This window comes from Puntigrus tetrazona, chromosome 3 (assembly GCF_018831695.1).
Source record: "Puntigrus tetrazona isolate hp1 chromosome 3, ASM1883169v1, whole genome shotgun sequence".
Classification (NCBI taxonomy): domain Eukaryota; kingdom Metazoa; phylum Chordata; class Actinopteri; order Cypriniformes; family Cyprinidae; genus Puntigrus; species Puntigrus tetrazona.
Genome location: NC_056701.1, coordinates 15,701,173 through 16,277,888, shown reverse-complemented (window position 1 = coordinate 16,277,888; position 576,716 = coordinate 15,701,173). Strand labels below are relative to the sequence as shown.

At 37.9% G+C, this 576,716-nt stretch overlaps 20 protein-coding genes and 3 long non-coding RNA genes across 40 annotated transcripts; 12 read left to right on the top strand and 11 right to left on the bottom strand.

Annotated features, from left to right (window-relative positions):
• The first annotated feature begins 32,485 nt into the window (after window positions 1–32,485).
• grifin (galectin-related inter-fiber protein) lies at window positions 32,486–34,236 on the top strand. The gene is made up of 3 exons (XM_043225462.1): window positions 32,486–32,611; window positions 33,652–33,814; window positions 33,929–34,236. Exons 1-3 carry the CDS (start codon window positions 32,496–32,498, stop codon window positions 34,091–34,093), a joined length of 444 nt encoding a protein of 147 aa, XP_043081397.1. The 5' UTR covers window positions 32,486–32,495; the 3' UTR covers window positions 34,094–34,236.
• A 2,062-nt stretch (window positions 34,237–36,298) lies between these two features.
• LOC122341827 (QRFP-like peptide receptor) lies at window positions 36,299–40,085 on the top strand. Its single transcript, XM_043235474.1, has 2 exons — window positions 36,299–36,549; window positions 37,227–40,085. Exon 2 carries the CDS (start codon window positions 37,400–37,402, stop codon window positions 38,687–38,689), a length of 1,290 nt encoding a protein of 429 aa, XP_043091409.1. The 5' UTR covers window positions 36,299–36,549; window positions 37,227–37,399; the 3' UTR covers window positions 38,690–40,085.
• An 8,625-nt stretch (window positions 40,086–48,710) lies between these two features.
• On the bottom strand, window positions 48,711–55,689 carry chst12a (carbohydrate (chondroitin 4) sulfotransferase 12a). Its single transcript, XM_043235826.1, has 2 exons — window positions 55,423–55,689; window positions 48,711–53,128 (listed from the first exon to the last, which is right to left on the bottom strand). Exon 2 carries the CDS (start codon window positions 53,073–53,075, stop codon window positions 51,765–51,767), a length of 1,311 nt encoding a protein of 436 aa, XP_043091761.1. The 5' UTR covers window positions 53,076–53,128; window positions 55,423–55,689; the 3' UTR covers window positions 48,711–51,764.
• A 984-nt stretch (window positions 55,690–56,673) lies between these two features.
• eif3ba (eukaryotic translation initiation factor 3, subunit Ba) lies at window positions 56,674–65,522 on the bottom strand. Its single transcript, XM_043235238.1, has 19 exons — window positions 65,283–65,522; window positions 64,704–64,896; window positions 63,923–64,042; window positions 63,592–63,649; window positions 63,376–63,504; window positions 63,131–63,288; window positions 61,645–61,776; window positions 61,169–61,235; window positions 61,031–61,077; window positions 60,301–60,511; window positions 60,128–60,200; window positions 59,910–60,032; window positions 59,741–59,819; window positions 59,506–59,644; window positions 58,631–58,756; window positions 58,467–58,544; window positions 58,258–58,366; window positions 57,231–57,343; window positions 56,674–57,146 (listed from the first exon to the last, which is right to left on the bottom strand). Exons 1-18 carry the CDS (start codon window positions 65,383–65,385, stop codon window positions 57,243–57,245), a joined length of 2,046 nt encoding a protein of 681 aa, XP_043091173.1. The 5' UTR covers window positions 65,386–65,522; the 3' UTR covers window positions 56,674–57,146; window positions 57,231–57,242.
• Window positions 65,523–70,042: 4,520 nt separating this feature from the next.
• gna12a (guanine nucleotide binding protein (G protein) alpha 12a) lies at window positions 70,043–98,269 on the bottom strand. The gene is made up of 5 exons (XM_043234675.1): window positions 97,195–98,269; window positions 89,125–89,340; window positions 73,906–73,956; window positions 72,728–72,730; window positions 70,043–72,539 (listed from the first exon to the last, which is right to left on the bottom strand). Exons 1-5 carry the CDS (start codon window positions 97,534–97,536, stop codon window positions 72,024–72,026), a joined length of 1,128 nt encoding a protein of 375 aa, XP_043090610.1. The 5' UTR covers window positions 97,537–98,269; the 3' UTR covers window positions 70,043–72,023.
• A 4,529-nt stretch (window positions 98,270–102,798) lies between these two features.
• card11 (caspase recruitment domain family, member 11) lies at window positions 102,799–127,036 on the bottom strand. Its single transcript, XM_043235413.1, has 24 exons — window positions 126,898–127,036; window positions 117,420–117,635; window positions 116,277–116,414; window positions 115,641–115,966; window positions 115,294–115,473; window positions 115,036–115,182; window positions 112,994–113,119; window positions 112,704–112,898; window positions 112,418–112,567; window positions 112,268–112,319; window positions 112,024–112,130; window positions 111,823–111,926; window positions 111,229–111,281; window positions 110,996–111,131; window positions 110,625–110,823; window positions 110,395–110,521; window positions 109,816–110,056; window positions 109,551–109,635; window positions 107,940–108,035; window positions 107,712–107,832; window positions 107,187–107,369; window positions 106,220–106,344; window positions 104,708–104,823; window positions 102,799–104,570 (listed from the first exon to the last, which is right to left on the bottom strand). The coding sequence occupies exons 2-24, from the start codon at window positions 117,619–117,621 to the stop codon at window positions 104,366–104,368; spliced, it is 3,414 nt and encodes a 1,137-aa protein (XP_043091348.1). The 5' UTR covers window positions 117,622–117,635; window positions 126,898–127,036; the 3' UTR covers window positions 102,799–104,365.
• Window positions 127,037–144,730: 17,694 nt separating this feature from the next.
• On the top strand, window positions 144,731–389,749 carry sdk1a (sidekick cell adhesion molecule 1a). Of its 4 annotated transcripts, none has more exons than XM_043234645.1 (46): window positions 144,731–145,807; window positions 247,666–247,825; window positions 252,080–252,186; window positions 254,485–254,632; window positions 285,585–285,718; window positions 307,317–307,343; window positions 309,672–309,783; window positions 310,510–310,700; window positions 313,929–314,012; window positions 315,826–316,020; window positions 318,354–318,470; window positions 320,700–320,867; window positions 321,973–322,075; window positions 322,347–322,520; window positions 325,208–325,344; window positions 328,128–328,275; window positions 332,017–332,157; window positions 334,717–334,898; window positions 338,485–338,600; window positions 338,695–338,890; window positions 340,085–340,183; window positions 341,921–342,112; window positions 342,755–342,876; window positions 346,795–346,904; window positions 348,711–348,861; window positions 350,902–351,139; window positions 352,910–353,025; window positions 355,172–355,361; window positions 360,355–360,453; window positions 364,825–365,019; window positions 366,524–366,725; window positions 368,228–368,331; window positions 369,757–369,827; window positions 370,518–370,650; window positions 374,027–374,083; window positions 374,559–374,660; window positions 379,088–379,203; window positions 380,126–380,312; window positions 381,717–381,854; window positions 382,185–382,346; window positions 382,599–382,724; window positions 383,730–383,894; window positions 386,583–386,720; window positions 386,939–387,053; window positions 387,393–387,522; window positions 388,201–389,749. In XM_043234645.1, exons 1-46 carry the CDS (start codon window positions 145,483–145,485, stop codon window positions 388,471–388,473), a joined length of 6,696 nt encoding a protein of 2,231 aa, XP_043090580.1. In that variant the 5' UTR covers window positions 144,731–145,482; the 3' UTR covers window positions 388,474–389,749. The 4 variants fall into 4 exon arrangements, with proteins under 4 accessions (XP_043090580.1, XP_043090579.1, XP_043090582.1 ...); XM_043234644.1 differs by having other exon boundaries at window positions 386,933–387,053; XM_043234647.1 differs by lacking the exon at window positions 307,317–307,343 and having other exon boundaries at window positions 386,933–387,053.
• Window positions 389,750–390,620: 871 nt separating this feature from the next.
• On the top strand, window positions 390,621–397,414 carry LOC122333178 (cytochrome P450 3A30-like). Of its 3 annotated transcripts, none has more exons than XM_043230692.1 (14): window positions 390,621–390,734; window positions 390,924–391,115; window positions 391,346–391,439; window positions 391,528–391,580; window positions 393,879–393,978; window positions 394,079–394,198; window positions 394,473–394,558; window positions 394,802–394,950; window positions 395,066–395,190; window positions 395,286–395,370; window positions 395,455–395,615; window positions 396,394–396,620; window positions 396,793–396,955; window positions 397,072–397,414. In XM_043230692.1, the coding sequence occupies exons 2-14, from the start codon at window positions 391,048–391,050 to the stop codon at window positions 397,156–397,158; spliced, it is 1,518 nt and encodes a 505-aa protein (XP_043086627.1). In that variant the 5' UTR covers window positions 390,621–390,734; window positions 390,924–391,047; the 3' UTR covers window positions 397,159–397,414. The 3 variants fall into 3 exon arrangements, with proteins under 3 accessions (XP_043086627.1, XP_043086619.1, XP_043086635.1); XM_043230684.1 differs by having other exon boundaries at window positions 390,682–390,734; window positions 390,866–391,115; XM_043230700.1 differs by having other exon boundaries at window positions 390,717–390,734; window positions 390,990–391,115.
• On the bottom strand, window positions 397,220–398,421 carry LOC122333245. Its single transcript, XR_006248599.1, has 2 exons — window positions 398,324–398,421; window positions 397,220–397,832 (listed from the first exon to the last, which is right to left on the bottom strand). It is a non-coding gene; the product is annotated as an uncharacterized LOC122333245 (long non-coding RNA).
• A 14-nt stretch (window positions 398,422–398,435) lies between these two features.
• LOC122333197 (cytochrome P450 3A40-like) lies at window positions 398,436–403,891 on the top strand. Of its 2 annotated transcripts, none has more exons than XM_043230713.1 (13): window positions 398,436–398,588; window positions 399,463–399,556; window positions 399,648–399,700; window positions 400,673–400,772; window positions 400,886–401,005; window positions 401,202–401,287; window positions 401,485–401,633; window positions 401,725–401,849; window positions 401,928–402,012; window positions 402,082–402,242; window positions 402,577–402,803; window positions 403,200–403,362; window positions 403,527–403,891. In XM_043230713.1, exons 1-13 carry the CDS (start codon window positions 398,521–398,523, stop codon window positions 403,605–403,607), a joined length of 1,512 nt encoding a protein of 503 aa, XP_043086648.1. In that variant the 5' UTR covers window positions 398,436–398,520; the 3' UTR covers window positions 403,608–403,891. The 2 variants fall into 2 exon arrangements, with proteins under 2 accessions (XP_043086648.1, XP_043086655.1); XM_043230720.1 differs by having other exon boundaries at window positions 398,519–398,588; window positions 399,463–399,533; window positions 399,623–399,700; window positions 403,527–403,890.
• A 1,813-nt stretch (window positions 403,892–405,704) lies between these two features.
• On the top strand, window positions 405,705–420,055 carry foxk1 (forkhead box K1). 5 transcript variants are annotated; one of them, XM_043230651.1, is made up of 10 exons: window positions 405,711–406,619; window positions 409,373–409,570; window positions 412,686–412,842; window positions 412,927–413,073; window positions 413,160–413,353; window positions 413,496–413,501; window positions 414,449–414,615; window positions 415,621–415,878; window positions 415,980–416,198; window positions 416,979–420,055. In XM_043230651.1, exons 1-10 carry the CDS (start codon window positions 406,213–406,215, stop codon window positions 417,176–417,178), a joined length of 1,953 nt encoding a protein of 650 aa, XP_043086586.1. In that variant the 5' UTR covers window positions 405,711–406,212; the 3' UTR covers window positions 417,179–420,055. The 5 variants fall into 5 exon arrangements, with proteins under 5 accessions (XP_043086608.1, XP_043086586.1, XP_043086596.1 ...); XM_043230661.1 differs by having other exon boundaries at window positions 405,714–406,619; window positions 416,004–416,198; XM_043230673.1 differs by lacking the exon at window positions 415,980–416,198 and having other exon boundaries at window positions 405,705–406,619.
• Window positions 420,056–421,219: 1,164 nt separating this feature from the next.
• Window positions 421,220–434,274, top strand: ap5z1 (adaptor related protein complex 5 subunit zeta 1). 3 transcript variants are annotated; one of them, XM_043230631.1, is made up of 19 exons: window positions 421,220–421,358; window positions 421,495–421,632; window positions 421,726–421,912; window positions 421,987–422,131; window positions 422,999–423,111; window positions 423,210–423,378; window positions 423,745–423,786; window positions 424,402–424,542; window positions 424,634–424,671; window positions 425,108–425,270; window positions 425,343–425,521; window positions 426,157–426,299; window positions 426,381–426,533; window positions 427,274–427,385; window positions 427,524–427,621; window positions 427,815–427,947; window positions 428,030–428,244; window positions 429,340–429,606; window positions 434,140–434,274. In XM_043230631.1, the coding sequence occupies exons 1-19, from the start codon at window positions 421,318–421,320 to the stop codon at window positions 434,165–434,167; spliced, it is 2,505 nt and encodes an 834-aa protein (XP_043086566.1). In that variant the 5' UTR covers window positions 421,220–421,317; the 3' UTR covers window positions 434,168–434,274. The 3 variants fall into 3 exon arrangements, with proteins under 3 accessions (XP_043086566.1, XP_043086575.1, XP_043086570.1); XM_043230640.1 differs by lacking the exon at window positions 423,745–423,786; XM_043230635.1 differs by lacking the exon at window positions 434,140–434,274 and having other exon boundaries at window positions 429,340–429,872.
• mmd2a (monocyte to macrophage differentiation-associated 2a) lies at window positions 430,923–442,806 on the bottom strand. Of its 3 annotated transcripts, XM_043230786.1 has the most exons (8): window positions 439,849–440,463; window positions 438,229–438,340; window positions 436,007–436,088; window positions 434,119–434,279; window positions 432,759–432,833; window positions 432,557–432,658; window positions 432,288–432,357; window positions 430,923–431,258 (listed from the first exon to the last, which is right to left on the bottom strand). In XM_043230786.1, coding segments are annotated over exons 2-8 (696 nt in total). In that variant the 5' UTR covers window positions 438,231–438,340; window positions 439,849–440,463; the 3' UTR covers window positions 430,923–431,054. The 3 variants fall into 3 exon arrangements, with proteins under 3 accessions (XP_043086721.1, XP_043086702.1, XP_043086711.1); XM_043230767.1 differs by lacking the exons at window positions 438,229–438,340; window positions 439,849–440,463 and adding an exon at window positions 442,677–442,806; XM_043230776.1 differs by lacking the exon at window positions 438,229–438,340 and having other exon boundaries at window positions 439,849–439,980.
• Window positions 441,505–448,768, top strand: wipi2 (WD repeat domain, phosphoinositide interacting 2). 2 transcript variants are annotated; one of them, XM_043230742.1, is made up of 12 exons: window positions 441,505–441,716; window positions 442,698–442,780; window positions 443,792–443,961; window positions 444,056–444,152; window positions 444,398–444,495; window positions 444,596–444,688; window positions 445,133–445,203; window positions 445,299–445,406; window positions 445,582–445,746; window positions 445,831–445,938; window positions 446,820–446,917; window positions 446,990–448,768. In XM_043230742.1, exons 1-12 carry the CDS (start codon window positions 441,643–441,645, stop codon window positions 447,100–447,102), a joined length of 1,278 nt encoding a protein of 425 aa, XP_043086677.1. In that variant the 5' UTR covers window positions 441,505–441,642; the 3' UTR covers window positions 447,103–448,768. The 2 variants fall into 2 exon arrangements, with proteins under 2 accessions (XP_043086677.1, XP_043086668.1); XM_043230733.1 differs by having other exon boundaries at window positions 445,299–445,412.
• A 137-nt stretch (window positions 448,769–448,905) lies between these two features.
• On the bottom strand, window positions 448,906–454,113 carry arpc1b (actin related protein 2/3 complex, subunit 1B). The gene is made up of 10 exons (XM_043230754.1): window positions 453,959–454,113; window positions 453,312–453,387; window positions 451,540–451,644; window positions 451,227–451,449; window positions 450,402–450,509; window positions 450,110–450,316; window positions 449,940–450,015; window positions 449,665–449,861; window positions 449,337–449,427; window positions 448,906–449,241 (listed from the first exon to the last, which is right to left on the bottom strand). The coding sequence occupies exons 2-10, from the start codon at window positions 453,373–453,375 to the stop codon at window positions 449,203–449,205; spliced, it is 1,110 nt and encodes a 369-aa protein (XP_043086689.1). The 5' UTR covers window positions 453,376–453,387; window positions 453,959–454,113; the 3' UTR covers window positions 448,906–449,202.
• Window positions 454,114–454,453: 340 nt separating this feature from the next.
• Window positions 454,454–458,235, bottom strand: arpc1a (actin related protein 2/3 complex, subunit 1A). Its single transcript, XM_043235664.1, has 10 exons — window positions 458,061–458,235; window positions 456,982–457,071; window positions 456,780–456,884; window positions 456,448–456,670; window positions 456,254–456,361; window positions 455,944–456,156; window positions 455,768–455,843; window positions 455,478–455,671; window positions 454,959–455,049; window positions 454,454–454,868 (listed from the first exon to the last, which is right to left on the bottom strand). Exons 2-10 carry the CDS (start codon window positions 457,043–457,045, stop codon window positions 454,830–454,832), a joined length of 1,113 nt encoding a protein of 370 aa, XP_043091599.1. The 5' UTR covers window positions 457,046–457,071; window positions 458,061–458,235; the 3' UTR covers window positions 454,454–454,829.
• An 8,139-nt stretch (window positions 458,236–466,374) lies between these two features.
• Window positions 466,375–495,410, top strand: smurf1 (SMAD specific E3 ubiquitin protein ligase 1). 3 transcript variants are annotated; one of them, XM_043235141.1, is made up of 18 exons: window positions 466,375–466,663; window positions 482,364–482,402; window positions 484,333–484,441; window positions 484,594–484,727; window positions 484,890–484,955; window positions 485,480–485,555; window positions 485,735–485,973; window positions 486,689–486,773; window positions 488,097–488,243; window positions 488,564–488,765; window positions 489,740–489,843; window positions 490,106–490,220; window positions 490,431–490,609; window positions 491,349–491,486; window positions 491,825–491,945; window positions 492,311–492,512; window positions 492,947–493,022; window positions 493,621–495,410. In XM_043235141.1, the coding sequence occupies exons 1-18, from the start codon at window positions 466,609–466,611 to the stop codon at window positions 493,718–493,720; spliced, it is 2,187 nt and encodes a 728-aa protein (XP_043091076.1). In that variant the 5' UTR covers window positions 466,375–466,608; the 3' UTR covers window positions 493,721–495,410. The 3 variants fall into 3 exon arrangements, with proteins under 3 accessions (XP_043091076.1, XP_043091075.1, XP_043091077.1); XM_043235140.1 differs by having other exon boundaries at window positions 492,938–493,022; XM_043235142.1 differs by lacking the exon at window positions 488,097–488,243 and having other exon boundaries at window positions 492,938–493,022.
• A 5,996-nt stretch (window positions 495,411–501,406) lies between these two features.
• On the top strand, window positions 501,407–504,065 carry uts2r5 (urotensin-2 receptor 5). The gene is made up of 2 exons (XM_043230835.1): window positions 501,407–501,568; window positions 501,659–504,065. Exon 2 carries the CDS (start codon window positions 501,709–501,711, stop codon window positions 502,795–502,797), a length of 1,089 nt encoding a protein of 362 aa, XP_043086770.1. The 5' UTR covers window positions 501,407–501,568; window positions 501,659–501,708; the 3' UTR covers window positions 502,798–504,065.
• Window positions 504,066–506,629: 2,564 nt separating this feature from the next.
• On the top strand, window positions 506,630–529,370 carry rnf216 (ring finger protein 216). Its single transcript, XM_043235241.1, is given in 18 exon segments — window positions 506,630–506,739; window positions 507,530–507,670; window positions 507,758–507,897; window positions 509,414–510,004; window positions 510,482–510,558; window positions 510,663–510,765; window positions 510,872–511,033; window positions 512,920–513,034; window positions 513,129–513,265; window positions 513,405–513,455; window positions 513,669–513,806; window positions 514,548–514,696; window positions 514,989–515,067; window positions 524,606–524,703; window positions 526,321–526,543; window positions 528,326–528,401; window positions 528,476–528,607; window positions 528,610–529,370. Coding segments are annotated over 17 exon segments (2,493 nt in total). The 5' UTR covers window positions 506,630–506,739; window positions 507,530–507,603; the 3' UTR covers window positions 528,765–529,370.
• Window positions 529,371–533,694: 4,324 nt separating this feature from the next.
• fscn1a (fascin actin-bundling protein 1a) lies at window positions 533,695–540,550 on the bottom strand. Its single transcript, XM_043235355.1, has 5 exons — window positions 539,440–540,550; window positions 536,692–536,848; window positions 535,797–535,918; window positions 535,490–535,657; window positions 533,695–535,399 (listed from the first exon to the last, which is right to left on the bottom strand). Exons 1-5 carry the CDS (start codon window positions 540,260–540,262, stop codon window positions 535,194–535,196), a joined length of 1,476 nt encoding a protein of 491 aa, XP_043091290.1. The 5' UTR covers window positions 540,263–540,550; the 3' UTR covers window positions 533,695–535,193.
• Window positions 540,551–552,532: 11,982 nt separating this feature from the next.
• Window positions 552,533–563,157, bottom strand: LOC122334397. The gene is made up of 3 exons (XR_006248753.1): window positions 562,947–563,157; window positions 561,640–561,764; window positions 552,533–553,675 (listed from the first exon to the last, which is right to left on the bottom strand). It is a non-coding gene; the product is annotated as an uncharacterized LOC122334397 (long non-coding RNA).
• On the bottom strand, window positions 556,586–557,642 carry LOC122334400. Its single transcript, XR_006248755.1, has 2 exons — window positions 556,969–557,642; window positions 556,586–556,894 (listed from the first exon to the last, which is right to left on the bottom strand). It is a non-coding gene; the product is annotated as an uncharacterized LOC122334400 (long non-coding RNA).
• Window positions 563,158–563,275: 118 nt separating the features above from the next.
• actb2 (actin, beta 2) lies at window positions 563,276–566,938 on the top strand. Its single transcript, XM_043232270.1, has 6 exons — window positions 563,276–563,411; window positions 564,686–564,815; window positions 564,909–565,148; window positions 565,423–565,861; window positions 565,960–566,141; window positions 566,242–566,938. Exons 2-6 carry the CDS (start codon window positions 564,693–564,695, stop codon window positions 566,383–566,385), a joined length of 1,128 nt encoding a protein of 375 aa, XP_043088205.1. The 5' UTR covers window positions 563,276–563,411; window positions 564,686–564,692; the 3' UTR covers window positions 566,386–566,938.
• The last annotated feature ends 9,778 nt before the right edge of the window (window positions 566,939–576,716 follow it).

Sequence of the window (576,716 nt, the reverse complement as noted above, 5' to 3'; positions counted from 1 at the left end):
AAACAGCCAATATGCTAGTAATATGCATGCTAATAAGCAAATAGTTAAAATAAAGTGTTATCAAAACATCTTGACCCACCCACAACCACAGATAAGATTGTCTCTTTATGCAGCCTCATCACATTCTCCCACGCCAAGTGAGATTATGAAGATGCAACTACAAACAGGACTGAAGAAAAATATAATTACGTTCTGACTTAACGAAACAAACAGTATGTTAGGCCTTGGAAACATGTGTCTGATATAAATCAGATGTGATAAGGACTATTTCGAGACTTTCATAATTACAGTCTATCCAGTTTTTTGTTTTGCTTGGTCGTCCTCCCGTTAGAATAACTTCATGACATTAGGCATGGTCTTGATTCTGTATCTGTGATTCAAGCTGGCACTTTCCAAAACGCGGCCTCTGATTCCCAGCTGTCTTACATCATCGTTCCTATTTATGCATTGTATCTAAGCAAACTAAAACTGTCCTGCCAGGCCTTGTTATCTTGTGTTACGTCTAAATAAGCTCCCTCTTAGCCAAAACTGCCTAAATACATTTCAGATTCACTGCATGTGGACAACCATGTTATAAAGGTGTTTACAGCATGGCTGGGGTTTCGCCGTTTTTATTGTGGCTGTTTACAGTGTGTCATGGCAGACATGTTAAATCAGAGGATCTGTGCTTTAAGGAGTACAAAGCCTCAGGCCGGCACACAAGCACTTTTCTTTTTCTCTGTATGTGATTAGGCTCAGTATCAGGCTGTTTAAGAGAACTCTTTCTTCTAAGAGAGAAGGCGGCTTTTAGGGGCTTTGTGCAGGGGTGCGCTGGAGTGGTGCTTCTCCTTTCTCTCTTTCGACGGGGAGGCTATTTTGATTTAAATGAAGGCTATCTATCAGAGGGTGGGAAGGTTCTTTCAGGTCTGAAGAAAGGAGATGCTGTCAACAGACCTGTTTGCGAGCTGTACGGACATGCAGGCAGCAGATGTGTTAAGAAAGCACAGCCTGTCGCTACAAACTCTGAATAAGCTCTCTTGCTTTTCTTCAGAACAGCTTTATGCTAATTTCCAAGCAGACGGTTAGAGAACTTGGATTCTCCTGGCTTAAGATCCTGTGGTGAGCGCAGTCATGACACAATTTAACCACGGTGACTAACTTTTCCCTTTTTGCTTTTATGGCAAACTGGCACCAAAAGCTTGATGTGCCAATAAAGTCTGAAGGGGAATAGACGCCTCACATCTCACATTTGATGCTGCTTGTTCAATCATGTATTTTTATCATACTCCCGCTGAAGTAATGCAATATAACGTTAGCAGATGCATCATGTTCATTAAAACTGATGAAGGCATATGGTTCCTCAGACTTTTAAGGACTTTAAACAACAAGTAAAACAACCAGGAACCAAAAATACATAAAATGTTAGTAATTTGACCTAAATTGTGTGGAATAAAAATATCGGAAATGGGATGTCAGGAAATGATATCACACACGTGGACCATAATGGACACGGCCACTGTTGGCAAGTTGAAACATGTAAAAAGCAGTATTACCTACATAACACCATATCATGTCCACAAATAGGCTGTTGGATAGTACTGTTTGCATCACTGAGACAAATATAAGTGCTAATAAACAATATGTTACTACTGCTTATCTTCTGTGGATAAACAGCTAAACTCTGACTTGTAAGTTCAAAAGGAAAAAAATGTAGCAATATACAGTACATTGATATACTAGCATACTTACTTGCAAAGAATCATTCTGTATTTAAATAACCATCTCTTAATTACCTTTGTATAATCTGAAGAACCTTCTTTCGCCACAAAGAACCTTCTATGAAACAGAAAGTTCTTTATGGAACCATTTGGACGAAAAAGGTTCTTCTGTGCACCTAGAAGCACCTTTATTTTTAAAAGTGTAGGTTATATATATTAGATCTAGTTAAATATGACACAGGTTCTTCACTAGTCTAACATATTTTGCTTGTATGTATAACTGTTAAGTTGTTTTGTTTTGATATGTTTTGTGTTGCCCAAGTAATGCCGGATGCCCCTTCAACAAAACAGGTGCAATCAATAAGTGATTGTAGACTGCCATTGTTTGAGTTCAGAATGGTAAGCTCTCCTTTTACTGTTACCATTCTACAGTTAAGTGTAAGTAAAAGGACTTGAGTATCACTCATCCCTCAGGGCATGCATGTTTATAGCCAGTCATGGACAAGCATTTCATTCTCAGTGCATGAATGGAAGGCACCAGTGGCTCTCTGCCATTGCTGTGACCAATCAGTCTTCATTTGCCCACCACTCTAGGCAGCACCTACAAATTCAGAAGAGCCTCTGCTTTTTCTATGACGGTGTCTTCCAGGACAAGATCTATTGCTCATCTCTCAGTATGGTGCTCAGAGTGACAGAAAAAGAGTGAAAAGAATGACTGATAGTGTGTGCATCAAGCCCAGGGGTAAACAAAAGAGGCTTGGCTTGGAGAGCCCGAGGCAAGCCATCTGCCAGAGTCAGTGAGAGCTGCTATTGTCCGTGCTAGAGGAATGTTCAGACAGATTGAAGAGGGTTTGCATGGGTCATTCCTACAGGGACGTCAGCATGAGCAACAGGGGTCAGACTCTTTCCACGCAGCAGATGCGGCCTGCGTTTTTGACAACACGTACCAAGCACATGTATGCTTTGAAGACCCGCAAAGCCAAGGAAAACGTAAAAATAGATGGCATCTTTGGTTCCATGAAGAACCTTTCCATTAGTCAAAAATATGTTTACAGTGAAAAAAAGATTCTCTAGATTTTCTTATACTGAAATGGGTCTTTAGAGAACCAAAAATTGATCTTTTAAAATAAACATACAGTGTTGGCATCTTTGGTTCCTTTAAGAACCTTTATCATCCAAGGAAAATTTCCATTCCATAAAAGGTTCTTTATAGTGGAAAAAGGTTCTTCACAATAAGAAAAACTGGAACCAGCAATGGCTCATCACTGTGAAACCCCCCTTTTGGGAACCTTTATATTTAAGAGTGTAGCCCATTTTGTGATCTTAATTAGAGCATCACACACACGGTGTGCAAGAACATCAGGAGTGTTTCGAAGTTTAGTTTTGAAACAGGCCACCAATGTTGTAGATCAAAGCAGCTTAAAATGTAATCCTCTTACAGTCGTCGTTCATTTTAGAGACATTTCTTTTGAATGATTTGTGCTGTTTTCAGTACTTTGGTGTTTAGTTTGAATGTCCTGCAAAAACTGCATGCTGTGTAATGCGGTCGACTGGGCTGTTGTCCATAACTGGCAGCGCCTTTGATATTCAAACGAACGAGAGCAACTGAAACCAAGTTTTGAGTTATTAGTTGGTGAGTTTGTCATGCGCAGTGGAAAGTTCTCCTCAGATGGAGAGACAAAGCCAAGCTGCGGGGTCATGATTGGACGGCGGCAGCCTGCAGTCAAGCAAAGAGGCAGTAATGTGTGCGTGCTTGGAGGATGACCTCTGACCCCCTCAGCAGGTGTGAGTGACCGAGCTTTCATGGGAGAGGCGCGCAGAGCATGTGGGGCGGGGACTTGAGAGGGACAGATGTTGTATGGGGAATGCCCCAGGGGAAAGTGTGGCGCTATAGAGGGACAATCGTACAATAGAGAAAGACTCTCACAAACAGGCCTGTCTCCATGGAGATTGGTTGCCGTGACAGCGACAGTGAATGCTCTTGGAGAGAAATGCTATTGGTCCTTCCAACTCTACATACTTGCATATACTCTAGTCAAATCTAAAAGCCTTAAGTCTGCCAAAACTAAAATCTATTATGTGTTTGGTGTTTTAAGTACTTGGCTGATGAACATTTATTATTTCTAAGACAGATAGGGCCATATTTCCCTCCACACAAGTAAATAAATAAATAATAAAAATGCACATAATATTTAAGCGATCTTAGTTGTCAGCTTTGTGTGTGTGTGTGTGTGTCATTTTTATATATAATCTATTATTGGTTATATGTGGGGGGCTATGCCCTCTAATTTGATATTTTGTGAGATCATGCACTGATATTCACATACTTTAAAGGGATAGTTCACCAAAAAATCGAAATGACGTCATCATTTACTTATTAGTGTGAGTTTCTTTATGTTTAACATTTTGAAGAATGTTGGTCAAACAGTTGACTTCCACCATATCTCTTTCCCTATGGGAACAACTATACAATACTTTGGTTCTTCAAAATGCTTCAAAATATTTTCTTTTGTGTTTAACATAAGAAAGAAACTTATGTAAATGATGACAAAAGTGCCAGTATTGTTGTTAAAAGTAAATTGCTTAGTAATCTGCCCACTAATTTGGTCTAAACATCAAAACAACACATTTCCATGTCTCCTGTTTAACATATTTAGGAGCTGAAGAGCCGTGGCGGGTTAATGGCACTAGTGGCAGACGGCAGGGCAGTCTGGGAGGAGACTGGACTCCGCTGGAGGCCTGCAGCACTCTAGAAAGTTACTGGCACTGCTTTACACAAGGATCTGTGGAATTCAGCAGCCAAAGACAATCCCATCACTGGACTGCAACAGCTCCAAAACCACGGGGAGCCACAGACACAAGATAAGGATAAAAGCTTGTTCTTAGAACTTTTAAGTACTTGCCAAAATTTTTCCTTAGTTGTAGCTTATTAGTGTCAATCAATAAGTTGAGATCCACAAAGACGGCAAGCTAGAAAAGTACAATGTGTTCGACCACAGCTAGTGTTATTTGCACAGAAGACTTTAAGACAGACAATCTGACGTGATTAAAACAATCAGATTTCCCACAGGAACATGCAAATTCCAAAACTCATTGCCAAATATGTCATAATTCAAAAGCTGCAAACAAACACGAAATACCAAATGTAACATTCAAAGCACTTTTTTGGCAGAAAGTGCTGACACAAATCACAGGAGAGAGCTATTTGAGTCTGGATAACTTTAGAATGTTTTATTATAAGGCTTGAAACAACATTGCAGAAGGGAAAATGGGGTGAGGGATGAATTTAATTAGTGTATTAATCACTGCAGAAATTGAACATAGTAATGTACAGGGAGATGAAGAACTGCGGTGCAAAAGTTCAGAATAAAGTGCTGCTGAACTGGGATAAAGCCAAAGCATACAAGTGCTTTCTCATTAAAAAATCAATACAAAATGTATTGTGTGTAAGGGGAAACTTACACGTTGCTTAAAGTGACGGTTGTTGGCTCCCATTGACTTCCATAATATGTATACAACTTATTAAATTATGACAGAATTTTCATGTTTGCGTAAACTACTATTTTAAGTGTGTATTCCTGGGCTCAGTGTAAAGGTCATTGCACACTGAGTCCAAAATATTCACACTTCAGAAAATAAATAGGACCTCACACTGTGTCAATCACGTTTACACACTGCCTCTGAAACTTTCATCTGTCATAAAAAAATGGATCAGGTTAGATTTTCAGAGTTTCCGCATTAGTAGCAAGCATTTTGATGAAAAGCATTTTGAGGAAAGGATGATGAATAAGAAAAAATGGCTTTAATATAATTACATTGAGAACTGCAATGTCAACATCCTTATTATGGCTAGATGCAACAACTAAACTTTGTTGGCAGTTTGTATTTGAAAAAGAAATAGCACAAGGCCCCAGATACCCTTTTAGTGTGGAAAATACTAACATTTCCCTCAGACAGGGTCATGAAAGACTCAGCTGTAAATTATGAACAGGAAAACAGGCTGCCTTTTTTGTCATTGCTATATAAATGCTATTGTTTGGTTCATCCAGGTCTACACAGCTAGTGCACACAGTTCCTGACAGCCTAGAGCGACCATTTGTACGGCATCTGTCAGTCGGCAGATGCATGACATTAGCTGAGCCTTGGGTCAGAGAGTGCAGAGAGTTTAGGAAAGCACTGGTCTGGCTGCTGAATAGAATGGGACAGAGGCTTGAACTTTAGCCACTGAATGAAAAGCCCAGATCAAGTGAAAAGTTTTAGCCCTGAATGAACCATCTAGCTTTAGTCATGTGTTCATCTGAATTGTTTTCAACACATCCTACATTTGTGAATAAGCTCGAAGTCTTTACTTTTGTTATTTACTGTAATTGAGATTGCTAGCGCAGTCAGGTTAAATAAAGTACTGATATTTCATTGATTGTTTAATATGCAAAGTCATAGATTAGGTATTCATGGTGGTCTTAGAGATCTGTGTGGATTAAGCGGTTCAAAAGATAAATTCTCTCTTTGTTCTCTTCTGGAGCAAATAAGCTGCTTGCCCGGGGCTAACTGTGGCCTTCAAAAAGAAAAAGACAATAAATGCTCACAATTGTTTTTTTGCAAAGTGGGGTGTGTTACAAAAATGAATAATCAGTATTGCGTAAAATTGTTTTATATTAGAAAGCAAGACAGAACTCAATCAATACTGGAGTATAAAAAAAATATTCAATTGAATTGGAGTGTCGGGATTCTGAAGGTCAACTTCAGCAAGAGGTCAAAGGGAGCTTAGCTGCAGCATTTTTCAAATGTTATCCTATGGACATTGATGTACTTGAAAATTTGTGTCAGTCAGAGGTCATATGGGCCTCTTTTATATGCTGCAAGTGGCAGCTGTAGCCAGTGGGTCTGTTATCTGACACTTCTTTTATGAACTTCACCCTTCTTTATTGGGGAGTGTGCTCACATATGCTGTTTTTCACATCTAAATCACCCAAACTGTGGAGGAGAAGTATAAATGTGGTCAATATGTCTAATTCTTTCAGGAATTTAGACTGCATTCTGGTAATTGGGCATCTTTACAGATTGCACTTTAAAATATTTACTCAAGTATGTTAAGAAAACAGTCATGAAATTGTACTCCATTTTTAAGTACACTTTAGTAACCTTTTATTATTTTTTTCTTCATTATTTTGATATTATTTGCAAGTATGGTTATTTTAACTCTATGCTTTAAATATTTGAAGTGCCTATTCAATACTATTTTTCGTCATCTTTTTTCACAGGGGTGAGACAAAGAAGGTATTTTAACGTCATATAACATCTTTATAAACGCTCCTGCGATGTAAACATTTTATTTTTGATGTTTTTGTCTTTTATCCCCTCTTGTAGTCTAACATACTTTTAGATGACCAGTTCACATAAAATTTGATAGATTTTATAGAGATCGAGAGGGATCATAGTTCAGTCATTCATAAACTGTCCACATAAGCAGTCAGGATATGGCAATCAATCCTCTTCAATGTGTTTTTCATCATAAGCCAAGATAAACACAGAAACCTTATCACAGGGTGAGGGTCTGTGCTTGGGGAGGAGGTTTTTCCTTCCAGCCAGCCAGAGACTGATTATTAGGGCAAAGTCCTCCTCCTCTGACATCTTGTCATATTCTTCGTTGACTTAAAATGGAAAAAACATCCATTTCTGTTCAGGTTAGGGTGTCCACAGGAAGCTCTGTGTTTTCATATCAATCTGACCAGCCACTGCTCCTCTGACCCACGTAATGTAAATGTGTTTAAATTTCCAGGAAGACCCTCTGATCACAAAAACACACAGCCGTTTGCCTGGATTCCACCCTCATTTCCCTTTCAGCCCGGGACGTGGACCAGGACACTCAGAGGTCTCAGATGTCAGAGAAACATTCCTCATGCACTTCCTACCGCGCAACAATCCTAATATCAGTCATCCTCTGCTGAGACAGAAGCTCACAGAGAGCTGTCATGCTTTATATTGTGGGCAGTTGTTTTTGTACACATAAGTGCTTCATCATCTACGGTGGAGATTCCCACCGTTGTCCGCAGTTTTTCATAGGCTGTTTTGGGAGTTATTTATCACATCCCTACTGTCTCTTGGACTAGTTACACGGAGGCTCAAACATATCAGCTTGAACCATAAATCCTGTTTGGCAACGTATTAAAGGCCTTGAAGGAGCCAAAAGTGTTAGCTGTTGTTATCATCACAACGTTCAGCAGATAATGCTAACTTACTAGCGAGAAAAAATAACACTTAAAGGGTTACTCCACCCCAAAATGAAAATTTTGTCATTATTCACTTATCCCTAAGAAAACCTTTCTTCATCTTCAGAACACAATTTAAAATGACCTTGAGTTTTGTGACTGCCAAGTAACGAACATTGTGAAGTCACTGAAAGACGGTTCAACTCAATGGTTCAACTGTAACATTATGAAGTGATGAGAATACTTTTTGTTTTTTCGTTATAAAGTTTTCTTAATGCATGTAGTCTGACAATAATGCCTTTTTGGGTATCTTTAATATAGTCAGCCTTTTCGGTTACTAATTTGTAAAGTGAGTTATTTCCCTTTTTTGTACATTGTTTTGTATACTCGGCTACAAATGCAGACATAGCAGTAAAACTTCAACTTCCCAGCAATCCAAAAGCCAACAAAAAATCTAAATTCATTATTCACTGTATTAATGTACATTATCGGCCTCCATTGTGCACGTTTCATCAGCGCATGTTATTCTAAACTAAATAAATTGTTTGTTTTTGCATTCTTGGTGCGATTCTGGTGAATGCCCACTTTTCATGATCCAATTAATTCCCTTTAGATAAAATCAAGTTTTTACATATTTTTCTCTCAAAGTAGTATCCTGTTTCACTTGGAAATACATCATATTAGAAAAATAAAGTGGTTTGTAAATGTACTTTCATGTATAACTACACTTTTTAGCTCATCAGAGAAACAGTGGAAGGCATTTATAACTGAAAATAATACTGAACTCAGTTGTTCCTCTTATTATATGACTTGTTTTGCTAGCTGATGTTATGTGTGGGAACATGGCTTAAGTTTATTAGTGCGTGCTTTGATCCGATAAAGTCTTAGTGTCTGTCTCTGGCAGAGGAGCGAACAAACAGAGCGATCACTGTGAGCGAGGGCCCGGCGCGGCTGACCACCCTCCTCCGCTCTTCCTCTTCCCTCTCCATGGGTGGGACTCCCTCAGGGCCGCAGAACCGAACACACCATCTCTCACACTGAACATTATCATTGTTCCTCTAATCACACCAACCGTGAACTCTGACTTTTTTGGGTAGGGCCCACACGGCGAGTGGCGTGGAATCGGGGCTGAAGATCGTATCGGCCATCGTGCCGTGAATACCGAGGGAAAACTTGTCAGTTTGTTTCAGTTGGGCTTATGCCATATCAGATATGAAGCTGCCTCTTTGGACAGGAAATGAAAAATAACTCTGGAAAATACTTAAAAGCACTGATTAATAAAGTGAAAATTGCCATTGAGGGCGACCTCAGTCGAAAAGAGCGTGTTTGAGCTCCAACATGTTCTAAATAAAGCACAGCATTTTAAGATAAGCAAATCGTAATTCCTGTTGGTGGTTTGATATAATTTTGAGTGCACTTTCCTGAAACACCCATGCCAAGGCAAGTGTTTAGATAGTCTTCTAAGTGCAGCTGAAAAGCTCATAATGCCGCATATAACCTCCATTCATCCTTGTAATTATGACTTCCCATCAGACGTGTTTGTCTGAAGCACCAGTTCAGTCATACGCACTGAGAATCAATGCTAGGAATGTAATGTTCCCTCAGCAGGAAATGTGTTTGCATCAATGCACATAGTGGGAAATTGACACGGGGCTGCTGAATGGATCTGTGTTTATGCTGTGGCAGCGAGGCCAATAGCGTCGGTGGGCTTCCCGAGCCACACCATGAGTCAGTTTTTCCACTCGATAGCCACTAAGCAAACAGATGAGCACTGCTGGACACAGATATGCAGAGCGCACAGGAAGTGCTGCTGTGGAACATCCAGGGGATTTTTGTGTTTCCATCGGTATGCCTCGTTAAAGTCTCGCTGTGTTTGGGTCTAATCGAGCAAGTCTGAATGATGAGTTGGACAGATTTGTTGGTAAATGACCTGCATTAAACCGAAAACCTATCATTATTAAGTACAATATGGCTTGTGAGTGTTAGAAGGCCCATCTATATAACTGAAGTTGTTAATGCACACTTATTTAAAGAAGTATTTCAAATAGATATGATAGTAATACATAATAGAGATGGACCTGATGTGGCGATGAGATTATTGGAAGGAGTAAGAGGCGCTTTATTCATTTAGTTTTTTTCTTTTGCAGTTGTTTGTTTATTTTAAATTAAGTGACAAGTCAAAAAGCAGTAAAGAAATGTGCAATATTTCTAAAAAGCTGTAAAATCTATTTATTAAATGCTGTTCATCAAATAAATGTTTAAACACCATATTAGAATGATTTGTGAAGGACCAGGTGATACTGCAGACTGGAGTAATGTTGCTGAAAAATTCAGCTTTGACATCGCAGGAATTAATTTTTAAATTAATGTAAAAAACTGTTTAAAATTGTAACAAGATGACTGTTTTACTGTATATTGGAATCAAATAAATGTATCTTTTGTGAGCATAAGAGACTTGTTTCAAAAACATTGTAAATGTTAGTGTACACCTTCTGAAAAATTCATTTTGAACTCAGTTTAAATATTTATACCAAAGTTTAAACCAGCACAGATAGCACCCGGTCAAGTTTCACCTCAGATGGTTAGGGATGTTGGTTTTTCCCTAAAATGCCGCAAGCTCTTTAGTGAATTCACCCTTATGGTTAATTATAAAGCATTTGTTAAATGGCTACTTGCTGGAAATACTCATTAGGAGAATGTTCCTGCTGTCTTTATCTGTACTGATTAGTCTCAGATGGTTGCTGTTTAAAGGTCCCAAGATTATAGCTCTCCTTAGAAAGTGGTGTAAATCTTCACTAATTGTCATTGTGACAGCTTTAAGGAGAGTGTGTAAACAGAACTGCTCTGGCTCATAGACTGAAGGTATGTGTGACCCCGTCTGACTGCTCCGGGCGGATGAGAGCTCCTGGCCTGGGTAAGATAAGAACAGAGAGACTCTGACTGAGACCCACTTCCTGACCTAAAGCTCTAACTCAACAGTTTCATTGTCAGTCTCAGAACTAATCATCTATCCTTTCTTCTTTCCCTTTCCTGTCTGCTTGTGCATGCTTGAGCTTTCACTAAGATTGTGTTTTGATTACTCCTGCAAATATGCAACCAAACTGCACCTGTTGCATCAATTCTGTCATAGTTTTACATAATATATTGAGTATAGTAAAAATAGTATTGGTTAATAGTATTGATTACATTATTCAGATTAAAAGTAAAGATTTTTTTAGAACTGACAGATTATGCAACTTTGTTTAATCAGAATTGTCTCAAATATACTAAAAAATGGTCAAACTAATAGCCTAAAAATGTTGGTAACACATTAGTACAGGGACCTGTTCTCACTAATTGCTTGTTAGCATGCCTTTTATTAACATATTGGCAGTTTCTTTGGTACTTATGTCCATAATCTACATCACTAATCAATACTTAAACTTAAACAACTGCCTTACTAACTATTAATAAACAGCACATTAGAAGCTCAATGAGACAAAATCATAGTAAATAGTTTGTTAATAGCAAGAATTTAACCTCAATATGAAGTGTGACCAAAATCAGATGAGTTTTTGACATTATCGTTGTATCTGCATTTGTTTATCATTTGAATATAGATGTTTTCAGACTGATCATCAACCAAGATCACACTTGAGTCACATTTTATTGCAATTTCATTCAATATCTCTAATAAACACAAAGTTGCTATAGGTCACTGTCAGAGACTGTGTTTTGGTGATTAATGCAATGTCTCTTTCCAATAATAAATAGCTATACACTCTAAGAAAAAAGGTACAAAACTGTCACTATTACGGTACACTTTCAAAAGTTGTATTTTCATAATATTTCAAAATATCTTTGGTACTTAGGGGGGGGTTCAGCTTTGTACCTTTTTTTCTGAGAGTATAGTTGTGTCCAAAAATATTTTTACTTAGATGTCAGTGGCTATAAATTTAAAATGTGTAACTTGACATTTGACATGAGCTTGTTTATTTGGCAGAGACGTTTATAAAAATGATATGTGCGTTTGGAGTTTGCGTTTTAAGTTTCAGCCTAAGATGGACACATAAGTACTGATGCCATTTCTGCTCGCCCAGCAGCCCTCAAATACTGCATTAAAATGACAGGAACCATTTTATCTTACTGTTCGAGTTAGCCTGCTTGTAGATGTTATCGTCTAGAAAAACAGGGAGAGATGTTTGTTTTGACATCAGGAGAGAGCAAGGCTTTGTTTGCTATCTCCAGCAAGTTTGTCGTGAGTTTGTTTTTCGTCCACACAGTGTGGAGGGCGGCAGAGAAATGCCTCGCTGTCAGCAGCAGCATGGTTTGGCACAGAGGCACAAGCGATCCCACCTCAGCTTGGAGGCGGGCTGATGTCAGGGGTCAGAGAATGGTATTGAGCTCCATCATCCGCTGCCATGACACATTTGAGCAATATCGTCAAAACTCTCAGAGAATAAGCCAGTTTAAGAACCACAATATCACAGCCCTCATTTTACTGTCAGATGAATTTCCATACTCTGTGTGAATAGATCCATAGGGATGCATTGTTTTGATTCAAAGTCTTGTTGGCGCAAATATTCGCTGAATGGGCCTTTACTTATCCAAGCAAATTAAGAGCTGACAGAACTAGTTACGCATTAGCATCTGTTTATTTTATTCACCGCATCAAATAATGATCCTACTGAATGTGAATGAGAGTAGCTTAACGAGTAAAACTGTTGCTGTTCTGCAAACCCATTATAATGTAGATGAGATACAATGGCGTGGTAAAAGCACATTTACAAATCAATATACTGCATAAGGATGAGCGTTCGCTTGATTAGATCTGAAAGTATCTGAGATTGCTGGGCTTTCTAAGAGGGTTTGCAGGAAACGGTCATCTCTAGAGACACTTAGAAAAGAGGTAGGACAAAGCTCTGGGTTCCAGTATCCTGAGAACCATCCCTCTTTGTGTGCTTAGATGTTTGATTTCATGAGGCCGGCCCGTACTACTGTACAAATGTTTGTTCTACAAAAACAGTATTGAGTAATTAACTTTCAATGGAGTGTACTACTGATAAAAATGTTCCTTATATTTGTAATTTTTGTATGGAAATCTTTTTATTCCATAAAGGCAGAAATATAAAGTATTTTTCACATTAAGAAATGCTGATTACATGAATGATTGAAACTTGATTATTAGCATATATTATTAGTAGTAATTAAGCACATATTAATGTCTTATTCTGTATAACCTTATTCTGCATCCCTAATCCTACCCAATACCTAAACTTAACAACTACCTTACTAACTATTAATAAGCAGCAAATTAGATTTTTTTAGGAAAGGTAAAGTGAATAGTAAGTTCTAAAAGTGTTTAAGTGTAAGGAAATGTTCAATGAAAGGATCTTCAGGTTCTTCTATAACATATCTGCAAAACTCGCTTTTAAAAGTTTAGTATAGTAAGTATAGTAGTCATAAAATGTTACAAATCCATGGTGAGTAATACAGAATTTTTTTTGTATTTAAAATGGTATTAAAGTATTGTATATAAACTGTCTACTTAATATTGTCCAACATTTTATTTTGATGGGTCCACAACAAGCAACAAACTATGTGAATCTTTGCAAGTATATACCAACCTGTTCTACTAACCCTAAACCGACACTAACAATCTACTCTGAGGGTTAGTAGACGAAGTTAAGATTAATAAGAATTAGTTGACATGCAGTTGATATATAGTTACAAAGTTACTTATAGCTTGTAGAATGTCTAAAGTGCGCTATCAAAATGAAGTGCAACCAATTTTCTTTTTAATAGTTCTACAGTTGATATCTGATAACTGACAGCACCTTTAAAGGGTCACCTGTCACATGATTTATTTGTTCTCAGTAACGGTTTTGTTCCCCAGGTGCTCTCATGGAAGCCCTCAGCACATTGAAAGCATTTGAACCACTTTGTTTCCTCTTAGATGCTTTTTTTTTCTCTTTCTTTTTTTTGTCTCTCAAAAAACAGTGAGCATCGTTGTTCGGCAAACCTACATTGCAGATGAAAGACTAACACAGTGATTAGCGCCGCTATCAGGAGGACCTGTGGATAAAACCTCCCTCTGAAGCTACTGTAATAACTATCCCAGAACTGCACTTGAGCTATGTTACAGAAGAATAACACTATAAATCATTCAAGATAGATACACCCAATAAAATCGAGGGTCACAGATATTCTGTATGTTGGCTGTTTATGTGAAAGTTCGCTTGATGGCTATTTAATATCCGAGGGGACCCTTGTATTTGGCACATTCCAGGCTGGGTCAGACTCCATGTGTGGATTTGGGAGAGTGCCTGTGTTTGGACTGATAAGGGGGGTGTTAAGGCGTGATGAGTCTCTGTGTCATATCTCTTCTACAGCTTAAAAGTTTCTGAAAACAGTCAGATTTAGGTTTTAATTTGTAGTTTTTTCAAATAACTTTTCTACTTTTTTCAAACTTGGTTTATATGGCATGTGTTTTTACAGTGCGCATATGTGTCCAAATGATATTATTTTACAGACTTTATAGTATTTATTAAAGAATCTTTGTTATAAGTAAATATTATAAAGTCTGCAGTCGGAGACCTTCACACGCTCTGACATTGTAGCTTGTGTTTGACCTGAGTTCGAACCCGGTTTGGGTCATTCCCTGATCTCACCTCTTCCTTCTCCCCATCATTTCCTGTAACCGTCCAATCAAAAAGGCAAAGTCCCCAAAATGAAAATAAATAAATAAACCGGCGGTCATGTTGAGACAACTAATTGCTGGATCTACAGAACATATGGTTTTCATATCTGTAGACATTCTAATGTAAGGCAAACAACGCAAATCCAGGCTGTATGTATAGTTAGTTTTATACAATGCACATCAGGCGGTGACCCTGGAAAGTACCAATAAAACAAAAGTAAACAAAAATATCCTTAAAATCAAGCATGAAAATGTATTGACCCTTGTGAAGAAAAAAATCAATGGCACCCAGCCAATGTTTGGTTACCCAAATATCTTCTTTTCTGTTCAAGAAGAAAAAAAATCTCAGGTTTGAAACAAAATGAGTTGTATCAAATATGCAATTTTAGTCAAATTAAAACCAATTACTTTAAATTGTTGTTTTATTATTTTATTATTTGTAATGCTTTAAAGAGGTGCTCCTATTTTAATGTCTTGACTAGCTGCAATATAATTCAATATTAATTCATGTATTATATTTTAGATTAACTAACTTGCAACTTCATGATTACAAATACATGTCAGTCAGGTTTTTAATTGAAACAACATTAACGTATATGTGAGGTTAAAATATACATTCAGCAGTACACTTTACCAACATTTCATGAGTAGTTATGAAATTACACAAACATGTACTAAAAGTCACACGTTAATGGGCCAAATGATAGCCTATTTTTCTTCTACCAGTATTAAACAGGAAAAAATGTAAAAAGTATTAAAAGCAAGTGTACTTATTTTTCACAATAAAATACCATCTGTGTGTCCAATAGTATGCAAAGTTATCATACAGGTGAAAAAGTAAAATTTATATATATATATATATATATATATATATATATATATATATATATATATATATATATATATATATATATATATTTTTTTTTTTTTTTTTTTTTCAGATCAGCCAGAAATTTTGTTCACCAAACACACAATGGTCAGGAATACCACATTTGCCTTTTTAGTGAACCCATATTTATAGTAATTTGCTCTTTACCTTGCATAACTAGTTTATGGTTTTCGAAAACAAAATGACATAATCCGACAGATAAATTTAGTTTTAGCTTTCTTGATCAAGAAAACAGACATTTTTGAGTCACAACTCACTATTCACAAAGCACTATTCAGGAGTTAGCCCTCACATACAGATATGCAGTTTGCATGTCTCTGACTGACCCTCAAAGATCCCTATCACATCTCTGTGCATTGCTGGCGATGTTAATGGTCAGGTGTAATGGGGAGACTGCATTGATTGTAGAGCCGTTCCCAGGGTCCATCTCTCCAGGGAGAGATCTGGAGTGTAGTGTGGATCTCTCCACCATCATTACAGCCAATGAGACGCACAATAGGTCAGGGAGATGAGATAACATTGTCTTGCTGGGGAGCCGCAGGTGGGAAGCTCAACAGGGCATTATTAGGTGTCCTGGTCTCAGGGTATAGCATTGCTCTTAGCCTCAGGGGCTCTGCCCCACCATCTGCCATTTCTCTCTCTCTCTCTCTCTCTCTCTCTTCTCTCTCTTTCCCTTCTCGGACATGCTCATGCTCTTTAGAATATGATTCACATCTGCAACCAATGTTCCTCTCGTCGCTTTAGTGAAACATATAATAAATTTCAACTTGCTTCTTCTGTCGTCGAGCTGTACGCACAAAAAAGTTCAATAATGTTCATGTCCTTTATCCAAGAATTTCTGGTTCTCCAGAGCCTCTCCCCAGTCTCTCACATGATTTTTGTTTTTTTAAACAAATGCTGTCTGTCAAATCATAAAGGAACAGCAACAGCATCAGAACAGTAGATGACAAAGGAAGCTGTAAGTGATATCGCCACATAAAGCCTCTCGTTGCCGTTTGACCTGTTTCCACATTTGTTCTCTTTGTTGGGTCTATTGAACGTAAAACAGTTGGAAAACATAAAGTGATTGTGTCTGTCCTCAAGTTACCCCCGGGTTCCAAAACAGTGAAAATGAAATCTTAAAAAGGGAGAGATTGATTGAAACTAACAACAAATTCATTGCTTATAAGGCAAATGAAAAATGTCTTTATTTTAATTGTAAATGTTACTTAAAAACAACAGATAGTACTGAGCTCTTGAATGGGGGAATAATGGTCTGTTTGGAAATCAATTAGTATATAAGGGAATAGGAAATGCTTTTGTAAGTGAGAGACCGTTAAAGATGAATGCAAACAAAAGTAGGTTATGTGAGGAAGTGTGGAGGAAGAAGCTTTCAGTACCAGAATTCACATTCAAATGACTGACAAAACATCAGAGCACCTGAAAACATCAGAGCAACATGGTTTTACTGTCGGTTCTAATTTATTTATAAGAAGAAGAAGAAGAAGAAGAAGAGAAAGAAGAAATATAGTTTTTAAAAACAACATTAATAAAATTCAGTTTTCCAGATATTGATTCAATAATGTATTATTTATGAGTATAAAGACAACTTCAAGCTAATCATGTAATTTAACATACAATATACTGTATTTCTAATCTAACACTTAGTGTTTGTTTTCCAGTAAGTGTAAACACTGACCACTATTAAAAACTTTTTTTAAAAGAAATCTTATATGCTTGCCAAGGCTGCATTTATTTGATATATAATACAGTAAAAACAGCAATATTGTGAATTAATATTGCAATTTAAAATAGCATTATTTACTGCAATATATTTCAAAAATATTTATTTCGGTAATGCAAATTTATTTCGGTAATGCAAACCTGAATTTTCAGCATGATTTCTTATGATCCTTCAGAAATCATTCTGATATGCTGAACTGTTGCACAAGAAACATTTCTTATTATTATCAGCTGCTGAATTTTTTTGTGAAAACAACAATACATTGTATTTTTTCATGATTTGTTGATGAATAGAAAGCATTAATTTGTCAAATAAATCTTCCTTAACATAATATGTGTCTTTACTGTCACTATCCATCAGTTTAATGCATCCGGAATGAAAATAAGTGAATTTATTGTATATTTGTACATTGCATAGATACATAGCTTCCTTTGTATTTTTGGAAGGCTATTTTCACAAGGGTGTCATCATATTTGGGGGGTCTTCTGGATTCAATACCGTTAGATAAGCTCATGCTATGCTGGAGATGAAGGATGGTGGTGGTGGTTTTCATCTCCAGGTTGGGTGTATGGATCAAATTATCCTGGGTGTCACTCAATATAATATGTGGTGCATTCTGCACAAGCTGTTTCTGAATCTGTCAGCAGACCGCTCTGTACACATTGTGCCCAGACCTCCAGTCCTGGTCATCCTTTGATCTGAGGCCAAGGTGTCAAATGAGAGATGATTCCTCTAGCACACGTGTGGACCATCACTCCAGATGTGACACACACAAGCAGAACATCAGGGATATTGAATTAAGGCTTGCTGTCTTGCCTGCAGACTTCAGAGAATGAGGGTCATTATCTCCATGTGGATAATCACAACATAACAGCTCAAAAGATTCACCGTGGGACCTTCACAGCTTCTTGGTCACATGGTGAGTATACCTTGTCTTCTGATATTTCATAATGTTGGTACTCTTTGAGGATCTCACATAACAGCTGTGAGTGCTCCTACCTGTTTTGATTTTCAACATGCCAAGCACATTTTTCTCGTTCTCAGTCAATTTTTCGTGTTTTATAAACATTCAGGAACTGCAGACTTGCTGTCTTCAAGACTAAAAATTGTGTGACAAACTGGTACGATTCGGGTTGCGTCTGGGAAAATACTAAAAAATTATTAAAGCAGCTCACCTCGTGCTCCCACACATGGTATTTTCGTCAGTAACAGACACCTCAGACCTGATCTGTGACCTCTGAACCCTGGCTAACATGCATATAGATGCTAATTATCAACATATCCAAGCATTTGAACCATGTCGCCATATATCCTGAGACTGTCATTGGCTTCTTTCCATTCATTAATCTTGCAAACATGTCAGTGCCTGGTTGTCTTTGGTATTTCTGCCGCCTTGTTTTGAATGGGTGAAGTGGATCAGCGTCTAGGCCAGATTAGCAGGACGGTGGATGTAGTAGATGCGCTTGTGCACGTCCAAGAGGCTAATGATTTTAGCAGATGACCCAACTCTGACCCTAAACACGGCCCTATGCCCCAGAAGACCTCCAATATCATGATTTACGCTCGTCTGGTATACAAAACGGCTCAAGATGGGCTAAAGCAGCACAGCATATTAGCGCAGGAATGCTAGTCTGACACTACACAGACTACATTATAATACAGACCAGCTGTCAGTTATAGAAAGAACTGTTCATACATTGATCTTTTTCAGAATCTAATAATAATATAGAAAAACATTTTTTAATCTCCAATTCTTGCTATTAATAAATTAACTAAGATTTTTGCCTCAGTTAAGATAAAATAAAGTGGTACCCTTATAATTATACTAAAAGGGCTGAACTATATTTATTATTAGAATAATTGTTTTTTCAATTTTCTCATAATTTTACATGCCACTGGCAGATTATCCAAGGTGTTAATAATTTTACCAGTAAATAATAATTGAATTTTAAAAATGGGCTTTTGAGCTTTTTGAGTTTGTGTAAAATATCTAAATGATCTTTTTCGTGTGTAAACTATATATAAACATATGTTGTGTAAAACAGCTTAGTCAGATGTTACTGAAAAAAAAACATGCAATCAGTGGTTCAAACGTAATATTATGGGATAAAAGGGTAAAATTATAAGCAGTACAGTATTTAACATGGAGTATTTTGTCCCTTCACATGAATACCACAGTGTTTATTGGTTGCTTTACCAGTTTTTAAAATCATTATAACGGCCTGTCATAGCTTATCACTTCATTATCCTATAAAAGATTTTTTAACATGTCTATTATGATTTTATTTAAAATATCATTATCTTATATCTCGTATTCTCATCTACTCTGAGTTAATGTAAATTTAGATCAGATGATTTCTGTAGTACTATGAGGCTGGTTGTGTGAAATGGGTGAAGAAGCATTGTCTTCAGACAGTGGTGACAGACATGCACTGTTTTCAGAAACAGAAGTCTAGCTGTCAGGTTTAAGAGGCCTAATCTTATCAAAGTGCTTGAAATAGAGGGCCTGGCGACACAGCGACTGTCTGAACGAGTGTGAAATGTCACGAACATGCAGTTATGTTCCACACGTTGTGGCTTAGAGTACTTTAAAATACTATGCTAATTTTTAAGGTTTAAGGTTTAAAGTATTGCCACAATGCACTGCAGTCTCCTGCATAATGCAACAGCTGAAACAAATAATTCATGAAGTAGAAATGTAATTACCGAATGAGTGTTTATAGATTTTCTTTACTTATTTAAACTGTTTAAAATTAATCTCCTTTAATAAAAAAAAATCTGAATGAAATTAAATAATGAAAACGTGTCACTCATCTTGTCCTTCTCATCATCTAGTTTGTTAGGCGGCTCATTTTCTTCCACTATGCCTGCTGTTTGTGGTCCTGGTGATCTTCCACCTGTAAATGTCATTCATACAGCAGTGCTGCCGGAAAACAGTTTGCATGCGTCTGAGGTCATTGAGAATAAATAGTTCGAAGGAAAGCCAGAAAAAACATAACCAGGGGGCTACGAGCCCCTGGTTCATGTTCCTGCTGGAGCCCTGCTGGGCACCATAAGGCCTGTGTTTTGCTTGCTGCCATTTCATTCTCTGAGATTAGGCCATTAAAAGCTGAGCAAACAGAGAGCAGCCCCCATGTACTAACAACTCACTCGCCCAATACACAGACTGTCAAATGGGCAGAATTATGAGCAGGACACTGGCTCAGTGCTTCAGTGCAGAGCTGGACTGCTAAATCACGGTAATTATGGCAAGTGCTGCATTAGTGCTGTGTGATTTTAGTGACAGAGTGTGGTGGGTCTGGGTTTCCGTGAGGATAGCAGAAAGCTTTCTGAAGGAGAGAGCGTAGTCCTTATGATCCCAATGCAGTCTAATCTAGGCCTTTCGGGGCGGACCGGAGGACAGGTGACATGCCTCTTGTTGAATGGCCATTCAGCTCATGTACTGTTTTACCTTTTGGGAACTGACACAAATGTTTTTCTTCCAATTGTACAAAAGGCGTTTGCAAACACTCCACAGCAGCACTAACAGAGGGTCTTCCTTGCTTCTCTCCATTTTTCACTTCTTCTTTTTAATTTAGTCCTCATCAGTTCTCATTTCTTGTTTTCTTGCCTCATTATCACTTCTTTTATTACTTTGATTTGTTTTATTCAGTCTTTTGTTTCATAACTGTTCCAGATCGTTCCATTAAACCCATCTATGATTTAGTCTTGTCTCATCTAATCTCTTCTTCTATCTTGTTTCATCATCACTCAAAATCCTGTTTCATTTTATCTATTTAAAGTTGAACAAAAAAGTTCATCAAAGTTGTCCTAAAACAAGAATGCATTTTGGTTTTAGGACTACTTTGACGCAAGGTTTTAATCCACTTGAAATGTTGACTATATATTTTCTCTACTGTTGTCTTGTTCATTTGTCTTCTTTTATAATGATCATTATCAATGAATTGTTTAATTTCTCCTAATTTTCCAACATTAATTTATCTCTAATTTATTTCATTTAATTTTCTATCTCTAATTTATCTCAAATTTTTTAAATCTAAATTTTCATCAAATTATTTTTAAATTTCTTCTCATCCATAGCCTCCTCATTCTTCTTCTTTTCTTCATAACACATTTCAACTTCAACTTCATCTTTTCTACCCACTTCCCTTCATGTCTCAACTCTTCTTTTATCATTTAGTTTAATCTCTTCTTTCATGCTCTATCTTGTCTCATCACTGGTCTCTTTTGTTTGCTTCTCTTCTTTTATCAATTAAATTTATTTGCATCATATAATCATATCTCAACTCTTCACATCTCGTCTCATCTCTTCCTGGCGTTCTCTCCTGTCTCTGTCTTGGGGATTTGTTGTTTCAGTAGTAAGACAGCATGTTTCCTACTGAAAGGCTCTGTAAGTCTTACCAGACCATGTAGGAGTTTGTTTAGCTGAGATTTAGAAGCTCAAATCCTGTGAGTCAACAAATGAATGAGCTAGAAAGGTCCTCCTGGGTCTCTGTCTCCCCCTCACAGCATTCCCTTGAAACAGAAGGAAGCATTACATCATGACAAAGAGACATTCGCCAACCTTGTGCATTATTCCTTGAGTGCAAAAACGTTATATAGTTGTTCCCAATAAGAAAAATATTACAAAACATAACCGAACCTACAAATGCACTTCTGTGAACACCATCTCCAAATGTTTAACTCTTCCTGCCAAACTACAGGGTAATAGTAGTGTTCTTGGCTTGCAGTTCAAGTGTTGCTTTATCTGTCCAAGTTTCCTTATCATTGTCTTTCACAATGGCGTCATTGTTCATTGTTGAGCTGACCTCAAAGCAGAGTCTAACTGTGAAAAACCACAGCAGTATTGTCTGACATGCTTAACGAATCCAGGGCCTTGGTCCAAACAGTTGGGGAAGACACTTACAACTTTCTTATCATTTATATAGTCCCATCTGTGCACTGCGAACACTTCAGTACTCAAAAGATCAGACACCTGTGCAATAAAGCGGTTTATGATAAAGAAATGTTAACTGTGCCACACCATCTCACCTTCTCGAGAACAAAGGCATTCATTTCCTCTTATAGGTCCTGAGCAGGCCGTGTTAGGTCTTTATTAGTGGAGCCAGGGCTGTTTATGGCTCCTCATAAAAGAATGGAAATTAAAGAGGATATGTGATAGGTTTTACACTGTGTGTATCTCCTGCTGTTTTATACTGTTTCTGTGAACGCCTTATCTTTTAACAGACCAATATATAATTTTATGTCTTCGTAATAATTCCCAGAGGATATTTTTTGTTGCAGTGTACTGACTTTGTCGCAGTCATTTTTCTTAATGTTCTTATTCTTAAAAACAAGAAAAATGTAAATACAAAGAAATAAGGAAATTTAATTTCATTTGATTTAATTTAATTTAATTTATTTTTTGAAAAGCAGTTCAACTCAGCAAAAATCTTTGTAATCTCATTACTGTGTAGCATAAACAATTATACAGCAAGGAGATCTGATTTGTACATCTGAGACGTATGGGCTGTCTCTGAGTAAGCGCTTTTGCATATGTTATGAATTGTAAAAAAAAGTCTAGAACTGGAAATATAATACTTTTTTTATTATTCCATCATAATTTACTCACCTGAATTTCTCCTTAATGTGGAACACTAACAAAGTTATGTCAGTGGGATTCAATATTGTTTTAGTTCCAACTTCATTAAATTCGCAATAATAAAGTAATGCAAGTTAATAAAGCCATGCAACACTGTCAGAAAAAAGAAGCTGTCACTGAGGCAGTAACCTTTTAAACATAGACCTTCACACATTATTTATCTGTAGAGTGTTTTAGTACCTTAAATGTACATCTCATTATCTAACTGTTACATATCAACACCTTTTTAATAGGTGCTAGCCCCAGTAAAGCTTTTGTACCTTTTTGTTTCTGAGAGTGATGTTTGAAACATTGCCTAAATTATGCCAGAATTTTCATTTTTGGTGACCTATCCATTTAAATATTGTCATATGTATCATAAATAGTTTAAACAGAAGTCCTGACAGCTCTCAGTGTTTTGAACATGTGAACAGTTGCTTCTTTATGCTAGTGAGACTGTTCCTGAGGGCTTAGATCCTCATCAAAGGGGCCGTATTTGATCAGAGCTGTGGTCATGAGACTCGCCACAGCGTCTGCCGCTGAAGGAATGCATTTCTGCAGGGGGTCTCCCCAGGGATGCCTATCATCTGTGAGGGGCAGGCACGCCACATGCACTGCTCGCGGTCAAACAAACACACATGAGCCTTTCTCTCCTCTGCCCCGTGATTTGTGAGGAGTCAAGAGTGTGTGACCTGGTGAGGGTCAGGGGCGCTTTCTACATAAACAGTAGCTGAGCGGCACGCTGCCCATTTTACTGGACCCTCCTGATGGCCTTGTCAATAGGAAAGACACATCTCTTTAATATCTCAATTGTTTACTCAACACAGCATTGAGATTAAATGGAGGCTTTTCCTTAAAAAAATATAAATCTGCCGTTAATTATTCACTCTCATGTCGTTCCAAACCTCTATGATTTTTTCCTCTGTGCAGCACAAAAGCAGACATTTGTTGAATTGACAGTGACTAATGATAAATAAAGCACTCAAAAGTGTGAATCAAAAGACAACTGTGAATCATTTGTTTTTAAGCAGTGATTTAGAGACTGCAAAACTGCCGAAGTCATTTGATTAGAGTAAACAGAGCTTAACTGTTTCAAAATGTCTTTAATTTTTGGGGTTTGATGCCACACTCTAAGAAATAAAGGTACAAAAAGCTGTCACTGGGGTGGTACCTTTTCGAAAGGTACACATTTTGAACCTATTAGGTTCAAATATGTCTAGTTGAAGTACTAATATATACCTTTAAGGTACCAAAATAAAGCCTTCAGGTGCAAACATGTTGTTTTTGAAAAGGTACCACCCCAGTGACAGCTTTTGTACCTTTATTTCTGAGAGTGCAGGGTGTGACCTCGTGAGCCAATGTATGTAATTTATTTTATTGTATCTTGTTAAGGGACAGTGCTCATTAATTAATGTAAGTATACAAGTAAAATGGCAGGCTGTTTATCCAAGCTGTTCATAACCCCTATTTTACAGTCATTTAATGGTAGTCTATTGGATGATTGGTTAATTGCATTTAATACTTTAAATAAAATATTAGCAATTGGTTTGTAAAAGCTATATTTATGCATGTTTGCAATAAACTTTCATTGTGCCCTTCTGATCTGAAGTGAGTCATTTTTAAAACGAATCTCAAGCTGTTTCATGTTGATATGAAACATTAATATATTGCCCGCCCACTTGTTGGTCTTTTCACGTTGGTCTGAATGAAAATGCTAATTAATTCTTTGCCACTAGATGCCGCTTTTGTACCAGTAAAAATAGCTTCCCTGATATCGCTGCACACAAAGCAGCACTGCACTCACAAAGGCTTATCGGGCATTACATACAACATCAAACAAGACCAAAAGAGACCGATCGAACCAATCCACTCGTAATAAATTTATAAGACAAAAAAATTTTTTTGACTTTGCATGCATGTCACCGTGTTGTTAGGAACTCTCAAAACCAAAATATGATTCTTACATGACCCCTAATAGGGGCACTTTAACAGTAAAACTACACTGTGTTGAAAAGATCTAATTGAATTTCCCAGCAAAAATCTGTGCCACACACAGTGTCTGAATTTGCACCAAATACACGTTCTATACCTGTGACGCCAAATAATTATATTTGTGCAGTAATGTTATAATGACTGAGAATGTATAGACTGTTTTTGGATACAGAGATTTCTCCTGAGAGAGAAAAAAAATTATCTAAAGCAACTTTTACAAGAGTAGTACTGGAGTAGCCTAGCTACTTAAAACCAAATGATTTGAGCTATGCTATCTGCATTAATTTCATAGATCTGTAATTTTACTTTATGTCAATGTGTCTCACTTCATTATCTATTTTTATTTCTCCTATTGCTTTTTAAAAGAAACACCTGAACCTTAAATGAAATATATCTGAGAACGCAGTTAAGTCTAATGAGCTATAAAAGAGCAACCTCTGCATTAAAATGTAACTCTGGGTGCCCTTTCTCTCTGCATGTCATTAGAGGTTAGAGGACTGTCAGCCTTTGCCCCATAGTGCTGAGACACAAACAGAGCTGAGGAGCAGGAGGCCTGTCTGCCAATCAGCCAATCAGAATGCTCCATACCATGTGTTTTGCCCCTTTTGCTCTGTAGGCACATGTGATCCTGCTTTTAAGGGTACCGGCAGAGACAGGCAAGCTGTTGCCATGGCTATGAACAGGCCGCTGTCTGTAAGGGTAGGGCAGCTGATGGATTTTGCATAGTCATATTCAGACAGCAGCTGGGGCTAGTAGAGCTAATATAGCTCCCATCTGGACTTAGTTACCCTATTGTAGTGATGCATCTGTCCATCTGTTGTACATGTATATCCGTGTGAGCGCATACTTGTGTGAATCTGTGCTTTTTGTGAAAAGCAGATCCACTTGAAGATGTATCTTAAATCAGAATTTGAGTCATAATGTTGCTTTGGGGAAGATTATACTTATAAAAAGCTTCATATGCTGTGGATTATGGCTTGGAAGGGAAAAAGAAAAAGTCAGTTGAAAAAATGTTTCGCTGAAATGTGCCATAAGGCAAAAAAAAGAAATATGAAAAAATATAAAAATCTGGCGAAAATGTTTTTTTATTTACTGTATTTATTTATTCAGGAAAGCAGGTGGCAAAGTTTTAGGTTTCAAAATTCAAGGCGTGCAAAAAATGAGCCAGGAACTACTTCCATGTCTGTCTTTCTACACATGAAAATCAAATGATTTTATCATTCATATGGCTCATTCCAACACAGGTGGGATGATTCATGATGCTTTGACTGTCACAAAGAAGAGCACACAAGAGCAGCCTGTTGTGTGACCTCCATCAGACGCAGGGTGGGAAAAAGCCTGTCAGAGCTCCATCAGGCTGCCCTCCCTGTCATGCTGTAGTCTGCTCCCATCTGCACCATATGGCACATATTCCCAAGCCTCTGAGAGAGCAGAGTCTCACTGCAACATTATGTAAATGGAGATTGGTGGGGGTCTTACATGCAAGACCAAAACTCCATCCTCCGCTCGTTATTGTGCACACAGGACAGAGCAAACAAAGACACAGCATAATGATGCAAGCAGAGAATAGAGGCCTTTTAAAAATGGAGACATGGTCGACGCATGTTTGGCTTTTTTGTCTAGACTCTCTTGGGAATGAGAGCTTTAAACCCAGAGACAGGACTGAGATGTAAACAAACTGGGGTTTGAAGAAATCAGGTCTTGAGAATCATCTGGGAACATGCTCGAGTTGTTTAGTGTCCTGCGTAGCTCATATGTCTGGTTTTGTTTCCCAAAGAAGCATTTTATGGGGTGTTTTTTGAAGGGCTAAAACGGATCTATGACCTACACTGGTATAACGTATAGCCTGATTTGTTTATAAGAGGAAGATGAATTCAGTTGGTCCCCTTTTAGATTTTACTTTTATTTATAGAACATAATATCGCTTCTGCCGAAGAGCAGAGTAGCTTGTTTTTTGTACAGTGGGAGTATCAGTAGCCTGATGACGCAATTCACAGGAGTTTTCTCCCAGGTCTTGATGTTTGGTGATGTTAAAATCCAGCTTGTGTGAATTAGAGCCTATTAAAGTGGAAAACTAGAATGTATTTGGCTGCCTAGCTAAACAATAACATTAGGTTATGGAGATGAAGTGTGTCGTTTAAAGGTCAATGAAGACAGTCGAGTTGATGAAAAAAAGAAACGTGCTTGTGTGTGTGTGTGTGTGTGTGTGTCATCAACACTAAGCGTTGTCCTTGTGCTTCAGTTCTGTGTTATCTACTTTTGTTTTACGCTATTAGCAACAAGGTTTTTCTTTTCACAGATTAGTAAATATTTGTCGCCCTCTCCTGGCCAACAATATACCTGCCAAACCCTAATGTTCTGTTAGGATTGACAATATAACCTACATGCAGGGCTACTGCAAACATTTTACTTAGCCAATGATTTCAAAAGGTTTACAACTGAAAACCTTGATAACATTAGTAATAGTATAACTATACAAACTATATTATATATAACAGTAACAGTGACAATAATATTGTTTCATTTAGGCTACCCTATTTTCACTTTAAATTTTTTTAATATATTCCTCTGAGTTATTATTTATTATTTTAGTTATTATTTAATGTATAGAAAATTTAGAGAAGACATATATATATATATATATATATATATATATATATATATATATATATATATATATATATATATATATATATATATATATATATGTATATATACACACACACACACACACACACATATATATATATATATATATATATATATATATATATATATATATATATATATATATATATGTATATGTATATATACAAAGAGGCCCATATATGTATTACAAAACAATTTTCTTATTGTTTTCATTTTTCTATTTTGATGCTGGATGGTTTGTAAAGAACATTTCACTGCATGTCGTCCATGTATGTATGTGTATGTGACAAATAAATTTGACTTTAATTTGAATTAAAATTTTGAATTTGTTGGCTCTGTATGCACTAAAATAGAAATTGACTGTATCTAGGCAAAGAGTATATCCCTGTTCACCTGATGCTGTATGCTTTGGATCATGAGCCGTTCCAAGTCTGTTTTTTTAGATGGTTTTAGATTAAGTCTAATCTGGTCTTGTTTGCACTTTGTGTTGAAAACTTCTGTTGGCTGGTTGTTATGAAAGAGATTTTCTTTACCATGGAGAGGATCCCCCAATCATCCACCACTGTTGTCTTGTCTTCCATGGATGTTCAGGCTTTTTAAGTTGCAGAGCTCACAGGTGCCGTCTATTTAACTGTCGATTTAGCCTTTCCTAATGTTCCTGCTGTCTCTCTGATGGATTTGTTTCGTTTTTAAAACCTCACAATTGTCTGTTTCGCTTGTATGGAGGGCTCCTTTGGTCGAATGATGTGGGTTCAGAGCAACAGTTTCCAAAGGCAAATGGCATTTAGGACCAACTCCAGACCTTTACTTGCTTAACTGATGAAAGAACAGCCCACATCTATCCTTGAAATGGCTTTTGAGTCAATTGTCCAATTACTTATGATCCATTGAAAAGGGGGGTAATATTTCCTCCAATTTTGATGAGAAGACCCTCAAATTACAGCTCACAATTTCCTCACATAATTTGAACTACTTGAGTTTTTTTCTATAAGTTTGGAATGAATGAATGAATGAATGAAGTGTACACCAGTCAGAGAGTCCTGCCACATAAAAATTCACTGCACTTATTCATGGTTTATATTGAAGGTTGTTATCATGTTTGTAATTGGTTTTCATAAGATTGGGACTAGTTATAAAGACAGAACATGAAGGTCAGTAATGGTTTCTCTGTTCAAACCCTGCACTGATCAAATCTGTAATAGCCTATTGTGTTCACACCGTATAATGATGTCAGAAAACATCTGAACATATGAAGGTTGGCAGCGGAAAAATACAGCATATGTGTGAAGCTGGTGACTCAAACGTTCCTCTCCTTCACAGATTTCCCCCTGGCTTAGATTCTCAATAAAAATGTATGTATGGTAATAAATGGAGAATGAAATTTCAGCCCATGTTGATGTGTCCACAAGTGATTTTCTGTGATGAGAAAGTTGATAGCATGATCACATGCAGTCAACACAAACACTGGACTCGGACTTGAGGACATTACAGAGGTCATAAAACGTGCTACAAATGAAAACATATGTATTATAAATAATGCTGTTCTAAAAAGGGCTATGTTAGATTTTTCATTCTCGCTGCATCAGTACAACCTTCCCCTCAACCTCCACCATATTACACCACCGGACAATTCATTTCACACTCCTTGACCCAGTGCATTCATGCATGTGTGGATTCAGATATGCACTTTATGTAACGCCTTCAACTGTGTTTTAGAAATACTCTGTCTATATGTCTGTATCTCTATCTCTGCCTATCTATCTATCATCTCTCTCATCTCTGTCTGTCTGTCTATCTATCTGTCTGTCTGCCGGTCTGTCTCTATCTATCTATCTATCTATCTATCTGTTTCTGTCTGTCTGTCTGTCTGTTTCTCTTTCTGTCCATCTATCTATCTATCTATCTATCTATCTATCTATCTATCTATCTATCTATCTATCTATCTATCTATCTATCTATCTGTCTGTTTCTCTGTCTGTTTATCTATCTATCTATCTATCTATCTATCTATCTATCTATCTATCAATTATTTGTAAATGTGAATATATATCTTACAAGACTCACACGTTTAATTTCAAGATTCCTACAAGCCTGAAGCAGACTTCAGCAGAGAGTGTTTGATATCACTGCAGCACCAACATTAGAAGTGACACAAAGTGTCACAATGCTTTGTTTGTGTGTTGTGGTTGATAGTTCATATTAGCATTCTGTTTAGACCCCCACCCAGTTTCAAGCCATTTGTTGTCACTGTGTGTCTGGGCTTGTGGTACCCGAGAGGCACCTCACAGACTCATATGAGATGTAATCTAGCAGGACGGAGCCCCCGGCATGCATGAAGATGACAGCACACTGTGATCAGAATGCCGCTGTGTCCTTCCCTACTATCTCAGGGGTGGAGGGGGCATTTAGGGTGGGGCCCCCAGCCATGTAACCGCCTGGTCAACTGATGAGAATCCAGAGCCAGGAGCCGTGTGTGTAAACCCACACACACACACACACACACACTGAACTACACAAACTTCATACAATCCCTGGCAGAGAGTAGAGTGAGTAATTTTGGACATTCAATCTCCAAAGGCCATAGTAATAAGAATCTGCTTAGAAGAGCTGTCTGATTTTGTTACTCGCTTTAACTTGGTCCAAAGTTCGAGTGATATTGTGCGCAAGACTGTGATATTTTATTCATGAATTTTTAAGTGTTGTTAAGGCCTAGGTGGTACAGAAATTCAGAGTATTTTGCAGCTGTAAGCAGGGACATACATTCGGCCCTGATGAGCTTTAGCGAGCCATTGTGACTAAATGCAGACAGGAAATTCCTGAGGGCTGGCAGATTTGATAGGCTATAAAGCCCAAACAGACACCCACACGGATAGTTGTTTAATCCCCAGGATCAGCAGCCAATCGTTCACCGCTACAGAATAAAAACATTGCAAAACGTCACATGGCACCTCTCGTTCATTGCTGATGTCAACAATTCCTCTCCGCCAGCTCCTACAGGAGTCCCAGGCGGCAGAAATACGGTCATCAAAATCACATTATCTTCCCCTAGATAATGTATACACTCCATTGACTGAAAAACAAATCCCGTGATTCATTTCAATAGTGATGTTTTGTGTTGCATAATGAGAGATGGATCGTTAACCCCGTCGTTATTTCCATATACGGTTTCCATTATATCTGCAATTGTGTTTATGCAACTGGTGAAGTACCTGAAATGCTTTGCCAGTAATTCTGACCTAATGTTATTTCTGGTTGCCTGTCACAAGCCTCCCTTGTGGCCTAAGGCAAAGCTATCGTATTGCATTGTATTTCTACGCTACATTTTCTTTTTCTATGCATGAACGTGCCCCACACAAAAGCCCATTTTGCAGCCTTGATCCTGCTAAGCTCACCCTCACGTGGTCTTGCCCTCTCTTTAAATGACCCCTCACTGCCAAAACATATCCAGCTGGAAGCTGATCAATATACGGCCCTGCCGACAAGATGGCATTACGGGTAAGGAAAACACCGTCTGCTAACCTGCAAACAGAATCAGGTCAAGTTTGCTTATTGTGTTGAGTATCAGCTAAGTATTTCGAGATTTAGTGATGCTAAAATGTGCTTGAGCACATGAATGGAAAGTTGCTGATGTGATTAAAGCAGTTCTCGGTCTGGCATAGGTCTTTAATTTTAATTATTTAATATTAGATTTAAATTGCATACCTTCTCCTACTCTAAGATGGTGGTGTGTCGTCACTCTTCTGCATAGCTCATCACTCTCTCTCTCTCTCTCTCTCTCTCTCTCTCTCTCTCTCTCTCCTCTCTCTGCAAGCTAAACTAATGATGCTTTAATTATTTTCCATGTGGCTGCACTTAAAGTAATGGGGGCATTAAAACAGGCTCAGTTTCGATCTAAAGAACACTTCATCACTACCTGTGAAACTCCAGAAAGCTGCTTGCTTACCTTTCCAATGTCATTGAGAGGCTTTTAAAAAACCAATGATTTTTGGTAAGGCTCCAAATCTGCACTTTTCTAGTTCACAGATACTGGTTGCTGCTTGCAATATACGTTCACAGATGCTGCATGAAATCTCACACATATCTCTGCAAGCAGTAACCGGAGTCTGACGCCTAGCAGTGATGAGCACAGGAAGCGTGACGAGTTTTGCAATTCCCCTCGGTTAACCAAACAGGCCTCGCCTTGTGGCACCAAGCTCTCTGAAAGTGGCTCATAATCCAGATAACGGAGCATGCGGCACAGCATAGAAGCACATGAAATTCTCAGATAAAACAGGTGCTGGCCAATGGAGCTGAACTGATAATGCAGATGCAGGCGACGTCATCCTCTAACGTACTTCCAGTCCTCACTGAGTTCAGTTTTCTATGTCTGCCTAAATTAGTATTTTCATACATTTATTCAAAATCTAAACTGCTTTCATTAGAATAACATTGGAGAAGCTAATATTAATAGCACAATGTTCTAACGTCTTTGTCCTAGTTTTTTATTACTTTTTATTATTATTATTAATTGTGCTATGTCTTCGTATTTTTTGCATTTTGCAAACTGGGATTTTGCTGACTTTTGGATGCAATTAATTTTTATGCCCAGCACGACAAAAAAAAAATTGGATTCTATTCATCAGTGACTGATGGGATCAGTTACTGACAATCCTTTCAAGCTATCTGCATGAAAAACTACTGCTTTCTTGATTATTAATGTCATAGATAGCTTCAGGCTACAGAATATTGCTTTAACGTCTTCATTTCTTTCTTAAACGGTGATAGCCATGCAGTAAAACAAAGGTTTATTAATTCATGATGAAGTCGGAGATGAGATCCCTGAAAGGAAGGCTTTGGTAATTGGACAATTATACCTCCTAAGCACCCTGGGTCATCTGAACCATGAATACTCTACATTAGTGATAAATCAATGCTAGGATTATATATCTGCTGATATTTTGTCATCTGAACAACATCAGCATTGGCTTCCGCTTGTGTCGGTTTGTTTATATATATATATAAAACTCTAAAAGTACCCTCTTCCATTTGGTGAAAGTGATGATGTTTGCTATTTTTTGCAATGTTTTGAATCAGTTTGAGGCATCCTGTCCTGACGGTCTATGTCCAGGATGGAGTGTCATCCTGAAAGGAGAGACCCCAGCAGAAGCCAGCAAGTAAGTCTTCAAACTTCACGTTCTGGCAGGCTCTCTCAAAGAACAAACACTTTTCCTGTGAGGCTAATAGATTGTTTGTTTAAAGCTATTTGGTTTTTAATAACATTGTGAAAAGTTAACACAAAAATATTCATGTGTCACTTCTAGAATTGTATAGAAATTGCATTTTATTGTCTATATAGTTTTTGAGTAGTTTTAAGCTTAGGTCTTCAACTCTGCTCCTGTCCTCCAAAGTTTGTTTCCAACTATTTGCACAGTTGTCTTTGATTTTCCAAACACCCTGAAGTCCCTAACTAGCTGCTTCAGGTGTGTTTTGTTCAACTTTCTGAAAATGTCAAAATTTTAAAATTTATAATTTTAAAACATTATTTATATATATTTTTATAAATAATGTTTTCAGAATTTAATCAGAATTTTAGTCAGTCATTCTAATGACATATATTTGTTATCTTGACTTGAAATGGGAAAGCATGAAAAGTTGTTTTTGTTGTCACTCTTTAGAATGGACCGTGATCATGTCCTAATATACCTGCTTTACATGTCTTCAGTGTTTCCTGTACCACCCTCCTCATGCAATACATGTGTTCTTTGAGACTGAAAATATCAGTACCAATCTTCTCTGAGTATGCATAGCTCACACTGCTGAATTATTAATTCAAAAGATTGTTTATAAAGAACTACTGCAATATAACCAGCTCCACGGATGTAATTAAAGAGAAGTGTACATGAAAATAGTAATGTGACACTCGTATGAGACAAACTCATGCGGCAATTAATTTATATGTTATTTTATTCATAGCACCAAATGGAAGAGATTTCTCCTGGGATCCATTCAGATGCGGTTCAGTTATTATTGCTATACAGAAACAAGGGTCAAACGTGACTTTCTCCCATCATTTCTTGTTTAGCATTCACTTGTAGAAGAGTGATGGAGAAATGATCAGACGCAAGCGCCTCATCAGTGCGATGATAGCCTCAGGTTCAGCATTGGCCAAAATGATTTGTTCATTATAGTCTATGTGTCTTTCTCTGTGCCCAAGGTTTGAGATCAATTTCCTATGTGACCGCGATGACAGAATAGCTTTGCATTTCAACCCGCGCTTCACCGAGTCAGATATCATCTGCAATTCCTACATGGCCAACCACTGGGGGCAGGAGGAGAGGTGCAACAGCTTCCCCCTCGGGATAGAAGAGCCTTTCCAGGTGATAAAGCATCACAATCACATTTTTATTGACAAAGTATCATGGGCTGCAGGAATTATGTTTGATTAAGAGTGAGGAAGATTTAGTCAGGATCGACTCCTTGTCTCTCAACAGATTGAAATTTACTCTGACAATGATAACTTCCATGTTTACATTGACGAAACCAAGGTGATGCAGTATAAACACCGCGTGGAAGACCTGAAGACCATCACGAAAGTGCAAGTGGTCAATGACGTCAATATCTCTTCTTTAGAGATCACCAAAAAACATTTTTATTAAGTGGCGGGGCATAAGGCCAAACAGATGATTCATTTGGAGTGAGCCTTGTGTTTGTTTATGGTGGGTTACTGTTTTTTGCATTTTTGTTTACACACCTTTCCATTCTTATAATTATCCTCTTGGCTTAATTATCTTTTGTAAAGGTGTAATTATTGGCACCGACATGCCTTACCTGAACTCCATATTCATATGAATGTGTGAATAAATGGAAGGTTTGAAAAGATTCCTAAAGGACTCGTCATCTGGGTGACTCAGAATTTGTGTTTTTCCACAAAATCAATGTCAAAAATAGATGATCAGATCCATCTGGGTCTGCTTATGATGAAACATCCTAAGACACAATACTGAAATATGCTCGCAAAAATAAGTATACTAGTGATATGATAAATTTCACTGAAAAATAACAAAGCATTAATATTCTTGCTCTACTGTGACATCACATGTATTCTCAAAAAAAACTAAATATGTTTTACTTTTTCTCTGCACATAAACATTTTACTGTGACAATTAGTCAAACAAACATAAAACCTAGTACTTAAACCAGTTTTCCAATATAAAACATGTGTATAATTAATAAAAATAAGTATTCTGGCTAAACTTTTTCTCTATATAATTAAATACATAAATTTTATACATTCATACATACATTGTTCAAAATGTAGGGTTGTTACATTTTTGGGATCAGAAAGGTCGTAAAAATGCTTACCAGAGCTGTATTTGTTTGATGCAAAAATACAGAAAAGACAATAAAATTGTGAAATATTATTACAATTTAAAATACTAGATTATTTATTCATGTGCCGATGAAGCCGATTGTCAGCATCATCTCCTGTCTTTAGTCTCACATGACTGTCAAAAAAAAATCAATGCTGATTTGCTGCTCACAAAACATTTCTTATTATTATTAACATTGAAATATGCTGAAATACATGCAGATGTTTGGGGTTTTTAGATTAACAAATGAATAGAAAGTTGATACAGTTGAAACAGATATATGTTGTAACACAAATATGTTTACTTCCAGTTTAGTTTAATACATCTGATTTCTAAACAAAAGAAAAGGGGGAAAGTCTTATTGGCCCCAAACTTTTGAGTAATAGTATACAGTGATAAGTGGCCAAAATCTTTCTTTAATCAATGATAATGCAGCGTGTGCTCGTTTTTTGGCAGAGACTCCATATGACGTCAAGGACTGGAGAGAGTGCCGATGTGTAGCCTAACAGCGACAGGCAGGCTAAATATAGCTCTAACAATGTGCTTTAACAAAGCACATTACATTATAAGGGGACCACATCATATAATATTACAGCATAAAAAAATATTAAAAGCTGATAATAAACGGTTTACTTGCAGGTTCCCATTGTGACAGCTTACCCCACACAATGTGGGAAAGTAAACGTCTACATAAAGTAAACTTTCTTCAATAGCATTTATGCAACCTAAGACTTGGAACTGTGCCAATAATGCACAGAAACCTTGAAACAAACCTTTTCAGCACAATATTAAGTAAAAGTAAGTGTCTTTCTGTGACCATGGACTCGAATTGAGGGGGGTGCTGGTGCTGTAAAACTCATCCATGACAGACCTAAACCAGACAAAAATACATTTAGCTAATTATTTTTTTATTTAGCCTATCAATATTGACCTTTTTTTTATTTCAGGCCCCAGAAAAAAAACTACTTACAAGTAATAGTTATTTTAATAAGGCATTAATGTGTAAAATTAGGCACAGGACCCATACACCTAACAGAAACTTTTTTTTCGACCACTGGCTGTGTCTGCATTTGCTTCACGGTTAGCGAGCAGTCAGCTACCATAGATTGTTTCATGTTTTCAAAGCTGGCTTTGCTCGTTTTTTTCAATTTTTTTCCACTCATACTCATTAAGTTTGGGCCGGTGGATCACGCACGTGCTGATCAATACATCACTCTGGACTATAGCTATTGACTCGAGCTCCATTGATCAAACTGCTCGGTGTGCTTGTTTGTCTTGTTTTTAGCCATTTGTGTCTGTTTTATGTACTTTCTGCTCTAAGTAAGATTAACATATTATTACCGTTATTTAATTAAATGACGCAGCTGGCCATGTGACCTCACGGAGGCACCCGTGACGTGGCGACCCGCTCCCTCTATAAAAAAAACTGATTTTCTTTAACAAAAATGTATTTGTAGAGTCTTCGTCCCATGCGTATATGCAAAAACCTATTAGAAGGGTTCCTTTGATTAGGTGTACAACTTTTTTTCAATTAGCATAAACACTGGTGAGTGCCGCTTTAATTGCGCAGCCGCTACACCTCGGTGTGTGCGGAGCGACGAGGTGAATGAGAAAACTGCTCCCATCGCATCAGAGACACGCAGCAGCTCCGCCGCATCCGCAGACGCTCGTTTCTTCCCGTCAGCTAGAGACGAAGGAGAAGCACACTGAACCTCGCACCTGCTACCGAGCGCGCAACGTCGGTATGTAGCCTGTATTAATATTTCTTAAATTCATTCATTCGGATGCAGTTGAGGCATTTAACAATTACTATAATGGATGACAGAAGTAAATAAAGAGAAAGTGACTTAACTTGCGGAGGTACATTTTCGACTATTTAAGCAGCTGTATTTAGAGATTTATTGGGGCTCCTGATCATTGGTTCGTGAGAGTTTGCATGTAGGCACAGTTTAATCTCGCTTGATTTTGAAGACAAATAAGCAGGCGGTATTAAAAGACAGAGGTGTATCTCATATTCACTGTTAATCAGCACTAGCCTGTGCCGCGAGTTCGTTTTATTTATGTCTGAAGACCAATAACACAAATGCCTGTTTGTTTTCCTCTTTGTTGGATTCAGATACCTAGCTCAAAACTGTCTGAAATGAGAGTAATTTAGCAAAATGGTGCCCTTAAGAACCATCTCACAATATCACGCACAATTTATCCTGCCTGAGCATTTATTGTGGCTTGCATAATTCACAATGTAATCTAGCACGACAAATTGTGGAGAAAAAATGAAAATGTAATGTAAATTTAAAAGACATGTGTACAATGTATCATTAATCAGGCACTGTATTTTAAGGCGTACAGTTTGTTTAGTGCAATTGCTTGGATTTCTTGTAATTTAATTTCCCTCCTAATGTGTGTCATGTTTCCATAGAGGGCTGTAAGCTAAATGATGGATTTCATTACCTTGCTGGTTTTGGCTGAAGATGAAGATGCCTTGAGCTTTAGTAATCCACTCTGGGATGTCTAAAGCAGCTTTTGGATTCTAACCAGCGCATATCAACATATCACAAATAACCCCGAACCTTTACCACAAACAGAAGGAATATGAATTTAACCGCAGGCGTTCTGAAAAAAGAGCTTCTGCTCTCAAACGCCTTGCTGTCCTTGAACGCCTCTCTCCACGGTGTCGAGGACTTTGCGAATGATGTGTTCCTCCACCAGAGTGGAGAGCTGGAGAGACTGCTGCTGCTGACGATCAAAGAGCCCACCACTATCGCTCTCACCGTGATGTACTCTTTATCGTTCGTGGTGGGCTTCATAGGAAATCTCATGGCCATTCGAATGCTCACCTGCCAGAAGAATAAGAGGATGCAGAGCATCAGTGCCACCCGGAGTTTACTCATCAACTTGGCAGTGTGTGATCTGATGGTGGTTTGCATCTGCATGCCCATCACGCTCGGCCACACCATTTACACCGCATGGGTGTACGGAGACCTCCTGTGCCGGGCCGTCCCCTTCATCCAGGCCGTGTCCGTGTCTGCAAGCGTCCTCAGCCTGACCGTCATCAGCATCAACCGGTACTACAGCGTGCACAGCCCGCTCAATTCCCTCTCGTACTTCACCCAGAAGAAGATCTACATCACCATCGTGTGCGTTTGGATCCTGTCCTCGGCCATTTGCGCACCTTTGCTCTTCATGATCAAGCTGGACGAGATCCACTTAATCGACATCGCCGTGCCAATCTGCAGAGAGCTCTGGCCGCAGGCGAGACTCAAGCAGGTCTACAACGTGCTCCTCTTCGTGGCTCTCTACTGCATCCCCGTGACCTTCAACCTCATCATCAGCTTTCTGACAGGAAGGAAGCTCTGGAGGGCTTCTCATCATTTTGACGATTTCGACCCACACAGCCAGGCCATGCACGCTTCACATCTGAAGATGCGCAAGAAGATCGCCAAGGTGGTGGTCACTTTGGTCCTCTTATTCGCCGTCTCCTGGCTCCCGCTTTACGTTGCAGACATCCTGATTGACCGCGAGATTCATCCGCCTCACTGGGTTCTGCAGAGTCGTCCTTTCGCACAGTGGCTGGGCCTCACTAACTCCAGCCTCAATCCCATCTGCTATTGCTTCTTGGGTGATTTGTACCGCTCTGCCAGAGCAGTAAGGTCCAGGTATCATCAGAGAATGCTTTCCGTCCTTAGATCCTCCAGCTCTTTTAAACTGTCCAGTGTGCTTTCTTTCAAAAGGCAGAAATCTGGCCGGCAACAAGGTGCCGTGAGCCAGGTGTCGGTGGAGACTCTTTCTGATTGGTGTTCAAACAACAGCCAAATGGTGTCTCTCCAAAGCCTGTCAGAGAAGATAGCGTCTACAAGCAATCCTAAGTTATCAAATTTATAATCAGGGTGCATAGTACCTAAAAGCATGCAGGGCACTTATAGGGTTAGTTCACAAAACAACTTTTGTTTTCTACCCAAGAAGTAGAGGTTTTATGAATCTTTTTACTTTTGGGAGAACAATCTCAGATCATTTATTTTGTAGTATTGTCAAAAGGCATGTGATTCTGATGATTTGATGCTACTTAGTTTGTATAGTTTGTTTTCGGAACTAACAGTCACGAAAAGTAAGTTACATTGTAACTGTAAGTTACAGTTACATTGCATCATAGCTTATATTGTACGTGAATAGAAGTTTCTTGATGTGAAGTGGGACTTCCTGTAAATAAAGGACGGTTTTGTATAGAATTCACTGACACAGATTGTACATAAATGGTCAATTAAGGCAAGGCAATTAAGACAAATGTTTGCATGTGAAAATTCAGTGCGATAAATATTTTAATTTGACTGAACAGCTGTTCGGACCAACATAAACATGCTGTCAATGTGATGGAATTTTTTTATGGGGAGATGTTCTAATCTCAGTGAAGAAACCCAGCCAACCAATGAAACCCAGACTTTTGGTCACATGCCCAGAGCAAGAGCAACTGCTGTTAGATGAAACTATTTCTTTTGTCTCTGTACTTTTTGGTGTTGTTTGATAAACATGATAGGGAATACAAAAATCTGAACAGCAGTTTGAAAATATGTCCTTTTGACTTTGAATCTTCGTGTGTCAGAAATGGAAAGTTGAGCAGTTTTGTGAACCGAAGAAACCAAGGTATTTAGGTTCTTGTCTATAAGGTCTGTCAGTGAATCTACTCTTTCCTTATGATTAACATGTTAAATACTAGTTTATATTTGTATCTTTCTGAAGAGCTTTTTTTGCCACAATTGCCTTTAACTTGAAGCCATTAAGGCATAATTAGCTGATATGTTAAGCTGCTATAAAAATATTAATTGTGAAAAGATCTACTGGAATTGAAAATGAAAATAAAAAAGAATTTTCAGGTTATGCGTTTAACTGTGCTTTAATCCTGGTTAAAACAGAAAATACTCTTCTAGTATCTTCTAGATATTGTTCTAGATATGAAGTTTTTGTTTTGCCTTTAGTGCAATGACAATATAAAATCTGTTTCATATTCTATTTATCTATTTTTCACTATTCTGTTACACTGTTTTTCTCATATGCTGTAAATATGTCAATGTATAAATGCCATTATGTTTTAGGAAAGGGGACCCTCACAGTCGTTGTATTGGGGTCCTTGTCTTAAAAGATTTGAAAAGCGTAGTGAAAATTTGTAGTGTTTCGAGTAAAATCATTTTTTCCACAATATCTCTATAAACATATAAATGTGCATTTATATTCACAAAAAAAAATTCTATTTGGTATAGAGTTTCCAGAGTGCATGAATACAATTAAGGTCAATGTGAAGATCCATAGCAATTCGATGTCATTAAATGTACTGTGCTTGATTGTGAATAATCATTACTTGCCTTCTTCAATAAAAACCAACATGAATAGACTCAGAGATGGTTCACTAAATAGAGCTGTACCAATCTTTTGGTATGAATAGATCCACAATTCAAAGTATATAATGACATAATGTACCACATGAAATAGGCTACAAGCACAATTATCGCCTCTTCATTTCTGTTATCATGAGACTTTCTGACAGGAAAAACGTTTTACTGAAAAAATCCACAAAGCAGAATAAAATAATATATGTTACCCTGCACCACAAAACCAGTTGTAAGCGTCAATTTATACATTATCTGAAAGCAGAATAAATAAGCTTTCCATTAATGTATGGTTTGCTTAGAATTTGTCTGAGATACAACTATTTGGAAAGTCTGGAATTAAAAAATATAAATATTGAGAAAATTGCCTTTAAAGTTGTCCAAATTAAGTTCTTAGCAAAGCATTTTACTAATACAAAAATTTGTTTCGATATATTTAGGGCAGAAAATTTACAAAATATATTAATATCATCAAAGTATTGTTGGCTATTGCTACAAATATACCTGTGCTGCTTAAGACTGGTTTTGTGCTCCAGGGTCACGTGTATGTATGCTAAAAAAAATAGTTTCTGAGGAAATCTGAGTAGCATAGACTACAATAACAGTAACAAAAGAGTTTACATGAAGCCATATAGACATATCCTCATTCAGATATTCATAGTCATGAATCCTCTTCTTGGGAAGAGCTCCATCTTTGTCTTCCACAGACATGTGATCACCAACACTAGCATTGGCCCTTATATTCATGCTAATTCTGATTAGCAACTGTCACATCACTCTATATGCAGAATGGGCTTGATTAGCCTATAAGTATTTCACTTTAGTAAGAATGAGCGACTACTGAGAGATATTGAAAGCTGATGAATGGTAATTCTGTTCAGGAGAGAGACAGACTGCAGCAGTTATTAGCCTGAGCTTTTCACAGGAAAGGGGCGTAATAGAAAATACAAGGAGCACTTCTTGAATAAAAAGGAAAAAAACTCAAATCAATAAATGTCTTGATGGCAGATGTTATCACCCCTTAGATGCACTGAGATTTTCTGAATAAAGTGATATTTTATATTTACCATAAAGAAGATTCAGAATAAAATTGTTGCTTTCATCAAACTTTATTTTAGTAGAATTCAAAAACAAACAAAATTGTTAATGTTAATGTTTTAATCTAAACTAATATACCTGTTTGAAAGTGTTCAATAGACGCTCAAAATGCTCTACGGATCGTCTCAAATCATGCTGGAGAACATCAAGTAACAAATCAAGAAAGCCATAAATATTAAATATCAGTGTTCTGTGTTATTGTGATTTAAAAGGGTGCGATGGCCAGTAACACAGCAAATCCTCAGTCTCTTATGATGTCTAACCCAGCCTGTGCTGCATTTGTTTATCTCTTTTCAATTATGTAGTCAACTAATTCCCTTCATCCAATCTTGGCATGGCTCAAACGAAACTCAATCAGCTTTTTAAATTCATTTTCCGCACCCTTTATGTTTAAGAACATTATGTGTCAAATCTGCTTAAAGTATAAACATATCTATTTGAAAATAAAAGCGTTAAAACCTACTCCACCCACTCCATACGCTATACAAAAGTTTTGTATGTGAAAACAACTTTGAGGGGTCAACTCCAGTCATGTCAGTGGGCTGTCACTGAACAGATCATTCCAGCCCCTTGTGTATTAATAAGAAGTTGATTCTCCCAACTGCCTCTACATGGAAGTTCTCCACTAGATATCGGAGCATGGCTGCAGGGATTTGCTCTCATGGAGATGGAGTCTGGCTCGCTGTTGTTACAGTAATTCTTTTTAAAGGTCTGGGCTGTGTACAGACCGATAAAAGTTCCTTCAAGATAAGTTCAAGTACTGTGCAATATTTTTGTAATGTTACAACCCACTCCAACAACTGATATATTAGTTCAGGAATAACAACTTTAATCTGTAGCAAATGACTGTGGGAAACGTATATGAAAATTAAAGATAAATAGTGCAAAAACTGTGTTTACACTACCAAAAGATTGAGTAATATTATTTCATGTTTTTTGCTATTTCTTAAGCATAAGAAATGAATGAAAGCTGCAGTTAAGTAAAATTCAATAAAATAGTGAAGTTATGAAATATTCTAGTGTAAGAGTTTTTTTTTTTAATTTGTAAATAAAACAGATTATTTTAATAATTTTACAAATTTTACTTTTTTTACTGTACAATGTAAAATAATTCTGTTCCATTTTAAAATATAATTTATTCCTGTGATGGAAAAGCTGCTCAAGAAACATTTCTTATTATTAACTATAATAAGTGCTGTGCTGTTTAATATTTTGGTGGAAACCATGCTGGGAGGATTTTTGTTGAATAAAAACTTATACACATATTATACACAAATACATATATGCCTCTGTTGAATGAGGTGAAAAAAAAGGAATGCTCTCATTCAACAGAGGTGTAGAGTATAATAGAATACTGAAAAATAGATAATAGAAAAATTGATAATGGAAAAAAAACAACAGATGGAAAAATTTATTTTACTCAAAACACTACAACTACTAAACTTTTTTTTTTTGAGTTGTAAAATCTTTTAAGCCAAGAACCCCAATATGACGACTGTGAGGGACCCCTTTCCTTGCATTTATACATTGACATATTTAAACCACATGAGAAAAACAGTATAACAATACTGAAAAATAGATAATAGAATACTGAATAGAATATGAAACAGGCTTTCATATTGTCATTAGACTAAAGCCAAAACAAAAACTTCATATCTAAAGATATCTAAGATACAAAAATCCTACAGCATTCAGTCAACAAAAAAGGATCATTAAAAAAAAGGAAAAAGAACAGAAACATTGGGAAGCTTTCAGCCGTAGTAATATCTCCAATACCTAACCCTTAAACATATATTTATATTAAAATCGTTCTGATGTTTTCAGAAGTCTACAAATTGCGGAAGCATTTCAAGGCCATTATGTACTAAATTAAAATACATCAAGCTGCTATCTTAAAAATAGCTTGTTTTTAGTAAATTGTGTTTGGACAATGTCATGTCGCATTATTATGAGGATAAAAGAAAAACAGAGGAAGGGAGTATAATGGGTGACTCTTGAGCATCTGTTCTGTACCCTCCTTATCACCGTGATCTTCATCATCATCTTCATCATCATCTTCATCATCATGTAAACTCCATTGATCCAACCTGCAGCAATCAGTCCAGTGGTTTCCAGTGATAGATCTTCCTTCGCAGTACACAGGTCACTTCTAAGATTCATGTTAACCTTGGTTCAATTACCATTAACCCCAGCAGTCTGTGAAAACAGACAGTCACGCATCATCCGACCAATTCCAACTACGACATTCCCTTTAATGCCACTAATTTCCTGGGATTAACCCTAGATACCAGGCAGCAGAGTGAGAGCACGTCCTAGAGCCTCAACAGCAGCGCACCAGCGCGGGTTTAATACACTCGTGATGATCTGACCACCCGCTTCCCCCAAAACAGAGCTCAAAAATATCCAACACACTGGACATTAGTACCCATGTTGTGTTCCAATGCAATTACAGGTCAGGATACTCTATACGTAAGTGCTTTCGCATCAAAGCCATCAGTGACATCAGAGGACATGGATTATATACGGCTAATACAAATACTCAAGAAGTGGATCCCTAGAGCTCCTTTGCTTTGATCCATTAGCTGTGCCGCATCAACTTGTGGCCACAAATTCTCTCAAGATGTCAAAGTGAAGACCAGAGGGAATATAAATATACCGAGGACGGTTGCTGCGGGATATAGTTAAGATTGGGTTTTCGGTACATTAGGATGCAGTCAGGAGACAGATGACTTCATCATCAGTAAGGATGCAGAGTTGACCTGAATCTCCAGCCTGAATCACATCTGGAGTGATAAATCATCAAAGTAATACAGTTTAAGTGCTATTGTCTCAAATGTTTAGATCTTTAGATGAGATTTTTATGATAACAGACCAATTAAACCTTTGCGCAGTTTTCGAGAAGGATGTCATGTGTCACGAATGGTCCTTGTGTAGAATCCATTTAGAGGAATAGGGTACGACCTTTACGCGAGACAAATGACGGGGTCAGTAATGGAAAAAAGTACACCGACCGGCCATTAAACCAGTAGTAAGTTTGTGAATTTCATGTGTGGGAAGCAGAAATAAATGGGCAAGTTCTGAGTGAGTTTAACAAAGGCAAAACAGTTGGGTCAGCGCATCTCCTAAAAGCTGAGTTTTGTGGGTTTTCCCTGTATGGAGTGGATAGTGCCTAGAAAATGTAGCGCAAAGAGGAACCAGCTTTATAATGCCGAAAGCATCTATAATAGGCACATGAGAGTCAGTCCTAGACCATGGAGCAATGCCTTGTCTGATGAATCACATTTGATTTTAGATCTGGTGGATATAGATCGTGTGCATCGTTTACCTGGGGAAGAGATTGCAGAAGGATGCAGTGAGGGAGGAAAACAGGCAGGCAGACGTAGTGTTATGCTCTGGGTAATTCTCTTCTAAGAAATCTCGGGTCCTGGCATTCATGTGGATGTTACTTTGACATTTACCACTTATCCAGAAATTGCTGCAGACCATGGTGTTTCCTGATGGCAGTGGTGTCTGTCAGCAGGATAATGCACCTTCCACGCTGCTAAAACTGTTCTGGAATGGTTTGGGGAACTTGACATGATGTTGCTTTGGCCTCCAAACTCCCCAGACCTCAATCCGGGTTGACCATCTGTGGAATGTGCTGGACCATCAAATCCACGGAGGTCCAAGCTTGCAACTTGCAGGACTTGAAGGATCTGCTATTAATGTTTTGTTGCCAGAGGTCTTGTGGAGTCCATGCCTCGACGCTTCAGAGGGTACTGCCAAACTAAAGTTTTCTTTTTAAGAGTGTTATTCTTGTAAAACGTTTTTTTTTCTTCATTTTGCTGTCAGTTTTTTACTGCTCAAAAAACCCTAATAATTTCAGATTTAGAAAACACTCATCATAGTAAAGGTGTATTTATTGCATTTACAAATTGCATTTTAATGTATTTTCGAATAAACTAGAGCTCTGGACAGACAAAAATCTGGGTCACATCATTGACCCCTTTTCTGTAGACATAGTTTCAGCATTTTTTAGAAAGCCATTGCACCGCAGGCTATATGCCTAGCCTGACATCTTTCCAAAAACATGTTTACAGGACACTTATGTCCTGTGGAGACAGCAAAGTGACAACAACTCCATCCCTGTGATGCTATCACCTCTTTTGCAGAGGGGCGGAAGCTCTGACTTTAGTGACATGGCAGATGTGTGATGGCTTGCTCTACCCTCAGCTGTAATAGCATTCCATCAAGAGGTGAGAGAGAGAGGATGAGTGCTGCATGTAAACATCTGCAATCATCTCCCTGGGTTATGTCCTGGGGACATGCCAGCTGGCCTTTCCATAAAATAAAAAATAAATAAATAAATGCTGACAGCAAGGTCAACTAACACCACTATGAAGTGTTCAACCTTGAAGTAAACGACATCCACAGATTAATGGAAATCCTCCAGGTTCTCGTTTGCGTTAACTTGTGTATAGAAATGTTTGCAAAATCTTTTTACACAATAGTAATTCATAGTGCTTTAAACAGATTTAAACAGAAGTTAAATCTGTGGAAAAACAAATATATATATATATATATATATATATATATATATATATATATATATATATATATATATATATATATATATATATATATATATGTTATTTTATTATTTATATATCAATCTTGCCCAATACAGAGAAGCAGTCCAGTGGTGTGCTTTCCACAAGTCCTTGTACTTGGTTATGCGATGCTTACATGCAGCTACTCAACCACAGAAACCCATTTCATAAAACTCCTGCCACAAAGTTAAGTGACGATATTAAGGCCAGTGGAAGTTTGTAACTATTCAGCTATGAAATCAGCGACATTGGTCGCTTTTACACAGCATGCGCTCAGCACTCTGTGACCTCGCTCTGTGACTTTACGTGGTCTTCTGCTTCATGGCCGAGTTGCTGCTGTTACTAAAGGCCTCTACTTTCTAATAATACCTTTTACAGTTAACCGTGACATATCCAGAAGGGATAAAATTCCACAAACTGAATTCCTGCTAAGGTGGCATCCTATCACAATGCCATGCTTGAAAATTTTTCCAAACATTTTGTAAAGGCAGACTGCATGGCTAGGTGACTCATTTTATACACCTGTGGTAACGGAGGTGAATGAAAGATCTGAATTTAATAATTAAGAGTTATGTCCTAATACATACAAGGAAGAGTATGGTTCTATAGCTCTGAGTAAAACTTTAAAACGTTTGAACTTTTCCTTCTGGATAACGCCAGCTAAAGTTAAACCTGTTGTGACATTAACATTTGCTGGGCCCTTTCAGACGATCTAATTCAATCAGAGGGGAGTACATGAGTTGACACCACTGATTTCATTGTGAAGAGAAAAAACATGACTGACAAGACTTTATGCCCTCAGTCCATGCGACCTATCGGCAGACCATTTTCATTAGCATTTCTCATTAGAGTTCTGTTGAAAATGATCACTGTGACATGCACAGACACCACTGAAACTCTGACGAAAAAGAGTGTGTCTACATTTATTAGAGCACCAAAAAAATCCCTGCAGTTCAAAGGAAAAATGGGAGAGGCAGAAAATCAATTCTGATTAAATTAATAAAGCACAAAATACCGCCGTATCATTTTGATGTTTAACAAATTAAAACGGCGATCACTTTGCGAAACTCTTGTCAGGCATCTCATCTTCTGTTTAACCCGAGAGGTCTATTTGATATTGTTCGGATTAAACAGCTCTAACTGGTTTTGGTCTTAGGATAACGGTATAGGTTTACATTTTTGCAGTTTAAACCCCAAAATCATTCAGTTATTTCCTATTCTAATGTGCTTTTGTGCATCTGCAGTGAATAATCAGTCCGATTTGCACAGACCAATGCCGATTCATGAATTCAGAAACAGCTCTTGAGGCCTAATTAATAGAGTATATATTGATTTTTAGACTATAAAATACATCTTTTTTTAAGCAGGTAGCAGACGTTTTTAATTCATCTTTTTTGTATAGCCTGTGGATGAAAACTATTAAATGAGTCATGCTGCATATTGCATTTTTCTTTTATTCCAAATATCTTCAGGGTCCATACCCTAACACAGAATTGCAAGCTACCCATGCTTTGCATATTACAGCTGTGGTTATGATTAGAAACTGTGATTGCTGAGAATAGCGTTGCGTCAGTCTCCTCTCGCTACAATTGCGAAACACGGCAAATACGCGGCTCACACCCCTGCATGGTCTTGAGTGAGACTTTCTAATTTTGCAAAGAGCCCAGAGCCAGAAAAAAACTAACATCAGCGATATCATTCACAACGTCCCTTTACGGTTTCCATTGTGAGTTCTGTTCACTTTCATAAATATGGAACAAATCTGTGTCAGGGATCAAGGCAGACAAAAACCTGCCTTGTCTGAATGGTTCATGCAGCCGTGAAAGGTGATGTAAAGGAAAGAGCCCGGGCCGTGTGTGACTGCTGCTTTGTGTGGCCCTCGTGAACACACTCTTCCACGCACACTGTCAGAGGAAAAAGCTTCCTGTCTGCTTCAGTACATTTGTAATACTTAAAACACAAAAGGGAAAACTAAAAATACCATTTAAGCGATTCCTAACAGCTGTTAAACAGGCCTGCACGGTTTACCAAAGGTTTCATTGAGATAATGTAGGTTCAGAATCAGAACGCCTGGACACCGCATGATCACATGACCACTTTTCATGCCTATGTAAATTCTCAACATGAAGTGGACTTGTGTATTTCTGTGCCATCTAGTGGTTAGGACAAGACAACACAGACAATATTCTGTCCAAGAAACGTCCCCATTCGATATTACTGACGGTTGTTTGTTTGTCTGTATCTTTATTGGGAAGACTGGATATTTAATTGTTCCCATTTCCTGTATTTCCTTATACTAGATTGAACTAAAGTTAATATATATAATTAAAAAAATCACTGAAAAAATATATGTTGTTAGTTAATTAAATTATTACATGTAGCTAAAAAAATGTAATGTTGAAATTTTGTTAAGAAAGTCAGTCAACTAAATTTATTTAAATGTAGCTGAAATAAATTGAAGGGCAAAATAATATTTTTATTATTAGTAGTATAAAAATATATTATTATTTTTAGTAATGTCACTGAATATTTTTTTTCAGTGATCTTTAGCAAATGTAAAAATAAGAAAAAAAAAAATCACTTTTTCACTAAAAAATTGAGTAAAAATAATTTCACTCAAAAACTGACAGAATTGCTAACCTAAAAAGAAATATTGTCCTGATCTGAATTGAATTTTAACATGCATCCCTACTTTTTCATTTACAATGACATATATATACACTTATATAAATATGTGTGAACCTGAGCAGAGCTCTTTTACTGAGGAAACATAAAAAACATGTTCTTATAGAAACGAACAGCATTTTCCATAAAGCAAAGCAAGAGCATAAACCAATGTTACAGTGTTTGCACCATGCATTGAACTTTATTGAACTTTTTTCTTTTGAAATTGAAGCATTAAATAATACCATAATAAATAAAAGAAGAGCTATGTACATTGCCCAAAGGGAAAAAAGCAAAGCAAACCAAATATGAAGAACACACTTGCTAAGACCTGATTTAATGTAACATATGTTTCCCTTTTGTTCTCAGCATAATCTCTTGAACATATTTCATGCAACTAAGAAATTCCTATGACTGAAAAGTATGCCAGGTAAAAAAAAAAAAAATACAAATTTTCCTCATATTGGCATCAAAACAATCACTAAACAAACCTTTCTTTGTACAGCGTGGCACCAAATGTATACAAAACGGGTCCTCATCAACAGCATAGGCAACTGCACACATAACAGAACTTATGGTTTATGAAATAGGAAAAGTTGAAACTGATCTAACAAGCCTCAACAGCACAGCCAAAAATCGTGGCTACAAATCTGATGCAATATATATAAGCGCAACTACACTTTAACACTTTTTTTGAAAGTAGGAGCTTTGATTGTTTTAACTGCAAGTCAGAGACTCGCTTACAAAAATACTTTTTTTTTTTAAATGTAAACTTTTCTCCAAAGGCACAGCTACCTAATGAGCCCAACAGTGCGGTATTTCAGAATTGTGGCTTCCCCTGAACCGGGACGTCCTGTTCCTTCTGGCCCGTCACTTCCACAACGATCATGCTACACTTGTGCTCCACAGTATCATTCCCTACTACAATATACGACCAAACACGCTTTCTTCCATCCTTTTACCTCTCACTGCCTTAGAGATCGATTTTATACATGTGATCAAATGTGCAAAATGCGGCACAAAAACACGATGGAAATTAAAAAAGGAAACACTTTCTTGGTAAAGAAAATACTTTTTTTTAAAAATAACCCTAATAAACCCTTATATATTTCTTTTGCACATGCCCACGTTTGACTCTTGACTAGATGAGGAACTATAAACAATACTGACATTTGTGCTTCAACGGTCTAAAGCAATTACACCAAATAACTCTTGCTAAATAACTCGCTAAGTAAGAAATAAATACCCTGTGCCTGCGATTATATTCCTAACAATATCCAAACAAGGCCATTGTTTTACCCTCTACACCTAACAGAGCAAAAAAAAACGCTAAGTTTGCTACAATATTCATGAGTGATGCATATTTATGAAGGACTGCAAGGCACACATGCTAACATCTATAGCATGCTGCAGATCAGAGGGCTCATCCAGTCCCTGCTACACACTAAAAGAATAAAAGGACCAAAATGATGAAAGGCAAGATTTGCTTGACAAGAACAGGCCATAATAGGAATACTTCAGCCTCTATTACAAAGAAAGAAATATCTTTTTGATGTCATTTACTCCATTTGCTTGCTTCACTGCAGAACACTGGCAATTTTGTGCAATAAAGGACCATGAACTACTTTAAAAGACTGAAAAAAAAAAAAACCATGGAAACATAAAAATTGAGGTTTCTGTGTTTAAAAAATGCGCCATTTTCAAGAAAAGAAATGAAACTGCTGTAAGAGCAGTGATCCCTTTGTGATAAAAACAAAACAAAACTGTAAAACGTTTGCTTGCATTTCAAAATATTATGTCGCTTTTTTCCAAGGACAAAAGTGCCTTCACTTTTCACATTTAACTGTAAAAGTTTACAAAAATATTCTAAAATACTCTAATATGTGCACTTGCTAAATGTACAATACTTTTTTTTTTAAATGTCTTGTGATATTTTAGTTTGGTGGTTCTTTAGGTAAAACATACAACTATACAACTTAAAATTACTGGGATTATCACATCCATCCACCTTATAAGAATAATACTAATGAGGTGATGAGTTTGTTCTTAAAACACTGTTGAGGATATCAAAAAAAGAAAATTGTGCAGGCTTCTTTGAGTAGTTAAACATCAAAATGTCTCTGAAATTGTCCATGAGGTCCATACAAATAACAGTAACACATTTAATGGGACACTGGGAAATGGACTGAGGAAATGTAACCTGTGTGCAAGGAATGTATATTCACTACAGTATTACTTTCAATGCCCACAAGCTCCAAAAAGGCCTTAAGGCTCTTTCACATGACTCAGATGACTCAACGTTACCTTTACCTTTAGAGTTAATGTTAACATCACACCATAATTGAGTTTGCTGCACCAATTATCACTGATCTATTCAAAGTGACACAGTCAGCAATGCATTTCATGCTCTTTCCTGATTGGCTAAGTGCATCAAACCCTTCTCTAGAGACTATCATGATCTCCTTATATAAGTTAGCAGCCCAGGAAAAAAAATTTAAATAACCTGTCCATATTATGTTTTAAGAGCCCTCAAACTTTTAATTCAGAAGATAGAAAAAAAACAGGCACTGCCAACACATCCATTATAATATTTGTAAATCACAAATACTTTTGTATGTATGCGATGTGAAAGAAAAAATAGATATCATGACCACAAAGTAAAGATTTGTGGCCATTTTGTACTAATTTGTCCACTAATTTTATTTAAATTACAACCATGGTGTACTAATTCACTCACTTATTTTATTTTTGGCCACTTTGCATTAAATTATTCACTAAATCATGGCCATGTATTAATTCGTTCACTTGTTTTAGTTCAGTCGTGGCTTATCATTTTATTCCCTCTTTCTAATTTAGTTCAATCATGGCCACAAACGAACAAGAGAACAATTTAGCACAACATCACAAAAATCAGTTCTGGAGACATCAAGTTTTGGAGACAAATGCTATTTTTTTTTTTCAATTGATGTGTGGGGGGCGCCATATTTTTTTATCTGTCATCGGAGAAAGATGCTTTTCAGAAGCACCTGATTCAATTAAGATATCTACCTACTGGACCAATTAGCCAAACGGTGATCCTCTGGACACTGGTCATGTGAAAGGGCCTTCATAAACAGCATCATGTGAAAGAGCCGCACATTAAGAACCAAGCAGCAGGAACTGCTATTGCCCTGTTTTTTGTGCTGTCAGAATCTCGTCAGCACCTCAGTAAAGTTGGCGATCAGCATATCACTCGTGTAACAGCTTCTCTGGTTTGGAATACCCGAACAGTTTAAAGTCGGCTTCATACAGCCTGTACAGCTCTTTTCTGGACTCCAGCGGTATGTTGGAGAACCAGTCCTGCTCCCAACTGCTGACTGTTCGGTTGCGATGACTTTGCGGGAACTCGACGACATTGTCTACGCGGAGAATCCGCAACAACTGCTCAGCGTCCTCATCCAAGGTCTCCAGCTTGCCCACGAAATCATAATTTATCTGGCAGGGATGGCACAGACGGTACATCTGTCTCCAGTGCTCGTTGAAAGGCATCTCTTTCTCAGTGCTAGGATCCAATAAATACTGAACGAAATTCGAGAAAGACGGTCGAATCCCAGCAGCGAAAGCGTCCACGACCGATGCCGGTGGATCCGTGTAATTGCCGTATTTTCTCAACATGATGACCGCGAATCTTTTGTAGAAGTCCTCATTCTCTTGCTCGAATTTGTTGCGATAGGCAGAGATCAGTCGCACGAAAGGATCCCTGACGAATAAAAACTTGGTGTATTTCTTAAGCTTGATTTTCATGAGGTGCCGAGAGAACTTTCCATAGCGCTTCCAGAACTTGTTGAAGGTGAAGTGCAGGCTACTGTTATGGATGAGCTCCTGAGGAACATCTAGAGGGTCTTGGTAGGGCACACCGTCCAACAACAGGCTCTCGCTCAGCACGATCATGATGCGCTTCCAGTTTGTGCAGGCCACTTTGGGAACGTAGCAGTAAATAATCCCATGCCTGTCGTCCACAATGAGGTGATCCAACTCTTTATTGGGTATGTCGTCAAAAGTCCTGTTCTTTCCGGGGAAGTCGAAGTAACTTTTGTTACTGCACACATCTTGGATCAGCTGCTTTCTACTCTCCTGCCTTTGTTTTTTCTCGGGGTCTATTGACGTCAGATGGATCTTCCACTCTCGTCTCGGGACGAATTTCTCCTCCGATTTCTCCGAGGACTGATTGTGAGGGTCTCCAGGCGGCGGTTCTCCTCTCACCTGTTCCGTGGGGTCTGCCGTTCCTTCTAAAAACTGGTTGACAAAAGCATCAATGTCCGTCAAAAACGAGCCCTCTTTGTCTTCCTCTATTTTCTTTTCTGGGTCACGACGGCTCTGCGGAGAGAGGTGCGACGGATGGGGCCCGGAGATGGTTGTGTGCAGGTAAAAATTTGAGGCCCCCACATCATCCCAGTATATGATTATAAGAAGTATCATGAAGACGGCGCCCACAATCATAAAAATGCGGAACAGTCTCGACTTTCCCATTTTGGTTGATTTTGACTGAGAAAGTGCCATTCTCACCTCAACTCCATTACACAACCGACAGCCCAGACTGCATTCATCACAGTCTGAAAAAATCAGAAAAGGGAAGTCAAGAGTACGTCATTGTTTTGTAATATTGTGGTTTTCTTTATGCAATTGAAAAGTAACATTTCATATCGTCTTAATGACACAGCACCTGTATTTCTTTCCAACTGGTGATCACTGGTGATACCGTGATTGAGTAGTCAAACGATTTATAATGTGAGCAAATCTATATATTTCTTGGCTCACTATGACAACGGTGCCATTTTAAATGTCATGATACACTGTAGAAACGTGTTGACTAGCTAACAGCTGTAATACAATACAGCCCTCCTTTACAGTCAGAAGTCAAGTAGCTTCGGGTCAGAGTCAGTAAGCAGATTTTGGGCAGGCAAGAGTTGACAGGCTTCACAGAAAACTGCTTAGTCTTTGATGGGCACTGACTCAAATTTGTTTGGTCCAGGCTTTGACTCGACCCAGTCCTTGAGGTGTAACATGTCTGATATTTTTGAACATGTATTATTTTTGTTTGTTGTGCATCGAAGCAATGAAGTGCACGTTTCTGTGAGTTTGTTGTGTTCATAACAACTTGGGAGTCTGCTAGTGCGTGATTCTCAGTTGTTGTGTAGTGAAGCCCGGTTTTTCTCTTTAACCATCTACAGTCTTAGTAAATGCATGATGCCAAGTGTTTTAAAATCTGTTCAGATTTTTAAAAATATGTACTTAGTGCTGGGTACCAACTGATTAAGAAAATTAAGTACTTGCAATTAGATTATTGCATTTTAAATTACTCGTAATCAGCCTGCAGTTAGTTGTCAGTAATAACATGATTACATATTACTGGCACAATATCAATAAATGGTTAATAATTTATTGATAACTAATTCTTTTTTTTTTTCATCGTTCATCCACTGTTTGGGAAAACTTTACGTAATGTTTAATGCAGTTGATGTTTATAGCAACAAATGCAATGTTTTCTTTCTTTTTATGTATTTTTACATCAGTGGAACAAGATTCTCATATTTAATTCAATGTGCCATGTCAAAAGTAATCTAAAATTAATCAAAAAGTTGTCATTTTTACTAAACTTGCATAATGCAAATGATTACATTTTGTTGTGTAATTTGGAACATTTCATCAGCCAAAATTTAGAAATATATATATAGTAATATAGGTCTAATTGACATTGCATTGCAGTGTAATACACAGTGTTTGTTTTCTTGGAAGCTTTAAGCTTTATTTCATGTTTTTTTGTTTAGTTTTTTTTTTTTTTTGGCAAATATATCCCGTCAGCTGTCTATTATCACAAAATAAATCCCTTCAGGGTTTGTTTGACCATAATAACCAGCTGACTGTACATTATCTCTTACATAACGCAAAGGGTGTTTTAGTTCAAACAGATTTATTTAGTAAGGCGGGCTATGGATCCCCTGACAAGGGTTATTTTGCCAGGGGGGATCTCACATTACCCTAAAGGCGTTTACGGGCTACTTACCAAATAATACACCGACATTAAATATTGATACGGTTATTAATATCGCAGTCTTCTGGTGGAAAGCGCTACATAGTACGTTCCCGTGTATGCCCGTGCATTGTTGTAACGGAAACGTTATAATCGCACGGGAAATTTGGCGTGTTTCGAATCAAGCAGCTGATAACGCACAGCGATTGGCTCGTTTCTTTAAAGCATCATAACGTCACAGCTCAACCCTCTGATGCTGGCTACAAACAAACAAAATATGCGTGCGTAGTAGCGTAGCGTAGCGTAATAACGACTGAAAAAACCCACACGGACGTCTACGGGCTGTCAACACGTGTGGGGTTTTTCCGTTTAAGATTCTTTATACGTTTAAATTCGGGTCAAACCGAACGCATCCCGAAAACTCCGAACGCACCGAACAGTCACGCGTTTGCCCTGCTCTCGTGTTCATTTCAAAGTCAAAAGGGAGCTCTCGCATTCAGCTGGACACAATGCAGCTCTTTGACACCATCTCTGACTGTGGGAGGAAGCTGCAAACACTCGAGCTTATCCGCGAAAACTCCCCCTAAGCCATTCATCTGTACATACTTTCTACTATGCAGCGGATTTCGGCTCAATCGGGTGACGGCGTATCGTTTTTTATCCACTGACAAAATGAAGATACTAAGTCAAACCCAGAGCAAGTGCAAAGACGTGCCTAACCACTTTTTGTTCCATGGGAAGTCATGAAGCCACTCGTGCCTGGGATTGCGCCTGTGATTCGCGCACACGGAATTAAAACAATGCTACGTTTAGCGTGATACGATCGAAAAGGCTGTGTAACGTGTCTAAACATGGCTGTAACGATCACTGTCTCACCTCATCGCAGGAGAGCGAATTTCTCGGCAGGCAGACGGCGTCAGCTGGGGAGGGATGTGCGCGCGGGGTGTTGACACAGCAGCGCTTTAGTGCTCCGCGCGCGCAGATGTCGCGAGATTTCCAAGTGTGCGCAAGACTCCGCTCCGCTGCTGAACCGTACGGTGATGAGGACTTTTAGGCAGCACAGACCCGCACTTTGTTTTTAGAAACACTTATAGAGCACATGCTCTACCGGACTTCCAATGAGCCTGCTAAAAGGCGTATTTTAAAGAGGAAAACGACCACATACTGAAAAGTGTCTCGACGTAACCGTAGTCACTTAGACAAATGCCATACGTTTGTCAAAATGCAACAGTTGGAACCGTTACCGTAATAAAGCTTTATGCAGAAATATAAAAAAATTAAAAATTCAATTTACATGTTGTTATAATAAACATGTAATAATACGTTAATTATAACATGTACCATAGAGCTCATAGTACCACTTAAATCAAAAGTCAAGGAATTAAATTCTCTACTAGCCTATCTAGAGCAGTGGTTCTTAAATATGGGGCCAGGAGGACCATAAGGGAGCCTCATAAAGCTTCCAAGGAGGGCAAATTACTTCTAAAAAGTTACTTATTTTAAGATATGTACAAAAACCATTAAAGAAATACTTAAATGAAAAAACAACAATAACAATAAAAAAAAAAACCAAAAAAAAAAAACCTGGATATATGAGGGCATTTTAAAAGTTAGATTTTCAGATATGGACAAGTCATGGAAATAATAGAATTTTCAAAAAAATTTTTTTTTTTTTTAAACAATGAACCATTTTCTATAGTTATGCTGAAATATTTCTGAGGCAAAAACACGCTGTCAGGCAATGTATCCTTACAATATAAGGTCGCAATTTCTACACTCAAAAATTGTTCCATTATGCCATTCAAATTAATTGGCAATTAAATGTAAATAAAAATAATATAAACTTGCCCAAGAACAAAATGCTACATATATTTTGTTAGCATCCATGAAGTAAGGAATCCATAAAAAAAAAAAAAAAAAAAAAAAAACCTGAATATCTCACAATACTAAATGCATCAAAAGGATATTTACTGTAGTATTTCCTGAAATCCCTGATATTTTTATTGTATAAAACTTATTCCAGTCCAAAACACGCTGACCTTTATCAGGTAAAGTTATGTAAAAATTTTGCAACCACATGAATCATGTCTTGCTTTAAGTTCACCAAAAAAGAAAACCAACAAACACTTGAACTTCAGTTAAACTTTATTCCCTTGTTGTGCATTTAATATCAGGTAATCTGAATGGAGGAGGATACAGACCACTGTAGTGCCATTTTCGCACACTAGAGTACAATTTTGCCTTTTGGAAAATCTTAGGAAACAAAATGTTTTCCTTCTGCGAGATGATGTAAAAACAGTTTTTGGCATATCGTGCCATGGTAACACCCTTATGATGAGGTAGATCAACCAAAGGCTAGAACAAGAACGCGTTACGATCGGATCCACCAAGAGCAGGCCGGGATGACGTTGGCAGGGCGGCTTCTTCCCAGAGTTGGATGATTTTATTAAAAAGCAGCAGTCAACAGTGGCACAAAATTCTCCTTCTGCAGCGACCAGTATTAAAAGGCACTTGGACTGATGATAACAAGGAAAACTCTGATAGGGGATCCCTCAATTTTTCTCCAATGCTAGTCCACGCTCCTCCACTAAAAACGGATACTGAAAACGACAAAAGGAAATAATTATGACTGTGTCATGTTATTCTAAATAGCATATCAGAGCCATAAACGCTACACACAGTACCTGCTGATGGAATTACAGATCTCCGATGGGAATAATTTCTTCATTGATGAAAAACTCAATGGTCTCTTCCTCCCAGTCATCGACATTGCTGTCCAGCTCATCAGTGTCCACACCTAGTAAAGATCAGAAAATAGTCACAGACATATAGAAAACTGTCATATATCGCTTATAAACAATAAAAATGTCTGTTATTATGACATCTATTCAGACACTGCTTATGGGAAGTTGCAGTTGTGGTTGTCTAGTTTCACATTTTCAGTGAGGGGATAGATGATCAAACATTTATTAAATTAGTGCCTTTCATTGCAATTTTTCCTTTTTTGAAACCCAAATTTATCATGTTGAACTTTTATCTGGTCGTTCTATTTGCTATTTTTTTTTGTTTAAAATTTAAATCTTGCCAGAAGTGGAACATTTAAAAGTGTTAAATGTCCATTTCAGAACTACTGCAACTGAATTTGACAAATGTTTTTTTTAATTGTTAAACATTTTAAAGCGTGGCATAAGACTATTAAATGTACAGATATAGAAATCATCTAGAGACCGGTTTAGAAGTTTTAAAGTAAATTTATAGTATTTGGAGTATAAAAGTTAGGTAACACTTGTTATTGGCAAACACTTGTTTATTAGCAAAATTAACATATTAATTGAATATTAGCAATTTGTTATTAGTAACTAAGCACATATAAATGTCTTTTTCTACATGATCTTATTTTACCCAATACTTAACAACTACCTTAATTTAAGAATTTTTTTGAGGGACAAGTCTGTTAATAGTGAATAAGTGTTCCCTATTCCAAAGTGTTACCAAAAGTTCTTTATTTGCCTGGCAATGTGATTGCATAACTTAAAGATTAAACATCGCAGCTGCTTCAAAAAAACAAAAAAAAAAAAAAAAAAACAAAAAAAAAAGTGAATGGATCAATAAACAGGTCTATTCTAGAGAAAGGCACTAAAACTCTGCTTGCAAAGCAGCCTAAGGGATGTCACTGATGGTCAATAAAGCCGCCCCCTCCGCATTACTTACCTCCTCTGAGGTCAAGGCGGAGAGTTCTCTGCTCGTTGTACATGTCCATGGCTGTCTCACGGTACTTGCGGTACTCCTCCATCATGGAACGCCTCTTGTCCACCAGTTCCTGGGAAGCACAAGGCACTCATCTGAATTTGAGTACTGACCTTTGATCCATAATTGAATACTGTGCATCCATAAAACAAAACAAAACATTGATTTCATACCTTTGATGCCTTGGACTGACTGAGACGATCTTTCTGCTCGAAGATCTTGGAGTATTTCTTCAAGTCCTTCTTAATGAGCTGTGGATTCAAAACGTAAAGTGGGATTAGAGTTGACTCTGCTTGGCAGAGAAAAGAGAGTGACCCAGCGTCTGAGCCCTTCTCACCTTTATTTGCTCTTGAGTCAGGAGAGAGGGAGGACGGGGCCTCCACAGCAGCTGGCAGAAACGCTCTTTGTTGTTCTTCTGCAGAAGACGGCCCTGGAATGTCCACAGCCAAAAGGCGTTGTCCACCTAAATTAAAAAAACATTTTTTTACAAAGCCATCTGACATACATTTTTAATCCACAAAGGATAATAATTAACACCTCACTGTATTATTTTCTGACTGAAATTCTAAATTTCTTGTTCTTGTATTCATTTTTGGGTATCAATTTAAAAAAGTACACACTTTTTCAGGAAACGTGTTTCACAGCATTTTTGCTTTTCATTATAAATTGTAAGGTGCAGTCGTCTTGTAGTATCTCTTAATTCCTCTGTGTCAGGTTACAACCATCTGTTCAATTCTGAGCTGCTTTTCACATAAAGACATTACTTTATTATGCCTAATAAAATCCAGGTTAAACAGAATTTGACAGAAGAAAAAGCAAACAACACCCAGATGTTTTCTGCTACATCTGTGGGTGTTTTAACATTTTTACCACATTGGAAAACTGGGATGGGAAAAAGATTATTAACTTGTGCACACGTAAATGTTTTTCACACAAAATTAAGTGTTTTAGCACATTTCAACTCCTTGCAGATTGTAAGTTCATTTCATTTGTACACGTTGAATACTTATTTTTTGCCATTAAAACTAAACCATCTGTAAAATCTTAATTCTCATTTTCTGAAAATAATATTTTTGGATTGTGTTTCATATTTTTAAAATCAACATCAAAGGGTTTCTTTTTTCAGAAAAGATATTTTACTGACCTCAAACTTTTGCTTGATTTAATTTAATAATACATATATCAAATTTGCAGTTGAATCATCTGAATCACCTTGTGGCTCCACCAGGAGACAGATGTCACAACATATCGTCCGGTGGGGTCCCATTCTACATCTGAGGCCATGTAATGCTCTGCGATGTTCATCATGGTGCAGTCTGACGTGTCCACAAAAGCAAGAGCTCCATTCATGCTACAGGATGAAGCAGAGAAAATTATACAAAATGAGCAAGAAAAGCTTTTGAGTATTTTAAAAGAAAGTACAAACAAACATTTAATGAGTACAGACCTCCTCAACCCAGCCAAGACCAAGAACAGCCCCTGTGGACTCCAGAAGATGCTGTTTGCCTGTTGCTTGTCAAACATTTCTGAAACAACACAAATTTGTTTCATTTAATTTTCAGATCATGTACATGTATAAAACACCGTCAAGATTAATACACAATGTGAACACTCACTTATTAAGTCAATTTTGCCATTGTTTTTCACATGGTAGAATGATGCATTGATTCTGGGAGCTTCACCGTGTAGCACAGCAAATTTGCTGCCATTTGGTTCCCAAGCAAAGGCAATGATGCCCTCTGTAAAACAGGCAGAGATAACAAAAAAAGACATTTAAAAGACAGCAAGAAACGAGAAATAGCAATATAATGTCTTAAAATCCACCTCTATTTACCTTTCATCTCTACCACATCCACAGGTACCTGCTTCTCTCTCATTCTGAAGATCTCAAAATTGGTGACAACACCCTATAGGTAAAAAGAAATTGATCAAATCCGTGAAAAGGGAAAATTTCCATTTAGTGTCAAAGCACAATGTCAAAGCTGTGTTATAAAGCAGCTGTTATACCTGTGTTCCTTTGGGTGTCCTGTCCACCTTCACGCAGAGATAGTCTCCGTTTTTCTGCCAGTGAAGTTTGCAGTCCACAACATTAAACAGGTTGCGGACTCTGATCTCGTTTCTGGATGGAAGCTGCATGAGTGTTACTCTTGCTGGGATGTCCTTATCCTCAGGAACCCAGAACGCAATGATATTATCACCAGGTGACCAGGAGAAATCCCTGAGAGACAAAATTGTTTAACATTAAGGCATATCTTTCAAATGAAAATTATTGGAATTAGTACAAGTCAATACATTTCTTTAGCAAGGAAACAGTAAATTAAAAGTGACGGAAAAGACTCAATGTTACAAAAAATATATTTTAAATAAATGCTGTTCTTTCGAACTTGTTGAACAAAGAATCCCAAGACAAATGTATCATGGTTACCATAGAAATATTTACATTGATTAACATGGTTTCTCGAGTAGCAAATCAGCATATGAGAATGATTTTTGAAGGATCATGAGGCATTGAAGACTGAAGTAATGATGCTGATAAATCTGCTTTGCATCACAGGAATACAATACATTTAAAAACTCATTAGAATAGAGAACAATTAAAAAAAAAACAGCAATAATTATTATTTCAGTTTATGACCAAATTAATGCAGCCTTGGCAAGCATAAGAGCCTTTATTTAAAACATTCCATGATTTCGAAAAGCAGTATATTTATGCTTTCAATCATTTTATTTTACTCACTTAATTCCATTAATCTTCAAACTCTTCTTGTCCAAAAGACCCATTGACTAGAAAAGAATGAAATTAGATTTGTTAGACAACTGAACTCAAACCTTCTCAAGATTCTCAAAGCTTTTATCTCTGACACAGGACACTTACCGGTGTTTCATAGATGCTCAGCGTGTCCTGTGTCATTCGGGCAAAGAACTTCCCATCCGGACTCCACCTGAACAGAACAAGTTTACATTGTTATATAAATATCATATTATACACTAAAGTTTGACTATAACAGAACTAGGGCTATCAAAATTGCTGAGAAACTAAATTCGAATTTTGTACTTAAATACCATCAATATTCAAATTATATTTGAATTAAAAAAAAGGCATTGTTCCAGGGGAAAGAAGCCGCTGATAAAATCGTTGAAGGTCACAAGACTGTGCATCGAGCAAAATGTTACAAATGCACATCTTCAAAGAAATAAAATAACAAATAACTTTGAAAAAAAGTGCATGATGTTTACAAAACCTATATAATCAAGTTGCTTAAACAATCAGAAATGAAACAGCATCATGTATGCATTAATCCAAAGAGATGGGTTTTTTGACGGCCCTAAACGGGAAAATCAGCTACACACTTGAAAATTGGCCAGTGGGCAGAGCTTTCACAGTGGAAGCCTCTTTTCTTCTGTCCTGTGAGAACATCCCAGATGATGATGGCCTGTGGGTCATCTTTAGTGTCCATAAGAGGGCTGAATGTGACCACATATCTGCAAAAACCAAATACATTAAAAATGTGTGAAAGCGGGAGGAAAACATACTACTGTAAAGATAAAGACCTAGTATAAAAACCTCTTTGAATTATATGAAGAAGTGAATGACTGATTCATCTGCTATTGTCATTTTAATTATGTCACCATTGACTAACAACAAGGGTCATTAGAGATTTTTAACAAAAGCCAATAAACTGACATTACATTTACGCTGAGGTACTTAAACAACTAAATCTAAAAATACAGTTCAAAACATACACCTTTAAAACTATACATTTAAAATGGACAAAAACAACCTTTTAAAACTGTAATATTTAAATAAAAACAAAATCATGAAAATCTGACTTTTGCAGGTATTAAGTGCTATGATCAAGTCCTCAGCACATCTACCAACCAAGAAAACATGAAAAAAATTAACCCAGTAATTTTGTTTTGGTAAGCCTTTCTCTGCAAGCTAACAAGTGCGTCTGATCTTGCTCCCCCTAGTGACTTTGCAAAGGGATCTCATTACAATATTACTGTCCCTTAATCTGTAAATTTTCACCTGCGGCCTGTCATTTTGATTTCACAAGGGACAACAGTTGCCAGTTCTAATGCCATGCCGAAAGTTTGAGCAAAATATGCTAACTGTTTTGTCTTTGGGTGCACAGATGAGTACAGAACACTATTTAAAGGAGACAAGAGAACGAAACCGTATACTGCTGCTGCCACACAGATCTAAAATAAACATGTGATTTCTTTCAAAAGCTGTTTACCTTCACAGTTTTTATAAATCGTGTGTTTTTAAATGTAAACTTGTGTGTGAATGAGAACTTAGTTCAATACTTACTGTTGTGCTGTGTGTGTGTGTGTGTGTGTTTTGGATGTATCCACTCAGAAAACAGTATATCAGACGTTTAAACTTATGATTTAAAATGCATTCTTTCAACACGATAAACATGACAATCAGTACCAAAACAGATGTTTGAGCAGGTATGAGCTGTAGTGGCACAGCTCTACTCTGGAAAGGAGGGAGGGAACCACAAGCTAATGCATTTAATATGCATTTAAAGAAACAGGCACGGAAATCAGAGCGTCTCCGTTTCCACTCAAAATATGCATTTTCAAAATGATGTAATGAATGATCTGTAAAGTAGTTTGAGAAGACACATTTTGAGGACACCAAAGACTTATTACATTTTGTAAAAAGGGGCATAAAAAAGGGTCTACTTTAATATCCCTCCATGTTACAAGTTTTTTAGTTTTTTGTGTGGGTGTAGTACAAAGAAACAAAAAAATTGGGGAAAAAATAGATGTCAGTCAGATAAATATATGAAGCTATTTCTACACATTTCTTCAGTCCATGACATACCTCTCACAGGGTGAGAAATCAATTAGCTGAACCCCCTGATGACTGAACCTCTGGATCTGCTTGAACTTCTCGCCGGCCCAGAGAGCGATGCCTCTCTGATGGAATGTGGCCAGATAGGTGCCTTTTGGAGACCAGCGCACGTATGTTTCGGTCCAGCGCTAAGCAAAATGTAACAAAAAAGATACTCAATACTGTACACATGGACCGATGGTTATTATAGTCTAAAGATGAACAGCTGATCTCACCGCTCTCTCTTCTATTTCAATAGGCTCCTTGACATCATTCGCAAATATGCCAGTTCGTTCACCAGAGTCATAGATTACACTGTACTGATCACGACAGTCAGGATCTTCCAGCCAGTGACGCAGATTCCCCTGAAATGAAAAGACCAAATGTTAAAAGGAATAAAACTGAAAAGTATGCTACTGTATGGCAGGGTCGGATTACATACAACTACTTACAAAATCTTTAAAGGGCTGCTTCTCAGGGGCTTCCCACTCATCACAGATTGACATGTACCTAAAGAGATGAGAATTTTTTATTAGAGCCAAAATATAATACATCACACCGGTTAGATTTTTCATCTGTTGGTCAATAAGAAAAAGAGCTTTTATTTTGACAGCACTTTTCAACTTTTAAATACATTTAATTGCAGTTCATTAGTATGATCTGTATCAGCAGCAACATTGCTTTCTAAAATACTGGCATCAGCAACCTAAAAATGCATATTTTACATGTAATTAACCATTTGCAAATACTGCCACAATAACAGCACAATTAAGGCTAGCATACTTGTCAAAGTCTGTGAACAGATTGACACGGAAAGTGTGCTGCTTGTCCAGCTTGTAGCCATCAGCATTCTTCACAGCTTCATGAGCATGACTTGGTGCAGAATACTCCAGGAAAATGTACCTGTAAAGATGAAGCACATTAATTATAACTAAAAGCATAACAATGTTCTCATGTTTATCCCATTTCAGTGAATATATTAAGATATATAACAGGTTACAAAAGCACTAATTATCCAAGCATTGATTTCTAATAGTTGTATGTTTTTTAATGGCAGGCCAATCAGTGTGTGTGTGTGTATATATATATATATATATATATATATATATATATATATATATATATATATGTGTGTGTGTGTGTGTGTGTGTGTGTGTGTGTACGGAGCACAAAACCATCATTGTAAATAGCATGGGTATATTTGTAGCAATAGCCAAAAATATACTGCATGGGTCAAAATTATTATTTTAAAACGTAATTATAAGTATCACACAGCGCTATGAACTTCATTAGGAAACCGTCAAAGGTGATTTTCTCAATATATTTTTTGCATCTTTAGATTCCTATTTTTCAAATAGTTGGATCTCAGGCAAATATTGTCATATCCTAACAAACCACATACAGTTGGAAAGCCCATTTATTCAGCTTTACTAACCTCAATACACTCAAATTTACCCTTATGACTGGTTTTGTGGACCATGACACATGTCATTTATAAATATATAGGCAAATTACCAACCACAGTGCATCCCTACTTCCCACAGCAAGCAAACCAGAAACTTACCCCTTGGTCTTTCCATCTGCGTCTGGATAGAACTCATTGGTGATTTTGCCAAACTTTGAGAAGATCTTGTGGATGACGTTCTTGAGCTTCTCCAGACGATCTGGTCCGACCTGAGGGACGTTATCCACCACAATGACCGAGTCGATGCCGTCAGCCTCCTGAGGCTTCTCCCTGAGAACATCCCCCAGCAGCTCTGCGTAAGGAGAGACCACCCAATAAAAGTCACATCAGCATCTTGCACATGCCAAGGTTATCCGGACTTTACAGCACTACACTTAACGTCTCGAATTCGAGAGCAAAGCAGCTGCTGACACAAAGCAAGAGCGCTGCCGTGACACGCGCGACTATTTCCCTAAAGCTGCTTTTGTCCCGCTAGCGCACATGCTCAAGTGAAAAACGGAAGCGTTGACTGGGATTAAATGCGTTTAATCTAAAACAAATCAGCAAAGCGGCATATTTTGCTAAACCATACATCCGAGAGGAGTTAGTGTTAGCTTCAGGCCGACACGTTGAGGTTTAGGGTCAAGTGTGTGAGTCGCACCCCGTTAGCAGGCGGGCTAACGCGCAGGCCTCTCTTACCCTGATCACTGATGTCATCCACGAAATCCTCCGGATCACTGAACGAAGGCTCTTCTTCGTCGTCATACTCCATTTCTGCCTCCATATTCTCCGTGTCACGCATTTAGAGATCGATTCCTGTCAACCTGGGCTTGTGAAAAGGCGGCGGTGAATTTCACTGCATTAATCCAGAGATTTTACTCACTCGGCCATGTGCAAAGCAGCCGGCGCCAACCACTGCGAGCGAGAGAAGGACCGTACCATGTCTGCGGAGAGCGGGTGAGGACTCACACAGAGCGTTGTAGTATTATACACAACACAAACTTAAGATCTAGCAGGGGTTTTAATTTAAAACAACAGTTTATATCTTTTTAATGTCATCCATGTGGACCGAATGCGCTGAATGTTTTATTTTACTGTAAAATATGGCACGCCTCACCCCTTTTGTCCTCAAGATGGTCTTTCCCATTGCTTATCTCCCTGTACTTCCTGTTCATGTGACGAGTCTCTCCAGTCCGTGTATAACTGCTAACAGTAGGCCTGTGCAAAACCTGCAAAGGGATAGAGATTAGTGAATATCTTAAATCTAAGGGTAAAACAAAAATCTAAATATTGAGAAATTCCAGATGAAGTCCTTAGCAAAGCATATTACTAATCAAAAATTAAGTGTTGGTATATATTTACACCTGAACATTTTAAAAGTATATATTGTTGTGGATCATGATCTTTAATTAATAAAGAGTGCAGACGTTATGTCTGATAACTGTTAGAGAAATTTCAGTCTAGTTTTTTTTCCAGCTTCATAGTGCTCAAACCGTATTAGACAAAATGGCCAGCGATTTGCTTAGGCTTCTGGACAGTTGATATTACTTATCTTGCTTGATCTGGGTGCAGCCTTCAATGCCGTCTCACGTCGTTTAGATATCCATATCTCTCTGGATGCACTCAGTTTGTTCAACTCAATATTGAATCTGAATCATCTAATGTTACCTCAGGTGTTCCCCAAGGTTCAATCTTGGGCCTTTTGTTGTTTATTATTTACTTACTGCCACTGGGACACTAGATTTTTTTAAATGCAACATATGCAACTTGACATTTTCCTTCACAAGACTTATTAAATGGTGACAAAACTGAACTTATTCTTGTAGCATTCAGGTCCAACTTGGCATAATCTTGCAGCTTTTCAGTGTCTTTTGATCAGTCTACAGTTTCTCTGTGTTTACAGGTCTAAAGTTTAGGTGTCATCCTTGATAGCACACATAGTTTTTTGAAACTCGCATTAAAAATACTGTCCGATCCACCTACTTTCACTTACGAAATTTAAACCATCTTCATCCTTTTTAAAGAACAAATACTACTACTATTCTTCTGCATTCATTGGTTATTTCACTTCTAGATTATTGTAATTCTTTACTTTTTTTACATAAGCTGCAGTGGGTACAGAATTCAGATGCAGGAATTATTACTATTTGCCATCTGTCAAATATTGTATCAGCTTCAATAATTTAGCTTCTAAATCTCTTAATCTTTCCTCTTTCTTATATCTATCTGATCTTCAAATGTACACTCCTGCACCTACCTTGAGATCCTCTTCATCTGCTTTTCTGATTCAACCACGTGTTAATCTGAGCACCATGGGGTCAAGGGCCTTTGGTTTTGTTGGCCCTTATTTGTGGAACATTCTTCCCCTGGACATCCGCAATAGCTTTTGCACTTAAATCTCATCTTAAAACTCATTTATTTTAACTCATCAAAGTTTATGAATGTTTTAATTTGTTTTTAAACCTATTTTGTATGGATTTTTGGTTGTGTGTATATTACTTTTAAGGTGACCTTGAGTGCCATAAAATGCTCCTATAAATAAAATATAAAATGATTAACTGTCATTATTGCTACAAAAACACCTTTTCTATTTATGACAGTTTTTTGGTACAGGGTCACATTTTTGCCTGTTACAAATACATAAACTTTGTTTGAATTTTAGAGTGGGATGATTATTAATTTTGCAAAAACTCTTGTTTGTGTACTCCAATCATCTCCTTTTATACCATTGTACCCCATTTTGGGTACAATCTTTGATTGTAAATGAGTGTACAATGCAGAAGTGTGGTATACGTTGTAAATTTTTTCCAGTGACATGGAAGCCTGGTAATAATCTGGAAATTAGACCCTTTAATCTTCAGGGCGGCTGGGAACATTACAAGGGAGTCATTTTTCAAATACATCCTCAGGGCATGACTGCAATACACAGTTTATGTATAGTAAATGATTTAGTTCATTACTAAAACCTATAAGAAGCTATTTAGTTTGGATGTTTTCCAGCTGATTACACTGATTGACAATGACCTGTGGCAGTCCAACAGAAGTGCAAGGAAGCTATTAAACACAATAGGAGAACGTTATGCATTGAATAAGCACAGTGGTGTATAACATTTTACAATTATACTCTTTTCATCCAGTGAATGAACTGTGGACCACAGTTCAACATCTAAAAGAATTTTAGATGTGTCTCTCTCTCTCACTCTCTCTCTCTCAATATATATATATATATATATATATATATATATATATATATGTGTGTGTGTGTGTGTGTGTGTGTGTGTGTATGTGTGTGGGTGTGTGTGTGTGTCACAAAACCAGTCAAAAGGTTAAAGTAGTCAAATTAAAACTAAGTAATTTTTTTTTTCATAGATTTATGGTTTAAAAGAAAAGAGACAACATTTGGCCGAGATACAACTAATTGAAAATGTGAAATGTGGGGAAGAAAAAGAAGCAATACAGGCAATACATATTCATCAAAAAAGTTATAGTATAATTTACAAAATAACTTGATCTTTACCTAATTTCGTAATGATTTTTGGCACAAAAGGAAAATCAATAATTCTGGCCCATACAATGCATGTTTGGTTATTTCTGCAAATACATCCATGCCACTTAAGACTTTCACCTTCGATCCATTTAATCGATCTCTGCTGAAAAAAAAGTATTATTATTATGTTATAAATAAATGATAACATTTTTAAAATAAATGAAAACATTTTTTTTAATCATCTTTATAGATCAAACACGAAGCTGAATAAAGTATAAGAATCCCTGCATTTTTTTTTTACATTTTCTCTTTTCTTTCTTTTTCCTCTAGCAAGGTTTAATTCCACGTCGTAGAGATTTTCAAAATGGGGTCTTTTGAGTAAACAAGGGCTTATTTCCTCGCAACCAGCAGGGGGCGCTCTTGTCGCAAGAAGTTCGAAGTCCATATTAGCTCGTCTTCCGTTAGTGAGAAATTTCCCAGTCATACAAGAGTCAGATGATTTGTTCTGTCTGGACAGGCTCTGGCCATCTGAGCAATGATTGGTGTCCTTCTGCAGCTGCGATTAGATTACTAACAGTAAAGTTCCCGTAGGCACATCCTTTCCAGCTAATGTCAGAGCTGACATTTTCTTTCACTCTTTAATACTGGAAAAATCACTGTTGGGTGTGTATTTGAAAGCTCGACACGGGCCCTGCAGGCAAATTAAAATAAAGGGCAGACTGAAACATTGTTAAACAGTCTGGCAATGACCGCTGCCCTTATTTATCACTAAATATCAGCATTCAATTTTGAAGTGCAATGAAAGGCAGCCTGGAGGAAATGCGAGTATAACGCAAGTCATGAGTTTTACCTCACGCAAATAAGCCGGGGCCGCCCCAGAAAAGGCACTTTGTGTGCTTAGACATTATCTTCTTCCTATCACGGGGAATATTTGTTTAGATGCGTCTTACCATAATAGGACCTTTTTGTTCCTAGTCAAACATTAGCTAACTCACAGGAAAGAAAAGGTTCTCAGCAGTTCTTATATGACAATAAAGCCTAAAATAGCTGGCTACGAAGACGGGTGGCGTTTTTGAAAAACATGCATCTAAGCTTGAAGTTAAAATGGTAGTTACTGAACACAGGCCCCGGTTGGGGGTAACACTTCCTCTGCCACTTAACTCTTGCATAATGCCTGTTTATTTGTCTTTGTTTGAACTTGCTCCCAAAGCCATGTGCAGGAAATGCACAGTGTGGAGACGGTTTGGTTTTTCATATATGGGAAAACAGCAGATTAAACTTTACCCGCAAATAAGACACCGGGAAACTAATGGAAATACCGTACAGAAACAACATTAATTCATGTCAGATAAATTAATCCTCTAATATTACAAAGGCCGTCGACCCAACTGGGATGTGACCCAAAAATGAGTCATATCTTTTCTCACCACAGACAAAATGTAATTAATAAACTGCAGCTCTGGCCATATATGTCAAAGACCGACTGTCCAATCAAGCAAATCACATTTTGGGGTTGTCGTAAAAAGGACATTCCCAGACATTCATCTTCCTGTTTTTGTGATCGGTAATGTACATCTTTATCAGTACTGTACATCTGTGTTACATTTGACTTTTATTTAGTGAATGTTTGTTGTATTGTTTTTCACATCATCTGTGTTGGCCTCTGTGTCAACAGTCTATAAATAAGTATTGGTCACTTACAATTAACTCTGATTCATTGTGTTTATTTATATTTTACAGTCTGTATTATCATGGTAAGTATGATTGGTAAAATCAGATTTAGAATGGTATATTAATATTTTATATTTTTAAACAGACGCTATATACCATCCCATAATACCTTTAAAAAAATTACAATTTAAAAAATTGTGGGTATCTGGCAACCACAGCTACCTGTATTTTTTTTTTTTTACTGTCAGTTAAACACATTTTTACAGTGCATATTCAGTTGTGTAAGAACAAAGCCAAAAAGTATAACTCAACATTTTATTGTATTTATACAGGTCTTATATACAAAACACACGTAATGAAGTTAAAATCTGGAATTTCACACTTTTTACAATCACTGGATACATAAAACTTTAGGGAAGCAAAACTTGAAATTTGAAAAATCTACAGTAAAACACTGACAGAGTGTTGAAGTAGACGTCCTGTTAATAGTGACACTCACAAGATCCTAAAAGGGACAAAACACCAGAGCAGCAAATGTAACGTAAGTACTGTAAATCACCATCAGTAGATTGAAATCGTTTATTTTATTATTCTCCAAATATAATTTATATCAAATTAACTACACGCCATATGCTTATCTTGATTGCGGTTTTTAACAACCTTCAAACTGTGTCTGTGTTTCTTTTCCGCTATTTAACTTTCAAACTCTCCCAATGGATTTATGGTCTTAAAAGAGGAAGCAGGGGCAAACACAGCCTTAAATGAAAGAGTCCATTCGGCTTCTTATGTGCACAAGAGGAGCCAGAGATCTTCCAGTAAATGCATGTGTTTTTCTCCAACTGGGAAGAGCTGTCAGGGACAAAGGTTTAGGGTGTGTCCGATATCTCAAATCAAATCCCTTCCTGCCAACTTTCAGTAGGCCAACGTGGCACTGCGGTGATTATGAGGAAGGACACCATTTAAATACCTTTAGCGCACAGAGAGACATTGTCAGTGTTGTTTTGCAAGATATGAGTCACAGTTTCCATTCTAATCCACAGACATTAAAGACGTGTAAGAAGAGGGCTTGATGCTCTTGTTAAAACTTGAAAACTATTTGATAGCGTATCTCAAGCTTTCCCTTAACACAAAACAATGGCAAAAACTAAATTCTGACAAGCGGACACCTGCACCGAAATCGAAAAATGACCTTGAGTCAGCGATTACTTCTGATTGCCAAAACCGGATCTCTGGAAAATGGATCAACCTGTGCCACCTCCCACACAGGAAGTCACTTCACGCCCCGTTCATGAAGTAGTTCAAAAGAATAAAACAGGGATCGCAACTCCAGCTAAAACCCCACAGACGTTCACAGATGACATTCATCAAGATCCAGAGAATAAAACTCAAGTCCCCGAACAGCATCGGAACGACTCCCGCTGTAATCTCCTCGTGAAGTCGAAAACTACACAGGTTAAATACATTTCGAGAGGATTAACATCATTCGAATACTCAGAATAAAGTACATATGCTGTGCAATAATGACATTTTAAAAATACCATTAATGCATTAAGTTAGTGGTGTTAGGCATAACCAGTGATTTGACCCTACTCTATACTTCAAAGCTTGTAGCTTAACGTGAAGAGACACATAAAAGCAGAAGAGACAGTTAACATGTACAAAAGCTGCTATTCACTCTATGTACAAAAACCCTGCTTAGTTGTTAATGAGAATTTTGCATGTCATCTATAAACTCACAAGTATAGATAAAGCAAAACGTGATTTAAAATGTTAGATTAAATAAAAAATAAACCTGTCAAGTGAAATGAAATTAACTACTTGATCAAGAAGGATGTTCAGTGCAGGTTTGCTATTTATTTTTAGGATGTTATTTGTGAGATGAGCCAGTGTAAAAGTTATTGTGCATTGAGATTATCTTCGAGGAAAGAGGTGAAAATTCTCAATAACGATCAGTTATCGGTTTGCTTCGTTTTCTTTGCAGTGACGAACTGTAATACCCCCTACTGTTCTTGGCTTTTCTACCACCCAAGGTGTCTTCACACTTCCTGTTTCACAGGAACACATTTAAATGATTGAGATTCACAAGAGAGGTTCATGTCATTTTCACACGCCATGCCTCAAATATTAAAGACTGGATATTGGGGTACGTGGTATTGGGGTTTCTCCTGCACAGCTGTCAAGGCAAAATGGGTTCAAATTAAATCCGTAAGGCATTTTTTCCTGCAATAGCATAGGAAACAGACTTAAACAACGGCAGAATGGATCAAAAGTTCCTGTAAAGGTCACTGCAACATTATATCTTTAAGGTTCTCCTGAAGAATTGTGTCTTTGACGGCATGAAAGACGAAGCGGATGTTCTCAGTGTCAATGGCAGTGGTGAAGTGGTGGAAAAGCGGCTTGCTGCGGTTGCGCCGCTTGCGGTTGAAGCATTGAACAAGATAGGCCTTCACGTCCTCCAGTCGGTGAGGGTCCCCCCGGAAGTCTGAAAAGTGTTTGCTAATGCTGACTTTGCGTACCTTCTCCACCAGAAGGTCCATCTTGTTGAGGAAGAGGATTATGGACACATTAGAAAAGAGCTTGTTGTTGACTATGGTTTCAAAGATGTTCATGGACTCCACCAGGCGGTTGGTGCGGCGGTCTTCCATCAGCACCTGGTCGAATTCGCTGGAGGACACCATGAAGAGGATGGAGGTGATGCCGTCGAAGCACTGAAACCATTTCTGTCTCTGGGAGCGCTGGCCACCCACATCTACCATCTTAAAAGGGATCTTCTTAATGGCTCCAGCCTTCCTGGCCACCTGTCACTCGGTCATACCATCATTAAAACTGGTGAGTCAAATACATTCTTGTCTTTAGATAACAAAATCAAACAGATTTTTTTCCATTAGAAATATTTTTATTTTAGGTTTTTATGGTTCCTTCTACTAGAGCAGTGGTTCCCAACCGGTGTCCTGTAAGGGGTGCCGTGAGATCTTTTGAGTACATAATTCTGTAAAAAAACATTAAAACTGAGGGGAGGAAGGGAGGGGACTACCGAGTATAGCGGAATAGAGACCTGCAATCCCGCGGGACCCGATTGTCTTTAGATAACAGGATCCTGTTTTTGCGGGAAAATAAAATTATTTGCGGGACTCCCGAAAATGGAAATATCTTAAAACTAGAAAAGAAATGAAATATTTTTATCTGCATTAAAGCAAATAAAATTTTTATTTTAGAGAGCATGACACAGGTGGTTCTACAGATATTAGTTCATTATTAAAGAAAGGAGCTAGAACTACAAAGCTAAACAAAGGGAAATCCAAATTTAGAAATGCTTTTCTATAGTATGTGACATGGTATGGTATGGAAAGCCCTTCCCTTTGCGACACAGATGCAGCTAAACATTCAGATTTTTTTGTGCTCAGCTTTAATGTTTATCTATGTGAATATCAATAATAATCTATATTGTTGCGGGAGTGAAAAATCTGTCCTAGGTCTCTAGGCAGTCTTTCTCCACATTCAGTGACCTCTTAACACACGTAATGATGCTTCGAAATGAAACAAATAAATAAATAAGAAGAAAAAAGCTTTTTAAATATCTATTTCCTTATAAGGGTGCTGGCTTTTGAAAGGCTTTCAAAGGGTGCCTCAAACAAGAAAAGGTTAGGAACCACTGTACTAGAGGCTAGTCCATTTATGCAACATAAAACATATACACTACACTTAAACATTCAGATTTTTTTATCTATTTGTTTAATAAGAGTACTTCCTATTGGCAGTCTTTTGCACATTCAACCTCTTATGATCTCACAAAATGTTCTTCAAACACTTCCAGGCCTCCCACCCAAACTAACATATATTTGTTTTGTCACTGGCCTTGGTTTCCATGCTCACAGGAAACACTTCCAGGCCTTTTTTATCACTCATATGAGACACAATATGTGTTCTTGGCAACCTTGGCCAATATCAGTCTCAAAGAGACCATTTTACTTTCATTTTAAGTTTCTCCAGTCTTCAGTGCCACCGCCTCTGCTGGGAAACACTGTACAAAAAGCATTATTCTGACTAACTCTCCTTCCAGATGATTATCTCTGTTTATGTAATCAATGTATCATTATTAGAAACAGTGAATGATCATACACAAGATCTGGCACCACTAAATAATGCTTTGTTATCATGACTCACCGCTTGTCCAATCCTATCCAAGTTGTCCAGGAAATATTTCACTGATTCACTCTGTAAAAAAAAAAAAAAGACACAAATTAAGATTTATACTCTGTGCAATAACGGGCATTTCAGCTTATTTATATTTATGACTCAATTTCAATGTAGCAGAACAAACTAAACTTCTAAATACAATTACATGTATTTTTAAGTCTGGGCTAAATAATATTATTTTTTGAAACGAAATTAAGTCTTAAAAATAAATAAATAAATACAATACAATACATAAATATTTCTCAAGTAGCAAATCAGCATATTGGGATGATTTCTGAAGGATCAAATGAAACTAAACACTGGAGTAATGTTGCTAAAAATTTAGCTAGAATAAATTACTTTAAAATATATTAACAGAAAACTATTATATTGTGTTAATATTGTATCTGTAACGTTTATGGACTTTTGTTTGTGTTTTCTTCTCCATGTGTTCCGTGTGTGTGTGTGTGTGTGTGTGTGTGTGTTTGTGTTTGTATTGCTGCCCTTCCTGCTGGATTGCAACTTTGTGGATTATTAAAGAAGAAGATAAAGGTCCCTCAGGCACAGGTGCTTCTGTTATTTGTACTCTTCATCTCCGTGCGCTCCTTACCACACCATTCTGTGACAATATCATTGTTTTACTATATTTTTGATCAAATAAATACAGGCCTGGTGAGCATACGAGACCTCATTTAAAGATATTGCAGACTCCAAACTTGTATAGCTCTTCTACTCATGCAGAACAAATAAAGTCCACGCAAAACACATTCTCAGTTCTTATTCTCACATAATGATTTATTTGCAAACCTCTCTTTTAACATTTTGATTAAAAAAAATAGAGCAACACGATCCCAAAAGCTGTTCTAATTCAGGAATGGAAAGTCTAAAAGTAACAGGATGTTCCTATCTTTGTCTGAGAACTATGTGGGACACTCATACCACACAGTGCCCGTCAGCAGAACTCCAGTTAACTCTATAATGTAGCTTTTACACATAATGCTCATAATCTCCCGTTACTGAATAAAGTGGTGTGTAGGGAGTCAGATGAAAGATCATTCTCAAGTATTGCTCCCTTGGACCAACACTTGGTTAAGTGCACATTAGCACATTTTACAGCCGTGACAAGATTGCATTAAGGTCTGTTTGCATTAAAGAACGTTGGCTGTAATAAATGGATCCCTATAATCTCCAAGCATTACAAATAACAGGAAAATAAATGTCTGCAGGCTCTATGGGTTGAACTCAGCTCTGACCTTCACTCCTGTAACTACAGGAGATTCAGGTCAGAGGTCGAAGCCCAATCCATAAATAAAGCTGACTGCTGAGACTGAAGCTCAGGGTGATCGGAGTCAGTACAGCATGTTCGCACTGGTCTCGTCCAAGAATCAATTTTGTCTGCTGCCTTCATAAGCCACAATCTACTGATAACTGCATTTATTGCCCAATATCTAGAGACTTTTCCAAGCAAAAAACATGTTCTGTCTTAATAGAACGGACTCCCTAGAATGAAGCAATAGAGAGATGAACTAAACTGCTGTGTTGAGCATTATTTCCTGACAAAGTTGTTTTCACGCAGGCTTTTGGATGGCAGACACTGCGGCCTTGGCGTTTCAGTGAACATTGTCTGGAAAAGCAAATTGTGTCCTCTAGTTTGTGTGTGTCTAACAAAGGCCCCTGGCCTGGCCCATGTTCCCAACAGGAAACAGCTGTGTGTGAAAACAGGGGATTAGTCGAACGGGGCTGGTCCTCTATAACAGACTGAAGCCCAACACCCCAACCCTACACACTACACACATACACACATACACCGCACATCATCAGAGCTTAATGTAACTCAGGAAGGAAACCACATAGATATCTGAAAGCAGTGTGAACACACACACACACACACTTCTGATTTTAAAAATATCTATTCAGAATTAAATATAATTGTGTCATTTAATAATAACATTTCAAAATCTAAAACAAATATTTTATGTTTTACATATTGTCTCTATATATTGTATATGATACATATTTTATATGGAAATAATATCTTTTATTAATAATATATATATATATATATATTTATTTATTTATTTATTTATTTTTTTTTTTGGTGGTAATATTAAATAGCTATGTAGCCTATTAATATGATCAAATTCAAAGAAAAACTGCATAATGCCCAATAGTCAAAAAATAAATAAATAATTATTTATTAATTAATAAATGGTTAACAAGCATTAAAATCTGACTCTGAAATAACTAAAATATTTAAAATAGACAGACCCCAGAACTCATTTAATTTCAGATACATATACATTACAGCATTTTAAACCTTTACAACCTTCACTAAATCATGGGTGATGTAATGTTATGGTCAAAAAATTTGCATGTATCATAGAGATATTGGCATAATAAATATATCCCTATGCAGTGTAGTCAGAAGCTGCAGTAGAACAGAGCTAAACCACAGTATTGTCAAATGACCCTTATCCGGGCTCTCTGATTGGTCCATGCTCTGCACAAAAATATATGCTACAGGTCACTGGCCAATAAAAGATGGGGGTCTCCCTCCTCCCTCCATCTGAGCTCAACATGCACATGATGGTCTGCTGAGAGTGTGGGAAAGATCTACGCTGAGGACTTGCAGGCCAAAGCCACAACTTTAGCACGATGTAAGAAAGTGTGCCCATGGGTATTTGTGCAGTGAGTACGGGGAAGCATGATTGAGCACGGCCATGTACAGAGGCCTTAACCCCTTCCCTTCCCAGCGGTGATCTCAATCTCTACAGTCCCCTTCAAATAAACAGCAGATCTCCAGAAATGAGATCCAATTAATGGCATCCCTTATGACCCTTGACTCAAACACAGACTCTAGAAACTAAGGGAATGCCCTAAAGGAAAACTTCTTTAGGTAAAATAAAAAAGATCTTGAGAAGCACATAAAACTAGCCCCGAAAAATCTTGCAGTATTCTCTGTTTCGATCAAACAGCATCGGTGTCGTCTTGGGAAAGAGCTCGTATGAACAAAGCTGAGTGGAAGGGATGAATGCTTTTCTAAAGTTTCAGCGGGTCCATCAGGGATTCTTTTCACCGCACACTTTGTTATATCTGACAGTAAAACCTTCCTCAGCACTGAGTGGAGATCTTACTTAAGTGATGTTTAACTGCCAGATCCAGCAGCTGTGCTTTGTTGGTGGATAACTGTTCCACGGTGACTGAGAACAGACATATCACTGAATGTTTTCATTTCTCTCTCTGTAGGAAATGTATTGTGCCGATCTAGAAAAGTAAGAAATACAGCTGTATCTTCCCGCTTTTTTCCAAGGAACTGAAAGGAATAGCTCACCCAAAAATATTTCTTTTCACTAAACCTTGTGTTATTGCAAACCAGTTTTTTTTTAATTGGACACAAAGTAAGGAAATATAACAGAATGACTAAATGAATTGAACTTAATATGCTCCAAAACCTGTAAAAAAAAAATAATCGCAATTGCAAATAAGACTTAAGCCTTTTAGAAGATTTTTAGCAGGCAAACCCTCATTTGGTGTTAAAAAGCTACTATCGGGACTAACTAAAAACAGTGGGAAATTAGCACAGAAAAGGTACTGTATATGCATTTTGGGTCCCTTTCGATCAATAACTTTATGGGAGGTATTTCAACGAATCACATGTGATTTACTAACATTTGCACTCGTCAATTTACTGGTATTTGTGGTATTATTTACTGTCCAAAACATCATGCCTTGAAGCAGGTGGTTATTTGCGCTGCTCTTGGTGGTTTGTGCTGGTCATTATGAAAATAAGAAGTCGCGTCAGTGTTCCTTCATGTGCGCTTTTTTTTGGTAAATCACGCATAGAATTTTCCCTCCCATCAACGCTTTAATGGAATTGGGCTTCACTTTGAAGCAATACAATAGCTTTGGAAGGACTTGCAATATAAAATCTATTTATTTGTTTGAAATTAAAAACTATTGTATGCTATTTGGAAAAGAGAAGCCGAGACATTTTTTCAAAATAAGTCCTCCGTAAAAGAACAAAAGCAATTAAGAAATGGCAAAAAAATTCCTCGAAAATATAAAGTCAATAGCAAAACTTTGAAATTAATTTGTGTTCATTTTTGAGAGAAAATCAACCCTCTTCTGCTGATGCCCGCCCTCGCCTCCCTAAATATCAGATTGTGTAAATAATCCTCACGCAAAACAAACAGAGCTCGGTTTCCCGGTTCTTACAGTGGGATTGCCTGTTTGGTTTGGATGCGAGGAGAGAACTCATATTAATCCCCCACATGGAGCTCCTTCACCTCCAGAACTTCACAGAACCTTGGGCTGCTCCCACACTGTTGATCTAACTGAAACCGTACACCTCGCCTTTTATCTTTGCGGATAGACTCGTATTATGATTTCTGAATCGGAGGAGACCAGTAGAAGGAAAATGGATGAGTGTCAGGGAACTCTGAAAACAATTTGGAGACTTACATTATGCCAGAGGTATGTTAACAATAACATGAGTTGTGTTCCTAGAAACAAAAAACTAATGTTGTGAACCTTTATGTTGATCAAAATTATACATATGTACATTACCATTTCAAATTTTGGGGTCAGCAAAAGAAATTGTACATTTATCCAGCAAGGACTGATTAAAAGTGACAGTAAAGACATTTATAATGTCACAAATACTGTTCTTTTGAACTTTCTTTTCATCAGTTATCTATTTTTACATATTAAGCAGCACAACTGTATTCAACACTGACAATAATAAAACATGACAATGAAGAGTGGCGTAATGATACTGAAAATTCAGCTTTGCCATCACAGCAAAAAGATTATGCTTACAGCGTAAGAAACTTCTTTTAAAAACATTACAAAATCTTAGACTCCATACTTTTAAACTGCAGTTTGTATTAACCACAATATACATTATGATTAATCGTGGCTGACAGCTCTTTGAATTGTGTAATGTTATATTGTTTTGTTAATGTAATGTTTCAGTTAAGTGCACATTCAGTGGAACAAGACTGATAGACGAGTCTCTCTGGAATATCCAAACGCATCTGAAGGAGCTGTGCTCTCCAGAGCCATGTCTAATATATGTATAAAACCAAGCCAAAATGTCAAACACATGAACAGACTGGTTAAGAAATCTGTTCACAGGTCTCTGAAATGTCCCATTAATGTTGGCGGATTGCGACTGTTGAACAATCCTGATAGAAATGTCACATGTAAGCTGTCGTTCGAATACACTGCTTTGTTTCAGACCAGTGATGACCAATCAGAAGAACTGAAATCATCTGTACCGTTGATTCAGAAGATAACCAAAATATGACATAAACTCAAATATTTTAAACATTTATATCAATGTATCAATTCTATCTTTGATCCAATAAAAAAGACTGAAGATGTGAAAACTACATAGAATGCATTATGCTGTTATTGTGTAATGTAATATATAAATACAATACTATAAGCACAAATATCACTATATAGGTCAGGGTTGTTCACATAATCAAAACCAAACATAGTAACAGTTTGTTTAATAAAATGTTTTGTGCTCATAAGTATCAATACTTCTTTCTGGCATTGCGTGTTTTTATCATTTTAATTAGATTTAAAAAAATAAAAATAAAATTTAAATGTCCATTATTTCATGAAAATGACTAAATGAATGGCCTGCACTTCTCTGGTTGCTCTAAACTGTGCAATACACTCCTGACTTTTATAACATGAATTTCTAATATTTTAAAAAAAAGTAAGTTATGGCCACAAAAGGCATTTAAACTTCATTTTGACCATTCGGGTCTTTTGGGTCAATCAGTAAAGACATCAGTAATCAATAAAGACATCTTTGTCTATTTACTAAATTATTGATCAGTTTATTATGGATGTATATGGATTTTCTCAGTTAGCTGTTGCAGCCCTAGCGTCATCATTTCCTTAACTCAGTTTAAGCGTGACCTCAGCGGCGTGACCTCAGCAGCAGACACAGTCTGTCAAGTCCTCTGTAATATGAGAATGTGTAAAAAGTGTGAGACTAAGAGCCGAGCCGCTGTGTTTGCTCCTCCTTCCACACTCTGCGGGTATTTCCCTCCTTTCTCTCCTGTGTCTCACCTCAATCAGTTCTGCTCCTATCTTATCCATTCGCCTAATGGCGGCCCCTCAGGGAGACTGACCCTAGACAGGCCTGGAAACGAACCACTGACGGGTGGAATAAAAACAGAGTGGGAGATAAAAAAAAAAAAAAAAAAAAATAGTAAAGAAAAACAGTGTGGGTGTATGACGTTTTCAACAACAGCCAAACAGCCAAACAGCCAAGGACACGGCTGCTTGTAAAGTCAGTTTTTCCTCTTCCAGTACAGTGCTCCCCTTGGGTCTGTTTTCAATAAGAACAGCCCACTCACCATCTGTTTCGCAGGGGTTCAGAACTTAATATCTACTGCTAATCCTCACACTTTTCTCATGGACATGAAAGAGGTATTGAATTGTGTACTGAGCTTTACTGAACATGCAGCTGGAGGAATCTCAATTTCTTCAATGTCTCTCTAAGCCCATCACTGCCAGAGAACAATTATGATCTTGGAACTTAAATTTAATGCATTTTGTATAACACACACACACACACACACACACACACACATATATATATATATTACACCACAAAAAATGTACTGTCTGTACGCTTTTTTAATATATTATAATATATTGTAAAATGCGTATTGTAAAATTCCTGTGATGATAAAGCTGAATTTTCAGCATCATAATTTTCAGCAATGTCACATGGGCCTTCAGAAATCATTCTAGTATACTTATTTGCTGCTTAAGATGCATTTCTGGTCACACTTTAATTTGATGGTCCCTTTTCAACAATCTGTTGACGATAGGCATCTACAATTCAACTCACTCTCATTAGAATGTTAGTATACTGTGATTAATAACTCTTTATTATGATTGTGTCCCAACAGACATACTACTGACTATAAGTAAGTTTTCAAGTACATGTCCACTTATTCTAACCCTAACCTTACTAGTCTACGAAACACTTAGTAGATATTTATTTAGGTAAAACGTTACTTATAGTTAATATGTGAAACCGCATTTCCTATTATTATCAATGTTGAAAACAGTTGTTCTGCCATTACAAAGAATGCAGAGTCCCATAAAAATAAAAATAAAAACATAGAAAATGTGGTCACTTTTTGGATATTTTTTAAGTTATGCTATAACATTGTATGAGAAACTGATTACAGCATTCATTGATAACATTATAAACTGATAACTTTCTTAATCTGAACTAACCATTCAGACTGATTTTTTGAGACAATTTGGTTGATTCTTGAACAGATTTGACTCCAAAAACTTTGTTTACTGCATGAAATCTCAAGTCTCCTTTAATTTAAATCATGCCAAGCACAGAGTTGCATAACTACACAAAAATATATGCATTTTTTGATTGTTTTTGGTGCCCAAGCTATTTTAGGGAAATAATTTAACATTGCATTGTCATAATTCCTTAGAAAAGCATGATTCTTTACTCTCTAAATAAAAGTAGACAATCATCATATATTTAATATTTAAGACGTGTTATTAGACATGAAAACACCTGCAGACTTTCCATTATAAGGAGTAAAATAACCTTGAAAAGCCACTTGGGCGTATAATCTCCAGCCCAGGAATGTCAAGGCAATGGAAGTGTTTGTCATGGTCATATCAAACCTCAGCAATGTCTGTCGAGTACTTTGACTAAGTTGTACTATAATGGCCTAGATAGGGCAAACAGACAGATAGGACACTGGAGGAGCAGGCCAAAATGAGCGTACATTTATCGCTCCTGACAGTCTGTCTGCAGATAGCACATGACAGACGACAGGGCAGTCGGAGAAATATGGCTGAATGCACTAGTGACACCTCTCAGAGTCAAAAGCCATTCTGCCCTGTCACTTCCATTCTGCCTCCTAAGAAATGAAGGATTATAGTAAAGTTAGCGAGGACATGACGCCCAGAAAAACGGAGGGATGTAGGAATGATAGGAATCTATGAACATAAAGATGGTCAGGTCTGTAAATACAGGTCTATAAATGATCCGTTTTTGTCCAAAAAATGCATGGTTTATGTTTCAGAGTTTCTTATTCCTATGTTATTTTTAGATAACTGTACTATAGTAATAAATGCAAATACAGAAATGATGAGAAACACTCTTAAGTGTTTCAAATCATTTAAAACTTTCAGTTAGTTAGGAATAGCATTGGCATGATGCAGATTATCATGCTAGAGAAAAAAAATATATAAAAGCATATTAGTGATCAAGACACATCATGAACAATCAGCACAGCAACTTTATTCAAGTTACTAAAAAGTGATTCCATACATTCTATATAATATATATATATATATATATATATATATATATATAAATATATTATAAAGCACAATTGTAATTATATATGTAATGCCCATATATTACTACTACTACTACTACTGCTACTAATACTAAAAATAACAATAATAGTAATGTTAATTATTTATTATTAAGAATGATTAATTGTATTAGTAACAATAATAAAATATCCCAAATGCAAAACATTAAGAAAAAAAAAAGGAAAGGAAAACGTATTCTTTTTATAAAATTAATAAAAAATGACTTTTTTCTTTGTTTCGAGAGTGAAATGTCACCCACACATTTTAGGTTGCCCTTATTTAACTAAAATTGCAATCTGCAAGAAAAGGCAGTCTGTTTGTCTCAGAAAATAACAGAAGCGACGTGCATCAAAGACTGCCACCAAAAGTACAGTATGTGTTTATTTGGAAAAGATGGGAAAGATTATCCAAACAGTAAAATATAAATATCCATTTTTCATCTCATTTCCTGATACCCTAAACAGAGGAAGTATTAAAATTGCTTTTAAACTATTTTTATAGATTAGCTATGTGAAACAGTGGAAGAACATGAAAAATTTTAAAAGCAGCAATAATGTCATGAAGTCATTTAATAGCAAAGCTATTTATCTAATGTCTACATCTGCCTCATTACGTGATTATTCTTGAGCTTTGTAAATAAATAAAAAACAGAGGAATTAATCAAATGTTTTCTGGATGTGATCTCGGCAAACATCTCGGCCAAAATTCACAAAACATCTGGTCAGTAAGCCTTCATCAATCTTGCCACTACCGATTAACTGCAGTAATTAACCGTAACTCTCTCTGAACCATGAATGACATTGTGTCTGGGTTTCCTCCATTTATTCACTTCTCATACATTTCAAACTGGGCTCTAGCTATGAATGTCCCAGTCCGGTGTCTATATCCCAGCTGTCTGAATAAGTCTGGCTATGTTCCGGGGTGGAGCGTGTTACCCGTTGACCGGGAGTCAACTGAGTAACAATAGGGCATTATTTACCCTGGCCGCAGCCAAAAGAGTGGCAGGACTCAGAGAGAAAAGTTCTCCCACAGCTCAGCACTCCTCTACGCCCGCGTACTGCACACACTCTTAGGCAGATTTACTTTAATTACAGAGTGTGTAAAAACAAGGCGACTATTGACTAACCATACTTCGTCGGGCGGCCGCAAACACTCAGCAGTAATCGCAGCCACATCCGCTTGAGAGAGAAGCCAGATTGATTTAATAAGAAGAGTGGATTGACAAAAGCGCAAAGTCTAGGGAGGTGCAGATATAAATTAAGATGTCGCAAGGCAAAAATGGAAGATAACTAATGAGATGCATATGACCCGAAGGGACTTAAAGAGGAAATGAAACTTCTATGACTTCTATATTTATATATATATATATATATATATATATATATATATATATATATATATATATATATATATATATATATATTATATTTATTTATTTATATATAGATAGATAGATAGATAGATAGATAAAAATATATCACCTGGAAAACATTTGCTTCATAAAAAGCTTGAATTTTTTCCTCTACGCTATTAAGGACTGTTCACACAGAGACAAATGTTCAGTGTAAAAACTATTCTGGTGCAATACACATTTTAATTTGAAAATTTAGATAGAAATGAACAAACCAATGAAATGGATTTTTCTGTGGACAGGTGTTCAAATTTCTTTTCACTGCATTGCAAAGAAAACTGGCTAACCAATAAGATTCCTGGTTTTGGTCACAGTTAAATAAAATGATTTATTATTCATTATTTTGCTGAGCGGCATGTCTTACAGCAGGCAGTAATTTGCGCTGCTTTTGGTAGATTGTGTTAGTCATTATGATTTTCATTTTCAGTAAATCACGTGCAGAATTTTCCCTCCCATCTTTATGGTATTATGCTACAATTCAAATTTGCCCTGTATAATAAATCTGGCCCATAGTGTTAAACCTTTTAACTAACGTCTAAAGTTAACTCATTAATTTTAACAGTAATAGACGTATTTTCTTAATTTGTCCTCACTCGCATATATTCAATTAAGCCATGCAAAATGCTTCATACAAAAAGCAGCTCAGGCATTCTGCGAAACATCTCCTTTGGTGTTATTAAGAAAAAAAAAGAGAACATCAACCTTTCCGCGAGTGTAAGATTTTTCATTTCGCGTAAACCATTTCTCTGCTAGAAGATGTACTAGCTTTTGACAGCAGTAGACACGCATTGGCTTCTGGTTGTGTTTGTGTTGTGCTGCATGATGTGTCGGCTGGCTGTGTTATTGGGAGGTGGACTGGTCTCTGGAGATCTACGCTGCAGCTGCTCAGGAATGTGAGCTGTTCTGCTTATCTCCAGCTCTTCTGAGGAAGGCTTATGTTCTGCTATAAGCCATCGCTCCTAGTCCTCTCAGTAAACAAATACGCCCTTCCTCTGTATGGATTCACTTTATATATTTTGGATTGGCCCTCTAAGACCATCAAACAATCCAAAATGGGCCCCACATATACAGAGTGGAAACAGAAAAACAGAGTGAGGCAGGCCCGGTCCTGGTGAGACCTCCAGGAGGCATCATAAACTATTAAAGATCATCCTTAAAATTGTTGTTTCTGGGTAACTATGCGCAGCACGGTCACTCATTCTGCTGCCAGGAATCTCGTTAAAACATCTTGTACAGAAAAAGTGGGGTAACAGGAAGCTTACCAGCACCCATCTTATTTTCAGCCTTGAGGAATTTAAGAAACATCCAAGCAACATCAATCTCCCCGAGGAATGTTGAATGCCGCCCAGCTTTTGGGCAGCGGTGGGGTATCTTTCTTGGGTCACGAACTGAAATATTCTTATGTGGGGCGGGTGTGTGAAACCTGAAAAATGTCTCCATTTCTGCTCTTTGTGTACACGAGATAACAAGCCCATTAATGGAATGTTTCAGCACATATAATGATGTTCTGTGTGGTTTTATGTGCTGAGGCTCACAGGACGGGGCCCGCTGTCATGTGGGACGGTTCTCAGTGTAAAGGACAACCCCTCCCTCTCTTGTCTTACAAAGAGACATCATTACTCCTTCTGCAGATTCTCTCTTTGGCAAAAGCCCAGCGAGCTTGACTGTTATGGCTGAGACGGCTTTGCACGGATGAAATATGACTGGAGCTTCATATTTAACAAACATAGATCTTGTCCTCTGACAAAAGCTCTCAGATAGGTGTTACAAAACACAGAGGCAGAAAACTGGAATGTCTCCATTCATCAGGTCCTGACTATCATGATCAATTGAACATTTACTTCAAACTATATCAACAGACAATACGATCATGCCATGTCATGATACACATGAGTGAAAGATATTTTTGGATGCGATTGAGAAAGTAGCCGTTTATTGAATATTTGTTTCTTTCGAATATACATAACAGATTCATTTTTAAAAAGTTTTTTATTTATGCAGATGATTATATTCTTGAATAAATAATGTCAAAATGCAAAACGCTTTAATGGCTCCATTTGTCTATGCAATTTTTTTCTGTTGATTGACAGGTGAAATAAGATTGCTAATGTAAAACAGTCTTTTGAGAATCCCCGTTATAGATGATTTTCACAGCCTCTGCCAATAGTAACATTTAAATTTTCACTTTCAAATCAATTGTGAATAACGCTTTCCTATCATAAAAATAAAAAGTTTTACGAGGATTATTAGTGTCCCACTGTACTTGATATACAAGTAACACGCCCTTTTGAAGGGATGTGAAGATTATGGTGAGTTTGTCAGGAAGGAATTTATGATGGCTCTGACTCAACTGTGGTGAAGCTGCATTGCACAGGCAGATCTCGTCTCTGGTCTGGGCTGTGGCTGAGATCTAGTGTGGTTTCTTGGGGGGGCAGCAGAGTCAGCCTTCAACAAAGCAGCAATACAGACTTCCTGTCCATGAACTCTCCGCAGCCTTCAAGCAAAGCAAGGTTTGTGTCCAATCACAATATGACCAGAGCCGCATTCCCGCTAACAGCAAGTCTTGTGATTTTGGCAGCCTTCTGACAATGGATCCAGTCCATTTTCTTTGTTTTTTATGTTAATGTGCTAGTCGTACACACATTAAAGCCAGTTTTCCTTTAAATGTTCCTCATAAATACTGGTGGAGGGAAATTACATCTCAGCACAAATCACGTCACTCAACCATTAAACTCGAATCACAGAGATTTATCAAGATCCATGCAGCCAACTCAATACAATCCCTTAACATTTATCACGGTCATTTCTGACATTAATTTAGGGTTGCATACTGACAAAAAGTCTTATGCTTGTTTCTCATGGTCAATGCCAGTGCTTTTCCCTAAAGAGATCCTCTAATAGACTACAACCGAGTACTGGAGGCCCTCCCTCGCACCGCCACAATCCTCCCAAGAGCTGGAGGAACAGAGCAGACACTAGTGAAAACTGAGCCAAGTTCCTCACAATGAGATGCATTAATAACTCTACAAGTTAATGAAAAGGCTGCTCTTCATGTTGAGATGATCCCAAGAGCATCTTGAGCTTCAATGGAAGGTTGCATGAGCAATATCACAAATTTACAAAAAATTGTCTTTGCATCATTCTGCTCCTTTGTTTTTATTCAAATTCTGAATTGATTCTATGCAATCTGATATTTGTAGGGATCTAAAGTCTGGTCTCATTAGCATGTACACTTGCAGTGCTGGTAGAAAAGAGACTTTTTTACAAGGAAAAAAAGAGCAGCATCTCCATAGGCACACTTTTGTTTGCGGTAGAAACTTGTAGACTTGTAGGATAGGGTTAATTCTGGACCTCTGGTCAATAGGGAACGGGAGTAACTCAGTCGGACAGGCTGAGCCCTGTAATGTCCTCCCACTCGCTGCCTTCTGAATAGACTCACAAACAAGCATGCCTTCACAGAGGAGAGAGAACAAAAGAGGCTGAGGGAGGCTGGGCCACCAGCCCTTTGGCCCAAATGGCCGGTTCAGCGTAATGACCCATAAAGGGTCAAAAGACTCATGTCACAGACCGAAAGGAAAAACAGCTGGGTCAAACTCCACAGATGTCACGCATGTTTCATTAAAGCAAAACATGCAAATAATGGCTTTAAAAATGGCAGACGTACACTTCTCAGGCTTCTACAGTTATAGTGCTGTGTTGTGGGTTTTTGATTTTTCTTTTAGTCTTATTTGGCAATGGGAAGAAAAAAACAGACATTACAGTCCATTTGTTTGTTCATTTGATTCAATATTTCACTGAATTATTTAACTGTACTACACTGGAAGCTCATTTTCTCTTTAAATCCACACTCACTTCTTTTTGCTGGTCTATATTTTCCAGGGTGCTTTAAAAGCTTATTTTTCTTCGATTCAGTCCATATTATCATATACTGTAGCATAAATTGTCTGGCCAGTCATAGTGGCAAAATGTTCCTCCTTGTACATTTTATCTTCTTCATGAATTTTACCAGTTAATACTGAAATAATTTTAGCATTTTATGTAACTTTATGTATCTTATTTAACTGTCTTATTTACTATCATTAAACTCATGTAGACATCAAGCCATCATGCTCTATAGATATCACTACTGAACACATAAGCATTTTTCAAGTCACAATTAAAGTTTGACAAAACCATTGTTATTTTATGGGGTAGTATATCAAATTTTAAAGTAAATAAAAGTATGTATAGTATGAGTAAACTCTCTTTTTTGTACTTAAACAAGTCCGTCTGTGTTTAATCACAGTAGCAAGAGCCGATGATGTAAACACTCTTGTGAAAAAGAAACAAAAATGCAGGGGCAGAACTCTATCCACAGATCACATCACTGATCTCTGATTTAAAGCTGTCTGTTCTTAAACTTTGAAACTAATATGAGCACAGCAAATGGTCAGAAGCTACTTCATCAAAATAAGAAGCATAAATCAGACGCTTCAGACACTTTATGCCGTCAATTTCTGTAAAAAAATTGATTTTATGAAGGAAACATTGATTTTATTATTTTTTTTTCTTCATAGACAAAAGAATGCGAGCACTAAGAAGTCAAATCATCCCGTGCATGAAGGGAAATTTGTGCCATTTCCTCACAGGTTTCCTCACTACCTATCCCGTCCTCCATCCTGCTCCATTGACCTAGATCTTCAGGACTCTGAACGGCACTTAAAAATTCATAAAGATCCAGAGGTACTGTGACAGAGATGTGTATGTGAATCGCATCGCTCCAGTGCGCAGTCAGAGCGATTAAAGTTTGAGAGACTCCTGTGCACAGCTTCTGAACTCATTAAAGTCCTGTGGCAACGTACATGCTGAGATGAGATGCACATAAATAAGTCAAGCTTCCTCTGCTTTTCTGCACTCAGCAGGTTTAATTAAGGTCTCCCAGTGTCTAGCTTTAATAGCTAGGCCAAAGATTTTCATCTAACTGACACTGAAATATTACCATATTTCCCGTACCCCCTTGGCTATCAACTAGTGGAGATCATGGGTTTGATTCCCAGGGAACACACATATAAAAAATATACCTTCAAGAAAAAAACGTACTGAGCATTTGAACGGTAGTGTATTTATAAATTTAAATAAAAATAATTTTAATTAACCATTTTCCCCAAATAATCTTGTTATATTTTCCAAAGGTTAGTCAAACTGTTGTCTGAAAGTGCTGCCCATTGAAGCTCCACTTTATTGGGGTATCTATGAATGATCACAACTGTGCCCTTGAGCGGTGCACTTACCCCAGGTAAATAATAGATTATTTGTTTTATGAGAACACAGGTTGCCATCTACCCAAAGAGCTGCTGGGCTCTTCCTGTGAAACGTATCCAGATGGCACAGGTTGTCAGGAAATGTACTATGATTACACTCACCAGCTGAAATTCACTCCGTCGGCCGTAGGCATCCTGGATGCCACTATCACTCCAGAGAGTCTGCAGGGCTGGGACGTACAGCTGAAAGGTGCAGGGTTCGACGGGCATGCCTGCTTTGTTTTCAAAGGACATAACAAACATGCCATGCTTCTCGTTCTCAGAGTTCTGCCAGGGAACACCAAGTTTGTCTCGGGCATCCACCAGTACCCGCATTCCCTTTAAAAAAAAAAAAAAAAAGACAAAGAGAAGGAGAGAGAAATTAATGCCATGTTTGTTTGTCTAGGGTGTATAACTAGAGCAGGGTGTGTCTTCTATAACAGGAAAATGAAGCAATTCTTCTGGAGACAAAATAAAGATAATAGCAATGTCTTCATGTAACACCTACAGCACATTTAAAACCTGCTGATATTCTGTCTCTGTAAATCTCCCACACTCAGTTTTAAAGAAGTTACCAACTGTTTAGGTTAAAAGGGACAAACAAATGAATGATGTACAAAAGTGTGAACCAGATAAATAAGAGGTTACACAATGATATAAGAGGCTCTACTAAAATTAACATATGAGTCAGAATTAAGTATGTTGTTACATAATATACCTTTTGTATATGTTTCATTGAGTGTAGGCTTGTGTTTAAACCAAGACATATTTTTGGTGCAAAAGCTATTGCCATAAAACATTTTAATTTGAATGCAGTTGTATACAGGTCTTTATTCTAGTCGAAAATATCAAAGAGAAATTTTGTAAAACGACTAGTTTTTTGGTGTTAAAAAAACTTAGCAGCCTTATAATTGGGCTTTTATGTCAAAAATTACATACAAAAAAGATTTGTTTAAAGATTTAAATTTAAATTTATACCACTGTCAGCTGACACAACTTAAAGACAATCTAAATTGTGCTTTTAATGCCTTTAGAAGAAGCTCAGATTGCTGCCATGCTGCCATTCACGACATGTATACCCGGAACATCGTATCCAAGAACTGAAACACTCTAAAGCCAAAAATGAAAACAGCTCCAGAAAGCTCTGTTGAGAACAGCAATCGCACTGAAACTAAACTTCCGTGATGAGCCTCCTCGCTTCCAAGCATAACATTGAATACACAACCCCTGTTCTGAGCCTCTGGCAGTTACCAGGAGGGCTGTGCTCTGTGGAGGAGCAGAAATATCATGAGACGCTTTGTAAATGAAACATAAGGACATTGATTTTTCTCGATAATAACTGCAGTACTATTAACCGATGCAAAATCCTCCTTTGCAGCATATTTCACTTTCCTTTTGTTGCACTGTAATAACATCCTAAATTTTCAGGGTCCCACAAGGGGGTCCTGGTCCTCTGCTCTAAATAGCCACCTATGAATCATCGACACTAGCACTCAAAAATGCAGAGAGCAAACGTATGCTAGAATAATTAGGGCAGCCAACACACCTTTGTCTCCAAAGAAGATAAAGGGCCCTCAGGCACAGGTGCTTTGTGGGAGTTGACCCAACGACAGCGGAAGAGTTTAATGCCATTCCAGCACATGAGGTCAATAGGTTGAGCATCAAGGCAATGAAAACTCCTAGTGTGTCCACATGTGTGAGGAATTTGTACATCAACACGAGACGGTTGCATTGCAAAACCATTAAAACAGCAGGGAAGCGACAGGAAATTAATGTGGTACAGTCCTGTTAGTCTGGCTGTCTCCATCAAATCCTGAGATTCCCCCACCTCCCAAATCCCAAGATTCCCTGAGCCATCAAACAGTTCACAAATGTAAACAGTTGTTCATGCTTAAGGCCTCCCTGCTGTTTCTTCTTAATGCTCTTAATAGTGTGGCTTAGTCTAGGGTTGTCAGGGTACTTTCCTTAGGGCCAAACTCAGTCACACTTCTGCCTTTATTTGTCAGCCCCCCCAAACCCACCTATCCATCTCTGACCTTTCACCCACTTCTGGCCAACACTATCAGGGAAGCGTAGACGTATCCTTCTGTCCTCCTTGGCTGGATCCATTGACAGGGCGAGAGAATAGAGGCGAGAGAATAGAGAGAGCGGTTAGGCAGCTTTATCACAGCGGAGAGGTCAGTTGCAGGGCTTCCAATCTCTTCCTGAGTCATGGCAAAGTCCCAAAAATAGCTCCGAAAGCCACCAAAACCTCACCTCGCCGTGAGCATGGCTCCTATTCTTTCTGAAATGCCTCCTGAAAAACAAGCCCTAAGTGTTTGTTTTAAATGGCATCTTCCAAAGAGACTTGTTTTGTAAGTCCTCGGGAGAAACCACAGAGTTTTCCATATCATTTTTAAGAAAATTCTTGATATTTCCCTTGCTGTTTGTTGACAAAGGGGGGATTTCCTGAATGTTCGGTCAACAAAGCGCAAGAATGATATTATTCAGGGATCTTGGTTTCTGCTGAGACGCTGCTGACAGCGTATCCAATCCGTCGGCCCTCATCTGACATGCATTAGACGGGCCCTGCGTGTCAAGCGCAGTAATTACTCCAGTGGTGGTAATGGCAGTGCTGTGATTTCGCAGCGTAAGCAGATGTGGGGAGCGGACCAGGCAGCCGCTCACGGCTTCCCCACCGCTGAGCAACCACAGCTAAATCAGCAACAACTCCTTAGCCATAAACAAGCCGCTTGTGAAGGAGCCTCCCAAGACAGAGGAACTCTCAGATTTATCACACAGGAAGATGGGCTTGATATATGCTTGCTCCCTGTGTCACCCTTCAGCCACTTCCTGTATCCTCCCCCGCAAGGATCTTTTTTGAGCAGGATGCACGCATTCAAACCTTTCGGTATGATACAACTTTTCGGTAACTTGCTCCTCCATACGCGCTTTGCATGGGATGATGGAGCAAAAACACATTCTAGGCAGTTACTGAATACCGCAACTATTTTCTCAAGGATGTAGTAAACAGAGGAAATGCTCCCCTGCCAATGGTGTCCCGTTGCACAAGAGATCAAGAGCTTTGCAATAGGGAAACTGACTCTTGAAGGGTCAGAGTGATGAGTGAGGGGTACGAGGGGCCAAACGGAGGTGAGATCTTATCAGGTCCCGATACGCAGTGTCAACATCAGGTCAGTCTTTAGATCACTCTCCTATCAAAGATAGGACCATTAAAGAGTTAACAGAAATGACTAGATAGCTTGCTACTGATCTAGGAAGCAATAAATTCCCAGACATAAATTACTCTGCCTACTCAGTGTGGGTTTGCAACAACAAGGCAGGAAATACTCATTGTGTGGTTTATCAAATCATTTATTTGGACACTGAAGACTGTACACACAAAACATTTAGCTTTTTAAAAGCGTCCTTTTAGTATATCAAATGACTTTGAGTGGGACTTGATTTTATCCATTGATTGGATCATCAAACCATTAAACAAGTGATATAGAATTAAATTCAATTTAGATTTCATCTAACAATCTTTAAAAATAAACATTGGTTGTGAAAACATTTTACACCCTTTCCAAGACAGACCACAGCTGAGCAAATGGTGCTGCAATATTGAAATAAGACATTACTGTAAGAAGTTAAGAGGACTATCTCTTGGACCTTTGCCACTGTAAAGTGGCTGAAATGAAGATACCTTTATCTTTAAAATAGCCAATATTTTGATCAGCATGTAGGCTGAGATTCGCTCACGCGACTGGTCACCTCTGGGATTGTTTGTTGTAGTTTTTCCCACTCCGTCTGGACTGGGGTTGCTCCAAATTGGTATCAGTGAAACAAACATCGCCAACACTGTCATCATCCTTGAGCCTTCAGAGGGATGGGCTGAACAGCAGGGTGATGACAGACGGTCAGAGGGGAGATGATGGCACGACTGAATCACCATTGTTTGCAGCATTCGCTGTCTGTGCACTGAGGAGAGGCATTTCCTCTGGCTCTGTGGACTGTGCGATACCGCAAGCCCACAGAGACCACCATTGTGGAGCTATTCCAATCTGACCTTGACTTCATCGCCGACAAACAAGGTCTCCAGTCCAGTTCTCAAGCCACTTAACACATCTTTAGACTGTGAAATTAAGTAATACCACATGCTTTCCTTTTACTGGCCACTGTCCTACTGTCCTAAAAAAGTAGTTTTTAAAAATTCCTCTAATGTTTTAAGCAACTGCTTGAGACCTGAACTGAATTACATGAATTGCAAAGAATTTTACAAGAGTATTAACACCAAAGTGAAACGTTTATACATCCATAAAAAATACAAGAAAGCTAGGAAACCTGCATTAAACAAGTATCATACTTCTGACTCAACATTAAAAAACAGAGCTTTGTAGCTTTTAATGATGAAATTTGTCATCTATATGCTATATGCAGCGAAGCAATTACATCAAAAAACACATTCTGAAAAACTATGGTGTATAAACGCTATAGTACAATAAAAGCACTGTAAAACCTGAAACTCTGGTAATTGTCATGTCAATTGTAACTGTCATGATCCTGAACTTATGCAATCTAAAGTAAGTTGATTAGCCACATTAAATAATATTTGCACTTTTAGCAGTTAATTTAGATGTTATTGTACCACATGAAACACTTTTAGTTAATGAATCATTTTTAGTTAAGCCAATCAGAGTTCCCGCTCCAATTTAAAGAACTGATATAATTATAGAATTTACAGAAATTACCTTTATGTGTCATTTGGACCTTATTTATGTAACTTTTTTTCCTCAAATCTAAACAAAGGTGTTTCATAACCTTTTCATAGCCTTGAGGTGTGTTTAACAAGTTAACAAAAGCAAGTGTGGTGACTTGTGACAAGAAACACAAAACTTTAGGCACATTCTTCACGACCATTTGCTCTTTTCACTTGACTGGCAGGGCAGCGAGTGGACCATGTAATCAGTACCAACACATACATTTAGGCCGTTTAGTGTGGTTAGTCATAAAACTGACTTCAATTCTCATATACACATAGATGGTCCAAAACACAGGCCTCAGCATTTGCCTCTGGAGCTAATGAAAGTGATCAAAACTACATTATAATGTTTTCCTCAGCTCACTATAGTCACTTTGTGGGGAAGGGGTCTTACTGAAAACAAACTGAGATGACATCATTAGCACAAAGAAAGCTCAGTTCTGTTGCGGGTGGGTTAGAAGAGGATCTGATCGCAATCAGTCCCAGTCGAAACAAAGTGAATCTTTAAGCTGTGCCTCAGTCTTGTCCCTCCCGGAGTCCTGAAAACTATGGACAAAAGCTTCTCTGGCTGTGGGGAAGGGTGCCTGATGTGATGTCTGGCAGTTCGGCTAAATGTTTGGTGAACGAGAACCATGGAGATGGAACATGCGGACCTCTGCTTTGACATCCTGAGAAACACAACCTTTTCCATATAAAGCTAAACTCTTCCACTGAGCCAAACCTCTGATCTGGCAGCGCTGCTTTTGACCAAACTGTGGGTAAGATAACAAGACCAAGGAATATTTCTCATTTCAGTTTCCCACTGAATAAATGAACATCATGGTTTGCCAGAATACAGACATATTTATGACCAAAAGAAAAGAAAAACATGTATTATATGTAACAATGACAAAATTCTAGTTTAAAAGACATTGCTGGAACTATCACCTTTGTATTTAAGTTGGTTTGCAAAACTTTATAGCATTTTTAAAAACATTTGGTAACGCAGTAGACTGGGTTTGTAACACGTTAGAAACACATTCACCAGGTTTTTCCCTCAATAAACCTCTAATTCCCTGCTTATTAATAGTAGGTAAGAAGGTAGTAGTTACATGGTCCTGCATTCGTATGTGCTTCATAAGTAACATCCAATAAGCTAGTAATGCATATTAAAGAAATAATTCACCAAAAAAAGAAAATTCTGTCATCATTTACTCACCCTCAAGTAGTTCCAAACCTGTATGAATTTCTTTGTTCTGCCGGACACGAAGGAAGATATTTTGAAAAAAGTTTGTAGCCAGGCTGTTTTTGGTCACCAGTGACTTCAATTATATTATTTTTTTCTACTATGGAAGTCAGTGTTGACCCAAAACAGCCTGGTTGCAAACCTTTTTCAAAATATCTTCCTTCGTGTCCGGCAGAACAAAGAAATTCTTACAGATTTGGAACCACTCCAGCGTGAGTAAATAGTGAATAATGATCCCTAGTCTAAAGTGTTACCAAAAGTGTAATTTAATGACTGAGAGTACAGATTGTAAGTACACATCTGAATGATTGTCGTCAAAAAGGCATTTATGTTTTATTTGTGTGGAGCAATTTAACAATTTAAAAGTGCACGTGGCAGGAGAAAACAGGCAAGTTTGCAATTACAGTTGATCTTGGTACCCTTCGAATAACTTAATTCGATAATAACTTAATAACTTGACTCAACATTTTTTAGACATCTTGATACAATCACAACATATTATCATAATATTTAACAATGAATGTAGTTGAGTTTACTTAAGTTTGCTTTATTTTGTATTTATTATAATTATTATTTCACAAATGTCATAAATGATCAATATATTTTATCTGTCTGGTAAAACAAGGTCAAAATCTCTGATTATTCTATTATTATTTTCCTTGATATAGTTATATAATTTTTCTTTTTGTATTTTTGTACGTTTCTGCCTGTTGTATTCATTGTTTTGGATATTTTAATCAATTATTAAATAAGACAAAATTAGCATTGTGTCATTGATCCGCGTAATTACATCTCATCTAACACAAAATCAGAGTACTGTAAAGATGGCAGTGACAAGATGATGATGCACAAAGCTCTCTGAAAAATAAACACCACAGAAACGCTCTGACTCAGTCAAGTAGTGCTTGTTAAGCACACAGACGTATTGAACAGCATGAAAAGAATGATAGATCTTCTCTATCCCCATTGTAGCGCAGATGCAGGCTGTAATGAGTCTTCTGGCATCGGCTGCTAATCTCAAAGGCTTCACTATGATCACATCAGACGCCATCAGTAAACTTCCAAATGTAAAACCAAATAAGAGATAAAGAGAGGAAGACACAAGTGCAGAAAGTACGCAGATAGGGGAAAAATCTTGAGACATCCAAAAGACACGTGAGCTCAGAGAGCACATGAGCTGATCACAATGATAAGTCAGACACAATCACTCCGTTCATAACAGAGCCAGGGATGAACCTAGACCAAACAAAGTGACTCAATGTAGTGGCAATTGTAAGGACAGCTAAGCTTAGTCTTGTGGTAATTACGAGAGAACATCTGCCAGTCTGCAAATGTTAAGATGCTGATTTGTGATTACTGGTTTATAAGAAAAAGTTGCTTGTACGAGAACATTGTTCCTCGTGTTTCTCTGTAACTCCAGGCAGCCCCAGGCCTGATATCTCATCTCGCACACACATTGTGGGATGCATTTTCACTCCTTTCCCGTTAACTCAGAGCAGTGAGTCAAGCCACTGTTATTAAACACAGACGCCTTAAATCGATGTGCACACAGGAAAATGACCCAAGAATGATCCACAGGGACTCTGATTTGCGGTAGAGCAGATGCCTGAAGCAACCATCATGGCTAACAGATCTGTACGTGGATTAGGTTTTCAAAACCTTTGTGTAATCAACAACCTGAACATCGCATTCATCTAACATGCAGCTAAAGAAAGGGTAGATAGTAACTCCTGAGTTTGCATGTTTGACAGACGCGCATGTGATGGGAGCTCATGTGAGCGCTTTCTGATAGCTGAAGCGCAGATTTTGGGGAAGTATTAATTATGCTGAATGTAAAAAAAAATGCATTTCTTAGGGTTTGTCATTTCTGAAGAGAATGTTTGTTTTACTTATTGCAACAAAAGCGAATGTCACAGCAGGAAACAGGCAAGGACACGTGGCCTTGGTGACCTTAGAATAACTAAATATACTGACGCAGCATCGTTTTGAATTTTTATAGATGCATTTTAAATCTTTCAGTCTGTTTTTTTAAAAAAGGTTTTTATTTTGGAGAATCTATCTATCTATCTATCAATAATAAATAATGTTTTCTATATCTAATCAAATTCAAGTTTAAATTTTACGAAACGCAACAAATTCACAAAACTGCTGACAAACAAAACGGACAATTCTGACGTCAGAAACAACGGCACCTCCAGCAAACTTCTCACGCGCGCGAGAGCGTTACCTTGATGACGTTTTCGAAGATGGTATCCCTGAAGTCGAGCAGCGCTTTCTGGTCAAACTCTTTCCCGTGGATGATCCTCATTTGTTTGAGGAAGGTGGATTTGCCGCTCTCTCCGGCGCCCAGCAGCAGGATCTTCACCAGGCGCCGCACCGAGCGTCTCTCGCGCGCGAGCATGGCGTCGATCTCGCGACTGCGCCGCTTCGCCTCGCGCTCGCGCCGCTTCGCCTCGCGCTCCTGGTTCGCGTCGCGCTCGCCGTCCGGCGCTTTCGCGTTACTCCTGTCATCGTGCGCGGCCTCAGCGGGCAGCAGACACCGGCTCAGGGTGCGCACCACGCCGGCCATCCTTTGCAACTCGAACGCGGTTAGTTACCACCTGACGTATTCATTAAAGTGCCAAAGAACTTTACTCTATGTTTTATACGATATCTACATGGAATAGACTCCGGTAAACATCTGCTGTCAATATTCACCGGTCAAAACAAATACTAAAAGGAAAAAGATGAAACACAATAAACATTTCCCCCCATTATAAAGACGTATGTAAAAGCGTTCACGCCGAAGAGGTCCTTCCCCAGTAAAGCGACCGCTGCTGCACGTTAAAACAGTGAATAAAGGCAGGCGCCCGCTAAACAAATCCGTTGTTCGTGGTAATGAAATACATCGAGCGCTAAATGAGCTCAGGAGATGTTATTTAGCCGGAAACCGTATTCCTTTATATACTGGTAGCGACGTAAGTTCCAAAAGTTCATTCTGGAGGAGCGCGAGCGACTTTCTGATGTTTCCCCGCTGCTCTCTGGGAAGTTTGTTGGCTGGACTGAAGCCCCTCCTGCTGTTGGGCCGGTGGCCGGTAGGGGGCCGAGCGAGATGGGCGTTTATACTGACATGAGGGGGATTGCGGCCGGTGTCAGAAATGTCAGTCTTACAGTGGCCCCTTGCTGTCTGTCATGCACCGCCGTCTCTGTGGAAGTATTAAGACTTTACAGGGAACCTGGCAAAAGGCGCGAGAAAAAGGTATGAAGCAAACAACTGGCAGAGTCGGATCAGTGGCAAATAAGGATGCCTGAGATGGTAAATGGAAATCTCCAAACAGATACATTTTTAACAATTATCCAAAAATCTATTTTTTTCTCTTTGATTGTTTGTATTGTGCGTTCCAAATAGTGTCAATTAAACTGTATGGATACCCAGCTCTAGTCAATGACGGCTAAATGTTTTGTTGTTGATGTTGTTTTTTCTATAAGGTTGGGGTTATAACTCGATCGCTGTTTGCTAAAATTGGATTTAGCTTGATGGCAAGTTGGCAAAATCAGCCATATAGTATTTAAATGTAATATTCTTTGGTCAAGAGTTTCAAAATGCTACTGAGATTTTCGATTTAAATTAGAAATATATATAGATATATTTCTAATTTGAATTGAAATTTCAGTAGCATTTTGATTATATATATATATATATATATATATATATATATATATATATATATATATATATATTTATTTTATATTTATATATATATGTATATTTATTTTATATTTATTTATATATATATATATATATATATATATATATATATATATATATATATATATATATATAATATGTTTATTTTGCATGAGATTTAGATCTGAAAAAGTCTCTTCCTGTGCTCTCCTGCTCGCATAATAATAAAAAAAAAGATTGTATTCAGCAGAGGGCAGTGTTAACCTACGCTTACATTCATACATTTCATTTGAATCATAGTTTCTCATCCACATACAGCATGCATCTGTTGTAAAATGAGCTCTGTGTGAAAAAAAAGGAAAGAAAGCCTACAGGTAAAGAAACCATAAGAGCATATACCTACTCAAAGATAATTAGTATGATTTTCTACACTGTCCTTGTGTGCCAAAACATTATTACGCAAACCGTCGAGAATATAACATGATATTTTTTCATGTTTAAACATCTCCCCTGCACAGCACCACAAAGACATTTCCTTATTAAAACCACAGGTGCAAAAAAAAAAAGTAGAGCGGGCTAATTTTGTGCCACTGACCACCTACGTGAACAACAGGACGTGCAGCATTAGCATATAAATAGTAACAATATAAACAGTGACAATTTTTTCATTCCTCCTCCAAGTAGATTATTCAATGTCATTCACAGCGTAGAAAAAAAAAACAGTCTCTGATTACCGTGGTCTCGATTTAGAGTTCTTAAACCTATTTGTTGAGTTGATATGTGCGAGGAAAACATTTAATGGAAAAGCTTTCAAGTTGATTTTCAAGCAGGAGGTTAATTGGACTGGGTTTTTGGAGGAAAGATGAAATCAACATGCGCACGAAACGCAGCTGAAGAGGCTTTCAGAGAGCAGCACGGCCATGATTACACATTTTGATCACCGAATCAGAAAGAAACACAAAAATATACAAGTATCCATTCTTCTCATTGGGCAAATTGCCCTTGATAGCATTCTTGGAGAGTGCCGAAGCAAGCTAATGCTGAAAGAACCAGCTCCGCCGTTCACGTTTCCCGCTATGCTTTGAAGCAAAGGCAAGAATGGAGCACCGAGGGCCATGACTTTGGGAAAACGTAGGACTGTTCGTATGTTATTGTGAGGATTGCAGCGGAGCCTTTCTAACCAATGTTTGCATGCTATATAAAAAGAGTAGAAGTAGTAATATTGTTTACACACACACACACACACACACACAAAGTTTTTGGTCATTCAGTCACTCAGAATTTCTTTTCTGGTTTAGCATTCAAAGTTATTGTCTTATGGTAAGTCTTTTGCATATTGCAAATACTGAGCTCAGTAACTGTTTGTCTGTTTATTTAAGGAGAGACACAGTAGAGGTACAACGATAACTAATAGTTATCACCTTACTATTAATCGATTGATTATAATTGCAATGTAATCAATTTGTAATACAGGTTTTTCTAAAATATTAAGTTTAGATATGCAAATACGGCATTATTTTTTAAAATGAAAGAACAAAAATCTAAATACTGTATGAAGCAAGTTTAAGAAATCTTTGAATGGAGTCAAATGTTTTTTGACAGATACAGACGGGTGGGGGTGTTGTATATCATCAAGCATATATATTATATAAGAAACAAATCCGTCTGTAAGAACCTTCAGGTTATAGACTAGACATGAATAGAAATGATGTGTAATTTCTGCTGAAGTGGAGATATGTGGCTCAGTGTAGGAGAAAAACTCATTTTGAGAAAACTGTCTTTAAAAATATATTTTGTTACTGAAACTGATTGATACAAATAGACAAAGTGCTATCAAACGAACACTCAACAGTGTCTTTTGGATGTTTTCTTATCACTAGTCTGATTTTTATTTTTTTTTATGAAAAACCAAAAAGTCCAAAATCTCAAATATGGGAGGTGCATGAAAAAACGGTTCAGGGATCAAACACAATATGTACATCAGCAAAAAAATGAAATGGTTGTTTTGTGATTTGTATTTATTTATTTATTTATTTTTTGATGCATTTGTTTGTTTTTGTGATTTATGATTTGTGTTGTGTTTTGTTAGCTCCACAGCCTGTTCACTGCTGACTGTTGTTATAAGGCAAGAGCTTTGTAATGAATCTCTAAAAGACATAGAAATAAACAATGTCAAACCGTTAAGTTAAGGTTGAACTATTCCTTTAACCTTGTTTTCAAAAGGTTGTTTAAAACTGCTCCTTGAGAACATACACAACAAGAGTCGATAAAATTATGTTTTCAGGCACAAACGCTTGCCAAGCCTATTTAACAGGGGAATGCAGAAGTAACACAAAAAACAGATTCAAAGCTTTGTCCAGCCTAATTAAGTGAGATAAGAATAAACCAAACCCAGCGGGCATGTGGTCTCAGAGGACTATAGAGGAAAATGTCTAATTAAATAAATAAAACGGCAAATAATTAAATTTATGCCACTCTTTGATTCCAGCATAATGACTCTCATACGCGGACAAGTGTATGTGTCATTAATGGAGGTCTGTGCTTGATGGCCACAATGAAAAATGGCTGTTATTAGACTGAAGAAGGCTTGCTGGAAAAACAAACTTGCGTTTATCAAGAGGAGCGGGGAAGAAGGGAGAAAAAAGCCACGAAAAATACGAAAAATAAGAAACATAATAATAATAGGGCTATATATATATATATATATATATATATATATATATATATATATATATATATATATATATTAAATAGATCGTTTAAAGATGTAAGGGATGCTCATAAGCATTGAACACCTTTCAAGGTTGCAGATCTTCCTCTCCTAATCAAACCAATGATCTTGAAAATGTGTTTTTGCTAACAACGGTAACAAAGGCACAGAGTTCTCCGCACACTCGAAAAGGCGTTTAACCGTGCAGAAAACACATTTATCTGTGCTTTGGTGAGCAGCTAGAAGCCCCGTGCTCCTCAGAACAAAGGACGAGTGGGATCTCTGACGGCTTCTGAAGCTGTGGGTGAATTAGGGAGATACAGATGGCCCAGACACAAAAGTTCTGATGTCTGTGACAGACACTCCTTCACGGAGAGTCTATTATGACATTTCAGCTCCGGCGCTCCTCACACGTTTGACTGATGGATGCAGGGACCACCGCATTTAACAGATTGCCAAGCCATCTGCCGCGGCGAAGCGACACGCTCGAGACGCGACACGCAACGCTTCCTGTAGCGATCAGCTGAGAGAGAGAGAGAGAGAGAGAGAGAGAGAGAGAGAGAGAGAGAGAGAGAGAGAGAGGCGCAAACCAAAACCGCTGGAAGGTACGGCAATGAAAAACTCAATCAGGGTTGTAGAGACCGGATTTTCATGTTGTGGGTTTGGAATATATTACGATAAAGGATACAAATGAGTTTGTGCATAATCTCTAAAGGACACGGACTACAATGCGCAGAAACCAGCATTGTTGACTGGGACTTTCAAAACATAATGTGTTTGCATTGATGTGCAAATTATATTTTCATATCTCTACTTCCTCTTGGCCTTTTCTGCATTAGTATTAACCGGCGTTAGCAATAACCCGGCGTTTTTAAAAGCAAACAAAAACAGAAGACGGGCTTAACTAGAAAAGGCAGCTGTCTTTTACGGTTGCGAACAAACTAAAGCGACCCGTTCTGTTAAATGAAATCCGAGAGCCTCTCCGATGGTGTTTACAATCACAGTGGAAAGTTGGTTTACCGTCAGAGTTGTTGTGTGCGAGTGACGCTACACTGAAAGGAACCGCCACCAACACCACATGAAGCGACAAGATGTCTGCTTGTCAGGGACCAACCGAAATTTCCACTGCGCTGCTCGTGACACACACTCTCCAGGATTTCTCCTCTTTATAAGCCCTTCGACTCGTTTTCGGTTCTCGTTTCAACAGCAAAAACCTGTCAGTTTCTTTTTGAAGCACGAAGCGCGTGCAGATCCGCGTCTGATCTGGCGGGTTTCAACCCAGAAAACAGAAACTCTGCTTCTCGAAACCATTTATTACCTACACAAAACACACCGTGTTGTTTCAGCAGTACAATCTTGTGTCTGTTTATAAAATAACATTCATGTATATATATAGAGCTTGGGATCCGGAGATCTACACAAAAGAGATGAAAATTATAATCAACTAGACAACAGACATTTCCGTTTCATTTTAATAAACAAGCGCTGAAGGTGGTACATTAAATTTCCCCTTTAAAGTCTTCAGTAACAACAATGAATATATGCAGATCAATATGCTGTGTGTTTAAAATCACATGGGGTCAATATGAGTAGCTGACACCTGCATTTTCTCATAATTCATTTTAGAATTATTACATATACAGTTTTCACGACTTTACTGAATAAATGGAGCATACCACTGTATAAATGTAATGTTTGTACTGTAAGAACTACAAATAATTAAATATATGCAATGCATTTAATTATAAAGATTTAAAAAGTAATCCGACTTGTACGGGTCAGGGACAGGACGTACCATTTCGGTGCACCAAATTTACAAAAGTGATTTTATATACACAAAAAGCAAAGTTAACACGGAAAGGTGTTAACTGTTTTAAACAACTTTTGTGAAAAACTCAAAATATGTAAAAAAATGTTCATTCAGTGTAAAAGATATTTATATATGCAAAATTTAAACATCTGACCTGTACTGGTCTTACTAAATTATATTACAGTTTAATAAAATGGGTATTTTTACCCATTTGCTGACAATTTCTTTTATGAATAGTGGCAGAGATTGGTAATGATTCAGAATTATGATAAATTAGCCATTCATGTCATTATGTCATCTTAAACATGGTATAGAACTAATGATACTCTGAGTGATATTTTAGTGGGCGTCTTGTGTAAATTATGGTTAAAAAGGTTATTATAATAATATATACAAGAAAAAGGTTAAACATAACGCATTCTAAGGTACAGGAAAAATGATTAAATGATGCTGAAAACCCCTTTTCATCCAAAATCCCTTATACATTCGCTTATACATTCACATGCATTTAATCCGAAATGTTACCAAGTTAAATATAAAAAAGTATATGTCTTGGTATAGGTGCCCATAAATCATGGTATTTCTAAAAGGCAAGCTGTAATGGAACATTAAGTAAACATCAGAAATAGCTCTCACAATAATAACATTTAGGACATCAATCAATGACAGCTTAAACAGACTTCAAAATAATGCCAACATAAAAAAAGAGTTGCAAATTACAGTCATGAGCTTGACATGTGATGTACAGTATAATGCCATTAAATTACAGTATGGCCCACAGGTACAATAAAACCTTGGCAAGTATTAACGTAGCAGCCGAAATGAGCACAGAAATAAGCCACACGTGTACGTTTGTATTCAAATAAATATGGAAATCACTGATATTAAATTATGTAATGTGCCTATAAAGACAAAAGTACATACTGTTTACATACTGAGCATTACAGGTGGATGCTGGGAAGGATAATGTTTTATTGACGACATCTATGCTTCAGGAGAATAAAAGATAAGAAGCACTGAGCTGAGAACCTTTCCACTGCTTACAATGTGTAACTCGAGCATCGCATTGTACCTCGTCCCCGTTTTTCTTTTTTGGCAGCAGAGAGAGCCACACCTCACCTTTAACGCCTTTGACAGAGTCATTTCCTGTTCACATGCCTGCGCTGCTTGCACGTATTTCACCCGAGCAGTTACTCGCTCGTGTGATCAGGTCACAACAGGTCCTGTTCCACCCAGACCGTCTTCTTCTGCTCCTCAAAAATCTTGTCCTTGATGATCCTGACGAGATCCTCCACCCCTCCCCAAGAGTCAGGTTCCACACCCGCGTACAGGCACGGCAGCATCTCCAGCTCCTTCTCCTTGGACCGACACATCTTCAAGAACTCCTCCTCAGAGTCCACCTTCAGAGGGAGCCTCCTGCGCAAAGAAAACACCAGAAACGATCGCTAAATGATCCTCTGACCTCGAATAATGAAACTAAACCTCTTCAAACTGAAACTAAACAAGGCATATGACAAGAGTCTTTGAAAGATCGAAGACATCAGAGTTCTTGCCTTAATTTTTTGATGTTCCTTTCGCAGATTTTGATGAAGATCACGATGGGGTAGATCTCTCTCCTCAACAGGTCTTTCACGCAGTTTAGATCGGCTTCCAGAAGGCAGTGCTTATTCTAGAAAACAATAGTTTGATTTACTTTTTTAAATTTCTTGCATTTGATCAAAAGGCAATATTGCAAATGTTTATATTGTAATTTAAAAGCAGAAAAGAGAATTGAGAACGGAAGAGAGAAATGAGAACTTGTCCAGTGAGATGTCGGTTCTCATTTTTTTCCTGTTTTTGGCACACCTCTCGAACAAGTGAGATTTGCAGTGGAAAATTAGACTCATCTCCTGACATTAGCAAGTGAAAAACAATATGCTGCCTCTCATCTAACCACCTGATAAACCCCAACAAGCAGATTGCATCTGCAGCCATCAAGGAGCAACAGGTCTGTCTCCTACGTACCACTGCTCATATATCCCTTGAGGTTCAATTAACTCTTTAAGTTTCTTAATAGACCATTCTGCCCCTCTATCTGAAATAATCAGTTTTAAAAGGTGACGCCCCTTAAAAACATGCACATAAATAGCTGCTGTTATGACTGGTTTAATCAGAAATTGAAAGGGAATCCGTGTAGACCATGTCTCTGATTATAATGTCATCTTCATGTTCAGCTCAGCAACCTGTCACCTGCAGAAGTTGACTCTGCCATCGTCTGCATGATCACAGACGAGGAATACAGTGATCTGATCCAAGGCTTTGTGGACTGCTGTCAACAGAAGTGTAGTGTAGAAATTTCCACATTGTGGAACGAATAAAGGTTCACCTTATCTTATCTTAATGCTTTAGACTTAACATGACCCAACACTTGCGTCTGATGTAGGCAAGTGTCAAACTGAACACTAGTGGGCATGGCCTAGGGCAGTGCTTCTCAAACCGGGGTACACGTAATGGGTGAAAGTGATGGAGGGGCATGTCTGTCTTCCAAGCCAATTGTAGTAAGAAAAAAAAGTGCACCATTTGCTTATGTGTGTCAATTGGAGTGTAAACAATGATTGGCAGGTCGGACGCTTAGGTGCTACGGGACGTGTGCTCACATAACAGAGGAATAACGTACGGTGGCAAATAGGTAAATAAATGTAGAACGCTCATGTGCGTCAATCGAAGTGAAGTGAGAGATGTTAAGGCACGAACGATGCTTAGGACATGCAATCAGTTTTAAGGTAAGGTGGCAAATAAATAGGCTTAAAATTGTAAAGGGAGAGGACGGTTGCATCGTCAATTTTAACATGAGTTTTGATTCCTCAAAATTTGATTCTTCGTGCCACAATCCCATCGGTGTCTTCAGGAAAGAGTTAAGCTCTCGCTGAGAGGAAGCGCTTCAAAATTATACTGCTCGGCAAAACAGTGAACACATAAATATCTGACAAGCTTCTTGAGTAAGCAGAAGGAATGACAGCGCATAAAAGCAAAAACATAATTTAGCTATTATTAAATTCTTCTGAAAAGAACATTTATTACCGTACCTTGAAGGCAACCGCTTCGATGTTTTCTGGGGTGATGCATTCATATGTGCATGCCTGCTTTTCTTTGGAATAAATGATGGGCTCTATCTTCTGTTTCATGAGGAATTCGTCTTTTGTCACAATGTCTAAAATGAGTTGAATTATTAGTTTTGTAAGAAGGCATGTCAAGGAAAACATTGCTTTGCTTACATCTAGGGAGGGCACTGTAAGGGCATTGCTATTAATTCCAGTTTCTTAAAGATTCAATTTATGATTATTTTGGAAGAAGACCCTCCAATTTATTAAACACAAAAAAATGAAAGTCTGCTAAGGATGTGTAGTCAAAAGATACAAAGTGACATGAACAAAGAGTCTGTAATTTCACTTAAGTCTCACGTTCTAATTAAGTCCACATTAACCCATACAGAATCTACTAATAAGATCCTTTCATTCATGAATCTAACTATAGAGCCTAGTCGAAACTATTTCTTCTGCAGAATCTGCAGCAATTTATTTTAAAGATAGTTAGCCTGATAAACATTTATGTAGAATTCATAATTTAGTACTTGATCAGTTTTCATTGCTTAAATGTTGGGTTTAAATTATGCTTTCTGATGTTTTTAAAATAAAACTCTGTTACACCACTGCACCGCTGAAAACTACATTGTTTACATGTAACTTGCTATTTTAATGTCTTGTTCGTCATATTAGTGTTGTATATATATATTCATTAATCTCAATCCTTAACCTTAACCCACTCAATGACTTTTTGTCTGCAACAGCTGGATTTGTCCGATGTTTTTGAGCTAAACATAGACTGAGTGGGTTGTTACTTGTGAAGTAAGAGTTGAGGTAATGGAACAAATTAAAAATAAAGATGAATTCATCATATATGCGTTAATAATGGCGGATCATGAACAATATCTCTTTTGATCATCACTACAATGTGCTGCTATAATTAGGAAAATCAACCTCCAGCCACCTTTACCTGGCTTGCATATATTGAACTCCATAGCACCTCCAAGGTTAAGGAACTTCTGTACGATGGTCTTGGCTAGGACGTTGGGGGTGAAGAGGACAGGTCTTTTGCGCTGACATTGATGTGGCGTCACTAGACTGTACGGGATCAGATTCAAGCTCTTGTTTAAGTCGCTGTCTTGGTCAGACGTGTCTGAAACAACAGAAACCGTTCACGGGTCAGCTTTGATGTTCATTCAGCATAAACATTGAAAATGGACCCGAGCGGCATTATGAATACGAAAGCAGCGGTTTCTCATTCCTTTTAACCAATTTATAGAATCTTTTTTGGGAGATTGTGCACAAAAAAGGCTGATTAAACAATTGAGAGCATAACTAAACGGCGTTAATAAATTATGAATTTTTCTGTTCTGGAAAACCATATTTACAAATTCCCTGACATTTTCATGACAGTAGTACGAAGCCTGTCTACAAGGCAACAGCTGCAAAGATTTCTTCGAAATAAACAAGTAAAGATGAGGGTGGGCAGTCTTACCCTCAGGCCTCAGCGTTTCAAAACCTGGTCTGGAAACTGATGATGGATTTCCTCCATTGACAATGCGGACACGCTCACTGCTGTTCATCCTCTTGTACTTGTTATCCACCCTGCTGACAAACTGACACCAGGGATCTCTTTTAATCTCAGCAAGACTCCGCTCTTTTTCTATCTGCAGTAAGACCTCAGCACTGTGGCAGGGAGAGCAAACTCAAGAGGACCTGTTACCTGTAATAACTGAAAGATGAAAACGCTGGCTCTGGACAGACGTGGACTAGACTTGGGGTCTTGAGACGGTGTGGGCTCCTCGGGTTGTAGAGTGTTCTGCGAACACAAATGGAAGTGAGAGAATTTATAAGAAAAAACTCATTGAAAGTGATATTTACCAGGGCTGCTTTCCCAAAAGCATTGTGAGCTTAAGTACACCGTGGACCCATTGAAACTAATATAGCTTAAATCAGCTTCAGCTTACGCTGCTTTTGGAAAACGCAGCCCAGGGCAATTTATGAGAAATGTGTCATTCAAAAATCATTTAGGGAATGACATCAAGACTATGAATTATAATATGACATATGACTTATACATGCAACGCCTACACTGTATTCAGCAACCCTGATGAACAATATTGCAAACTATTTTAATATGGAGAGTAGCCAATAAAAAGAGAGGTCATTTGCATTACGGGGTACATATTATGCAAAATTCACATTCGCATACGTGTTGGCAGTGTGTGTACACAACCACCCTAAAATAATAAAAACCCACCCGCTCCTGTTTTTTAACCCTCATAAATCATAAGCAGCGCTCAGAACAAGCTGTTCATTGAATTTTTACAATGTGATGTCACATTTTACAAGCCCCGCCCATGACTGTTGACGGACACTACTCTATTAGCAGAGACCCCGCCCTGAGTGAGCCGCACACACACAATTCGCCATGTTTATCTTCATGCTAGAGCATCCAAAAGAAGCATTCACATAAGAATTGTCTCCTAAGTGGTTTTTATTTTATTGTTTGGGGCTGTATATTACTGTATATTAGGCTCCTATCACAAATCTAATATAAATTATTGATGTCTTTTCCAGTTGTTTCACTTCACAGACATAACCGACTGTTTTTGTAACTCGTGTTTGTAACATAAAGTGTGTATTTGATAGTTTAACTGCAATTAGACATGAAAGAGAACCTATGTGAGCTAAAAAAAACAAAAATGTCTATATTAAAATAATATAGTTAAAAATGCATGATTTCAATCGTTTGCATTTAAAGAGACATGCCCGAAAATAATGTGTTTCTACTTGTACTCAAAATAGGCTTTTACAAAATGATATATGAGCTGTGGGGTACTTTGAGCTGACACTTCACAGACATATTCTGCGGACACCTGAGACTTATAATACATAATATAAAAAGGGACATAATAGGTCCCCTTTGATAAATCTTAAAAGGCACAGAAAAACATTTTGTTTAATTCTGAGTATCAAAGACAGGTTCAGACAGGTTCATGACTGTTTTGCTTCAATAGTTGTTGACTGACATTTTAAATGGACTCAGATCCACAGCTGGCCAGTACATAAAAAATAAACTTTTGCATTATATGGACAAAAACAATTATGATGCACAGAAGAAAATCAGTCATACAGGTTTGGAACGACATGAGGGTGAGTAAATGATGAGAGAATTTAAATATTTGGCTGAACTATCCCTTTGAAGTGACAAAAAGTGTTGAAAACGGTCACATTAATTGGCATTCAAATTATATCTCGTCGATTCTGACTCATCATCAAAGATAAAAGCCAAAAGTAGGCGCATTCCTCCAATAATCCTGAAGAAACTGACCCGGAGTCCTCGCAAAGTTTCGGCTTCCTCTCGACCTCCTCGACACATCAGCTTCTGAATCTTCACCAAGAGGAGCTGCTGGGCTCTGGGGAGGAGGTGACAGCCAAGTTCACTTTACAGCTTCTCGTCACAGTCAACAGATATAAAAATGCACGCCCACACACTCACCTACGCACTGACAGACAATCTGCAGCAGGCAATAGACAATGTTCACGCTCGTTTGAAAGCGACACTATAATGGTCACTCAGTTTTCAGTGTCCTCACCTTGAGTAGCTCGGTATGGTGCCTCTCTCTGTGTCCTTGTTGGTGAAAGGGTCCACCCGGGAGCACAGCCACTCGCATTTGCCCTGGTGCATGGTGTCCAGAACATGGAGCACCTCGTCACATCGTACATTCAGTGAGCAGTTGTCCATCTGACTGGAGATGTTCAGATTGAGACGGATGTAGAAAGAGTCTCCGGATACCACTGTGCCATCTTCAATGTCTTTCAGCAGCCGTCTGTAGCCTGGAAACAAGACGAAAGTGTCAAAACAGAGACCCAGTAAAGACCGCAAGAGCCACTGAGGGGCTGAGAAGTGACCCTGAGAACCGCTTGTTGTGGATGCAACTTAACACAGCACTGAATAAGATGGTGTGTGAAGGAAACAGAGGAGTAGCACATTTGATTCAGACACAGCCGTGGGCTAAAAGACCAAAGCCTAGTCGTTTCTTTAGAGTGTGAATATGTTATTAGGTTCCTCCAGTGGAGCAGGACTTTTTGAACTATTGGACCTTCTAACCTTTACTATGCACACTGAACTCTTGAAAAAAAGCATCCTTTTTTTAAGAGAGGTCTGAGCTCACCATCATAGTTAGACTTGTAATGAAGATGCACTTGTCCGGTGCATCTCTGCAGGGTCCAGTGAGCTTCCTCTTTGGTGCAGGTGTCCAAAGTAACGCTTTGAACTTCTCCACGAATATTGCCTTCCAACTAGAGGATAAATGAAATCAAAAAGGAAAAAAAAAGTTACCACTACTACAGCAGGTTTTATTGTTATTTTGGTGGTGGGGCATATGCAGGAGTTCAATCTCACCATTAAAAGATGATGTCCGACTTTAACTCCGGCCCGGTCTGTTTCAGAACCGGACTGGACAGAGGACACAAAGATGCCGCTATCATTTCCACCGATCAGAGTGATGTCCGACAGAACATTTTCTCCAGATAGAAAAAGGCTCTGCACTGGCCGCAATGTGTTTTGAGGAGGGCCCGATGTTAACGAAGGACGAAAAGGTCTGGAAAAAGAAAAGGCACACATGCACAGATCAAAGCGGAGTGATCCTATAGACGTACAAATTGAGATGACAGTGACAACATTTATTTCTCAAGGCCACCAAAATGGAAAGTTGATTCACCGCCTTATAGAATGATTATAAATAACATTATGATAAGCAGACATCAAAATACCTCTCCAAAGAGAATTTCCTGAAGATGTTATTGACTTGCTCCAGATCATATGAGTCCATTGTCTCAGATTGGTGGGAAGATGAAGATGAATGGATGGATGAAGGCCCGTAGGAGGAAAAGTCTAAGTCATGGTCATCTACAGTAAAGAAAGAGACATTTTTACAAAGGAGAGTCACTTAAGTGTATGATTCAGCGGTGAGTGGGTGGAATAAATGATTTATGCGCGTTCATACCCATGTCGGCATTGTCTCCACTGTCAGTATCTGCAGTGTCTGAGATGGGAATACTGAAAGAGAGACACAGCATAACGAACTTTACTTTATAATGCCAGCAACAATTCACTATAACTTTACTAAAGCTACTAACTGGTATTTTTACCAATTAATAATTCATAAATAATTTACATTTACATTTTTGTTATAATTACGCCAGTTCAAAATGCTGTTAAGATTATTATTTTTAAATAATAGTTTGTGTTATGCAAAATACGCATTGTACATCATGATAATTAGGAACTATCCATTTGTTTGCAATATATTATTTTACACAATGTAAGGTAAAATAATTTACATGTATTTTTTATTATTTTATATTTTACATATATTTATTATTACGTTATTTTATTGATTTATGCAAGTTAGGATCTAAGACATTTTAATGGTCAATATATTATAAATATGTAGCAATAAAACATGACTAATAAAAAAAAAAAACTAGTCAGCATGACCAGAAAATATGAAATATGGTAAACATAACCTTAATAATAGAATGTCTATTCTTTTCCCTTGATCAGTGTGTATGTTACATGGAGCTCTGATTTCAGTTACCATCTGTATTGTGAGTTTGGGTTCTCCTTGCTTCTCCTGACAATGGAGTTCTGGTCTGGAGGCTCAGGCACAGTGGACAAGATACTGTCATTACGGCATCGCAGCTGAAGAGGCACAAACACGTACACACCATTTGCCTTCAATTTAAGCTACTTGAACGGGTACACAAATTACAGTAGATGAAAATGCATTCAAGCCTACATTTTTAAAGCAGATCTCTGCAGGAGAAATCACTGCACTGGCACTATTAAGACTTGTGTTGTCATTAGCTGCAGGTTCTGACAGATCTCCATTTGTGAAAGGCATGGCTATATAATGAGAGATTAAATAAAAGGAAACAAAGATCACAGGAATTTTTTTTGGATAATTCAATACCATACAATAACAACATATTAACTGCAAGTTCACAAGCAGCACCGTCAGAGCTTTTTACAAAATGTTTTACCTTGGAAGTGAGGACTTTTGGGTCCAGCGGCTGGAGATTTAGGTCTGTTTATCTAATGAATGACAATGACATGCGCTGGGATGCAGAAATATTCTTAAACAAAGATGCACAATGAGAGATTTAAAGACATTGCTTCAAATTTGTACTCACTCTGCCCTTAAGGTTGCTTCTGCGCTGGAGCTTAGGCTCTTGATCATCAACAGTGTCTTCTCCAGAGTCCTCTGAAGGTCCTCCTGTATTTCCATCAGGTTGCCCAAAGTGCTGAGCAATAATTAGTGGAGTAATGTCTCGTGGCAGGCTCTGAGAGGGAAATACCAAGATAAAATAAGAAAAAAAATAACAGCCAATTAGCCAATACATGATATAGTAATAAAAAGTTGCAAAGGTGGAAAATGAGAAGAAAAAAAAATTAAACTTCACATAGATTATTTCTAACCTGATCCAAACCATTTTCTTTGGCCATCCGTCTCAGCTTGCACTCCAGGTTGACGATCTTGGCTTCTTTGCGTACGATTTCAATTTGAAGTTCATCGCTCCTTTCTTCCAACTCCCTTATTTGCTTGCGGTACTTGTCTTTGTCAATCAGACACTGAGAGACTAGGTGTTGAGCATCATCTCTTGACTTGAAAGCCTGTGGACAGAGGAAACTATACTATATAGATAGCCCTTTTAAGTAACAGCAAATTAATTAATTCAAAGCCATCAGTAGAAACATTAGTACTCAACCTGATCCCGCTCACGTTCAACCTCTTCCAGCTGCACCATGACCGTATTCATGCGGTTCTTGTACATTTCGCAGTCCTTCACCAAAGTGGAGCACTTCAATTCAAGGTCCTCCTTCTCTTCCAGGTACTGCGCATTATTAGATTAAACGTTTCTCATAAACCCATCAACATAATAAAGAGCAAGCTCAAAATTGCATCACATGACCCTGAGAGGAAACCTTACAGTAAGAAAATTCAAAAGCAACAATTTGTAGGGTTTCTTTTCAGCACATTATTAATACCTACCCCTCAGACCATCATTGCACACTAAACAGTTTCATGCGACTCAAACCTTGCTGACTGCATGTCGAATAGACAAAGCTTCATCATTTACTGAGAAAAATGCTCTGCTACGGCATAAATTTCCATTTTGTTGTAGCAGAAATTTCCATCAACACTTTCACACCAACACTTTCAAACAAGGATTACTTTCCATGTCAATAAACAAATAAACGCTAACATATATTTGGGAATGTGGGATGTCTGGCTTTAACAAGCACTCTGCACGCATTAAGCTTGGTTGTAGTGTTAAGAGAGATGCTGGTAAGCTATTCAAGACTAACTCAAATGTTCTTTTTTTTTTTCTTTTTGTGGCTGAAGTAGGCCTTCAACACTCTAAAATGCACATTTTATGCAAGGAGTAGAACATTTCAAAAGCTCCAAAAGAGGGCTGACTGTGATAAGAAGTCACTGCCGCCACCCCTCCCCCTCCCTTCCTGTCTTAGCCCGAATTCTGACACTTTTCACACGTCACTTCAGATGCGCTTCTAATTAGAGCTGCAGCACATTGCAGAAGGGGCCACTTAGAGCAGCCAGTCCTCATCAGCCTCTGTCACTTCTCGTTCATGTGTGACAAGAAAAAAAAAACCTTTGCCTACACTTCATTATTTCTAGCCGACAACTAAAAACTCTCACGCTGAGACCATATTAAATACGCTTAATCCCCCGTGAGGCCAATGTAATATCACATTTGGCATGTTCGTTATGAGGGCATTTGATCATTCGGGATGTGACCAAATTGACCAATACGACCTGACACTTAAGGTCTCTGCAACAAGTGAGCTGTCTACCTAGACAGCCTTTTCAGGCACTCAACAGTTGGTGGACTTACAGTGTTTCAAACAGCAAAGTTATGCTGCCTTATAAGATGACGCATTTTTTAGCAAAGCTCTTTTGCATTGCTTGCAGATAAGGTAATTGCTAGTTGCAATGCATCGAGCTTGCATATGAATAAAGCCTGCTTACATTATTTCATTAAATACGGATATAAAGTTGTTCCTCTTTTTTTAACACCATGTCAACACCAAAAGCTATTTTCATAGCAGGAACAGGAAAGAACAGTTTTAATAAAATGTACATCACTATAAGACACAGTGCAGTTTTAAAAGTTTGTTTCTTTATGGTGTTGAAACAATTGTCTTTTGCCCAACAAGTCTGCATGTATTTGTTTAAAAAACCAGTAAAAATAGCAATATTTTGAATAAAATGATTTTCTATTTAAATATATGGTCAAATGTAATGTCACATCTTTCATAGAAAAGGCTGAATATTCAGCATTATTACTTCAATGTCACATGATCCTTCAGAAATCATTCTATCACACTGATTTGCTGCTCAACACACATTTCTTACTATTATCAATATTGAAAACAGTTAATAAAACCATTATACGTTTCTTTTGATGTATACACAGTTTAAAAGAAAAGTGTGTATTTGAAACATTTTTTTAATTATAGCCTACTACAAATATGTTACTGTCACTTTCAATTAAATTTAATATATCCTTGCTGAATACAATAATGTAAAAACGCATGTATTGCAAATTAAAACAAGCAAACATTTAAGTGGCAATGCATTTCATTTTAATATTTGAATACGTTTCTTTGTGAGTTTTCATTAGTAATAAAGAATAGTGTATTTACCAAACATTTGTATGTGTTATGCATTGTTTGAAAATGAGCTTTGTAGCTGAAATGATTTTTTCAGTTTTAGGCTGGTCCTAACCTTGTCACGGAGCTCCTCGGCCTGTCGGATCTCTTCATGCAGGTTATAGAGTCTGTTGACTAGCTCCTGGCGATCCTCCAGAGCCTCCTGTCGGTCATGCTCCAGGATATCCAAGATGGCCTTGTCTGAATCAGGTAGAGGGCCGGGCTGCGCATACAAAGACACAAAACAAGCAAACAAAAGAACTTTGAAATATCTGACTTTGATTAACCTTCCCGAACCGTTTTCTATTAACTGCGATGCCAACAGCGTCTTCACCTGTATGATGGACTGCAGCTCCTGGAGTTTGATCTTCAAGACCTCGTTCTCTCGCTCCAGCTCAAATATCTGCTCTTTCCGAGGTCGATTCTCAATGTCATTCTTCAATTTCAGAGATTGCCTCCTTTCCATTTTGCACTCCTCCTCCACCTTGTTCAACTTGTGCTTTAGTTGGTCAATCTAGAAGAAATGGCGAGGCAGCAGTCAACATTTGTATCCCACATAGTCAAATCATTCGTGTGAATATAAGTGACCCATCACTTTACAGTAAATACAGAAAACAGGGAGATTTCCAAAGACAAAAATCGTCTTGATTAATCCTGCAATGCTTGCAGAAGCCCTCTGACCTCTAGCTGAAGGTCGCGGCTCCTCATCACCGCCATATTCTTCTCCTCGCTGAGCTGGGCATATCGCATAGCTAGCTGATAGTTGTCATCCTTCACCTTAATAAGTTCATCGTTATAGTTATTACGCTCTTCTTTCATCTTATTGTAGCGTTCTTGGAAAGCCTGCAGCTCCTGGTTGGCCAGTCGTAGCTTCTTGTGCTCATCTTCTAGTGTGCGGCATTTGGTCATGATGTCCACTCGCTGCACGTCTTTAGCCTTGGACTGCTGCTGAAGCTTTATGACTTCATTCATTAAAAACTGTATTAGCCCTTCCTGGCCCTCTTCCACTAAAGGGAAAAAAAACAAAACAAAATACTGTCAATTAAGCAATACTGAAAAAAAGTGCTACGATATCCTTCACAATATCATGCAAATATCATGATATATGTTTATAGTAATTATTTATCACCACCTGACACCATTAGTGTAGTGTAGTAGCACCACAGTAATTGTTTATAAGGTTACTGCGCCAATCTGAAAGGGGATTTATGGCAGATGCTCATCCGAGAGGAGAAGCAGGTGGAAGGCAACAAACATTTTTAAGGCATGGTCGTAGGTCATTTATATGGGCAGCATTTTAATTTAGAAGTTGCTCACCGACTATAGTGGAACATCTGCGTGTAGGATCTTTCCCCGTGACGAGTTTGTAGAGGTCAGGGTAGTACAACTCTAGACTCTCTAGAAAAACCACATAGCCTCGCTCTCCTTTTGTGTGCAGGATATCCAACAACCGACCTGAAACATAAACCACTGCAGCATGACTCTCACTGAATGAAAAAAGTGCAAAGAGTTAATTCTATCTGATGTGACCTTTACTTTAAATAGTATATGCTAATGTGATCAGGATGAATCATTATAAGAAAGTGTTTTTTTTTCATCCTAATTTAGTTAATATTTTGGTGTGTGTGTGTGTGTGTGTGTACATTTGACTATGTATTTATTCACTCTGTTGAAAGTCTGAAACAACAGCAGGCTCCGCCCATGTGATCTTCCGATTGGCTGTGGTTTGATATTGACTTTGTTGCTTCTCTTGGAAGTGTTGTCCTGGTGTGGACAGACAAATTGCTCATCGCATCGCGTTTGGTTAAACTCTGTAGTGTTGCTGTAGCAGGAATGTCCAGATTTGTCTTAGATGAAAGCAGTGCATTGTATTTTAACTCGCTAGAGAAAGCCGTGGCACAAAAAGCACTTGAAAGATCTTCTGTATTACGTGCCAAACTGCCGGTCCCAGAGGGAAAAAGAGAATCATTAGGGGGCTGTGAAAATCCCAGCCGTGGTAAACAAGCATTTTGATGTGCTGCTTTGTGACAAACAAACAGTGCAGACTTTAGCAAGCTGCTCGGGCGAAATCCCTGTCATCCGTTTTGCCTGTGGCCGTTCGGAAGTTGAAAAATGACACGGAGGTTCAGGAAGGAGTCGTTGGGAAAGAAAAACTACAGCGGCAGCTCACAGGATTAAAAGCGTCCATTCATCATCACATTACACCACTGGAAAAACACAGTGAAAGATGGGGTGACCGAGTAACTGATTGATGATGTGATTTGCATGTAAATGTTTTCAGCATTGAATTTGCATTTCCATATTCCACAGTGTTTAGTATTTTCTGTCACCGGCATCTATGAATGTTGATGTCCCTGCAATACGATTTGGAGAGCAAAACCAACCTTGGGCGTGTCCGTATCATATCGTAAACAATGCTACGGTATGCGCTTAAGTGGACAGGAATACACTGAATAATACCTGCTCGGTTGACTTTGGACTCCAGCAGGCGAGAGTTGAGCACCTCGTCTTCGTCTTGTTCGTCGATGACCTTGCATTGCCGTAGATACGAGGTCAGCTTGTTGGGGTTGACGAAACGGCACAAGATGTACCGGTTCTTCTCTGCATTTTCCCACAACGCCTCCCCGTAGTCTAGCAAGTTCATCGAGCCTCCGTTCTCCATTCCTGCAGGGGCCTCTATGAGACCAGAAAGGGAGAGGGTAAAATTTAAGACGCTGTTTTGACACTCCTTTCACACCCATAGCATTGATAGCACATCAGATATGTTATCCTGTTATTACATGCTCAAAGACAAATGTGTTATCCATGAAAAATGGATTGACACGATCTGATTTACTTCCTTCATGCAGTTTTATGGCTTAAAGAGAGTGATTTATTTATTTTTTTACTACTATATAACAATGAAGACTATAAAAATGAAATATTATTAGGACTGCGAGATTAAACAAAATAAAAACAAATTTTGTGATGATATAAATAAAACAAAATGCATTTTGTGTCTCAGAGTGACTCATGTATTTGGCAGTGCAACAATGCATTCAAACTTTTAATGAGAAGTGCTTATAAACTAACTTTTGTCAGTAAAAGAGTAGTATGATGGTTTAACCTCTGGAAATTAAGAATTACCCAAAACTGAACGTGGCTCTTCCAAGCTTGGTAATGCTGGTGGATGGTGACTGACCATTATTTTGAAACTAACCTATACGCATTAGATTTGACGTATGACGTAAGCTGCGTTTGTTTTATAGTCAAATCCTCAGAAAATTGTTTTCAACTTCTAATTTGTTACCTTCATTTAGTATAGCTCTATCCTCATTGGCCTGTTCTCTTCTGAGCTTACGCTACGAATGCAGCTTACGTCAAACGTGGAGTCAGAGGTGAGCCAAGAAGCCACAACTCGCAGAAGTCAATGATTTGAGTTGACTTTATTTTTTGTTACAAAAATCGATTTGCTTCAGAAGACGCGGAAGCCCCTGGAGGTGTATAGGTTAATTTTACGACAGATATATGCATTTTTACGGGGCTTCAAAATAATGGCCACTATACACCATCATTACCAAGCTTGGAAGAGCCAGGATACATTTAAAAAAGCACATCTCTGACTATGTTTATCTTGAAGAAGAATATTATTATACCAAATATAACTTTCTATAAAATAAATAATATAAATATGCATGTAAAGATTTTTACTATATACTGTAAGTGTGTGTATTTCCATATACATAATATATACAGTACACACACACACACACACACACACACACACACATATATAAATGTAAACAAAAACGTTCATTTTGACAGCGCTAATATAATCACAAAAGATTTGCTACATTTTGTACTGCACAGAAAAGCTTATTTTCCCTAAATTATTTTCCCCCAAATGTAAGATTTATATATAATCATAAAAAACCCCACTCCATTGCTGCCGACCATTGACCACGCAGGCTTTAGTCGTGGTAGATAATGAATTTTACAATGATTTAAATGAGGCTGTGAGAAATAGACTTATAGCCTTTAAATTCAAACAGCACTTCATCTTTAACTTTTAAAGAACTTGTAAATTAAAGAACAACACAATTCATTAAACAAAGTGTATTTCTATCCCATAGCGCACTACATGATTCCACATTGACTTGTTTGCTCAAATGTTAATTATAGTTTATTTAAATGCAAAATGAACTGCGCTTTACCACAGCTTCATACAATATACAAAAACATGTCATTAAACTGCCACCGCCACTTGCAAATGCATCATTTTTTGATTACAATGATTGTTTCCACAATTGCAAAATGACTTTCACACCACTACCTTCACTACCCATGTATTATCTTTAAATATCTTCTCTACATTTTGTCAACAATAAAACACAATTCACACAATAGGGACCTGCAGCCGTACCAGCTTTGCGCCACCGTAATGACACATTTGCGTCCTGCGGTGAGCATCGCTTTTCTGCGCGCAGTCACACACTGTCTAGTTTCATAGAGGTGAAAATAAACTCTATATTTTTTTGAAGCGTGTGGACAGTAGCTGTGAAGCAGCCACAGCACACGACTGAAGCCAAAGTGCATAGGACGGCGTGTCTCCACCAGTGCGGAACTGAGCCCGTAGCGTTCTGAATATCTGATGCTTGCAGCACACAAGTGTGTGAATCAACTTTGTACCTGGATCACAGATTGCAGCACAGTGATTAATGGCCGAATGTTATGAATAGCGAAAGAAGGGCTGCTGATGCCAGACAAAACGCTGATACAGGCTATACATAAGACAGTTTAAAGCCCCAAATACCCTGGCATCAAATAAAGCACTTATGGATGGTCACTGCTAATTTTTTACTAGATTCATATGTTCATGGGGGTCATTAATGTGATTCATATCTTTGAGAGCGCTGCTTTGTGTGCATCTTTAAAGAGACAAATGCCTCTGTGTGTTTTTTTTCCCTCCATACAATGGAGATCAGTGGTCGCCGAAATAGTTTTGGTGCTATTTTGTCTTATTTTTTGTTCCACAGGAAAGTTGAGTTTTTAATGTGCATACATTTTGGCTGAATATAATTTCGGTGTACTACATAGACCAGCAATTAGATTATTGTAATATTTTTGAAAGGAATCTCTGTTGCTCACCAAGGTTAATCAAAAACTGCAAAAATACTATTTTGAAATGTTTTGAATTTTTGGGATATTTTCAACCCGTTAATGCATTTAGTGTCAAATGATGTTTCGGAAATCATTTTAATATGCAGATTTAGTGCCAAATAAGCATTTCTTATTATCATCAACGTTAAACATCTGTGCTGCTTAATATTTACACGGAGAAATACTTTTTTTCAGAATCCTCTGATGAATAGAACATTCAAAAAAAGAGCCTTTATTTCGAAAAGAAAATCAATTTAATGCATCTTTTCTGAATAAAACAAACGCCTGAGCCTTTGGTTGTAAACTGAACCTTTTAAGATTTAAACAAGTATCATTCTTATTACACGGTTCATTATCAGATGGGCGAAAAAACCTTCCTAGCAGCCACCGTATCACAGTTACGTTCAATGGAAGAAACTAAATCACAATGAAACTGATAAATGATGAGATTTTCAGTCTCACCTACTTTGAAGAGATAACACAATGTGTCTTTGAGGCAATTTATTCCTGTCATATTTTCCCTGCTATTCTATGAGACATAAATGTAAATTAAAGTGCAGTAACGCATTAACACAAGGCTCTGCGTGACAAATTTCTCGGCATACGTTCTTACGGTGAACGAACACGTCGAAGGTACGGTCGGCCCCCTTCGGCCACACAATAACAGCATTGTTCTCCGGCGCTCCGTGAGCCTTTGCAAACAAAATCAAACCATTACTACTGATATGCCCACACACGCTTTTGCATATTTCTGTGTATCTATTCTCCCAAACTCTATTCCTATATCTGCCCTTTCGCTTTTTCTCCCCTAGGCTCTGAAACAGCTGCGCAAACCGACCATAATGGCTTCACTTCCCCATCCCTATCAGACCGGAGACATTTGACCAGACTTCAGTGGGCTTCTGGTTAAAAAGGGAAGGAAGAGCTTTAGACTTTAGCCAACGTTTGATATTTTTACGTGCAGTGGGAGGGAAGAAGACATGTCGGATACGCCGCATCACGAATCATGCATCTAAAAATGCATCTGAAAATCAGAGAAATGCGTGGGAGAGTGTGTGTGCCTGCATTTGTGTGTGTGTGAGGGAAGTTTTGAAAGCAGTTAGGGCGATAGCATTCTCCCACGACCAAACCCCCCCTCCCTTTATGAGATCAACATCACTCTTGTTTGGGAAACTAAGGGTTTCTCCCTCACATTGCAGCACAATGATTAACAGCAATATACTGTCATTTATCATTTGGCTGTGTGTTAGTGTCGGGACGTGACTCAGCCCAGACCAAAATTAAAGCATCGAATACAGCGGTTCACCTTGACAGACAAACACGTAGTCCTCCACCAGTCTTGTACCTTGACCAGATTTCCTCTTCACTTATTTTGGAGTTAGTGAGTAAGAGAGCGCTCTTCACTTCCTCATTTCATTAGCAGGTGTTTAACTGGGCCTCGTAAAAAAGGAGAAATGTTGGGAGCGCATTTAAAGTTGCACAGCGGAAGTGATACTCTTTTTGAAGTATATTTAAAACTCTTATTATCAGGAGATCAACTTCTTCTTACCAGAGTAAGTCAATATATAGGTGGCTAGCTGGAAATGATTCATTTATTTAGCATTTTTTGGCTATAGTCAACTTATTCGCTGTTATTATTCCAGTGCGGGAGAAGTAATTGAAGTTGCACGAATTTGGAAATATATCATGTACTTTGTATTAGGTTACATTTGCGTCACGTCTGGAAGCTACATGAAATCGGATCTGACCACTGAGACACATTGAATAAAATTCTGATTTGACATGGATTTCAAACCACATATGGTTTTGGTTTGATTTTTTTACACTCGCTAAAGCTGCGTTTATTTTATCGAAAACTCATAAAACCTGTTTTCAGTTTGAAAGTATTTTTACTCCTATGATGAAAAAGTTGAATGCACCTTTATTTTTACACTCTTAAAAATAAAGGTGCTTCGCAATGCTATAGAAGAACCTTTTTGTCTAAATTACGTCGCGCGTTGAGTCGGAAGTCAGCCAAGAGGCGGGAACTCGGCTCTTAACTCAGTCGGTCAGTTATTTACGTTAGAATTTTAAAACTAGAAATATTTTTGTTGCAAAAACCCATCGATCTGTTTCAGAGGACATTACCCCCTGAAGGCATATAGTTTATTTTTATGTCTCAGTACTTTACGGGCCTTCAAAATAATAGCTGCTATCCATCAGCATTACCAAGCTTGGTAGAGCCGAGATATATTTTTAAAAAGCTCAAAATGTATTGTCTTAAAGAAAAAAGTCAGTGGCTTTGTGTAATTTTCATTTTTGGGTAAACTATTCCTTTAACATCTGAAGAACCTTTCTATTTTACAAAATGTTCTTTGTGGCGAAAGAAATTTCTACAGATGTTTTCCGTGTCACATGATCCTTATTATTAATAATAATGATGATAAAAGCTGTGTCACACGATATTTTTATTATTAATAATGATGATAACAGCTGTGCTTCTTAATATTTTTGTGGAAACTGTCATTTTTCTTTTTCCAGAATCTTTAAAGAATCGAATGTTAATAACCACGTTTGGAAAAAGAAATTAGTTAAAAATCTTATAGAATTCTTTTGTAACATACATTGCTGAATAAAGTCTTAAAAACACCTTACAAAAGAAAAAAAATAATAAACAGGACCATGTCCGAAAAACGTCTGAAGTTTGGTGCCTTGTTAAAAAAAGTCAAGGACCTGCAGCTTTGTACTTGTCCAACAGAAGAATATAAAATGTTTTCAAGTTCACTGAGCATCTAAGAACAGAGAAATTGTGTGCTGCATCTACAGGTTGTGCAGCTCTGCCAAGCACCGCTGACTATCCCTGTGGGACCCTGCTTGATTGACTTTCAGTCATGTTAAAAAACTAGCGCAAAACCAAGCTAGCGGAAGCCCTTACCACGTGCTCCTTTGGCTCCATCCGATTTTAGAAAAAAAACCACAAACCAAAAGCACCTCATCAGCCAATGGGCTGCAACCCTGCTCCTCCATGCTACCAGTTCAGGGGAACTGCACCAAGCTGTTTTGTGTGAAAGTGAAACATGCTACAGCAGTTCTGACGTGGAGCCTTCACTGAAATTTTACTATCTAAATATTAGGGTCAAGGGTATTCTGATTGAACTAAACTTCTACTCATGAGAAAACTAAATATAGCTCTTCTGTAAATACAAAAACCTATATATACGATGTGCCGTATTGCTTAAACATAACAGAGGGCTACTTCCTTAAAGGAACAGTTCACGCAAAAATAAAAACACTCTTAGGTTGTTCCAAATGTGCATAACTTACTTTCTGTTGGAACACCAGAAAGCTCTTAAAAAAGCTCTGCCGAAGCTCTTAAATCTCACTCAGTTCACTCAGTCCTGTGGCGCTTTCTAGCATTTTTTGAAGTTTTGGACATTTGTGTGTTTTTTGTGTTTCACAGAGGAAAGTTATAGAGATCTTAAACGACAATTTTGATTTAAACAGAGATAATGGAACAAAGATGACCATTTTTGTTTAGCCCTAACAAGATTTGTTTCTTATGATCATAAAAATGCATTTATTTTATACCTTTTAAGAAATGAATAGTTTTATTCATAGAGGCATTCAAATCAAGTAAAAGTTTAGTGTTAAACATTAAAAGAAATGCAAAAAAAACCCATGAAGGAATCATCAAAAAATGCAACAAGTGAATGGCAACTGTAAGGCTTTTTCTTCAAATAAACGCAGCCTTGAGCAAGACAGATTTTAAAACACTCTAATTCCTAACGCTGAACAGTTTATCCATACATAAGTTATTTTTTTAATTCCCATAAAGTAAATCTCCCATACTAGTTTTCAAAAATGAGATTTAAAGCACTTCCTTCCATTAGCTGTGTCTTTTCTGTGCAACTAACATAAAAAAAAAAGCACTGACTGTTTCCAAACAAGTTTCCTAAATACTCCCTTATCTGAATTAGGGGAGACAAGACAGCGCTATTCCAGCTCCTTTTCTTATCAAAACTGACATAGTTTATTTAACAAACTAAAAAAGATAATCAAAAGTCATCAAAGCATGCTCCTTGAATTCTTGTTGACAGCCAGCCAAACTGACAGCCAGCAGTTTTCAAATTCAAACTTGATGACCGAATGTACAGATTTAACCGAGATTTCCGAAGAATGCTACTCGACGAGATCGATGACAGAAATATGCATTCGTTTCAGACGAACCATAAGAAATCCACTGTTTGGGGTTGAAGAGTGAGTCTGCGAATTCCAGCTGTAATGCACCTGCTTGGATTTGGAGACAAGACCCAGCAAACACTAACAATTCAATCTTTGTGAGGGGGACGCACACGAACCTAAGAGCCAATCTGATGACATTCACAATGCAGAAACAGGAGCTTTCTACTCTCTTTCAGTGAGGTGTAGTGTGCGGTTGGCATGGCATGCTTTTCATACGTATTCGTGGACTATAAAAATCTATTTTCTATTTAGATTTCTAAGCGAAACGTCAAAATCCTCATACCGTTCAGAATGTTCGTCTGTGTTTGCACTTGAATGCAAATTAGTTTACGGACATTTATAATGCTTAGACTTGTTTATGGCATTAGAATATTTTGATAAAAGTCAAGACAGGGCACATTTTTGTTAAATATATTTTGTCCAGGAAATGACTTTGAGACATGGCGTAAAATCATATTTTAAGATATGTAAATAGTTGCAATCTCTTTGCAGTGAAAGACTTTTTTTTCTAAGCGGGAAAAAACATATCTTAAATTCTACAGATGGTTGTCTTTGGGTTTTGCCCAGCCATTATTTCATAAAACAACACTTTTTCAAAGTCTCACATTCATTATGCATATGGCATGATAACATTTTAGCCGATGGTAAATTAACTCTTCAGAAAGTTCCCATGGAACATAAATAATTATGTGCATGTGTTCAATAAGTAATCTGTTTTCTCCATGCATGCTGAACTTGCTCTAGAATAACCAGTGTCCAACTTTTACGACACACCTACAGCATTTTATTTATTTCTTTTTATGGTAAGATATTGCCGTGTCAGAAATGAATTCATTAATGGCTGGACAATACATCACACTTTCAGGTATATTTTCTTTGGGAGTCTGATAAAATGATATTGTATCCTATTTCAATAATAAATGGTCTGTTTTTGTTTCAAACTTGACAATCTTTGTTATGGCCTTCAGACAAATGCATTTTATTAATAAAATTACAGCAAATAACAACCTAAACTGTTATGGAGTGTACTGGTGTGTTGCCAGCAATTCTCTATTAAATAAAATAGCTACTTAGAAGTAACCAAGAAAATGCAAGATTTTTCTTGTCCCAAACCAATTATTGCTATTTCAATTGTGTGAATAATCGACCCGAGTATACCATATCATTATACATATTCATGATGTCTATAATTAAAACATGTTATGAATTATAAATCACTCTCTCGTAATGCCAGCGTTCAAAACTCATTTACGAATGCATTCGCTCATAAATATGTCAAATCCAAAATAATGATTACATTAACAAGGCATTGCAGGTTTCTGATGCGCAACGATGCAAATTCCGCGCTGAGTTTATTCTTTAGTCACTGCTTAATCAGCTAGGAGTGAACGTCACGAAACCTGCGAGGCCCAAGGCAGGGCGGACCAACCAAGACTACTGAGGCATCCCGCAACAACTACTATTCCTGCAGAGCAAGCTTCCTCCAAACGAGAAGCTTTCCAAGTTTTACGAGGACTCTCCTAAAGTCATTATCAAAGTAAGCATGCCATGACATGTGGTTTAATTTGTTAAGCAAATAGGAGGTTAGAAGAGCTGTTGAACACACATAGTGGAACCTGGTCCATCCCATTTAACGGTCACATGACATCACGAGCGGGACGGAAGGGGACAGACAGGGTGTGCCTCATTAGGACGACAGCAGTTGATCTCACTACATTTAATTGCACGCGTGATTGTGAAATGAAGGACTTCGTTTTAAACAATGCACGGTCAGAACCTGATGACAGACAGCAACAATGTACCGAATCCCATGAACACGATCTTACATGAACTCAACAGCATGCAGAAAGAGAGAGACAGATCTGGGTTGACAGCACAATGATATTTATGCGCACTTAACAATTACCTGAAAAATACACTACAGCAGTCATTGTAAATGGATTAATGTGGCAGTGGTGCAAGGTCCTAAGTGAGTGCACACAGCATGTGTCTATCAGTCATTTTGCTATGGCATCAGACATCAGTTTATAGCCCGTGCTGGAGCTGCGAGATTAAACTCATTACATCCTATTAGTTGGTTATTAGAACTGTGAGGGAGAACGGGTGACTAATATATGAAGAGAACGGCGGATTTTATGAGTAAGATGACAGTCAAAATATAGTTTTTGTCTTTCTGCCAAAAAGATATTCTAATCACAATAATTCATCTGTTGCTCGCAGACTACATTTATGCGCGCAAGTACACACTGGAAAGAACTTCAACTATGCCGCTAACCTACTTCTACACGGATTAAAGTAAAGCAGTGTCCACAAAGTGCAAAAAAAACACACAGATTTAACTTGTTGTAGGAGTATATATATATATATATATATATATATATATATATATATATATATATATATATATATATATATATATATATACAGAATAACAACCCTGGTACGGTTTAGTTTCCTACGTATGACGGCGCTCGGAAGCCGCGTTTCGTAGAGAAGTTCGGCTCTGAAGTGTTTACTTAATAAACAGTTAGTTACATACATCGTCTTTCTCTTTTAAAATGTCAGGCAAGTTTCTTACCTGTTGAAGATCACTTCCCGCGGTCTAGTTCGGTCGTTCCATTCTAGTCACTTGAAGACGCCAGTGTTTCAAACAACTGAACTCTGTCTCAACAACTCACAAGACGAGACAGCATTTCACCTGCAGCCTCGTAGTAAATGTCACTTAAGGCGCCGCTGTCGAGTGGGCGGAGCTAATACAGCTCGTCACTATATAAACTTACAGCTGAAGCTGAAGGCTTTATTTTATATATATATATATATATATATATATATATATATATATATATATATATATATATATATATATATATATATATATATATATATATATATAAGTGACATTTATATATATATATAATGCACCACATAAAGAGCTCCATATATATATATATATATATATATATATATATATATATATATATATATATATATATATATATATATATATACATATTTATGTATATAAATATATACATATTATCATGTATATATATATTTTGAGCTCTTTATGTGGTGCATATAGCAAATATAAAATCTAGGATAGTTCAGTGTAATACTGCTTTCTTTTTATTATTATTATTATTATTATTATTATTATTATTATTATTATTTTTCTCATCCCGTATTTGTTTACATTCATTTAACATGACAGTAGTTTTTGTTGTTGGGTTTTTTGTTTTGTTTTGTTTTGCTTGCAGTTGTTAGTCTAGTATTCACGTTTCATCATCAATCATTCTTTGGTACTGGATGAATAGCCTTGTCTAACCCAAAAAATCAAAAGGTTGCAAACGTGAATCTTAATTATTTAAAAAATATATATCTTAATGAGTCGTTGACACAGTTCTGAAAGCCTCCAATCCTGGTTCATCTTAAATCACTAATAACACACAAAAAATAATCTAGATTTCAAACTTATGAATATTGAATAATACTGGAAGTGTTATTGAAATCCAGCCGTCGGACAGATTTTGGAGCATGCTTTGTGAAGTCTTTTGTTGGCTTATAGGGCAGTTGTTCTTCTCTCCAGCCGCTGACAAACACTTCCATCATGAACTCTGTGGTACAGAACATGCAAATGCATCCCCCAAAACATTTGTTTATGGCACGTTACACAAATGTCACACCATGCTTCCAGAGGGACTGTTTCGTTCTTTTTTTAACACTACACAGAAATGAGAAGAACAAAAATATACCCAATTTAACTCGATTCAGCGTTTTGCGTGAGATCAAATGAAAAGTTTTATTTTGGCTGTCGTACGAGCATGCTGTGGTCCTTAACTTTGTAAAAGAGTTACGTTAGGATCATGCAGGTTCTACCAAAATAAGTGAACGATAGCTTGGAAATGTCAATGAGGTGAGGCTTGAAACAGCACGTTGCCTTTTGTGTAGATTTTGCTAATCATATAGGCTACTATAAGCATGGTAAATCATTTACATCCGGGTTCTGTGCTATAAACATAAGAAGAGCTCAAAGATTTTACTCAAGACCTCGCATTTAAATGTTTCGGTGTCGTGTACGATAGCCTACCATAAAAAAATTAAGTCAGTTAATTAGTTAAAGAGTGTGCCCTCTAGTGGCAAAATACAAAGCAACCGCTAAATTAAAGTTTTAGCTACAATGTGTAGCCTGTGTGGGGCCTACGTTAAAATAAATACTAATTCCTAGTGCTTTTCACTGAAGATGGCTTCTCTTCAGGTTTCTTGACTCTCACGTTGTCATTGTTGACTGGATACTTTGTAGACCGCACTTGTTTGTTGAGCAGCATTCTTAACATTTCACTGTTACACATCCCTCTGCTCGGTGTCAGCTGAAATGAAATGTTTAATTCAGTTTAGAAGTTAACAAGACATGGACGTTCCACATAGACTGAACATACAAAACGCTGAGTTAAAAAACAAGCTCTTGAAGCAGATCAGTGGCTCTATTAAAATAGCCTACTATGTTATATTTTGAACCATGCTATGGTAAAATGTACTGTATATATTATAGTATCTACAACACTTATACTGTAGTATTAACAATAGTGAACTGATAGTGTAATAAATACTGTAGTGTACTTTAGTTCTGATTACAGTAAACTGTAGTGTATTGTAGGCCTAGTATAATATGCCTTATAGTTGTAGAAAACCTAGTACTGTACTGGATATAGAAATTTGTTTATATTACTATATGTTTAATTGTTTAATTTAAGTTATTATTTAATTAATTAATTATAGTATGGTTTTAAAAAAACACTAGTATTTTTCACAGAATTATAATAAATAAAAAATGAAAATAAGAATTTGGATAATTTACTAACTCTCAAATACCAATACTGCACATCTTTGTAGAACGCATATTTTTAATCAACCAACTACAAGAGCAGTTGGAAGAATTAATTTTTCATCAGACAGGCCTACAATGTAAAAAAAAAAACAGTTTGTGGATCAAATCTGTCCTGTCTGAAATCAGACACGTCTTTTCAGGTGATCTGCCAACTTACCACAGGCATATCACATATCACATTTTAAATATTTGCTTTTTGTCACTGGTCCTTTGCTTTCCACCCTATTATAAGCAGAGGTCGCCCTCCTATCATATTGACTTTCACACTGCACAGACTGTTGTACTACACCCTGGACAACATTTCCCATTATTTTAGATTATTCTCTTCCCTTGTCCTCAGTATACCCACTCGCTATTGACTCAACCGTGCCTGTTTCACGATTATGTCTTGAATTAAGCCTAGCAGATGGATCGGAATTCTTCCTCTTACGGGCTTTGAGCCTGACCTATTTAAATAGCGATATTAATTTCCACATTTGCTTTTTCTTTTTCTTTTTCACAATTGCCTGCCAAAACTCAAATAGAATTGCAATTCCTCTTGCATGCAGGACAATGCTAGGAAGCTTGTTTGTACTGAGAGGTGATATCAGTCCCAGACAACCGTGCTGAATGCTTTGATCAATGGAGGTAATCGATAAAGACACTGCTAAATACAGCTGATAATAAGTTTGTACCTGTGTGTGAATGAACAGACAACCTTCTGTGCACAATACATATTTCTGTCTTATTTTACACCACATGTAGTGATTATATGCTGCTAACAGCAGGAGCAACAGTACGCACATTATTCCATTGTTACTGACTTATAATATATAACTTATAAATACTTGATCAAATATGATCAAATATGATGTAAATATAATGAATAAGAATAATTATGTTATTGTTACATTATTACTGACTCATTACAGTTCGTCATTTACAAAGACGCATTTGTAATGTGTGTTTTCTTTTTTTTTTAATCTTTATTGTTAATAAACGTATATTAATATGTCGAGCGTTTAGTGCAGTGATGTTGTGTTATGCAGTGCTTTAGCCTAACTGTTAAAAATAAAATAAATATATTTTCTACATTTCTTTATTAACAGATTAAGAAGATTAAGAATTTATTTAATAAAAATTATTTTTCATATTTTTCATATTTTCATATTATTATGCCAAATCTATGACACTTTTAAATGAATAAAAATGCTTTTTAATGACGAAAAAGTCCTTGTTTTAAAAAAGCAACGCTTAATAATATCTCACATCAAAACAAATTTGTTTTTCAGTGACGCATGCATGTGTCCTCATTTTTTGTCAACACCGTCAGACGTTCATTAAAATGTAATAAAATCAGGTAATATCAGGGGCAGCTGTCACTCTAAAGGACCCCCTAGTCACAGTTAATCTCTGCAGAGTACATTGCTGTCGGACAGATACTGCTAAGTGTTATAGTTTTAGAATATTTAAAATACTAATGTTAATATTTCCTGTGTCACAACCATGACACAGGAACACCATCTTCCAGTTTCTGAGGAAATGATTTGAAATGTTTAGATTTACATTTTATTCTCCTGAAGCAGGTTCCATTCACATCTAGCACCAAAAGAAAAAAAACAAAACGGCTACTTTTTCCTAAAAGAAATAGCAAATTTGTCAACATCATAAGATTTAGTGTTTCAGTACTATAATAAAACACTGAAATGTGACTCTTGAATAAGAGCTTTACATACAGTAACATGCTGTTTGTTGTGTTTCGTTTAATACAGTAATTAACTGATCCAGTGTATTTCAAAATGACTACAAATTCAGGTTTTTGTCACCACTGTAAACTGCGCCAGTTAAATATTTTGATAATATTTCATTATGATTTTATATTTGTTGGTCACACGTGAAAGTGCAATCTGTCTGCTAACATGAGAAGGTGTTTTAAAATGTTAAACACGTCTTGATTGCTGTTTAAAATAAATGTAAAATTATATATACACAGTCCAAGGTAAAAGGTACTCTTTTTTTTTTAAAAAAAGAGAAGTTGCATCAAAGCATAGCTTAGTAGTTTAGTACATATAAGATTCATATATGCAATTTAATGAAAGATTTGCATTTGCTTTTGGATTATATCACAGTTTATGCGTCCACATATTAAAAACGTAATTGAAAATACAATTTTGCAATGCCATTTGAAAATAGTCTGGAAAATCCTTCCATAATTCTTAGCCGTAAAGTGTGTTTTTTTTTTTTTTAGCAAATGTTATGTTTACATTTACTAACCATGGTTCTCACAAACTCACTAAACTTCCAAGCAAACGTCAAGATGGCATTACACGATTATTTCATTATATTTCTTATATTTATTCATAATGTGTTGAAAAATCATTCCCACAGAAAACCTGGATACATGTGGAAGTGCTACTTGAAATGTCATGTAAATTTATTATATATCTCCAAAGGCCATTTTTATAATGAACAAACATTTGTATAGTTATGCATGCTCTCAAAGATTTATGGTAGAAATATTTTATTTTATTTTTAATATTCATCAGCCTTCTTATCCAGTGAATCACTAACAGCTTGAAAAGTCATGGGGCCTATTTATTATTTTTGAGAAAGACAATTGGAGCCTTGGAATTAAAATGCTGAGAATCACAGATTTACACTGTTTGTGGATAGAAAATGTAACCATTGTAGTTTGCATGAAATCATATAATTATGCATATTAACTCAAAGTAATCCTGTGAAAGCTGTGTCATTATTATATTTTACTTTTATTTTTAAATATTCACAGTACAGGTTCTTTGCAATGCTCAAGTAAAGTGACACCGAATGGTTAAAAAGCGCTTGAAACATGGTAGGCATGTATCAGTGGGTCAATCTTTATAGCTAAAAATAGAGTTTTGTCATCAAAGCATTACAAAATGCGATATTTTTTCTTTCTCTTTAAACCGGCAAGGCTGTCCTTGGCGAATCTGAATGGCGAATGCTGAAAGCGCTTTCAGGAGGCAAAACCATTACAGCTTTCCAAATATCAAGGGATTATACGGTAATCATATTTGTTCTGATCGTAACTTAAAAATAATAAATTGTTTTCAAAAAAATTCTCCATTACTGAGAGCCTAATGGATCCATGCTCCAAACGAGTCCATCAATTTCCTTAGAAGTGGGTAAATCAATGAACATCAGCCTCGACGAAACATCTCTGATCATATAAGCCTCTTTCTGGTTGACTTGGACCCTTTCATTTTCAAACACTTTTGGTCAAATATCATTAATTTAATCAAAGCTAATGACTCGTGTGATCTATTGATTCGTTCGGTCAAAAACACGAGCAAAATAAATGTACGCACACCCTGACACGTGGCCGTGCTCTGTGAATATCTGATTAGTCCCAGTGCAAATTTAGGTAATGCTAATCACAGAACTGAAAAGGCGCCTGTCAATAGAAAGGTCTTCTGAAGTTTCTGAAAGCAGACTTCAGTCTCTCATTTTCATTTTCATCTGCCAGTGCTGCTCAGTCGAGTCCATTAATAACAGCGGTTTGACCAAGAATCCATTTCCGTGCACAAACTGCTGAGCAAATACAACAATGAGACTAAAAATGGTAACAAATGGACTAGTTATCGACTGTAGTGGAAAGCATTGTGTTGAGACTGCTTGAGTGAGGAGGTTGAGCCGTGTGCTCATTAGAGTCATGTATAAAAAATTCACAGATACGTGACCTGAAGGCAGAGATTGGCATTGGCAAAAATGTCATTGTACGCTTGCCATATTTCTTTAACTTCTTGCTGTAAAGTTGTGGTGGACATGACAATGCTACTGTGTTGAAGCCATGGCCTGATGACCAGTGTTGTCAAGGCAACATAACTCACATACAGTATATAGAAAATAGTCTATTCTTCAAGGACAGACTGCTAAGTTCAAAAGAACAGAATTTATTAGAAATACAAATAGTTTCTAACATTGTAAATGCATTTATAAACATATACATTTGATTGTTGAACTTCAAATAAGCACTAAATGGAGGTGCTAACAGACATCTTGCAGACCTACATGCACTACATGCACTAAATGTATGTCTATTATATGTGTATATTATATATATAAATGTATATATATATTATATATATATATATATATATATATATATATATATATATATATATATATATATATATATATATATATATATATATATATATATATATATACACACATATATAATAGACATACATTTAATGGTAGCTGGCATAAAAACAAACAATCAAATAAAAAATCATATAGATTATAGACTCAGGAATGCACCCCTTAATAACTAAATGATCCTTTCAACAGGAAAATAATTAGCAAATTTCAGAAATGTGAAGTTATTAGTAGGAACATTTTTCAGTCTTAATTTGAGTGCATTTGAATCAAAGTGGGCCCTCTACATCTACTGGTATTTAGTGCACTAGACCAGATTGAGAGAGCTATGAGAAGGTCATGTCCTTCACTTATAATGTGATTTTAGTCTCACAAAAGGCAGACATGTTCTCATCCTATTCATTGTTATAATCTACTCACACAGTGTGCTGGTAAAGGCAGCCCATTCTCTATTATCACATTACTTAAATACAATTGATTTATCTAACGAGGGGATATGAAACTTAAGGGGGATGTTACTCTGAAGAACAGGGGAAAGATGAATCATCATCTTCGCTTTTGAAGCCATTCACTCATGTTTAAGCTGCTCATTTGTATCCATACAAGCCAGCCCGCTTTTATTTAAATCAAAGACATGGCTGATTATCAGTGAAATTAATATTAATACATCAATTTAAGATGAAGGCACAGACGAATACAGTTTCTAGAGGCTCTAAAGTACACCAAGAAAATGTGACAGACTGTCATTGTGCATTTTACGCTCCATATGGCTGACGTGATGGAATGCCAAACCTAAATAGGCCTAGTTTTTCATCGTTTGAAACATTTTTGAACTTCAGTGTAAAAATGCTCAGAATTTTGGATTGTACAGGTTCTTTCCTATAATGATAAAATACATTACCAGTTTGTAATGAAACCTTTATCTATTTTTGGGAACAAGACCAAACTCTGTAAACCCTCAAATAGATGTCCGCATTTACATCTGTGTTGTACGTGAGTGTTTCGATGTCAAAAAGAAGTCTATTAGATGACTTTAAGATGTTTATGATTTTGAATGTATGAAAAACGGACATCTGAAAGACGTTTGTAGACAGCACATGCTTTCCAGATCAAGAGATCTTTAACAGACATCTTGCAGACATACATGTGCTATCTGGGGATAAAAAGATGAGCACGAATTACCAACACAGTGCATTTAATAACACACAAAGCTTTTCCTCCTGTAGAAAATATATGCATTAATCCACAAATCGCAACTTTTAATTTCTCACCAGTCTTAGTACACAGTATAACTACAAAACAATCAAGTTTTAAATAGGAAAAAGGTCGAAACTCCTTGGTCACTTTACTGGTCTACTTGGATTCAGTTATTTTGCTAAGATCAACTGAATGGATACCAATACGGTAAAACCAATATAAACCTATTTCCAAAAAAAGTGGAGTGTTCCTTTAAACGTTTTTTTTCATGTTGCATTTTAACGCCCTGCGATGAACTGTTATGTATTGGACCTTTGCACTGCTCCTCATGCATATTAAATATCAAACATGGAAGACGGAGCGATATTTCTGATACACAACTGACTGTGGGAGGCTTAGAATTGATTTTATAGCACAAATCTCTATCTCAAATCTCTCTAACTAAGCTGTAAGAATCACTGTAAAAGTAAAGAAAACCGAAGCACAGTGAGATGCTATCAAAGATCAGTGTTGTGTTTCTGTGATCAAATGTGGCTCGTAGCATGTCCCTTGAGTAAGAAGGAGCCCTGCTTTAATAGAGCCGATGCTGACGAATGCAGTGGAACCACTACACCGTGCAACAAGGGTCAGGAAATTCATCGCTCAGAAGCAGGCCAGTGAAAATTGAGCAGACTTCGGATGCCAAAAAAACTCCCACACCTGTAACAAGATCAGATGGCATTGTCAAGAACTTTATTGCCTAGTGAAAAGGAACAGATAATTTTACAACTGCACTAAAACTCGGACAAGAGCAGAAGTTCACGTTTATTATTCACACGCTGAAATGTATAACAATGAGAGCGTTTATGAATAGGGGATATTTGCATTCAGCCGCAGCAGATGAAGGCGTATTGTTTTCAGGAGCTCTAGCGAGGAGTTTCCAAGTCTCAAAGTTAATAATAGTCCAATACAAAGTCTTAAAATTATTAGTCAAAGCTATGTATTAAGTTTATCAAGCGCTGCAAAATTGACCGTCTAGCCGTGTTTCATATGCTTCATAACTCCACAGAAGCACCATAAATCTCATTTGTGCATATAAAATTCAAAAGTGTGCTGAATATGTAGAAGCACACATGGAGTTTGGGAGCTTTGATGAAGTTCTAAGCGAATAGGGAATTCAGTTTTAATCACGTTCTGACCTCAGACAAATTTAATATAGTCCATTTTATGGTTCTTTTGGACAAGCCCCTGGACTGTATGCTTTCGTAAAAAAGACTTGTTCTCCATACAAGAAAGTACGTCACGGAGGTTTGTAATGACACAGGGGTGAGTGTAATGATGAGACAGTTTTTATTTTTCGATGTGTGATCTTTTTCACTCTGCAAAGCAAGCACTTGCGAATGAAGTGGCGTGTTTCAAATAAACAATTGACAGTGAAGAAGGCGGGATATGTTTGCAACTTTACGGCAAATTCTGCGGTTGCTACAATAAACCCTGTTCCACGCCGCTCCGACTCGACCTTTAATTTCACCCCAGGAAAAGGAATCTGCGTCGTAACAAAGCCATCAGCCACACGCGCTGAACTCTACAGGGGTGCTCTGCGTTCATTTCCCCTCATTTTAAAAGCCATCTTCACCCTGCATCAGGAAGACTTCGCTGATGGTCTATCATATCACATTTTTTTTGTGCTCAAAACCGAACCAAGTAGAAACGTGTAGTGTAATTTCAGCAGGGAAACAGCTCCCACAAAGGAAATTTTTCCTGGCGTGAGAAATTATTTGTGCAGCCAAACAGTGCATCATTTTCCAATTTGGATTGAAATCAAGCGTGTTTTCCCCATATAAACATATTTAATTTGAATCAAAGTGAATATGTTATGATCTAATTATATTCTTGTGTGCGCCTTGTGTTTCTCACGCGCCGAGAAACAAAATCTGTCATCAGGAATATTTATGCGATGTTTATTCAGTAATTCATAACTTTGATGGTCTTTTCAACTAAATATGTAGCAAACTGATTTGATTTCTGATTATGGGTAGGATGACCTAAAAATGGCTGCTGCTTCTTGGGTGTTTTTGCCTCCTTCATTTATATGATATGAAGTCACACACGATTCCTAATGATCAATACTGAGCAAACTAGCATCCCCTTAAGACCAGTATTTACAGCAATAATTAATTAATGTGGAGTACGACTACCACAGTGTTGTAATAGACTCCAGCATGATGACACTCTTGGTTCAGAGCCCAGTCGCAAAAAATGACCAGATCGTTACTGCCAAATACTAACCATCTTGCCCCCTGCCAGTAATAATCTAATAATGTAATTTGTGCAAATAGTCAACCTTGTTGGCAACGGCTGTTAACTTTACTTTTACTAGAAATAAAATACTTCTATTATATTTGAGGGTGTGTTTATGTGATTCTAGCTATAAAGTTTTAACTCACAGTTCAGGTAATTGAATCAAACATCACAGTTTCACGTCCAGAAATGAGTAGCTATGAGTAAAAGGTTTTTTTTATGAATAGGAATACAAATGCACGTCCTTGTGCTTACTCGTGCATTCGTAGTACGTTTCGAATGTTAAGATAAGCTGTGCTTGCAGAAAATATAGCATGAATTAGCCATATTTGTAAGAAAATAATTCACCATTATGCCGTTTTAACTTTAAAGCAATTCTTCTAATCCATGATAACAGCGAAAAAGTCGGCAATTAACCAACTTATTTGTTTAGAACTGTTTTGGACTGTTTTCGTTTATAAATGTTTCCCTCCTGATTCTTACGAAGCTACTTTTTCACAATATCAACGCAAAGAGGACAGAATTTTAGCAAGTGAAAAATCGTTGTCTCAGAATTCTACCATCAAAATGGAGTTATTCACGTATTCTTATTCTTATCACATTATGTGATGTTTCTTTTGTAAGCTGTGTACATTTATGAAAACAGAAAGGGTTCTATCTACACTTGCATCGCTATGGAAAAACTTTGAAGCTCAGTATCTCAAAACTGTTCAGAATGCCGACAGAACTTTAGAATTCTAAGGCGACAAAATGTCTTAATGAGTGTTTTGTTGCAAACATGCAGCTTTTCAACTCAAAAGACATTAATTGATGGGCTGGAGTCAAGTGGATTACTTGTGGGTTTATGTGACGTTTTAATCAGCAGTTTTGACTCTCATTCTGACGGCACCCATTCACTGCAGCGGATCTATTGGTGAGCAAGTTGCTCTAAATGGATAAATATGGAAATGGAAAAAAAATCTATTCTACATCTTGCATGGCTTGAGTACATTGTCAGTTAGTTTGTATTTTGGGGTGAACAGTTCCTCTAACATGCAGTTATTTAGACATCACATTCATTTCACACTTAAGTATATATTCCTATAAGTATGCCAAAGTATACATTTTCTAGACCTCCCTGGATAAATACGGCATGCGACACAAGCTTAGTCTACTACCTGTCCATCTGTGGAATCTACTCTGATCATTTTATAATTAAAGTAATATTGCTCATAACTCAAGTTAATGCAATTGCCATCTCTTTTGACATTTTTAACTGTTCCTCTAAGCCACTGAAACTAAAAACAGCCTGTGAAAATGTCTCTGCCTGTACAAAGTGTATGAATATTTAATGAAGTCTGCATTTTTTAGTTTATGATTGATTGTGTGATGCTAAACAACCAGCAGTAACATTCCAGTGCCGTTCCATAGTGTATCTTTGGCACCTCAATATAGGATCAGCACTATCATAGGGCACTATAACCTAGTGCTTTTAAAACACAAAAATAGAAAAGTTTGAAATACTGCTTATAACCTAAGATTAAACTGGTTTAACCTGCAACATGAATTTTGATCATCAAGAACGTATTTTTATATTAGAACTAGTCTGCCTTCTGTTTTTCAGCATGTGGTGGAAGACACAGGACAGCGTGTCAGATTCATTGTTCATGCATTTCATGTTTGAAGGACTGAACCCGTACACAGAAACACAATAAAGCCGGGCACGGTGAAGTGACAGCAGGGCGCACATATTTCCTGCTGCAATTTTAGGTCAAATGTTATTCGGGTGCATGCTTTGCTGAATTAATTGCATTTTCAAGTGCCTTCCCTGATAAATCCTAAACCCCCAGGACAGCGTACTGAAATGTGCAGCTGATAAATTTTATCAGAGGTAAATGAAACTATCAGGGTGACATCCGTGCGTCCCGGAGGCAACATTCGGGTCACTCATACTACGCGCTCATCAAACGCGTACCTGCTTTAACATGCCTGTTGCCCCCTGTGATTGGTTCGCGGCCTTTGTCGAAGCAGCAGTTCATGTCTAATCATACAGGGAGATTGAGCATGGATTGGAATGGGCGGATTCATTTTATCATAGCGAGACATCCTGTGTGACCTCCGTTAAGGTAGTGAGGCATAACAAGGCTCCACAGCTGAGTAAACCAATAAGATTTTTTTTTTTTTTTCCCCAGTGCTTGTTCACTTATTCGTAACTGAAAATGAGTTCAGAGGGGTCCCCAGGAGCCTTCGATGAACGAAGTTGAATTTAAATGTACACTTTTTCGGAATGTATTCATAAGGGAGCAGCAGATAAAAGGAAAGCCACGCGATCGGTAAACACTAAGAGACTGCAGCTTTATCAGAAAAGAAAGCTAATAAATATACAAAGAAATGAAGAAACACACCACAACTACCTGACTAGCTCGCTAACACTACTCTTACAAATCAGACTAGCGCATGGCACTATATGTTTGAGGATTTCTATACCTGTGCACACTTTGGCCCTGAGAAAGAATTGAAATTTTTACACGGGTTTATTAGTTCGCTAGCAACGTCCAGCAGTGAATTCACAATGATCCATTTTTTCCCCTGAAATGTCTTCAATGGCACCATCAAAGTGTCATTTCCGTCCTTTATTGAGTTTAATAACATTTTAAGGTCGAAATTAGATTTGTCGCATTTGGAATAAAAGGTCAAACATCTTTTTCTTGCTAAAGGGTAATTTCATAGCTAGCATTCTATGTATTCTAATACAAAAAAATGTCATAAAAACAATTTACTCAGAAATTGCAAGTAAATTTGACAAATAAACACCAAGTAACAGTGAATTAAACATGACTTTTTAAAGTAAAATGTACTACACTTTTTTCTTCAAACAATCTGTTTTATTTAAAGACAATTAAATGATATAATTTCACAAAATCACATATTTATATATGAATGGAAATCAATATTTGATATTTCTGCACAAGAAGACAAAACTTGAGATGACAAAGACAATGAATTTCATATTTTATGAATTATTTTCATTGCATGTGTGCTGCAAAGTTATTATTCTCAAGCAGTTAATAAAAGCTTCGCCATAAATTGTTTGCATTATGATTATTAAATCAGTTAAAATGCATTAGTGTTGTAGCTCAGTATTTTACGACTGATGCATTTGAATAGAAGCAACATAAATAAGGCATAATTAAAAATGTCCAAATGTTTTAATGTTGCCTTCATAAACCAAAAAGGATAATAAAAAAAAAATGTTAACTGAAACAAAAAAAACACTGAAAACTGAATACAAAACCGAAAACGGCAGGGGTATAAATACCTCCGAAACATAAAAAAGAAAAAACTCTTCATGCGCATGATTTCCCATGCAGTTCCTTCATCGTGCCAAAGGGGGCAGTGTGGTGCTGCGCTTCAGTACGCGCTACACCGCAGTGGCTCGTTAGGGCACTATCACAAGTTAGCTAAAGGGTGCCAAGATTAATGTGGAGATCGCATTTGATAACAGACGTTACATACAAAGTGTCTCCATGCTACTTTTTTTTTTTGCTTAAATGCGAAGCACTGCATCTTATAGCAAGTGCGTTTCACTTTTTGTATCTGCCTACGTAACTTCTATGCTTAATCTTGTTAAACACGCTTAAAGACTCACGAGTTTCTGCATCTGGTTCACCCATCAGCGCAAGCTTTTATTGATGTAGTATTTTTATTTGCACGGCAGTCTGCTGTACTTACTCCCACACGCATACAGTACGTGATGTACACTAGGACTCGATGATAACACCCCACACAGTTAAACCTCTCTATATGTTCGGTGCCATCTAGGCTCAGTCAGACAGTAATAATCGCTTCAGTTTTTCAGGGTCACTCGCATAAGGCGTCAAACGCACCCACACACATTTGCATAAAGCAATTATTCAATAACCAATATGTGTTAGCCACGCTGCGCAGAAGTTTGCACCGCCGTACAGATGCCAGTGCTGGTGCTGTAGCTCGCAGCAGTGTCTTCCTCTCTTGCAGGATGAAGCATTTTCTGCATCTGCTTGGTCTGTTATGAGCCACACCGAGTGTTGGCAAGGAAACAGTCAGTCAGACCTCGTAATGAGTAATAGAGGCTGGTTATCAAAGCAACAGACGAATGCAAGACTTGTTTAGAGTTCCTAGTGCGCTTCAAACAAAACAGATACAACAAAGCATTGCAATTTTTGGTTGCCTGAAAGATTACTCCCATAGGACATCATTCCTGCATGATGATTGTGTGACAAAATAAGAAAATATGCGCAAACCCTTTTAGCTTAAGGCGGTGCAAGGCACATCATTTACTCAAAAAAGTGATACTTTTTCTCTTAAAGGGATAGCTCACTAAAAATGACAAATCTGGCATCATTTATTCCAACTCGTGCCATTCCAAACCTGTATGATTTATTATTATTTCTTATGTCAAGACAATGTTGCAGAATATCCAGTCATATGGATTCGGAACAACATATACGTGCTTTTCCAAATCCATATAACGTACTAAAAAAAAAACTGTTTAATTGTAGCAATATGACAATATACAATATGACTATTGTGATTTATTAAGGTCTTTATATACATACATATATGTAATTACATGTATATATATATATAATACCATATACATATAATACATATTTTAAGCATCAGTCATTTGCATAAAATTGTTCTGCCATCATTTATTTACCCAATCAAACCTGTATGAAGCTGTATGAAGCTGTGTTACATTTATTTATCAGACGTGTATGTAAAAAAAATCATGTCGTCTTTTTTATACAATTACAATGAATGGTGACCGAGAAGGTCATATGACTAATAATTCATATGACTAATCTGATACAAATACTCAGACTATATAGAATAACTTAAACTGTAACTATGTCTAGGTCACCATTCATTTTCAATGTATGGAAAAAGGCAGCATGAACTTTCTTCAAACCATCGCCTTTGATGTTCCACAGAAGAGAGCCAGCCATATGGGTTTGGAACGACGTGAGGATGAGTAAATGAAGACTGAATTTTCATTTCTGGTGAACTCTCCATTGAACCCTGAGGCACTTGAAGAACCAATCAAAAATGTCACTTGCACATTTTAAGCAGAAATAGATAAATATGCTGTGGAATCTATCCAGAGAGCCTATCTTTCTTCCAGCAGAGGAGAACATTTATTGCCATGACGATAAGTCATTTATCATCCCGAAAAAAGAAGCAGATACATTTGCACAGATATTCGGTAGGGGCATTGATCTGTATCTGACAGGGGGCTGAGGTACTTCACTTGAGGAGCATGACTTCTTAAGCCAGGCCATGTATTATCTCATCTCTCTGATATCCAGCGCCAGGACCTCCCAGCGTGGCTACAACAAGCCCCATGGCCACACTCGACGTCTCCTTTTCATCTGATTGCACGCTCCTTGTGGTCCTGTTTTAGATAAGAGAAAGAAATGATTTATTGGACGCCAGTGAAGAAAGGTAGCCCAGTTTGCTCCGAGTCAAAGCCCCGCTCATTGAGATATAACCATGAACGTGGCCAGCAGGGGATGGGCTGCGACAGGCTTGAGGAAACGTGGGATTGGAGCGATCTTGAGGCCACACGAGCACAAAAGTCACCCATTTTCAACATATGAGACGGGCCATTCTCAGACAAACAGTTTACGCTAACTATTTGTTGACAGGAAACAGGACCTGGATCTGAAAGGCATGAAATAAACAGGCCCTGCTGCTGCTGGCATTATCTCAACGCCGCTTGCCACGCAGACAGGGCTCTGAAATAAACAGATGCGGAAGCATTTACGCCGAGCGGCTCGCCATATGCATCATCTCTTATCAGAAACACGAAAAGCTGAGCGCGAAAACAGCACGCACCTTCAGCCGAGCGCAGCAACTAACACGCAATAATCATGTCGGCTGTCTAAAAACCATCACAGGCCTCTTTGATTATGAAAAATCTCTCAAGCTGATGAATCACACGGATCACGGCGGCGAGGTGATAAATAACCCAGACGTCACGTGACTCAATAGCCTTATCAACCGTCCTCTCGGCTTTGACAGTTACAACTCAGGTAAACACCGAGAGCTTCGTTTACAAGAATGCGTTGACATAAACGATCTTGCTCAAATTTGTTAACACAGAAGAGATGAAAGGGCTGCTTGTTTGGTGTTTGTATTGCATTAATAGAACATAATCTGCATTCATAAAACCGACTGTTTCCTGCTGCGATGACAAAGGCATTTTCTTAGCTGTTTGGTTCTCCTTTTCCTTTTTTCTCTCATAAATATCAGTTGCAGAATGAATTATTAGACTGGCCTGAGCAATTAAAGACCACAGGTAGCGTCTAGACTCAATGTGACATTCAGTGTGGATTATATGTGGCATTTAAAATCTTAATTACAAAACATCAAGCTAAAGGTTTGGGCTTCTAAAGGTGCAGGGTTTTGTGACGATGTACAGTATGTATTATGATATTAAGCACCAAACTGAACACCTCCCTGTACGTGTTCTCTAAGGCGTTTTTGATATGTGATTTCCTTTTAAGTTTAATTTAAAATAGGTGGTCCAAACACCTCACCTTAAGTTGAACTTCTGTCCGGTGTAAAAGGTTCAATCTCAAAAGTTAATAAAGAGCTTTGTAAGAGGACAAAAGTGTGGGATGAGTTATACGCCAAAGTTGAATGCTTATAGGGTTAGAAGTCTGATCGAATCCTTACAGTTTCCTACTTTTCATAAAGTGGGACATGTGAACTCTAAGAGCTTGAACTATTTAATGGAATCATTCACTTGGAAAGACAAGCAACTTTGTGCCCTTTCGGGTCATTTTTTTTTTTTTGCTTTTCTGACATCAAGGCTGAACCAAGCCATTTATCTCTGTGGAACAGAAAGCTGATTCACACATATTTACATAGCCCGAGTTGTGTTAATTAACATAAACAACCGGGAAGTGTGTGAGATGACTTGATCTGATGATAGAGGACGGAAGAACAGAAGCTGTGAAAGTTGCAAGGATTTTGGCCAAAAAGGATCCACGTTTAATGCAACCCATAACCTTTCATTTTACTGTGTTGCATATAACTTAATGAGCATAGGCTATCAAGCTTAAGTGACACTTTAAAATAAAAAATAGAATCATTGTGTCTGCTGAAAAAAGATAGGCTACTTAATAATAAATTAATACAATAATAGACTAATGTGAGATCTGAAATTAAGAACAAGTATATATTCAAGTAACATTCATATTTAATTTTCATTTTTATTTTATGAAGGCAAAATGATTGCTACAACTTATAAAACCCAGCCTACTTATAGTCAGTTTACGACCTTAAGGCTGCTGTATTTGTAGTTATATTTTGTTTTCTGATTTGTTTTACTAGGAGAACATTTTTACATGGACAAGGCTTACTAAAGATAGGCTAAACGAGGCTTAATCTGTTGAAGTTTGTCTCTTGCCAGCCATAACGAGGCCACATCTTGGCTATGACTTGTTACAAGTTATTCTAGTCTCAATTTCTCCATAAACACCAGTGAACAATACGTGATAAATAACGACAACAATTATATTTCGACATAACTTTCGCTAGCCCGCTGATTTGGTTCACACCCGACCGTTGCTGTGGTTACTTCGGGCGAACGCCATTGTTTTGGCAGACGTCTGACTGGAAGGCACCGCCGCTTATTAGTTTACTGAAAAGTCGTTTCAAAACGCTACAGAAATGTCCCTTTCGTGATATTTCTAATTAAACTTATACTCGTAACGACCCCCGCTCGCAGCACTCCCGTTTTAATATCCTCTGAGGCACATTTCCGATACGACCTCCGTATAATTCGGACCCGTGATATATAAAAACACACAGCACCGCTGCAATACTTGAATCTCTCTGAAGGACTGTATAAAGTATTGCCTCCAGCAGCGGCAGCCAATGAGTCTTTAGTGGGGCGGAGGTGAGTGAGGGAGAGACTGCAGCTCTCAATGGAAGTTGCTGTAAGTGCGCTGGACCTGTACACTACATTATTTCACTCGCTTCATTTCGCTGCGAGCCGGAGCGACGAACAGCCGCTTGTTGCTTTAGCTGCTCAAAAGTACGCCGGGATATCTATTTAGCGGTTCGCTTTTATATCGCGTTCGCCGCGACGTTTCATCAGGCACTGCCGGTGAATTTAAGAGAGGTCTAATTAGTACGCATACAGTTTGTAGGCTGGTTTGGGTGGCTTCACGCACGCCTGGATGGATCCTTGTCGATAGTTTGCGCACATCAGTTCGGTTGGTTACGGTTTGCAACATGTTGAAATAGCAGCAGGAGCAGCGCCGCATCTGCAAAGTAAGAGCGGGTCTTGCGACTTTTTGGGGATACGTCAGGATAAGTGAGTGTGCTTTTAAAGTGGGCTTAATACTATTTACGAGAGGACGTAAAAAAAAGGCTGACCGGGTCCTGTAAAGTGAATCAGCGTTGTGCCGTCGATGCGTAAATGTAATTACCGTCAGACTCGGTATATTCATAAACCCGTAATGACGCGCGTGCAGTGATCGCGCGCTTTCGCTCGCAGCAGCTGGCCGCGTTTAACTGTTAATGAAAAGCGCATTATTCGCCGACTTCACCGGGAACTTTCGCCTGGACGCAATGCACGCGTCGTAACCGTCGGCTCTCGTTCATAAGAGTTAAACTTGCGGAACGGAGCGCGCGCGCGTTACCGGAATGGACGCCGGTGGATCCGATCCCACAGAGAGACAATTCACGGGTCCGCCTAAAGCACACGGAGCTGGGAGACACGGCGCGGCAGCGGAGGAGGACAGTGTTTACTCAGGAGGCGACGCTCCCCGTGCTTGCTCGGCGGCGCTTTTCGCGTGTGTGGACGGGAATGCCATCATGTGCGAGCCCAAGAGCGCGTCCTCCAAGGTTTTTACGCGTTTCTCCGGGAGGAATGTCGGCGGGAATGGAAAGAGAAAGTTTGCGTTGTGCACTTGGAGTTGGTGGGCGTTCTTCTGGATGCACGTCCACGTGTTGAGAGCGGTCACACAAGGTAAGAAACACGAATCGCCACCTGAAGGGCTTTGATTTAGACGCCAGCTTCATATAAAACACTTCACGGGTGATTCTTCAACTAGAGGCACTTTTCACTGCTTAAGAAGAAAATGACTAAACGTTTAGGCTGGGATAAACAACTGATCGTGGCCTTAATCAGATTTCAAGTGGGTTTTGGTGTTATGTGTCTCGTGGGGTGGAGGTTTGATGCTATGCGTGATTGTAATTTTCTGACATATTTTAGAGAAAGTTAAACAAGTCGTTCTAATACAAGTTATCTAGCTAGCTGTCGATTCATTTTGCATGATTTCTATTATAAAGAAGACTATTGTTTCAGAATTTAAAACGAACCAATTAATGAATTGTTTGGCTCTACTGGCAGAAACACCTTCCTTGTCAATTTGCATCCACACCATCATAGCCAAATAATTATAATCTTTATAACCACCTTCCCGCAAAAAGTTTAGCTCAATAGCAGCAGCAGATCACTGTTTGCATAGTAAAAGGAGGGAAGTTTAAAAGACCCAGTTATCCATCTCTGAAATTAGCACCGGCACAGTAGGTAAGGGAAAAAATGTGGGGGGAAACAAAAACCTTAAAAATCTTCCAAGCGGACAAAAATGTTCCCCTGCTTGAAGAATCACTTCAATTCTATAGCTCAACCTGATAGTTTCATATCGGAGATTACGAATAGTGCATGATCGATGCGTTTGACACTGATGTCATAAGACTGCCATACTTAATTTCAATGATAATGGAATGCCAAATATCTGTCTGCCTGTGCAACAGACAGTTGAGCTGAGATCGCTGGACCCGAACAATAGAGGAGTCATTAGGTCAGACTGCATGCATGGTCACAGATGGCATATGCATCCTTTGGCTGTGATTCCCTCTGTAATGTTTCTCATACTGGGAAAATATGATGCCTGCATATGCATAGTGGGCCGCTTGGGGATGAGAGTAACAGTTGGCATGCTGAGAAAAGAAAGTCACTGGTTATTGCTGTTAGAAGAACTCTTGATGTACGTATTGTGTTGCTCTGTAGTGATGATGCTGCTGATTTTGACTGAGCCGGTGCAGTTTGTTTTTATGAAAATGACTTATTTTAGACATTGGGGGGTATAACAGAAGCGATCAGCCACGTGTGACTATTAATGACAGGCTCTTTTGTTCTTCTGTCAAATTATTTTTATTGAAAAATAACCAAAACAGCACGCCTCATTAAAAAGAACATTTTTAATTCTTTAATACGCTGCAGATTAGAGTCATTTTCTCTCCGTAATCAAAAGGATAAATGATCTAAAAACACTAAAATTCTTTTGAATTAAAACCTCATCCAGCTTTAAGCTCTTTCCGCCCACAATACATGTATTTTTGTCACTTGTTCCATTTGCATTCCTGAAGGCACCATAAAATTAGTGGCAGCAGTTTTCTTTGTGGGGGAAAAAAAACAACAACTGACGTTTAGTAAGGGATTTAAAGGTGTTTTAACCAGCTCACTAGATTGAGCTATAAATATAACAATGAATGACAGAGATATTTGAAGCCTAAAACCTGCTTTTAGGTACAAGCAGTCTTTGTTTTTATAAAAAAAGGAAAACTGACTTCTCTCTACAAGAACAAGCAGTATTGGCTACCATTCATAACACATTTACTTTGCCAATCTGAAATATTCAAGTGCATTCAGGAGTTTTTTTTTTGCTTTTGATGATAAACACTGACTGGAGATAAAACACTATCGCTATAGCGAGAGAAAAAGTGTCTACTTAATGGCGTAATTCACTTTGAAATGAATGTATGCTGAAAACGTACTCCCTTTTAAAGCCACCCAAGATGCAGATGAGTTTGTTTGTTCAATTGAACAAATCTAGCATTGCATCACTTGCTCGTCACTGGATCTTTCACAGTGAATGGTGTCCGAAGAAGAGTTCAAACCGCTGATAAGAACATCGCAGTAATCCACAAATAATCCACGCCGACCGCTAACGCGGTTTGTTTACCTTTCAGACAAGAAAACATTTACCTTTCAGTCATTCGGTTTTAGAATAAGAATGAATAAGGTTTTAGCTGGAAGCGACAGCTGATGTTAAAAACGCCTAATGACGCGTTTCTTTATTACAAACACGCAACCTTTTGTTTCACAAGGCATTCAATTGTGGTGTTTTTATTAGATGCTTAGACTCTGATTTTGATGGCACCCATTCACTGAAGAGGATCCATTGGTGAGGAAGTCATAAAAAGCTACATTTCTCCAAATCTGTTCCTGTGAACAAACAAGTTCATGTACATGCATGGCCTGAGGGTAGATGAAGATAGGTAAGGTATATACTTTTCACATTGAGTGAGCTTTAGAGTAAACATCTCATATCTTTATTCACCATTGGAAATATAAATGAAATGACCAGTCTGTTATTTGTTTTTCTAACAAATGCTGTCTGAGCTATGCTCCAAAGTCTACTTTATATATGCCGCTGGGGTTACTAATTAACTTTAAACATACAGAAACGGTCCTTGTATGCGCTCTTAAGAGGATGCATTGACCTCACATCAGCCGACAAACGGTAAACAGACAACCTTTTTCTGTATCTGTGCGGAGGCGTGCAGTTACCGTAACTCACAGTTGCAGTATTTTTATTGCATGCTTCCAACTTTATTTAATTTCTAAAGGTTCAGCGAAGTTGTTGAGGTGCATGCGGTGTCAGCCAGTTCCCAAGTCCTGTGTCAAGGTCTTTTGATGTTTGGAGAGCTCCCAGCACTGTTCTGGGAATGGGCTAGATATTATTGATCTGAATTGAGGAGCCAGCAGCATTATCGGAGCAAGCATATTGGAATGAGGTTGACATGTTAACCTTTTCGCTTTATTCAACATGGCAATATAAATCTGAGCGTTAAGATTAGGGTTTTAAGCTCTTAAAGCCGCAGTTATTTTTATTTTGACATAAGCCAAAAGTGGGAACATTAAGAAAATGGTCACGGTTTGAGCGCAAAAGACAAAGTTGCCATTTATACTCTTTAAAACGCTCTTGGCTCTCATATTGATGCGGAAAAACCCGGACAAATCTGGCTTTTCGCAGGTGTTTATATTTGTCTCAAATCATAAACTTCTGCTGGCAGTTGAATTTTCTGGCTGCTTGGGTCTGGCAGAGGACCACAGTGCCCTTAAAACCAAACACCCGGGCAGAGAGGGAGTTTGTCAAGCAGTAGCAGGTGCACAATCCCCTGCCGTGCTTCTAGAAAGGTCTCTGGGCTAATGATGTTTGTGCCAGAGCATTGTGCAGGTAAATGTAGTTTCGTCCACAAGAAAGTGCTGGTGCCCCTCTATATCATCTGCTAGACGTGCCAGCAGACACATCCACCCGACTCATTTATGGCTGTAAACTTTTAAATTTCATTGCCTCGCCATCTGTGCAATCAGCTCCTGCTAAATTTTTCATTTTCTGCAGTGTCCTTCTGTATTTGAAGAATATGCTTCACTTTAGATAAAGAAAAGTCAAGTTTCATATACTGTACATGTCTTTAATGACTTGGAGGCTTAAACATTCGGTTTTGTTTTGATCGTTAAACATTGTTGTAAATATTTCAAAATTGTGTGTCAGAGTTGATACAAATCAGTAAAGTTTTGCACAGCTTTTAGAATCATAATTGCCATGGCATTAGTACATATATATATATATATATATATATATATATATATATATATATATATATATATATATATATATATATATATATATATATATATATATATATATATATATATATATATATATATATATATATATATATATATACACGACATACATAGTACAGAAAAATAAATGTATACTGTAAAGAGAAATGAAAAAGAAAAAAAAAAGATTATATTTTTGTGTAGGGGCAGCAAGTAAAAAATATTGGTAGGACAAATAGAAATATGAGGTACTGGGGGGCAACTGGGGGCTGAGACCTGCTGCCATCAATTTGATTATTGATTTGTACACAAATCATTGTGAATGCATGTAATGCAAGAGCGGACATTCATTTCACAGCTGTGCAGCGCTGCCAGCTCGTTCAGGTGAAGGATACCGCATAGTATTTCATGTCAAAGTTGAGGAATTGCCTCCTATCTTCTAAATTAAAATGATGAGTACAACTCCTGGCATGACAAATTGTGTCAGTTCTGCTTAACATAAATTATTTTTTTTTTTTCCAGTTCCTTTCATGTGCCGCTTTAAAGAAAGGTTAATCATCAAGTCTGTTGTTTTCATAAAGGTTAATGAAATTAAGAGTTGTTTTTCAACGAGCAACATCGGCTAAATTAGCTGTTATTTGTATTGCTCAAACTTTGATTGTATTTGTAGCTAATTGCAAAGCAAATTAATTTTATGACCAGATTTGACACTCGAAACCCGTATCTCCAAAAAGATTTACTACAAACTCTTAATGGAAAAAAAGATGAATAAATGAATGAATAAACTATGAATAAATGAATTGAATTAATGTGATATCGCAATACAATACAGACTAATTATCTACGGCTGTAAATGTGAACTTCTATTAAAAGAAGGGCTTGTTTTATTATAAACACAAAGTCATGCCGAAAAAGCCTCACTGAGCATCTATTGGTACTTGACAAGGACGCATCTCATCACAATTAACAAGATGTGTGAGTCATTATGTTACCAGAACAAGCTGTCAGGGTACGTCAAAGCAATCTTGAGTTATCTGTAATCAGCAGGGTTTTAAATATACAAAATGCATCAATACCTTATTTGATTTCCATTGTCATTTAAGTGTTTTGTCATAACAATCATTAGGGATTGGTCACAATGGCCAAATACATTAAACAACCATCTAGTCAGTTCGGCAAGCGAGAAATATCGCATCTGAACGTAGAAGAGAAATAAACACGTGGCGATAAAATGGCACATGCATTTTTATATTTCAACGTTTGCTTGCGTTAACATCATCGGCTAGGTTTAGGGTAGAGTGCAGTTTATGTGGTAAGTTAATTTGAACTATAATAGAGCATTAACCTTTTGTATTCGCCAGAGAAAAAATTACAGCTCCTTTTGTGGATGTGTCATCTCAAAAGCGCTTTGAAATCCTGAGCAACGCACTTTAGGATTTAGTCAGAGTCACATATTTCTAATGAGCTTCGGTTGCAATTTGTGAGTTTGATTTAGTTTTTGTTTATTTGTTGCTTTTTTATTTTTGTGGTCCTTGGCCGGTATGTAATACATTTTGCTGTGTTGTGTTTTTAAAAATGCGTCTCCAGACCTCTTGCTTTCTGTTCCTTTCCAATGCAGTATGTCTAGCTCCGTCTCAAGCCCAAAGCCCCAAAATGAGCTAACTAGTTGACCGGGCACACCCCATCTAGTCCAGGAAATCGTTTCTTACGTCTCTATATTTCAAAAAAGCCTTTTACATAGCAGTATAGTTTAAGCAGAAAGGCAGGGCTTAGTTGGACAGAACTGCAAAATGTTAATTTTTCACGTTCATAATTTTAAATATGAGTTCATTTGGGATCGGCCCAAGATTGAGATGCACTTCAAATCTCATCAAGAGGAAAATGGATCGCTTCTTATTATTGCCAGGGTTCAGATGTAATGGAATAGAAAATGAATTGGAATTTATACATTTGAAGAATGAATAAAAGTGAAGAAATATATTACTGATGGAGTCAGCATTAATGTAAAGCTGCTGACCTAAAGCTAAGATATTGGGACAACACACACATGACAGGCTGCCACAAAGTAAGGGTAAAAGTATTTAATAAGTCTGGAAATGCTAAAAAGGTATTTTAATTGAACAAGTTGAACAAACGTCTCGTTTTTTACGTATTTGCTGTAGACTTGTTTGACAGATATACAACCGTAACACATTCTTGCTTGAGTGATATTGATTTATTGTAATAATGTTATCATGATGGCTCAAAATTGTAAAGTTCATTCCCCGAGGATACATACTACAAAAAAGTTAATTTTCTACCAATTTGTGGAATATGATACGACATGATACGACATATGATGACATGATACCAGTTTTATTTAAAATTCTCTTTGTGTAACTTCATGAAGTTCTTTGGCAGTATTGATTAGCTTTTCTTGATTATTTTTAACAATATTGTTCACCCAATGAGAGCATTGACGCCTAACACTCAAAAAGCTATGAGAACAATCTGTTTGTCATGTCATTAACATCTAATAGGTCTAGTTAGTCGTTATATGATGTTACTATTTTTGTTTTTGAGGATAAAGAAGTGAGATTTTGTTGATAATGATGAAGATATAGTTGTAAAAATAATTCTCAGTATTACAGAACTGCCACAGCACAACTATAACAATAAAGGCACAGAGAAACAATATCATTGGAATCACTTTCACAACGATTTTTTCCAGCTGACGAACGATATAAACATCGACATCCAATCAGAATCCATCTAGCTATAAAGAGCTCGAGAATTTAAAGCGGCAGGAACTCTTTTAGCCGTGCACTTAGAATAAACAGATAATATCGTTCACAGGTGCGGATGCTAGTATTGTTATCTTCATAGTTGTCATCCTTGATGTGAACTGGCTTTTAAGGTTTATCTAGAAACTAGCAAGCATGGAACTGTTAGACATAGACATTATTGCTAAGCAAAATAGACACCACATAACAAAATGCGTTCGATATTCTAACACTGGGTTGCATTTTAGAGGTTGCTCTTTCTAGCAAATTTTGCAAATTTAATTGCTGCTACACCGATAAGCTACGCCGATCAATCTAACTGACAAAATATAACTGAGAGAGTTTCATATATTTTTAAAGAATACCTGAAAGAGCCCACTGAGTAAAACTGCTCTGTTGATATGATAAGGCCGGGTGATTTACACATATAAAATGTGTCAGCTGTGTCATGTCTTTAACATTCAAAGGGATCCAGGCTGTCGAGCAACTCATGTTCATCAGGTACAACAGACATGTTTGTGGTGAATAATTTATCAGATGGTAACAGTTGCTCAGTCTGTCTGACTGTCGTTCTCTAACAGGTTTAGGCAGCACTTTTATGATTTCCAGTTATTTTAGCTGACATTAGAGCCCATTTTACAGAGTGCAGTCACCTGTTGCGATACTTGGCAGGCTTGCAATCTACCGCAACAATAAAAGTCTTTGAACAATAACAATACTTCTGTTTATAATGACTCCCATATGTAAGCTAATAAGATAATTCCTGAGGTTCAGCTGGCACGCTTTCAGCTATTGTGTATTATAGACACAAGATGGGCTTGACTCATGCTAGATAATGGGCTTTGCTAAAACATGGCCAACTGTGACCTTTTAACAGCCCTAGACAATTTTGTGTGGAAACCAAACCGACATTTCTAGCATTTCAGAATAGCAGTATTTAAAATAAACTTTGATTCGACCTGTTGCCTCAAAGTTAATGCTATGTACTCGCAGGGTATAATTTTTCAAATTATATTTAACCTCTTGTGAAGATAAGTAATCTTTAGCATAGTTTGAAACAGTGTACGTAGTGTAACTTGAAAAGAATAAACGCTTGCGAACTGATTTTTTCTGACACTTAATTGCATGTCGATTGCAGTTTAATTAAAATAGTTTGAATTTTATGTTAAATGCAATTATCTCAACATTAGAGTGCTTCTTGACCTATTACATCTTTATGTATGCGATTTTAAAATTCATTTTGGTCACACTTTATTTTAAAATCCATTTATTAACTAACAATTAACTATGACATTTGCCTCAACTTAGTATTGGTAAGTTTGGGTATTGGGCAGGATTAAAGATTTAGGCTATAATATGGCCATGCAGAATACGTACTAATAAGTAGCTAATATGCTAGTAATATGCATGCTAACAAGCAATTACAGTTAATTGTGGGATTTGGTCCCTAAACTAAAGTGTTACTAGAAATGCTCAGAAATTGCTAGAACCTCTCACAAATAATTACAAAGGAACAGCAAGTAACGCATTCAATTAAATCTGAATTTTAAAGTAAAAAGGCTGAAATAGCATTTTCCAGTACAACATATTCTTTTGCATAATCCTTTTTAGATTTGATTATTAGTGCTGAGGTGCTAAGTCGCTGCATTGCTTGGCTAACATAAACAACCTGCAGGTATTCTAATGAATTAATACTTAGAAAAACAATTCCTGGTAATATTGTTTAATGAATTCATCCTTTTTTTTGGTACACGTCGCCGTTTACTGCTGCTTTATAAAAGCAGTGAAGACACATGAAGCCACGAGAGGATACGAGTTCAAGTAATTGTACCACATTTTTGTTAGAGACGGCGTGAAGCAGAATTTAAAAGAAAAGATATGCGGTACGTAAGCGATTTTATTTGAAGCATGTCTAAGTATTTTATCAGCCTTTGTGTTTTCTGGGAAGCATTGACCTTGGTGGTGCTAGTGCTGTTGTCTACCAGTCGAGCTAAAGGAGCATAATGAAAATTCCTGGTTGAATAGATGTTTTGGCAGAATATTTGAGATACGGCATAATCTTTCATTCTGGTTGGTTGGATAGACATAGAGAACAGAGGACTGAATTGTGTGTTCTGTTCCTTCGTAAAAAGCACGCTCTCCCACACAATTATTGATCACACAGAACAAATCCCTTGTTCTGATGTCCGAAGTTTTATCTTGAATCGCTCCCTCGCCTGCTAAACATTATGTTGAATATTAACACGAGCAAATATTTCTGACCCTTGCGCGTTTCGTTTTTTTTTTTCTGATGCCGACTCGGAGCAGTTCGCCTTCATGAAAGCAACCATTTTGTGCGGTATTGCTGATAAGTAGGTCACCTGAAATGTGATTAGACACTAGACACATGTGAAGAGCAGCATGGGAGCCAGATTTTGGTTTCATAATAACACAGTTGTTATCGGTTGAAGTTGAAGTCTCTCAGTGGGTCACAAGAGCAAAAGTTCAGGCAGGAAACACCTGTTGAAATGAGCCGCGCTGCCACTCTGAGGAGATTAGCACGATGACTTTTATAAGCGAATTTGCGCGGAAAGCCACTTTAATCGCCAAAACCGTAAAAACGCAGGGCCACCTATTAGCTCGAGCCCTCTTATTTGAAAAGAAAGGCTGTGAATGTGGGCTCAGTCTCCTGCCAAATGGCTTCGTATAGAGCGGAATAATTTTTTCACACACTCAGCATTTCCTCTCGCTGCTGGATCGTTGTCGCGCAGTCTTTACTTTTTAATATATGACCGCAGGACTCCATAGGCAATCTGTCATCGGAATCGAGTGAACTGATGAGGTCATTTACATTTCTTCACTCCTTCTATGCAAACACACGGCGTGCCTTGAATGTCATCATGAGTGGAAGCGAATTTGCTTATGATTTGCACAGATGATGCTGGCGTGTTATAGAAACTGAAACGGCTTGAGCTTCACAACTCAACTTGTGCATCAGTGAAACATTATGACCATTTTAAAAGGAAAAATATTTTACAACTTTTTAAAACGAATGGTTTTGAAAAACATTTGATACCGTTGTCAAAGAAAATGAACAAAATTTTATATTTTAGTTAATATATTTATTTTCCAACGAGTTATTAATTTGTATATATTAAAAAAAGTCAATACCTTTTCCGATTTTATCGACTCATTACAATAACTGGGCAATTAGCTTTTTCCATGTTTATCATAGGCAAGCTTTCATGGATGTCATTAAGTCTAGGTCTGTGTGCACAAAAACATACACACACACACATTTGTTTCTGTCTTTCCATAGGCTTCTGTTACTTTTATGCTGACCAAATAATGTTTTCTATCCCCTAACCCAAGCTTAACCCTAAACCATCCTTTTACACTTTCAGATAAACGTCAACTATTTTTTTCCATCAAAAATGTCAGGTTTTACTATCCTTGTGGGAACATAAGGTTCCCACAATGTAGCATAAACAAGTGCACACACACACACACACACACACACCAATTTTAACTTATAAATTGCTATAAATAGTTAGTAACACATTGAGTTTAAAATCTTTAAAATCTTTCTTGCCAAACATACTCCAGTAATCTGTAATTACGAATATTTTTACAGGATATACATTTAATTTAGCCTTATGTTCTTTTTAAGTGAACATGACTTTGCATGATGATTTATGTATGACTTGAAATGCCTTGTGTGTTAATGAATGTTTTCTATAGACGCGCTGCATTTGTTTTGCCATCTTATGCACTGGCTGCACAACAATCTGGGCATATTGATTGAACATTTAGACCATGTTTTCAGTATGCATACAGTAAGCCATGGGATTGGCATGCCTCAGATGCATGGAGATGTAGATGAAGTCAACTCCATTATGGTCTTTTTATGCTTCATTAGTTAAATTCAGGACTTGCACAAACAAATACTGATGTACTTTTCCCATGTGCCTTTCTCTACAAAAGAAGCTTTTTATTTTATTTTGCCTGGCTGTATTATACTTCTCATATAAAAAAGATCAAGGCTGATAAACCCGGGTGTCCTTTCAGACTAACTTCCTGAAATTAACCCCTCAGAGAATGCTGGTGGGTTTATGGGTAAGCATTTACATGCACTCAAAGCTGAAAACTTTCAGTAAAAAGCAGAGCCGTCTGTGCCCAGAGACCATAAATTGATTTCAACATGCCTCATCTTGCGTAATAGTTTTGAGAGGAAACAAACATTTTTTGCAAGCATGTGATCCATGAAATTCCTTGACTTTTCCATTATGTATGTGCGTATGGATCAACTAATGTTGTGCGCTGTAGGATGTAATAGGAAGCCTGTGTGCTCTGCTGTGGGAAAGCAATAGGAAAATGAGCGCGGCAGGTTGTGGGGGGTGAGAAGGCCGTGTGACTCTGCCAGCTGTGGTGACCACTGGGGCACACGGTGGCAGGTGCTTGATTTGCACCGAGTGCACCAGTTTCTAACATCTTGACCCCGACTCATGACATTTTTGCTCCTTATTGATGACTGTGTGGGACTGCACTCACATTTAATTATTCTGATTTAAATTAACTTTTTTGCCAGTACTCCAAATGGCTTCTGAGGAAGCATTTCAACTGAAATTGACCCATGTAAGTGAATGAGTTGGAGCGGTCATGTAGTATTGCTCGACACATTGATTTTAATAAAGGTAATATGTAACAAATAAAATGAAAAGAAATTAATACTTTGTTCAGCCAAGGTGCATTCAATTAATTAAAAGTGACTACTTTCAGCGTAGTAAAATTATTTCTAAATGATCATGTGACACTGAAGACTGGAGTAATGAATGCTGAAAAGTCACAGGAATAACAAGGAATAACAATATTACAATATTACTGTTTTAGCTGTATTTTAAATAAAATAAATAGATCTATAATGAGCATAAAACATTGACGGTCCTACCATTTAGATTTTTTTAAAGGTAGTGTGTATTTCTTTATTTATTATTGGAACTATTTGTAACAATAATTAAAAAAAATAGATTTTTTGGTTTTATAGACTTAAATGAAAGATTATCACAAGCAGCTTTTGCACAGCCTCAGGAGGAAAATACTAATAGAAGGTGCAAAGTATCATGCACACAAACACTAAAAACTATTATGGTTAGACACGTGATGCCAAAATAATGCAATAAACATTAATTGAACAACATTAGACATAAATGTAACAGATAAAAAAAGAAGAAACTGTTATTTCAGAAAAAAGCACAATGCAATGACTTGTTTCTTTTCATTAACAGTATTTTACTGTAAAATTAAATTACTTTAAAGGTGTTCTTTTCTGTAACATTTTTCATTTAAGCAGTCTTCTCATTGTCTCAAAATACTGCCTCTGTTGGCATTTCACTAGGTTTTGAAGCGAAGCACATGATTTAACTCCTAATACTTCAGTAGGCGTATTCAGTGAGGTCATTATCATCATCTTTATGTCTCTACAACTCATCCTGATAGATCCTTGATTTGGAGCGATGTGCCAGTACGAGATTGTTGACCGAAATGTCAGAGGATAGTGAGATGTCAGTTGATGAACCATTTCTAATTTGAAGTTCCCACTATAAGCGCACACTTATTGGCAAGACCACGATAATCAGGTTAATCACGGCTGTGGAAGATGTAATTGTTCTTTTAATGTGGAGAAATAGCTAGTGGCTGCTCGCTCTCGTGTCTGCGTCGTTGGGTAATCCGCTCCTCGATAATACCGGAGGCTGTCGGATCCACACCATTTAAAATGTTAACATCCATGTCCCTTAAATATTACCATAAACATTTCTTCAGCCTAATTGATCTTCAGTAATCGTGGGTGCAAATGAGCAACATTCATTTGGATTACGGTGCTTTGCTGATTTTTTATGGCAAATATAGATTGCAGACTGTTTACTCTTATCATCACATGCAACAGATGCAAATGAATGACAATGAACGTAGCTGAATGAATGCACATGGTTGTTCAACAATAGTGCGATTGTTGTTCAGACGCGACCAGCATGTGCTTTTACCCCATAGGCAGCAGGACAAATTGTGATTGGGCAGATTACTGTAGGTTTTATTGAAATCCAACAAAGCCAATGCCTTTGATTGTGTATAATGCATGATGAAGTGCTTATTAAGATGCATTATCAGACAAATGAAATGCAAATCTGCACTCTCACTGGGCCATTTTTGACTCTTGACATAAAGACGCACCACTTTCCCAGAGTAAGCCAAGTTTATTTCACAATCATCAGCACAATGAAAGCAGCGACGACAGAACCTTGACAAAAAAACCTATATATGATAGACACACATTCCTTAAAGCACTCAAGGGGCATTTTACTGCCAATCGTGGACAAAAGAGCAATCTAGCTGACATTTGCATCATATAAACCTACAAAGTATTGCTTCAAGCATTTGAATTAGTTTCTGCAGTTCTCAGCCAAGAAATGAGCCTGTGTGCCGCCAATGATTGTGTGTCAGTAAAATGAAATCCCCTCTAATGCCCTTAGACATTGCTACAGAGATACAGTGCAGCTGCTAATGTGCTTTCCACACATTTATATCAAGGTAAACAGTACGCCGCCCATGCTCACGTAAAATTACATGGTCAGTTAAGCCCAAATGATCATTTCTGGGTAAGTAATTAATTGTAATCTTTAGGCATGCAGTGTGGGCCGTGTAGGATTCAGGTGCATTGTGGGAGAACCTGTGCGTGTGGTAAGACCTTCACAGCCAACATCCCAAGTTGTACTTCTCAGCTGTAGATACAACTAACATGCTTGTGTGGAATGGTGATTTAACCAGTAAAAAACCCATTATGCTGTCTTGATGTTGTTGTTTTCAGTTTGCATGATTCTTCAGGCTCTCTGGCTTCTACCTTCTTTGTCATATGGCTCTGTGTGTTAACTGGCGCTCCATTTGAAAACACGGTGATGGAGATTTACCACTAATCAAAGAACCGGCTTTACTGGCGAGAGACGCAGAAGCTACATGTGCTAGTGTTTGCATAAAGTCGAACATTCAGCTTTTCAAAGAATGTTCCATTTAATAGTATCAATGTGGCTGTCTGTTGTTGTTGCACACTCTGCTGTTTTGTTGTTTTTAGTCCATCTCTTTATTTTCGGGCCAGTGTTGCCACCTTGTGGAACAACTGATTAGTGCAAAACATTACGCGTACTGTTCTGGTGATAAGATCTGCATCACTCTCATGCAAAAGTAGCCTAAGCAAAGGAAAACAAAGTGTTTTGAACAGTAAACCGAAATTGCTCTTTTGAATTCAAAATAATGAAAATTACTTTTTTATCACTTTTTTATACATGGTTTCGTAATCGAAAAAAAAAAATTAAAAGTTGAGTGATTAACTTTACACTGTTCACTACAGACTTGCTTTCCACTCACTGATCTCTATGAAGTATTGATATATTCTATCATAGATCAGTGTTCCATTCGAATATCATCTGGAATTCTGAGTTTCCAACTTGTAAATGCTTGTTCATTCATGTGCTGAGAACTCATAATTACAACATTTCCAACTCCACTTGAAGGGCACAAGAATTGCAGTTGGGAACTACCAGTTAAGAATAGACCCGTGTGAAGCTAATAAAGTTTCTCTGCACTGGGTTGAATTAAGCAACTGCTCTCCCACTCCCTAAATTAGTCTCCATTGTACATCGCAACCAAGATAATTTTCCATTGTGATTGAGCACACAAGGCATCACGGACAAAAGCCAGACCTTTCATTAATTCTTAAATTAGGAACAGTACAGATTTTCCAACTTGGTTTTGTCAGGTTTTCAGATGACTAGTAGAGGGCACAATAGGCAGATTGTCTCTCTCTTCCACCTCAGTATGTTCAGTGAAACGAATATCTGCAGCTCAAGGGCCCAACGGAGGCCGCGTTAAATGGACCATCGTCTTTATTTGATTAGAGAGTCAAGTAATGTCTTCGTTGTCTTTTAGCATGTTGGTAAATTGTTCTTTTCAGACTCATCCAGTGACCCCAGTGAAGTGTTTTTTACTCTAGCGCTCTCCCTTTCAACCAAGATTAAATTCATCTTCTGATAAAAGAACAGGATATGGCTGCAACCCCTCGTGCTTCAAAATCAACAGCTTGTGAGCAGAGGTTACAGCTGTCTGTTAGCTTTGGTATCTCTCTTCCACTTTTCTCCCGTGGATGCTGGTAAAGCGGGCAGCGTGATCTTGCTCGGTGAGAAGTGAGTGATGAAAAGGAGAGGACGTGTAGAATGTGAGAGGTGACACATCTGATAACCTATAAATAGGGCGTCTGAGAGCTAGAGCTAGCGGGCACATGCTGAGGTGAGAGCGTTTCGAAAGAAAGAGAGAAACAAACAGTGGGATGGGGCTTCTCGTGCTAATATCCTTTGGGACAACCTGGTCACATTTGTCTCAATCAACAGTCACTCTCCAGTAGACCAGTTGGTCTCACGAGACACCGAACCACAGAGCGAATCAAGCTCTTGCTGGTTACAGTAAATGTGTTTTGCGAAGGAGGGTGGAGATGTTGCTTCACCACATTGTGATGGTTTTATGGACCTCACCGTCCAGCTGTCACAAGATGGCTTTCATACAAAATTATAGAGACACATAATGTTATTGCCATTTAGACAGCCATATTTTATCCCGCTGTGGTGAACCCAACGTAATCCGGAGAAACCGAGCTGTCGCGGTGCCAGAAGCCAGATATTGTGGCTTTGGATTGTCAGTCTTTCTCAAAGTAATCATAGCCAGGAGCTTGTGTAGCTGAGAAGAGGAGGGTTATTATGGTTTCGCCTTGTGGTCATGATAAATAGGTGCTGTTTCAGTGGGAGTGAAGAATAGTCCTTTGTGAAGTTGTGAAGCGCAATTAAAGAAAAGATGCTAGCAAAAAGTGTACAAGAGAGGAGAAAAGGCCAGTTCCTGCGTCCATTGTCGCCAATGGGAGATTGGCGGTGGCATTGAGGATCTCAGACACTTTTGGTAGTGAAGAGCCTTTTTCATTGGTCAGATATACTTAATTGATGCAAATAGCCACACTAACCTGCATCTCTTTTCATAAGAGTAAGCTTATGAAAGCTTAAGAGAAACGAGAGAGAAAGGAGTCTGAACCCTTGACCTTGTCTCCGTTCAATGGATTCTAGTTATTCTGTCCAGGTGGGGAATAAAAAGCGACACAAGTACATAGTACAGAGACTTGACAGTCCCAATTCTAAGAGGCTTACCATATTTTATCACAGGTCTTTCAAATACTCCCTTAGCTTTCCTCTGGAAATACAGCTCAAGCTTCAGTTTGACCGTCACTTACCTCTCTATACTGTTACTGCAGGGCTCAACAATAAGGATGGCCTGCTGGCCTGGGGCCAATGTGAGAGAGTCTCGGGCCAGTTGATGGAACTTGCTCTTGTAAGTCAATGCTGTATTTCACCAGCCATCTATCTGGCTAACAGATTTTTACAATGACTAAAGCATTTATTTCTACATTTTTTTTGTACTGTATGCAATTGTTATGCAGTAGTTAATTAAAGTCAATTAAAGTTATGTGATTATTTCGTTTTTAGATTTTTTAAAACTTTTGTTTACAGTAAAATTTCTTTTAAGTAAATGTATTTTTTTTGTTTCATGAAAAAACTAAAACATAAAAAATATTATTTAACTAGTGCTGTTAATCGTGATTAATCACATCCAAAATAAACATTTTTGTTTACATATGTTTGTGTGCCAGGCATATTTATTATTTTTATTTATATATACACGCACACATATATTTTCAAAATATATGTTATGATTAATTGACATATAATACAAATTACATGAATATAAATATACACATGTAAATGCATTTTCAAAAAATAAATAAATAGAGATACTTGTGGTGAGGCCAGTGAAAATGTCAGAAAAAAATCAGAAAATCTGCAGAAACAAAAAAAGTCCTTGTTGTTGTGCCCTGTGTAGTATGAGACAATATCACGTGTGTTAAAGTTGTTTTATGTAATCTTCACTTGCTCTTTCCCAAAAGCCATAATGAAAAGGTCATTCAAGTCCCGTGTGAACTCTACGGGCAACTTTATACATTCAGCTGAGAGCTGAAAAGCTACAAGAAAAGGCCAGAATCCACAGAAATGTTTGCTTTGGGCATTGTCTTTTCGTTTGAAATAATAGGCAGCACATAGCCGTTACAGATACTGCTACCCTTTACCTAGAAAAGATAGTGATCAGCGATGTGTCCCAGATGCCAACTACACGTCTATATAAGCCCCTTGCTTTTCAAAACAAATAAAAAATAAATAAGCATTTGGAAAGCTGTATTCCCAACATATTTTGGGTGTAATTTAGTGTTTAATTAGGATAAACCACTATTTGTAATTATTAAAGTCTGATCTAGATCTGAGACATCTGAGGCAAGACTCCCCAGATTACTCAAAGTCTGTGCGAGCTTTTTCCCACTGGCAGAAACGAATTACTTGAAAGACTTTGAGTTCACCGTTGTAATCGCAATGTTAAATGTTCCCTGTGATTAAATCAAATGCTTGTGAAGCTCCGATACTTCATAGACCCGCAGTAGAGTGCATGGCCTGCAGTCAGACTACAACTCTTGGGAGCGTACTGCAGTGACATTACTTGTTTGTCCCGAAGGCACCTGGTCTAAAAGTAGAAACTAATTGACAGGGATGTCTGCAACCTTGCCTTTGGCTGGCTCAAGTGCACTATGTGGAAGCCTGCAACCATTCTGAATGAGGTAATTAATCTACCGCTATTGAAGCTTGTTTTTACACTCCCCTTGTCTTCAAATTTTTATAAAGGGAGCAAAAGTATTGAGGCCTTTCAGGGACGTTGCTTAATTTCTCACATGTTTTGCACCTCTACATTGCCGCTAACTAGGGAATTGGGTCATCAATAAAATCGTAATGAGTTCAGAATGGATTATTCAACTTTGATCATTATAGATTAAACCGTTAGTCAATCGATTAGAAGCGAGAGATTTACCAGTTGAAGCAATTTAATGGTAGACATTTTCTGGTGCCGTTATCCTGAATTCTGCTATAGAGTAAGGGACGGCCATCACTTTGCATTCAGAAAGGAAATGAGCGAGAGCTTGTTAAAAAATGGTTTGTGGTGTGGAACTGACTCTCTGTTAAGGTCCACTTCCCCGTTACTGTTGCTAATGCAGTCAAACTTTCTTTCCTGAGCCTCTTCTGCCACTTTTAACTGAGAGAAACATTTCGCATTTAGTGAATTTCCTCATTAACTGTTATCTGTATTAACCATGCATTTACATATAGCAATTGTATTTAAAAGTCTTTAAAAAGGCTTTCAGTCGGTAATTCCAAAATGTGTAATAATTTAATATAATGTATAGACACAGTTATAGGCTTTTATTATAACTATTTATTGATTGCATTGCAATGTACATGACATACACTGTGGACTGTGGACATTGTCAATAAACCCCATAATTTTTTTGTAGCTTTTAAAACCTGATTTAAAGGGATCGTTCACCCAATGAAAAATCTGTTTACCCCCAGGGTATCCACGATGTACTTGACTTTGTTTCTTGAGTAGAAAAGAAAATATTTTTTTTTTAAAAAAAAAAAAAAAAAAAAACGTTGTAGTCTGTATATATCTATGTGCCATATATATATATATATATATATATATATATATATATATATATATATATATATATATATATATATATATATATCTATGTGCCAGACGATGTTGACGAATCACATGCCAGATGTTGCGAGTGAGTCGGACATTGTGGTGTATTGGATGTAAAAAATGATATAAATTCTGTTCAGTTTCTTTTACAAACCACAGGGTTTAATTTCGATTTGTTTTTTTTTACTCTCAGAGATTGTGTGCCCATTGACTTTCATTATATAATTGACAGTACGAACTGTATGAGTTAAAAATCTTTGTTTGTGTTTCCTGAACAAACAAAGTGACCTAAATCTCGAATGCCCTGGGGGTAAGCAGATAAACATAATTTTATTTTTATTTTTGGGTGAACTATCCATGACAAAAGTACCTATACATATAATTCACTGCTGTTTTCACCTGAAATGAACTCTATTGACAGTAATTTACAATAAATTTAATTCCTTTCAGCACAAATAGTGAGTACAGGGGGAGGTTATTGATTAATTGACTTATTTTTGCATTGTTTCTCACACAATATTCTATAACATGACATCAGACACTCAACAGACATTTAATTTCTGCCGCGATACACACAACAACCAAAATGTCGCTAGATTAATGTTCATCTGGTTTGGATAAAGCTGATCACGCTTTCAGCTTCACAAACATGCAGCCATCAACGTAATATATACTTTTGCTGAAATGTCACTACAGATATGTTTTCCTCCTAAACTGTAAACACGTGTAAAGCGCGATACCACAATATTAGCAAACAAATCTTCTGTTCTTTATAGACTTGTACTGTACAGCGTGAAAATCCTTTTGCACGCCGTGAGTCACATATGGTCTCGGTGAATAGATATACCATGACTAAAGACTTACCTGAAGGCGACTAGATTATTTTCCCTACATTTTTCAATTTTCTATTTATCATTCAAGTGGAATGAATCCAAAGTTGCTGAGCAATGAATTCACAGCACGGCAACTGATATCATGGCTTTAGGAGAAATGAAAAGCGAATAGGCTGAGGACACGGATACAGACATATTGTATGGGAGGAGGCACTGTAGATTGTGAGCATCTCACTGAAAGAGCCTGCAGGCAGGAGCAGAAATGCAAGGCGGTGAAAATCATTCATTGTTTGTGCTGTTATCATCTCTACATGTTGTGAACATAATGCTATTGCATCGGGAAAAGGTTTTTGCTGGTCAGCAGTAACAGTAGGGAGTCTTCATGGAAGTCTTCTCACATTGTGTTTATGGCCTTGTGCAGTCGTGTGTAGCAACAAACTCTTCTGTAACAATAGGTTTGTTTGAGATGCCAAACACCTCGCCTCGAATGTACTCCACAGTAGGTGGTTGCGTCTGGGAGGAGTCAAATATGAGCTGTCAACTCAGACAGTTTTCACTTCTCGTAGTAGAATAGAAATCATTCGCTTGGTCTTTGTTATCTTGGGAGTGGATTTGAAATACTCGTAGATGAAGACGATGAACGAGTTTATCAGTGTGCCTGCTGAGTCGTAGATGTTTTCTTAATCAGTTTATAGAAATAACAGCACAATTTCAAAACGATAATTTAAAGTTTTTATTTGTTGCATCTAGTGATTCCTTGTGGTGCAAAGGTAGTTTATTTGCCCATTTTCTGACTTTTTTCCACACACTGGTAATTATCATCCTAAATTATAAAACTGTACGTATTTTACGTACGCCAAATAGTGAACACTTTCAGTAGATCTATTCTATACACTTTTCTTTTTTGTGATTGCCGTAATCCATCTCTCCTTTTTCCCAGGTCCTTTGGATAGTCATGGAAATGCATTAGTTATATGCAAATATAAACACAAAAATAATGCAGTGGTCTGCACTATAACCTGTATAGAAGTTAATCCTACAATATTTTACATCTGCGTTTCAACTGTAGAAATGTGAAAAGAATCAATGACATTTTAAAGTTACGGTCTTCACTTCCATCAGTCGACCTGCCTCTAAAAAAATAACCTTTTATTAGGCTACTCATATAAGTATACGTCAAAAAAAAAGTACAACATATTATTTTTATTTTTAAAGTAGACCGTAGAAAAAGGTCACCTACTTAAAGCTGTAATACTAAGTTTTGTATCTGCCTTAAAACTTTCTGTATAATAAAATTGTCTGTACAAGACATTTGAACTGAAATGATATGAAACATGACTTATTAATCAAAGAATTTGTACAATGTATTATTTATTTCTTTACAAAACTTTTTTTAATGAACGAACCTGTCATATATTCTATACAGTCTTTGTACTGTCAGACAGTAGGGAGAGTTCACAGTGTTCATTGTCTCCTTGGCATATCCGTCCATTCATTCATCCATCCATTCTTCCATCCATCCATCTATGCTCAATCAGATGTCAGCCAAAGGTTCTCTAGAGCATTGAGCATCCTGATGAGGAGGCTGCTGCAGCTGTTTGCTTTTCCAGACATGGCTTTATGCTCACTGTTCACTTGCACGGTGTGCTGGCTCCTCATTACTCGTGTCTGCTACACATCCATTCATTGGCACCAAAGGTGGCAACACTGGGCTTGTTTTGTTGATCCCTCATTATAATGTGCAGATACTAGGAGCGAAACTTATTAGAATGCGCTTATGCATAACTCCGATTACCCACCGCAAAAAATTACACGCAATCTCCGCGGTGCCTCTGACCTTACAGATGTCTTTTTTCTTTGTTTCCAATTGCATGCCCTCTGCAAATCTACAATTCAATAAATATCATTTGTGGTTGATGCCACCAATTAAAATGAGTGATTGTGAGGCACTTTATAATAGTTTCGAGTGCAGCAGCAAATTATGTCCTGACATGTCTTTGATTTATGAAGGAAGACGCCCAGTGGACTGACTGCAGATGCTGAACAGCTGTGATAGTCTATTAAAATAGTCTATTCTTTCATTTGGATTCTGATTCCACCCAAGCCTTAAGCATATTTTACGAAGCTTGTGTATGCTACATTTATAAGATACCCATCAAAATCTTTGCAACTAAAAAAATATTTGGCCGATGTCAGTATGGATAGGTTTATATTTTTAATATACAGTATAAGTTTAAACGCACAAAAACAAATCTGAATTTAACCCTTTTAAACAGCATTTAAACAAGTTCATCCCAGGAAAATGAAAGTGCTTAAAGCTTAAATCACTGGTTGTTCTGTTTACATCTGATTTTGTGATTTATGTTAATGTCTGATTTTATGTACTTCAGATTTTTCGACAACATGTGGCAACACAAATATTTATACTGACAGAGAGATTCTTTTTTATATTTTGGCACAATATTTACTCATAATTCACAAAAGCAACTGAAAAAGTATAATTAACTGGCAAACCTCCTGGTTAATGGGTATCACATAATGGTAATAAACAATATGGTAATAAAAACCACCTGTCTATAATTATTTTGATTATTTTTGGTTAGCAGTTAAGATTAATGTCATAAAGGCATTATTCTAAGTGAGTCATTTACATGTATAAATGCGCTTTTTAGTGAGTGTGTGCTACACTGGCAACAATGAACTAAGTGCGGTAATATCGGGACATACTACGATGTCAACTTTGATGCCAGAATTAGAGAATGTCGCAAACCCATCTCTCTGAGAACCGTATCATGCTATGATGTCAGATGGGCGTTTATGACATTAGACCTTCAAAATCAAAGGCTCCAGTGTGTTGTTCATATTTAGCGGCGAGGAGCGAGTTCAATCACACGGTTCATTACTTGTGTTGCTTGTGGTGTATATTATCTCTAATGATACCAATCTGCATCAGGCCAGTTTGAAAAGCAAAGACCCTCTGGATACCAGCCAAATGATTTTATAATTAGATAAATGAATTAGGTTAAATCAGGAAATAAGAGTCAGGACAAGCAGATAATGGTCTAGTGAGGCTACAGGTTCAGACACGTTAAGGGCCATCCTAAGTACCATCGCTCACGTCGGGGCTGCGAAGACATTACTTCCCTCATAATTGCTCTGTTAAGTCACTCGCTCATTGGCACTCAGTCATGCACTTCTGATCGATGCGTGTTTCGCATGGGAGAGAAGGGTCTCCTTCTCGATGATGACTCCGAGGTGTGACCTATGGTCTTCACTTAAGAATGACAACTTATTATTGTGAGAGCATCCTTATCTTAATGCACTTCGACTGATAAAAGCTTTTTTGGCAAGTCTGAGGCTGTGGAAAAGAGGTTGAATCGACTGTATGAGAACATTTAGTGCTTAGACCTTTTTGTTGTGTTTGTGCTTTCATACATTTCGTATTTTCAAATCTCAATGGCGGAGGTCTCAGTTTAAGCATTTTCCTTTTCGACACTGTGCTTTTTGACACCGCAGTGATCGATCGTTTGCATGCTTCCATGCCTGAATTTAGTGTTTTGCAACAATCTCTCAGGTGCTAAAACAGTTCATTTAAGTGTATAATTAGTTTTTAATTTTGCCCTTTTTGACACTTTAATGATAGAAGCGTGAGAAAGGTGGAAGAATGCAAACGTAGCAGATATTTTGTAGTTATCTCCATTATTACAAGTTATTAGCGTTTAAAGCCAAGCGGTTTTGAGAGTGCGGGCATTTACATGGATGAGTTTGCAGTTGATGGCCTCAGATATCTCGGGTTGCTGCCTTTGAGTTGAGCTCTGAGATCCCATGTCACCATGCACACAAGCCATTAATTTAGAGCATGTATTTTTCATGGTTATCCTGAATGAAAAATCCTATTTGTTTCAGTCTGCTGGCTAATTGTACATTTTGGGTCTGTAATGAACAGCACACAGCGGCTCTGGCTGTCTGTGCTGCTTCAGTTCCAATATTACAGATCTGGCAGCCACGTTTAATCAATAAGAGACAATGGAGTGTACATCATTTCTTATTGATGGGACATTGGGAGAAGATAGTCGCTGAATTGCAGTGTTTCTTTCTTGTAGCAACAAAGTAGCCTGTCCGCTTGTCCTTTATGACTGATTTTTTCTGACTCAACAACAAAGTTTTGAATGCCTGGTATTTTTGAAGCAATGCAGCAATTGAACATCTCTTTGTTGTAAAGAGGGATGGTGTATAACTGTTTATAGAGAGTGACACATAGACTTTCTGTTGTCTTGTTAAAGTCATGTTGTCTTGTTCTTGGTGTGTATGCGGTAAATGTTTGTGGTTCTGTTTTTGTCTGTTTGTTAAATTGAACGGATAGAGGGATGGAGTTTAAGCTGGCTAAATAATGTGAGGACGAGACACTGAGTTCACAAGAATGAGATTTTTACACTTTTTAAAAATAAATCCTAAATGATGAAATCGAGAGGGGAAATAGTATTTTATTTGACTAAAACATAATAAAATGTGGGTGCATTTTGTAATCAACTTTTTGAAATTAAACTTCTGTTTTAATTAATTGCATGCAGTAATAAACAAAAGAGGAAAATGTCTGTGGAAAGATAAGGTAAGAGGTAGGACCTGTATAAATATCGTATCAGCTTTCCAGTGCAGAGAACTGAAGGAGCGAAAGGCCTGCGATCGGATGCCATGGTTGCTTTGTTTCAGCTCTATAGGTGAGTAACACCGTATTTACACCAGGCCCCACGACAGCTAAAGTCTAAAAAACCATTTGGAATTTGTATCAGCACGTCATAAATAGAAGTCACTATAATCAGTAATGGTGTCAGAAAACTGCTGCCGTGTTCTATCGTATTTTTGTGCGCCGCTTGCATAGCGTATAGATACGGTATAACATTAGTCCTCCATCGCATCATACCACAATCACGAGATCTCATCACACCCCTAATATATATATTCCTGCTGTCTGTCATTCATGTTAAATTTAAAGATCAAGAGAGAGAAAATCTCTCACTGCTCTTGACTTAGCCACTTTTATAACTTTAATAAGAAGAAATATATATTTCGTACGTTAGATTACTTCATACAATGTATGTGGCAGTTCTTATTTGTTCTGCTGTAGTTTTCTTGTCTAATTGATTGCAATTAGTTCTTATTTAATCACTGACTTGACTTGTCAATGAGCTTGAGTTTTTCTAAATTTCTAAATTTAGGCTAGTATTAGTTTTTTGTGAAATTTATATTGGTGACATGCATGATGGCATTTCTAGAGTACCAGAATTTTTGTAAAACCATAAAAACAACTGAGTAAACTGTTCTGCCCCTTTTATAGGATCAGTCTGTTTCATATATTGGCGTTTTTGAGGTTAAAAAGTAATTTTAGTATTTTAGTATAGGGCTACTTTTCTGTTAGCCTGCACATCTAGAGTATGTAAATATTCCTCTGCTGTCAGTTAAAAATACGGCCTAAAGTTTCTGCCTTATTATGCCGGAGAGTCTCACCAGCACATTGTGCCAATCAACACAAACCCAGATGGCAGTAAAAACGTCATATCGTTCCTTTGTCAACGCTCTGCTTGTCACAGGCACCTCAGTATATAAGCTCTTCAGACCTCTCTTTTTCTAGCCATTTTTCCTCATTGAAGGTGTTTTTCCTGGAAAATGTGCACCACTTTTCCGCCCCCTCTAAGCCAGTTCCTTTCTCACAGTCGTTCTGGCATATAATGCATGAATCAACAGATGCCTGACAGTGAACCAATCAATCCATGAAGATGTGGCTTTCTATTTACAGAGTCCTCTTGAAAGATCAATGCTTTTCTCCTCGCTTTCCATTTAAAAAGGCATAAACAATAATTTGAAGGGAAAAAAAAGTAGCTGGAAATAACATAACTCTCACAGAACTCTTTCGCACAATTCAGACCAGACAATGAAGACAATAGAGAGCTTAGCATTGAAACGAAGAAGCTCCATCCAGCTGTTTAATACATTGATTAGAAGCTTTTCTCCGTGACTCCCAAATTTTTATGTGTCTGGAAGGCAAAGAGCATAACTGACACAATTCATTTTCCATTTCTTTTGTGATATCAGTGACTCTCAAAATCCTCTAATGTTCTGAAAACTTGCAAGTATCTATGAATTCCGGTCTAGGGTGTCAGAAGGTCAGGGGTAATAAATGAAAGAAAGCATCTGTGAAGCAGACGTTCTCAGGCTCTATGTCTTAAGTGCGCGATCCTCCTTTTCCTGGGAAATTTTCTTTTGCAGACCAGCTGTAGGTAATTGCTCTGTTCTTAAACCTAGCTGCCTACCTAGGCAGGATTTTACAGGGATAGTTGAACCAAAAACCTGATAAAAATGCTCATTTAAGAAGTTTACGATTTGCAATATGGGATCAAGAGGATTAATTTTTTTATAGAAAGTATTACTTTTATTCAGCAAGGATGTATTAAAGTCACAGAAAAAACATTATATTCCAAATAAATGCGTCAAACTTTAAGGTTTCAAACATTAAGGTTTCCGCAAAAACACAGGAGCACACATTGTTTAACGCTGATAATAAGAGGAAATGAAGGATGATGAAGGATGATGAAGGGTCAGACTGCAGTAATGGCCGCTAAAAATTCAGGAATAATACATTTTAAAAGAAAGTAGTTATTTTTTTTACTGTATTTGGATTAAATAAATGCATCTTAACTAATATCTTCTCCATTGTCCTCTATTAGGAGTTGCAAAGGACGAGCACAGGCATGACTCTGATAAATCCTGGATTCATAAGTCAGTTGTGTGTTTCCACCATCATTCTCATGCAGTGCATTTATTTGTTGCTGGTTTTCTTTCGAATGCTCTCCGCACATTGCGAGGACCGGCAGACCTTAGTGCAGCAGGGCATCTGTTTTTAATTCTTCTCCACTCGCGGACCTCCGTGACCCGCTCTAGAGAGCATCAGGATTAAGATAAGCCTCCCCATTGTTCTCTTTCGCTTGGATCTTAATTCTCATTAACGTGTCCTGACTATCTGGAGTCATCGCTTGACTCTATTTCAATCAGTGCTGTGGCGTTTCAGATATGCCTCTGCGAGCAGGGCAATCACTTACACGTAAGTGATTTGCACATACATGAAAACATCTCAGCTCCATGTTCCTGCCTCCCTTTCGCTCGTAACCTCAGGGAAAGGTGACTAATTTACAGCTTCACAGGAAGGAAATAACCTCAAGCTAATTGAATTATGCCATTTAACTGCGTGCACTCTATAGATTATACCGGTTTATTAAACAGGCCCTGTGGAAATGTATTGGCAATGTTGGTTTGGTACACTCTAAAGACATCAATTTACAAGTTAGCGGCATCTTCTTTTAGAGACCGGTTGATAAGTAATCTTCCATATGCGGCAGAGACATGCAAAGTCTGCTCATATGGCATGATCTTGAAGCTTTAGCTCAGTCTGTTCAGGGATTCTAAGTATCTATTTTTCCATAATTTTCTTTTTTTATTCAACATTGAATATTGCACTGAAGGCAGTGATTACTAATGGCAGCACTTAATGTCTTATTTCTAAAAGCCTGTGCTTCAAACTGTAATAAAGTGCATATTTTCAATCTTCTTGTCCTGTTGCGGAGCCAAAGGTTGTACTCTGTTGCTCAATTTTAGATGTTAAAGTTACATTTTTACCCAACAGTTTTCCTTATGTCGTCCATGAATGGTTTTAAGGTCAGGTTAGTATAATCCTTATTACATACAACAGTCTGACAGACTGCAGTTTAATTAGGAGGAGAATGAGTCCTTGACATTTCACAGTTGTTGTAAATGATCCTGGTTATCATTTGAAAATATCTTTATAGCACAGTGAGAAGCTCATATATTTACTACATTCTAGCCTCGTTGTCAATTTTTCTGTAACTGCTGCAGGTTTCTGTGTACCTCAACATATAATATCTTTGCCATTTTTATGCCTTTAGGCACTTTATTTCAAAGCTCTGCCCACAAAGAGCATGATTTTTTAAATAGAAATTCAGATTATTGTTTTGAATTTGGATGTGTCTTTAAATAAGTAACATATAGAAATGATTAGGTAAAGCTTTAGTATTAGGGAACAATTTTTACAAGCATTTATTTATTTAGCATGCCTATTATTATTATTATATATTAGCACATCTTCTGCATGACCATATTCTACATCCCTAATCCTACCCAATACCTAAACTTAACAACTTTCTTACTAACTATTAATAATCAGCAAATTAGGCATTGACTGATGCAAAAGTCACACTTAATAGTTTGTTAACACCTGAGAATTAGACCTTTAAAATAAAATGTCACCGAAATAATATGAAATAACTAGATGCATCCAAGCTTTTTGATACTGTATCTCATCGCTGTGGGAACAGTTTAGGCGCTGACAAGGTAGGTTACTCGCGATTGGCTCACTCAACCTGAAATACATCCGTGTTTCTTTAGAAGTCTGACCTGAGCCAGGCATATCACTGAGATTCGAACCCGAGATCCGAACAGCGGTACACACCATGAAAAGCCCTGCTTCACCTGAGCTGTTCTTATTAAATTCTAATGACTGCACCTCAAAAGAAACTATCAGTCTCTGTCAGTGCTACATCAACAACATTTCATGCAGCTTTGGTGCGCAGTGCTCGACTGCATATCGCATCAGAAACAGGGCACCTGAGAGACCGACTGCTTTGATTGAGGCTTCAGAGAAGGAAGCGATGTGTTCTGGTGGTCCTCACAGAATAACTCGCAACACATGGTGTGGTCGTGACTGATAAAATTGAGTCCGTCTGCTGAAGGGCCGCTCGTCTGTGTGCTCAAGATTACCTCAGGGTCTCTCCAGTGAAGCCCCTCTCCATCAGCCTGACCTCTTTCCAAACCTTCAACCTCAAAGCAGCAGGTGCTGACCTTCCCTCCAAACGCAGATTCACCAAAAACACTTTTCGGATGGGATTAGGTTTCTAAACAGCCTTTCTGTTACAATTCGTAACATAAAACATCTGCGATTTCATGTACTGATTTGGACGGGATTGCCCTGTTTGGTTTACCTGAGGTCACATTGCTTGATGAAAGCCATTGAAATTCTATCTAATAAATCTTTTAACTTGGTTTAAAACATTTGTTCAGATTAACCTCTTTTAAACAGACCTAAATGAATTGTGTGTATAATTACATTCAATGACTATTTTTTGGGGTGCACATTCAGTGCAAATTTGTCTTTTTGGCCAACTTTTTAAATTTAAATCAAAGTTTGTAATGTTGTGATTAGCATGGTATATCAAAATAAAAACAAAAAACACGAAAACCTGTGATATAATTAAATAAACATGTACAGCAAATTTCCAAGTGAAACTGCGTTTAACAACTATAGTTAAATACTATTTTTGCAGTACATATTATGACAATATATTTCAGTTTTTGTTTGTGTTTTAAATTATAATTACCATGTGAAAGCCTTTTTAAAGTTATTTATTTATTTATTATTTCATATCTGTTGACATTACTGTTGCAAAATTTTTTTTTGTTTTAATTAGTTCTCATAACATTTAATTTAATTAGTTGATTTAATTAGTTCTTATAAAATTAATTCTTATAAATACATTTCCCAAGTGAACACCTTTAACACCTAAACATTTATTTTCTTCAATTGTCGGATGGTTTGCACTCAAAATTATTTTTCTAAAAATCTAAATGTATAATGTATAATTGCTAAAAAATATTGGAAAAAAAAAAAGTATTGCAATGCTGTTTTTTTTCCCAGTGTTGCACAACCGTAGTGAATTGCTTAGTTTCGTTTGTTGCATAGATCTCTTCAATGTTCTTTTTTTCTAATGAATAGGAAGAATAATTCCGCAGCCAAGATGGGTACAGTTTTACTCTATTTACTGTAAGTGCAGATCGTGTTTAAACACAAGCTGCTACCACAGTGTCCATTCTGAGCAGTATGTGACTGAGCTTTCCTTACTGATCCTTTTCTTTTTGTCTAATCAGATGCCGCTGAAACGCGAATTCACCTTGGTCAGGGAAAACCGGTGCCATGGGAAGTGCCAGACGTGCATAAGCATGCACATACATGTCCGTGCCCCTACCTCAGACACACCTGTCAGACAATGGTGTCTTATTTCCTGCCACTCTTTGAATTTTTAACTAGTCTCAGCCACACACTCTTTAGGCTGCTGTATGATGTGGTGACACAGCAGTGACATTGAAGAGTAGCCACGTGGTGATGTGGCACAGATCAAAGCTTTTTAAATGACGGGGGGGATGTGCTGATACTTGTTGAATAGCTCTTTTATGTGCGCTAACATTGGTATTCAAACAGAGCCCGGGTCACCATTCAAGCGCCAGCGAATAAAGGTGGGGTTTGCACGGTGTAGCGTTACACGGGTTGCTAGGAGGCAGGAGTGGACGAAGACAAAAAAGAGCGACCTGAACAACAATGACGCGCATTCAGCAGCACCACAGCTATCATAAAAGAGTCCATGACGGCTAATGCTGTATTGAACGGTTATTATTAAACTGTTGGGAGTGATTCTCATTGACCCCTTCTCTGCATTGCCCTCGTGATATTTTCAACGCGACGAATGGAAGACAAAGAGCGATGTCTGTATCGATGTCGCTCGCGCCAGCCACTTATTTGAAAACTCCATTCGCCTAATGATAGATTAAATGAGGTGGTAAATTCCAGTTTTAATGACTTCTAAAGGTCAGTGATGTACTTATCATTATTTAAATAGAAAAATTATTTGCTTTTGGAAATACAATAATCCATTGCTCATATCGTAGACCTTTCAGGAGTTCAAACGACTTTGCTTTGATTGGATCTATGTTCGGCGTAGAAAAAAAGAGTTATCTTTTCTCGCATACACCGACTTGTTGCCGTTGAGCAAACTTCTCATTTCAGACTGACAGGCGAATCCTTATAGAAGGCGATTGAAATCCGTGACCTTGGTATTTGCTGTAGGACCCCGAGTTTAGCAGGTAATGACTTTTAAGTAGTGCGCCAGAACTCAATGGTTTTTTTGACAGCTCAAATGTCTACAAATCTGAAATGTCAGAACGCGTGAAGACTTTCTGCAGTTCCGGGTATTTTTGAGAAGGCTGGAATAATGTCAGTCGGAAACTGTCGCTAAGCGTAAGTGGCGAGGAGGTTTTCTGCATCTGCTGGTTTCCAGCTGTGTAATAGCAGCATTCTCAGAAACATGAATGTCATTATTAATTTCACCGTGACATTTTGCATATCATTTTAGGACGCTATTGATGCCCACTGTTATGAACTGACAACGGGGTAGATTGGAGCATTTGATGGTGGTTTAGAATGGCTTGAGCTGAGGGGAAAGTAATAGAAAGTGCTTAAAGAATGCTGCAACAACAACTACAACATGCTGCCGTGGGGATAATATCAGAGTCTGTGCAGATCACTAGATTGGATGAATATTTCAAGGCTGCAATTCTTTTGTTTGTAATGGCATAGATACGAGTAGATTAAAACAAGCTTACACAATTTCTTTTCTGCTGTTAATAATCGTAGGCTGGAAAGCGGCATTCTGCTCTAGTGTGCAGCTGTTGCTGGAAGGTCTTCTTCAATATGTTTGCCTGAAGATTTACATCATTTACTTTTAAAGCGATAGTTCATCCACAGATGAAAATTCAGTTATGGCATTTCAAGCCTGTTACTGTTTTTGTTTTTTTTCTCAGAGTAACTCGAAAGAAGAAATTTAGAAGGACCTTTATATAGATCTAAGTCATTTCTTCCCTATAGTGACTTATAAAACCTACTGATATTACTTATTTAACAAAACAAACAAACATTTCTGATAAATATTGTGACATTTTAATAGTAAAAAATGATTGTAAGTAAACGTTTGCTCTGGAACATGGAATGCAATGAAAAGGGAAGTTATTGTGAAGTTGTCTTGCTCTTTCTCAGCACTGTATTTATCCTGATTGGCACAAGGCGGTTTGAACCATGGATAAGCTTTAACTCTCAGTCCCACCGCTGCAGACATGGATGACTTCAGCTGTCTGAGACTGATTCAGTAGCCTTGATTTCCCCAGGGACGAGTACAGTAGCCGTTTGCATAAGAGCTCTCAGAGAGGCTGATCTTTCATCTGGACAGAATGTGCCAAACATATACATTAAAATAGTTTTAGGCTTGTCAGTAAATGAAAATAATAACCAATAGAATCATTTTAAGTATGTGCTGTTAACGTTCTATTCATCAATTAAACCACAAAAAAATGATCGCAGTTTCCACAAAATCAGCAAATCAGAATATTAGAATAATTTCTGAAGGATCATGTGACACTGAAGACTGGAGTGGTAAACATCATTGTACCTTTAAGCAAATAAATGCCGCTTCAGTGAGCAGAAGTGTCTTCTTTCAAACAGACTTTAAACTTTTGACTTTAAAGTTTAAAGTCTGTTTGAAAAGAAGACAAATCATTTTGAACTCTGATGCTGGATAATATGAAGTGGGTATTGTTTAAAGGTAGAAATTCTGCTGTACTATTTATACTGAAATATGCATATGACGCAACCTAGAACTTCTGTCGCCAAGCACAATATGCATTTTTCTCTATTATAGACACTAAAATATTTTAAACGTAGACATTACTTTATTGCTATACAATATATAAAACATTTGGGAGTTGATTTTCCGTATATACCTTTACCTTGATATTAAATTACTCATACTGTCACAAATGATTCCAGTCATACCACCCACCCCTACCTCAGAGACGTTTAACATGCCAGTCAGTCCACACTTAGATTCAGCTGTTCGGGAAGGGGCTTTTGGCTTTTTAATCTGAGGTATCAAATCTGCACAAATTTTCTGGGCCATGAAAGTCTCATAATGCTTGGCTTATGCCTCCTTTGCTCTGTGAATGCTAATGTCTGCTCCTCAGATCTTCAGAAAGTTTTCTTCACCTCTCTCCTCTGCTGTTTCAAATGTCAGTGCAGTGAACGCAGATGCTGTTAACAGCAAGATAAAGGCTCGCAAACACAGCCTCATTGTACATTATTTAGTAGGATATTTTCGCGAGCTAGTAAATTCACATTACGATTATTGAAATTTGAAGTTAGATCTTTGTTTTTAATTCTTCAGCCATAAAAGCTAAATACTTCTGCATCGCTTCGCCGTTAGTGTTTTGGCTAATCAAAGATAAGGTCACCTAGCCAATCTCTCTTTTTGGCGGAAAGCCCTGTCCGTACCCACGCTAGATGATTTACCGTTATGATATTCGTCAAGAAAAATGTAACTGTCTCATCCCTGGCCTGTCCTTCTCCTCCAATACATCATAAGTGCAATAATATCTTTCAGGATCGTTTTTCTGACACATATTTGTGTGTCATCCTTCTGCTGATGTCATGAGGCGGTATGATATCAAAATCCATGAGAGGAACTTGCAGCGTTCTGAAGAGTGATAAATGTTGCAGATACATTTTAAAGTGTAGCTTATGTCAGTGTGTTTAGAAAGAGCCGAGACTTGATATCTGCTGACTCCATCTGCTCTGAAACAAACAAACAAAAGCAAAAAGCTGGTGTTAGAGACTTAGGGTGTATTCACACCCGATTGAAACAAAGTCAACCTCGTTTCCTCCTTCGGGGCGGACCTTTTGGGCAGGTGTGAATACAACCGAACCGAGACCAAGCCGCAGAGATGGTCTGGTATGGTTTGTTTAAGGTGTGAATAAAATTCCTATTGATACTTTTTGAGTTTTCAGCCTTCCGTAGTTGGAGTTGACTTATGGGAAAGATTCGAGTTCGCTACATTTGATAGCCAAAATGGGACACGTGCGAAATCCTGCAATCGCTTTCCTATACGCGCTTTCTTTGTGCTTTCAATTGCGCCTTCTTTATATTTTGTCCATCTTCTGTGCAGCGCACTACAGAAAGTCTCGGCGATTAAGCTGTTTTCGAACTGCCTGTTTTTTCCTGCTTGAGAATTTCTGTGAACGGATGGCCTTGGCACCCGTGTTGGTTTTGTTTACAATTTCTGGTTAAATCGCAAAAGTGGCAGCGTGAAAGCAAAAAAAAAAAAACCCATTGTATTTGGTCCGGACCAAAGCAAGTGAACACCCTAAGGGCCTAAAATCTCTCTAAAACTAAACCAGATCAGGGTTTTTAGCTTTAGTTGACGGGTTTTAGTCACCGTTCAGCTACCTCACAAGATAAACCAGGTAAAACTCTCAGTGGACCAGTTAAACCAGCTTTAGCTTTTTTTTAAACTCTTGTTGTTGGCAGGGCCCAGCTGTCTCATGTCTTTGACCTGTGTATTTTACACAATAGGCACGTTTGAGTCTTGAGTCGTGCAGCCAGATGGCGAATACATTAACGGTAATGGAAATGAAACCTCTCTGATTGTGATTATTAGTTTACATCGAAGGAAATTAAGGGTTGCAAGGCACCGAACACCTGATGGCCTTCTGTCCACCTACAACTTTAAATAGATGTCCGCATGGTAAACATTTAACACTTTGATGGACTTGCGTTAATATATATATACTAAAAAAAAAATGTTAAACACTCATGTCAGGATTTAGACAAGAAAGAATGATAAGCTAGTAATTTAAAAACTAATAAAACATTTTGTTTACAGTTTTAAAAATACAATTTGAAGGAATAGTTCACCTAAAAATCTAACTGTCAAGTAGTTCTAAACCTGTATAAATTCCTTTGCTCTGCCGGACACACAGTTTGAGTGAACTATTCTTTTAATTGCTGTCTTAGGTCAACATACCATTTTAAAGCCTTGACATTTTTTCCCATGTACACCCTACAGCAACTTCAGAGGAGCCAGAAGATGACTCAAAATATATAGTATTAAAATTAAAAACTTTATTTAAATGATAAAAAACTAAAATACTAAAGGGGTACGGGAGTAAAAAAATGTTCATTTAATGTTTTTAATAGTCAAGCATTGTTCTGCAAAATTAAAGAGCAAATATTTCATCTTATTCAACATGGCCACCCTTTCAGATTCAATTAGGGGACTTAGAATCTAAAAGAACTCTTGATCTGCAGTAGAAAAAAATAGTAGAGATAAAACTCGAAACTATGGGAAGGAAGATCAGGAATGAGATTAGGACATGATGAAGGATAAACTAATAGATAAAGTGGGTAATATATTGAATATTAATACAAAATTCCCGTTGTTTTTTTTTTTGCTAGCGATGTAAGATTAAACTTGTCAAGAGTGTAGTGATTTTTTTTAACCCTTTAGGTTTCCACCAGTTTGGCTGCCCTTCCTTGTTTCATGACTATTGTTGTTTAACCTAACCACATTTGACCGTTAAAAGATGGTTATCTTTAATTAAAAGCCAATTTACATTAAGTAGGAAATGCAATTACTCTGATTAAAGGACAAAAGTTAAGCTCTAGTCAACAGCTTTTAATAACATCATTGTTAATTAGCGCAATTAAAACAGACTTAGGCATCCATGTTAGCATGCAAAATATAACTATAGTCAGGTAAAATAATGCGCCTTGGTATTTTCACTGTTTATGGTTAACAGATGGAGACTGAACTTGGAAGTCCCTGAAGAAATGCTGCCCATGGGGTGTCTCGGATTTTGCATTTCCTCATGTAATTTTCTAATTATTATCTGAATTTATGTAAATATTATGCTGGTGTCATTAAATATGATAGATATCGCGACTAATAAAGCGTGGGTGTGTTTGTTAGAGCTATTGCCATCGGCAGTTAGTGCTTTGTATACAACAATAACATCTCAATAACTGATGATGAAGACGTTCTCTTGTTTTCTTCCATAACAACCCTTATACAAAATACCGTTGATTTATGAAATGTTAATCATTTTGGTCTAAATAGCAGAGGTAATTTCCATTTCTAAGTGATTAATCCGAAATCAAGGGAGGCGTTCATGTGTCATAATCACGCTAATCTGCATCTTTACCCAAAATCCCCACACGAGAGGCTCAGTGCTCTAATCAGGGCTGTCCTACACTTCCACCGGGGAGGATTTTGAAGGCCTTTTGATCTGGATTTCACACCACTTACCGTCTTTATTGGCTGCTACTGTATCTGCTCTGCCCTTTTCACTACAGCGTACAGTACCGTACCTCTGACAAATCACAAGCTGTGCAGGTTTTCTTTTATTGCACCTTGAGTATGCAGGGACACAATATGATACGAGACGGCTGAACTAATCAATTCATTCGCCACTGAATATTCTTTGATGCCTTTATATGTGTGTTGCGCAGATCTTTCGGCATGAGGAGCCAATGTGTTTGCAGTTGGAATAGCTTTTTCAAAATGCAGTTTCTTTTTCGCAAGATGCCTTTTTTATTTAAATGATGTGTCGGTGATCAGATGGCGTTTTAGTCATTTGCACAAAATCTTCAGGCTTGTGCCCATTCAAACTTCCAGATGCAGCACAATGCCTCTGATGCCAAACATTGCTGGTCCTTACGATCTTTAGAACTGATCGCGATGAGGCGTGCTTGAATATTTTATTCAAATGCAAGTGCAACCGAGACTTAAAGGAATAGAGAATCCAAAAAACGAGCACTTCCTGATTATTTACTCAACCCCATGCCATCCAAGATGTGCATGACTTTCTTTCTTCAGTCGAAGGTAAACACGCAAGGATTTGTCTCCGTTAGAGCTGTGCAATTAATCAAAATGCAGTTTCGATTTAGATTTTGACGATTACGAAAATACAATAATTGAGATAAAACAATTATTGAGATAAACCAATTAATGTAGGAGTGAAATTTGGTTTGCCTAAATTTAATGTGCAAATCATGTAATGTGACTTTCGCAATACGGGACGTTCTCAATTTATTTTATGATTATTGGATTTTTTTTGTGTTTTTAAAAGCGTGAATAAGAACTTTTTATAACACAATTGATGCAGAAGAGAACATGGACTAGTAGAGTGAAATTTTACTCTCGTCGGTTATGTTTTAAGTGAACTTAAATGGTTGAAAATAAAAATACATGTGTAACAGTAACAGCTAAACGTAGAACATGCAAAATCCATATTTTGGCCACTTTAAAGTAATCTACACGACCAAAGCCGATAAAGACTATACTCTCGTGATCAGAGCAATCATATTCAGAAGGAAATAAAAAATTTTGTGTATTTTTAGCTACAAATGGCTGGTCCAGCTTGGTTTAGTTCAAAACATCCCACGTAACACATTGCTATAGCAAAAACATTTTGTGATGTATATATTAAATTAGTTTTTGCATTTGTCGAAGAGGCTTTATACCATTTTCGGAATTCTGCAGCCATTCATAAGCAGAACGTAATGGCTAGTAACTTCCTCCCTGCTGTCCACTCCTGCTGACGTCTCGTGAAGTTCTGCATGCTGGAGCCGTCTGGACTCCCGCTGGCAGCTCGGGGCTTTGCTTTGCTGGAGGTAGAGCTGACGACCCAGTTATCACTGCAGGGGAGAGATTCTGCTTTCTAAAGCCAAACAGCATCTGAACTCTAACGGTTCAGGGAGTCCATATCTTTTCTTAACAGGCTGCTCTTTGCCTGTCCAATGTACTTCACTTGACGAGTTTGAGAGAATCTGCTGCCATCATCATCAATATCATCATCATCATCATCAGGTTCAGCCGTTAATTATCTCACGTGTGAATGTGGATGTAAAGGGCTCTGTCGTGATTAATATTCGTGAACAGCAAAGCAGCGACCTGTCATAATTTGTTTTATATCACCGTTATGTCTGTCAGGGTTAAAGGCTAGAAGAGGTAACAAGGAGGCTTCCTGTCAGCGATGACAGACACCATTTATTGCTTACTTTGTGCGAAAGTAAACAGTGTGACATTGAGGTGACAGTGTGGTTTACTGAATCTGTGCTGACTATCAAATAGAAACAAAAGAGAAACAAAAACATTTTCAGTGATGTGTAAAACAAAATGTATCACTATTTCCTGAAACACATTAAGCAGCATAGATTCGGTTCTGAAGGATAATGTGAAAATAATGAAAATAGAAAACTGTCACATGATTCACAATAATACCATTTTTGATCAAATATATGCAGCCTAGACGAGCGAAAGGGACTACGTTCAAACCTAAGACTTCAACAAGAGTATATAAAATACAATAATAATTTTGATTCATATTTTGATTCATAAATGTCCTTATTCGACTAAAAATATAATCTGTATCTTTGAATATCTTTAAAAATACAAAAAGGTGCATTCATATTAAATATTGTCATCATTTAAATGTATTTAAAAATTATAATAAAATAAAATAAATGTAAATAACAATAATCTTATTGACCCCAAACTTTTGACCAGTACTAGCAATTAGTTGTTTTATTTTAATAATTGAATATTAGAGGAAATCAGTATACTTCATATTGGTTAAATTCACTGTATTCATAAACCGTGTTTTAATGTTAAGATTTGAATGATCAGTCCACAAACAGTATCTACTGATAAAAATAAACAGTTCATTTTCAGGAGTTCACAAACCTTTGCTCATGACTGTATCATAGAGCAATATCAGGCCAATAGAATAGCAAATAGCCCATTAGCCAACAAATAAATGGTATTGCTTCAGATTAGGCTCCATTGCACTCAGTTAAAATCTTTCTTTCCCTTTGTTATTGCCATATCCCGCCGTCTAATATTTCATGTGGCATCATTTCATATTTGCATTCTGTTACAACAAACAAATGATGGAGTCATTTTAAATGCGACTGCACTGAGCGAATGCCCTAATGCGGACCACAGCTCTGACCACTGAAAGAAAACTCGACCTGCCTCTCTCTCACTGACACTAAAGCCATTTGCTCGACCTTTACTCATTCACTCTCTCTCTCTCTCTCTCTCTCACAACACACACACTCATACACATAGAGTTTGGTAAACTCACATATCGAAAGGTATTAGATGACATGCATATTCAGCGTCCACCGAAAGAATATGGATGTGTGGTGTACAGTAAATCAATAAGCATTCACATAAGCGTCTGGGATGGTGCCATACATTTCAAATCAGATTAATTGTCTCGTGGGATGGCTTCCCAGTTTCAGGAAAGACACTGTGGATATTTTGATGGATAGAATGTCTTTATTCTGCCCCACAAACAAGTCATACGCCAGTGTATTCAAATCAGATTTGGAATCAAATGAAGCCCGGCTCAGGATTGCACTGTGGGAGTTTATTGCCTTTCTGAATGCGGCGACCTGCTGAGGCTAGCAGTTACTGTGAGACACCATCACCTGAGAAGGCAAAAACCAGCCTACTTTCTTTTAAAATAACCCAACGGCATTTCAGATCATTCTTCGATGGGAAGAGTCAGATATTGGTTTTAATTCCATGGTATGGTTTTGATTCAGTTTGATTGAAGCGGGTAAATCATTATGTTTAATTTTAAATAGCATGATATTGAGGTCTGAGCATCGATTGATTTTTTTTTTTTTTTTTTTTTTTTTTTTTTTTTGAGCTTTACACTGGGTAAATTCTGCAAACAGAAGTCATTAAATATGTATAACCCAGAGCTCAGAAACTGTGAATTGTAATTAGTGTTGAGTTGAGCTGAAGGTATTTGTACGTGGCGAGTTCCATTGCAAAGAGCAACTTGACTTTCATTCTATGGTTAAAGAAAATGCTGTTTCATACCTGTATGACTATTTCTTTAATGGAGCACAGAAAGAGGTTTTTAAACACCATACAAATATCATAAAAATGTTTTTGTGTTCCAAGTCTTCCGAAGTCATAGCAACATTTAAGTCATTGTTCACTGAATATTTAGATCGGTCAGTTTATTCATCTTTTGAGTAATATTTTCTTAATGTGGATAACAAAACCAATTCTGAATTTATTCTACAGTTCATCTCACTCATCTGCTCTTTGTGGTTAACAGCAATTAGCAGTGAATAAAGTCTTGTATTTATTATTCAACAGAATAGAAAATGGCAGATTACGATTGGTAAGATCACATGTCAATCAAACTCTCTCCATTCTTGTGTGAGCTATACTTGAAACAAACCACATCAAAGACAGCACAGCACACAAACTTACAGTCGTGAGACCCCTTTTATAAACTATGCTATTATCTGAAGTCATGAAAATATGTCATGACAGCATTGAGCCGTGCTAATTGCGTTAAGGGAGAATGGCTGAGCGAGGCCGGCCGACAGCCGGAGAGTAATCTCAAACAGAGAGCATGCTGGGATGAGTGATGAGCTTCTCTGCAGAAATGACATTTGTCTGCCTGATAAACCTGCATGTTTTAAAACATTTTAACTAAAATTAGCTTAATGTGGTCGCCGCAGCAGGTGCTCCCACTCCCTTGATGATTCACTCCTTGAGGAGAGAATGTGACTCCGGAACATTAACGACTTTGTTTTACGGATGTTACATATTTGTCTTTTGTTCCTTCTTGCATTCGCAATTTAAGCCTTGCTTAATGGGTATTGAGGAATTCTAGAAGCTTTTGTCATCTTGCTAATCTGGGTAGAAACCGATCATAAAGCCCGCCTATAGCAGCTGAGATAATAACACGACCAGTCGATTTTTAAAACGCTTAGTTTTGTACATACTATACTGTAAACTGAAACTACGGCAGCGTGTATGATTATAAATGCGTCACTGCTATTTTTCTCTGACTATTGTGGGTTTTCAGTTTATAGAAATAGAGAAAATTACACCGTGATAATTTAAGAGACCATGAAAACCTAATGATGTGACTTAGCAGGCTGTTAGGGTGCTGCAGTCAAGGCACAGGTTTGCAGTTATCAATGAGAGGCAGGATGCATTAGGCTAAGCCATTGCACAGAGTTATTATAATCCTCTAATGCTGAAATCACAAGCTCTGTGACTCACAGGTGCTAATATCTGTCATTTACATACATCTGGTACTGTTATTTCAAGCTATCAAGGGCTCCATCGTTCCGTTCTGTGTATTTATATTCAATTACAAATGTGCAAATTCATTGTTTTCTTTTTATTTTGAGTTTGTACTGCGTGTAGTTTTTCAGTTATGAATGTATTAAATCTGGTATGGTGAATACATGTTATATTATAATTAAAAAATTTGATCCGTCGATGATCATTTTTGCCGTTATGTAACGCCAGACCAGAAGAGGGAGCTCTCACGTCTGCTCTAAATGTTTTTGCTCTCTCTGCTTCCTCTCAAGTGACTTCCTGTTTGGCCGTCATATAAGCTGTGGCATGCCAAACGGAAATTGTGAAGTATTGTTTTGCTGTTGTGGATTCTAGCAAGCGGTTTCTGGTTAGATCTTGTTTTCACGTCGATTACCATTTGCATTGTTTCATTTTTTTACTTTGGATTGCCCTGTTGGATTTTGACCCGGGACTATTGCCTGTTGTTTGAATGTTTCACTGCCTGCCCCGACCATTTCATGTTTACTGGATTACGATTCTGTCTCGCCATTGGATATTCCCGTTTGCTAGTATTCAGACCTTGTCTGTTTTGACCACGTTGTGTTTCAGTAAAGCTCGCATTTGGATCTACAACGCCTGTCTGAGTCTTGCCATTACAGAATACTTTGCCTTCTGTAGATCCAGCGACTTTTGACACAGCCACGCTACCATGAACCCAGCAGATCACCTTGTTCACCTTCGCCAAGGAAACCGAGCCACAGAAGATTATGTGGAGGAATTTTGTGGGCTTTGTCACCAGGAAGATTTAAAAAAACTCATTGTGGCTTGCACGGAAGCATTTCACATTTAATGGCACACTGGTTACTAGAAAAATATATAGATTATGCTCTAATTTTACTGGGAGTGTTGCGGATGTGTTACCCTGCAAACCTACAGTGAACTTCAGAACAAGATTGCTGTGGCTCAAGCATCTCTTCACAAGATGACTGCTTGACTAGAAGCACTTCAAAAGATGGCGGCAACCACAAGTAATCATCAGGAGCCAAGTCAAGCTACTTCTTATTTCTATCTTCCAAAGTCTCACCATGTCTCAGCTGATCTTCCAGAGCATCGTCACGACATGGCCGCCATTACAGATTCCACTCATGACAAGCCTGTCACGCCTAGTTCTCCGGCCAAGATGGCCGCCACGCCTGGTTCCTCCTGTCCTGGAACCTTGCATTTGCATCTACGACGCCTCTCTACGAGTCCTACCATTACGCCTTTGTTTATATTCGTATAAGACAAACAGGCCTTTCAAACAGTGTGATGCAACATAACACATCACCAATCACAGACTTTTTTTTATTTTATAAGGCTTAATACATCAAAACATGATCTACATGTAATATGAACAGGGTCCGTACAAGGTGCTTTAAGTGAATTTAACTTAAGAAATATAAGTCATGGAAAACTAAACTATTTTTGAAAAGGTATCTGAATGTTTTAAAAAGCAGTATATATGAAATTATAATTATTTTTTTTTTTGCTTACAAAAATAACCTTTTCTCACAAAATTAGCGATGCAGTGCTTCTGAAATACAAAGCCATTTCTCCCAGCGTTTGGGAGGCCACAAGATCTTGCGATATTACTCCTTGAGGTGGGAAGTCTTGTGATATCAGAAAAGTTGATTTTGTGGTAAAACATTTAACAGGGCGATCATTATATTGTTTGGTCTTTTGCAATCATGTTGTTTTGTTTTTTGATTGTATTTGGAGGCGCGCACAAAGTCTGACCTGCTTTGTGTCGCACTGCTATCATTTATAAACATGGAGCAGCTCGGTCCACAAACTCTTCTCTGAATATGCTGCGAGTTTGGGTTGCTTGCTTAACAATTTATCTGAGAAACAGTGTGTGTTATTTCAGTAGATTTGTCACGTAAATAATTAAAAAACCCATGCCAACACAGGACAATACATCAACATTTTTCTATTTGTGTGCATTTCAATTTCAAAATAAAAGTGCTCTTGTTCTGAGTGTGCATGTGGACAAATGTTAAAATCAAGTGGATTTAAAAGTCGTTGAATCACGTAGTAAAATCCAGGTTGTTGGTGCCCTTTGCCAGTATTAAAATACAGTCTCGTTCTAGTCAACTGTATTTATCTGTATCTGTGTTGTCACACCCATAGTGTCTATGTGCATGCTATGGCTAATTATTTTTCAAGTGTATGATGAAGCTTTTAATCGTCAGGTCAGTCATATTTATTTAAAAATATAAAAGGCAATAACTTTGGCATAGTATTTTTTCAAGTTGCCACAGCTATTGTGTACTTTGCATGTGCTGCACTTTGTGTACCATTTTGTTTTATTAGATCATTTATTAGAATTTGAAACATAATAACAATATTGTGTACAAATAATACAAATATCTCTGTTTTTAGTCCTTGAAAATGAAAAAAAATATATTGCTTGAGAAGTCCTTGAAAGCCCTGGAATTTCATTTAGCAGTTTCGAACCTTGTACAAACCCTGTTTGAAGCCTTGCTTTCAAATATAAGGATAGATTTTTATAGCTCTGACTGATTTTAAATGGCAGTTTGTTTAGAAATGGGTCCGATACCATTGATGTTTGATGAGAAGTTGAAGAATTTACTAGAAAGCTCCTGTCTTTCAAGGTCATGCATTTATTCCAAGAATGTAACGTAAGTGTCTGTAAAAATGCAGGTGAATGGTTCAGTTGAATGATTAGTTTACTTTAAATGCTGTTAAACGAAATGTGCAAAGCCTGTTTTGCTGAAATATACGTAGAATTAACAATCCCGTTGAAAAAGCACAGCTTATATATCTGATCAGATGCACAAGAACATTGTGTTCATTACAACAGAACATTACAAAATAATTATTGAATAAAAAGTTGTGACATGCTTTAATTATGAACCAACATGATCTAATAATGGAAAATAATGTTTATATTATAAATTAACATTAATCAGAATGGAGAAACGTGGGAAAAAAATAATCATTTATTCTCAGTGCCTTATTTAGAATGGAATACGTTGCATGTTCAGATAGGCAGTATAATACTGACCTCTTTAAAGTGACTGTAATTCGCACCCTGACTGACTTGATAACAAATCAGCCCTACTGTTAACATCCCTACCAACCAATAGTACAGCGCTGATTGTGAAAAGAAGTTAAGAATCTGTTAGCACTAGTTAATTGTCATGATCACCAGCTGATTATTGCTTAGCCATTACCTAGTTACTATTTCCGTGTTTTTCACTCTGTGTTTCCTAGTTTCCTTGTGTTTTGACCCTGAACTGTTCCTAGATTCTTGATTGTTGACCACCTGCCCCGACCCTCGTTTGTTTATCAGATATACTCTTTTTGGCTGAAAAGTACCAGCAGCCAATAATCTTGCCATTCAAAAACTTGTGCTTGCTATAGCAGTGGTAGAGCACTTCAGAAACCCTCCACCTTCCCTAGCTCCACCTGTATAGATCTGCCACAGGGTGATTCATGCATGCTATATAGAGTTTTTTATATATGTTATATGTGCAGCAGCAGTACTTCTTACAAGCTCACAACAGCATGTTAATGTATCGGCAGTAACATGTCTCAGGTACCTACTTTGCCACAGCAGCAGTAGACCAAACACATTAACATTGTCATCTACATAACCATGCTGATCCCTCCATGACGGAAATACTGTTAAAAAAAGTTAGTTGGTGAAATGTAATGCATTAACTAACACTGACATTACCAAAACACTTTCTTCTAGCATATCGTTTTGTATTCCATTCGCTTTAAGTCATTATAAGAGTCCAAAAAGTACTAGATCACCCTGACTCGACTAGATGAACTCTGATAGGCGAATATATCAGAGTTCGTCTAGTTACTCCCATCCACACGTCTGTTCTGTCAGGCCGTGCCTCAGGTATCCAGGCCCATTAAACTCAGGTTAATTTCTCATTATACAACTTCACAGGACTTCAGCTCATCACAGAGGGCGGGGGGACGGGAGGCGTCTCAATGAGCAGGTAAAGCCGATTCCACTAGAACCTCCACAGAGGTTAATTTGATTCTTTCACTTGTCAAGAGCTTACAGGACTCCCCAAACTAGGTTTTCATCTTTTCCATCTGTAAAGTTACTTCCAATTTCAGATCCATCTGTACCGTTGGATTTCAATTTCTGACCCAGCAGAGCTGAAAGACGGGATGGCGAATCCTCCCATCTCCCTCAGCCTTGGTGACCCCCCGGCCCAGCCCGGCTTAATCTCGGAGCAGAATTCCAAGCAGTCCTCTTTCCTATTCATTCACTAGCACTTCTTCTCTCTCTTAGGCAACCCAACCGCTGAGGATTTCATTAGGATTCACAGAGAAGAAGAACATGCTGGTGCCTTTATATGGCGACCTTGTGGTTGGATTCCCAGAACTTCCCATGAAATATGCATGCTGATTTTTATGTTGATGTTAGACCTAACAAAACAAAACTAACAGAATGACACAAATACAGACGATCAGCGTTAGGTGCAGAAATGCATAAATTAACACCGCAAGGTAAACCATCGGAGGTTTCTCTTCGGTGTACGTTCATCCCCTGAGGAAATGCCTAAAGTTTTCAGTTCAATTTGTGCTGTCAATTTCAAGCTAGTCGGCACTGAGAGCCTCAGCAGTTCTCATTTTCAAGCAGTCAATCTGAGCACAGATGAAGAAAAATAACAAGTGGAGAAGGGGGGAAGAACAGTTGCCTGACATCCATATGGGTTGCCAAGGTCTGACGTCTCAGTGTATGCTCAAGGACTTTGTCATGCTGTAAATATTGCTCTTCTCCAGAATTGTGTGTGCCTTGCACTCTGATGGAGATACAAATGACATCTTTTGGGCTTTGTTTATTGGTGAAGCCTTGGTCACTGTCCCTGAAGCAGTCTTAGCTTTTTCTTCAGGAAAAAAAAAAACATACATGGGTTGTAGTTTTGATTATACAATATAATGCTATATATGCAATTCTGTTAAAAGCAATATTAAAGGAAAGGTGGTGTGTAACGTCTGTATTTACAAATGGAATATTAACTGGTGTGGCAGTAGTGAAACATTTTTATACTATTTATACCAGTGGTTAAGCCAGCGTTCATATTTTGATGTGGAAATTAGAGTACATGAAGATGATAATTTGAGAAAGCCAGTTTTTTTTCTTGAATCATGTCAGAATTGTTCAAGATAAATTTTTTATGTTGCACAGAAGAAGCATGGGAGGTGATGTTGAATAAATGATGACAATTTAAATTTTTAACTTACAAATATACTTGTTTATTTTATTATTAGCATTTACATACAGTTCTTGTGATAATCAATACTAGATTAATATCAAGCAGTCACTTATTTTGGAAAACCTCTTTTTTTGCCAACAATCTGAATTTTCTACAGAGAGATTCTTTAAGAACCTTCACCTTCATTTGTATTCGGTACGGGAGTACAGTAGCTGTGGATGACAGATTCTTCAGAGAAAGTTTTTTTTTTAAATTTTACATCAGCTTTGGGGGTTTTTTCTATAAAGGACTTCATTTATACTCATATTGGCATTTTAATTTGATTCATTGCTGAATGAATGGCAGGCCGAAAACACATATTGGCACTTTAATTGTGAGTGATTTTCAAATGTAAAATTCCATTCAGATGCATTGGAAATTAATTTGCTATCATTTCTAAATGTCAGAAGAAATTTGCATATATTAATGTCAAATGAGTTATTTGGTTAAGTATTGATGCGCATTGAATGTGGGCATTAGGCATTTTGTTTTGCTTCAGATGTGCAATTAGCTGTTGGAGGGGTTCGGTCAGATATTTTTCACAGTGCAAGAGCTCCTGTTGTTTGCTTATTTGAACCCATAATGATGTTCGAGCCTTTACACCAGTGGCAGAATTGATGAATGATTTGGTGTCTAACCAAGTGAGCAGCTAATGTGTGCAGTTGAACGCATTCGATTACACATATTGTCATGGAGTGCTGCTGCTAAATTAAAGAAGCACCATGTCAAAAATATCATCACATCGCATTGAGTGTAGTGTTAAGTGCACAAATATGCCACAGATATATATCTTCTTTTTTTTCATTTATCATGTGCAGTGAATTACACAATAACACTGTCCTTTCACTTTTCGGTCTTCCTGTCTTTAGCAATTAACGCCCATGGCTGACTAGTGAAGACTTGCAAATTTGTCTGCAAAGCTGTCAGATCGGCCACTCTCACACTGAAACAGTCTCTGTGACTCAGAGCACTAGTGCAGGGCTGCATGATTATGACAAAAAAATCCAAACTGTAAAGGTGATTATTCATTTTCATTGATAGACCTCAGAACTGCACAGCGCAGTTCTCACAGACACTTCTGTTACAGCACATCTTTTGCCAGGATTCAGGATTCATTTTATAATAAAGATTAGTCTAAATGTTATTTATATCATGTCATTGTTTAGCAGAATGAGATCATGTTCAATCAAATGTGAGGGGAACTTTATTTGGGACTAAAACTGCAAGGGTATTTATTAGATAGGTAAAATAACATTTTCCATTGTTTTTTAACTTTTACAGTTTATATACTATCAAAATTTCCAAGGACCCCTTAGCACTCTTTTTTGGCTAATCTGAGAACCCCTGCCATAGTCAACACAACGTTTAGCTTCTTTCAAACAGACGGAAATATGTTTTACATTTTTTAAAAGAACAAATAAAATCTAGACTAGATCATCAGATGGCAGCTAAACCACTTTGACCTTCATCAAGTGGTTCTGTCAACTAAAAAAATAATTTGGCTTCTAAAGGTTTATTTTTAAAAGCACACAGACGCCTGGTATTTTTTTCCTCTGGGGGCTTGCTTATTTTACCGTATTTGTAATCTCTTTTATTCTATGAAATGTGTAGGCCTACACTCCTGCCATTATGTCAGTTTGCAAGTCACATTTGGCCTAGTTGGCATACTACATTTTCTTGATGCTCCTCTCTGTGAAAAATTCTTGACTTTTCTCTCGATGATCACCCTTCCTCCTTCAGATAAAGAGACGAGCAAAGGCAGCAGATGAAACACTACCTTCACATATAACATCAGTGGCTTCTTTTACCACCCCTGCCTGTTAAATAAAACGGTTTCTTTGCTTGTATTTCTGTTTGTATTTCTTTTTTTATTCATAGGCATGAAATGATTCGAAATCTCTATCCCAATGGAAAGGCACTCCATTGATAATCTCAATTAGATGCTTTCAAGTAGCGCATTAGTATTTAGATATGTCTCCCCCCGATGCAGAATATTTAGCCGGGATAGATAACGTCAAGCCAGATGTTTATGTCAATAGCAATGGCGTATTGTCCCCGAGATGTATGGCGATAGAAAGCGACATGAACAACGCCGCCTCGTCTGAGAGCATGATGTCTCCATGCCCGTACAACCTCCCCTGACTGGAGCTAATTTGTCCTGGAATAAGATAACACAGGAAGCCATTTCTTCTGGACACCTCCTATCTGCTTTTATCTGTTCCCTGCAATGCCTGGCAGGTCTGCCCTCTGTTCCTTAAAATGAGATTTTCGTAGCATGAATGCAAGGTGAATAAACATGCCTTGATAGACATCAAAAGACTCAGGCGAGTGTGGCTGGAGGTTAACTCTCTCATCTGCTTTTCATCAATTTCTTCAAAGGGAGAGTAGTTTTCTTCCTGAAAGAGCTGGTGGGTTGAACGGGGCCGTTCTCAACACCTGCGACTCCTCACGGCATGTGCCATGTTCTTACATTTCTCAGGTACACTTACAATGCAACATATTGTTACGAAGTCCGAAGTCACCTTTGAAGACAGGAATAGGGTTGGTAAAAGCTCAGATATATTTAATTTCCTACATTTTCTTCTTAATCTTTAATCCCAAATCTGAAAATGCTCCTCCCCTCTAAAATAACTGGGTCTTTTTTGATGACTCAGGCATGAGCGTTACATCTTTAACCACGCCCCTTCAACTGTCAGTGTTCGTTTATGAATTAAATGGCTACTTTACTACACCAATTCTCAGTAGAAAACACAAGCAACGCCATCTAGTTTCCTCATTCAGTGTTCTGTTTCTCTCTGAAGTATGTCACGATACAGAAGTAAAACTTACGGTTCTGGTTTTCTTTAAGCAACCCCTACTAGAAAAAGATTTCCATGTGCTGATTTTAGTGGATTCGAGTTGATTATGCAGATTTCCCGCTTTGACCAAAGTGACATCTTCACACATTGCTTTTTAGTTGGTTATGCGACAATGGCGTTTTTTTGTCCCTGTAAAACCACTGATTAGTCAAGTTTGAAAACAGGCAGTTTTGCACATCCCTTCTAAGAACTGTGTTGAGGGTCTATAAAGTATATGGCACATTTCATCTTTCTTTGTTTCTTGATAAAATCATCATTCAGCTATGAAGCAGTGTTTGGGGTTCACTTTCAGGTTGGCATTGATATGGAACAACCATCCCAGTCCCAGTGGTGACTGCATGGAAAAGTCTACTGTAGCTCAGAGAATTGTGTGTTTCTGGATATGAGATATATGCCACGGGCAGGATGAAGTTGGCATCTCTCCTGGGCTCTCATGCATCGGGGACGTGCCAGAGGAGGAGTGGCGCAGTCTCAGTGATTCAAAATGAGCCGGCAGCAGTTCACACAGAACATTGTGCCCATTACTGTGTAGATGCTGTCCCGCAGGAACGAGCCATTTAGACATGGATATCTCCTCAAGCTGCTAAACAGATGTTGGTGTTGCAGAAGAGAGTATTGCTCAAGATTCTCGTGGTCACAAATGTCTTTTAAAGGCTGCTAGTATGTTGAGAGGTCTCGTTGGCTCTTTTTTGGATCTGCAATTTTTTTGTGGAAACTGTAAACTAGTGGTTAAAGATCTGATCTGATAACTAAAAGTTTTATTGATTCAAACTCAGCGAGAGACTATCCTTGAGAGATCCCAGTAGAATTGTCCCTGTAACTTAAGATGCTGATGTTGCGTTCAGTGAAGCACATATTTGAATGTCAAATAAAGGCAACTTTAAATGCTGTTGGATTTACCTTCATGAATACTCAAATGTACTTCTTTACTTTATGTAGCAAGACAGGAGTTTGCAAACTGGTGCCCAGGACCTCCAAATATGTAAGGGATGCATTTACTCAAATATAAAGAAATAAAAAATTTTCTTAGTGCACTAAGTGAAATAAATTAAATTAAAATGATAAATTTTGTGTGCAATTACCTGTACCACACCCAGTATTAGATTTATATATATATATATATATATATATATGTATGTATACACACTGAATAAATGTTATGTTTATTTATGTAACACTGAAGATGGAAAGCGATACAGAAAATTCTACTTTGCATCACAATAAATTCTATGTAAAATATATTTCACAAATTAAAAATCTGTTTTTATTGCATCTGTGATCAAATAAATGACTTGGTAAGCATTAAAAATCTCAATTTGAGCCAATAGTTTTTATTTCTTACTGTCAAACACATCTGTAATTATAATATAAATAAATAGAATTATATTAAATTATTATAAATTAATATTTTATTTTATCTTTTAATCTGAGGAGCAGTGTTTGACAAGGAAATCACATCCTAACCTAGTTTTGGCAGTTTTTGTTTCAGTTTTGCTTTAAGACAGTCCAGTTTGCTAGCTAAAAGTGTTTAGAATCCTCCAAATACTGAATTTTAAGTGAACGTGTAACAGCCAGACACGATTCCATTGTCCAGCATTCATCTCTGCACCTCATTTAACCTCTGGCTGAAAGAAAAAACTCCCATCTAACAACAATATTCGGTATGTGTCTTTATGTCTGGTTTTACCCCTCCAGAAGCTATTGATCTTTCTCTCATTACCACTGGGACGGCAGAACTGTAGCTGTGAACCGTTGTTCGCTGTCGAAGATAAACTTAAAGGGCTTATTTTTACTCATTACGTTCAAAGCAGACGGGCGACATGCGATTACGAATTTGTTACGTGCAGCCGTCATTCACACAGTATACAAACTAAAGTTACCGTTTCACTTATGCTACTTTTTTTTATAGCTCCATCTGGTCCGCGATCACACGCTCTCACGCACCTCGCACCTCTGATCCGCGCTTGCGGGATTTCTTCGCACGCTTTGTCAGCCCCATTCTTCATGCCGAGAAAACGAGGATGGCATGCCTGGCTATTGTCCAACCGCAGACCATCACACAAAGATTCAATCTCACCTCCGAGGCCCTTGAAAGAGTTGTGAGAAAGTTGTCAGGAACTGAGCAGCGAATCAGAAATTCCTGTCCTGGCCTTCTTGTCTCGCACAGGTAGTTAAGCAGACAAGGGTGCGCTAATTCCTGCTTGACGAGGCTGTCGGCGTACGTGCGCTGACTGACAGGTGACGGACAACTTTGAAAGAGATCAGACATCTTTTATAGGAAGCTTGATGTGCCTCGCAGGAGCCGGGTTAATTACTCATCTCCAAAAAAATGGGCTGTTTTCTATAGCGATTATGATTGCTTCAAATAACGCGGCTTTAAAGACGTGTCATTATCTGTGATTCAGAGAGGATTAGGGCTAGATTCGGCCTTCATGTGACGCACACGCTTCGGCTGGATTACTTTACGACTCCCCGGTGTTGTATTTCTGTTGATCCTCCTGTAAGCCATTGTAACGCTTCATGTTTGTGAAATACTTATGGTTTGATTTGCAAATTCTTGTCGTCGCAATACATCACTGCGGTAGCTCCGTGATAGTTAAGTGAAAGGTGAATAAACAAAGCTCCATAGACGTCAAAAGGCAAATTTAAATCCCAGAGAGCAGGCGTTTGGTTGATTTTTATCTTTCCATTGTTGGATGTAGGAGTTTGTTTTATTCTCAGCTGGAACAAGCAACTTTTGTGCGTGTTGTGCAAGTTCTTTTCTTTTCGTGACCTGCTGACTGTGCTGAAAGCCCCTGGCTTTCACTCTCTGCCCAACAGGAAGTACTTTTTCCAGCCAATTAGGGGTGATCAAGGGACTGGGCACAAATGATAGGGAGTAACAAATCATGATTCAATGTGATTTAGTGTTTTGATTTGAAGTGTGTACCTTGCAAGGCTCATAATGTGCCTTTATTATGTGCAACGCGGGGGCAGACATGTGAAATCAGCATCTTTTATGTCGAACATATGATAATCGTTCTAGTGAAGAATTTGATCATGATTGTCAGTGTTGGCAGGGAATTGCAAGACATCAGCCCATTTGCAAGAGAAATCAAAGTTATTTAAGTTCTTAGCGATATATATATTACTAATAAAAATTAAGTTTATATACTTACGGTTGCAAATTTACTAAATATATTAAATGGAACATGATTTTTACTCAATATCCTAATGATGTTTGGTACAAAAGAAAAAATGATACACAGATTTTGACACGGATAATGTATTGTTAGCTATTGCTACGAATATACCCATGCTACTAATGGCTGGTTTTGTGGTCCATGTTCACATAGATTGATTTTTATTGTAACATTATAAAATTCTCTACTGTGACTTTTCATATTTAGCTATGAAAGACTGCAGATTTTGCCCTAAATGGAAAGAAAACCTGAAATACGGCAAAGTAGCACTGGACTTTATACAGCATGTATGCTGATCTGTCTTTGTAGATCGCTTTCTCTTTATCTCAGCTCCTTTGTGTAAAATTTAAGACTGAGATCTGTTCTTCCAATCATCTTGTAATTTCATTCTTGGTGTTCCGCTTATTGCAGTTTCACAATTCTGGCTAAGAACACGATGTTATCAAGCATCTCGCTTACTGCATCTGCTCAGTTGAGTCGGAGAAGCTGATATCATCAGCGAATGTTGTGCACTACTCTTACATTTCACTGGCAGCTAAATTATGGGTCACTCTTTTGGAAACCTGCTCTCTTTTTAAACGCTGAGCAGTTTTGAAAAGTCTCTGAAATTATTATTAGATTGAAATGAAAGGGGAAGGCCTGTCTTGTGTCTGTTTAGCGGTTATCGAAGAGGCTGCTCATAATTTAGGGCATTTGAGGAATTGAGAGGGGCGTCTTTGAACTGCCTGTGTAGTCTGAGGAACACTAAAATGAAATCTTTGAGAAAATGAGTAGAAGTAAGAGGGAAAAAGAAAACGCTGTAGATGAATCCAATGTGTGCCTCCGCTGTGTTTCAGCCTTTACCGCAGATCACGTCAATATACACATTCTTGCAATTTTAGTTTATTTGACTGTCCATGTGGTCTTGAGTGAGATTATGAAATGATTTAGAGTTACAGCTCTTTTCACAGCCCACATTGCAGTGAAATATATTGAAAAAGAGCCAATAGTAGTTTAGGTTCTCTTCAGCAAAGTTCCATAACTCCTATTAAGCTTTGAATTGTAGGTGAACAAAGTCTATTATTAATGAAAGAGATGAGATACACTAGTCCTCTGAGCTGGATACATTAAAGCGCATGATACAGGTCTACATGTCAAGATGCTTTCTTCACAGAAGCTTGAAACTAGCAGCGTTGTTAGGTTACCACCATCACAATCTCTTATGCACAAAGATTCCTTCTAACGCTTTCTTTAAAGTCCAAAAACATCTTACATCGCGGCTTTTTTGTTCACAGCAGATGTGATATTAGTTTAGGTTTTTTAAACGTTAAGATGAAAATGGAGACATGGAGCTCCCTACGTTCACGTTTAATAGGCTGAAAGGTTGTTAAAGTTGTTTGAAGTTGGACATTGAACAAATATCAGACACATGTTGAGAGTTGAACAGTTTGATCTTTTTATAAATTAACTTTAAAGCCAGGAGGAAGCTAGAGAAAATCACCAGCAATCTCAGAAGCATTCTGTAAGTTTGTTTTAACACTATGTGCACAACCTTACATGCTTTTAGAAGACATGAATACATCAGAAGCATATTAGATCATTTTATTACTACCGTGCAGAGTTATAGGATTGGTAAGATTTTGATGTTTTTGGAAAACATATTTTATGCTCACTGAAGCTAAACAATAAAAACATTTTTAAATGTTATTGCAGTTTAAAATAACATTTTTTTTTTATTTAAATGTATATTCAAGTTTTTTTAATTCCTGTGATGCCAAGCTGAATCAGTCTTCAGTGTCAAATGTTCCTTCAGAAATCTGTCGAATGTGGTGTTTTGCTGCTCCAGAAACATTATTTCTTATTTTTAACAATGTTGAAAACAGTTCTGCTGAATAAAAATGTAGATCCTACTGATTAAAAGCTTTTGAACAGGAGTGTGAATTATGGTAAAGTCCATTTAATTTCTTATTTTATTGTACACCTGGATGCCTATCATTAGGCTGATGAAACACTGAAAATATGTTTTTAAAACTGAAATGGGGAAAAAAAACTTTAATTGGAAAAACACCTTATACATTACACTGCATTTCAGAGCTTTTTTTTTCAGATCAAATTAAATGACACTCATGCTGACTAATTCTGTGTTTAGGTAGTCCTAAAAGTTCAAATTTGTTGTGATGCTCAGTGTGATTTTGTTTTAATTTTCCTGACAAAATCAGAAAGCATTTTAGCACTTATGTGACAAAATAAGAGCAAAGCGGATATTCAATGCTATGAATGCAAATAATCGTTATTGTGCTGCCTTATGGCTCGTTTCCTTCTGTTGGGGTACCAAGCAAAGCAAAGGGTACCAAAATGGTGGACCTAAACTCACTGCAGAATCTTGATTGGTTGGCTAGAATTGTCACTTTTGCAAGAGGATCCCCTTCACTCATTTTGATCTATCCATGAGTTTATTGACATTTATTTATATCAGAGTGCACATACACAGTGTATTTTATAATAAAGTATTTTGACACAGACAAAAGCCATTTCTTAGAATGCGTTCTTGTCTGTTCTTGTGGACTTGTGAAATCCATTGGCCAAAAACCCACAAATTATCAAAATGCTGTTATTGTGTCATGAAATGTAGTTTTTCAGGTGAGAATATAATTGTTTAAAAGTCAGATCTGCAGTTTGTTTATAAAGATAGCATCTATTTGAAAATGTATCATGTATACTTCAGAGCTCCTGAGTACTAATGTATACTCTTAGTCCTTTCGATATTTGCCGCTGGCTCTGATATTTCTGTAGTGATTAAATATGAGATGCAATTAGTTTTGGGAAATGCTATATTTAACAGGCATTGGTCTCATGCATCAATTATTTGTTCCTGGTCGTATAGTTTTTACTAGGCATAAAATTATATTTAACTTTTTATATTTATTTTGAACTGCCGTAGTACAACGCTGACTTTGTAGCATGTTTGCTTTTGTTTTCATTTCCTCTTAAGCCTCTTTTACATTTATAATGGCTATTATTGTTCATTAAAACCGACAAAGAAAAAGCATGTTGTGCTTGTTGTCATGCTTTATCATCGAACTCTACCTTCCCGCATACACCATACCTATCAAGCAAGGGTACTGATGGCAGTGGAAACGCAAACTGGATCAGGCTGTTCCGTACCTAATCGTACCATACTGTACTGTACTGACCTGTACCGCTCAACGAAAACGAGCCAGTAGAGAATGATGGGACATGTAGTTCTTTTGATAAATTGTTTTCTGCCAAAATGTAATTAAGTTGAAAAGGCCAATTATGTTTTGTGGGATCAGATGGTTACCCTTACTTAATACCACCTTTCACCTATTAGAAGTAGTCTAACATTATTGCCTATCACTCTTTTACTGTATTCATGTTTGAAATTCGCCATTTCGATCGGCACAAGATGACAGCGTCAAAAATACTAAAACAATTTTAGATACAACTCAGCCTGCAAACCTGTGGAATGATGGAACTACAGTTAGAGGCTTTAAATCAAACAGACAGGAGACTTAATGTTGCTCTGTGAGTTAACAACATGGCTTAGTAGGCAAACGACAGATGGAGGAGCTCCTCGTTCGATGAGTCTTTGAGACAAGGTGCTCCCTGAAGATCCCCCCAATCCATCTGCAATACACGGTTGGGCGTGTAGTTATGACACCATCTCTTAAACGAACTAGCACCACACCTCTGACCCTGTCCCTGAGGCCATCTGATAAGACGACGCCCCCACCACCTGCCGCCCGTCAATCACACACCGTCTCTCAGCACACTCAAGGAAAGCAATCTCTCACTGATGTCCCCTCAGATTACCTTCCCAATATCCCACACATCTCCAATAATATCAACTCCACAGCCAAATTTGTTACTGCACTATAAATACTGTAATTTTGTAATAAAGTGCACTGACATCACAGTGCCTTCCGGAAAATACAACTTAAATAGCGTTTCAACCAGCTAATGTTAGTTAACAACCAACACGAGCAAGATAGAAATCAGGAGTCTTGAGATCAAGAACTTGTAAGTGCTTCAAAATGTTTTTTTAAAGGATTAGCTTAGCACTATGTAAGTGAACCTAACTGCCCAGGCCTCAAGACGCGCAATAGGGGCTGATACTGTATTAGTGACTGCAGTCTTTAGCGTACTTCTTAACACACTCATACAATGTCATTCGATGCTGGTCAACTCTCGCTGGGAGTTGTGCAAATAGGTGCCGTAACCGAGGTTCAGTAAACCTTACTCACAATCGGGGTCACGGCACCTATTTGAGTTGAGTGTAACTTAGTAGTCCATCCAATACCTTCAATGTGCTGAGCAGGATTCTCAAAACGTGTAGCTAGCTATGCTACTAACTACCAAAATATTAGCTGAGCAGCCTTTCGAAGAAACAACATGGGAGAGTTAGCTTTATGCTACTTCACTTTTTCAAAAACAAAATATTACAAGTAGTCAACTACAATTTGAATTAATACATGTTTTAGCTAACAATACCACTACCTAGCTATTGAGAAGTCTAATTAACCGACAGTAATAGCTTCACTTTTTATAGGTGTGCTACTGTTCAACATTAAATGCAGCTCTGTGGGATTTTTCTTCAGCTTGCTTCAGCTGGCATGCAGTAAGTGTGACAGCTTAGAAAAGTCCTCAGCAAGCCGCACAATTTGAGGTATCATTCAAGTCGGTAGCACAAATTGAGCCTGACAAGTCGAACATAAAAAAACTAGGTTTAAGGGTTCACCGAAATCTCTAACTGTAAGTATGAGCTCTAGTAATATATTTGCTAAGGCTTACATCACTATATATATATATATAGACGTAGCATAAAAAGATATGTTATTGACCATCTCAGCTTTATCGTTGACGGCGACGTATCAAGGAGCTTCAGGATGAGCCGTGGATGGCTGTCAGGACAGCAGGCCCACAGATCTGATGTTAGGGCTTGGTGTTCAATGGAATGAAAAGGCTTTTCATTCCTGCGGTTCGACTAGGGAGGAACGTTCAGGCAGACAGCTGTGCACATAGAAGGGAGCTCTCTCGCCCCTCCTTTTAGAGGAGAGACCCAGCGTGTGTGTGGCTTTGGACCGCAGCGTGTGTGTTCAGAGGGGGTGGGTGGAGGGACAGAAGGTCCAGCCTAAGTAGGGAGTTCGCACTAAGTTCATTACACATCAGACTTAGTTATTTTTTTAGCTGTCACGGTGTGGCCGTTCATTTTTAGCGAAGGTCACGCAGATGTGCGAGCGGGTGACTCTTCATCTCGACGTTATTTGTTTTTACTGTGTGTGTGCATCATGCTTTTGTTTCAGAGCATTATGAGAACTCTTTATCTAAGTCAGCTTGGTAAACTTTGGAATACGTGAGGAATCTCTGAACACTGAATATTTCTGACATATGGCGGGTTTCATATAGGACTGTGAAAATCGCTCTGGCTTTTTGCTGTGAAAGTCTTCATATGCCCTGTAATGACATCCGTGACCTCTAATCTGTATTTCTCTTTTCTTTTTCCCTTTATGCCTTCCTGCTGTCTGCTGATGCATCCTGCTTTTAGGTAAGACCACCACAGTTATGAATTACCTGCAATCTGTTGTTAGAGCACTGTTCTTAATCACACCTGTCTCATCCAGCAGAGATAATGACTGCTTCAGTAAAAGCTGTGTTGTGCGTGCGTTTGTGTTTGTGTATAGCCAACATATGATAATCTTCTGCTACTTGAATGCAAGTTACTTCCGTTACTTGAATGCAGTGTTACTTCAATGCGTATTACTGTTTAAAAATTAAGTTTTGTTATATTTGCGATAAGTAGTTAACAAAGTATCTTTATGGAACCTGTTCTTTCCTTAATATCCTGTTAATGATTTTTGGTATAAAAGAAAAATACAATTTAATTTAGAACCATGCAATGTATTTTTGGCTATTACAAAATAGCATTATTTAACATATATCCAGAATATTTAATATTTTTATATAAAGTCTCATTGCAAAAATGTAAAATGTTGTGCTCAGTTGCCATAAAATTAGCATCACAACTGTTTTAGTGATCCTAAAAGTAGACTTAATTTCCTTCAGTTTTCAAAATTGGTATTGTGATTCTGGGCATATCTCCATGAGATTCACATCAGGTGGTACAGAAATTGTGCATTGCACATTCTCCCATGTGTTTAAAGAGTTGCCTCGAGCATCGATACTTCAGTCGTTTTCCTTCACAAAATCTTCCTTGGTTTCCTTATCAACAGCTAAGTGCAGTCCGCTTCAGTTACAGTTCAGCTTTTCCGAGCGCAGTTTGTACGTTCATCTGCCGGCGTGTAGATATGCGAGCACGCTTTTTGCACAACACTTTTGTTTCATTTCTGGAGGCAAGGAGAACGAAAGAACGAGCTGCCGCGTGACATTTACTCGGTGCGGTTGATCAGCAAGGGCAGGGATGATTTACAAATCCATAGCCGGCCTTGTTCATGCAGATTCCTAACAGGTTTTTCACTTACCTTGGGCGGACCTGTCTGGCTTGCTTAATTCCACCTGGGAGCACTGGCCGTTCTCCGGTGTGTCTGGTTAACTCACCCATCCTACCTCCTCCTTCCAGCCCAACCTGCACGAGCAGGCTATGGAAATGAGTCAGTAGGAGGCCTTGGTCCCCGGGGCTTTGGACAACTGACAGCATGACAGAGAGGAGCTGACGGTGCCCATCCATTTCGGCTCTTAGCAGCACTGCTGGGCGCACCACACAATTACCAATTCTATCAAATAGATTTACCTTGCTTGTGTTTCTTCATCCACTTTCTTTGGTGGGCGAAAGTAAAGCACCCTTGAAAAAAAACCAAAAACAGCTCCGGTCTGCTGAAAGATGTGTTATATTTCTGCCATATCCCAACAGCTTTCTAGTGTCATGAGAGAGTAACAAGATGTGACACTGTGCTAGAACTGATGTCGGGAAATTGGCTCGAGTGATGTCTACCTGAGCCGGAATACCATTGAGCCACTCAAAGTCATACCAAACTTTTGCATTTATTCATGAGGAGCGCGAGGTTGAGGGCAATTGTCTGTGTTTATGGCGAACGGGCTGCGCTCTTTCCTATGATGGGTCCATATATTTAGCTCTTGACTATTGGTTAACTTTACTTTACCCTTCAAAGGCACACCGCAACATCTCATGAAAGTTATCGCCCACATCCAAATGTTAATACTAATGGTCTCCAGCCCCTTTGGTTTGTTATGATGTGGTGCGAGAAGTAGAGACTCTTTCCTCTGTAATATATGGTTTGCGAGAAGCATGCTGTATTTCTCCATCTGTCTTTTTCTGCCTCGTTCCACAGAAGTCCCCTTTCACTCTGTGAGGGATTTTCCTCAAGCTCCATGCATATTCATGAGCTGCCCGTTTTCTAGGCCTATAGGGAGAACGCTCGGTTTATTGCCAGCATCACACCGAATTCTGTTTGGCTTTTCTTAATCCGTGACCTCCCAGCACTGCCACATGCTGTCAGACGGAGGCAGAAAGGTAACTTCGGGGAGGACTGGGGTTGTTTGCACTGTTGCTGCGTAGGAGCGCTATTGCAACGCGCCTCGGTGGAGATGTAGTAAAAGCACTTTCATATAGCATGTTTGTAAAAAAACGATTTTTTAAAAATGTATTCATTTATTGAACAGGGAAAGTGGACATTAATAAACATTCCTGTAAAAGCGCCAAAGGGTATTATCCATCTGCCATCCCTGGGCAGGTTAAATGATTAACATAAGGAAAACACTGATATTAGCAGGCGTGTATCAGGAAGAAAAACATTATGGACAACAACTGATAAATGGCATATGACTGCTTTTGTGTTTTAAATGCTCTAAGCGAATTCAGGCATTATAATGTAGGTGTACTGTATAAAATGAAAAATGGTTATTCATTTTGAGATAAATTTTTGGAGTCAAAAATCATTATCCATTGAAGCAAATAAATATCCATCATTTATCAATTATTTTATATTGCATAACAATTATTATCAGTTTAGATATTGGCCAGAATTTTAATATTACTGTATGCACATTAGCACATTTTTTTTTTTGTCTGTTGTTGTGGCAATGTATGAACCTATTGTGAAATCTTTCACCCTCAATTTACATTTCTAAAATGGCTGCAAAAATAAATAAAAACATAACGAATTGTATTGAATGCAGTGTATGTGATTATAAAAGCATTTGCCAGATGCTCAAAAATGATGTGAGCCTATACTGTATAATGAGTTCTTGCCCATGTACAGTATGTATACAGTAGGCAGCATGGATTAAAAAAAAAATAGCTATGTTATGCCGAGGGTTGGTGACCGAAGTGAACCGAGTGTTAGTTTCGTTGCTGAGCCACTCATAAATATGAATGTTTCCCAGGATTCCCAGACTCATATCTAGCTCAACAGTTTTCTGTGCTTCCTCTCCCCTGAGTGCACTAAGAAAGTGTGTTGAGACGGTATAGGTGAGAGCAATGGTCAACTCTTTCATTACAGAGCATGGCTATGGCTTACAGAGAAACAAGATGACAAAATGATCCATTCCTTCCTCTGCAGCCATGTCCATTCGGTTCTTCCTTTAGTCTTGGCTTTGGGCTATATGTATCCCCCGAGTCCATGTCATTTGTACAGCCCACCGAGCTGGCGTGAAGGTAATTCAGTACACTGAATCACGGAATCGATGATGTGTCACACGCAAACTTCCTGTTATAAACCCTTTCTTGCACTTTTCATCATCTGCGCAGCAACAGAAATGACTTTTGCTGTAGCACCGGGCCCGGCATCAATCCCGCGCTTCATCCCGCAGCCTCTTTACCTTCAGCAGACGCACAGATTGAGGAAGTATCAGCGTCTGATCGGAGGGCAGGTGTGCAATGTCAGAAAACGGCTTGCTGGCAAAACACTTTTTTGAATATCCGCCGTTTTATCAGAGTAATTCAAGTTGAGCTTTAAGAACACTTCAGCCGTGTTGCATAACAGCAGCGTTTCGCACGGTGTTTGCTCTAGGAGCACTTGGGGAAAAAAACCATGCTTGATATTCTCCTGCTGTGCTAGCTCCGTTTCAGCAGAACACAAATTAACAAAGGATCCTAAGATATTACTGACTGTTAACGTTAAAATCATGTCTGTTTAATCTGTTACTGTCTGTTGTGATTTTGATTGACATCGAGTAATTAGCTTGTCAGGGTAACAGATGATTACATGGTGAGTACAGACAATTACTGTATTTGAAGCCTTTAGGCATAAAGATCTCTTATTTGAGTGGTAATCAAAAGAATGTGTTCTAGCTCACATACTGCTAGCATATGTGTTGTACATGAACAGCGAACAATATTTCATTGCCTTGAATCACAGAACATTTCAAAAGACCAGTGTCTTTTAAATAAATGGTAATAAACTCGCTGGATGAATAATATGCTTTATATGGATTAACAATGACCAAGCAACACGTTATTAACAGATTTCATTAAAGCCCCTTTTAATTTATTTTTACAAATGTTTTTAATGTATTTTATATTAAAGCCGTATTTTAAAACCCTTAACACAAATTCAGTATTATTTGTAAACATTTGTTCATTCAAAAACATTTAGACATTATTGTTAATTCATTTTTGTAATATAGTTTTATTACACTTTTGTATATTTTATAGAAGCAATTTCATATTCAAGCTTCAAGTCTACGAACAGAAGCACAAAGACTATTCAAAGAGAGGCCGAAGAGTATTCAAAACCCATTTTTCTTGTTGACAGAGGAAATAAATCTTATTTGTGTGTAAAACTTGTATGTAAATGTTTTCACGCAGACATCACTTACATACTTTTAATGTAAAATCACATAAACTGCAAACAGTTGATACTTTGATTCTGCAAGGATGCATTAAATTGATTAAAACGACAGTAAAGACTTTTATAATATTAAAGAACATTTCTGTTTTAAATTAAGGCTGTTCTTTTGAACTTTGTATTTGTCACAGAGTCATGATATAAAGAATGTAGTTAATTAGGCACCAAAATCACATGACAATATGTAAAAAAGCAATTCAAAATAAAACATATCTATGTAAATAATTTCTATTTTATTATTAATAATTATTAATAAATGTTTCTCTTATTTCTGAATGACTTTTAGCTTTACCAGCATGGAAATTCAACAGTATGCAGCTATATTGTTTAGATGTGTTGAGATTTTGTAAAGGATTTGCTGCAGACTCATTCTTTCTCATTTAGAGTAATCCATTCATCAATATTTCAATGAAAATGAACAATACTTTATGCATCTGTGAATTATTTTATGTCATTTTTTCTTGCATATTTTTACGCACACATAAACTATGTAGTTAATCAGACAGAATGTGATGAAAGGCAGGTTTTAAATAAGCGCTAATAATGCTCTGAGGCATGTTTGTTACATTTTAAATGTAAAAAAAAAAAAAGAGCCGTAAAAGGTCAGCTTGTGATGGCTGCATAATTTGAACGGCACATTTCCCTTGATTAAAGAGCATTTCCTTTGGAAACCGATTCTTTTTTAGCAAATACCTCCCATATGTGGCCATATAATTTGGCAGTTGCCTGGTGAACGAGTCACTTTTTAAAAGTCAAAAGTGCGGCCTCAAGATTCAAGGGTCCCATTAAAACATCTTCTTTCCACATTTTCTCAGCGAGAGCCCTTTGAGCTCAAATTGACAAAAAAAGAAGAAAAGGTATTAAATATTCATAGGCTAACACTCATTAGACATATTTGAGGTGTCAGTCAGAGGCAGGTCTATTTCTGGGATAAGAGCACTGTCTGCTGTTTGTTTCACTGGGCTGTCTCTCACAGCCTTCCAGCACTACCACTGGCACAATACGGCACGTTTGATGTCGAGGAAACAAGTCACACAACTTTTGTCAGCCTCGCCTGGACTTGTCAGATTCTGGAGCGCTGAAGGCTTGAAGAAGTGCGGCGAGACCTCACATCTAGTGGCTGCAGATGACATGGAGAAACTGAAGACTTGCTGTGGCATCCAGATCTTCCACTTCTTCCCTCTCTCGGTCGCACCGAGAGTTGGCATGTTCGAATGGAGGACTTTCACAAATAACGCCTCTGAAGCTGTTTATGCCACTTGTTTTTGTTCCCAGCGCTTCCGAATACAAAGATGCTTCCTTGCACTCAAAGTGGATTATGAGAAATGTTTTTTTTTTTTTTTTTTTTTCATCCTGAGCGTTACGATGCTCATTAGAGGCCCCTACAGTGCTGAACCGACTGATCCTGTTGTTTCTCACTCACCTCTGCACTCTCGCGAAACCTCGCTCAACATGGAGGAATAGTGGCCGCAAATATTCAAATGTGCAGTCTGTTCCCCTGGCACATATATCTGAAACCCTGCCACACTCCAATAGATGAACATATGTCTCTCAGCTGAGTCAAAGCTAATTGAATTAAAAGATGTCTGCGCAAACTGTGCGAATAACACTCGAATCAAGAAAAAATGAGTGAATCAGCGCTTATAATTTTAGAATGAGATGGGACATGCTTTCGGGCTTTTAAGAAGAATATGGCTTTGCTCGCACAGACATTAAAACCTGATTTGTCTCAGTTCGCCAAACATGCAAAATTCAGCAACTGTGCCAATACTGAAAGTGAGAGAAATGGATGCATCGTTTTTGGATGGAATGAATATCTATTTTTACACTTGTTTGGTTTAATGATGAGTGCAGTTGAGCCAAATGTGTGTCACAGGAAAGATCAGATACATTTACTGTCGCTCTGTGATGTTTTGTGGTCTTTTCTATAGGAATTTAGATTTCATGTCGCTTTTCGTCGTGCAGATTTTGTACAGATACTCTGCATTAGATTCATGCTTCAATTCATGCTATTTGCGGTAGGCATTTTTTTGTGAACATTTAATTAATGCCTTGATTTCGGTCAAAATGTGTAGTTTCTGTCCTTAGTAAAAACACAACAAAACACACACATATATATATATATATATATATATATATATATATATATATATATATATATATATATATATATATACACACACACACACACACATTTATTTAATGCTTAGTATTCCACAAATACATTTACATTTTTATGCACTTAGAAAAATGACCTGAAATAGTGTATTAAACTGGTATATTTAAAGTCTCCTAAACTGAAAAGACTCATTTTGTACTTAATGCACTTTAATTGCGTGAAAGTACAAGTGAAGTCTAAATTCGGCTGTCAGTTCAACCTTTACTCCTTAATCACGTTCTGTACACACACAATACAATATGAAAGTGACAGCTGCATTCGACAACCGCACTAACTCCAGAAAAATACAGGTAGTTCTGCGCATTGTGTATGAAACCGAACTGGAAAAAAGTGCAAAAACATAACTTTGCACATTTTGACACGTGGCTGTATCTGCGCTCACGAGCCCTGCGGTAAAATGTCATTGTTGCCAGATCTTTATAGAAAGAAAAAACAAATGAACAAGGACAGGCACAAAAAACACTAAAACACCCAAGTGCTTCATGTTTTATAGTACCAAAAAATCATATATCTCATATCTACAACAGCCCTCATTATTAACTCCATTATAAACACATTACTAAGTGCCTATATTTACGAGAAAATACAAAAAAAAACAGGTCTAATAGCGCTTGTAAATATGAGGACGTGGCAAGACAGCAAAGCAGCCTCCCGAGCAGAAACAAAGCTCAGCGCGTCTATCAGCGGTAGTTCTTCGTCTCTGTATAAAGTGTAGTCTAAGATCCGTTGCTTCTTTGTGTCACTCGAGACTCAGTACTTAAACATTTAATGTATAATGTAATACAAATTGTACAATACGGTTTAAAAATCTGTCCGAGTGCTCTTATTCATTTGCTCTATACTTGTGTAACTATGTAACATTTCCTCTGTAGTGAATATTGAATGAGTGAATGACTCAGCATTTCTCAACACGGCGTACTGTATGCATGAATGTGTAAAACCCCTCAGCCGCTTGGGCCCTCAGTTGGGCCTTGTGGGTTCAGTGAGATGTCATGATAGACACAAGTAGAGAAACGTTATTTAGTTATTTGGCTCCCTTTAACAGCTACTTTGAGCTGCTGTATGAAATAGCCTGTTGCTATTGTGCTAACACTTTCATTGTTACTATAGCAACTGACGTACAAGTACATACATTGGATATTTGAAGACAACGTTTTAGCTAATGAATCAGATTTCATTAAGGCCAGGTCTAAAGTGTAAACAAAGCCTGTGTCTCAACTAAGCATTTATATAATATAAAGACTAAAAATATAATATGCTACAACTACTACAGTACTAATAGGCCTCTAGTTTTTGTTTTGTTTCCTAGTCCAGCTGAGGTGCTGAGAGTAATATTTTTTCTCTTCTTACTTGATTGTTTTTTCTTTCTCTGAAGCTCCAACGTGCTCTTCATCTGCTGGCTGTTGATCAATACATGGCCGTGAGAGCCGAAGGCAGGATGTGTGTTCAGATATGATTATATCATTTGTCCCCAAACAGGAACATCGCACCCGAATCCCTGCTCTTTGACCCCGTGAGGACAGCGATTGGTCAGTTCCCAGGGCCACTTCCTGACGGCTCTTCTGTTTTCGATCACAGTGGCAGAACGTGTTTGAGGCCAGTGAACGGCATGTAAAAAAAAAAAAAAATCAGTCAGGAAATAGCTAAAGTCAACAATATTCCCTGTGCTCTTCCGGGATGGTCTTATCATTGCTTTGCCTGTCCTTTGGCCGGCATGAAAGAGCCTCGTGGGTATTTGAGGGAGTTTTCTGTGATGTTTCCATTGCTCTGGCTTTTACATGAGCTGCCAGTAGGGGCCCTTTGGCACAGGAGTGGAAGGCAGGGATGTGATGTAGTAATTAATGAGGCTGGAGAGAGGGGTCGTGCCGGCTGCCTTCGTCTAGCTCGGGTGTCGTGGGGGCACCCTACGGCGAAAACAGTGGTAATACAGTATTCAATTAAGAGCTTCGGTGTGCTCTGACAGGATCCCAGCAGGGGGCTGACATAGCACTAACCAGACACTTACATGCATTGGAATTAGGCGCAAAATAATAGGGAGCGGGGATAAGCTGCTGATGAATGAACTGACCTGAGGAATATGTAACTGACCTGAGGCCGATTCTAATTTCACCTTAGACCACAGCCAGAAAATCGAATATAGTTAATGTCTGGATTGTATTCAAGGGTTTGGATTAATTTTTTTATTCATTTAACATTTCCAGTTCCTCTCTGAAAGCTTGACCTTTCACACTCTTGTTTAGACTTTTGCCCGCGAACATAGAGTCTGGCTCACTTTGCTGCTTATTCTATAAATTAACCTCCCATTTCAACAGGAAGAGACTGTTTTGACTGAGTCTAAAGAAAAGTTGAAATTGTGGGAACTCTTGTTAAAAAGTGGGATGTTTATAAGACGTTCTAATGGCTTTGAAAAGCTTATTTGACCTAAATGAACATTTTTTTGATTTGATATTTGTATTTTAACAACAAATTGCAATAATATTTTATTTTATTTTTATTTCAGAAATCATTCTAATATGCTACTTTTCCGCTCTTGAAACAATTTTCAAATAAAAACTAAAAAATGGTTTTACTGCTTAATATTTTTTAGGAAGCTGTTTACTTTTTTCAGGATTTTTGATAAATAAAAAGTTCAAAAGAACAGCATGTGTTTGAAATAGAAATCTATTATAACATTATAAGTGTCTGTCAATTTCTGACCAGTTAAAATGTCTTTGCCTTTGATCAAATTATTGCATCCTTGCTGAAAAAAAGTTTCTTAAAAAAAAAAAAAAAAAAGAAGTACTGACCTGTGTTTGAACAGTAATGTCAGGTAGAATAAGTAGATACATTTTAATAATAATCTGAGCTGCTATTTGAAACCTCACATAATTATGAAAACTGGATTCACAGTAAGACAATGTAGTTCACTATTAAACAGGCTTAGGCTGCTGAGCATTTCATCATGACACAGGTTTAAGGACATAAGCTCGCTTGCGATTTGTGAAACTCTCATTATCATCGCCTCATTGTCTCTTGCCTCTTACTCTCTGGTGCATTGCAAGTATTATCATTTTCCTTAGGCTGCTGATGAGGCCCAGGCCCTCTGCAGTTTATTCATCTGCTCATTTCACAGCACCAGTCCAAATCTTCATGCACCTAAACACTGCACTTGCATTCCTCTGTGCCATGGGTCCCGTAAAGAGGGCTGTTTCAGGTAGACGAGTCTATGTAAAGGGCTAAGCAGCAGCTGAGTGTCTGGCAGGCCGCTGTCCCTTAATATCATCCGCGGGGAGGTGACAGATCAGATCATCCTTCACGCAGGTGGCTTCCTAAGTCCACCTGACATGGAGGAGCACTCATTTTCGGCAGGAGATTAAAACATCCCTCTGATCATATTCAAACGGACACCTTCACTAAGATGAGTCAAGAGTTAGGACCCTTTCTTTTTTTTTCTTTTTTTTTAACGGCGTCCTGTCAGAGGCAGGATGACTCGGCTGCTTTTAAGGAAATAAGAAAGTGCATGTCATCGTTCGGTCCTAATAGTATTGAATTAATCTTATTCTGTGCTACGTTAAGGAATGCATCATTACAAACAACGTGTTCCTCTTCCATAATAATTATTCTGTATTTATTAAATTTTTGCCATTTCCACGGGAGCATAATTTCATATAAACAGTTAATAACCACGTAGTACTTATCTAGAATATGTTAATTTGAGAAGTTTTTTGGCACCTCAGTTCAAGTGAATCAGTGCCATGGAAACACTACGGCATTCTAAAGGGAAATTAATTGCTTTTTTTTTTTTTTTTTTTTTTTTTTTTGGAAAGCTTGAGAAAACAAGAAAAACGTGAAAAACCAGTGTGTATAAATACAGACTGTTCTATCTGAGGGAACGGATATCTTACTTCACTAAAGAGAATCCGTACTTTTGAAGTATTTTGTTGCATTAATAATGGATACTATTATTAATTATTCATTTTTATTAATTTAATTTGTAATACAACGCTCTTTTGGACATCCACTTGAAAAACATTTAAGCAAGGACATGAATATGGAAGAGAATATTTCATCTGTATCAGTAAAAGCTTAAGACCTCGCTGAACCTGAGGAAAATGTCTTTCGGGCCGAAGTCTTTCACATCATTATTTCCTCCAATGTATTACAATGGTCTTAAAAGAATTTGAGTGACAGCCAAGGATGATTTCCGCCGATGTTCAATAGCTGCCGCACAATATGAGAATGCAACAAAGGTAGAGATGATAGGAGTTATTACATGTACTTTAATAGATGTATGTGCACTGTGCATGTTGGGTTGGCTTGGAAGGTGTTTAAATATCTTGCTGGCATGGCAACAGCTTGGGATAATTATAGAGTACTTTTGTCATTTCTCACCTCTGTCATAGAACGAAATACGTGACTAGGGTCCGTAGCGCGAATCAATCAAGTAATCAGTTTTAAACTGACGAGAGTATGACTAATCCAGTTCTTCTTTTCTCTTCCTCTCTAAAGGAAGATTATGGCAGAGGATGTCTGTGATCAAGGCAAATTGCTTTTCCAACGTATTCATAACAGCTTATTTGGACTGTCGCCGAAGGAAGAGTCCTCAATGTTCATGCTATTATTTTGCCAGGTTTTACATCACGGACAGCGAGAATTACAGGTCATGTTTAATACCTGGCAGTTTTCTTGGTCCTAATCTCGCTTTTAGCTGAGCGGAATAATGAGATGAAATATCTCGCGTCATTTTCAAGAAAATGATTCTGTCCATACCGGGATTCATACAGGCTGTTTAATATCGGAGCAGTCTGTTAGACTGCTTTTAGTTCTGTTATTTGACAGAACGTGAATGCGCGGTGGGCTTCAGATTGAAGCTTGAACCCCGTCTGAGCTCATTAGACCGTTTGACCTGATCAGGATTGCACGCGACTCTTTAAACAAGTGATAATTATTTTACATTTTGGCAAATTCATATTGATCACTTTGATGTCATTTGCACGTTTGCATACATAAGATGTATTAATTCATTAGAATTCATCAGTTCATAAATCATTATCTCCTGAGATTGGGGTGATACGAAGGCACAATGCTTCCCTAAGCACACAAGAGCAAATGAGAGCACATGGTTACCAGTTTAGTAAATAAATATTGGGTGTCCAACAGATGGATGGAAGTTATACAAATAGTCTCATAAATTCTTCTTGGTACTTTTTTGAAAACAAGTTGTTGCACAATTACTTGATCAAATAGAGAAATGCATTGACAATTAATGGTTTCAGTTAAGTTGCTTTTACAAAAGCATCTGCCAAATGAATAAAATGTAAATAGTTTCAGTTCCTTGACTGTCCTTGTCTGATAAAATGCTAAGTCCAACTGCATTTTTGCTCTATAGTTTTTCTTGCCGCTTGCAGAGTTGCTCGGCCTTGAGAGTGATGGGAGAACTCTGCTGTTATTATTTCATCAACCCTCAGATCTCGCTCATCTTCCATGAGATGATCACAAGTTCTACCTTGCTAATTTTTAGGTTTATTATTCATTATGCAAAACCTGTGTGTTTTTAGAACACATCAAATTTGGGTCAGATAGCAGACCTCTAGTGATTTATGACATTTCTTTACTCTCTCATCGTAATATTTTGCACTTTCCTTACTCTCTTTATCTCGCTGTGCCTATTCCATGGCAGTTCCGTGGCTTTTAGTACATTGAATGAAATGCAGAACAAAAAAGCTCAGAGGATCTTTTTTTCATAACTGACAGTCTGGTCAATACAAAAGGCTTGTATTATTTGCACAAATCAGTTAACCCTTAAACACCTTCGGCATCGTGGTCATACCATGAAGATATTGAATAGCACATTAATACCATTGTACTTTGACCTTGTTTTTGGACCCAGCGTGGGTTATTTGATCAAAACTACAAAATGGTTTGTAGTCATATAACTCAAACAGCAATTAGAGATAGTTTATAAAGCATTTTACCACTTTATATTTGTAATATAAATGTCTCGGGCAGCAGCGAAGGACTTCCCACTCACCTGTCAATCAAACATTTCACTTCAGGAAGCTGTTTAAACTTTAAACTATGAAATAACTGTGTTAGAAATTATGTGGAAGCCAGTCTCCTCAGAATAAAAAAATAAAAACAGTGATTGTGAGATTAGTTTAAAAGAAGAAATAGTGACATTTTAAGACATACTGCTAGTCACACTGTGAGATGCAGTATAATGTCACTTTGTGAATTAATGAGGAATAAGACAGTATGACTTTATTACCAACCATCAATCCATCCATACATAGATCCATCCATCAGTAGACCCATCCATCCATTCATCAAAACACCTACACATCCATAGACCCATTTATCCATCCATCCATCCAAACCATCTACCCATCTATAAACCCATCCATGCATTCACTCATCCAAACACCATTAATCCATCCATCCATTCATCCATCCATTCCTCCATTTATCCATCCAACAGTCCCGTTCATCCATCCATCCAAACATCTGCTCATCCATAAACCCATCCATACATTCTCTAATCCAAACACAGACCCATTCACTGACTCATCCATCCATACATACATCCAAACACCCACACATTCATTAATTCATTCATTCATTTAATAAATCATCCATCTAAACATCTACCCAACCAACCATTCATTCATGCATCCATGTTTATGGGTTAACATTATATGAACATGTCCAATATACCTCTGTGCTTTTTAGTACTTTTCTTACTAAACTAAATACAGTTAATTGCGAGGCAAAAATAAGCCCAGAGTACAATGCTATCCATAGAATTATTTCTTTTCAGCTGTCAGAATGGTTGGGGTGTAACCTAGGTGTTTTCAATCATGTCCTGCCGCCACGTAACATGCAGGGACTTGCTCTGCTGATCTACTGCATGTGGCTCCGGTACCCTTGTATTCTTTCAACAGATAAAACAAGTGGATTTGGTTTGTTTGTCTCATATTTACTCTAGGGCTCAGGCGCTGTAGCGAGGGGATAACTGCGTTTCATATTTGTCATGGCCGGCTGAGAGCGGGAGCATATTGCAGGTGTAACTCAGACCCCTCCTTAGACAGATTGTTTCCCCCATGACTGTGAGTTATTGCAAGGGACCACATTTCTGTCAACAAGCCCAGCTCAGGGACCAACCAATCATAATCTAATCTTCTGAATGGGCTCAGTGTTGTGGGTGACTGAAATTGTTTATTGTACGTGGCACAACATTTCAAGTCCTGATTAAAAGAAAATATACACAGGGCCTCATATTGACCTGTGCACTTTTTAAGGCATTTGGGAGTCAAAGGGCAAAGCATAGCTGTTTCTCAGAAATAAACCCTCAGGCGAACATTATTGAAATGAATGGTTTGCGTAGGCAAGAGATCAGAGGTGGTATTTTAATATTCACATTGTGCATTAAAAGCAGACTGTGCCCTTAAACAGGTGTTTCTGTGTACGCTTGTGTGTGTGCACCTGTGTGAGGGTGTGTGTGTGTGTGTGTGTGTGTTTTTAAAATCAAACATGCACAGCTGTTTGCTTTCTCTCTGTCTGCAGTGATGAGAGGTTTAGTTCAGATTCTTTCAGGATGTGTCAGTTGTGTTTAGCATTGTACGAACATCCCACACCACGAACACGAGAACATCCTGGAAAAATCTATTCTCTATTCACTTGCACAAAGGACATGCAGCGCTGAGAATTTTCTTTTTTCCCGTCCGGTCTTGTTGAACTGTGTTTCAAATTTTTATTTCTGGCGGCACTCTAACTAACTAAATTAATGTTTATTTAATTTTATTAATGTATTTTTTATTTCAGGTGTCTCTTTGGGGCTTATTATTATTTTTCTAGTCTAGTTATTTTTTTTACTCATAATTGAATTAAACAGTGTTTTATTTTTAGATATACATGCAAATCGAATCCTACACAAAAGGAAGGTTACATATTTCAAAAATTTTATTAAACAATAAATATTAGTCAATCTTTTAAATATTTTGTAAAAAAATCTTTAAGTTCAATATCAATATCTGATTATTATAATATTGCAAATAATGAATCTTTTAAGGAAATCATTTTGGCGTGTGAAATCCAGGATATTTTGGTAAATGTTCTCGCTTACATGTATGCCCATTTGGTCTAGAATTGGCATCCATACACAAGGTGGAGCTATTAAAGGAACCATAATGATTTAATGAAACGTCTGTATTTTTACTGTACTGACTGTCTGCACTTAGACACGTGTGTCTTAATCTTTGAGACAAGCTCATATTACTGTTCAAATAGGCAGCCAGAAGGAGACCACACGCAGGTCTCAGCTTGTTCCTCTCGCTTGATTTGTGTTTACGTGTAGTCTGATGTTGTGAATAAACCCATGTTTCATGAACTGAGAATGCCTCTAGTAGTCGAAATTGTATAATTTATTGCCAAACATAGAATAAACAAAAATTTAAATAGTGCAGTAATGTCCACACATGCTTTTTTATAAAGAAAAACCTATGTATACGCAATTATACAGTCTTATATTAAGCTAAAATCGTGATTTGTTAACTTTCTAAAGAATTTAATTGAAAACCTTTAACGACGACTGACATGTGCATGTTTAACTGTAAAAAACCCTTAATTTTCCACTCCTTCATTTGACAAAAAAACTGTAGCAATTGAACCACTTTAAAAAAAAAAAAAGTATTTCGCATCTCGCAGCGGAGCTCGTGGATGCTACATTACATGAAATGTGCGATCAGACCATCAGAATGTCAGATCCTGTTGCTTTCCTTGCTGTTATGTGACTTCTTTCAGGGGCTGCCGATATTGCGCGTTTGTCATAGTTTGACTTCGGGGTGTTTGCGGCAGCGGTCCCCGGGAGAAGACTTTGATGTGCCTTTGAAATACCGTTTAGCCTCGGGCTTTCTCGCTGTGATCTCGTATTAAGACCCACCAGGCTTGTATGTTTTTCACCACAGTCGTGTTTATCTCGTCCCATTAGCGATGAAGCCTCCGGTGCCCACGTTCTACTTCGCTCAAGCACACCGGCCCCAGAGCTCCTGCGAACGCTGCTTTATTTTGGAGAGCGCCTGATCAGATTTGATGGAGAGGAAAGGGTTCAAAGAATGCAAAAGCAAATGCCGTACGCTCAGGGAGGTCAGCGCGCTTGTCCAACCCCTCCGTATGTCATTCTCAGAGTTTGCGAGTGAGCCTGGTGAAATGTAATGGCTGTGAAATGAAAGGTGAGGCTGCAGTCGTGGCTCATTCGTCAAACGATGGGTTGCGGGCAAATGCGGGCCGTCGGTACGCTCGCTCCCAGAGTCTGCAGCTGTCATTTCGGGAGTCTGCACGGGTGTGTAAATCAGAGAAGATTTGTGTTTGAGCTAAGCAGAGACTGAAGGCAAGGTGCCGCCTCATGCAGAACTGGTCGCTTTATCCTGTAGGCCACATGTAACACACTGGCTCTCTGGTGCTATTGATTTAATATTGAGGCAATCTGTGTTCCAGTGGGGAGACATATATGGGAAATACAGGCTATAAATGCCAGGGCTCGCGTTTAAAATGAAGAATAAGAGGAAACAGCATTACTCGTGAAGCACAGCAGAATTTCAGAGGCATGGGGTTAGTTAAAATAAGAAAATGATTCTTTTTTAAATGATCGAAAGGGACATTATCATTTATAATTTTACAGGATCCTAAAACACTTTTACTAAAAAGTAGGTGTCAGTTTATGGAATACGTGTGATAAGGAATAAAAAAATATGTAATTCACTTTGCTAATTCTATACAAATAGAAAATAGACTTAGTAATTCAATAAGTGATCAGTAATTGCAAACAACTTGTTTAAATAATGAAGTAATTGCTGAAATGTGTATTTTTGTTATTTTGAACCATGTTTATGTAAAATTGATTATCTTGTGTTATCTATACATAGTGAAAAGCGCCCGTATAAAGGGCATAATAAGACTACACTACTTTTTCATTTATTTATGTTTATTTTTTTATTTTGTGAAAAGTTGTTTAAAAATAATTGTAAATAATTGTAAAACCATACAGTTGTTATATTTAATAATAAATGACTAATTTTTCTAACGATTCATGTAAATGCTGTGGTTTTAAACTGTATTTTATCAAAACATTCTGAGAAAAAAAGCTAAAATACTGTATCCACAAAAATAGTAAAAAGCGCAGCTGATTTTGATATTGATAATAATGTTTTTTGAGCATATTAAAACTTTCTGAAAGATCATGTGACACTGAAGACTGAAGTAATGGCTACTGAAAAATCAGCTTTGCATCAAAGAAATAAATGACAGTTTTATGTATATTTAAATAGAAAAAAATTTAAAGAGCAATATTTCAGAGTATTCCTTTTTTGTGTTCTAAATGAATGCAGCCATTGCGAGCATAAGAAGCGCATTGAAAAGGTTTACAGACCCCAAACTTTTTAACAGCAGTCTACTTGGACACGATAAGTATTTAGATACTTAAAAATGGATGTTATTACTAAAAGGCATCTGGAAACAAATGATACTGATACTTCTTCCTCACAGCTAAATTCATTTTACTGTGACGAACGCCCCAGATTGTAGCCAAATTGATGCTTATTTTGGTTAACTCCTTTTCTTATTTGTATTTTGTTATTGTTTTCTGCATGAAGTCCAGTGGAGTGCCTCTGCTGATACCAAGCATCTGTCATTTTAGATTAGATTAAGTTTCAAACTCATTGCTGATGAATGCAGAGCCAGCGCAATTAAAAATATTTGTGTAATCAAACGTTTATGTTAAGAATTTATTTGTTGACATTTAAAATGTTTGAAATTAAACTGCCAAACAGTGTTTATGTGCTTCAGTTGGGAAAAAAATATAAACTCATAAAAGCAAAAATGGCCATGAAAATTGGTAAGTTCACTTCTGAAACTAATTTGAATGGCCAGCTGTTCATTTCTGGAAAGCCCTGTCAATATTTGCATTCATATTTATGAAAAACAACAGTTTGTTGCTGATGCTCTATATATATATGTGTGTGTGTGTGTGTGTGTGTGTGTGTGTGTGTGTGTGTGTGTGTGTGCGTTTTGTTTGAAAAGCATGCTTATGCTAACCTTCCTTCAAAGAAATGTGCTAGTCAAACATTTTAAAGGAATGTTTCAGTGGTTCACATTAGGCCCGTTTCTCACACTTGTGTTGTTTCTCAGCTTAAAAGCTTCAAACTTCTATAACTTTGTAAGGGCATGAGTAAATTCTTTTCATTTTCAGCTGAATTAATCGTTGAAGTTGTGGACGAAGTATTTAGCGTTTTGAAATGTGAGCCACGAAGATCTTTCTGGAGTTTTTGCCGTCAACAGAAGAAAAAAAAAAAACTCCCTGCAGCTTGAGGTTTGAAAACAGACCAAGAAATAAAAAAACCTTGACCAGGTACAAACATTGATCCAGTCGGTTGGCCAATTACCGTAGCATTGTGTACAATTCTCAGTACAGCCGGCAGAGAGGATTTCCTTCATCAACACAAGGTCGAAGCGATGCTCTGGGTAGAATATTGGTGCTGTAGGTTAAATATATGTACTGGTGATGGGCTGCTTCTGTCTCACGGGTTGAGGCCTTTAGTCTTGTGTCCCTGCTCCCGTTTGTCAAGTCGGAGAAACATAAAGTTCTCTAATTTGAAGTGAATCAAAGAAATCGAAGATTTTACTCTGGAAAAAAAATCAAGCCTTTCACAGTTTGCTGTTTACATGCAGTACGTCCTGATTTATTGCAATTAACTGTATCTGAAGAGTTTAATAAAGCCTTAATAGCTTTAATGACTTTAAAAAGAGATTCTGCGCAGGTACCCATTTGTTAAAAGAATAGAAAGATCTTTCAGGGAAAAAAATGTGCCACACGCTGACAGGCTTTTCAATAATTATTATATTAAACTAGAGTTCTATGAGAGCATTTACTTGGTTTTAGTGCGGGTTCCTTTAACTTGTTTTTTTGGCTGATCGCCCAGTGCAGCTTATGGGTTTTTTTTTTTTTTTTTTTTTTTTTTTTTTGAGGAGATTTTGGTCAGGCAGAAATGCATGCGCTGTTGAGACCCTCTATTACTGACAATAATTCAATAATTCACACAGATTGCATCCTGTCCAAGGTGAGCGCGTTGTCCTGTGGCTCTACCTCATTCTACATGCAACTCCATCAGTGCCAGGCCGAAATTGTCATGAAAGATGACAGCGCTGTGCCGGCAATATGAAGGCCATTTTTTACTGACTTTTAGAGACTGCTTTCACAGAATCACAGTTGTCTCGAGGGAATAAGGCCATTTAAGTCTGGTGATAGAGGAATGTTTTCATATTGCATCAGTCCCCTAGTTGATCTCTGTTTTGTGGCATTTGGTGTCAGACTCTTAGAAGTGAAGGATTGGTACCAGTTTAATGGCTTTCATCTCATCTTGCTAAATGATGTTGAGCTGTGCTTTGCAGTTTTTGATCAAAGGAATTCTATAAGAGATATTTATGCATTGTATTAAATATGTAGTTTGTTCGTTAATAATGGAAAGTATATTAAATCTATCTTTGTAAGAAGACAAGTTAAAATCACTGACACTTGGCCTTGAGTGACTTCCAAGTATCGCATTTTTGGGTATGTGGTTTGCTTTATTTTATTATATAAAAAAATGTAATTTAAAAATAGCATTATTCAATCTAATAATAATAATATAAAAATATTATTGTAAATTTCTTTAGAGCGTTCTATAGAATGTACACACAAAATAAAAAAACATTTCATGATTCAGCCATACGACAAAATTTAACAATACACAAGTGATATCTTAGGTATATCTTATTTTTTGTATATGTGTGTGTTTTAAATGTAGTTAGACCATTTAGATTGAACTGTTTCATAGACTACTTACACTATAAGTTGTTGCTGTTCACAATGGAGAATAGGCAGGTCAAAAATCTATCTCTGAATGAAATTAGTGCGTAAAGCACAAAGTGCTGAACTGAAGAGTGTGTGATTAGCTGCTAACAGCTTTTCCGCAGTGATCTGCTGTGCTGGAACATTAGGTTGGCTCTTTACACAATTACAGATGACCAGGAGGAATGACAGCCAATGCACTGAGACAGTTTAGCTCCCTCACACCTGTGCCCTGTTCCAAGACCACCGGGACTGCCACGGGTCAAGGGCTGGATGGAGGGTTTATGAAGTAAAAAATCGGACACAGGTTGCGTGGCTTAGTTAAGTTTAACATCACTACTTTCGTGATACAATTTTTACATTTAGAAGACGCTTTTATCCAAAGGGATATACGATGAGATAAGCAAGAGATGAGATAAAAAAATGGATTTTATTTCTTGTTTTTGGTTTGGTTTGCAGTTAATTATTAGGGCTTTTGGAGTGGTTGAAGTTCTAGTGGGAAAGGTGTTTTCAGCTGCTTCTTAAAAGTTATAATGTTATACTGTTCAGCGCTTCAGGTGGAGGTTGGCTGCTCGCTCCATCGAAAAGGAACAGAGAGGGTGACAGTTCTGGGAAAGCAACTTTGCAAAGGAGCAGCAAGGTGATCTACTTAGTGTGAACACAATTTTTTTGAGTATGAATCAGTTCATTTAAAATGAAAAATTACATTTTGAATGAGACGGAACAACTACAGGGTAGAGGATTTGAAATGCATTGATTAAGATTCCAGTTCTGCATAACTTCTGTAGTTTTGCTTCTGATTCTTATTGATTGCTATTTTCGATTCCAATAAGGTCAAATAAATGATAAGACATTTAGATATCAAACATATTTAGTGTGTACCTTTTTGTAAAGCATTCTTTAACAGCTTACAGAACATTTAGGCCTAAAAGAGGACCTTTTTTTGGCTTTGAGAAAAATGACACAGCAAAAACAAGTAGACTAATGTAAATTTCAGACATTAAATTGTTAAAGACAAGTGAATAAGAGTATTAAAATAGAACAAACAAATTAATCAGTAATAGCGTAAATAAATACAAATAAACATATTTCAGGTACAGAAATTGAAATTTAGTTGAAAAGTTTAAAAACACTGCTTAGGTTTTCTTGTCATAAATAAAATATAGATTGATCCTCAATAAAATTATAACGACATTCAATCAAGATCAAGTGAATGATTTTTTTTTTTTATTAAAGGGGATAGTTCACTCAAAAATAAGAAGCTTTTAATGCCATTAATTAATGACCTTCATGTAATCCCATGCCCGTAAAACTGTTCGTCTTCAGAAAACACAAATTAAGATATTTTTGATGAATAAATATCTTTCTGACACATTCAAGGCTCAGAAACGTAGTAAGGGCACTGTTAAAGTAGCCCATGAAACTAGTCTGATGGCACACTTGTAAACTTAATGGTCAAACAGATGCTGACTTTCTGAACTCAGAGTTTTAAGTTTTCATGCAATAATATTCCAGGTCTTTTCTCCTGCTGGTGTCTACGGCTCATGCACTCTGCTATAGTTTGTTGGCGCTTTGCAGGAAGCAAATATAAATGCACAGAATAAGTCATGGCCCCTGGGCAGCCTGAAGTTTCATACATCAGCACAGATGCTGTGAGAGTTCAGACAGGAGCCCACAGCCACGCCAGGTCAGCATGCAAATCAGGCAGATGCGGCACACGAGTCACGTGGCCCTGGACCCAATCAAATCAAAGCGCTGACCCAGCCGAGCGTGAAAATGCCCCCTGACTGTCGACCCACGACGGCCACGGGGTTCGTGCTTCTCAGCAGAGGCGACATGTCATGCCGGGTCATTTATGCATATGTGTTTATGGGTCAATTCAGGAAAGATGCAAAATGACACTGGTAATTCAGCTGTGGAAATATTCAACAGGGTGACTTTGATCGGACTTGTTTGGAAGGACACAAAAAACAATTCCAGAACAAACATATGTGTGGGCTCGGGGAAGCGTCGTCGTCAATTGACTTGACTGCCAGTGACGGTGTGACGCCATTTCAGAAGGTTCATTTCAATAAGCTGTAAAATGCGAGGAGATCCCCTCGGGGCATGACAAATGAATGGGTACTATGCTCGCTAATTAGAAATGCATTGAGACTTTCCTTTTATTCCATCCGTACTGATGGAATGCAAAAATCATGACCCAATACAATTGCAAGATGGGTTATTTGAATGTATTTTTTTCAAGAAATGATAAAGAAGCATGAAAAACCAGGAAAGCTCAGGAAAAACATATGGCAGACCATAGCCCACAAATGTCTGGTTGCTTGTTTTGATGCTTATGTATCATATTAACCCAGTTCAAATGTTTGGGATTAGTAAGATTTTTTATTAGTTTATATTATAATTTTTTTTCTTATGTTCACCAATATTTGTTATTTGTACATTATGCATTTGTGAAATACTGTTATTTTAATTAAAGACCTAAACGCTGTCTGAGAATCTGAACTTTATTAGGTGCCTTTTCCAGAAGCAAATTAACATTTTAGCAAATAAATTCAAAATCCAGTAGCTCACAATAGAGCAATGGTACCTATGTGTTTTAATCAAATGACTGAGTGAGTGAGTGAGTGAGCGAATGAAGGAAGGAACGAAGGAAAAAAGGAAAGAAGGAAGAAAGATCTGTTGTGTTTCTCAAGCCATAAAACTCAGCCATATAGCACTTTTCACAATACATGCTCTTTCAAAGCAGCTTCAGAAAAAATGCAGTATACAGCTATTAGGTAATAAAGGTTTTGTGGCCAGTTCAAAATGCTTCAAGGCACGAGTTGCCACAGGAAAAATAGTTTAAGCACATTCCTCGGCTGCACGCTCATAACACACAGATGTCAACTGAGAAAATGTGACAAACGCATCTCAGATCCCTCAGACGTGGTAATAACTCTCGTCTGAAGGTGAGGCTGGCCACCATTGATTGAATTGAATCAGTAATTCTGTCAGACTGGCCTGAATGATTTTTTTTTTTTCGACCAGACTGAGCCAGAGTGAGCTGCAATGTTTTAGTGCCATAGGTTACAGGCCAGGTATCCAAATGGAGCACGAGCCAGTTTAATAAAAGATCCTGTGAGATAAGACACCTCATTAACAAGATGAACAGTTAATGACCGCCGGGCTCCTTTCAGGTGTCATTTCGCTGCTTTGAAAAGACACAGCGTGGAACTGAATGAAAGACTTCCACGTTTAGCTTTTTAGGTATTGTTGGCCTAACCCTCCTGCCTCCTATGCAAATCAATGGTTCATTTGAAAGTCAAAAACTAAATTGTTTTAGAACCTTGTCATGGTTCCCTTGTTACCATGCCCGGACATTCACATGACAGATATAAAGGGCACATGTCTCTGTGCTGAATCTCATGTGCCAGTCTTTTGAAATAGATTATTAAAAAGAACAACATGTAGGGTGAGGACAGGGTTTCAGCCAACAGACTGAAGAAGTCCAGCAAACATCACCAAGGAGAAGTATGTTGTTTCATTGGAAGATCAGATTTTGAGTGAAAAAAAAAGGTTTTTGTCAAAAGAATTGTTGTTATTAAGTTGAATAACACGCATTTATTACAATTAGGAAATTCATTTTCATTTCATATGTTTGTAAAAATAAAGCACAATGTTTTATGTCTATATAAAATAATATGTGTTTATTTTTCACCATTTTTTGAAGGATATTGTCCTGGCATAAAAAAACTGCATACTTCTGCCATTTTTCTACATTCTTTCCTACAGTACATGCCAGCTTCAGACTAAAATAATTAGGGATTAATTAATTTCAAAATTAATTATTTGAACAAACATTCAAGTTTATCATGCATAGTTAGTTTATAAGTTTTTACAATTTTAGTAAAAAAATGTTTTGTTTTCTGTTTTAATCTGAAGTAATGAACAAAAAATCTATATGAAATCTATAAAAATTGATGCGGTTTTATCATATAGCCAAAATTGTTAAGAGATAAAAGAGAAACTTGTGGTCTGTTGTATACATGGAACTTAGGCCTTTGACCTCTGGTGCTCAGGTTTGTGTATATATCCTCCAAGGCTGTATTTAGTGAATGCTCATGTTTAGGTTCGGGTTTTATTGACGAAGTCTGGGTTTAAGCAGCTTTGTGTCTGTGAGCGCTAATGGAAGAGCATTGGTCCGAGCGTGACTGCTTTATTATTGGTAATCCTTTCAAAGACCATTAGAACAAATCCTCCTCTTCTGTCTCTCGTTCCAACACTTGATTCACTGCTGCCTTTTTGAGTTTGCAGCTTTTGTGTCAATAATTATACTATTTATTCTCGTTGCTAAGTAGGGAATTTGTCATCTTTGCTGTGCGCGGAGAATGTGCAGTTGCAAATCTTTTGTTTCTAATTGTGATATTTTCCCCCGTAGACAGTTTGCCCCCCAACATCCGTGAAGGACAATTAAGAGGCGAGTTTTTCTGCCGTATTGCAGAGAGCCGCGCTAATTAATTAGCATGGTGTAAATGAACGCGCCGCTGTCTCTTGCTGGCTCCACACAGCTAGTTTAGTGCTTTAAAGACTATCATTAACATTGTTTTCATGCACTTCTGATTGGACGAACACCTATGGTGAGAAGAAAAAGTACAGTTCGCCGAGTGCTGAAATAGCATCCGTAACCCGCTAAGCTGTTGGCAGGTTTCTTCACGCTGAGCTCAAGTCGACTCAGGGGCGATGCTAACTGGGCTTGTCTATCATGCTAACGAAACTCCAGCAAGCCGCCGTAACAGTTCTTTTTCTCCTTCTCCTGTTTAGACAGCTCGCTTTTGGCACTTCTTTTGTAAAAGCAAGCAAGGGTAAACAATGTTGATCAATTATACAAAGACAACCTTTTCGTTTCACTCTATCTGTCTTTTTTTTCTCTTGGTAATTAGACTATTCTCTTTAGCAGCAGTCTATGCTTTCACTCCATCTACATAAAATACCTGTGCGAGTCGATACGCGTGGGCACGACTGGGATTATTCACTGTACACATGAAATATTCAACATGTGAAAACCGAGCGATCGAGTTAATTGTCGTCGGGGAGACTCGACGCACCTGTCAGGCGCGCCGGTAAAGGTTCAGTTAATGCTGTCCTGTGGAGGAAGATGGCGAAATGCTCCCCGTGTTCTTGAATGATTTAGAGGCTGACCTTACTGCTGTTCCTCAGCACCCAGACAGGTGCAGCACTTCTTGCTCGGCATGAGGACAATCTGTGCACTGCTGTTTGCCACAGATTTACTGTCCTGCCTGGACAAAGACTGGTGTCCGGTGTAGTTTATGGTTTGCTGCAATACTCTACACCGGATTAACTCAAGATCCCTCTGTTCCTCGTAACACATGTACCGTCAACATCACTGGCCTGGAGCAGGTAATGAGTCCGTCTACTTTTATAAGGCCACTGGTAGGAACTGGCCTGCTATTAACTTTATAGCAAGAATCACTGTGGCACTTGTTAAAGGTCTAGTCACAGAAATGTGCATTTTGAACATCTGTGTGTTCCTTTGCGTTTGAGCGGCTCTTTCTTTTACAGAAATGTATAGTAGAGTTCACGTTTTAGAAAAGCCTGTACTCATGTCATTTACAGCCACTATTGCACCTCGTCTTTAATTATAGTTAATCCCATCGGTCATTATTTACTCTAGCCAGACCTGTAATACTTAACGCAAATGAAGATATTTTGAAATTCGCTCATCCTTTTTGTCCATCCAAGTCCATGCAACCAACTTTAATGCAATAAAAAGCAAAAAAAAACAATAAATAAAATATAGAAAGATATTTATGTGGAGCAACATTTTGGCAGTTACACTTTGATGCAGCATTGCAGCTATCATCATATTTTACCCTTTTAATATGTTAATGCAATTAATGCAAACTAATAATATTCACAACATTAAACCACAAGCTGATTAGTTCTTGTTGCATACATAGTCAGTGAGCTTTTACATTTAAATGGCTGGTAACGTCCACTAGAGCAGTTCACATCCTCTGAAACCCTCCACCTTCCCCAGCTCCACCTCTTCTGCGAGCTATTATATATGCTATTTGTGCAGCAGCAGTATGTCCTAAATACTCAGATACAGCAGTGTATGTGCATATGTAGTGGCAGTAGCAAATTCCTGGATTGCTTAGCAGCAGCAATAATCTACAACTACAGCCATAACCAACAGCAGCAGCAGTTCAGCAGGGTCTATTCCACTTCGATTAAATACATTAATATCGTCATATCCATTATAATGCATAAATCTTCTGAGCATTGTCATGATAGAACTTGTGGCGCACAATTAAAGTAATGTACAAAATAAGCAGGTAATAATAAGTTATATTGCTTTCGTTTAATTTTAATCAAATGCTTAAACTCTTTAAAGTGGCAACGAATGAAAGCATACATCACCAGAGACAAGTCTGTACTTTTACTGGAAGCTTGAATTATTTCATTTTTATAATAAAAATGTTAACAGTACTTGCATTTAGAAAATAGAGAGATTTATCATTTCATGTTGACTTTAAATTCAACTGTCAAATCGGTTTTCTTCGGTGAGATCATGAGAATAATTTACTTTTGAATGTCTGATTATGTATGTAAATACATTTGTCAACTGTTCCATTAAACAGAATTATTAATTCACTTTGAATTCCAATCCAGAATCATTTGAAAAAGAATCACAACACATCAGTGAATTATTTTCTCCCAAGCCTATTTGACATGTGCTAGTGCTAGTTAGGGCAAGAACATATAATTACTTTTAATTAAACTTTTAAAATAATCCTTGATTCTTTCTTTTTTGTAGCTCAGCTGGTGCTAGCAACACCAAGGTCACAGGTTTAATTCCCAGTGATTGGACTGATGAAGTGCGTTTCTCAGATGCACTGTAAGTTACTTCAGATGAAAGCATCTGTCAAATGTACAAAAATATGAATCCCAAATGCAACACATTGTGTCTGCTTAAGACATGGTATAAAATGCTAATCATTTCTCCAGATATTTGCATAGCCTTGATATATATTTGGTGAGAAGTGTGAAGTCTCTTGGCAGTGTCCTTCCTCAGAACTACAAATATACAATTCCTTTAGCCTTTAAAATGATTCCCACCTCACACCCCGTAATATATTCACTGCTGAAACTGATTCTGCATATTCAACTTTCATATGAAAAAAGCAGTACATTAAATGAGTATCATGTCCAAATGGTATTTATGAGACAGTACTATAAATGAACAATCGTAGGTGACCTATTGCATTCACTGACAGTGCAGACACAATGGACGCCTGCCTGCAACTTTTATTTTTATACATATATGGGTAGTTGAAAAAAAAAAAAAGACACTTTATTTTATTACTTTATTTTATAGAGTAATATATATATATATATATATATATATATATATATATATATATATATATATATATATATATATGTATATGTATATATATCCCCATCTAAATTAAATTGCAATTTTACATTTTTATTATTTTATTTTGCTTTCTTTTTTAAGTTTTTTTTATTAGTGTTATTAGTTATTAGTGCAAGTTAAACAATGGCCTATTAAAATAACCTAAATAAAATGTATAAAAAAGGTACTGCATTGTAAAATTACATTTTAATTCAAGTACATTTTTGCATTTTTATTTTACCGTATAGGGTTAGGGTATGTGTTGTTTATACTAAAGTGCACACCATATTATACCGAATGCTTCATCAGCGGTTGTGAAAGAAGTCCATTATTGCACATGTACATGCTCAGAAGCCACACAACACTGAAAACAAAAAGAGAGTCTCAGATTTGTATCAGTATTTTTAGGGGCAAATTAAACAGCAATATAAATCCTTTCATGTTGGTTCTGTCACTCTTGTGCGGTTTTTCATGACTTTGAAATAATTGCTTTGTGGGCTGCGAGCTAGTAAGGAAGCCGGCGATGAATGACAGTGCTGGCCAGGAGGTCAGAAAAACACCTACCTCTGCTGCATCACAGACTGGGAAAGACAGACAACCTTTTCCTTCACACCGCTCGAAAGACTAGTTTGAACTCCAGGGTCGGCTTGAACGCAGATTTTTTTTTTGATGGGTCAGATCTAAATAATGAATTAAAGCAGGTGAATTTATCAACTCTGTCAAATAACTATGCAGCGAGATGCAATCAGCTGCACCCTTTAAAAGTGGAAGAAATGCTGAAGTGCTGCCCCGTGGGAAATCACAACTACAATACTCGTCGGGAGTTAGAAAGACTGATGAAAGATCGGATTGCGGTCCATTAATGATTCACAATAACAGTTATTTTCTAAATTTCTGTCTCTCAAGATGTTTTGCTTCGTTCATTGTACAGATTTTTTTCCATCTGAGTCATCAGGCTTGTCTGTGAAGAAAGATGACACGTGAAAAAGGCTAGCATTAGTAATGCAGACACGCACGCACTGTACTTTTGCAGTGATTATAAGTCGGCTTTAATGGATGCTGTGTTTTTCTCTCTTTGTTCTTTGTGCTTTTAATTTGCTTAACATCCCTCAGAGAGACTGAAACCATCTCCGGGCATATTCTTTTTCAAATCTGAGGAGACGCTAGGAGACGCTATGTTGACCGTGCTGCTTTGCATACTAGCAAGTCAAGTCCCATTGAGCTGTCTGAAGAACTCAGCTCTTGAAACGAGTTGTCGCGATACCAATCACAACACTCTTCAATGCTAATCTGAAGACTTTTCGTTCTAAACGTTCGGTGTCCACAACAATTCGCAGGTGGCAAAACATTTTGTCAACTGTTTACTGCCTGTTTTTGTTGAGACGCACTCGGTCGATTCACTCACAGAAATGCAATTGGGCCAAAATCACGCTCCACTTAATTAAAGTCTAATCAAATGGAAATTGATATTGTATACAGCTTCTCGAATTAGAAAAAGTTTGAGTGGGACTTGGTTTTGTCTATTGGAAAATGATTGTCTTGTTTAACTGGATTGCTGTTGTTTGCTAATTACTACGTTGTCTTATGAGTACTATAAACTTGTTTCATATGAGTTTACTCCAAAAATGTATTAAATAATAACAATATTCTCTTTTCTAACACCCTGTTAACTCTGTTAAGTACAACCGTTATTAAGTCATAGTCTTTATTTTTGGTTTATTTGCGCACAAATAATATTTTTGAAGATGCGATAAAAATATGTTAAATACCACCAATGTTTCTTGAACTATTCCATCAATGTCTGTAACTGACTTTCTGGGCCTCGAAAGTGGTTGTTTCATTGCTTTCCATTCAGTCAGAAAGCTATCTTAATTTGTGTTCTGAAGATGAACAAAAGGCTTGCAGGTTTGGAGCAACATGAGGGTAATTATTGACAGAATTTTCATTTTTGAGAGAACTAGCCCTTTAATGCAAATCAGTTTGATGCAAACTTTATTGACACTAGAAATTATTCAGTTTGTGTTCTGCTTAATATAATCAGTAATTAAATGCACATAATTTTTCTTTTTCTATTAACGGCAATGAACTTTCAGTCACATTTGAATATGCAATATTCAAATAAACTTGCTATGTTTCTTAGACATCACTGTTAGTTTAAATTTGTAGTGTAAGAATAGAGTTTCACTTCCAGTCAGGGCATGGAAAAATGTTCATGTCGCGTTTGATTAGGATGCAGTGTTGTGATATTAAGGTGAAATATGCCAGGAAGTAGAATAAATTTCAGGGTTCTGTCAAATTCAGTTAGTGTGTGAAGCATTTAAATGCTTCTTCTGTTTTAAGAGGAAATCATATCAGAGCTATGCTAATGCTACATTCCATTCAAAGTCAAATGTAAGTTAGTTCTACTTGATCTCTGACTTCCAAACACAAATTGCTCGATGAAAAGAGGCGGAGGGGAGGGGGGTGACACCACCATTAGCTTCACGGTTGTTGCTGTTGTCAACAAAGTAGTGTCTTGGCAACTGCATTGTGCAGAATAATGTTGCTATGCACTGTTAGCATTCGCTAAACAGGTGCATGATTACGAGAAAGATGATCATTAGCTATGTTTCCCTCACCCCTCTGTTTAAATGTTTGCTTTTTTTATTTAATGCGCACTATTTGACATCCAAGAGTATGTTAGAAGCTTAAAGTGTTTATGTTTCTGTGTTGCTTTGTTAAGTTGTTGATTTTTCCGAGTAAATTCAGACTTAGCATGATGGCTGAAAACGAAATTATCATTCAAATAATGATCAGGATGGGCTAGTTCAGTTCTGAAGGAGTTCATAATAGATAACAACATCAAGAGGAATGTGTAGTGCGCTGCTCTTGTTTATTGATAGCTTTTGTTCTCTCCTTCATTGCTATAAGGCTCTTAGCATACTTTACATCCGGCTCTGGATCTCTAGAGCATCCATCGCCGTGAGGGCTCCCACACAAGCATCCGAACTCCCACACAAGTCACTTCAAACCCCCCTGTGACCTGCCTGCAGTCCTGCCCTCGCTTTACCAAGATGCACTGAGAACACTTACTCACATACTGCCGATGTCCCTGTCACCACTCCGGGTTCCCTGGTGTCAGAGGTGCGAGTCCAGTTTCTTTCTTCTCTTTTTACCTTGTCTTATTTTTCCCTTTTTTTTCCTTCTTCTTCTTCTTTCCACAGCACAAACACAGTTTTTACTGTCAGTAGTCTGAAAGAGCCCAGCGAAATATCTCATCCCCCCAGAGAGAGCGGGAAAATCTCAGAGCTGCTACTTGCGGTGCCTAGGGTATGACGGCAGCTTAGCAGGATAGAGGCTTCTAATGCTTAAAATTCTGCACCAAATCTTTCCTGTGCAATCCGCAGTCAGAGAAGACGACTTTACCTTGGGCACTTTATAGAGCGTCCATTACCCATCTACTCAGCAGGATATTAACTGAAGCCAGACTGCGCAAGCATGCATCTCTAGGGTACAGCAGCCATGTCTTATTACTCTATTACGGGTCAAACCTTCCTCTCCAAGCACTCCGTGTCCGTCCCCGGACTTCCTGATCATATTTGATGCTCATCATGCATTTAATATATTCTTTTTTACCGTAATAAGTAACTTTGGATGATGCTATTGTCAGAAGCATTCTGGAAGAGTTTAGATTGGTCATGATGGCAGCGTTTTGCTTCACCTTCAAGGTACAAATAGGAAGTTAATGACCAGAAGTAAGACACCAAGCACCAAATGCGATGAAATTGGCTTTGGCAAATAAATAAAACTCCCCATTTGGACAGTAACTGAATAAGACGTTGCAATATAATGCAGGGTTTGTATCATATTATCCTCACTGATGTAAGTGAGCGATTGGAATCAAGTCGTCTACCAAAGATAAAATTTTGTTATGTATACATTTTTAACCTTTAAACCAAAAAAGATGAATGTTTTCAAACTCTCGACACATTTTCTCATTCACATGTGAAATGTGCTTAGGCATATGCGAAGGTGTCAGGTTTTTTAATCTGCAGATGTTGCGTCACGCGCACTATTGTTCGAAATGTTCACTGACTCTTGCACCATGGCTCTGATTAAAGATCTTTTGTAATTCCCTGGAACATATTATTAAAGTTTGTTAGCAAGTTATCTTTTTTTTAATACAGCCCACACTGTGAATCTGCAGTGTCTTTTGTAACACTTTGCAGATTGCAATATAGATATAAAGAAGCTTTATCTTGATGTCTTCAGGATCTTGTTCGTATCATAACATACCGGAATGTGCTAGAGAAGCTCAAACGGTGAAGGTTAATACTGAGCAGGGCTCTTGTAAGCATGGTTATGTTCAGTCAGCTGGTTCTAATTATTCTTTTAATCGGGCGTATTTTGCTAAGGTACATTTTTCTCTTTTGTACTGTGCCAGGCGTGTAGTTAACTTTAATTTAATTAAATTGTAAAAGAAGAAATCAGCTTTGTTTTCACGTTTAAAGATTCAATGCCAATCTCTTAGTAATAGAGAGAACAATTAAAGAAGCAAAACGTTTTTGCCATTATATAGTAAATGCTGTTACTGTTATATCAAACGGCTTGGAAACTACTACATTCAATGCCCAGTAACGTAGTAAGGATCATTAAAATAGTCCATGTGACATCAGTGGCTGAGCCTCTATTTTATAAATCTATGAGAATGATTTGAAAAGAAAACTTAATGACTTTATTCAGCAATTCCTTCTGACTTTGACATGAATTCAGAACATTTTTTTTTTGTGTGAACTGTCCCTTTAAAGGTTGCAGGAGAGCAAAACACACTGGAGATAGCGAAATAATAATAGTAGGCAGCTAATCAAACCCTGTAATGCTGAATGAAAAGCAACCGCAGTGCGGTCCAGCACTTGGCGGCTGCAAATGACCAGTGATTACAGAAAACGTGTTGAGCTCAATGTTTTATGCCTTGTGGATCATCCAAACACTCCACGGCCATTGGTTACACTGCGTAATGGGCGCATTCATTACTCGGGAACGCCTCACAAGAGCCTCCATCACTTTTCAGGGCTGTCCTAGCCCATCTCATTCTTTAAAAGAATCATTAGAGGCCAGTAAAACTGAATTAAGCTCCTATCAATCACGGTGTATGAGGACGCCTCTGCACTCGGATGCTTCATTGAAGCCATTACATTCCCGATCCCACGGAGTGCCACTCCGCTTACAGACACTGAAGTTGAAGGTTATTTAGTTATGGATATTTGGCGTCGATCCAGAAGGCTTCTGCGAGCTCGAAGCATGTGGGAGGCTCACGGCAGCATCTGATGAGAGGTTACCCAACTGGTATTCATGATGTGTTTCTACAGCAACATAGTGCTGTTATGTGGCAACACGGGGGACCGGGTTTTAAAGGTGCACACTGCCCAAGGTCCAAAATTGACTTTTTGCCACACTTGCTAACAGTGAGTGAGACAATTAATATGAATATCATGTACTAGTAATGGATATTTAGCATTATTTTTACAGAAAAATGTGTAAATATATCATTTAGAACATATAATTTATTAGCTAGAAAGAAAAGAAGGATGAAAGAAAGTTGATGCTCGTTTTTATTTTGGGGGCTTAGTACTAATGATTTGGATCAGAAAGATTTACAGCCAATACGGTGAAAAAACAGCTTTCATTATAATATATTTGAAAATGCAATTTATTTTGATAGCAAAACTGAATTTTCAACATCATTACTCCAGTTTTCAGTGTCACGATCTTTCAGAAATGATTGCAAGATGATTCACTGTTCAGGTAACAATTATTATCAATGTTGAAAACAGTTTAGCTGCTTTTGTGTAATATATTTATAACATTTTTCATATTTTTCGACGAACAGAAAGTTCAAAAGGGCAGCACTTATTCGAAATACAGATCACGAGTTGCAATGTCACTTTTGATCAGTTTCATCCATCCTTGCCGAATAAAAGTAGGAATTTCTTTAAAACATGTCCTTTCTGACCGCCGACTTCGAAACAGTAATCTACGTGGCAGTGTTATTTGTTCATGCGTTTTTTTTGTTTGCCATATCTTTTATTGTGAAGATTGTTTTTGTTCACTGTTTTCCTTCCATGCAAGCTCCCCCACGCCAGGTGAGTCGGTGGTTTACATTCATCCAGCAGATGGACTTGGCACTGTCATCATCCCTCTGTAATGTAACACTCAGCTACAGCAGAAGAAAAAAAAAAAAAACCAATGCAGGTTTAGCCTGGGAACGCAAACTACGTCAACGTGAGCCCTAAAGCCTGAGAAACCAAGGACTCAACAAACAGAACAAGGCAAACATGTTGGAAAATATACACAAGGCCTAATGACTTAATGAGAATAATTAATGGCACACACCTGGAAACAATCAGTGAGGGACCGCTGAACAAACACATGATGTGAACAAAGAAACCAACCTTCAAAATAAACATCGCACAGAACAAAAAAGCCACCAAAAACATGTTCCCATATGAATATTGCTGTGTTTTTAATAGTCCAGCGAGGAGGATGACCTTAAATTCCTTTGTAGGGACGTAACAGACTGCTATTGGGTGGCGTGTCGCGTTTAAGGTCACGATATCTGCGCAAAGGCATATTTATCTTGTCTTTGTTGTTCTTTCCTGATGTTTATTACACTGATTGAGCATCTTAAAACGCGTTATTTGTTCACTGCGGTTTCCGTAATACGCCGTTAAACCTCATAGGCATGTCTACACACATCCTGCGTGATAAATACCTCAAGATTGAACGGAACAGTTGCGGTACTGAAAATGGAAATGTACGTGGTTTGTTTGTTATTCAGCAGATAACCCGATTCCATAAGCTGCAGGACGGACAAGTTGATTTCGAAAAGTTTCGCGAGAAAGCCGCGGCGTCTTAAAGATTGCTGAGTCCAAGCTGACCTCAGTGTTGTGGAGGATTGAGAGTGTGTGAGTGGGCTTATGATTATGGGCCTTGAGATCCCGCTATGTGACGAGGGAGGGTTTGCTGCATTATTGATGTCTGAATGTTCTAACGCTGATGATTTTTGAGTTGTTTACGTGGATGATAGACACCGAGGGAGATGACTGTTTTGATTATCACGGCAGCCTCACGCATTTGAGCGATTGTTGTTGTTGTGATTACCCTCCATTTGAGGCCTCTTCTGCCGGTTCCTTTATGAGTTTGTTGATGTCTCGAGAGCAAGGCGGTTGTGGCGACGTGCGTTTAAATCCTGCGTTCAGTGGCCAAGTGGAAATATTAATATTAACAGTAAACCGCATTAGCTACTGCTGTGCTTGTACTTGAAGTTCATATTAGCTAAATTAAACTTCTCGCTTGTCACTGTGCCAAGTGGCTTTTCAGTCAGTAGTGAAATATTGAAACTGTTGTAAAGCTATACTTTATTTTAAAATCCAGGAGCATGTGAAAGATACTGTTGAACTGCAGCCTGTGTTTTATTCTTTATTTCCTATGAGTGAAAGAATGATAATTGAGGATGTAGAGCATGTGTTTGTGCAAGTGTCCTGGTTCTCAGATTTTTTTTTTCTTTTGGGAAACACCAGCTGAAAACCAGAGATTCAAAAGACAATAAAACAATTCCTCAGAATGTGCTACGATTTGAAACATCTGCGGTCAAATGTTTGAAAGTTCAGTGTGAATACATTTTTTTTTGTCTAATTGCTGAAAACATTTTTCCACAGATTTTTCCCAGACCAAATTATCTGGATTTATTTGTTTTATTACTGTGTTTTACCTCAACACTGTCAGCAATTGTTGCATACCTTTATTTATTTATTTATTTATTTTTTGGTCTCAGTTCATTTCCAGTAAAAAGCAGGGGATGTATCTTTTATGTACTATTCGCTATTAAGAACTCCAGTTTATTGTCATTACCCAAATAATCATCAGTTACACCAAACTTATATGTAGGGCTCCACACACAAAAATCGAGTAAGGAGCTATTGGCTCCTAATAAGAAACAACAACTTAGGCACCAAATAATTTAAAGTTGCCACAGAAAAAACTTGTTTTATTTATTTTATTTTACTTTTCTTTTCTTGACCTTATCAGCGTTTTAATCCATCTTTCAAATGACCTGGGACCTGGGAGCTGAGGTTCACTTAAAGTGGACTGTAAGCATCACCTAGTGTAGTTTGGGTTCTTCCTCAATGCATCCTACTATAAATGTTGTGCACATTCAGTTTGTTGTTCTTCATGAATAAAGTGCAATTTTGTTGAAGTTGAATCATGTAGACAACAGGTTAAGTAAAAATATTAACATGCAGTAGCATGCAAATATAGTTTTTACATTGCAGTGTTCACAAGCTTTACACATTTTCCGCAGTTTGAAACACTGAATGAGCTTTTACATGAGACTTCTCAGTAAGTTGTATGTTGTGCAGCTGCCCTTCTGATGTTAATTCTCTACTCTACTATATTAAGAGAAAGACATAATGGGTTCACTTGAGCTTGAACTGAGGTGCATGAGGTCCTTCCTCATTAAAGAGCGTCCAAACCGTATTTATTGTTTGAATTAATTATGAATTTGGCCTAATTTTAAAGCCGATACATTTTGTTTATTTAAAAGTAACAAAGCTTTTAGCGATTCACTGGACGGCAAGCGCCCTTCAAATAATGCGAAGTTCATGCATTAACAGAACACGGCATAAGAAGCCATATTAGTAATGATTCAACGAGAATTGTTCATGTTATTGCCAATATCCACACAGCTGGCAGCATTACATGATGAAGTTTAAGTCGTTAACTAAATAGACACTGCTTTTGTGCACTTTCACTCGTTCGTCTCCGTCATTTTGTTCTCTTGCGCGCTGCACAGCTGAGCTGCGTTTAGCAGGTGTGCATCAAAGATGAAGAAACTTTTGAGACTTTCTTTTTCCCACTAAAACTTTGATACGCATCGCCTCAGTTTAATATGCGAGCATAACAAAAGATGTGATCGCAAAACCATCAAGGAAAAAGGGTGTTACGTGCAGAGTCATAATATGTAAACATATATAGTCGCCAGTGGTGACCTCAGCAAAGTTTTAATAAACCCTGAGAGATTGCCACCAAAACATTGACCGTCATTGACACTCAAGACTTCATGAAAGAAATCCTAATGTCCAGAAATGCCTAAATTAAATGTGCTCAATGTTCTCATGTACAGTAAAGCATTTTTGTTTCTTTTCAGAAGGCTTAGATTAAACCACTTTACTCATATATCAATTTTGTCTTTTAAAGTGTCAGTTTTAGTGGAATGAACATAAATCTCATATGTGTATAAACAAAAGTCTTGATGGGTTTGACAGTGCAGGTATAAACAAGCAATTATTTAGCAAAGGCTTCCTGCACAGCTTTTTACGTCTTTTTTTAATCAATTGCTAGTTGAGGAGCTGTTTGTCACATGTTTTAGTGTTTATCTGGTCAAGCTCACAAATCAAGTAAATGAAGTTGGTTCCTCTTGTGACCGAGATGCTTCATGTCTCAGAGTGAGTATTGAGGGTGAATCTCAGTTTCTCTCTCTGTCCGTCTGTGTTGGACCCCGAGTGTTAGTCTCCACAGTGATGTGTAGACAGGGTTGATTGCTCCCTGTCTGGCCTGTCAGACAGTGTCAGGCAGAGGAATGATCATCCTGTGCCATCCAGCCCGAAGAAAACTTTAACTTTCACCCCTATACACAGAGCAAAGCTTACCGCACTGATTTTTAGATTAAAAGTTGTACCGTTAAAGATAAGGCTGTAATTGGTATTCTTAAGGAGAATCATCCTTTCATTTATCGTTTCAGGAGCAAGCACGGTTAATTTAACAGAGATCTCACATCAAGATGGAAATGAACCTCAGACACTGTAGCCCAATCATTATTCCATTAGAAATAATTAAAACTACATTTTCTAATAATTAAAAAATACATTTTGTTGACGCTGAAATTCTCGAGGAAATACAATGCAAGTTGTTTTAAATGTTTTTAGCACATTTCTGTATGGTTGCCGGGTTTATAAAAAGGCTTTAGTGGCTTTTAGCAAACTGCTGTATGGACGCTAGGGTGTTCTGACGTTGATGGGGTCTTTCTATGTGGCCTTTCTATGTTAAATTAATGCATTTTAGCCAATTTGGGAGCCTGAAAACAGGTTTAAAGGTTTTTTCATGTACGTGTGAACTACATAAACACACATATGTGAAACGGTGGTGTATATGCGTTTGTGTGTGTTACATGTTCGGTCTATAGGTATGCGTGTAGGTGCTTAGGGGTTTTTTCCGCAAAGTGACACTGCCACTTTTTTTTACAGTGACTACTGACCTGACATGCATAATACAGCATTTTTGTCATTTTTAAAGATCTGTGTGGATTGTTTTGACAACATCTGTCATCTGTATGCAAACCTTTTCAGAAATTCAAAGGTAAAACGTTTTTGTGGAATTATTGTCGCTGTACCCTAAAGTGTCGACAGCGCGCCTAGTTTTAATAGGCCTAGTTGTTAGTACCTGTATTTGACGTACCACAAAAAAAAATCCACTACAAATTACTAATTACTTCTTTAAAATTGCTATTTGATTACATTACTGATTACTGCATTAAAAAAGTAATCAGATTACTTATCACCTTACTTTCAAGCTACTTTCAAGTTTACTTTTTGAAAAGTTACATTTATATCTACTTGCAATATCAACAAAACACTGTAAAATACTTTGTAAAATGTAGAAAACAAACAAAAATGAACAGTGAATACTTGATACACAAGCATGAGAAATATTGTAATGAAAGCTTGGAGGTGTCGATTTTTATATCAAGTATTAGCTCTCATTTTCCGGTGATTTATTGAAGGCCGTGCATAAATATAAAATGCATTTTAATTTATATTTTTTCTGAATGCTGCATTTTTAACTTAAACGACATACTTTTTATTGACATTAGTAGCTATAATCAAATGACTATGTAAGAGGCTACTGTGTAAAAACGCTTGTTGGTAGGGTCTGGCTGGTTGCTAGATGGTCACTACTTTTAGTGAGTTTTTGCAAGCTCCTGAATGGTTGCTAGGGTGTTTTTGGTGGTTGATAGACTGTTGCTAAGCTGATTTGAGTCATTTGAATCACATTGCTGTATGGTTGCATGTTGTTTTCAAGTTTGATAAGTAGTAATCGTGACGTTTCCCTAGCAAACACCACTTATTAAAATCATTTAACCCTTTTTTGAGTCGAAATCTTACATTCCCTGTCATTGTAACTATAATTTACAAAGCTTGATGCCTTGTATACCAGTATGCATTTGGCTGTTAACTAACTTCACATGTGTGTTTCTTCCTGTGTTGATGTATCATATCTTGTCAAGCGCTGTGCTCTCAGGTTCAAAGCCCTGGCTAGCGCTTTGATTCACAGTCAGCTCATCAAATGGATGGTAATGAGCTAGTTTTGCCCACTCTGATTGTCAGTGTGTGGGCTTTACTCCCCCAGACAGACTGACAGATAAAAAGCAGGCTAGTGCTCCCAGGAGCCCTTTTAAAGGTAATTGAGTTAAGAGTCAGAAGGCAGGCCTGTATTTCCCATGGAGTGCAGAAGTAACCAGCATCGGGAGGCTGTTAGCTCCTTATCTGACGTTACAAATGATTGCAGAGGGTCCTTGATTTGACGAGGAATGCAAAGTGATCCTGGTTTTCGTGCCCGGAGGGATATTTGAGGTAGCTGTAGTATTGTGACAATACTGCAATTTTAACGGGCAATACCATTACCAGTTAAATTTCATGTTTTTTTATGTACTGAATGTTTGTTCTGCCTGTTTTTAGATTTTAAAAGCGTTTTGGCATCATCTAGCACTAACCTGAAGGGCTACAGCTAGATTACAGTAAAAGCATATAACTCCTTAAGAGTTCTTTGCGTCAAAAGGAAAAAGTTATCTATATTCCATAACATATATTGCATAACTGGGAATCAATTAAATCAATTTTGGTATTACAACATTAATGTACTTTATAAAATATGTATATTGATTTAACATTGACAAAATCTACTGATTTTAAATTTTATTTTATTTAGTTTATTTAAGACAAAACGTCAATTTTTTTTGCCAAATTGTTGTTTATTTCAGGCAATATAGTGGACAGTTATTGGTTACTGGCCATAAAATAATTATTTACTAGAGTATTGATTGGTTCACACAGTTTTCAGTATTTTACAGGAGTGACAACCAAGAAATGACAGGTTATTTTTTACAAGCCCATAATAAACTCTTCGATAAATTCCAAATGTGTTTTTTGAAAATAAGACTCATACCGAATGTTATATGTAACATGTCAAATTCAATATTTATTGTAAATACTATCCTCTATGGACACCTTGGGAACTGAAATGCCATAGTTTTTTTTTATAGCATTATAATACGATATTCTGCTAATTTAGCATTTTTAGATGATAGATAGAATTATTTGAATAAGCGTGAATGTATATTTGTTGCCTGAGCTTAGGTCTGGTGGTGGTGCTTAAGATCGGCTTAAGATCATTTCTATAAAAAAGGGAAAAAACTAAATTATTGTGATAACAAACAAAATTGTAATAGTACGAATTCTACTACTAAGAACAATATAAAATGCATTAGGATTATTGGGCTGCTCTGTTCATGAATGTTATTGTTAATTTTGCCTGTATTCGTCGTAAGGCTGCATGCACCGTACAAAGATGTCCGTTCCATGGCGGTTTGGTACAAATACATATATCGTGCCACCCCTATAAATAATATTTAAGATATAAAAAGAAAACAATTAAAATCATAGTTACTTAGTTAGCTGCTTGTGACATTCTAAATTAGTCGTTAGAAATAGTCAAGATAAAATTATGTCCATGCCTAAAGACATAAAAATTGCCATTTTGTGTTTTTTTCCTATCTCTGATTTTCTGGGGATTTTTGCGCCGTTGCTCTGTCAGGCTTGCTTTCCTGTTAGAAAAGGTTAGGAAAAAATTATAAAAGCAGCAGTAGCTAATGAAAAAGCAGGGGCAGGTTTCATCAACGTAGCCCATCAGGCCTGGAGGAGGCCTGTTACAGCCTCTTTTAGCCAAGCTGTCCGCTGTCGGAACATTTCATCTTTGATAATAATCCCAACAAATTGAATTTCCTTCTTGGTCTCTGCTTATGCATTCCTGAAGTCGTCTCGCAGTGGTACGGTCCACTGGAGAGGCAGAATGCTGATGAGCCCCGCACTGCCACTCCAGCTTCATGCACAGACAAATGGAAAGTGAAGGCTCCATTGAGCACACCTGGCAAAATAGGAAAGGTGGAGTAGACGGGAAAAGACGCCCGCACTCTACCTGTCTAACAGGCATCTGCCTCAACCGCCCAGGGACCTGCGGCAGATGGGAAGGGTCTTTTCTCGAGAAGTAGCTTGCTTAAAGAGGCTCGCATGAAACTACATCAAAACCCTGCCTTTATCCGATTTACCTTTATTATACTCATTAATAATGTTCATTTTGAATTTGAAGGAGGGCGGTTTGCGAATGGTGTATCGTTATGACATTGATAAGCAGAAGAGGATGTTTTCATTTCCTTACCGGGAGGTGAAGAGCTGATTTGGTGCAGTTATACTTGTTTCTTTTCCTCTGCTTCCTATTTTTCGTCTGCTTGATTTGATCCTATCTGAATGAGAATTTGTAGAGGACTCGTTGGTATTCACAAGGACAGCAGTTCCCATAGCATATCAAACAGAGCGCGTCTCAAGAGCGACGTACAGTCATTGTGAATTCTTCTCCTGGTGTTTCGCTGGGAATACCTACGGCACTTATGCTAACACAATCAAGGTCCTTTTTGGCCTTTTTCATCAAGATGGACAATGTCAGTTGCAAACATAAGATAGCCGATCACGATGAGTGTTTACTTTAGTCTGCGACAGATTTTCCTTGTGTACACTTCCCTTCACATGCTCGCCGAAGGAATGTGAGTGTAAATTGCGTGTTTACACCATAAACATTTTGATCCTGAGGCGGAATCACATTGATTTAAAGGAGTCAAATTCTAGAGGTGGCTAGCTTTTTATATGTCCCCTAAAGTCCACTTGGGTCAGAGAAGGATTCATAGGTTGTAGGGCTGAACGGCATATTGCATGCGATAGTCATGCACATCTCGTCAGTAAAGATGGTTCTTTGATTAACAATAAATCTCCATCAGCTATATATATATATATATATATATATATATATATATATATATATATATATATATATATATATATATATATATATATTATATATAAACTGGTCTTTAGAGAGAGCCTGTGTAGTATTCGTAAGTGGCTAAATGCTGAATAGATTTTGATTTGCAAATGTGAGGAGTTGCATTTCTGTTGAATAGCATATATATGGAGAAGAGGATATGTTTTGATGCACAGTTTTGATGTCTGTATATATTACAGATAAAAAGTTTGGGGTCAGTAAGACATTTTTTGAAAAGACATTAATACTTTTACTCAGGAAGGCTACACTAAATTGATCAAAAGTGACAGAAAATGCATTTACAGTATCAGGTTGTAAAAGATTTCTATTTCAGATAAGTGCTGTTCTTTTGAACTTTCTATTTATCAGAGAATCTAAAAAAAAGTATCTCCTTTCCACAAAAATATTAAGCAGTATCGTTGTTTTCACCTTTTATAATAACAGGGAATGCTTCTTGAGCAGCAAATCAGCATATTAGAATGATTTAGTAGTTCGAAATTCTACTTAATTTAAATTGTATTCAGATTTCAAAATGTTATATTTTGGTTATTTAGTTATTTTAGATTTAATTTGTAAAGCTTGTAAAAAGCTAAAGAAGTGTTTAAATGTTTATATAATTAATATTTGACACTTTTTTAAATAAAGGAATTTTTGTGTTTCCTGAAAATCTAATAATGTTACAACTACAAAGTTAGAATTGTGATGTTATTTAAACTTTTAAATTTATTTTGCATGGGAATTTCCGTCAGTTGTTTGGTTGCAGTGTGCAGGAAGCTTTGAAAACTGTAAATATTAGAGTATGTCTGCATAGAACATCAAGCCCTTCTCTTTCAAAAGAGCAAGGAAAATCCCGCTTTCTGTAAAATGTCCCTCTCAGAGTCTGAAGCAGACTGATCAAAAATTAAAAATTCATTTCCCCTGTTATCTTCACAGCATCAAATAAGAATAAGACACAATGAGTGAGAGCCGAATCAAGCTGTCAGGGAAGAGCTTCTAGCTAAGTAGGTGAAACGCGTTCGATGAAAAATGGATTGATACTAACGGCTGAAAACTTTCTAACAAGGTGCTCCTCACCCCGGTGAGGACGATTAAACTTGGGTGCGCGGTTTCCTCGCCACTCTTATTGCTTTTTTATATTTACAGCCAACCATAAGGCTACTAACATTTTACAGGTTTTATGTCGGTGCTGGAGGAATGAAATAAGAGATGCGTCAAGTCTGGCACGTCCTTCGATGTTTGCAACACAAGCAGGGGCTGTTTTTGAACTCTTGAAGGGAGCCCACGCGTGTTTCGCACGTGAGATCAAGAGTTCCTTGTGTCTTTATGGCAAATATGTCCGTGGGGTTCAGTGTTTCTTAAAGCTTGGTTAAATGCCATGTGGGGATGCTTTAGATTTAGGAGATTTAAATGCTTTAGAGGTGAGGAGTTTTCTGCTTGTAGACATGACTTCCCTCTGAGATGAAAAACTAGAGAGACAGAGGAGGAGGGAAGAGGAGGATGTACGTAGTCTGACTGAACATTTTCAGCGCTAGCGCAGTCGGAGATTAATCTTAGAATGATTATCCATGATTAGCATTGAGTGTTTGCTTTAATTACTACAGCTCTTGATTGCCGCAAACCCTCAAGCTTAAGAAAACATTTTTGTGATGTATTATTGAGATGAATTTGAATGTTTTGTGAGGAAAGGAGGCCAGTAATGACGTGTCTGCCTCTTTTATTCAGGCCTGCAGAAATATTAAGCAGAGAGTTGAGGAAAGAGTCGAACAGAAAATACATTAAGTTACAGCTACAACGTTTGTTGTAGTTTTTGCTTGAAGTCCACGGGAACAATATTAAATACGTGCTCTGGGTTTGTCACGCTATGGAAAAATGTTATTACCACCCAGACAAATTTGAAAAAGAAAATGGTCAAATACTGCTACCACATGAACGGATGCACCCTCAGCTTAATTGAATTTACATAGCCATACGGGTTTTTAAAATGCATCTACGCAACAAAGGCATAGCCAGTTAGAAAATTGCATGTAACTCGCAATTGAGTAGGTTAACCACTGATGCTAATGCGCTTTAGTTATTATAGTGCTAGTGGAGGTGATCGGCCCAAAAAGTCCTGAACATAAAAATGGTGAAGAACTGTTTCATCGTAATTCCGTATTCACAATATTCAAAATTCAGAAATACTGAATGGCCTTTAGACAGACTTTAAGTAAAAAGCATTCATAGGTAGTGGCTTTTTGTAGTTTCCGGATTTTATGGCCCAATTGTCCCCAATATCAAAAGAAAAAAAAATCCACAATAGCATTTCTATGACTTTGAAAAAGAGGGAAAAAACCTATCCAGAGATTTCAAAAGACGTCAAGTGCCATCACTCCCTTAGCCAATGTATTAGTTACTAGTTTTTGATTTGTAATTTAATGCCAAGGTAATAAAACACAACGTATAGTGCTAATTTAAATTAATGTTTATTAAAACAAAACAACTGTGCTAGATTTGTGATGTTTGTTAATGCATTCTCACTCTTGTGTGATAAAGGTCCATTAGTGTGCTGTAAATATGATCCAGACCTTGGATTAGTTAGATCTGGACCTTGAATCATATTTTATATTGTGTGTGTGTATTTCTGAAAATTTAACAACCAAAGAGCAAAGCATAACATCCCTAGAATTTATGCAACTTTTAAAATGCTTATTGCTTTTTAATTTCTTTGAGCAACACATGGGCTCCTGAAAGAGTTCTAAGCTTTTCTAGTAGAGCAATTCAAAGGATGAACCTCTTGAACCGAATACCCATGAGATAAAAGGTTCTCAACTCCCCAGAGAAAGAGCTCAGCAGGTCTACCCCATGATTTTTTATCATGGTACCCAAAAGCAGAGATCTACTTCAAACGTATGGTCCTTGCATTTTGTGTCCTCCTTTCTGAAAAGACAACTATAGTAAACCCATAAAACGGCCATAAAGCAGTGGCCATCTTTCCTCGCCCACACTGGTCACCCTCAGATATTTCTCAATCGCTCTGACCTCAAGGACACTATGTCTCTCTCAGCTGTCACCTGGAGTCTCACTGGCCCTTGGACTCCGTCTCCTCCTTTCATTCCATTTTTACAGGCCTCATTGATATGCTCCACAGCAGCTCAGCTGCATCTGTCTACATTCTCCACCATGTGCTCTACAGCAGGTTTGTGACCCCTTGACATTTTGCCCATTTAACTGAAACACGGCAATTCTGGAGCCTGTACATGAGCCTAAAGTGTCTGGATGTAGGTATATAAATGCAAATACGTTTTTAGATTCATAGAACTTGCAATTGCATCTTTCGTCTTTAACAAATTCATCTGTTAAAGAAAAAATTATATCTCTCAGAAAATGCAAAACATGGCTTTTTTAATCAGTATCTGTATAATGTTTCCAATAAAACATCTCTAAAACTGAATACATCTGCTGCCATATCAAAATAACGTCTCTTATATTAAGTTCATATTTCTTAGTACTTTGACAAATAGTGTTTATTTTTTCTGTGCATAAATTTAACTACTGTATATTTAGTGAGCTTTTTGACTAAAATTAGAAAGCATTTTGGCACCGGCATAAGAAAAATACACTTGCAGCAAAACGCATCCAATAAAACAAGCATTATATTATGCTTCTCGAGTAAATCATCCTGATGTTCAGATAATATTTTTGCCTTGTTTTCCAGTAAAAAAAAATGATACAGAAAATGATTATTTTGCAGCGAGTGCATATCGGCTGAGATGCAGTTCTCGCACTTATATATTTCAGATGGCTTACACACTGTTTAAAAGAGCCATTGCATGGCGCAATTGATTTGTCTGAGCTTTAGGGGAAACACGGCGACGGCTGACAGAAGTCAGATTCACTGCACCCAGGTGTCCTGGCTCTAAGTCGTCCTTTTTTTCAAATCAAAGCTCTGAGCCTTGCTCTTGTGAAGTGTGGAGAAATCCACAGATGGAGGATTTAAAAGGTTTGCCGCTGACTGTCTTTGGTTCTCCGGCGCTGTGAGGTGTCATGAAAGATTTCTCCGCCTTTGTAGAAACATGTTGCGATAACCTTTGCGTGATTGCTTCTGTTTGTTTGCTCACACTGAGGAATGGGCATGAATAGCCATCTCTATCATTGTGGATTTCCGTGAAGTCGACGCCGCTGGTTGATGTAAATTGTGACGGTCCTGCATATTGACTTCATGTTTGATAGCACATGACTTTGGGCCCGCGCCGTGTAGCGTTACAGCGAACTGGCACCTTTTCTAACCGTGCCTCTTTTATGTCTGCCTGCAGGTGATGTGGCCCCCTACTTCAAAACAGAGCCGGGACCTCCAGAGATTCACCTAGAAGGGAACCGTCTGGTCATGACCTGCCTGGCGGAGGGCAGCTGGCCTCTGGAGTTCAAATGGATGCTCAACAACACAGATATCACAGCCTTCTCCCCCGAGTACAAGTGAGTGCCAGCTTTCATCTTAAGGCTTTCTGGAGATGAAGTCCTGCTCAGAACTGTCTCAAGGTTACAATGAGAAAGAACAGCAGAGGCTCACGGTTAATATGAGAGACAAAAAGTCTAATATTAATCCCGCCTGCAGCTTTTCTTCCGCACAACCCGCACATTTATTCACTGTCTGTGGCAGGTATATTAAATTTGTTCAAAGCATGACCATTAACCCTTAGAACAATATTCTTATCCCGCTGTTGTCGTTTATGAATCTGTTTAAGAAATCTTTCTCACTAATGTGTAGTTTTAAATAAAAGCAGCCATTTGCCATTTAAAGAGCATATTCATTTTTTTTTGTGTGTGTGTTAAACTTTTAAACTCTCAAAATATGAAGCTTGTGTTTTTGTTAAAGCACTTCCTTTCTTTCATCTGTCCAAAAGTTGTTGTGCAGCTCTTATTATTCTTCTCAAAACTAGCAGATTTTTTTATGTCAAATGACATTTTAATAAATCATTTGTTTATTACTGCTGCATTTCAAACGCCTGTTATAGATTTAAGTATATTACAATATAAATTATGAAAATAAGAATTTAATAATAAAAATGTAATAACAATACCAATGAGTGTGGAAGTGAAAAGCAAAGTCAAGTTAAATATAAACTTGTAAATGTAATATTTTTTTTTTGTTTTTAATTGTGACAGTCTTTTCTTCTTTATGGTGACATATCCGAGTGAAATCTTGTCAAAGAAAAAAAGTGTAGAATAGGACTTGATTGTATCCATCAGTTATTGACTGGTTTGTAGAAGATGTCAGTGTTTGCTAGCGATGTAGTGGAGAAAAAACATATAACTGTTAAAATGTTGTTTAAATTGTCCAATTATCAGTGGGACTATTGGTCTAGCTGTAGGAGTGTTTAAAGAGCACCTATTCTGCTGCTTTTTACAAGATGTCATTTAGGTCTCAGGTGTCCCCAGAATATATCTGTGAAGTATACGCTCAAAATACCCCACAGATTATTTATTAAATCATTTTAAATGCCTATTTTGGAAGCAGAAACAGAAACTGCCGCTCCCCGGCCCCTTTTCTAGAATAGAGCTAAATTACGTCAGATAAAAAACAACGTATGTCTGGTTTTGATTATCATGTCTATTGCACTGAAATCAAGCCATCAAAGTTAAATCAAGCCATATAAGTTAAAACGTCTGATAGAGCACACACATCTAAAGCTAAAGCACAGAAAGCCACAGGAAAAGCGTGCACAGAGGTCATGCTACTCTCCGAAATGGTGCTATAGAATGACATGGAGAAGAATAATTAAATTATTGCACACAAAAAGTATTCTCTTAGCTTCATAAAATTACAGCTGAAGCACTAATGTCACATGGATTGTTTTATTAATGATGTTCTTACTACGTTTCTGTACCTTGATCATGTTAGTACCCTTGCTGTCTATAGAAGGTCAGAGAACTCTCAGATTTCTTCAAAAATATTTTAATTTGTGCTCTGAAGATGAACGGAGGTCTTACGGGGTTTGGAACATCATGAGGTTGAGAACAGGGTTCCCGCCGGTCAGAATTGATGTGATGATTAAATTCAAAAGATCTAGGTATTGCAGTTCAATTTCAAAATATTGGAGACGTTTTTTTTTTTTTTTTTTTGCCTAGCCCCACCTAGTCAGGCTTGACGCACATGCAGGTTGCCAGATTCCCACTCAGACCCCTTTCGTTTGCCAGCTTCCATGACTGAAATAAAATATGCTCTGTTTTTCCGTCAACTGGCAACCCGAGGTTCCGAAACTCGATTAGGTAAACTGGCAGTAGGCGGGTTTCACAAACTAAACCAGAGGCCAACGTTCCAGGCCAGAACACACATTTTTAAAGGAAAATAACTGTACCGTTGTTTTTCAGATAAACAACTATGTTAACTTAGGATCTTTTTAAAATATATTATTAAAGATATTTAAGAAACATACTATGGTCAAAATTCTACATACAACACCTTTAAATATACTCTGCCTGTTTCAGAGTCGGGTGTTGCATTGTTGCATTGTTCTGCTGTTAGTGGGAAACAGTTCTGAGTGCCTCTTTCTGGCAGAAAATAAATGTGCATTTTCAATAAGGCTTTTGTTGTGAGGTAGTAGTTTCAGGACCCCTAAACATGCAAGTTCAAGCTAGCTGTTACATTAAAAATATGGAATAGATATATATATATATATATATATATATATATATATATATATATATATATATATAATTAATTTCCATGGATCTAGGTTTTGCATTTGTTTGTTTAATGCTTGAATTCCTCTGTGGGATCGGCCTAGTGTTCTTATACCTGCAAAGACACAGAGCTAATTCATCTAAAATCTGAACAGTAAAATGCGTTTGTATGCTAGTTCATTTATATAATAATTTATGGATGATAATTATTTAAATGAATACAATAATTAATACCTTTGGCTCATCCACTGAAATGTGAAGTGTATCATTTTCTGAAACTTGTATTTGTACTTGTATTATGTATGTAAGTTATTTTACAGTTTCATATTTTACTATGGCCATTGCCCTACGCTCATGTGGTATTAATGTTATTTGTGCAGGTATTTTAAAAAGTCTTAAATTTGAGTGTAGAAATCGTGCAGCAGCAATTAAGGAATTTACTTTTTTTGGTGAACTATCCTTTTAATATGACCTAAACAATAAAATAAAACCAGAAATCCACTTTGGAATACATGTCTTCTATATTTGCTTCTTTAAGATGCTCTAGTGTGAAGGTAAAAAGTGTTTGACCGTGTGCAACAGTTTCATGCCTGAAATGTGACATCACATTGTACAGATTCTACGAACGGGGTGTTCTGAGACGTGGCTTATGATTTATGGGGATTAAAAAAACTAGCAATTGGATTATTTATCATTTTACGGTGGTCGTGTACACACGTGTTTTGTTTTGTTCAAACGACATGAAAACTTAAATTTTGCATAATAGTTGTCCTTTAAAGGATTCTCCTGTAAATACATACTCATGCTAAGTCTGTTAAAGCAATTTCTTTTAATGCAATGCCTTCACCCATTGTAATCGGATTACTGTCGACACTGTTTTTGTTTGCTTTTACAAACTGAGAGACGAGTCGACATCATTTTCTGCGACAGATGCTGTCGATGGAGCTTAACTTGTATTGAACCTGGAACGTGCCTTTAATCAAAAGCGAAGTTACTAGAAGTGAAGCGCATTCAAATAATTTTTAATTAAGTTTTTTTTCTTTCTTTCTAGAGAGAGAGAGATTCCTCTACTTTATGCAGTAGTGCAATTAATCAGCTATATAATTTCCTAGTTGAGGTCTCTCCATGCCTTATGTTTAATTTCTCAGTAATGATAGCCTCTTAGCCTGACCTTTTTTAACCGGCGTACAGCCTCTGTAGCACTCAGCATTTCGCGTGGAGTGTTAAAGCTGCTGAAGAATTGGCCCTACGGGTTCCTTCTGTCTTAATAGAAGAGTCTACAGTGCTGCCCGGCTCTCTTTAGAGACGAATAATGCTTTCATTCGTTACCTGAAGTGCATTGCAGACACCTGATTCACAGTTAATGTCAAATTTTACATTAGATGTTTTGATTTATATTCCATTTAGGAGCCGTATACGTGCTAAAATAGGTGTTTCGCATCTTTGCGGCTTCCCGTGTCAAGTGTTTCTACGTTTTGCCTGTCTACAGAACAGGTTTGCTCTAATTGGTATTGCTTTTCTCATTATCTTACATCACCTAAACAGCGTGCTCAGAGCTGCCGCCGTATTGCTATTGAGTTTCTACGATGGAAGGAAACCACCACTGAAATGCACAAATGCACCGGATGGCATTTTCAGAGATGTAAACAGATTCAACTAAGTAGTGAGCAACAGCGCATTAGTCATGTATTCAGCGTATTCGGAAATGCCAACCGATTTTAATGCCCCTGCGTTCGACACCTTTGCTTTTGGTCGAAGTGGCCTTTTGGCTGAAATCTGATTTTCGTCATCATAGCTGGGCATGGAAAGGAGCTCCTGTGCTGCGTTTTGATGTGCTCTGTTCACGCTAATGTGTGAGCTGGCGAAAAAAAGGATAGTCGTGACTGTGAGGGTGAACCTTTTAATCCCGACCTCTCTAAATGGGAACACATTTGAGTCGAAAATCCTTGAATTTGTTGGCAAATAGCAGGGAGCTGTTGTTTTTCCTGCTGCTTTTTTAATCATCGGATGTGAATTAAAGTTGTTGATTCTGTGTCTCTCTCTTAGGTACACCATCTCCTCTCTCCAGCGCTCCAATATGGGCATTTATCAGTGTGTGGTGAGAAACAGGATGGGCGCTCTGCTTCAGAGAAGAGCTGAGATACAAGTGGCATGTGAGTTGATGTGGATCAAATCAGAGCTTTGCATTGTAGTCTGTTCCTGTTCCATCAGCCACACAGTTCTAGTCAAAATGTTACATATACTTTGCAGTGTCTTCAAAATAAGAGGGAACGCATGCTATTTTTAAAATTTAGTACTGACCTGAATGAGATATTTCCCATAAAAAAAATATTAGTTGAATTTATAAGGTTTTCCAGCTTCTTAGGGTATTTGAACACTTTCTGACAATGACTTTATAATTTTGAGAACCATTTTTTTCCAAAGGAGGACAACTGAGGGACTCGTACACAACTATTCCAAAAGGTTCAAACGGTCACTGATGCTACAGAAGGAAAAACCATGCATTAAGAGCCTGAAGGGGAAAACATTTGAACAGAATTAATTATTTTGCTAAAATATTTTAGTACTACCCTTTAGAAGCTACAGAAGATACTTTCCCAGAAGACTAAATAAGTTCAGTTTCCCCCGATACCCCTAATGCATTGTTTTTCCTTCTGGAGTACCTGTGAGAGATTATACCTTCTATAATAGTAGCAAATGAGTTCCTCAGTTGTCCTCAGTATAAAAAGATGGATCTCGAAATCATACAGTCATTGTTGGAAAGGTTTCAAATATGCACAATATTCTGGAAAACCAGCAGATTTGTGGGACCTGAAGGAATTTTCTGAAGAACAGTGGGCAGTTTACAGTAACCGTTCAGGACGAGCAAATCAACTATTGCCAAAAAACAAACAAAAAACGATTGTGGATCATCCGGGTAAAAACACAGTATTGAGAATCAAGTGATACTGCAATTGAAAGTAACTGTTTTCCATTTTAATGTATTAGTAAATATATTCTTGTGATGACAAAGCTGAATTTTTAGCATCATTTCTCAAGTCTTCAGCGTCACAAAATCAGGATACTTATATATCAGCATATATCTAAAATATACATTTTTGTAACATGATAAATGCCTTTAATATTACGTTTGATCACTTTAGTGCATCCTTTCCGAATAAAAGTTTTCATTCTCTCCAAAAAATACTGACTTACTGACCCCAAACATTTTAACAGTAATATATATATATAATTTTATGGTGCTTTTGCATGCTTTCTGAATCTTAAAACTCATTTTTGCAAATGCTTGGGAATAAGAAGAAAAGTAGATACTCTTCCTTGCACTTACATGCGAGGACCTGAGTGATACCTCTTAAAACTTCCCAGATAAGCTTTGAATAAGGCAGGAATTATACTGAATGAAGAAGATGGATGTTTTGCAGAAAAGCTGACTTTTTAGGCTTGGACCTTTACTCTAGCATTTAAAACATGCTCTAAAGGTTCACACTGACCTAGACTGACTGTTCCAGACACTTCAGCATTTCAGCTCAGAAAAACATCTAGCCATGATGGAGTCTTCACAAAATTGTCCATGTTCGATCTAGTGAAGATATAAAAAAATAATCCTTTTAAGAACATCATATATGATATTGTTCTTCATTTTTCCAAACCAAACCAGCAGACAGGTTTACATTGTTATGTTAACATTAGTTTATGCCATGATATAGCGCTAAACTATGGTGCCCTGCACATGCAAGAAAAAATAAATAAATTGTGCACATGATATATAAATTCGTCCCCACGATTTACTAGATTGTGTGCACAATTTATTAATTGATTAGGTCCTCCAATTCTGCAACACTGCAATGCTTTTGAGAATATCTATATAACTCATTCCCAACTCAAAATAAAACCTAATTAAATTGTCTTTGTCCATAACATAATATGACATAGCAGCAACATGTTTATGAGAATGCTGACAGGAACAACTATAAATACAGCTATATTTTGTGTGCATGATTTACCTAGAACAAGCACAAATCATTATTGAGCACATTATTTACTTAAAATGAGGGATCTTGCTTGACTAAAATTCAAAGGTGTTTTTAGAGAAAAGCACGGCTAAAGTAGTTTCAGCCAGCTCCTGCCCCCTTTAAATGATTTCAGATTTTTCAAGGTCCTTACAGCCTAAAAAACAGCTAAAGAACTTTTAAACACTTTAAAACGATGTGAAAGATGCACCACTGGAAGTATGTCACCAAATTGAATGTTCTAGACGTTCTTTTGTTCTGCATGGTGATGCAATCTTGTGTTGCTGTGCGCCATGAATAAATGTTTGAATAAATGTTTCTGATTGAATACCTCTGCAGTTTGTACCCAAAAGCCTCCTGAATGTATCATCAAGGTTGCTTTGTTTGGTGAACAGAAGTGCTGCCGTGTTTGTAATAAGATCCCTGACTTTCTTCTCACAGATATGGGAGACTTTCTCGACAACGACCAGAGAAAGACAGTGACACAAGGCCGGGCTGCCATCCTAAACTCCCCAGCGGTCAGTTGCTTCCCGCGGCCACAGGTGACATGGTTCAGGGATGGCTACAAGATCATTCCCAGCAACAGAGTGTAAGTAGAGCTTAATTGCTTGTCTAATCTTTAAACCTTAACGCCTGCTCATTAGGAAAGTTCTGGGTGACCCAGCAAAGGTCCCTATGGCTTTGGGTTCACGTAAGAGATGTAATTACCTTCTGTGTTCACGCTTATTCCCTCCGGGCATCCATTTACGGTGGCCCACACTGGAAAACGCTGGGAAAAAAACTGAGAGAAACACTTCAGCCAGTGATGCAGAAGTCATGGATAACGTGCACGGCTTTCTCTGAGTGTGTGCGTGAGTGTTTTTCTCCCACCGCCTTGTCACAGAAGTGCAATTAATGCCTGTTCTCTGCCCTTCTTTAATCTTGCTACGGTAGTTCTTCATTGCCTTTTTCTAATTAGCAGCTCACCAAGGCTGAGATCGACGAGGCTGATCCGATTCGCCGTTATCAGTCAAGTGTCTTTCATTCCGAAGAGACCCAAATAAAACTCCACCACTGAGACACATCTAATGACTCACCTTTCACTCCAAGCATATAGCGGTGGGCCCATTTGAGAATTGCATTTGATTTTGGCAGAAGGTGTAATTGAAAAGTAAGCAGGCTAACGCAGGTAAATTTAGAAATAGACTCTGGGTAGTAATGATTTGCATTCGTTCCGTTTGGCTTCGGGCTAGGATTGATTAGGTAGGTCGACGTTCAGGCAGGTTTATTTTCAATAAAAACTCTGTGGTCGTGGTTCTGTGATTCCATTTACACCTGGAATTATTATATGTGTTGTTGATCCGATCGCATGTGGACAACCAATTGAAAAGTATGTGATCCAATCAGTCATGCCTTATGAGTAGACAGAAAGTCTTGGGACCAAATCCCATTCGTTTTGTAAACGCCAATCTATCATGAACAGAATAAACCCAATATGATTTTGTAATATATATATATATATATATATATATATATATATATATATATATATATATATATATGAGCTGGGCTTAAGAAGCACAGTATATGACACCATTGTTACCAAATTTTGTTCCTAATTTGAAATATTTTTTTTCAGATGTAATTTCAAAAAACATTTACATAGATTGCAATACTTTCACAATGAACTGTAATTGCATGTCTGGAAATTACTGCAGGGCTGTTACAAAAATGGACTGCCAGTGCCACTGGCTTGCTTAACAAGAAATTTCTGGAAAGAAAACAACCATCAGCGACTCCCAAACCATCAGATTCTGAGATGTAGTTTTACGCATATAACTTGTGTTCTTCTGAAGTAAAATTGTGCGTTGGATTGAAAGACATGTTGGAAGGTGGATATATACGGGCCCTTCGTAGATGTAGTTAAGGCAGTTGGCAGTTGGCCAGCTCAATAATTGGACCGGTGCTCTCCTGCCAGTGCTTTGACAGAATATTGCATCATGACAGAAAGCAGGGGCACATACATAAAATCAATATGCCACTGCTGACAATGTTCACTGCCGCATATATGCAACCGAGGGAATCTGTACCTTTGGGATCCTGGCGGTCTTCCCAGACAGCGTTGCTGCTTTGACCCTATACGCAGCCCAGCTGGTGTCTGCGGCATCCAGACTCGAACCCAGAAGCTCACCCAGCCCAGAGGATGGCAGACTAATATCAAGCAATCATACATCCAGCCAAGCCCATTAGCGCACTATTGGATGTGATGTCACATCCTTAATTGTTCTGTGGCAGCGGCTGAAGCAATGCAATCAGCTTAGCCATTTAAACTGGCACTATGTGTTACTGGGCAAAATCCCCAGGATGGACTTTGGGAAATTGGGCTGTACTTCTTAAGCACTTGACTGGCACGGTCATTACATTAACTGCCCTTGTAGGATCAAAGTTTATCTATGTGCTAGGATCTACGGCCCTGATTCAATATTAACATGGATAAACATACCGCAGCATGAATCTATTTCTCAGTCTCGGATGATGTTTCCTTCACAGAAACTGATAAATACTGCTTTGTAACACTAATGTCCTCTACAAAGAGAAGAGTGGAGCGGAGAAAACCAGTGGCTCTTTGTTTGGGATGTCCTCGTCAAATCTTAATATGCTTGGTATATATGGTACATATAAACATTTGATCAATGAAAAGAGGTACTCAAAATAACGGTATTGTTAAATTGATAATCTTAATAATGGTGCTGCTGTCAGTCTGCTCTGGAGTTTCTTAGCGGTTAATTAGCAGACTATTTCTGTCATATTTGCTGCTTTTTTGCAATTGATTAATCAGAATGATATGTGGACCAGAATTTCAACACTAAAATATACAGTGGCCTAATAAATTATTATAATAGTATGATTAAAAATAGTAGGGTAAGACTTGGTATGTTGCCCCCCCGGACTACACAAAACCTCATCTCTGCACTTTTGATGAATGGCTACACTATTTTTAATTTTGTCATTTCATTTGAGTATCAATATTTGTGAGATTTAGTCAGATAAAACAGTTATTGATCTAATTTTGGAAAATAGCTCACTATGACAGCATGTTATGTTGAAAATCATGGTTTTATGTTTCATGTCTTTATTGGGGGATTTATTAGCACACCAGTGGTATTAGACCTGTGGAGTAACCATTATCATTTTTGTTTTGAAGTGAAAAGCTAAAATTAGACCCTCTCGGGGTCTGATGTAAAAATGGCCTCCCAGAATTGGGACAGAAGGCCTCAAGTTAGTTAGTTTTTTTTATTTTGTCATTTAATACTATTAATAGGATTAGTCAGCATTTTCATTAATTATAAATACATTTCAGAAAGTTTTAATGATATGATGCTATATCGTTTTTCAACAACTACATTTTCTATTCTCAGCTTTTCTTTTTTTCTTTCTTTCTTTCTTTCTTTCTTTCTTTCTTTCTTTCTTTCTTTCTTTCTTTCTTTCTTTCATGGTTGTTGTTTTTTTAACAAATACTTGTAATCCAGGACCAGGTGATATTTGGCAAATGCTTGAAGTGCTTCATATTACCAATGGACATGGATGATTCAAGGTGTGATCACACTAGACTTTGCTCTTCACTCACCTTCATTTATATGCATGCAAATGTGGAAGCAGAGTGGAAAAAAATGCAAAAAGTACCATGTTTTCTTGTGTACCAAAGTTCAAGGTGGTGAATTCTGACCTTCATATCTGCATAATTGACTACAGATGGGCTCAGTATGGGTTGCATTGTTAGAACTTACTTAAATGGTACTTAATTGTTTTTAACATTGATAACAGTAAGAAATGTTTATTGAGTAGCAAATAAGCATATTACAATGATTTCTGAAGGATCATGTTACACTGAAGGCTGGACTCTTACTTTCAAATAAATGCAGCATTGGTGGACGTAAGATACTTCTTTTAAATCTTCTATATTTTACTTTTTCACACAAACATAAGTCCTAGACCGTGACATAATATCATGATACTCATATCTGTCGCAGAGACTGAAATAAAGCCTAGCGTGAGCACGCAAGCATGAAAATTCAGAACAATATTCTCGTTGTTTATCATTTTAACCCAACAAATGTCTTTTTTGCTCTGAAAACGACATTGTGGCATGCCTCTTTAAAATAAATGCCTGGCTGATGTGGTTTTGTTTCAAGCGCAATCACACATGCATATTTACGCGAGCGGCTCGAGTGTCCAAAAAGACTTTGTGGCCGCAGCAACTTTTCATTCATTCTCAAGCTGTCCATTTGAAATTCCGGTGTGAAAACGCATCTCATTGAAATGTGGAAAGCAGAGGCACCACTCAGTGAAAGCAGCTTGAGGCGGTCATATTTATTCCAGCACGGCTTCATTGCAAATGCTCGTTTCCTTTGCCCTGCAGATCTTTGTTTTCACGCAATCAGCATTATGAATTGTTGAGCTGTGTAGTCAATATATTAATCCAACTCTGTTTGATAGCGTGTTGAACATTCCCTAAAGAAAAGAGATTTTTAGTAACTTCATCACACGCCGCTGTGCAGTATTTCAGCGTTATTATTTCTCGAGCACTGTGTTTTCTGGTTTCAGTTTTTCGGTGGCCTCAGAAACGTCCCTTTGGTCTGTTAATGTAGCATGAAATAAGCGTCCGTGTGGACGGGCGATGCAGCTCTGTGTGATTCCTATCGCATCCGCGTGCTGAGGGATAACTGTGCCGCAATCCAAATGGTGCACAGTTATTATTTTGAGGGGTTTTTTTTACTCCTCTTCTGTGTGGTTAGGCTTCTCCTTCTCCATCTCCCCTAGTTTTTTTGGTCGTCTTTTCTTCTCTTTGAGCCACACAAAGGCAGAAAGTTGTTAAAGCAGAGAGGTCCAGAGGTGAATGCCAACGCAGGGGAGAACAGCGAAGCACGGGCCTTTGAAAGTCACTCTTATTGTTCCACACTGGCTTCCCCTTTAGACAGCATGAAACTTTCATGATGGCGATAATTACCCCATTGGCGAGAAGTGCTTTCTGTTGCCACTGCAGATGAAAGTAGCGGGTTGGAAGTAAGATATTGTGTCTACCTCTCATCGCTTTGTCCTTGCTGCATCCTCTACCTTGCTGAATTTTTCATCGTTCATTATTTGAGATCTTTGATGTTTCCACCCATTACGAGCTATTCAGGCTCCCATCGCGTTTCGCACATAAAACGGCTTCCACGCTAGACTCATCCTGTCCCGAGTACCACCAGCAAGAAACCAGACAATAAAGGAAGTGCTCACAGGAAGCCGATTATTTTCCTCTGTACAAGCGACGGGGCTGTGGTGTTTGTGTGGTGACAGTGATAGCAGCCGTGTTTGCAGTGTTTCTGCTCCTCCATATGTGCATCTCTTTTCATCAAGAGACTTGACAAGCGCAGACTCCTGCGTGTTTTGGCACTTATGTGCACAAAATTACACTTGCCACAAGCTTTTTGAGGGACCTTTATTTTCAACTAGTAAAACTGATCACTGATCATTCTTCTCTAAAAGAATCACTTCTGTCAAAACATTTGAAAAATATTTTTTTGGTTCATTAGAGTTTGAGCAAATATGATGGTAATAATAATTATAATAATAATAATAATTATTATTATTATTAAAATTATAATTTAATTGCAATTATTATAATATAATAACTTATATATTTTCTATTTTGACTTTTTAGTACATTTGAAATTAAAACATTTAAACAAGCTTGGCAAATAATTTATTATTATTATTGCATTTATTTTTTTAAATCCTGATATTAGCTAATTAATGAAACATTTCTGCTGTATCTTATAGGTGATTTAACACTGAAACATGAGCTTTTAGCTTATCTGACACAATATTGAAATATCATTTTAGGCTATTTCTGGCTCTTTTTTTCATTCAAATAAGTAGGAGTTGACTAGAAAATAGCATTACAAAGAACTTCTGAATGGACTGATTTGCTTAAAAAGGGCTTTAGCAAAATCAGAAACTGTTAAGGAAGACATTTTCGAGCTTTTTGGAGTCTGAATTCCAGGAATATGCTCTCCTGAAAAGAATGAGATATCATATTTGTTCTGAGCTGAATTGTGCCGGTAATGTGTTTGTGATTTGCTGTTATTATTTCAAATCACGTTAGCTAGCTTTTTTCAGCTGTTGTCATCATTCCTTGCGCTCCTCTCCACAGGTAGTAAATGATGTGTTAGACAAATGCAATCAGGAGGAGATTATCCGATTGAGAAATACGTCTCTGTCCTGTCACTCACTGGAGGGTTCGAGCCGTTGCCCTTTGCTCATATTCTCACCGAATGGACACGTCCATTGTGAATCAATGTGGTTTGGCTCTGAGAAGTCAAATGAAAAATGACGTAGGCTTGGCTAATTCGATAGAGGCCGTTTATGTGGCCTGGTTTTAATACACCTGCTGGCTGGTAGGGCCCCTTTATGAAGTTAATTATTGAGAGCCATCATCAGTCAATTGGGGCATCTGTGGGGTGAGCCTGTTCTAGCCCAAGGCTCCTGCCCACATTTGTCTTCATCCACTCCCTCCTTCACTCTTAAATAAATTAGTCTGTTGTCACTGCTAAAGCTGAGATCCAGAGAATCCAGTCAAGGCACTTTCTGCAAGTAGGGTGCACTTTGGTGTCCTAATGTTTTTGTTTTTTACCCATTACAAGTATATTTGTTTAGATTATTATAAAATTAACCCTGTGTAAAAATTGTAAAACAGCGTTTTTTTAAATCATTTTGGACTGCCCCATATACTGTATTGAATGATCTGTTTTTATTTTACTTTTACTTTTCCATTCTTGGCATTTTATTTTTTTTGCTGTAGTTTTTTGTGTTGTATACATTTTTACTTACAGTTTACTTCAATTTCTTTTTAATTAAATTGTTATAGTTTTTATAAATGTTTATTTTTTCAAATATAAGTTTGTATTACACATGCTAATATTATGCAAAATATATCATACAACTCTTAGACAATACTCTAGAGTGAAAAGCAGTGGAATTTAAAAAGCAAATGTTTGCCTTTTGGCCTTCCGTGTCTTTGTTTACTATATCAAACAATGCAAATATCATAATGTCACAAATATTTCATATCCGTAACAGTTTAAGATAGAAATAAATAATACGCCGAGTAGTTGGAGGTTAACAACAACTTTTTCTGAGATTACACGTGATCCTCCCTCACTTTGTGGATTAAGCTTTTTTTTTCCACTGACCATTTTGAAAAAGGAAAATACGTTTTTCGAGGTTCCAAAGAAGATTTTTGACTCTTTCATGGCACTGTGAGAATCCATTTGAAAGTTATTTTTGATTAAAGCCCTTCTCAGGCCTGTGGTGTCTGCTTGGTAGAGTTACAGTCATTCTCAGGATGCCACTGAGTGACAATCAGCCTGCCGTCGTCTCTGCTTTCACACCTCTGTCTGTGAAATAATGCAGCCGGAGGAAGAGGACACTGCATACGTCAAATCAGAAGTCAGCACATATAGCGCTCGTCCTGCAGACTGCTGCCCTCTTTTCAGTAAACAAGAGGAAAAGAGATGCAAGTAGCAGATAAGGAAAGGAGAAATAAGAAATGTGAATGAATGCACAGCCTCTCTCACGGCCGATAGGAAGCTTGTTAGACACCAATAAAGAAAAGTTTGAACTGCTCACAGGCAGAAACGGTTTGCGTATTTGAGAGCAATTTGTGTGCGTCTGCTTACTGGCGGCTCTGTTGGAGCTGAAGTGTGATTAAATGTTGCTAAAGAATTATCATTGACTCCAATTACACATTAATCAGGACCAGTATCGAGCCGAAACACGGATGATAGATAATTGCCTTTTCACAGGCTATTCCAGAGAAGTTGTCGGATTACACATTAAAATAAAGAAGAAATGCCACCACTAAGGTGCATTATTGAGCAATTGCTAAATTGACCGGAATCCTGAGAATGCAGAGAAATGTAATTTTCAAGATTGATTGGACTAAAATATGGAAAGAATTGTCTCATGATCCCATGACACTTTTATATAGCGAAGGCTGGAGCTTGGCATTGTAACAGGAATTACTCTCTATAGCTCTATTTGGGCTGTAATTGTTTTACATGTCGACATGATGCAATTTCAGCATTAATAGGTGTTAGTCAGTGATTTTATTGCCTTTTTCTCTCCTTTTACCACCCAGGAGAAATTCCTGGACGAATTACCTACTGCTTTTTGACAAACACTGTGGTCATGTGGTAATTTTATTCCTGATCGATTTGTCATCTCTGGGTTTACATAGAGTAATTGGTCCAAAAGTCAATCCAAATGCATATGTTTTATTATGGAGGAGTCATGTAAATTGCCATATTTTTGCCCTCTGGACTTTTGGAAATTATACTCTCTAAAAACACATTTTATTACAGGAGAATTGTGTAATTTTCCATACATACTTTGTGCGGTAATATTGTGAAATATTATTACAATTTAAACTAACTTATCTGTGTTAATATATTTTTAAATGTATTTTTTTTCTGTGAAAAAAATCTCACATGATCCTTTTGAAATCAACGTGCTGATTTGCAGCTCAAGAAACATTCATTATAATTATTATAAATGTTGAAAACAGTATTTTGTATTTATTGGTAAACAAGTACACTAGTAAAAGATTACTGAAGCTTAGTTGTCATTTCTGTTAACCGTTTTAAAAAATATTATAATATTCATATTTTGGATCATTATGTTTTATGAGGATGAAAATAAATGTTTGATGCAAGTTTTAAGTTTTTACGTCAAAAAGAAAGAAGTTGAAATGTTGCTGGTAATAAAAATCAGTCGGACTAGTGCTTTTAGCAGTACTTGAAATGTCTGCTTTTCAAAAAGCATCTCATAAGTCACTAAAGATTATGCCTAGTTCACTACCCGCATTCAGCAGAGGAAAAACTGGACTAGACTGGCTAGACGTGTGAACGAAAGAGACGTTCTGTGTTTGCTGGAAAAAATGAAAAGGAAGATATCTATCTTCAGCATGTTTATCCCTTATCCTGCTTTTCACTGAGCGACCAGCTCTGTCAGTCAATCCTTTTATGTTGCGCACTCTCGCTCAGCCCCCATTTCATGTCAGAAGACGCACGCTCCCGTCTCTGCGATGGCGGGCGACAGAAGTGTGTGGGTAGACAGAAAGCAATCTGTTCTGAAAAGGAAGATCAAGCTCAAGATTTCATGTGTGACATATTGAAACACTCCAATGTGTCGCAGGGACGGCGTGTTCGGCAGTGTGCAGCCGCAGACGGTTGCCCAGAGTTCATTGTGATGAGGCGGATTCATTTAGTCCCGAAGACGAGTGTGGAAATGTCAACGTATTATGAAGAGCTGACTTTTTTCTCCAGCTGAAATCTCATCTGCGCAATTAGTTACCTGTTGAAAGCATAATTCACTCCTGTAAAATAAAGAGTGTCCATCTATCTTGACAGTGCAGCCATTTGGCTTTCATTGCAAATAATACAGTTGCTAAGAGTGTGCGTGCTTTGTGATGGCCTTTCAGCCTTTTAACAAGGAGTCCATTACCGCTGGCAGCATTAAAAACCGACCTGTTCACCTCTCTAAATTGAGAAGAAAAAAAAAGAAACACCATCTTTAATTTTGAAGAATGGGATATTTTGGGAAACCAATGGCCTGCCTGTACCTGATTCTGCATTAACTATTAAGTATTGCAATTAATTCGCAGATCCATTTATCATGCAAATAGGCCGGTGAATAATGCATACGTTTCGGCTCATAAATAACTAATTTATGCAATCGCAAAGCGCTTTTTAAGATAAATATAATTAAAGGTCAATAGCGATTACATAAACACTGTGAACTTTTAACATGTTTAAATGTTAAATCTGGGCCTGCTTGCCAGATCGGATGAGAAGCAAAATACAAAAAAAGAACTTTTAATTGCCGCTAATTGATTCCAGACACAGTTTTTCACTCCAGACCGCTGGAAATACCTGTTTAGCTTTGCATAGGAAGGCTTTTTAAGTCTTAATGCGCTTACCAAAGTGTATGTTAGCTGGAGGCCGACTTCCAGGCAATCAATTTTATAATTGAATCAGAGTGAATGCTACAGCGGGTTTTGACACACAGGGTTGTTGTGTCTGTCCATCTGTCGCGCCGCGGCGGTTCTGCCGGAGCAGGAAAAGAAGCCGTATCCTGCGGTGTCCAAAGCTGCTAGATAGATCAAGACTCACGGCTCGTGCACCTGAATACTGTCGCTCGATGACTACAGGCCAGCCGTGCTGTCTTGAGCTCTGAGCTCTGAGCTTTTAATCAGTCTTCCCTGTGTGTTTCAGAGGAAAAACGGGTCTACGCTTGTCCTTTAAGCCAGCAGCTCTCAAACGGAGGGACGGGGACCATTAGCAAACGTCCAAGAGGCCACAGGATCACTGAATTATTTAAATTAGGAGTGACTATATTTTATTATTTCAGTTTATTTGTACTCATTTTGCTAAGTTGATTTAGAAAATCATTTGGAGCATGATCTGTTCGTTATTTCGTAAGTTTTTTTTTTTTTTTTTTTAAACAGCAGCCAGAGGCAGACAGTGAGCTGGCAGCCTATGTTTGATCAATTTAGCCTTCTCAAATCATCACGACTTGCCTAAAACAAAATCTATAGATATAAAACAGTTCAAGCACATAACACCATTAAACCTAAATGAATGTGCGCTGTATCCAGTAGTGTTCGGAGAGAGCAAGCTTTGCAGGAAATGGAGGCACCAGAACACTTGCGTTTTTTGCTCATAAAGAAAGTATAAAGAATCTCTTACTTGTGTGCACTCACAATATTCACCAAATAAAGAAATAAAGAAAACAAACATAATAAATATATTTATAGAAAGCTTTTACTATTGATTACTACTAATTACTACTTAACAAAATAAAACAAATCTTATTTCATTATAATCATAATCTGTGAAGATGCACTTCTTTCTACAGGCACATATAATAAAGAGATGGCAAATCAGGATTGGCAACTTCATCCATGCGACACCGACTCAGAAAACACTACTTTATTAGTAAATAATTCAAATAACTCCTTACTATTTCCCCCTGACACATTCATGGTAATTACTTTTGCTGTGGCTTTGCAGCATACTTTAGCCTATTGCATGCATTTGAATGCAGAACTCTTCAGCTGCGCCGACTTGAAAATTGTCCCAAATCCCTGCCCTATAAGTCGGGGATTGTTGGGCCCAGGGTCTAGTTTCTTCATCTGAACAGATTTGGATAAATCACATCACTTTTTTGTGAACTGTTTTGGACAATTTTCGCTTGTGAATAGTGCTTGATCCGTGCATATTTCCCTCATAATTCAAATGAGAGTTTCACTAGAGAAAGCAATATTATGCATAGAGGAGTTGTGTTTTAGCATAAAAAGTGACTAATTGTTTTGCATTTTTGGATTAACTTTTTGTTTGAAGAACATATACTGCAGTTCTTGAAGCTTAATACCTGTCTATCTGTCTGTCTGTCTCCCTTCCTATTAGTTAGCATGCATTGGCTAATGCACCTTAAACACGTACGTTTTAGCGGTACAAACATTTAGCTACTTTTCATTTAAATGTTCAGCATACAGACTTAATGACCTCATAAGTCAGGGACTTTAATCTACTTTATAAGCGGTTAAGCAACTATTGCACTTGGGTTCATTTGAGTTAAGCGTGCACTACAAACAAAGCAATATGTTACACGCGCGCCGCAATTAGCGGGTTGCTTTTACTAAGAGCGGTGTAATTCTTTTTAATCCTGTACATTTGCTCAAGGTTGCCGCTCTCTCGCTGTGCGTTGTGTGCCGCTAACAGGGAACAAGCATCTGTCGGTGTCATTGACTGGTTGTTGTGCAACGCTTTTTAGAAGAAAACCACATTCCCACCTCCTGTTGACTTTGTGCATCTAACGACTTAGTGCAAAATTAGGTAGCACCGCAGCGGTTTTTGGGCTGTTCTGTTGGCAGGTCAAGACAAGCCTGGCAGAGCACACCCATTATCAGTTTTTCGGCTCTTGCTACTTTTAAGCGTACTAGCGCAGTGAAGTTAGTATCTTAGTGGTGATGCGGTCAGGGAATTTAGTCTGCAGCTTTTGAAACGTGTCATTGGTGTGATAAGCGCTTGCTTCTGCGAGTCGCAAGGGAAAAAACAGTTCACGCTCCAAACCTTTAATTACATGTTTGGTGATGGTAATGTGCAAAGATTACAATAATTTCAGTAAACACTGTTTTTCATGTTGGTGCAGGCTAAATGGCTTTTTTTGGGACAGAACTAATTATCACTCACGTTGCCCAAGTCCCACAAAAAAAGGTGTTGTCCAATAAAGAACTTGGCAAGACAAAGCAATGTATTTTTCGGTTTAGATGAGCATGTCTTCTTTACTCGGCGCAACGTTTACTACTTTTTTTTGTGTGGGGTGGGGGCATTTAAAGATTGTAAATAAATTCTTTTTGAGAAGGCTGAAGGGAAGTTTCTCTCTGGTGAGTGAAACTAGGTCATGTTTGCAGAGCACTTGGCTGTATGGAGGATTAAATTAAATTAGGGTGAAGAAATTTGCAGAGGTATTGCAATTTTTGGTGATATGGTACTTTTGAAATATGGGACTGAAGAATACAGAAGCTGAAAAATATACAGACTTGAATCATCTAATAAGCTTGAAGCTCATGATGTATGCATTTTCCGCTTTGACTAGATTTTGTTGTCTAGAATGATTTATTTGATCTGATTGGGTCTTGAATGTGTGCCTCAAAAACTGAGAGACAGACACTTTAAATACTGATCTTCTGTATGAAGTTTGCCTACACGTTTTTATTGTAAAAAGGCAGCGAGCCTTTTATTATTGGAAATGTATTACAATAAGTCATCTTATAATTGTCTGTGACTTAATATTAAATAAATAAACAACAACAATTAATTTTAGTTAAAATTTAACCAATTTATACAAATAAAAAATTCAGTTTTCTACTGTGCACGCCGATTATAATGTCAGCTTTAGAGGATACTTAGGGACATTAAATTATGATTTAAATTATGAAAAAGCCTTAGGTTTATTTCACCTGTGTTGTCATTCAGTTTTCTATTGCCACAGAGCTTTCTTTTGTTCAAGCAGCTTTTGCCCAGATATAATAATGTTCAATTTTTCATTGTCTTTGCATCATAGACCAGAGAGATATACTGAGTTATGACCTTCCTAGTTCAAAATAAGTTTTTTGTGACAAATAATGTCGTAGGAAACAAAAGGTTATCTGCATCTCTGCCAGAGAGAGAGCTGGTGCCACGGTGAACAAAAAAAAGACCAAGAAGAACACCAATCATAAACAGACAGGCTCGTTGTAATTCAGGAGAAACGCACTTGTACAGCATTTCACCTTAAGGTGACATTCTAAACCTCTTTTAATCATCCTACCAGCATCCAAATGCATTCATTCATCTGCATTATATGGCACTTCTGCCCATCTGCTCCACTTCTTTCTTTCCCAACCCAACGTCTTTTTCGACATTGGCTAGCGAGCGTTTATCTCGCCTCCTCTGCAAGGTGAAAAATAGACTTGAGAACGTCTTCCTTCTTTGTTATTGAACAGATGTATCTGATCGATGTAAATCTACTAATGAGACTCCAAAGGCCTCCCTCCTTCCCATTCTCTGTATCGGGGCTGCGGGCTGCCCACTTTAATTGAGAATTAATTACAGATGGGGAGGAGATGCTACGGGGATCACATTAAAGCAGCGCCAGAGACGTTCCTCAGCAAGCTTTCACCTCCATCACCCATTCAGCCTTTCTCCTCTCTTGAGGGATCATTAAATACCTGAAGGTTCAGATCAATAACGGCTGATGGGTGGCGTGTTTTGGCAAAGGCATGTTTGTTTCATATGAGAGGCTTGGAAGTTGCGAGGTCTGTTTTTCCGGCAGTTTTTCCATTTCTTCTTCCTCCTCGGATCAGTCAGAAATGCTCAAGAGGAATCACTTGCACCCCTTGAGTAAATTATACCAATTAAACAGATTAAATTCCATACTTTATTCACTTAATTGAAGACACCGATAATTACTTATAATTACCGTTCGTCTTCTAAAGACCGATTGTCGGCCACTGAAGTTTTTGTGTTTTTGTCTTCGAGAGGGGTTGTGGAAAACAACATGAATGTTTAAAGTGGAGCGGGCAGACATGGGCATTGGAGAGGCAATGCTTCAATAGATAATGACCCAATGGTAATTGCTTTCCTTGAATAGTCTGTGTTTATTCCCGGGTATCAGACAAATTGTGAAGACTATGATTGTTTAAGAAAATAACAACTGGCCTAGTAGCTTGATAAGCATCTAAGGAAGATGCCTATCAAGTCTTTGATGCCAAAGAGCACAATAAAGGTTGGGAAATACGTATGAAGGTTCAATTCTATGTAATGTACTTCATCCCTTTCTATACACGCTTGCGAGAAAGACCATCTTTGTCCATTTCCAAGTTGGTATATGTTTGTGAAAATGATCTTTCCAGCGTGAAGGAGAGGTCCATAAAGATGTGGTCTACTGAGTGTGATGTTGTATCTAATAACATTTTAGCTAGGGCTGCACATTTAATCGAAATTAAATGAATCGCGATTCGGCAAAGGCTGCGATAGCTGAATAAACAGAAGATTGAACTGCTTTCATTGATGAAAATATGGAATGGCGATAAAGAAGAGCGAATTAACATTGATTTAACGCAAATATATGGTTTATCTTCTCATGTATTATCTTTATAATAAAGTGTATTCATAATGCATTGTTAGTCCACATAGCCTTTAGCACTGTGTAGAATATTATTAAATAATATGTCGCATGTCTTATTCTGTGCAGGAAGTCACATCATCTCACGGAAGGATTTTATTTCAAACTAATGCTATTATATGTCTTTCGGACAAGAGGTTCATGTATGGGAAGATGTTTAATACATGTTGCGTTTTCAAATGCATCTCAGTCATTTATTACTCAAGCATTTACTTCTTTTACAGAGCCGTACTTTCATAATCACGCTAAACTAATGATTTATTAGCTATTTTGATTAATTGTGTAATTTTAGCTGATGAGAATGCGAAACCAAATACTCAAATAGATTGTACATTAATTTATATCAGTATATAATCACATATAATCATGACCGCACTTTGGCAATACATAGTAAATCATGCTTGTCAGTGTTTGTGTATTGGGGCAGTGTCATGAAAAGAGCGAATTCACAATGTGCGGGGGTCTATGGTGGTTACGGCCCTGGATTAAACCCATATGTATAGGATGCCTTTGTCACTCTTGCATTTCAGCGCACACAGTTCAAGTGGGTCAAGTCAAACCTTGTCAGTACTTACTACGATTGCATTATTTGAAACAGTTATATTTAGCTCTATTAGTTATTGTCATATTTTTGTCAACAAGTGGTTGTGTTTTCAGGAATCCAAATGCTTTTTGCCATATAGCGGGGACATAACAATCCAATACACCACAAGTGCTGTGTTTTCACATGTGCAGGACTAGAAGCACAGGCTTACTAATTCAGATCAGTCACAGTATGGGCATTATGTTTGGAGACCATGCTGTTCACTATCCGGCTCCGGTGTCAGCTGTTAATGCCTCCTGAATGCTCCATGCATATTTTGGCTGGTAATGCGCTCGACATCAGATGCTGGACGGCTGCCCCATTGACCACACTGATATGGAGCGCAGCGCCGTGACTTGGCCGGGCCCCACACAAAGGTCACCATTTCCCTTACGTCAGTCCATTTTCCAGCAGCACCGCCTGAAAACCTGCTGCCATCAGATCCCTTGACAGAGCTCATAATCCAGCCTCTATGATCTGTTTAATCCACATTCTTAACCAGTCAATAGAAGTCTTGTCCATGCTGTTTTTTTTTTTTCCTCTGGCTGATATTGACAGATGGGGTTGATAACATTAGAGTCCAGGGGTCTGGCATATTTCTTTGCAATCAAACTGTGCTGTTTTCTGGGCTTTTTGCCCATAACTAGATTGCAAAGTAAAATCCTTATCTCTCTTTTAAAGTCTCACACAGTCCGTTTCTCCCTATAAGCTTGTTGTGAGTTCTGGTCACTGGTGAGGCTTCAAATAGATGCCATCAGCATCTCAGCTGCAGTGAATGCTAGCCTTATTGGAGCACACAGCTTGGCTTACTGAAGCATAAACTTCTTAATAGTGCTGGTGGCAGAGAGAGCAGGCAAATGTCCATGTCTCTTCCTCTTATGTTCCTCATTATGTTCCTCGTGGCAAAAGCTTCACACTCAGCTGGAATAATGTCTTGCATTTTTATCAGATTCAAAGGATTGTGAAAGTGGTCTCATGCACTTATCATTTTTTCCAATACTTGGAATCTTAAAAATTAAAGACCTGTAAAAGGGAATTATTTTATTTTGCTTTTAAACAAACATTTCTTGGCCTGCTTTATGGGAAGCTTGGGTCATATTGCATTTTCTGTTTTGTAAATGTTATTCAAAACAATATGAAAGACTGATTGGTTTTTAATGAAGAGCTCGTTTATATGTAATGTGGATTAAAATTGGCATATTTATTCAAATAATTTTAAATTATGTATACTCTACTATATTATTTTATAGTTCCGTTTATCTCAAGTTCAAAAAGGTTTTTGTACATTGTGCCTTTGTATGCGATCCACTAATCTTTACTTTTAACATTATTTAGAACAATATATCTAATAGTATATATGTTGTTGTTTTTTACTTTACAAACTTAGGTTTGAAATATGATTGTGTTATTTTTCTTTGAAATAAATCGCATAAAAATAAATATATGTATTGTGCTCTGTTTTAAATGCAGTCCTTCCTTTAGTTCCTTTTCTAATCAAATACCCCTACTCAACTCTCTACACTTAGTACATTACTGAGTAAATCAGAAATTAAATCATTTCTTTAATGTCTTTAGCCATTGGGCAACGTTGTTAGATTTTTTTATTGTGCCACTGTTCTGAGGTACAGACTAAAATAAGTTGATATATAGCTTATATAGTAAGTATAAGTAAAATCAATGTATATATTTTCACTTGCCTACACTAGAACACTTTAAAAGTTCCTCTCTGTTTTCTCATGCAGAATTTAAATGTTGCATGTAAATGAGATTCTTTCTTTTCTACAAACCATGAAATAAAGTTATAATATTGATAAGAAAATGTAATATTGAGGCCCGGTTTCACAGGCAGGGCTTAGACTAGGCCAAGATTAGGCCATTGTTCAGTTAGGAAATTTCATTCAGTTTCAATTTCATTGTTGTTTTTTTAAAAACTTTTTTTATTGAAAACTGTTCAATACCACAATTAGTTGTGATTGTATTTTATCAGTATTATCTTGTATTTATTTTACAGAAACAATGACCAATGTCTCATTCACTACTGCTCCATAATTCTTAGTTTAATGTGACATATAATTAATTTTGATTATATCACGGCTCCAGTGAATGCTTGAATCTGATTGGCTGATGAATGTCCTAAGGTGTGCACACAGATATAATCTCTCTCTCTCTCTCTCTCTCTCTCTCTCTCTCTCTCTTAACTGTATCATCGGTTCAAGCCTTCATTACTATGTCTAAAATGATGATTTGGAATTAACAACAGAGGAGAGTATAAAGGAAAAAACCGGACCAATACCTTCAAATATATCATCTGATTGATGTCTTGAGGTGTGTCAACTAACTTGACTTCGGTCCATTGAATTAATAGAAAAATAATGGACACTCGATGTGCAGTTTTTCTAATAATTCAATGACCCTTTATCGCTTATTTATTACTTTATATATGATTTTAATGTTTTAGTTCTAGCATCAAAACATACTGATATTTTATTACAATTTTTGTCTTATGCTGTTTGAAATCATATCGCATATATAAATGTTCCTGTGAAAAATCTCTGCCATGTCATATAATACATTTTACTTTACAAATAGTCTGGCAAGTAAGCTGAAATATTTACTAGCCAAAGTCGATTCCGCTTCCAGTTTGCTGGTTGAGGGTTGCGGCCTGTAATTTTCAAGCAGTCTAAAAGACTATAAAGAATAGATTATTTTATTATATTTTCAGCTGTGCTTCATTAAGAATGGAGCAAAACTTTGCAAGACAGTGGCCTTCTTGAGTTTTCATATTAAAATAAACGAAATAAACTCATGTAAAATGAATTAATATGTAAATGAACGAATCGTTTCCTCCAAGGCCTCCTTGCCTCCAAAGGCCAATTTACAGTTAATACACTACATGCTTTTGCCTTGACTAATGCTATTAATCAACAGTGCCTCAGCTCTCAGTGGTTATTAGGCAGAGCTGATTGGGTTGTGTTCCTCATGTTTTTGTATGCACGCTCGCTTCTCCACGATATAACACACTGCATGCCAAGCACGGGAACCATTCTTATACAATTTCAGCCTCACTGAAGCACTGCATTGACAGGGGAGTGCCTTTTTTTTTTTTTTTTTTTCTCTCCAGTTCTTCCGTGAATTGCTTGGCGTCTCTAGACAGGCAGACCCGTGTTGCGTGGAAAGCCCACCTCGACTACAACAATTCAACAGTCTATAACTGTGTGAGAGAGGCCTGCCGCGTCATTCCCAGCGGCTTCGGAGTGAACGTGGTTGATAGTTACATTTTAGTTGTCATGTAAAGATATTCAGACCGGACACGCATGAGCAGCGCAGCCTCCGTAAACTTTTTTCTGCATTGTGCCACGTCAAATCCCCAAGCAAAGACACTTTGTCTCTTCTGTAATGAGATTGTGTCTTTTGAAAAATTTCACATCAGATTTTCTGACAACTGCAAATTGAATTTTACATGTCTATTTGTGAAAGTCATTCATCATTTGCTGTTGGCTAAACAAGCACTTTTAAATGATATTATGGCTTCAAAAATATGATTACAAGCATGAAATCTGAAGCATATTTTACATGTCGCTCTACTGTTTGGTCCCAGTGTTCAGAGTCGTAAAGATCAAGAATGAACTTTTGAAACGTAAGACGTGTGGCACCTTTTATAATGTGCCTTCTATAATGCAAATTCAATCACAAACGGAAAAAACAAACACGCTCTTTTGTTTTCAGTTCTTGAGATCTTTCAATAAACTGTCAACCACCCACTATATCCTAGTTTTCTCTTGCTTATTTGTTTAAGTAAAGCAACATACACTAACAAATAAAACCTTTGCTGCTATAAAAGGATTGAATTTCCAATGGAATTTTTTTTTCCATTTTTGGGAATGTTTTACAGAAACAGTCTTGTCAACAAAAAAAATCAGGGTGTCTTTTGTTTCACTTTTCATGTCAAAGAAGTGGAGTTGATTTGCTGTTAGAAACTGTTGGCATGTCTTTGATAGAAGACCGTTGTGGATCCCTACCTATGGTTGCTCCTATGGTTTTTATGGATGTGGATGTGATTGCAACTTTTAAAAATGGATTTGTGTGTGTGTTGTTGTCCACAAATAAATAAAATAAAATAAAAATAGAAATATAAAAATGAAAAATAATGTTTTTCCTCTTTCCAGCTGCTTTAAAACGGTTTTGCATTAACACTCCTGTCCAGAAATGGGCTCTCTCATCAGCAACAGAAAAGCAGTTGAGCTTGGCCACTTATACCGCTGGCCATCCTATTGCAATTTTAATGGGTTTCAATGGGACCAGCACCAGGTTGTTAGAGTGAATTTGCAGGGTACCACCACCTAAAAGTAATCCCAGTCTTGTCTGTGACCTGATCCCAGCATGGCCTTAAAACCAGGCCAGTTCACCCCATGCAGCAAAAAAACAAACAAATAGAAACCCCTTAGCTTTGAATTTCTGAGCTGGGTAGGCTGGTGTACACCAGGCGACTGGTGTGGTGTTTTCTTTAGTCAATGCTAATGCATTTTATGTTATTTTACATACATTACTGTATACACTTTCTTTTGTGAAATTCATTTTAACCAATTACCGAAGGCATTATGATTGAAGGAAATGTGATTTTATTTGCTTACATTTAAAAAAAAACCCTTCAAAATACCTTTTTTAGTTATGCATAAAATTCTAAATAATTAATTTTAACAATAGTTAAATTCTTAAGTTTATCTGTTTTTATTATTTATTATTTGTTTTTATTTATTTAACAAATTATATTTATTTTACAAAATTGGCTGTGAATTTAATGCCAGTATGATGCTACAATACTGTTAAATGCTTTTTTAATAACTGACTTGACTGTATATTTATTTATACAGTGTATATGTCCTATGTGTGATTAAGCTGCCGAGCATTTTATATATTTAGAGTCCCTCTTTATATTGTGTCCCTAATAGCTAATATAATAACTAGATGTGTACGTAGTATGTAACCACAGCGTAAGTGCACATTGGTACATAGTATCTAAAGCTCTAATGTTTGTGTAACAGATATTAGGGACACTTAATATAAAGCGGGACCCTAAAAAGGCTGAACTGCCATTTATAAGGATTAGCATAAAATAAGGTAATATTTTTCCAATTATACTGTTCCACTCAGAAGAATCCGTATATCCAACTAATAAACATTTTATGCTTTTGCTTTGCTTTTTTTCCTGTGAATTCTAAATACATATTGTCTAAAAAAAAAACAGTTAATTGCATTGCAGCATGTTTGTATACATCTTATTTGCTATAACTAAAGTACGTGTAAATCTTCATTGTACCAGCCAAGGGCCACCCTGTTCTCTGGATATTGGTATTGGCATCATTAAAAAAACCCATATAGCACATATAACCCACAGCAGCACATCTGCTTCCAATATAAATTTATCATGTTTCGTTGGCCATCAGAGGTTTGAGGTTTTCCAGCTTTCTACAAAAACTGTTTGACTGTCGTATATTAATAGAGACTAATGGGCTGCTTAGAAAAAGACTAAAGTAGCCAGAGAGGCTCTTTAGAGGAATGGCCTTTTGGCTTCCCGTACATTAAGGCGAGTCTTTGAGGGGTAGTTGAGTTGAGGTGCTATAATTATTGCAGAGAAATGGTAATTACTCAAAGTAAAGAGGGCGTTTGTGCTGACGAACGTGACTGTGTGGCTTTGGAGAGATATACTCTATTCTTTGAGCGAAAGAGCTGCTCTGATTCTCTTATCTGGAGTGGATTATTATTCCCTTTGAAACAAGGGGAATACAGTTAAGAAATGAGGACATATTCAAGTGATTTCGAGAAGGATTCCTCCAACGATGAGACGCCTTCGTGAAGTGACTTTGCTCGGAGTGACTGAGACTATCAAGTTGTTTCAGCTCATTGCGTTAGGTTGGGTTTGTTTTGGTGTAAACAAGATCAGGTTTCATATTTTACAGTAAATTGCTTCAGTAGTAGTATAGTGTGGTGTTTTATTACTATTATTGTTATTATTTCCCCATATAAACATCCTTTAGACCATATTTCTCGGACAGAGCTGTATTTTTTTTTAATTAGGTGATCACAGTCGAATAACATCCTGGATCACCAGCACAGTACTGTACAATGTTGAAGTGTTGAAAACACATTTCACAAGTTCATTAACATTCATGAAAATGAATTCTCTTCTCCCCAAGAGCAGACCATTTATATTATCTATCATTACTCATGATACCAAGAACCTAATTAACTACCATGGTCTATGTAGCTCCATTTCTGCAAAGTCAGGTTGGGTAAAGAAATTATTTTCCAATTTAATTTAAGAGGGAAAAGGGGAATTGTTCAAGACTGACATATACATATATATATATATATATATATATATATATATATATATATATATATATATATACATATATATATATATATATATATATATATATATATTATATTATATTTATGATTATATTAAACAAAAAATATATATAAAAAAAAATCGGAAATATATACATGCATGTTTTTGCGGTTTTACATAATTAACATTTGGACTGTGACATTTGACACTGGATTTCAGAGTTCCTGTTCTGTTTATTATTAGTTTTTGGTAAATTGTTAAATTCTGTTCCAAAGCCTTGTCAAGTCTCACAGATGGAAAATCAGTAGGTTAAATTATTATCGAGCAAATCATTTTAATCAGGGCTTGGAAGTCGTCCATAATGAATTATGCTGAAAGTCTTTGAAATGTCAGCTAGCACTTGAAGCCCCAGAGCAGACGGGTGCGCTCCATCGCGACCCACACAGGCTGCTGGGTTACTTAAGGAGCTGCTCGGGACTTGCCAGCAAACCTGGTTGCCTAGCAACCGCATTAATTCCCTTAACGAGGACAATTTGCATTGGGTGACTCCAAGGAAATTAGGTTTTGAAATTATACATTGTGTTATAGAAAATCAAATGTTTTCTTGTTTCTAGATCTAAATCAATTAGGATTGATGTGGAAATCTTTAAATCTTTATTTAAAATGTAACAGAAATTTCTTGATTATATAATAATAAAATTGTTGCGGTGGCAAATGTTTCGGTAATTTTTTTTTGTTTTGTTTAGTTTTTTTTTTTTGCACTTGAACGACAAAAAAAAAAACTAGAAGAAAAGTCAAATCTGATATAATTTCACACAGAACACAAAAAGTGAACTGGACAAAATTGTTGCCACGCTTAACTTAATATTTGGTACTTCCTTAAGATCTCTCCACAGGTGTTTTATGGTTTTTCGTGTCTGGACTCATTGCTGACCAGAACTCTCCAGCGCTTTGTTTGTAACCATTTCTGGGTGCTTTTTAAAGCGTGTTTTAGGTCATTGTCCTGCTGGAAGATCCATGATGCAGTTTTCTGACACTGGATATATATATATATATATATATATATATATATATATATATATAAAATAAATATTTGCAATTTCTTCATTTCTGCTTCAGATACTCATCTGCATTTAGGAAATGTGCTTCATGTTACAGTGTATTACAGCATTAAAACTGTCATTGCACTGGTCTCATTCTAGCCTCCTGCTTTAGAAGTTGCAAAAACACTGAAAAAACATCGCAAGAGACCGGATTGACATGGTTGAGGCTGCTGGGATCCACATATATCACCCACAGAAAGCAAAAGTGGCATCAGGAGTCCAGAGGGCAAGCACTCCAAAACCTTGTTCATCAAAGAGAATAGTGCATACTATCTTTTCTTCTGGTGCATAGTCTCACAACAACACAGCCTTCACATTTCTGATGAGGCACGTCTCGTCTCATTATTTAGTCACAGTGTTGTTGCGAACTCTGACACAACAAAGATGCCTCTCTGCCTTTGTACTACTGTCACTCTGTCTGCATCCCACAGCTAGCTGACAGTCTCAGGACCCAAAGTCGCAGCTGTCCCGATCACAGCCTGTCCACCGTGTCGCAAAGATGCCCTAAAATGTGACTGAGAAAAGAAAGCAAGATCAGATGTATACTTTTCGCATTCACCAGGACTTTTTTTGGTTCGTTTAGATTGATTGACAGTAATATTCACCGCCTACCGTCTAAGGAAGAAGACGGGCCTGTCCCTTCCCTTACAGCTATAAAGAAGCTTTTATAGCTGCCTTCCCTGTGAACTTGTAAACTTTGCCCGGTTTTTCCTCCAGCACTATTTGAGTTTAGATTTCGGTGATAGTAGCTGTAATAGTGCTGTGAAGCTTCCACAGTCCCTACAAAATGGAAAGAAAGATGCATAAGTGACTGTACAGAAGGCATTTGCATTGGTTTTGTTGCTGTAGACACTGCAGGATACAGGGGTTACCACGTGTGCTTGTATGGAAAGAATATTTTGTTCTAGTCTACATTTATCAAAATTGCATTCATTTTCAGGTCATGCTTTCTCTGAGAATTGAACCCATGACCTTGTCATCCCATGCGCTACCAGTTGCTGTTGATTTTTGAGAAAGGCCAAAACACCTGACTTGAAGCTTCTAGTAAGTTGAAATGAAAGAGGTGCCCTCCTGAAGAGCAGTGCGCATTTACTGCTAAACCGTATTTTAAAATGAGTTTAACGTGTACATAACAATAATGCATTATCCAATACACTGCTGTCAAAGGAGGCCATCTTGCCCCACTGAGGTAAGATGACCCTGTGTCATTTATAATGATTTATATATATATATATATATATATATATATATATATATTTTTTTTTTTTTTTTTTTTAAATATCTTTGTAGAATAATAATGTTTTGTGTGAATGCGTGAACTTTGACCCTAGTTATAATAATGATGACAATTGTATATTTTATATCCTATGTTTATTAATAGAGTTGTCATCATAATAACACAGTGAATTTTGATGTCATATTTCTGCAGAATTTACCTGTGGGCTATAATGAATAATGTATTTCGTGGAATTAAATAACTCCATGCTCCATGAATTATAAATAATTATTAAATAAAAAAATTAAACAGAAGTCAAGGGTCTAACTTAAACTAACATTTACCTAAAAATAACAAAAAAAAATCTATTGAATTGTTGTGTCCTCAAATTCTCCATTTTCCTTTTTAAAACAAATAAATAAAAACAAACTGGAGGATAATTTACCCTTAAATCTATTCAGGTTGCATAAATCAATAAAAATGTGTTAAGAGTAGGTATTTCTTTTTAAAGCGCTTCAAACCATTACCAAATGTCTTTTGTCTCATTAAACTCCTAATTTGCTGCTTATTAATAGTAAGTTAGTTGTTAAATTTAGGATTAGGGGTGAAGAATATGCAGAACGTGTGCTTTATAAGCCAATATGTTAATAATAGTCACATACCGTTTATAGTAGGGAAGTATGCAGCCCATTTTATCCAAATCCTCAAGACCTTAATTAGCTGGTTCAGGTGAGCTAGGAGCTAAGCTCTGCAGGAACATGGTCTTCTAGGACCAGGATTAGACTCCTTTAGGCACAGGAACCATTCATTTCCTCAAGTTCTCATGAATGATCCAACAAAACATCACCTGTCGTGCTCTGACTTGAGTTCTCCCCAACTGTATTGGTTCATTTATTTATTCTCTTTCTATCTCTCGGCACAAAAGTAACAATTGGTTTAATCTTGTGTTTGGTACTGTTGAGCCCCGGGTACATGCCAGGGCTCTATTATTTAGTAGAATAGCGTGGAACAAAGAGAATGAGGGGAAGTAAAGGCCCACATGGGTGCAGCAGTGTTTATTTATCTCTCATAGTTCTGCTGCTCTGCTGAGGTGTTCGGTAACCCTCACCCTGAAGGTATGCAATGCAGCTAATGAAAAAGACTTGGCGGTTTTTGATCCAGTAAAGGAGGCTATTTATTTCATTTTTATGGGGGTGGAATAAAAAGCATATGCATTAAAAGTTAGCTTTCTGGAGATAGTTCAAACCCTGGAGTTATGTGGTCTAGTGTGTATGGCGCTGCGAGAGGCACAAAAACCCCCATTTGATGTGACTTGAAAGTTGTGTACGGATGCAATGCGTTCGGTTGCTTTGTCGAACGGTATTTTAAGCAGAACTTTTTAGACGCGGAGTTGAAAAGGTTGGAGTTTCGGTGAGAGCTTTACCCTGTAACATTACCACAGTCTTCAATATTTAAAGGGAGAAACTATCTTGTTTGGACCTCTTTTCACCATTCTCTGAACCTGACGGAAATATCCCTTCAGACTCGTTTATATTTGATTGTCTGTATTGATGTGAACCTGAATATTTCATTGAAGGAAACTAAAGGAGATCCTTCAGCTGAGCTCTGCAGCTCGCCTCGGCTCAGATAATGATTAGGCAGATGTTTAGATTTATCTGCCATCCTCTTAAACAAACATGTTAGATGTTAAAGCATAATTAACCGTTTTTTTATTATAGCAGCCATGGGAACGACAGCTTTTACTTAGACATTATGAATAGTAGCCTACTAGAAGTTAGAAAATTGGCTATGGATTGGCCAGCGGGGATGTACGGAGAAGCAAAGAAGGTAATTTTTCACCATGAAACAAAAGCATATTCAGGAAAAACACAGCTTAAAGACAGATTTTGTAAGCGGTAACGTGCACCTGCCAAAAACATACAAGCTTTGCATTTTAAACAGTCTCTGCTGAGATTTTTTACACACTGATTTAGAAATATTAAAGGTTTTAAAGTAGGCATTTGTACGATTCGAAATAAAGTCATAAGTCATAAGTTTGTGTTGTTTGCACTGTTTCTAAAGCCAATGTCACGGTTGTATGTCATTCAGAAATCATTTGAATTAAGGTATTAAACAGTATATAGTATTTTAATTCTGAGTACAACAACGTAGAATTCAAATAAATAGAAATAAAAATATATTTTAATATAAACTGTTTATTTTTATAAAGCCTGAATATTCAAAGGTTTATAGTCTTAGATAACAATAGATTGGTAGATTGGTTAGAAAGATAGATTTAAAATGGAAAATTTTGAATTGCACTGCAATCATACTGAACTGTACTATGGTTTGTTGTTAATTGTACTATAGTTGGATTTGAACTGCTATTGATTATGTATATTGTGTTTATAGGAGTTGGTTCTGGCCAGCACAGCACAGACCAGTGGGGCCGGTTGAGTTTGAGTTCTGATAGGCCATTAGTCATGATTCCCGTAGTCATAGGGTTGAGTCGGGTTGAGGGACGGATGAGGCAGCAGGCTTATCTCCACTTGTACATCTCAGCCTACAAATGGCCAGCACATTCATCACAGAGTGGAGACTGCAGCGGACTGTTGCTTTTAATGGATATTAAGAAAGCAGACGCTAGAACCGCTAGAACTGTGGCCTGGATATGGTCTGGCAGAGAGATTTTCTGCTGTCATTGCATTCACACCATTGATCATCTGGGCTCCGGCTCAGCTCCATCGTGTTTGTGTGAAAGTGTCTCAGCGTGCTGTGATACATAGCAATGCCGGAGAGAGAGAGGAGAGCAGACGTCACTGCATTTCTTGTCTTGGTCTCGTCTTATTAGCTCTTCTCTTAATGCTTCTTCTTATTTCCTTTCATATAGTCAAATACAAAAAAATTAAAAATAAATATATATATATATATATATATATATATATATATATATATATTATATTTGCCTTATCTCCACCCTCCTTCGTCATCTCATTTTGTGTCCACCCCTCGTCTCATCTTGTCTTGTCTTGTCTCGTCTCGTCTCCTTCCCTTCTCTGCTCATTATCTGACCTCACCATCCCATCTTCTTTAATCTTTTTCTCATTTTGTCCCCTCCCCTTCTGTCTTATCTCATCTTTTCTAATCTTTTTCCTCATGTTTGTTTTTTCACATCTCTTCATGTCTCATCATGTTGCGTTACCTCTGTTGCTTCTGCTAACCACTCGTCGTCTCCTCATGTCTCCTATATTCTCATTTTATTAATTTCTCACTTTATAACTTAACACTGAACACTTTAGACAGCATAAAAGTTGGTAAGCAGCAGAATTTGGGAGGAATTAGGGAGTCTGTTCTGTTGAGTTGTGAGGGGTCAGGTTGAAGGGACAGGGAGATTTGGGGATGTTCTCTTTTTGTAGTTTGGGTTAAATTCCTTAGAGAACACACAGGGAGGTCTAGGCTTCTGGTTCAGCAGCTTTCAGAGAAGCTGTGCTTCATCTGCGCTTTGTACGTGTTTTGAGACATGCGTATTTCCATTCAGAGCGTAGCAAGGGAAAAGGCTCGACTCATGCCCGCAGACCACCTTAGGCATCTGAGCCCGAAACAAGAAAATTGCCATGACCTGATTTCCTTCACTTTGAGCATTTATTTGTTTGATCCTGGGGCTAAATGGGAAAAGCAGACATAGTGTCACTCTCTATGGCCTCCTGTATGGCCCTGAAGCTACTTTCCCAAGTTCTTTTACTGTTTTATAGTGTCACATAAACAGACATTTGCACTTGTCTTTTTTTCTCAGACTCCCAGCATATTTTCTGGCATGATAGTTTGCCTATATTCTTACTTTCAGATAGACTTTGATCTCTTCTTTTGCGGCATCACTTAGAGGCACGCACAACGTATTCCATGGTTCCGACATAATTCCGGGTCATGACGCCTCGAGGCAGCGGTGCTTGCGTCTCTCTGCCTGCTCCTGGGCATCAATGTGGTAAAATTTTCTGTCCTCAGATGTGGGTGGGAGAAAGTTTTCCAAGGCCCGAGAGCATCATAAATCAAAACGCAACGTCAGATCCACGCAGCTGGGCTCCCAGGAACTAGAAGCACAATATGAGTTGCTGACATTTTAATTACTTTGTCATGCATCTTAGACTGGTAAGCCTATTTTGAGAGTGTAATTTATGGCAGTAAATGAAAACAAATATTCTCTAAACCATCTTTCTGAAAGCCGGTTCTTGCCATGTTGATTAATGTAATATCTCTCTAGCGGTCTGTCCAGTGCCCAAGAGAATTAGGTTCTGGCCCTTTTCCGACACGCGCAAATTTTGTTACAATTCAGAGGCTTTTGGACGCGAACACACTGAAACGGCAGGTAAACAATATGCAAAAACTCTCAGAAAGTAATTCATCTTCAATTATGCCTGTGACTTTTTTCCCCCTCAGAAAAAGTCATTTTTCTTTTAGTTTTCAAAATAGAGGTGATAAAAAATTATTAAGGCGTGATTGTCAGAGCGTATCTCAGAAAATTGATCTTTAGATTTGATTCCCCTTTATTGGAAATGGCTGGCCGGTTAAATTGGTGCTTTTTAGCCTAGTGGGTGCACAGCCTTTTCGACAAATCGAAACGGTCGCCCTCTTTGAATATTTAGATTACCTGGGCTTCCCGGCACCTTTCCTAAGTGGATTAACATTTCACGTGGCTCCCAACCTGCATTTTTAATACGTTGTGGGCTGATATCAAAGAGTCCTCGGGGATCAGAAACAAGCATTCCCATTATCTTTCCCCGCTGTGCTTTGTTTACCAAACCCCGAGCAGGGGCCATTCATCTAGACAATTGTAATGGAATCCAAACTAGCCGGACTAATCATAAAATCACTTTATACACAGGGCGCATCGATTTCGCTCGCGGCGTAAACCAGGTAAACGTTCGGACCCCCGCTCTCTCCGCTGGCAGCGTTACACAAGATCACACATGCTGCTATTAGGCCCTTAAATCATCATGCAGGTGAGCTGTTTATGTACACATCAGCTCGGAGCCTCTGATGCTTGCCAAGCCATTTCAACCGATGCATATTTAATAATTAAAAGTCTATCAAGGCAGGCCGCTCTGACCTTTCGAAGCCGCCAACGACATCTGTGAAGGGTGCCTTTATTTCCCAGATGCAGCCCAGCCCGGATCCGCAGCCAGGTGTCAGGGTGCAGACAGCGATGTAATGCATCCTCATCAGCGGCCGCCAATCTCCATCCCTCGCAAGAACCCCCTCCCCACCCAAGCAGCAACTTTTGATGGATCTCTTTATGTTAATCTGCACTTAATCATGAAACAGCAAACGGAGAACTAAGCAGAACCGAAGCTCGCTCTAATTACACGTCAATAATACTCGGCGAGGAAGCGCAGACAGCCCTCTTGTTCCTACTTCTGCTGCATTTATTTTTTGCATTCGTCTATTTGCAGACTTCTCCGTGACTTGACAATCTTTTGTAGGGATCTGTCTTGGAAATAGGTAATGACTGCGGCGCTTGTACTCGCGGCGTGTAGGAAGACGCTACAGGTTCCGCGGAGCCCAAAAACTAATCATAAGTTTCAAAGCATCCCCGAGCCGTGCTCTGCCTCTCAAGGGCTTCTCCGCGGTGGTCACGCCTGAGCAGAAAATCTCTTAGACAGCAGTGATGTGTAATTGAGGATGTCATCAATTAATCAAAAAACGAGGGAGGAGAAAGACTATGCATGAGGAGTAGGAGTCAGGGCTGGAGATACGCAATCCGCGCAGGCTTTCATCTACGGGAATAAAAAGAAAACAATTCCATCCAGCCTACGTGGAGTCGCAGGTTATCAAAGCGCCATGTTCGAGCGCTGGTTTGAGATGGTAATTTTGCCTTAAAGAGGCACAGGGAAACTGACACCTGAATAAATTGACGGTGATGCACATCTGCCACTAAGTGTCTTCCTAAAAACTCTGGATTGATGGATGGAGTGTGACATGTTCTGATTAATCATTAGCACGATAGTATAGCTCTGACTTCTGAGCGAGATAAACCCTTATTAACCCTCAAAGACCGAGACTGCCGTGGCTAAAAATAGCTATTGTTCTTAAATGTTTAATAACTTTTGAACCGCTAATCCTATCTGAATTCTTTAAAAAGTTATGTGAAGCAGAGATTTTCTGCTTATTGGAGATATGACATGTCTCATTTGGATATTCAAATACGTTTTTCTTAAAATTCTGTAAATTCATTAAAAGGTTCTCTTGTTTATAATGATCTATGCTGACTGCTAGAATAGGTCTGAAAAAGTGCAGGCTCTAAAGTTATAGTTCACAAAAATGAAAATTTTGCCATCACTTACTCACCCTCGTGTTGTTCAACGTCTTTTTTTTTGTGGAACACAAAAGAAAATATTACAAAGGAAATACCAGTTGTTTTTTCTTTACAATTACTGGAGCAAAGCGTTTTCAAGGAACCTTAAGGTCACAAAAAGTATTGTGAAATTCATAAATTGATGTTTTGATACACTAAAACCATTTTCTGTGAAATAGTTCAAATGATTTGTTCTTTGAAAAAAGATAACTCACAAAGAATCTTTAGTAACACTTTACTTAAAGCTTTAAAGAATCTGTATAATGCAGTATAAAGGGTTATTAAAGGCTATAATGCATTGTAATTGTTTATAATGTGCACTGTAAATAATTATAACTGTATTTAAAATGCATAGTTTAACAATAAATTGATAGGTGTTATAATCTATTAACTGTCGTTACAATTATTCATGCTATTGTACAATGCATTATAATATGCATTACAAGGCATAATTAATGCCTTACAACTTTTATAATGCATTATACAAAGGCTTAAAGTAAAGTGTTACCAAATCTTTTCAACTATTACATAAAATGTATTACAATTATAAAATAATTATTTTATCAAATTGGATGAAAATAGAAAAGCCAAGTCATATTGTGAACTATTGTTATAACTCGTTTCTGTTTTGTTGTATTTTGGAATGCAGTTGACTCCAGTGCTGGCAAAGCTGAATTTTCTGAGCCATTACTCCAGTCTTCAGTGTCACATGGTGTATTTCACAGTCGAAAGCATTTGTTTGTGATTCATGTCAAATGAACTGTTTTTGTAATATCTTTTAGGAGCCTTCTGTGGACATTTTCAGTGAATTCTTCCACTGTTTTCACTTTTTCCCAAGCCTTGGTCTCAACAAACATCTCCGTCATTTAAATACTCGCCCGTAGGTTTATTCCCACCGACAGCGGTATTTCTGTCCGTAATGACCCTTACCGCTCATTGATTCTCAGCTTGTGTCAGAATGAGGGATCAGGTACATTGAAACCGCTCAGGGCCCCATGAAATTCCTCTACGGCAGACGCGTCCCCGTCAAACCCAGGGCGCAATGAGTTCACGGCAAAGCTAGTTTTATGGAGCCCAATATACATCAGTTAAGCACTAATTAAAATGCTGTCACTCTATTGCGATAGTGGAATTTGTTAGGGTACCAGACTAATTGTCAATAATGGTTTAACATAGCTGTATTTCATTCGCTTTGTTACTCTCCACAGAGCCATAACGCTGGAGAACCAGCTAGTGGTGCTCGCCACGGCCGCGGCGGACGCCGGGAGGTACTACGTACAGGCTGTTAATGAGAAGAATGGAGAAAACAAGACAAGCCCATCCGTTTACCTGAATGTGGCAGGTAAGTTGGGGGGGGGGTGAATCCCACTAGATCATTTCTATTACCCTGCAGCTAATGTCACATGGCCAGCCACTGATGCAGCCCAGACAGAACTATCGACCAGGCGTGGGAGTTATGGCCTTCGGTTTGTCCACTGCCTCTTTTGTTTTTGCCCACATGTTGTAGGCGCAGTTTAACACGCTCGCTTCTGAAGCGCCTGTAGGCTCGCATGCAGATAACCTAATTTCCCTCAGGGGGGCGTTTAATGCTGCGCATTCATCAGAGAGGAAGGGCATCAGTGGAATGACACACAGAATCTGTTTGTTCCAGTGACACACTTGGATCTGCCAGCTGAACGTTGTTTGGTTGCTCTCGTCGTAGCTGCTTTGGCAGGTTCTACTGAGCGTTGCCGGCTTTCACAATACTAATGTGCATGTCCCATTCATGCTTCCACAGCCAGTGGTGATCCGTCAGAAATGGCTCAAAAATGTAATCCAATTAATTGTTGGTTTAATCAATTAACCTACTAATCTATGGAATGTTTATCAGGCGTTCTTCATCAGTCGAAATGTCGAACGTACTGTAGTGTTATTTGCTTGTATCTAAAATATGGCCAAAGAGGTGAGTGGGAGTAGAAATTAAATTAGCTTGCAGCAGGAATAACCAGTCATTATCAGAGTACCCTTTCAAGCCAATTAGCTCTTTGCTATTGCTTTTGCTATAGTGCATCATCAAGCCCTGCTTGCGGGAAATGCAACAGGTGAAGAGAGACTTCCAGTTTTAGGCAAAAGAGGAGATGAAATGCATATTATTAAAGGATCTTAACCAAATGATTAAAAGACAAGGCCAGGTGTTGCATAATAAGGGAGCAGAGTCCATTCATTTACAAAAGTTAGTTATTTTTTTTCATATTGTCAAAGGTTTAAGGTCAGTATAGTTGCAATAGTTTTGTTTTTGAGAAAACATAAAATAATTTAGTAAGAAATGGAAAATATTATTACAGTTTTTAGTGTCATTAAGAGTTTTTAGTATCATTACTCCAGTCTTCAGTGTCATGTGATCCTTCAGAAATCTTTCTGCTATACTGATTTGCTTTAGAAAATTTTTCTCATTGTGTTGCTTAATATTTTTTTAATTATTATTCTGGCATGCTGTTAAATGCAATCTCAAATGCATTCGTACTGAAAATTATAATTTTGTGATGCATAAATGTGATTATTTTAGTGCTAATTTATAAAATGGGGAGCACAAAATGAGCACAATATGAGCACAAGTATATTTGTAGCAAAAGCTAAAAAATACATTGTATGGGGCAGAATTAAAGATTTTTCTTTTATGCCAAAAATCATGAGGATGTTAACTAAAAATCGTGTTCCATTATGATATTTTGTAAATGTCTTACCGTAATTATATCAAAACATATAATAAGTAATATGCATTGCTAAGAACTTCTTTAGCAATTAGCTTATTGGTAACATCCAGAATGTTGGTGCATCCCTAACTGTAATACAGTCTTGGCATTGTCAGCGATTCCCTCACAAGCTGTGGGTTACATCATTGACCTCTGGGAAATGGCAGTGAGCTACAATTTGATGTGAGAGGAAGGAACATGGAACTAGCATTATTTTTTCAATACCAGATGAAACCAACTTGATGATTTGAGGAGTATAAATGAGCAAGAGGCTAGAGGCCTCTAATAAAAAGAGAGGCCGGCGCTGAGCTGCTACGCCAACTGCAGAGTTAATAATTCAATTGAATTATGAGTTTTAATATCCTGATGAATGGAGTGCATTTAAACTAGTCTTCAGTAAAAGCCTTTAACGCGGTTCTCTTCATTTGCTTTTCAACAGCTCCAGTTTTCAGATTATCACACGAGATGATTAGCGTCGAATCTGTGAATGCGGTACAGATAACGTACAATTGTGTTCATCGTAATGAGCGTGTATGAGTGTGTATAGCTCTGTCAGAAACAGGGATTTGTTAAGTTGCGATGATACTTTTTTTTTTGGACGCCGTTGAAATTAAGCAGTTAATTAATTTCCCCATTGAAGTGCTAATTCCCCTGATATTTGAGGAACAATAGAGCCGAGCCCAGATGAAGGGGTCTATCAGGTGACTGCACTGTGGCATTTGTGCCCGACGTCTCATTCTACTCTTCACGTTCTCAGGAAGTAAACACGGAACGACACAGACAGCAAAATAAAGAGTATCCGGTGGGAAGCAGCCCCCTGAAACCCTTTTTAGTTACACTTACAGACGGCAGATGAAAGCTTCTACTGCCCTTAATGTGCGTTAAGTACAATTTAAATGTCAAGACTGCCCTTGTGGCATTTCCTGCTTTTCAAAAATTAGCCAGCATTCACCTCAGAGCTACAAGGCAAGTGCTATGAAGGAAGCAAAGAATAATGACCTCTGAAGAACCGTGGCCTTGGTCTTATTGTAATTAGCTGTGCTAGCTTGCCAAGGCCAGTGTCAAATCTCAAACCCTCCGTGTGAGCGTACAGAAGGTTCGAGATTTGAACACACTGTTAACCCTAAGTATTAAAATGTAATGCATCCCTATTCACAAGACTGTGATGACGCGTTTAACGTTCAAAGGTTTTAATAATTGCATTTTTTTTAAATGTATGTGCATTTATAACACTGTTCTTTGTATTATATCACTTTTGCAAAAATAGTTACGCTAATGTGTCTATAGGAAGGGACAGTATTTTTATTTTTTTTTTGTTGAAAGTCATGAAAACACTACCGTAGAGTTTTTCTTTTGCTATTTGAGCAAATGGGAATGCAAACAATATGTGGTACTCTCCCATTCACTGCTCTTCAAGTTAACCCAACTCCACTGCTGAGAAACCCGGAAATGTGAAAAATGTCCATATGTCCTGTACCATTTACGCTATGACCTCAAACCACGCTGCTTGTTGAGGGAGAGATTTGCTATTATTTTAAGTGATTGCACTTGCGTTTTTTTACCTTGTAGACAATGAAACAGGTGAAGATATCCCATATATTTTTGTATTGAAACCACGCACATAGAAAATGTTAGAATCATAGGCATAGATATCTTCCTGTACATTTTTAGCGCAAATGTTCATGTAGACATTTTTAAGGGCAACTGTAATAGTCATATGATTTTGTATGCATTTTATGTGAACACTGCTGAATGGGCCTTTCAGGCAGTAAACAAGCACCCCTAGCAATGACTTGACCACAATCTGGCAACCCACACAACATCCTAGCGTTTTGGTGGCTAGTTTGAGAGTTCATTTCTTACTTTATTGATTCATATTCTATTCAGAGGCATTTTTTCTTGCCCCTTGCTTAAAGGTGATCATCCATCCAATCATAAGTGAATTATTGTGCGTCACACTGAAAAGCTTTTGTCAGATGCGACATGGATTCCATTTGGCGGCGTCTCCCTCGGGCTCCATGCTGTCGTACTTTCATTATTCCTCACACCTGGCTTCAGAAAGGTCAGCTTGGTTGAATAAGCCACCTTGGAGCATGAGATCACAGCTGATTAATTGATAACACTCAAGAGAGCATGTTGTTACAATTCAGTATTAAGAGAGGGATGTGATATCAGTGGGCCGATGTAAAGGATCACCTTGAGAGTTGCGATTTCAACAGCGGCTTTTTATAGAAATTCTGTTGGTTTTGTCAGTAAGATTATGCACTGATGCACTGTTATTCCTTCTCAAATGATTCTGGATCAATCCATAAATATTCTACGCAGATCGGATATATATGTGTTCAGAATTTTTGCGGATTATTTTGGAATTGAACTCCCTAAAACGAATCAAAACTTGAGGGGCCTAACGATTCTTACACCTGCCCTTTACTAGGAGCTGAATTTATTGGACCATATTGTCTTATAAACGTGTGGACGTGGTTCCTCTGATACAGATGATTTATCTGAATGCGGTCTGCCTGTCGTTCTGCCTGGCAAAGGCAGCATTTTAACTCTCACAGCAGCTTGATTTATTCAAAAGGAAATAGGCTTCGACTAACCAGCTCAGTCATTATTTGCCGTTACTAATGATCTCATTTGGAGGCAACCGTGTGCTTGGTTCTGTTTCATTTCTCCTGGCTGAAATAATAATCCACCATTTTAAACCAGACCTGGCACTTCTGCAGAGATGTGTCCATTGTGTGATGTTTCAGTGTAGATAAATGACACTGAGTCTCACAATCGAGATTTTTCTACAGGTGGCTTTCCAGGCTGGCTTTCATAGAACTTGGCAAACTCGTGCTCTGCATGCATAAAAACACATGACACAATAGGCACTTGACAGCAGCATTATGCTGAGGCATCATCATATGAATGCTGAAAGATTCTTAAGTACTTTAGTTTTGTTTTCCAGTAAATATATTGCAGCATCTTCAAACAAGATAAATGTACGCTTAAATGACAACTTATATACTGTTTCATATTTGATACTGTACATGGCTATTCAAAAATTATATAAAATTACATATCATATTATATTATATTATATTTAGTGCTGTCAAACAATCACAATAATTGCATCCAAAATAAAAAAATTTGTTTGCATAATATATGCATGCGTTCTGTTTATATTTATTATGTATATGTAAACACACACACATACAGTATATATTTTGAAAATATTTCATGCATTTACATGTATATATTTACATTAATATAATTTATATTATAAATAAATATATAAACATAGCATTTTTTGCTGAAGTATATACATGCATGTGTGTGCATTTACTGTATATATACATAAATACACACATTACAAATACATATATTATGCAAGCAATTACTATTTTTGTATTCTATTCAATTGTATTGAGAAAATGCACACTGTAGCTTGTATTAGTATTTTATTAGTTATTTTAAATTGTTATTTTAAAACTACTACTTTCTGTATTATTGTTTTTAACATATATTTGATCCAGTAAATGCAGGCTTGGTGAGCAGAAGAGACTTTGTATTTATCTTTTTCTTGCATTAAATTTAGTATTAAAATGTATTTAGTTTCACTTGTTTTAAGCTACACTAGCTACACAGATTTTGCTTTCAAGTCTCTTTGAAAACATTCTTTTGTCATTTACATTCTCAATTAAATGTACATTGTTCCACAATATGTTTATATATTTGTACTAAAAAACATGCTCTCAAAATGGCAGAGCAAAGCGAAATTAGGAATACACTTGTTTCATTCAGTACATAACACGCTTGATGAAAAAAAGTTTTGCCTGCGATTTGTGTTTGTGCTAATTCGAGTCTTTAGCTAGTTTAGCAACATGCTAACATCAACCTCTTCTGAACATGCAGAGCTCTGTTTGTGTGCTGCACGAGTTCTCTGCCTACGTCGAACATTTCACATCAGTCACTTATAAGGATTCACGATGTTTAGGATGCTGCTGTTGAAGGCAGCTGGTTTTGTAGGCTGTGAGCAGCAGGCAAGCTCATATAGTCTGGAGATTAACAACAACACAGGAAGCTGGTGTGGGTTTATATTTTCTAAATTATATATTTTCTTATTTCTTCCTATGGATTTCATTTTGAGAGCGGTGATGCTTTGCTTTCTGATTTCAACAGTGCTGCCCCGTTATGTGCAGGTATTGAATTCATAGTGGACACAGAGAATCTGGATGTAGCGGTCTGCTCAGGTCTCCCATGGGTACCCGAGAAAACCTTTCAAGGAAATCTAACTGTGTTTCTAAGCCCAGCTGCCTTTCATCATTTTGGATTTGTGACAATAAGGGAAAAGCCAAGGATTTAGGAGGGAAAATCAATCATGGTTTCGGTCTCAAAATGCTTGTAATCAAAGCTGCAGTTTAGCTGTCTTTTGCATCATCCAATCAAGTCCCCATCCAGATATGCTGGTATAATTTGCAGTAGATGACCGATTAGAGAAGATTGAAATTGCAGAACGAGGATGGTTGGCTGGTAACAGACATGCAGACATTAAAAACTCATATAGAGGGTCCGTCCATGTCTTGTATCATGCCCCCCTCATGGCCTACATGAGGTTTAAATATGCTTTTATCTACCTTTTAAATGGACCATCCTTTTTGTACATGTTTTCATAATGCTCTGACAAGGCTGTTCCGTTTGGTTCCGATCGGTTTTGACATCACCTTTCAGTACAGCCGGTTAAAAAAAAACCCTAAAAATAAAATTGCTTTTTTATTATTAAACACTGGTTTAATGAACAAATTGTTCTTATTATTATCTAGAAGATTTAGCTTTTTTTCTAATGTAACAATAAATAAAAATGTAAATTTCCAATAAAGCCGCACTCTCACATCTATCAATCCATCTGTCTGTCAATATCAATCTGTATTAACTTCAGTTTTCTTTTAAACCTTATTTTAAAACTTTTAAAGAGGATTTGAAAAACAAAATTGCAATTTCGTGTCCTGTTTGCTATCTCAATTAGGATGTTAGAATTGAATTGGCATTTAATTAATTCTGAATTCTGAATGATGCACTATCCTGCTATGCCTATTATCCATACGTATTTTCCATAAGCACTGAATACACAACTTATCACAATTTGCTATATACAACAGGGAACAATATGCATCTCTCATTGCAGTGCATTCAACTTTATCTTCCGTTTACAGTGTGATGAATGAACTCCCATGACTCATTGTTTGAATGGTCTTCCGATTTTTTTTCTTTTCTTTTCTTTTCTTTTTTCTTTTCTTTTCTTTTCTTTTCTTTACGTTGCCCCTGATGTAAAATAACAGGTCACCTGTGATCCTGAAGGAGCAGCTCTGAACAAAAGAAAAAAAGTGCTCCCTTCAGGCCAGTGGAATATAATAACATTTCTACGATGTTTTGAATGAGCAGCTACCGTTGCTGCAGGGACAAATTTATGCCAAGCTCAGTCAGAGCTATGTGATAAACACTTCCACCTGCAGCCATCATTTGCAAGTCAGGTTCCTGTACGGTTCTTACCCTGCGAGGCTTGGGGTGAACGCTAACTGAAGAATCGACGCAAATCGACACGACTCGGAGTTCGATGGGAACAGCAGGACCATCGGGGGAGGGCGTGGGATTGAACCCCAGCATGCGGAATATTCAGGGAACGGCATCGTTAAGATTTAATGAACACCTCCATAAATTTTTATCATACCCTTCCTGCTGGCAGATTACATTCAAACAAAAGCCGCTTTCCTGTGCCGTAAGCTGACCCAAGAGACTAAACATGATTAAAGCCGAGCCTCGTTCCCCATGTTATCTACCTTTATTTATTTATTTATTTATTTTCTCGCACTTATTGTTATTATCGCCTTCATCCCGCCAGAATATGCTCTCCACACCCCACCCGCCCCACTTCCACCATCTGATTTCCTTGAGGAGTTTCAAATTAGCTCCGCCGCTCCAATGAGGGTTCCATCCCTGACACTCAGCACCTTGTTTAATTGGCTATATCTTAAACAAATAGGTCCCCCGAGAGATCGTGTTTAGTTTGTAATATCTTAGATTTGATAACTTGTCACCTGTAATTTGAGCCGAGATTGATAGGAGGCGACAGCGGGCGATTTGAGGCGCTCTGATGGACCGTCTGCTGGAGAAATCTGCCGTTTCTTCTCATTAGCGTGTGAAAGACGCACCGGGGTTTGGTGCTCGCAACAGCTCTTGACGGAGGAATAATAAGATGCCTGTCAGCTTTTCTGATAGTAGATGCTTATAGGTGTGGCGGCACTTAACCTTTTAAGATGATAACACGCTCGATTATGGGAGGCAAATCGCAAGCGTCTTATCTGTCAAACATTGGCCCCTCTTTGTGTTCTTGACGAGATTTGCCCGATGTCATTGTTATTTTTGATAGTTTGCCTGAAGTAATGGAGGATGAAAAATCAAAAGTAGAGAAGAATGCATTAGAAATGCCCCACAGGGCCAGCCTCAATTTCCTCTTCGATTACAGTATCGTCTGGACTTAATGTGCTACCAAAAAATGAATAGGCTCACCACTTCAAAGTTGGAGAAAGGACAACATTATCAGCTTCCTAAACATAGCCTTTGCTAATAGCTTTTTCAGCAAGCCAGATGTATCTTTATGGGATGGACATTAGAGTGGTTTTAATGATAATGTAGGGATTAAAGGGATAGATCACCCCAAAACTACAATTCTATCATCATTTATTGTGTGAATCTATGTGTTTCCAAAGCATAATTTTTTTAATCTACTAGTATACTGCTGCTTCTTTCTGGGTTACAGTACCAGGGCTGATTGTTTTAATAGCCATCATTGTTAAATAAAAAAAATATAGGTTATTTTATTTTTGTATTATTTATTTATAAATATAGTATTTATTAATATAGTAAAATTTCTATCTATTTATTTTTTACTTCAAAAGACATCTTTTCATTGTATTAGGGGCACACTATAAAGGTATTGATATAAAAAAAAGTTTGTATCAAAAGGTGAACTATGTAGGTTAAGATTTTTTTATAAATACTACTTTGTAATGAATTTATCACAATATTTGCAATATTTAGTTTCTAATTAAAAGACGTATTTTACATTTTCTCAGCATGTGCATGCACTCTTTTGATTTGCATAAAGATCTTTTTGTTCTCTTTTTTGGATTTCTTTTAATTAATAACCAACTTTTGTAGGCGCAGTAATAATGAATAGCTTGCCAACCATGTGGCTTCAGTAATTACCAGTTGGAAAACCATTCCATTGTTTTGTAATTGCACCATTATTAGCAACCACAGTGTTGCGTCTCTTAGTTTTCGGCCCCAGGAAACAGACTGAAGTTTTGTTTAACAGCAAGACGTAGTCATAGACATGCAATGCTTAAATATAATTGTGTTTTTAAACGAGACTTAAACTCACAAGCTGATATGCACAGCAGAGCGTCCGTTTCAGTGTGTGCATTTGAATACAGTCCAACCCAATGCACCCTATGTGTCACTGGCAAGAACAATAACACTAATAAAATCCTCATTCGCTGACCCTTTCTCTTCCTGCATACAAATAGGAATGACAGTAAATACGTTTATGTAAACAGCTGCATATCTTTTGACAAACCATATTTTTTGCCTGCTAACATAGGAAATATCAGGTGTATTTTTTGGGAAAATAAGCAAAGGAGACGTCATTTCTAAAAAAGAGACACTCTTGCCGTTTTAGCTAGCAGGTCTGTCCTCGGGTATCAATGTGACAGCATGCGTTTCGGCTAGTGTTACCACAGCTTTATGGTCAGCTTGAGTAAGTCTACTCTAGTCTCACTGTCAGCTTGTCAGTCACGAAAGTATCGCTGGCGGTGGAAGTAGGTCATGGAAGTACAGTGGTTAAGTCTGTTTACAGGAAAGTCTGCGTGTTTTGTTTCCTGCACCGCAACAAACACTGCATGTAAATGAGCACGTTCATGGCGGGCCGATGCATCTGAGATATCTCCTTTATGAAACTCCAGCGTGGCGCGATTGTGATGTAAAAATAAACAGCCATCTCTTTTTGCGCGAATCACACTGCGTTCAGGGGCCTCTCCCGGCTTTCATTGTAGCAGTGCAGAGCCTCAAAGTGTCGCTGCAATCATTTTTGTATATCCACAGTAGCATTCTATTTCATGGATTGCAAACAGATGGCAGAGGCATTGAAGTGAAGTGTTTGCATATGCAAAGAGCATCATTCCAACATCAGAATGGAACGGCGAGGAATATATAGCTGGATATGCCTCCCCTCTATATATATATATATATATATATATATATATATATATATATATATATGTGTGTGTGTGTGTGTGTGTGTGTGTGTTGTGTTGAAGTCAGGTGGCATTCAGACGGCTTATTCTGTGTCTAAAATACGAGCCTGGAAGCGATGATAACAAACTTTTCATTCTCAAAAAAAGCCAGTAATGCGGTTCCCCAGTAATAACATTTTTAGTGCCGTCTAACCTCTTTGTGCCAGTGTTTGCAAGAAGTCTGCCTCGGCCATGCAGAGGAGACAATCACTGATGAGCACAATCTCATTTCATTGTGGACATATTATTTGCGCTGTGATTGTAATATCAAATCCTAGAAGACTGGACTGCGTTTTAAATGGATAGTTCAACCCCAAAATGAGACTTTTGCAATTATTTACTCACCTTAATGTCATTCCAGACTTGGGGTGCATTTCCCCAGCATTGTTAGCTAACTGTGGTCATGAGTTCCATTGTTAATAATATTGGTAACTCACAACCATAGTTGATTTTGGGAAACATACCCCTGAATGACTGAAATTAGCAGAATGGTCCAGCTGTTCTTTTCCATATAAATAAACGTGAAGTTTAAACTGTCTAGTTAAAAAAATAAATAAATAAATATATATATATATATATATATATATATATATATATATATATATATATATATATATATATATATATATATAATTGAATAAATAAAATATGAATTAATTCATTAATTATAACAATTAATTATAATAATAATAGCTGTTTTAAAAGCACAAATAAGATATTTTGAAGAATATCAGTAACCATAGAGTTTTAACATTGGGTTACAATTGACTTCCATTGTGTAGAAAGAACAAAAATCTGAACCTTTTCTCAAAAACTAAAAAAGTTATATAGGCTAACAAGAGCTCAAAAGCTATCAGAGCTCAAAGCTATCATCATAGTCACTTGGACAGCTGTTTTTTTTTTTAAAGCTTGAAACTAAAACAAGCAGCTTGAACATTCTACTAAATATCTCTCCCTGTGTCCCACAAAATAAGTCAAGCCGGTTTGGAACGTCATCAGGGTAGCTAAATGATGACAGAATTGTCATTTTCGGTGACCCGACCCTTTAATAAAGTTTGCTGTCAAGTGGAAAAAAACGGTTCTTATCTTGTGTCAGTTCAATAACTACACACGCACACTTATTGACTGGCCGGTGTGGCCACAACTCCTTGGCAAACAGAGACATCATGGGCGGTCAGAGAATCAGTCGGCACCTCCTCTCTTTTATGTTTCCATTGTGTATTCTTAAGATGACGCTTATCATTCTTCATTCTGTCCGTCTATATGAATTACCCCTGAAGCAAATTGCCGAAAGCCATTTTGCAATGCTGTCTGAACAATGGATGTTAATGCTGTGACTATAAAGGAGCACTTACCAAAATGCTGTTGGCATTTGCCATTGGATTTCAACCCAAGGCCAAAGGAATCATAAAAATCTATGCAGAGGGTATCTACAGCCACTGATGACTCTGAGTTCCTGGAATGACTGCTGGATTGGACTGGCTTTTTGTGACGGCTCAAATATGCTAATGGAGGTGGGTCATTTGTTGAGCATGGAGCGTTTAGACTGTTGTAATATTAGCGCAGAACGAGGCTGCGCAGCGCCATCAGTGCAATTAAAGCATAATTAGCTTCAGCGTGAGAATGAGGGTGTTCGCTGGCTCATTTAAAAGACATAGAGGGCGTTTGGGCAGATTACAACAACCCTGTCGTGGCCTTCATACTAGGAATGATTTATGTTTGAGGAAAACTCATTCTTATATGAAAAGAGGGTTATGGGGGAATTGTAGAGATAATTAAAACCAGTCTTGGAGTCATTTAGAGGAAATTTCGCTTTGATATATGTATAGCATGGTGGTGTTTGATGAACATGCTCATCTACATAGTGCCAGGGAACTTCGTTTTTGAAGCCACTTTTAGTAGTTAGTTCACCAACAAATGGCATTGATTACTCAGTCTCATATCTTTCCAAACCCATAAGATCATTCATCTTCAAAACATAACTGAAGATATTTTCAGTGAAACCTTCTTTGTCCCTCCGTTGAAAGTCTGTTACACCACAACTTGATGCATCATAAGGGTTCATAAAGAGAACATAAAAGAAATCTATATGAAGCAAAGTTTTCTGAAGAAACACGATTAGTTTATACGGTTTACAGAATAGGGCTGTGCCTTTACAGCTCATACCTCACATACTCTGCTAAAAAACAGTGTGCTGAAATCGTGTGTTTTAAACTTAGTTTAAACTTCTGATAGACGATTTTCTGAGCGCACACATCCAAAGCACACACACAGAAAGCGAATACTAAACTAAGCGTAGATGTGTTCTCTTTTGTGTCTTATTGCGCATAAACTGTCAAATACACACACGTTTGTTGCAAATCCACAAAAGTTACAAAAATGGTCGGTTATTACTATGAAGGTAAAACAATTGGAAAGAAATGACGTATTTCTTTTAAATGTGTGTGGCAACAGTGTAATACAGTAAATCGCTAACTCCACTGCTCTTTTGTCTCTTCTGAGGCGGGGATTGTAAATACTGTTCTGTGCTCATCTATGCAGCAAAAAAAAAAACTTTTCAAACTTTTGCTATGCTGTTAAAACAGGTATACTGTTGTCGCTTTTGAAAACACAGTGTCAGCACTGTGGATGGAAACGTTCAGATTAAGAGACTGTAATATTATGATAAGATCCCCTTTCTTCGTCACCGGGGAGCGAAATATGAGCGGCTTGGGTTTTTTTCCAGTTTTTTTTTTTTTCATTTTCAAGCTTGCAAAGAAAGTCTTACAAAACAAAAATTACGGGTTTGTTCTCTTTTTCACGTTTTCTGCTTTGGTAGATGCACCGGGGACTAGTCAGAAAGTCGGAAGTCAGATTTTCATGATATGTCACCTTGAATTGAAATCATTATTTTTGCAGTTCTGTTTAATGCTGCTTGTGGAACAGAAATGACACGTTACCTTTAATTATTAAAACTACTTTTTGAGTTGCTACAATATATTAAAGCATGTTAAGTATGAAATACTGTAAATGTAATATAGTTAAGAAAACTATAAAACAGAGGGATTTTAGCTGTTTCTGATTCATTCAGAAAAATCTTTCTTCTCATGACTACTTTTGAGAGGGAGTATAGTTAGAGAATGAATTTGATTTATTAGTACAGTTTCCTTGGCTGTAAAACGACATTATGTAGTGTAAAAACCTGGCAGCATCGCATTACTTATCCTTTCACTTGAAAGTTATCTACAGTACACTTTGCATATGAAAAAGTTGCTTATGTATTGGAAAGTTGCACTTTCTACCTGTATAATGCTAGTTGCTTTTTTATCACCGCGTGTGCAGTGGTATTCAAATAGCACTCCAAGTTACTTCAAAGTGTAGCAAGATATTACCATTCTAAAGTCCAAAAAATTGTGAATGCTGTGGTGCTTTTTGTTAGTGCCACTTTTAAAAGCATCCTTTGCAGAGGTGCTATATCTGACTTAAAATCCATTTTACATTTAAATAGTTTTAAAAGTAGAAGTTTTTTCCTGACAAACAGCAGTCCCTCTTTTTTAATTTACCTGCAGGGAACTGGGGATCGCTTTGAAGAGAAAGCAAAGAGAAACTCATTTTCCCTGACTCTCATTTTCCTGTGCAGTCATAAAATAGGACGAGAAACGACTGCCATTCTTTTCCCCCTCTATTTACCCTTTCTCATGCGGTTTACAACCGGCCAGCGACACCAGTGTGTGATTTGCCACCGACGGGCCCCTCGGGGGACGGCAGCCGTGCAGTCAGCAGTCAGACAGGAAGTCTGCCGATGTCCCACCATTGTGTGTGTTTATGCACAAGTGGGTTGTGAATGTAAGGGGCAACGCTAAAGCTCAGACCACACTCTTCCTGAGCCCGACTGCGGAGTGCTAATCTCCCGCTGTGTCTCAAGGGAAGAGCCCCTTGACTGCCGGATCATTAACCTCTCTCTCAGAGCAAGCGCGCTCACGTCCTGGCTGGGAAGAAATCCCCCCTCAAGCAGCAGCTCAGGAAAGAGCGGGAGTCCTGACGCAGGTCTGCATCCTTCTCTCGTGTGCCTACTGCTGATCTCACAAAGGAGCAGTGCCATATTATATTATATTACACAATTGTTCAAATGTTTGTCAGTGAAAATACCTTTATTCAGCAAGGACGCTCAAACAAGAGCCACAGAGGCATTTAGATATTAGTTAACACCAGATTTTACCAGATGCTTTGTATTCATCACGATAAAGACACTAAACGCTACATTAATGATACTGAAAATTCAGCTTTGCATCACAGGAATAAATTGCATTAAATATTAATTTAATGGTGTTTAACGTTTTTGCTGTATTTTTGATCAAAGGTTGGGCTTTTTGTGAATCTTCTTTCAAAAACGTATTAAAAATGCAGATCTAAACTTTTGAGCTGATGTTCAGTGCTGTCAATCAATTAAAAAGAACTAACACGTTTTGTTCTGTATTTAAATGTGAATAATCAAGCTTAATAATAATATTTCATTGAAATCTTCAGATAAATGTAGTTTAATGGGATTTTGTAGTAAGTTCTATGAATGAAGTCTCAATAATGCCAATGCAGATTTTTTTATTTATTTTTATCAAATTAGTAGCCAACATTATAGTATTTGTGCCATGTTTTTGTCATAACCATAAACATTGAATAGGCCTAAACTCATTTGTACGTCGCTTTGGATAAAGGCGTCTGCTAAATGACTAAATGTAAATGTAAATGTAAACTGTAACAAAACATAAAACTAAAATTATAACTTTTCATTTAGGTGAACATAGACGTATTATGATAAATGTGACATTTAATGCTTTTAATGTAGTGTGTATAAAACATATTTTAATATATCAATGTTTCTCTCAGTTTCAAAAGTAAAAAAAAAATAGAAAAAACTAAAGCTAATTCTGTTTTAATTGTGTTCATTATTTTTAACATGCTTAACAAGAAAATCACCAAAATAACCATCATCATATAATCATATTATATTTATTTATTCTATTATTTTATATTACAATATCTGTGAAAAGAAAACTGCTCGCAGCAGATTTAATGAGATTCCAGTGAATAAGCTACTCCGGTATCTAACCAGTCTGAATATAAACACTTATTATAGGTTCACTGTAGTGATTCAGGACAAGCCAAAAACACGGACTGGATAATGGATTGATGGTATACTTGCTTATTATATACATTTTGTACATTTTGAAAACAAAAAAGTTACAGTCTGGACAATGTCAGTCGGTGATTTTCTGTAGGATTCTCTTAAGTTAATAATGTGCTTTGGATTTTTAGACAACTTTGGGATTTCTCCAGACAGAGATAAGGCATTTCCATAGGCCAAAAGCCAGAGGTGAGGAGCCATGGAGGATCCATATTGTATTATTCCATAGTATATGTGCAACTTAATTTCCAAGCCAGTCGACTCGGGCGCCGGCCATGTAATTTTGCTGGGAGATGGAACTCCGTAATGATCTCCCTGGCGAGGTGAGTATGGGACGAACCTCTGACTCTGAAGATTGGTGTTGAGGGAGTGTAACATTTAAGCCTGTGAGATTGCCTGCAGCACTCAGATCAGGCAGCCGGCGTCTCCGACAGATCCCGAGCTCTCCCCTTCCGGCAGTGTGGATTCAGATTCCAGACGTTTACCACTCTTATTCATTCTGGTTTTTGTAGTGCGTGGCTCTCTTTATCAATAATGCCGCAGTAGGTCTTAGTGAACCTTCATTTGCTTGAAGTGTCTGGAAGCACAAGGGCGAGAGAAATAATGATTTCAAAACCTGCTTTTGTGAAACCGGTGTAATTGGGATGAAGCCGATTCCAGGCTTTGGTTCAGAATATGTTTTTAGCTGAAATAACATTGGTTATAAAACCCACTGTTATTTGACTAGATATGGCTTATATTATTTATATTATAGAAGAACTGGAGCAACTTTCTCATTAACCAAACAGATCTGTAGGACTTTAATTATGTTAACGCTGTGCAATTTTATCCATATTTATTTTCCACAATTTTGCAGGTCCTTATGTTAATGTAGTTTGATTAATTGTTTATTCATTCATTCCTTGGAACTAAACTAATTTATGATGCCATTTTAGCTCAATTATACATTTTGCATAGAAACATTTTCAGTAGCCTCAGCCTTTTGGACATGTACTGTATGTTTAATAGAATTTTTTTTTTTTTTTTTTTTTTTTTTTTTCTGCTGTTGCACCTTGAAAGATGTGTAATTTATTTATGCTTATTTGAGCCACAGATGTTTGAATACCCAGTCTGGGCATAAGTGGAATGAGATATTAATGAGATGAGGGAAAAGAAAAGGGGAAAACGCTTTTGAGCTACAGCTGTGCACGCTGTCGGCCCATCTGAATCATTGAAGGAGAAGTCTATTCTCTGGATGATTACTGGACAAGCATTTATTCGAAACGGTTCAGGCTGTTTTTCTAACCTGAATCTTGCACTCTGTTGTTCATGCGCATCGCTGTACACTAATTAATTTGTGCAAAAGCAGTTGGTGTCCTCATTATTTCACAGACATTCTCGCACATTTTGAATTGCAAGACCACTCTCTGGATAAATGGACAAGCACACATTAATTTGACGGGGCCAGCTGCCAATTCAAAACATTTATTCAGCAAAAGTCTAAAAAGAAGACAAGAAGGCACTTTTACTTTAACTAGCCTTTGATCAGAGTAGAGAGGGGATACGCTTTATCTGCGCAGGGCTTTAAACTAGTCTCCTGACCCCAACGGTGCCGTACGTTCCCACTGCAGCAGCATAATTAAATCATTAATTGGAAAAAAAGTGTCCTCACCTGCTTTTATTAACATGCTCAGTGACTGGGAATTATTTTACTATCCAATTAGATGCTTATTTACACCTGGCGAGTTCACTCAGTCTCGGATGGAGTGTTGTAATGAAGTGAATTACTGCTGAGACATGCCAGAAAGCGTTGTCTGACTCTTGCTACGTATGGCTGGTGTCTGCTGCACCGCCTCGAGCCGCTCGCTCAGACCCGAGAGGTCACGGTTTGGCTGCTTAGCCTGTCCTTGTTAACCCCTGCTGGTAGATGGCCAAACTAGGGCATATTTCTCCATTGACTAGAAACATTTCTTAATTGGAATGCCTACCAGTCTACTATGTCTTTCTGTCTGTTTATCTATTTATGTCTATCATACTATCTATCTTTCTATCTATCTATCTATCTATCTATCTATGTATCTATCTATCTACCTGTCGGTCTGAATGTCTTTCTGTCTGTCTGTCTGTCTGTATCTATCTATCTATCTATCTATCTATCTATCTATCTATCTATCTATCTATCTATATTTGTCTGTCTGTCAATCTATCATCTGTCTGTCTGTCTGTCTGTCTATCTATCTGTCTGTCTGTTTATTTTTTCTGTCTGTCTATTTCTGTCTGTCATTCCATCTGCTGTTCTGTCTATCATTCTATCTATCTGTGCAGTTGGGGACAGTTTTACTGTATGGTAACAGATAGCTTTCTCCAGGTATTAAAGAGCTCCTTGATCCTCCAGCATGTCATGCATGTCTGCTCACTCCTCACTGCCTCTACACCCGGTCAGGCCCTTCTTCCAGGTGAAATACCAAGCTTCTTTAAAGTTTAGGGCCAGATCTTTGCTTGTCTTTCAGCTTGATTGACACAGAGCGCCAGAAAGGTCACCTTGTGTCAACGTCAGTGCTGACTTTCCAGCATCCGTCGTCCTCTTTTAGCTTTTTCCATCACTCTTTCACTGTGTTGTGGGAAATCACTCACCTGTCTGAACTGCGGGTCACACAGGGTGGGATCAGTTGTTTTGATGGGGATATCTGAGACTCAGAATAAGACCCAAACAGCCTGGATTGTGTATGGCTGTGTTTATTGTTCAGCCGTCTGCATTACAAAGAAATGCAAGTGTCAATCGATAAGATGAGCTCGCGGGGAGGGAATGCTAAGCAGCCCGAGTGCTATCTGAGATGGCAGAGACCCTGTAGCTCTGAGACTGTAGGAAAGCTATTTGAGGCTTTTCATTATTAAAGAGATGTCCGCTCCCCATCTATTGTTTTCTGGCCACAACTAATGCAGTTCCTTACCTGGCCGACAAAAGCCTTAACAATGCATCTGGCTTTTTACACCTCGTCCGTGGAAGTACAATCTCAGAAGCGAGTTGAGTGGGGTGTGCTCGGAAATAGAGATCCATTAAAGTGAAAGAGATGAACACAAAAGAGGATATCCCTATGATTTATTTATTGAAAGTATTCTGTGCAGGTCACACCAGACCTGAGGCATATAGCACATTTACAGCTTTGTCCAATTCATGTTGAATACCCAGGAGAAAACCTGTTGATTGACAGCTACTTTGATAGCTTAGTGAACAGGATGTGCTTTTATAAGATGAAAGTGTTTCACTTGACCCCAGAGAAATAAACTTTGTCTTATTTAAACTTCTTTATTGCAAAGTTCTCAGCGCTGAAGTAATGGGCCAAAAGGCTAAATCACATCATATTTTTGACATGTACAGAATTTCCACACTGGAACAGAACTGATTATTAAAATTAGAGGGTAACAGCAGAGTATAATACCACGCAAGTTGCATACGATTGTTTTTATTCGTTTATTTATTTTATTTAACATGATATCCTGATGGCAAAGTAAAGTGTTTGTTGCTGTAATGAGATATTATCATGACAGTTTTATGCATTCCTCTGAATAATGATCAAATATTCTTTCTCCATGCTAGACTCAGAAAGAGGCCGAGGTGTGCTGTAGTCACTGGTGTTTTTCAGAGCAGACTTTCAGGTCCATTACTTTGAAGTTCTGCCTGCCGTGTGTGGAGAAACAATAAAAGTGCATGTCTGAAATGTGAGACACAAAGAGAGCAGGGGCTCGCTCAGGCTAATTATCCTACACCTACCATGTGCTACCTGAACAGAAAGTTGGTAACGAAGTCCCTTAAAAAAAACCTCTGCTTCCACACCAGCTCTTAGATTTAAGGGGCCGTCACTTCAAAACAGCATAAACCATGGTGAGCTTGGGAAATATATCTCAGTCCTGCACTTTCACTTTCATCCTATGTAACCTAACAGGCAGATCCATGGTTTGGCAGAACAGACGTTTGGCAAATCCGTCACATTAAGAACATCTAACTCAGGATTTCCATGGCTGTTTGCAGGTGTGACCGACACACAGGCATGCATTAATATTGTTAATATTGGTGTTATCAAAGACAAGCTTACGGCATTTGTAGTGGCAGCATCGAGGAAACACCAATCTCAGACCCTTAAAAGGATAGTTCATCCAAAAATGAAAATTTTGCTTTCCTATATTTTTTGAAAATCCTGAACAAATCATTCTTTCCAGGGCTGTAATATTTTAGAGCTATTTCAGAAGCTATACCTTAAATACTATTTATTATTTTATTCTTAGAAAACAGCACACAATCCAAATGAATGATTTTTGCGAGGTTTTCTGGAGCTTGAGAGAGGTGGTCAACTGTCCTTGTACAGAGAAAAAATGTTTATGACTCTCTTTTTTGCATTTTTTTGCTGAATTGTCCCAACCCTCAGGAGTTCGTCCCGTTTTGACATGCCACATTGAATGAGTTGTACGTTGCCCGCGGGGTTAGATGTGCGAAAGAAAAAGTGAAGGCCGCAGCAGGGTCTGCCCGTGCAGAGATGCCAAACAAACTAACAATGAATATGGATCAAGCCCTCACACACGCAAAGCAGTCTGGGACACCGATCTTGTTCAAATCCATTTATGTGGAATCTGTCTAAATAGGTCCTGAGAGCAAGCTTCTGCCTGCGGGGCCTCAGGGGCGACCCGGACCCCATCACCCCCTCCTTACCTGGCAAAACAAGTGACAGAACACAAGCAGAACAAGCCCGCGAGGAGCCAAACCCCTCGTGTGCCATTGACAAGCACTGGAATAGCCGCAGCTCTGTCTTTATTCACCCGCTAACACCTGCCAGCGGTTCACCTTAACACAGAACTAGCAGGCTGGAGACAGCACTTAAAATCAGAAGTCACACATCAGCTGTCAGCACGAGGTGTGGATGAGGTCAGAACCACGGAATCAGACTCCATTGCTATTCACTTGTTTGGGAACGTTGCTTTTTTGGGGCTGCATCTGTCACAAGGCACACTGAATTCAAAATGTTGTCTTCTGTTATATGTAATATTTATATTGAAAAAATACATCAGTAGACCATAAATTATGGAACAAGTAGGCGAATAAGCCTCCATTTGATACAGCGCTGGTTCATTTAATAGACCTTTGGGTTACTTATGTCAATCCAGCCTCTTTCTCAGGTGTCTGCTAAAAAATAACGTGCGTGCGGGTGGACCGTCTCTCCGTTGACAACGACACACGACATCCACCATCCATACTAAACCTTCCGGGCAACAACAAAGCAAATATTTGTCTACCGGGCATTATCTACAAATGCACATATTTCCTCATATTTTCTCAGCTGTGTTCTGTGGACGCCCCGGCTCGCTCATCTGGGCCTGTTTGTGTGACAATACCTTCTGAAGAAACTCCTACATGTGCCTTGAAGTTTCCCCGGTCCCTGAATCACTGAATATTTTATAGCTTTAGTGTCTTTTTTTTGGCCTGTCAATCTGCCAGCTGTTCTCCTTTCTTTGGATTTTTTTTTCTGTCTGTGTGTAGTATGGTATCAGATCACCTTTTCATGCTTCATAGGAATTCATTAGGCGTTGTGTAAATTAAGGCGACGACAGATTTAGGGGAGGAAAACAAGGACGTCTTCACCCCTCTGCTGCTATTTATCGTCTCAGCCCAATTCTCTCCAGCCTTGAAAAGGCTGTTCTGGCATGTTCCTTCACATCTCAACTGCAATTAACTGTAGGTCATGTTCTTGTGCATTATCTCTATTTGAGTCTCAGGGTTGATGTGTTGCTGTAAAAACTGGCCCAAATATAGAACGCATATAGATTGTCATTGTACACTGGGAACCTTTTTAAATCTTGTTTTGAATATATTATGATCTCATTTTTTCATTTCAGTAATTATATAGTTTGTCCATGCTGTGTATGGGTGTTTTTAATTTTCAACTTTGGGCACTTATCCATGTTCCAGGTGTATTTAATGAATTACCTTTTCTTTTTGTTAGGATCACATTAAAACTTGCAGTTATTTTATTTATTATTTTATTTTAATGCTTTTACATTAGCTTTATTTATAGTCTTTTTATGAGGATTATTTTATGCTTGTCCCAGATTCTGAGTGAATACTTTCAGTTTTAAAAAATGTATTAAAAAATGTTAATAGCATTTATGAGACAGTTAGTGTACTTGGTTAAGAGACTATAGTTAAAGTAAGATATATGTTAAATATAAGAAAACTATAAAAATCTATTTAAGAAAAGGATATAAATATTATTTAGCTGCATTCCCTCAGGATACATGAAATGCTAGCCATGAAATTGGAGAAAAAAAAAAAAAAATGTACTTCTTCCACCATCATTTACATCATAGAAATTATGAAAATGGCCTTGTGGTGGGAAAATGTTATGAAAAAAAAGTTTATGTATGCACACTTTGCCTCTGATAGAAGACAAATTGAATGAAATAAAGACAGCGTGCCATAGGGACAAAATGGCCCATAGTTGAAGAAACACCCTTTAATATGATTTACACAAGTGGGAAATGTTCCTGCATCTTTTATTGTTCCTGCAACAACATTGCTGTTGACAAATCATGGATCTGACATTTTAAAGTAAAGTTTAAAGCTTGAAGCCATAACATACCCTACTTGTGTAAATCACACTTTGCATATACAGTACATGCATACTGTAAATTCACTGTTTTGGCTGGTATTTGTCCTCTCTTTTTGCCTTTGCTGCCGGACAGTGAACAAGAAGTACCGTGGATCACATGGTAAGATATCTTAGAAAGCTGCAAGCCCAACATGAGTGCAGAACATTTTTTTTTTATCTTTGCATATATTAACTAGAATTAATTTAAATAAAATGCTAGTATGCTGAATTTACAGCAACAAACTAAGCATGGAGTGAGGCTGCATTGTTTGTCTTGTAAAGCATACGCCAGTCTTTGATTTATTTAGTCCTCAACACATGGTTCTCTGTTCTCCTGTATGAAGTGTCTTGGAGTTTACAGCTAGAATTAAATGAAATGGCGTTTATGCTCTGTGGACACCATCAGACTTTTGGCGTTCACGGGAAATAATTGATTTACAAGCAGTTTAATGAATTCATAATGAATGTTGAGACTTGAGGCAGAGGCAGATCGTGGTAGATTTTCATACTATACACATTTCATATTCAACACCCCTTAAAGGAAAAGTTCGCTCAAAAATTACAATTATATCATCATTTATCATTTAAACAATGACAGAATTTAATTTTTTGGGGGGGGAGCTATCCCTTTAGTGTGCCTTTGTGGACTTGATTAGACAAAATAATTACTATTGTGGTAATGCAGAGAATTACTTTGACTCAAACCCTTAGCTATAGCTATTCAAAGAACATATTCAGAAGCCCGGGAACAGACCTAATACAATTATGAGTTCAAGCCTCAGCCGAGATAACAAGCACACAGAAAAGGAGATAAAGTAACCTAATATTCATAAACTAATATAATTTACATAGATAAAGGACGGAGTTGAGGAACCCAAAGCCCCTTAGTATAGAAACTGATGTCTGGCTCGCTTGTCCAATGGAGATCATGAGGTAAAAAGAGGGAGCTGTGCTGTTTACTGCATCCCTGATGAATTTAGTCAGATTATTGCCTCCCATGGCCACAGGTGAGGCAACATATCCATTGAAGCAGAAGTAAGTAACCGGAGGATTCCCTGAAACGTGCTTCGCGCCTCACATTTGATCACACCACAGGATTTTCACTCTCGCTGCTCCAAAAACAAAAATGAGTCTACCAATAATATCTTAATGTATTGCAAAGGGTTGCCCCATCTGCAAATACAGAGAGAGAGAGGGAGGGAGGCCCATGCGGCCCACCCCATCTGTTTTAGTCTCGGATGTTCACCGACGTGAAAGTCCACTGGAGATTTAGATATAAGAAACACGTTCCTACTTACACCAGATTCAAGATTTGGTTTAAATTAGCATCACATTAGCTATTTGTGAAGATTCCAACCAACATTATGGCATTTATTGATTTTTCCAGTGTTTCGTTCGACTGAAAAATTTGGAATTCATCCACATGTTGTTTTCATGCCGTGGAGAAATTTGTCTTTTCTGTCAAGGAATACTTCAAGCCTGCAATATTGTAATATTTGCTGGAATTGTAGCCCAAAGTACAAACATAAATCATAAGCGAAATGCAATCTTTAGCAGTGACCTTTAATATTCTTTTTGTGAATATTAAAGGTCACTGACAATATTCAGATTAAAACTCGGGCCAATTTTTCAATTAAACTATTACATTTGGTTCTCTCTATCCTGAATATGTGGTTATGGCCTCTGTATAGTCCTTGACATATTTAATAAGTATCATCAGATGCTATCTGTAATTGGAGCAGCCCGTCCCTTTTAGGACACCTACAGTAGCACATGAAGTTCCCATTTTTGACAGAGTTCAGCAGCTTCTCCATGCATTTCGACAAATTCGACATCAAAGGCTCGATTCTAGCATTCGACTTAGTTATTTAAATCCTCATTATCATAAGATTTCAATATTTTAGATATTCTCTAATTTTCCTCTGGAAAGAATGAAGCTGATTTAATAGGCAGTATTTAATTTTTCACTTCTAGACGAAAGATGTGCTTGGGTCATTTTAAAAATGTAAAAAGCATATTTTCACGCAAGAGTGATTTCGCATAACAGCCGCACGAGGGGGTGGGGAGGGATCCCACCGTTTGGAGCTTGTTACAGGACCACTGCCAAAAGATTAATTATTCAAAACGTTCTTTGTCAGGCAAGCATAGAACATAAAGAGCCCAACTCTCTGCTTTTGTCTTATATATAATACCATAACACATGTTGGCAGATTTACTGTAGATCCTGCTTAATGTTTCCTGTGTCGAAGCTGTTTAAAACTGCATAGCCTGGTGAAACTGTTAGGCTGGTTTGTTTTGATAGTTTTGTGGGGATTTGAGGTACTTTTGGGACCACCAAAACCAGCTTAATCGACTTGACCAGGCTGAAAGGCCAGCATTTTGGAGTCAGATGTACTGTAGATCTAAAGGTCTCTTTTCTCCCTTTCCCATCACCTTTTCTCCTGTTTAGATTCAGAGGCCCCCGCGGACCCCGTGGCTCCGGTGATTGTAATCCCACCCCGAAACACTACAGTGGTGGCCGGTGTCAGTGAGGCTACACTGGAGTGTGTTGCTAATGCGCGGTGAGTATGGGTATATGGACACACACTGTTCCCCGCAGGATGATATTCATTTACCTCTGATAGGTTCACAACCATCAATATTGAGACCGTCTTACTCCATTTAACCTTCATTTCAAAGCCATTATTATAATAGCTGCTAAAGTAACACTTATATTGATCATGTGTTTTCCCAGAAAAAAAGCATAGATAAAAACAGGATATTTAAATATTTTTATGTTTTTAAAAGAAGTCTCTTATGATCACCAAGGCTGCATTTATCAAAAAATACAGTAAAAATTAAATTCTGAAATATTATTACAAAGTTTTCTATATGAGTGTTCAAAAATCAGTTGAAAACTTGAAAACAGTGTTGTGTTTCTTAATGTTTCTTTTAAAAAGCCTTACCATTCCAAGATTTTGAACAGTAGTGAATGCCAGAGAAAATTCTTCCACCAAGGCTTCTGAATTATTGTCACAATTGACTCTTTGCCGGGAGTTTGATTGACAGGAAATTTGTCCAATCAAAATGCTGCGGGGGAACAGATCATTCATGGATTTTTGTATTAATGTCTTTCGGTGGTTGAAACACGTTCATTTATGTTTATTTTTTGCTTTTCATGAACTGAGGCAATACAACGATCTGTTATGTCACATTACCTAACATTAACTAGTTAGCATCACCTTGAAAGGATGTTTAAATCAGAAGAATTAGCAGCAGCAAAATTTTTGCCCTGTTGTTTTCCACAGTCCTGTTGAGAAGCTCAGTTTGGTGTGGCGGAGAAATGCTGTGGAAGTGGCCAGCGGCGTGGGCTCCTTCAGTCGGCGCTTGACCATCATCAACCCAACGAGTGCTGATGTGGGCATGTACGTGTGCGAGGCCTCACTTTTGGACAGCAGCGTGAAGCCGGCGGAGGCCAGAGCCTTCCTCTCCATCACAGGTGAAACACCTCGTCCAATAAAAGCTCCATTTCTTCTCTCCGACACAATGCTTTCACAGCCGCACGTCTGCAGAGAAAATCCACCGTCTTAATGGTTCCACTCAGTGGGGAGTGATGAACAGCAAAGCCCTCTGATAGATATAGCACTACATTACTGCGCATAAAACCTGAAATTACACACTGTATTAGCTGAGCTAAGAGCTTTTAGGAGAGCCTCAGGCATTACAGCTATCGGTCACAGCGCACTATGAGAATATCACCAGGTAATACTACACATTAGGATCATCCTGAATACACACCGCTGAAGTGCCATTAGACCTATTTCAAAGTCATTTGATTTACTTAATAACAGAAAGTGCACATAATTTGTAGTCGTTTGAAATAGCAGCGTGTAAGGAGATAAATGTTGGTGTTATCATATCTTTAGGACAGCACAGTAAAAGGCAAACATGTTTTCTGTTACATGAATACAGTGTTAAATTAAGAGAATGGATTTCAGCCTCAACGAAAATTACTTTACCTAATGTAGTCATATTTGTTTATTTCAAATAAATATATTTTTTAATAAAGTATATTTATTATTATTATTATTATTATATTTTTCTTAATAATATTCAGTTGTACAGGAATAAATTGTAGAAAACATTAAAGAACAGATTTATTTCATTCTGTAATACCATTGATAATAATCTCTTATGTATGAATAATAATAATATATAATTTTTTAAACAAGAATACAGTTAATCAATTACACAATAAACAATTAAAAATAAGAAAATACATTACACACACGGTGCAATGATAGTATGCACAAAATGTATACAAGAACAAAACCGAAATATAAAAACTAAAATCTGTTATGCGTTCTTAATTTTAGTAATAACAACAATAATATTTATAGAAATTATGAATATATTGTTGCTATTATGACATTAAGTTTTATTAATATAATTGTTATATAATTTTTTTACAATTTCTGATGTTACCACACAGAGCTCATTATTTAGGGAAACTGACTAGTAATTGTTTAACTGCAAGCGTAGGACCTAAAAATGTTTTTTGTACTGTACCATCATGCGCCATCCCAAAATTTAATTCATTGCATAAATCTGTCTTCGTCTCTTAGCTAGAGACAGCAACATAAAACAAGACTCTCCGTTTCTCAATTATCTGTTCTTGAATTGATTTATCTTTAATGTTTTTCTCAGATTTATGTCAGTGTCAGGCTACGTTCAACAGTTTTTCCTGTCTTTGCATATATTTAAAACATACTGAGTATACCCAGTTTGTCCACCTCTTCTCTGTGCAGTTATATATGGAAACCCATTGAGCTAAACAGCATATTAAATATTTATGCTTTCTCTTCACTTCACATCGGCGTCTATTTGAGAGCCCAGCTGACAGGTGTTCTGAGCGCCATGTGAAGTCCAATACATATGTATAGACAGACGGATCCGTTACAGGAGGAATATATTGCACTGGGCAAGAGTGCATGTGAATTGATGAATGTGGGCTGTCAGTGTGGCGCTGCACATAAGTCAGAATCTTAGTGACTGTTTGGGTGTCTGAATTATATTCAAGACCTCTAAGTATGTATTTATTCATCTGCTTATTTAGGTAAAAGATTCACTTCCAATTTCTGATGGTCTTGAGAGGTTGTTTTTTTTTTTTTTTTTTTTTTCAGAAAACACATCACAGTTCTGTCTGTAATGCATAAATCTCTACAATAATGTCTCTTTTGGGCTGTACATCACACGGGATTCATTTCTTTTAAAACTATTAAAGAGATCTATGAAATAGCTCATAGAAAATAAATCTATAAATATGCTTTCTTGTGCTGATTTTCATGATTAAAGCTCCTAAATATCTGATTAAAGGAATAATTTACCCAAAAAATGAACATTTTATTAACTCTCATGTCAGTGTGAGTGTCAATGTTACATCATTTAATTTTCAGTGGATAAGTAGTGTGTAATATCTGTACCACTCCCCTCATCTGTCATTGGACGCATAAACATGGCCCCGCCCTCAAACTAATGCCATTGGTTGAGTAAGTGTTACTGTCGTCAGGCGCATTAGCACAATATGTGTTTTTAACATGATAAGAGTTTTTATAATTTTAGAAGAAAACAAACTGTGAATAGTTTACTTACAAGGTAAGACACTACAGGTGATTGGGGTAAAATTAAAGTTTTCTAAAATGTTATGTTTATATAATAAAATTTGGAATTAACCAGTTAAGTATGCACTAATATGCATACAGTACAAATACAGACATTGGATGAAGCCAATTAAGAGTCATTTTGTTTAACTTTGTTGAATTTGGGATATTTCCAGAAAATACTGTCTACAACAAATACATTTCCACCATGTTTTTATGAATACAATGTTATATAAACCATGTGAATGTCATATGAACAAACCCTTTAAAAAATGTTAAATCCTTCAGAATATAGGAATAAAATTGTGGATGTTTTTGGCTCAGTGCACGAACAAAAAACACATTTTGAGAAAACCTTTTAATTGAAATGTACAGATGCAAACAGATAAAGCATGTTCAAATAAAAATGTGCTGTTTTGTAAAAGTGTAAAAAGTGTAGAGATAAATTATAAGAATTGTATTTTGGAGGTTGAACCATTTCTTTTAAAACAAAACAGCATTCATACGGATCTGTTTACAGTATAATGTGAACATAATCAATGGCAGATTTTCCTCATTACGGGCTCATAACAGATGTTTTATAAGCATGAAATCGATAATGTAAGACTGCAGTATTGTGAGAAAGAGAAGTCTCAGTGGCCATCTGTGCCTCTAAAGGAAGTCCAGACATTACAGTAGAGGACGTTGTGCATTAGGTGAATGAGCAAAACATGCCCACCAGTGCTCTCAGTCTTAATGGGACCCTTCCACATGTCTGACTGCCGAAGACACGTGACCACATTAAGCCCACAAGCCGAGCATTTCAATTTTGACAGTGTTTATGAATTCATTACTTTTGCTCCAGTAAACGTTCAGTTGCTACAGAAAAGGGAATAAATGTGTCCCACGCCCATCTGCGCTCAATGAAAATACAGTTTTTTAAGAAAATACATTGAATCCCACTGACGCAATCATTCGATTATTTCTGAAGCTGTTTATGAATTTCAATACCCGGGAAAACGTCACTCTTTTGTATTCAGTTGAGAAATGCCACTGTGTTCTCAAATAAGCTTATTTGCTTTTCGCAGAGGCACCCTATTTCACCGCTGAGCCCAGGAGAAAGATGATGGGAGAGGTGGAGAAAAGCGTGGATATCCAGTGCCAAGCTCGAGGTGAGTGTTTTACGTGCGGGACTTAAACCAAGGGGGCTGGATTGATTCGAGATTTATAAGTATACTCTGCAATATGCTTTACGCACAATAGACATACAATACACTTCAACCCCTTCTGATCCAGGCGCTTCATTGAGCGCTCAGCGCTTTTGTAGTCGGTAAGCTTAGTTACGTAAAGGTATTTATAGCAATTTTCGCGTTGCATTCTTTGTGCTGCTGCCTTCCGTCGAGAATGAAGTTCCAGGAGCGCCGTGCGGGTCTATTAACAAACCCCGAGAGCTGTGTCCTGCTCTGTTTGGGGGTGATTTATAAAATCTGTGCATTTAGAGGATGTCAGCGTCCCTTCGCGGAAGACAGATGGCGGCCTTTCGGACGAGTGGCGAAGAGTTTACGATTAGCTGTGAGATATGAGGTGTTGATGGGAAGGGGCTTAAACCATTATCATTATAGAGTGGAAAATGGCCGATGAAATAGTATTGGTTTTCTGCCAGAAATATTCTCTAGCTTTCTAATAGTGCTGGAATGGAAAGCCGGCCCAACTGTTATAACCGTACTTATGATATTTGTCCGTTGAGGTTCAGGCTCGGCTCAGCTGCAATTTCAGCGAGGGGTAAAAATGATCCCTCAGCATCAGATGGGCTGCAAGAAATAAAAACAAGCGAGTCACCCCGCCGTATCCTCGAGAGTGGAAAGTGGAATCAATCCATTACCTCTCTTATGTGCTGCTTCTGAGACCGTTCTCACTTTTTTATGTGGCTGGATTGAAAGGAATCCTTTTGTTTTGAGAAGTTATATCTCTCCAGAGCAGAATCAGAAGTCTTCAGCTCTCGAGGATCAAGGGAAAGACTATAACACATGCCCAGAGCCCCTCGCTCTTTTGATACGTCTCAGAAAATTTGCACGGCAATGTCTGCGGCTGTTTGCTGCAGAGTAGAGCTTGATACAGCCGTTAACCACAGGCGAAGAGCGCTAAATGAGTTTGAATAATACAATCTGGTGGCCTTCTCTTGATGCAGACTCGAGCCACAGCGAGCGATGATTTTTTTCTGTTAGCTCTTTCAGCTGTTACTTAAATCATCCCCCCCGAGAGTGCGCTTTTCCAAGCTGCTGGAATATTCTTAGAAGCGTGCTAGCCGAATCTGTTTGGAGGCTTAAGGCCTCAGATCATCTCATTTCCACTTGACACTTCATCTTTTTTATATCCTACAAAGGGTGCAGCCAGCATTTTCAAAATTAGACCTATGAGTGTGCGTATAATAATGTTTAGACCAGGGTGGTGCATGTGGCTTCATACCACACAGGCCTAAGCTTCCAAAAACAAGAATAGGGATAAATGTAGTGTAATTTCACTATAGCCAAATGGATTCACTGAACCTGGGAAACTTATTTAATGCACTGTCACCTCAGACAACAGACCAACAATACCAGGAGGCTTCATCGATTGTCTGTCAGTTTTAGTAGCTATTGAATATTTGATATTTAATACTAAATGTCCTTTTGAAAATTATCTGTGTGTGAATTTATTTTCACACAGAGATATACCTTCACAAGGTAGTTATTCTGTTAAATAGATCTTTAGTAAACCTCAAAATGGATATCCATTTTATATTGTACATTATAATGTTTTGATTTCATAATTTAGCATTAAATGGACATGTAATCAAATGTATTTTTATTTGTCATTATGTTTTTATTTAGACAAAAAATAAATAATTTGCAGGTTTTTAAATAAAATTGTATTTATACATTTCTGGAGTCAGCTGTTCAGTCCCTTCCTTCATCCATCATATGATGTTGTGTTTTTAATTCACAGGGGTGCCCATGCCAAAGCTGGAGTGGTATAAGGATGCCGTGCCCCTCAATAAACTTAACAACCCTCGCTACAAGATCATCTCCAGCATGGGCCTTCAGGTCAGGAAACTACAGCCCAGCGATGCCGGAATCTTCCAGTGTTTTGCCAGGAACTCAGCCGGAGAGGCTCAGGTCCACACTTACCTGGACGTCACGAGTGAGTCTGACCCCGAGGGCGGCTTGCGGGGCGTCATGCATTCTTTATCGCACGTCTTCCAGACTCGATGCTACTAATTACCGACACACAAACAATCGAGACATTGTCAGGGGTATTATATGTGGCCAGCTGCAAAGTGCACCTTCTCTCAGTCGTTGTACAGCAGTTCCCTGGCGTGACAGATGTGTTGTTCCTAATCTACGGTTGTGTGATTCTCACTCCTTTCCATAAGAGACACAACGGCTCCCTGTGGAGAGGCCTGTCTGGAGTTGATTACATCGTAGTGTTTGTCAGGGCACTGCCCTGATCTGTACATGAGGACATTAAGACCCCCTCAGAGGAGCACTCTCATCACACAGATAATTACCACAGCCCCGATTGCACATATTTACTGCATGTAGATTGCCGTAATGATTTTAACTTCCAGCTGCATTGACCTTTGAATCATCTGATTGTCTGTGCTTGTACAGGCCGTTTTTGGGAATAAAGCTCAGTCAGCTTGATAGGTTTAGTTTAAAAGAAAGCATTTTAGATGTTAAAAAACCCAAATATATAAATCTTTTAGAGTATAAAATCCTTACTAATAAGCTGAACTTTCACATAAAAAATAAATAAAACAGAGAATAAGGACACTTTAATAAAGATAAACAATTAATTTCAGGCCCACTCTCTCACTTTAGCTCTGAATGGCTGAAGATCTCACATGAAATGCGGCTTCTTCTGTCTTGCATATTGATTGTGCATATCTAGACTCGCTCACTGAGCGGCGGTTCAATCAAAGCTGTGTTAGTTCTTCAGCTGCCTTTATTATTCCTGTATAGATCTGTTTCATGCTAAAGTGATCAAGGATAAGTACAGTGGATGAATTCTAGTGTGATATGCAATCACTTACCAGGCCTTTATCTCCCCAGAGAGCCTGTGAACGGGGTCACCGGTTTAAAAAAAAACAAACAAAAAAAACACTGGAGCATGTTGAAATTGTTGATTTTTAATGTCTTACTACTTTTGATTTTTGAGTGTTTAACATTGTATCAAGATGTACAGTTCAAGTGCTCTTGCAAACGTAGCGCTGAGATAACTACAAAATACATAGCAAGAGATATAGAGGTTTATTTATATTTATGCGAAATGATATTGCATTTCTTCTCGCACATTTACAGAACACTTAAAAAATGTAATGTCCAGTAGTAAAAGCATGTTCGGTTTTATTCAAAACAGATGAACGTGAATCTGGCAGTGGTAGTTGGCGGTGTTATTACGTTATGTACTGTATTGCAGTATTTTAAAAAAATATGTTTGCTGAAGCAACTAGGCTATTTTAGATTGCTTTTACAAGATTTTGAGCTATTTTTTGGCATGACTCATGTCTTTTATAGCACTCTGCATTTCAAGTGCAATTATGTAGCTGCCAGGAGACCAACAGAACAAGTCAGAAAAGCCATACGCATGAAGCCAGTTATGCTATGCAAAAGAAAAAAATGTATTAGCTTAGTACTAATGGAAGGTCTGATATTGTGCAAAGGAATTAAGTCTTTAGTAATCAATAATCTGTATTTTTATTTCTGCTGGGAACTGCTGTAAATTGTAGATTTTTGGTTTTTGAAGTTTTGCAGACATTTTGTAGGAAGAAGCGTGTTTTTCCAATGAGACTTGGTTGCAATAATCTGTATCTGTATTAGTCATATAAATATTGGTCAGTCTGGGAAAAAAATGAGTAGACAGTCATTATATATCAGTGACTATGATAAAAAAAATAATTACTCAGAGCATAATATGAAATTTTGGTTGTATTGCCCAGCCTTACTGTGGCATCAGTATTCATGTGATAAAAATGATATAAAGCAATTGGAAAGCAAGCTGTAATGGGTTTTATATTTCTGTCTCTACTGTTCCAAATGAATATGGCACACATTCAACAATGCATCCAAACAGCGATCTTTTGCTCTCAAACAGCAGTATGTTTTACTTTTCCAAATGGAAATACCTGTTCATTTACACATCTCTGCCTATTAAAAATGACCTAGCAACTCCACAATGCCACATTGGGCACCCAATCAGAACAGTATAATTAGATTCATGCTAGTTGTTTACAGTCTCCGATTTGAAACACAAATTTGCAGACATGTCCCGCACCGCAATAAAAAGCATCAGTAGTGTTTTGATGGACATAACATTGTTTTAATACAATTTACTGGCTGGTGTTTGGCCACTTGTAATAATTTGCGTGTTCCTGTGGGGGTGTGTGGGCGGACTGCATTAAGCGTGAATGAGGGGCCTCTGAATGGATGTAGCGGTTTCTCATCCTGATTAAAAACCGTGACTGTGTTTTGCAGGTATGGCTCCATCCTTCACTGCAGCGCCGGTCGACATTACTGTCACAGATGGAGCGGTGGCCACGTTCACCTGTCAGGTGTCTGGGGCCCCTAAACCTGCCATTATCTGGAAGAGAGGTAATTTTGATTTTAGCAGTTTTATCATTTGTAATTCACTAATGAACAAGGCCAAAATCACAGCTCTGTTCCAAAACCTATAGAGATGCCTTCTTGTCTGCTTCCTGCACTGGACCATTTTGACTATTCTGTTTTAGCTCCAAAGAATTTGCAGCATTCTTTGTAGGTAGAAAATCCACATGCTGCCTATGTTTGACTCGCAGTTGAATACACTTGAGTCTGATGTTGGCAAGAGAATGGCGTGAAAGTACAGTGAATACCTGAATTAACTGGCTAAATAATACGTTTTCAAATCCTCTGAACATTTTTTGTTAATTTATAATTACCATTTGAATTATTTATAACCTTGAATATGAGTGTTTAAAGGTCTGGGTTCAGTAACATTTTTTTAAATGTTTTTGAAAGAAATCGCTTATGCTCATCAATCAGTAATATTGTGAACTACGGTTTAAATAACTTTTACATTTACATTTATTCATGTAGCAGATGCTTTTATTTAAAGCGACTTACAGTTGAAGAATACAATAAGCAATTTATCATAAAGAGCCAAATAAACTCAGCAAATGCTTGCAATGTAAAGCTCTTTTTAAGTCAAATGGTGACGAAGAAGTGTCACTTGAAAATTGTCAGGAGTTCAGCATTCTGGACAGGGGCGGAAAGCCAATTCCGCCAGCCAGGAATGGTGGACGGAAATATTTTGTAAAATGATTTTGTGCCTCCTGTGATGCTACCACGAGGCGTCGCTCACTCGTAGATCTCAGACTTCTAGAGGGGATACAGATGGAAGAAGCAGGGTGCTGAGCCTATATGTAAGCATCTTGAACTTGATGTGAGTTGCAACCAGGAACCAGTGCAGGGAGATAAAGAGAGACATGGGTCTTTTTGGGTTTGGTGAAGACCAGTCATTGCGCTGCATTCTGTATCAATGTATAATGGGTAATTGTTGATGAACCTACCTGGATGGTAAAGTCATGCTGTAGAGCTGAAGTGACAGAAAAGAAAAGAAGCTCAGTCAGGTTGAGCTGTAGGTGATATTCTTTCATCCATGCAGAGATGTCCGCCAGGCAGTCTGAGATCCGTGCAGCTACCGTTGGATCAGCTAGTTCAAATGAGAGATAGAGCTGTGTGTCATCAGCATAGCAGTGGTAGGAGAAACCATGTACCATGTGCCTGTATGATGGGACCCAGTGGTGTGTATTTAGAAAAGAGGAAGGGTCCAAGAACTGATCCCTGAGGAACCCCAGTGAACAGCTGATGTGATTTGGAAACCTCCTCACTTCAGCATGATCCTTCAGAAATCATTCTAATATGCTGATTTGCTGCTGAAAAACATTTCTTAAAAATCAGTTGAAAACTGATTACTATGTTTGTGAAAACTTTGATACAATTTTTTGGGATTTTTAATTAAATAGATTAGCATTTGTAATTTCTAAAATAGGATTGATTAATTAAATTGTTCTTACATAAAACCTTAAAATACATTATGTGTTTTTGTTTAAAAAAAACAACAACAAAAAATATATTTTAAGATTTATTATTTTTTTTTTTTTTTTTTTTTTTTGGAATTTGGTCCAAATAATTTTTTTAAGGGACAGCATAATTAAGTTGTCTACTTTTTGTCTTCACAATTAAGAGCAACTATGCTTGCCTAAAATGTTGACTCCACGTGAAGTTTTTCTAACGTAGCATCAATGTGCAGAAGTAATGTCAGTATTAACATGAATCCATTTTGGCCCTGCTGTTTTGTTATGTGTACTAGTGCTATATTTTACTGATTATAGCCAGATCGCAGTCATCCTTGCTGCTTTGTTACTGCAGCAGAGGCATAAATTGATGTATGAGGTTGTGTGTTTTGTGCTTCACAGGAAGCCATTAAGATGTCATTGTTGCAGCCGATTGGCAACACAAAAGATAATTTCATGCAAGAGTAACAAAAAAAACTTCCATTATTTTCTACAACTGTTTTGGCGATATTCATGAAGTCGCTTCCATAGCATTCCCAATTATAAAGCTGCATATTTAATAGCGTCCCCTAACAAGGTAGAGAGCTCTGCAGGCGGTTACAGGAGGATTTTCCTCTGGGAAACCTTTAAGCTTGTAATAAAATCATCCCGTACTCCGACGCCATGCATAGTGATGTTCTATTAATTCCTTATATGGAATCAGATGCGAGATGTTGAGCTAACTGGTGTGTGTGTTTGTGTTGGTTTGCATTTGTATGCACATCAGATACTCAGATCCTCGCCAGCGGTTCGGTGCAAATTCCACGTTTCACGCTGCTGGAGTCCGGCGGTTTACAGATTCAGCCGGTGGTGCTGCAGGACACAGGGATGTACACCTGCTATGCCGTTAACTCAGAAGGAGCAATCAACTCCAGCGCCTCCCTCACCGTATGGAGTAAGAGAAACGGACTTAATCTGAACCCTTCTTTTAACCACAGAATAAAAAAGTGAAAGGGGTAGTCATTCCGAATCTGTAAGACCTGTGACCTGTTTTTGTCTTTCGAGAACAAATCAAGATAATTTTGATCTTTCTTTTCCTGTCTTTTTGTCTCACCGTTCTGACTTTATTTCTCACAATTATGAGCTTATATATATATATTGTAATTTTGAGTTTAGTTATAAATGAAGGAAGTTGCATAACAAATTGTTGCATTTCAGGAAAGTGTTGTCAAATCCCAACGGACCATACCTCAATGGAAATATCACTGATGATGTATAAATCCTTAATTGACAAAAAATACCGTGAATCATAAAACCAGCCATAAGGGTCGATTTATTTCAGTTGAGTATAATGTATAAGTCACAGTTTTCAGAAAAAGTTAATTTTCCATAAAAAACTTCCATATATAGCTATGTAACTTACATAAGTCCACAAACATGGAAAAGAGATGGAAAAAAGATTAGAACATCTCCCAAAAAAAATCAATACAAATGTTTGTATTGATCTGAAAAGATGGATTCAAAATCACTGATTCAAATCTAAATCTTTATTGTTTGTGTTTGTGAGAGCAGGCCTTAACTGCACATTTAGACATACTGATCGCCTTTAAAACAACACATTAATGATCTGACAATCAACTTGATAAATAAAGAGCAAAATTCATCATAATCAATTCAATCATACAAACTTCTTCCAGAGGAACAGAAAAAGTAATGTGCCAGACTTAATTCAGTGGAGATGTGTGGTTCTGGGATGTACAAAGGCAAAACTCACATCAAACTCCCTTTCCTAAATAAATAAATAAGTCGGAGCAGAACCTGATAAACTGTTCCACAAAAAGCAGCTTCTTAGCACAGCTTCGCAAGGTGATATCTACAGCATCCAGACTTGTTATTACACACTGATCAGAGCATGTAAAGTCCTGGCATTGTCTCAGCGGGAGGGAAACGCACTCGGCTGTTGACGTGTGAAGAAGCAGTTAAACAGGGAAGCGTATAGCTGTTTGGTTCTTGGAAATGTTGAACTAGTGCAGAATTAACCGTGTTGTGTTTGCTCCAAGGTCGCACGTCCATATCCAGCCCTCCCATGGACAGACGTGTCATTAAGGGGACCACGGCCATTTTGGAGTGCGGCGCCACCCACGACCCACGCGTGGCAGTGAGGTGGGTGATGACAAACGAGCGCTGCTTCCTTCTCTCTTCTCACCACCAGAGCCCAGGGCTCCACACTCGGTTTGATTGTAATGTTAATTCAGAGTGTCAGCCCACAGGCCTTGAAGTTGATTCAAAGCGCGATCCGTAGTGCTGTACAGTTAATTCGCCGCTAATATGCTGGATATCAGCGTAATGAGCCAGCGCTGTTTCCTGCGCTCCCCCTGTGTCAGCTTGACTGTGATAGAGTTCTCTTCCGCTCCTCGTCTCCTTCATTTGGCAGGTACGTGTGGAAAAAGGATGAGGAGTTAGTGAGCCAGACCAGAGGGGGGCGTATCAGTCTGCAGGAGGGCTCCTTGCACATCAGTCAAACCTGGTCCGGGGACATCGGGGACTATACCTGTGACGTCATCTCTCAGGCCGGCAACGACTCCAAGGCGGCCCGTCTGGAGGTCATGTGAGTGACTTAGCTTCCCTTCATCTCCGAGCATTAGGCTGACTAATGCGCTGTGCTGATGGATGTGTGTCACCTTCCAGATGCGTATCGCGCATCATTTTTCACACTCCGGCTTTGAAGTGTGAGGATGGAACTGAAGAGCGAAAAATATGCTGGCTCTTAAAAACCTCTAACCCTAAGTATTCAACTTTGTCATGTAGCACATCCCACAACGTTTCTGCTACAGACATAAACGATTCCTCAAATCTTGAAGCTTGTTGTGTAATATGATTTCCACCTGGTGGACAATAGAACAGACAAAAAAATGACATGCTACATGGCATACTCCTCCCCCAAAAGATGTAAATTCTCAATCTTTTCCAATGATTTTTTCAGTTGGTGCTACCATTATTTTTGACCCATGTTTTCTTATATTTTAATAAATAAGCTTATATAACAGCAACATTTAAGATAACAGTTACTTTTTTTTACAACTCATCGTGATTCCTATTTTGATAAATATTGCAAATATAAGTTACAAATATAAGTTTTAAAGGTTAAAGACAATTAAAAATAAGCACAAATTAAGAAAAATACAAATTATACAAAGCTTTTGTAGGTTTGGAGGTGTGTTTAAGTTCTGCAATGAAACAATCAAATGTATAAAGGTCTTTACTGTATAAAATAAATGCATATGTTAATCATTTTTAAAGCTACAAAGACCAGTGAGTCACAGCAGTTTGTAAATTAGGTATTGTCACTTTAAGACTATGCACAGATCCAATATATGGATGCACATCCGATCTCTGAAAATGTTTATGTTTACTTAAAACCTAAAAAAGTTTGAAGCCACTCACCAACAAGCCTGCCAACATGTTGTGCACTTGTAGTTTAGTGTGATGTTATATGATTCGTCAGAACAAAAAGCTCCCTTTAACATTGCACTTTCGTTACACTGCATGCTTGCTTTCTTTATCTTTCTTCCTTGTTCTGTTTGCTCACCCACTGCAGCATCTGCATACTCTATGTGAGTGGATTGCTGCTCTCAGCAGGAGCGTGTAGACTGACCTTTCCTCGGTAACCTTTTTCAGCGTAACCTTTCCATCTGGATTCCAACTGCTTATACACAATTTTCATATTCATCAAAGGTCCAGCTAATTGTAACTTTTAAAGCATTTATTTAATCGAAACAAGTTTTTCCTCTGTTCTTTGCCTTTAAACCCTGACTTTCCAATCCTAGTTTTTAAAGTAGCTAGTTTGCTAGCAAGCACTGTCCATCCAGAAAAAATGTCCTGACCGACTCCTAAAAATCTTTTGACCTTTCGACCGGCCTCTGAGTGGATAGATTTCTTCATCCCAGCTATTTGAAACTCTATTTCTGATCCGCGTCTGCCAGTCGAATCCTTAAACCCAAAATAAAAGCCGAATCTTGGCAGCATAAACATTTTAACACCTAAAGCCTTTGCTTATGACTCTGTATCACAATATGATGAGGGAATAAAATCCCCTCTGAAGCTCTCCAGAAATAAACCGCTGGAAGACGGCAGTAACCAGCGGGTGTGTGTACTTTATGCAGATTTCATGAGGCTAATGTTGTGTGGAACTAAGACTCATTATCTGTTTGTGGGTTTTCTGGCTCCTCATTAAACTGGAGAAGATGCCGTGGTTGTGGGGAATCGGGCATGTTGTCAGGAGGACTTTTCCCTAGTGGCTGAAGTCACCCATGCGTTGTCTTTTTCCACCTTCAGCAATCACAGCCCACGCCATTATAACTAAACACTGATGATCCAACAATCTGAACAAATCATTAGTTCTGAGGTCTTATTCTTCCTTCTTCTTTTTTGTCAGAGTAGCCATTTATTTCTATGTTAAAAATTCTAAACTTGCATTTTATTGTCTTTGTCGTCTTTTCTAATAACACCTGTGAAAGACGATATCTCAACAGCCATTATGACAATATGCATTCACATGAATAGCAAGACTTAGAATAGCTCACCAAAAAGATCGTTTTTATCCTTAATTGAATTTAACTTATTTTCTCAAGATATTTTATTCATTATAGTAAAATCACTGCTTCTTAACATTTTGTTAACATTGTCTCGTTAACACCATGTGAAAAAGTATACATTTAGAAACTGCATAATCTTCCTTCTTTAAGCACAGAAAAAACACAGAAATCTTAAGCATTGCCGGGTCTCTCCATGGGTTTATTTAGAGGAGAAAACAAACTTTCCAAGCACAACTGTTGGTGCTCGGTGCCTGGTCTCAGCAGGAAGCCTAGCCTCCCTAGAAATGATTAATAAAGCAATCAATAAAATAAAAAAGCGAGTGTGAAGAAGAAAATCAAGACAAATGCAAATGGATGCCTGCCTTCGTCTGGCAGTAAGATTCTTTTTTTTTTTTTTTTTTTACTGAGAAGCCGGGAGTAGTAGTGAATTTGTGAGAAGATCTGAAAGTGGGCCAAAAAGACCTACTGGGAGAGATAGTCCCATAGATGATCATCAACAGATCCAAAATATAATCAACGCCTGGTAGCTCTTCTGTAATATTCTGTGTTTGATTTCCATCTGGCTTGAAATCTAGGAACAAGTATGTTTAGTAACCCCAAAATTGCACCACTTTCTGTATAGAACCTTTGTTTATGCAACGGTTATGCGAGAAGTGTGAAACAGCCCTTATTGTGAATATATGTTGTCTTCTGTCCTCAGAGAGCTGCCGCACTCACCTCGAAACCTACAGGCCAGCCTGAATGCCAACAACAGCCGCAGCGTGGATCTGTCCTGGATGAGACCCTTCGATGGAAACAGCCCCCTACTGCATTATGTGGTGGAGCTTTCAGAGAACAGTAAGATAAACCAAGCTGTATTTATTGAATGAATGAATGAATAAATGAATGAGGTAATGATCTACACTATGTGAATTTGTGAGTAAAAAAGTTGTTTTATTGTGTTAGTTAGCTTAGCTAGTTTTTTTTTTTTTTGTTTGTTAGTTTTATTGAGATTAAATAATTGGAATACACAATGAAAACGAGTTTATTTGTTCTGTTTTTGCCAATTAATATGTAATATGTAAGTATATGCAGATTATATACATTATATTGCAATATAATATTTCGTATTTTCACAACTAGTTGATTTTTTTTTATTTGTACTATTGTCTGTTACAAATAAATGAAAAGAAACATAGTATTTATTTTTTTTACCCTGTAGTACCGAAATCGTACCGAACCGTGACCACCATACCGAGGTTCGTACTGAACTTGACATCAGTGTATCGTGCCACCCCTAAAATATGTATAAAAATATGTATATATATATATATGAACACAAGTGTCCATATGTACCCATTTACCACAAAATCTGCATATATTGCACATAAATATTTCACTTTTTTTGCAAGCATAGGGATATTAGCTTGACCACGTCATTCGCAGCAATGCTCTCGATTGACTGTTTGGTGGCAGATTCTCTGCAAATTTATGGGTCTTTTTTTTCCAACAGAAATTATATTCTTAAACACTAGTTTTCAAAAAAATTTTAAAGCCTTTACCATCTAATAACAACCTCTTCGCTCAAAGTAGGTCTGCCTACTGTTTTTTGTTAGGTTGTTGTTAGAAGTTCTGCTATGGAGAATATGAATGGGATTTTTCTTTCCAAAGCCCCACTGGTGCGCTCTTATATAGCAGAAATAGTATGGGTAGTATGCAAATGTGGTATTCTGAAATCAGCTCTTTACATCCAATAAAAATCACCTTGACACCACTTGATTAAAAGACATTTGAGTCAAAAGTGGCTCAGAAGAAGTGATATAGCCCTCATATCAAATAATTTTAAGAGTGAATATGATGTTTAAATACTTCTTGGGATCAATGTATAGCCATTTGTTCCGTGACAAAATGTTTAAATGAATCCCACTTTGAACCGGCAGTGCTAAAGAATCTACTGATCTCAGTGCCTCATTCACATCTACCCGTAATGCATCTGAATGTTCAGGCAGTCTGTATTTATAGTGCATGCTACATACATGAGCTGATCTCAGCTAGTGTCACCCAGTGGCGTAAAAGCCAGTGGTATTACAGAACCAAGAAAAAAAAGTAGATTGATCTTCCACGGCTGGAAAAGGACAGTGAGGAATGTGTTGGAGTGGAGGTGAAGATTACTGGTGCAGGGTGTAATATGGCCGGGAAGTCCCATTAGAAACACCTTTCAGAGAAAGTGAGAAAAACCCGCTCTCCCTCTCTCTGACTAAAATTTTTTGCCATCAAAAACACTGATTTCAGGTGCAATCTATAATTTTCTTCCTCATTAAGAAGATCTGACACATAAAGCATTGAGTAGTATTTATGTTTTAAAATCAAGAGATATTTATTCATTGAAGCATCTTTTAATTTCTTTTGATCTAATATTCATCTCATTGCAAATGTTGTTTGGAGTCGGTTGTATAATTTCTGAAGCTACATGGGCTGGTCATTAAGTGCCATTAAGTAATAATGGCCAGCCTGAATGCTGTGAGGAGTCCAGACTCAAGCATGTTATGTAATTATGAGTGGATGAATAATTTGTGTAAAAAATATCTTGACAAGTATCATGTGATTATGCTTGATTATGCAAATTGCGTAATTTTATATATGCCACCATGTGTCTTTAGAAGACAGAATACAAGGTTTGATAACACTGTATAATTACTTTCATTAATAACATTTACAGAAATGATTACACTTAACAGATCTTTAGTTAAAGGGGCTTTTATCACGGAAAAGGCAGACTTTTTGTAAGAGCGATTCATTTCACATGCAGACTGATTAGCCTATCACATAAGAACTCATTTATATATAGAATTTTTTGGTACAATAGCAGTAAAGGCCTGTTTAATTCTAAGTGTCAGTGAAGAGACTGTTTTATGGGGGTTTATAAATACAGGCTAATTATTATAGGTAAGATGAAACATAATATCAAGTAGCCTATTGTATGACTGTATTAAAAGCTCACTCTATTATGTATTGTAGAATATTATTAGAGAGATGGGCCTTTGTGCATTTGATTACTTGAATCTGATACAGCATTCATTCTTCAGCTCAAATAGATAAAATAAATTGAAATAAACTGCGTATTTGTAAACAAGTATACTCTCGTAAAACTACATTCCATGACACAAAACGGTATTAATTATAAAATTATTTGGGCACCCACTTTGACACTTGATATAAGAAATGCTTCAAGCGGAGCACTATATAACTCTGAACTCCTCTCAGCCAATCAGATTCAAGAACTAGAACAAATTTTTGTATAAATATAACTGGAGATACATTAAACCTCAAACATCAACTTTTTTTTTTTTAAGAATTTGCTTTCATTCAGTAAGAACTCATTAAACTGATAAAAAGCTGACTGAAAGATCATGTGACGCTGAAGACTGAAGACTTACATTTTCAAATATATTCAGAAACATACATTTTTCACAATGTAGTTTGCACTATATTTTGGGTCAAAAAAAATGCAGCTTTGTTTAGCATAAGAGACTTTAAAAATAAAAAATTCTGCTGAACCATTAAAATAGATGCATAAATAAATGATGTCCCTTGTCATTTTTTAAATAGTTAGAAATCCTCTGCTCCTCTTTGCATACCAGATTCTCCCTGGAGAGTGTATTTGCCTGATGTGGACCCCACCGTGACCGGAGCCATGGTGAAGGGCCTGACTCCGGCCCGCTCGTACCAGTTCAGGGTGTGCGCTGTCAATCAGGTGGGCAAGGGACAGTACAGCACCGAAACCAACAGGTAAGAGGACATGCTTGTCAACGGCTGCTTATTCTCATGTTGTCTGCCCCAAAATTGCAAGATTCGTTTTTTTTACGCCCAAGCTTGGTCAGCAACAGGTTTATTATGTCCCATCACCCTACGGTCTGCTGCCACCCATCATTGTTTAAATGCGTGTTCTGTCACTGATCCTCCACCCGCAGCTCTCAGTATGTCCTGCTGCGGCTGAAATCACAACACCGTGGCTTTTCTTTCTCAGGTCGTGAGTGGCAGGCCTCTGCTCTCACCTCTCGCTCTAATCAGACCCCCTAGCAGCTCGCTTTCGCAGCCTTGCAGCTGTGGGCGGCAGACGCCTCTTTCCCAGCAGCTCCTCAGAGGTTTATCTGCTCCTGACGTGGCAAAACATGCCATTTCTGTTCCAGGTGAAAAGAAGGTGGCGTCGTCTCACTTGAAAAATTAATCGCTTTTATTTAGTTGAGTGTTGAGGATGGTTTTTCAGAGATATACAGCTGCTTAAACCTCTTCCTTAATGCTGAATTAGCTGAAAGCTACATTAAACAGGTGGAAGAGAGCAACAAAAAGTTGAAAAGACTTTTCAGTTTCAATGGAACGATCAAGGTAACTATGCATCTGCCTTTGCAGCGGAAAAAGACGTTCCTTTTACGCTTGTGTGAATAATGAAAGCGTTCTAGTAAATGCAAAAGCTGTTAATGAGCAACCGATTTAAAGGCAACTGTGCAATCAGCGTGAGTCAGTCGGGTACGTAGAGCGGTAATATCATCTCTCTGCAGACTTCACATCTATTCTCTCCCACCGCTGATATCTGGCTTTTCTCAGCACCTGCGCTTCCAAAATAGTGCTATCGTGTTGTATGCCTCTCCAGGCAAAGTGAATATTAAAATGGAACTTTTTGACTTTTGAGCCCACTCTATAAATGTAATATTTGTTAGTTTGTCTTTAAAAAAATATTCATGTCATCTAGGTTAATGTGGAGTGCAATCTGATGAGAGAACACATTAAACTTTAAAGACCTGCTGTAGGTTCTTAACTCTTGTTTAACCTCAATTAACGCTTAACTGTTTCAGACGTGCTCACATTACACATTTAAGGGCTTTATTTGGTAAATTATATTCAAGTGCAGGAAGCTAAAAGCAATTCATAACCTGCCATTTTGTTATCATATCATCACAAGTAGTTTAATCACGACTGCTCATTGTTGTTACAGATTTTTTTTGTGTGTGTGAAAATCTTTGATTCATCATTTAAACATTTGCAACCAGTTGTGAAAAACTGTAAATTTTTAATTACACACACAAAAAAAAAAAAAAAAAAATATATATATATATATATATATATATATATATATATATATATTTTTTTTTTTTTTTTTTTTTTTTGTGTAACAACAACAAAAAATCAGCATTCTGCTTCCAATTATGCTTTAAAACTTACTACAAATGTTTCGAAGGGAACTCTTATTGTTCACAGATTTTCAGTGAAGCTTGTATTAACTGAGCTTTGCTTGCTTGTGCTTTACATCTGTGTCGCTTGCACGTTGATGTCAGGCCGACCAAAGTTCCTTGAATTCTTTTGCTGATTAACTCATACACAAAAAAAAAAAAAAAAAAAAACATTTCAGAAACAGTGTGCATTTAGATAACAGAAAGTCACAAGATCATGAGTCTTATATGGAGGACTATGGAGGACAGTTCAAAGATGCACTCCTTTAGAGCAAAGCTGCTTCCTGAGGGACAGAGTTAAAACAGAAAGTGGTGCTTGAAGGGCCCCATCAATCTTCTCTAGCATGCATGTCTCCTTGCTGTGACAGACATCTGTCCATTTTGGGCTTATTAAGCAGAAGGACTAGAGCTGACAAGCTCACAGAAACAGAGAAGTGCAGCTCTCTCATTATAAGCCATCCCCTTCCCGCACCAAGTGCTATTTATCTGCTTTTTTTGGCAAAATGAAATGCATTTAATAATCTAAAGAACTTTTTCCAGAAAGGAAAGAACCTTTTGTGCAATGGAAAGTTTCCATGCATGTTAAATTTCTTCATGGAATCTTCAATGACAATAAATAATTTTTATGTTTAGGAGTAATAGCCTAAATTAAGAGAATTCATATTAATAGTAAGTTTGGAAACAAATGTTGCTTTGTGGCAATTGAAAAAATTTGTTTATCTAATAATTTTCAGAAAAACAAAATAATGCCTCTAATGCTTAAAAAAGGTCATATGACACCAAAGTGTACTGCATCCATGAAACAAATGAGGCACTTTTTGTGTTGTTTATGTTCAGAAGCAGATGTTCAATAGCTGGTGGCACAGTGCAAGTGTGTAAAACAAATGTGTAAATACCGCGTGGCTATGGTAAAAAAAAAGCACTGTTTCAGTGAGGAGCGAGCAGACTTCCTTACGGCCATCATTAGGCAGATTTACAGAGCACTGTCTGAGAAAAGCTCCATGATATTGGTTATAGAGGGCATTAATTATGAAATAGACTTCTGGGAAGAAATAACAAAGTGTGGTCAGAGGTTTAAGAAGACTCTGACAATAAATCTAAAAGGACCCAATGATCCTATTAAACTTTAATGCAGATTTAACTGTCCATTAGCATGAAACGCAAAGGGCAGAATGAATCTATTGGCATTATTAAGCATTCAACACTGATTCATTTTTAAACTTTGTTAATTAAGAAAATGCGCTTTCTGTAGGTGGAATGAACCGAGCATTGCTCACAGATTATCATTTATGTATGCTAGCAAACTAGCCTTTAGAGACCAGCCATTATGACTTATTGGACATTACCAATGTTCACAGAGCCCACAAAATCATTAGCATTTCCCTCAAAAAGTGTTTACTATTTCATTATGAATCTGTTGTTGTAAGAAGGGACCAACAGGGTCTTTTGTAAACAAGTGTTGTAAAACATTTTCCCATTTTGCAAATGGCAGCCCCAGCCTAAATAAAGGACTCAAAGTAACGCACAGTGTCAATATGAATGCATGCGTTTGATCGACAAGAATAAAACTTTCGATGTCTTTCTTCCTGTTTCGGAGTTTTTCAGAGAGAAATGTGTTGAGGTCCATTTGCACTTTGATGTTTGCCCAGAGCCTCTGCATTTTTTAAATCTCACAAAATCTCAGTCAACAAATGAGAATTGAGACCCTTTAATAAACTAAAATATAAACTCCAAAAAAATGGGAAAAATGTTCTCTCCTCTTAGGACTGAACAGAAATAGTGCTGTTCCTTCTTTGAAAAGGGTACAGGTATTTACAACCTGAGTTAAAAAGCAATGACATTGGGGACAAATCCTTCAGCAGACATGCACAGCACTATGCTCTTATCTTTAAAAATGCTTGGTCTATTTGTAATTCGAAAGCTTGAAATTTCAATGAAGCGTTTAGCTTGAAAGTGCTGAGCCAACGAACGCAATCTTGTACGGCTGTGAATGTGCCCAAGCCAGCTGCCACGTAAGCAGCGACCTCCAAAATCAAAGCATCGCGGGTTCTTAAAGCACAGACAGACATTTCCAAGAAAGCGCATGAGAGCTTTTGATGGAGTAGGCGGATGCGAGACAGTGCATCAGATTGGGAAATGGACTTGTGACCAGAGGGTTACACTTATGTGGCTCAGAATGTCGCGCCCCAGAGCGAGACGACTAACCTGATTCGCACGAGAGAAAATGGAGCAATGAATCGGTTATGTAAGAACACTTTGATACTCTGTTGAGTGTGTACCTCGGTGTACGCTTTCTCCTCAGATTGATGCTGAGAGAGGAGCCGCCCAGTGCTCCGCCCAAGAACATCGTAGCCAGCGGAAGAACCAACCAGTCCATAATGGTGCAGTGGCAGCCACCTCCGGAGCCTCAGCTCAATGGAGTCTTGAGAGGCTATGTCCTCAGGTGAGACATGCACAACTTGACTGATAAAATGTGCCGAAATATGTTGCCTTGTACTTTCAAGATTCTCTATTATTCTGTTATTTTTATAGGTAGCATGTTTGTTTCTCTAAAAAATGTCAATTGTTTGAGCTACCCAAAAAAGCAGCATTGGATCAACCAATAGCATGAGTTGGGGGTGGGATCATCTGTTTCTGTGACCAATGAAAGCATTTGGGAATTGGATTTGAAAATCTTATTTGGAAACACTTTATAGTGAGGTTGCTTAAAGTTAGTTAAAGAAGTAGTTTATTTACCCAAAAATGGGAATGTTGTCTTCATTTATTCGCTCTCATGCCGCTCCAAACCTGTATGAGTTCTTTACTTCTGTTGAAAAAAAAAGAAGATTTTTTTGAAAAACCAGTCAGTTGTTGGTCTCAATTGACTTCCATAGTTGAGAAAGAAATACTATAGAATTCAATGGCCATCAACAGTTTGATTACCAACATTCTTCAAAATAATTACCAGCATTCAACACAAAATAGAAACTCATACAGGTGTGTAATGACATGATGAAGACATTTTCATTTTTGGGTGAACTATCATTTTAACACATTACCTATCATGAGAAATACATTATTAATGTTCGTTATTGTACAATTTTCCCACAAATGTTGGTTCTTGTCAGCTCAGGTGCATAAAAAAAAAAAAACTTTTATTTTAATAATGTATTTGTTACAATGTTTGCTTTAATTTTAAATTGTTAGTTCATGTTAACTAATGTATTTAACAAATGGATCCTTATTGTAAAGTGTTAACATAATTTTTATATTCCATTTTGTACCACTAATGGCAAAAATCTGCATTTTAAATACATGTTTATTCATTTGGTAGTCACTTTTGATTAAAAAGCTTATTTTGGGGCCAGCAATGTCGATGTTGATTGCATTTGTCATCCCATCTAGATAATGGAGTTGACCTTAGAGCTGTCACTTTCACTGCTGTTTTAATACAGTTGTAGCCGAGCACATTTATAAGCCAACTGATTTAAAATTAGTGTTTGACATGTCTATGTGATAGCGAATCTAGTTAGACTGTTTTAAAGCTTTTGGCAAACATGACGCTCCACACTAGTGGTCAGAACAATGCTTTTTGGTACAAGTTTAAAAAAATCGCACATTAAATAAAAGTGATTCAAATATAATTTACTTAAAAAAGCTATTCTGTTGCGAAAGTGCTTTTAACTGCACATTTTTAAGGCCTTGACACGTCAAGCTGACCACTGGTTAATGTCAGCCTAGTTTTTGCAGTTTATTCCGCACAGCTGTTTTTTGCCTGATTGAGCTTGGAAAATTGTCGAAGCCCATCAGCAAGTAAATGACGAGGCTTAAGAGGCTGTTAACGGTGGATCTGCAGTCCTAACTCTTCCAGTTTGCCTTTTTGAATGACGACTATAGATTACCGTTACCTGCAGGTTGTTGCTGCTAAGATATTCCTTTCACATAGGTGGAGAAAGTACGTGAAAGTTAGCACTGACTGTAGTCAGTGAGCTGTGCTTAAGCGCGTGCTCTTTGGCCCAGACAAAGGCGACGTGAGGTGACACCACATTCTTGCAAGGTTTTCTTATGTCGATTCTGCTTGTCTGGGCCTTTATATGAACCAACGATTTATGTCTTCAGTGTCTTCATGATCCTTCAGATATCAGTCTATTATGTGACCCTGGAGCACAATACCAGTCATAAGTAGCAGGTACATTTGTATCAGTAGCCAGAAATATATCGCATGGGTCAAAATTATGCCAAAAATCATTAGGATATTAAGTAAAGATCATGTTTCATTAAGGTATTTTGTACATTTCCTACCATAAATATATCAAAACTTTGCTTAGCAAAGTTAGACGTTTTTAATGCCATAAAAATCCTATCATAACAAACCATACATCAATGCAAAGCTTATTTATCCAGCTTTTTATTTATAAAAAAATCTGAAAGTAGACTGTTATGTATGTTTTATTTGTGGTCCAGAGTCACATATGTAGATTTTCTGCTCAAGAAGTATTTCCTATTATATTATTAAGTTGACATAATTGTAATATTTTAGTAGTCTTTGATAAATAGATAGTCCAAAAGAACAGCCTTTTTTCAAAATACAAATCTTTTGTAACATTTTACAACTTCTGTGCCGTTGCAGAATAACAGTATTTAAATCTGCATATTAGAATGATTTCTGAAGGGTCGTTCCGGGCATCCAGTCAAGATCTTATTTTGATTTATCATAGTTATTTTACACACAACAGAGAAGATCGACCCATTAAATGACACCCATTTCTCTTACGTAGCAAGAGCTTGGATGCATTTCATTAGTTTGACCACTCTTATCCTCCTCAGCGGATGTGTTGTGAATATTTATGCTGGTTTTAATAGCATTCCCCCATCAGTGGAGTATTTAACACTATTTCTTCCCTGGAAGAGAGCTAGTGTGTGCCTAATAATTATACAGCCAGCGGGATGGCTTCTAACGGCACGGTGACCTGGAAGAAAATCGTTGTCGCTCACTGTTTGGCCATCGATTGCCCTGATGCAGGTACCGGCTTGCCGGGCTCCCTGGAGAGTACCAGCAGAAGAACATCACCAGCCCCGAGATCAACTACTGCCTGATCACAGAGCTCATCATCTGGACCCAGTATGAGATTCAGGTGGCGGCGTACACCGGGGCAGGCCTGGGCGTCTTCAGTCAGCCTGTCACTGAGTACACTCTGCAGGGAGGTGAGACCTTCTTTCTCTGTCACAATTTCAGGTTGGTTTTTTTTTTTGCCGTTACCTAACAGTTGCCGCTTTTGTCGGCCTCTGTGTTTTCATCTATTCCTTTTCATCAGCGGAGGCAGGAAGGGTGCTGGTTTGAACCGGCTGATGCAGTACTTGTTTACATGCCGCGCTGGGGTCAACACTGAGCCTCCACATAGACGCCACATTTATTTTAGAGCCCTCTTCTCAGACAGCTAACTTCCATGCTAATCCTCTTCAAAACAATTATGTCAATTATGTACGAGGCCACTTTTCTCTTCAGATGAGAAGAATCCATCTCAGGAAATTTAGAGTCTTCTCATTTGGACATTTTGGATGATTATCTGGGGAGCGGCAAACGTATCGACTCTGCTTTGAGAGGCTTCATCTGTCTAATTATTTTAAATAGACATACTATAAACAGAGTCTGTCAAGCAGTTGAATGGTATTGATGCAGCTCTGCTGAACACACTCACAATTAGCAACCTTGACGACATCACAGATCCTAAGAGAGAGAGAGACAATGTTATATGAACTTCTTGCAGTTGCTTGAATGAGTGCAAATTAGGGCTGTCAGTAATTTTGAACAATCAATTATTAGCATAAAACATTTAGAAATTTAAATTCATATTTATTCATGTCTCCTAGCAGTGTGCTACCACACCATTTAAAGTTTGGGGAGGGTACGATTTTATGGTAACAATTTACAGTAAGGTTCATTAGTTAGCTACATTAGTTAACATGAATGAACAATATTTCAAAAGCGTTTATTAATCTTAGTTCATGTTACTTTCAGCATTTACTAATCTAATCGAATTATGCACGGACTAACATAAACTAACAATGAACAACTGTATTTTTATTAACTATCATTTACAAAGATTACAATAATGCTTTCTTTATTGTTTGTTCATGTAAGTTAATAACCAAATGTTACCAAATGACAGCTTATTGTAAAGTGTTACCGATTTTATTTATTTAATTTATTTATTTCTGTGTTTATAAATGTAAAGAAATTAAGACTTTTATTCAATAAGGACACATTAAATTGATCAAAGGTGGTTCAAAAATGATTAAAAATATCAAACGTAATGCAACATTGATGATAATATAATCAGAATAATTCTGATTATATTATCATCAAAAAAAGGATCATGTAAAACTGAAGACTGGAGTAATGATGCTGAAAATTCAGCTTTGCCATAACAGGAATAAATTAATTACATTTTAAAATTTATTCTAATTCAAAACAGTTATTTTAATTTGTAATATTTCTAAATATTGCTCTTTTTTTTTTTTTTTTTTTTTGATCAGTTAAATTAGCTATGCATAAAGACCGACACTAAACGTTTGAATGGTATTTATAATAATTTTTTTTCTTCAACATGTCTGCAAATTACCTTTATTTGATTAAAAAAATGTAATTAATTACTAAAATTGATTGACAGCTTTATAAACAACTCCAGGGCTGCGTGTGTTCTATCCAGTGAGGAACTTGAGGTAGGGAATAGTGTCTCTGAAGAGCAGAGATGCCACTGCATAATGAATGTGTTTACACCGCTTTAAGAGAGGGCTATAATTGGCAGACTTTTGAAAGATAGTCTTTTGATTCAAAATAAGTCAAAGCTTGACAGGCAACCTGAAAAATCAGCCACAGAAGAAATAAAAAAAAAACACAACTCTCTCACCAGGCTGTCATGAATATGCTTTTTGTATGAATTTTTCTACCAGGGATTTTATGAATGTACACAAGCAATTCCACAGAAAAGTCTGAAATTCTGTTTTGTGTGTGTCATACAAATGCATGCTTTTCAATTGTGTTATATATCAACATAGATGTCCATACAGCAAAAAAAAAAAAAAAAAAAAATATGACAGACAATCCGGATCCTGTTGTGATATTGTTTTGTTGTGTTTTGGCTTATATAAGACCTGTCCTTTCATTCGACTGGCTCCTCTCTCGCTTCAGCCTTTTAGAAGGGTACTGGATGTATAATAGAATGTGAATATCTTTTTTCTTTCATTTATTGTGTCCATGCTACAGCGTGCTACTTGCAGAAAAGGTCAGAAATGTCTCAGGCACGTCTCAGGTGCACCGTGAAGATTGGAAACTGGGCCACTTAATTTACCTGATGAATTTTAATACAGTTGCAATTCTAACGTCAGTCATTTAATGCTGTCCTTTGCGTTATAAAAACAAGAGCAAACTCTATAACCTTGGCATTATTTTTGTTATTGTTACAAAATTTGACAATGTGACGATGGCCGCAGCTCAGTACAAAGTGGCCCCTTTTCAGTTTTCTAATGTAATCATTACATCAACAGGACTTAAGACTCACATTAATGCATTTAAACTTAACTTTTTAACATCTGTTGTCACTTTTTACTATCATATCATGCAAATCAATGCATATTTTATGTTTATGCAAAAACATATATATGTATATATATATTTTTGTTTTTGGAATTGATACGATTTTCACAAACAAAGTGCCCCTTAGTAGATTTTAAAATGTCATTGTGATTTTTGCAGTTCACGCTGTCATCTGAAAATAGATGCATGTGTCACATTTGGGATGCGTTCAGCTGCAGTGTGAATGTAGCTTGTCAGACGTGATCAGGTGGTGGCCGTGCTGTTTGTCGTGTGCATTCAGCAGTGCTCATTTTCTTGAGTGCTGTTTAACTCAAAGAGGATCGCTCAGTATGTAGGTGGAAGCCATGTAATGTACATTCAGTCCGGCATTGTGGCGATCAACTGTGTCCCACAGCCCATCAATTTTAAGGCTTTGTTTGTTGAAAGCTTTCCATTGCGTCAGAGATGCAGGTAGTCATTAGAAATGAGCCACTTCAACTGAGACATTACCAGCTTTATCCTTTGTTGAAGACAGAACAGAAAGCTGGATTTTTCTTCTTTTCTTAGCCATTTTTTTAGAACTCTCATTTGAAGACTTTCATCTAGACCAAGAACATGAAAATGGATTAAGCCATTCTGGTTCATTAACATTCTGATTTATCATTCTTACTAGTCAATAGCAATTTTGTTTACCCACAAATTCTGTATTTAGTTACATATTCTCATGTCGTTCCAAAACCGTAAAGCCTTCATTCATCTTTGGAACACAAATTAAGACATTTTAGGTGAAATATCAGTGTTTTCTGATCTTGCATAGATAGCAACTGAAGCAACTGAAACATTCAAGACCCAGAAGGTAGTAAGGACATTGTTAAAATGGTCCACGTGACATCAGTGGTTCCGCCGTAATTTTAGGAAGCTTCGATAATACTTTCTGTGTGCAAAGAGAAAACACTTTACACAACAATTTCTTCACTGCCAGGTCAGTCTTGTCATGACAGTACCATGGGTGTCCAGTCCTGCTCCTGAAAGGCCACTTTCCTGAAAAGAGTTTAGCTTTAACGCAACTACCTGGAGGCTTCTAGCGATCTTGAAGAACAAGTCCAGATGTCAGGGTTTTAAGATAAACGCTGCTGAATAGTGGCCCTCCAGGATCAGGTATGGACATTAGGATGTTATATTAAAGTCTAAAATACAATATGTACTTGCCTCTAGTTCCTACAGCGCCCCCTCAGGGTGTGGAGGTCAAGGCAGTGAACTCAACCACAATTGAATTTAGCTGGAACCCACCACCTCAACAGTTCATCAATGGCATTAATCAAGGTTACAAGGTAAACTCATTTCTGTTCTACTGGTTAAATCTCATAGGAGTCCCGTGTCCTATCCAAAAAAATATGATATGTTTTGTGTTGGTCTATGCTTCAGCTGATGGCGTGGCCTGAACGTTCTCCAGAGGATGTTATCGTCGTGACCATCACCCCTGATTATCACGGGACACGGCATCTCGGTTACATCAGCAGTCTTAAAAAGTTTACCTGGTACTTGACGTCAGTGCTGTGTTTTACCACACCAGGGAATGGACCCCGCAGTGTCCCAAAACTGGTGCAGACTCATGAGGACAGTAAGTAGTAGACAGTCTGTCTGTCTGTTCATAGTCCAGGTCATTAGGTCATTTTTGTATTTGTTTTGTATCTGTCTGTCACAAAACAAGCACAATTAAAAATGTGGGGGAAAAAACACAATAACCTTTGTTTATGAAAAACATATGTGCAAATCATCACATAATAGTACACAAATAATCATATTTAGTTTAAAAGAACATGCATAAAATTGGATTTAGAAATTATTTACAAAATCATTCTTGTTCTTCACTAGTAATTCTGCTTGTACCTTGATGACAGATGATGTTTTAAAGAGAAATGACTTAGTGGCCTATACTGTTTGGCCTATACCCAAAATCCACTGAAAACATAATAGAATCATATTCATAGTACATATTGGCTTGTGTGTTTCTTCTGGTTTATATGGTTCATGAAGACACTTTGTGTGTCCCTGTAAACCAAATGATTAAAAAAACATACTAAACTTAGAATAAGAGCATAGAAAATACACTTTATACAGTACAAACAACATTATGTCTATGTAAAGCTACCATAAAACATAATGTTAAGAGCACAGAGGTTTTTTTGCGAAACCGATGAAAATAACGATGTTGTATTACCTTTTTAATCCATTCTAATGGAAGCTTCAAAGATAATTAGGTTTAACAAAATACTTTAGAACAGAATGTTTATTTTAATAACTAAGAAAGCCAAACCACAAAAAACACCCTTTATTTGACAGGAAATATTTTAATATATAAGTAGCTTACTGCCAGCTTTTGGCCTTTGCAACAGCATCATGACACAGTGTTCTTGCTCTGAAACTCTACTAGGGTGGCTCAGAGGTGATAAAATACCAAATTACAAAATGTCTTATAAAAGTCACATTAATTAAAGTACTTTTCAGACTTAAGTGCAGATACTGCTTTGTGGGTCAAGCAGATGTAATTATATCAGTGTCTTTAGGCATCTGTGACACTACAAGTGAGAAATTAGGAGGAATATTAGAAACATGGAAAAAAACGACAATATTTGTGTATGTGTCAGGTTTTGATATCATTGGGATCTTTGTGGTGGTTCATTATAAAGGGAATAAATACTGCTTTATTTCACATGTTTCATAATTAGAGCTTGGATTAGCCTGTAATCAGCCCAATTAGCTACAATTGTAAGAGCTTGTTTAGAAACAAAAGGAAGTATGCCTTTGTGTTTAGTTCCAGGCCCTGTTGGGCGTTTGAGCTTTACGGAGATCTTGGACACATCTCTGAGAGTGAGCTGGGAGGAACCTGTGGATACGAACGGCATCATTACTGGTGAGTGTTCTTGGCCTTTATGCTGCTTTTATGGATATGATATTGGAACTAAGTAAGTAGACATGTCACAATAATAAAGGAAAACACTTATTTTTTTACAGCAATTAATCTGAATGAGTTTATTGAACCAGCATTTGCAAAATTCCGTTTTGGGAAAGATGAATTGTTCATTAGATTTGCCTTTGCTGTTAAATGAAATCTAATCTGCCCCCCTCTGTTTAAATGTAGCTGAACGTTGCATTAGACAGAGCAGGTGAGCCTGGAGAGGAGCTCCATTTTCATTTGGCAACTCTTGGGTGTTCGTATAGCTTTATTAATGGATACACTTCTATTTAACACTTCATTGAGTTTTTGCACAAAGGCAATTATGGCATCGTTGTTTGCGTTCAGTTGGCAGAAACAATTTTCGCTCCCTGTTGCACAGCTGTAAAGGATGCTTTTGTGATTGTGTGTGTGCGTGTGAGTGAGTGGCTGTCTTTCCATGTGGCTGTGTTCGGATGCATGTGTATTTAGTATTCTATTTATTTATGAAAGTAATACTCTTATTCAACAAGCATGCGTTAAATTGACCAAAAGTAACAGTAAAGACATGTATTATGTTCAAACATATTTTTATTTTATATATATATATATATATATATATATATATATATATATATATGCTGTTCTTTTGTTTAGCAAAGTATCCTGAAAAAAATTATCAGTTTCACAAAAATATTAAGCAGCACAAGGATGATGTGATGCTGAAAATGGAGTAATTGATCACAGGAATAAATAGCATAAATAAATTGATTATTAATGTATTATTATTTTGCAATTTTAAAAACATTAGAAAATCTTATCAACCAGTTACATAACAATCTTATATATATATATATATATATATATATATATATATATATATATATATATATATATATATATATATATATATAATACTGTAAAAAATTAAGAATTTGAGAATTGAGAATTATGAGAATCAGATAAAAAGACATTACTATAAATGTCAACAAATTAATTGTCACGTAAATAATGTTCAAACATTTTTTTTTAGTTCTTTTCTTTCTTTTAGCTTGAAATATGACTGGAAAAACACATTTTCATGAGAGTCAGTCATGACATCTCAATAATGCAGAGAAAGAATTAGATGTGGACTAACGAGGCAGCGGTAGATTGATACTGGACATAGATTAAACCGAGTGAGCTGCAGAACAGCGCTGGATGTAGATTGAGAGTTTGGAGATGAATGAGATCAGACATACATTAGACTAAATAGCTCCTGTCTATATCAATGTACACAGCATTGTTGCTCTTTGAATGTTGCCTATGCCTGTTCTCCAGCGAGCTCTCCCAGTGCAAAGCTTGATTTATGAGCGCCTCAATGGAAAAGGACATTCAGCGATTGGAAACAGTGCTGACTCTGGGAGAAAATACTCCCAATAAACAGCAAATTACATAGGATCTCTGCTGGCTATTAGTCTCAGTTAGATGCGGGTTAGGGGGCAGAGCCCTGGGTCTAGACAACTCACTACAGCAGCTCCCTATTTCACCCACCTTGTTTGTTAAAGAGAGATTGTTTATTTCAAGTTCAAGACCTCAGAAAAATTCCTCCTGTCATCCCAGGTTGGACTTGGACAAGACGCCCCAAATTGACCCGTTCCCACGGGTTTTGAGCTGTAAAGTGTGTAAAACTCAAATGACTTTTCAAGTTTTAATGAATGTGATGGTGTTTTGCAGGTTACCTGGTGTCCTGGGAAGTTCAGGGGAGGAACCAATCGCGAGTGACTCGTACTTTGACCAATTACACATTGGAATACAAGGTCACCGGTCTGACGTCCCTCACTACGTACACGCTAGAAGTGGCAGCTATGACGGAGGCGGGCGTAGGAACTGTAACTTCCTCCACCATTTCATCTGGAGTGCCACCAGGTACCAACATAGGCAATAAAAAATAAAACCTGCGTTACATGAGCTACTCTTTCCACACGAGTGTTGTACACAGGCAAAGTAAGAATGAGTGATGATCATTTATGCTGGTGTTTTTTGCTCAGAAACTGCAAAGTTGGTGCCCGTGCACTTTCATAAATCAAATGTGGCACTGAAGGAGAAATATTCATTTGCACCGGCTTTAAAGCAGGCTTTCGCTCGCTGACTGCGAGCTGGCTGAACGCCAAGCCAAAACCATAATGCCTGCTGATAAATTGCATATTGTGAGACATTAGGGAAACAGACGTCTACACATCTCTTCGGGGATTTCAGGCAGATGCGAGACTATCGTCTGTTATTTGATTTAATTCCAGTGTAATTTCATCAAAGGTTTCTCGAACCAAATGAGACTTTTTATCTCTGCACTTCAAAAGAATCGCAAATCTCTTTTTTTTGACTCAGTCCCTCGTGCAGCATGGATCTACACGGTGTTATTAAAAATATTCCGGTCATGATTTCGAAACGTTGAATGTTATTGACTTCAGAAGGCATGCTTGTGGATGTTTTGTGGTTATTGATTGTTGTGATGTGTGGATGTTGTTTAGAAGTGACTTTTAACTTTTGCGTCGATTCGGTTTCACGCAGAACTTCCCGGGCCTCCGTCAAATTTGGTTATTTCCAAGATCAGTTCACGATCTGCTACGCTGAAATTCCGTGCAGGGGATGATGGGAAGACGACCATCTCCAAGTGGATCGTTGAGGGGCAGGTGAGTCATATTTCAGTTCTCCTTTATCCGATCATTATCCGCCTACCATCACGCTGGCCTGAAGCTGTACATCCTCACAGTGCTCCCTGATGAGTCTTCACTAGCAAATAAAAGCATTTTACATGATAATGAACCGTCCCTGCAGTGTTGAGCGAAGTACTTATGATGATTTGTGTAGGCTTTGTCTCCTAATCCCGGGAATGTACATTCCCGTTAGTTTGGCAGCTTGATGGATAAATCAGTCGAGTTCTGGAGGATTTAAGGTGGAACAGTGAAGCAAAGTGTCTGTGCTATTTTTATTTCAATATTCGATATTATCGACAAATATGATTTAACAAGATTTTCATCTGCTGTAATGTGTCTCAAATGAAATAAAATAGTAGGGCAGTGGAGCAAAAACATATCTGCAATATTTTTATTTGTATAGTAGGTTACTGAACAACATTTTGACTGTTGCCTCGCTAAAAATAATTAAAAAGTAAGCAAAGAAATAAACTAAGTTCTGAAGGATGTAAAGTGGGACAGTGGAGCGAAATATATTTGTGCTTTTTTTTAAATATTTAAAAAATGTCTGTTGCTTAGAAAAACTAATAAAACAAACTAGAGTTCAATATTGATAAGTCAATTAGTTGTAATGTATCTAAAATCAAATAGAATTAACAGTTTTGGGGGGTTCAAAAGGTTTTTGCCTGTTGTATCATGTTTAGAATAGAATAGAATAGAATACAATCTTGAGGAACCAGAGTGGGACAGTGGAGCAGAAACAATTTCTTCAATATTTTTATTTGTACAGTAGGTCACAGTCCCTCGTGCAGCATGGATCTACACGGTGTTATTAAAAATATTCCGGTCATGATTTCGAAACGTTGAATGTTATTGACTTCAGAAGGCATGCTTGTGGACGTTTTGAGGTTATTGATTGTTGTGATGTGTGGATGTTGTTTAGAAGTGACTTTGACTGTTTGACTGTTGTATCATGTCTCACTAAAAGAATAATAAGTAAATAAACAAACTAACTAGTCAAGCTCTTAAGGATTTAAGTGTAATTGTGGAGCAAGAAAATCTTTGAAATTTTTATTTGTTGGTCAATGCATGTCAACATTTTGGTTATTTTGTGTCTTACAATAAAGAATGAATGGATGAGTGTATGAGCGAATTAAACTTGACATTTTTGACTCATAATTTCAGTTCGATTCAACCTGTCTGCTCATCAGTTAAGCACACTTAACATTACGCAGTGCTCATTTGGTAGTGTTTAACTCAAACCTACATCCAGCTGTTATCACAAGGCTTTAAAAACAGCCAGCATGCAGACTTATCACACACACTCGATTCACTTCCACTCAGCACTTCCATTTCAACCTGAATAACAGCGCGTTCCAGTTGTGATTGCCCTCCGCAGCTCAGAGATGTATTGAGAGCGCACCCTCGCCCTTTCCCCATCGCCTGCGACTCTTGCAAAAGTGATGACAGATTGAATCACATGACTGACTCCTAATTTGTAATCGACGTCAACTCTCTGAACTTGACGGCGCCAGGCCAGAGCTTGCAAAAGGAAGCTTCTGCTTTTCATGTGGCGGCACTTGAATTCCAGAGTTGATTGAGGCCGGGCTATCTGCCGCTGCAGAAATCTGTCACCGAACGAGAGAGAGAGAGAGAGAGCCCCTGCATACGCACCAGCTATGAAATACAACGGCAGTCTCCAGCATAAGGTGCCACGCGTCCAACATCTATCACGTTGGCATAAATGCTTACCGCATACAGTACACTCCACTGGTCATAGTAAATCTTCCTGAGTGCTATGAGCTTTGATTGGTTTAGACTTGGCTCGCACAATGTGTTTGAAATGGGGCAGTGGCTGGCACTGTCCTGCACTCAATTGAAAAAGCTTTAACCTGCTCCGCTCTGTATTCCCACTGAAGGCCCGTTCTCTACAAAACACTCTAAGAGCCTTTGGCCTGTGACGTACCGGTATAATGAAGTGCAGTGTGGGGATTTTTCTTTGCCTTCTTTCATTTACTTTGCTGCTTGGACTCGACAAATGCTGAGAGATACCGTTCTCAAAAGGACTCTTTTCAGATGTTTGGAACTGTCTTGGCAGTTCATTGTCCAGGTAGTCTCATGTAGCCAGACTACTGCCATAAAGTAAACAGCTTATTCTGGCAAACAAGCACCCATCTTTTAGATTTTGTATTGCTTTTGTAACAGATTTTGTGTTCTGGTGATTGATGAGTGAGTGTTGGTTTGTGGTTTTCCACAGATAGTTAATGTATAAAATGATATACGTTTAATCAAGTATTTTAGCTTTACTCATGTTTATTATTGTAAAAAGTAAACATGCTTACAGATACATTGAAAAAAAAAAATCATTCATCATTAATCAATTCATCATTACTCTATTAGTGGGTAAAAAAAAATATTCCAGTTAGTTTTGGGTTTAGTACAGGAACAGCCAATTATTAGATTTTATTTGCCTGAATAATAATATAATAATAATATCTAAATAATACCAAGATAATTTTTCTAAAACCGGAATGGCTGAGGAATACAATTTATTTCAGATAAGTTTGCTTTTCATAATAAATTAAGTTTTAAAATGCATTATTTTAAATACATTTACATTTACAGACGCCATTAAATATATTTAGTACATATTTTCAGTTAGTGCATTAACTTTCATCCTTAACATTTGTGTGAATAGGTCTGTGTTGTAGAAAATAATATAGATTCTTTCATTTTTTTAAAGGCGTCATGAACTGAGAAACCAAAGTTCCCTTGATCTCTTGATATAAAAGAGATCAAAACTCAGAATTTTCTCATTAGTCTAAAAACAGCTTATTTTGAAGCCAATCTGCCAAAACGATGTTCTACTCTATAACTCTGTAATAGTGTGGTAAGCACCGCCTCCACAGAAGAAGATCAACACCTGCTTCTACATCGCTGCTTGTTTAGCCCCGCCCACCAAATGTGTAGATCTATGCAGAAACCAAACAAAATAGATGCTCCGATGACAAAGTGACAAATTGGGGGAAAACTGCATTGACTTTGTTTTGATCCCTACATTCGGCAAGAAAGGAGGAACTTTTGTTCACTTCATCCTACCCTGGATTTGTTTACACAAGGCACAATTTGCCACAGAATTTTCAAAAAGATTGAATCCAACAGTATTTATCAACCTGGTCTAAAAATATGTACCTCTGTGCACTTTTTGTGTAACACTAACACTGTTTTTACATGTCTTACTGCGTATTTTGCCGCTGTTTCAAAAGGAAATGTCCTCTAAGTGCTTCTAAAACACATCTTTAATATGTCAAACCTGGCGCATTTTTATAACATTGATTTAGGTACGTATTGCTGTGTTTTTATTATGTTAAATATCCACAGGACTGTCACTAAAAGTTGATGCTCTATGGTGTTGGAAATATTCCCTACAACAAAACCAACCCTAAACCTACCGATCATGTTAACAAATGCAAAACTGATATAAAACACATTCGTTGATTCGACCATGTCATTTCAACTTCCTTTTATGCAGATTTGAACCCGAGATTCGAACCAGAGCTAGAAAAACCCATAGTTATGAAGCTGGATATATATACGATGCAAATGTTCGAAAGCATCCATTTTCAAATCTCCCAGTATATTAAAATAGTTTTGAAGTCATAACGTGATATTCTTCAAGTAATTGTACAGAAAGTACGCTTTATTAATCAAAACTCCGGAAATGTATCTGAAAAGGACAGGAAATACTGATCTTTTTTGATTTCAAAATCTCAAGTGAACCAGAGAGAACAGTACAAAGTAATAAAAAAGGCAGCTCATGACTCCTTTAATACATCCCTCATGAGGTACTCGTCATATGTAGAAGTCATTGGTATTGTTGGCACAGACTGTAACAGCAGGGCTCTCTGTCTTTAGGTGGGCAGTATCGGTGAAGAGGAAGAGTGGAAGGTGTTGTATGAGAAGGAGAATGACCCTGAAGCGCAGGTGCTGGAGGTGCCCAATCTCACACCGTTCACACACTACAGGTCAGCGAGCACTCTTTCACTCCAAACACACAGTAACTGCATTAGCACAGAAATTGCCATGTAAACAGCATTTTCATTTACTTTAATCTGAATAAATACACATTTTAAGTGAGCCTAATCGAATTAAGACATGTAGATTACTTCAATTACAGTTGCATTACTAAAGACACGTATACACTTTAATCAGATTATAATTCTGTAGCTGCATAAACAAATCGAACGGATCACAGTTCAAGTCAGCACACTATGGCAATGTTTTCACTTCTGTGTTTATGCCTCTGATCTTGTTATTTTCTGCTTCTTTCCCTGAGGATGCTGTTAATTCATTCCTTTCTTCTTTCTTGTTCTTTCTGATCTTGACATCTTTGTCTTATGCTGAAGAAAAAAAGACAATTGAACCTAGATTTGCTACAGAATTGCTGAGACGTAGTGTGTGCATGAAATCTATTTACACACAGAAAACACTTTATTTTATGCATGGGCTTCAGAATTGACTACACACTGCAAGTTCTGCGAGTGACGGTCGCATCTGAATGATCGCTCTGTGTGTGTACAGCATACAACACAGTGAAAAATCACTCTAGAACTTGCGATGGTTCAGAGAGCGATAACCATAGCTGCAGTATAGCATATGGCATCTTGCGGATGTAAATAACAAACATGGATGCCAACCTGTTAAAGAAATAATAGAAACTAGAGCTAAAATAGTGTCAGGATGTATATATTTGCAACATGTGATTCACATACGCATATGCCAGTTCACTTTTTGCCAAAACAGTTAGACATTTAAAAACGTCAGTTCACTGTAAACTAATTCATATTCACAAAAATATGCACGCTTCATACATGCACAGTTTGTTTGCACATTTATGAATCAATGTATGTTAAATGAATTATTAATAATTAATAGTGCTGGGATAACAGTGTATAACGATTAATCACATCCAAAATAAATGTTTTTGTTTACATAATATATGTGTGCATTTTGTATATTTATTCTAAATTTACATTTAGTATATATTTATATTCATATAGGTTATGTTGCATATAAAAATATATTTAATATATAAACATAACATATTGTTTTGAAGTATATGCTTACATTTTTGAATGCCTGTTTTAATATAATTAATTATTCATTATAAATAATTATTAAATACATAATCGTATTGTTATTATATAATTCACGCTTTACTTAGACCAACAATTAGGTAAAAAGTGCTATTCATATTCAAAAATATGAATAGACATATTTGAATAACCAACTAATATAATTTATCTAATTAAATATTTTTTATTTATTAACATCCCTTATTTCAAATGCTGTATGCCAGAACTTGCTACATTCACCATATGAAAATTATATTTTGTAAAACTGCACCTACGCACCATACGACACATTTGTCACTTGTAAACTGCTCAGTTTAAATAATGTCTTATTAATCAAACTATTTCATCTGGTGAATATAAATATATTGCTGTTATCTAAACAGGTTTAATGTCTGACTGGATCCGTTAGTTTCCGATAGCTGGAATCATCCCTGAGCTTCATGATGAACTGCTTGCCTCCGTGTTTTTTTCTACCCTGCAATTTATGTCAGATCATATGGATGTTGTCGCAGCCTCTCCATTTGTTCTACTCGCTGATAAACTTTGATTTCACGGTAATTGGCGCAATTATAAAGTAAACCGCAGTAAGCACATTTCCCACACAGACTTCCTCACAAACACTACAGCCATGTACTTTCCCTCTAGAAAGTCTGACCAGTGTTAAGTTTTACCGAAGTGACTGATTGGTGGTTACAGGTTCCGAATGCGTCAGGTGAATATCGTGGGCCCGAGTCCGGTGAGCTTGCCGTCCCGTGTGATTCAAACCCTGCAGGCTCCTCCAGACAAGGCGCCCAGCAGTGTGACAGTGCGCACGGCCAGTGAGACCAGCCTCTGGCTACGCTGGGTGGTGAGTGCCATTGTTTTTCAAAATCTGGGTTGTAGATTGTAAGTTAAGGGAAATTAATCAAAAGGGCTCCTAAGGGCTGTTTAGTATAACTATTCCCATCAACACATGAAATGAAGCGTTTCGTTAACACGCCTGTGACTTTTATTAATCAAAAGTATGCTGTTACATAAGATATTCCAACGATTAACGTAATTCAGTGATTAGTGTAACTCACAGATGCATATCATGTGCATTATGTTCAACTGAGTTCATTCATTCATTGTTTCTTTCGCAGAGGTTAGAATAAAAAAGGGATTCGAGGAAGCTATTACATTGTAACTTTTCAGTCCTAGTGTTCTGACAGGGTGTCATTATTTTGTATCACACATGAATACAAGCTAGGATGTTGAAAGCAGGGTGTTTTCAGACATCTATTGATTTTCACCTGATATAAAGACTGCTGACATGTGAGAGCTACTGCCTAAATTGAGTTTCTCAAATTGAAGCTCTTTACCTGTCAAATTAAAAGCACATGAGAGCTGATGTTTTGCCAGTTTGTGACATCTCACTTACCTTTTGGCACCCAATCAAAATCGTTGAGTTCATTTTTTTGAGCACATAAATGATGTAGCATTATTAAATATGCGTATTAAATATAAATATGAGATTTATAGGAGCATGTATATTTAATTGGGTTAGGCTGAGCTCAGCTTGCTGGTTTTAGCAATGTTCGGGATGCTGCTGAGACTGCGCGTTACAGAGGCTGCACTGTTTATTTTTATATTTTTCGTCTAATGAAAAATGTTTTATAAATTTAGTCTTCATTTTGTCGTGTTCAGTATTTTTAGTCCATTTTACCCTGAAGGGCATCTACTTTTAGTCAAAGAAAATAATATTTTGAAGGTTGAAGGCACTGCTCAGAATGATAAAAAAAAAATGTTCAAACATTTTATAACATATACGACTAAAGTTTGGGGTCTGTATTAGAGACTGCATATTATTCTTCCTGGTCGCATGGCGTAAACATATCTGGGTGCACTTTTTTAGAGAGGCAAAATACGTGCCGAGTACATATACCTGCAGTTTCCAAAAGAAATGAAAACTAGAGGAAGTAAGACACCTTTTATTCCTTTTCACACAAATTGAAAGAGTGTCGATTAATAAAGTGTAATTTTCACACATTTCTCTTTGAAACTGCAGCAGAATGTGCAGTAAGGCGCGTAAAAAACGGCATATTTTTATGAGACCAGGTTGAAATTATTCGATCAGTAGCACAGTAAAAAAGTTCATTATGTTTTGTTTAAAATAACTATTTTCTATTTTAATATGTTGTCATTTATTCCTGTGATGACAAAGCTGAATTTTCAGCATCATCTTCAGTGTCACATGGTCCTTTGGAAATCATTCTGGTATGATGATGTGCTGCTCAAGAATCATTTATGATTATTATCAATGTTGAAAACAGCTGTGATACATTTTTTCAGGATTCTATAATGGTTAAAATGTTCAAAACACAGCATTAATTTGAACTAGAAATAGAATAAATGTCAACTTATTTAAAAAATAACAAATGTCTTTACTGTCACTTTGCCTCAAATTAATGCATTCCCATTGATTAACATTATTAATAAAATAAAACTTTCTGACCCCAAACTTTTGACTGGTAGTGTATATAAAATTACCATAACAACATAAGCATTTATTAATTAAAATATGTATGAATATACACAAACCCAATATACTCTTCCTTTGCGTCACCATGTGTCAAAGGTGTATCATTATCTTCATGAATACAGATAATTAATCTTACATAAGTGGCTCAGTATTGAGTTATTTAAATAAATTATTTCCAGATTTCCCTGCAAAAGACGCTGTTAGTTCATTATTGATGTCCTGCAGTTCTTTTTTTCCCTTGTCACTTAGCGTCTACTGCATGTGTTCATTAAAATGAATCTTTTTTCCGTATCTTCATTACCGCTGATGAAATGAAAACACTCTGTCAAGGAACATCTCTGTCAGTAATTCTGTTGTCTTATAACAAGAGTGATGTTTCCTTCGCAGCCGCTGCCAGAGACCGAGTACAATGGAAACCCGGAGAGCGTGGGCTACAGGGTCAGAGTGTTGCGAGCGGACCTGCGGGGTGAAGCCAGCACACGATTGGTGAACGACAGGCTGGAGAGAGAGATCACCCTGGAGGGTCTGGAGGAGTGGACCGAGTACCAGCTGCAGCTCCAGGCATTTAATTCCATAGGACCCGGGCCCTGGAGTGAGCCTGTGAAGGGACGCACGCGGGAGTCAGGTGAGGACACCCACACTGCAAAAAACAAAGCTTCGAGTTTTTTCTTGTCTCCAGCCAAAATATCTACAAATTCTTAAATCAAGAAGGATTTCCTAGTCACGTACAAATTATTGTCTTGTCTTCACACAAAACAAGTCAAAATGAAGTGACTTTTCGTTTAGAACAAACAAAATAAACTGCCAATGGGGTCAGCAAAATAATCTCATTTGCCGTTTATTACTTAATTTAGAATTTTGTTCGGAAAACAAGACAAAAGATCCAAGTTAGAAAAGCATGTTTTGCAGCGCAGCCAGATACTAATGCGGGTTGATGAGCCCCGTGGGATGTAGCGATGCAGAGGGAGCATCTTGAAATTTCCATTCTCAGGATAATCATATTCTCAAATGTAAATAGGTGCTTCTCAGATTGAAACTTTATTTCTTTTATGTGATCACCATAACAGCTCCTCACGGCACACTTACTCTGACTCGAGAGCAGCTCTGAATGCATGCCTATGCTGCAGATAAGAAGCCAGGTGATTGGCTGCCTGATGTTGCTACTTATCTTTACCGTTGCTCCCTGCAAGATACACTTGATTTATTGAAAGATTGAAAGATTTATGGCCCCAAATGGCTGCAGAGTAAATTTTAAAAAATATGCTATTTAAAGGTGAAGTGTGTCATTTCTGTGTCACCGGTGATATCGGACTGGATTGTTAACATGTTTACATTTTTTGTAAACAATGAGAATGATGTTTACACATGCAGAGGACAGCACCCCGATGCTGGGGTTTTGTGGTTTGCTCGCAGGGCAGTGCTGTGCAGCAGTTCTGAATGGTTGCTAGCCTAGGCCTAAAGAAATGAATCATTTTATTCAGTAAGGAGGCATTCAGTTGATCAAAGGTGAGAGTAATACGTTATAAGAGGTTATGAAAGATAGCTATTTCAAATAAATGCTGTTCTTTCTATTCATAAAACAATCCTGAAAATAAATGTATTACATTTTCTATACAAATATTAAACAACACAACATTCATGATAAGAAATCATATTAGAATGATTTTTGAAGCATCTTGTTATACTGAAGACTGGAGAGATGATGCTGAAAATTCTAATACATAAAGTACATTTAAAGATTGATATATATACTGTTTCATAATATTATTGTTTTGCTGCATTTTTGATTGATTAGTGTTGGTGAGCGTAAGAGATGTAAAACATTTTACAACTAAAAAGTTGTAAGTCTGATCACTTAGCGTAATAGTCAACCTCCTCTAAACATGCCACAATATTTAATTTCAAAACCTTTAGTATGACAGGTAAAAAGTTGGTTAAGTAATGAATAAATAAATGTTATGCCTAAGCTAGTTGTCCCACTCAAACAGATTGTAATTCAATTTGGTGCCACTGGTGGATCAGAAATTGCACACTTCAACATAAATAGATCTTTAGAAGCCTGCAGTTGGATGACCGTAATCAAAAAAGTGAAGTCTGTGGTGCGAGTTATTACATAATTGTGTGGCTAAGAGCTCACACAGAGAGGTTCTGGGCTGGCTGCGCTATCTGATATGAGGACTAGTGTTAAAGGTTTGTCGTCTTTTAGTGGTCCGTTCACTGTCTCCTCACGCTCATGCTCTTGTTTGCTGCTCACAATCTAATGCTGTTTGCTTTCTTTTTTCCCTTATGACATTGGAGAGTCGAGTAATCCACGTGAGTTTGCTCAGAACCCGGGGCCGTGTGTTAAGGCACAGTGCGATAAGGGAGTGTGATTTGTCTTTGTCTGTTTGCGTAGTGCCATCGGGGGCTCCGGAAAATGTGACCGCAGAGGCCATGAGCTCCAGTCGCATCCTGGTAACCTGGGGCCCGGTTCCTGAGCACGAGCAGAATGGCAACATCCTTGGATATAAGGTGGTTACTCCTGAGAATCGCTTCTGCGTTGTTGTTTTGTCTTTTTTCATTCGTTGTGATTTCACAGAAATGAAAATGACCTTAGACTCATGTCAAGTAGTGCGCTGAGGTACTCTGAAACAATGTCTGCTGAAGGAGCCCTCGGCTCGGTATAATAAGCATCTCAGAAGTGAATAAAGGTTTTTCTCATGTAAGATCAACCCCTTAAACTGTGTTTGTATGATGAAATGACTTGAAAGATTTGATGTTTTTTTTCTCTAGAGGAGGGGAGGCATTGTTTTTATTCTTCATTGAAACCAAACATTTCCTTTAATAACTACCCTTTGTAGCTGTACTTTTCTATTTTGAAAATGAATCAATCTGGTATGTATTTGTGTGTGTGTGTGTGTGTGTGTTGTGTATACACAATTACATTATTTATTTATTACTTATTTATTAAATTATTTTACCTAAATAATAGGCAAAATGCCCGCTATTTTTTATTTAGTACTAACCTGAAACTGCACGCATTTCTTTAGAAAAGTCCTTGAAGTCCCACAGTTCTTTTGCGTATTTGAACTATGGATGTTAACAATTAAACAACAATCAATTCATCTTTCATATGGTTTATTCATTTGTGGCCACAGTCCAAGTTTCATTCATTTGTTCCCATATATAAAAACCCATCGACCTGTGATTTAACTAAAACTAGGGGAACAAATGAATAAGTCGAAGGACCAAATTCTTAATTAATGGGACCAAAATCTTTTTTCCACTGGCCAGGTTTACCATAGTAAGAGATGCGAAATCATGATTAAAAGTAAATGACAAGAAAATAAAAGAGGGTTAGAAGAGGAAAGAAACAATATACATGATTCAATTCAAAGAAATTCGTGACCAACCTGTAAAACAGAACACAAACCTAAAAACATGGTGGTGATGTAACATTTGCCTGCAAACCAATTATTTTTCTTATAAACAAAGCTTTGTACCTCACTTGTGTCATAAGGGAGATGGAAGCGGTTCACTGACCGCGTGGCACAGGCCCACATGCAATACTTACATTTGGGATCGTTTTATTTTAAATGGCGATAATTTCAAGGGCAAACTTTGCGACTGTGTTTTAAAACACTATGAGGACCGTGAAACCATTTGAAAAGATGAATTCAGCAGCCAACAAAGTGAAAGGATTCCAAACGTTACTACAGCATTCATTTTACAATCCTGCTACAGGTCTTTTAATTATACTAAAAAAAAAAATTTAATTTGGGTTTGGAAGATGGCATTTAACACGTCCTGCTATGCTAGTGACCATATGCCACTGAATTTTTAATTGAAACGATAATCGATCGTGGGAATGATCAAAAATTGAAAAAATTAATTTGAACCCTTTCCAAAAATAACTATGATTTTAGGGACTTAAATGCAACTTACGAAAAGTTTAAACTCTCTGTGAATTCAAAACTTTTTGAATTTGTAGATCAGGGTAAATTGAACTTATTTTGTCTTCTGGGAAACGACGCAAGTATGTTCTGTAGCTTCTGAAGGTCTAAATGTAATGAACATACATGAAATTAAGGCAAACAAAAAAAATGTACACATCTTTATTTTGTTCAAACGTTTACACCTCTGGCTCTTAATGCATGTTTTTCTCTTCTGGAGCGCCAGTGAGCGTTTGAACATTTTGTAATAGTTGCGTACAAGTCCCTCAGTTGAATAGATGTGAAAAAATATTTTCGCAGTGTTGAAATATGGGGCCATATGATGAAAAAACAAGACTTTTTTTAAGTTTGATATCATCCTTTGAACATTTGATGCGCTTTCTTTTTCTCTTAGAGAATGTTTGTGCCAGTTTCATTTTCATTTTAAGTAATGAAAAGGTTTATGAATTCATTCATTAAAAATCTGACCCATGTGGAAAGACAAATATTTGTAGTTAGATCTGGATGTGCACCCATATGTTCAGAAAAGCTTCTCTGGTTTAAAGTCAACAGTAATTAAGAAAGGAGGCTTTATAGCGAGAAAAAAAAAACAGCAGCCTGCTGAACAGCGGACCCAGAGGAACAAACTTCTATTCCTGTGTTTTTGTATTTAATGTGATCTTGAATTAAAGTTAGTCAAAATCACACAACAGTGGGAACAATGCTTAATATGCTTACTTTTTCAGGTTATGTACAAAGAAAAAGAGACAGATTCAGAGGCACAAGTGAACGTGGTTAAAGGCAACCTGACACAGTCTGTCTTACTGAGGAATCTGCTTAAATACGTCCAATATGAAATCCAAGTTTTGGCTTTCACACGGATTGGCGATGGGCAGCTCAGCAACCCAGCAGTCTTGGAGAGGACCAAGGATGATGGTGAGCAACCTTTCATGTTTCACCACTGCCGTTCAACGTAATGACAACACAGACAGTTTACTTCTCCAAAAAATCTGTCATGATTTACCCACTTTCATGTCATTCCAAAACCGCATGCTCTTTTTTTGTTTTGAAACATAAAAGAATTTTTAATGCAGCTCATCAACAACAGTTCATTGTCACCTCAGGCTGCAAAAATAACAAGAAAACACAGATTATTTAAAGTCATCTGATGCCACACTTGAAATATAAATGAAATATAAATCATTATTATCTGATAATCTTTTTTGTCGGTGACTTGAGAACCAAAATCAAATAATAAATTGGCTCAAAATTATTCTTTTCTTTTCAGTAAACCAGTATGTTCACAAATTGGGCTGATTCATTCGCGAATATGGGTTCAACTGTCAAAGATTCCCAGGAAATTACGTGCCGTTTTAAAAGACTTGTAAGATTTTTTGTGTGTGTATAATTTGTGTAGCTAAAAATATCACCAAACTGTCATTGCCTACCTTAAGAATATTCCAAATACAGTATTTAATTTTTGTTCCAAGAGAGACTTGAAACCCATAAGGATAAATAATGACCAAATTTTCATTTTTGGATGAAGTATCCCTTTAATGCTGTAACTCTGTTTTATGTGCACGCTCCTTGACCAAGCAGTGTAAGTTTATGGGCTGTCATGAGTAATGGGCATTTGCTCTGCGCACGAAGAGTGCACAGATTGATGTGGCCTTGGATTTTATAGAATAAAAAAGATGAAATGCCATTTAGTCTTAAGCTCTTTCAGACACTTTTTTGAAGGTCCTCTAAAGCTTTTGATGCTTCATTTGTTTTTAGTGTACATTCTGTGCTTCTGTGTTCGCTTAGTTTATTCGCTCACTGTCTTTTTTAAGACTAGATGTGGTATAGACAGGTAAACCAATACAGACGGTACAAACTCCACTGGAGAAGATGGCCTCCAAATGTTTACTTTATGGACTGCAACTTAAATAGACTTTGAAAGGCTGGCTGAGGAATTTGAGAAATGAAAGCTTTCAGAGGAAAGGTATGATAGTTTGCTATCCATTACAAAGGTGATTCACTCTGGTCAGGATTAAAGACAGATAACAGTTAAAACTAATGCACTCTTAAATGACTGCTATACAGCCAACAGGGTCATAAAGGACAGACTACAGCAGAAATATGTTTTTGGGAAATGGCACAAATAAGGCCCCCGTCAAGGCTTTTTTAGAGAAACAACCGATATACTCAGTGTATCATGAGATTTGTCAGATAAAGCGTGATAAAGAGTGTACATATGAATTGCTGGATTGTAATTTTTCTCATATTCAATCAAGCATTTTATACTTGGAAAGGTAATATTAAATATAAACATTTTTACTGGGAAATGATTTTTGTTATCTAGAAATCTCAATGGAAAAGGAGGAATAAAACATATTAGTGAACTAGACTGTAAACCACACATGCAAGACTAAGACTAAGAGGAATCAAATGTATTTGACATTTAAAAAAGATATAATTCAAATTCAGTTTATAACACTGTGAAAAATGGATTTAAGTGGGTTTGAATCTTTAGAGTAACTGTCCAGTTGGCCTTCACTATTCTTTATTTATTTATTTATTTATTTATTTTTATTCTTCGGGTTTAGTTCAGTTTTTGTTCTATTTATCTATCATCTATCTTTCTATCTATCTATCTATCTCAAGGTGTAAATGCTGTAAATATGTTAGTCTATATATGTTTGCATGCTGTGTATGTGGTACTGTTAATGTGCAGTTTATTTTGAAAACCCAAAATCTTACCACAAGAGAAGACATCATGGGGGATAGTGATAGAAGCCTTTTCCCCCGGCTTGTGAGAGCCATTTAAAGAAGCCCACTATGTGAAATACAAGGGTCAACCCTTAATCCAGCCAGCTACAGAGTCACATTAATGGAGTCTGCACGCCCGCGGTCAGCTCTGTGCTGGTCTCTGAATAAGAGATAGCAGGACTCTTTTAAACGTGGCTGTAAATGGAGCTCCCCCTTGACAGACGTAGAGAGCTCGGGCCATTTCACCGCCGCACTTTTATGATGGAAGCGCAGGGCCCGGGCAGCATGTCCCCCCGTCTGTGCTCACTCGACCTTGGCAGCAATTATCTGTGTGTTTGCCTTTTAAATTCCCCTCCAGAACAGACCTCATTAAGGACTGATGGTACAGCAGCGTTTTATCCAGGCCCCGTACGCTGTGCGCGGGGGGTTGGAGATGCTACGGGCCGTCCATTCTGTATCGGCCGGACGCGAGTGATCATTTTGGCTTTTGTCTGCAAACTTAAACATCCTGTAATTGGATTTAATCAGAGCCGTATCAGCAAAGCGGGAACCAAATTGGACGTTTCTTTTTTTGCACTGTGATTAGATTAGCATGCCTTAAAGTTGTTAGCGCTCACACATCTCTGAAAAGATTGGCAGGAAAGTGCGTTTATTAGTGACTTGCTTAAAGAAGTAATTAATAAACGGATTTTCTAATTGTAGATTCACGCCGAGTAAATGCACTTGAATCATGAGTCGTGCATCATAAGTAGTTAAAAGACTCCTCATGTGCGTGTAATCTCCATATAAGCCTCATGGTACGCGGAGAGCTGATAGCAGAATGATGAATGTTAGCAATACATTGGCAAGAGAAAGAGGCATCTTGGGAAAAGCACGCTCTACTGTAAGAGCTTCTTCTTGTGGACATGTGTCCCTATGGTCCCACACACTATGACTGCAAAAAGCAATACAAATCAAATCGCTGTCAGATGTGTTAGATTTATAAGTTCCTTAATGTCCAGGAAATGAAACATAGAATCCGCCTAACCGACCGCATCGACTGGGGGAATCCAGAGAGAAATAAGGAAGCGGTCGAGAGACGGCACAACGTTGATTGTGTTTGTTCCACATTTGTACAGCTCGACGATTCGCGTACAACACAGCAGCGGTGTCGTTTCCTGCTTGTGTGTGTATGTGTGTTTACCTCAGGCACAGCACTGGCCCACCACTGTTATTGGATTCCCTCCATGTTATCTGTCGCTCCACAGGTGTCCTGTTAGTGGATGTATAGGCCTGTCACAGGTGCCTGGGAGAGAGGGGAAAGTGTGTATGTTTAGAGGTGAGACGCACCAGCAGGGGAAGGAAACATCCTCCTTAATCAAGGCCTTTAGCAGAGCCCTCTTTCAGCACCAGTGGCATACTGTGTCCTTCAGAGTAGGGCGCAACAGTCATTACATCCTCCAGTCATCATCGGTCTCCTTTTGTAGGCAGCAGATCGGCCCTTGGCAATGTTTCCCTTCAGTCTTAATGTACAATGATAGAGCTCTGCTCATCTAGCTGAGCATGTGACTCAGCGTTTGCCCACATTAGGAGGGGTAGAGTAAAAAGGTGTGCCATGTGGCAGCACTCATGGACCAGCATGGATCTAAATACTCTGGTCAAGGACAAGTGTCAAAGTCTAAGGAGAGAACGAGCAGATTTTGCAGCTTGCTGGCCGACAGCTAATCATTTGTACTGTTTGCTAGAGCAGATTTGAATTAATAAACCACACAAACTAAGGAGACTCTGGCATCTAATTCATGAATATTCATTTTACTTGAAACCGTAGAGTAATTTCCAAAGTCCAGAACTGCTCAGAGCACCTTAGCAGCCATGTGGCAAAACCCTGGGAACCAGCCACAAAACTTTAGCAACCACATTCTGTAATAATGTGCTAACAACCAATTAGAACATATCAAAAAATAGACAGGTAACTCTTTGCCAACCACCCATAACACTTTAATATTGTGCTAAAAACCACTCAGAACTCTTGACCACATAGCAACACCTTGACAACCACCCACAACACCCTAGCAACCACATTGTGCAGTAATGTGCTAACACCCACTTATATTTTAAGAAATGACAACAATTTGACAACCACTCATAACACTGTAACAATTTAGCATCCACATAGCAACACCTTAACAACAAACCACAACATTCCAGAAACCACATTCTGCAGTAATGTGTTAACAGCCACTTAGAATCTCAAGATTCACATCTCAAGAAAAATCATAGCAACACTATGGCAACCTCCCATAACTCCGTAACACTGAACTAACAACCATTCAGAACGCTTAACAACCGCATAGCAACACCATGACAATCACCTACAACACCCTAACAACCACATTCTGCAATATTGTTCTGATAACCATTTAGACCATCTCTAAAAATGACATAGCAACACCCTGGCAACCACATTCTGCAGACAACCACTTGGAACATCTGGCAAATCTGGCAACCACCCATAACACTGTAACATTATGTTAACAACCTCTCAGAACACATTTGCAACCACATAGTAACACCTTGACCACCACTTTCTAGCAAATCCCTGGCAAACACCTACAATATTCTAGCAAATACATACTGTAACATGCTGACAAAAAGAATTATAAAGTGCCAAGATGCCACCAACCACTAATGTAACAGTCTAATTACTCATTCAGACCTCTCATTATTTTTATAGTAAAACAGATCAGAAAACAGTATTTCCGTGCACAGGAACGTGAGCGTTCACTCTTACAGATGGAAACAGCTGACTTTATCCACTGACGATAATCTACAATATGTTCATTAAACTGCCACAGTTTGAGTGCTGTCATAGTTGTCATAACTGTCTCTTTTTCTCTTCGTCCCTTATGTTTTTGTCTTCTTATGAATGTTACATTTTTTTTGTTGTTGTTGTCCTTTTCAAAGCAGACTTTTTTTTAAATGACCTTATCCTGACGTAAATACCATTTCAGAGGCTGTCTCGGAGGGCTGCTGCTTTGAAAGCTAAATAACCTCTATTAAAGCTCTCTAAATTTGAACTTGTGGTTCTGCTGTAATTCAAGAGAAAGCTTTAGAGTTCTATAAGGTGTATAGGTGTTGTAATTAATGCATGAGTAATGATAAAATCTTATCTTTGGCCTCTCCTTTTCCCCTGCAATAGTTCCCGGACCACCTATGAGACTTGTGTTCCCGGAGGTACGTCTAAAAGACGTGAGGGTGATCTGGCAGCCTCCTGTGGACCCCAATGGCATAATTATGGGTAAGAGAAATAATAGGTCAATTCTTTCTATTACACACTGAAGAAATTAAATGTAGAACATATTGAGATTTTGTTCTTCACTTTTTTTTTCCGACATATTGTTATCATATTATTACACTACTGATTAACACTAGTTGTTTATTAGCGTGCGTAGTGTTCCCTATTCTAAAATGTTAACCACAAAAAATTCCAAAAACAGAACCTACGATTCTATGAGCAAATAATCCAAGAATATACACTTAGGAAGTGATTTGTCAGACTAATTTAGCCCATGATTCAGAATGATCCTATGTATGTATTCAGTCAGATTTACTAAGTCAGTTTGACTGATTCGTTTGAATAATTCGTTGTGCTGTTTTTGTGCATTTTTAAAATATATTGCCATTCTTCTCATGAGAATGGTCACGGCTGACCCATGTCGCCTGGATTGAAGCGGAAAGCTGCTTTCATGTACTTCACCTCACATTAAAAACAGTCTCCTCAGTACTTGATCTGGCCTACATGAGAGCGTGTAATGCATTGGACTGGCAGTATCTGGCTCAGAGCAGAGCCTGTTTCTTTCCTCCGCTCTGTGAATGAAGCCATGTCACCGTGCACCTGAGACTAATTCCTCATACGGGAAGAAGGAGCCGGAGAGGAGAAAATCCCTGCGTTTTAATGAGATTAGTCTGACTAACACCTCAAGTGAATGAAGCTCAGAATAGCCGCCTGCCAAATCATGCTGCCTGTGCAAATCACACCGGAGAAGAATACACGCAATCTCAGCGATGCGAAGATGAGATCCGAATACACTGGCTGATAGAATCCTATTCACAAAGCATTAATTTTGAATAAAATGAGGCCAGTTTAAGCATTTTGATGATGTTTGGGGAAAATTGGGACTTTGTTATGGTGTGTATAGTGTAGAAAAATGAGATTGAAAGCATATGCACGCTTCGTTTTAGTCTGGAATGTGGCACAGCATGACTGTTTACCCAGAAGTCTTGTAAATCCCCATTGGAAAATGCAGTTTAAGATGTTGTAGCTGTGTTTTCTGGAACATGGGAGCTGGTTTCTATCTGCTCTAAACCGATCATTAGCTGGTCATTAGCTGTTGTCCCCCAAAAAGTGTAAACAGTGTCTCTGTGGTGCTATCAAAACATTGCTCTGCCTGTTTTGGAAAATATTGTCCATCATATCTGGCCAACAAAAGATCATTATTTGGTGACTTTAATGGCAAAACTTTAACTTGTCATAGTTAAGTTATGTTAACTTAACTATGTTGAGTTAAAGTTTTGCCATCAGTTATCTTAACATTTTTTGGGGGGGAATAGCTTTACATACTCAAGTTTTCTAAAATGTATATGCTTGCTTTGTGCGGAAATAATTCCCAAATCTAAGAAAATAATGCGAATTCTCACAACTTTTGTCAGCGCATTATGCTTAAATGTTTGTAAGTGAAGTATGCATCTCTCACTTTGAGAACTATTTGACAAGTTTCGACCATTTAGAAACCAGCTACCATGTTCCAAAAAAAAACAGCTACCAGCTTATGCTGGATTTTCCAGCAGAGACTTTTGTTTACAGCAAAGCCTAAATGTAATCCTGTTTTCAAAGCCGCTGAAAACTGTGTTGTGTGTTCCCAGAAGCGTCAGCAAACCTGACCGTTAAAGTCCATGGCTGGGAATGGGAGTTTGCTTTGGATTTTGCAGCAGATCGAATAGTCGCACTTAATCTGACTGCAGCCGCCTCACTCAAACACAAAAAACAGAAGGCTCTGACAGAGGAACTGTGCAGAAAATGACATGCTAAATCAAACCTGAGCTCAGACGTGTGTTGTGAACATAAGTTAAATAGATGTAAAGGCATGCGCAGCCCCCGCCAGCGGAACCTGGTTAATTACATCAACACCGCAACGCTCCTAGACGAACATGCCACACGCATGGTGTTATTTCGCACTCTGTTTCATGTCATATTTTGGCAGATCAAGAGATGCTGGTTATGTAGATTGAAGTCACAGAGAGAGCTCTTTCAAAGAGAGAATATCCCAGCATGCCTCTAATTTGCTGCATCTTGAAGAAGGGAAATGCATTGAAAGCAGATGTTGATGTAAATGCCGCTTAATAAGATTCAGTGGCTGTTTTTGTTTCATTTTTTGTTTTTTATTTTTTGTTGTTCTTTCAATGTGTGCAAATTTTGTGAGAGAAAAAAAAACATGAGTTATACTTTTTTTTACAAACTGTTTTAATATATATTTATTTTAATAGTTAATATAGATTTGTATCTACTTTGTCTATTAAGAAAAAGTAAAGAACATTTTAATTAAACAAATGGCTTTCATAATGTCCAAAATAAAAAGACACATCTTGAAAATGGAAAATACACTTTTGGTAAAGAAGCCAAGAATTTTTTTGTGATGTTAATGGCAAAAATTGCACACATTATCTTGTCATTAGGTTGACAGCAGTTTTTTTTTTTATACTTTTTTCCATTTAAAAAAAAAAAAAAAAAAACAGTACATTTTAGTTGTACAGATGACTTTATAATTGAATATATATATATATATATATATATATATATAGTTCATTTCTAAAATTACAGAACCTTTTTAAATTGGATTTAATAATATCCTACATTAAAAGAGGCATCTTAAAGAAAGGAAATGCAAGTGAGTGTTGATGAGAACGGCGCTTGCTGGGATTCAGTGGCGGAGCGCTGGGCTTTCCTGCCCTTTCTGCCGAGGCACTGCCCTTGTGAGTGTTTTTGCTGGCCGCTGCAGGACCGGTAATCACTGGGCAATGAATGAGGAAAATAGAGCTGCAGGAGTTTGTGGGGTTGTGACCTAGCCAATCACATGGGCCGATGCCCTCACAGTGGAAACCCTTTCCCAAAAGCAAAGCCCTAATAAACAATGCACGGGTCATAGCCCGTCGAAACCACGCAAACGGGCTGCTTTTTGCCCACAGTACTCTCTGTATCTCTAGAAATATAGACACTGGCGTGGAAGTAACTGGGAAGAGAGTGTGTGTGCTTGTGTGTGTTTGGGGATGAATGTATGTGATTTTCCACTGGCCCTCATGGCTGAAGTGGACATTAGGATGAAATGGCAGCCCCCAAGTGCTTCAGATTCACAATGTGGGATGGCCTAATTTCGTTTTGCACAGCCCAAGGGGGCCAGCATGCAGTGCAAGCATCCCGAAAGATAAATAGACGGTTGAATAATGTTCCGTCTCTCCCACGGCCAAGCTCTGCCCACACATTCCATTTTCAACATGTTTCCCGATAATGTTATCATTTGTTTTGCTGGCGGTTTGCAACACATGTCATTCCCTCGGACACGATGCAGATGGACGCGCAGCAGACCGCAGCACTTGTGTGTTTTTCACGCACAGAATTGGGTTTTAATTTAAAGCTGGATAATTCTAATAATGGCAATTAATGACAGTGCTAAATAATATCCGGTGTCTAGCTGTTTTTTTTACAATAGCTGGATGCGGATGAGACCAGAAGCCAGGTTCTTAAAGAAACATTTAATAGACATTTGAAAATAGTCTAATTTTCCAACTTTTTATCACAACTTTGCATTTTCCATTAGTCTTAGTATGAAATGTAACTACAGAAGAATTAAGTTTTAAAGAGGACAAATATCGAAAATCTTTCTACCATCAGACCCAGATATTTGCTGAATGGATTTGAATGGAACAGTAGGGGAGTTGGGGAGTTGGAAAATGAGCCTATTTTCAAAAATTGTTTAGTGTTCCTTTAAAATGTACAAATGGCCATGCTCATTTCTACGTAAAAAATTAGGTGAATAAAATGAGTTAAAAAGAACTTTCTTGTTTGGTGTCAATAAAGGGCTACCTATGCCGTACCTATGGTGCTGTGGTAAAACACAAACAAATTTCATTTTATGCAGGTTTGTTGCACATCAGCTTCTTGTTTGTGATTCTTTTCTCTTTGTATTGAATTTTGACATTTAGATTAAATTCGATATAAGGAGTGAAGGCAAGGAAGAGGACTTCCCCGATGAAATGCGTATTTGAATAAAATCTTTCTTCAGTAAAGGAAAGCAATAACTGCAGACGTTAACCAGAGCCGAATTTAAAGTAGATGCTGATAGACCAAATTTTCCAGTGCACTGAAGCCTTTTTGAAAGCCATTCGTCTTATAAACCGGCTGTTGTTTTTCTAAAAATGGTTTCCCAACTACAAATGGCTTTTTGAGGAGATATTTTCCTCCTGTCCTTTTGTACTTTGAGTTTCTGAAAACGACTCTTAGAATTTGTGGAAATGTTATTCAGACTTTTGATGTCAGCTTAAGCTGTCTCACCGTAGACATGAGAAGGATGGAGGATCAAGACTCACCTCGGATGATCTAATGACTGTTTTGTAGGATACCAGGTAGCTTACCGTCTGGATTCTGGGGATCCCAACCAGTTCATCACAGTAGAGGTGGGCCCTGATACCCGTCAGTTCACCGCCTCCAACTTGACCCCAGAGTCGGCCTACGTCTTTCGCATCTCTGCCAAGACGGAGCAGGGCTGGGGAGCACCTGCTCAGGCTGTGGTCATAACTACTGAGATTAGAGGTAACGAATACACATACATAAATACACAACATCCTCATAGCTTTAAAGTCAGGGTAGGTGATTTGATTCAAAAACATTTTTGTTACACTGGCTGAAAGTCTCTTCAGATCCTGATAGAAAATAGTGTTCTAAATGAAAAGAATGAAAATGAGCAAGAATGAAAAGAGTTATTATTGAAAATGATTTGCTTTGTACTGTAATGTTTTCCCACCGGTGAATGGTATAAGGTAACCAACATCAACAACAGCATTCTCCTTGTTTATTTTCTGAATGCAAGTTAATGACTTTATGGTGTAATTAAAATTTTATTCATCAGTAGATCTTCTGTTAAAACGCTAGATTTTTTCAATCATTTTGTCCACTAAACCTGGTCCCTTTTTAACAACTGACAATTGAAAAGTTTACATTCAGATCTGCCTTCATCGACAGCAACAACATTATTTACAACAACATACTGTTGCTGACAATATTACTTTAAACTTTAAACTATTCGAAAATTCATTTGATTTGAATTTGTGGGACACGATCCTAACCCCAACTTTAAAATTATAAGCCAGTGAAGTCATGTTTCTAAAAAAAAATATGCATGCTTTAGTATTATATTTAAAGAAACAAAAAAATTATATTATCTTCATTTGAAATAGCTTTTCAACACATCATCTAGAACAGAAATTAATGTTAGATATTGTTTCTAAAATTGTTCCAATGGTATACACTGTATGTTAGTGCCAGTTAATGTTAACTTCATAAAAGTCATTAATACCAAAAATAGATTTGTAATAGAAGCATTATTATTACAATGCGCTAAATTGCTCTGAAGGATGAAATCGACTATCCACAATAGACTGAAAACTCACATTCAAGTCTGGCTGTGTTCTGAAACTACTTTTCACAGTCCAAACCATTCACCATAGATAAAAAACAATCCTATTTTCCTCAGAAGCCAAGTCACATAACAGAAGTAAAATAGATTGCGATTGTTTTTCCTCTAAATATATCTTAAGTTTAAAAATGTATGTGTGATCCAAATCGGTCTTTACTACATTTTAGACTACTAAAGAGTCATGATATGCAGCCCAACTGCTAATAAACAAATCAATTTCAAGACAGCCAGATAGCTTGGGTTAAAGATGGAGAGTGATTACTTATCATCCTTTGACCTCCTGAAGCTGCTCGATTGGTGGTTGTAAAGGCCGCATGGGCAAGGCCATTGCAATCATGGCATTCGATGGCTTTCGTTGCGCATGATCTGCATCTTTAATGGCGGTCGATACCGCGCACCTTTAAATAAACAATTATGCCTCTCCGTATTGATTTCTCCCATTAAAATCGATGAGGTTATGCAGTTGTGTGTCACACAGGTGGGGAGGGGTGGAGAGGCCAGGGCGAGACCCGCTGACTGATGCACACATGAGTAGAAGAGTCCTGTCTCGTGATTAAGAACAGTCAGCAAGACCAGGCTGACCCCTGAACTCACGCTTCACATCTATCTTTCCTCAATCAGAGCGACCGCAGCCTCCGCGGCAGCTACGGGTGCCTCAGGACCACGTGCAATCCCGTAAACTTCAGCTCAACTGGGTGCCCGGAGGGGATGGTTCCTCTCCCGTCCGTTACTTCACCCTACAGACACGGGAGCTGCCCAGCGAAGACTGGCTCATCCATTCTTCTGCTATAAGCCACAATTATACCTCTTGGGAAGTAGACAGGTGAGCTCCTTCAATCCCACAAACAACGGTGCCAGGGGCTTTACCCAGAGACTGGCATCCAATGACCCTCGCAGAGTTGATTTCACTCTCGGCTGCTTCGAAGCCACATGTGCTCCCCTGCAGGCCTCACGAGGGCCGTACAATAAGGGCAGTATGGAGGGAGTGTTATTAAATGCGTAGGAGCCTTTTTTTCTCTGCAGCAATTTATGATACTCAATCCAATTTGAGAGAGTGAGAAACAATCAGTATGTTAGGCTACGGGCGCTCTAGCTTTTTGCATATGAGTTATGTCGGATCCGCAGCTATGATTATATGGGCAGTCGAATAGTATTTTATATGCATTCAGAGGGCCATCTCATCTTGATTATGATGAGTCCCCTTTCTCAGTTGAAAACTCTCTCAGCCATCAGCTTTTGAGTGCTTTTTTAAACAGCCAGATTGTTGCTAAATGGATTATTCAGGACTGATTTGTGTCTTTACCAGCTGGAGGCTTTTAGGAGTGGGGCATCATGGGAAAAATATTCCCTTTAACCAAGCAAATACGAATAGCGGAAAGCCCCCTGTTTTGAAAAGCGCCGTGCAACTCATCTCAATCGACAGAGATCGGTTATGAAATCTAAACGACATGTTTAGTTCGTTAATGAGCCCAATTGGCTTGTGCAGTGTGTCTTGGGTAAATGAGAAATGAACAAATTAGAAATTAAAAGTATTTTTTTTCCCACATATTCCCTTTACTGTCAAAATCAAGAAGTTTTGTGCCTGTGAGGCTAAGCAGTAGGGCTGATATCATTATAAAGTGTATGTTATTATAATAATATAAATTATTAATGTTATATAGATTTTTTTTACATTTGTGTTGTATTTAATTGTTATTTGATGCATGCAAGGCATGTATTATAATTTGATGTGCAATTATGACAGTAGTAATTGTTCATTATTGTTAATCTTTTAACATTTTTTTGTGATTATAAAAAATATATATATATTTCTGTTTTGTCTCAATATGCACACCAGTATTGTTTTTCCTAAGCACATTCATAAAAATGACTTAAATGTCCTAATTGAACTGTGGCCTAATCCTGGCTTAGTCTAAGCCTTGTCTGTGAAACCGGGCCATTTTGTGCTGTAATATCAATTACTTTTTCCAATAATTAATTGTGCAGCCCTATTAGGCAGGATTCCCTGACATAATTTACCACCACCCCAGTTGTTCATAACATATTTCTGTTCTGTTTTTATGAAGTGGCATATGCTGCACTCATGTCTTTATATGAGCTCTCCGATATGAAGTGTTTCGTATCTTATTTCCGTCCTCACCTCTCTGCCTCAAGTGCTTTAAGATAAAACTCTGTAATTGCCAGCGCGTGCCCTTGGGCTTCAATGGATTGTGTCCCTGACATTTATAGATACTAGCTCATACATGCACTGCTGAGCCACATCATTTGTGATGGGAAAGGTCTTTGTCCAATATGAGAGAGCTCACAAGCTGTGCAATCCCTCAGGCTGAAACCCTTCACTTCATACCAGCTCAGAATGATGGCGACTAATGACGTCGGAGACAGCAAGTACAGCCAAGAGACGGATGCAATTACCACTTTACAAGATGGTGAGTAATAATGAGCGTCTTGTATCTACTGGCTTTGGTTGATGCGCTATTGATTCAAATAAAAGTCATAGAGGAGCTACAGTCTGATCTGCACCATTTACTTGCAAGCTGAAGTCTTGGAACTGATTTAATTCTGTCATTATTTACTCACCCGTATGCTATTCTAAACTTGTGTGATTTTCTTCTTGTGGGCCACAAGGGAGTGAGTGCTAGGTCTGTGGGAAACTTCAGAGTATTAAACAAATTGACATTACTTTTTATTCTTTTTAATAGTTTGAAATAAGAAAGAAAGAATGACTTTATTCTTACAGTCAACATTTTATGTTTATCTTCGGTTCTTATACATCTAAAAGTACCTTGGAAAAAAGATCTAAAAATAAAGAATATATAAATCAAGGGGAATATCATACCTGGGGATCAAGGGCATCAAAAGTTTGTTAATAACAACAATAGGGCTTTTTCACACTTGCAGTAGCTAACCTAGGGTCAGTTGAATGCTGGGTTGTTTTGCTTCACATTTTGCACTAGTCATTATTTACCCGGGGACAGTAAAACCTGAGTATTCATATGCTGGCATGTTTTTAAACCCCGGATCAACACTGGTAACATCGTAAAATAAACTTTTTAAAATTTTAAAGTAACAATGAAACAGTATCTTCTTCACTCCGATTGATACATTTTCTACCACCATTTGACATTTTTCCCCTCAAACGCTGAAAACAATTGGTTATACAACATGCAATGTTTCTGGGGCTGTCCGAAGCACATGAATGTGAGGCACTCGATTGGGTGGCTGTTGCTAAGCATCTAGCCGTAACATTCAAACACTGCATTTTTTTAGACTGTACAAGTTTGGCACCGCAATGCAGAGTAACCAGAGCAAAAGTGATGCTAATGCTGTCGAACCTTTCTTTAGCTAAAAGCAGGGTTAAGAACATCGATATCCAGGGGGTTAAGTGCTGTAGGAAAAGCTTTTTTTTTGTTTGTTTGTTTCTCACACAAAGAAATCTTACAACTTCAGAATAGGTGATATGATATGGTCAAAGTACTTTTTTTAAGGTACCTTTGTGTCAGTTTTGAGGTTGGAGCCACCGGACTATTTGTATACTATTATAGTGGTTATATTCACTACACTCATATATTTCTATTCCGTTGTGTCACTTTAAAAGGACCTATGCATTGTCATTATTGTAAAATTACTGAACCTAAACATAGGAGCCTGATAAAAATACTCACTTTACATCAGACGGCACTTTGGGGCTTTTGCATCTTCATATATATACATATTGAAAAGGCCGATCTTCAAAAATCCTTCTTTTGTGTTCGACCGAATAAATACAGTCATACAGGTTTAGAACTTGCCTAATGGGATTTCTTATTTTATTTGTAAACTTATTATCAGTGTTGTTTTCTGTGCATCCGCAGTTCCTGATGAAGCTCCCACAATTCAAGCCTTGAAACCCTCCACGACAACATCGGTGCTGGTGCAGTGGCAGGTACGCTAATGCCGGCCCACCCCGGGTCGAGTGAACTCCTGACCCCCATTACGTTTATCTGATAGCTAGATAACAAACCGGCTCCAGCCTGTGAGAAGAGTAGCGGCATGTTACAGGCTATCACCAGTGAAATTACAGCCCTGTTCTCTTTAATGATCTGACTTTTGTCAATAGGTAGCCTCGGCTCGCTTTGAGCGGCCCAGCATGCATCGCTTAGTATTCCTTGTGCAGGTTTGCATAAATTAATGACATGCGGTATTGATACCCGCACATTTACAGAGCTCGCAAAGGGCTCCGCCAGGCCCGGGATAATTAATACCCACGCACGACAGTGATCCTGCAATCTGAAGGGATATTAATTAGTAGCTGAAACCTTTATTCACTGACCTATGAGTCCCGGATCTTCTCACTACTGTCTGTTTTATCAGCAGAACCGTAGGCCGAGTTGATTACGCTCTGCTCTGAGCTTTGTTAATTACCAACTGACTGAATGGCTCAGAAATTAAATCCTCATCTTTTATTTATCTTATCCGTTTGGCGGCGAGCGTCGCGCACAGACTCGCGATGGGAGATCAGTCAGCGCTGTCTGTCAGTTACGGCAGGGACGGCTTTTTATCAGGGTGTGCTTTAATAAGGACAGTGAGAACAGCTAGCGGAATGTGACCTTTAATTTAATCTGTGCCTTCGCAGGCGCCCAAGGAGGAGAGTGTGAATGGGGTTCTGGTGGGCTATCGGCTCTACTACCGCGAGCTGCAGTATGACAGCACACCGCAGGAGTCAAAGAGGGCCGTCAACAGCTCCTTGCTGCGCACCGAACTGACAGGTAACTAGCAGGAGGAGGCTCTCCTCTTGAACCAGAAACGCCTGCACGCAGACATGATTTATAGCTCGAGTGCTTCTTTGAATACTTTAACCCATCCAGCTGTTGAAGAGAAGGAATTCCTTAACAATTTTTACCTTAGTCTTTTTGACGTGCGCTTTTGTGCATTTCTAGAAGCTCTAGAAGCTGGCATTCTTGCAGGTGAACGCACCTGTAGTGTGCCACCCCAAATCATTTTCACAGACCTTTACGTTAAATGTTCCCTCCTGGTGGAATGATCTGCCGAACTCAATCCACGCAGTCCTCAACTCTCGTTATCGGCTCTGCAAGCGAGCGCGCCTGTTCTCGCTCTCCTTTTGACGTTGCAAAGGAATCTCATTGTAATATTAGCGCCCCTTAATCTGTACGTTTCCACCCAAGGCACAGTCATTTTGAATTTGCAAGCGACAACAGTGTACCAGTTCAAATGCCATGGCAAAGGCTGGCATTCAGAGCATCAGAGGAGAAAAGAGAGCAGTGAATTTATTGATTTATTTAGTAGAACTTACATTGTTGCTGCCACACAGATTTAATATAAACATGCAATTAATTTCCCAGCTGTTTACCTTCACAGACATAATTAACCGCCTGGTTTTGTAACTCGTGTGTTTTTAATGTGAACTTGTGTGTGAATGAGAACTTTTTTTATTTACATTTTTTACTCGCAGCCACTTTTCAACGTAGTAAACATGACAGTCAGAATCAAAACTGATGTTTTTAGCAGGTATGAGCTGTAATGACACAGATCTTTTCTGGAAAAGAGGGCGGAGAGTAGCATCTCATTTGCATTTAAAAAGACAGGTATGAAATTCAGCCTGTTTCTGCTTCCACTCAAAATAGGCATTTTCAAAATGGTATAATAAATAATCTGTGGGGCATTTTGAGCTGAAACTTCAGAGATACATTCTGGGTACACCAGAGACATGTATTACATATTGTAAAAAGGGGCATGTTATTTATCCTTTAAAAAAATGACTGAACAATGTACTCATTGTTCATTTACTAAGTGCTAGTTTAAAAAAAAACTAATACTAGCTTCTCTTGTATTCTATCTATTTCTTTTCTTTTTATTTATTATAGAATTAACAAAAGCAAAAAGGCCTCTAACACTTGTTTTATGTATATAAAATATTTTTTATATAATAAAATTAAAAAAACTTGAGGCTTGTTATAGCTCTTGCATATCAGTGGTTTTTGTTGATTTTGATTGCTTACATTGTCCTCATTTTTAAGTCGCTTTGGATGAAAGTGTGTGCTAAATGACAAAATGTAAATGTGTTTCACAGTCACACTAAGCAATTGCAACTGAGGTGCAATCAGTGATAGCAAATTCTGAAATGATCGATCAAACTATTAATCGCAAAAAATTGCATCCCAAATAAAAAATGTTGTTTATATGTGTGTGTGTGTACTGTATATGATAGATAGATAGATAGATAGATAGATAGATAGATAGATAGATAGACAGATAGATAAACACACATGCATGTATATATTTAAGAAAAATATTATACGCTTATGTATTATATAATTAATTGTAATTGCATGCAAATATTTTCAAAATATATACTGTAAAGGTGTGTATTTATATAATAAGCATACAAATACATTAAGCCAACAAAAATAGCACAATTAATCGTTTGACAGCACAAATTCACATAATACTCTGAACATTGTGCAAATCTGTTGAGTTTGAGCGCTATCAAAGCGTTAGTACGCTCGTCCTCCCTGCAGTTAGAGAATAATTCTCCGACGGATGGCTGAGCGTAGGTGAACTCATTACGCGCTCAGGCTGTGTGAGGTGCGGAATCATGAGTTTGAGCTCAAGTGTTCGGCACTGAGCGCTCCAACAGGCTCTTTTTCCACAGCCTGGATTCAGCTGCTAAATCTCCTTTGACAAATTGGACTCAGCAGTGTTGACAGCATTTAAATGCGCAAGCCCGGAGCAGCCGAGCACGGAGGCATATTTAATTCCTTTCCCTATGTTCTGCACCGGTCAAGGCAGGAGTGCAATATCTCTCCTCTGCTCTCCACTCATCTTACATGTTAAAATCTGAGGTCTGTTAAGTGCCGAATGTGCCTCCCCGCTGAAATCACCCTAAATGCCAAGAGGAAATTACCGGAGCTATGCTCTATTTGTTCAGGCTTAACAGCTTACATTGAAAAGTTAGCAGGTACTCCAGAAGCTAACAGGGTCTCTGTCACTTTCTAGAGCATTCTGCCAAAGCAGAGTCAGTTTATGTTACTTTATACTTTATATATATTTGATATGTTCGTATATGCCAATGATTGTTGTTTGTAGTGTGCTGTCGGAGAGATACTAAGATTTGGTATAAAATCTTCTAGATCATGTGAAATGAAACAAATCTGAGTCTTTATTGTTGAGCATTTACCATTCCGTCTTACTGTTAATACACTGAATAAAATGACAATAAATATCATACATTTTTTACTTTATCACTGTAAAGTACCACTATAAATGCTGTGATTTCTATGCACTTCTGTCATGAAAAAGTGGCAGATTATTAAGAAATACTCCTGAAGTTTAATAAATATTTATAGCAAAAGATGTTTGAATCCCTTTTATAAATGAAAAGCTGAATTTTTGTAATAAAAACAATAGTACAAGAGTAATTGTGATGTTCAAAGTGTAAAGTAATATTGTGTGATTTTTTTGTTTAGTCTTACTTTACAATATTCCATGTTTAAACAACATGAAATTACAAAAAAAAAAAGGCAAAAATCTGTACGATAGTCTTAAAATATGTTTAAAATGATTAATTTTTAATTTTCATGTAATTGAAAGTTAACACCATGTAAGGTAATTCTCTGTCATTTTTTCCATTTGGGCACCTGAAATTTGTCTGTTATTTATTTATTGTAAATAAAGTTTTCAGTGAACTTAACCAGAAGATACTTCATAAAGTCTGAAGTAACGTCATATATAGAAGCTATATTTGTTTAGGTTTCAGCACTCAAAAGAAACTGTATAAAAGGAATGACCAGATTTTTCTTTAATTTTACCAAACTGATGTTGGATCATTATATTTTCAAAAAAAATCATATTAGGTCCCTAATGCACCCCAGCTTGTGATTTAGTACTGTATATTGGCTGTTGAATCATTAATCACTGACTGGCTTTGGTTTCTTGTGGGTTTTGATTGGAGTGCTAGATGAGCATTGTGGAATTCCATCAATCTCTCGGAGAAGTGTGTGATGAGCAACTTTGAAAAGCAAAGATTTACTGCCATGATGAAATATCCCTTTGATTTGTGCTTTTCCGTCTCTGCTGCTTCCCCAGTAATGTATTCCTCATCGTTTGCTCTTTCTCCCTCCACAGCCAAAAGCACTGTGAAGACTGTCAGCAATCCTTCATTAACCGAGTTCGAGCTAACACGTAAGTTTCATTTAGCCATCTTTCTCATTTACGTCAGTCTGCTTTGAAGTCCAAAATATTCAAACTCCCTTTGGCAAAGTGTGTAATCCCTAATACTCTTCCTGTTCGGAGAACAAGGTCCTTCCTCTAATCCATCTACTCTGACCAGGAACATTTTGGCCCCAAGATATTCTCAAAGTGAATCCCATTGCGCACCGCCTTAGACCTGAGACTTGCACGCTCTCTCAGTCTCCACTGTACCATATCATCAATACTGTTCAAAGAGTTTGGAAAGAGTAATGCCATTCCTTTCCAAGATCACACCCAAACTGTTCTGTATCCACACTGATAAGGAACAGTAGGTGGTTATCTCAGAGATGCTTTTGTTCCTACCCAGATGTATTCCCATTCCTCTTATCGACTGTCTCAAAGCCAAGATGTGCCTTTCAAGCACCCTTTATGGATCTTCTGTTTGTAATTTTTGAATTCTCATCAGAGCTGCAGAAATACAGGCGCTATGAAATCGTGATGACTGCCTACAACGTCATTGGTGAAAGCCCTCCAAGTGCTCCGGTAGAGGTGTTTGTTGGAGAAGCAGGTAAGCGATTGTGTCAAAATAATTATTACATTATTACGATTTTTTTTTTTTAAATTGTTAATTCGTCAGAAGAAATATTTTGTTTGCAAATATGTAGTCACACGAAAGCTGTTGCTATGATTTATTTATTTAAAAAAGTTTTGCGAGATTACCTTGAAACTATACAGTGTACATAGTCCAACAGGAGTTTATTTAATATTGTCTGTAAACTATAAGACCAGGTTATTCCATGATTGCTGTAAATTTATTTGATGAAAAATGGAAATATCCAGCTCCAGCAGGCCCCTCACCTCACCCAGGCCATCCATATTGTTGAGCCCTGATGTGAAGGGGATCGTAAGGTATCTCGTATTTTCTAAACCTGCACAGTTTGAGAGCATAACTCATTATTATATCAGGAACTGTTTGCTTTTTTAATATACAGAAGTAGACTTTTGTCAAACCCAGAGCAGCATGCTTTTCAGGCATCATCCCACCGGACAAGCAGTTTAATGAGAGAGCAAATTGTCAGCGAAACATCTCTGCCGCTCCACCGTGACAGATGTGGTGATGACCACTGTCGATGGATGTTTCTTTTGAGATGGAGGCCTCTGCTGTAATGCTCTCCAGGAACAGGACAGCATGCGCTCTGTCTCCGGTCCTTCAGGGAATAAGGCGTGACATGAGTTGACAGATATGAATTGTGTTCTCTTAGTGGAGTGGCATGAAGAGGGAACAAAAGGACAGAGGCCAGAGCTATGGTGGGCTTCTGCCTAATGTGACAGAAACACAAACCCACCTAAAGGACTGGGTTTGAATTAGTTTCTGGTTTTGGACCAATTAGCTTTGTTATAACTGTCTGATGCAATCTTGATTAGAACTGAAACGCAGTTTCAAGGATCTGAGAGTGGTTTGGAAGAGATCTGGCTTTGAAACAGACCACTTAAAATAAACCAAACTCTCGAGTTTAAATTAAGTTTAGATTGCTTATGAGGTGAATTGTGGGTGCCTTATTTTCACTTTCGACTGTGACTAAACGTAAACTAAAAATATGGCTGTCACAGATCATCAAACAGATTGCTGCTTATTCTGTTTTTTTATGCAAATGACAAATAAGATATTACATATATAGTATACTAATTATTAATAAGTTTCAGTCTTTTCCAATACTTAAGTTAGTGAAGTTAGTATAAGAGTAGTAATAATTATTATTATTGTTATTATTCACGCATATAACATGGAATGCATCATAATATTAAGTACGTTCTAATTCATCACTGTTGTTATTAATAACAATAAATCCAAATAGATCTGTGATATAATTATGATATGGTGCATATTTTATTAAATGTATATAATACTTATACTTACTATAATACATATCGTATTTTATATTTTAGTTTTAAAAAAAATATACGTAGCCTAAAAAGAGATTTGGGACTACTTGCTGTAAATGCCTTAAAAAAGAAGAAAAAAAATCTGTCTCTTCACATTTTGATCCAATGTGAGTTTGGTTCTTTCAAAGAGGACTTGAGGATGATGTGCTAAAAGGACCACATGGATCTGGAGTGCTTGGAGATATGAAAAGATGGCTGAATAAAGAGTGTGCTCAAAGATGAGTTTGCTGTTTCAAGCTGTACTAGCTCTCTGTTCTTCCCTACCTTACAATCACGATCCTGCCAGCTAGCTTGTACTACTGAATTGTAAAGTGCTTTTCAATTTGAGTTCAAGTTGTTTTGTTACTAAAAACAGTCTTTTTTTTTTTTTTTTTGGTATATTTATTGACTTGAATAATATCCAGCTGCCTGGCTGAAGAGCCGAGCGCTTCGTCTAATGAGCTGCCAAAAGAAAAAGCCCGGATATGACATTCCAGCTATTCCACAGAAAACTGATAATTGTTGTGCTGTTTTATTGGGTACACCACCAAGGAAAGGATTTTTATCACCTACACAGCCCGAAACAAATCTATATTCACGCGGGGCATCTCATATGATCAATGAAAGGGCCTTTAGTGGAAAAACAATCCTCCCCCTGCTAGCAAATAGATGCATTACGTCCGCATTTCAAACATATGCTTAAAAGTATCGAGCGCAGGCAAATTGCTACAAATGCGAACTGTCGTTTTTGCTGTTTAATTCCACTCCAGCCGTGCTAACAGGCTGACACTGCACAGACAGGATGTTGTCAAGGCTCTTGTTTTGCATTTCGCCCAATCATTGGCAAGATTATTTATGGAATTCTAAGTAGTATTTCTGTAGCGCCACAGTATTAATAAAAGCAGTCGTGCTGAGTGTTTTGGCAGGTTAGCATGTGTGTGTGTGTGCATGTTTTTTTCTACCTCTTTCACCTCTTTGCAGCATTTTTGGCCTCCTCTCATAAGGGGTTTAATGAAGCAGTAAATATGAATCTGTCATAAAGAACTCAAGCAGCTGGCGGAGCAGGCAGGGTTATCAACATCAGGTTATTAACAGCATCATTAGAAGGGGCCAGGCGTGGAGATTACTCCCAGCAGCAGGAGGGGGGACAGCCGAACAAACAAATGAATTTCCCTCTGATTAACGTCAGGTCGGCTACATCTTAAGATACTCTGAGAGGGATCAGAGAGATGTCGGCTAGGAAACAGAGGCGGAGAGCGGGCGTGAAGGGTGCTTTGCCCGTAAAGCTTCAATACCAATGGCCTTGCTCAGGGTTGCCAAGTCTGTGTTTTTTCCACCAAACTGGGCTACTTTTAAACTGCCTCAGTTTTTCTGGTTTAATTTAGAAGCTTTGACACCAATGGAAACCATCTAATACTTTAAAAGTAAAAATAATATATATATATATATATATATATATATATATATATATATATATATATATATATATATAAAATCTATATTGTATTTTACACTAGCAATGTAATTAATTGGCTATTCCATTTATTAAAACCAAGTATAAGTATTTTACATTTATTTATGTTCAGTGTTCAGATGTTCTTTTTCATAATAAACTTATTTTCAAAACATAAGTCATCACTGGTCATAGACGCAAAGACAGAACTTTAATTTCAAAAAGATGACTGCTCACTAAAAAAGCCCACAGATCATGTTTTTATGCCCTTTTGAATTGACAAAGTGGTGATATGTAAGTGCGTTGCATTTAGCAAAAGTTGTTTATTTACTTTTCATATACACTATAAAGGCACTGTTCTACTTTTTAATTTAGTATGGCTAGTGTAAATAGTGAGTTTACACTGACAAATCCAACAAGAAAAAGTATATTATTTCACTGAAAATATGACTTGTGGAATGTTGGACGCTCAGCTGTAGTTTTCTTTTCATAACCAAATTGGGAAGGCTATGCAATGCTGGATGAAAGCGACCTTTTAGATCTCATACGCTATATGTTTGAGTACATAGTAAATGAAATAAGTGCATAGTGTGTATCACATCATTTGGGACACAACTGGTGCGTCTCCAGTGCACCTGATGTGAGAAGTGTCGTGTGGCATATGGAGTTGTCATCTATATGTAGATCTCACTTAAAATGTTGGGTTTCGGTTAGGATGCTTCCCGTGTAGACAGCAAGACAGCTCTCTTAGATGTTGGAACTGAGCTTGTCTGTGCTTTATTTTAACAGCTCATTCAGTCGAGTCTCTCGCCAGCCCCTCTTGAACCCCACTGTCCACAGCTGTAATTCATTCCCGCTCATAAATGATTCAGCCCGCTTTACTACACGTAAACTCAACTTTCAAGCCCCTAAAATAGACGAGCTGTCACGCTCCCGGAGTTAGCTCTGCTTTCAGGTTTGGTCTTATTAAATTCACTCTTTTTTTTTTTTTTTTTGATGATTGCTGTCTGGGGTAGCTGCATCTGTTGCTGTGATTTATGACGGATGGGGATTATGTATTCCTCGCCCCTTTAATGAATGACATTTAACAGAGAAACAACAGAGGGCGGCATGCACGCAGGAGTCTGTGTTCATCTGATATTACTTTTCTACTGGTACCGGCTCTCGCTCTGAAACTGATGTTGCCACTTTGTGTGTAAACAAACTTTTTTGAATAGTTCATCCAAAAATGCTAATTATGTCACCATTAACTTACCCTCAACTTCCAAATCTGTATTAGTGTTGTTTAGTGTTCTTCAGCTGAACACAAAAAAAAAGATGTTTGGAATAATGTTAGCAACCAAACAACTGAGAGTAGCCATTGACCTCCATAGTATGAGAAATAGACTATGGCTACCATCAACTGTTTGGTTGCCAGCATTATTTAAAATAACTTCTTTTTGTGTTCATCAGAAGTGAGAATAGAGGCTTAGAAAAAGTGGAATGGTTCCAGATTGGGTCCGGCACCAAAGCAGCATGAGTGCATCTCATTTTCCAGGGCACAGTTGATGTCTTTTGTAGTGGTTAGCTGGAGGGATCGAGTGTGATGTATTTACAGTATCTCCTCTGCTCTTTCGTAGCTCCCTCCGTGGCTCCTCAGAACATCCAGATCAACACTTTGTCATCCACACAGCTGGAGGTGCAGTGGGAGCCGCCCCCTGTCGAGACCCAAAATGGCATCATTCAGGGATATAAGGTGACACCCCCAAACCACCCACCTCGTCCAGTCTTTCTCACACTTCTATTATCCATCTTTTTCTCCTCCTCTCTGACTCCGCTGTCATTTCGAGCTCTCTAGGGTGGAAGAACATCTATAATCTGTTTCTTTTGCCTTTTTTTCTTATATTCTCCACAGATTTTACTGCGTTAGATAATGGCGCCCGACAGTATGGTTTAAAGAGCTGCCCATTTGGGTCATAAAATAATGATCATGGGTGAGGGTTAAGTGAATATCTGCAGAAATAAGCATGAAATTGATATATAAAAATGTCCTGGCAGTAATATGGCAGATTCATGTTAATGCTGAGATCCCTGTTGCTTCATTTAATACTTCAGTTCCTTGTGATCAAAGAAGAGTTATAAGCCCTCTGCACATTTCATTTGTTCTTTAAAGAGTTATTTGTGTGATATAACTATATTGGACTGAATACGTTTGATTATAAAAGAGATTATTGTGTTGAATGCTGATAATGAATACCAATACAGCATTCCAGACGTGCCAAAATACACAATATAATAACATCAGTCCACCCATCCATAATAGCAGCTATGACAAAAACTATTTACCTGTAACCTGATTTCCATTTTGAACACTTGGGCCATGAAATTCTACTGGCTATATTCTACTCGCTATAATTGGTCCATTCAGTTCAGTGTTTCCTACTAATCATATTCATGTATCCATTAACATTAGCATACATAACCAGAACATATTCATTAAATGCTAGGTGTGTATGCTATGTGTGTTCTCACCACCTCCCCAGCACCACCTGTCTAGATCTGCTGCAGGAAATCTTTCTCTCTCTAACAGCAGCAGCGGGATGTTTCCTTAATTTTATGATCCAGGCATTTAGCAGAGTAAGTCGATTTGTCTTACTCGGTCTTTCTGTTGCCTGTAGATTCTTTACTGGGAGATGGACAATCAGAATGAAACAGAGAGAGTTAAAATTCTCTTCCGGCCTGAAACCAGCATGAGACTGAAGAACCTGACCAGCTACACGTACTATATGGTCAAGCTGTCCGCCTTCAACGCTGCTGGAGACGGTCCTTTCAGTGAGCCCAGGAGGGGGCGCACTCTTCAGGCAGGTGAGCATTTACACAAATCATCCTAACGGCCATTAAACTCCCATTCACAACTGATCACAGAGGCCCCTTCTGACCCGAGCACAAACCGTTACACCTTTTAAGGCTAAACCATAAATCTGACCGCAGAGAGTGCGCCAAGGGCAACACGTCCACTTCCATATTGTGTTCTTCTCCATGCATGAAAACCAGGTCGACACCTGATCATATTTTGGAGCATGCTGCGTTATATCACCGTTGCATCATTCACATTAGCAATTCATGTGTTCTGCATTAAATCATTCACTCTATAAATGTTGTCTGAATGAATTACGCACAAGCAGGGAATGATTTGACCTCAGGCTCCACCTCACTGAAATGACGGGGAGGGGCTCGTTACCCACGAGTCACCTAAAAAAAAAAACGATTCGAAAATTATTCAAATGGTCTTGATGTGACCTCATTTGTTCAAACAGAGGAAACTCACCACCTCTACCTCTCTTTGACATTTCCTAAAGCAACAAGCTGCATTTGTGTAAGAGAACAGATTTGCATAGCTAGCACTGTAAGATCCCTGAGAGTGGGATTGAGTCACTTTTATAGATTTGTTTTTATTTAACATATTACATCAGACTCTAAAATTGGATCAGATGTGCTACATTCGAAGATGTTGCAAGACAGGCAGTGTACCCACACCTGTGACACATACCGATTAATTTTTGCAGTAATATAGGAAGTTGCTACAATGCTTAGCAACTGTAAACGCTCTATAGTTCAACTAAAATCTGACCTAAAACTTTCAATGTATTAATACTAAAATTGATATTATTTAAAAAGAAAATAACAGAAAAAAATAATGAATGTTGTAAAGAGTATTTGCTGCAAAAAGTGCAAAATCTTGTTTATTAAAGCTCTCATTATTTAAAGTCATTATTAAAATTCATGAAATGGGCTCAAATTTAGCAGCAATTATTGAGATAAGTAAAAAGGAAGGAAGCATGTATTAAGTTGGACAAAAACAGCAGCATTATTAGAGTCATTTGTCATATTCCCATTTTGTACAAGCAATCTTTCCTTTAAATATTTTTCAATAATTCATTGATCCATCAAGAGAGAAAGTGCGCTTTCCATAGATATAAAAAGTCATTTTAGTTTGTTCATTTTATCTTATTGTTTTTCATATTTATTTAACACAGCCAATTTATTCATTTATGTATTTAGTTTCCACTTCTTGCGTATACAATACCGCTCTTTGAAACAAATTAAATCATTTTATTTAGAACACGAAACCATAATGTGGTCAAGATCTTCGTGTAGTTATGCAGAAAAACACAGTGTAATCATGGTAAAAAAAAACACCAGGTGATGGCTTGTTGCTTTAATGCAATCTGTACGTGTTGCATTGATCAAACTACACGCGTCTCGCAGCTCCCAGCGCTCCCAGCTTCATCAGTTTCTCAGAGGTGACCAGCAGCACTCTGAACGTGTCCTGGGGATTCCCGCTGTCTCCCAACGGTGTGGTGGAAGGCTACAGGGTGGTCTATGAGCCCAGCACCCCTATTCAAGGTCTGCATGTTTCCACTGTATCAGACAACATTCTGCTTTTTTTAACATCTCTAGTAGTTTTCTGATGTTGTTTGTTGATGTGATGAGTTCTTTACATATAAAAAAAAAAATCTTGTTATTGTTTCCACGGCTCTGTGTTGAGTTTTCTCAAAGCCGGAAGCAGAAAAAGGCTGACTTTAATAATATTTCTTCATGTCAACATGCTTTTTGGTACCTAACTGGAGTAATTGATTTTGACTCGCTGTTCTTAGGTGGGAAGATGCCGTTGCATTGTAATGTTTGCCGAGTGGTGTGTAATTGTGCTGTCTTGTGTGTGTTTGTGCACATTAGGTGTGACCAAAGTGGTAACGGTGGATATCCGTGGCAGCTGGCAGCGCTGGCTGAAGGTGCGTGACCTGACCAAGGGTGTGACCTATTGCTTCCGCGTGCAGGCTAAGACTATTGCCTACGGGCCCGAGGCAGAGGCCAACATCACAGCGGGTCCTGTCAAAGGTGAGCTACACAACCAAACAAACACAGCAACAAAAACAGATCAGCAAACCTCTCAGGGTCGCTGAGCACAGCTCACATTCCCCACTCCTCAGCGAGAGGTGTCAGAAATACAGGCTGAGAAAAAAACACCTGCGTGGATCAATATCTCACAGTGATGTAGGCGTTTGGTTTAGCTTTAGACCTTCACTCACAAGGGTCGGAGCGCTCGCCTGTTCTTCTCAGTTCACTGCACGCTCTCCTCTTTCTGTTTAGGCTCTCCTGGATCTCCTGTAGAAATGTCAATCACAAAGACAGGATCCATGCTCAACATCCATTGGACACCAGGAGATGCGGGAGCAGGGCATGTGACTGGATACGTGATCGAAGCACGCCCATCAGGTACGTCGCTCAAAACCTGCCATTAATATAGTCACTTTTTTGTTAAAACATTCATGTTTAATTGCTGCTTTAAATTAAAGTTTTAGAGATTAAAATCTAAAAGGTAGATTTAAAGCAGCAATTAAACATTTAAGGAAAATCTAAATATTGACAAAGTTGTTTGCACTTCTTCAACCACCAACCAGGTTAAAACTTAAAAGGTAAAAAATAAAAATAAATAAAAAAACACTGACAATATAAAAAGCTAATTGAAAACATAAAAATAACAATGTTTAAGTATTGTATATTGTATATGTTTGATTTTACTTTTGTTAATAGTTTTAAAATGTACTTTATAAAGTGATTATTTTAATCTACACACAGTATATTTTCATCCAACAGTACATTGGTTTCACCAAGACTCGAAATGCTTCTGTATTGCAGTCAATTTCTTTTTGCCACAAACCTGCTAATCTACCAAAAGAATTTTACCAGCCGTCTGTATTTTACTTTTTTTTTATGAATTTATTTATTTTTTTATACAATGCAGGTCATTGCATCGCTTCACTGCATCATTTACAATTCCATTCATTTTCATTTTGGTGGTTTATGTGTTGCTTAGACATCTTAGATGAGCCTCCGATTTTTTGTTTTCACTGACCTAATAATTGCAAGATCACTGCAATTCTTTAAAATTCAAAGCATGTGATTTTAGAGAAATTTAGCCAAATCTAATTTCTACTCGCATTTGATGCTTGACGAGCGTTAATTTAGTTCGATTGCTGGTCTGAAATAATCTCCTGAACATTTACACGCCATTCTTACAGGGATACACTGGTATAACTGCCCTTTCCATGTCACCATGGTTTCATTCACATTGAACATCATCGCTTGTTGGGCAATGAAACAGCTGCTAGCTGCTCTCTTGATGTCAGCATCTGCTAAGTGAAATGAGACACAGTAATGAACTTAGTGCTACCAAGTGCGTGATGACATTTTCACTGGAAGTGACCTTGCTCTCCGCAGATGAAGGGATGTGGGATACATTTGTGCGCCACTTGCCTCCCACCAGCACCTCTCACTCAGTGAGTCTAGACCGCCTGCGGCAGGGTATCAGCTACCAGTTCCGAGTCCTGGCCGTCAACGAGTTCGGCTACGGCGAGCCGAGTGCGCCCTCTGCTGCCATGTCAGGTAATAACCCTCGCCTCCTGGCCTCCTGTACTGAGATGAGTCATCAAAGAGATTTTGACAGGGTGTTGCATCAGTTACTGTTGGTATTATTTAGTTCTAATGTGACTTTTACACCCACATGAACTGTTTGTACCACGTCTTTCTGGAAAAGCTCCGCTTTCTTAGCTGACAAGTCTTAAGGAAGCGTTCAGACTTGTTTCGTAAAAAGGTCGACTCGCGTGTTTCCGCTCTAATTCTTTAAGATAAATAAAAATAAAGGTTAACTAATTGTAGACATTTAGTTAGCGCATGTGGGTATGAAATATGTGCAGCTCAGACGAGGAGCGATTGATTTCATATCGATTGCTCTGATTTGATTTCACAGTTAAATCTTAATTCTTTTGAAAGAATGGATTTGATTTCTCCCAGTGGTCTCCATTTTAGCTCATTGCTGCCTGTGAGAATTTGTTGATAAAGCTATCACACTGCAAAAGATTCATTGTGTTTAGACTTTAAATCGATCTTAAATCAATATACATTTATTTGATAAGACTTGTTTTCTAAAGGTAAGTTTATACTTATGCTTAAAACTTAAAAAGAAATCGACCCATTGAATAAGAAAAATGGAATAATTCACTCAAAAAGATGAACATGTGCAGAACATTGATTCACCCTCAGATCATCATTTGTGAGTTAGAGATGTGGCTCTTAGAAATTCCCCTTAGAAATGTTTACTCATTGAGATTGCCTTGTTTCCATGTGTTTTCCTGTGGTTGAGCAACCACATCCCGAATTGGTATGGACTCTGAACCACCAGTCTGCCTCCTTATCACAGATAAAACAACCATTTTCTTTCTCATTGCTGTATAAGGAAAGTTAATAAATGTAACCGGGGTCATCTAGAGGCCAGTGCCATAAAAGGAACCTGAAACTACATTTATTTATCAGACAAATATAGTGAAGACCTTTGTATCTCTGAATATTATAGCTGAGAAATAATCACCGAAGCAGTTTTGAGATTTTTACTTGTCTACTTGGACAGCGGCTCTCATATGATCAGTTTGTTGTTTATAACAACAGTTAAACAATGTGTTTTTTATTTGCGATATTATAAACCGAGTCGTGATTCATCGTGGTTTTTCATTCTGGCTTTAACCTTGACAAGAGCGCGTCGGTGACAAAGCATGGGTTTGAAAGCAAGATTTCAATGTTAACCTCTAAAGCTATACAAGGGGGAAAAAAATGAAGCTGTCAAAGACTAGAGCTTTCTTCACAGCCTCATTCAGTCTTTCTCTTTGGCCATAGGCTAGTGCTTTCAAGAAAAACTGCCATGTTGCCTCAGCAAGTAATTAATGCAGTGTGGTGCAAGTCCTAGAGGTCTGTTTGTAAATGAAAAGCAAAGTATGTTATCAACATCTCGCATGTCGCGGGCCTGAAATATTCATACCACGGGCATGCTTCAATCTGTCTGTGAGCTGATGTCACTGCAGCTCAGTATTGCTGTCAGAGCGGTCCGTCAGTGGCTGTCACATATGACTGGAGAGTTCTGGCACATTTAGGCCATGCTCTCCTTTACTCCAGAGCACTAGAGATGAGCAGATAGGACACGGGCCAATAAACATGCATCACTGCTGCTCTAAATATGCTAGACAATCACTGCTGCTTCTCTCAGGTAAGAAAACATCTTCCTGAGTTGAGGAGGATCGCTACTACTAACTAAACATATTTTTCCAATGCCCTGTTTACACCTGATGTTAAGATTGATTTTTAGTGGTCCGATCAACCATACGCATTACTTTTTACACCTGGTCTTAACATCCCAAAAACCAGGACCAGAACCCAGCAAACTTTAATAACAAAATAAACAATACAATGCAAGTAAGCGCTAGCCTTACAGCATGCTCCGTGGTTGTATCTGACTCTCTGTGTTTGCGCTCTGGACAGCATCAAAGTTTTCTATTTACAGTGTGTTTTTGCATCGTCAAACTTAGTAGCCAATACAGAAATATCTGTGGATTTCTTGAACGCAGTGGCTAAGCAGTTTTAGTTGTTTTTTCAGTTTTGAGTTCTGCAAGCTAAACGTCTCATTATAATAAAGGAAGACGCAATGTAAATCAAAGATTTATTGTGCTGTGTCAAAAGAATCATTGATTAAAACAGATAAACTAAAGTCAGTGACAGCTATTCAGTGATTATTATTGATGTTCTTTCCTGGCTATATATAATCCATTCAGAATTTGAAGAAAAGTTTTTTTTTTCATTGATGCCAACAGCCTCGTGGACAGCTTGCTGACGTACAGAATTTTCCGCTACGGGTGTCCTGAAATTCAATCCTGGTTTAAGGATGTGTATATATATGGTCACATCAAGTTAAAATGAAAAATATCTCTTAAAAACACTTTAAAAAGTTTGAAATCCACTGTTTTAAAAGCATCTCCTGTGACTACTTGTGTTTGGATTCAGTTCGGCAAGCTCTACATCACTTTCACAGGATCTCAGTGGTCGAAAGCTTAAAACATATTAGACCTTGTTTACAAGACAAACGAAAGCAGTCTGAAACCATGTTTAATATCCTGAGACTGGATGGAATCATCAAGCTTCTGTGCCCAGCAAACACCACGTGATTTCATTTCATTCTTTCAAGTCTGACTGCCCAAAATTAAAAAAAAATGTAAACAATGTACATTTCTGTCCCTTTGTCATAAACAGCCCAACAGGACACCCCGTTTTATGAGGAGTGGTGGTTTCTCATCGTGTTGGCGTTGTGCGGTTTGATTCTGCTGCTGCTTGTGGTTTTTGGTCTCGTCTTACACGGACAGAACAGGAAGTACAAGAGCTGTGGAACAGGTGACCTGAACTAAACCTCTTCAGCCTTCTCTTGACACATCCATCCATCCGTCCTCCCTCACATAATCATTATGTGCTGTAAATCCACATACATATTCATCCAGATAAACACATCCGCCCACTCAGACTCCCACGCCGTCCAGCAAACAGTGTGATTAAAGTTTGACCCAGGTGATGTTTTTGCTGTGATGATGATATGCTGACTGCTGTAGGTAAAGCTGTGTCCACGGTGGAGGAGACGGTCACGCTGGACAACGGAGGCTTCACAGCTCTTGAGCTCAACAGCAGACCTGTTCATGTCAAGGGCGTCTTCTTGAGGAAGAATGGCACCAGGTAATGTAACAGCGGCTTATTTATGAGGCATCTGATGAATTCACAATCTTGTGGGATTTCATAAAATCATACTAGTTTATCCGGTTGCTAAATGGGTTGAAATCGTCATTAGGACTCATCACATGATTGGGAATTTCATGTTCCACACACAGATTTCGCAGCAGGTTCAACAAATTTGGCGGATTGGCCAACAGATACCTGCTTGGATTGAATGTGACTTAAAGGAATAGTTCACCCAAATAATTTCAATTGTTGGTTCTCATAGTGAAATCTTTTAGCTACCAGGCATTTAGTACAGCTCTATCCATGCCTTTATCACTTGTTTTCGTCTCCGAGCAGGTCCCCCCCTCGACCCAATCCAGCCGGACTGCGCTATTCAGATGAAGACATCTGTAGCAATTACAACGGTGTGGTTTCCACAGAGAGCACCGCACTGACAGAGAGGCCCGCAGAGATATCCGAGTCTGAGGTGGGGCGATGCATATTTACCCAATTAACACTTTGCAGCGTGCTGACAGGCGATCTGACCAATCATTACACAGAATCTGCCTTTTTTTGTCTGACAAACCAGACCGAAGAGAAGATTAACGTTTGAAGACATTAAAGAGCCACAAAACAGAATTTATTTTTTTTTTAAAAATGACAAAATTTGAAAGCTGCGACTTTTTGCTTTATACTTACAATAACCTGCTCTGTCTTTAAAGAGGTAGTCCACCCCAGAAAGAAAAGTTTGTCAGTAATCACTTACCCCCAGGTCGTTCCAAACCAATAGAAGGAACGCAGTTTAAGTTATTTTGTGACTTGTGACTGTCCCGTTGGCTGCCAAGTAATGAACACTGTCAAGGTCCAGAAAAGTATAAAAGACATTTTCAAAACGTCTCCTGGTTTGATTTGTGTTCTGAAGACGAACCGAGCTTTCACAGGTTTGGAATGACATGGGGGTAAGTGATTCATGACAAAAAATGAGAGAGAACGTGTGTGACGCGAGAGCAGCATTGCTTGTCCGGCACAGAAACATTAAGTCTTAGCGAACACTCAGCTGGGGTTTTCTTTGACCAGCTGTCTTTCCATTATCGCTTGCATACAAGATATGGCAAACACGAATCTTCCAAGTGTGTGATTTCCCCTCTCATATTTCCACCGTCAGGCCACAGACAGCGAGTGCGAGGAGGAGCCGATCAAACACTCGTTCGTGAATCACTACATGAGCGACCCGTCGTACTTCAACTCGTGGAAGCGGCAGCAGAAGGGGCTGAAGCAGACGCTGGCCTGTTCCTACGACGAATGTGCCAGCGGGGACACGGAGTCCTACTATCAGACAGTGGTCACACAGCACAGCGTCGGCGGGGTCTACACCCCCGCAGGCCAGCCCGCGCCAGGCTCACGGACTCCCGTCACAGGCTTCTCCTCGTTCGTGTGACACACGAGAGGACCCGGACCCCTCTTTGCGTCTCGGACAACATAGTTGCAGAGGAACTTCTCTGGTTTCGCACAGTACTATCACCACGAGCACTACAAGAGACATCACATGTGACTGACTGCTCATCGAGTTGCTGGATCCTGAATGTACTCGCTTAGTGATCGAGATCATCATTAAGAGAAGGGGAGAAAAAAAAAAAGATTTTTATACGCCGATGCCGAAGACTAATCAGAGTTACTGTTAATGTACGTGTCCCCATCCCCCCCGCCGTTTGCAGCCTCGGTTGTGAAAGATGCGTAAATGTCTGTGGTTTTAATGAGCAGGACAACAGAAAACTCCTGTGACGAGACATTCCCGGCACATATTCACACTTTACATTCCTGCCCTTGCCACATTGAAAAGAACTTAAGGAAAAAGCTAAGTGAAAAACACGCTGTAATTACTGTATACTCTTGTCTGAATAATCTCATCTCACTGTCAGTGTCGCTATATATACATGTTGCACTCGAGATCGTAAAGGTCATGAAATGTAAATCTTCTCTAATGGATTTGATTCGCGTTCTCGCGGCCTGGATAATGAAGCACGGTTGTTTTCAGTATATTCTCTATAGACTCACCAGCAAGAAAACCTACGGAGGCTGTTAGAAGAAGCCAGACAGCTCTGGTTCCCTGCCTCTGTGTAATCAGACGGTGAGACAGTGCCAGATGTGTTGTGATTCGTGCCATCGCTCATTCTCACACATATCAACAAAGTCAGCTTTTTTTTTTTTTTTTTTTTTACATTTTTAATTTTTGGCTTTTACTCTTCTCGTTTCGTTCCTGTCTGTTCGGCCTCGCTTAGGAACTGCAAACACTCACTTGAAATTATTTAATGAACGATTGTATGAATTGTATGTGAGGAGATCGGTATGCGGTTGCTTTGCACATATGTTCTGCACTTTTGAGCCATAAATATTTCAGTTTCCTTCTTTTGATTGAATATTTGCTTTTATACCGGCTTGTAAAAAGTGTAATTTTACAGTGCGATTTTAGAATTAATTTGTATGAATTTTGTTGTTCACTGTAGTGTTCTTCAGAAGTGGCGTACAGTAGTTCCGTTGTTCTTTCACAAAAAGTATGAATTTTTGCAGTTCTTGAAAATGCCAACACAAAAAGTACAGTAATCAAACAAGAGTGTACCGTTATGGAAATGTTTGTTTCAATCCCACCAACTGTTTTAGCACAAGTGTATGTCATGGACGTTCATGAAGTAAAGATTTTTTTATGATAAATTAAATGTTTGTTGTTTACTTAAATTGCTCCAACCACAATTTCATATTGATAATACGTCAACATGCACATCAAATCATGACAGAAAGACACAGATTTGGGAAACCATTTAGTCAAATCATCACTCACAGAATAGACTGTATTTTGTATCTCTGTCCTGAATGTTGGCGAATCTACAGACAGTTTTTTTCTTTGAAGTTGCAACAATTTGAATGAAGGAAAATGGTCAAGTATATCAAACATATAATGACCTTTTAAAGCACAAACTGGAGCAGATAAGGTAAGAAGGCGAAACAGCAATAAATGTTGTGCAAAATAATCATCATCAGTGTAAAAATGACAACTTTGACTGACCTGGCCTGCATGAGCTACATTGTTATCTTAAAATCGCTGTTCATCTTTTCAGTTTAAATCTGCATTCTTTAAATAATTGTCTCTGGTCCAATGTAAGCTAATGTGGTTTTGTGTTCACCCAACAAGCTTTTTAAAAATATGATCAATTATAATATTCAATATATATATATATATATATATATATATATATATATATATATATATATATATATATATATATAATATGATGTTACTAGACACCCCAGCTGAAAAAAGCTAGCATCAATAATTAATTACCTTTTTAATAATTAAATACATTAAGCTAAAAAAAAAAAAAAAGATTATCTGATCAGCAACACATTTATATCTGAAGACACTGCAAGATTCAGTATTACGCATCCATACTAAAAACTTAAACTTTTGCCATGTTTGCCATTTTACTAGAATATATATATATATATATATATATATATATATATATATATATATATATATATATATATATATATATATATATGACTGAACTCAGTTCCCTTTTGTCCAGAGGGCGTCACCAAGAACTGTTAAAATACAATGAAAGGACGTCCCTAATGTTATTGTGCAACAGAACACAGAGGAAGTGTGTTTTAGAAAGACGCGGGGCTTTGCTGTCTTCTAAGGTGAGTAAAATCGATGTGCTACTTTATTAGACATTTAGGACATGGTTTCTGTTGTTTGTGCCTTTCGTCGATTTTATATATGTTACCCAACAACGACATAAGACTTACGTAACCTCTGCTAGTTACCGCAGTTAACGCCGATAACTCGACACGTAAAAATGTGGCATTTTGCCTTATTTGGTCGTCCAGCCAACCTGTAAACCACGCCCCTTTCCGGTTCATGCGCCGTTTGATGGAAGTTAAATACACCGACAGCATCGTCGAGCAGTAGGACTTCAACAGAATACAGCGCTAGACTGACAGCTGACTTACAATGATCGATCTCCCATCTCTGTCCGTCACCTGGAGCCTGGTGCTTCTGCTCCTAACACTTTTCTATATGTGAGTACTAAACAACAGGTTAAAGAAAAAATCATTAGGCTATGCAGTATTGTGTTGCGTTATGTTGTTAAAACGTTTAATTCAGCAGCTTCAGCTGCATTTTATCACATTTTTAGTTAGTAATGTATAGCGTTGCGTATATTGTGTTCTTCATCACGCTGTACAGTTCATAACATCTATATTTCATGTGGTTATGCAGTCTAATATCTGTGTTATCGAACCCACTGTAGTTATGGTGTTTGGCCGCATGGATTTTTTAAGAAACTGGGAATCCCAGGACCAAGGCCTTGGCCTTTCTTTGGAACATTTCTCTCATACACTAAAGTGAGTCATTAATTATGTAGCTCCTGTAGAATAGTATAGGGCAGTGCTTTTTAGCTTTTTTTTATGTCTGTGTGCAAATGTGTTTTAGGGTTTTTTCAATTTTGATATGGAGTGTGCAAAGAAGTATGGAAAAGTTTGGGGGTGAGTCTTAATCGTACATTTACATTAAATATGATGTTATGCTTAAGTCAGTTTTATTGTCAGTAAAGCTCTAATGGTTAAATTATGTATTAAAAAGAAACTGGGCGTTTTATTAGTGGATCACAACAGATCTTTCAAAATCTGAGGTTCTTATTTCCATGTTATTTTACATTATTTTATTGAATTCTTTTATGCTCACCGTGGATACATTTGTTTTTACATTAAAAAAAGGAATATTGTGAAATATTGAGTGTGACCCTGGACCACAAAACCAGGATTGCATGTATATTTGTAGTAATAGCCAACAATATACAGGTGCTGGTCATGTAATTATAATATCATCAAAAAGTTGATTTATTGCACTAATTCCAGTCAAAAAGTCAAACTTGTATATCATTGTTCATTAGTTACACACAGGCTGATATTTCAAATGTTTATTTCTTTTCACTTTGATGATTATAACCGGCAACTAATAAAAATCCCAAATTCAGTATCTCAGAAAATCTGAATTATTTAAGACCAATACAAAGAAAGGATTTTTGAATCTTGGCCAACTGAAAAGTATGAACATGTAAAGCATTTAATACTTATTTGGGGCTCAATGACTGCAGCAATGTGACTTGGCGTAGAGTCAATCAGTCTGGGGTGATGCTCAGGTGTTATGTTATGAGTTTGCTGGGCAATGAAGAACAGGGATACCATGGTCCTTCTACCAGGAACTGGTAGCTTTGGGACTGTGTGCAGGTACCAAGTCCTGTTGGAAAATAAAATCTACATCTTCATAAAGTTGGTCAGCCACAGGAAGCATGAAGTGCTCCAAAACCTCCTGGCATACGGCTGCGTAGACCTTGGACCTCAGAAAACGGTGGACCATCACCAGCAGATGACATGGCACCCCAAACCATCACTGACTGTGGAAACTTTACACTGGACCTCAAACAACGTGGATCCTGTGCCTCTCCGCTCTTCTTCCAGACTCTGGGACCCTGATTTAAGCCTAAGCGAGTCACTTCTGATGCTGTCTGTTGTTCAAGAGTGTCTTGACACAAGCAATACGACAACTAAAACCCATGTCTTCGATACGTCTGTGCTTGGTGCTTCTTGAAGCACTGACTCCAGCTGCAGTCCACTCTTTGTGGGGTTTTGTTGTACAGTCCTTTCCAAGGTGCGGTTATCCTTATTTCTTGTACACTTTTTTTCTACCACATCTTTTCCTTCCCTTCGCCTCTCTATTAACATGCTTGGACACAAAGCTCTGTGAACAGCAAGCCTTTTTTGCGATGACCTTTTGTTTCTTGCTTGCTTTTCGCAAGGTGTCAACGGTCATCTTTTGGACAACTGTCAAGCCAGCAGTCTTCCCCATGGTTGTGTAGCCTACAGAACTAGACTGAGAGACCATTTAAAGGCCTTTGCAGGTGTTTTGAGTTAATTAGCTAATTGTTGCACCAGGTGTCTTCAATATTGAACCTTTTCACAATATTCAGATTTTCTGAGATCCTGAATTTGTTATAATCATCAAATTCAAAAAGAATTATAAATAATTATATCGGTCTGTGTGTAATGAATGAATATAATATAGAAGTTTCACTTTTTGAATGGAATTAGTGAAATAAATCAACTTTTTGATGATATTCTAATTATATGACCAGCACCTGTATTATATGGGTCAAAATTACTTTATGCCAAAAATCACTAGGATTTTAAGTAAATATAATGTTCCAAGAAGATCTTTTGTAAATTTCTTACTGTAAATATATCAATATATTTTTGATTATTAATATGCATTGCCCTTCTAAATATGATATATATATTTTTGTTGTTGGTCCTATCGAACCTTAAATTGTGTAAAAGCTTATTTATTCAGTTTTCAGAAGATGTATAAATCTCAGTTTTAAAAAAAATTGGGCGTTGTCACATAGTTTATTTGCCTGCTTTATATGGTAATGTTTTAAAATGCAATTATTGCTATCTTGGTCATGTTTTTTGAATAACATGTGACAATCATGTGACAATGTTGCATGTATATTTAGTGATTTAACCGCTTACAAGTGAGGACAAAGTTGAAACCGTTGTTGTGCTGAATATTTGTTAAATTTGTCAAGATTCTTTACTCGAAAGAACACTGTTTATTCAATGCAGAAATGTTTTGTAACATTATACATGTATTTAATGTCAAGTTTGATCTGTTTAATGCAAGTGGAATTATACTTTTTAAAATATGTTCTTTTAAATGGTAGTGTAGGTATTTGACTGAATCACCGTGATTTCGAACTGATCAATATTGCTTTCATTGCTCAGGATCTATGATGGAAGGCTCCCAATATTAATGGTCGCTGACCTGGAAATGATCAAAGCGATTATGGTGAAAGAATGTTATTCTACCTTCACTAACAGAAGGGTACGCTCACCTTCAAAGTTGTACAAAAAGTGTAATAATGGCATGAAGCTGAGGACTTCTTTACACCCCAGTACACATCGTCATTTTGTAATTTGTGCAGGAAACAAATGCAGGTCTCGCTGGCCCCTTTGCTGATGGCATAACTATAGTTAAAGATGAGAGATGGAAGAGAATACGCAGTTCACTCTCTCCATATTTCACAAGTGGTCGACTGAAAGAGGTACGTAAAAGGCCACTGAAGCCGTGGTTCACCAAAACATGTGCTGTTTAAAATATGAATGACTTTCTTGTTTCTTTTGAATGACGAAATATGTTGTTATAAAGTTGTTAAAAAGATATGAAACAAATTTAGTTACACTTTAATGCAGATGTTTTTGTCACAAAAAAAAATGGTATTGCATACTTTTGTGTAATATTTAGTTTTATATTCATTTATGCTTTGCTTGTTGCTCTCTGACACTTACGTAACTAACACACATTTCTAAATGTTTCAGATATTTCCCATAGCTGTGACACATGCAGATCGATTTATTAAAAATATGCAAAAGAAAGACAACGAGCAGCCAGTTAAAGTGAAAGAGTACGTGTGGCACCTGTCTTTAAGGCACTCGTAGTCAGTCATGAACTTGTGTACAATCATAAACTAATGTATTTACTGCGGTTGATTGTGATGTATAAAACAACATAGCATTCTTTTAATTTATGAATTAATTATATTATGAAAATTATGTAGATCGCATTGACTTTGATAGAAAGTAATGATATGAAAATGATCACTATAATCTAATGAGAAGCATTTTACTCACATACTCTTTTATTCTAGAGTTGTGGCTCCGTACAGTTTGGATGTGGTCACCAGCTCTTCCTTTAGCATCGACATGGACTCCATAAACAATGCAGATGATCCTTTCGTTGCTAACATCAAAAAGTTTTTAAACTTCAGTTTATTCAGTCCTCTCTTTCTGATTTTAGGTAAGTCATTTTTATCTTTTAAAAACATTACTTATACATTAGTTTCACAGCTTTTAATTTGCGCGAATACACGAATACTGTTTTCATATCTGAATTTCTTTTTGTATTATTTCAGCTTTATTTCCCTTCCTTGCAAATATTTTGGGGAAAATGGGCATAAGTCTTTTTTCAAAGTCATCTATGGAGTTTTTCTATAGCGTCCTGAGAAAGATTAAGGATGAGCACAGCAAGGAATCAAATGTACGCTATTTTGCTCTAAAGCTTATGCATGCCCAAAAACGTGTTAAGGCCATTACTTCAAAGAATCAGAAATGACTTTGTGTTTTTTAATTCAGGATCGAGTAGACTTTCTCAAACTCATGATCCAGAATCAAATACCTGATAAAAAATTCGAAGACACAGAAGAGCAACCAGCAAAAGGTTTGAGAGACAGTACAGAATTTACATATTATAGACTATTTCATTTACAATGTGCCTCGTTTTCAAATATGCTGTTTTTGATAGGACTAACAGACCACGAGATTCTGTCCCAGTCCTTCATTTTCATTTTCGGAGGTTATGAGACGACAAGCACCACTCTCACTTACCTCCTCTATAATCTTGTAACTAATCCTGACTGCCTGGAAAAGCTGGTTGAGGAGATTGACACAAACTTCCCTCTTGATGTGAGAAACCGCAGTTTCTGCTCTTTTGTGTAGACAATCAAGCTTAAAGGAATTTTGGAGAAATTCAGCATTAAATGGCTTGCTCACCAATAGATCCTCCGCGGTGAATGGGTGCCGTCAGAGAGAGAGTCCAAACAGGCACGATGATCCACAAGTAATACACATGACTCCAGTTCATCAACTGTATCTAGTGAAGTAAAAAGTTGTGCGTTTGTAAGAAACAAGTCCACGATGAAGGCATTTTTAATTCAAACTGTTGCTTCCAGCTAATATACATCAACAATATTTTGCAGTGTCTCATCTGAGTTAGATGATAGTTATGCACAGATAAAGCACCATTTACAAGAGAAAACCCTTTTAAATGAAATATGCTGGTTGGATTTAGATGTGAGAGAACAACAGGGGATGAATAATTTTACTGGAGGAAGTGCTATTATGGAATATTTCAACCATTGAGGTATTGGTTTAAAGTTCAATGGTGGCTGTGTATGTTAACGTCGCTTTTGACTTCATAAAAGTGAGAGACTGGAGTGGATTAGTTGTGGATTCTTGTGACGTTTTATATCAGCTGTTTGGACTATCATTTGAAAGAAACTCAAATTTTCTCAAAATCTGTTCTGATGAAGAAACTAAATCATCTATGTTGTCCTCAGTAGATGTTCTTTTTGGGGATTATTCCTTAAAGTTTAATGTTCAGTTGTTTTAATTAATGAACTGGAATTGGTTTTAAAACAAAGCTGAAATATGCATTGGCTATGTTTTTTGTTTGTTTATTTAGACTCCCATCACGTACGATGCATTGATGAAAATGGATTATTTGGAAATGGCCATCAATGAATCAATGCGTCTCCTTCCCACTGCACCACGCTTAGAAAGGGTCTGCAAGAAGACCGTGGAGCTCAATGGGGTGACCATACCAAAGGACACTCTGGTTGCAATTCCTACATATGTTTTGTGTCGTGATCCAGAGCTCTGGGAGTCTCCAAATGAGTTCAGGCCAGAGAGGTGATGTCAATCATCTGACACCGATGCTTTCTAAGCATTTCCTGCACAACCACTTTCGGTCTTCTCACTTCGGTTTTTCTTTCATACTATAGAGCATATAAATTAAATAGTTTAAGAAGATTAATTGAAACAAAAATCGCTAAACCTCTATATCTGTGATATTTTTTTACAGGTTCAACCCAGAAAGTAAGTCAGAGATTAACCAGTATATTTTCATGCCTTTTGGACTCGGGCCTCGAAATTGCATTGGAATGAGATTCGCCCTAATGATCATGAAGCTTCTTGTGGTGAAGCTGCTTCAGAACTTCAGTTTGGAAACATGTAAAGAGACACAGGTTTGTAGAAAATGTCTTTAGAATGCATACATTAGTTACGTGAAGCTGACTATGTTTCGCCTCTTAATTAAACGAAAAGTTATTAATGCATATTCTTTATTTTCTCCTGTTTTCAGATTCCTTTACAGCTGAATGCTATGTTTCAGCCAAAGGTTCCCATCACACTGAAGTTTATACCAAGATCTCACAAGGCAAAAGAATAATTAAAATGCAGATAATTTCATATAATTATGCAGACTATATTATACAAATTATATTTGTTGTAAAAAAAAAAAAAATAATTACCTAAATATTTTTTTTTATATTACATTTTTACACTGTATTTTTGAATTGGTCTTGATTGTTTGGTTTTGGATGGATGGTTGTGATATTTACTGGACCCTGAGCTATTCCTGATTTATTCACTTTGTGTCATGTGCTATGTCAAATGTAAAAATACACTAAAATGGTTTAACAAGATTAAGGTGGACGACATGTTTTTTCTCCTCTGATAACTATAAAAAATAAATAAACTGCCATGTTACTATATTAATATCTGACTGTTTTACAATGTAATAACTTAATAAAATCAAGACGTATAAGCTCTTTCTGATATTTTAAAACAATAATAAAACATTTTAGAAAATTAGTAAATAATCTTCGCTTACAAGTCTATTGATTTATCTTAAAGATTTTTTTTATTATTTCATATAGAAATAATAAAGTACGACATAGAGTGTGTGTTCATGCAATAACAGGGTTTGTGATACGGTTTCTTCTAGTTTGCCACCTAAAAAAATGAACCAACCTACCATGGTCTTCTTGTATTCAATTGTTTCCCAGTAAACTAGAGCTGGACATTAGAAACAGCTTCCAACACAACTGCTAGGCAATTCTCCTGTGTGACAAATAGACACATTGCTTCATTTAAAAAAATGCATTTGATACATTATATCTAGACTACAGTATTTGTTATATACGTGGTGTTGAAAATATGGTTATTCTGTCTGATATACGAGGCTGTTTATCTTGCTGATAACTGTTAAAAGGGTTACTACTATGCAACGCCTACATCACTAGCTATGCATCATGTGATTGGTAGGTTATTAACAGACGGCTGAAACAACCAATAATATACAGCTCCCTCTACATTGTACATACTTACAATTCACCAGAGAGTTGAATCATAAAGTGTTTAGCAGTCAGTTTCAGCAGTTTATTTTGTCTCAGCACTCTGCTTCTCTTTTTGTCCGAAGGGTGTCTCTGTAATCTGTTACAAAGAAATGTTACTGTGTGCATGGGTTTGTTTTGAGTCGCAAGATATCCAACTACGAAGCGCGAAGCGGCACTCTAAGACCAAGCCGTTTAGGTTAGAAAGTGCATAATTACATTTGGTGTCTTTGGTCGTTTTCAAAAAAAAGTAACGACTGAAGTCTCGTGGAGCATAGTGCTGAATATGCCAGAAGCGTCAAAAGTGTCGACCGGCGCTATTTGGCCGTGGTGCACACCTGCAGGCCACGCCCACCTCCGGAACACTAATAAAGCCGAACCCGCCGCGGCGTTAATGAGGACTCCGCTGACTCACAATGATCGATCTCCCATCTCTGTCTGTGACCTGGACCCTGGTGGTTCTGGTCCTAACTCTCCTGTTTACGTGAGTATTTAGGCTATTCACAGGTCAACGCAAGCATGTTTAAGTCTTACTCTGTGTTGTAGCTTTCAGATTATTATGTGTATTAGGCTGGCCAGATGCAAGGGCAGACAGACGCTGAAATTGTAAATATGTCCCGGTTTCAGGATCCCTGACCGTTTCTTTGACGCTGAATATCCGTTTGGTTTCGTTTGCAGAGAATGAACGCTGTTTCTCTGCCGCCGAAGCGTCAAAAGTTGGTGTTGCTGATAGTCATCGATGTAGAAAGTCTGCTAACTCAAAGCTGAACTGCAACACGCTATGCATCTTTGCGGAAAATAAACTGATTTATATAAACAGCGTTGAGTATTTTCTTTAAAAGATTTTCGATAGTGATGCACTAATAATAATTGATCGCCATTTCAGGAGGAGGACCGACTATTAAAGAAGATAACGAAAGCCAACCAAACTTTAAGTTGATCGTCTGTTTGTAGTCAGATTTACTACAGTCGTGTATTTCTTGGTTTGTGGTATTGTATGAAGTTGCTTCAAATGCAAAATACTTTTAATCTTAAAGGAAATCAGTGCGATAACAGAGGTGTGTGATTGCCATGACAACTGCACGTACTCCGTCGTAAGAGGAAAATCGCGAGTTGCTGTTTTCTGTTGTTGTTGTTGTTGTTGTTGTTATTATTATTATTATTATTATTATTATTATTTGCAATTATTGGTTTAAAATGTGAATTACATGTTAAAAACAACAATAAAAACATGCTTTATGGCCCAGTTTTAGGGTTTAAAAAATCTGGTCACCCTAATCTCAGTCTCTATTAAATGTATATTATAATTGTAAGTATTTGTGTGTAGTCTTATATTTGTGATGTTTGTCACACTGTAGTTATGGTGTTTGGCCGCATGGATTTTTTAAGAAACTGGGAATCCCAGGACCAAGGCCTTGGCCTTTCTTTGGTACACTTCTCTCATACACTAAAGTGAGTCATTAATTATATAAAGAGTATTCACTATTTTAATCTCTCTCTCTCTCTCTCTCTGATTAGTTGTCTGTGTGCAAATCTATTTTAGGGTTTGTGCAATTTCGATATGGAGTGTGCTAAGAAATATGGAAAAGTTTGGGGGTGAGTCTTAGTCATACATTTATTGTGTTTAAAAAATCAAACATCAAATTGGTAATAGTATACTATATATATATATATATATATATATATATATATATTCCAAATGTCATTCATGGAGTAAATTTACATTTATTACTTTGATATATGAATATAAATGGGTCATTCACAGAAATGTTTAAACACATTTAAACGCGGACCACATTAGGTTACTTTTTGGCTTTATGAATGCATATAAAGGACGGATTAATTTAACTTTTTGTGTGTGCAATTATTTCAAGGTTATTTTGGTGTTACCTTTAGCAATATTTATGAAATATTGTTTCTCCAATTTTTTTAGCAGATGTAGTCAGAGTTACAGAAAAAAATTATGAAATCTGTTTAATCTATTTTATCTATTTAACATGAAAGAAATGAACCGTACAGTAACACCGGTGACACAATTAATCACCAGAGACCTGATATGCTGACCTTGCTTATAGGTAACACCAGTGACAATTTTCATTCAAAATCCATTTTACAAAATGTCTGCTGCAAAGTATCAAATTATATGTTGTCAGTCATGGTATACTCACTAAATTAAGTAGTTTAATCTATTTGAATGATAGTTTTTCCCTAACAATAAATAGGTCATACCAGTGAAATTGTAAGAGCTATGTTATGTAATATTTTAGTTTGTCTGTTGAGTAAAATGTTTAAGCATCATTTAAATATTTCACAATATAGCATGCTTCGCGAACGTTAATAAAACATTTATTTAAATGGCTGCTGTCTCATATATTTAATAGAGTTATGATAGTCCATCATAACACAAAATCACATTGCTGACCTTTAACCTGTATGTAACCTGCATGTATTTTATTTGCTGGGCAATGTATTTACTTTCAAACAGTGCAGTTTATTAGTGGATCACAGCAGTTGGGTGGTGTTTGGCTGAATCAGTGTAAACTGATCAATATTGCTTTCATTGCTCAGGATCTATGATGGAAGGCTCCCAATATTAATGGTCACTGACCTGGAAATGATCAAAGCGATTATGGTGAAAGAATGTTATTCCAACTTCATTAACAGAAGGGTAAGCTCACCAAAACACAAACACAGTTTTGTGCAATAAAAAGTGTTATTATGGCAAATCAGAGACAGAGGCTGAAAATCCAGTAAAGATCATCGTTTTTGTATTTTGTACAGAAAAGAACTACAGGTCTCGCTGGCCCCTTTGCTGATGGCATAATTATGGTTCAAGATGAGAGATGGAAGAGAATGCGTAGTACACTCTCCCCGTATTTCACAAGTGGTCGACTGAAAGAGGTACGGTAAAGGCCTTTTAATATGAACCGCGCCATGCATTGGAGTCTAGTCCCAATATTGCTTCTTTGCAGAACAGCAAATTCAGTCAGTGGTTTAGAGGTTCAGGTGGAAATGAGTTAAAGCCCAATGCATTTCATTATATTCTTGTTGTGCGCTGACACGCGTAAACGAACGTTTGTCTGTAAATATGTTTCAGATATTTCCCATAGCTGTGACGCATGCGGATCGTTTCATTCAAAATCTGCAAAAGAGAGACCATGAGCAGGCAGTTAAAGTGAAAGAGTACGACAACTATCCTTAAACAATATGTATAGAACTTTAATAAAGCATTTATTGCATAACCTTCACTTAATATGTAGGATTGTTTCTGTCTACAAATAAAACACACCTGAAATTAATTTAATTTCTTAATAAAGACAATGTAATGATGTGTAAATGATCACTTACTGTATCTAATATATCTTTCTACTCTATTCTAGAGTTGTGGGTCCGTACAGTTTGGATGTGGTCACCAGCTCTTCTTTTAGCGTCGACATCGACTCCATAAATAACGCAGATGATCTTTTCGTTACCAACGTCAAGAAGTTTATTCAGTTTAATATGTTCAATCCTCTCTTTCTGCTTATACGTATGTTATTGTTTGTATACTTATACTGGAAAATGAACAAACTATGAAAAGAGAAACTAAAATCAAATTAATTTTTATTTTTGTATTTCAGTTTTGTTTCCGTCTATTGCAATTATTCTGAAGAAAATGGGAGTCACTCTTTTTTCAAAGTCGTCTATGGAGTTTTTCTACAGTGCCCTGAAAAAGATTAAGGATGAGCACAGCAAGGAATCAAAAGTATGTTTGTCACTATTTCACTTTTATTTTAATGTCACTCTCACGCAACGATTTTGACGCATCTGTGTTTTTAATCAGGGTCGGATAGACTTTCTCCAGCTCATGCTTCAGAATCAAATACCTGGTGATCATTTTGAAGACACAGAAGAGCAACCAGCAAAAGGTCTGAGAGACGGTATGGAATATATAGACTGAATTTATACATTAATTGCTGTTTTTGTGAACTTGATAGGACTAACAGACCACGAGATTCTGTCCCAGTCCCTCGTTTTCATTCTCGGAGGTTATGAGACGACAAGCACCACTCTCACTTACCTCCTCTATAATCTTGTAACTAATCCTGACTGCCTGGAAAAGCTGGTTGAGGAGATTGACACAAACTTCCCTCTTGATGTAAGCACACTGTCTTCTGTCTGTTCGCAGTTTTTGTGTAGAGAATCTAGGTTAAGGCGGTTTGGGATTTTAGGCTTCAGTTATTTTACTTAAATGCATAGTTCACCCAAAAATGAAAGTAAGACCTCAGTTCATCTTCGGAATATAAATGAAGATGTTTTTGACTTTCTGACCCTACATAGAAACGTATGCAAAATGTATTGTTGCTGCTTTGTAAAAAATTACAGCTGAGCTATTGATGTCACATGTGACTATTTTAACAATGTCCTTATACATGATTTGGTCTGGGAACAATTTTTTAGTATTGTTGTTTTTTTTTTTTTTTTTTTGTTAGACTCCCATCACGTACGATGCATTGATGAAAATGGATTATTTGGAAATGGCCATCAATGAATCAATGCGTCTCCTTCCCACTGCACCACGCTTAGAAAGATCCTCTAAGAAGACCGTGGAGCTCAATGGGGTGACCATACCAAAGGACACTCTGGTTGCAATTCCTACATATGTTTTGTGTCGTGATCCAGAGCTCTGGGAGTCTCCACATGAGTTCAGGCCAGAGAGGTGATGTCAATCATCTGACAGTCATGACATCTCTCTTTTTTTTGGCATCTATCTATTTTTTTTTCTCAACCACAATTTTTCTCACTTCAGTTTTTCTCACAAAAAACGATCATCTTACAGCATGTGATTTTATACCGTTTAAAGAACCACGTTCCAGATTTATGCTGGCTGTACTATTTTTTAGTTTATTTTTTTCTCAATGAATCAGCATTATAAGTGTAAGGAATCATGCTTCTATACTGTAGTACCTTACTAAATGAAACACGATTTTACACAGTTTTGTACACAGAAGTCATTGAAAGTAAATTTTATTTGTACAAAAAATGAATTTAGAACAGTTTGTTTAGACCATTTAATTGAATGTAAACTCAATGTGTTTCTGATGGGTCACTATAGGTTCAGCCCAGAGAGCAAGTCAGAGATAAAACAGAATGCTTTCATGCCATTTGGACTCGGGCCTCGAAATTGCATTGGAATGAGATTCGCCCTAATGATCATGAAGCTTCTTGTGGTGAAGCTGCTTCAGAACTTCAGTTTGGAAACATGTAAAGAGACACAGGTTTGTACACTGACTGTCATCAATTTGAATTGATATACGATATATATATATGTGTATATATATATATATATGTATATGTATATATATATATATGTATATGTATATATGTGAGGCAGACTGTGCATTTTGTCTTGAGTTAATTATTGTCTATATTTTTCCCTCAGATCCCTCTAGAGATGAATGCTGCTTTTCAGCCGAAGGTTCCCATCACACTGAAGTTTATACCAAGATCTAGGCAAAGATAAGGCAAAACAATAATGCAATGCAAAACAGATCTATTCATTACATAATTATGAATAATAAGATGGTAAATCATTTTAATCATGAAGAATGAAACGCATTATAATATTTACATAATGTACATGATGATGAGTCATTTTATGTACATTTAATTTTTAAGTGAGCCATTGTAAAGGTCACTGTATGATTTATGGTGCTCAGGATTGATGGACCTTGAACTCTTCCTGGTTCATTCACTTTCTGCCATTTGTTTGATGCTTACTGAAATGTAATATATATATATATATATATATATATATATATATATATATATATATATATATATATATATATATATATATATTAAAAGACACAATATTGTGCATGTTTAATTATATGCATGTCATATTAAATTAAAAACAATTAAATCATTTACTGTATATGTACATTGTACGGTAAAGCAGAGGTGACGTTCTTTTCTGTCATATTATCAGAATTATTTTAGTGCAGAAAATGTGGCCATGTGAGAAATACTTTGTGGAAAAAAAGTCATTTCGTTATCGATTGCACCAGAAAGCTCATAAAACTAAATCCAGTGTCCTGCATTTGTTGCCAATGAAGACTAAACAGGAAGAGATTGTTTTCATTCCACTTACAGCCTTAATTGGACTGCCATGCTCTGATAACCACCAGTATAGAACACATATTAGCATTGGCAGTTATTTCGCCAAAATGGGGCATACATTTAATCACACTAATCATAGGCCCATGTGTAATTGATTCATATTATATGATGTATTATATAATGTTTTTTTTCTCTGTACTTTTAACGTTTAAATTAAGACTAACTCACTATGTAAATGTATTGTGTTATGGTAATGAAATTTCATTAGGATTCTCCTGAAGTAGTATTGTTTGTTTACCCGCTTTATCAAATGAATGAATTACTATATTATTAAATAATAGTAGTCATATGAGTATGTATAATTAGACATGGTGTTTTAGTTACTGCTGCATTGAATATTTTCCGTTGACTTCAGCACTGAATGTGATGTAAGCAGCTGTAATTCCATCCTTCATTAAGGCATTTTCCTCATTTCATATTTAAAAATGTTCTTGTCTTTCTGTGGCATCTGAGAATTTGCACATGTAACTTAAGTTTAACCAAACCTAGTGCATTTTGAAGCCTTTAAGGTCAAGACCTTTGTTGCAAGACATGTTTTGGGAAATCAGGCAGCAATTTTTTTCCTTCCCACTTCCTGCTGACTCAACTCCCAACAGTCTAAATTTTTGATTTTGCCCTAGAAAGTCTTCATTATTTTTCATGATCTCTTTTTCTGAGATGGCAAGACAAACCTTTGCCTGATTTCGGTTTCAAATATAAAAGAAGCCCATGAAAATGATAACGACAGCAAAGACTATTAGGTTTTGGTAAAATAAGCCAGAAGGCCAGGCATGCCGAGTATTTGTAGTCCTTACTGACGGTAATATTCTGAAAATAATACAAAAGTTTATTACACCGCTCACTGGAGTTCTTACAGGTCACTTTATACCCTCATGCATTCCCCAGCTGTACACTTAGCCTCACATAAGGCACTAAGTAAAAGATTTTGTAAAGTTGATAAAATTGTAAAATTATCAAGAGAATAAACTTTAAATGTGCATTAAATGGTTGGACAATAACTGAATGCAGAACAGCGAGAAGGTGAAGAAATGAGATGAGATGCTGGCCTTGCTAGCGCTGTAATTACACAATGTACTTTCCCCTCTTGACTGCAGAAAAAAATTACATTATTATATATTAAAATGAATAACTATTTACTTAAATTATTCTGCCTTTTCAAAGGCAAGTAACAGAAAGCCGAATTCGCTGTGTGTGTGTCTGGGTGGCTTGGTGCGTGTTTTTCTCTCTCTCTCGGTTTTATTTTGTGGTTCGAAAACAATTGTGGATACACTAGTGAAGACAGACACCTTGTGTTGACAAGCGAAACTGCGCGTATCTTCAGCCTAATTTCAGCGCGTCCTTGTGAAACTCCAGCATCCGGGCACTCCGTCATCCGGGGTTTGCCTCTGCCTTGTTCTTTCTCTGTTTATAAACAGAAAGGGCGCAGAATGGTCGATGCGCCGTGACGTCACCCCTCAAACCACGTCACATTATTTTGACCTTCCAAAATGCTTTTCACACCGACCGAGAAACGCAAGCCGTCAAATTTCGCCTGTATTTAGTAACTGTCCGAGCGAGCACGCGTGCATTCGACGTCAAATGTGCCTCTTTTTCGTTGCCACATGTAACGCACGTGTCGTCCGGTTCCAGGAACTGCAACAATATTAACCTTTAATTTGCCAGAGAGCTTAGTGTACGCCCTGCGAAAGCGGTCGGGGGAAAATAAACACCTTAGATGAACTTCGCGAAAAAATCGAAACGGTGTCGCTCTGCTTGAGGCTAAGGGTTTTTAAAACTAATGAAAAGTAAACGAGGGTTTAAATCGCGCCCCGCTCCGGTCCGTTAATCCGTGACGTGTTTTCCACGCGCCATCTCCATGTTTTGACTACCACCACCAACAGCAACACGGTGAACCCTGCCAACACATAGCCGTTGCGCTTGCAATCCCCTCTGTGTTTTTCAACAAAATGGCTGATTTAGGGGATGATACCGGAGCGAGAGCCCTGCTGGCGCTCAAATCTGCGCCTTGTAGCCCGGTGGCTGTTTCTGTGCCGCCGGTGTACACGCTTTCCTCCTCGACTTCGCCCGGAATCACATCATCCATGTCCCTCTCCCCTCCGTCGCAGGCCCTCGCTCGCCTGGAAGGCAGGGACTTCGAGTTCGCCATGCGCCAGAGGACGGTCACCGTCGGGCGGAATTCGTCGCACGGCTCCGTGGATGTCAACATGGGCCACTCGAGCTTCATATCCAGGAGACATCTGCAGATCAACTTCGAGGAGCCGCATTTCTACCTACGCTGTCTCGGCAAGAACGGTGTGTTTGTCGATGGCGTTTTCCAGAGGAGAGGCGCACCTCCACTTCTCCTGCCGAGGGAGTAAGTTACTAAAATGAGATCTGTTTCCTTACATTAGCTCCCGTGGCCAGACTTGGAGAGCGAATGCGCTAGACATACAAGAGATTAAATTAACCTGCTTAATGCAGCGCCTGCATAATCCGACTAAACTGCATGCTAGGTAGAGAATACGAGAACTGTCAGAAACCGACTTCGGGGTGCTTGCAATTTATGGTGCAACGTAAAAATGCAACGGCTACAAACTTGTTTTGGCTCCGGATAATCTGACAGTGTGTGCATTGATCTGCTGTTGTGAGTGTAGTATGCTCTTAAAAATAAATGTCCTCGGTCCTGTGAAGAACCTTAAACATCCGTGGAAGCTTTTCGGTGCAAAAAAAGCTATTTTAGGTCAAAATGGTTCTTTTAGGAACTGTTCGCTGAAAGGTTCTTTGCAGAAACAAAACGGACCATCTCTGCACAAACACCCTTTTGGAGCCTTAATTTGTAAGAGTGTGGATGAGTCAAAGTAGTTCACACAAAATTACAGTTGGGGCATAATTTCCTCACCCTCATGTTATGACTTTTTTTTCCTTCTGTGTATTTCTACAACTTTGTTTTTCACAGGAAATGTTGACCGAGGCTGTCAGTTCGGTCTCGATCCTATTGTGTTCCATTGAAGAAATGCAAGTTTGGAATAACACGAGGGCATGTAAACAATAACACATTTTTCATTTTTGGCTCAAGTATCCCCGTAGGCCCCGGATCTGGATCTGTCAGTGGATCTGGATTTTCAATATTTTATTGTTTTATTGTAGTGTTTGTTTTGATGAGGTCGGTACTCAAGACGGGTTAAAATACAAACATGAAGAGTAAAAATTTCACATTACGACCACAGGAACTGTGTGCACAACGGAGCTTGGATCCGCCGCATGATTTTGTGGGCAGATGTGAGATACAGGCCGCATTTATGACACATATCAGTAGTAACCACTTTATGATCTTCTGCAGACAAAGAACAAAGGGGAAAACCTAATAATACTATAATGAAGCACTTCGAACAACTATCTTTGAGAAGTAATATTGCATCGTTTGTACACAGTCCTCGTGAAATCTTATTTCTATTTAGCTTTGTTTTAAACAATTATTACGTTTGACGGTATAAAGAGTTAAGTTCAAATCATTTCTGTGACTTTAGGATTTTGGCATTTATAGTTAACTATTTGTGTTTAAAACGTTTGAAATCTGATTTCACGTTTGAGTTTATTAAAACAAATTGTAAAAAAAAGTATTGAAGTGTTTAAATCTTGCATTTAAAATATACATTTGAATTTACTAAAACATGTTGCAGCATGTTTTAGTTGCTGTTTTGCTTTTACACTAAGTTCAGCAGTATTTATCTTGGTAGCAATCACCATTAGAAAACCAATCTGAGTAGCTGATGGTCCTTCTAAATGAGATGTTTTTGATACCACGAGTAAAGCAGTTTCATTATCAGTAATCAGTATGAAAGCAGTTCTCGTGCCATTGACAGTTTTAGTCTCAAACATAAACACTAATGATTGAGAAGTGGATAAACTAGTTAACTAGATCAGACAGAAGGTCTCTGCGTAGATGTGCTGAACAGCGATGTTGTGGCTAGAGTTCAGCTCTTGGTGATTTTTATTAAAATCGCTATTTGGCTTCCCCGTTCTTATCCGAGTTGCTTTTACCGTGACTCGGTGTGTGCCATCTGTCTTATCAATGCAGAATAGATCTGTGGAGCTTGTTGTCATGGAGGTCAGAGCGACTATTCCTGCAGACCGCTGTGAAAACACGGACAGACTGAACCCATAATGGGCGCATGCCAAGCCAGCCATTCAAAACAACTGCAGTGTGTATGCTGTAGCGTTAAATGTGGCTTCCTGGTGCAGCACTTGTGTAAATACGTCCAGTGGAGGCGGTGCACCAATTCATCATTCTCTCTGTCGACAGTTCAAAAACTGAGAGAAGGGGTGAAAGGGACAGTTCATTTTTACTCGAAAGTTCAGTTTGTTGGTCCCAAGCGGAACCATAGCCTATCGGTTACGTAATTAGAGTTTTCACTAAGATTTCTTTTGTCTTTTGTTCACCATCCATGTATTCTCTTTAATTGCGAAGTAAAGGTTTGATTATCAATCTAAAATGCCATACAAACCTTTTTAGTGGCTCAAGGACATGTATAGCAGTATGGAGATCATCTGTGAGCTTTGGGGCTGCTGTTAATGAAGTGTGCTGGGGAAATCTCTTCAGTTTGCTAACAGTCTCAAAACATTGTTATTAGTCTATGGTCAGAAATCAAGTACAGTTCAAAAATGCAGGGTCAGTAAGTGTTTGTTTTTTTTTCCCTCAAAGAAAATAATATTCATTCAGTAAATGTGCAGTGACAGATGTGGCTGGACATTTATAATACTACAAAAGATTAAATTTTTTTGAAAGAATCTTGAAAAAATACTTTGCAGCACAACTAATTTAAAATCAGTTGCATTTAGCAAATTAGAATGAAGAGTGATGGAGTGAAATTCAGCTTTGCATCACATGAATGACATTTTGAAACATGAAGTATTGTTGTGATCGATGTATAAGAAACTTTCAAAAACATGAAAAAAAATCTAACTGACCATCTAAACCACCACCCAACTTTTAAACAGTATGTCAAAAGTTAGTGTGTTTGTTGGTTTGCAAGTTTTAAAGGATGAAAAGCACTTTCTACGTATTAGCACTGGTCTCAAAAAAAAAAAATCTACTTTTATGTCTCATGTCTGTATTCTTCTCTACAGGTGCACATTTCGATTTCCCAGTACAGTGATAAAGATTCAGTTTACGGCGCTGTACCACAAGGATACACAGAAGGAGGAGGCTCCTGTATCCCCTGTGAGACCCCTTTACCCTCAGATCTCTCCGCTGAAAATCAGCATTCCTGAAAATGACTTCAGAAGTATGATGAGTCCCTTGCCTTCACCAACAGGAACTATTAGGTACGACTGTTTCATTAGAGTACCGCTTCATTTTGAAAGTTGATTGTGTTCTTATGTTGTTGCTGAAATGCAGACAAATTAAAAAAAAAAAAAAAAAAAAAGCTTGCAACACAGTAATGTATCGCCCCTACAAAACAGTAGAAATATATGCGCTATTGAACCGATGATCAATAATTGGACAACACAACAATAGGTTTTGCATATTGCCATTATTATGACTATTTAAAAAAAGTCAAATTTGAATACGTTTCTAAAGTACGATCCTGCAATTATGCCGAAGCGTCAGAATTTGCATGCAATGGGAGATGGTTGATTTTGATGGCTGTTTTAATTTATCAGGCTTCATTGTGTATGTAGTGGTGAGAAAAGTCTGCCCCTGGTGGCCTCTCTGCTCTTCTGCACCACGTGTGGCTCTCAAAGCGAGCATGCTGTGTGCACATACCATATATGGCATGTGCTGAGCTTGGAGCTCTCTGATTGGTCGGTCAGAAAGTGTTGTGGTTTGGTGTTTTGAGCCACAGATAGTTTCCTTTTTCCGAGGCCTCCAAACACCCCCCTCATCCCACTCCTTGGACTGCTCCTACACCCAACACAAACAGACACATGCTTTTTGTCCTTCCTGATTCCTCTTCCCTTACTGGGAGGAATATTTCCTTCTATTCAGCTCTACAAGCATTGGAGCTGCACTGTAGTATTTTTCTCTCGTAGGATACAGTCTGTGTGAAGTGATAGATTAGGGATATTTCCCAGATTGTCAGCCTGCTGCACAAACAGCAGATGTGCGTAAAGCTTTGAATTCCACTCACACGGAGCTGCTTGAACAACTGCCATGTACAGTACAAGCAGCAGTATCAGCCTCTCCTCTGCACATATTTGACTTCACTGGTTTCCTGCTGCATTAATTTTTATTATATATATTTTTACGTGAATTTCAGAATCATTTTGATGAGGTGATAGCACTTTACAATGAGCTTAGTTTATTATGCACTAACATTTGAACAACTTTTTAACAGTTTTTATTAGTGTTATAAAATAGTGCTGTTCACTGTTAAATGGTGTTTGTTTATAACACATTAAGTAGTCTTAATTTATATACATTTATATTATTCACTGTCTTCCAAAGGTTTGAGGTCCATAAAATAAAAGAAGGTTTTGTTAAGATGTATGTTATGCTCAGTAAGGCTGCATTTATTGATTTATTATTTATATACAGTAAAATTGTGAAATATTATTAGGCTACAGCTAAGAACTTTATTTGTTAGTATATTTTAAAATGCAGTGATGGCATCATTACTCCAATCTTCAGTGTCACATGTGCTGCTCAAGAAACATTTCTTAATATCGATGTTTAAGCAGTTCATAAGGACAGCATTTATTTTAAATATTTTGTAATCATGTAAATATTCTTACACCCACTACTTATCAGTTAAATACTAAATTTTGAATAAGTGTTAATGATTAAAATTTTACCAACCTCAGTCCTTTAAATGATAACTTACACTATAGAAATTAGCATAAATGTTTTTCATTCATTCTTAGTTCATATTTACATAATGTATTGGATAATGTCAATCATTTAAACCTTATTGTAAAAAAATGCTACCAATAAAACTAAATGTTGGGTTAAATAATTTTTTGATTCAGAAAAGATTTCTGTTAGTTAAGTGGGTTAATGATCAATAGGTTAAATAGTTGTCTTCTGTAAATCATTGCTTCACATGACCCTTTGGAATCACGTGGCTGTGTTTCAACAACCTTCACTGTTTATACTACAGTATGTTTTGAACTTGAGTAGCACTAAAAGTGGTGGCTTGTTATTGCTTTTAATATAAATGCATTGCATAATGTGTATTTGTTGAGCCAAAACATATTTCAAATAAGCTCATCACGTCAAACCCAGTAAACTGTGTCAGGCTTTTGGACAGTAAATATAAATATAACCCAAAATGCATATATATATATATATATATATATATATATATATGTGTGTATGTATGTATATATATATGTCCTAATTAAAAATAAAACAAAAAAATGAAAATTAGTGTTTATTTTTAACTAGGACATATATATTGCTTTTTTGAATAATTTTATTGATTTATTCCTATATTTAATTGGCATTGGCTTTTTTTTTTTTTTTTTTTTTTTTTTTGTATAGAGTTTTCGAGCTGTATTTTTTGCTTGTCCTCAAGTTGTTTTTTTAACACGGTCCAGCTGTTGTGAAAATGCTGCCTCAGGACTGGACTTCAACCCAAAGCACCCCGCCCGCTGTGCCCTCATGCACACAATTGCCTTCCCCCGGCCGGCCGCTGAGAGAGGCCTGCTTGTCTCTGCCCGCACAACACAATGGAGCCTGCAGCACAACAGCCTTATCTGAGCTCTCTGTTGTGCCCTGCTGTCAGAAAGCCAGCAGTAAAAAATAACACGGCGAGTGAAGGAATGGTGGGGTGTGTCTGTGTTATGGGAGACTTACCGAGCTGTTGACAATAAACGACAGCCTTAAAATAGCATTGCTCAGGATGTCTTTCTGCCACTATCAGTCTAAATAATAGAGTTATTATCATTACATTTCGGAAACCCTGTGGCTTTTGGCTCAGTAATTATTTTGTTTGTTTATCTGAATGGCTGGGTTTGTAGAGCACACGGCCACCTATTGGCACATTGTTTTTCATGTCAGGTGCATAACAGGAGTTATTATATGGGTTATGATGTTGTGGCTTGATTTCAGCGTGCGTGTGTGTAATCTGCTGTCAGTTTGTTACCACAGGCAGTCAATTCAACATGTCCCTCAGTATAAACAAACAGGAAACGTGTTCAAACCGACACACTTAACTTAGTAGGAAAGTAAGAAAGTTAAAGAAAGTTAAAAAGCAGACATTTTTTTGTAGCAGTGCTTTATGGATGATCATTTCACAGTTATATAATGTAATATTATAATTGGAGGGGTTTTTTAATTAAATAAATGTTACTTTGGTGAGCTCTAAAGATTTTAAGCCTTAACGTTTAATTGGAATATATTAATATATAGACATATTCCTTAATTTTCTGATGCAGTCTTCTTGTACTGTTATAGATGATGTTTTCACACCTTTATGCCCATATGTTCTCTACCCAGTGTTCCCAATTCCTGCCCAGCGAGTCCTCGGGGTGCAGGCTCCTCAGGATACCGCTACGGGCGCAACATCACCTCAGATCTCCAGCTGGCAGCAGAGTATGCAGCCAAAGCTGTGTCAGAACAGCGCACTGAAGCCACAGGAGGAGACAGTCCTAAGGTAAGAGCCTTTAGAAGCATAACGCGTTTCGCCATCAATATCAGTGCGTTCGTTCCCGAGACTCACTGTCCGCTATTCCTTTAGGATGAGTCCAAACCTCCATACTCGTACGCTCAGCTGATAGTCCAGGCCATCTCGTCTGCCCCTGACAGACAGCTAACACTAAGTGGCATCTACGCTCACATCACCAAGCATTACCCCTACTACAGGACGGCCGACAAAGGCTGGCAGGTAGGGTTATTTGCTAAATATTGTGGTTACTTTGCCTGTCATGTTTGTGCGCTAATTTGCGTTCTCTTAATCTCATTTCACTTCAGAACTCCATTAGACACAACCTATCTCTGAACCGCTACTTTATTAAAGTGCCACGCTCGCAGGAAGAGCCAGGAAAAGGTTCGTTCTGGCGTGTGGACCCCTCTTCAGAGTCCAAGTTGGTGGAGCAGGCCTTCAGAAAGCGCCGGCAGAGAGGAGTGTCCTGTTTCCGCACACCCTTTGGCCCGATGTCCTCAAGGTGAGACATCTCAGACCCCCACTAACCCTGCACTCACCCTCTGTCCCCTTATAACACTCACACTTTCTAATGTAATAGAAGCCTGCTTAGCCTATTCTGTTTCCCCTTTTATTCCCCTTCTGTCTGTTTCTTCACTGGGCAGAACGAAGTAAGTGTCGCCTCTTTGTATTTGATCCGTGTCATTTGTTTGTTAAGGAGCCATTTGATAAAGCAGCATCAGTCACAGCCACCCTTATGCTCTCTGCTTTTAACACTCTGTATACTCTTGCATTAAACTTGGGTCCAAAATTAACTGTTGTTTTTTTTTTTTTTATTCCAATCAAGCTAATTTGGATCGATTAAGGTGTTTACATGAAGGCTTTTTAGTCTAATTGAGCCATCAGTCCAAGTTAAAAACTGATTATTTGGTTGCATGTAAACATAGAGAGTCATGGCAGATTCCCAAATCAAATAAAATATTATAAATAATACATTTTACAAATAGTAAATGTTTTGTGTCATGAAAGTTTCAAGAGCTTTTTTAGGTGAGAATTGCTTGTACTTGTACTTGTGTAGTCTTCAAATATGCTGTTAGCTCATAATGTCTATTTAAAAATGTATTTACAAAGAAATGCATAACTGTACTAATCTACATTTTCCGAGACGTGAGCTCCAGGGCGTCAGCGAGCGTTCAGCTCATGAAGCATCCTTACCTCATCCAGATCTTCTGATGTCTCTATAGTGGTTAAATATGAGATATCATTTGCTTTGGGTAAATCTAAAGGGCAGTTTTTGGTTACTAAGCTTAGGCTCCCCTGTTAAACTGTCAAGAGATCTGAAGAGATCTTGAGATCTGTATCCATAGTGGAAAGTAGTAGTTCACACAAACAAAAAGTTTTTTGATGTAATGTTGAAGTTGAAGTTCTTTTTGAAAGTTGTCTCTGCACCTTTTTTTTTTACGCTGGAAAATGTTGCCGTACAATTTAGGCAGGTGAGGCAAAAAGTTATTTTTGGACCCTGCTTTGCGAGTAACATCTGAACATGTATGTGTAGCACAGCATGTGTTCACAGACATTTTTTATGTGGCGTATGACTGACACATTGTGTTGATTTCAGGAGTGCTCCAGCATCTCCCACCCACTCCGGCCTTCTCTCTCCTCACTCGAGCGGCCTCCAGACCCCTGAGTGTCTGTCACGGGAAGGATCACCAGTGTCTCATGAGCATGACTTTGGTTCTAAGCTTGCTTCTGTGCCAGAGTACCGATACTCCCAGAGTGCACCAGGTGAGCGTGTTTCCTTTCATAGCACTGCAGTACTGACTGACGGATTGCATAAAGTTGGACGTACTTGTATATCCAACTTTTATATAAAGAGCCACGTCATTTAGCAATGAAACATACAAAGAAAAAACAGGCAGTTAGGATTTGTGACACAGTGCGTGTATGTATTTATGTATGTATTTGTGTATATACACACACACACACACACACACACACACACACAGAATATACACACTGCTTATAACACACTGCTACTCATATGATACTGCGTTTTCACAACAGTTCAACAGCAAGATGTGTGTAAATACATAAGTGTACGTAAATGTACTGTATGTTTTATTTTTTATATATATATATATATATCTCCAACTTCTGTAAAGGTGCTTTGCCTTGATTTGTATGGTGAAAACCGCTATACAAATAAAAGTGAATTGAATTTTAAATAGTGGTGTTTGATCAATATTAATATTTTGCAATGATATAAACAGTTACAGAGCTGAGATTTTTTGTGTACTGTGTATTTCTTTACATGAATATACTATATTTATACATATCCCATATTAATTTATAATACTTCAGCAGCTGACAGTTAAGCAGATGATAGAGATAGCGTATGCTGCTTAACATGAATGTACTGTTAGTATCCGTTTACGATTTCTAATACTTTATAGTAGTTGTGTAATCTTATGTGAATTATTAACTGATAATAAAAACAACACAAAACAGTTATTATATACAGGTGATTTTTGTTTGCTTGTTGAATTTGAATCATGTATTCATGTTATTTTATGCTGTAATTTTATGCCTTTATGCCTCTTTTGTTTTGGTTTTATTTGTAATGGTGTGTGTGTGTGTGTGTGTGTGTGTGTGTGTGTGTGTGTGTAAGATAACTTGGTGTAGCTAACTACTTTTCTATCTGTGCAATCTTGGCAAGCTACTAATTCACATTCACTTCTCAAGCCCTGAATATATTTTCTCAGACTCTCTATGATTCCTCTCGTCTCTCAGGCTCTCCAGTGAGCGCTCAGCCTGTAATCATGGCCGTGCCACCTCAGTCCTCAGCCGCGATACCCAAGCCTGTGGCTTACATGCCGGCCTCCATCATTAGCTCCTCCCAGGCCTCTGGTCAGGCCATCCATGTGGTGCAGCAGGCGCCAGCTGTCACCATGGTTCGTGTAGTGACCACCTCGACCAGCTCCCCCAATGGCTATATCCTGGCTAACACCACCTCATCAGGCTCTGGAGAGGGACCCGGAGATCAAAGAGGTACAAGAACACATTTCTTCTTTCTTTCTTTATTGCAAAAATAAATTAGCAAAATCTTACATGGATACCCAATCTTTAAAATGTGCACTCTCTGTGAACAGTCTTTCCGTCTGTGGTCTGTGTAGGTGCAGTGGAGGAGATGCCTGTGGTTGGCAGTAGAGTTATTCAGGCTGTAGGGAGTCACATAAGCTCGTCCAATAGGGGGCAGCAGAGCTACACTGTTGTCCAGCAGAGTGCCATGCACCAGCTTCCTGTGCAGACCATTAGTCAGAATGGCAAACATGCTCTTCCTGTCGCCAGTGTACCAGCCAGTGCTTATGGTATGTGTGCATTGTTCTGAAGCTTGTGAATTTGAAATTTAAAGTACATGGTCATTTACAGTCACACTGTATTTTATGGTCTAATTCTCACTATTAACAAACTCTTAAATATGACTTTTGCCTCACTAAACCTCTAATGTGCTGCTTGATAATAGATAGTAAGTTAGGTGTTAAGTTTAGGTTTTGGGTAGGATTAGGGATGCAGAATATGGATATCCTGAATATGTACCAATAAACAACCAATTTGTAAATATTAGCTATTTTTGTTTCTTTCATTTAATTAAGGAAATAACTCAAATTACTATAAATGTTAGTACAATTAAAAAAAAAATTATATATACATTACATTATTAATTTTTTTTTAAGGAAAAGATTAGTTAGGTCGGGTTGTAAAAGGTCATGTGGTGCCACTTCCCCAAAACTTACTGATATTTTTTTAACTTTTCTGACTTATTCTTTTTATAAACACTTTCCTGCTAACTGTACCATTTTCGATGTAAAAACAATTATAAATATTAAAGGATGACATTTGAAATATAAAATGATCAAATGTAATTTAAAAACAATTGATAAATGATTATATTAATATTAATATTACTATTAACTTGGTTGTCATTTTTTTCCTTTTTTAATTCAATTAGTTTTTCAAAATTTTAAATGCAAAACCAACATGAATACAAAGAGCACAGTGTAGTTATAAACTAGACCTATTTAATTTTTCCAGTTAGTGCTCACTGACCTGTAACAAATTTCTTTGTGTTGTCATCTCTTCGCCCTCAGCTTTTACCAATCCTCTTCAGATCTTGGCTGCGCAGGCTTCGACATCCCCCCCTGTGCTGGTCAACAGGCCCTTCAGCATGGAAACCGACGAGTCCAGCATCGACGAGCCCGAACCCAAGCGGCCCAAAAAGGAGGAGGACAGTGTCGCTCCGGTCCCTCAGCCTGTAATAGTTGCAATGAATCAAGAGGCCAGCGAATGAACGAGTGAGTGAGCGAGTGAGCCGACGACCGATCTCTAAAGCACATCTCGCAATATCATTAAACAATATTGAGGGAAACGTGTTTGGTTTTCTTTAAAGAGTTTTGTAAACGCCCGGCGCGGGTGACTGATGGAATGTCTTTGTAAGAAGAGGTTGTTGTTTCGTGGGGGGAAATTCATTGGCAGCATTACGATTCAATGCTCACACAGTTTTAATTTTGTAGGGGTTTTTAATCTTGTAGGAATATTTTAAAGAAGTATGAAGAGAGGTACATGTGCTTAAAGACGCCAGCTAGGCACGTGCGCCCAGGTAGTTCCTCGCAAGGTACAGCTGATGAGAGACTTCTTCTTTTCGGGATGGGGTGGGACCAATACCTATGCAGCTATTACGGTCTGAGACCAAGAGTGTCTCTGAATTGAAGCAGTATATAAAAAGGGTCACAGGAAGCTGTGCGTCACTGCAGTCGCCTGTGCGGCCTTTGTGAGGATTTATTTAAAACGAAAAAAAGGCTATCTTTGATGAAACAAGATTGTTACAACTCAAAGCAGAAATGAATAGATATAATAGTGGCCTTTTCTAGCTGGAGTCCTTTAACCTACATTATTATAGTGTACAATATATTTTTCTGTGGAGGATTCTTACTTTGCTTGCTTACTACAAGGAGAAATGTCTAGAAAAATGCTAATTTCTTAATTGGTCTATGTTTAGCGCAAACGATTAAAAAGAACTCGATGAATGTAAGTACCGTTTGTTTGTTTGTTATGACTCATGGCACCCACTTTTGACCTAAACAACATATTAAACCATTAGAATGTGTTTGTAGATACATTTTTGACGTTTCATGTTTTTAAAAAAAAAAAAAAACCCTGTAAGTTCACCGTATTTAAAGTAGCTTGGTTGTATCTGTCCGTCACCTTTAAGAAAAAGCACTTGGCCAAAATTCTGCTCCCTAAATACCTTAAGCAACATAATCCCAATTGCATCAGCGGATGAATGCAAGCGCACGATACATTGCTGATGTATCTGATGTCAACCAAATGCTTTTCCAGACCTAGGAATGTAACTGTTCATAACATTGATTGTTGCAGGGGCTGTTTCTTCACTGACCGTCTGTGATCACTTGTGGCACAGAAGCCACTAAATGAATGTTCAGTATTTTTTTCTGAGAGTTCAAGAAACTTATTTTTTAGTAATATACACAAAGTCAGCCTTTAATGAGTCTGTCTAGTTTTACTAAGAGAAGAGTAAATATATATATATTGTTAGAATGTGTTTTCAAGACAATCACTAACAGGATTCAGTAACCGCTTTGTATGTTGCAAATTATACACGCCACAGATGTGGAGTAAAGTAGCTTTACGTCAGCTTCTTTGTATGCTAGTGGAGTTGTACAGTGACAGCCGTACAGTGTTGATTTTGTCATAGAAATGGAAACTTCAACAGACCAAATACATATCCTCAACATTAGTGCCTTAGCGCTACACTTCTTTAAGGACTAAATAAAACTAAAAATCGTTGTGATGTACTACTTTAAAGACGACAAACTTCATCAAACTTAGTCGCTAAAAAAATTATTTGCAGGTTTGAATGGACACAGATTGTAAGAAAAAAAAAATGTCTAGAGATGATGAATCAAGTTGTGACTGGGAATGACTGAGCAATATGATAACAGAAGACGGAGATTAAATTTAGCTGCTTTTTTACTTTTTGAAACTTCTTACAGCTCAGTCGACTAATGCATAAATCAAGAGGAATCTGTCGGTAAACAGAAAAGCCTTTTGGTGGATTTAAAGGAAATGGTTCTAACAAAAAATGAAAAGTTGCTGACTGATGTACAAGAGTTTCTTTATCTAAACAGATTTGGAGAAATGTTCTGGAGAGAAAGGACGCTGTCAGAAGGACAAACATCTGATTAAACATCACAATAATTCACAGGCGGCCCACACGACTCTTGTCTTGTCAAGCAAAAAGCAGTGTTTGTAAGAAACAAACTTCAGACTGGCTGTCTGTTATATAGTCCAATATGTGATTATATTGCTTACTCCAGAGAAAGTGGGCGAGTGATGTAATGTTAAATTCCTCCAAATCTGTTCCAATGAAGAAAGAAACCTCGGATTGCCTGAGGGTGAGTGCATGTTTAGCACATTTTCATTTTTGTCCCTTAAAAGCTTTGAAGGAACAATTGGATTGAAACGTTGCAGATATCACTGCAAAAACAAGACTTTGTATCATGTACTCACATGGGCTTTAATAAACACAACAAATGAACCACTGATCCATCTGAAGTATAATTATTTTAAAAGAATTATTTTTTTTTTTTTTTGCTTGACTAATGAAAGAAATCCATATGTAGATGTTTTTTTGGTTTTTTTAGATTGTTATGGAATAACCAATAGAACGGTGAAAAAAACATCATTGTTAACGTGCTTATCGTACAGAATTAGCGGTCACTGCCTAAATATTTTTTCATCAATGTTTTCACAATTTGTCACAGTGTCTGTACGCATATATAACCATGGAGTATTTTTATCACAGATTCAACTTTTTTTTTTTTAATGTGTATATATAATTTCCTTTTGTGCTTCGTGTTGTGCATATTAGCATATGCAAGTGTTTATACACTAAACGTTTCTAATTTAAACTGATTGTTGGTGTTTCTTTCTCTTTTGACTCTAGTTTGCATTGTACACAAAACACACCCCAAATCAGTCTGCTTTGTGAGATCACGCCATGCACATGTAAATGTCTGCAGATTTGTCTGTTTTTTTAATGTGTGTTCAACTACACAAAGTGTATGAGGGCTTCTGTCCATGCAATTTATGCAATGGTGTATCTGGAATAAATAAAAATACTTCACTGGCTAATCTTTTAAATGAATCTGTGATCATGGCATCTTCTGTTTTGATTCCACATGGATGAAGGTTTAAGCATTGCTTTGTCTGCCCCTCCACCATCATTTCGTTTCTTTTATCATTCATGTAATTTATTTTTAAATATTTAAATCTTACCGTCTTTATTGTATGCAGGGTACCGAGCTTGATATAGTTTCTCAATTTATCACAATTTGCTTTTAAAGTTGTATTGCATTAACTCTCTTTCTAACCCTGTGCACACAAAAAAAACTGCAAGTCTGTCCTGGCAGAACTCTTCTGAAACAAACTGTTAACTATTAAAAAGTTGCAGCCTGCTTGAACATACAATGAAGATCTCAGACACTGGTTTATTTAATTTTACCAAATCCGTGGAGTCTTTATTAAGTTAATTAAATTAATTGAATTAAATGACATTAATGGCACATAAAGCACAGTTTGTTTACATATAACTCTGAAATCTGTTTAACTGTTGAAGAGTATTATGCATTTAGACTGAAAAGCCTTTCTCTACTATAGAATAATTTTTATTGTAGTTAGTCCTTCAGTAGTTTTGTTAGATGTTAGAAATTTTGTGTTCAATATATTTCCATATTTTGTTGCAGAGAAGGCAGGGATATATATATAATTGGGGTTTTGCACATTATTATTGGGAAATTGAAGTACATTTATATTGATTCTATTTTTTTAATAATTAAAATACTTTTTTGCCTTAAAGTTTACTTTGAAGTGATTTACTGGTTGATTATTGCTTGTGGATATTATTTGTTATGTAAGGTGAATTTGGATTAATGTCGGTTTCTTAAGAACATCTTTCTCGAGGGGACCAAACCCCTTCATTAATATTCTACTCATGGATACGAAATTCTGCTCATATTCTGTGACTATTTTATTGAATACAATATGCCTGTTTGTTGTCTGAAGATGTTCGACACATTAAAGGTCCCCAAGATTTCGTTTGTTACACTATTTTGACGCCGACTGGCAAAAGGGGAACATATATCATAAAATCAACGAAAGACAGGAATACTCTACCTGTATGATTTTGTACACCGATTATTCTGCTTAACGTTATTTATAAATACGATATTAAACAACAGTACGAAAATCCTATGCAAAGTCTACCCTCTTGTTTGTTACACTATTTTGTGGCCGACTGACGCGGGAAAGCGGAACCATGTTTTGTCACGTGATTTGCTGTCAGGACATCATAAGCCGACGGAGCAAATGTTTTGATACTAGTTTTGTGTTTATTGTATTGTTTCTAAAATGTATGCTGCCGCGACGGAGAGTTTAATAAAGCAGGCGAGGTAAATCTATATCCCTTTACCTAAAATGCTTACTGTCTAAGCTGTATTGATCACATGACTCGTCAGTTATTGCTTATGAGATAGACAAGTTCTTCACGACGACAAATCTTTTAATTAATTTAAACTTGACTTTCAGAGAAATAAAGGAGGAAGAGCTGCAGAGGTTTTGTGGGCGCATATTTAAACTGCTCCACACTAAAGATGTTAGTGGAGACACAGTGGACTCCCTCCAGAGGCTCAATCTGATAGTTTCTGCCACTAAATATGCAAGAGAGTGAGTCTTATTCCTAAAATGAAACCCTATGTCTGACCATGTGAAGAAAAGGGGCATTTTAATTCTTTGATTGAACACCTCCACTGCCTTCAGGCTTCCATCAGATCTGGTGATGAAGCTGCAGACGGTTCTTCGGTCTTCATCATGTCCAGAGCAGCATCAGGTTCTGTCGTCCTCCATTATCCGAGAGAGCTTTCCCCCGAGCGTCCACAGCCTCTGCTCTGATCTCAGTCACGACGGCAGGACCTTAAGCTACGTGGCCAGCGTTGTTCTGGCTCAGGTGAGTCACGTGCTGTTAATGCTTAGCTTGTGTTTTGCTCATGAACACTTAACTAATCGCTAGATTGTTCTCAGGCTGGAAATAAAGAAGATGTGATGCCTCTTTGCCACCATTTGCTGAAAAGTCTGGAGGCTCGGCTGACAGACGGGCAGATACCCAGACACACGCTTGCCATTCTTTCTAAAATGATGACTGTATATCCAGAGATTCTCACGGATGGTAAAGTTGGTCACATTTGAGGAACATGATACTATATTGGAAGTGTATGTAATGAATGTAAAAGTAATGAAAATAAGAATTAGAGACCAAACAGCCGATAAAAGCATCACAGTAATCCATACGACCTCCGTCAGTATAAAGTGAAAAGATGTGTGTTTATAAGAAACAAATCATTAAGGTGTTTTAATTTTAAATAATTGCTTCTGGGCAATATTTAAATCCATAATAACAATTACAAGAAGCAATTGTTCAAAATAGTTGTTCAAAACATTTTGGGAAACTTTTGATACAATATGGGTTGTTCCCAGCAGGATGGATTTTTAGGAACAAAAATGTAATAAAACTTTAAAACTGGTCCAACAGCACTTGTAACGTAACAGCTGTTGGTATCAATATTTGTATTTTAATTTTATTAATCTGAAAAGTATGTATCTGGGTGGTCAAGGCAGTTCATTCCAGTTTTGCTTTGAAAAAAAACTAAATGTAAAAAAACAACAAAAAGTAAAATGGCTTACCTGATCCTGGGTAGCAAAACCCAATTCCAAATTTAGATAATTCTGATCCAAATTAAACAACTGGCCCCGGGATTCATGTGAATTATTTGTGGTTTATTGTGATGTTGCTATCAGATGTTCGGACTCTCATTCTGACGCCACCCATTCACTGCCGAGGATCCGTTGGTGAACAAGTGCTACGTTTCTCTAATTCTGCCCTCAAGAAGAAACAAACTCATTTTGCATATTTCCAAATCGACTTTAAACCCTGCTCTATAGTTGGCGTCATGCACGTTCAAAAGGCTTAACAGAAATGCTATAATATGGAAACTGCAAAGCCGTTGACCATGTGAATTATGATCACTAAACCCAGATCAGGTGAATGTGGTCAGTCGTAAGTTGGTGGAGTGGTTGCGCTACGCCAGCATGCAGCAGGGAGCCTCCATGTCTTCTGGGGGGTTTTTCAGTGGACCAAGAACACGTCAGGTGGGGCGTGATGCTTTTCTGTGCTCGTCAGTCAGATAGCTCGGGTGCAGTGATACTGTTGAGTGATCTCCGTGAACTTGTCGACGTCTCTTCATCAGCCTGCTCCACTGACGGAGGTGGATGGGGTGGTAACGGGTGACTTCTTCACTGTGCTGTGTTTGGGTCAGAGCTACACGGAGGACCAGTGGATGAATATGTACGCTTTCTCTATGATCAAGAGTTGGCTGCTCGCTTACGACACAGACGGGACTACAAACGCAGAATCAGGTAACCCAGAGGCGTATGTGCATGTATTTATATATACATAATAAATATACACAGTACACGTACATCTATTGTGCGAACTAAAACTTTTAGTTTTGAATGTGATTAATCGTTTGCCAGTACTAATTTATGGTCAATGTTATTTTAGTGTTACTTATTATTTGGTAATATTTTGGATTAGCTTTTATTTCTGTTTTTGTTTTGTTTTTAATACATTTAAAAATACATTAATACATTTCTGTTTTATTTCAGCTTTATTTTCATTGCTAGAAAACCTTTGTAACAATAACAACACATTACAGAATGTGTCCCATGTAGGATATATACTTTTAGTTAAGACGAGTAACATGGGATTTTCATCTTTGCTAGCTCTACTAATAAAAGCGCAGGGCATTCATTCACAGCACCAAGGTAAGATGCTGGCGAAAAGTCTAATATGATCAATCCACGGCCAGTGAGCTTTTCCTTCCTGCACAATCAGAAACTCTTATCTCTCTACTCAATGACATTAATCTGTGATTTATAATGACCTATGTGTATCAAATCGATTTTGAGTCTATGGCTATTTTTGCAATTAAATACTAGCATGATACTTACTCTATACTGTGGTGAATAAACTGGATACAGCCTACTATTTTTATTAAATAGTGCATGAGATGCAGTATACAGTGAATGTCATGGCCTTGCCATGTTTACTTTTGTGCAAAATCCAGTTAATCTCTTGAGAATTCTGCTTTTGAAATCGCATTTTTATGCTGTGTGCCTTTGTTCGTATACTGCAACTTTTGGCAAATGTAGGAAGCTGCGTGGGCCTTCAGAAAATGTGCTTAGTTTGCACACTGTATGTACTGCGTGCTATTGTAGTATGCTGTTCCAAACATAGCCTACATGTCGTATGCTCAGCCCTGCAACGCCATTGGATCCTGTCAGATAGCATGCTTGTTTAAATCCTGCTGGAAAAGGAGCTGTGCTTTGAGTGTTGTAGTCTAGTGTATTGTGCTGTAATTTGTTGTGCTGTTGGCGCAGACGATCGCTCCGAGGTAGACAGTTCAGTCATGTCCATGGTGTCAGCCACATCCTCTTCCAGCAGACTACTTCCTCCCAAAGAAAGACTCCGAGAGAAGGCTTTTGAGTACTGTCAGCGTCTCATTGAACAGAGCGACCGGAGTGAGTAGATCATAGGTCACCTATTAAAGAATGATTATTACAGCCTGCTGGAAAACGTATCGATTTATTTCTCTTATTTTTCACAATGTAGAAGCCCTGAAGAAGACCGATACAGAGCTGCAGAAAGCAGTAAGTAATACATATGTTGTTAATAAAATACATGCGTGTATAATTTGATAGTGTTTTTGAAAGTTTCTTCTCACTAAGGCTACAGTAACAGAATGGAAATATTATTTGAATAGCTGTTGAGTTGTTTTGAAAAAGTAAAATTTTAATTCCCACATACTGTATTTATATATTTAGATTCGTCATTTTAACCTTGACATAATTATGAAAAATTAACAATGATAAAAAAAGATTGTAGTTAATTTGAAAGGAACATGCAGTATTTTGTAATAGAAAAACGAACGTAAACTAATCCTTTTTTAAAAAAAATGTTTTTAACCTTTCTCATAAATGAAGTGGATAATATAATTGTTTTAGTATTAAATAAAACCGAATAGGATTTTACTCTGTATTATTGATCTAGACATGCGGACGGTGACTCTGTGTATCTGTTGTACAGTGTATTGTGGAGTCGGTGTCAATAATGGACATCATCTGTGGTGAGGACCCCTCCTATGTGTACCGTGCCTTCCCGTGCATCAAAGCCCTGTACGGCAGACTGAATGGAGATCTCGCCTATGCTCGGGCCCTGCTGCCCATCGCTCAGTTCTACCTCAACCACAGTGAGTGACGTGACTTATAGCAGCGCATGGCTCCCACACAGTATGACGTATGTCCACACGCTCTAATATCAGGTGAGATCGCCGCGGTGGACTCGGAGGCTGTGTTCTGCCAACTCTTCAGTCACTGTCCCGCCGAGCAGTTCAACGAGCCCATGCTCGCCTTCGAGTTTGTCCAGTTCTGTCTTCTCAATGCTAGCGTGCTGCAGGACCGAGTGGCCAACTACAGGCAGAGCTTCCCAAACCTCCTGAAGGTGGGCTGGCTTATCGTGTTTTTAAAGAAATTTAGTAAAAACCAATATGTAGATGAGTTTGTTTCTTTATCAAAACAGATTTGCTGAAATGTAGCATTATATCACTTGCTTCTAAGTGAATCAATCCTCTGCAGTGAATGGGTGCCGTCAAAAACAGCTGATTAAAAACACCACAATAATCCACAAGATTTTCTTTCTTTAAACCGTCGCTTCTGGCCAAAATGCAAGTACTTAATCGATAATAACGCAGGGAAAGAGTCTATCATGTGTTGCTCTCTCAAATACACAGGACTCTAGGATTTTTTTCACTTTTGAAAGGCGCTTGATATGTGCGTAAATCATCTAATTCAGACAAGATAAGTTTTTCACTGGAGAAAGTCATTTTACGAATGGATGACTATATTTTAGCTGGGAGCAATGGTTTGAAGTTTCTAAAAATTATGGATTAGTTCATGCACCTTTCCACAAAATGTCATCTGATAGACTGGAGTCGTGTGAATCACGTTTGGATTATTTATATATTTTTATCAGCTGCATTCACTGCAGAGGATCTATTGGTGAACAAGTCAAGCAATGCTGCATTTTACTAGATTTTTTTTGTTTTGTTTTGTTTTGTTTTGTTTTTCCTCCTCCAGTTCTTGGCATGGAACAGTTCAGGATTGATTGCAGAGTTTGTGGAGCTGCTCCCATCACTGATAGCCCCAGATACAGCCATCGAATTACTGCACACTGTCCTTGATCTGCCCTGCTTAGCAGCAGCCCTGGACCTCCAGCAGAGGTACGTGACCTTACACACTACAGATCAGCGCTTCAGCTGGAGTTGAATGTGATGTGAATTAGCGATGCAATGCTGTTGCAGATCAGCATGCTATCAGGCCTCAGACCGTGCAGCATGGGACCAGCAGGGGGCGAAGGTGGCCGCTTGTCTGGATGCCTTCCGCCAACCGGCCTATAGAGGGCTCTTCCTCTACATCCTCAGACCTGAGGCTGGGACTGGAGACACAATAGACAGGTAACACCTGCCATGATACTTACAGACTATAATCTAGAAAAGAAGTTAGGAATTCAGTTAGGTAGCGGGATGTTAAGGGAGTATCATTTAAATCACATTTACATCATTTCAAGTTTGGAGTCAGTAGACTACATTTTTCTACATTTTAATATGTAAAAATGTAACTTGTGTTAAGGCAGAATTTTTAGCAAATCATCAGTGTCACATGATCTTTCAGAAATCATTCTGATAACCTGAATTGCTGCTCAAGAAACATTTTTTTTATCAGTGTTAAAAACTGCTTAATTTTTTGGGAAATTGTGATTTTTATATATATATATATATATATATATATATATATATATATATATATATATATATATATATATATATATATATATATATATATATATTATTATTATTATTATTATTATTATTATTATTATTATTATTATTTTTTTTTTTTTTTTTTTTTTTTTTAAAGGATTCTTTGATGTTCAAAAGAACGGCATTCATTAGAGAAGATAGAAATCTTAAATGTAAATGTCTTTACTGTCATTTTTTTAATTAATTTAATTTGTCATTTAATTTAGTAAAATAGTGTATATTTAATGTATTCTAGGTTAGTTATACAGTAACTCATGGACCTGCAACCACCCTACTATTGAAAACGCTTGATTGTTGGATAAAAATGAAGTGTGCGTGCATGTGTGTTAAATATATGTGCTTAGTGTAAACCTCCGAGTGCGATTGCTTCATAGGCTAAAAATGCTTCATGAGATTTTGGCTGACATGGCTGAGAGTCCACGGGTCGTTCGGTGCTCTCAGGTCGTTCCTGTGCTTCTGCATGTGTATTTCAACACGGTCACTCAGGTGAGTCACACATGAAAGGTCAGGCCATTTAATAGCCCACACCAGTACAAAAATATTAATGTGCACTCACATTAGCCAGACGTCACAAGGTCTGAATTGTGTCATCTCTTCCAGTGATTTTATTGTTGTTTTTTTTAGAAAGCTGATGAGAAAATGATGAACCAGCTGTTGCTAGTGCTGCTGGAGAGAAGCAGTCTGCTCTACAACATCAAAACATTTAACGTTGAAGTCCAAAAGTGAGGCACTCTTTATTGACAAAAACACACTCGTCTGTGCAAAAGATTTGCCTATTTATTATTTTTATATTGAGTTCTTATTGTACTCTGCGAGGTTATTACTCAGTACTTCTGTGATTCGGATGCGTATTTTAGACATCTTTTAAATTTTGCAAGTGTAAATGATTTTTAACGTGCTTATTTACGATCGTAGGGTGTTCAGCACCCACCTGCAGGCCCTGTGCAAACTCCACCCTCCGCTGATTGTGGATCAGTCCAGGGAGATGCTGGAATTCGCGAGCTCCCCTGCCAACATTTACAGTAAAGAAGACTTCTACACGCATGTGGTGAGCAGCGCAGGTGAACCGTGATTGTGAGTGTCGTCACGCTATTCTGTGTCGCGTGACTGTGCTAAACGTTTCAACTCAGGTGTGGGTCATTGGCGAGTATCTCTCCGTTTCCTACGACCCTCGCTGCACGGTGGAACTGATCACATCTTTTTTCGAGAGTTTGGAGGCGGTGCTGTTTGAGATCACGCAGGTGCGACAGTCGGCCAGTCCTCCGAGCTTCTCCCCCCGCCTCATCACTGTGCTCATGACCACCTTGGCCAAACTGGCCACACGCAGCCAGGATCTCATTCCCAGGTACACCAGCCTTCTCCATCGCTCTCCGTCAGATCACCCTGGAGCGCAAAACCAGTCTTAAGTAGCACGGGTATATTTGTTGCAATAGCCAAAAACACAAGGTATAGGTCAAAATTATAGATTTTTTTTAATGCCAAAAATCATTAGAATATTAATGATGTCCCATGAAGGTATTTTGTTAATTTCCTATCATAAATATAACAAAATGTAATTTTTGATTAGTGACATGCATTAATAAAAACTTAATTTGGACAATTTATTTTTTTTTGCACCCTCAAATATTGTTTGATCCTAACCATTCATCACTAGAAAGCTTATTTATTCAGCCTTCAGATTATGTTTAATATCATCAATGTCAGAAAATGTACGCTTAAGAGGTTTTGTGATCCATGGTCACATATATTGCCCTTTACGTAACCCTTGCAGAATATGCAAGATGTTAAAATGTAATGTTGAAGATGTTTAATCATTTCTTTAGTACTGTTTCCTATCACAGTTCAGTACAACAGAAACATCAAAAACATAAATTGAACAAAACAAGAACAAAATTAATTCAGTTATAAAAGGAGATGTATTACTTTACATTACTACGCACTTCCATACATTTTTAGATATAATAGGATTTCTAAAATATAAGGCACTGATGTTTCAAGAGTTTAGGACACGTGTTTATTTGATAACTTTTTTCATTTCCTATTTAGGTTTATGTAATATGCTTTTTTTTTTCCCTTGGCATTTAGAAGAAATTTAGAAGAGTAATCCAATGTAATGAGTTACATTTACTTCAATGAAGTAATAAAATAATTACACTGTTTATTATATTTTAAATAAGGTAACTTGTAATCTGTTACCTATTATTATATTTCCAAAGTAACCTTCCCAACACTGTTATTATTGTTTTATTTTTGTCATTTCAATTAAAGTGTACGCGCGTGGTCCGTGTGGTCTCTCACCTTTCTATATTTGTAATGTTCATATTAGCCAGATTTAATCCGTTTTCTTAATTCAAACTTTAATAAATGATTGAGTCGTACTATTCAGTGAATCCAGTATCAACTAATAGTTCTTTGTCTAATGTATGTATGTTTGTCACAGAGTGTCGCTTTGCCTGTCTAAGATGCGGACGTTTGCCCGTAGTGCTCCCGTAATAGCATGTTACAGTGAGGAGGACACCGAGGAGATCATCACGAGAGCCCACGAACTTATTAACTTGCTCAAGTTACCAAATGTGGCTCAGTTTGTCCTGGCCCCTTCAGCCGGAGGCGACGGCCCCCGCTGGCACCGGGACACCAACGCCTCGCTTCCTCAGGGCATGAGAGCAGTCAGCGGACTCCTCCACAGACATTCCAGCTTCCTGCCCACGTAAGCCAGTTCTAGGAAAGCGTTTTCGAGGTATCTGTGCAGAATACCAAGAGGGAGTTTGTGAAGGACACAAAGGGAGTGGGAGGGAAAGGGAAAGCCCGAGACGCTGGAGCAAAACCGGCAAGCGCCGCACTTTAGATTTTCACTTCTGCTCGTCAGTCACAAATATATCAGAACAAATGTCAAAAGGGATTGTGATTCATGTCTTGATTTATTGAAATGTTTGTTAGAGACACATTTCTATGAATTAAACATGTTTTCGTCGAGGGTTGCATTTATTACTGCCACTCGCGATTAGGGTCAAAACTGTTAAAATACAGTTTAGATTGAGGTGGTAAAACTAATGGTACAAAAGAGTTCACCACAGAAATGAAATCTGACACAATAAAAATGTCTCGGGTGCTTACAGTCATGTAAATGACAATAGTATGACAAAATGAGTAAAAACCTGTTATACATTCAAAGTCACAGTGCTTAAAACATACTTTCATATCTGAGCTTTCTCGCTAGATGTTGTCAGTAGGTAAAACACACCTTTTAACTTTCATCAAAGTCTGTATTTCCATCAGACCTTGAAATAAGTCTAATCGACTTTTACTACAAAGAAGCACATCATTTATCAAGGCTAGTTTCCATGTTCGTGGCTCGTTCCCACTGACATAAAATGGCTCTGTGGGAGCTCAGCTGACTTCAATTGGGGCTCAAGAATAATTTTTACGATCAATATTGACAGTTGTGCAGTTTAATATTCTTGTGAAAGTTTGGGGTTTATGCTTTAAATATATTTTTTTAATTATATAAGAGAGGAAGACAAAATAAATTGCTAAAACATTGATGATAATAACGATGCTGGAAATTTAGAAGTGCCATTTCAGGAATAAAATAGTAAAAATACTTCATAATAATACAGTTTTTACTGCATAAAAGACCTCTTATTATTTGACAGTAAATCATGTCATCCCCTCTAGCTTTCCATCTAAACACCATTTCGTTTCTAAACATTTTGTACATATACATTACTACAAGATCACAGTAGAAATACTTCAACATTATTCTGCTCAATGCCAATAAATGTCAAAAAACGACTTTCCCAAGAACAGTCTGATTATGGGAGTTCATTTCAAGGCAGTAGATAGCTCAGTTAAAGCATGTGGAATGTTATTCATGTCTTCTGTGTTAAACGCATTTTTGCCTGTAAACGCTGACAGTTGAAACAGTACATTATGTCAACAGGTTAAGACTACATCTGCAAAAATAGACTGGCCAGAAGGTGCTGAGTTATTGGGACAGAAATCCCTCTCTATAAAAATACATTTTAGGCCAACAGTACTAAAGCATACCCGTCTATGATTAATATAGAGGGATGCAAAGGCAACTCATGATCAAATACATTGTCTTTATAGCTCGACAAACCCTGTATGTGTGAACACGCTTGAGATCTCCGTCTGTCACCTGGATATTTTGATTTGGCCGGTCCCCGTTGCATACAAGTACCTCCAGATGGCGTAATAGTGTATTCCTGCCCCCACGGCCACAAAGACGTGCCAGATGGCATGAGCGAATGGGATGAGGCCGTCGCTCTTGAAGAAGACAATTCCCAGGCAGTAGAAGACTCCGCCCACTGACAGCTCTAATATGCCCTCTCTGTTAGGCTAAAATAATCAGTTTGAACAGGTCGCTCTCCCACAGATGAAATACACAGGGGACACTACAAAAAAATGCTATTTGTTTCTCTATTGGGTGCGTGTGTAAAAAAATAACCCAATGAATAGCTAATGGAAACTTTTGCTATGCCAATGCAGACATTCTTTTAAAGATTAAAATCCAGTAACAGTATGTTAAGTTTTTTTTTTTCCTTCAATCACGAGAATGCCTTTTTTTATTTGTCTCCGTCCCTTACCAACTTTATTCCATTTTATAAATATGCACATATTCTGATCCAAATGTATGATGTACAGGATATGTACGGTAGTCAACATTTCAACTGGGTTAAAAAAGTTGTTCTAAGACAAGCATGCATTTTGCTTTTAGGTTTTAGGACAACTTTGATGAAAGCTTTCGATCCACTTTAAATGCTGACTATATAGAAGTCACTTGACACCACTAATTGTTAAATACTATATATATATATATATATATAAAAATCACGGTTGACAACTGAATATTCCCCATTATTCCTAATCTCCAGACATATATATAAAATAACCATATTCCCCTTTCAAAGTAACTATCCCATTAGAATATGTAGATTTCATATACAGATGTAAACGAGATCATTAAAAAGTATTAAATTGTCTTATCTAAGAAGCACCCTGTAAAAGCACAAGGCCTATTCAAAAATAATCTCAACTGTTACATAAATATATCCCAACCTATATATTAAAAAGCATTCATTTAGTCATGTAATTCGTTATGTTTTAGCACATTGTTTGTCTGATAGGCTGTTTTAAATCTCCTTAAAATGAATCGGGAAAGGCACCTGATTCATTAAATGACTCGAAAACTCAAAGACGTGGTTTCACAAAGATATTAATGAAATAAAGACCTACTTTAATAGCGAAGTATACTTCAGGTTCACAACACTAGCTAACGGAAATGTTTTAAAATATAAATAAGCTGCGAAAGGCATCTCAAAAGCCTTCATTACTGTATTTAGGAAAACATGTATAGGTGTCAGTTACCATTGACAGAAGAACAACTGCAGGAACAGCTCCCATGGCAGTGTAGCACAGTAAGTCTAGGATCTTGTTCCTGAAACATAACGCAGCCGTTTTAAACACATTCTGATGCTGGCTTGGTAATATACACATTTGCATTATTTGAAGCATTCATTATTGCAATTGCATGGCAAAAGAAAAGGCACAAACAGCATTTTTAGACAATTTTGGATATTGACAACCACACCAGAGTCATCGTTATCCTCTACACCCTCAACAGAGCGGGCACCTACTTTTCATGAAAGAAGAAGACATAGGCAGAGCCAGCGCAAGCCATGATCCACACCAACCAGCGCATGTGCACAGCCCAGGGTCCTAGCTCCCTCAGGTTCAGCCTGAACACAGCACACACTTGTGTCAGTAACACACTGTCCCTGTGAAGCTGTAAAATGCTGATGGTGATGTTACTAGATGAGACACACATCACATGCTCACCAGGGTGCATAAGATGCAGCAATAAAGAAATATATCACCATCCTGTCGCACATATGGAATCGCTGCTCCACCTTCCTGTTACATCAAGAGAACATTTCAAAATAAAAATCAGTCTCTTCCTTAAATCCTTGTCCTTCGTGAGCTACGCTATCGTTTACAGTTTTGAGGTTCTTTGTTTTGGAAGAAGTCTCTTGTGCTCACCGTGGGCCTATGTTTGGACATATTTTGAACCAAATCAACTAACAATAAGTCTGCCTGAAATAAACCAGGCCCCAGGCTGCATTTGTTTAATAATACAGTATAAACAGTAGTACCGTAGTTCGAAAAAACCTTTTTCGCTATAATTAAAAATGTCATTTATTCCTATGAGGTTATTCCTGCGATAATCCTTTAGAAATCACTGTAACATGCTATTGTGGCAAGCGTGTTTGGTTCACAGCTAGGGATTTGAGGCGTGGTTTGGCTAAATGAAACACTGTTTGTTCTGTTCCCGTAGGTGTAATGTGGAATGGGCAGGGTCTGACTGAATCACAGACTGATGAGCATGAACTGACAGGCCCATGTGATACCATCTGTCAACACGAGTTCATGTGTAACTGTCTAGGTGTCCTGCTCTGATGAAGATCCAAAGTTCATTCATGATGTTTCCACTAAATCTGCATTTGCTGCTGACGCTTCCTCCTAGCACAGCCAATATGCAAATATGCTAAATCCTAAAGCAACGTTTTACTTTATACTGCGCCGTGGACGTATGAGACGTTCATACGATGTTCCAGTAAATCTGCAACGGTGCTGCTAATGGAGCATGAAACTGCGTATCTGGGAAGAGTCATAAAAAGCTGTGACATTAAATAATCTCCATGCCTGCAGATGACATATGACTACTCTTTGTTTTCTGTAAATTCAGGGCTTGACCGTCAACATGTCGAGTGGAAATATTTCATTTCAGATGTCGTCTGTTGTCATGAGTCGGTTTTAAGATGTAAAGTGCATCATTTTTCTTTTTTTTTTTTTCGCAGCTGAATTATTTTTAAATATCATGGAAGACAGGAAACATGCCCAATTAACTGAGGAAATCTGTTTGTTTCACATCTTAAAGCACTTCATAATGAGTGTGTGCTTAGTCATTCTTGAATCCCCTAAGGCAGAAACGTGTTAAACATTCTGCATATGCTCTTTTTAAACAGCATCCTCTTTAGTTGACAGAAAACATGCTTTTTTTTTTGGTTCAACATCAAGGTTTTGGGTTAAATGTGGGAAGGTGTATATATGAGACGCTGCTAAGGATCTTTCCTTTTTGTTTTGAAATAAAATAGGACTGTGTTTAAAGAACACATAACCTTTTTTTTTACATTTTTACCTGAGATGACTTTTCTTCCAGGACACCGTATGGAACATGGTGGACATGATGAACAGCCCAGAGAGACCTGTCCCATACATCCATGCAGAGATGGTCTCCCACTGGTCATCAGAGAGGAAGTACAACACTGAGCTGCCCAGGATACTGGGAATGATCCAGAACTGAACAGAAGACAATATCAATATGTATCTTTTTGTGTGTGTGTGTGTGTGTGTGTGTGTGTGTGTGTGTGTGTGTGTGTGTGTTAAAGCAGTGTTAGAGTCAAGATCAGTTCATCTGGGTTTGAGTCAAGAATGAGACCAGAAGAATGTTGAGTTCGAATCCAAAAAAAAGTCTACATGCTCCCAAGTCCATCACTTGACTAGGAGGTGAACATGTGGTCGTGACTGAACATGTTCATGGTCTTGGACTTTATGTGGAGCATGTGGTTGCTCTTTTGTTGATTTTATTTTATTGCTTCTGTTGTCCTCATTTGCTTTGGATTAAAGAACGAATCAATTTAAATGTGGCCAATTTAAAAGACCAAGATCGTGTCAGTACGGCCTTGAACTCAGACCTGAGGACCAAGACCATAGAATTTTGTCTTAGACTCAAAGACCAAGACCAAGACTGTGAAAATAAAATCTTGCACTCAAGATTAAAACCAGTTCTTCGTGTTTTTGGTCTTGCTGTAGACTCTGGAGCATGTGAACTAAGACTAAGACCAAGTCTGGGACACTATTTTCCTAGTTTTCACTTTGCCATGGACTCGGGAGCATGTAGACTAAGACCAAGCACAAGAACATGAAAAAGATAGCTTGGGAGTGGACTTGAGGATCAAGAACATTAAAATCTTGTCCTACACTCAGTAAGTCTTGGTCTTGGTCTTCCTGTGGACCCAGTAACATGTGGACCGATAGCAAGATAATATGGTCTTAAACTCAAATATGGTGTTAAACTCAAAGACCAAGGCCATATTTTCTTATCTCAGACTGCCTCCACTGCAACACTACATTATAGTACTTGAAAAAAATCAATACAGAACAGAAATGGCCAGCCCTAGTTTAACATTATGTATGTACAGTTTGCCATTTAAATGACTGTAATTACATTGGAAAATTTGAATATTTGTAGCCTGACCGACCAAATCTTCTTAACATATCCCACAAGTCCTACACTGATTTTCTGCAGAAGCCTACTTCATAGGTAATAACCAAACCAGAAATTCTAGGCATTTACAGCACTTTGACATAAGCATATTATTAAAAAAATTAAATAAAATAACATTTTCAAGACTTTAATTTGTAGACATCAGAAAAGTAGATGCACAGTATTCTTGAGTATTTACTCCACAGCCAGACGACAATGTACTGGTGCAAAGAGGATTTAGTTTGTGGTCAAAGTCTCATGCTGAAGCTCGTGAACTGGCCGTGCCAGATGTGCAGCTCTGAGAGGCGGGGATTAGAGAGCAGGATGTTATCCAAACAACATCACGGAGCAAGGCCATATCCAACATGCTCAGAAAAAAACACATGTACATAAACCAAGATTAGAGGTGAGGGTGAATAGAGAACTGAGTCAAACAAATGAAAAAGACTTGATGACTTAATGGTATTGTTGAATGAATGATTTTGTCCCTGTATATCCATGAAATATTTGTGTTTGTTGAGCAGTGTTACATCACACAATCTCTGATCTTTTTGTGATTTTGGTGACCTTTCTGCGTCAATGGCATCAAAGCCTCCTCTGTACAAAACCAGAGGTCTGTATGCTAAATATTGACCGACCGTCCGGTCTGTGATCAAATGCATTGTTATGAACCACTTTATTTATGGTGAGGTTTCTCCAACATATTGCTTTGAGCTGCTCTGAGCTCAGTGTGAGATGAGAAGTAGATTTTTCTACTTACTCCATGAGTGGCACAGTTGGCTGCATGCTCATACTCGGTTGGCTGGTATCTCTTGCTAGATGGGACTCGGTTGTTCATAAACCTAAAAAATATATATATTTTGGTGAATTTGAAATGCTTGAATTCTGACCGAAGGTTCGGCCTCAGTCAATTTTTTTCCCTTTATTAAATATACATTAATTTGTAGCAATATATGTCTCACGCCCTTTTAAATTTTGTTAACATTTTTAAGTTATATTGATTGGATTTATACATTCATAATTTTATAAAAGGCTCTTATGCACGCTGCATTTATTTAAAAATACAATAAAATCAATAATATGAAGCGTTATTACAATTTAATAACTGTCTGTTTGAGTATATTTTAACATGTAATTTAGTCCTGTGATGCAAAGCTGAACTTTCTGTGTACCATGATCCTGACTTGCTACTCAACATTTTATAATTATAAATATTAAAAAACAGTTGTGCTGCTTAGCATTTAAAATAAAAATGTGATACTTTTTTAAAATAGAATGTTCAAAAGAACAGCATAGAAAGCTTTTATAACATTATAAATGCCTTTACTGTCACTTTAATGCACCAATTTAATTGCGTCTTTGGCGAACAGATGTATCATTTACCTTTAAAAATATTAAACCTTACTGACCCAAACTTCATGTCTTTCGACGGCACAGAAACAGTAGGACAGTGTTACAGGTTGTAGTCAGAGTATATGAATCCCATTAAGAATCAAGAGCACATAATGTTCAAGTTCAAGAGCGTTAGGTAACCCTCTTTGAGGCTCCTCAAGGATTTAATATGCATTCAGATCACATTTTTAGAATTTTCTTGTATTGCAAGGTTGCCTAGCATCTGTAACTACCTAACGACGAAGCTAATCCTGTTCGGAATGAGGTCTTTTATGCCACTTACATTGAGCCGCTGATGTATTGAGCAATGATGTCATAGTCTCCATGCCAACCTGAGGCTTGGGATTTTCTTTTTTATTTCCCCCCAAACACTCTTTATCTGTGTGATTTAATTAATGTGCATGAGGACACAGGGAAGTGGGCTAGACTGCTAACCAGGATAAACGAGCGAGCTCTGGAAACCGTCTTACTCTGCTTCTCGATTATATATCTTGATTAGAGCGTATTTCTCGCGGTAAACAGATTAATTGTCTTCATTTGCACTCTCGTAAAAGATAAAGCATACGTGCTGACTTATAGGACTGCCACGTCCTTGTTGTAATGAAACGTGCTTCCGTAACTCTTTTAGTTTTCTTCATACCTATTTTAATGTAAAAAAAAATAGCTGTAAGGTGGTTTTTTTATTAGGCAATTAATATTCTTTTTTAAAAAAGTGTGATCCAGGTGTGATAGGAGCTGCATTCACAATAACACATTCGATTATAATGCCCGAATGCACCAGAGCTGCTAGTTCATGCAGAATGTGCCTTTAAGCTACATAGTTATTGGGTATATATAGTGTCACTTGCCGTATCACAGTATTTTTACTATATGCAGGGAAATATTTACTCAGCACTACAGGCCATCCTATACATTATTCTGGATGAGTTCATTAAATGAATGTTTGGCATTGCTACGGGACTCTCAGATTGACTTTTTATAAAATAAATAGCTTTTATATAATACCGTTTGGGGCCAAACTGGGAAAAACAATGTCAGTTTGACTATTGGATATAGGGAAATGTTTTATCAACACTTCTAAATATAAAAAAAAACTACTTCATGCTCCATAAAGGCAATCTAGTTCATTTTATTGATTCACAAACACAGAAAACCTAAGATTCATAACAGGAAATGAAAAAAAAGTTGAAAAAACAAAGACACGTTTAGCTGTATTTTAAATTCTCAGACGTTTGCGATCCAGCGCATCTGTGCTGACGCGTCTGCGCGAGAATATGACAATGCCACACTCGTGAGGATAAGCGAAAACATTCAGAGATTTGGATGTTTACACTTTACAGAGCTTCTACAGCAACACGATACACAGCGCTGGTCTTGGGTTTCAGCCAAAAATGATTCAGCTAAGATGTCCACTCATGCATGACGTGGTCCTACATGCTAGTCGTGACATCAAACATTGCATCCCCAAAAAAAAAGTGAAGTTCTTCTTTTTCCAAACCACACAGCAAGCGCATTTTGCTGCATAATCATCTTTCATCATCAAATAGCTGAAAACTAATGTTATAAAATGCAGATGATTGCGATACTTACATGCAAGTAATCAAACGGAAGTCGTGATAAAGTGGCTTAGGCTACGTCGTCTTTTGATAAAACCTTGTTCATTATCCTTTCATACGCTCCAGCTTCATGAAGGCCGGTTCTTCTGGGTGCAGACAATTAACTGAGTGATTTATTGGTGAGTGTGCTAACCGTGTATGACAGAGGCCATGATATCCCGTCCAAAAAACAAATATGCACTCAGACGGCCACAATGCAAGTCTCTTGTAACAAGGAGGATCCAAACCAAATAGGCACAAGGGGCCAAAAACACACACAGTCTGACTTATTGTACTATCGTTTATGAGAGGACACTGAAGGGCACCCTGTGTCTGAACTTTCTGGAAAGATTACGGAGATGAAATGAAAGTTATCAGGTGCCGACAGGTTGAGTTTATGACTCACCTAAGAGTTCTACGGGGTTAAGAGGAAACACTGCGTCTAGGTACGGTGACACAGTTTGACTAAATTGATCAGTTTAGCCTATTTTAAAAGTCTTTTAACTTTTAATCATTACTTCAGGTCCCACTAAAAAAACATAATAAAGCTTCATTCAAAAAAAGTCCAGATCATGCTGTCCTCTCAAATCAAAATCCACCAACATATTAGTTTAGAACAGTTTTGGACTTCATTTTTGATGCTTTGATCTGTGCATATTTCTCTCCTGATTCAGACAAAGCTTTTCAGAGGAGTATTTTAGTATCAAGCTACAGTAGCTATAAAATTAAAACTTTTTGTACGTATTTGTTTTTACAAGCGTGCAGATAAATCTGGAGTTGTGTGGGCCACTTGTGGATTATTGTAATGTTCTTTATGAGCTGTTTGGACTCATTCTGACGGCACCCATTCACTGCAGAGGATCTAAATTTCTCCAAATCTGTACTGATGAAGAAACAATCCCACTTACATCTTGGATGGCCTAATGTAAGTAATTTCTCAGCAAATTCAACTATGTTTCTTTATGCCAATCAAGTGGTCACGTTGTGGGACTGTAAACAAAATAAAATGGTTAGATATTCTGTATTTCATGCATGTATTGTGCATTGAGGTGCTCTATAAAATGCTCGCATTAATTTAAAAAGTTGCAAGAAAAAAAAGCCGCATTTGCACGTAATCCCACCTAGTTAACAGCCTCTGGGGGCAAAGATCTCAAAAAGCAAAAACAAAGCCTGCTCGTGACCTGACATTGAGCTATACGAACGTTTTACATTATTGTAAAATAAATAAACAGCTATAGGCATTATACCATAATCTACAATTAAAGAGAAGCGTTAGCGCAAAACAAGCGATGTTTAACGCCAAAGCAAGCTGGAGCAGTGCAGAAATAAAATGAAAGTAGAAGTTTACAGAACCTCAAGATTTTTTTCCCCCGCGAATTAAACCACAATGGCTTCTTCGAACATGTTTGAACCAGAACTTGTACGGCTCGCGCTGTTTCATTTGAGCTCAATAGTGTTAAACATTCTTATTAACAACCCTCACATTGTGCTTTCAATAACGCTTTTCTGTTATTAACATAGTTGGAAACAAGTTTTCAAAAACCCCGCAAAAGCCGACCACTTTTATAGTACACAGAAAGCAATGCTAGAGACGTTATTTAGATATTCAGTTTACCTGCCGAGCTTCGTCCTCCTAAAATCCATACCGTACATATTTGTACATGTTCGCTGCGGAGCTGGCTCCCGGGTGGACGGACCGTCTGCTCCCAGCGAAAGCGACGGGCGGACTCGCTTCAGAGTGTCCAAAACTTGGGAGGAAGCGGCGGCGCCTGAAGCAGCGCGTGAAGACCGGCGCGTCCGAGAGGAGCTGAGAGACTGACAGCGGGTTTCTGTGATAACCGTAAAGCGAGCCGCTCTCTCCCGGTCAGGAATGCAGCTGCGCTCGATCCCCTCTCCGCCCCTTCGCTACCTTCAAAGTGAACTTGGGAAAGGCTCGCTCCCGACGAACTGCATCACGTTGGTCCGTTGCCCGTCGGATGTTTGCTTTAGCTATGTTTGTTTAGAAAGACGCAAACAAGCTGAGATCCGTTACACGCACGCCGTTCAGCAAAACCCTCATGTTTTCCTACGTAGCCTTACGCGCATCTGGGGGTGTTCGGTTAAATCCTGTCATTAACAAACTTTTTTTGTTGTTTGTTTTAAAATTGGTCGTTATTTTCATGACTGGAAGATATAATTACAGTGGTCGGGTATCACATCTCAACGTTTCCGACATGCTCTCAGCGCATTTTTTTTTTTTTTTTTTTTTTTTTTGGTGACCCCAAGGAGGTTTGCGCTGATAGTGAACTATACTAGTCAGGAGGAATCGTGACTTCTCAGAGGTACGGTGCACGAAGCCCTCTGCTGGTTAAATAAGTTCACAACAGTTCCTTCTATCCATAGTTATTGCAGAAATGGCTCGCATGCTTTATCTGTATAGCTAGTGGTTCTCAGCCATGGGCCTTCAAGAAGAAAAGAAAAAGAAATCATTATATTTATTGAATAGTGCATTTCTGAAATGGAATAGTTTTCAACCTTTAGATAAAATATTTGTCTAAAGGTTTGACGATTTTATTATATTTGATGCCGCTTTCCATATTTTTATCATTAAAATACAGATGTCATATCTGAGAAGGAAAAAAAAACATTATTTAGAGGACCAGAGTGAGCGGGGAAAAACAGATGTTGCTATTTATATGGCCAAAAAGTAAGGTTGGCTTATAAAAATGTTAATCATTGACATTTTACAGGACTAATGGTAGCAGTGAGCAGACTATTTGTGTGTTAAATGCATAGATTTTCCGTTGTCGTCCAAAAAAATGTCTTTGTAAGATGATATTTAAATGCTTAGCTTTATTATCAAATCTGAAGTTTTTATTAAGGGGATGCAATGCTGTGACCGAGATATACCGTTTTCCTTAAAGGTTATCGTATTTGAAACTGATATTTTAACATGAGTATAATAAAGTACAAATAATGAATTGATAAGTAATATTATTAAAAAAACAATTTCTAGATTTTTTTTTCAATTTAGCCAACTTTGTTAAAGATTTTAAAGGCTAAAAGCTATCAGAGGGCAGAATATAAACTTGTAAACAATAGGTTTTTCAGCAAAGGTGTAATCATGAGGATGACATAGAGGCTATTCTCAACGAACAGGCGTCACAGGGAAGCCGCTAAGTGAATAAATTAATTGTGTAAAGGTTTTGCAGAGCATTTTCGCTGTAGGGAGAAATAGAGCATCTTTCCCTTTAATTAGAATGCGTGCAGCAGCCAGAGCGCATGCGCACGAAAAGGTGCAACAGTGGCTGGAGAAAAACAACAACATTCATTGGAACAAGGGTGGAACTTATGGCAGTGCGAGACGACACCAGATTTCACTGATCTAACCCCTTTTCGCTTCGGCTTAATTGTAAATGGTGTCGAGCCCATGAACCTGGCCAGTCAGAGCGGAGAGGCCGGCTGCAGCCAGCTGCTCTTCGCCAACTTTAATCAGGATAACACGTAAGAAAAGAACCACGCTACTGCTGGCCTAACAGCCCATCTACACGACAGCAGCACAATGCTGTCAGTACGATCAGCAGATAGTTAGCGCTGCGGCCGTGCGAAGCCGCGTTCGTTATAATGGAAGCGCTTTCGTTGTGTCGCGTCTCTTTTCTCGCGTGCTGTGCAAATAGAGCGATATGATGATTAAGCGTGCTAACCAGCTAAAACAGCCACCGTTGCTACGCCGTGTGGCTTTTAATTTGGTCTCTCTTAAGACACTTACCCGCGATCTGTTGATGCAACGTTGTTTTGTTTAAATCAGCACCCAGTTTTTTCCCCCTGTAAAGTAACTTCAGACAAATTCACTCACGAGACTTGTAGCGCTAGCGCCCATGCTAACGAGAAAATTGCATATTTGCTCTTCTGCGAAGCTCTTTGTTAGCCTAACTGAAATGTTAAATAAGGGATGTGAATTAACATTTGATTGTATATACGTAGTTAAGTGTTAAATATATTTGTCATCCGCGTGTGTTTAACGAAGTAACTTAAAAAGAAACAGCAATAGTAGCTTAAATGTTAGCTACACCAGAGCAAACTCTGACTTTAAACTGAGCTCATTTTGTATTTTTTGACTGTCCGGTTGAATGTTATCTGCCCGGAAGATAGTTTCTATACGATTGTTTATATCTATCTATCTATCTATCTATCTATATATCGTTTGTTTGTCTTTCCGAGTTCAGTTACCAAAGAACCACCTGTCAAGTTAGTCAAAGCTTATTATTTGGACTTCACTGGTGTCTAATAAATAATAACAGCTGCTATAGAAAGTTTGTCACATTATACCACGAGGATTGCAAAACAGCCCTTTAATACATTTCACCATCATTCATTCACATGTTTTAGTCGTTAAGCATACCAGTAGACCATAAAAAAAGTGGATTTGTGTTTTAATCACTTACAGTTTTTTATTATTGTTACCTCCTTGCCTTTGCTTTCCAGATCCCTAGCTGTTGGTACCAAGTCCGGGTACAAGTTCTTCTCCTTGTCATCAGTGGACAAATTGGAACAAATCTATGAATGTAGTAAGCGCTTTTTGTAGTAACTGATGTCAGCCTTTCATAAGCTTGTGTAGTTATGCAAATAATGTCTAATATGACTGCTTATGCCTCTGGCATGATACTAGTTGATTGAAGTGCTTGATAATGTCTTTCTGTTCTCTCTGGAGGCCAGAGATAACCAGGGGTGTACAAACGGTTTGAAAAATGTGAAAGACCTTGAAAATTATTAAAACGAATAGTTGTGTTCCTTGATCCTGTTTGGCAACGTTATAATTAAAACATTTCAGCTGTTAATAGTATCTATAGAGGCCAGCTAGTAAGCTTAATTTAGATCAGTAAACAGTTATATTTTAAAGTGTAAGCATGGCTCTACAATGTACGCAAACAAACAACATTTTAAATATTTAAATAGAGCTTTATATTTTCATTAATGTAATAATGGTTTTATAAAGGGAGTCAGCATTCTTGTACATGCTGTAAGTCACAGCTGAAGGGCTTGCATGCACATTTTGTGCCTCTCAATGGTCCTAATCGGTGACTTGTCAAGTCTATTGTAATGCCTGCTATTGTTTAATCCTCAGATACTCAGGAGGCCGGATGGAGACGTTTTTGTTTTGTCTCTGTAGTCCACAGGTTCTCAAAAGAGCCTCAGAAAATATCAGAGGACGCAGGATGGCTTACAAGTGGCTCAAAAATTAATAAATGATTATATATACTTTTAAATAATCTAATTATAATTATAAAAAAATCATTCATATCCTCCTAATAATTATGTTATTGAAGAATACACCATGTTGGGTTTTTATTACTTCATCACAAAATGAATATCGGTTATTTAAATGAATAAAGTAAGAATTATAAAACAAGTAGCTTTATTACAGCAGAAAGTACATTAGCTTCTGTTATTCGGGGGAAGACTTTGAAGAACAAACGGGGAGTCAAAAAGGATGAGAACCACTACTACAGTCCATTGTAAATGTTTGCATGAGTGTAATGCATAAGACATGTTTTATATTCTCCTGTATTTGTGCTCAGCTGACACAGAAGATGTGTGCATCGTGGAGAGATTGTTCTCCAGCAGCCTTGTCGCTATTGTCAGCCTTAAGGCACCTAGGAAGCTGAAAGTCTGTCACTTCAAGAAAGGGACTGAGATATGCAACTACAGCTACTCAAACACTATACTGGCTGTAAAACTAAACAGACAGGTGAGTCAGCAAGCGGCCATTTCCTGTAACTCATGATTGCAATGTTGTGTTTTATTACAAGTGAGGATGTTGCAAACCTGCTTTATTTTAACAGAGATTGATAGTGTGTTTAGAGGAGTCACTCTATATCCACAACATTAGGGATATGAAAGTACTACATACCATTCGAGAGACCCCTCCGAATCCTTTCGGTAGGTACCAGTGCTTGCCACCAGTTCATTATTATTAGTGTGTTGTTGTTTTTTTCCAGACTTTAATGGGGAAGTACATGAAGCAGCTTCTTCTTTTAAAAAGATGTAGTGGTCTATTTTTATTTGGGGAACTGAAAGCATAGGTTTGCAAATGATGTGGTGACTTGTTACTAATGTCCTTGCTGTTATTACTACTAGCCAGACAGATGTTTTGTGATTATTAATATGTCACTAAACATTTAAAGGACTGTGTGCCCTGTCAATAAGTAATGACAACTGTTACTTGGCCTATCCGGGAAGCGCAACAATTGGAGAGGTGCAAGTTTTTGACACAGTCAATCTGGTAAGTACCGTTTGGTTTCAGTGTTCGCCATAATTATGGTTTTAAGGAATTGTTAAACAGGGTTGGTTAATAGGTCTGTATGTTTGATACTCCTTCCCAGAGGGCAGCTAACATGATACCTGCCCATGATAGTCCGCTAGCAGCACTGGCGTTTGATGCAAGCGGCACTAAATTGGCCACAGCATCTGAGAAGGTAGAGCTCCCTCTCTCTCTTTCTCTGTATGTGTGTTTGTGTATGTATGTTTTTTTATATATATATATATATATATATATATATATATATATATATATATATATATATATGTAATTTATTCCTGTGATGCCAAGAAGAGTTGTCAGCCTCATTACTCTGGTTTTCAGTGTCACATTCAGAAATAAGAAATAAGCATTTCTTATCGTTATCAGTGTTTAAAACAGTTGTGCTGCTTAAAATTTTTGTGGAAACTTTAATGCATTTTATTTAGTTTCTCTGATAAATAGAAAGTTCAGAAGAAGAGCATTTATTTTGAAAAAAGAACTTGATTGCATATTGACGTTTTAGATTTAAACCGCTGAATAATAGATCAAGAGTTTTCGTTTCTTGTATTTCTCCTAAAAAGTAACATTTTTGAAACCCTCTTTTGTTGGTATTTTTTAAGGCACTGTAATCCGAGTGTTCTCCATTCCAGAAGGCCAAAAGCTCTTTGAGTTCCGGAGGGGAGTGAAGAGGTAGTAAACTATGTTGCCGTTTTACAAATATGCCAAGAAATATAATAAGCACACAAAGCGAAAACAATGCATTTTCTTCAATTATCCCTTGACAGATGTGTGAGCATCTGTTCCCTCGCCTTCAGTATGGAGGGGCTCTATCTGTCTGCCTCAAGCAACACGGAGACGGTTCATATTTTTAAGCTGGAGACCCAGAGAGAGAAGTCAGTGTAATGATGTCCACTGAAATAAGTGGTTTTCAGACCTTCTTCTCGCATATCAAATACAAAATCCTTGTGCAACTTAAAGATAAATCTTCCTCCTGATAACAGATCTGCACTAAAAACAGAATATATGCATAGCTTTCGTTTTCCGACCGACTTTTGTTTTTCATCTTAGGCCTCAAGAGGAGCCCACTACTTGGACTGGATACTTCGGGAAAGTACTGATGGCCTCCACAACATACCTGCCTGCACACGTAACGGAGATGTTCACTCAGGGAAGGGCATTTGCTACAGTCAGACTGCCCTTTTCAGGTCATAAGAACATCTGCGCTCTGGCCATGTGAGAAAAACATTCAATCTAGAGACTGTAGCTGCTATCAGCAAAGATGCGTGTCTGATTATCTTGTTTGTGATTGGTTTCTAGAATCCAGAAGATCCCACGTCTGCTGGTGGCTGCAGCGGATGGCTATCTTTACCTGTACAATCTGGATCCACAAGAGGGGGGAGAGTGCACACTAATGAAGCAGCATAAGTGAGATTCAATATTACCGAGCTGAAACAATCTGTCAGGCTCTACTAATCTATATATACACTATCGTAAACGTTTGGGTCTTATTCATATATACATAAAAAGAGTAAGCGAATTACAATTTAAAATAACCGTTTTATATTTCAATATATTTTGTATATATCAATATATATATTCAATATAAACGTAATTCATTGTCGCGATAGCAAAGCAATTCCTGTGAAATGCTTCAGAAATCAGTCTAATCTGCTGATTTGGTTGGAAAAAAATTCTTAACAGTAACTGTGCAGCAAACAGTAATAAATGTTTTTTCGAGATTCTCAGGTAAATATGATGTTTAAATGAAAGCATTAATTTGAAATGGGATCTTTTGTAAAATAAATGTCTTAATTGATCAATTTAATGCATCCTTGCTGGATAAAAGCATACAATTTACTGTGAAAACAGAACTAACGGTTTCCCTGGGTAATCCCAGCCACACCGAAATCTCATTGGTCCTTCTCAAGCCAGTCTGAATATAAACAAAAAGGTGTACCGTAGAGATTCAGGACAATCTCAAATGGATTCATGGTGCACTCGCTTATTATATAAATGTTGTAAAGCTGCAGCTTTAATTTCACTTCATATTTGAACACTAAATATCAATATCAAATAATTATACAAAAAAAATAGGATTTATGTATTTTCTTCAGGTTAATTTAATTTCTTTTTTCTTTGCGGTAAGGCAAGTTTCCTAATTTACTTTAAACACCGTCTTACAAACAACATTTTTAATTTAAGGATTGCATTAAACCCTTTGTATTGTATCATACTGTTTTTATCTAGAAAAGTAGTTTTATATTGACACTGATTTAATCTCTCTCGCAAATGTGTTTGTCCTTTAGGTTAGATGGGAGTGCAGAGCCAGCGAATGAAATTCTCGAGCAGACAGCTCACGACCGGCCACTTGTGGCACAGACCTACAGTGCTGCCGTTGCCAAAGGTAAGAAGCTTTCATTTTTTTTACTCGAAGACTGAAAGAATGGAAATGTTAAAAAGGTTTTCATCGGCTCAGGTTACACTGAGGATCAGGGGGCGGTAGGGGGTGCTGGAGTGGAGGATGACATGAACACCCTGCACCTGGACGAAGAGAACGAGCAGCCTCCGTTAATCCTGGAAACAGACTGAGCCTCGGGCGGAAGATGGAGCCGACTGAGTGACATTGCAGAGGGGGGTTTCCTCCTCTGGTGCTGCTATGGACATGTGTGACCTGATAGAGAAAGGGATTAAAAGAGAGATCATTTTAAAGCAAGCCTAGCTGTAGCCTTATTCTGTCTGTTGTTGCGTATAGATGTTTCCCACCCTCCCCCACCCCTGTGGCTTTATAAAACCTGGTGAATTTTTCTTTGCTTTCCTTTTTTTTTTTTTTTAAATGCCCAGTTATGTCCTTAATCAGACCAAAATATGAAATCCAAGCTGCAGGCGTCACGTTTCTTAGCTTTGCATGTACATGTGCCAAGATTAGAAATTCTAGAAAACTTGCTTTCATGTGGATGGTTCTGATGTGTTTGCTGGCCATTTCTCCTCTTGAACTTTGACAGACACTTTTGTGTGTTTGTGCATTTGTGTCTTTTTCAATTGTGATTGAAAGCGAACTGGCTTGCGCCGCCTGCTACGTCACCATACAACTGTGCAGTGTCCGCCTTGTTGAAGTCCTTTACCAATCATCAACATCTGTGGTTGTTCAGTGGCAACCAAGATGTGAATATTGTCCTGTAATAACAGTGTATATGACGTGTTAACATCACGGCCTGGTTACAATTACTGTTTGAACAGTGTTTTTAACAGGCCGAGAGGGTTCTTTTTAAATTTATCTTGAATTACCGCATCTGTACGCTCACATGCTTTACAATACTCTCTTTTAATTAATCCCATGCCACATTATGGGTAAACAGGCAACGTGGAGATCAAAACTTTCTTTTTGGCTTTAAATTACCCCTAGTGTCTTCATATGGCCTGATTTCTTTGAAGAATTTGTATTATTTTAAGTTACACAAACTCAAGTAACCTCTGTAGTAGAACCGATGACTGATGAAGGCATTTCACGTATCGATTTGAGAAGAGACTAGACTGTGATGAACATGGTTTCGTTTTGTTTCGTTCGTAATGAAAGAATGAATGAAGAAAGTAAGATGAAAGTTATGCCCCCCGTCTCTTTGATTTGTTCTCAATGCCAGCAGATGATTGCTCATGAGCCTCGTTTTAGGTAGGTCCCTGTTTTGGAGGCCTTGTCCTTTGCAAAGAAGGAAAAACATGATGTATTTCAGTTAAACATCAATCTTTAGTAAAAGGTTGCAGCATTTAGCTTTCAAATGGGGTATGTTCTCTCAGACATCCCTGAGGACTGCGGTCTGAACAAACAGGTCACATGGTCTGGCAGTTGAACCGGAACAGGTCAAAATATTTAATGTGACATCCAGGGTTCTTATAAAAATAAGGGGACAGGGGTTTATGAATGTGATTACCAAATATTTAAAAAAAAACAAAAACGCAGCGTTAGCCAATGTGTCCAAATAAGCACACAGGGCAAACAAACAATGTAGGCATTCGGAGTTACTGCCTGAATTCTTGGAGCTCTAAAGGATCCTGAGATCATTTGTATGCATGATTGTCTCTTGAGCATGTTTTGATGTTGCATATCAACAAATGTCAACGTCAGTAATAAATTGACTTATGTTCTCATCAGCCAATGAGACCTAATCCCCCAAGGCCACTTTAATCTGTTTTCTAATGATTTTTGTATAAAATGTAAATTGTTCCATATAAAGATTAAATAAATCCTCTGTTCAAAATGTTTTTGTCTTATTAGATTGTTGTCCATTCCATTCACAGTGTACTGATCTTTTGTGTTCATTATACATCTCATAAGTAAATTACATATAATTGCATTAAAAAATATTGAGTTAACAAAGGAAGCATTTAAAACCTCAGTAAGCAATCATGTTTATTTTATTAGATTCAGTTGCAGTTTATTAAAAATCCAATGCAATGGCACCTGCACTACTTAAAGAAAAGCAATTTATGACCAGCATATAAATTCTGACAAAATTCAGTTATTGGTTCATCCAGAACAGGTTTGCTAAATTTCATCAGTATAAAATCCTTAAACTACTAAAACTGTTAATCTAAACATAATCTTGAAAAAAATTATAGACAACTGCATTTAAAAAAATGATGAAAAGGCAAGCGATATGAATTGCAGACGTTTTGTTCCGGTGTCTGCTATGTCTAGACAATCTTGAGGTCCTTCATTGCAGATTCAAGGGTCTGAAATGAAGAATTAACAAAATAATTATAAATCATCTTCATTCAGTTTTGACTACTGCTAATAACTATGAAATGCACAGTAGTTCAACAAGTACCTTTACATCCCAAATAGCCATGCCTCCATCCATACCAGTGGTGCAGAATTTGGCACACTGTGCTTTTCCTCCATTAAGAACTGAAATTTGGCTAAGAAGTGATAAAAAAGATAGCATTAACATAATATATTAACGTTTTGAGTCTATGTATTTTCAGTATTTTCAGCTAGTGGCAGTAAATGGAATTTTATATATTATTTTAATAACCGTTCATTCTGTGATTTTATGGGTGGAGCTATTTCACCAATAAAGGTGGGTTGAAACATGTTTTTAATGTCACAGTGGATACAAAGTTTCAACTTAATGGAAGGAAGCTGAGATGTAGTACCTGATGCTGTTCTTGTGCACAGACTCCAGAACGGCTTCTTTGCTGTCAGCAGTGGCTTTCTTATCCAGGTTCTGGAAGCGTTCTCTGGCTGTCATGCCCTTCTGAGCACTCTGTTTGGGCACATCGAGTTTCCCTCCAAAAGACAAGGCTGCTTTGTTCGAATCATAGACAAACAACACGGGGTAGCAGTCATGGCCCTGAAAAAGATATGAAAATGAGGAGACAATCTAAACAGATTACTTTGGCATCGAGGCCCGACATCTGAAGATACTTACAGCTGCAACTAGGCTGTTCTCAGTAATGAAAGTCACACACAGAAGAGGCAAGGTTTCTGAAGTCAGACTGGCGCAGCTGGCGAGATCAAAAGGAAATGATTTGGTACATATGACTTTGAATGGTTTTTAAAAGACAAGTGCGGGGGTCAGATATAAAAGGCAGTACTCACACAGCAGTCTTTCCTCCCTCAGCCACTGCCACGGTGCTGTCATGGCTGGCCCAGGCCACACGATTCCCGCTGTCCGAAAAACAAACACCGTGTACCCAACCTGAAGTTCCAGTAGATTCAAACATGATCTCTCCAAAGGGCATTTTCGAGCCCCACGCTGTTGGAGCAGGCTTCTCTTCTACTTCCTTTATGTAAGCGGAAAAGATCCTGGGTGGAGAATTAACAAATGGGAAGTTCATATAGCGGCCATGTTCATGAAATACATAATAACGCAGATAAGATTTAACCAAACCTGCATTTAAAGTCACACGATCCAGCTGCCAAAAGGATGTTATTGGGGTGCCAGTCCAAACAAAGAATGGTGGAGCGGATGGGCTTCTTAATGTGCTTGCACACCCACCTAGCATAATAACAAATAACTTTATGCATCTTAGATAAACCCAATAAAAAACTATTGAAAAACAAGTAGCTGATTGTATGAGTAAGTCATTAAATCCTCAATTTAACTGAATCATTCAGAAGCACTGACTGATTCACGAATGAAACAAATGAGTGAGTCATAGAATCATTCATCAAACCGATTCCTTTAAAGCTTCGTTTAGCAACGCCGAAACCGAGTTTATCGCTAAATTGGGCTCTGCCTTTGTTTTTCTGTTCTCAATCCGCCAGTATAATAGCCTAGCTTTTTAAACTTGTGTCTAAAAAGCTATTCGTTATTAACTTAGTGTATTAAAGCAATATCACATTCGCGCTGTTTGTCTAGCAAGATTGTGAATGTCTGCGACTGGCATTCACATAAATAGCACGATGGCTTAAATAGTATTAATTAAATGGTCACTTGCGGCTAAATGCTATCACACCAACATCTAATTAGCATGTGATCCAGCATCGTCTCATTGGAAATGACTGAACGTGACCAAACGTGGCAAAGATTCAACGCGGTTGGTGAGTACCAGCATCCTCTGCTGTGCATTTTTAGTTATATCATTCCAAGCACTGCTTTAAACCGGGTCATTTAAAAATAAGAGAGCCCATCTGCCACCTAACATAAGTAGATTAACATTTTTGCCAGGAAAGGCTCACTGTGCATCCATTACTCCTGTCTGATGATACTCACCAGTCATTATCCTGCTCAAAATAGCAGACTGAGATCAGCCGTGAGCCACTGCCCACTGCAAACTTGTTTTCTTTAGGAGACCATTTCACACAGCGAGCAGCACGGTTGATCCTGAGGATGACCAGGGTGGGCTTCCATGCATCTCCCTTTAGGGTCCAGACATAGGCGTTACGGTCAGTGCCACAGGTCACAATACGATTGCTCTCTGGGGCCCAGTCAATGCCTGGGGGATGAGGAAATGGCTTGGATGAGGTGGTGTTGGTCACATTAATGCTCTGTGGTTGCGTAGGTCAGATCAACCTTCTGGACTTACCAGTAACCTGGCCGTTGTGCTCCTTCAGCACATGGATTTTGTTCCAGTTGCTTCCATCCTTCTTGTAGATATGGACTTCGTGGTTATTAGGACACAGTGCAATTTCTAAACAAAACAGGAAGCAGTATATAAAATATTCAACGCAAGAATATGACAAAAATACTTTGGCTTGATGGATTGGATAACAGCCTAAATATTTTATTAGTAAGTACTTGTTTGTTCTATTAGTGCCACTTCATATGGCCAACATAACTCAAATGATAAATCATATCCCTATAACTGTGGATTATTGGATTTATGGCGGCGTGATATATTTAGACTTGCATACAAAAAAGACTGTCATTGAAGCGGACCCCACTTTGCTCTTTTGGAGCAATGAAGAATTACCCAAAACACCCTGGCAACCACCCTAATATTACGGCATGCTAAGAACTTTGCGGTATTTGTGGCTATCAAATGTCCATCACAAAATTTTTGAGATGTCAAAGAACATTTCCTTTGTAAGTTAAATTAATTAGAGAACGCATATAATTTGGTAGAGAATGTAAAGTGTTTATTTTATTGGGGAAGAGATGTAATTTGTGAAATGCTTTCAACTGCATTTTTCAGCTTAATTAGAAGTTCCAGACTTCAGCTGTGCAGTATTGAATACTATTTAATTTATTTTAAAGTGCGATCTATGCAAAAAACAGAAAAAAAAGTATAGTTTAAGCTCTTCAAAAAATTGACTTGCATTTTACAACACTGCGTCGTTGTGTGTCCCATCGAGTATTTAGAAGTTCTACATATAAACTTGCAGTCTACACACTAACGCGATCACTTGGGCCTAGTGTGTCACATGAGCAGCAAGTGGTCAAGTGCAAAGGCCGCACGTGTGGGTATTGGGAACAGTCCAATGCTGGATTCTTGCAGAGCCTCTATTTCCCGCTACAGCAGATGTGCTCCCACATTCTTCATAGGTGAGCTAGAAAACCTTCGTGTTTTTTAACAGCAGCAGTTAAACCTAAAAGTCATTCTCAGCCGTCTCGTTTCCCCGCTGTTGCTCTGCGGTCTGCTGAAGGCGTAAGGCATCAGCAACAAAGCACCATTCATGGTAAAACAGGAAGTCTGGGGGGAATTAGTCATTACTGCTTCTCTCATCAGCATGGAAAGAAAAGCAGGGCGGCAGAAGTAAAGACACAACTTTGACTATATTTTTGCTCTTTTAAGATGGTTTTTAAACTGTTAATTAAAACCTAGTCCTGATATGGGTTTTGACGAGCACATCGCTTTGATGCTGAAGGATTCTAACGGCCATCATAAACCACATAAAAACAAGTGTGGCACGCATGTTCATGTTCGCATTAGTGCATTTCTAAAAGGATATGCAGCTTTTTTTCATCCAAAATATAGGTTTTGGCAAAACAATATAGACATTCAGTAAGGACCATAATGGGCCTCAAGGGCCAAATGGGGGTCCACGGGACTATTTAAATCTATACATGTTAAAAGCAACGTAATATAGATAAAAAGACCATCTCTGTGAGAATATGTCAAACATTAGTTCATGAAAATCAGTACGCAGTTTAAGTCTCACTAGACTTGTCTTCAGAAGAATCCACAAGAGATGTATTTGATTCATGATCAGATGAGCTTAGGAGACAGAATCATTTGTGTATTCAGCAGTGATGCTCCCACATGATTACACAGTTCAGATGCTCAAAGATATCTTTAGCCCTAGACACTGGGAACCGCTCCAAAGAGTAAGAGATGCTGCGAGTGTGAGAACTTACGAGTTCGGTCCTTGTTCCAGGCATGGCAGCTGATAGGTTCAAGAAGAAAACTGTGATAAGACATAGCTGCTTTTTCCTGCAAATTAAATTTGAAGTCATTTTGAGATGAAAGGGTAAAAATTATGTTTTATCAAACTGCTGCAACATGACCGCTTGTTCACTTCCACAGACATGCTACTAAAATAGAGAAGTTTAGAACTTCCTATTAAAATCCTTTCCGGGTTTTTGACTTATCAGTTTTAACTGAAATGCTTTCGCATTTGTAACAGCAAGTACGTATTTTTTTCCCCCCACAATGTTTGTAGTAAATTAAAACCAGACCACAAAGGAATGTGACAAAGCAAGATGCTCCACTTACAAGAAAAACACAAAACACCTCTACTATCTTTCATAGTTTCCGCTTAAAACATAACGGTACTCTCTGCTGAGGGAGTTTGCGTCAAAGAGTTTCAAATGGGAGGTAGATCTCTCACAACGGCTAAAAAGTCACAGAAACATTGAGACATGCTTTCTGGTTGTCATTCTGCATGTTAGTGCATGTTAGCGAGGCACAAACACCAGCGTTCCGAAATCAGACTGCTTCACATCTGAAAAAAAAAAAAATCTCCCAAACTCAGATAAACAAAACCATATGTTTTTCTACTTACCCAGGAAACCGTAAAAAACTGAGATGTGGGGGGGATTGACAAAGTCTGCAACAGAAGCCTGAGTTCGTGGACTCTGAGCAGTCAACACAAACGCTGGCTTTGCTCTGAATGAACTAAAGTATTTCCTCAGTCGTTTTTCTCTCCAAATATGCTCTACTTCCCCTTCCCTGTTAGAAACATATAACCACTTCCTTGTGTGGGCGGCTGTCTGCTGGTGAGGAGGGCTTGCATTTCAACTCCCCTTCACATTCTCTCCGCTTGCATGTTTTTTAAACCCTCCGTCTGCAAGGTTGATTTATGGTCACTAACACATCGGAATCCTTATGTGCACTGTAATAATTTACAGGAACCGCTGCACAAAAACTGTATAACCCAAACTTCTACAATCCGAGAGCTGTGTATTATCTAGTAACATTCGAAAGCCTAGATGTTTCCCGTTAGCATGAAAACCAGTCATTGACAAAGGCACTGAATCAAACAAAAAGAGACAACAAGTTGTGTAGTATACGTCATTTATTTCTAGCAGACCATTTACATAAAATTCTCCTTTTAATTTAACTCCTTTTCGGTTCCCCTGGAGACCCAGAACATTTTGATCAACCATCACACACTGCTGGGGTGCCAGCTTTGGCATAGATTTTTTTTTTTTTTTTTCCTTAAAAAACAAAAACAAAGAAAACAAAGATCCTAACCCCTTTTTCCATTAGTGTTTTTCCATTTTTAAGAGTGTCATACATCAGTTCACACCACTGCTCAGTGCTTTTTTTTTTTTTTTTATTTACTTAAAAACTTTCAGAAGTGTTATCGGAAATCTCCTTGTTAGTCTTCAAGCTGCATTGCTTGTGCTGTGTCATGCTAGTTCGTATAAGTTTTACATGATCCGCAGGCCTTGGATTGAAGACTCTAAAGTCTATGGAGAGAATTAAGCAAACATGGTCACAATTCATAAAACGGAAGCAAGCTAATGGCATGAAGTTTAATAAAAATATTAAATACAAACCTTGAAATCCCATATGGTCATTGCTCCATCAATTCCTGTAGTGCAGAATTTGCGACAATCTCTTTTGTCTCCTTCATATATAGACACTTGGCTGCAAAGTTAAAAAGAAATTATAAATGGTTGAGCACAATTTTAATAATAATTATGGTAATATTCAAATGTTTTTGAAAGTCTCTTATGCTCACAAAAGGCTCAATACATTAAAAACAGACAGTAATATTGTGAAACTATTATTTTTTAATTAGTAATTTATTCATTATTACTCCATTCTTCAGTGACTATGATGATTTGCAGGTTAAGTAACATTTCTTATTTTGTGCTGCTTAATACATTTGTGGGAACCAGGATTTTTTATTTGTTTTATTATTAATAACAGCACTTATTTGAAATAAAAATATTTTGCAACACTGTAAATGTCATAAAATTTTTGCTTGATTAAATTTATTTAGGAAAAAAAGGTTTTTACTCGCCTCAAAATTCACAGTTTGGTAGTGTGTATATCTATAATTTCTGCCTTACGTGATGCTGTTCTGATGCAGGGTTTCTAGGGTGCTATTGCGGTCCTCAGTGGTGGCCCTCTTGTCCATGTTGCGAAAGCGCTCCATGGCAGAAATGTTGCGCTGGATGCTCTGCTTTGGAATGTCCAACTTGGATATGAAGGTCAAGTTTCCACCATCATCAAAACTGAACAGCATAGGGCAGCAATCGTGACCCTGATGGAAAAAAAGCGACTCTACATTAGGTCCTGAAAAAGCAAAAGCACACTACAATAAACACTTTCTAACTAAAAAGTAAAAGGTTTTTTTTACTGCTGCCACAATGTTGTTCTCAGAAACAAAGGTCACACTCAGAAGAGCAAGGAATTCTGTCTTCAACTGGCTTGGCCTGCAAAACAGAAGTGTGCTATTAGTCATTAACCAGCATTACGCATTAAATGACTCAAACTGTTTTTTTCTTTAAACACACCAAAAACTCAAATACTCACGTTGAGCTTACTGTGGGGTCCACTACAGTGACAGTGCTGTCATGGCTGACCCAAGCCAGTCTGTTCCCACTGGCTGAGAAACAGACGCTGTGAACCCAACCTCCACTTCCTGCGCCGCCGAACTCTGCCATCACCTGCCCAAAGGGCATCTTGGACCCCCATGGGGTCGGAGCTGGTTTCTCATCCACCTCCTTGATGTACGCAGAGAATACCCTAAGAAACGAACATGCAAATTTGAGTCAGAGCGCTAGCAAAAAGGTTATTTCTGACATCAACACTGAGGGTTAACAAGCTTCATACACAGACTCACCTGCATTTGAAGTCACATGACCCAGCTGCCAGAAGCACATTATTTGGATGCCAGTCTAAACTGAGGACAGTTGAACGGATGGGCTTCTTAATGTGTTTACTAACCCACCTAAAAAAAAAAAAATTGTATATACAGTCACAAGACCTGAAAAATAAAATCAATCGGTGTAGCCCAACGCATCAGTCTTGACCTACCAATCATTTTCAGACTCAAAGTAGCAAACGGATATGAGTCGCGCTCCGCTCCCCACAGCAAACTTGTTCTCCAGCGGAGACCATTTGACAAACGTGGCAGCACGGTTGATCCTGAGAATAACAAGGGTGGGTTTCCACATGCCGTCCTTTTGACTCCATACATAAGCATTACGGTCAGCTCCGCAGGTCACAATGCGATCGCTTTTAGGAGCCCAGTCAATGCCTAGAAATCGACAACAAACAATGGTCAACAAGCCATTTCAACAACGTTTGTGAGGGATTCAAGAAACGTCACATTCATTTTAGAAAAGCGGTTCACGGAGACTTCTCACCAGTGATGTGCCCATTGTGTTCTTTTAATTCGTGAGCTTTCACCCACTGATTTCCACTTTTCTTGTATATATGGACTTCATGGTTGTTTGGACTGATAGCAATTTCTGTAATTAAAAAAAACAAAAACGATACATGAAATGACGCTTTACTTCGGACATGATAAAAGCGTGCACAATGAGAAGGTGAAAAGGAAAATCTTACGGGTCCTGTCCCTGTTCCACGCATGGCATGTGATGGGTTCCAACAAAAACTGGTGGAGCGACATTGTCTTCAAATAACGTGCACCTCTGCCTGAAAAGAAACACAATGCATGATTGATACACCACCGGTAACGTTAGAACTTCTATTATACTGACTGGTCGAGCTGTGTTCAGTTTTGATATGTACATTTATTCATTAGCAGATGGTTTTTCCAAAGAAACTTAAAAATTAGGAATTTCCTACAACAAAGCTAGAATCATCCCAGATGCCAAGACAAATACATGTATGATTTCTCTCACCAGATTGATTGTGAATGAATGATTACAAACACTAGGAGGACCGATCCAGGACTCTTACAGGCCGATCCAGTCCGGTTTTAATTGCTGACAAGCGATCTGTTTGGGCTTCCATTTTAACTATTTTATTTGCAGAGATCACACATAGGAAGTGACTGAACATATTTTGTTAAATTGCATTAGTCGCAAGCTTATTTGGAGTTTAGTTATAAGAAATATCAAACTCGCAATCGTGGATACAAATGCGATCTAGATTTAATTTAAAAACAAAAAATCTTAATTAGTGTGAGAAACTAAGAAAATCAGCACTGACAAACTGGCAAGCCGGGTCTAAATCACATCCATCAGTGTTATATCCTCAACTAAATCTGCATTGTTTTCGCCCGTAATCAACGTTAGAAAAGCCAAAAACGCCTGTTCGACCGGTAAAACCAGATGACGGCTGTCAGTTCCCGGGTTTAGGGCGTGGGTGAGGCAGATCATCAATATCTGATGCCATAGGCTTCTGTTTGCGAGCTGCCTGCCCGCTACATTAGCCGACAGCTAACGCGAAAAACACATTACACGGCAGTAAAAATCACGCAGAAAGCCGAAAAAGAGAGTTCGTGTTTGAACATAAAGGTCTGCAGTACCTTATACGACCGTGAACACTGTTATAACGCGAGTGAAGTTACAGAAATGTTTGCGGTCTGTTAGATTTGAGGATAAGGAAGGCCTTGCTCAAGATGCCGGCTCAGTCCGCTCCCTGCTGTCGGAAAAAGGCATGACACGGGCCTCGTTTACCTGAACCGATGCTCCGCTTCGTGAGGAAATGTTCGCAAGGATGTTGGCTCTCGGGTGTTCACCTGGTGGACGGACTTGAATTCGCGGACTCTGGACAGTCGACACGAATTCACTCCGACTGCTCTCTTCTCGCTCCCTGATCTGGGCCTGTCAAGGAATCCAGGAAATGGCACGCAGCTCAGCGCGCATGCGTACGCACGGCCGACGGTGGGCGTGTCCGTGAGCCCTCAGCGCAAGTCATTCAGGAGACAAAAACGAGGGCTGGCACTGTATGAGCAGGCCACGGTTCAAAGGACTGTGCAGCTTTTGATCTTAGGCGGGATAAGAAAGATTTATCATTTTATTATATTGTAGCCCTTAATTATAGCCATTAATTACACACTCTCATGTTGACCAAACCTGTAAGACCTTCTTTCATCTTCTGAACACAAATTAAGATATTTTTGATGAATGAGGGTGGGTAATTAATGACAGAATTTTAATTTTAGGGTGAACTATCCCTTTAATGTATATGTGCGGTATCGTAGTGTGGTTTTCTTTTTCATAAAAAAAGTCAAACAGCACCTATATTGCCACGTTGTTTGAGAGGGTTTCAAGAAAAAAATCTTGCTCATCCAAAAGGGACAGGCTTCACAGCAGCAAACACTCAAGATGGGTACAATGAAATACGCTGCCGTATTTTTAATGCCGCGGGCCTATATTTATGCTGGAGGTCATCTTGTTTAGACACATGGACATCATGGATTCTGTTAAATACCAACAGATAAAAATCAATAAGTGACTGACTAGAAATCTTATAATGGTCCATGTTTGGATCTTGCAACCATACAATAATCCAAACACAAACCTCAAAAACAACAGAAATGGTTCACTGAGCACAAAACCAGGTTTCCAGTCCTCTGACCTTAACCCTGTAGAAAATGAGTGAGGTGAACTGAAGAGAAGAAGCACTAACACAAAGCTGCAAGTCTAAAGGGTCTGGAGTGATTCTGGATGAAGGAATAATCGCTGATCTCTTGTCAGGTGTTCTCTAAACTCATCAGGCATTATAAGAGAAAATTTAAAGCTGGTAAGCTGGCAAATGGAGGTTTCAAAATGTATCAATTAAAAAGGTACCATCAATTGTGGCCAAAATGCATTAGAGAAAAACATTTATTTCAGAATGATACCCCCACAACCCAATTTTTAAAATCTTGTTATCCAGTGAAAGGTTAAATAAATAAAAAAAATGTAAACAAAAGATCAAAAGATTAGCAATGCCCTCTTTTGGACATATTTACTAAGGGTGCCGATATTTTTGTCTGTAACTGTATAACTACAGGCCAGATTGCCAGTGCCAGTCAATACATTTTTAAACAAATTAATATTTTTATTCTGCAGCAAACTGAAGTAGAGATGTTTACATTGTTACAAACTCTTCTTTGGAAAATGCCATTTGCGCAAAAATATGAAGCAGCGTGACTAATAAGAATAAACATTTCGTGAGCAACGAATCGAGATGTTAGAATGGTCTCTGAAGGATCGCGTGAGACTGAAGGAGGAATGATGCTGAAAGTTCAGGTTTGTCATTACATTTTTGATCCAATAAATGCTTTTATGAGCATATTATATAAATTAAATCTTTTAAATTCAAATTAAGATTGTGAATTCTGTTTGCTTCCTCAGTGAGCTGTCCATTTCCCATTTCCTCTTTCCCAGAGGTCAAAAACTAGAAAAATATACCTACACATTGAGTTTAGTGTCGTCTCAAGCGTCCTGCAGGTTTAGAGGCTTCCAACCCACTTCACACTTCCTTGATTTCAGCTCATACAAAACCCATACTCAATATTTCAACCAAAGGTGATTTAAAAAAAAAAAGATTAGATCTACTCTTGCAGTCTCTTGAAGGTCACCATTGTTCTTGTTGCCATTGTCCTGCTGCATCTCCATTTTGTCAGCGCTTCAGCATGACCTCCGAATTCTTCCTCCAGGCTAGCTTAGAGGGACTCTATTATACTCCGATGTTTCTTGCTTTTCCAGTTTTAAAAAAAAAAAGAGTTTACACTGATGCTGAAAAAACTTCTATTTTGATGATAAAAAAATGTGATAAACTCATATCTCATATATGTTTTAACCTTTTGTTCAGTCATCACTGATACTCATTAAAGTTTGTATGAGGAGTGACCTGAAAATGTTAATATGAAAATATGAAACTAATACCAGAAGTGGACTTTTTCCAGATTATCAAGGAACTCTTCATAAGCAATCCTGAACTTGCATACACCTAGAAATGTCATTCCTTCTGACAGCTTTCAAGGTCTGTCTGCAGCTCCTCACATTTCAGACATTTCATTTTTCAATAGTCGCTCTGCATGGGACTGAAAGTATTTAAATCACATTAATAAGGAATAGCCTATATTTTACTGGTACGCCTCAAAATCTACAATTTAATGATGAGACCTTCAAAGTCTGTGCTGCATGACCTTCACCAGAGAGGCTGCATGTATCTTTGTATTACCTTTTCTTAAAATAATAGCTTTAATTCTAAACCAGTGACGACTTCATTACCCGTCGAAGCTTCTCTTGATCTTGCTTTTTCCTCCTGGATCTTAGCAATGCTTTCATCCCGTTGAAAAAGGTTTGCTCTGTACTTTGTCATCCAGGCCCAGCAGGTATTTTAGAGACAAAAAAAGAATTATTTTAGATCATTATATTACTTTATTTTAATGTGTCAATCAATAACATGTGTTTGCATGATTTCACACTTCATAGCAGATGTGCGGGGAATTTACAACCATTTTTAGTCAAATATTTGATTGCTTTCACCGGTTTTTCCTTTTCTGACTTTGCCAGAATCGACTCGCATCCTTCCAAGTCTTTTCACAGGTCCATTAGTTTTAAGCACTTCAAGCATTGGCAACATTCTTGTTCTTCTTTAATGTCTCTTTCATATCCTGGAAATCTGTTCTTCCATGCTGATTTTCTGCTTGATCAGCTGCTCCTGCAACCGTATTTAGTTTCTGACGATGAATGTGGTTTATATTTTTAATGAATATGTACTGCATTTTACAGTCATGTACATACAGATGCTGAGTGCAGGGCTCAATCACATTTTTTTCTTTTTAACAGTAGTTAATTCTTCAAGTTCTTTTGATCTTGTCTACCATTTTTCTTAATTTCTTTAGAACAGCTTATACCTCTTTTTTGGGCCTTGATCTTGCTCTGTTGGTGAGCCATGTGGAGAAGAATTTGAACCTGATCATAAAACAGAATACAAAGGAATAGAAAAGATGTAAAATAACAAAGCTTCAGGAATCATGCGTTTGCTGGATAGCGGTCAAGCCATAACTGAATTAGTGAGAGAGAGAAGGGTTTAGATTATACTGTACGGTTTTTATATGCTGCTTCTGTCTTGTCATTTTTGCATGTCGTATAAAAAAAGAGCTTCTGTTTTACACAAACAGCTTATGCTTAAACTGGAAAAGCCTTTCGGCAAATGCAAATTCCCTCTAGGATGCCCTTACGTACCAGTTGCCAGGTGCAGGATTAGGAATGCGTCACAAACACCTGCTAAACATAAGAGTGTATGCTGTATATTGAAATAATAACAATTTATGCTGCTTGATGGAAGTACGTTGGTTGACATATCAGTATGCATAGACAGAGACGGTGTAAAAATAAAATAATAGGGGGGCTAGAAATTACGAATAAAAAAAATGAAATGCAATAATGAGTAAAAATGCGCTAAAAATGTAATCCTCAGGCTAGCCAAGACACATGAGTTTGTTCACATTTCAATAAAAATCAGGTCAAGATGCTAATTAGTTTTGGGACAGGTTTGGAGAAATGTAGCATTAATTTGCTCTCCAAAGGATCCTCTGCAGTGAATGGGTGCCGTCAGAATGAGAGTCCAAGCATCACAGACCACAACAACGTCACAACAATCCACAAGTAATCCACATGACTCCATTAATTCATCCATCATTAAGACATTCATCATTAAGAGATACAAACCATTGCTTCTAAACAATGAGGTCCTCTACCTTGTCCCTGGACTCTCATTCTGATGGTACCCATTCACTGCAGAGGATCCATTGGTGAACAAGTGATATAAGGCAAAAACTAATCTACATCTTTACCTGAAAATGAGAACATTTTAAGCACATTTACATTTTTTGGGTGAACTACTCCTTTAATAAAAAAAATAAAACAACGCAAACAGATATAAATGACCTGATTGATTAAACTTATTTGGCACAGTGCAGTGCACAGAGTTTATATAGCTGTTACTGTTGGGTCAAAAGGAAATATCAACTTAAAAAAATAGTATGTTTTTTAAGGAAGTTCAGGATTTTTTTCAATTTATAGGTGACTAGTATCCTATAGAAAGCTGAGATGGTCTGGAAGAGCCCCCTTTTATCTTTTTTTCTTTTTTTGCGCCTAGTGGAGCTTCCTCCGCTTTGAAGAGCTGAGCCAAGAGAGCCATGAAGGGCTGCAACAGGCCCACCACTGTTTCGTTCAGTGGTTCTTTGTTTTTACATAGCCATCCTGCTTGCTGTATACCACCTGGGGTGTGTTGATATAATCAACATGGGATGTTCTTTGGCTGAGAATCTGTAGCAGCAACATGGAAGTCTTTCTTTCTCAAATGCAGACTTATAGTTTCAGCATAATGCATCCGCTCAAAATGGGCCTCTGGGTGTTTCTACCATCTTTTTGGGTTGAGGAAGTTGCTACAACATCAAAGTAAATCATCAAAGTTAAGATGAGTGTCATGCAGAGCTGCTTTGAAGGTGATAAAACAGTAGATAAAATAGTCAAGTCGACTCTCAGATGTCTTCATCAACCAACTTACAAGTGAATTTAGAAAAATTCCCTCTAGAATAAAAAAGACAAGGTGTTTTAGAAGAAGCGAGTATGGTGCACTAATGCAGGTTCTGTACGTTGTTTCCTTTGTGGTAAGAGAAGATGGACGAGACTCATTGTTCCTGGTAGCTTTAGCATTGCCACGGCCTTTAGAACAGAGAAACATTTAGTAAATGTTTCAATGTAAACCCTTGGCTTACAGAGCAGGGCATGATTTTCCTCAGAAAGGGCATCAACACCATTTGCTTGCCTTGAAATCTGAAGCTGGCTTCCCTTTAGCGGCTCCCACTTTGGCAAAATACAGGACGACCTTTTTGGTGTTGCTCAGTCTTGCAGGCACAAGTTCCTCCACTAGGAATATGTGAGATTTTAAAGCTCATCTCTGTTCTCAACACAGAGAAGTGGTATTATTTATTAGACACAATGGATAAATGGATGCTTCAGAACTGGTTTCATAATTGGAGTATATTATTAATTAATACCAATCTAACTTTAATTGATTTTTTGAAAATCACAGTTGGAGGAAAAAGAAACGGAGCATGACCTACACCTAGAAATCTCATGTGGGTAATTAGGAAAATATTGTACCATTTTTAAAATGTGCTATTTTTTTAAGAATTAAACCTGCACAAGACTGCATTTATTTTCTTACCCCATTTACAAACTGTGATTGCTTGTTTTCAGGATATACAGAAGAAAATTCAAATGTGAAATTGATTAACAGAACAAACTATATGAGGTCAATGATTAAATACCACTAAAATATAATATGTTTTTCAAATCAATTAGATTATATCTGCATTAATAATTAGATCTGCATTTATGCCATTGTTATCAGTAATTAAATACTGTTATATCCAATGTTATTTTCTCTTCAAAAACAAAAAAATCTAATATTTTTCTCTTCTTTTTTTACTGTGGTATTATATACATTTGTGTGTGTTTGTGTGTAAAAAAGTAAAACGTAAAATTATTTTGGTGAACCAGAAATCCTTATTGTTCTGATCATCAACTATAGTGACACTGCAGCAGTTTTTGTGAAAGAATAAATAAAGTGTATAAAGTGAAAAACATTTGTCTGTGATTTGTCTACTGATTGTAATGTGTCTATGTTGTGTTGTTATCTTACACACAGTGTGAGCGATGGTGCAATATTCCACTTCAAGCATGTGTGGACACATTAGGGGATCATTAAGGCTGTTAACTCAAAGCTGTGAACACGCATGCTGCTCCCTGGATACAACTGCATGCATGCGAGCTATTAAAACTATAGGCAGTATGTTCTGAGATTTATTCTAAATTTACCTACTATAAAAATTCGCCAGTTATGAAATGTAGCTGTAAAGAGTATCAATTTAATCTAACAATGGTTAATTGTAACATGTCCAATCATACACATTCCATTTAAATTATTTGAATTATTCACATTAACTTAAAAATTCTGAGTTTTCATTTGTATATCACTCAACCGACAGAAAATACTGTTTTAAGTGAAATGAATAGACCACAACCACGAGAACAGGAAAAGAAAGAGCCAATTTGTAATTATAATGTTTCATCACATTTCACGATTATGCATATTAATACTTCAAGATTTTTATCAGAATATTTTAATAGCACCTAAAGGCATTCTTTGTCTCTTGTTTAAAATTGAACTTTAAAAACGACTCGCTACTAATATAATATTATACATTATATATAAAATTATTTTAATCGAATTAAATTCATCAACTAATCAATTCAGTCATTTGCACACAGATTCTTTCGATTCTTTTCCTACATTATCACCACAGATTTTTCAGAGACAACAATTTAATCCTGAATTAATCATAACCGTATTATGACCAAGAGGTGGCAGAAGTGAGCTACATCATCATGCATTGACTGATGACATTATGTCAATAAGGTGTCCATACATACTCTGTTTGCATTCTTTCCCATTTGGAGTGGTTTACATCATATATATATCACATTCTAAATCATTTGTTGTGAATGTAGTTAGATATCCTCAATGACTGTTTCTGTTCTCAGCTCATGTCTGGCATTTAATTATAAGCTCTAGTGTTGCAATTACTTTCCAAAATCCAAAGCACAAAAATACTACCACAGCTAATACCTAAAGCTCATAATTTAACTTACTTGTTACTTCATAACATTATTACTAAGAACCCCGTTCATGCAATGTATCATTAACCCTTAGTTTCAATATATTACTTTTAATTCGCCAGCAGTAAAATTAGCATTATTTTATGATAAATATATGTGAATGTCATCAGCGGTCCTAACACATGCCTTTAATTACACGATGTCCTCGATAACGATTATCGAAATGTTACCATTTATTCAACATTTTAATTTTCGGGATGTGCATCATTTAACCACACTGCATCCCACACAATGGACTGATTTAATTAAATGCATAAATATGTATTTGTTTCATTTTTAATGAGCCTTCAGATCAAATATATTTCATTATATTTGCCAAAAGCACAATGCCTCTCCGCTCATTAAAGTGGTGACGGGCTGAAAAAGGCCAGTGTGTAGACTGCCTCTCTCATTAGCCCGCTGTTTATGTGGATTGGCTTTTCTTCTGCACAACACAGTTAAATGGCTCTATTGTTTCCAGTTGCTAAACTCCTCAAATCCAATCCCTTGCCCTATTGCTCAGACTAACCTTTTTGTACCACACGACAATGATCGAGACACAATTAATGCAATCAGAAGAATGCAAATTTTGTCTAGCTAAATCATCTTCGTTCATCATCTGGTGATTTATTACGACCTAAAACAACAACCTCTACCAAATGTAAAATGTTGAAGGAGGCTGCAATACGACAACAGATTAAATGTCAGTCAGTAGAAAGTATGAATTAAAATTATTTACAGTTAAACTGTTAATTCAAATACTCTAGATGACGTCTAAAAACAGCCTACATAGTACATTTTTTAATTTGTATTTTAGTAATTTAGCTTTGAACAACATCTTAGCTCTGTTTACATCTCACACCACAAATGTGACTCTGGATCTAACACCGGTCGTAAGTAGCACTGTGATATTTGTTGCTAAAAATATATTATATGGTTTAAAATGACGCATTTTTCTTTTATGCCAAAAATAATTTGGATATTAAAAACATTTGAAATTCAGATATCAAAACTTAATTTTTGATTAGTAATTTATGTTGCTAAGAACTTAATTTGAACAACCTTAAAGGTCATTTTATTAATATTTTCATTTATTTTGCACACTCAGATTCCATCCTACAAATAGGCTACCATCTCGGCCAAATATTCTCTATCAAACTATACATTAATGGAAAGATTATTTATTCGGTTTTCAGAAATCTCAATATCATTTTGTTCTTTATTTTTAGAAAAAAAAAACTGACTCCGGGTTCACAAATGCACTAGAGGGCAGCGGCAGGCGCAAAAGCTCGCGCACGCCCAGCCGCGAGTACGTGCACGTACAGCTGTACTAACGTGATGTCAGAACGCCGTTGAGCTCAAAAAATGTTAGCCTGTGTTGTTAAGTCTGAAAGCTACAGGGGATTTGCCAGACGGAAATAATACCGTTTTACCGCCTAGAAACACATGCACAGCCCACATATTAGCGTAGCGCGTTTTTATACGTTTTTCTATCCGCTTTCGGCGAGCGTCTTGGGTTTATCCTGAGAGAAAGTTGGTTGGTTATTTTGTGGGAGTGATGTCGAATCCTGGGACTCGAAGGAACGGGTCAAGCATCAAAATCCGACTGACAGGTAAAACATACGAGCTCCTTTATTGTTTAAATTGTATTGTAGCTGGATTAATGATCATTTCGTGCGACAAGTTGCGTTATCGTCGCTGTGTTTTTGTCGCTAATGTGTGTATGGAAGGCTAAGCGACTATCCTGCTAGCTTCTGCTGGGGTTAGTTGCAGCAGCCTGGCTCTTCGTGCTAAACGCATGCTAACGCGACAAGCAGCCTTTCGTTTAATCAACATCTCTGCAAACAGCACGGTAGTCGGTGGACTTGCTTTATTTTCGCTTACGTGAATGTTATCGGCCGAAAGCGGCTCCCCATGCACGGTTTGTTAGGTTGGATTAGTCATAAATCAGCTGAGTATTAACCGGATGAAGAGGAGAGGCAGCTGTTTTCTCGGTTCCTCTCATCTGGATGGCCGTGTCTCCGTTATATATTAAGATATTAAGACTGCCATGTGTGGCAGATATTTCATCAGTGGTTTGTGCTGTGTCTCACTTGTTATATTTGCTCGCTTAAGCAAGTTAGGAAAGGCTTACAGTGCTTGGTCTTTATATGCTAATGCGGGCTACTCTTTCACAATCCAGTGTTGGGGTTTTCACGGGGAGGATATTTTTCCCCTTCTCTTTTGAAATCGCTTCTTTCTTGGAAATGAACAGGATATGATTGATGCATACTGATCTCACTGATGGCATCACAGGGATAGTGACAGTGCCCTGGAGGATTGCTCTCTTTAAACCAAATCTTCTGTTGACATATCAGTGTTTGTGGAGTAGAAATATTAATGAATGTAAAAAATTACAAGGTTATATGCTCTTTATGGAATGATAGGCTGGGACAAGTTTAGAAGCGTTTTTCTGTTTTGTATTTGTGTCTTGGTAGCACTTTAAAACAACGTCCCATTAGTTATATATTGTCTACCATGGAGTGATGTATTTGTTTCAATATTTATTCAGCATTTGTAACATTTTGTCGGTAAAAACAATGTTCAATGTTAGCTCATGTCCATTAAAAAACGGAAAGACGTTTATATTTTAATAACAAATAAGTAAATGCTCGAATTATTAATACGATTAATAAATGCATTGAGAGTATTTTGCTTGGTTTGTTAATGGAAAGTCTGGTTCATGTTAACCACATTGCCGTGTTACTGCTTTTCCTCCCTTTCCTCTTAGCAGCTGATATATGCCACCAGAACAAGTGGACTTCTTGGGCATTTTGTCATTTTAATGTGAGAAAGTTTGACGTTTAGTTGGATGTAATGGGTCTCCCGTGACTCCATTTTTGTCTGGCAGAACTATTTTGATGTCAAACCCAACACTGTACTACGCACCGCTTTGATGAATGCTGTGACGACACCATATAAAGACATTTTGTTCCCACACAAACAAGAGAGCTCTGAATGAGCCGGTCTTTATTTTACACAGATGTGTTTGTGCCTCACGACATCTCCTCTGTGGCCACTTGAGTTTGTTTGTGGAAAAGATGTCCACAGCAGAGGTGGAGAGCTGTCGGGCCGCAGACAAACCCAGCGCCTCCAGCTGTGCTGCTTTCCCCCCCTGGGCCCATGAAAGGAATTCTAATTGGACAAGGAATGTCTGTCTCATGAAACAATGAGTGTTGAATCTCTTCAATGGCTGCTTCACTGTTTAGTCTCGCAGGGCATTTAAGTCCAGAGGATTTGGGTTACCAAAGCTTGCAAGATTTTTATCTGTGTGATAGTCATCAGTAGATGCAGTGGTGCTGCATTTAGGGGTTTGGGTGAGAGGATATTATTTTTCAGAGCTATTCTCAGCTTCTTGTTTGGAGTTGTTTCACATAATGGCTTTCCGATTGATAACGTTTACTGTTTGGCAACCACTGCCTTGAGTCTTTTGAACAGCTACCTAAACATATTAGCGGGTGTGGGAATCATAAGGAATGGATTTATTTGGCTTCTGATTTCTCCATATGACTCAGGTACTTCAACGATTCCTTTGGATAGTTAATTTACTCAACTACACGTTGTTTAAACCCTTTAGTTTTTTTTTCTGTAGAAGAAAAAAACATATTGTTAGCTCTCAATGGCCTCAACGAACTCAATATTTTTGGTTTCCCAAAATGTCTTTCAAATTTCTTCATTTGTGTGTATTTTTATTTTATTTTTTTTTAGGCATACAGGTGTGAATCAACATGAATTCTCATCATTTGCCCTCCATCATTTTTAGGCAGGCAGTCGTCTAAATGATTGTTTTAGGAATAAATTTTTGTAAAAAAAAATACTTATTTTACTGTTAATATCAGTAGTAGTGTTGCTAAATTAGATCATGTCAGCAGAACATACATTTAATGCTGTTCAGGATATTTACACACATTTTTTCACATCCTGTTTACTGGCATAGGTACAGACATTCAAGGTAGGCTATGTACTATTCTGGATTGCTAAAAAAACAAAAACGGTAATGTGGTAACATATTAACACACATTCGTGTATGTTTAACTTTATAACGGCATAGTCGCAACCGGTTATTAAATAGTCAAGTCTTACGAACCTTTAGTGCAACATAATAACAATGGCTTTTATTGGTTCATGAGGTTCAGTACATTTAGTTCAACATGGTGCATGAGTCAGGCAGTATCGGCAAAAGAACCTGTTCTTGTAGCCAGCCCCACGTGTCAGCCTAAAAACGTGATCTTTTGACAATAACAATCAAAAATTGTTTGTAGTCAACTTGCATCACCTTTTTTTGCGCACAGATTCCTGGTATATTTTGCTGTGTTATGGCTTCATACCATCAGACAACTGTTGATAATCAACACCTTCACACTATAGTTTCTAGGAGGCTTTTGTGGGCAACATGCTTTTTTTGTGACCTTATCAGTGAGGGGTCGTAGTTAACATGAAGTTTGCTTGAGGATAAGATGTGCTTGCATCTGTATCTGTCAATGGTGTCACTTGCAGCGCTGTTCCCTTCTTGGTTGCTGCTTCTTTCAGTCCTTTTGTCCATCTTACTTTGGGTTCGTGTTTCACACAACAAGAAGTAGGATGTGGCTTCTGTGATCATTTCTTTTCATGATTGAGCTGTATCGTGTGGGTTTTGCCAAAATACAGTTTATCTTGTGGTGATATGTAGAAACAAACTGAATATGTTTCTTCTTTTGAAACAATGATTATTAGACCTCAACCATAAAAACCATAAAAAATTAAAATGTGCGTTTTCACCTACATAATTTTGAGCTGTCTGAATATGAATATCTTCTAAATTGATTACATCCATCCTAATTTCATTTGAGGGGAGGAATGCTATAAATGTTTGTCATCATTGGAGCATGCACATCCTGGTGGGGTTTTTTTTTTGTTTTTTTTTTGTTTTTAAGCTTGCTCAGGAGTTATTGCCCTCATAATGGTTACAGAGTAATCAGGGAGAAATGCAAGTTTCTTGTTTTCTCATTGTTGTTTCCTCATTACTTGGAAAGGTCTATGGTGATAATGCCCTGAGAAAGCACTTGACTTCACATGTTTTCAACTGTGTTTCACCCTGAAGGTATTTTTTGTGGATTAGTTGGGCTGTTTGGTTTTTATTGTTGTGTTAATGAATAAGGCAGTCTGGATGCAACCGTATAAGAATGCAAAGCATTACAGAGTCCTTCAGTGTACTTTACTTTTATTATATATGTTTTTTTTCACTGTTGCTGTTACATTTAAACACACACACACGCGCACAGGGATGATAAACTTTAAGGCTACAAGCATTCAGGCTTCAAAACGTTTGCTTGTTACTGTGAAACAGCTGTGTTTAACTTGTGGTGTTAGCGATACTCTGTTGTATACCTCAGAAACCTGTAAAGCTAGTAGGTGATTCGGCAAAGCTTTTTCTTAAAGCCTCTATAGACTAAATGATGTGTTGATGCTTTCACAATTAGCATTTCTTTAACTAGACTCCAGGTGTGCTATTCAATCCAATCAAAATACGTAGTGTTGAATAATTACTCATTATCAAATGCTTTAGAAGTCCTATTTTAAACAAATTATACAGTGCGTTTAACTCGGTCAGGATGAAGGTTTAAATCTTGCTCAGTTATTGTCATTGCGCTTGATGTGTGAAGCACAGATATAGGTAGCATTTTCTGATATTATTAGCTAGCCCATGAAATTAGCATTGCTGCAATAAGGAACTTTGAAGAGTCCTCAAATACTTGTTCACACTATTCAACATATTGTTTAGGCTATATAATGCAAATCTGTTAATAATTAAACATTTTCATGAAGAATGTGTTTTCAAAAATGCTGTTATGCATCACTGTCCAAATGGACACTAAACAGTGTGTGCCAAAACAGTGCACTTTACTGAATGTTGTGTGTGTGTGTGTGTGTGTGTGGCTACTCTTCTCTTGGGCTACTCTTATGCGGTTCCAAATCTGATACCTATTTGAACCTTTAAGTTCATGAGATTAATATCCACTATGAAAATATTGCTTGGTACTGCTATACAATGCCAATAATAACCTATGAAATGAAAGCTGTTATAGAATAGAATATCTGTACTTGTAGCTCCAGAACATTGTTTGGACAAGACGTCAATCACTTATGACATGTCAGAAATGTTTTTTGCAGTAAGGTAACATTTAAAAGAAGAGCATAAATGCACACATTTGACATAAGATGTCTGTTTTTAATTTTTGTACTATGCAAAATTAACAAATTGCAGTGAGCATCTCCCGTGTGAATAGCAAGAACAAGTCTATTTTAGTTTATTTGGAGTAGCCATATGGTCATTGTCTAATTGCATTTATGTTGATGTTTCTGTCAGTTCTCTAACATTTCTAACAAGGAGTTATTCTAACAATGCCTCTTGGCGGTCACTCATGTAAACCCAGTTTTAAGTGCATGTAAACAGGTCGCGCAAAAAAGGCATCTGTGCATTAAGCCCTGCAGTGCGAATGCAGCCATGTTTGCCCGTTATGTTAGCTTGCTGACTTTAGAGTAGACGCTATAAATGATTTATTGAACGTCCCATGTCCCCTTGCAAGCTCAACCTCTCCATAATTGTTTGCCCAGTAGCGTATTTTTTTGTAATGTGCAGAAGCCTAGCTGAAGCCTGAATTATGCTCTGTCTACTAGGCTGTTGCATGGCACGACCAGCTATTGTATCAGGCATCGGCTGCATGAAAAGAGGCTTACTGCCCCCTGCGTATGTGATCCTGTTCTGGACGCAGAGGGCTGGACAGTAGGGGATCCTGCTTGTTCATTAAGAAGCACTTGCAGCGTTCTGCTGTTATCATTTCTGTGTCACGTGCTGCCTGCTCGTCTGCTTCCTCTTTCCTCTCTCCTGTCCCTTATCTTTTCTTTTTTTTTTTCCCCTCCTGCACGTGATCATTTCATGTTCATGGTTGTGCAGGTATGCAGAGCATGTGGCCTCTCAGACATTCCTTGGCCTGATATTGATGTGAAGTCCAGCTGCGGGTTCGTAGGGGATACTGTTTGTTCGGACCGTCTGCAGCACTGTAAACTGACACTATTGATCAGAGCCAGGCCGTCACCCATCCTGTGTAAATAAATGCCTTGACGGAAAGCACTGGGAATGAAAGCAACAGATAGTTGTTAAACAGAGGAAATGTGATGGATGGAGTTTGTTTGTTTGCTTGCTTTTAGTAATTCAATGCTAGTGTTCTTCACCTGTGAGACAGCTGGTGCTAAAGAAAATGACATAATTATAAAATGTTAACAATTTTTTAAACTGTTTAAATTATTAGCTAAAATAAAGCAAAAAATAGTGAATAAAGAGTAACTAAACAGCTTTGGAGATACACTTTTCCTTATGCATTCATAGAAATTAAGCTAAAACTTGATGTCTTTTTATTTGTTTAGACACTCAAATGTAGGCCACATTTAATTGCCATACCATTTATCTTTAAGATTGTAAAACAATCTTAAGCCATATAACAGCTATGTCAAGTAGGAACAGCATTACATAGAAATATTGACATTTTCTAAACATTTTCGGGCAATTTAATGTATTTGTGCTGAATAAGTATTAATTTTCCTTTAGAATAATCTTACTGACCCCCTAATTTTCACTGGTAATGCAAGTTTGAAAAATGTTTAGTGCATTTTATATATTTTTATATATTTGTTTTATATTATTATATTTTACTGTATTGTTTATGGCACTCTTACATGCATATTCCTCAAGTTAAGGTAATGCTGCCACGTTAAAGCGCTGTTTCATGAACATTCTGTCCTCAAATGACTCAGACCACTATTTGTGTTTTTTGTTTTAAACTTTAGACTTATTTTGAATCGCTTTTTTGAACTCAAGGTTTTTTGTTATGTAATTATGATCTTCATGCACTTGAAGTCACACCATTTGACCTTGTGTGTTATGATAGACTCATCCCTTATATAAGACACTACGCCTTGAACTGAACGAAGTAAAGAGCCATAGTTGAGTGATTAGTATGAGACTTTGTATTGTGGTTTCTCTTTGTCCATGGCAACAAAACCATTTGACCTCTATTATGTGATTTGTTTGTTTTTTTATATATATTATTATTTCTGGGTTAATTGTTAACTAAAGCAGTGACTTCAATATTTCAGAGCGTAGGACATTAAGTTTAAATGTGGCTCACCACTTTCAAGACAAGAGATGTGCCAGAGATGTGCAAAGCCACATTTTTATCCACTAGCCTAAGAGAACTTTAATTCTAAATTCATCAATTAAATTCCTGCCTCTAAAAAGAGGAAAAAAGAAACTAATTTATCCTCACAAACATATCCTGTCCCATTCCTAGACATGTTTTAACTTGTCAGTAAGATTTTTTTCAAATTATGATTTTAAAGTCTCCAGTTCATTCTGACTAGGATGCATTGAATTGATCAAATGTAATAGTAAGGAAATAGAAAAGTACTGTAATTCTAATAAGCTCTTCTCTTGATATATTTTTTTTAATTGATGAAAATCAGCATATGAATGATTTCTGAACAGTCATATGACACTGAAGATAGACTACTACTCAGATAATAATGATAGAATAAATTCAACTTGACCACAGGAATAAATTGCATTAAAATAGAAAAATTCTCAATATAACAGCTTTTACTGTATTTTTGATCAAATAAATGGCACAAAAACGTTTTGACCGTTTCAAACCCAAAAGCTTGCAAATAGTTTTATTTAGTTCTCTTTTATCCCTACTAATATTTGGAAAATGCAGATTTGTGCAGCCTGTTGCCCTGATAAAAAATGTGTGACGTGCTAGGCCTTTGTGTAGATGTGTGTGAGACTGCATTGTGGTCAGCTGCAGACAGTGGCGTGTTGTACCGTGCCGTAAGTCTGTGGGGCCTCCAGACAGGATGAAGAGCTCATATGGTGATTTTAGCCTCCCTCAGCAGCCTGGCCGGCTCCCACGCGCCTCGTCTGGATTTAGGTTACTGCACAGCACCCAGGGGTCACACGGCCACCTCCCCCAGGTCACTACCGGACACACACACACTCACTCACTCTGCTCCAGGTCGCATTCTTTCAGCTGTTGTAAACAAGAAACGCTAAACACAGGGATTTTTTTTTTCAGCCTGTCAGACTCGAAGACTGTGCTTTTCAAGATAATGTTTCTCACTCTCTGACACGGAGCATAAGTAGGCCATTGCGATATTAGGCTTTTTTTTTTTCTTCAGTGGGAGCGATCCTCTCAGCTCTTGTCTCTTTGCAGGGCAGATGCTCGTCGGTGTCGCTATAAGCATCGCTCATATCTCCACAGGGATGACAATTGACTGTAGGCCGTTCTCTAAACTGATCGACATAAATAGCCTGTTTCTTTACAAGCTTGTTTTCCTGCCGGTTCTCTCTTTGAGTGCACTCTGGAACCAATTATCTTTCTGGTAGTGCAGGCCAGACCCAGTTTTAAGTTTGTTTGATAGCACAATAATCATGATTGCGTGTTGTATCTGAGTACTTCTGATGGTGTCAGACAAGCTGTCAAGAGCGCAGACAGGCAGACATCTGTCGGCATTGTCGCCATAAGGTTGCAGTCTCTCTGGTGTCAGCTCAGAGCCGTGATTAATGCACCACACATCAGATTCAGGATGTCCTCCTCCTCCAGTCACTGCCGACTGAAAGCATTTCTCTCATTCCTATGTATTGTGCTTTTAACCACTCGTTCCCCCAAGGTATGGCTCAGGTTTCCCTTCCTTTTCACGCTTGGTGACTCAGTGACGAGGAAGTCTGCCCGCCTGTCCCCATCACCGCGCTTCTTCCTAGGGGAGCTTGGCGGAGCCATCGTGGAAGTCGGAGAGGCTGACCTACTGTATCTTTGCCTGAGGAAATGTCTTGTCTATTCATGCACATGAGGAGGTTTAGCATTCCAGTTTACCCTCTTGGCTGACAACTCATTTGTTCGAGCTTGGATGGGGATATATTTTTAAAGGCCCCCGGCGTTCCGATCGACCTTACAAAATGGCTTCCCGCAGTTTAATCTTCGGCGCAGAGCGAGGATTTGGCCGTGGAAAGTGGGAGAAAGAGAAACAAAGAGCCAGGAAGGAGGGTGGAGGATAACTCCGGAAAAGCTCATGGATATTTCATTCGCGCTGGGGGCCCGACGTCTTGTGTTTCAGCTTTGCGTATGGCGGGCCTTTACATGAGTGTGTGCAACTCAGCCTTTCTCATATCCCTCCAGCCCTCACGCCGCTGTAACTCAAACCTAAGCTGTGAATGGGAGGAGTGCTGTGTGTCATCTCTGAATCTCACAGGAAATGAGACGAGTAGACCACATTCTCCAACCCCTAATCAGTCTAGTTCATCACTCAATTAGAGCGATGGCTTATGTATGCAAAGTCTGAATTGACTGTACGAGAACTGAGAAATTAAATATAATATAATCATAATTGCAACGTGTGTGCAAATTATTTAGTTAAATACGTCCACTGTGCAATGTAGAGTGAAGCTTTTGTTTTTTTTATTAAATATGCAGTTGGGAATGTAATGTAATTTATACAACTAAACAAAGCTGTATCGTGTTTCCAACCTTTTTTCGTTTTGTTTTTAGGGCTGGGTATTGAGTTAGGTACCGACCTAATGTCACGTCATTCAGTACCAAATTCTGGTACCTACAGGGATAATCTCATCAATGTCAGTGAGCCATTAATCCTGGAGCACTAGCTGGCGCGTTGGACTGTAAGTGGCACAGCGCAGATTGAACAAGTATGGAGCAGTCTGCTCTCTATAGTTCTCGCAGAAATGCTAGTTAAGTCGAACGCATACTACGGGAAACCAAACAACCCAAATGCAGGACGAAACAGCGTGGTATTGAGTGTTTGTAATATCTTCTGATTGCCGTCTAATATGTTTCGGTCATGCAATGTTGCTGAAAAATATTATTTCCCCTGAGATAGAACTGCAACCGTGAAAAAAGAAAATACACGCAGACAGCTTGAAGCGGCTAATGTTCATCAGTAAATTTGTGGAAAATTAATAGAAATGATGATGCTTTCTTAAAAGCATTTTAAAACGAACACGCACTGGTGTAAATGTAGCGTAACATGAGTAAACTGAAAACTATATGAACTTTATTAACACTAATTGATTTGTTTAGTTAGATATGTTTAGTTCCTTTGTGCTGTGGCTCAGTAGATGAGACTTTGATTCTGTATAAGTCAAGTTGAAAAAAAAAGATAATGTAGTCATAAAATAGTTATTGAAAAAGGTATTGTTCAGGAACCGGTATTGTTGTTGATATAGTTTTTTTGATAGCCCTCTTTGTTTTTCCATGAAAATTAAAGTTAGATTGGGTATAAAATTAATGTTTAAAAATTAAGAAATTGAGGCTTTTTTTTTTTTTTTAGTTGGGCAATAAATTCATAATCGTTACCATGATATAATTTTCCTTGATGAAAAGTTTGATAGATTTTCAATATAATGTTAATGCACCAACAGCAGAATGAAAGAGCACTACTCATTTGAACCCCATCACATTTATGCATTTATACATTTATTCGCTCTGATTTTAATAATGAACATAACTGTACACCTGCATCCTAACTGAAACGGCTTCTATCAAATGTGCATTTTTAAGAGACAGAAAAGTGATTATATGCAGGCAACACAAACCTGTTCCTTGATTTGAAACAATATCACTTATTAGAACATGCAGAAACTGATTATTTATTTCAATAATTTGGTAATATTGATTATAAAACTGCTAATTTGTGCAGGCCTTCAAACTAGCACAGGTAACCTAAAGCCTTTAAAAAACATTTTGCATTGCAATCAATGTTTTTGTTTTTTCATTACAAATGCAATTTTTCATCTCTTAAATGAAACAATTTGCAAAATAAGAAATTGAATAGAAGCGTTGTTTCATCTCATTGCTTTTAAGTCCGTAGTATTTGTGCTATAATAATCTGTCATTTTGTTTTATTTACAGTCCATTTTTGTTCAGAGACTGAGCTGATCTTCATTTATCCAAATCATTTTCAAAGAAGGCTGAAAATTAGTCATCAGACTCGAATGCGTCAATAGCGAGTGAGCTTCTGCACAAAAACCCACGTTAAATAGACAGAGATAGCACTCCCGCTCTTCTCACTGTGCCCCTGCCTCACGTCCTCCACCCCTGCTCATTGGATGCTCTGCTCATATTGAAGAAGTGTAGAGATAAATAACCGTTGGCTCATATTCCGGTGACTTACACCATTGCGTGTCAGCTTTACAGTGCCCCCCCATGCTTTAACCTCATATATCAGCAAACTACTTGCCTTGCAAACAGCTGCAGAACCCGCCAGAGACTCATTCCCATCTACTGAGTAATGTTCCTTTGGTTACACACGTGTTATTTTGCTAATTAACTATGTGAACGGTCTTGTGGCTTGTGAACCAGCTCTCCGCCGTTACGTCAGGTAAAGCAGTGCTTTTTATTAAAGACGGGGAATAAGTGGGTGGGAAACTAAGAATAGAGCCTCTTCTGTCTCCCTTGCACCGTCCCTCATCAGTCACTACACCAGCTGTCCTAATGCAAGATATTGAAGACACTCTCCGCTGACTAGCAGAGATAATCTGCTGTCTGGTTTTGTCGAGTTGTGATTCTCAACTGGTTTGGCTTCAGGGTTTTAAGTTAGCAACGGAGTACCAGGTTTGTTTATCATGCACAATTGAGTTTGGATGGTTTCATGCTCTTGCTTGACAATTATTCATTTCATAAACTTGCCGGTTGGCTGAAACCAAATTCTTGTTGCAAGCAACTGTTTTTATTGTAGTCTGTTAGATTTGTTTTGCTTCAGTGTGTGTTTGTTTGTTTGTTTTTAGGGTTTTTTTTGAGGATGCAAGGCACACATTCTTATGCCTATTTAATTTCTAACATCTGACACATTTTTGTCAAAATTTGAGTTTGATTGGGCATAGTCTCAGTGGAAAAAATACAAAATGTTACAGTGCTATAGTGATTAAGCGTTTGCAGGAATTTCCCACGTTATAATTTTGAAACTTTAAATCAAACATTCAATTAAATTATGTGCAATCCTGTGCAGAGATTCAGGGCCTAGTAATATTCATTTTCATGCATTTGTAGAATTCCATCAATTTTTTTTTTTTTAAATATCTGATGAGGCAGGTCATCTAAATAAGCTTGTAGTCAGATTGGCTTCTGTGAGGTGTCGAATTGTGTAAAAGTCCAGCAAACCATATATGCGAAATCAAACCTGCTGATTCACTCTCTTTCACAGGCATGCTGGGTCTATGTCACAGCGCTGGCACAGTGTCAGTCACTATCCAATTATGATGAGTTGTGATTTATTACAATGAATCTGATAATACTTTCTGCAGAAGCAAAACTAAATAAATCTGTTGCATTTATGACTTTTGTTTTGGCTTATAGGAGTTTACAGCTACCAGAAAACAGTTCTGATTCCCAGCTTGTGGAGTTGATGTTTTCGAGCTGCTAATCCTCTGTAATGAAATGGTTAAGATGATGGATGATCTCCCACGTCTGATAACACCATACCAGACTGTTTGGCCTCCTATCAAAGGGCTTAATGAAAGTGCACGGGCAATGATGTTTGTACAGCCCCGGGCAGATCTCCACGCACAGCACTGGGCAAATAACACCCGCCGAACTTGCTGCCTTTTTATATGTGCGGCAGGGTTGTTTGTCAGTTTGTGCAGCTGGGCGGCAGGAACTCTGAAGTGCTGCACATGTTTGTTCTGCCCGTCACCCACTATGATTAGGCAATGGTTAAAGCAACAGGAAAAATTTAAAAGCCCTAGACCGGTGTGTACAACTCATTTAGAGGAGCTCGACCAGCGCTTGAGAATGGCACTCATGTGTTTTCCTGTTAGTAATTGTCATGTGATCTGTCATACCGCTTCATTTCAAGGTCTTTGACGCCAAGTATTGTCTGGGTTTCTTCTGTTTTTAAAATCATTGCTGTGCTGACTAAACTTCTAGATCTGTCATGTACAGGAATATCTATCAACCTGAATCAGCAAAAAAAATATTTTTAGAGCAACCAGCTAGTTTTACCGGTTCAAAAGTTTGGGATCTGCAAGATTAGTTTTTTTTTTTTTTTTTTAAATGAAAAAAATCTTCAGCGAGGATGCACTACATTGTTCAAAAGTGACAGTAAAGAACTTTTATTTTTGTCATGGTTTCCACAAAAAATATTAGGCAGCACAGCTGTTTTCATCATTGATAATAAGAGATGTTTCTTGAGCAGTAAATCAGCATATTCTGAACAATTTTGCCACTGAAAAATTGAGTAATGATGCTGAAAATTGAGCTGCATTTTTGAGCAAATAATGCGGCCATGGTGACCATAATTGACATAATCAAAAACATTACAAATAATGTCACCAAGCCAAGTTTTTGAACAGTCGTGTACATAAGAGACCTGTCGTTTTGGACTTTGTTGTCTAATTTTGTTGCTAAAACCTGGCAAAACTCCATTGTTTACATTTTGACATTTTTGCACTCCGTAATTAACAGCACAAAATATCCATCTGCTGTTCGGAGCCAATAAAATCCCCTCATGTGAAATAATTGGTTTAAATGGAGGGGATGTTACAGCCCTGACTGCCGGTGATGAAAGTTATGTCTGACAGCAAAGTTTCTGCCTCCATTCTTCCTTTGTTTCCATGGCTACAGATGTGGAAAGCTCCTAAAGGGAAGCCAGGGTGGTAAAGCTTTGAAATATCTGCCGCATGTATATTTGATTACTCTGTGACTGCTGAAGCTACGCCTCTGTCGCTCCTGAGGGATCTGCCTCGGCTCAGTCATACCTGTGGACTTTGATCTGAGCCTCCTATGCATCGTGGCACCTCCACTTGGGTTGTTGGTTGCCACAGTAACCAGTTATTGGGAGGTGATGGACAGCCTGGAGGCTAAAAGACGTGATGGACTACGGAGCCACCCACCCCCGCTCTCGTCTCTCCCTGTGAATGCTGAGATGAATTTCACAGCTAATGAGGCAGTGCCCTCCCCAAGTCATGGAGCTGTGTGTGGGTGCTAACAGAGGTATGCCGTTTGGCTCTTCTGTCCACAGCCATGAATTTCCAGCTCTCTGACCTTTTGAAGATCCTGTCGTCTCGGCTCATTATTAGGGCATAAACTATACCGTGCATTTGGGCAGCATGAAACCTCAGCATAGACCAATTAGTGGCTGAGCTTGCATGATTCCTGTTTTATAGAAACCGGCTTCCTTTTCTTAACATCAGCTGGGTTTCTTCTTCACTGTATTGTCAGGTGGATTTTAATAAATAAATAGCCTTCTGCAGGGACACTGAGAATACGTAAAAGGAAAAAAAGGGTACAAGTGCTTTTTGCTGTCTTTGCCACTTTTGTCTAGGATCCTGATTTTAACAGCAGAAACACTAGCATGTTTTTCTTTGAAGTGCACACTGGGATCGAGGGAAGGTGCTTCTGTTATCGTCAAGAGGAAGAGGTCAAAAAAGATCTTTTAATGTTCTTTAAGTGATACTTAATAGGATTTTTCACCCCAAAACTTTAATGGTAATACTTACCCCAGGATTGTCAGGTTCACAAAACAAAAAAGCTCAATTGCTGTTCATAACAAGACCAAAACTAGCCCAATTTGTTTTTCTGTTGATTTTCCCCTCTGTGGGATGTCTCCTCTGTCAAAAATCACGTTATGGGTGATCACTTTAATAAAAAAAAAAAAAAAACAACAAAAAAAAATCCACAGCAGCAGCCCAAGTTGGCTGACTTTTCCCTTAAAAAACATACCATCACATGTCTTGCCACATGACTCTAACACGGCATCATCTGAGTAACATTTTACATTAAAACTGAAGCTCTGTAAGAAATGTGAGCTTTGATTTCAGTAGTTCGAAATATTCAATTAATAAACGTAAATCGTTATTACGAAATCATTCATTTCAAGGTACATAATCGTTATTGAGGTAAAATGTTCAATTAATCGAAATTTAGAATTTCCAGCCCTAGTATAACATAAAAAAAGGAGATTTCACAAGAACATTTCAGCTGCATCATGTCCATTGGTATCCAAAACAGCATTTAACTTCACTGACTTTCATTATGTTGCCATGGGATTTTTCAAAATATGTGTTTTGTATTGCGCATAAAAATCTTCTGCATATTTGAGTCATGAAAGGATAGCAGAATTTTCATTTTTGGCCAAACTGACCCTTTAACAGTTCCCCCGTGTAATAATTACCGCAACCCTTTTGAACAAGGTCATAGGAGCGATAGAACAAAAAAGATCTTTCTGCACCATTACTTTGCTATCTTACGAATGTCTTTGGGTAACCATGTGAAGTGGTGAAAGGGATCGATTGCAGCCATTTTAATGTTTATCAGTATGTATAAATTGAATGGTTGCCAGGCAGAGTTTGTTTACCGTGCTATGTGTTGTGCCGCATTCGATTGCACTGTTGCCCGTTCTGACAGAAGTGCGTATAAATTAGTCCTGTGACCTCATGGGAGAACACAGCCTTCCTCTGTTTGTCCAGCAACACGCACTCAAACCAGACAATTCAGAATCAACCATTACCAAGCTGCACTGCATATGATGCCGCCGCTGTTTCCTGTTGTGCTGTGACTGCAGTGCAGTATAGGCTTTTGCACTGTTGTGTACATTTTGTCTTGTCCAAAACGATGCAGGTCATTGGTTTGCTGTTGCCTCGTCCTCAGTCCACAGTGAATTTTTGAGAAGATGAATATCGCTGACCACACCTGCTCCGTTTCACACCACAGCATGTCAAACATGAGCTGACACCAACCTTATTCACAAACGCTGCTTCTTTTAAGTGCGCCAAATCCCATTGAAAAGCGTGAAATCGCATTGCAGCCTAACACAGAATGACCTTTGATATTTTCACATTAGGTGAAGGCTAGCCAAGAAAAAAAACCCTCTCAGGCAGATGGCTTAAGCTTTACATATCCAGGGAAAAGCTGAGGATTTGGGGTGCTGACTAACAGCGTTGAGAGGAAGTCTGTCTGATTTATTCTGCGCAGGCTGTGCTTGGACGGCCCCAGTGGCCCCTTTTGGGGGGACTAGAGGAAAGGGATCCTGATCATGTCAGTTAGTTAGTGGAATGAGGCCCAGCTCTGTCTTTTAAAGCCGTCTCTGCAGATAAACGCTGTTCTCAGTCACATCACATCAGCAGCAAAGCTTTTAAATGCTTTCAATTTTTTTTTAAATGTTTGTAAGAGGCACATCTGTTGATTTATTGAATGATTTGAGCTGATAATGATTTTTGTTTTCTTTCTCTTTCAGTATTATGTGCCAAGAATCTGGCAAAGAAAGACTTCTTTCGTAAGTACACCTCACCTCGCCTTCTTTTCATAATGTAATCCTTCGTGTATCTTAAAGTTCACCCCAAAATTCAAAAGTTGATATTTACTGGCCCTCATGTCTTTTAAAACAAAAAAGGAATTATTTTAATAATGTTCTTTTTGCTGCTTTCCTCGTTACTACAATAAATTGGGCGTTCAAGCTTCAAAAATGGACAAAAAATCACCGTCGTATCATGCTATCGTGTATGATAGCAGTAGTCCATGTTAATTGTTAATTATTTTATGAAATCATTTTGATAACTTTGTCAAAGTAAAAGTGAAAAATGTGAATTTGGGTGGAAGGATGACAGTGATGTTCAGTGATACGGAGTTTGACAACACTCCCCGTTCACTTTTATGTTGAAAAGAGTTGCAGGGATATCCTTCTTTCGTGTTTCACAACGTTAAAAGAATTTGAAATATCACTTTTGGGTGAACTATTAATCGACTTTAAATCCCCCTCAGAAATGGCTGTATGAGCCATTTGTGATTCTGGAACATTAGTGGCTCTCTCCTCCGAGTTGTTGAGAGCCGCCCACTGGCTGCTTTTATCACTGGGGGAATTCACATCCCCATTCAGTGACTCCTCATCAGATTCCACCCACTACTGCATTGAGTGAGCACGCTTCACTGTTCTGCAGCCTAGGCTCTTCATCCCAGCTGCTCTGACTGACAGGCTTGTTTGCCCCACTGGCCTCGCCGATGTGTGTCCCACATATTATTCAAATGCTCGGCGTGCGTCATTCATAGATCTTGTTTCTGTGCCATGTCCATTATGCTTCTCGTATAACAAAAAGCCACACGAGAATGTATGACGAAGACGGGCAAAACCAGACCAGTTGTCTCTGATAATTATACATTAAATTATTAGTATTAATGCTCCACAACAGATGCAGCATGTATTTTTCAGTAGTCATTTTTCCCACTCACTCAAATGCTTTCAGTGGAAATGCTCTTCATAGCTTCGTGCCGCCGAATAAACGGCCCACAGAGCATGAAGACTGTCCTTTCAGTAACACTGAGCCAATAGCATCGCCAAGTCTACGACTAAACGACAAAATGCAGTAATCAGGACTGCACATAAAATGATTTTGTGATATGACAAAAATAAACATTTATGACCATAATTTCAAATCTGATTATAGTTGATGGCAAACTGGAAAACTTTTAATACACGTTTTTTTTATTTCATCTAACCCATGGTGTCTGATTCTCGAGCAAATTACTGGTTTTTTTTTTTTTTTTTTTTTTTTTTTTTTTTTTTTTTTTTTTTTTACAAATCTGTCTCATTCTCATAAGAAACATTCAAATGTGTTACAATAATACTACACATACATTTAACAGTACACTATGCCAACCAAATGTAAGGTGGAACCATTTTTAAGAGTGAACTTTGCTTAGGTGTGAACGTGTTTAATATTTTGAGTCAATTTATTAGTCAACACATTATTTTTCTTTGTCATGAGGCACATTTTTATACAAGTATGTCTAGTAGTGTTTTAAAATCTGTTTAGAAGTCATGTGTATTACAGCCTTTACAGAACAGTGATGTTTATGTGGCACAAATGCAGTCAGGATCGCTAGATTGACAGAATCAAGGTGGAACACGCATTTAAAACAAAAAACTAGTAACATATCCTTGTGCATGTAACAAAAAAGTTCAGATTCTGTAATTTGGCAACTGAAAGTCAGTGGCTCCATTGTCGCTCTTTTTGGTCGGGGGATCTGTAAAGCCATCCAAATATTTGCAGTCTATCTAAATTTTTGCAGCTGTCATTGTGGAAGCTGCTTAGCTGTACAGATTGTAATCATTTTTTTTTTCCAAAGGGCAGTGTGAGGACAGTGTGTGACGGCCGAGGTTGTCCTCTGTTGTTTATTTGTCTTACTGTTATGCTGTCGTTCTGCTGCAGGGTTGCCCGATCCTTTCGCCAAAGTTGTGGTGGACGGCTCGGGTCAATGCCACTCCACAGACACGGTCAAAAGCACATTGGACCCCAAGTGGAATCAGCATTACGACCTGTAAGCAAGTTACTCACGGCTAATTTTTGCTATGTTCTTCTCAGTGGTGATGCTGCGCAGTTTTGAGCATTTACGTAATCTTTAAAATAACAGAAACATCATTAGCTTGTGATTTTAAAAGAATGAAATGGCTAAAGAGAGTCTTTCCGCAGGTATATTGGGAAGACAGACTCCATCACCATTAGCGTATGGAACCACAAGAAGATCCATAAGAAGCAGGGTGCGGGTTTCTTAGGCTGTGTGCGGCTCCTGTCCAACGCCATCAGCAGACTAAAAGACACAGGCTGTGAGTGTGGTACTTTCATAACATGGCTCAATCTCTTCATTGTGCAATATCGCAGTCGTTACATGTCTTCATAAAATTTCTCTTAAGCTGTGTATCTGTAGTCTATAGAAGTTTGATCGCCTATTTTGGCTTCATCTTGTCATTTATCCGTTTCACCATCAGACCAGCGTTTAGACTTATGCAAGTTGAACCCGTCAGACAGTGATGCTGTTCGCGGACAGATCGTTGGTACGTATTAAACACTGCAGGTAGAATTTGTACAGAGTCGGAGAACAAGATTGATTTATTTAGCCACTTTGGTGAAACTTTTAGAATGCATTTGCACAACTAAATAACCAAAAATGTGCGTTTGTTTTAAAGAAATAAAACACAAGTGGAGATTTATTTGTCTCTTTATTTTGTAATTTGTCTCTTTTTGTTTGACATTTAAAGTGTCTTAATTCAGATGCCAACCATCAAACTAATGAGATTTTATTTTCTGTTTATTTTAAAGATAATACAAGTGAATTTATCAATTCAACTCGTGCTAATTCAACAAAATTAAGATAAAATTTTGCTTATTAAAATGAAGTTAGTTCTGAGAAAAGCATTGTTTGTTGTTTTATTTTCTTGTGTGTGTCATTGAAGTGTCTAAATTCAAATGTCTACTATCAAACTAATGAAATTAAAATTGCTGAATCGGTATTTGACTAAATAAGGAGTCTTCAGAGTAAATGACTTTTCTTTAACCATTTTCTTCTTTATTTTTGTAGTGAGTCTGCAGACCAGAGACAGAATTGGCAGTGGAGGGCCTGTGGTCGACTGTAGAGGACTGGTAGAGAATGAGGGGTGAGTCAACTTTTTATCTAACTGGTTACCTGCCCAGATAAAGCACTTCATTTGAGCTACCTAAAGAGTTAGTTTCACAGTTCGTCACTGTTTTGATCATCTATACCAAGACCCAGTGAAATGTTTGTGTGTCTGTATGTGTTATAACACCTTCTCTTCTCTTTACGTGTGTGTTTCAGGCCTGTCTTTGAAGACTCGGGGCCCGGGCGGCCTCTCAGCTGCTTCATGGAGGAGCCCATGCCATACACAGACCCTACGGGAGCCGCTGGCGGAGGCAACTGCCGTGCGCTCGAGTCGCCCAATCAGGAGCAGCGGCTCCAAGCACAACGCATCAGAAACCAAGATTCCCGAGGGCATGCACACACCCCCCAAAACAGACCACACGGACACCAGTCCCCCGACCTCCCTGAGGGCTACGGTAAGGTTGAGAACATTAGAAATAGGTCAGGACGGGCGATTAGCGAAATGTACCCAATCTGATTGTTTTAGCTTATTATTTTGTGCCGGTGCTTTAAAATATCACCGGTGCTGCCATCAGAGCACCACTTTTATAACAGATGTATTTTTTTATCAGTACACTTCAAATTGCCCAGTGTGAGCAATTTTCCTGTCATTATGTATAATCTGCAGGTCACTTCTTTTCTGAGGGCTTGTCAGTTTTGTCCAATAACAGGTTTATATAAATATTTCAACATAAAACTGTGCCGTTTTGCACATCCCCAGTGCGTATACCTGATCTCTTACCCACGGTACTGCCGGAGTCCATCGAGACTAATACAGCTTAGCGATCAGGGTAAGAGGCTACTGAAGTGCATTGAACTGGAGAGACTGAGCTCTGAAAGGAGTCCATTCACTCTGGCGCTGCGGCCCGCATTACACAGGTGGATCGGCTGTGGCAAAGCCCCTCATTGGAGTGTAACCGTGCCTGACCCTGTTGGTGTTGTGGTAGAGTCCTCTGTCGTGACCAGCGGACGGCGCCAGTGTAATTAAATCTCAGACTAGACATGCCACACTAGCTCTGTGCCGTCTGAGAACTGGAAGCTGGGCAGCCCTGGCGCTCGTTCAGGTTACGTGTAAAATAGTTACCGGTGGCTCGCTCGCTCTTGACGTGTCTGTTCTCTTTTCTAATGCAGAGCAAAGGACCACCGTGCAGGGCCAAGTCTATTTTCTGCACACACAGACTGGCGTGAGCACCTGGCACGATCCCAGAATACCCCGGTAGGTTTAATCACCACCCGCCTTTGCTGAAATAACGATTGCCCCGGTTTGATTGCTCCTTGCTGCTTTTGTGATACCACTCTAATCGTAGCTCTTTAATGTCCACAATCAGCTAACTTGATAATCAGCAATCTCACTTAATAGCTGCTACTGTTGACATTGTGAAGCTTAATAATTTGCTCATCGTCATAAGAGTAATGATCTCCGAAGCATGAGGAAAAGGATGTGAAAAGAAGCCTAATAGTGAGGATAGCAGGGTGGGAAATCAACACACGTCACCAGCTAAATCTAGACGCTTTTTGTGCAGTGGCAAGTTGTTTTGCTTTAACAGTCACTATTACATGCGACCTCTTAAATTGGTCAAATAACATGCTTGTATATTCAACTCACACATGTGAGCATGTTTTGAAGTTCACGATTTGTTTTCGTCTTCAGTTTTGCCAACATCACTTTAAGGCAAGTCTGTCCACTTGTGGCTGTCTTTGTAATGTTTTTGGGCAGCTATTTTTGTAATAAATGCTAGCTGTACTTGCACGGGCGAAAATGCACTTTTTTAAAAATCAATATATACTTTTATTCATTGATAATTAATTGATCAAAAGTGACCATTTTTTGCTGCTGACGATTTCTATTACAGATAAATGCAGTTCTTTAGACCTTTTGAAGAATCCTGGAAAAAAGATCATATTTCCATGAAAATATAAAATAGCAAAACTCTTAAACATTGATAGTAGTAAGAGTTGTTTCTTAATGATTTCTGAAGGATCACGTGACACTGGAGTAATGGCTGCTTAAAATTCAGCTTTGCCACCACATTACATTCGAAAGTTAGTGCTGTCATATGATTAATCGCATCCAAAATAAAAGTTTTTGTTTACATAATATGTGTGTGTGCTGTATATACAAGTACACACACACATGCATGTATGCAATATAGTATAAATAGTTTATATGTGAAGTATATTTATTTAAAATATAAATTATATGATTATAAATACAAACATGGAAATATTTTCTAAATATACACTGTATGTGTGTGTATTGATATGCACATAATGAATATACAAGCATAAGAGCATTTATGCATATGTAAGAGATTTAGTTTCACACAATAAAAAAAACTTACCCACTCAGTCGAAATGAACAAAAATAGAACAAATCGTAATCGTAAAATCTCTGTCTGTTATAATGGGGTATTCACCTGCTATTGTGGCTGGCTTAAAAAAAGTTAACTTCCCACCCTGCAAGAGGATAAATAGAGACAGTTTAGGGGTTCCATTATGTGTTGAGCACCAGGTGTGATGGGTGCGCTTGCTCCTTCAGGGATTTGAACAGCGTGAGTTGTGAGGAGCTGGGCCCTCTGCCGCCCGGCTGGGAGATCAGGAGCACTGTGTCAGGACGAATTTATTTTGTCGACCACAATAATAGAACCACGCAATTCACCGACCCCAGGTTACACCACATCATGAGGTAAAACATCTTTCACATCGGCTCTGCTCATAACATCCGATTACTCATCCCAGCTCTTAAATTATCCTGTTAATTATTCACCACAATGAATAAATCATCCCTGTGTAATTAAAGTTGCTAGTAATGATAATTGCTTGCTCATGTAAGGGTTTATTAAATTAATTCTCAACATTTATTTAATTCCTAATCGTCCCTAGCGGGAGTGTAACCCAAATGATGCATGAAAATCTCGCGGTCCAGGGGCTTGATAAACCGCTGTCGGTGTGTGCATGTATCGGTACACATGTGACATTTGTGTGTGTTTTGCTTGTGGTGAGCAGCCAACACTCTCAGGTGAAGGAGTCGAGCCAGGCTCTGCCCGTACAGATGGAAGTTGGTATGGAGGAAGGTGATGGAGAGTTACCGGTGCGCTACGAGAGAGATCTGGTCCAGAAACTCAAAGTTCTTCGCCATGAGCTCTCCCTGCAGCAGCCTCAGGCCGGCCACTGCCGCATAGAAGTGTCCCGTGAGGAGATCTTTGAGGTACTCACAGTCTCACCGCTGAATAATGCCAGTCATGTAGTGCATGCATAATTTAGCTCTAACAGCACCGTGGTACCTTTTTTGTCATTGGAAGTGACTAGGGATGCATCACGATTAGGATGCTTGCTTTTTGGTTTCCAACAGTAGGACGCCATTAGCAGTATCTTAAATAATGTCGCCGTTTTTGGTCACTTAGATAATTAGGAGAGCAAGTCTTTTCTTATTTTGTACATGTCACTGCTCATCAGTGCACATTATTCCAAAGAAAAGAAAATTCAAGTCTCGTATTTTTTGCCAAGACTGCATGTATTATTGTTAGCGTTATTACACTTTTCAGTTATTGAGTAGGAGGATTAAAAATGAAAAATATGCTCATGCAGAATATGTACATTATAATCACTAATATAATAATAATAAACAGCCAATATGTTAAGAGTATGTCAAATAAATAACTAGTAAATAGTGAGGACTGGTACTCTCTTTTCTGTTTAAGTGTTTTTCGAAATGCAATTTTTTTCCTGTTGTGGCATAGCTGAAATTAGTTCGTAGTGTAAAATGACTCTTATTTATATTATTCTGATATTCTAATTTATTAATAAATTTCTCATACATTTTCCTAATCTTTTTGTAGAAACTGTGGTACAGTTTGATCTTTTTTTTAATGGATAGAAAGATCAAAAGAGCAAATACATTAAAAGACATTTTTAAAGTTCTCTCCCAGAAGAATTTTAGACTTTTTTTTTTTAAATCAAAGATTAAATTGAACTATTCTAGGACTTTTATCAGTACTGTTGTTCAATTGCCAAAGATGTATTGAAGTTATACTGTTGATCTCACTAACATAACATATTGCTGCTAACGTGGTGTTAAAACATAAATAAATTTAAGATAGGTTAAAATTGTGTAATGTATAACTTGTTTAATGTAATTTATGTAAATGAATATGTCTCTTTTGTGTTCTATCTGTGCAATAGGAGTCTTACAGACAGATCATGAAGATGAGACCCAAAGACCTGAAGAAGCGGCTGATGGTGAAGTTCAGAGGAGAGGAGGGGCTGGATTACGGTGGAGTTGCTAGGTAGCATATGAATCTGTTCCATGCGAAAGGTTCTCATTAATTAATTTCCCCTGTGCCTCATTATTCCCCCATCTCTGTTCATACGCCAGACTTGACTTTATAATTTCAACAGTTTAGGCTGAATCTCAGCCAGGCTTATCAGCATGCAGGGTATCGTGTTCATGATACTGCAGGTGTTCCCCTGTTGAGCACAGAGTTTAGACTGAACCGCAGCCAGAAAGACTCAGATGTGAGCTTTATCTGAATTCCTGTCCTGTTCCAGGGAATGGTTGTATCTCCTCTGCCATGAGATGCTGAATCCATACTACGGCCTGTTTCAGTACTCCACTGATAACATCTACACGCTACAGATCAACCCGGACTCCTCTATCAACCCTGTAAGTCACGCAGCGACCTATGCTTGGGATTTCTTTTCTAAACAAGACCTAGTAAATCAGTATGCTGTGAAGAAATTTAGCATAGGCTGCGCTTCTCTGAATTAACAACATATGGTCGTCATGTGTGCTTTAAAAGGTTCACCAAGCGGTTCTCTGCTGCTGCAGTGTCTCATTAAACTTCCTCTCACGCCCTCTGCTGTTTTTATTCAGGACCACTTGTCTTACTTCCACTTTGTTGGGCGGATTATGGGTCTGGCGGTTTTCCACGGCCACTACATCAATGGAGGCTTCACCTTGCCCTTTTACAAGCAGCTCCTGGGGAAGCCCATCCAGCTTTGTGACCTTGAGACTGTGGACCCAGAGCTGCACAAGAGCCTCGTCTGGATACTGTGAGTGAACTTTATAAGAAACGGCCAGATTCATTTCTATTGAATATTTGTTGTTGTTGTTGTTGTTGTTGTTGTTGTTGTTTATTTAAAAAAAAATCAGGATAGAGAGAGAGTGCTTGTATTTCTCACATTGTTTTTATGCTACTGTTGCCACATTTAAAGTCTAAAAATAAAGCAAGCAATAGTATGAATATGACCTTTATCATCTGGCTGAATTAATGAGTAAAAACAATTTGCAACTCCTTCTCGGTTTTTGAATAATAAAATAATAGCCAGAGTCTCTGAACTGCTGCGCAAACAAACATGGCGGCGACCAGCTCATGTTAAAGATCACCATCAGGATGATTTATAAAGGTGGTTAATCGACACGCACACTCATTTACACACATTTGTGAATCAGAATCAGAGCGTTCGTGACATGGTAAGCAAATTTGTGAATGTTAAAAAAAAGAAAAGAAAAACTAAATAAGTTATCTTTTTGTCATACAGTGTTATTGTTGTCATATATATATATATATATATATATATATATATATATATATATATATATATATATATATATATATATATATATATATATATATATATATATAGAGAGGAAGAAGTGCCCAGGTGTATTTTGTCTCAGTGTTGGCCAAAAACTGCTTTTTATTTACTTGCTGTTAGTGGGCAGCCTGTTGAATAGAAGCAACAATATAAATAACTACGCTATGTTTGCCTTTTGGTTGTTTTTTTTCAGAGAGAATGACATCACGTCTGTTTTGGACCACACCTTCTGTGTAGAACATAATGCTTTTGGCAAATTTCTCCAACATGAGCTGAAACCAAACGGCAAGAACATCCCGGTCACAGAGGAGAACAAGAAAGAATATGTGAGGTATGAAGAGGTGCACGCATGTGACCAAACACAGCTCACGCTCAGAGAAAGTCCTCCAGCAGAGGGCAGCAGTCATATGGCTAGTTGTGCTTGGCAGAGGTTTGAGGAGCCTTGCTGCTTTTTCCACTGTCAGTCTGATTGAGTGAACCCTGTTTATATAAGCTACCACTCAAGAATGTTAGTGGAATGTCAATTTTTATGGGAATCTTTATTGTGCGCGAGTCATTGCCAAATAGAAATGAATCAGATGTTGTTAATGGAGGACTGTGGGATGCAGAAGCCTCTTAGTGTTCTCCATGTTCCACCTCAGCTCTCATGATTGATTGTGTCTCTGTTAGGCTGTATGTCAACTGGAGATTCATGCGAGGCATTGAGGCCCAATTCCTCGCCCTGCAAAAGGGCTTCAACGAACTCATACCACAGCATCTGCTCAAGCCTTTTGACAACAAGGAACTTGAGGTAATTCAGACATTTCAGACACGCTTAATTGATAGGCTGATGAAGAGACTGCTCTGACTAGTGACAAAAGAGGAGAGATGGAACATTTGTGTTATATAATGAGTAGAAGAGTCATAACACTGAACGTGACATTTCAACCAAATATTAGTTAGTTTTTACAGTTAAAATTAGAGACAGTATATTTTTACTGCTCTTATAGAAGCTATTAGGAATGGTGAAATGATTTAATGAACATTTTATAAATGTCTTTTTGCTGTTCTTTTTTTTTTTTTGCTTATTTTTCCTTTCATCGTTTTCTATTCACCTTACTATCTGTAAATGTGGTAAAGAGGTGAAAGTCATTTTTATTTCTCTCTGCATTTTAGCTGATCATCGGAGGTTTGGGCAAGATCGATTTGAACGACTGGAAGGCCAACACGCGGCTGAAGCACTGTGTGGCTGACAGTAACATAGTGAAGTGGTTCTGGCAGGCGGTTGAATCATTTGACGAGGAGAGGAGAGGCAGATTGCTACAGTTCGTCACAGGCTCCACACGCGTCCCTCTACAAGGCTTCAAAGCACTGCAAGGTGGCTAATGGATAAGCCATGTGCACTTTCAGTACACCTGATAGATGACAGATTGTGCCTATCAGTGATGTGCTGCCTAATCTGACACCATTTAGTTTGCATTGTCCGTAGTCCTAGTGAGAAGTTCCCAGAACCATTCAATTGTCCTTAAAGTTATGCACAATTCATTAGCGCACGTTGATCTGAACCAAAACAACTTTACATGTGCATTCTGAAATATATCTGTTTTTATTATTTGAATGATTTGGCTTCATTATGTTTAATTGATAAAGCAGTAGCCTAACATGTTTCACATGTTCCCTGTACAAAACAATAACAGTGATTGTGATTTCATGTTGACTTTTTAAAGTGGTTTGTGTTCATGCTCACTTCTGTTGAGTTTGATGATTTGGAGAACAGTGATAACTAGAATGTATCTTTGTAAGGTTCTACAGGTTCTGCAGGACCAAGACTCTTCACTATTCATTTAATTGATGCCAACACAGACAACCTGCCCAAAGCCCACACATGGTAAGATTAAGGCTTAGATACTAAAGAGGCTGAAACCCTACTACGTTTTTTTTATGTAATGCAACACTTTACTGTTGTTTTGAGGAATCAAACTTTCCTTTCTAAACTTCACACAGATGAATATATGGACACTGTTATCGTAGGATCGAGAAAAATTGACTAATTATATTGTACTCACTCAAAGTATAAAACACATTTTAATTGTCCAATGAATGTCCAATTTAAAATATTTCTAAGCAGCTTTTTTTATTCAGACAATATATTAATGGTCATTATCAACAAGAATTCCCCTGGAACAGTTTTTTTTTTTTTTTTTTTTAAGAATTTGTCATGCATAAAGCTAAAAGACGTTTTAAACCATTACTATTTTGTCACATGGAAACGAGTGTTTCCTAAAGGCACAGTTAAAAAAAATAAAATTTTAAAAAGCATCTATGATTCGGAGAGAATTGGGGTGGTGGAAAATTGTCGTGCGACATTATTTGGTGCTTTTACTGAAATTAAAGCCATTTTCTAAATATGAAACCATACGAATGTGTGAAAGGAAGGTGGAATGAAGTCTAAAAAGACTTATCTGACTTTTCCCATATTCCTTCAGCTTCAATCGGATCGACATCCCGCCTTACGAGTCATACGAGAAGCTCTACGAGAAGCTCCTGACGGCTGTGGAGGAGACGTGTGGCTTTGCAGTGGAGTGAGCGAGTGCCCTGTCCAGCCAGCAATGGCAGCAAACCCACCAAACAGCCCCAGCCATTGTTTTCACCCCCCTTCCCTTCTCCAGGACAGACGGACTGGTGTCTCACGACAGACTTTAGCATCACCCACCAGCCAGAAACTGCAGCGGAGGGGAGCGACCACCCAAGGGCAAAAGACTAATGATTCCTCACAACGTGATTCGGGAATTGTTTCACATTACCACAATAAGTTACAGAGAAATCTGATCAACGTTTCTTTTGTTTTTCAAAAATCCAGTTCGCATTGTCTTTGTCACTGAAACGGTGGGCTGACAGCGTCTGACTGTAACTCGAGTATGTTTGTGCTGCGGTAGAGCCTCGCTGAGCCTGTGGTCTACACGAATAGAGATGACGTTTTAGTCTAGGTGGAGTATTTCAACATACACAGAGCCTGTGACCGTTAAACCAGTTTACCTACAGCAAATGCATCTTGAAGGACAAGGGTGGTCTGCGTTGTCACGTCTCTAATTTGACTTTATTTCCTTGTGTCCTGTTCAGTACTGTAGGATGGCATTTCCTGTACTCATCAGCATTCTCGTCGTAGAAATTAACTCGATTGCTTGAAAATGTATTATTGAAATGTTTTTTTTGGTTTTTTTTGTCTAAGATCAAGAACATGCTTAATGGCAAAATCTTAGTCCCGGCACCCATGTGTTACTGTTCCTCAGCTGAAGCACAGCGCTCATGTGCAGTCTAGAGACGGACCCAAAGCCCTTGCCAAGTCGGCGTTTTCACCAGTATTTTCGTCACACAAAATCTTTTAAAAACAACATTTTTATCCAGCGAGCATTCCTCCGTTGTCAACAAAAGGCCTATTTTTAATGAGTGCTGTTTTAATATGCTGATTTTGAAGCAAATCACATTCTTGAAAAACGTTCTTTTGATCCATTGTGTAACTAAACTGGACTCCTAAACGTAGTCTTGCAAAGAAAACGGATGTTGAGTGTTTTGAAGAAGCTCTTTTTGTCCTTAATTTTGATGGACCCCATTAATCTCTTTAATAAAAGAGATCACTCTCATATGGCAACTTAGCATTAACCTTTCTAACGTAACGTACCATGAAATTCAACTCTAGACTGTTATTCGCGTGTCTCCTTTATTCAAACCACTGCTTCGGTAACATTCAGCACTTTGGCTGGCACGTGTACAATCACCCGTCATTGAGTGTTTAGCTGTGGAGGTTTGGTCCAGGTTTTGGTGTGGTGAAAGAGCAGGGGAGGGTCTTGGATTTCATTATGTAGTGCTTGACGTGCATGGCACCAGATCATTCTTTGTAAATGTCAATGATGAGCCGACCTCATAGTGTTTCTTCAACCACTTGTCTTTTTCTCTTTTTTTTTTTTTTTTTTTTTTTTTTTTTTTTTTTATTTTAAACCAATTATTTATTACCATGTAATGTCCTTTTAAGTATTGCTGCTATTACCATTATTCCATAGTTTTCAAAGAAGGCCGAGTTCTTGTGAAAGCTGTACACTAATCTCTTTTATTTTATGTATGAATCAAAGTATTTAAACCTGCTGCTGATTCTTCAGGACATTTAAACGGACGGGTTCCCCCCGACCTTTGGCCTGAATGGAGTTAGCAAGTGATGTAGGCTGGGCCCCGGTGGTCATGTTCATATTTGTGATATATGCAATAAAAACCATCACCTTTATATTCTTGGTTCTGTCTTAAAATGTCTCTTTCCTCACTTAATGTGTATCGGATCGGTCTGAATTTGTGTCTTCGAGTGTGCAAAAATGAAGTCTTCTGTTTCTCCGAAAGACCGTGAATGCCTAGAGTGGTGAACCGTTTTTAAACTTGCATAAAAGACAAAAGAGGTGACGTTTAATGTTGTGTAATTGTGGGAATGGCTAGTGAGCTTGAAGATGAGTATGGACTTTGCCTGAAGTTACAGTTGTTTTCATATTTCTCTAAAGAAAAAAATCTTTTTTCCAAGTAATGTGACCAGTATCATCACATTGTACAATTATTAGGTCCTGAGTGTCATTGTTTATTCGATGCAAGAGTAATTGTAACTTACTATGTACTAAACATTTCTGAAAAAATTCAGTGTAAATAAGATTATATTAAAGAAACTAAATTGCAATCTATTTCTCCTTGCTTTTTTTTTTTTTTTTTTTTTTTTGGTCTTTGTTTGCATATGTATTGTGAGTTTTTATTTAGTAATGAATGTTAAAGGAATAGGAAGAGGAAAAACTTAATTGACTCCCCATCGGTCCATCCAAGACGCAATGGAGTTAGATTTTCTCATGGAAACGTATTTGGAGAAACGTACATTATATTATTTGTTCCCCAATAAATTCTCTGCAGTGAATGGGTGCCAAACAGCCAAGAAAATAGTAATCCACACCACAATTTACATCTTAAAGCAAAAAGAGGAATCCACCCTATTTTACCACCCTATTGTCATCTCGCAACAAATTTCTTTTTTCTTTAATATCGCTGCACAGGATGCATTGGTGAGCATATGATGTGATGCTGAATTTCATCAAGTCTGTTTAACATCTTGGAAGACCTGAGGTTGAGTGAATTTTGAACCATTTTATTTTTGGGTGGACTACTCCTTTAAGTAAAGTAAGCCAGCTGCCCTTCATAATTATGCATCCTTTTGCTTTATTTGCCTACAAAAATAATGAAGGAGCAGGTGACTCAGTACATGATGTGCTTTGGCCACTGTGAGCACAAGCATTAACGGTGCCTTTTGCCCGAACCATTTGCAGGACTGGCTCATATGCTTATACACTGACTCAAAGCAACTGGCCCCATGTGTTTATTTTCAATTTATGGTCTTTTATATAGCTTTACTGTTTCCAGCAGCGTCAGAATACTAAATGTGTAGATATTACATTAAAAATGGAGCAATATTTTTTTCAGGAAGAAAAACTAAATTTATATTGGAAAACTGTTGTCAGTACTTTAGGGAAAATATAATTGCCTTGTAATGATCATAATAATAATGGCATACGTTACCTTCAGATATGTTTGTCTAATTGCCCAACGCTAGTTAATTAGAAAGCCAACACTGTCTCAGTGTCAACGTTTGCTGTGTCTTTTCCGCCATTAAAATGTCTGGAAAATTGAAGTCGAGTTGATGACTTAAGCTGTGAATCCAAAAAAAAAAAAAAATCTTCAATGTCCTTGGAGGTCTTCCCTGCCTGGTTTCCTGAAAGCATTTGGAAAATGATATCCATGGAGAAAAGTTACCAGACAGGAGAGTGGTGCCGCAATCCTGCAACAGTAATCAGACTTGAAGAGACGTTATAAAGTCCTGTGATCTTAACCTTGGAGATAAATCTCCAGCCAGATTATTTCCTGCAGCTTTAGGAAAATGATTTGCTTCTCTATCTGTAATGAGATCAATGAAGATCGGTGCTGGAGCTGTCAGGGTGATGAAGACCAGATCTTTGGTTTGGCAGAGGAACCGTGAAGTCTGCTCTCAGAGGTTCAGAAGACGACGAGAAATCATCAATGCAGTCTCACCTTCTCAGTTTTTAAGAACTCAAATCAGTTTTGATAGCTAAGATAAGATTAAATACAGTGTTGTGCGTCATACTTTCCTATGAACCATTCCTTGTGGGTTTCAAAAGAGACTAGTAGCAGACATCTTTAGGGATTTTGGGAGGAATTTTTGATAATTCTGTTATCGTTTCCTCTCCATCACGTCGTTCCAACCCAGTATGGCTTCCTTTCTTTTCTGGAGCACGAAAGAACATATCTAACCAAGCAGCTGTTCTCCATACAATGAACTGAATGGAGACCTGAGCGCTTAAGCAAGATTATTAGTTTTAAAAGACTTGGATACAAGCGAACCTCTTTTATTAATTATTGTGTGTGTGTATGTGTATTTTTTGGGAGCTTGAGAGCCAGTAAGCCACGCATTTAATTTATTTACACATTTATTTTGCTCCTTATAATTTACAAAACCATTTACAAATCCCAAACCACCGAAAAAGACACAGATACAGGACTGACAAACGTATTCGGCAGTTTGTTTTGCACTGACTGGCCTGATATTTGCAGTATTCCGTTACATGAAGTTTTTAATAATCTCTGATATTTGGTTATTGATGTTGAGATGTGCTGGCCAGAACGAACACTATGTAGACATACGGTATGTGCTGCCAACACTTTCTGAATTAAAAAAAAAAAGCTAAATTTGCTATTTAATGAGATGGTTCCTCTGAGTACGCTTTGAGGAAAACGTTCTGTAAAGTATTTCGTAATGAAATTAGAGCTTTTATTTCATCCGTCCTGTTTGTCTTTAAAAACGTCAAACATGAAAAAGATGAAAAGTAGGCACGTTTCCATTTGGGGCTGATTTTGTTAATAGACGTTTATCACTGTGTTTTTACTGCTCATGTAGGATGTGTTCACAGCAGGACTGGGACTTTGACAGCTGCCAACATCTGAAAACCGAGACATATTTTCTTATTCATTCGTACATCACATAGAAGTGCATTTATTAGCCTTTCGTGGAATGTGGTGTATAACCAAGAGCTGCTCATCTACTAACTATCAGCCAAGTGAATCAAAGTAAGCCAGATGTTCCTGTTGAAAAAGGTTTGTTGCAGGACAATAAATATGCCTTGGCTGTTTTTTTTTGTTTTTTTTTGAAACAGCAAAAATGAATCACAAAAATTGTTTTTTTTAAATGTGTATATTTTACTGTGCTCTACACCTGTTTCTCAGATTTACTCAGTTTTATGGAGAAAATACATGTTAATGAACCAAGAATACTGGAAAGCGCAGTAGTCATGAGAATAGTCAACAAATAGAAAATCAATAGGAAATGTCTTCTTCATTCTTAACTCAACCCCTCCTTTTTTTAATATAAATACACAGAATATTAATTTCTTAAGTTCATCATGTTTAATTACTGATCTTTAATACGCTCAATGAAAAGTGTTCATATAGGCGTGGATCCTAACAGCAGTACATTTTCTGTCTTTCTTCTATAAATGTTGATGATTCACAAACATAATCATGCATAGTCTCTCTTTTTTATGCTGATAGTTAAGCTAGGAGTCAGTTGTGTGAACTTTTCATAGAACCAATAAACAGTATAATTCTTTATAATAAAACGCTATGCATTTTCCATTCAATATATGTCCTTATTACTTATTAATTTGGCTTAATTTTATATTCTCTCTTATTTTAAGTTTCAAAAAGTGCTTCTATTCCCTTAACCAGTTGCATAAACACAGCTACTATTTTAAGACCTTGTTTTAAGAACTAATTTGACCAACTAGTTAACCCTGGGTTAATCAGTCTTAATTTTCACATTTAAATTAGACCCAGCTATCTTATTGTAACTGACTTTAAGAAGTCGACCAGCCTTGAAGGAAAAAACTAAAGATGACTAACCTTTTAAGACTAGTGTAAGCAGTTTATTCCACTGGCCGCTGGTTGTAAAATATATATTTACATTTGCGCCGCAATCAATCATATGAATAACTTGCTACGTAAATGTTTTTTTTTCCCTTTGGTTTATACCCTTGTGATGGTATAATACATGCTGTTTAAATAAAAAAGACTGAAATAACAAGTAAGATGACATATTTTAATATTATATTATGTTAATAGCTTTGAGCTAAAATGAAAGATTGTCCTGAATGTGTAGCACTAGCACGTAAGCAGGCAGGGATGTGTTCCTGCTCAGACACTGTCACGGATGATGTCTGGATAAAGTCAAAAACCAGTTACGGCTTTCAAGCAGTTTCTCCAGTGAAAAGGCAGCAGTAAATTTGCCCCAGTGAGTTGGCTGAGGGCAAATCCAGTCCAGTTTGTGCGTGACATCCAGTCTCAGATTCAGAACAAACGGACAAAAGACAGAAGAAATGATCTAATCTGCAAAAATGAATTGATGTACTTGGTTCGTACCCTTGTAAATGTTTTTATCTTATATATAACTTTTGGTATTCTCTAAATAAAATTGCTTGTGAAATGATTAAAATGACAAGGCAAACTTTTGTTTATTATATTATATCATAACTATTACATATATAGTTTATCTGCAATACGTTTTGTAATCTCTACACAGTTACAGTATATAGCTTTATCTTATAATCACAAGATTTATCTGTTAGTGTATCTAATTTTGGTAATATAGCTGGTATGAAATGCATTTGCTGATGTGCTCACAGAAATATTCAGTATGGATATGTTAGCTTTCTGTTTCCGTCACCGTGCCAGAATTATGAAGGACCCAGAAGGTGAATTATAGAGATACTGTATGTGGGCCACTGCAGTGGAATCAATACAGTCTACAATTTTATTCAAGCAGATAAAAGCAGCGAGTTTGTTTAACATTGCCTTCCTTTATTGTTACTAGTTATTCCACAACCTTGAGCGCAGAAAAATGATTTCCTTTGAATCCACCTATGCTTTATATTTGATGCAATGCGCTTCCTGCGCAGCTGAAGCCTAACGCTCAGAGCAGGGTCTTTGAGAAACCTTCAGTGCAGAGAAAAAGAGTGCTTTGACAAATGGACTCAAAGAGCGCACATTTGTCTCCTAATGAAATGCTTGCGGGGTATTTCTGCATTTGAAAAGATCCTGAGCTTTCATGATGTGTTGAAGCGTCTTTGAACCCCTCACAGCTGCATTTCAATGAGTTTGTTTTCCAGTAAGTGAAATGTCTGTCGTTTCTTTCGGTCAACATCCAAACCGCATTTACTGAAAAGGCATAAACAACACGCATAATCAAAAACCAAAAGTCTTCTAATAAGGATGCGTTCTGCAGAAAGATGAGATCTAAAGGGATCTTATTTTTGACATAATGGACAAATGAGCCGTCTGCTCCCTGCTGATATAATTTTGCGTCCATGCACATGAATCCAGACGGTCAGCGCTCCTGAAAAGTTGATAATTGTGTAGAAATTACAGGTCTTCATCCAGCAATCACTCAGCGCTGATGGTGCCAGGCTATTTCTGCTCAAGTATTGATAGACTCGGGGGTGAGAAAGAGTTCTTCACCGTCTGCCGACTCCATTCACTCTGCTCTTCTTACAATCTAATTAAGTCCACATATTTACTAACCTATTTATTGTAGTGAAAATATATTTTTCGAAAAGATACATTTTTGTATTAACATTTCCCATATGCAATACCATTTTATCCTTATTAAAATCTAAAAAATATATACTGATAGTGTTAAAAAAAAGTGTTATACTGCTAAAGTTTTGTACAACTGGAAAAGCTTTTAAGATAGGTCTGTGCAATGCTACTGAAATTAATAATGATATTTACAGCTTTACTTTTAGACTCCTTTAAAGGTAACGATGGACTCCTAAACTCTTATTTTTCAAATATGGATATGCCAGTTATGATTGAAAACATGCTGCTGTAAAATCAAAGTGGCACCAAAAGTTCATTTGAAAATGAATTCCTGTAAGTTCTAAACATTGAGTACGAAGAACAGATATTATTGCATTTTATGCTGCATAGATAAGTAGATGGAAAAAATATGTAGTTAAAATGAGAAAGTGTTTTCTATAATGCAAAAGTATGCAAACTTAGTTTTTTCATTTAATAAAATGCATAATTAAATATTGAAATATTTAGTTTTCATTCGACAAACTGTCATAGCTTTGTATGCTTGTGATGCAGCACGTACTACACATAGATCCCACCCACGGCAGTATTACAGGGACAGGACCTGCAGGCTGGGAAGTTCACACGCGGATGCTGAGAACGCGGCACATTTTGCGCACGTTTGTTTTTATTTATTGACACAGATTTGCAATGTGTGCGCATGTTTACAGCGTCACCTGGAAGTGCTTTCGAAATAGTAAACTAATGTATACACTGGTAAGTTAATAGCTATATTTTGTAGGCTGTATAGGTTAACGGAAATGTCAGGTAAATGCAATTTTCGCGCACATTTTGTTCCTTTAACAGATTTTAAAATGAACTAAATTCGCCAAGGAGTTAAGTGAGGCTTTTTAAAAATGGAATCAGGTGATTCGCTTGGTGTGAGGAACCAGGTGAATACCTCGGCTGTTTTTACCAACATCTCACCCCCAGCAGCACCGGGAGCCGAAGAGCGCGCGCCTTCATACGACATGCTAATAACATGCATACTCGGCACAGTTTTGACCGCCATGTGTTTGGTGGGAGCGATCGGAAACGTTTACACCCTGATCATCGTGAACACCTCCGCGCGCGTAACCGGCTCGATGTATGTCTACATAGTGAACTTGGCTCTGGCGGATCTGCTGTACCTCTCCACCATTCCTTTCGTGGTCTGGACGTATTTCGCGAAGGACTGGTACTTTGGCGACGTCGGGTGCCGCGTTCTGTTCAGCCTGGACCTGGTCACCATGCACGCCAGCATCTTCATCCTGACCGTCATGAGCACGGAGCGCTACCTGGCCGTGGTGAACCCGCTGGACGCCTTCGGCCGGTCCCGGCGCTACAGGCGCGCGGTCTCCTGCCTCGTGTGGCTCTTCTCCTTCGTGCTGGCTCTGCCGACCATGATCATGATCGACCTCAAGAAAGACGTGCACGACGGAGTAGAGAAGCGCATGTGCCATCCGACCTGGCAGATGACCGCGTACAGAGTGTATCTGACCGTGCTGTTTAACACCTGCATCTTGGCTCCCGGATTAATCATTGGATACCTCTACCTGAAACTAGCCCGGACCTACTGGCTATCCCAAACGTCTACATTCCCGTCCAGAGAAATGAAGAAGTGTCCCAAACAGAAGGTGTTATATATGATCTTCGGTATAGTTCTGACTTATTGGGCGTGTTTCTTACCCTTCTGGTTGTGGCAGTTGCTCAGCATCTACTATTACGCGCACGGAGGGCTCTCGGGCAGGACGGTGGTGTACATCAACTTCGTTGTGACTTGTTTGGCGTATAGCAACAGCTGCATCAACCCTTTTTTGTACACTTTGTTGACGAAGAATTACCAGGAATACGCGAGAGACAGACAAAGAAGCAGCACAGAGTTCAAGAAGAGGTTGAGACGGTCTTCTCAAAGGTCCGTGTCTTCTGGGAATCACGCGGTTCTGGACGCTTACAGCAAACTTTGATACCGCCGCTTAAACACGGCAGTCGTAAAACGCATCATTACAGTTAACGAATTGTTTCCTCAGTGCTGTACAGGAATAATAGTTTTCTCGGAACCAAACACGCATTTTATATATCAATTAGGCAGAAAAGCTTAATAGACATATAATCGTATTTAGTTGCACAGTGATCTCCAAAATAGTTATTAGGAACGTTAAAGGTTATTTTTTAAATCGTGTCAAAATAAGTTCTTTTATGAACATAAAGCCCAAAAATATCCATTAAGCTAACCTAAGTCATACTAGGTTGTCACAAGAAAAAAGAAAGAAAGTTTTGAGCGTCTGGAGATGCTCTACATTGCAGACCAAAATTTGTCTTTAAGTGGCAGGGGTATATTTGCAGCAATAGCCAAAACTACATTGTTTGGGTCGAAATATAGATTTTTATTTCATGTGAAAAATCATATTTAGTAGAGATCATGTTCCGTGAAGATATTTAGTAAACTTCCTATCATAAATATACCACAACTTAATGAAAAGCTTATTTGTTCAAAGCGTTTCGTTGGTATATGGTTTGTTAGGACGGGACGATTTTTAGCTTGGATACAGCTCTTTGAAAACCTGGAATCTGAGGGTGTGAAAAAAATATATAAATATTGAGAAAATCACCCTTTTTTTGTAGTTGTCCAAATGTTGCTGTGGTTCTGAATGGGACTGTGTTAAGTGCATGGTTATTTTCTATTGTTAGATTATAATGGGAATAATGTGTGCCATCATAAATAAAGAAACCAATGTGCAATATCTCAGTAAATGATGTGTTTTGGATTGATCTTTCATTTCTGTTAATTATATGTAGAAGTGCTTTGTTATAATAAATATAACATATATATTGTTACATTGTTATGCAAGCTCTAGTTTACACATGAAATATGTTGTGCTCGAGTGCTTTGTATTGCTGAAAAGCTATTCAAAAAGCTATCGGTAGTTGTGATTTGTCCTTTGCATGCTATTTAGAAAAAAGAAATCATGTAAGCAACCGAACCTAGAAAAATGTCCCCATAGTGACGATGTCTTCATTTCCTTTAATGCACTGATACCTGGAATATTGTCAAGACATCACATGCATATATACTTAGTGTTTGGTTTGAATAAAATGTCAATAATAATGCAAAAAAAAAGGCATTTGTTTTAGCTTGATTTTGTTTGAAAAAAAATCTATATTGTTTCTTCTTCTCCTTGTTTGTGAAAATAAACTTGGTCAAGAATTTCCATAGCGGTGAATGAGGTGTTGTATTCATGGCCTGACTGCAGAGTTAGCTCTGCTTAAGTGCTGAGTATTGAACCGTGAAATAGCTTTCAAGCAGCTGATACACATTCACGACACAACCAAACAAACGCACGGTGCCACTTCAGGGTGCTGTCCAGAAACACGTCAGGACGTTGTTAAGCACCCGAGACTGTCTTAGACACTCACTGGACTTCACTAAGCTGTTCTTCCAAACCCTTTCTGAATGATCTAAACGGACACTGCCTAGGTATTGTTCATATGCATACTCTTTTCACATTTTAAGTTGAAGAATTTAAACCATCTACTTGGCTCCTGTTTTTTGGAATTTTCCTTCTTGATGATAAATCAGATTGTTACAGACAATTGCTGTTGTGCGATGATTCGAAAGTGTTAACATTTCTTAATAGAGAACATTTTTAGGTGTGCAATATGAGATTGTTTTTAAACTAATTAAAATAAATAATAATAAACCCTCCATGTACAGATGATTAAATTCATTTTAAATACAACTCAGGATATACATTTTTCTACATCTATCATGCACTTTTTTTTATTATTTTTAAATTATTTCACAGCAAAACCTTCGATGGTGGTGTTCTCATTTTGTATTTTAAGTAAACATTCACAAACCCCTTCAAACATTATATGATCATTAAAGCTATTTTTACCATGTTGACAGAAAAGCTCTAGTGCACCCGAGGAAATGTACATTATTTCTTATTTTGATGAAAGACTGATTTAGGAGATCCATCTATTAGCTAATACATCTGTTGGCTAGCGTTTTGGTGGCTTGGCAGTCATAATAGCAGGGGTATGATTTGAATGATTGACATTTCAATAGATTCTCCTGCTACGATGCTGGTAATGTCTGAACTTGATTGACGACTGATGGGGTGAAACCAGCATTTATGAGAATTTTTATGAATAGCTGATATGTTTGTATAGTCATTTGCAGATGAAGCATTTTAATGAGGACACAACCGCTTTTAGTGCAAGGCACACGAGCTGAAGCCCACAGGTGCTACATTCCTCATTCTGAGTTACTGAAGTAATGACTGTGGTTGCAGTTTATGCTTGTATGACCCCGTGTTTAGATTTCAGGTTCATTCTTCCATGTGGAGTCAGTCATGGTCATCCAATGCATGCTTTTTTCATCTTACACTGACCTACTTTGAAAGGCCTTCATCATTTTAGTCATCACCTGAGTATAATTGCTCAGTTCATATCTCTCAGGGCCAGCATATTTTCCATTTTCTAAGGACAGTCACTTTGTTTGCATTGGCTCTGTGTAGTTCAGAATAAGGACTACTTTGTTTGATAGGTAATGTCTTTATAGTCTTTGAACACGGTTTATTAAAAAACTTTAGTCAGTATATTTAAGTTTTGAGACCAAGTGCATTACTGTGACCGTTTAAAGTCATCATCAAATTAAAATTGCTCCTATCAATTCTTCTCCTTTTTAATTTATATGCATGCATGTAAATAATGTATGGCATTATTTATATGTATGCCATTTTGGATGGCATTTTTTGCTAACCTGGAAACAAGTTAGCATTTTCCAGTCCCATTGTCCTTAACTCAATGTTTTTTTGAATGGGTTTTTTGGTTAAACATCTGTGATTAAAACAAGCTATGCTACAATGGCAGTAATTTAAGGCTTTCATTTGTATCGTATTGTCTTGAAAAGGATCATTTATATTCATCTGTCTGTTTGTCTGTCCGTCTGTCTCTTTAGAGACAAATACAGTGTTAAAGATTTGTCTGCAATTACCCATAAACATTATAAGAAAGCTATGTCCCCCAATATTCAAAGCAGAATAAAACAAAACAAATACTGTACTGTAGCCCACAGTACAGAACGGTAAATAAACCGTGTGTGTGAATGTGGTGTTTGCCTTTCTTCAAAAAAACAAATCACTTAAAAGACTGATAACTGTATTTCTATATTTTCACCAGCCCTGTCTTGTGGATTGGGATACAGGTTACATTATATTTTGACTTTTAAATTATTTACACTCATTGCTTTATGGAAACTGACGGACAGCAGGCTATTCCTTGTTTAGATAGGCCTAATGATTTTCAGGATAATATGATCCACTGACATCATTTACTCTGCAGCATTTGGACTACATTATATATGGATGTAATATATCATTATTATTTTACATACATTGTATCCTTGGTCCCATGTCCCACTTGCCCATCTTTTCTGTTTAGACATCTTAAAGAGACATTTATTTCAGCTAATAGTTATTTCATCGTACTGAAATGAATAGACAGCCATTTCAGACGAAATTTGTGAATTGCATTTTGAAATGGAAGTAGTTGTAATGGCTTTCAGTTGACTAATTTTGGTTAATACCAAAGGCGATTTTCTTAGGGTAATGTGCAACTGGGGGTCGGGGAATGGAGTGTTGAGAAATTTGAACCTAAAGTTTTGAAAAAATGACATCGAGGTGATTGTAAAACTGTAAGAAGGAAAAGAGAGACACCTAGAGGACATCCAGAAACTAGCAGCAGACAGTAACAGAGAAGAACTACAACTCCCGTGATCCTCCGAGGCTCCTCCCACGGCCAGGCGCGTGTGCGTCTGACGTCACGCTCTGGCTTGTTTTGGCCGTTTGTTTCGATATCCGGCGATCAAACGCTGTCGATGTGCTGGATATTGTGACTGAGAGGTACGTGCAGTTTATTAAGCAGTCTTCGTGTGTTGAAGTCTTATTATAGCTCGTTTGTCTTCGCTATTAAGTTGGGATGAAATACCCGTCTGAGAAAGAAAATTCGTCTTGTTTAAGTGATATCAGCTGGCGCGGAGGGTTAACGCCAAAGAGCTAGCTCAGCCTGGCTAGGGACTTTAGCGAGTACAGATTTGTTTGTTTCTTTTATCCTACTTTATATTTAACTTCTTTGGGAATGCCCACGTGTTATAAAAGACGAAGAAGGACGAATGATCTTAACATCAGAAAGGTTTCTCGGCGCTGCTGCGTGAGATCAGCTAGTCTGTTTTGACAATCTGGAATTAACAGGCTGCGTTTCAAAACCTAGTGAGCAGACTATCTAGTTGGCATGCTTGGGTGTCATAGGGGCGTTGATTTGAAGCTTCACAGATCAACAAAACACCAAAGTCTCTGCACACAGAGATTGACGTTGGCAGCACTCATTTACATGTGAATGCACTCAATCTTCAAGGACATTAACCTTAACGAAGTATTTTTCTTTAATGTTTTTGGTGTGTTGTATACGAACTTAAGCTGAACAGTGGTCACGAATATAAGGGTTTTGAATCTTACACTTACCTGCTTTGCAAATATCAGTCTTGTTTGGACACTACATTTCGTGGGAAACAGGAAATGAAAACAAGCACACTCACAGATGTGTCCAATTTGACTGCATCATTGAGAAACTATGACTGTATTTCTATCACAAGCGTGTTATCATGGATGTGCGGTTATGCTCGTCTCGTTTCAGGTTCCTGTGTGTGTGCATGGGTGTTTGTGTGAGCGAGAGAAGGTGGACGGCTCAGGGAGTCTGCGTGTCTTATCATGGCTGACGGGTCCAGTGATGATGATGTCATCCACCTGGCTAGTTTTAATACCCATCGTAGTCGAGGTACTAACACCAAGGCTTTCGTTTGTCTTTATTAGAAATAACAGTGGTGTTCTGGTTGTCAAGACTGTTTTGTTGTTGTTTTGCTAGCTAAAAGAGTTAGGACCAGGACGTCCTACATAACCATATCTTCATCGTCGGATTCTGATGATGAACCTGTCAGATTCGTACCAAATGTCCCCGTCGTGGTCAAGGACGATGAAGAAGAGGAGGACGTGCGCATCTTGGAGGTAATTCGATCCCTGTGTGGTATTCACTTCTCCCAACACACTTAAAAGTGCATATCTGTAGAATTCATTAACACGATAATATAGCCTACTAGCGAGGGGGAGTCAGCAGGGACCTGGTGATATGGGTTTAGAACCATATAGAGGTAACAGTGTAATAATATTGCATTGTGGTTGTTCAGAAATGCGTAAAGATTGCATCTGCGTTCGGCTTTGGTACTTTGCTCTGTTGTTATTTCTATTTTATTTGAATTTTGTGACGCATCACATCTTTTGAAAACAACTGAAGGCGATGATGAACTTCACCTCCCCACACCCATAGACCAAGACACTGCATTTCTCCTCTTCTCTGGCTTGCTTTCTAATTTAGCTGTCCAATAACCTGCCGTTGTATATTGCAGATATTATTGGCAATTTGGCTTTTTACTCTTACTTTGAGAATGGTTATATGGTGTAGTAACAAAAAAAATGAAAGGGCTACAGTGAGTTTGTGTTGTTCTCTGAGGACCACTTTTAATGTTATCAAGATTGACCACAAACAAACTAATTTATAATCAAATAATAATTCATAAATAATAGGCAATTTGTTTTGTCCTGTTTTGACCTGGTTTGAATAGGAGTGGCAGATAGACTCAGAGCAGAAGTAAACGCTCGCTGCTGTGATTAGCTAATCCTTGTGTATGTTTGACAGGCTGTGTCCGGTGTATCACGATGGGGGGGTCATCTGAGTTCCGTCTTTACCTCGATTTCCTTCGGAATTAAATAACCTGAAAACGCTGCGCGTGTTTTATTTTCGCTTTTGAATTAGCAGCAATTCGGCAACAAGCAGTTTGTTGCTTTTAGTTCTTTTTAGCTCTCCCTTTTCCCTCACTTTCCTTACTTTGAAATAGTTTAAAATAAAAAAAACCTTTTTGCTTTCACTTTTACATTAGCGTCAGTTAGACATCAATTGCAATGCAGAACATAGACATTTTATTAAAGCTGCAGTCCGTAACTTTTTTCGGTTACAAATTATCAATATTTGATCAAGTACATAACCAGCCAGTATTCAAAACTGTCACTTTACTTCACTTTCCCCGATTCACAGCGGTTAGCTTGCAATAATGTTTTCTAATTTGATTTGTTATGGGTAGGTTTTTGTAGGAAATTCGAGCATGGCTCTGCGTCATTACGTCACGTCTGTAAACATAAAGAAGCCGGATGGGGATTCTGCAAGAGGCGCATTGTTTTATTATAGCCTACTCTCACAGCAGCTGGAATAATTACATGCCAACTGATTTAAATTAGTTGTATTTAGTTACATTTGAGTAGTTACTTTTTAGCAGCGCTGTTTTTGTTTTGGCCATAATTTTTTCTCAATAAAAGTGACAACTACTGAGAAATCGGATTGAGAGAACTGGTCATTTGCTCAGTGCTTAGACTTTGGATTTCCTGAAAATTGATGTGTAATTACTGCACTAAAATGTGATGAGCAGTTCCTGCTCAAATATTAATCATACACTCTCTTTCTGTCTGGCAGCCACAGCCCTCACCTCATCGTGAGCTGATCCGACCGGCTGCCAAGTGGGGTGCGAGCACTTTCCCAAGCCAGGCATCTGGATCCAACAGACATCCTACCAGCGCACATGCCCATCATCCTCCTGTAGTCACCATACATCCTACATTAGGAAACCAAGCCATAGGTGTCTTAACCACGGACCAGAATGCTGTACCCTCGACGTCTAGAGAAAATGCCTTGCACAGACCTCTAATGCCTGTTAAGGACTCACTGCCCCTTCCTAAGAACCCTTCAGCCAGTGCACACTCAGTGAATCAGGCCAATTCTGTTTTCTCAGCTCCACCCACCGCTGAATCAGGTCGGTCAGACTTGGGCAACAAAATTGAAGTGGTCGTCTGGCCGAGAACTGAAAGGACCACAAAAAGGCCTCAGACGCCACATGAGACTGTGCTAGTAGAGGTCAGACAAGACGAGCGGCCGGCGGCCCCTCTCTCTCCTGCACATCTCCCTGCTCCTGCTGACAATGAGAGGCCTGGACCGTCAGCGCCCAGAGAACCTGTCATACAGCTGACCCCTGAAAGGACATCCCTCGATATGCTGGTGAAAGGGGTGGTGAGTCTTCTCTTTAGCTCCTTGTGTTAAAGGGTTAGTTCACTCAACAAAAAAAAAAAATCCTGTCATTAATAACTCGCCTTCATGTCTTTCCAATCCTGTCAGACCTTTGTTCATCTTTGGAACACAAATTAAGCTCTTTGATCCTTCGCAGACAGTGACGCAACTGTAATGATCCCAGGTCCAGAAATGTAATAAAAACATTGGTAATATAGTCCATGTGATAGCAGTGGCTCAACTTCACTTTTCTTAAAGCTATGAAAATAACAAGTTTTTTTTTGTTTCTTCAACAAATCTTCTCCACAGAGATGCTATCTTCTGCCGTTTTGGAGAGTATAGAAATATTGATTACATTCTTGCGTAAACAACTCTGATTACGTTAGTACACTGTTGGGTGAACTAACCCTTTAAAGGATCTGAGTATGCATATCGTATTTTAAAGGTGGGTTTTATTTTCATTTGCTTTGACATTTTCAGATGGACCTTTTCCCCGATGTGCAGGACGCATATGTAGCAGAATTGATAGAGAGAGGTGACCTGAAAGATTTAAACGTGTAAGCACAAACCTTTTTCTTAATCGGGCCCTTTTTGGTTTTACTTCGATTTACTATTTTTTTGTGAGACGTCGTTTGGGTTCTTTATATCTTTATATCTTTAGAATATGCAATCTGTTGTTGGAAAACCCTGATTATCCGAAGAAAGCGAACTCCGTTTTGACGCAAAGCAGTGTTCTCCTCGAGACAAATGATTCTGAGACGCAGGTTTGCACAGTGTATTCATCAGACCCGTAGTTTATATGTGGTGGTGTTGCTATAAATGTATTAAATATAAACATTTAACTAATGTGGGTTTTATTTTGTTACGCAGGAAAGTGAAAATTATTTTGATTATTTCAAACTAAAGACTGTTGGCCCAGAGGTTGTCATTCAAGCTGCAGACATGCTGATGGGTGACTTCAGAATGTTGAGCTGTCAGGATATCAAATGGGCCCTGAATTGCCTCAAAGGACACTATGCAATTACCCGGAAGGTGAAAAATATTCTCTCTTTTCATTTTCATTTCAAAATTGTAAATGATCTAAATATTGATTTGATTTTAACTAGCCCTGTCACACTTGTTATAGGGATTTTGGCTGGTGTTTAATTGTTTAAGAAGTACTTACGTTCATGTCGATTGTGATGAATTGACAGTGATTGCCTAAATGCTTTGCTTGTCATATGTGCAAGATGAATACATTTACTACCGATTTCACAGACAAGGCTTAAACCTAATTCCAGATTAAAATCCAAGTCTGAGCTGCCTCAACTGAGAGAAACTTGCTCTGACTGATCTTAAAATAGATCAGTGCCTTTTTTTTGTCTCAAAGTATACTACAGTAATATTTTCTCTAAGGCATGTTTATGAAAATCACTTAAATGTCCTAACTGAACTGTGGCCTAATCCTGGCTTGGTCTAAAGCTTGTCTTGATAAATCCAAGTGGCAGAGAAATTTTGTGTCAGGGTTAATTTTGGCGAACTGGACACACAAGTGCGCAGTGCAGGCCAGTAACAAGCCTCCCGGGATTGCCAGTGACCTCTGTGCGGGCAGAGGTTCGTAAACTGCCAGCAAACCAAAACTGATGGACAAGGTGTCCGTTCTCAGCAGGATTTGTATAACATTAAACTTCAATGTTTAAAATTAATAAAAAAAACATATGTAGACTTATAGCAGATAACATATATAAAGTTATGAGGACTTAGATGATCTTGATGAAGATGCTTATTGTAGCATAGCAGTGGCAAACTACATGTAGTGCCTCGGGTTCAACAAGAACGAACGAACCCCAAACATGCTACGCTCAAACCTTTTATACACTTACACTCTACTACCCTTAACCCTGTTGTAACAGCTGTGCTCTGTGTCTCACTGAAGTTCTGACACCTATTTGTCACGGATGGTTCTCGTGCCTCACACCTGCTCTCGTTCTGAAACTGGACACCATTTGCTCAGGATGTATTCATTCCAGATGGTGCAGAAACAACATAAATGTTGACTTTAATTTTCTATATAATTATTAAGCCATTTTGGGAAATAGGCAAGATCAAACATATATTTTGGAGTGGAATCTGGGTTGAGGCAGAGAATTCATACATGTTTTATGAGGTGGCAAATTCGTATGAGCTCACTTGTACAGATGCATATGTTTTTTTGATTAATCATGTATTTTATGGGTTGCCAATTGGTATGAATTTGTATGAATTACCTACACCTAACCCCGTCCCTAAACCTACCCATCACTGGGATTTTAGACAAATCGTACAAAATAATACGAGTGAGGTTATATGAAATCGTATGAATTATCCACCTCGTAAAATATGTACGAATTGGTCCTAAGACTGTGTTGACCAAGCTGCTGAGCATTTACATGTTGCCATAATGGACCTTTTTCACGTTTCCGGGTTTCTCAGCAGCGGGCGTCATCATAGCTTGAAGAGCAGTGAATGGGAAAATACCACAAATATATCGTTTGCATTCCCATTTGCTCAAATAGCAAAAGAAAAATTGTACAGAAGTGTTTTCATGTCTTTCAACAAAAGAAAAAAAACTGAGAGAGACTCATAACGGCATTCAGAAGAGAATATTAAAGAAATATGTCAAACTTTTCAGGATTTACGATGCTGATGACCATTAAACTCGGCATCACAGTCTTGTGAAAAGGGTCCATGGAGGCTGTTTGAAAAGCAGCTAGTTTGCTAGTTGACAGAAAAGCTTTAGAAATGTGATTCATTGTCATTTCTTTAATGTCTTTCATATTGTTCATATTTTGTCATATTGTCTTCAGAACTTTTTTTTTCACAGAACTGCTAAAATCACTCTCATATTGTGTGACCGCTAGTCATTTGTGTCGCATTAATCTTTGTGGTAACCTTTCAAGGCCTTATTCGAAGCCCTTAAGAAGTGGCAAGAGAACTCTACTGACCCCTCAGGAAAGAAGAAGAGAAGGAGAGAGCCAAATGAGCGCGCGTTCATAGACTTCAAGTTTGAGCAGGGTGAGTACATACGTCTTTGTCTTTTGGATGCTGTTCGAATGCAAAATAAAACCATGTAAACAGTGAAGTACTCGTTGCATTTCGTTCATCCCAGGTTCTTTTAAACTGGAGAGAAAGATGTACTTTCTGGAGAAGAATCGCAGATGGAGCCGTGGAAATGAGACTACACTGGAGCCGTCGCTCGTGAAAGAGCTGCAGTTCTACGAGCAGAAAGCCAAGGAAATGGCTGAGGTACTTTACACGGCTCACTTCTCCAATTTATTTCTAATGGTTCTTCCTGAAATCCAAAGAAATAGGGCTGCGGTGACACGAGCTGACAGACTGTTAATTGTTGAAAAAAAATTATGAGGGTTTTTTTTCCCACTTTCAGCACGAAGATTTCCTGTTGGCTTTGCAAGTGAATGAGGAGCAGTATCAAAAGGTGGGTGTGAAGAGCCAGTTCATGTACTTTAGATGCCGACACGTCAATCCACATCATAAGAAAAAAACGTATGCTCTTTCCACAGTTGTAAATTCCACAGGGTAAAAAACAAACAGTTCCAATTCTAAAATCAGATTAGCCTTGTGATGTGTGCTGGATTATAATGTGGAAGTTTGTGTTAAAAGCATGTGACATTTTGACCTGTGCTCTCAGGACGGGCAGTTGATTGAGTGTGGCTGCTGCTGTGGGGAGTTTGCCTTTGAGGAGATGACCCAGTGCACAGATGGCCATTTGTTCTGCAAGGAGTGTCTGGTGAAATATGCCCAGGAGGCAGTGTTCGGCTCGGGAAGAGTAAGTCATCTGTCCAGACTCCTCAGTCTCTGAGGTTACCTTTATGTCTTTTGGATTGTATTACTGGAAACCGTGCATGCGGTCATGACCATTATCATGTCGCGATGTTTTCAGGCATTGTGCACTCTGTTTTTAAAGTTCCTTTATATTTTGGTTTCGTTTTGCCCTGTGCTTTTTAGGTGCTTCCCGATGTATCTCCCGTCTTTAGTTTCATTTTCATTCTAATAATTATGAACAAAAGATATACTGTTTATATTCAGCTTGATTATTGCACAAAAATTGGGATACAACAAGTTCTCTGGCAAGCTCGGACATCATTGGTTTGCAGGTGTTTAATATTTTATGTCTAATGGAGTGGAGTTCATACAGTGTTTAACACATCCTCTACTATTCAAAATTATGTTGTCGGTAAGTGTTTTTCAAAGAAATGCTCACCAAGTTTGCGTAAATTAAAAAACTAAAAAATATTTTTAATTATTTTATTTCAATTTTTTCCTGTAATAGCAAAGCTGAATTTTCACCATCATTACTCTATTCTTTAGTGTCACATGATCGTTCAGAAATCATTCTAATATGATAGAATTCTAAATGTCTTTTGATCAAATTAATGCTTGGTTTAAAAAATACATTTGCAGTAGTGTAGATTCTCAAATCAAGCACTCATTGAATTTTATAGTTAAAACATATTTTGGTATTTTTGCTTCAGATGAATTAAAAGGGGTTCTTTGTGTTTCTTGGCAGTCGGAGTTGAGTTGTATGGATGGGAACTGCACCTGTTCGTTCCCTACCAGTGAGCTGGAGAAGGTTTTACCGGAAAACATTCTGTGCAAATACTACGAGAGACAGGCAGAGGAGGCCGTAGCAGCCACCTGTGCTGATGAACTGGTCAGGTGAGATCAATGTGCTGATAGATTTAGATGTGGAACATAGTAGGAGATATTTTGATGAGTGTACAGGCAAGGTTCGTTTCCACACAAGGAAAGTTGAATGTAGCTACAGCTGTCTAGCTCCAAAAAGCACAAAAAGTGATCTATATTAAGTAGTCCATATAGTTATTCACATTTTAACTTATTCAAAGCCATGCAATAGAGTAACAGAATAAAAAAATGAATTGCACAAACTTGAGATTGAAATTATTCATCATTATAAATCCTAACAACACTATTTTTTTTTCTTTTCAAGATGTCCATTTTGTAACTTCCCGGCACTGTTGGATAAAGACATTTCTCTGTTCAGTTGCCCAAACCCACGCTGCAGAAAGGTTAGTCCATGTGCCTGGATACACTAGTGTGTGTGTGTGTGTGTGTGTGTGTGTGTGTGTGTGTGTGTGTGTGTGTGTAATACAGTTGTTGCAGTGATCTCTTCATGAAAGTACTTTCATGTTCTGGATCAATTCTCTCTTCCTCTGTCCACTTCTATCGCTGAGCCACACAGTGGTCACTTGGTGGCGCCATAGGCCGGTGGAAAAGGTCATCAGAGTCTGTGGTTTGCAGTCTGAGGCCCCATAATGAACCATGTTAGAGTATGTGAAACTAATGGTGTTTTTTATCATTGGGGTTTAGACAGCCATTCATCTTGTCAGCTATAAATATGCAGTGCTCTGAACCCTAAACAGAGCTTAACCAGGGTCAGGGAAGTTCAGCAGAACTAGATGAATCAGTATTCCGGGATAATACTGCCTCATGATGTTCAAGGAAAATGTGGCTTATACTTTCGGGATATGAATCACATACGTGTTTGTTACTGTGGCTGCTGAATGGAGATGCTAACTATTTTTTTTCAGTAGTGTCATAGTAGCTTAGCCGTTTTTAAAACGGTTAATTTCTCCAAAAACTAAAAAAAAAAATTACCTGCTCTGTGTTTAGTAAAGAGCGTGTAATAGAAAATGTTTTTGACTTTGTTATATAAATAAGGGTGTGTTCTGGTTTTTCTGGTTGTATTTATATTCAGGATTCATTGAATTTAAAAAAAGTGTCAAGCCTGGGAGTGGTCAGCGTTCTTTCAGGATTTCCTTTGTCATGGAAAACCTGGGAAAAGTCATGAAACATACTAAAATTCATGGTAAAGTCCCCAGGGGAGATTTGCACGAACCGAAGTTCTTCCTTAAATTAAAATGTCAAGTCCAAACTAGCTCCTTGGTTGAGAACCACTGCTATAGCATGAGGAGAAACTTTCCCATTTGGGTAAATATAAAAACAATCAAGGCGATGCTTTTAAACTAGCAAAGAAACAATACTTTTATGCATTAGGTTTTACAAAATTACACTTTGGGAATATTACAAAAGATAAAGGAAGTTACAAAACAAAAATATGTATCATGGTTGCCTCAAAAAATTACGTTTTCGGCTTTGATAATACTAATATATGTCTTTTTAACAGTATATTAGGACGGTTTTTGAAGGATCATGTTACACTGAATACTGGAATAATTGTGATTAAAAGAAATTAAGCTTTGCATCACAGGAAAAAAGTACTTTTGTTGAGATTTGATAATTATTAGAAAAAATATTTTGAATAGAAAAAAATATATTAGAATAGAAAAAATATATTGAGTTGCTATTAATAAAAAAAATTTGTATTTGATATTTGAGACAGGGGATGTTTTGTTAGTAGCTTGTAGTATTTTCAAGCGTAGTTTGTAGCTTGAGTTTCACGGTATGTTCTCCAACACTGGTTACAAGTACATTTGATGTTTTGTCTCGAGTCTTATCAGTGTTGGGCTGAGGGGAATGTGTCAGGCCGTGCCAGGACACAGAGAGCTGTCAGTCCGTCTGCGTGTTAGTGGATTTCAGCTGGCAGGCGGAACATGTCAAGGACTCTGAACTCACAGCTACTTTCTCAACAGGCCTGAGAGGAATGCTAGAGCCGCCTGCAGTTTGTCAGGGCTATCTTTCAGTTCGTCTGTCAGCGTCCATTTCTCTCTCTCTATCTCTGTTTGTCCCTCCATCATTTCATAAAGTACTGAACACGCGTGGGAGGGCTGTGATCGTGAGTGCCTTTCAAACATCATGAAAGCTACATTGTAATTTAATGTAAAGTATGTTTTGAGTTCCTGTCATTTTGAAGCAGACCGTTTCCCACATCTCTTTGCGTCTTACTTTCTATTTTTTTGTGGGGGGAAATTTGCTGGATATTCGTGAACAGACTAGTATTTAGTTCGTATTTTGGTTACATTTTTTTCTGTAATGATGAGAATACTGCTTGTTTTCTGACTTTTTGTATGAACAGAAACTGAGTGTTGATAAATTTGTACATAAAACCACTTTTTTGCACAGTATTCTGTTTTTATTTTTTGTTACCGAGTGAAACAGTTGCTTTTGTGTGTGCATTTCTAATATTTCGATTAAGATAGTGCTCCCTGGTTGTGTGTGATCAAACTATTTTTTTTATGTGTATTATTTAGTGGAATTATGAAACATGGACCTAATTGAACATTAGTGCACACCAGAGATGCAATAGTACATCAGTTAATTTATATTTAATCGTTCAGTGGTCTGACGTTGACAATTATTCTCTATATATCTTTGTTGATTATAGTCTGGACAAGTCTTATTGATTTAAAAGGGAAGATTGTTTTTAATATCCTCCCATGTAGCAGTACTTCTGTGTTTTCTGTCATATACCTGTTGTCCACCGTGTGGCGCTCTCGTTCTTTGACACCAAAGAAGTTTCATCCTTCCACACATCTGCTGCTGATTACAGGACTAAACCCCGCCTCACGCTTCTGCAGCAGCTCACGGCGGGGCGGGAGAGAGGGGCGCGGGAAACCGCTCAAACGGCCACGTCTTTGGCCTTCCTCTCGGCACAGCCCATAGATTAAGTGTGCCATCAGGAAGGACCTCCATTTTCTCCTCCTACTGTCTTCCTCCTAGTGAAGTCACAGGACTGGACGAGGGGAAAAATTGAGAACGGATGTGTGGTTTGATTTCATAACGTGACCCACTTTCATTTCCTCTTTCTGGCTCTCAGCATGGCATTCCTGTCGAGATGGGGAACTGGGCTCTCGTGCACAGCAGTGCTTGACTTGGCCGGCATTATGAGGACTTTTCCAAAGCCGTGCTTCTAGGGAACAAATTTGTTGGGTAGATAATCTGGATAAAATGGCAACCACCTGATAAATGTCTATTATAGTAAAATGTGTACAGTGCTGTGGCTTAGTGGTTAAACATCTGAGCTGGTAATGGAAAGGATGTAGATTGAACCATCACCTTTGTATGTCTGTGAAACTCCGGCCACAAAAACATGAATTAATGCCCTTGACCAATAGGTCAGATATTTATTAGAAGTTTTACACATGAACAGTGTCCGACATGTGTGATTTAGAAATGGTGAACAAACTTAAATATCTCATTTTAAGGTTTATTTTTGCTTGTTTTGCATTTTCTCCAGAACTCCATTACTGTTCTGTAGAAATAGACACTTCTGTTTTCCCCTTAAGTAAAAGTTGCTCTTCTTCTTAGATGGTTTCAGATCACTTTTATCATCGACAGTCATATTATTGATGAGGTGCGCTGACGTTAGCACAGTTAACAATGAAAAACCCTTTTGCAAACTTCCTAGACACATGCATATTTCTTCAATTGACTTGATGACTTAAAAGCATGTTTTTTACAGTTCCATATAACTGCCCCAAATTCCACCATTTCAAAAAGAAGACGTATTGATGGATCTCTGCTCTAAATATTGAGAGTGACATCTTCCTATTTCTGATTGTTCTGCATGGAGATTTGTGCAGCTGTATAACCCACATTTGTCCAGGGTAAGAACAGACGTCTGTGGAAAACTCTGGAATCCTAGTACCCCTGTTAACAACATCAGAGCTCATGTTTCTGCACATGTTTTTTTCCCTCCTGCCTTTTTCCCGTCTGATGTCCCAGTTGTCTGTGGTGACGTGTGCCCTCAAGTTCCTGTCTTTTAGTGGTGAGTCCTCTCCTCTGCCCTTCTCGTCACTCTTTTCCCTCGGTGAAGATGAAGTTGTATAACTGACACACTTTCCCCTCTCCACTGCCTCTGTGGCCCCACCCTTTGTGGTGGATCAAGGACGTTCATTGGCTGGACCCAGATCCTTCAAATTTGAAATGTGGTACAGTTCATATCTGACCCAGATTTTTTTTTCTTAGGTTTGTACATTTCAAAAAATGCTGTTTTTCTCACAGTGATTGGATGTGTTAGTTGTGGTTTTCACATGCAGATCTGCCAGCATTCCCTACTCTTTGGCTCAGTTGGGCTGCTTTTGTTTGCACTTTATTTTCCATGTATCCATGATGTTTCTGAGATTTTCCTTGATAGACAGCAGCAGCTGCAGCAGCACGCAATTGCAAGATTTTTCCATAGTGACGTATTTAACCTAATATCCCCTACCATTCAAATGTTTGTGCTTGGTAAAACGAGTTGCCAGAAATACAAAACACAGCAAAACATTAGTGTTAAAAATTCATATAATTAAAATGTTCTGTTTTCCATTTTGTTATATTTAAAAATTATATATGCCAAAGCTAAACGTTCAACATCATTACTACAGGATTTAGTGTCACATGATCGTTCAGAAGTAACACGAATATGCTGATTTGCTGCTCAAGAAACATTTAATAAAAGGAGTTGTACCTCCTATTTATATGGTATACTTTTCAAACATGGAACATTATACATGTCAGATAAGATTCAATACGTCATTGCTTGCTGGTATTTGTTTCTTTATATTATTTATTACAATGTTTATATATTGCATTGGAATGCATTCTGTCGAGCCGATCTGGTTCAGACATGCTGCGTACTCAACCGTCGATGAGTTTTATAGGGACCTGTATTTGTTCAGCCCTGCCTCAAAGCACTTATTTTGAGCCAAACCCTGAAATCTCGAGCCCTTCATCAAAACCACTTTTGTGCTCTAGCTTAATATGTAGCCTCGTCTTAGGGATGTTTGTGCGTTAGCACACGCTGTGGGTGTGTCGCTCTCTCCCCGAGGCTCGTTCAGGCCTGTGCTTCTCCAGTACGAGCAGCCCCCCAATCAGACGCTCGGCAGATCTCCTCTTCTGCCTTATAAGGTCTGCTGCTGCTGCTGCACGGCTGTTCAGGAGAGAAGCAGTGAGCTGATTCTGTTAAGAGTGCCTCAACAGATATCGCAACAGTTCACACTTTGCGCTAGTGCGCGCCGCTTTTATTTTGGAGTGCTAGCCACATGTGCAGTGGAATGTGTCGTGGTAGCTGTGCGATTAGGACAAATCGTAATGTTGTTTTTCCGTTGATGTAAATCACAACGGTAACAATAACACTTTACAATAAGGTGTCTCTTGTTAACATTAGGTTATGTATTAATTAACTTGAACAAACAATGAGCACTACGTTTATTGCACTCCTTTATTAATCTTTGTTAATGTTAGGTAATAAAAAAAGTCGCTTATTGTTCACAGTGCATTAACTGATGTTAACAGCTTGTAATTTTGATAATTCATTAGTAAATTCTGAAATTAGCGTTAAGATTAATGCATTAATCGTTGGTTCATGTTAACTAATGAACCTTATTGTGAAAATTTAAGTACCAGATTTTAATCCAAACTAACAGACCGACCTCACTGAAGTTTAGTCAAGCCATTTAAAAGGATAATCCACCCTAATATGTGAATTGTTGCCATTTTCTCACCCTCATGTCATTCTAACTTTCTTCAAAGTGTCTTTTTTTTTGCGTGTCTGTTTGTTAGTTTGTTAGCAAGTAAGAAATTTGTTCACGGTTTGGCCCTGTGTAATCAATCCATGTTTACGTCTTATTGATTATAATGAAAGCATTTTAGTTTCGATGCACCTCTCACTCGCTCATTAGAACAGGCCTATTGACTGTTTCTGATGGCTCAGATTTCTCATTACGTTCAGATGCGTAGCTGGCATGTTTGTGATTTGCATACAATTCGCAACCACTGGGAAAAAAAAGAGAAACAATGCTGGAATGCTGACTTTGAAAGGGGGATAACAGATGAATGGACTAAATTTACACCAAAATATGTTCAGTCAAGATAAAACTAGCGTGACTACCTAGAACTGTGGTTTCGGGTTATAAGGTTTCAGCTTAAATGAGAGGTATGCGATTAACTGGAAAGAAGGGTTTGTTAGTTTTGGCGAATCAGATTTATGTTACAAGAATATGTGGCGTGACCACAGTTGTCACCTTGGGCATGTTTTGTTGAGATAAAGACTTGCCGTTAAAGTCGTTTTCCTCTTGTCACATAAGCTGTTTTTCCAGTTTGTTTTGGTACTTTGATCGCTGTGCTAAACGTCAACCATTTTCTATCTTTATTACACAAAACAGACCCTTATGCAGGTGCAGATGAACGCTATGCGCATCCTGTGTGGTTAGAAGGTTCCTGTGGCTCATGAAACAGGATTTTAGTTCTAAACGACATCAGTAAAGTCACTTTCTGGTGTTTATATTTTCAGTTTTGTAGTACTTTTTGCTAAACCGGTGAGATGGCTTCTCGGAGATCATAAGGAAGAATGTTAACGGGGCTGTACGTTTCTTTGGTTGCTCGTAACTCCAAGAATCACACACTTGCTTTTGAAGGAATCTGCAGTGTTTGCCAACGCAGATAAGAACTGTTGCATAACAGGGCCGACCTGTGTGAATCTGAGACTGAGCCCGCCCCGCTCATCAGGAAGTGTCAGCCTGGCCTTGCAAGGTATACTTTGTACCAGGAAGCGATGTTTAAAGTGATGTCAGTGTGACGTCACCGCTGTATTTTTAGTTGTGTATATAAACAGAGGTACCAGTGTGTGTTCACACTCCTGACTGTGAGAGTCACCTAAACTAACACTTCCTGTTAACTCCTTTTGTCTGTGCACATACAAACCCACCGTTCTGTGATGATAAAATCCAGAAAATATAATTTAGCCCCTATTTTTTGTTTTACACTTTCAGACTCGCTTTTAATTTACTTTTTTTTTTAAAATGTGAATGGATGACATGAGCAGTTACTAATTTATAATCTGCAAATTGCTACTTTTTGATGTATAATATATACCTAAATTAAGATACATGAATATATATATACGTACATTTGTGGGTGTGTATATAATATTTTTGTATATTTATTTTGGATGGATCGCTAGAGTCACTAGAGAGAGAAAGCTCCTGACAAAGATATTAGATATTAGAAGATGATTATTAAATTATTTACACAGTTGATTAAATAAACTGCAGTTTGAGTTCTAGAAAATAATTGGATATTTTAATGACCAAACATAAGAAAATAGTGTTGTTGTGATCTAGTCTGGCCATTGTAATACTTTTCAAAGCCTCTTATCAGTGTTGTCCCTCCCATGCTGTGCTGCTATGCTCCACTAGGGGGCAGTGAGTTACTGTGGTACTATAGGTCACACCTCCATACTTCACGCCTGGTGGCTATTGTCTGGCCTGATCTTTGCATCATTCAACATTTCCACTATAGTTTCTGGTAGACCTTTTTTTTCACAATGGTTTTGATGATTGATGACTTGTTTTTTACAACATGCAGCCCGAAGCTGTATTTCGTAACCGTATTTCTAAGGAAGCCACTTTGCTAGTGAAGTTCGTCATGTAGATACGTTTCCCACTTAAGACGACACCCAGGGGGCAGGAGCGATTGTTCTGAGCTCTTCTGCATCGCACTAAGCTGTCACTTATCATCTGTCACTGTCATTAATATTCAGCTTCATCTTTAATTATTTATGCTAATGGTATTTACCGCTGGGACTGTTAGCAGGCAACAATGGGTAACGGGATTAGAGAGCTCTCTGTGGCCACATGTGCCGCTTCTCCATCGCTTTATTTTTAAAATACGTGAAGCTTTGCTATTTTGGAGATATTCTACTTGGCTTTAACGGACTGTCAAATGTAAACGAAGCGCCATAGCAGATGTAGAAGTGTCAAGTACAACATAATTTAATAGCCAGTTGTGTGGCTGTGAAATGCGTAGGCGTTTACACGGTGTTCGTGTGCTGAATGTAGAGGTTCAGCTGCATGTTGCACTCAGATGTCCTTTCCAGTCAGCTGAAAGGCAAAGCATTGTGGGCAGGCATGGCTAAAATGGAACAGATGAAAATGTTGTTCCTAGGCAACCAGACAGATGACGAATCACATCCAGAGCGGAGGGCAGGGAGCAGTCTGCACTAGCTGCTTTCTGGTAGTTATTAAAAGACAACGGCTATGCCAGACACTTTAGATTAGACTGTAATATTTCGGGCCTTTGTCATTTCTTCACTAGTGTTGTTTGCAAAGGCAAGGGATGTGAACAAACCTCTAACTACTTGCGCTCTATTAGACCGACAAGCATGCAAATCATTAATTATTCAAATCATGCTGTTTGTAAAGGAAACAGACTTATTGTTTACACTTCCTGGGCAGTAAAATTACCCTTAAAATTGCATTAAAAGATGTAAGTGTCTAATATCGAGAGACCCAAATATCAAATGGGAAATTTGTTTAGCCTACATACCTTAAATATGATCATCCTATTGCAAGGAACTTATATCCCAAAATAAAGAAAACAGCTATATATTTTTGTGTATAAACACCAAGTTTATACAGGGGGACATTATTCTTATTTTGGAAAATTGTTTATATCTAGTTATACCATTACATTTTTTTTTTCTGACCACTATATTATTTTTCAGTACTATGTAATTACTAATTTATTTAAATCAATTTTCAAGTTTTGGCAGCTGTACTGTGTGACCCTACTTACCCAGTGGGCATCATGCCTTACTTTAGCAGTTTCTAATATGGGAACACACACGTGTGTATATAGCAGTAGCTTGAGTTAGGAAGCAGATGCAAATTTATTTTCATTAACAGAAACGGTAACATCTGTAAAAAATTAACAGTCTGGTTTTTAGAAGGGTAAAATTTGAATGTTCTCAATGAGGTTCCATAGAATTGTACATTTAGATGATGATACAGGACTATAGGTAAAACTACACAAGGCATTACTATTTTAAAAAGTAACAAATAGTTTTTATGCTACCTAAAATGGCACTGTGGCATTGTTTTTTCAGTGTCAGCTTATGACGTGTGTGTGTGTGTGTGTGTGTGTGTGTGTGTGTGTTGCAGACTTCTGTGCCAAACTCTAATGCATTTTACTGAATCACGACCAATCAGCGAATGTATTCTGAGCTTTTCAGTGCTGTCTTTTGTAGCAATCTAATAATGGTCCTTGCAGCACGCTTCAAATAAAGTACAGCTGTTTTGCTTTTGGTGCATTTAAGAAATAAGAATAGCAACAAAAAACGAAGTACACTCTAACACACAGCGTCATACAACAGAAAATCACACGGTACATCAGTTCTTTCACACCAGCTGATCTGCTAACAATGTTGAGTTTCATATTTATGTTTTTAGGTTGATGAATGTGCAGTTATGTTTTGTACAATAATACTGTTTACCAATACAGTGTATTTGGCTCAAAGACATTCGTCAGATGTAAACTCAGGCAGTTGTTGTTGTTATTATTATTAATATTATTATTATTTCTATGGACATAAAATCACTTTTTTTGAATGTCTTTTGATTCGGACATCTGAACATCTTTGACCCATTAACATTGCGATCAATCCCATTTGCATTATGCATGGGCTAGGAAGCAATATGTACCTCTGAAACAATGCTAGGAACACCAGCTCCTTCCGTATGCATAAACAGAGGTGTCTGAGCAACAGAAACTTGACCTTTTTTTCCCCCACTGGACGAATGAAATACGGCCCAGGTGTTTCTCTTTCCCCTGTACACTTCAATTGCGATCAATAACACGGATGCTTATTTGTGTCCCCTTCCTCAGGAGAGTTGCAGGAAGTGCCATGTGGTGTGGAAGGAGCACGCGGGAAAGACCTGCGAGCAGGTGCTGGAGAGGGACGAGATCCGGCTACGGGTGGCTTTGTAAGTGCCCGACTTAAAAACTCTTACGTCGTTAATAATGCATTCGCGCACTACTGAGGGTACTCGATAGTGTAGCGAGCCCCCCTGGGAGATCATTAGCATCCCTGATGCTGAGTCAGCTGTTTCCCCAGGCCTCCCTCATGACATGCTAAAGCACTGTATTTGATGGATTCCCTTGAGTGTTATGTTTGCAAATACACATCATCCAGAGCCGCCCCCTGTGTGCGTCGGCCGCTCATGAGGAAGTGTACTGGAGCGGGGGTGTCTGGGTAAACTGATGCAGTGTAAAGGCGGCCTATCACTGCCGCTCAGTCTCTGGACTGGACAGGACGTGAGCGCCGGCCTTCCTTCCTGTCATACACATGCATCAAAGACTGTGTATCCTGTTTACCACCAACCTTTCCTGGTTGCCTACATTTGTGGAGACAGGAAAGTGACCCTGACTGAGAGATTTAAAATTAAATGCGGTGTCACAAAGGCAGATTGTGTTTTCGCGTCGATGTGGTACAGCAGGATCATGTCTCAATACCAGTATGCTTTCTATATGTAAAATAGCTGAAAATAACTCATGCTAAAATGGACATTTTAGGCAGTAAACTGCAGATATCTGCTAAGATAAGCATCCTAAACTAAATGAAACCCTTTGAACTCTTTTGATTTCTTGCTGCATGCTGCTAAGATAATGATGTGCTACTCTTTAAAAAGAAAAAAAAAAGAAGTAAATAATAGGTAAATAGTCACCTTTCTCTGTAACACTTTACAAGGCATGATCATAAGCTAAATAGTAACAAGTCTAAAGCATTTTTATTTATGAATTTATTAATGAAAAAGCAAAAATTTAAATCAAAAGTTCTGTTAATATTGTTTAATGGAACTGATCTAAACATGAATTTACAAATGAGTAATGTTTTAATTAACTAACTTTATGAAACTAGTGTTTATTGCTCATTGCAACTATTGTATTGCATGTATCTTATTGTTATCCTTCTCTGTTTTTTTCCTGGACTATTTTTTTTATGCTGTTTAAATTTTTATTGGTCTTTTTTCTCTCCCTATTCCTGCTAAGCTGCAAGACTATTTTAATTGTAAGGTTTTTTTTGTTGTTTTTTTCATGGGCATTAACTGTTGCAAGCAAGACATTTATTTTGACAGATTTCTGTCTTCATTAGTTTACTGTCTTTTTAGCAAATCTTTGTATTAAGGCAGGTGTCTAATAATAGAAGGGCTATAAACGTCATTTTTAATGTAATGTAAGCATTCGGAAAATATTTGAATTCATGTCATGTATGACTTTTTTTTATGAAGTTTAACAAACAATGCAAACTTCTGCTAAAATGGTTATTAAAATGACAAAATATGATTATAGATACTAGAAATTGCTACGTATATAAATTTATTTTACAGATTTATTTTATCAAGTTCCAATTTTTTTTGTCTGTTTAATTCCCAATTTTTAACAAACGTTATTAAAGAAATATAATTAATTGCAGCAATTGCTGTGCTTGAGTTTTGCTTTATTTAAACTTATATTTGAATAGTTCTGATATCACATACCTATATCTGTCGAGCACTATTAGAAATGCACTGAATTTGAATGTCGTTTGTTTTCATGGCCAGTGAGGAGAAGATGACGGCTGCCCGTGTCAGGAAGTGCCACAAGTGTGCCACAGGCCTGGTGAAGTCGGAGGGCTGCAACCGGATGTCGTGTCGCTGCGGCGCCTTCATGTGCTACCTCTGCCGGGAGCCCATCAACGGCTACAACCACTTCTGCCAGCACGCTCGCTCGCCCGGTGCCCCCTGCCGGCACTGCAAGAAGTGCTCGCTGTGGACCGACCCCACGGTGAATACGTCACGCTACCCTTCTTTCATTGTGATCTCTCGGCTTGCTTGCGTGTTCAGAGTTAGCGTGCAATCGTCCTCAAAAAGCAGCGAACACCTTTACTTTCTATACATCATCTCGGCTCACAAACGCGTTCCTCCAGGTCTGGTTTAAAGCACGTTTAAGCCTTTTGTTCACTAACCTGAGGGTATTTGTTGAACACTCCTGTTACGTGACGTACTTGCTGCAGCTACTTTTTGATCTTCATTTTGAAATGTGTTTGGAGCTGTTAATCGATTTAAATTAAAAAAAAATCAGACACAAGCATTAAAAACATTACATTGACATTTAAATTGCGTTCATTTTTGAGAGAATAAATTGCAATACATTAACCAGTTAATTGGACGGCCCCAACGTGTGTGGCATAGATTATTTGTAATAAGAGTGATTCAGTCTTAGGATAAACAGCAGGTGATGAATAGTGTAATGGCTTTGTGTTGGTTTTGTGTACAGGACTCTTTGAGAGTACACCGTACGAGAGGTACTTGAGTGTTGATGGGTTAGCAGTGCTGCAGCTAACACACTCAACCGTCATGCATTCGCTGCGTGTTATATAATAAGATGTAGCACTCGGCAGTCTGTGACTAAAGCACAAAGTGCTTATTCATTATTCACAACATGCTGGTTTTTTTCAGGTTATTAACCGTTAAAGGTTGTTTTAGATACCTTCTTAGTAGGTTTGTAAATTACACTAATATCACGTTAGATTTTAATGATGAAAGTCATATACTTATCCTCATCTAGCATATCCTTTTTTTATTAAATTTAAAAAAAAATTTTTTTTAAAACACCCTAGATTTTATTTTTAATTCATGTTTGTAATTTATGTATTATGAATCGTTCACTTATAAGTGCTCCACATTGAGGCTGCATGTTTATCGCAGAAAATGCAATCGATTATTTTGGGCAATATCCATATTCATTGTTTTGCAAGCATTCATTTATGTATTGAAAAAACAAAAACTTTTAATAATGGATATAAAATTAAAGTGCTATATATATAAGATTTGTATTTACAACGCAAAAGCCAAAAATCCATCTCGGTTATCTTGTTTTCATACTTGTTAGAAACCAAAATCATAATGCAAAAAAGTCCCAATCCACATCATGAATAAGAATAAGAAATGGCACTTCTTCAGTTTAAACTCAATGCGAGTTCAGGGTTTGTCCCTGATTTTCCTCATCAAAAAGAAAGGACATTCTGCTCGCTCTCTTCCTTTTGTTGTTCTGTGCCTACAATACATTTTGAGATTGGCACAACTTGAGGAGTGCACGATGATGGAATCGTCGTTTTTGGGGAAACTATCCCTAAGCAGTGAGCATGAGCGAGAAATCCCTTTCCGGTTGATCCAGGAGTTCCACTAATTATCCGATTAAGGCCTTTGAATGGTGTTTCTGTGTGAAGAGCGCAGTCAGGGTGCCGTCCCGCTGGCAGCCCGGGGGCTACAATTACCCCTCCATTCAGAGCCGTGCCTAATCACCTGGCACCGTGCACCAGGCTGACTGGTGAACTTGAGCCGTTTTGTGTTTGACCGATGAAGTGGACTCCTCCCAAGTTCGTCCGATGTCCCGGCTGTGTTCTGACGCGGACATTGGCATTAGATTGTTTCTGGCGGGGTTCGCTGGTCTTTTCACATGATTGAACAGTAACCGGAGAGCCTAATTGCCGTGCCATTTTTGAAAGGCTTTTTTGTTTTCTCTACTTCTCCCCATTTCACTTTCTGTGTCTTTTTCAATCCGCAGCAAGACGACGAGCGAATCATTCAGGAGATTCAGAAAGAAGGTGAAGCGGAGTTAAACAAGAAGACCAATCAGTCAGGTCAGTGTTCACAACTTGAGTCTGCCGCCTAAACCCGGGTGGTTTCTAATCGTATTTTGTACCGTCTCCCTCAGAAAACACAGGGAAAAGAGTGGGACCTCCTCCTGAGCCCATTCCGGCGAAGCGCCCTCGGGTTGCACCGCAGGTCCCGAACGCAGCTCCTCAAGCCGTGCGCGCCCCGCTGCTCATCCCCCAGGTCATGCTGCCGGGCCGCAGCGCGTTTTCCTTCAGCCCATTCCAGCCCCCTTCGTGCCCCCGCTGCCCAACCTCCCTCCGGTGAACTACAACCCACGTAACCTGAACTTTGACTTCAATATGCCTATGCACTATGGACCACCGCATCGCTTCTTCAGACATCTTTGAGGACACCACGGTACAGAGAGCCACGCATTCGAACTACTAAAAAAAAAAAAATAATCCAGGCTTCTGTGTCTTAACTGTTAGGCCTCGCTGTTTTTTTCTACGTATTTTGTAATGGGACCTAAACTGATTTTTTTGGCGCGTTTTCAGGATGCCTGTTGGATTTGCTTCTTTGTTGAAAGGCATTTTTTTGAACAGCGTACAGAGTGAATAATATGAACACCTGTTAGTTTTCAGTTCAATAAAACAAAGAACTTGATGGAAATTTAAACATTGTTTGTGAAATCAGTCAAAATATGATGAGGTCATCAAAAGAATTTGTTTTTTTCATCCAGGGTTTTTTGTATTCAACATCCTCCTCCTCATGCAAATACATAGATTATTATTTTAGATGAATATTGATGCCACTTCAGAGCTGTAAATCAAACTGTAGGACCAGTTTTTGCTACTGATGTTTACACTGTTCAAACATTTGGAATCTGAAAGACATTGAGTATTAAGAAATACATACTTTTATTTAGCAATGATTCATTAAATTGATCGAGAGTCACAGTAAAGACAATGTTGCAAAGGATTTTTATTTCAAATAAATGCTGGTCTTTAAGTTTATATTCAGCAAATCATTTCACAAAAGTGTATCATTTTTTTACAAAATGAATGGAGTAATGATGCAGGCAAAGCGGTTATGATAGGTTCACGATATTTTTGCTGACTCCACACCTTTGACTGGTAGTCTAGATCAGACATTGTCAGTTTTAAACGATCAACAGTTTCACTTTAGAGATAGCCTTGCAAGTAAACGTTCATATATCACGTGTGGCTGCCTGTTTGCAATTATGAAACTCATAAGAAACTAATACAAAACGTAGAATTATTACATGAACATCTGGAATCAAAACTGATCTCTAAACAACATGACTCATACTTGCGAGTCATGAACTTCAAAATCATTGCAATATTCACAATTTTACATTGTGAATATTCAATTGGCTGCTCGGATGTAACGTAGAGCTTATCTGGTTTGCATCACAAAGGGAAATGGAGGGGGAACTGTAAACAGATGTAAATGAGAATATTCAAATTTAATTAAGATGCTAGACATTTTCATTGTTCTGCTACATCCTCACTGTGAGCTTGAAGGTCTCTCTCGTGGGTGTTTTTAAATTTAGATCTGTTGAGCTATTTTTATGAACTTACAATTATCATCTCTGACTTTACATGTTTATACGTGCTTCTAAATATATTTTCTGCATGGATCTGGGAAATCTGTAGAGTTCAAGCAAAGGAGCAGTCACATTAGCAACATATCATGGGCAAAGATGGTCAAAAATACAGTGTAGTTCTGTAGGACTCACCGCTTACTAAGAAGTCTTTTTATTGGTCAATTTGAGTGGGGAACACGTCCGTCTTTAAAAGTACCGTCAGATTCCTAATGAGGCGAATGCAGCAGCGCAGTTTTGCCTTACAAAGGTAAAAGTTTTCACACCCGTATGCAGTGCGTGTTATCCAATGAATCGCTAATTTTAATAAGTGAACATGCATGGACGACTGCAAAACTAATCTGAACGAGTTCTTCAGGATCATAATGAACTCTTGCAATTGATTTATGTAATGTAGGCTGTCCGTGCCAAAGATCAATACACTGTCAAACATTAAGCTGTTATTCCGCACGTCGGCCCACAATGCCTGTGAAGTGGGTTGTTTGTTGTGTAGTATTGCGTGACTCGTCCATTGGCGTGACTGGAGTGCAGTGAGACTCCTGCAGAGAGTCCCGTGCTCTTGCCCAGAGCTTCAACAAAGAGCCACAGCTCTTGCTTACTAATGGAGCCCACAGGACCCTCACCTCCAGCTCTCCTCCCCGCTGGCAGCAGCTCCTCTGCCCCGGGCTTTATTCAGACCCCTCACGTCTCTAAAGCGCATTACTCATCCTCACAGAAAGCACTTCTATGGTGAAATCAAAGGGATGGTGGTATGGAGACTATTGCGTTTCAATCAAACCAGCAGCTCCTTAAATCAGTGCTTGGGTGTAACACAATCCTGGGAAGATCAGTATAATCTGGCCATCTTCTCCCATCTGTTGGTGGTGCGTCTGAGCACCGGTGTACCACACCTGACGCCAATGAAGTGTCTCAGTTTGACATTGTAACCTCCTAATGGGTCAGCAGATGGACAGCCTTGAGGCCTGCAGGTGTGAAGGTCGACCCTGGCAGCTTGTGCTCAATGCTCCCACAGCTTAAGAGCTTCTTGAAACTGGATCTGTGCCCCTGAATCTTCTGCCTCATGTTTCTTTAAGTCTCTCGTTCTTAAAAATAAAGCTAAAAATAAAAAGTATTGATCGTTCCATTAAGAATCTTAACATACAGTGAACCTTTCCATCAGACAAAACCATCTTTATAATATTCTTCACATGGAGAAAAGGTGGTTGTTGAAGAACTGTTTACTGAAAGTTTCTTTGAGGAGCCCAGAATGGTGCTGATGAATGCTGCTGAAACCACATTTTGGAACACTATAAAGGTTTCAAAAAGGGATTCCAATTGATTCCATGCATTGAAGAACAATTTTGGGTTCCTCAAAAGACGTAATTTTTTTATATTTGTGTGAAAAACGTTTTAATAACAGAAATGTTCTGCTTCTGTGGCATCATGCCAGAAAAACCTTTAACATTGAAATTGAGGTTTACAATTCCTCGATGTTAAGGTAATGTACAGATGATTTCCAGAGGCATGGTCAGTGTATCTAATCAACATCCTGAGGGGAAGTAGTGTTGAGATGTCCTTCTTTTGTGTTTGCTGCAGTTGTACTGGTGTGAAGGGCTGGACTTGCAGTCATGAGAGTGTCATCATGCCCCATTGTGATCCCCTAGGCAGTGGTCACACATAGCACTGATTTCCTGGGGTCAGTGATAGTCATGTGACATATGTTAGGAAGGAGATATGGCTTATCGTATACAAGTACATTGTTACTATTTTGTTACTGAGGTCTTAAAAAAACTGCAGATGTTGATGCTTTTGTTGCTCTCATAATATAGAATAACTCAGCTATAACGCACAGCTATCTGACATTAGGGAAACAGTCTCTGGTGTTTTTTTCAGCTGTTCTTCACACTGAATCATCGTTGGAATTCAGTCTTAAACCAGTTCTGGAGCATGTCCATCATCCTTTTCTGTATGTGTTTTTCATCTGTTGAGTGTGTGAGTTTCATCTGCATTTAACAGAACAGTTTAACCTGCTCAGTCGTAAATGTATCATTTATTTTGGCTATAATTTGCATATGGCAGTCTTTTCCGTATTTAATGGAAACATTTTTTTGTCAAGCCTCTGTAGTACATACACTATTCTTTAGTTTTTTGTGGGGTTTTTTCAGCATTACTTTGCTCAAAAGTGACAGTAAACATATTTATGTTGTATTTATCATAAAAAGCTGGAAAAAAAGAATATATATTTTATATAACAAATATAATATTTTCTGAAGGGTCATGTGACACTGAAGACTGGAGTAATGATGCTGAAAATAAAGCTTTACTACCACAGGAATAAATTACATTTGTACAAATTAAAATGAAAAGTTATTTTAAATTCTAATAATAATTGCTTTTAATATTGCCATAATATTGCTGTTTTTTCAAGGTAACATGAAAGATACTACAGTTTGATATTTCAGTCATGGATAGGAGCTTACTGTTTCAGTTATTTAAATAAAAGAAGTAGGTAGTGTTCCTTCCACACATCACAAAAATGCAAATACATGAAAAACGTAGAAACCGCATGCATAATTAGAGAAATGTCCTGTTACACAGCAAACATTGTTCTTTCTTCACCAAACGGCATTCACATCTGTGCTAAGCTGCTGATTTGCTGTGGTGTGTTTAATCAAACGCTGTCCACCGGTTCATCGTGTGAATCTGAATTCAGCCTCTGTGATCAGAACTTGCACGTGAGTCTCATGAAAATAATACTAAATGAAGAAATCCACCTGAAAAGCTGCAGTTCCAGCCCCACCATCAACCCCCACAATAGAGTCCCTTCAAATGACATGCTCCGAGTTACCATGGAAACATTGGTCCCTGTGTCAGTCAGACTAGATCATTTAACCCTTTCAGTACCTTTTCTTAATTCCTGAACGGAAATGCTCATGACTTTGTTTTCCATAGTAACATGTAGGCTGTATTTATAATGTAACGTATACAACATAAATGAAGACCAATCAAATTAATGTCTAAGCAGCTAATAAACCTAATTTCCCAGCTTAGAGATATGATGCACACTCTGTTTTAAAGGCTGTTTAGGAAGGCTGTGTATGCTGCAAGGGTCAGTCTACGGTGGTACATTTCAGTTTTCCTACTTAAAAAAATCATGATTAATGCAATGCATCTTCTCTTTTTGCAGTGTGCAATTACTGTGATTCTGGTGTCTCCATTTCTAAAAATGTCTCTGTTATTTTTCTTATATTGTGTGGCTTCTTTTTATAGCTTGCAGCAAAGATCACATGCTTAGTTTGTATTTTGATCCGCATTCTAGATACTGAAGCTCTTTCATTGTACAGTGTCCTTTCAGTTACAAATTTAGGCTCCCCGAACTTAACAAAAAAGTCATTTATTGGTTTCAATAACTCAGCAGATGGGATCAGCATCATTTTTCAAACTGCTGCACCAGCAATAACACAGAACAAAAGACTCATTGATGGAGCGGCTACCATCTTAAAAAAAAAAAAAAAAAAAAAAAAAAAAAAAAAAAAAAGGAGCTGATGTCTCAGGAGAAAACCAATTTCTCATTCTGCTTTCAAAAACTCTGGGAGCTGCTCTTATACTTTACTAAAATATGCTCGGGCTTAAGGACAATTACCTAGATAGTCATATCATTAAGAGGCAAAGCGCGTGGATCACTGCTTTTCTGTGTTTATTTTCTTGAATTAAAAACCATGCACCGACAAGAGTTTCATATTCAAACTGTATTTATTTCCAGATTTCATTTGTACCCATGGCACATGAGGAAACATAACCATAATATCAAAACAATATAAAAAGACATTTGTAAAGACTTTACAAAGTATAATGTGGAATGTCTCCCTCCCCCCCATAATGGTCTTTTAAGGCACAGTCATTATCATTCCCTTAGCAACGGGAGGTCATTGTCTTGTGAAATGATGGCTCTGTTCTTAAAACAATGAGCAGTTAAGCTCAGAGTGGTTCGGTTAGTTTGATGCACACCTGAAAACTAATTAAGCACCAGTTTAATCGCACGTTTAAATCTTTAAGCAATCCTATGTGGCGTGTTAATGTCTTCATTTTGGTGTAATGTGTTTAAAGGAATAAGGTTTATGATAATGTCTGTGCCTGCTCAAAAACAACAAAAAAAAAGCGTTAAGTGATATTTCCAGATTAGACCACTGCACGAGTCCAGTGAAGCCAGACCCGCCATTCCTTTAAGATTTGTCCAGTTAAGAGGGGAAAAGTGGTTTAATTTAGCATAAATACTGTGTTGAACCTGCAACAACATACCACACGTCAGTATCTTCACACACAATGACATCACTTTCGAGTTGCAGAAAACTATTTCCACTTTAATATCTATACTTTTTTTCCCCACCCGCCCATTTGCAGTTCCAAACGTAACCCTAATTTTGAGATGAGGGACTGTACTGTACCAATCCAGTTTTCTTGGTTCTTCCTCTTTTTTTTTTTTTTTTTTTTAAACATTAAAATTATTTCTAATGGCACAGATAGCAAGGCAGTACACAAAGCACTGCCGTACTTCAAACACTGGAAACAAAAAAAAAGCTCAACGCCTTTTCAGTGGCCCGAGAGCTTCCTTCATAACTCTGTCAAGTGTATAGAAAGAAAAAAAAAAAAACCCTAAACATTCATACATTTACCTGTAAATATTGCCTTAGTCCTCGGGTCATGAGGGTAGGTACTTATGACTGGCAATACAGTGGGAGGCATTACATCATCAATAGCTCACAGTCACAAGGTTTTCTTTAACATATTTTGCTATGTGTTAATATCAAGAGTGCGAGGCTCATACAGGACTGTGCAAAGACTAGGAAGAGGGATCACGCTACAATCTGGTACATCAAAATCCTGTGTCGCCCGCATAGTCGATCTTCCAGAGAGCAAACCGACTTGTCGATTAGTATGAGATGAAACTAGATGTGCTTAACCACACAACACAAATTTGGATGCCAGTTGGGTCCCAGTTTTGGCCACTCACCGTCAATGAAAAGCGCACCACGCTGCGGTAATGAGGTGGCACACAAACACTGAAGTATTCAGACAGAATCAAGTATACGTGACTAGAAGCAAGACCCTTCACCTTTGGGTTTCTCTCTGCTATCGGCCTGTGTGCTCACTTGTATTCAAAAACCATATTCAAAACGCATAACAGAAAGGGAAAAACTGGAAAGAAAAAGCCACAGTGGTTACTTAAGTGCTTTTAGTACTCCCACATAGTGGAGGTGTCCAGATCGTCGGCGTTGGCCTTCAGAACACCTGCGTGATCGCCCTTCAGATATTTCCCCTCGGTTGACTTTATGGCCACTTTGTTGTAGTCGCAAAACTCGAGGAAGAAGTCCACCGGGGTGTCGCTACTGCTCAGCACATTCGACTCACTGCCCACCATCCAGTATTTCCCTGTGCAGTCTAAAAGAGGAGATTCAAGGCATCATAAAAAAGTCCTAAAACCATTTATCCATATTAGTCCAACTTAAAAACATTGAAGCGCAAACAAACCTCGCAGGCTATAGGCTCCATCTCTGAACTCCAACCCGAAGACGTCATATGACGAGCGGTTAGAGTCCAGGGTGCCGGTCACCTTCCTGCAGCCAATGAAGCCATGCTCTCCTCTCAGCACGATGAGGGGCCTGTTGATGAGCTTCATCAGGAACTCCTCGGTCTCACCTTTAAAAAATAAAAAATTCTCAAAATGAACTGATTGTGCTGTTGAAGTGCTCCAATTTAAAAGGGCAATTTATTAATAAGTTTAATAAATCAAAACAAAGGACTGAAACAGGAAATGGTGTACACCACAACACCCCACCTGCTGTGTCAATAGTGGCAGCCAGCTGTCCGTTCTTTTTGGCAGCCACATATTTTCCATTGTTGGCACGCAGGGTTATCTTCTTCCCACGCCATTCAATGTCAAAGTGGCAGTTAGCAGACCTGGTTGAAGACATTATACATTGAACTATAAAATATAACACATTTTAAAAAGATCAAATGATTATGAATTTTTAGCACACCACAAAATCTATTTGGGAAGTAATAATATTCTATTCTAAATTTACAGATGTGTAATTTATTAATTCTATGCTTGTGTTCAATGCCATGCCAGTTTCAACCCCAGAAGCAATTTAAAATTACAGTAAAATTACTAAAACCTACACTACTGATCAAAAGCTTAGGGTCAGTGAGTTTTAAAAAGTAACGAAGACACTCATAATTTTACAAAATATTTTTTTTGCTCTGTTGAACAGTCTGTTCATCTAACAATTCAGAAGACAAAATAAATATGGCATTTTCAACAAAAATCTGCACAACCATTTTAAACAATGATCATAAGAAACATGTCTTGAGCAACAAATTAGCATATTACAAAGATTTCTGAAGGACCTGTGATACTGAAGACTAAAAGGAGAAGAGACTGATTTTCAAAAACATTACAAACACATTTCTGGGAACTAGTGCAGAAGATTTGATTAAAAATTAAAAACAGAATATGGTCTGACTTTAATTGTTTCAAAAGGGTATTTAATTTTAATTAGTTATTAATTGAAATGTATTCATTAGAATAGTATGAGAAAATAAAAATTGTATTATTGTTGAGGAAATATGTCCACAAACAGGCATAGATTCTTTAATCTAAAGACAGTTAGTAAAGGAATACTGATAATAATCTCTCCTCATTAAGGCATGTTTCTGTGATTCACACTCACTTAGTAGAGGCAGTGCATTGAAGGCCACCATTAGCTGTGAGGGTCCAGTATTTGCCAGTGCAGGTCCTGAAGGCACACTTCTTTGTGTCCTTACTGATTTCCATCTGGAAAGTCTCCTGGTCACCTTCTTCATCTTGGTTGGCCGAGAGGTCCATGCCTGTCAAAGAACACAGCCTACAGTAAACCACATTGTAACAAGCACAAAACTCTTGGCATCCATCAGTGTGAGCTCACAACACATCTAAAATCTGGATCAGCCATGCTGAGTGAGCAGAGAGCTCCACAGTTTAGGGATGCTGATCTTTGAGATTATAGACTAAAGAGTGTTGAATGCCATGGACTATTACTCTGGCAATTGCTTTGGCCTACACACACACACACACACACACACACACACACACACACACACACACACACAGATTTAATCCCCTTAAGAATTTTTGACTGTCATATATGCCAGGATGCTTAGTGGGAGGTTTCAGGACAACAATAGTCAATACATCCGGTTAGTAGTTCAGATTCATGGAGCTCAGTGAAAGACCAGAACACTAGTCCTCTACAGCAGGAAATCTAATTAAACTCCATTGTGTGCATTTAGACACACAGTCATCAGATTAATTTTACATTTATGGTCTAAACCTCTTTGGAGAGGAAAACAGAAGATGGAAATATTTAGATACATAAAGATAAACAAGTTACAGCTAGAATTTGATCAACTTTTACAATGAATCCTACAAAGCTTGGCTGGAGAAATCGTGGATTGCCATGGTTTATTTTTCAAACATACTTGGCCAAACACATTTATATTTTTAATCTGCGATTCACCACGATTGCTTTCGTGTTCCAGTTTCACAAAGCTCGTAATACGGCTACACAAAATTGCGTATTAGCACTGCTGTGGCCTGGCCTCTGGAAGGCAGATTGAGTTTCCCCCAAAAAATGCGTGCCTGAATGAGCAAGGAAAATAAATGGCCAAGATGAGAAACACATGGCTGCAAATGGAAGATCTGCAAAGGAGAATGACTAAGACGCCCGGAGACTTGCTCTAAATCAGTCTCAGGCAGGACAAGAGGGGGAAAAAAATCCCCTCGATCATTCTAGGGAGGTATGCATCCTCACCCGGCATTTAAATGGTTTGGGAGGATCTTTTAAGCCACCAGCAGACACACCCCCAACCCCCATCTCTCGGCGCCTGACTGCGAATGGTCGATACATCCACACGACAACTGCAGGGTTTCTATTCCCCAGTGAAAAGCCTTTAACCTTGGCAGCAAAATATTGCAGGGACATGCTTTTCAAATATTTAAGTCAATTCCACAATTATAGTGAACTACCAAATGGTGAAATGGGCAAGCAGCTCCTATCATACAGACACAGTTCTCAAATGAATACAAATGTAACTGTTGGGAAAGCATCCGACGTCCTTGCCACAAAGGAAGGAAGAGCAGGCAAGCGAGCGGGGAGACTTCTAATCTTTCAAGAGAGAGGCATTTAAGCGAGAGTCCATCAGTGCTTTTTGTGTGTGCCGAAATGGCTAAACTTGTGCATCGCGAGGCTCCATTGTTCTGCGTGCTGGGTTGCCTAAAGACTCTCAGCAGCTGGGCTGCATGGTGTGCTGGGGCCCAGAGCATGCAGTCTTTGTTCTCTTTCTACCCTCAGCACACGCCTGAAATCTCGGCCCCCTCACAAATTCTCTCAAAGGAACATGACACAAACATTGAGCTTTATTCCTCCAGGATTGTATCCCTGAAGGCAAATATTTGATCAAGGCAAGCATGAGCATTGGTGGGGTCTCGACGCAATGCATCATAATCAAGTACAGACTGCTGTAAGCAAATGTCATTAGCTGCTTTTTCAAGACAGATGAAATCTTGCACTACCATTAGGCTAAACGAATCACAAACATAAAAGAAGCCAAGTTTAATAAACAAAGGCCATTTAGAAGAGCCAATCGTGACCTGCAGAGACCACGTGCTTCTTGGCACAGGCCCAACACGCTGGCACTGTCCTGCCTCATCTAGCAATACTGCCAAGCAAATCCCAGACATCCTTGCGTAATGATACCATTTATGTCCTCCGATTAAATTTTTCTTCAATTTAGCAGTTATTAAAACATAGCAGATAGTCTCTTTTCATTTTCAGCAGTAATAGGGTAGCAAAACTGTAATGGCGACGCCGAAAAGCACAATTTTTCACCAGTGCAGCGAATAGCGCTTTATAATTTGATCTATTATTTCAGTCTGGCAGTCTCAGGTCAATTCTTCTGGGTGTTTACAGTAATGATTGCCTTCACTCTCAACTTAATTACAGCACACTGGCCTCTCCAAACTACAGCCGTTATGGAATTTACAGAAGAAAGATTGTGCAAAGCTGCAGACATGAGGCTTGAGTATTGATTTCATTCTCAGCTAACAGATTTCTACCGGGACAATAACCAGAGTACTGTGACCCCCACAGAGTCATAACATAGAAAAGAACAAAATTGGAGCCTTAAAAAATCCTTAAAAAAATAAAGCCATCTACAGAAACCTTTGTGAGAAGGTTTTTTCCTTTTCCTGCATCTGCACTGATCCACCCCTGGGCTCTGCCCATTTCCACACAACCACAAGAAAAGTAAAATAGCGGAATACCTATAATTAAGAACGAGCTGTAGATAATTATGGAGGATTTACAGGAACCCAACCCTCACTGATGTACCCTTGCATAAACCAGCACATAAGTAACTGATAATGAAGCAGCATCGTTTACCTTGCCTGGTGGACACATTCCTGTCGTTGCCAGCGGTGAGGACCACTTGAGGGTGGCTCTGCTCCAGGACAAAAAGCTCGTCTTTGCCAACCTTCGAGCTCTTACCGGACTTCATGGTTCCACTGGGACCGGAGGGAGCCAGGTACTTCCCAGTGCAGTCTCTGAAGGCAACCTTCCCGGACCTGAACTCCAGCGTGTACCCCGTGCTCTTGTCGGGGTTTGGGGACAGGCTTCCGTCATTCTTCAGAAACCGGTTGTCGGATGTCTGTATGTGGTACCTCTGGTCCTGGAAGACCAAGGTGATGAGGGAATCGACGCCCCAGGGAACGTCTCGGTCGATGGCGATCTCGCTCTGTTCGGTGCTCAGGTGCGCGTATCTTTTCCTGGTGACGCTGAAGATGTTGACCTGGGGGTGCATGGCGATGTGCACGCTCCATTTCTCTGCGATGGAGATGGTCTGGGCGAAGCAGGTGATTCTGTCCTCGGTGCCGCCCAGGTAGCGCTTGTGAGGCTCAGACTGCAGTGACCAGCGCCCATCATCATGTGCAGTGATCACGAACCGACAGTCTTCGCTCGGGGTCTCGCTGTCACCCGTCACGTTGCCGTCTTTGTCAGCTGCTATGTATCTCCCCAGATGGCTCTTCAGGTAGAACGTGCTCGAGTCGTCGCCGTTCTGCTCCAGGGTCCAGATCTGTTTCTTCTTCATGCTGGTGGCTGATGCATTGATCTTGAAGCCGAACGTTTCAGCCGTGAGGTACTTGTTCCCACAGTTGATCAGTCCGAATTGGATTTTGAGCATGTCGCTGGTTCCGTTTGCAGTCATGTTTCTTCTCGGCCTTGCTGGAATGGGTTCTGCTGGTGCACCGTTGATGATGTTGACGGGTCTCTTTGTTTGAAGGAGCGAGCGTGCGCGCGCCTCTCTCTCTCTGCAGCCTCACAGCGCGAGCACACAGACACAGCTGTGGCTTTTATACAGATGAGTGATGTCACACGCGCCGTCCCGCCTTCCTTCATCACTCTCTCACGTACCAAAATGAGTCGGGAAACACAGAATTGGATGATATTTTCACTTGTGAAAGAGTTTAACAAAAATGCTTCGTTTCCAAATGCGCCGAATCTATTGCGTAAAACAGACGTGAGCATCCTCGCGCACTGGAGACGTCGAACTCTCGCGTGTATTTAAAAGAAGAGTGAAATGAGATTACACACACACTCGTGCCGCTCCAAACCACACTGTACGGACAAAAGAGGGACATTTTTCAATATCTTCATTTGAGATTTATACATCATATGAATAAGCTTTCCATTGATGTATGGTTTGTTAAGACAATATTTGCCTAAGATACAATTATTTGAATATCTGGATTCTGTGGGTGCAAAAAAATCTAAATACTGAGAAAAACACATTTAAAGTTGTCCAAATTAAGTGCTTGGCAATACATATTACTAATTAAAAATAGGTTTTATTATATTTAAGTTCTTACGGAATTTACTAAATATCTTCATGCAACGTGATCTGTGATTTTTTTTACGATTTTTGCCATAAAATAAAAATGTATGCTACAACTATACTTGTGCTACGTATAAATGGTTTTGTGGTCCAAAGCAGTAACTACGGTGTTAAAAAAGTAGACCTATTTAAAATTGCAAAATTTTTAGTGGAAAAACAGATAACATACAGATCTTGGTGTATAGGTTACATAAATTTACATATAATTTTATGCTGTGCAATGAGTCTCTCAGCAGTTGTTTTACTTCAGGACAAATGCCACTTCTCCCGCCAGAGAGAGGATGAGAAAACACAATGCGGTGTTTATTCTGCACAAAGATATATTCACAGGCTGCACATGTTGGTCAGTGGGTTCAGGAAGGTCTAGTCAAATAAACAGCAGCTTCATCCAAATACCACTGGCAGTGTTTCAACAGCAGCACACAGGCATGAGAAAATGATGCAGGACAGACATTCCATTCTTTCTTTGTAGTTGCTATGATTCTTTTATACGACTTATCAATCACATAGTCCTTAAAAATGCTTGAAATGTCTTTATTGGCATAAATTTATTAGAGGAACTATGCAAACCCCTTAGTGTAAATACACATGCACATTAGAGCTTTTTGGAAAAATCAACTACAGGTATTTCATTAAAGACTATTTTCATAAGGGTAAATGCTAATATAAACTTATATTGAAACAAACACATTTTGTGTAGAGTAACTGGATCAGACCATGAGCCCCAGATTTATTTGCATGTCAAATGAGATATTTACCAGTCATTCTAGGATATTAGGAAGTTAATATAAGTGATTTTAAAGGGGAAATTCCCAAACAAAAAATGTATAGGAAACTATTTCTCTTTGGAGCAGTTCAAAGTATAAACAAATCTCTAAAAAGTAAAGTAGTGGATTCTGGTATATCATTTTTTAGAAAGGTTTTGAATAAAAAAAAGAATATGCCAGTGAGAAAAATAAAATTGTTGGAGAGTATGTACAGTGCAGCTTTATTGTGTAAAGCATTGCTCACATGTTATAAACTAATGACTGCTTTGATCGCCATATTCACAGTGGTAAACATACATCTTTAAATGTTATTAAAGATCAGTAATGTGATGTTGAATATCTGTTTTACTGTATAATGCTTTTTGTTATTTGTATTAATAATACTGAAACATATTAGTGGTTCGGTATATTGTGGGTCAAAACAAATTAAAATATATATCATAAATATATCATTAAAAATATTGCGCTCACACTGAAAATTCAAAAAAGTGCTCTGACTAACTAATTCACTAATGAATGAAATTGCTTAATGTTGAACTATTCAACTGCAGCAGCTTTATGAGAGAGCCATCAGATTTCAATGCTGAGTGACAAATTTATCTTGTGAAATATATACTAGAGAGTCAAGATCGCAGTGCACAGTAAAAGTGCAAAAGTGCACAGTATATAGTACTTCATTTGGGACACAACTAGAGAAAGAAAGAAAGAAAGAAAGAAAGAAAGAAAGAAAGAAAGAAAGAAAGAAAGAAAGAAAGAGAGATGAATCCTCAGCTTCCAGTCAACTACAATTTAGCCCCCATTACTTATCCGAGATGATTAACGAGCTGAGAATGGCTATCTACTTTACACAAATGTAAAAGGAAATGGCCATTTAGCAAAGCCATTTCTGCCTTTTTGATCCACATGCATAATTGCAGACAGTTGTGGCATTTGTCTAGGCTGATGTCTGCCTAAAGAGATTAAGTGTAAATCACTGCATGTCTACCACACATTCACCTTCATCCTTCTAAAAAAAAGTTTAAAGCTACAAATATAATACTGAATTCTGAATATGTGGGAATATATCTGCATTTCTATCCGCAGTGAAAGCTATCTTTGTTAACAGTGTGAAGCCAGTGCGTTGCCATGGAGACGAAACTCCAATCTGCTGTGCTAAAATAAACCAAGGTCTGCAGCGTTAGCACAATGAAAGCTGATCACAGCAAAGCAGACACAAGAAGACTTTCAGACACAGAATCTGGAAAAAGCAATCAGATATCAATCCAAATATCTTATCAGAAATGGTTCTTGCATCAATACGTTTTAGTGGGGGTTCACGTCACCTGTTCTATAATCTACAGACAGTGAGACAAGGGTATAAATAAAATATATCTTAAAAGGAGACAAGGAAATAGAATATTTTTTCTCAGTTTGCTTATTAAAGCTGTTATTAAGAAGACAGTTGACCCAAAATTAAAAATTGCTTAAAATGTACAGAACAAGCACTGTTTATAATTATTGAAATATAGTCCAAAACAAGTATGCTGGTGGGTTTTGTTGTAAGGACAACAGGGAGTTGATTTACTTCTTATGGATAATGGACTAATATTTTGGCCAGACATTGCAGTTTCAAGTTAAAACCCATCAATGTTTGATTTCTTTCTTGCAAACATGCAGATTTTTGCTTCACAAGATGGTAACCGATAGACTGTAGTTGTTTAGATTATTGTGATGTTTTTATCAACAGTTTGGACTCTCATTGTGACGGCACCCATTCACTGCAGAGGACCCATTGATGAGCGATTGATGTAATGCTAAACTACTCGAATTTATCATCTGTTCTGACAAAGAAACAAACACATCTTGGATAGCCTGATGGGGATACATTTCAGAAGATTAAAATTTTTGAGTGAACTAAAGCCTCAATATACACACTCAGAAAGACAAATATATTAAGTAAGCACAGCAACTCGAAGCAATGACTGTGGCCCTGCTGTGTATAATGTTCTGTCTGATCCTGACAGAGTCTTTTGTGTGCTGAGATTGTGTTTCTGAGAGAGGATAGCGGGGTGGGCATGAGCTGGCAGCGGCTGGTGATGTGAGGCTGACTTTGCAGATGCCTGAAGCCACGCAGCATGGCAACAGCACACAAACCCTCGTGTGGCTGTACGCTCGGTCACTCTCTCTCTCCAAACAGCAGATGTGCACATGGAAAACTTTAGAAACATTCGCATCACCTCTCTTCCATTTGAAGAATACAAGGAAAAGGCGCAGTGCGCGGCGCTTTAATGCCATGCTGCAGTACTGCGTCAGAATGCGAGCAGGCAGCGCTCTGAGCAGATGCAGACTCCTCCGGCGCCCACATCCTTGACACGCACACCCCTCTGGAGCACAGCCAATCGGACAGAGCTGCTGACAGTCCCAGCCTCGTGTGGCCCCTCCCTCGAAGTAAAACCATCAGAGTCTGCATTACAGAGCTTCTTTGTATTCGCCATGATGAGTAATTTCTAATTTCAGCAGCACATTTACCTCCCGGGCACTAGAGACTTCACGAGCCGACAAAATAAACAAAACAGTTGTTACTGTGCAAATGCTGCTGCCAGTTTTGTACTTTGCATGTGGTCCTACATTCACAACAATGGTGGTAATGTTACAATGAACACACCATACAAGGACTCTGAAGGACTTCTATGTTGGGCAAATGTTCTTTTACAACACAGCATGAAACATTAGTCAAACCTGCTGTCCACACATCTGAACATTAAGGTTTACTTCAACAATGACCACAAAGTTTGCCCTAATTTTAAACAGCTAAAATACATGCATCTAAAATATATCCAATATTTTATCAGTTGAAATCTCTTTCATTATTAAAAAGAAGTGTGCTTAATTGCACCAAAGGCAATTTAAATGTAGCACAATTAAGTACAAATATTACAGATATAATTAAATGTGACAAACAGGTTTCAATATAAATTACATTAAAGTACATTTAGTTTACCAAAAATGTTTGTATATTCAGCAGTACATTTAACAATATTTAAAAGACAATAGAAGTAATTAAGAAATTAAATAAAGGCCTGGTTTTATAGACAGGGCTTAGCCTAAAATAGGATTAGGCCATAGTTCGATTAGACATTTTAACTATTAGACATTTAATTAGACATTTAAGTAATGTTTTATAAACATGCTTTAGAAAAAACAATACTGGTAAGCATCTTAAGTTAAAACAAAGGCACTGACATGTTTTAAGATAAGTCAGTGTAATGTTCTTTCAGAAATAGCTCAGATTTACATTTTAGGACTAGGTTTAAGCCTTGTCTGTGAAGTGGGGGATAATGTATGACTACTTAATTCAGGCAAAATAACTCTGAGCTTAAGCTATTTGCATTGAATATACATTATAATAATTTCATTTAGTGATCTAAGTGTCCGAAAACATTACATTTAGTTTGTGTATATTCCTTATAAGGTATATTATTTCTGTATATATAAAACTGTGTTCTTCTTTTTAACAAGGGTTTACTTAAGATACATTCTACATTTTTATTTGTGCCTAAAATGTCCACATATGTCCATGATCACTGTATATCTTCACATGCCATATGTGTTAAAAGCACCATTGTCCTGAAACACGACGTGTACCGTGGATCTTTGTTGCACGTCAGCCTCTGGCTCAATAGATCTTATTTTGGACTCCTAACCACAGTGGAAGAATCCAAGAGGATGCTAAGGGATATTTCCTGCATGGGGCGTATGTTTCTGCCACACTTCCTCTTAACTCTGTTGAGGTGAAACAGCAAGGCAAATCAGACAGAAACACATCAGAAGGTCACTGACCCAAATGCAGTGCGTAAGAGCACTTTTCCTCTCAGCTCTCACACCTCTTGGTCTCCTCCTCTCAGCTGACTGAGCAATGACTGTCCTGTTTCCCACAGATCTGAACTGATAGCAGCCACATCTCTGTGGAAAGTTTGCACTGACTCACTGACCTACATACAGTACAGTGAAATGCTCATAGTGGGTTAGGCACTGAATGCAATTGGCTCACACCTATACAACATAATAATCTGGAACAGACAAATTGGATACATCAAATTAGTGCTAGTTGTGGTTGATGCTTAGATGTTTTTAGGTTTCTATTCACTACTAAGACAAAAGGGGAGTATCATAGGGCCAGATTTGTGCTATGCACAAATAATGAGGCAGTCTTCACCCCAAAGGAAAATATGTTCTTACAGAACTGAAACAGGAAATTAAATTAATACTGTTCCTTCATTCTTAAGAGAGCTGACATATCAAAGGGGGGCATTTATTAGCCTTCTTGTTATATAGCTATTGCCAAATAAATAAATAAATGTACATGAAATATTCATTTGAGTTGGACTTATTTTTTATGTGAGACAGCAGAGACAGCAAAGTGATACATGATACATGAAACTAGTACAGCTATGTAGAAAATCATTAGTTTTGAACAGCAGTCCCAACTGTTTTTGCAGTAAGGGGCCTTTATATAAAAGTCTATACAATGAACAGAGCACTCTTGTCTGCAGTAATAAGCTTCTATGTTGATTAAACTTGTTTAGTAGTTTAAGTTTTGTAAAAATGGCACAATAAAAATGTTATTCTGCCTTAAATCTGCGATATAATTTTTCTGATGAATATTCCACATGCTGGGGACTATGGAATGACATTGTTTTGGGCACAGAAAAGAGTCCTAGGATGGGGTGAGGGGAACAGAGAGAGAACAAAGGTAACATTCAAAGCCCCTCAGAAATCTACTTTATTTAATTATATGTTTTTTTTTCCCATCAAGTTACCAAAATTGACAAGTTGGACTTTGCAATACAATGAAAATGCACTGATCACTGGCAGTCAAGTTCAGATGCAGTTTTGTTTTGTGTATTTTTAAAATTACAATACCAACAGTTTTGAATCACTATTTCTTTTTAAGGAAATTTATATTTTTATTCTGCAAGGATGCAGATATATATAACGTTACAAAGACTGTATTTTACATGAATGCTGCTTTTAAAATTACTATTCATCAGATAGAAATTGGAAAATTGCATCTCATTTTCCACAAAAACATGAAGCAGCATTACCGTTTTCAACATTAACAATGAGAAATGTTTCTTAAGCAGCAAATCAGTATATCAGAATGATTTCCAAAGGATCATGTGACACTGAAAACTGGAATAATGATGCTGAAATTTCATGCAATCACAGGAATACATTAATTAAAAAAAATAAATAAACTGAGCATGGTGAGCATAAAAAACTTCTTTTGCGAGAAACCTTTGAACAGCACACGTTACATATTTGGGTTGGGATCTGAGTCTGAGTGCTGAATGACAGCCGTATGACTACATTATCATCATCTTATTGCTTTGATCATGTCATATCTGTCATATATGTTGCACAAGTGAGCTCAAGAGGATTCCACACAAAAACAGCTGCATGATGTCCCTGATTATATGTATCAGCTTTATTAAATTCAGCGCACCAAGTCGTAAACAATCCACATTGTGATACGGGTCAAACGCACTGCCATCTAATCTGAATAGAATTCAACGGTGAAGAATTGCCTGTTTATTTCTGAGGAGCAGCACCACTGGATGTACTGCTTCCTGACTGCAGCTCTTTCATCACAACCTCTTCTGCTCAACAAAAAACCACTGGGGAACTCTCCACCCCTCCAGCAGCCGGGGGTGAAAGGTCACAGGCTTGTTTTTGTGGAGGCCCAAATCTGCTAGAGCGCTTGCCTCCTCTTTCCCTCCCGCCATTGTCATACCGACAGGAAAACGGTTGCTCAGACTGAGCCAAAAGCAGCAAAGCCGGCAGAAAAAAAAACTCGGCTTCTCCAAAGAGAGGCGGGGAGCGAGTGTCCTGTTTAATTCATCACTTAGCCCCTCCACCCGGACTGCAGCAGCAGTCGAAGTGCTGAATAACTGACGGGGCTGCCCTACATCTGCAGCAGGGGCTCCTGGGCTCTGAGCGTGGCGTGAGTGAGTCTGAGCCCGTCAGCGCTGAGACAGCAGGCAGCAGAGAGCGCCATGAGAGTGCTAGAGATTACGCTCCGAGCATGCAGATATAGGTCAGTCAGATCCTGAGACGGGGCGCTGAGGCAGGAGGGGGGCAGTCGTGCTGCAGACATGAGGGGAGGGGTGACTGCAGTGTTCGCCACGGACCGGACCGCACCAACCAGACTCGGTCGGAAGGTGGCTTCTGTACCTGCAGATGCAAATCTTTCTCAACGTCAAGACTCAGCGCGCAGACATTTTATTATGATGTTGAGCATCATAATCGCCTTTGCCGACCCTGCTCCAGTTCACTAAATTAAATTTCATGACACACAAAAATGGCCGCTGGATTACAGCGCTCACATCATCTGATCAGATAAAGCCATACAAGGATGCCATGCAGTAGAAAAGGATTTATTTTTCTGCGCTCTTGTATGAAGATTAAAAATAAATTATGCTTGATTAAACTAATTTGTAGTACATTTTCACACTATAACTAAAGTTAACAAATAAATCCACTTACCCATCTGCCTTATACCGCCAGTAAATTCCTTGTATGTTATGCATACTTTGCCAATAAATGCTGAACTAAATTGAATTTAATGAATCTTTCGGGTTTTCTGCTGACTACATACTCCTAATAGAAAGATAAAATAGATCACATGGTGAGAGAGATAAAGGGATCATCCTGTGTGCAAATAAACATACAAGACAGCTTTTGGCAGTGAAAACATTACCATATAGAAAAGAAGAAGAAAACAATGGCATGCTTACAGTATTTCATTTCACCAAACATGTCCCTTTTTTATTGTTTTCATGATAGTGGTACCCATGCAAGATTGTCTGAAACCTGATCACCATGTGCTGCATGCTTTGAGATCCAGAAGAACATGTGAGCTTGTTTAAAATCATATGATCCACGTCACAAATTCACTTGAAATGGTTTAGATTTACATTATATGTTTTTGTTTTCAACCTAACCTAAGCTTTCAAAATGCAGAGAATAAAGTTGCAAATTCTGTACTACTGACTGCTTACGATGTAATGACAGATTTTTTTATATGCTACTATTTGTACTTCTAGTACTATTTGCATTGAAATGGCTGTAATTGTAATCTAATCTAATCAAGATGGCAAAAGTCTGTAAACATTGTCTGCATCGCCATATGTGCATTAAGACTTGCAGTGTTTATGGTGTGGGTTTGGTGGTTCTGGCTTCTGAGTGGAGCCAGGCTGTTTAATGTGACGCCGTTAATGCCTTCAACCCTGGTATCTGAATCCAGTTGTGTGGGTGATCTGTCAACAGTTCCCTCCTGTGAGCTCCCCCCACCGCCTGCACCGGATCAGCCTACTCTCCCCCGCCTGCAGAGCCCATCAGAAGCCCCACATGAAAGGCTCTGAATGGGCTCTTTCAGATTAACACTGATGCCGCATTGTTTATGTTGAGTAATTAGGAGCACACAGGAAAGCCCGGAGGTTAATTACAAAAGACTAGATTAGAGTCATATCTCTGTCATGTCTAAACAAGCAATGCACTACAATGTTGTTCAATTTCTGTAGAAACTTAATAAGAGAACTGTGAAAGTGTGAGATTTATGCGAAATTAACTTCACAACGCGGAAATGTCACACTCTTCGTTGAGTCAGCGTTGCTGTGCTGGGAGGTAATCAAAAAAACTCAAACTAAATAATAGGTTAGTACGGTGTTTACATATTTAGGAGAAAATTACTAATGAAGTTGAATGCATATTAAATTCAAATCAGGAAAATTTCACACATTATGATACACAAGAGAGCAATATTCAAAATTAGGTTCTGTAAGATGAAAACAGTACTCATGTACCAATATTTCCATATTGTTTCGTATTTTTATTTTATTCAATGTCAAATAAATAAATTCAATTTTCTGCTCCTCCTTATGTTGTCGCAAACCTTTCTTCTGCAGAGCATAAAATAATCAGATATTCTGAGCAATTCTTGTAAAAGTTTTGGTTGTCATCGATTACCTTTATATAAACAAAATAAAAAAAATAACATGTAGACATTTCTAAAAATATCTTCTAGAAGAAAGTATAAAATAACATCAGTGCAAGTAAATGATGACAGAATTCATTTTTTTGGTGAAATGTCCCTTTAACATGACTGGCAGTTCCTCATTATATCTGAGTATCAAGTGAGACCTTCTCCCCCGTTTTCACTCACACGCAGCAGATTTTCCGGATGAATGAAACGGGAGAGGGTCACATCAAACGGGTCTGTGCCACAGAACAAATACAACACAAATCTGCTCTCCTCCTTAGCCCTGGATCCCCTTACACACTGCCCTTGGCTCCATTGATCTTCATGTGCAAAGTGTGTCAGATGGATAGGGAACAGGATCTGAGGAGCTGGAATGCATGTCCTTGCAGCTGCTGATATGACAGATCTCAAGGTCAGGACTTGAGTGAAACACAAACAAAAACCTTAAACTGTAAGTTGATGCATCATGATGTGTCATCATTAAGAAAAACAATATCTAAAAAAAACATTAGGCTGAGCTCCATAACAGACAATGTCTGACTGAACGGGTTGTCATACTGACACGATTTTCTTTTTTGGGTGCAGCATTACGTGAATTTTGTGGTTGTTTGGGGCTCCGCTGTGCCATCTACTGAGCTCTTTTTGCAACTGCATCATGTATAATTACTGCCAGGCCACACTGGTGAAAAGAATTTGGACATTTAAGTCACACATAGAAGTGTAAAAATGCAACATCAAAATATCAAACCAAGCGAATTTATGAAATTGCAAGCATATTTTTCAAGCAAAACATTAAACAATTAATGTTTTTACAGATATCGAATGAATAAACAATCAAAAATAGGTAGTTTTGAGGAAAAGTCATTTGATGTGATTTATCTAGTGCAATGATATTTTTATGTTTAGCGTGGCACTTTCTAAAAAAGCTATAAATACATATAACTATTTTTGGATAGTCATACTTGAATGCTATTTTGCACACTGTAATTTAAATATATATATATAACTAAGTTGGATGTATGTAAATTGTCATTGTCTGTCATTCCTGCTGTGAATTAGGAGTGTGAATGACACAACTACTATTGAGGTGTAACCGAAAGCTTTCATATCATGCTCCCATCTGAAGATTTCCGCTGGCTTCCCTCCCCCTCTGTCTTCATTCAGCTCTCTGTCTCCACAGGGTAAATAAGGTATTTTATATGCTAATGATATGCTCTGGTCCAACAAAGAGCTTCTGCACTCATGTGGGGCCGACTCTTTTGACCATTCACAGCCAGCTGTTTGCTCTCTTTCTCCACACATATTGGCCCAGTTGTGAGAAATTAAATGAAATCAAATATTTAGGAACCAGATTATAGCACCTCTAGAGGAGATTCCATGGAGATGGTATTTAAAAAAGACCGTGCCTCATTTATTGAAGGTGTCTTTTCAACATTGTGTCGTTTAACACTGTCATGAATTTAATGATATTATTGCCAGTGAGAGACTCTTATCAAGTGTCATACTCTTTATATGCGGGGACACATACCATCTGTTCAGAGTGATGTTTCATTAACATCTGGCACAGATGGTCCAACAAACACGTACACTACTGATATCAGAGGACAATCTTCAAGGTCCATGTCCATTGTTTCATTTTGGCAAATACTCTATGGAAAGCTAATTATTTATTGTAAAACTGTTCTAAACTGTTCTAATTCACACTAAAATACACTCTTAAAAAAAAACTTTATAACTTTCCATCGCCAAAATGGATCTTGTATGACACTGCGGCAAAAATGTATAGTACAAAATGTACATTCTAAGGTAAAATGTATGAGAATGTCAAAATATTTAAGCCTATACGATGTCCCAAAACTATTAACCAGCCCACAATGTCTTTGTGCAGCCCACCCATGCTTTCCACATGTACCAGAAAGCAGTGGGGGTGACCAGAGGCCAGCTGTAGGCCTGTAGGTTGAAGCTGGTGGAGGAAAGGGGCCTGCAGGCACCACCCTCTCATCTCATGCTGAGCCAAGTCTTTGTGATCTGAGATCCTGCCTCAGCACTGCCCATCTGTCCAGCTCCCAACAACACGCATTCTCTCATTCATTAGTCAAACAGCAATCTGCTTGCCATGGCACACATCTACCTGGCTCCAGTCCATTTGTGTTCTCATCACATCCCATCAAAGAAACAATATTTGGGTGAAGGGAAGACCTGAGTACTAAAAAACATCCTTCTTTACAAGCTGATGGTTTACGAAATATAGGTCAAATGTGTGTGTGATTGGAGCAACAGGCAGTTTGGGATGAATCATGGATTAAATGCTTTGAAAGAAAAAAAGTCTGCCACCTATATGTGGAGAAGTGCTAGTGCCAGAGTGCAGCTTTCTCATGAAGTGACAGATGTGCTTTACTAGGGACATGGACAATTATTACAAGGGTTTCACCCGTCAAAGTGCTGAGTATACTGTGTTAAATCTTAGCAAGAATTTCGCTAAAACATACTTAAAGGTAAAAACGTATGAATTTAAGAAGTAAACCTTTTTCTTATTTTCAGATTATACTGATGAAATCAAGAATCTGAAGAGATTTTCTCAAGATGCATAAAAATTTTACTATTTTTTTCAGCATCCTATAAGCCTCCAAAACACCAAAGTAAATAAATTATTTATTTTTATTAAGTAAATAATTCAGCAGCAGACATTTTCAAATGTAACTGTTTACTTATGATTCCCCATCCTCAAAAAAGGTTATAAGTAAGATGATTTGCTTAAGTGAAAGACTAATTAAATTAAAGCTGCTATGAAAATAAAATTGACCTTGCTATGAACAATTTATTCCTGCACATTGAATGTTTAAAGCTTATAGATAATGTTTAATCAGAATGTAATATCCATCCAGTTAAACATCAGACTCCTCTCTGGAGATGTATACTAAACTTCAGCAATCATTTAGTCATCTTAAACCCTCTCTAACAATTGACTGTGAGCTCACTTCTCAGGTCTTGCTCCTTCAAATCAGCTGGTGAACAGAACCAAGTCTTGGCCCACGTTTTTTTTCTTTTTCAACAAACCAGTACATATAACCGATATGAAATTAAAATATATGTTGCTACTAAAATAAAAACTTCAACACACAGTTGATAAATTACAATAATTTTTTTTTTTGAGATCACACTTGACTCCAATTACAATTTGCCATTAACAAGTTTTGCTCAAGATAGCTTCTGTGTTCATCACAGATAGAAATCACTGGAAACACAAACAAATATTTGAATATGGTAAATGTGTCATTTCAGCATGCTCTTCCCTTGAGCTGAACATCTGACCCAAATATTCCATCCATTCTGGAAATATCATCTTATTTTGGAAGCCTTAATGTTCACAGTACAGGTTCTGTGAATATAGCTGGTCAAACACATATTTTTCATCATATCTGTACACTAATCCCTCGTTCTGAGAGAAGAAATGAGGAGCAGAGAGACAGAGACAGTGAAAAGAGAAAATAGAGAGAGAGAGAGACAGAGGGAAAGACGGGATCAAAATTTCCAGACGTGTTTTGCCAATCCCTGCTGTCAACTTTCAATTGCCTTTTTTGGCATTGCAACATGCCTTAAAGGCATAGGTGGGACAAGGGTAGTGCTTACCTGTAATACAATGGTCACAATGGTCGATGGGACAGCTATTTAGATGGCTTCCCCATATATATTTACACAGTCATAAAGTAAAACAAGGCCGCAGCTAATTGGTTAGGACAACCGGCTCCAAGAGGGAGACAGTTGTTACCTGGCCTGTGCTTCTGCCTCTCTCTTTACTTCAGTGCCCCTCCCATCATGCCCACAGACTGGATTACCTTTTTAGGGCATAGCTGTCACAGACCTGAAGCAGGCTCTGGATTCCCCTTTGCTTCCATTCTTATTCAGTTCACCCTGTTTCCTTCTTCATCCCTCTGCTTCCTATCAGAATGTGACAAATGTTCTCTGTTAATCAACAAGCATGCTACCAAACATGTTCTGTAATACAGTAACAATTCATATTTGATACCATTTTTTTGATGGCAGAGTTGTATTTAGACTGATCGACTTCTCTGATTTACATTCAAATGAAAAAGCTACACTGGAACAGTAAACTGCTTTAATCATCAGAAGACACTCCAGCTATAAAAAGCACCTATGAGCTGCAAAGTCAAGTGAGTAAAGGTTGTATGAAGTTGAACACACATGAACACCACCACAATGTCACAATTATGCATCAGAGATGAGAGCGTGTCATTCAGATAAGATGGTGGACACAAAGGATCCGTAGTGTTTCACCTTATATTAGCTTAACTACCGTGTTGAAATTAATCATTTGGTACAATGATTGTGTGCATACATGTTTTTACATTGTACTTATGTGTTTAAAAATTCCTATGTAATTACATCTGTTATTAATTTTTGTATTTATATATCCCTTACACCTTAACTCACCTTTAAACCAACCCCTACCTGTCCCTAACCTTACCCATATCCCACCTCAATAGCAGCAAAAGTGTTTTGCAACACAGTATGAACAAAATAAGTACATTGTACTTTTAATAGTTAAGGCCACCTATGACCTCTGTAGTAGTTGTTTAATTTCTTAAAATGTATGAAATTACTATTTTTTTTTATTTACAATAAAAAGAGTTGCATGTACGAAATTTATAGAACCACATACAAATTTAAATAATTTATATCAATTCAGTTTACATCTTTAGAAAATGTAATAAAAACATAAAAAGCAAAAACACACCTGATGCACACATTTATTCAGAATTTTGTAGAAGTTATTTTGTAGTTGTTCTGTATTTTTTGTAGAAAACGTTGGCATCTTGCTATAAGCAGCGTGATCTGCACCTGACATCATAATTGTTATTCTAACTTAGAAAACACAATCTTCCCAGGAAGACTTGAATACACCAATAGTCCTGATCTATGAGGCCAGTGTGTGCAATAGCAAAAGATTTACAAGTCATTTAATCTAACATGCAATCATTCTGATGATTCTGAAAGTATCACAGATATTTGTTTTTTTAAAGTGATTAAAGTGTTTTCTGCAACTGTCAAATAAGAGGCCACAGAAGCGAAAACCACTAAGGTCACAAAATGCCACCAAAACACAGTTAGATATAGTTAGGCACAGGAGGAAGTGTTTTCTATAACCAAGAAGGAATAGGCAGCAATTGTAATGGAGATTCCAGTCTGAAGTACAACTATAAAATCAAAATGAAACTATTTTTATAAAACTATTTTTATAAACATTCTATAGATAGGCTCCCACTGCATTTACATAATTTGCAATCAAGCCAAACTCACCAAACCATTTCTTTGTAAACAAATTATGTAGTTTCATCAATATTCAACAAGAAAACTGACTGTACATTGCAAATTAATATTCCATTTAAACATCCAGACTTTACATGACAATGGTTTTCCAGAGTGCTCTTTTTCCTTTCTAACGGGCAGCAATGTTTAGACTCAAAAGCAGGTGAAGTCAGCCCTCACCCGGTAAACAGAGCATCAGCCAATCACTCGTACATAAAGAGCAGTGGTGGGACGGGCACACTGTATGAACACAGACCCTCCCAGAGCTTTTTCCATGGCTTAGCAGGATTATTGCTGCAGTCACAGTACCCTTAAAGGCCTCTGACTGACCCTCTGTTGCCTTGGCTGTGTTTTTAGGGAGGGTGGGAGAGAATAAAATGCTGCTGAAAGAGAGGCGATCAGGGTGGAGAGGCTTCTCAGTTCAGAGGAGGAGCTGAAATAGAGAGAGGCCAGGGATAGGGCCAGTCAGAATACTAAGCATCTCAATTTCAATACCCCATAAAACAGCAGAGCCCCAAAAAACAGGCGTCCCTTCCCCTTTTTGAATTGTTCATGCACTGAAAAGAGGAAAGATCCCGTGCTTCCCAGAGAAGGCGTGTGAAAAGCTGGTCGCATTACAGTCAAAAAGTAGGTCACACTATGGAAGATTCAGCTTTAATAAAGTCTGAATGTGAATAATTAACAGCATTAAATCCAGAATGATGTGAATCAAATTAGTTGGCTTAAAATGCTAATTCCCCACTTGAATGTGTGATTCCTGAATTGCAAGTCAGTGAGTTTTAAAGCTTTCTAAAAATCTGCAGCCTTTTTGTTCACTTTGCTGCCTCATTACATGGTTAACAGGCCCGAGTCTTCCAGCTGTGCAAACCGTGCATTATGTAACATGAGGAAAGGGGGAAGTTATTCCTGACCTACATTCTGTATGTTGGGAACGCCTGCATCGGGCGATTTCATGAACTATAGTGCTCACTCTCAATCTGTTTTTAAACACAGTTTATTCACCGTAAACAGCATTTGGGGGCCTTCGAAGCAAAGATCTTATTTTTGGATCCATGCAAGTATTTTTCTTATGTTTTTAATAAATGATGTTAATAATGTTAAAGTAATAAATTCCCAAGATGTTTCTAAATTCTGTACACTTTGCTCACTTAATTTGAATGGTTGATGCACATCTGAGTGGCTGTTGACTGATACAAGGGCTTAACTCTTAATTACAGGGTCATCAGGGTCAGCTTTCCATGAGCCAATAAGATTTAGTTACATAAGAGCTGCAGGTAATTCTAGTGGCGCTCAGGGAATGTCTTGCTGTGCCTTCATGAAAGTAGACTTTGACATAATCAAGCATTCACCCAAAAAACACTATTTCATCCCACAATGTCAAGTTGATGATTACCATGCCTATGGGCTCAACCATACCCACCCTAACAAAACTTCTGAGTCAAAAGTTATGGGCACAGTCTATAATTTTACTCTCTAAAGAACAGTTGTGGTACTGGGCAGTGAACGCACCGAGACCTAAACATAATTCAGACAGGATCTTTATTGACAGGATCTTGAACTGTGGTCGCTTTCTTTTTCTTAACCAAAGGGAGAGGGGAAAACATTTGTGTCCCTCAATCTTAAACACGACACTGGCTCAGTCAATAAGCAACAAATAATAATCGGCTAAGAGGAATTTACCACCTCATAAACCAAAGGAAAAGCTGCTGTGGCTACATCCACAAGTCAGTCCCGAAGATATATGGTTCCTGCTGCTACAGCACAATGCCATTTTCTCTCGCAAATCCAGCTGAAGGAAGTGACCCCGAACTCCTTTAAAGATCTCAGCCGCTGAAAATCAATTAGCATATTATGTCATGGAATTTTGTGGAGAAAAAGAAAATCAGAAAGAAGTCAGAGCTTACAAGGCAAGAGTTGCACGTCTTCAGAGCCCAAGCAAAACACAAGCTGAGTGTGCAATGAATGAGACGCACGCTTTGATGACTAAGTTTGGCAATCGCTACCTGCTAGTCCTCTCCATAAATGGAGGCTGAGAAGTTGAAGATAAAGCTAAACTCCACCCCCCAGCTCTCTGCTCGTAATTGTTTGCTGTCTAAACAGTGTAAGGAGGGGCCGAGCATGAGAGTGGCGGTGTGAGTATGAGAATGTGTGTGTGTGTGTGTGTTTGGGAGCGGTAGATTAAGAGTAAAAGTGAGAGAGATTTTGAAAAAGAACGAGAGACTGTTGATAGTATATCTGGCTTAATGGATTGTGTCAAGCGTTAGTGTGTGAAAGTGCAATGTGAGCAAATGATGTTGAGAGAACATGGCAAAACACAGAGAGATGAAATCAGCTATCTAAAGTTGAGACATCATCAGTCATCATTGCCCTGCCAAGGCTGACTATATATGGATATGACCTCGCTGTCATTATTTAAAACCACTTCCTTCTTACTCATAGTGGCATATTTGGAGGCAAACCTTTAGTTTTTCACTGAAGAAATGAACGAGGGACATTGCTGCTTTTAAAAGCCAACTGTAACCTAAAGAAAATACTACAAACAAACATCAAAAACATTTTTGTATATTGTGAAGTTCAAATGTGCATAAAATACTCAAATATGCAAACAAGTGTGATGGAAAGAGACTCACGCTGTGCAGTTCGAAACCGCAACAAACCAAAAGTAAAACCTTCTTTGTTTAATTAAAACTCCCTCATCTCTGACCAAGCGCTGTTTCATTCACTAGGCCTAGAAGTTTCAATCTGATTTCCATGAGAAAGTCCCATGTGACAAGGGCCTTGAATTCTTGACATTGTTACCATGTGACACACTTAAAGATTTCCTTTTATGGCGGTTGCTGTTACATCGACCAGAGGGCGAGGCCTAACACAGCCTAAGTGCACAAACCGTCTACAGTAAAAGCCCTTGAGGAAATAAATATGAAGAATCCTTTTGCAGACAAAGTTGGAGGAAAAATGCAACACAAGCCAAGCTGAATTTCTTGTTATATTGTATCTTATCTCTCTGCATGAAAATTCTTCACATTTCTGGTGACAATGAGTTCCTATCATACTCGAACGTCAAACATAGTTTGACAGGCCTGTTACATTTACAAAAATGTATTTGTAAATTATATTATTTTACGCTGTGTTAAATGTACATTACTTGTAGAATTTTGTACATTTCAAAAAGCCACTCTTTCCGCTGGCTATTATTATAAGGTTTGCGCCACACCTGAGCCAAAATATCTCCCAAATTGCTCTACAAGAAAGGACTTGTCTATTTCTTTCCCGTTTTAGTCAGTGCATTTCAAGTCACTGAAAATAAGCAAAAGGCTTGCAAGGATTGTGGCAAAAGGTTACAAACAGAGCAGTCATCAGAAAACCTTAGTATGGTTTTCCTTTCGATTGCTCATACACAATGTTATGCTAAGCTAAGTACCAAAATGATTATTTTCTTTTATCAGCATTACATTAATAAATGATGATGTGAGATGAACATATAAAACAACTAAAATAAATACCTTCTGGGTGAAAGGAATTATATTAATTTAAAAGAATCTTGACAATACAATTAGACAATAAATATGGTTTTATAGGCTCTCTTGACCAATTCTGAAAAGCAATAAAGCACCCATATAAGGGAGGCAGCTGTTTACAAAGTAAATAAAATTTTAAACTGTTGGTTAGTGTGCTCTTTTACACATCAGTGTAGGCCTAATGTTATCTTTTACACATCAGTGAGAGTAAGGCGAACACTGAACAGTAAGTATGTACTACTCAGCTGTACATTCCTGAGTTGGCTACGCTCTCCCCACACAAATTATTTGAATGTGATTTCCTGTGCAAACTTGCAGAAGAAATGACATCCCTTAAAAATTCACTTCCTGTAAGAGATGCGTAGGTCATTCCCTTATTTGGCAACTAACAATGGCCTTTGGTTTTCATGCTGTGGAATTTGAATCTTTTAAGGAAGGAACTACATTTCAATGAGCATAATTTGATACGACTGGGTCAGATTTGAATCTTTTGTAATTTTTGACATAATTGTTTAGTAGTTAATTAAGTCAGTGCTCAACTATTGGTATGACTGGAAGGTTAAATATATGTTTGTTTTGTGCACTGATGACCCAAACAAAGATCTCTGCCAATGTTACTGCTAAAGCTGGGCCTTGGTACAACTCTCTCAGTCTAGCCAAAGATTTTAAGAGTGCCACACCTAATCAGTTTCACATAGACATCACTCAGGAATGGCAAACATTTCATGCACAAAAGACATTAATACGAACTCTTGAGAACAAAAGGTCTCTTGAAGCTAAAGCTTTCATTACAATATTAAGACAAATGTTCCAGCGTTGTCAACATGTCTGGCATGATTTGCAGGCACTCATTTGTCGATTACTTTTAAGAAAACAAGAGCTTTCATGAGCTGACCTTGCTGAAATATTTTTGAAGGATCATTTCTATCTTGCATGAAGTGTACGCCTGACCATGATATTTCATGAATGTTGAAACCCCTCTCTGATTCTATTATGATGCAGGATCGCTTTCCTGCTAGCGTTACTCAACTTCCTGAAGCAGGCTCAGGCGATGCTGCTTGGCAAAGTAATCTCTCCCATGCTGGTTTAAAGGCTGACTGAGTCTAGAGTGTGGATGTGCATGTCTGACTCATTCCAGGGCCAATCCCTGCTCAGCCCTCCTCTCACGAGCAGACAGATGGTGGAGGGTAGATTAGCAGGCCTAGGGTCCTGGTAGAAACTGACCGATGTGGTAGTACCATCTCACTAGCCCCTTCGGCTCTGGGTAAATTCCAATGGATTGCAGGCCACACAGTAGTGGAACCAAATGCATTCATCCTACATGATCTCAAGCATGCATTGATAAGGCCTGGCCTTACAATGGGAAATCACTGCATAATTTACAGTCAAAAACTTTAAACTTATATTTTCAGAATTCACTGCATAACCAAAACCACATTTGAAGCATTTTGTTTAAATAATCACGTTATCGGTTGTGTACATTTGGGTTTTTTGTTACATGTTCTGTTGTTTGCATACTGTTTATTGCATTATTTAAGTGTCATGTTCGTTACCATGAAAGTTTTGTGTTTGTGTGAATGACTTGGTCTACCTTTTATATATTAATATAAACTTCAGCTTGTGAAAAAGCTATTTGTGCTGAACTTTTTCACATGGCTTTCTCTTTTACCACCTGCATTATTATGGTGTTTGTCAGTATATATTAAGGGTACAAAACATACTTTAGTAGCAGGAGAACCATTGATTTCTTATTTGTAAATTTCAGTTTTATATTTTAAAATGTACAGTTTGTTCTAAATATATGTTTAAAGTTTTCTTTGTATTTTTTTACACAATTATTCTGGCACATACAGCAGCCAAAATTATTTAATAAAAACTACAGAATTTATTTTATTTAGTATAAACATTATATGCACCTTCAAAAGGATAGTTCACCCAATAACTTACATTTCCCTATGACTTCATTTCTCCTGTGGAAATCAAAATAAGACATGAAGATTTTTTTTCTGAATGGTTTGAAGAGTCTTTGACCACAGAATAACTGTATTGAACCCTAATGACTTTTATGGACAAAAACACAAAAGATATAAAGTTATACAGGGTTGAGGACCATAACTAAAATAACCTATATCTGCTCTAAATGATGAACAGCAACAAACCCAGCCTTAACAGGTATGCAGAGGTACCTATATGGTATGTCAACCGTATACATACAGAGAGCCATAAATGGGACTTGTGGTCCTCTACCCATTATTACTGCAAAGAGGAAGTGAAGCTTTGGTATGGTAAGAAAGGACACAGTCACAACTGTTATGCTGAGGAACACAAATGAGGAACAGTGTGTTTTTTTCTCGGTCAGTATCAAATCCTGTTGCATATGGTTTGACAAGCATTAATGAAAATACAAAAGATTTCTCTGTCTGCAGCAGATCGGCTCAGAATCACTTCGGTACATAATCCGGTTGAACGTAAAACGCATCTTTAAAATCCACCATTACAGCACTTGAGTCAGAAAAGTGTCTAATTTGTTGGCATGCATTTAAGGAGATGGACGAGTACATATGGATCCATTTGGGTAATAAAGAGGGGGATAATCTAATCTCTAGACTAAGAAGCCAGCTGGCAGTATGTGACTTTCTTCCTAGCTTGAGTATCTGGCTTTACATACCAACTAGCAACCAAATATAAGTGAATCTAAAATCAATCGTTGTTTCAAGATGAAGAGCGATTCCGCTCAACACTTAAAAGCGTAGAAGAATAAAAGAAAAGGCAAGTTTGGTGATCGGGATAGTATATTGCTCAACTGAGGGAAATGATCAGTTGGACAATAAACTTCTAAATGCAAGAGACTTCACGAAAACAACACACACCCAGAAAGTGGGCCTTTGAAAAGAACTTTATGTTTCTTATCTTGTTGCAAGTGTTGCTTTGGCATCAGAAACACGATAACAACTCTTAAGTACAATGACACTATCATGGTGATAGCTGACAACATCATTTTTATTGCTCTGGACATCTTATGTCATGGGGCAAAGCTGAACATCATTAGGACAGTACCTTATTTAGAGATGGATGGGGACGCCGAAGTGGGGGAAGGCAGACCAATCAGGGAAGGGTGGTGGTCCTCAGGGGAACTATGGACTCACAAAAGCACATCTGCTGTAACAAGACCCCAGTCCGATCTACAAAAGTTACAAAGAGAAGCAAGGTCGTTCAAAGTAAAAAATACTGACTGCATTGGAAGATGCATGTCACATCACATTAATCACAGTTTGGTGCCTAGTTACTATTTGCTTATCTTACAGCAACTTGTGTGTTTATGAGGGGGGATGGATGCTTGGCATTCTTTGTAAAAAAAAAAGTTGGGGGATGGGAGAAATAGACACTATTGATGAATAGATGTCCTGCTTGTAAATAAAATACTTCTTACTTTTGGGCTTGTGTAGAGTAACTATTATGTCAGTATAATTCTTTCAATGTCTTGCATGGTTAAATGGCTGATGCTAAATTGTGTACTGTTTGAGCCATAACTTATACTCAACTTTTGATATGCAAGGATTCAATTCAGAGAAACTCATTTAAGCGCTCAAAACCTTAAATGCATTGTAAATGTACAGAGGACGAAAAACATCAATAAGCCACAAAACCACTATCCTTGATATCAGCAAGAAATTTTGGCACAATCAGCTGTTTTTGTTTATAACTACCATTGAAGGCCATGTGCATTACTCCAAAGTTACATATTAAAAAGTCACATGTAGCTTCCCAAAACAGCCTTATCTATTATTCAAAATGTGGCAACGTCTGAAAAACGCAAAGGAAATATTTTTCATTTAATGAAGTTGACCATGAATGCCTACGCTGTTTTTTTATTATAAATCTCTCCAGCGAATAAGTCAAAGTAGATTTGTCTGTATGCATATCAACAGTGTGTGATAGTGAAAAATCAGACTTGCTTTTAAACATCTACATCATTTCAATGGTCAAGACCAAGACTTGATTGTTAAGTTAACATCATGTCTAATATAAACCTGGGTTAGGCCCACTTACAGCCATCAACTACTATCTCTCCCTTTATCGTCACATAACATGCACACACCTAAGCATGTAAAGAAATATCACTCCTGTAAACTTTGCGTAGGCAACTCACAATTATAGGAATGCATTTTCATTGAAAACATTACCTAATGAACCCAGACCAGCTAAGTTACTTGCTTCTCTACAGTTTAGTCATGTCATTTTGCTACCCTCATTTCAATAAATAAAAAAAACAACAACCCTATTTAGCATACAGAAGTACTTGGTAGTTAACCACACATGTATTATGGTATTATTGTGAACACAATAACAAGTAAATGACCTACAGAGATGCTGTTGTGTTAGACTGTAAACACAACACAGGATCAATTAGATGTCCAGCACTATGACCAACACTAGCACTTGTAACCTTTGCACAGCCTTTTTGAAACACAGAAACACGGGAATACGGAAAGCAACGTTTTAAAATTCGCAAACAAAAAGGCCGATTTTGATCAAAATCGCCTAGGCCTGGCTCTTCAAACAGTCTGGCTTCCCCTTCTTTCACTCTCAAGTTGCAAGAAGCAAGTGTAGCAATGTGCACGCGACAGCCGGGTGTGTGACGCTGGACCAATCAGAGCGCCGAGCTGCGAAAGTTTACCTTTTATGGCTAGAGCCGGGCATATGCCGTCATATAAAAGAGCGCGCCCAGCTTTTCAGCTTCACTTTGAGCTCCTCCACACGCAGCTAGTGCGGAATATCATCTGCTTGTAACCCATTCTCTTAAGTCGACAAACCCCCCCAAACCTAAGGTGAGTTGGTTTTCAAAGCCTTTTATTATATTATTATGCAGTTAACATTCATTCAAATGTTTAATTAAGACAAATGACGGTTAAGAGTTATTAGGCTTAGTTAACTTAAAGGTGCCGGTCATCTTGCGGTTTAACGTCCAGTAATGATATGGATTGCGTTTAAGGTATTTTGTATAGTTTTTATAAATGTCGGCTGCTGCGTTAAGTTAGCTCTATGTAACGTTAGTGGATATGTCAGGTGGAAATGACACCCGTTGCAGGCACGACATTGAATGGGCCGCTCTGAAATAAGTTTCCGATCCTTCTACCTTTTTAAGATATGCCCTGAAAAAGGCGACGCAGCGGCTGTAAGTGATTTAAAGTTTCCTAGCTATTAGTGAGGCATGTTGCACACTTGATGGATAGCCGGCATGGAAAGCTCTTTGTGCAGGCAGTGCTGCAGCAGGGTGTGACCTACTTTAGCTGTTAGCCGGCTAACCAGCGTTCATCCGCCGCCCTTTACCTGATGAATATAGTGTCTTCTGACGTTCAAGTGCTCAAAGACACGTTTATTAGTTCCCTTTCGGCACGTTTTTTTTACTTTTTAATGAAAATAGTGCATTTCATAGCGTAGTGTGTAGCTCGTTTAGTATTAGTAAGACGCAATACTTCTATAATCTTATTTTAAAGCTTGTATGAAACGCAAGGTAACGTTAAGGTTTAATAACTTAAGTGTTTTATTATAATGGTGTCGGAGGAATGATTTTTTTTTTTCCCCCCTCATTGATGGAGGGTTTTATTATAATCTGAATGGGCTGAGGAAGATCGTGCCTTGGTATCAAGTCTGCTAAGAAGTCATTGAAGTGACTGCAGATCTGTGACGCAGTAATTTCGGGCAGACACCCGTCGAAATTCGGTTGTGTAATCGATACCAGGCGAGGATGGAAGAGGATGTAAAACTTCATTTGTGTAGAATTTAGGGAGTGGCCCTGGCGTGATGAATGTCGAAATCTGTTCCTTTTTACTGAACCCTACGACTCTGGCTGAGTGCCACGCCGCCGGCAGCCGCAAAGCGGCTCAAACCATTGCCTTTTATGGTAATAATGAGAGAATGCAGAGGGACTTCCTTTGTCTGGCATATCTGAGGCGCGCTTTGTCTCACCAGCACCCACTAGCGGTCAGACTGTAGAATGCAGCGCAAAACAGGAAGTTGTCTCCACGTGGTCACATGCTCACTGAAACGCTCTTGTGTTGCAGCTGTGCGCTTCTAAACTGGGCTTGTCATTCTTTTGCAGTTCAGCCATGGATGATGAAATTGCCGCACTGGTTGTTGACAACGGATCCGGTATGTGCAAAGCCGGATTCGCTGGAGATGATGCTCCCCGTGCTGTCTTCCCATCCATCGTGGGTCGCCCCAGACATCAGGTGAGAAACTGACTTGGTTTCATGCTGCTTTGAAGAACTTTTTCGTAGTTCCTTTAACTTTGTATCTAATTTTAAAACTCTTTGTCTCTGTAGGGTGTCATGGTTGGTATGGGACAGAAGGACAGCTACGTTGGTGATGAGGCTCAGAGCAAGAGAGGTATCCTGACCCTGAAGTACCCCATCGAGCACGGTATTGTCACCAACTGGGATGATATGGAGAAGATCTGGCATCACACCTTCTACAACGAGCTGCGTGTTGCCCCAGAGGAGCACCCCGTCCTGCTCACAGAGGCCCCCCTGAACCCCAAGGCCAACAGGGAAAAGATGACACAGGTTAGTTTTTGGCCATCAATTGGTGCTTTGTATTCTCTCGTCTGTCCTGTTACCTCAATTCTCCTGTTGATTGGTTCACTTCCAGGCTTTGTGTCCTCTGAGCTCCTGAGTTTCTCCTCTTTTGCTGGAAGCAGCAGGTTATCTATACTTTGCCTGCCTGTTTTGCAGTTTTCTTTCTTTACTCTGGATTTCCAACTAATCTGCATGGATGTGTGGATGGCGTGCTGTAACCGTTTTGAGTGTGGTGTTAACTTCTCATACCCTCTCTTTCCAGATCATGTTCGAGACCTTCAACACCCCCGCCATGTACGTTGCCATCCAGGCTGTGCTGTCCCTGTATGCCTCTGGTCGTACCACTGGTATCGTGATGGACTCTGGTGATGGTGTCACCCACACTGTGCCCATCTACGAAGGTTACGCCCTGCCCCATGCCATCCTCCGTCTGGACTTGGCTGGCCGTGACCTGACTGACTACCTCATGAAGATCCTGACCGAGAGAGGCTACAGCTTCACCACCACAGCTGAGAGGGAAATTGTCCGTGACATCAAGGAGAAGCTCTGCTATGTGGCTCTTGACTTCGAGCAGGAGATGGGCACCGCTGCTTCCTCTTCCTCCCTGGAGAAGAGCTACGAGCTCCCTGACGGACAGGTCATCACCATTGGCAATGAGAGGTTCAGGTGCCCAGAGGCCCTGTTCCAGCCATCCTTCTTGGGTAGGTGTCCTAACAAACGTTACTTGGTCTGTGCGTACTTCTAGATTTGAGCTGGAGACTATCAGAAGGACTTGGGTTAACCATGCTTCCTCTTGCAGGTATGGAGTCTTGCGGTATCCATGAGACCACCTTCAACTCCATCATGAAGTGTGACGTCGACATCCGTAAGGACCTGTATGCCAACACTGTATTGTCTGGTGGTACCACCATGTACCCTGGCATTGCTGATAGGATGCAGAAGGAGATCACATCCCTGGCCCCCAGCACAATGAAAATCAAGGTAAGCTGTGCTCTCAACTTGAACGGTAACCTCTCATATCGGTCCGTTTCTTCACATGTGGCACCTCTGCATCTTGCTAATCGTTCTTCTATCTCCTCAGATCATTGCCCCACCTGAGCGTAAATACTCTGTCTGGATCGGAGGCTCCATCCTGGCCTCCCTGTCCACCTTCCAGCAGATGTGGATTAGCAAGCAGGAGTACGATGAGTCTGGACCATCCATTGTCCACCGCAAATGCTTCTAAACGGACTGTTACCACTTCACGCCGACTCAAACTGCGCAGAGAAACTTCAAACGACAACATTGGCATGGCTTTTGTTATTTTTGGCGCTTGACTCAGGATCTAAAAACTGGAACGGTGAAGGTGACGGCAATGTTTTTTGGCAAATAAGCATCCCCGAAGTTCTACAATGCATCTGAGGACTCAATGTTTTTGTTTATTTTCTTTAGTCATTCCAAATGTTTGTTAAATGCATTGTTCCGAAACTTATTTGCCTCTATGAAGGCTGCCCAGTAATTGGGAGCATACTTAACATTGTAGTATTGTATGTAAATTATGTAACAAAACAATGTCTGGGTTTTTGTACTTTCAGCCTTAAAATCTTGGGTTATTTTTTTTTTTCTCCTTTTTTGTTCCAAAAAACGAAGCTTTACCATTCAAGATGTAAAGGTTTCCATTCCCCCTGGGCATATTGTAAAAGCTGTGTGGAACGTGGCGGTGCCAGACACTTGGTGGGGCCAACCTGTACACTGACTAATTCAATTCCAATAAAAGTGCACATGTGTAAGACATCCTACTTCTGTGTGTTCCTGTGTTTGTGCTAAATGAAGTCAAATCTCAGATTCTCAAAAAAAAAAAGCCCTTTTCTTGGCATTGTGGGCTTTAACATTTCACAAGTTTCTTAAACTGAGCACTTAGCAAAGTGGAAATATAGGTTCTTGGCCTTCTCCGTGTGGATCTAGCTCTGTGCTGTAGCTAGTTTATGGCCAAGTTGCCAATAAAGTCTTATTTACTTCTCAGTAGCCCATAATTCAGAATTTTTTCAAATGATCTTGAAATACCAGATTGGCTATGCAAAATGCCATGGTCCAAATGATCTGTATTGTGATTGCTTAATCATTACAAATGGTTTTAAAAGCTAAAGGTTCTTAAATTTAGAAATTTACTTAATTAGTTTCCATGGAGTAAAGGTATACCAAGGCCTTTTCAAAAAACGTCTTCCATGGCTGACCACTGCTCGTGCACAAACACTATAGATCCAAGAAATATTACCAAACATGACTTTGGGACATTTAAAGTATGTAAGGGAATAATCAAGTTCTTTTTATAGATAGTTGACCAAAGGGGCTAAATTTAATTATTTGTATAACTTCATTTGGGAGCGTAATTGCTCTTATACTGAAGTCTACATCTTCGTAAGACAGCACTATGCCACCTTATGGTCAGATGGTGCTGTATTTAATCTGCGCTTCACGCGACTGTACAGCAGATGGCGCTGAACGCACAGTTATTAAAGTTCTTGTTGCTTTCCTTTAAGACAGCCACTAAACAAGAGACCAATGTTAATTCAAGGTGCGAGTGTTTTCTCCTGGGAAGAATCCTACATATATATATGTTTGTGTGCGTGTATGCATACATTTCTGTTTTTGTGAAAGTGTTATGAAAAAGAAAACAAAACCTGGCACGTATCCAATTTGCGCTAACAACATACTCTAATAAGTGGCTGCTGTTTTTAGGATGATCCTGCTTGAACTTCGGTTATTGATGTAGTAGATACTTATAAATATGGGTGGCCTAGTTGCATATGATTTACTGCAAGCTGCTCCTCGTCTGACAGCACTTGATGAAAAATGATCAAGAGGTTTTCCCGCTGTGTACATCTGTGCGGGTGTACAGCATAATACAGATTGCGCTTTATTAATAGCCCAGGTAACTTTCAGCGTATTGAATAACAAAATCAATATTCATTCTTTATCCAAACGGCATTCGACCGTCCTCTCTTTTTTTTTAAATTATTTCGATGACCGCCGACCATTTAAACCTGAATCTCGTACTCATTGACCAGCAAACATAAACGATTTACAAACGAGTCTTCCTCTGAATTTTTCCTCACAAGCACACAATGTCGTTCTCCCCTCAGCTTCCCACGCGCGAACGCTCCCCTCCATTCACGATGAAATAATTACACAGAGGAGCAGGCCACTAATAAGTGAGTAGTGGGCGACAGAGCTAGCATCAGCATTCACAGCGCTATTTCTCATTGATTGCGCAATTATTCGAGACTCATTTAGTCCTGTCCCACAGACGCGAGCGTTTGTGATTGATTGCTTAATGCAAACGAGACTGAAGGACGTTTTAATTTTCTTGTGATTTTGTAATGCATGCTGCCGGAGGTGTGTGTGTGTGTGTGTGTGTGTGTGTGTGTGTGTGTGTGTGTGTGATGTGGACGAGCTCCGGTGTTATTAGATCCATTGTGTTCGGAGCCCCTGCAGAGCTGTGGTCAAATGAGCGCCGGGTCTCTGAACAGTTTCGCCTCACAGACAGTGTCCGACTGAGCGTGTAGGAGGCTCTGCCCACTGCAGTGTCCCCTCCAGGACAGACTCCAACTGACCGATATGATCATCTCACTGATAGTAAAAGAGCACTCTTTTACTATCAGTGAGATGATCATATCGCAAAGCTTCCACATTTATATTTTGCTTTCATTTTAACCTGAATGTTTTTGCATCATTCGTATTTTTAATAATCTATTTATCTGTTTATTACTTTTATATATATATATATATATTAATGTTTATTTCCATTTGAGTGCATCATCTTAAAATTACACAGTATAAGATAGTTTAGTTTAATTTAGTTTAATTTAACTTAAAACAAATCTAAAATGAGAAATTGCCTTGGCAACTAATTGAAATAAATTAAGCATACGCTTTTTTTAAAGCATGTTATTTATTCAATTCATTTGAATTGTTTCATTTCAGGAACATTTCATTTTTTATTTTTTTTTAATGAAACACTTGAAACCCGCTGTCACCTAACTCCAATATAAATTAACTATTTAATTAAAAGTCAATCTAATACTTTTTTTAAATTATTGTTTGTTAATTTACATCAACTTAAACTAAATATAAAAAATAAATTATAACGCCACACACACGCAACAATTGAATCAAAAAATGTTTAAGGTAAATGGTTGTAATCTATTTCAGCTACAATTAAATAAGTCTAGCTGACTAACTTTCAGCATATTGTTTTAATTAAATGTATTGCTAAAATAAACTCTTTGCAACCATACCTTAAAAAAAAACGTAGTGTCCTTTTTGCAGTGAACTAGCTGTCTTTTAATTTCAGCTGCGCAAATAAAACGATTAAAATATATTGAAAAAGCTACGTTTTTGTTAAGGATTTAGTTTTAGTTATCTATAAGAACCTTGATCCTACAGCTAAAAATGAAAAGAAAAATGATCAGACTTTCGACTACATAAATATCTGCCGCCAGATGTTCAGTATCTGTGATGATCTAGACCTTTTCTAACTTCAAGAAATAAATCTTTTCATCATACAGTGAAATGCAATTGATCGGTTACTGTGTCCTTGTAAAGTTTCATTTGAAAAGAGCGTCTTCCACTTTTAGTACAGAGTCCCATTTCCTGCAGAGCCCAAGGGACAGTTATAATGGCAGGTAACTCATCATTAGCAGACAGTTCTGCAATATGTTACAACACTTATGAGAAGCCGCTTCTGTTTCCCTTTGCTCTTTATTTTTTTTTTGTTTCAGCTCATATTAAACACAGACACAAAAAATAATTAGTATTGTGAATGCACAATGAGCTGGGGCTTTTTGTACTCTTTCTAGAATTACATATAAAAATATTCTCACGAATCAAATCTGCTGTGTCACCTGACTCCAATATAAATGAAATGATTTTATTAAAAGCACGGGGAGTGCCGCACTCAAGGAAATTGAGAAAGATGTTGTCTGAAGTAACAGATAATCCACGAGGGGAAGCAAAGCAAATCAGTCTGTCCTTTGAGCAGTTTAACTCTGGCCTCAAATGAAAAATACTGAGAAAGTGAGACAAGCCATCTGGATGTCAAATCTTCAGCTATTCTAATAAATAATATCTCATCTTTCATCTTCTAGTCTTAGAATAATAAATCAAATCATGCAAATAAATAGATGCTTAATTCCAAGTTCAATTTGCTTGCGGATTAAAGGCTTTCTGAGCCGTCAGAGGGATTCTATACAATGTCCCTATTCACTGGATGTCACATTCATCATGGCTTTCATTACAGCTCTGCACGGGCTCGTGTGATGCGCAGGAAGTTGCTTTACGCTGTCATTCCACAAAGTCAAGGTGTTGTGATCATCGCTGCATTTCTTTGACTTGCACAACAAACACTGTCATTCCACTTTAAAAAGAATCAAAACTAGGATTCCTTATTTATCCATGCGATAAAGAATAACAAATATTCACTGTAAAAAGAGTGCCATGTCTTACAGGAAGTCATTCTGGTGCCTGTTCTGCATTCCATAACTGCAGGCCCGTTTTTCATTAACCAATCATATTAATACACCAGCCTGCTTAAATTACTAAAATCATTTTGTACCATAAGTATAATCATTTTTACACGGGGTAAAAAAAAGAAAGTCACATGATGAATTAAAGATCATCATAATATCCCCTTTCCATAAATATTTGCTAATTCTTTCTTGCAATTTTACTATTAAGTGCATAATTTTATCAAACGGCTGTAAACGTTGACTGAAGAACATAGAACGTACCATGAGCAAAACTGAAAACAAAAAAGCAGCATTAATGAAATTATGCAATATTAGCATAATACAGTAACATGTACGTCCTGGTAAAAATTGCATTGTGTTAATTTTTTTTTAAATGATAGTACCCAAAACAACTGAATTGCTGGAAATCATTTAAAATATTAACTATATTACTTTTCAGAACAACAGTTTATTTTGATTATTGTTAATGTTCAGATTTTCAAAAAGAGTTTAGAAATCGCCAACCCCTGTGAGCGAATCAGATGGCTCAAACTCTCAATCAACAGCTGAAGCCGCTATATTATAATCATCACGATCACAGCATGCAATCATTGCTTTAATTTGTGTTCATCATTTCTGCTCAAATACTGTCATTAACCAACTGCGTGATTTGTATTATTGCGAAACTAGCACATTTTAGAACCTTAGAACCCAGTACATTTCTATCCTATGGACACAGACTGGTATAACTCTCTGGCATATTTTTATCCCTTATTCTATTCTGAAAAATTGTAATAATTCACATACTTTTGCAAATCCAGCGTCCAGCTCCGTTTTTGGAGCTCATCAGTGCTTGATCACCACTCACTTTCATTCTTTTTTGTTCCAAGAGAAAAAGGTCAAACAGCTTCGAAATGACATATGGGTGAGCTGTGATGACAAAATTGCCATTTTTGGGGCATCTATCCCTTTTAAGTGACTTACTGCATTACCGAGACACTTCTTATGTGGCACACCAAGGCAACTAATTATTATGTCCTGAGATAAAATGAGTGTTTCTCACTAATAACTATCTTATTATAACATTTGTGCTATTATGACACCTGAATATTCTTGTGGGAAGATTCTCTGCAGGCCCTAATCCTCTGACTCATCTCTTCACAGCCCATTGACCCTGCTGTCTTCATTTAAACACAGCGTTGTGTTAGCTGTAATGTGCACACAAGTGAGTAACGGCAGCTCTTCTGTGCTCTGTTTTCATGCTGTCGGCGGAGCTTTACGTCATGCTCCAGCTCTGAACGGATAGAAGTCCGATAGTGCTCAGTGATGCCTCCACCAAAAAGTGCCACACGCCTCGGACATTTACATATACATTCACGGTGTATGAATATGTCAGTCATATAGACCAGCCACGGGAGCATAAATGTTATAAGGCTTCGTGAGATGGTGCCCAGATGGCACAGCAGGTGCAGAGTCCCGCTCTGGGCACATGGTTAGAATGTACCTGTCAAAAAACACACTTCATCCTTGAATCTATACATCTCCCCCCTGTGCTTTAGCTCACACAGCTGGAGGTGACATCCCCGCAGCATCCGAGACATTTGCAGTGCTGTCACGAGATGGAAAGAATGAAATCTCTGCAAATGGCAGCCCCCCTCCTCTTCAAAACATATATTATTTTGCTTAGCGGCCAGCCTTTTCGTCACTCCCTTGCTGCGTGACATTTACAGACAAAATGACAGAATAAAAGCTATCAGACAAATAATGGTGTCCTGTTTTGAAGCGGGCAGCATCTCAGCTAACGAACACATCAGAGCAGTGATGGACACAAGATGGACCTGCATCATAACGCGAACGCAGTGGTTGCACCTGTAGAACTGCATTGATGTACGCGGTTATAATGAACGAGGACTTCTGAAGCTTCTAAAAAGGCACAAGAGCAGTAATTCATATGCATGTGAGAAGTGACACATATGATTTGTGCACCATAATTTATATCATGACGAAGCCATATACGATACAATACAAAAACAGGGTTATTATTGTAAAGTAAAATTGGAATGATCTTACCAACCCCATCCAAAACACAGAATCCCTGACAGCTTCTAAGGGACATGTCCTCTCCGCATCCTGAAAAACAAACAAACACATAAATAAATTCCTCCAGGCTGTCTCTTTTACTTAATCTTTAATTTCTGTTCTAGCTTGCACTATTCTAAACTGTTCTATGTCTGAAATGTTGAACTTTTCCTATTTATGACGAATTGCATCTGCTAAATGAATAAACGTAAATGTAAAATTTTTTTTTATGAAAATAAAGCAAATATAAAAAAATATTATGAAAAACTAAAGTGTATTTCAGTTAGTTTGCATGGAAGACTAAAATTAGTAAAAGTAAATAAAAAAAGTATGAAACAAAGTTAATTAAAAATACTAATAAAAACTATACATAAACATATAGATAATAAAATATTTCGTATTTTTAAATATTTAGTAATCAAATTTAGTTTTAGCATCATATAGCAGCCTATTTAAAAAACAGTCATCTATTTACTGTCAAAAAAGCTTTCGATTTTTTTCTGTGGTGAATTTATGGTAAAACTGAGGTAAAATTATGGTGCTAAAGGTTCAGTAGCAGTCACACTGATTCAGTAGCTTTAGATCTATGTAGTCTTCGAAATGTCAGCATAAAAATAAGAAAGAGAGTCACGCTGTTTTATAGCGACATGTGGGTGAGTAAATGATGACAGAACCTTCGTTTTCGGACGAGCTCTTCTTTTAAACATGTTTTCGAGCTAATGGATGCTTCGAGATCGAGTGCCACTTTGTTTATATGTGACTCACCCCGTCAAGCTGTTGAAAGCTGTCAGAAATGTTCCAGGCACTGGGCGAAATCGCCAGTCGTCCATGGTCACACACTCTACACCCCGGGACAGAGAGCAGCTGGACTCCACACTTAATAGACCCTGTGCTGCAGCACAATCTCAGCCATCCTGCTGCTCTCCAGATGCTGCGATCTCCAGATGAAGGTCATCAATCAATGCGTAAGGACATCGGGTGTAGAACAAAACTAATGAGCTCAGAGGGAACACTCAACCTCGTGGCCTCTCCCCCGGTCTCTGTTCATTCGCTCAGGGTTGAATCAGGGGCCGAGTTATTGTGTACAGCGGAGTTCGCCGCATGTATGGAAAAAGCACTTTGCTAGTACCACAGGTAGATGCGTTATACATTCAGAGCTGTGCCTGCGAATGCTGTGCGAAACTAAAAAACGATATGGTGACTATGATGGATTAAATTCTTTTCAAGTTAGAGAGTGCGGAGCTGCGCGAGGCTTGATTGAACATCACAGTGGCCGTCCACCTGCCTTCAGGGAGCAGAAAGACAGTTTCTGCCCCACTCTTTCGGTAGGCCTGGTACCGCAGGGCATCTGAAAGTAAAAGGAGGAGCGAGGTTTACTTTTTCATATCCTGGCGTCTGTCGTCGCCGAGTGAACTCTGCTTTCAACACACAGTTTACAGGATAAAGCCCAGCGCTTCAGGTGTGTTTACAGTAGACCGGACCATCTAATGCAAGAAGGTGAAGAACCTCCAGGCAGTTTGGGTGTTGACAGCTCCTTCTTCACTGTTTGTTCTTTTAGAGGGGAGCGGCAGCGGTGGGATGGGAGAGCTCCTTGGTGGGGCCTCCATCTGGGACTCCTGTCAGAATATTTGAGGCAGACCTATAACGGATCCTGCAGAAGAGAAGACCTATACCCCTCCAGGCAACACGGATCAATGGTCTCCTCTGCCTCTTTTTGAGCAGATGAATGCATTGTATGTTAGCATGCAGCGAGAGCGCTCATAACCTCGGTGTGTCATTTCAGAGCATTCACTTCACATGCACTCTTTTACGCAAAGAAGCATTAGTCGAGATTTGATTAAAATTCAAAAGCGCCTTGGCACTTTCCTTAGCGCAAACTGCTTATGCACTCGCACTCTCGGTCTGCATATTAAAAAAGCACGCTTTGTTATTACTGGCAAAGGAGCTGCACCACGAGTACTTTCAGTTGATCTTGGTGGAGATGCTTTTGTCAGATTAATAACCAGATAGTGAGCCATTTGAGAACACAGCAGTTTTCTATCCGCTTCGTTATTATGAAGTAGTAAAAAGAAAATGTCTCACACAATCAAAACATTTGAAAAGGCACATAATGGAAATGGGGAAAAGAAGAAAAGACTTCAGATGGAAAAGGGTGGAAACAATTCTCGTAATTTCCCATTCAGTCTGTTAAGCTGTGGAGTGAAAAGAATTTCATTTTGTCATGAACTAAACATACATGCATATGGTAAAGCTAAACGCAGAAAAAATACCATCAATTCATAGGGACAAAACCATTGTGATGACACTGCAAAATATGTAATTATTGGAATACTAAACGTTATGCCCTCTGAACAAAAAAAAAGTGAAACATGCTAACTATAAGTGACATTTTTCAAATGATGTCAGTTTCATTATAAAACGTAAAAAAAAATACAAATACAGTGCAAATATATGCACTATAAATGCACTGGTTATTTTTGTCATTATCATGATATCTTAATTACTGAAACTGTATGCTTGAATAAATTGAGAATACATGGTAAAAAAAAAAATCAATGGAGATTAATATCGCTGTTTAAACTAACATTTAATTCCTAAAACACTAAATGACTTCCTGGATCAAGATGATTACCAGTGAAGGAGTGGGTCACATATTAATCCTAATCTTGTTTGCGGTCAATCTAAATATGAATTAAATTTTAATGATATTTGTGTAGAATACGGCTTATCAACTAATCATCACCAGATTGAACCGACAGTTTAATAGATGCTAAATGAAACCTGGCACTGCTTTAAGACAGAAAGTAATAACATCCTAGCCTAGCTTTTGTGAGTTATTCTTCAGGACAACAGCCAATTTATACTGGCAGTTGAGCTGAGCTTCATTATGTCTCACCGTTAAAAACTGTGACAGTCAAAACTCCAAAATATTCTTTGGGCTGATTGAAGATAACTTCATTTGAAGTGATTCTCTGTGTAAAAACATTTAATTCCAGGCCAAGCTTTGACGGATGAGACCAGCCCTTGACTGCACGGTTTGCACACTCTATTGAGGGTGACAATTCTCCTTCAGTCGATTTCCTCCTCCTCAACGGCAAACCGAAGGGGCGTCGCAGGATTCACCCCCACCAATGTCAAATCATTCTCTGCAACACAGAGCCAGAATTACTGTTAAATGGCCCTCCTCAAAAGACAGGCGCCCCAGGTATGTGCGGCGCGCTCGCGAATCTCGTAAGGGCTGAATTCGCTCTGGTGGCACTGTAGATGGCCTGATTATTGCCCACCTACCTCTTTGACAATCGACACAGCTAGAGGAGGTGAGCAGCCTTTATTAACACCTCCACCTATCAGTCCTTCACTTCTAGCGACCAAACTGCTAATTCCCGAATAGATCGACAGTAATTTGTTAAAGGTGACTTGATAGGAAGGCAGCAGGAAAAGCAATCCTCCCAGCGTTAGATCTGTTTTTTTTTTTCCCACCATCAGACTGCATACTTTGGCAATCTTTGGGAAAAGTGCTCCGCGGGGTTTGAAGGTCCCATTTTGTCGAACATAATGGCTCTTGATCCAACCACTGCAATCACCCCCCCTCCTCCTCCTATAAACCGTCTTTTGCTCAGTTTGATTTCCGGTTGTCTGGTTCTAACTCACGCACGCTCTGCCTGAAAGAAAACGCTGAGCTGGAGCTTGGCTTTTCACCTCCTTAAGTCAACTTTGGCACTCAGTTTATTACCAGCACGGCTGATGTTGTTGTTGATGATGATGATGTTGTTGCAATCAATAGCAGAGCATGTGCGACCAGGTTGAATGCTGGGAAATCGTTGAAGTGAGTCGCATGCAACTTTCAACGTACAATGTGCGACTCGGCAACAGATTGGCCAATGGAAAACTAAGTGGGACTGCTCCTGAACTGCATTTCACATTTGGCCTTAAATTGCCAAGAAGCATATGCCACGACTAGATAGGCAGCGTGTGCTCAAAGGCGCTATCA

What these genes read in the sequence shown, in the direction of transcription:
- grifin (XM_043225462.1), top strand. Translation starts at nt 32,496, where the DNA reads ATGATGTTTGCTATTTTTTGCAATGTTTTGAATCAGTTTGAGGCATCC. An exon ending in ACCCCAGCAGAAGCCAGCAA is followed by an intron (nt 32,612 to 33,651) that starts GTAAGTCTTCAA and finishes TCTGTGCCCAAG; the next exon opens with GTTTGAGATCAATTTCCTAT. An exon ending in GGATAGAAGAGCCTTTCCAG is followed by an intron (nt 33,815 to 33,928) that starts GTGATAAAGCAT and finishes GTCTCTCAACAG; the next exon opens with ATTGAAATTTACTCTGACAA.
- LOC122341827 (XM_043235474.1), top strand. Translation starts at nt 37,400, where the DNA reads ATGAATTTAACCGCAGGCGTTCTGAAAAAAGAGCTTCTGCTCTCAAAC.
- chst12a (XM_043235826.1), bottom strand. Translation starts at nt 53,075, where the DNA reads ATGGCACTTTCTCAGTCAAAATCAACCAAAATGGGAAAGTCGAGACTG.
- eif3ba (XM_043235238.1), bottom strand. Translation starts at nt 65,385, where the DNA reads ATGCGTGACACGGAGAATATGGAGGCAGAAATGGAGTATGACGACGAA. An exon ending in TGAGCATCTATGAAACACCG is followed by an intron (nt 61,078 to 61,168) that starts GTAAGTGTCCTG and finishes ATTCTTTTCTAG; the next exon opens with TCAATGGGTCTTTTGGACAA. An exon ending in TTGAAGATTAATGGAATTAA is followed by an intron (nt 60,512 to 61,030) that starts GTGAGTAAAATA and finishes TTTGTCTCTCAG; the next exon opens with GGATTTCTCCTGGTCACCTG.
- gna12a (XM_043234675.1), bottom strand. Translation starts at nt 97,536, where the DNA reads ATGGCCGGCGTGGTGCGCACCCTGAGCCGGTGTCTGCTGCCCGCTGAG. An exon ending in TCTTCGAAAACGTCATCAAG is followed by an intron (nt 89,341 to 97,194) that starts GTAACGCTCTCG and finishes TTTTTTTTAAAG; the next exon opens with GGAATGCGGGTACTGGTGGA. An exon ending in GACGGAGTGAATTTCAGCTG is followed by an intron (nt 73,957 to 89,124) that starts GTGAGTGTAATC and finishes TTTTTTTTACAG; the next exon opens with AGTGAATCAGTGAAATATTT.
- card11 (XM_043235413.1), bottom strand. Translation starts at nt 117,621, where the DNA reads ATGGAGAACGGAGGCTCGATGAACTTGCTAGACTACGGGGAGGCGTTG. An exon ending in AGGAAATTCTCTTTGGAGAG is followed by an intron (nt 110,824 to 110,995) that starts GTATTTTGATGT and finishes TTCTTTTTCCAG; the next exon opens with ACCTTTTCGTCCTTCGTTAA. An exon ending in TTACAAGTCTAACTATGATG is followed by an intron (nt 110,057 to 110,394) that starts GTGAGCTCAGAC and finishes TCTTGTTTCCAG; the next exon opens with GCTACAGACGGCTGCTGAAA.
- sdk1a (XM_043234644.1), top strand. Translation starts at nt 145,483, where the DNA reads ATGGACGCCGGTGGATCCGATCCCACAGAGAGACAATTCACGGGTCCG. An exon ending in CCCCAATGGCATAATTATGG is followed by an intron (nt 360,454 to 364,824) that starts GTAAGAGAAATA and finishes ACTGTTTTGTAG; the next exon opens with GATACCAGGTAGCTTACCGT. An exon ending in CAGAGATATCCGAGTCTGAG is followed by an intron (nt 387,523 to 388,200) that starts GTGGGGCGATGC and finishes TTCCACCGTCAG; the next exon opens with GCCACAGACAGCGAGTGCGA.
- LOC122333178 (XM_043230692.1), top strand. Translation starts at nt 391,048, where the DNA reads ATGATCGATCTCCCATCTCTGTCCGTCACCTGGAGCCTGGTGCTTCTG. An exon ending in CATTTCTCTCATACACTAAA is followed by an intron (nt 391,440 to 391,527) that starts GTGAGTCATTAA and finishes AATGTGTTTTAG; the next exon opens with GGTTTTTTCAATTTTGATAT. An exon ending in AGAAGAGCAACCAGCAAAAG is followed by an intron (nt 395,371 to 395,454) that starts GTTTGAGAGACA and finishes TGTTTTTGATAG; the next exon opens with GACTAACAGACCACGAGATT.
- LOC122333197 (XM_043230713.1), top strand. Translation starts at nt 398,521, where the DNA reads ATGATCGATCTCCCATCTCTGTCTGTGACCTGGACCCTGGTGGTTCTG. An exon ending in CACTTCTCTCATACACTAAA is followed by an intron (nt 399,557 to 399,647) that starts GTGAGTCATTAA and finishes AATCTATTTTAG; the next exon opens with GGTTTGTGCAATTTCGATAT. An exon ending in AGCACAGCAAGGAATCAAAA is followed by an intron (nt 401,850 to 401,927) that starts GTATGTTTGTCA and finishes GTTTTTAATCAG; the next exon opens with GGTCGGATAGACTTTCTCCA.
- foxk1 (XM_043230651.1), top strand. Translation starts at nt 406,213, where the DNA reads ATGGCTGATTTAGGGGATGATACCGGAGCGAGAGCCCTGCTGGCGCTC. An exon ending in CCACTTCTCCTGCCGAGGGA is followed by an intron (nt 406,620 to 409,372) that starts GTAAGTTACTAA and finishes TCTTCTCTACAG; the next exon opens with GTGCACATTTCGATTTCCCA. An exon ending in CAGGAGGAGACAGTCCTAAG is followed by an intron (nt 412,843 to 412,926) that starts GTAAGAGCCTTT and finishes CTATTCCTTTAG; the next exon opens with GATGAGTCCAAACCTCCATA.
- ap5z1 (XM_043230631.1), top strand. Translation starts at nt 421,318, where the DNA reads ATGTATGCTGCCGCGACGGAGAGTTTAATAAAGCAGGCGAG. An exon ending in GCTTCCCAAACCTCCTGAAG is followed by an intron (nt 425,522 to 426,156) that starts GTGGGCTGGCTT and finishes TTCCTCCTCCAG; the next exon opens with TTCTTGGCATGGAACAGTTC. An exon ending in GCCCTGGACCTCCAGCAGAG is followed by an intron (nt 426,300 to 426,380) that starts GTACGTGACCTT and finishes ATGCTGTTGCAG; the next exon opens with ATCAGCATGCTATCAGGCCT.
- wipi2 (XM_043230733.1), top strand. Translation starts at nt 441,643, where the DNA reads ATGAACCTGGCCAGTCAGAGCGGAGAGGCCGGCTGCAGCCAGCTGCTC. An exon ending in ACACTAATGAAGCAGCATAA is followed by an intron (nt 445,939 to 446,819) that starts GTGAGATTCAAT and finishes TTTGTCCTTTAG; the next exon opens with GTTAGATGGGAGTGCAGAGC. An exon ending in CAGTGCTGCCGTTGCCAAAG is followed by an intron (nt 446,918 to 446,989) that starts GTAAGAAGCTTT and finishes TCATCGGCTCAG; the next exon opens with GTTACACTGAGGATCAGGGG.
- mmd2a (XM_043230767.1), bottom strand. Translation starts at nt 442,747, where the DNA reads ATGACAAGGAGAAGAACTTGTACCCGGACTTGGTACCAACAGCTAGGG. An exon ending in TGGAAGAAAAGTCATCTCAG is followed by an intron (nt 432,834 to 434,118) that starts GTAAAAATGTAA and finishes TTGATGTAACAG; the next exon opens with GAAGGTGGAGCAGCGATTCC. An exon ending in GTCTTCTTCTTTCATGAAAA is followed by an intron (nt 432,358 to 432,556) that starts GTAGGTGCCCGC and finishes GTTATGTTTCAG; the next exon opens with GAACAAGATCCTAGACTTAC.
- arpc1b (XM_043230754.1), bottom strand. Translation starts at nt 453,375, where the DNA reads ATGTCTTATCACAGTTTTCTTCTTGAACCTATCAGCTGCCATGCCTGG. An exon ending in CTGGAACAAGGACCGAACTC is followed by an intron (nt 451,645 to 453,311) that starts GTAAGTTCTCAC and finishes TGTTTTGTTTAG; the next exon opens with AAATTGCACTGTGTCCTAAT. An exon ending in GAGGGAGGAAAGACTGCTGT is followed by an intron (nt 450,016 to 450,109) that starts GTGAGTACTGCC and finishes TGATCTCGCCAG; the next exon opens with CTGCGCCAGTCTGACTTCAG.
- arpc1a (XM_043235664.1), bottom strand. Translation starts at nt 457,045, where the DNA reads ATGTCGCTCCACCAGTTTTTGTTGGAACCCATCACATGCCATGCGTGG. An exon ending in TCATGTGACTTCAAATGCAG is followed by an intron (nt 456,157 to 456,253) that starts GTGAGTCTGTGT and finishes TTCGTTTCTTAG; the next exon opens with GGTATTCTCTGCGTACATCA. An exon ending in AGAACAACATTGTGGCAGCA is followed by an intron (nt 455,672 to 455,767) that starts GTAAAAAAAACC and finishes TTTTTCCATCAG; the next exon opens with GGTCACGATTGCTGCCCTAT.
- smurf1 (XM_043235140.1), top strand. Translation starts at nt 466,609, where the DNA reads ATGTCGAATCCTGGGACTCGAAGGAACGGGTCAAGCATCAAAATCCGA. An exon ending in TGTTCGCGGACAGATCGTTG is followed by an intron (nt 484,956 to 485,479) that starts GTACGTATTAAA and finishes TTATTTTTGTAG; the next exon opens with TGAGTCTGCAGACCAGAGAC. An exon ending in CCCGTGAGGAGATCTTTGAG is followed by an intron (nt 488,766 to 489,739) that starts GTACTCACAGTC and finishes TCTGTGCAATAG; the next exon opens with GAGTCTTACAGACAGATCAT.
- uts2r5 (XM_043230835.1), top strand. Translation starts at nt 501,709, where the DNA reads ATGGAATCAGGTGATTCGCTTGGTGTGAGGAACCAGGTGAATACCTCG.
- fscn1a (XM_043235355.1), bottom strand. Translation starts at nt 540,262, where the DNA reads ATGACTGCAAACGGAACCAGCGACATGCTCAAAATCCAATTCGGACTG. An exon ending in TGCCACTATTGACACAGCAG is followed by an intron (nt 535,658 to 535,796) that starts GTGGGGTGTTGT and finishes TATTTTTTAAAG; the next exon opens with GTGAGACCGAGGAGTTCCTG. An exon ending in TGGAGCCTATAGCCTGCGAG is followed by an intron (nt 535,400 to 535,489) that starts GTTTGTTTGCGC and finishes CTCCTCTTTTAG; the next exon opens with ACTGCACAGGGAAATACTGG.
- actb2 (XM_043232270.1), top strand. Translation starts at nt 564,693, where the DNA reads ATGGATGATGAAATTGCCGCACTGGTTGTTGACAACGGATCCGGTATG. An exon ending in TGGGTCGCCCCAGACATCAG is followed by an intron (nt 564,816 to 564,908) that starts GTGAGAAACTGA and finishes TTGTCTCTGTAG; the next exon opens with GGTGTCATGGTTGGTATGGG. An exon ending in ACAGGGAAAAGATGACACAG is followed by an intron (nt 565,149 to 565,422) that starts GTTAGTTTTTGG and finishes CTCTCTTTCCAG; the next exon opens with ATCATGTTCGAGACCTTCAA.